At 41.3% G+C, this 494,901-nt stretch overlaps 1 protein-coding gene and 2 long non-coding RNA genes across 7 annotated transcripts; 2 read left to right on the forward strand and 1 right to left on the reverse strand.

Moving 5' to 3' along the window:
• Nucleotides 1–14,343: 14,343 nt before the first annotated feature.
• Nucleotides 14,344–427,730, reverse strand: LOC109873457 (opioid-binding protein/cell adhesion molecule-like). Of its 4 annotated transcripts, XM_031808275.1 has the most exons (9): nucleotides 427,413–427,730; nucleotides 141,920–142,010; nucleotides 78,799–79,031; nucleotides 53,088–53,213; nucleotides 24,771–24,899; nucleotides 23,896–24,016; nucleotides 21,588–21,739; nucleotides 20,941–20,976; nucleotides 14,344–18,254 (listed from the first exon to the last, which is right to left on the reverse strand). In XM_031808275.1, the coding sequence occupies exons 1-9, from the start codon at nucleotides 427,471–427,473 to the stop codon at nucleotides 18,151–18,153; spliced, it is 1,053 nt and encodes a 350-aa protein (XP_031664135.1). In that variant the 5' UTR covers nucleotides 427,474–427,730; the 3' UTR covers nucleotides 14,344–18,150. The 4 variants fall into 4 exon arrangements, with proteins under 4 accessions (XP_031664135.1, XP_031664134.1, XP_031664137.1 ...); XM_031808274.1 differs by lacking the exon at nucleotides 427,413–427,730 and having other exon boundaries at nucleotides 141,920–142,607; XM_031808277.1 differs by lacking the exons at nucleotides 20,941–20,976; nucleotides 427,413–427,730 and having other exon boundaries at nucleotides 14,344–18,242; nucleotides 141,920–142,608.
• Nucleotides 153,823–155,595, forward strand: LOC116358134 (uncharacterized). The gene is made up of 3 exons (XR_004206017.1): nucleotides 153,823–153,889; nucleotides 154,128–154,257; nucleotides 155,066–155,595. It is a non-coding gene; the product is annotated as an uncharacterized LOC116358134 (long non-coding RNA).
• On the forward strand, nucleotides 292,963–297,258 carry LOC116358133 (uncharacterized). Of its 2 annotated transcripts, XR_004206016.1 has the most exons (4): nucleotides 292,963–293,207; nucleotides 293,370–293,517; nucleotides 296,548–296,678; nucleotides 296,792–297,258. It is a non-coding gene; the product is annotated as an uncharacterized LOC116358133 (long non-coding RNA). The 2 variants fall into 2 exon arrangements; XR_004206015.1 differs by lacking the exon at nucleotides 292,963–293,207 and having other exon boundaries at nucleotides 293,240–293,517.
• Nucleotides 427,731–494,901: the final 67,171 nt, after the last annotated feature.

Here is a 494,901-nt window from a genome sequence, read left to right on the forward strand (position 1 = left end):
CAGCTGCATTAAGTACTGCAGTGCATCTCCTCCTCATGGACTGCACCAGATTTACCAGTTCTTGCTGTGAGATGTTACCCCACTTTTCCACCAAGGCACCTGCAAGTTCCCGGACATTTCTGGGGAGAATGGCACCTAGCCCTCACCCCCCGATCCAACAGGTCCCAGACGTGCTCAATGGGATTAAGATCAGGGCTCTTCGCTGGCCATGACAGAACACTGACATTCCTGTCTTGCAGAAACTCATGCACAGAACGAGCAGTATGGCTGGTGACATTGTCATGCTGGAGGGTCATGTCAGGATGAGCCTGCAGGAAGGGTACCACATGAGGGAGGAGGATATCTTCCCTGTAATGCACAGTATTCAGATTGCCTGCAATGACAACCAGCTCAGTCCGATCATGCTGTGACACACCACCCCAGACCATGACGGACCCTCCACCTCCAAATCGATCCCTCTCCTGAGTACAGGCCTCGGTGTAACACTCATTCCTTTGGCGATAAACGCAAATCCGACCATCACCCTGGTGAGACAAAACTGAGACTCGTCAGTGAAGAGCACTTTTTGCCAGTCCTGTCTGGTCCAGCGATGGTGGGTTTGTGCCCATAGGTGACGTTGTTGCCGGTGATGTCTGGTGAGGACCTGCCTTACAACAGGCCTACAAGCCCTCAGTCCAGCCTCTCTCAGCCTATGGCGGACAGTCTGAGCACTGATGGAAGGATTGTGCATTCCTGGTGTAACTCAGGCAGTTGTTGTTGCCATCCTGTACCTGTCCCGCAGGTGTGATGTTCCAATGTACCGATCCTGTGCAGGTGTTGCCACTGTGAGAACAATCAGCTGTCCGTCCTGTCTCCCTGTTGCGCTGTTTTAGGTGTGTCAGTACGGATATTGCAATTTATTGCCCTGGCCACATCTGCAGTCCTCATGCCTCCTTGCAGCATGCCTACGGCACATTCACGCAGATGAGCAGGGACCCTGGGCATCTTTCTTTTGGTGTTTGTCAAAGTCAGTAGAAAGGCCTCTTTAGTGTCCTAAGTTTTCATAACTGTGACCTTCATTGCCTACCATCTGTAAGCTGTTAGTGTCTTAACAACCGTTCCACAGGTGCATGTTCATTAATTGTTTCTGGTTCATTGAACAAGCATTACAATGAAGATCTGTGAAGTTCTTTGGATTTTTACGAATTATCTTTTGAAAGACAGGGTCCTGAAAAAGGGATGTTTATTTTTTTGCTGAGTTTATGTAGAAATGTGTTCTGCACTCCCCACTACATGAAGTGAAGAGAAATGAGTCATCTCTCTCTTTAAATGGTAAGACATGAGAGACCATAAACCCAGAAGTCAGCCCTCTTCATTGACCAGAGATGGATTGAAACGCTGTCAATGTCAGTAGGTTAGTGTCTTTTCACTATTTTAGGACTTTTTCAAATAAACAATGAAGCTGGTGTGTATATTGGATGTTCATAGCTGCATATCTTTTGAACAGACAAAGGTTTTTGATTTAAGAATGGTTTCCTAATTGCTTTGCCTGATTACCTAAATTACTGTCACAATCAATTATAATTCTGCAAAGTGCCTAGCAGAAATTCACTGAACCACATGTGTTTCCTCCAGTTTAGAATGCGTTTTTCTCATGTACTTTACCTGCATGGTTTACTGTTTGCTATAGCATTGCCGATCCCCCATGTCATAACATATAGTGCCAACAATTTGTTTTGATCAAGTGAGTCCATGAATCGCAATGATATAACCATTATGGTGAGTAATCAACATGTCAGCTGGAGATAAGGTTTTACATTGTCCATAAATTATGAACTGTTAAAACAAAGAAGTCCTCAGTCCTTTTGAGTATGTGACACAATACTACCCATGATAGCCCACACAAAATGAAACAACGTACAGTGTGCGAGTCATGTCTAGATTGAGGCTGTTTGCAGTGAAGTGTAGGAATATGCTTTGTATCCAATTAAGGCTCTGAAGTTTTAATTATAAAATGTCCAGTGAAAAACAATTAATTTGCTTTAACAAACATAGCTAGCCATTTGATCTCACTAGAGATGCCCCCCCCCCCCCCCCCCCACCCCCAAGTAAACATCATTGAGAAAGCTACTGTAAGTGAATTTTATCAAAATAACCTGAACTGGAACAGAAAAGACTGCACAATTATTGAATGTATTGTTGGTAACACATCTAACGCCACAAGTTGACAAACACATATGTTAACATATAGCACCACACTGTAAAAAAGCTGTTAAAATACCATATAGCACTACACTGTCAAAGTAAGTATTCATTGTGCTACAAGGAGAGTCATTTTGAATGCCTCAAGCAACCTTTTAATCTTTGACAGAAGCCCTGACCCCAGTGTTCTCTCAATCAGAGGGTGGAATAATGAAGGCTGAGGATATCTCTGTCCCCTGTATCTCTATCAACTGTCTATATGGGGAGGCTCAAGCTGTTACATCTTCCCCTTTTCTTCCAGATGAATAAGAACCATTCAATGTCACAGCTGTCACTTCTGATCAGCCTTCGCACAGCTGCCCCACAATGCCATCAACACCTGGTTTGTTGCATGTTGGGTTCATCCCAAAACTGCATGGTTATCAGGCAGCAGCAGAGAGGAGTGTGTACACACACACACACACACACACACACACACACACACACACACAAGGCTATTTTGGAGACCATAATGGCTAAAGTTGGGCCCCCTTTCTAGGGCCAAATTCCGACTTAGGAAATGACACCTTTCGTACGCACGCCTTTCCTACGCACTTTATGAAGGTGCGTAACGGGCTTTGCAGGTGTGGTTCCCTTGCGCGCGCTGCATAAATGTAATTCAATCATTGAATATCTCCTACTTGCTGTCCAACAGATTTTTTCTTGTGGAGTTTTCAGTACATTTATCTTAAGCCATCCCTTTGGAATACGTTGTACCTTTTAGTTAGATCAATGAAAGAAAGCCATCTAAATATATGCACGGAAGAAAGAAAACCATGTTCTGATTCATTCTGAAAAATTGCCACATTAAATTCTTTAACCCATGGTAATGTTGGAAGAATAGTGTACATATCATTATAATAGGGAGAATAGTGTACAATAGTAGGCTATACCCTCATATATTGCCTGCACTAACCATGGAACTGTGTGATGACACTGCCAAGTAATGGGCCCTGCGTCGGGTTCAAATTGTTATGGCTTGGTCTGTGCTCTGCTCCATAACAATTTAATTAGCCTATATGTCTTTTTTTATACTATTAACTGTTACTAATGATCCTCAGCAACAACCACATGGCCAAGATGGCGTTTACAGAGGAAGCAAATGAAGGTAAAGGAAACATTGGAATGATAATGTAGGCTATACCAACTGAAGGGTTCTAACAGTAATGGAATGATAATGTAGACTATACCAACTGAAGGGATCCAACAGTAATGGAATGATAATGTAGGCTATACCAACTGAAGGGTTCTAACAGTAATGGAATGATAATGTAGGCTATACCAACTGAAGGGATCCAACAGTAATGGAATGATAATGTAGGCTATACCAACTGAAGGGTTCTAACAGTAATGGAATGATCATGTAGGCTATACCAACTGAAGGGATCTAACAGTAATGGAATGATAATGTAGGCTATACCAACTGAAGGGTATCTAACAGTAATGGAATGATAATGTAGGCTATACCAACTGAAGGGATCTAACAGTAATGGAATGATAATGTAGGCTATACCAACTGAAGGGATCTAACAGTAAATTGGCAGTTAAATATGTGTGGTTATTAGACCTACTGACGGTCAATACTATAATGGCTCATTTTTAACATGATAGAAATGGAAACAGAGAAAGTCGAGGTAGCCTATAATTAAGACATTCGAGAGTGTCCATCCCTGCTAAAAGGCCTTACAATTTAAATTATGCATAATGGCATGGCATTTCTTCAACTTTACTGTTACACTATGTTGATATTCTTCAGTTTGCTGCCATATTACTGGTTTCACATTTGTCTGGTTTCACATTTGTGATTATAAGGTAAAATAGATCTAAAACAAATGTTATTTCCCTTATCCAAACAGATTACTCATTTACATAGCTCTTGTCAAGTTATTACAGTGCATGGAGAATGGTGGTATTTCTATCCAAAAAATTAAGTAGATGCTTTTTCCACTTGGAACCTGTAGGTAAAGGTGGTGAAATTAAGGCACGGTCAGAATACGGAGTATCTGTAGACACAGCTCTGCCACACCTTCATTTATTCCAGCTCCAACCAAAACTAATAGCAGGTGAATAGCACTTTACTCTCATGCTTCAGTTCGTCAGAGTACGCATAGAGAGAAGTACATAAAAAGGGAATTACGTTCCATTTACACATGCTTAACTCGGGTCGGAATCGGGCCCATAGTAAAGACTGGAGAACTGGGTTGGAGGGAAAAGGTATGTTAAAGCTCAACAAATCAGGAAATCACATTCTAATATAGCAAAATGTGGTTGATTTAAAGACAACATTCCACTTTGCTCTAAATGTAAAGGGTCAGTGTTATCCCCACAATAACCATACAAATTAAGAGAAGACAAACTAAGGTTATGTAGTGCATTGCATTTGAAAAAAGAGAATATTCAATGATTGACTGTTTCTGGCTGAATACAGATCAAATGAAATGTTGTCAATAGACAAACATCAGTCTACGGTATGGTTTTGATCGTGCTGTTTATATGTAAAAAGTGAGTTTTATAAAGACTGTTGTCCCCTAGGCCAGAAGGCTAAACACTTGTGTTTTTCTTGCCACTCCCCCACCCATGTACATTGGCCTTAAGGGGCAAAGTGGCTTGAAACCTTTGATCCACAGTTAAAAACAGAAATGAGTATTTCTTCAAAGTTTTCCAATGTTTGCACTTTTATTTATGAAGAACTGCTGACTGTTGTAACTCATCCACACACAAAAATGATCCATTGAAAGTGAAAGGAAATCTTTTGTAGCCTACACAAGTGCAGTCACACCGTCAAAAACAAAGTTCAATGTGAATCTGTGTAGAAATCATCATGAACAGCGTATTAGTCATAACTGTAATCTTGCAGTTGTGACAAAGTGAGGATCAAAAGATAGATTTCGATCCTGGGGAAACAATATCTACTTTAAATGTTCCATTCCTTGAGTCAACATACATGACTAAACTAAGCTCCTAGATAGGGAGCTGTTGTGTTTCTCTTGGATCAAACCCCATCCACTATACAGTAAAATCTGTCAAAGTATTGACCATACTGTGTACTGGGTAACACTGTACATATGCTGTCAATAACAGCTTGTAATTGTCTATTAATCATTAATGAACCATATTCATTATTTCGTTTGTTTATTCTCTACAAAATTTTAAACAGACAGAAATTGCATAGGAAACCTTTCACTAATTATTATTGTCAAATGATAAGCCCTTTGTAACAAGGCCCAGTGTTTGGCAAGTTATACGTATGTTTTCTCATTGTTTTACATTACTTTGTTCGTGTTTGTTAATAATGATTTCCTTTAGCAAATAGCACACAGATAGGAAGTGATACCAAGTAGTATATCTGGGTGCAAAAAAATGATTATTGTCCAGCTAGCTAACGGTATGAACATAACACCAATCAAAACCAACATAATATAACACAACTAATACGCAATCTGGAAAAGTCCACTGTTTTTTTCCTGCACCATTATTTTAAATGGATAATTCAGCAAAGTCCCAAAAGCAATTTGTTCTCTAGCTAAATAAAGATAAAAAATAATGGGTTGCAGTGTCTCAACACATGGAAGTGAAACTTTCAAGGTAGTTTATCATAAAACATGATACAATCTGGGAACAATCTCAGTACGTTGTGAGGTATGCAGTATAACTGAAAGAGAGGGTATATAGAGTATACAACTATCTATATCATGCGAGCAGTGTGCCTTGTGTGCTTTAAAAAAAAGTATATATATTTATGTAGTTGGTACCACACTGTAGTCCAGGCTAAGTGTATCACACTCAACAGCAACAGTATTATCTGGAAACAGCAATGCAATTCCATCAGATATAAACATATTGTGAATGTTTCAATTTAATTCCAATATCAATGTCTAGAAGTCTCTTTTTCAATTTCAGGTTACAATAGCCTTATGATAAACATGGCAACTTCCACAATTATTTTACAATTCGTAGAAAACAACTAATGTCAATTGCACTTAACGGCATCATGTTGATTCAAACTAAGGGGGTTCATATGTTTGTAGCCTCACAAAATATTAAGTACAGCAACGTATTAATCTGTAAAGAAGAGCTCTATGCTATCAGTGTCCGCACATGATTCCCTTGACTGCATCGCTGGCACTTGCACTCTCAGATAAATAAACTGCAACGTTAACCAGCTTCAGGGCATAATACATGTATACATACTGTACATACATTCTGCTCCAATTATTACACATCTGAATGACATACATTAACTCAACCACGTGCAAATGTCATGCTAGAATAAGGAAACATCTGACACATTACTGTATATGCACTTTAAAAGGAGCACTAAGTCAATCTCAGTTTCCACCCACAGTGAGCCCCTAACGTATGTTTGTAAACATGTGTGGGTCTTGGCAAACATAACTGCCATAAAGTTATTTAATTTGCATTGTAACTGCCCCAAAACCAATGATGAGAGTGAGAGGTTTTGGAGCAGAATTCAAATACCTATTTGGCAGTTACACATAGTACAAATCATAGCTTGAGATGCACATTACTGAAATTTTACGTAAACCATGCAATGACGTCAATGAGGTTTGCACCAAAGTATGAGGCATGTGCAGTAATCTCAAAATAGTGTTCCACCCTAAATGGTGATCTTCATCCCATTCAATCAATCTGGGAACAGGAATTTATGAGTGGTCGACTTTATTGGCATTCAAATGTGCAGATACTGTTGCCTTGTTTATTGATTACAGGAGATACTATGCTGCACATTTGTTTTTCTGTGTAACTTGTCAAGCTATTCACTGTAAATGAAATGTTATTGTAGATTTTCTTTTTTTCACCTTTTGGTTTCCTTCCTATTTTGTCAAAAGTATTAACAAAAACTATGTCAATGACTTTTGGCAAGAAACTAAACGAACTTACCAGTATTGAACTATTTGTGCATGTTAAGGCATAGTTGTCTTTTCTATTTGAGAAAGAGTAAGAGATGGTTGTATCTGTTTAGTGTAATAAAGCTTCATGATATTTTCCTCTAAATATGTGTTTTATCCCTTGGCACAATTATATATATGAACAAAAAGAATACCTTATATCTCATAAACAGTATATAGGAATGTGCACTCTCAGAGGAACTTGCTTAGGGCTTTTACAAAGAAATGAAGAATGAACAGATGCTATTCTTCCCCGCTAACCTTCAGTGTTGGCTGATAGTTAGGTATGTTCTAAAATGTACATTGTACTGTAGATAGTCTGTTGCAAGATACCTGTCAGATATGTTTGATAATCCATCTGTTGGGTCCATCTATCAGGTTTCCATCTAAATGTGTTTATTGCATTCATCAAATAGAAACTGGCTTCCGAGTTAGGGAACTGACTTCAACATAATATTGAACCCTGTTCGTCATTCTCGGTGTACTTCCTTTGTAAACACTCAAATGACTCTAGAGTATTTTAATTAAGAACTTTTAGAAGACAATGGTATCACAGCACCGTCTCCATCCACCACGGGCCTGATGACAGCTGTCACAAAGTAGAACATCTCAAACGGCAATGTCATCAAAGGCAGACCCGTTGTGTATTTACAGCAACAAACAGAAGCCTAATTAAATGTACAGATGTAAACCATGTTTTTCATCCAACTCCTTACATAAGAAAGCATGTGTACACGTGATAGGGATATGTTAAATGAATCTAACAAAAAGCAATGGCTGTGTTGAAATAATCAATTCAATTAGTTGTATATTCAATTAATTAGATGTTAGTTGTTGATACATCTTATTGTGTAAAGTCTAACAGATATTTTTTGGTTGTTGAATTATTGTTGCATAGAAATATTTGTATTTATTGTACCTTTATTTAACTAGGCAAGTCAGTTAAGAACAAATTCTTATTTTCAATGACAGCCTATGAACAATATGACATAGTATAAGCCATTATAAGGGTTCATACGTGCTTATAACAAGTAAATAAAACAGATTTATTCTGTACCGGTTGGCATTAAGTATTAAAAGTGTTGTGTTAATGTTCAAATAAAGTGTAACTAAAACATCATGCCTACATCCAACAGAACAAACATTCCATAATGCAACTAATGAGATTATCATGGACCAACACAGACTTAAAAAAATACATACATTTGTAGGGACTTGTTGATCAAATAAAAAGGTTGAATTGACTGTCAAATAACATAACATTAAATACACTGCAACAATGTTTTGTTTTTGTCCACAGTATTTATGAGTTCACTGGCCACTTACAATTATCATATGAAACCAATGCCAATAATCAGCAAGCTAGTAAACGGTAAACAAACAAATGAATGTCATGTACTATACAGATCATTAAATGCTTGTTTGTTTATCTGGATTTCTGCATGCATTTGGCTTTGTCTGTCTTACCACCAGGCATTTGTAGATAAAGAACTCCATATGGAATATCGTCTGGGAAGTGTAGGTAAAACAGACCGTTAAAATGTGGAATACATAGGGAGAACAAAGGGTGATCATTCCCTGGATTCCATCTTTTGTGGTCAGACAGCACATTCATTGGCCCTAGACAAAAGGGATGAGGATGCGGATGAAGGTAGATGACTGTCACCTCATTAATCACGTTTTGGTTTACTCCCCAAAGAGGTAATGTTTTCCGGATGCCTCGGCACTGATGTATTTCTTTGCTGATACCACCTTTAGTTTTGAAACAGCGTTGGCCTATGTAGCCAATGAATCGTGCAAAACCAAATTAAGCCCAGCCTTCACTGTAATGCATTTGCTCCTTGACTTGCAACACAGAAGATGTGCCATATTTCAAGCCCAAGGATGAACACCAAAGTACATTAACCACTTCTGCTACTCCAACCACAAAACACCCTCACAACAAATCACCTTGAATGAGTTTTAATTGTATTGATACTTGATTAGCATGACTTGGTAGTACTGTAGAAATAAGGGAACACAATGAATGTCTTCCCATAGCCGTATAAGTAGCTTGATCATTTAATCAACTTGCTTTCTATTTTAATTTAGTATCAGTATGTTTAGTATCCATCCTTTTTTGATGTGATAGACTAATATTATGAATATATGAATCTAACTCGTTCAATAAAAACATTTTCTTTCATGTTATTTGTATGAGCGCATGAACAGCAAAGGGAATTTCTTACAATCTAGACCGTACAGTGAGTCATCTGTATAATTTCAATGTTCATTTGTACAATTTATCTTGATTGAAAGGGTTAATAATGAACTCACCTCTACAAAAGGTATTTTCTTGTCTGTATGAGTTGTCATTTGATCTGTTCTAATTAATTATGCCTACCCATGCCTGTTAATTATGTTACCGTTTGACAAAACTCCTGAATCACACAAAATATCAAGAGAACTTCACAAGTCCAATACACCACCTACACAGTATGCCCATTTTACTCCTGAAATAGATTAAATATAGAAATTGATGTGCCTTATCTACTGTGATGGTAGATGGGTATAGGTCTATGGCAGTAGTAAAGGGGAAATCCTGGTTAGGGAATTGTACAAGTAAGTCAGACTTTTGAGCAGTGAAATCCTGGCTAGAGAATAGTAGCAGTGATTCACATTTTAGTTAAATCCTGGCTAGGTAATAGTAGAAGTGATTCAGACTATTGAGTAGTTAAATCCTAGCTAGGGAATAGTAGAAGTGATTCAGACTTGAGTAGTTCAAGCCTGGCTAGGTAATAGTAGAAGTTATTCAGACTTTTGAGTAGTTATTCCTTTGGTATGTACACGTGGTTTACGTAGACAATCAAACAATTGAACATTTGAAAAACAAATTGCTGTAGCATGGACAAGAGTGGTCAGGGAACTCACCACAGTTGTTTTTTAGATCTGCACTCCATGCAGATAGGAGGCTTTCCAAAATGTGGCCTATAAGTTATTGAACAGTATTCCTATTCCAGATAGCTATTAAATGTTGTGGATATACACTGCTCAAAGAATAAAGGGAACACTAAAATAACACATTCTAAATCTGAATGAATGAAATATTTGTATTAAATACTTTTTTCTTTACATAGTTGAATGTGCCGACAACAAAATCACACAAAAATTATCAATGGAAATGAAATGTATCAACCCATGGAGGTCTGGATTTGGAGTCACACTCAAAATTAAAGTGGAAAACCACACTAAAGGCTGATCCAACTTTGATGTAATGTCCTTAAAACAGGTCAAAATGAGTCTCGGTAGTGTGTGTGGCCTCCACGTGCCTGTATGACCTCCCTAAAATGCCTGGGCATGCTCCTGATTAGGTGGCGGATGGTCTCCTGAGGGATCTCCTCCCAGACCTGGACTAAAGCATCCGCCAACTCCTGGACAGTCTGTGGTGCAACGTGGCATTGGTGGATGGAGCGAGACATGATGTCCCAGATGTGCTCAATTGGATTCAGGTCTGGGGAACGGACGGGCCAGTCCATAGCATCAATGCCTTCCTCTTGCAGGAACTGCTGACACACTCCAGCCACATGAGGTCTAGCATGGTCTTGCATTAGGAGGAACCCAGGGCCAACCGCACCAGCATATGTTCTCACAATGGGTCTGAGGATCTCACAGGGCGCCAGTGGCGAATTTTCCAATCTTGGTGTTGGTGCAGGGCTCTGGCAGTGCTCCACCTGCTCCTCCTTGCACAAAGGCGGAGGTAGCGGTCCTGCTACTGGGTTGTTGCCCTCCTACGGCCTCCTCCACGTCTCCTGATGTACTGGCCTGTCTCCTGGTAGCATCCTGGATGAGCTGCACTACCTGAGCCACTTGTGTAGGTTGTAGACTCCGTCTCATGCTACCACTAGAGTGAAAGCACCGCCAGCATTCAAAAGTGACCAAAACATCAGCCAGGAAGCATAGGAACTGAGAAGTGGTCTGTGGTCACCACCTGCAGAACCACTCCTTTATTGGGGGTGTCTTGCTAATTGCCTATAATTTCCACCTGTTGTCTATTCCATTTGCACAACAGCATGTGAAATTTATTGTCAATCAGTGTTGCTTCCTAAGTGGACAGTTTGATTTCACAGAAGTGTGATTGACTTGGAGTTACATTGTATTGTTTAAGTGTTCCCTTTATTTTTTGAGCAGTGTATATTAGTAGACAATCAAACAAGTGGAATTGTACAAATAAATGGCTGCACCATGGACAATAGAGGTCAGGAAATTCACCATGCTGGTTTTAGATCCAGACCTATTGAAGATAAATATTTGTAGACATGAAAGGTCCGGTTGAACATGCACATTTCAGGGCTGAATATTGCACCTACGTAGACGACTCCAACATATGATTCATGGCTTATTCAGTGTTGTTGGATGTGTGTGTGTCATCCCAGATGGTGTATGGCCTAAAGGGAACTACACACGTGCTCTAATAAAGGTCATACAGATAGACAGGAGTTATCTTTGATCTTAATAGCATACATTAATCCATAACCCTCATAATTCATAATGTGAGGGCATTAATAAAATACGTGTGTATTGAATGTATTAAAGCCACACAGTGAACAATCACATAATTTGAATGGACGAGACTCACTAACGAGATTTGCTGCACGCCAGTAAATTAGTTGTACGAATGAGCATTCAGCATGCAGACAAAATAAGACATTTCACAGGGCTAACCTAGTTAAACATAGCATTGATTTGACCAACGCATTCTAGTCCAGACGGGTCTTTGAAAAGGGCCTTTTTCATGTTGCAACACATGGAGGGAGCTCTCCAAGATTTCCAACCATCATTACTGCTTCACAGTCAAGCAGGCTAACAGGCCTTTTTTTTGCGAGAAAAAATAAGAAAAAGATGAGAGAAAGAAACATGAAAGTGCGAGTATAAAAAAAATCCTGTTTCCGGATTGAGTTCCCACTCTTGTAATTACGTGGAACGAGCCGACCCTGGTTCCTTTCAGAACAGATGGTATTCACTTTGGTTCTCATAAGCACCACAAACAATCCTATGTTCCTCAGTCAGCTCCGCACGGGCCTGTGAGGATATATTTATTGTGCCAATCACAAGTATTTACCCGCCGCCATGAAGATCGTCTGCTGCCTTGATGTCTGATAAAATGGGGGGTGGGAGAAACAAACCATTGGTGAGGAAGGATCATTAACTTTGTGACTCAATTCTGACACTAATTAGAAGGGGATATAACACTGAGAAAGTGAGGGGGGGATATGGTTTACATGGCAAGACAGACAGCTATGACTTGTCTCCCATGTTTAAATGTCTATCATGGACTTGGGTGCTAGGTCAAGCACAACCAATCTGCCTGTCCAGTCTCTTTCTATTAAAATCTATACTCTGCTTCTGAAGAGCCAACTACTGACGTAAGCTGTAAGAAAACCCATTTCCAGCCAAATGTAAAGTGTTAAACACTTGACTATACATGTGTTATTTACAAGACCCAATGCGCATTAAACATGTTAGCCTGAATATCACACCAGTTGATTTTAGCTTGCCAGTATGCAGTATGTATGTAATTACACTAACATATTATGGACAAGGAAGAATATTCAGAATTAGGCAGGGCCCTTTTGAAGTTGGCATGTTAAGTTACAAATTTGATATGATGTACATTTATCTTTCAAAAACGGGTCAAATTAACAACAAACGTTCAGTCATTACGCTTTCAGAACGTGGACTTATTTATGAACTCCTTAAATATAGAACCAACAAGTGCTTCAATGCCTTTAAAAGCTGGGAAGTGGCTGCCTAGCTATCTGCTATTGATGGCCACCAGCTGTGCCGACTGCCAACTGGGGTAGACGGTTTGCATTGATCATGAAGTAAGTAACAGCGGAGACTCCTTGTATTATCAGTCAACAAGGTTGCAGACAGACATGCATCCGCTTCTATTGTATTAACTGAACTTCTCCCCAATGTATCCCCATTTGTACATTTCTTAGGAAGTTGCCCGTTAAAGAAATGTGATCAAGATAAAGTACAGTACAGGTAAAGATGTCATCTTATCGACAGGCCCGTTTTCTTTTTAACAGTCCCGTTCTGTACTTTCTGTTAATTGCAGGGAGCAGATGTTTGCATGAATTAAATATTGTTGAGGATGAAGTAGAACAGCATGGTAGCGAGTGCAGCGCAACAGAGGGGGGGGGGAGTGGCAATAAACAACGACAACCTGAAGATGCGCTACACACTTAACAGTACACAGTTTTAAATAATAATTTGTCTGCTAAGCAATCCTCCTGGTAATGACCTATTGCATGGGTAGGTAACCCTGGTCCTGGAGTGCGCAGGAACTGAATGTTTTTGGTTTAACAGATCTGGAAGACCAGGTGTGTTGAATTTAGGCAATCCCTAAACTGATCAATTAGCTCAGTGTGCTGCCTGGTTGGAACAGAATCCTCCAGTACCTGCAGCACTCCAGGAACAGGGTCGCCTACCCCTGACCTATTCTCTAGGTGATGTTGTGTAGAAGACTCAGCGCCTCTTGTTGCATGTATAATCTATGGGAATGAGAATGAGAAAGTTTCACTTGGTGCGCCGTGCAATTAACATCCAGTGTCGTGTTGGTATAGCAGGGCAGAGAAACAAGATTTAACCTATTAAGGAAGCCCCCATGCTGAAGTGGTACATTATTGATAGGTGAGATGAGAGCATTTGTACTACAGTATTCACTCAGAAGTAAGAGTCTAGTCATTGGGACATGGCCATTAGCGGGAGTTGGCACAGTGTTTGAACAGGGCCACAGTCAGTCAAGACCAGGGTCAGTGAAAAATCAATGGTACTCTCCGGTCATTGTGACAGTCACCACACTCACTACTCCACAGAGTGCACTTACTCTCTCCACTTTATGGCAGACCACTGGCATGATATGGGGATTTGATTCGCTTAACACAGTTTAGCAGATTGGAAATGTCTCCCAAATGGAAAAATCCAATAGGCAGGTCTGTCATGTGGGTCCTAGAGAGGTATGGCTGACAAGGTGGTGGGACACAGAGCCTGGAGACACCAGGTGAGTTAAATTACCCAATGAAGCAAACACGTGAATGGCTGACTTGCAATTCCAAACCATGGCATTGAGCATACTCAAACAAAGATCATGGGGCATTTAAGATACATGTTTTTTTTTTATTATTGTCAGTCTTAAATATGAACACACAATCTTCATAAAGAAAATACATATGAATCAACAATCTTACATTACAGGGAGTCAAATAGAATGTCATTTTCTCTTCACTTTGGAATCAACCAGAATTAAGGGATTACTGTGACCTATGCCGGGTGAATGACTTGACTGTACTGTACTGTATTGGAGTAGAGGGAATGTGTGTGTCATCAGAAAATTCAAATTCATTTGATCATGAGATTTGGTCATGCACCAACACAGAAATGTCCTTTTATAACAACTGAGACAAGCACATCCGTATGCCGCCAATGTCTACAACTTTGTCACTGCTATTTCCAAAGTCCCTATTCCAAAAGGAATTATTCCAAACTGCAATGCATACTCAACAAATGTCACGTCACAAACAGCACTATACTAAAGGGTAGGTGCAATATAAGCTCAATCAAAAACAATAGTTGGAAATAGGTTTCTGTGATGGTTATACCGTGGACTTCTCAGAAGCCCCAGCTGTTGCTTTCTGTACATATGTTTTGAAACAACTGCAAAAAAAAAAAAGAACACTTTTATTGAATCTACCCTTAGCATGGTCTTTAATTCATTGAGTCCACATAATGATATAGTTTCTGCCACTAGACGGAGGTTAACCCCAGATTTCCATATCTTTCAACAGGCATTGGGATCCGTTTTGTCAGTAAAATGTGTGATGCCATCACCACAGAGAAAACTTATTCAACCTTTATTTATCCCACGGAGGTCTGAAGACCTCTTTTACAAGGGTAATAATCATGTGGTATTTATGGTTTTGGGGTGCAAACCATTACGCTGATGTATTTTGCACCATGCATGACATGCATTAAAGTGATATTCCTAATCAGTGTAAAATCAATGCAGCACTCACACAGACATCACACATTTGAAATGTGTGATAAATGCACCCAATTATCTGCTGTAATATGGCCTATTCTGATGGCAGCACCACAGGTTTGAACCATTAACATGTAAAATATTTCTTAACATCAAAATGTGTCCCTTTCTCCCCATTTTCTCCCCATTTGAAGGCAGACTTCATTATATGTTATCATCGTACATGGCATGGTGACCTCCTGCTTCCAGACATCAACAACAGAAAACTGCCAAAACTGACTGTTAATCTGTGCCCTCCCCTGAGGCATGCCCATTTAAGGAAGAACCAATAGTAACAGTCCTGGCAGATTAGATGTTGATTTCTGGGAGCAAGCAATAAATTGTCCCGCTGTGTATGATGATGATTTCACAACGTTGAGTCTACCTTTAAGACCTCTAAATTAGGATTTGTTTTTATACATCAGTCCCTTACAATCATCCTTTTAACCACTTGACTGGGGTTTCTCATTGTAAATTATTTGTTGTTCATGAGCTCCACAAGTGCACTGCCTGATAGATGTAACGTTAAAACCAACACAGGAACGAATCATTTCGGATCAGACCCACCCCTGTCCATGCCATTGTATTCATTATGATCTAAAATACAAAAAATATCCCAGATCAGCACTCCTACTCTGAGACACTTTGTGAATATGGGTCCAGATATTTTAACAAAGTTTAAAAAATGATCACAAGGAAGAGCAACTGCTGTGCAGTTTATAAACTGGGCCAAAGGGTTGATGGCATTGCACAGAAGAAAGCTGCAAAATTCTTGCATATTGATTTCACAGAGCATTGTGTGCTTTCCTGTTATACAAAAACAAATTGAGCATTGAGCAAACGTCTGTACTAGATGTTTTCTCTATAGAGTCAGACTAAGTGGATGTTGTGTTACATAGAAAGGTTACAGGAAGTATTGTTGTAGCTCCTGAGTGTGTCCTTGGTGACAAGGTCACAGAGGAGACAAACATATGCCTGATTTCAAATCAATCCAAACTCAGACCTGATTATTTAACCCGGTATACAACACTAAATTATAATATATTAATGGACTGTATGTATATGTGCTCTATTGGGAGACAATATATGTAAAACATTTGCATTTCCAGTCAAAGTACATTTGCATGTACATTCCAGTACATTTACATGTACCAGTTCAACACAACCAAACAATTAATACTTATTGGTTATGAGAGGGTATTTTGTAACAACAACAAAAAAAGACAAACTAATGGCTGAGAGGTCTTTGGGCTCTTTTAGGGGCAAATCCTAACCTCCACTTCAGTCCAATTTCCACTAAGTCTCCCATTGACATCAATGCATCAAAGTGAAAATGTTACTTGAAGGGATACTTCAGGATTTTGGCAATGAATCCCTTTATCTACTTCCCCAGAGTCAGATGAACTTGTGGATACCATTTTCTCTGTGAGCAGTTTAAAGGAAGTTGTTAACTATAGTTAGCACAATTGCTAACTAGTGTTAGTCCATGGTAACTGCTAGCATGCTAATAGATCCCATAGACTTCTAGTCATTGCGCTAAGCTAGTTAGCATTGGATCGTGAAACTACCTCTATCTGCCTTCATACTGGATGCAGATTCATAAAAGTGGTATCCGTGAGTTCATCTTAAGTAGATAATGGGTTTCGTTGCCAAAATCACAAAGTATCCTTTCAAGTGCAAGTTAGAATTTGCCCTTAGAGTGATCCATAGAGTTGCTATTGGACACAATCTTACTCCTTAGCCTCTTTGTTACCAACACTGTTGAGATGGGAATACTTCAGAATTGACCCTAGTGTGCAAATGACCCATGTAAATACATATAACTTAAAGTACCTTAAAGTAAAACCAGTTGTAGTGACACTAATAACATTTGTGAGAGATTACATTACTTGAAGTTAGATGTCCACACAAATGGAAATAACTTCCTTCCCATTCATAACTAGTTAAGTAATTCTTTACACCACCTTGTGTAGACTTGTGCCAGCTAAAAGGGAGGAAAAACAAGCTCTTTGCCTAAATAATCACAATTACAGCTTTGATATTGTATTTACCCCTTTCAAAATATGTGTTAAAATCCCCAAAATAGATAGAATAGCACAAACAACTGAAAATATCACAATTGACATTGCTGAGAAAATATCATTTCTTATTAACCATTGTTGTGGTTTGTCAATGTGTCGGAATCAGAAATAGGTTTAAATTATAATTACACCAACAACAAAAAACATGATAACAGGCTTTTAGGTCCTAGAGTGATTTCAGTCCATCTGCTTCACTGCCTGTTTGAAATGTTTGTTTCATTCACCTCATACACTAACTCTTGGGGATAAGAATCTTGGGGCTAAAGCGTCTATCATAGTCCAAAATGTGTACGCATATACGCACAGCAGTGTTCTGGAATATTGGCATTCATACTTTTCAAATTCTCAAGCTTTTTCTCCAACCGTTACCACATTCAAATGAATAGCGGACGCGTACCGGAGCGGCGTTGGTTGGGAATTGTTAGGAGGTGCGCTTTCGGGCTGTGCATCCCCCGCGGTCTCAGAGCCGCGTAGCTATGTCACAATGGGATGCCGGACTATTGCGTCTTAACGTCAATGGACTATGATTTACGCTTAAGACTCTTGGGGCTAAGATGACTATGTCACTCGGTAGAAACTGAAATAAATAAATGTAAATAACAGACAAACCACACCCAAAAAGAAACATTTGAGAATCATACCATAATGGGAGGGGAAACGAAAACAAATCAAAACCCCAAAATCCAATGTTGTTATGTCCTTAAAACTCCTAAAATTAACAAAGAAAAATGTGTATGTTACATAATACTTTTTAGAGGTTTGACATTATGTAATAGGGTAGCCCATGCACTCATGTGCATCACGTTTGTGGTTCCGGGTGAGAGAAAACACACAAACCACGCAACCTTGCCCCTCGGAAGCCAGAAAGCCTACTGCATCAAAACCTGAGCAGAAACTGAAGGATGGCCAGAAGTAGACAGGTGTAGGTGTGTACATGCGTCCCCATCGAGCCGCTGTTCCCGTCCTGCACTGCTCCGGGTCCTGTTGTGGTCAAGGGGGATGGCAGAGGAGAGGGAACAAAACATTTGGATGAGTTTGTGGTGTTCAAGATTGGTTTAGCTGACTTGAACCTTCTGATCTGCAGATAACAAGTGATTCACTGCTCTAATACCTTCTCCCCGGCACTCCACAGAAAAGCAACAAATAGATTGCAGTAATTGACACAAGGCACATAATCAACTACACCCTGGGCCAAACGCCTGCTAGTGCCATTAGGTACCCACCTCAAAAGAGAACATTGTTATTCATCTCAGTTCTGTTTACTTTTTATTCAGCATAGAGATGTCCAAGCTATCCCTGGCATAGCTAGGTTACCTAAGCTAGCTATGCTAATCAGGTCATTCCCAGACTATAGAATACTCAGATTCCTGCTGATGGAATGTTTAAATTGCACTTTGGTGGCCACATAAGCATTGCTAAAGCATCTGTTCTCTTCCTCTCATCACCAGCAAGCCCTGTTGACTTGAGCCCTTATCACCGCCGTTATTATCATCTTACTGTATGATATTATGAAACCTTGACCAACCAAGCCGGCTGCCCAGTTCAGCCTTAATTGTGGCTGGTTGTAAACAAGCTAATCAACTGAGGGAAGGGAGACAAGCAATAACCATTGATAGACAGTGGAGGAAAGAGCAGGACCAGGGCCTTTTTTTTCTTGGTTGGTAGGAGGTCTGTGAGTTTTTAATCTAAATTGAAGCATGATAGCAGAGGCTGGGCTAACGATGTGGGGCCTGGAGCAATAAGGGAGTTGAGTTGTAGGATGGTCCAATTAAAATGTCAAACCACTTACTTATTCACTAAAACAATCTTGTGAGTTTCAAAATATCCTATAGCATATAATGTATTCCTGTTAATTACAGTACATGTTTACCACAATAGCAGTTAAAAAAAATGGTTGTGATGGTGGAATTATATCCACCACCATATTTTACTGTAGGGATGAGGTATTTCTACATATGCATAGATCTTTTGAAGACCAAACCCACCACTAGTGAGCGTGGCCAAGGAGATCAATTTTCATGTCATATGACCATAGCACCGGTTCCAATCCAAGCGCCAATGCCGTTTAGCAAATATTAGGCGGTGCTATGGCCAGACGACATGAAAACAGAGCTGTTTGGCCATGCACACCAATGATTTGGCCTTCGAAAGAACAATACATATGCAGGAAATACCTCATCCTTACTGTACAACATGGCGGTGGATCTTTGATCTTTTGGGGCTATTTTGCTTCCACTTGTCCTGGGACCCTTGTTAAGGTCAACGGCATAATTAACTTTACAAGTATATTTTAGCCAAAAACTTGGTTGCCTCTGCCAGGAGGCTGAAACTTGGCTGCAAGTAGATCTTTCAGCAAGACACCTTTCTTCTTTAGATATTTTTTTACTACTTGTTAATAAACAAAACCTCCCTGAGCAACTGTATTAGTTTAAAATAATAATAATAATAATAATTTTTATTTATTTATTTGTATTATTTATTTTATAGTCTTCATTGCTCATTTTTATCAAAGGATCCAATAATTCCTCACCCTACTGTAAATAAATATTGGACCACATGGGGCATTATCGAGTGAGAGAGAGGGACGATATTATTACATGTTTTACTTTGAAGCCGAGTACCGTTAATACAATGACTTCTAATTTCCCTTGGATTTTCTTGGAGTTCACCAGGCTTTCTTTTGGGACATCTATCCAATTATGCTGCCACTGTAGATTATTCCTAAACCTGCATGTGGATAATTACAATAATAGTTCTGCTTTCCCCCCACAATCCAAATCAAAGCAATTAATACATCTCTGAAGAGGAGCCCCACAGTTAATGGATCCTGTTTCACTTACATTCCAATCATGTCTAATTAATACAAAAAATGATGATGCTGAGAACACATCAAATGTCAATATTCATTGCTAACACATTGCTAAGAGGTCAGTCATAGTGCTACACTATAGTAGTAACCTTTATTACAAGTATTCATTAATGACAAACTAGAGGGAAGGAAGAATTAGACATTAGAGATTTCTATATAGACACAAATCAACAACTAGATGGACAAATTGCATAACAAATTGTTACAACCATTAAAACACACACATGATCCATCACAAATGATAGTTGTAGGACAGATAGATACTTACACAGCAGATGAAGCACATGCAAAATCAAAATAAAGCCATGCCACATGGCGAGCCGGTTAGGCGGTTGAAAAAAGAAGAACAAAACACGGTTAGAAAAACCTTTAAAAGCTCAGAGCTCTTCATTTACCATTTCCACGACGATTCCAGTGACATACTTTCTCCTTATCAGCCTGGGAGAATTCTCCCAGGAAATGTCACCTGTCAGATATACCTTTTAACTTCTTATCAATATTAATAAATGGAATTGAAAGCTAATAACGTTATCATAAGAAGTCAGAACAGCCCAGTAACTCTCTGACAATCTCATTTCGTCAGGCTGAGCTTAAACACTATATAACCCCTTTCAGTGGCAGAAACATAGTCCTCCTGTCACCTCAGTATTAGCATTGTATGATACTCCAGTGATATTGGCATATAATCAGTTTGTTGTCGATGTGAAAATGGCAATGCTTATCATGCATTGTTAGAATGCTGTTAACGCATCAGAGAGTGGGTCGAAACACATGCTCATGCCGAATACCGGTACTAACCTTGTAATAGTGTTGAGCTAGTGGGTTCAATAACCTCTACACCAGAAAAACGGAACAGAACAGAGCAAAATATATAAAAATGAACAAAAGCAAACAATCATAGACATTGCTGCCTTAATATGAACAACGTGAAAGTAAAGCTGGTGAATGACTTTTTAGCTTTGTGGGTGCAGTGTTAAAAGGCATACAGTGAGGTGGAAGATGTTGCTGTTAACCTAAATCATTATGATGTTGCATTAGATTAAGGCACAGATTACTAAATTGAGTATATGCAGTTATTCTTACATTAAATCAGCTTCAGACTGATGTTAAGCATGGAAATGTCCTCAGTTATTTATATCAAATAAATCACATAAAAAGGAATAAAAGTCCATTCAAAGTGAAATGAGAATCATGTCGAAATAACACAACATTTTCAGTACACTTTATGATAACAGGCATTAATACATTATTTCAAAACTATTAATAAATAAGTATTTAATTATTTGTATACATTCATAGTATACCTTTACAACAGGTCAAATACTTTATGAAGCATTTAGAGACATGTATCGTGGCCTTTTCGTGAAAGTTATTATAAAGTGTTACCAACATACAACATGTTCATTTTGTTGCACCTGGAACACATGGTAATTAAATGTACTCACCATACAGGACAAAGCTTGTGTTGGAGCTGCCCAGTTTGTTAATGGCGATGCAAGTGTAGTTGCCGTAGTCGGCCTCAGAGACATTGAAGAAGGTCAACTTGGAGAGCTGCCCGGCATCTTCAATCTCCATGCCGTCAAAACCATTGAAGATCCTTGAAGAGAGATGCACACCTCTGTAGTCAATGAATGAATAAAGGAATTTATTTAAGAATGTAAAATACATAGTGTCTTTGGAAAGTATTCAGACCCCTTGACTTTAACCACATTTTGTTAGGTTACTCTTATTCTAAAATTCTAAAACTTATTCTAAAATATATATATTTTTAAATGTGCTTGATCTTGACACAGTACCCAATAATGACAAAGCAAAAACAGGTTATTGGAATTTTTGCAAATTTATAAAATGTAAAATGTACATAATATTCAGACCTTTTACTCAGTACTTTGTTGAAGCACCTTTGGCATCGATTGCAGCCTCGAGTCTTCTTGGATATGGCGCTACAAGCTTGGCACACCTGTATTTGGGGAGTTTCTCCCATTCCTCTCTGCAAATCCTCTCAAGCTCTGTCAGGTTGGATGGGGAGCGTTGCTGAGCACCTATTTTAAGGTCTCTCCGGAGATGTTCGATTCGGTTCAAGTCCGGGCTCTGGCTGGGCCACTCAAGGACATTCAGAGACTTGTCCCAAAGCCACTCCTGCATTGTCTTGGCTGTGAGATTAGGGTTGTTGTCCTGTTGGTAGGTGAACCTTCTCCCCAGTCTGAGTTCCTGAGCGCTCTAGCGCAGGTTTTCATCAAGGATCTCTCTGTACTTTGCTCTGTTCATCTTTGCCTCGATCCTGACTAGTCTCCCAGTCCCTGCTGCTGATAAACATCCCCACATCATGATGCTGCCACCACCATGCTTCACCGTAGGGATGGTGTCAGGTTTCCTCCAGACGTGAAGCTAGGCATTCAGGTCAAAGAGTTCAATCTTGGTTTCATCAGACCAGAGAATCTGGTTTCTCATGGTCTGAGAGTCTTTAGGTGGCTTTTGGCAAACTTCAAGCGGGCTGTCATGTGCTTTTTACTGAGTGGCTTCCGTCTGGCCACTCTACCATAAAGGCCTGATTAGTGGAGTGCTGCAGAGATGGTTGTCCTTCTGGAAGGTTCTCCCATCTCCACAGAGGAACTCTAGAGCTCTGTCAGAGTAACCAATCAAGTTGTATAAACATCTCAAGGATGATCAATGGAAAGTCTCAATTTCGAGTCTCAAATCAAAGGGTCTGAATACTTTAAAAAAAAATCAGTTTTCGCTTTGTCATTATTGGGTATTGTGCGTAGTTTGCTGATGATTTTATTTCATTTAATCCATTTTAGAATAAGGCTGTAACGTAAACAAAATGTGAAAAAAATTAAGCAGTCTGAATACTTAAGGCACAGTATACACTGAGTGTACAAAAAAATAGGAACACCGGCTCTTTCCATGAAATTGACCTACCAGGTGAATCCAGGTGAAAGCTATAATCGCTTATAGATGTCACTTGTTAAATCTACTTCAATCAGTGTAGATGAAGGGAAAGAGACAGGTTAATGAAGGATTTTTAAGCCTTGAAACAAGTGAGACATGGATTGTGTATGTGTGGCAGTAAGCCGTTGAATGGGCAAGACAGTGCCTTCGAACGGTGTATGATAGTAGATGCCGGGGGTGTCAAGAAATGTAATGCTGCTGGGTTTTTCACGCTCAACAGTTTCCCAAGTGTATCAAGAATGGTCCATTACCCAAACAACATCTAGTCTTGTTGACTCAATGCCCCAATGAATTGAGGCTGTTCTGAGGGGCAAAAGGGGTGCAACTCAATGTTAGGAAGGTGTTCCTAATGTTTTGTACACTCAGTGTAGAGCTGCCTCAGCCATATGAGTACAACAATGCACACAACTCTTGTGTTACTCACAACCTCCTTGTATGGAAACTTACTGCAGCTAGAGGTTTGGGGAAGTCTGAGATGACCACCACGACGCCTACATTTTATGTCATTGTTATCTTAACTATATGTTATAATTTATTGCAATTTCCAAGCAGGTTCAATGGCAGGGGAAATGACAGTGTCTTGACCATGTACAATGGTAGGATGTGTAATATAAAATGATATGGCCGTTAGGCTTTGGGTCTCTAACCATAGGGACATTCTACAAGTGTACACTCTCGCTCTCTCACCTTTGAAAATGTTGATGATCTAATGACCTTCCTTGAAAATCTACTTCCAGGAAAATCAAAAAGCCTGGAAAAAGCAACAATTCAACATGTTTGCAAACATGCACAACGGGTTACCTTCTGTCGTCTCGGTACCACTCGAAGTCTGCCTCGGGTACTGCATCCGCCTCGCACTCCAGCACCCCTCTCTGGCCAAGGGTCACGCCAACGTCTCTGCCCTCTGACACACTGGGGGCATCTACGGGCACAAGAGGGCACTCATGGGATCAGTGTTCCAGAGACGGGGTCAAAGTATCACGCAGGGGTCATGTGTAAATAGCAGAGCGAGGATTTGGTCCATCCAGAAAGGATGTTCCTCTATCTGAACAGCTGTAATCATGTTGAAAGCCATTCTTCTTTGGAGAACCAATTTGTAAATGCAGAGGGGTTTAATTTAACTGGTACTTCAGAGCACAGTTAATGTTGTAATGATTACAAGGGGAGTATAATAAGATCAACGATTCCTGTCTTTTAAAAATACATTAAAATGCCCAATTTATGGCAACATGCATCAAATACCTTTACCCATAGACAGCCAATAAGGCATGATATATAGCAAGCACAAATTCTTATATATATTTTTTCTTTCACAAACTGTTTTTCTGGTGAAGTGTAAAAACAATAAAGCTAAACCCAAATCAAAACTGATTTCACGTAAATGGAACCCTACAAGTTTTTCTGGAGAACTGGAACAAAGTTAAGATTAACCCAAACTGAGCTTCATCCATTCATCTACATTAAATTATTGGTCATGAGACCATTGACTCAGAGAAACTGTCTGCAAGGGAATGGAATGCCTATTGCACATTGTAGCAAATGGAAAACATTTTGCAACAAAAACAAGTCTCTCTTATTGGACAAGTTCAGTGTTAGTCCCTCCCCAATTTGGCCCATTTGCTTCCGTTTCATTCCTAGTAAAATACATGCCAGGACTGGGTTGACATTGAACTCACAGTTGACTGTGATCTCCACGGTCTGGACATCTGTGGCGATGTCGTTGACGGCGGTGCACTCGTAGGTCCCCGCTCTCTGTCTGGAGATACTGGGGATGTCCAGGTACTCGTCCTCCGATGCCAGGTCACCTGTGGAGGTTTTATTTTTTATTTCACCTTTATATAACCAGGTAGGCTAGTTGAGAACAAGTTATCATTTACAACTGCGACCTGGCCAAGTTAAAGCAAAGAAGTGCGACACATACAACAACACAGAGTGACACATGGAATAAACAAACATACAGTCAATAATGCAGTAGAAAAAATATACTCTATATACAGTGTGTGCAAACGAGGTAGGATAAGGGAGGTAAGGCAATAAATAGGCCATGGTGGCGAAGTAATTACAATATAGCAATTAAACACTGGAATGGTAGATGTGCAGATGATGAATGTGCAAATAGAGATACTGGGGTGCAAAGGAGCAAGATAAATAAATAAATACCGTATGGGGATGAGGTAGTTGGATGGGCTATTTACAGATAGGCTATGTACAGGTGCAATGATCCGTGAGCTGCTCTGACAGCTGGTGCTTAAAGCCAGTGAGGGAGGTATGAGTCTCCAGCTTCAGTGATATTTGCAGATTGTTCCAGTCATTGGCAGCAGAGAACTGGAAGGAAAGGCGGCCAAAGTATGAATTGGCTTTGGGGGTGACCAGTGAGATATACCTGCTGGAGCGCATGCTACGGGTGGGTGCTGCTATGGTGACCAGTAAGCTGAGAAGGCGGGGCTTTACCTAGCAGAGACTTGTAGATGACCTGGAGCCAGTAGGTTTGGCGACGAGTATGAAGCGAGGGCCAGCCAACGAGAGCGTACAGGTCGCAGTGGTGGGTAGTATATGGGTCTTTGGTGACAAAACGGATGGCACTGTGATAGACTGCATCCAATTTGTTGAGTAGATTGTTGGAGGCAATTTTGTAAATGACATTGCCGAAGTCGAGGATCGGTAGGATGGTCAGTTTTACGAGGGTATGTTTGGCAGCATGAGTGAAGGATGCTTTGTTGCGAAATAGGAAGCCGATTCTAGATTTAATTTTGGATTGGAGATGCTTAATGTGAGTCTGGAAGGAGAGTTTACAGTCTAACCAGACACCTAGGTATTTGTAGTTGTCCACATATTCTAAGTCTGAACCGTCCAGAGTGTGATGCTGGACGGGCGAGCAGGTGCGGGCAGTGATCGAAGAGCATGCATTTAGTTTTACTTGCATTTAAGAGCAGTTGGAGGCCACGGAAGGAGAGTTGTATGGCATTGAATCTCATCTGGAGGTTAGTTAACACAGTGTCCAACGAAGGGCCAGAGGTATACAGAATGGTGTTGTCTGTGTAGAGGTGGATCAGAGAATCACCAGCAGCAAGAGCGACATCATTGATGCATTCAGAGAAGAGAGTTGGCTCGAGAATTGAACCCTGTGGCACCCCCAAAGAGACTGCCAGAGGTCCGGACAACGGGCCCTCCTATTTGACACACTGAACTCTATCTGAGAAGTAGTTGGTGAACTAGGCGAGGCAATCATTTGAGAAACCAAGGCTGTTGAGTCTGCGGATAAGAATGTGGTGATTGACAGAGTCAAAAGCCTTGGCCAGGTCAATGAATAAGGCTGCACAGTAATGTGTCTTATCGATGGCGATTATGATATCTTTTAGGACCTTGAGCGTGGCTGAAGTACACCCATGACCAGCTCTGAAACCAGATTGCACAGCGGAGAAGGTATGGTGTGATTTGAAATGGTCGAAGGCCTTAGAAAGGCAGGGTAGGATAGAAATAGGTCTGTGGCAGTATAGGTCTAGATTGTCTCCCCCTTTGAAGAGGGGGACGACTGCGGTAGCTTTCCAATCTTTGGGAATCTCAGACGATACGAGAGGTTGAACAGGGGGTTGTTGCAACATTGGGGTTGCAACAATTTCAGCAGATCATTTTAGAAAGAGAGGGTCCAGATTGTCTAGCCCCGGCTGATTTGTAGGGGCCCAGGTTTTGCAGCTCTTTCAGAACATCAGCTATCTGGATTTGGGTGAAGAGAAATGGGGAGACATGGGCGAGTTGCTGTGGGGGTGCGGAGCTGTTGACTGGGGCAGGGGTAGCCAGATGGAAAGCATGGCCAGCCGTAGAAAAATGCTGTTTGAAATTCTCAATTATAGTGGATTTATCGGTGGTGACAGTGTTTCCTAGCCTCAGTGCAGTGGGCAGCTGGGAGGAGGTGTTCTTATTTTCCATGGATTTTAGTGTCCCATAACTTTTTTGAGTTTGTGCTACAGGATGCAAATTTCTGCTTAAACGCTAGCCTTAGCTTTCCTAACTGCCTGTGTATATTGGTTCCTAAGTTCCCTGAAAAACTGCATATCACGGTGGCTATTCGATGCTAATGCAGAATGCCACAGGATGTTTTTGTGCTGGTCAAGGGCAGTCAGGTCTGGAGAGAACCAAGGGTATATCTGTTCCTGGTTCTACATTTTTTGAATGGGGCTTGCTTATGAACTTCTTGGTGACAGGGGGGCAGTATTGAGTAGCTTGGATGAATAAGATACCCAGAGTAAACTGCCTGCTACTCTGTCCCAGATGCTAATATATGCATATTGTTAGTGGTATTGGATAGGACACACTCTGAAGTTTCTAAAACTGTTTGAATGATGTCTGTGAGTATAACAGAACTCATATGGCAGGCAAAAACCTGAGACAAATCCAACCAGGACGTGGGAAATCTGAGGTTTGTAGTTTCATTTAAGTGATTGCCTATCCAATATGCTGTGTCTATGGGGCCAGATTGCACTTCCCAAGGCTTCCAGCAGATGTCAACAGTCTTTAGAAAGTTGTTTGAGGCTTCTATTGTGGAAGGTGGTCGAATAAGAGCTGTTTCAACAAGTGGACTAGGCTGTGGCCAATCAGTTGTTCACTGCGCGGTCACGCGGGCACACCATTCCCTCTTTTTCCTCTGTAATGAATATGCTATTGTCCGGTTGGAATATTACTTAAGATTTATTATAAAAAGACCCTAAGGATTGATTGTAAACATCGTTTGACATGTTTCTACAAACTGTAATGGAACTCTTGACTTTTTGTCTGGATTTTGCGCTCGCGCATTGTGCCTTTGGAATATTGAACTAAAAGAGCGAAGGTATTTGGACATAAATATAGACGTAATCAAACAAAACAAACATTTCTTGTGGAAGTGGGAGTCCTGGGAGTGCATTCCGACGAAGATCAGCAAAGGTAAGTGATTTATAATGGTATTTATGACTTTTGTTGACTCCACAATTTGGCGGGTAACTGTATGGCTTGCTTTTGTGGCTGAACGCTATTCTCAAATGATTGAATATTGTGTTTTTGCCGTAAAGCTTTTTTGAAATTGACACAGTGGTTGCATTAAGAACAAGTTTATCTTTAATTCTATGTAAAACATGTATCTTTTATCGAAGTTTAGGATGAGTATTTCTGTTATTTGATGTGGCTCTCTGCAATTTCTCTGGATGTTTTGGTGGCATTTCTGAACATCGCGCCAATGTAAACTGAAGTTTTTGGATATAAATATGAACTTGATCGAACAAAACATACATGTATTGTGTAACATTGAGTCCTGGGAGTGTCATCTGATGAAGATCGTCAAAGGTTAGTCATTAATTTGATCTATATTTCTGCTTTTTGTGACACCTCTCTTTGGTTGGAAAATGGCTGAATGCTTTCTGTGACTAGTTGCTGACCTAACAAAATGATATGTTCTGCTTTCGCCGAAAAGCCTTTTTGAAATCAGACACTGTGGTTGGATTAACGAGAAGTGTATCTTTAAAATGGTGTAAAGTACTTGTTGAGGAATTTTTATTATGAGATTTCTGTTGTTATGAATTTGGCACCCTGCAATTTCACTGACTGTTGGCGAGGTGGGACGCTAGTGTCCCGAACAATCCAAGAGAGGTTAAAGATGGTGAGGAAGGCACTTTTAAAGAATAACCAGGCATCCTCTACTGACGGGATGAGGTCAATATCATTCCAGGATACCCGAGCCAGGTCGATTAGAAAGTGTTTTAGGGAGCGTTTGACAGTGATGAGGGGTGGTCGTTTGACCGCAGACCCATTACGAATGCAGGCATTGAGGCAGTGATTGCTGACATCTTGGTTGAAAACAGCAGAGGTGTATTTGGAGGGCAAGTTGGTTAGGATGATATCTATGAGGGTGCCCGTGTTTATGGATTTGGGGGTGGGTTCATTGATAATTTGTGTGAGATTTGGGGCATCAAGCTTAGTTTGTAGGAATGCTGGGGTGTAAAGCATGTCCCAGTTTAGGTCACCTAGCAGCACAAGCTCTGAAGATAGATGGGGGGCAATCAATTCACATATGGTGTCCAGGGCACAGCTGGGGGCAGAGGGTGGTCTATAGCAAGCGGCATTGGTGAGAGACTTGTTTCTGGAAAGGTGTATTTTTAAAAGTAGAAGCTTGAATTGTTTGGAACAGGCCTGGATAGTAAGACAGAACTCTGCAAGCTAACACCGTCCCCTTTGGCAGTTCTATCTTGTCTGTAAATGTTATCGTTAGGGATGGAAATTTCAGGGTTTTTGGGGGTCTTCCTAAGCCAGGATTCAGACATGGCTAGGACATCCGGGTTGACAAGAGTATGCTAAAGCAGTGAATAAAACAAACTTAGGGAGGAGGCTTCTAATGTTAACATGCATGAAACCAAGGCTTTTACGGTCACAGAAGTCAAGCTAGGCACTGCAGGGCCTGGATTAACCTCTACATCACCAGAGGAACAGAGGAGGAGTAGGATAAGGGTACGGCTAAAGGCTGTAAGAACTGGTCGTCTAGTACATTCAGAACAGAGAGTAAAAGGAGCAGGTTTCTGGGCGCGATATGATTCTGGGCTGGAATAGATTCAAGGCATAATGTACAGACAAATGTATGGTAGGATATGAGTACATTGGAGGTAAACCTAGGCATTGAGTAATAGGAGATATTGTCTCTAAAGACATTTAAACCAGGTGATGTCACCGCATATGTGGAAGGTGGAACTAAATGGTTGGTTAAGGCATATTGAGCAGGGCTAGAGGCTCTACAGTGAATTAAGACAATAATCACTAACCAGGACAGTAATGGACAAGGCATATTGATATTAGGGAGAGGCATGCATAGCCAAGTGATCATAGGGGTCCAGTGAGTGGTTGGGCTGGCTGGAGACACGGCGATTCAGACAGCTAGCAGGACGGGGCTAGCAAGCTAGCAGAAGGGTCTTAGAGGTACGTCGCGATGGAGGAAAGTCTGTTTTATCCTCCTCGTGCGGTGACGTCGATAGACCGGTCGTGATAAATTAGTAAGGTTCCGAGTAGCAGAGGGGTCCAAGTCCAATTGGCAAAATAAGTATAGTGGTCCAAGAAATTGGCAGATGGATCTATTCAGCTAACAGTCCAATATGCTTTAGACAGCTAGTGGGCCCTGGCTAGCAGGCTCGCAGATGGTTATTCAGGGGACGTTGCGATGGAGGGGGCTGTTGGAAAAAAAAACTCGGGCCGATTACGTCGGTAGTTCAGTCGTGATGGATAAGCAGGGCTTCGTTGAGTAAAAGGGGCCTAGGCCAATTGGCAAAATAGGTATAGTAGCCCGAGAAATTGGCCGTTGGGCCTATTAGCTAACAGTCCGATATGCTCTAGACAGCTAGCAGGTCGCGGCTAGCAGATGGGCTTTCAGGGGACGTCGCGACGTAGGAGCCAGTTGAGTAACCCCTCGAGCAGATTACGTCAGTAATCCAGTTGTGAAGGATCGGCGGGGTTCCGTGCCCCGTACCGGCAGTTGAAGGGGTCCGGGTAATGTAGCCCAGGAGTGGCTGATGGGCCTCTTCAGCTAGCCGGGAGATGGGCCTAGCATGGGCTAGCTCCAGGCTAATTGGTGCTTGCTTCGGGACAGAGACGTTAGCCAGGAATAGTCACTCGGATTGCAGCTAGCTAGCTGCGATGATCCAGGTGAAAAGATTCAGAGCTTGCGGTAGGAATCCAGGGATATGGAGAGAAAATAGGTCTGGTATGCTCTAGTTTGAATCGCTTTGTACAATCTGGCAAGAGCTTTCCGAGCTAAAGGTTAGCTCGGTGAGGGAGCTTCAGAGATTTTTGCAATTCGTTCCAGTCATTGGCCCCAGAGAACTGTAAGGAAAGACGACCAAAGGAGGAATTGGTTTGGGGGTGACCAGTGAGATATACCTGCTGGAGCGCGTGCTACGAGTAGGTGCTGCTATGGTGACCAGTGAGCGGAGATAAGGCAGGGCTTTACCTAGCAGAGACTTGTAGATAACCTGTAGCCAGTTTTAAACCTTAACGTTTGAATTTCCTGCAACAACAGGGTAATCAAATTAAGATCCTACATCTGTAACTACACTCAGAAGTATAATTGACTAATTAACCACATTTCCATCCACAGGTTTTATGAGAGTAAAGTCATACCATATAAAAGAAAACAACGTTTTGGTACAATTTTATAAATGCTGATGATAATTTTTTCATTGGACATGGTGAGATCTTTTTGTGTCGGTAAAATGTATTATGCGAAAAATAGCAGTGGAAACACATTTATGCGCAAATATTGATACAGTATAACAACCATCAAATTGAAAATCTGTCGCCAATTGGTTGGAAACCTAGCTATTGGCTACATCAGAAAGAAGTGATGTTATTCTAAGTCAAGCTCAACTGCAAGCTCCCACGACTCCAAGCAACAATGATTCATGAACTGATTTACTAGCCAGCTGCCAATTAACCCTTTTTGTTTCAGGATTCTGACCGAAGGAAAGGTTGAAGTCTGAATCAATTGGAGATGAACCCAGAACATGCACAAATCAGCAGTGTACAGCAAAGATTTAAAAAAAAATCTAGATCAATCATTTAATAAGCTGACATCATATGTTAAAAACAATGAAAATACTTTTCCATGTTTATCTGTCATTTGTTTCAGGGAATTGAAGGGTGGGGGAATAACTAATGTCTTCAACTGATATTGTCTGTCTTGTGGAAAACTGAAAATGTATAGATAAAAAAATAATATTATATATACAGTGGCTTTGGAAAGTATTCAGACCCCTTGACATTTTCCACATTGTTACGTTACAGCCTTATTCTAAAATTGATTAAATAAAACATCTACATCTAACATCTAAAACATCGCAATAGCCCATAATAACGATGCAAAAACAGTTATTTTGCAAATGTAAAAAAAATAATTAAATACCTTATTTACATACTGTAAGTATTCAGACCCTTTGGTATGAGACTTGAAATTGAGCTCAGCTGCATCCTGTTTCCATTGATCATGTCACGCCTGCTCCCACTCTTCCCCCCTGGCGCTCAAGGGCGCCAGGCTGCCCAGCATTGCGCACTCCTGCCATCATCATTACGCACACCTGCCATCATCATTACGCACACCTGCCTTCCCCCGTCACGCGCATCAGCGATTATTGGACTCACCTGGACTCAATTACCTTTGTCATTACCTTCCCTATATCTGTCTGGTTTCCCGCTCTGTTCCCTGCTTCTGCATTGATTGTCCTTGTTTACCCGTGTGCTGACTCTTTTCCTGTCACGTTACCTGTCTGTTCCTCATTAAATTTTCAACTTCCCGTACCTGCTTCTCCTCCCCGGCGTCAGTCCTTACAGATCAACCTTGAGATGTTTCTACAACATTTGGAGTCCAATTGATTGGACATGATTTGGAAAGGAACACACCTGTCTATATAACATTGACAGTGCATGTCTCTATCTTCCGTAGAGCTCCGAAACACAATTGTGTAGAGGCACAGATCTGGGGAAGGGTCCCAACATGTTTCTATAGCATTGAAGGATCCCCAAGAACACTGTGGCCTCCATCATTCTTAAATTGAAAAGGTTTTGAACCACCAAGATTTGACTCTTCCTAGAGCTGGCCAACCGACCAAACTGAGCAATCGGGGGTGAAGAGTCATGGTAAGGGATGTGACCAAGATCCCGATGGTCACTCTGACAGAGCTCTAGAATTCCTCTGTGGAGATGGGAGAACCTTCCAGAAGGACAACCATCTCTGCAGCACTTTACCAATCAGGCCTTTATGGTAGAGTGGCCAGACAGAAGCCACTCCTCAGTAAAAGCCACATGACAGCCTGCTTGGTTTGACCATGAGAAACAAGACTCTTTGGCCTGAAGGCCAAGTGTCACGTCTGGAGGAAACCTGGCACCATCCCTACATGGTGGTGGCAGCAGCACCATGATGTGGGGATGTTTTTCAGCGGCAGGGACTGGGAGACTAGTCAGGATCGATGGAAAGATGAACGAAGCAATGTACAGAGAGATCCTTGATGAAAACCTGCTCCAGAGAGTTTAGGATGTCAGACTAGGGCAAAGGTTTACCTTCCAACAAGACAACGACCCTAAGCACATAGCCAAGACAATGCAGGAGTGGTTCCGGACAAGACTCTGAATGTCCTTGAGTGGCCCAGTCAGAGCCCGATCGAACATCTCTGGAGAGACCTGAAAATAGCTCTGCAGCAATGTTCCCCATCCAATCTGGCAAAGCTTGAGAGATATGCAGAGAAGAATGGGAGACAATCCACAAATACAGTTGTGCTAAGCTTTTAGCATCATACCCAAGAAGACTATAGGCTGTACTTGCTGAGTAAAGGGTCTGAATACTTGTGATAGTTCAGTTTTTATTTTTATTTTATAAAATGTTTTAAAAAATAATCTAAAAACCTGTTTTTGCTTTGTCATTATGGGATATTGTGTTTAGATTAATGAGAGAGAAAAAAACAATTGAATACATTTTAGCATAAGGCTGTAACGTAACAACATGTGGAAAAAGTCAAGGAGTCTGAATATTTCTGTTGTATTCCTCACTCTATCCTTTCCTTAAACACATTGACTCAAAACTTAAAACTGCCTCCACACTCATCACCATTCTGTAAACTGACATTTTGTCGTGGAAAACATGACTAATTGATTAGCGTAGCTGCCTTTGTAGTTCCACTTTAGCCATCACTGCTCTGCTCTCAGTATTCACGTTTCTGTTCACCTCACTGTCACATCAATAAAGCAAATCATACAATGTTTCAGTTAAGCTTGAGGGAGAAGGCTTATTCCTTCATGCACAGAACTTAACGTCAAGTACAAAGGACGTACTTGATGTCGAAAAAGATCTTAAAAAAAAAAATAACACTAAGAAAAATCTCCCCAGGTATTGTGGGTGACAGTAATGGCATGCACATGTATTCACTTTGCTGAGTTTGAACAGACATGTGACTCCCACCTGGTAGGAGCCATTAACAAAAGCAGTCATGGATGATCTCGGATCACCTGACGAGGGTGTCAGGAGAACCCTCGGAACGCACAGGTGTCAGACAGACCCCACAACGCACAGGTGCCCAGAAAGCCTCGTCCTTCTCTCACTTTTTTTCTAGTCTTTCTTGTTTCTCTTGTGCCCCGCTCACTCTCTAGTGTCTCCCTACCTCATCCCGCTTTCTCTCGCTGTCTTTCGTCATTCTCGTTAGCCTCTCGCTCTGTTAACTCTTTTACCACTACTGCAACGTCAAATTCAGACTGCATCATGGAGCTAAGTATCTGTTTCATAAAAAAACGCATTTGGAGCACTAGAGCTCATATGTGCAGTCGTTTGAAAAAAGTTGATTGTTTTATTGACGCAAAAACTCAACAAATGTTCTTAGGCATGTTATGTAGCCTGCCTAGCAATTAGCGGTTTAAGTCTTGACTGTGGCTTTCCATTATATCTTTCTGTTCAGACACTCAGAAATGTCAAACTAACTTGCATGTCTGTATATGTGTACCACGCTGTTTATAAAGCAATCTGAATCCATACCATGCTTTCAGGGGGAGTGTACATGAACAATATGCCCTCTAGCAGGCTGGGTATCTGTCAACAGAATTATGGCAGATTATCCAGACTGTGCTCCTGGCTGATCTTTAACTGAGAGGTCAGAGAGGACACAAATCGACCAACTGACATCGTGTTCAACTCTTATACACTGTACAGGCAACACTAAACACATACTTCAAGTCTCTATATGTAAAAGGGGTCAACAAGGAGTTACCATAACCAACAAAGCAATTTGCAGAGAAAAGACCATCATGAGTAAATCTAACACACTTTAAAGTGTCTAGGTTAAGTATGGCTTTTTACAGTACAACCCAGGCCGTTTGTAGGGCCCATGATTGCCAAGATGGAGGTGTTTATATAAAATCAATAGTTCCCAGCTCATTTTATGGCTGCCGTAAAATGTGTGTCGTTGGGGGAAAGTAGCTAGCAAATCCCACCTCGGCTGGGGGCCCTAGCATGGCCATGGCCTCACTCATTACCGATACGGGCCTGTGTGCCTGTCACCCATTGCGTCAGTAAAGCCAGTGAAAACACAGCGACGTACGGCAGAGGGCACCAGCAGGACTTCTGCTTCCCGTTTGGAGAAAAATTAAAGGACGGCCGTGAGGGACATGTTGGCTCAGCCGAGGCAGAGTTTACTATCGACTGCAGGCGTTACTGTGCAACTATGAACACAGAAAGCTTGTGTCAGAAATACTGAAATGAACTGTTTGTATCAAATATAACATAGATTGTACCTTCGGGGAACTCAAACAAATAAACACTGTTCAAATGCAATCCGCTTCTTGAAAATCCTGAATACTCAATACTGCAGTACTCAAGTACTTGATAGTGAAGGAGCAGAGGACAAGCTGTAAGTGAGAGACGAGATGCCACAAAGATAACAGCCTCCTGCACACCGTATCCCCAGTCACTGACGCAGACTTAGAAATAGAGGACCCTCAGGAGACCACACAGAGCAGAGAGGTGGGGGTGGGAGGGGGCTGGCATATCTCATGAGGGGCCTGCTCCCGAGGCTCCCATACACTCACTGTGTCTTTGAAAACCGAAGGAGCACCACACTTATGCCGCAGGCAGATTCTGGTTGTAGATAAAGAGAGAGAGGAGAGATAACTCAATACAGAGGGAGAGGGGGAGAGACTGATAGAGCAAGAGAGAGAGAAGGAAGGGAGACAGAAAGAAAGAGAGACAAAAAACATAAGATAGAGGGAGAGGGCAAGGGAGAGCGAGGGAGATAGAAAGGGCAGGAAGGAAGTGGGAAGGATGTGTATCAATCCAAGTTGGGTTGCAGCCAATGTCAGTTCATACAGTATGAGATTGAGCGGCCACCCTCTGAATCCAATTTCTCCAAGGTGACAGTGTTGTGGTACGGTTACTTACCTTATTATTACGAGAGAGAGAGGGGGGCACAGGTAAAGGACAAATGGATGGATTTGCTTTCAGGGGGAGGGTACAGTATAACTGTTGCATGTCAGTAGCACTCACTTTTCCCTGTATTAGGAGATTTTTCACTGACTCCAAAACAGAATATAGAATGTATCATACAGTATGTGCCAGCTTTGATTTATTATCCTCTTTGATGGAAAACAAACACAAGAGAGGGATAAACCGTACGTATAGCTGGGGGTTCTATTAGATACCATGACACTGCCTTACTTCTATTAAAAGACTTAGCAGCGAAGATAATGCATTTTGACAGTCTCACTTTGATTCAACCCATCAGAATCGGCATTCATTTGAACTCACAATGAGCTATGAAAACCACATCAGGCACTAATGCCGGAGCATGTGTCCCCTTGCATTTAAGCATTATCATAGATGCCATGAACAATGAGCATTTAGAGATTAACGTATTGGGTTTAAGCTTTCAAAGGTTTAGCTGGGGTGAATATTGATGTTGACATTATTTTATATCAATGAATCCATGGCAGCGTGGCAATTTGGCAAAAGCACATTTGGTAGTAAAAAGTATTTTAAAACACCACTGGGTAAAATTATTTTTGATTTGGGAGATTTGATTTGCTGAATACAATTAAAACAGAGAAATGTCCATAACAAAATAACGGACACCGAGGCACAATGTTGAAGTGACTCTTTTTTAGGGGGAAAACTAAGGGTACATGTCTGACATGCAAAACAATATAACATTTTAGAATTGGTTAAAATGATCTTACGGTTAGGGCTAAGGTTAGGAAACAGCCTATAGGGAGGTCAGAGACCTGACCGTGTGGTACAAGGACAAGAACCTCTCCCTCAACATGATCAAGACAAAGGAGATGATTGTGGACTACAGGAAAAGGAGGACCGAACACGCCCCCATTCTCATCAATGGGGCTGTAGTTGAGCAGGTTGAGAGCTTCAAGTTCCTTGGCGTCCACATCACCAACAAACTAACATGGTCCAAGCACACCAAGACAGTCGAAGAGGGCACAACAAAACCTTTTTCCACTCAGGAGACTGAAAAGATTTGGCATTTGTCCTCAGATCCTCAATGTTCTACAGCTGCACCATCGAGAGCATCCTAAAGGGTTGCATCCCTGCCTGGTATGGCACCTGCTCGGCATCCGACCACAAGGCACTACAGAGGGTAGTGCGTACGGCCCAGTACATCACCGGGGCAAACTTCCTGCCATCCAGGACCTCTATACCAGGCGGTGTCAGAGGAAGGTCCTAAAAATCGTCAAAGACTCCAGCCACCCTAGTCATAGACTGATCTCTCTGTAACCGCATGGCAAGCGGTACCGGAGCACCAAGTCTAGGTCAGAGGCTTCTCAACAGCTTCTACCCCCAAACCATAAGACTCCTGAACACCTAATCAAATTGCTACCCACACTATTTGCATTGCCTCCCGCCCCCTTCTTCTACTACTCTGTTATTATCTATGTATCTCACTTTAATAACTCTACCTAAGTGTACATATTACCTCAATTACCTTGACACCGGTACCCCCTGTATATAGCCCCACTATTGTTATTTACTGCTGCTCTTGAATTATTTGTTATTCTTCTCTCTTACTTTTTTTAGGTATTTTCTTAAAACTGTATTGTCGGGTTAAGAGCTTGTAAGTAAGAATTTCACTGTAAGGTCTACTGTTGTATTTTCGGCGCTTGTGACAAATAACATTTGATGGTTAGGGGTAGGGTTAAGGTCAGGGTCAGTTATAGATTTGTGCTAGTCGGGCTGTCAATGGGTTGCTGGTCAGAAATGTCCCCTTAGTCTCTACTTCATTGGAGAGGAATTCATTGTTATATATGCTGAATTGTACCGTCTTAAATCATCACGCATATACCCTTTTTTACTCCTTTCCTGCCAGGAAACAGCATCAAGGCAACAGCAGTCTAAGTACAAAGACATGCAAATAAACCTCCTGAAATACCAATACACTTCCATGTAGCTGTAGTACAAAGCAATTTCCAAACAGACTTCATTCTTGGTTACTGCGTTGATTCCCAACAATCTAAATTGTATTAATGCATCCGGGGCAGCTACCGTTAGTTCCTGGTCAGCGTCCCAAATGGCACCCTATTCTCTATGGGCCCTGGTCCAAAGTAGTGCACTAAATAGGTAACGGGTGCCATTTGGGACAGAACTCTGGTCGAGTGAACAAACATTGCCAGTCAGTTACTGTGGTGGAGTGAGATACCAGGGATCCCTCCTTATCCGGCAGAAGCCCCTGATTCATCTATCTATCATGAAGCGTGGCGAAGCGGCGGGTGGCTGCTGAGCTAGGTCATGACTACAACGAGAGCTCCAGAAAGGGCCAGAATATCATCAATCCACTCGTCCGTCCTCCCTTCCCTGTCCTCCCTCCCTTCTCCTCCTCAGTCCTCCTCTGTCATCCCTCCCTCTCCTCCTCAGTCCTCCCTCCCTCCTCTGTCCTCCCTCCCTCTCCTCCTCAGTCCTCCCTCCTTGTTGATGGATACCTATTTAATTCTTTATTTCTGTCACCCTGGAAAAGCCTTGTAATAACTGGGCCCACACTGAATGTCCCGAGGCAAGAGGATAGTGCAGTGCACTGGAACAGTGTGTGATGGTGATTGTGGGGCTGAAAGATTGAACCTTGCGCTGCGACTGCAATGAGAATGAGCATTGGGTTTACTTTCTCCGCTTGGCTGTGTTCGGCTGGAGCAGCAACAATCCAGTAGTGTATACTGTCTGCATATTGTCTGTCTAACAGTGAGCGGTTAAATGATCATATCGGAGTATCGAAATAGTCTAAATTCTGATGTATCATTCAATTGCTAAAATTTTGGCATTGCCATTGAACTACAGTAAACATTCCCACCTGGATAGCAAAATACTTTGGGTAACACCAAATTAGGATGAAAACTGTTACAATACAGCACCACAAACTCAAATAGTGCCAAAAACACTTGGCTAGAGCCAGAAACCCTGGAGTCCTTGTGATGTCCAAGGGACACAACATTTTATGGCTTGTTTCATCTGGAGATGGGTCTCTATTAGGATGTTTGTATTGCACTAGCATCCCTTGTTCTTGCATTTAAAAAAAAATTGTTGTTGAATTTTACCCCCAATTTCATGGTATCCAATTGTTTAGTAGCTACTCCAGCCAACCTAGTCGTAGACTGATCTCTCTTGTCTCAACGCTTACAACTCCCGTACGGGCTCGGGAGAGACGAAGGTTGAAAGTCATGCGTCCTCCAATACACAACCGAACCAAGCTGCACTGCTTCTTAACACAGCGCCATCCAACCCGGAAGCCAGCTGCACCAATGTGTCGGAGGAAACACCGTGCACCTGGCAACCTTGGTTAGCGCACACTGCGCCCGGCCCACCACAGGAGTCGCTGGTGCGCAATGAGACAAGGATTTCCCTACCGGCTAAACCCTCCCTAACCCAGACGACGCTAGGCCAATTGTGCGTCGCCCCACAGACCTCCCGGTCGCGGCCGGTTACGACAGAGCCTGGGCGCAACCCAGAGTCTCTGGTGGCACAGCTAGCGCTGCAGTACAGCTCCCTTAACCACTGCACCACCCGGGAGGCCCTTTGTTTTTGCATTTCTGAGGAATTAAAAGTAGATACTTTAAGTATTGACAGTACACAAACTGCTAACAATGAATAACTATGCATTAACTTTCTGTGCTAACCTTCTGGGCATAGCACATCTCGAATAATGACCATTGATTTCAAGTGAATAAAAACAAAAACAAACAATTAAATACATTTTATTTCCCAAGCTTATTGCAGTTTCAAATTAAGTTTTGGTGGACATTCTGTATGTTCTGCAGTGAGATAATATCCTGAATCCAATATTGGGTCAAACTCTCTATCATACTAAAGCAAAATGTGGTTCTAATAGTATTCATTCTCTGTACCATGACAGATTCTGTTACTGTCACATTGGCATAAAGGATCGGGAGACAGACGCAGGAATGCAAAGTCCCTCTTTGCCATGCAAATGAACTAAATCCCCAAAAAACATTTCCACTGCATTTCAGCCCTGCCACAAATGGACCAGCTGACATCATGTCAGTGATTCTCTCGTTAACACAGGTGTGAGTGTTGACGAGGACAAGGCTGGAGATCACTCTGTCATGCTGATTGAGTTCAAATAACAGACTGGAAGCTTCAAAAGTAGGGTGGTGCTTGGAATCATTGTTCTTCCTCTGTCAATCATGGTTACCTGCAAGGAAATACGTGTGTCATCATTGCTTTGCACAAAAAGGGCTTCACAGGCAAGGATATTGCTGCCAGTAAGATTGCACCATATCAACCATTTATCGGATCATCAACTTCAAGGAGAGCGGTTCAATTGTTGTGAAGAAGGCTTCAGGGCGCCCAAGAAAGTCCAGCAAGCGCCAGGAATGTCTCCTAAAGTTGATTCAGTTGCGGGATCGAGGCACCACCAGTACAGAGCTTGCTCAGGAGCAGGAGTGAGTGCATCTGCAGGCAGGTGTGAGTGTATCTGCACGCACAGTGAGGCGAAGACATTTGGAGGATGGCCTGGTGTCAAGAAGGGCAGCAAAGAAGCCACTTCTCTCCAGTAAAAACATCAGGGACAGACCTGATATTCTGCAAAAGGTACAGGGATTGGACTGCTGAGGACTGGGGTAAAGTCATTTTCTCTGATGAATCCCCTTTCCGATTGTTTGGGTCATCCGGAAAAAAACTTGTCCGGAGAAGACAAGGTGAGTGCTAACATCAGTCCTGTGTCATGCCAACAGTAAAGCATCCTGAGACCATTCATGTGTGGACCTTAATCCCATTGAGAACTTGTGGTCAATCGTCAAGAGGCAGGTGGACAAACAAAAACCCACAAATGCTGACAAAATGCCATCAGTGGCCCAGAAGTTAATTGACAGCATGCCAGGGCGGATTGCAAAGGTCTTGAAAAAGAAGGGTCAACACCGCAAATATTGACTCTTTGTATCAACTTCATGTAATTGTCAATAAATGCCTTTGACATGTATGAAATGCTTGTAATTATACTTCATTTGACAAAAATATCTAAAGACACCGAAGAAGCAGGTTTCGACTAAAATTAATATTTGTGTCATTCTCAAAACTTTTGGCCACAACTGTACATGTGGGTACACTTATTAGGGTTGCACAATTCCGGTAACTTTCCCAACATTTTCTGTTTTTCCAGCAACCCTGGATGGAGTATTCCTGAAAATCCTGCTTATTCCCTCTTAATTCTAGGTCTTTTCCAACCAGTATTTCGGGAAAACTGGGGAATTTTGGGAAAGTTACCAAAAATGTGCAACCCTACCACTAATTAATAAGGTGGAACACCATTCTTAACTAACCCATGTGAAGTCCTAGAGCATGGCGCTTGCAAAGCAAAGTCCTGATTACCAGGACCACCCGTATGGAAAATGTATACATGCATGACAGTAAGTCGTTTTGGTTAAAAACATCTGCTAAATGGCATTTATTAATGGCCAGTTCATCCTGATATACTTTAATTACTCTTTTTATGTTTTAGTAAAGGGGCAATCTGTGACTAGTACATCCATTTTTGGACTTCTAAATTTATGATATATGTCCAATGATACATGAAGAATATAACTTGCCTCATAAGCTTAGTTGAACTGTTGTACCCCATCGGAGCCCAAAGTAAAAGCTTATTTTAATCCAATGTTTGTTTACATTAATATTGTTTACAAACACTTTATATCGTCAAAACATGGTTAATACTATAATTTTGATGTCATGGGTGGTCATTTCTTTCATCCATAGCTCTGTCTATGAATTTGGAGGTAGTTACATTTCTCCAGCCCTATCCCCCAGCTTTTTATCAAAACAGTGGCAAGGATGACGTTTGGTTATTGCTTTAACTGCATATTTGGAGAACAAAAATTCCTTTGTTTTTACAGCTCTTTCTTTTTTGTGTACATTGTACACACATTTAACATACAGTGCATTCAGAAAGTATTCAGACCCCTTGACTTTGTCCACATTTTGTTACGTTACAGCTTTATTGTAAAATGGATTAAATCGTTTTTTTCCTTCATCAATCTACATGCAATACCCTTTAATGGCAAAGCAAAAACTGTTTTTTAGAAATGGTTGCTTAATTAAAAATTTAAAATGAATTTAAAATGTTGTCCTCCAGATGAAACGCTTGGCATTCAGGCCAAAAATGTTCAATCTTGGTTTCATCAGACGTGAAATTGAGCTCAAGTGCATCCTGTTTCCATTGACCATCCTTCAGATGTTTCTACAACTTGATTGGAGTTTATCTGTGCTAAATTCAATTGATTGGACGTGATTTGTAAAAAAGACATACCTGTCGATGTAAGGTCCCACAGTTGATAGTGCATGTCAGAGCAAAAACCAAGGAATTGCTCCGTAGACCATTCAGGCCTTTATGGTAGAAGGGCTGGACAGAAGCCACTCCTCAATAAAAGGCACATAAACCGCTTGGAGTTTGCCAAAAGGCACCTAAAGACTCTAAGACCATGAGAAACAAAACAAGATTCTCTGGTCTGATGAAACTAAGACTGAACTCTTTGGCCTGAATGCCAAGTGTCACATCTGGAGGAAACCTGACACCATCCCTCTGGTGAAGCATGGTGGTGGCAGCATCATGCTGTGGGGATGTTTTTCAGTGGCAGAGACTGGGAGACTAGTCAGGATCGAGGGAAAGATGAATGGAGCAAAGTACAGAGAGATCCTTGATGAAAACCTGCTCCAGAGCGCTCAGGACCTCAGACTGGGGCTAAGGTTCACCTTCCAACAGAACAACAACCCTAAGTACACAGCCAAGACAATGCAGGAGTGGCTTTGGGACAAATCTCTGAATGTCCTTGAGTGACCCAGGCAGAGCCTGGACTTGAACCCAATTGAACATCTCTGGAGAGACCTGAAAATTGCTATATGCCTAACTGGCATATATAAGCAGCAGGTGAGTTTCAAGTTTGGGGAAGATCCTTTTCACCATAAAAATGCACCACCATTATAATAAAAGCATTACATGCATGATTGCATTTGTGCTCACTTTTGATAATGGTGTTTTCCGCTTATGGAACATTTGCACTTATAGCCTATTACCATGCGTGCATAGCTGCACTCATAAATGTGAAGAAATAGCCTAATAGTTTATCCACACTTTAAGCTAAACGTTCTGTTCTGTTGCATCAGCCACATTGCCACATTCTTTATGCTAGTGGTTGTATTAATTAGGGATCTATCACATGCCACAACTGTCACAGACGGTTTGGAATATTTATTTCTAAAACAGAATAGGTTGACTTTTTTACTATGGCGGATAGTAGATTGACATAGGCTAGTGCTTTTGCTGTTCGTTAGGCCTACTCATATTGTTGGCTGATGAAAAGTAAATGTGGACAGTTCATCCAATATCGTCAATATCATCAATATGCACCTCGGAATTGGATAAGGATGCGATGTCGGTCTGAACTTGTAGCCTTTAAGAAAGACCCCATCATGTGACGGAGAGCCGTGTGAGTGAGAGACGCTTCGCATTGAGCAGCACACACTCGGGGAGAAGGGCACAACGCAGAACTCTAGGCCGCAAAAGGCATGGATTTTTTTAAAGGGTGCATTACGGCTTTATCAAGTGCTTGTCAAATTGTAAATGAGAGACTATTGGAGTGCGTACAGCCTGCGCAAAAAAAACTAAGCAAAGCTCGTCTTTCAAGCGACTTTTTTCAAATCATCATTAGTCTCGTCATGCAGCCTTACAATGTATTAAAAATCAAAACATATAGCCCAACGTTTATAGAACAACTGAAGTTACACTAATAACTCTAAATTAAGCATATAGGAATCCTTATTTCTTTGTTAACCGCTCAACACGTGCACACTCCCTCAAATTGTTTGGAGAAAATAATATTTTATTCAGCTTTGAGCAATTGTATTCTTCATACAACAAAATAATAAAATCTTGTCTGCTAAATTAACTAGTATAGCCCACAGCCATTTGGCACAGCCACATCTGGACAACTCAGAGTATGTCATTATTTTCTTCTTAAATAGACTACATTTTCTTCATATCCAGCTTCTTCAGACCTGTCTTAAATAAATTGATTTATTGTGAAGGTGTAGGCTATATTACATGGATTTATTATACTTTTTAATTAAATGTGGAAGCCAGGAGATGCTAAATGTGTTTATGTTAATTAACGGTCAACTACCGCGAGACCGACAGTTATTTGCCTGACAATCACCAGTTGACAAAATTTTGTGACCCCCACAGCCCTAGTCATACCCAAGAAGAATCGAGGCTGTAATCGCTGCCCAAGCTGCTTCAAGAAAGTACTGAGTAAAGGGTCTGAATACTTATGTAAATGTGATATCGTTTTACATTTTTAATACATTTGCAATAATTTCTACAAACCTGCTTTTGCTTCGTCATTGTGGGCTATTGTGTGTAGATTGAGGAGGGGAAAAAACAATTTATTACATTTTAGAATAAGGCAGTAACGTAACAAAATGTGTAAAAAGTCAAGAGGTCTGAATACTTTCTGAATGCACTGTACATTACATCTGGATAGATAGAACTTAAACACATACAGTATATAGAGTGTTTTCAGTCATAATGATTATAAATCTGCCTTTCTGTGGTAAATAAAAGCTTCATGGTTATTACCCCCATTATGCAATTGCTTGAACATATTTTACATGAATCAGCACACACACACACAGACGCGCACGCACACAAAAACATTTAAAACTGATTCCCCTCTTATAGGCAATTTTGATGAATTGAATCTATAAAAGTCCCGAGCTTGGTAAATGAGGGCGTAATCTAGCAGAAGATTCCAAGGAGCTCTCTCTAACATTCAATTACAAAGTTAGCTCAGCTGAGGAGTCCAACCATCGGCACACTCCATTAATGGACGCACTTGTTTGAGAGCTGCTCCAGCTCATATTGAATGGGATTTTAATGCAGAATACAGTATGTTTTTGTTATAAACATAATACTCCCTCTGTTGCTTTCATAGGCTAGTGATTGGACTGTTCAAGAGAATAACTGAATAAGCATCTTTTCCTAATTAGCGAGAATGTTATCTTCTTCTATTCCCAGCTGGAATGACAAACTCCCCACATGTAAATAGGAGACAGGTTTTGAACATCCAGCTGTGGACCTATTCAATCGCCCTAATTATTTAACCATTTGAAAAATAAATGCACACGTCATGATCACCACCGTAAACTTTTAATGCGGCAAATATCAATTTGGAATGGAAATTGATTTGCGTAAATTGGCATCACGTGATTTGGTTTATTTATCTTGTAATAAGCACAATCTGTTTTTGTATCGTATTGTTTAGTGCAGGCGGGTATTTCTGTCCTTCATTAACCTACTTAACATATCAGCAGTAATTTCCGTCTGTTTGGTCGTTTGTCATTGAGCCACTGCACACTTTCTTTTCATTAGATCCCAATGAGAGTATCTTCTAAATAATTTAAATATTGTATCTTGAAATGAAAAGACAGGTTCATAAGTGCATAATAATGAACTCAGACCCATGTGTGTGCTGTTGCCATCTCTTCTATATTTAACATACGTAAGGCTTGACAACCATGGAAGACTTGGCTACAGTACATATAATATGGGACTAGGCTACAAAAGCTTGTGCAGACATACACTTCCTCGGGGTATATACGTGAGCTTCACAGAGTGTGACTTCAAAGTAACAGTGCCATTGGCAATATTTTCATGTTTACTTTGTGTTTTTCCTTATCTGCCTCTGAAACTACAGGGGCAAAGTTCACCTTAGTGCCCCTAAAGACATGCTTGACATCGGGAAAAGAGGGTAGGCTATCAGCTGATAATTGATGTTGATTATTGATGTAAATCTAATAGTTAGCTAGCTCAATATATACTGTGTATTTTTTTTACTGATTGTGGTTCATCTTAAAATGCTCTTTAATAATAACTTCATAATATAGCCTAACATTCATAATCTTCCAACTCCTGATATATGGCTGGCTAGTGGCTTGTGTGGATATTTTCATATTATGGCGGTTAGCTAGAGTCTAGTGGTATTCAACTCCTACCCTACGAGGTCTGGAGCCTGCTGGTTTTCTGTTCTACCTGATAATTAATTGATCCCACCTGGTATCCCATGGCTAAATAAGTCCCTGATTAGAGGGGAACAATGAAAAAAATGCAATGGAACTGTCTATGAGGTCCAGAGTTTAGTTTGAGGGGTCTAGACTACTGTATATCTGTGTTCAGTGCTTCATTTGTAAATTGGGAGATGCCAACCAAAAGTGAGTGAGAGGTGACATTGGGAGCTCTTAGGTACCGGAACACATGAGATTAAGACAAAAAAGCTTTAATAAAGCACTGCATGCATATCATCACATTTGTTTAGTGGCATAGAACAGTATAATATAGGCACATACAGAAGTTGCACACATGGGCCAGTTTTAGTAGCCTAGGGTCTGATGTTTTATGCCCTTTTACAAACAGATGTCATACAATTCTACATGACTGGAGACTTTGGGAGAATATTTTTAAATAACGCATAAATTATCAAAATACAGGCTACTTTGAGATCAATAAAAAACTGAGATCAATAAAAACGACCTAATCTTGAATCCATCAATAGCCTAGGCCCAGGGATGTGGAGGCATATTTTACAATATGAGAAGGAAATTATAGTCCTTAAAAAGCTTTCCAGTTTCACTGACTCACCCAATGTTGCACAGCTCACTCGCCATCCCTGCCAAAGGCCTACCTCACCCTTGTTTAACTTTGTAAAACAATATTTACTCAATATGTCTGTTTGGATGTTTATAACATGTATTGGTTGCCTACAGCAGAAAGATTAGAGTCTATTTTCAGTAGGAGCCCTTTGCTTTCCAACCTGTGTTTTCCTGCGATTGTATTTGAAATATTGCAAATGGCCTGTTTTGTCTGCATGCTGTTCACTGACAGATTTGCCAGGTGTTACCAATTGTAGGCTATGCCTTGTTATTGGGCTACACAACCCACAGCTAGACAATATTTTTTAAGAAGCCATTGATCCTCTGTTGCTAAATTAGTGGTTTACTCATGTGTAGTAGATTATACTGAATTATTTCATTTCTTTCTGAACAGGCAGCAGTAATTCTATAATTTTTACAAATGTATCAAAGGTGCTGCAGCACCTCCAGCACCCTTCCAGCTATGATTCTATAAGGAAATAAATGATGAAGCGCGTATAAGCTACCAGCCAACCAGACCGAATATTAATGATGTAAATCAAGTGTTAATCAAATGTTATGCCACTGTTTGCAAATTCGCAAATGGTATGATATGTTACAAATTCAAATTTGTGGTGGCCAACATTAGCTATGTGACTAATGCTAACGTTAGCTAGCTGTCTATCGTTAGCTAGGCTCGAGGCAAGGGGTTAGAGTTAAGGTCTGGAAGACCCAGCCACGACCCATCTTCAATGCTCTTACTGAGGGAAGGAGGTTGTTGGCCAAGATCTCACGATACATGGCCCCATCCATCCTCCACTCAATACGGTGCAGTCATCCTGTCCCCTTTGCAGAAAAGCATCCCCAAAGAATGATGTTTCCACCTCCATGCTTCCCGGTTGGGATGGTGTTCTTGGGGTTGTACACATCCTTCTTCTTCCTCCAAACACGGTGAGTGGAGTTTAGACCAAAAAGCTCTATTTTTGTCTCATCAGACCACATAACCTTCTCCCATTCCTCCTCTGGATCATCCAGATGGTCATTGGCAAACTTCAGACGGGCCTGGACATGCACTGGCTTGAGCAGGGGGACCTTGCGTGCGCTGCAGGATTTTAATCCATGACGGCGTAGTGTGTTACTAATGGTTTTCTTTTGAGACTGTGGTCCCAGCTCTCTTCAGGTTATTGACCAGGTCCTGCAGTGTAGTTCTGGGCTGATCCCTCACCTTCCTTATGATCATTGATGCCCCACGAGGTGAGATCTTGCATGGAGCCCCAGACCGAGGGTGATTGACTGTCATCTTGAACTTCATCCATTTTCTAATAATTGCATAAACTGTTGTTGCCTTCTCACCAAGCTGCTTGCCTATTGTCCTGTAGCCCATCCCAGCCTTGTGCAGGTCTACAATTTTATCCCTGATGTCCTTACACAGCTGTCTGGTCTTGGCCATTGTGGAGAGGTTGGAGTCTGTTTGATTGAGTGTGTGGACAGGTGTCTTTTATACAGGTAACGAGTTCAAACATGTGCAGTTAATACAGGTAATGAGTGGAGAACAGGAGGGCCTCTTAAAGAAAAACTAACAGGTCTGTGAGAGCCGGAATTCTTACTGGTTGGTAGGTGATCAAATACTTATGTCATGCAATAAAATGCAAATTCATTACTTCATTACTTTTCTTTGTAGCAATTTGACCATGAAGGGCTGCAATCTGAGACTGGTAACTCTAACTTATCCTCTGCAGCAGAGGTAACTCTGGGTCTTCCTTTGCTGTGGTGGTCCTCATGAGAGCCAGTTTCATCATAGCCCTTGATGGTTTTTGTGACTGCACTTAAAGAAACTTTCAAAGTTTTTGACATTTTCCAGGTTGACTGACCTTTATGTCTTTAAGTAATGTCGTTTCTCTTTGCTTATTTGAGCTGTTCTAGCCATAATATAGACTTGGTCTTTTACCAAATAGGGCTATCTTCTGTATACCACCCTTAACTTGTCACAACACAACTGATTGGCTCAAATGCATCAAGGAAAGCAATTCCACAAATTAACTTTTAACAGGGCATACCTGTTTATTGAAATGCATTCCAGGTGACTACCTCATGAAGCTGGTTGAGAGAATGCCAAGAGTGCATCAAGGCAAAGGGCGTCTACTTTTAACTTCTTAAGGCTAGGGGGCGGTATTTTCACATCCAGATGAAAAGCGTGCCCAAAGTAAACTGCCTGCTACTCAGGCCCAGAAGCTAGGTTATGCATATTATTAGTAGATTTTGATAGAGAACACTCTGAAGTTTCTAAAACTGTTTGAATGATGTCTGTGAGTATAACGTAACTTATTTGGCAGGCAAAACCCCTAGGACAAACCATCCAGGAAAAACATTTGAGGTCATTCTCTTTTCAATGGGTTTTCTATAGGGATCTAAGGCACTTGCTTGCAGTTCCTATCGCTTCCACTAGATGTCAACAGTCTTTAGAAATTGGTTGATGTTTTTCCTTTGTGTAATGAAGAAGTAGGGCAGTTCAGAACGAGGGTCGAGTGAAGTGTACTGTTTGTTAGAGGCGCGAGACCTGAAAGCACGCTCCACTTCGTTTTCGTCCGGTATTGAACACAGTTTAACCCGTCTTAAATTTGATCTATTATTTACGTTAAAAAATACCTAAAGTTGTATAAGGAAAGTTGTTTGAAATGTTTGGAACAAGTTTACAGGTAACTTACTAGATATTTGGTAGTCATGTTGCGTGAGTTGGAACCGGTATTCTTCTGGATCAAACGCGCCAAATAAATGGACATTTTGGATATAACGACAGAATTTATCAAACAAAAAGACTGTTTGTGATGTTTATGGGACATTTGAGTGCCAACAAAAGAAGATCTTCAAAGGTAAGGCATGAATTATATCGTTATTTCTGAGTTTTGTGTCACGCCCGGCGGGTTAAAATATGAATGTCATGTGTTTGTTTGGTGGGGTGCTATCATCAGATAATTGCATGGTTTGCTTCCACCGTAAAGCCCTTTTTGAAATCTGATACATTGGCTGGATTAACAACAACTGTAGCTTTAATTTGGTGTATTGCATGTGTGATTTTGTTAAATCTGGCATTCAGTTGTCTCTGTGCTTCAATATGAAACAAAGCAGAAACCTCCAAAGGCGCCATCTCCACTGTTTAAATTAAGTTAAGAGCAATTGCTTGTGCCCTGAAAGGATTTTTTTGTGAAGTTTTTTTGAATGCACAGAAACATAAATTGTGCATTTGAAAGCCCATTTTGAAAGAGCAAGCATTCTGTGCTTCTTTGTTCTCCCCAATAAAGAAATGAAACATTGGGCCATGGCAAAGGCACCCTATAAAAATTACAAATATATTATCAAGTCTCTGATTGCTCTTGGCCAAGTTTGAATAGCATCATCAAAATTGATTTAAAATAAATAATTTGTTGTTGAACATGCATTACTTTGTGACGAAGTTAAAAAACGCTAAGATGCCTAAAGCATTCTCAAATGCACTAACTATCATTCTCTTATTGTGTTCATCAATGGCACTAGCTAACTAACACTCACTGTTTCTCTTTGACGGGTACAGATGTATTGTGATGCTGGAACAGGAAAGGGCCTTCCCCAAACTGTTGCCACAAAGCGTCTAAAATGTAATTAAGATTTCACTTCACTGGAACTAAGGGGCCTAGCCCAAACCATGAAAAACAACCCCAGACCATTATTCCGCCTCCACCAAACTTCACAGTTGCCATTATGCATTGGGGCATTGGGGCAGGTAGCGTTCTCTTGGTATCCACAAAACCCACATTCGTCCGTCAGACTGCCAGATGGTGAAACGCGTTTCCACTGTTCCAGAGTCCAATGGCGGAAAGCTTTACACCACTACAGCCGATGCTTGGCATTGTGCATGGTGATCTTAGGCTTGTGTGCAGTTGCTCAGCCATTTCATGAACCTCCAGACTAACAGTTCTTATGCGGACGTTGCTTTCAGTGTTGCAACCGAGGACAGACGATTTTTACATGACAACATACTTCAGCACTCGGTGGTCCTGTTCTGTGAGCTTGTGTGGTCTACCACTTCGCTGCTGAGCAGTTGTTGCTCCTAAACCTTTCCACTTCACAATAACAACACTTACAGATGACCAGGGCAGCTCTAGCAGGGCAGAAATTTGACAAACTGACTTGTTGGAAAGGTGGCATCCTATGATGGTGCCACGTTGAATGTCACTGAGGTCTTCCGTAAGGCCACTCTACTGCCAATGTTTGTCTATGGAGATTGCATGGCTGTGTACTGAATTTTATACACCTGTCAGCAACAGGTGTGGCTGATATAGCCGAGTCCACTCATTTGAAGGGGTGTCCACATACTTTTGTATATATAGTGTAGCTACTGCATACAGTGGAACTCATGGGAACGGGGTTGCCAAATCAAAAAACCTAAATGTTTTCAAAATTCCACCCAACAACCACAGATACAAAACATAAAACGTGTCTCTGAGATAACAGCCGTAAAGGGTTCAAATTAGCTATATTTACCTCCATACTCAACCCTCTAATAGGCTGCATACACATCAACCTCTACCTACCAAATGACAAAACAAACAGACTAAAGGCTTGTTTCAGCACTTTCTCCATTCTATACATGCTGACACTGAAGGAGGCGGTAATTGTGTAAATGTTCATATGTCTTGAATGTATTCAGGGGGTACTGGCGCAACAAGTGACAGTGGCTCTTTTTTAGCCACCCGGGCTGCAATTATGGCTCCTCTGAAGACACCCGCTGTGTGTGGCAAATGGAGACCCATCAAAGCAATTCCTCACTTATCTCCTAAAATACATGGCCAGTCACATACTTGTCGTATTAACATTTCAATTCCGCAATCCTTGTAGCGACACAAAAGGAGAGAGAGAGGGGAGGAAACTGTCACACAATTGTCTCCACGTGAAATGTAGCGCATTACAAATGCAAGCATCATCTTACCTGATTAAGTGAAACATAGAAATATAGATAGGGAGACAGGCAGACAAACATGTGGTTTCCCCTCCTCTTGATAAGATAGCGGTATGTGTGAGCACAGTTCTCCAAACCCACTCGGTAAACATATACTCAGACATCCCCAACTGTGGCACGTTTGTCTTTGCAATGACGCCTCATACTGTAATGTATTCAGTCACTCACTCGCCTCCAAAACATTTACATCTTTCCAATTATCCTAATTAATTATCCCAAATGCATTGACAGCAATTTATTTCTATACATATCATTAGTGGTTAATGGTGATTAGGGAAAAGGTAGTAGACAGATAATGAGCTACTTAGAAAGGAGAAGGATACAGTTCACCAAGTGTCATTGGGGCTACCTAAAGTCATGGTGACAAAATTGGGGGAAGAGAGAGCGAGAGAGAGAGAGGGAGCTGGGGAATGAGAGAAAGAGTGTGAGAAAAATAGAGCTAGAGAAAGATAGATAATAAAAGATCCCAGACATTTTCCATAGAACATAAAGCTTATTTCTCTCAAATTTTGCACACACATTTGTTTACATCCCTGTTATTGAGCAAGATTGCCAAGATAATCCATCCACCTGACAGGTATGGCATTAAACAACATGATCATTACACCGCTGCACCTTGTGCTTGCGACAATGAAAGGCCACTATAAAATGTGTAGTTTTGTCACACAACGCAATACTACAGATCTCAACTTTTGAGTGAGCGTGCAATTGACATGCTGACTGCAGAAATGTCCAAAAGAGCCATTGCCAGAGAATTGAATGTTTATTTCTTTACCATAAGCCACCTCCAACATTGTTTTAGAGAATTTGGCAATGCGTCCAACCGGCCTCCAACAACCACAGACCACGTGTAACCACACCAGCCCAGGATCTCCACATCCGGCTTCTTCACCTGCAGGATTGTCTGAGACCAGCCACCCGGACAGCTGATGAAACTGTGGGTTTGCACAACCAAATCATTTATGCACAAACTGTCAGAAACCATCTCAGGAAAGCTCATTTGTGTGCTACTTGTCCACACCAGGGTCTTTATGTGACTGCAGTTCGGGTAAAAACCGACTTCAGTTTACAATTGGTCACCTACGATGGCCACTGGCACGCTGGAGTAGTGTGCTCTTCGCGGATGAATCCTGGTTTCAACTGTACTGGGCAGATGGCAGACAGACAGTGTGTATGGTGTTCTGTGGGCGAGCGGTTTGCTGATGCGAACGTTGTTAACAGAGTTTCCTATGGTGGTGGTGGGGTTATGGTATGGGCAGGCATAAGCTACGGACAAACATTATTTTATTTTATTGATGACCATTTGAATGCACAGAGAGACTGGTGTCTTACCTGAGGGAGAGAGGAGTTTCCAGGTAAACGAGGGTTCTGGTTTGCCACTGGCTTGGCACATCAGCGTGACGTTGGAGCCTTCGTTGACCACGATGCCCTTCGACAGGTTGATGATTGTGGGGGGCACTGCAAAACACAGAGAAAATTACACTCGTTTGCTATTTGTTTCTGTTTGAGCATTTTAACCAAAAAGTATTGTAGTAACTTTGTTACTCAGAATTTGGATTTAAAAATAAAGATGACAATACTATTAAAATATAAAATACTGTAAATATGACAGTTGCGAGGAACGCATTCCTTTGAATCTCATATCAAGCTAGTGCTGAGATAACTACATCAGAGCATTTCCTATAACCTATAAGCAAGCCTCTGTAAAGTGAAGGAACGCACAGAAAAAGATTACCTTTCCTGACATTACTGTTTACCCTTAAAGGCATTCACTGCTGGTACAGTGGACTGAACAAAGGCCAGAGCTATTCAACCACAACCTCAATCAAAATGTTACTGTGTCACAGGAGTTATTCCAACTTGAAGGAAGATAGTGTATTAAATAGGCCTCAGTTTGCTGTTTGGGCCATGGGTGTAACTAAGGGCCATCGTAGACTGCTCACCATCATTACAGTCAGAAAAGTTAAGCTAGAACCAGGCCTACTCAAGTTGGAGGGGTAAGAAGAAAGAATCAAGTACACTAAATACTACTATGTTTAATGAAGCAATTTCTACCCATCATAAATATGTGCTTTTATACACAAAATAGTACTTGGCACAGACACAGCAAACCATTGCTGCAAACCACAGCTGTGATCTGAAGATACGAAAAGCATGGCCTTGATCGTTGCTGAATGCAGATTCAAAGCAACGAGAAACAGCCAGCAACTATCAGGAGTGTCTTACAAGAACACACATATCTCAGCTTTTACTTTGCATCTGCTCTCCACTCAAAAGCACTGAAATTCGAACCTATAAAGACTCGGAAACCAGTCGTTCAAATGAAAAGATTTTCCGAAAAGCAGAAGCACCAGGAAAAACCCTTAACCTAAAAACGGTCAAAGTGTGAAAGGGAGCATGTTGAGCAGCGAGCTGTCCCTCTGGACCTGCCACCAGCTGCAAATCATAAGCGAATTAGCCATGAACATCATCCAATACAGTGCTTTTCACTGCCACTAGGCATACCTCCTTATACTGTACATCCGGCATAACTGCATTTGAATAAGACATGGAAATATAGTGATATTGTAAGCTACATTGAAATGAGGCACTGTGCGTGGCCAAGGCACAAGTATGTTCCACATCTTTCCTTGAGGAAGTATCATGTCGGACTACCAAATAGAATGTCCCCCACATGTGACGCTTTTCATCTCTCCAGCAAGTGTCTGCCAAACCAAAGAGAGGTGTTCTCATGTTTTGATATCAACGGACACGTTTGGTTTCCTCTGTCTCTTTCTTCCTTTTTAACTTTCAAGGATTTCTATTTCCAAGAAGACGAAGACAAGTAAAAAAAAAAAGAATTAATTTCGAGAGGATCCTTGTGTAATTGGTTTTCTGTTCAGTATCCGAAAAATGCAAACGAGACAATTCACCTCGTGGCTGATGTATTGATTGCCTTTGAACACTATTTGAGAAGAGTGCAGTGCAAGGCCTAATCCTTGTCTTTGTGGAACCCTTGCAGAACACGAAAAGGAAACAGTCAGCACAAATATACATGTAACACAATCATATTATTTAGGGAGCCACTGGGAATAGAATGGACTACACTGTGTAAGCACGTGCCCCTCCCTAAAATGCTGAAACCCCATTTAGAATTTGATGGCAATTTGAGAACTAAATGTGTGTCAAATGTCACCTGTAGACCTGCCGCTTTAGTCGACAAGCCAGACGAAGGTCTAAAGCGTTGGTAACTTTTCACTGAGTCTCCCCTCCCCCTAGACACAGACCAACACATACTGTATACCCACAGAGAGGATGAAGGACAGGGTCATCCACAGTTGAAATCAGTCTTATGTACTGTAGTAATATTTGAAATTGTGTTTTTTACAATGGATAAAAGTAGAGACTTAGAGCTACAAAATGGTATATAATACACTGCATTTTTTTAGGAACAATGGGAAAGTAATTCTGCTTTGAAAGGTAATAAACTTGTAAACTCACTTTTGAGAAAATGGTCTTTGAATGGTTTTGCACCTACTGGAGAGCTCTCCTTTGTCTACACCCATTCAGCATTGTTCACACCCTCTTAAGCCAGCCCCACCCATTTTTTTTAAGGATTCAAGTCCAGATAAACATATTTCATAAATATTAGATGACGCTTACCCAGACACACTTGTCTAAATTGATGGGTCATGTGAAATAAATGCTATAAACCCCAGACACATCTTTGCTAAGTGGATGGGTCTCTACAGAAGGTGTAAAGGGTACAGCTAAATGGTTACTTGCATAGTAACAATATCAGAAAGTGTCAGTATCAATCAAATATAATATACATATGTACAAGAACAATATCAGTGATAGATGAGGTAGATATATGCATACAATCAGGGGTAAAATGGCCGAGCAGCAGGATAAAAATAAAATAGAAGCAGCAACGTGTCATATCAAATTTTATTGGTCACGTACACGTGTTTAGCAGATGGTATTGCTGGTGTAACAAAATGCTTGTGTTTCTAGCTCCGACAGTGCAGTAATATCTAACAATTTCACAACATGTACCCAATACACACAAATCAAAGTAAAGGAATGGAATTAAGAATATATAAATATATGGATGAGCAATGTCAGAGCGGCATAGACTAAGATACAGTAGAATAGAATACAGTATATACATATGAGATGAGTAATGCAAAATATGTAAACATTGTTAAAGTGATTAGTGTTCCATTTATTAAAGTGACCAGAGATTAAGTCTATGTACAGTATATAGGCAGCAGACTCCAATGTGCTAGTGATGGCAAATGTGCTAGTGATGGTCTAATGGCATGTGTGTTAGGAGCAGTGGCGACCCATCATCCATGTCAGGTGGGGGTTTTGAGCACCACACTTTTAGGTAAAAAGGAATTATAATTTTTTGGAGGGAGGGGTCTTGCCTGTTTTGCTTGTTATTTTGGCATTAATACGTGTTACATATCAGTTTGCAAACCATGCAAAAAACTAAAATATCATTGAGTTAATGAAGCCGCATACAAATCTGGTCTCTTTTTTTGCTTTCTTGAGTAAGGCAGCTCCAAAATGCAGGTGTTTCAGCCTAGCTCAGTGCTTTCTGTGGTGGTGGGGCTAGCCAGCAGAAAATACAGAGCGTTGCGCCTGATTGGCTCAGTTTTCTGTCATCCCCAATTCTAAGATTAGGGCTCAAAAATGTTTGCCCCTTGGGTTCTGCCATATAGTTATAATAGAAATGCCCATCCAAGAAGGCCACAGATAAAATGACATAAAATCACGTTCTATCTACAGTAGCTTGGATTGGACTGATCATGTCAACATCTTACTTTCAAAGTAAGAGCTAGCAGTCATCATCAGTTGTCATCAAGTCGACAATCTACTGGCAAATCCTTCTTAATCCTTGTCATATGAATAGAAATGATGAAGGGAAATTATATATAAAATGTATAGGCGCTCATCAGCCATTGTACATAAAGATTACACAACGAATTGGAAATCGCAAATTCAACAATGAGTCGTTTGGAAGGAATCAGTGGTTAACTGCAAGTGTTGCAAAGAAACCACTAACGTTAGCCTGCTATTCAAAGGACTAGCTGTGTTTTTTCCACCCCGAGTTCCAGAGAATTCTTGACTTTTATGGCAAAGTTTGATGACAAAATTAGCCAACAAAGGACTGCTGCGCCACCTTCACAAGGTGAGTCCAAAAATGTATTGTACACTGCTGCATGAATTATGTAATATGCAAGGGAGAAATGTATACTGTAGCTAAGAATGTAATACTAAGTGCATGTCATGAAGTCGCCTACCTGGTTGAATAAAGGTAAAATTAAAAAAATAAAAATGTGTAACCGGTGTGAAATGGCTAGCTAGTTTAGCGGGGTACGCGCCAATAGCGTTTCAAATCGGTGACATCACTCGCTCTGAGACCTTGAAGTAGTTGTTCCTCTTGCTCTGCAAGGGCCTTTCGGGTTTTGTGGAGCGATAGGTAACAATTCTTCGAGATGGCTGTTGTCAATGTGTGCAGAGGGTCCCTGGTTCGAGCCCAGGTAGGGGCGAGGAGAAGGATGGAAGCAAAACTGTTACATTGATGCTGTTGACCAGGATCACTGGTTGCTGCGGAATAGGAGGAGCCTGAGGAAAAGGAGGAGGTCAAAAGGGGGGTGAGTGTAACCAGTGTGAAATGGCTAGCTAGTTAGCGGGGTGGGCACTAATAGCGTTTCAATCGGTGACGTCACTCGCTCTGGGACCTTGGCGTAGTTGTTCCCCTGCAGCTTTTGTGGAGAGATATGTAACGATGCTTCAAGGGTGTCAGTTCTTGACGTGTGCAGAGGGTCCCTGGTTCGAGCCAAGGTTGGGGCGAGGAGAAGGATGAAAGCTGTACTGTTACATATGTTTTGTAGTAAGCTGTTAGTAGCCCATGTGCCTCACCCTAATAATTTGGCCTATTTTACCAACGTGGTATTGTAAACACATTGTTCGTGGCACGGTGTGTGCTTGTTTGGCTACACTTTTTTGTACAGCTTTGACATTGCTACTGATAGTAGTGGTGGCGCTTGGCTTGCACGTGCAAATTCAGAACACACAACATTCTATAATATAATTGTGTTATTTGACGTGTCAAATTAAAAGCTTATTTAATGCGTCAAACAGTGTTATATGACGTGTATATATCTTTTGACACGCAAATACCCAAACGGCGTTCAATGTGCCTCACTCTAATAAATTGGTCTATTTTTGCCTAGAACCTGAATATTCTAAGAGCTTTCATTGTCTGTTTATATGGCCCATTTATTTATCCTACGGTTCTGATGTGTACAGGGAGTACACTGTAAGAACGGCCCATGTTCTGAATTCTGTCGCTGTACATTTCAACAGTGCTGAACAAATGGTTATATTGACTACGTCCGTCGTCGTAATTCATAATTACGGATTGCCTCTTATCCGCTTGTGGTCCCCTTATGCCATAGTTTGTACATCTCACTTGTCAGTAGAAACCACATTTGTTTAAGTCTGCCATATCAGCTATGTTTTTATGTGTAGTGGCTTTGCTGGCATGCATCCCACTTTTTTGCCCCACCAAGATTTACATGCTAAAATCGCCACTGGTTAGGAGAGAGTCAAATCAAATCAAAATCAAATCACATTTATTTATATAGCCCTTCGTACATCAGCTGATATCTCAAAGTGCTGTACAGAAACCCAGCCTAAAACCCCAAACAGCAAGCAATGCAGGTGTAGAAGCACGGTGGCTAGGAAAAACTCCCTAGAAAGGCCAAAACCTAGGAAGAAACCTAGAGAGGAACCAGGCTATGTGGGGTGGCCAGTCCTCTTCTGGCTGTGCCGGGTGGAGATTATAACAGAACATGGCCAAGATGTTCAAATGTTCATAAATGACCAGCATGGTCGAATAATAATAAGGCAGAACAGTTGAAACTGGAGCAGCAGCACAGTCAGGTGGAAGTTGAAACTGGAGCAGCAGCATGGCCAGGTGGACTGGGGACAGCAAGGAGTCATCATGTCAGGTAGTCCTGGGGCATGGTCCTAGGGCTCAGGTCAGTTGAAACTGGAACAGCAGCATGGCCAGGTGGACTGGGGACAGCAAGGAGCAATATTCACCTGAAGTGCTGGTACTGCTTGAACTGTGGCAGTGGCCTGAAGCACAGAGTCAGGTGATGTTGCCAGCCATAGCTTTCCACCAGCACCGTACCATCCTCCAGTCCATCCAGCTGTGGGATGTTGATCAAATCAAATCAAATTTATTTATATAGCCCTTCGTACATCAGCTGATATCTCAAAGTGCTGTACAGAAACCCAGCCTAAAACCCCAAACAGCAAGCAATGCAGGTGTAGAAGCACGATCCCTGTTACAGTGCTGTCCTTCACAAGTGTTCACTCTGGTCTTTCTGAGGTGCAGTTTGATGAGGCCGAAGCACCAGTCAGTCGGGGGCAAACTTGGTGTGGCCTGTGATCAGGAAGTGAAGGTCCAGACTGTGGTGGAGCATGTGCATGGTCCACCAGGCACAATACCAGAGCACAAACTTGTTCTTGTTTTGGCCACTGCTGTTGCGAGGAGTTAAAAAGTATATAGGACCTGGCTGAATAGGGGCAGAAGGATAGTGCACCTGCAAACAACATAAGAACATTAAAATGAAAAGATAATGTAACGTAAAACCATTTTTAATGCTTCATTATCAGGTTTCAATTACCTACAAAGCAGCAGGACTGCATACAGAAATATTTTGATTTTATTTAACTAGGCAAGACAATTAAGAACAAATTCTTATTTAGGAGTCGCTAGTGCTCAATGGGACAAGGACATCCCTGCCGGCCAAACTCTCCCCTAACCTGGACGATGCTGGGCCAATTGTGCGCCGCCCCAATGGTCTCCCAGTCGAGGCCGGCTGCGACAGAGCCTGGACTCGAACCCAGAATCTCTAGTGGCACAGCTAGCAGTGCGAAGCCGTGCCAAAGATTACTAGGCGGCTCGGGAGGCCCGCATTCAATTTCTAATCCTAGATCCTAGTCTGTGCAGGTAATGTGTTAATATTTAATAGATACTGATATTCAACTGAAATCCTCATATCAAACAGACCAAAGTCTACATGGAATTGACTAAACCCAGTTGATACTGTCAAATTGGTATACTACCGTGTCATGACTGTCCTGATCAGGTCTGCTTACAGGAGACCACAACCCTACAGATTATCTCTCAACCCCAACAGAGGAGGAGAGATCTAGGGGTCTGAAGATGTGGGGGTTTTATGACCCCTTACGCCCCTGGTAAATCTCAGGCAACAGACAAATTCCTTTGTCCTGTTACTGTGGAGAACCAGCCTCAGAACATTAACATGAAATAAAGGGACTTTGGAACATTGGTTTCCGTCAGCCACAATGGTGGTCATGACGATAGATGGAATATGAAAATATATGTCATTTTTGTTTTGTTATTAAAAGGTTAATAGCTGACATTATTACGAAAACATTGTAATGTGAAGAGTTGTGTTTGAAGTTTATACATTGTACGTTGTATGGAAAATATCCAAATCAAAGAGAATGTTTTGGGGACGATGATATGTTAAATTAGTTGTCTAAAATTGGATTTGAATGAAATCTAGACCTTGCCTCATTAACTAGGTACGCCCAGAGAATTGCCCTAAAGGCAGTTACACCCACTTCTGACCCAAGGGTATAAAACCTGTGAGTAAATAATTCACAGGGAAGACTACGTGACCCAAGCTGCAGCCAAGGTCTAAAAAGTAAACGAACCCAGAACGCAATGCTTGAAGTTTGAAGACAAAGAAATCCTTTTCTACCCAAGCTACGGATGAGTAGCTGTGTCTAAGCAGGGGAATTCAAGTCGAACCACCTAGCCTCCATCTCCCATTGAATTGTGGTATCTAAAGGGTTTCATTCCTATGCTGTGAGCTCTGAGCTACAGAGCTGTCTGTCCTCAGAAGACCCCTTCCAGAGCAAAGGGTGAGGGAACAGACTCCTAAGCCAAAAGGACACTGACATCGGGAGGAAGATCAGAGAGGTGCGCCGGAGTAGTGGACCATCGAGCAGCCTACGCAGAGAATCGTCTGAGATCATCCCCACGTAATTACATCATTATATTCTGACCCATAAGAGCGGCAGTTTGGGGCAAGACTAGGGTTTTTTATTACCTTTATTTTACTAGGCAAGTCAGTTAAGAACAAATTCTTATTTTCAATGACAGCCTAGGAACAGTGGGTTAACTGCCTGTTCAGGTGCAGAACAACAGATTTGTACCTTGTCTGCTCGGGGATTTGAACTTGCAACCTTACGGTTACTAGTCCAACACTCTAACCACTCGGCTACCCTGCCACCCCAGAATAGCATAGCTGACATTCACCCAAATGTATATTTCTCTCGTGTACTTTCTTTTCTCTCTCTCTCTTTGAAATCCCCATTTTGGGTAACACGCGCCATTGTGTGTTGGCCCGTTATACTAAGTTCTAATCAATAGCCTATAATGTGTTTTGTCTATGTGTATCTTTAATCATCATTTTAGCTTTTTAGTAAATAAATATTCAATTAAGATTGGTGTGGTACGAACTCATTGGTGAGACCCGGGTCCATGCAGATTCACGGGCTATACGACGTTCAGAACGAGATTGGTAGAGGTAACTGGTTAATTAGCGGCTGTTGTAAAATCGATATTCTGATATTCTTTGTGAGTTAATTTGTGAAATAGAAACTCAATAAAAACTAGTTTTCCCATGGTTCCCCAGGTTAATGAGTTAATAATTGCTTGATTCAGTTAATCACGCAATTAGAAACTTGAATCATTCGATGATGAACAGTCGTCACATTAACTAATACAACGTCACGACAACCATATACAAATAGTGGTATTTTCTAGACTTTGCCTGTCAGTCAGACAAGGAAAACTAAAATCTTTGGGCGTTGTCCAGGCAGGAAATGGCACATCATCTGAAGATATGAGAGTTTTTGTGATAAAAAGTTTGTATTTACCTGATTTGTTTGATATTAATAGTTAACGATTATATACTTATCAAATAGTAGGACATATATGTTCTGTTAAATGCTGTGTTTCTGTAAAGAGATGGTTTCCACTCTAGCTTCCTGCAGTTAGTCTGGGCATATAGACAAGGAAATGGGTTTTTGCTAGAGATAGCTTGAACTGACAATGACTTTGTGATAAAAACCTAAAGCTGGCATTCTATAGACAAGATGTGTTCTGTGTGACCCGAGATAAAGATAGCCTGGAAGAATTTAGAACAATCCCTCATTAAATAAAGATGATTGTTTGAAGAAATGACAAAGTCTCTCTCAGTATGAATTTCTACAACATTATCAAGTCCACCAGCAGAGAACACAACTGGAGGCTGCTGTAACAAAGACAACCCAGACTCTTGCCCTCTACAACCGTGTAACCTAAATTTGACTATATCTAAAATATGTATCTCATATTTGTATTCACTGTACCCCCTCCATTGTGTGATAATCTACCCCTATGTGTGTTACAGTTATAATGACCTGAGGGGTTTTACCAGCGGCAGCCATTTAGATGATGCGTTTCAAATAATTGTTAAAAACAATATACACTGAATTCGGAAAGTATTCTGACCCCTTGACTTTTTACACAATCTACACACAATACCCCATGATGACAAAGGATATTTTTTTTTTTTTAAATGTTTGCAAATGTATTAAAAATAAAAAACAGAAATAATAACATTTAAGTATGTATTCAGACCGTTTACTCAATAGTTTGTTGAAGCACCTTTGGCAGCGATTACAGCCTCAAGTCTTGTGTATGAGTGTATAACGCAACAAGCTTGTCACATCTGTAATTGAAGAGTTTCTCCCATTCTTGTCTGCAGATACTCTCAAGTGCTGTCAGGTTGGTTGAGGAGCGTCATGCACAGCCATTTTCAGGTCTCTCCAGAGATGTTCGATCGGGCTGAAGTCCGGGCTGTGGCTGGACCAAAAGGACATTCAGAGACTTATCCCTAAGCCACTCCTGCTTTGTCTTGGATGTGTGCTTAGGGTCATTGTCCTGTTGGAAGGTAAACCTTTCCCTTTTTTATTTAATCCATTTTAGAATAAGACTAACGTAACAAAAGTTGGAAAAGGTCCAGGTTTCCGAATACACTGTAGCTCTATCAATGGTTTACTTCAAATAGTAAGTGAGCGTCAACATTCATGATAATTATCTCCTTATTTCGATGAATCAACCATAAGCAGCTCTTAATATTTGGGAAGCTTACATACAAATTTAGCTAAAGACGTGCATCTTGAATTCATTCAATAATTTAAATTAAAAAGACAGAAAGAAATAAAGTCCCCATTTGTTAATCACTAAAACATCCTCAAGCCTCATTCAAAATATAGGCCTATTTAACGGTAGTCATCCAATTGATTTTTCTATCTTTACCAACCATATTTCTACGCATGTGAATAACCAGCCGAGTGCAGAAAAATACCTTTCAAAGCCAATAAAGTGCTTACTGTGAGGGGCTTTCTTTTTATATTGCACAGTCTGTCACATGGCCAATAAAGAGATCGGTCTGTGTGTAAGTCCCAAATGGCAATCTATTCCCTACATAGTGCACTACTTTTGATCAGAGCCCTTTGAGCCCTGGTCAAAAGTGTTGCACTATGTAGGGAATAGGTTGTCAATTGAGACACAGCCTTTGTATGTGTTACCACCAGATTGGAATTCTCCAACCTTTATGAGGTAAAGCATGTTAAATTGCTTTTTAATAGAGCTGTACCTTCCCTTCACTTTTGAAGGAGGATTTCAGAGCTTCAAAGGATTCTTAAGTCAACAGGCTGCTATGCTGAATCAAAATTATTTGCTTCATTGCTGGCTGGTTGCAAAGGCCCTTATATATTCTTAAACCTAGAATCCCAGCTGCTTTACCATTGGAAGATTACAGAAGATGGAGATTCTCCCCTTTATGACTGCATGTTTGGTGTGTGTGGTCTGTGGGATTGTGATCTGTTATTTAATGAAGGCCTTACCTGAACCAGGCCCTGTGATAAATATTCAACCTTCCTAAGTTCGTCCATGTCACCCTGCTCCTCCGCAGACTTCTCTGGCTTCCAGTCGAAGCTCGCATTATCTTTAAGACCCTAGTGCTTGCCTACGGAGCAGCAAGGGGAACTGCCCCTCCTTACCTTCAGGATATGCTCAAACCCTACATCCCAACCCGAGCACTCCGTTCCGCCAGCTCTGGTCGCTTGGCCCTCCCACCCCTATTGGAGGGCAGCTCCCACTCAGACCAGGCCAAGCTCTTCTCTGTCTTGGCACCCCAATGTTGGAACAAGTTTCCCCCTAAAGTCAGGACAGCGTAGTCCCTGCCCAAATTACAAAAACGTCCCGAAACCATACCTCTTTGAAGAGTATCTTAAATAACAACTCTCAAGACCCCCCCCCCCTCCCCCACCACTCCCTTTCCCGTAAAAAAAATAAAGGCATTTCTCCTTTCCCACTAGCATAGACTTCGCTGATAAATACTTTGTTGAGGGAAAATGTACTTGATACGACTGTGATGTGTTGTTGCCTCACCTAGCTATCTTAAGATGAATGTACTAATTGTTAGTCACTCTGGATAAGAGCATCTGCTTAATGACAACATTTTTTTTTTAATGACACAAATATAACTGAACCCAATTATTTCCATGTCCAGGTTACTAAAACCAGGGAATCTCAATTAGAAAACTAGGATATCCACCATAATAACTACATGTATCTTAAATGTGATTGCAAACAAAAAAGTTTGTTTCAGTGCACATCCAGGTGAAACCAATCGTTCCAACGCTGTAACATCTCACATACAGCTACTTTAGTTGTAAGCAATCCATTTTATTTAGTTATTTTTCCCCAATGTGACAAGATGTTCTTGCTCCTCAGTAAATAAATAAACACCCTTATAATGAATTCATGTTCTCTAATGTTGGATCCACAGCTGCGGTAACAATGTTTGCATCTTGTGGAAATGTCAAATGATTTGACATGCAAATGATGGCCTCCTCCAAGCATCGATTAACATGCACATTTGGTAATCAAGCTCAGCATATTTGCTGCATCTTAATTTCCACTGATACAATTTGCCTTCTATCATAAACAGGCCTGGATCATTCCTTTGAGTGAGCTAGCTACTTTTGAGAACATTCCCTCTTCAGTTCTCTGACCCATTAGATAAGTAATGAAGATCTTACAATTTTACCTGCTTAAGGTATATCCCATGATCCCACAGGTACAGTAGCTAAGGTTCAATATATATATATATATATATATATATATATATATATATATATATATTTTGGGATTTACAGACATTTTACAGACTAGGTTCAGACTAGGTTCATTCAGGGGTTTATTTGTATGGACTATACATCAACATGACTTGCAGACAAAACATGAGGCTTATCTGGGTATTATGGCTGATTGTCCATCTTATTCACCAAAAGGAGTGATCTACTGCTGTGGCCCTGTAAGGTAATATTTGAAGTCACTCAATAAAACACCTTGTTAGAAATAAGTTTGTCAACAGGTTGGCCACATTGCAACCCAAGTCATAGACTGTTCTCTCGTGGGGTACCGATGTACCAAGTCTGGAAACAACAGGACCCTTTTAATAGCTTCGATTTGGATGAAGATTTCTACTTCAATGAGTTGGTGGCACAAGACATACTGCTTATCCCGGATCAAACCCTGACACTCGGAAGAGAAAGAGACGGCGATATCGAGATCGATATGCAGGTACCCTTATGAAACTATGCTGCCCTACCAAGCAAAAAGGCAGTAACTGTTCATAGCATGGAACAGAAAAAATGTTTTTATTTATCTTGTTTTCACAGTAACTTTATGCAGTTACTGCTAACATGACCCTCATTTTCTCCAAAACACAATATGAGGCAGGACACTTGTCCACATGATTAGGTATGTATTTAATGTATTTAATTTAATGTATTTAATTTAGCATAAATGACAAACTAATTTTCGACCAAATTAGCAGTTACTGCCTTTTTGCTTGGTAGGGCAGTATGGCTATGAGTAAATAATTCTCCTCTACCCTCTGTTCTATTGGCAAATGTACAATCACTGGAGAACAAACTGGATGAGCTCCCTTCGAGACTATCCTATCAACGGGACCTGAAGAACTGTAATATCCATGTTTCTCAAAACTGGACTGAACCACAACGTGAATAATATTCCAGCTGTTTTTTCTATGTATAGGCAGGACAGAATGGTAGTGTTGGGTAAGCTCAAGGGGGGTAGTCTGTTAACAAAAGCTAGTGAACGATCTCTATTATTAAGGAAGTCTCAAGGTTCTTCTGCTTGGTTTATAATACCTCATGATAAACTGTAGACTATTCTCTTTTTTTAATAGCTGTCTACCACAAACTGATGCTGGCACTAAGACCGCACCCAACGAGCTGTATAGGGCCATAGGCAAACAAGAAAATGCTCATCCAGAGGCAGCACTCCTAGTGTCCGGTGATTTTAATTCCGGAAAAATTCAATCCATTTTACCAAATTTCTACCAGCATTTCACCTGTGCAACTAGAGACGAAAAAAACTCTAAACCACCTTTACTCCACACACAGAGACGCATACAAAGCTCTCCCTGTCCTCCATTTGAGACACCAATCCGGACACTAAGAAATGCCGCTATGACCTCCAACGAACCATCAAACAGGCAAAGCGTCAACACAGGACTAAGATCGAAGCCTACTACACCGGCTCTAACGCTCGTTTGATGTGGCTGGGCTTGCCAACTATCACAGATTACAAAAGGTAAACCCAATTGCGAGTTTCCCAGTGACGCGAGCCTACAAGATGAGCTAAATGTCATCTATGCTCGCGTCGAGACAAGCAACACTGAACCATGTATCAGAGCAACTGTTGTTCAAGATTACTGTGTGAGCACGCTCTCCGTAGCTGATGCAAGTAAGACCTTAAAACAGGTTAACATTCACAAGGCTACAAGGTCAGATGGATTACCAAGGTGCGTACTCCGAGCTTGCGCTGACCAGCTGGCAAGTGTCTTTACTGACATTTTCAACCTCTCCTTTACCTTATCTGAAATTCCTATATAAAGCAGACCACCATAAGCCCTGTGCTCTGGATCCTGGACTTCCTGACGGGACGCCCCCAGGTCGTGTGGATAGGCAACAACAAATCCGACACATTAACCATCAACACGGGGGCCACTTAGGGGTGTGTACTTAGTCCCCTCCAGAACTCCCTGTTCACTCACGACTGTGTGGCCGTGCACGACTCCAACACTCTTATTAAGTTTGCCAATGACACAATGGTGGTAGGCCTGATCACAGACAATGATGAGACAGCCTTTAGGGAGGAGGGAGGTCAGAGACCTGGCAGTGTGGTGTCAGGACAACTACCTCAACGTCAGCAAGACTGAGGTGATCGTGGACTACAGGAAATGAAGGACGAGCATGCCCCCATTCACGTCAACAGGGCTGTAGTGGAGCAGGTCAAGAGCATCAAGTTCCTCAGTGTCCACATCACTAAGGATTAGAGGTCGACCGATTATGATTTTTCAACGCAGATACCGATACCAATTATTGGAGGACCAAAAAAGCTGATGCCGATTAAAAAAATATATATATATATTTGTAATAATGACAATTACAAAAATACTGAATGAACACTTATTTTAACTTAATATAATACATCAATAAATTCAATTTAGCCACAAATAATGAAACATGTTCAATTTGGTTTAAATAATGCAAAAACAAAGTGTTGGAGAAGAAAGTAAAAATGCAATATGTGCCATGTAAGAAAGTTAAAGTTTAAGTTCCTTGCTCAGTTAATGAGAACATATGAAAGCTGGTGGTTCCTTTTAACATGAGTCTTCAATATTCCCAGGTAAGAAGTTTTAGGTTGTAGTTATTATAGGAATTATAGGACTATTTCCCTCTATACCATTTGTATTTCATTAACCTTTGATTGGATGTTCTTATAGGCACTTTAGTATTACCAGTGTAACAGTATAACTTCCATCCCTCTCCTCGCTCCTCCCTGGGCTCAAACCAGGAACACAATGACAACAGCCACCCTCGAAACAACGACAACAACCACTCCAAGGCTCAGAGCGAGTGACGATTGAAATGCTATTAGCGCGCGCTAACTAGCTAGCCATTTCACTTCGGTTACACCAGCCTCAACTCTCGGGAGTTGATCGGCTTGAAGTCATAAACAGCGCAATGCTTGACGCACACCGAAGAGCTGCTGGCAAAACACACGAAAGTGCTGTTTGAATGAATGTTTATGTGCCTGCTTCTGCCTACCACCGCTCAGTCAGATACTTAGATACTTGTATGCTTGTATGCTCAGTCAGATTATATGCAACGCAGGACACGCTAGATAATATCTAGTAATATCATCAACCATGTGTATTTAACTAGTGATTATGATTGATTGTTTTTTATGAGACAAGTTTAATGCTAGCTAGCAACTTACCTTTGCTTACTGCATTCGCATAACAGGCAGTCTCCTGCAACGAGAGGCAGGTCGTTATTGCGTTGGACTTGTTAACTGTAAGGTTGCAAGATTGGATCCCCTGAGCTGACAAGGTGAAAATCTGTCGTTCTGCCCCTGAACGAGGCAGTTAACCCACCGTTCCTAGGCCGTCATTGAAAATAAGAATGTGTTCTTAACTGATTTGCCTAGTTAAATATTAAATTAAAGGTGTAAAAAAACAATTTCCGATTGTTTTGAAAACTTGAAATCGGCCCTAATTAATCGGCCATTCTGATTAATCGGTCGACCTCTACTAAGGATCTATCATGGTCCAAACACACCAACAGTCATGAAGAGGACACAAGTCCTCTTTCCCCTCAGGAATCAAAAAGTTATACAGCTGCACCATTGAGAGCATCTTGGCTGGATGCAAGCTTGGTACGCCAACTGCTTGATCGACTCGGTACTGGTACCCCGGGTATATAGCCAATTTATCATTACTCAATGTGTATTTATTCCTTGTGTTATTATCTTTTTATTTTCTCTCTGCATTGATGGTAAGGGACCATAAGTGGGGGGGACAACAACTGTGGGAAGAAAGACCAGACATCATGCCATGCAGTTCCGTAGCCTCCCTCGAGCCATTCTCGTCTTCCCTTGTAAATGCAGATGACAGTGGAGCTCGGCAGAAAACTCGGCAGAGCTCTGTGTGTGGGGATTACGACAAATTGGCTCCGTTTCTCCTTGACCTCTTCTCCTCAACACACACAACCTGCAACTACTTAAAGAATATAAATAGATACATTAAAGTTCCTCCAGTAAGTCTTGCCGTTCCAAACCACTTAGACCTGGGGCCTTTCAATCAGCACATATAGCGTCTGGCATAAACTCACTCCTACATTTCCCTGCCACCTCTGCACGCATCATCGTGGCAATGTATGTTTCCCTCCCACGTCAGCAAAACAGTCTTGAGAGCATGAATTAGCACATGAATAGGAAATACATTGAGGTACTTAACATGCTCTTGATTTCAAAATCAGCAACGCAAACATTCAAAAGCTTGTGACGTGTAAATATGTGTAATTCAAAATCAGCAACGCAAACATTCAAAAGCGTGTGACGTGTAAATATGTGTAATTGCTTTGCATCAGCAGTCGCCTGAATGCATCTCCGCCACAGCAACCCTAAAAACAGTTTGTAGGCATCCAAGATCCCCAAGTCGGGTTGAGAATCCAATCCCCCAAAATGGTGGTTCTTCAAAAATGGCATAAAAAAACAACAAATATTTTATGTCTAGATCTGATTCCATTGCTCAGGTGATTTGGACTACTCTTTTGAAGTTGTGACGCATCAACAAAAAACCTACCCTGTGCCATATAATGTCACGAGGGACACAACCACCAAAACAGAACACATTGAATTGAGGATAGACAAGGCACAAGCCTGATCCCTTTTCCATTTTAGCATGTCTATCACTCCAGTGTTTAACTGCTATATTGTAATTACATCGCCACCATGGCCTATTTATTGCCTTACCTCCCTTATCTTACCTCATTTGCACAAGCTGTATAGTTTTCCTCTACTGTATTATTGACTGTATGTGTGTTTATTCCATGTGTAACTCTGTGTTGTTGTATGTGTCGAACTGCTTTGCTTTATATTGGCCATGTCGCAGTTGTAAATGAGAACTTGTTCTCAACTAGCCTACCTGGTTAAATAAAGGTGAAATAAATCAAATTAAAACATGTCTGGCTGTGGCCCCAAGTCAATCAGTTGCAGATAAAGAAAAACCTTACTTGGGGGTTCAATAGGAATGTTTATGCACTATTCTAAAGACAGGTGCAATTTCATATGAACACCTTAGAAGGACAGCTTCTAACACCTCAACGTGCAAACATTCTGAGAGGATCCAGAGTATGGCTCCCCTTATCTGCAATTTATTACATTTGGGTCTGTGAGTGTGTGTACCTCTGAGCAAGGTAGCTAATTCCAGTTCAACCCCCCCTCTCTCCCTCTCAAAAACATGAGTGAATATACAAATGATTAAAAGACACGTTCCCTGGAACCACAAAATACACACAGATTGTTAATAACCTTTCTTCCAGACTATTAGATAATCCCTGTACCTACAGTGCCTTCAGAAAGTGTTCATACCCCTTGACTTATTCCACATTTTGTTGTTACAGCCTGAATACAAAATAGGTTTAAAAAAATGTTTAACCACACACACACACACACACACAGCCAAAGTGAAAACATATTTTTTAAATTAAAAATTAAGTACAGAAATACCTTCTTTACATAAGTATTCACACCCTAGAGTCATTTGGATTTGCCACAAACAACACACACAAAAGTTAATTGCTTTGCAACATTTTGTGCATTGTTACTTTAGTGCCTTGTTGCAAACAGGATGAATGTTTTGGAATATTTATTCAAGCTTCCTTCGTTTCACTCTGTCAATTAGGTTAGTATTGTGGAGTAGCAATGATGAATGATGAAATACCTGAGTGGTTTCCTTCCTCTCCGGCAACTGAGTTAGGAAGGATGCCTGTATCTTTGTAGTGAGTGAGTGTATTGATACCACTATCCAAAGTGTCATTAATGACTTCACCATGCTCAAAGGGAAATTCAAGGTCAGCTTTTTTATTTTTACCCATCTACCAATAGGTGCCCTTCTTTGCGAGGATTTGGAAAACCTCCCTGGTGTTTGTGGTTGAATCTGTTTGAAATTCACTGCCCGATTGAGGGACCTTACAGATAATTGTATGTGTGGGGCACAGAGATGAGACAGTCATCCAAAAATAATGTAATTGCAGAGTCTATGCAACTTATGTCACTTGTTAAGCAATTTTTTACTCCTGTACTTATTTAGGCTTGCCATAACAACGGGGTTGAATACTGAGTGACTCAAGGAATGTCAGCTTTTTATTGTTTATTAATTTGTACAAAATTTGAAAAACATTCCACTTTGAAATTATGGGGTATTGTGTGTAGGCCAGTGACAAAACATCTCAATTGAATCCATTTTAAAAATTCTGTCTGTAACACACAAAACTGTGGAAAAAGTCAAAGGGTGTGAATACTGTGAAGGCACTGTATCTACAGTTTTTCAATAATGCAGTTCGACGTAGGTTTCTCTTAAAGAAACAACAATTTCAGGACCCCATTAGGTATAAAAAAAGATGTGTCCTTTACTACTATATCCCATAGAAATACATTAAATAAAACATTCATAAATGGCAAAAAAATACATTTAAAAAATATGTATCATAAGGAATAAGGTTTTAAGTGCCTGTACTATATGGAAATGTATATATATATATTTTTTAAAACTTTTTGATGGTACACAACTACTTGCTTACTTCCATTAGTTTGTATGGGTTACCTTAAGACCAGTCACCTGTGGGGGTCTTAGAGCAAAACCATCGTGTTCGCGAGAGTCTCCCCTTTCCATAAAGTGGTCATAATAGTTTGTAGGCCAAACTTTTCGGACTCTACAGATGTTTTCAATGTAAAACTGATTTTCGGGATGTTTCGTGGTCTGAAACACCACTGTAGCTCGGCCAACTTCTACCGCAGAAGTGTAAGGCCGACAGGCAGATGCGGTGGATTGAGACAAAGCCCAAGCTTGAATTGATGGATTTTGATGGGGATTTTTTTATTATGTAACTTAGATTGACGCACGAGTAGGTCAATACTCTTTTAACCCTCATGTTGTATTAATTTCATGTTAATTAATTCTGTGTTCCCGGTCCAAAATGACCGCCCCATTATAGCTGATTATAAATCCATAATAATGCATATATTATCACCTAATGTTGTGTTAGATCTTTTTATCAACATAGGTTCTTGTGAACATTACAAGTTTTGAACTTCTATTTGCCATTTATGGTCTGTTGGCCTCATTGACCTGAGCTCATACAACTCGTTTTTGAGTAGAAAAAGCATAATGTATGGATTATTTTGACTATAACAAATAATCAGATAAAACATATTGTGCTATTTATCACAGACTACTTTATGTCAAAGTTGAACAAAGACTCTCTCCTCCTCACCAGTGTCATGATCAAAGATATGATCAAGATCCTCACATACAGTACATTGTTTGGTCATTGTGCTGCCACAGAATGAATTGTGAGCAAGGCCTCAAAAAAGCTTTATATACCAGAGCAGTGAGAACATTTCTATATATTATTGAAACAATAATATATTGTTTGTGATAATGCCAACAGCTGTGGTTCTCGTGGGGGAAAGATTCTATTGGGGAAAGGTTCCCGTAGGGGTTTCCATGGAAGCCAAAATGGGGAGTGAGGTGTGTGTGTGTGTGTGCTCAAACACACATGCATGTGGGGCTCTGGTAGAGGAAGTGTGTATCATCTGATGAATGGGCATGTGCCTGAACTCAATTTTATACACTAATTGTAGTCTCACCCAAAAATTCGAATGACCGGTCATTTTTGACCGGGAACACCACAGGCATACAAAAGTTAAATAAAACACCCAACATTTTATGAAAATCATCAAAATGTATTTTGTGTGTTCAGATGCCCTGCGTGGACAATCAGATTAAATTAACTACACTTTTCAGAGAGAAAATCTTGTAAAATCGGTCCAATTCGACCGAAACACAGCAGGAGGGTTAAGGGGTCACGCTGAAAACCTGGTAGAGCACCGCTCTTTTTAAAGGAACATTCAGCTAAGTGATGGCCACCTGTGGTTAATCTTTAAGTAGCACCAGCCACAGAGCTGTATACTGATGCTTTGGTGTTGACTAGAGGCCCTATGGAGAAAGGGTTATTCTCCTGATTTGCCCGTTACACAACTTTTGCCTTTTTGCACAAATATTCTGCCATCTAGCAGTTTTAAATGCAGAATTCAAGTTAATTTTGCCTCTTGTGCCAAACTGACAAGAAATACATGTATAGTAAAGACACTTCTATAGTCCATGCTTTCTTCAATGGATATTGGCATTGTGTCAAATAGCCCGGAGGAAAAGACAGCTTCTATAGACCATGCTTTATTCCATGGATATTGGCATCGTGTCAAATAGCCCGAGGCAAAAATAGTTATATTAGCTCTGAAAGGTATTTAGCGCTAGAGGCAAAAAAAATTAGCGCTTGACAACGTCGGTGGTCTGGGGAGTTGTTGATTAGGACTGACAGCGTTAAATTGCCCTAAAATGTTAATGATCTCATCATTATCTGATCAAGCCTGTATACTATCCACGGACCAATCCGTTGACGGTCGGTCAGTAAGTCGAGGATCACAAAACAAAGCCCAAATGCTTATTCGATATAATAGCCATGAAATACTCAACATCATTCTCATGAACTGCTAAAACAGACAATAACAAGGGTTGGCAGACGATAAGGTTGAATACATTTTTTTACATAAAGTGTACTTTTTGTGTACAGTCGTGGCCAAAAGTTTTGAGAATGACACAAATATGAATTTCCACAAAGTTTACTGCTTCAGTTTCCTTAGATATTTTTGTCAGATGTTACTATGGAATACTGAAGTATAATTACAAACATTTCATAAGTGTCTAAGGCATTTATTGACAATTACATGAAGTTGATGCAAAGAGTCAATATTTGCGGTATTGACCCTTCAAGACCTCTGCAATCCGCCCTGGCATGCTGTCAATTAACTTCTGGGCCACATCCTGACTGATGGAAGCCCATTCTTGCATAATCAATGCTTGGAGTTTGTCAGAATTTGTAGGTTTTTGTTTGTCCACCCGCCTCTTGAGGATTGACCACAAGTTCTCAATGGGATTAAGGTCTGGGGAGTTTCCTAGCCATGGACCTAAAATATCGATGTTTGTTCCCCGAGCCACATAGTTATCACTTTTGCCTTATGGCAAGGTGCTCCATCATGCTGGAAAAGGCATTGTTCGTCACCAAACTGTTCCTGGATGGTTGGGAGAAGTTGCTCTCGGAGGATGTGTTGGAACCATTCTTTATTCATGGCTGTATTCTTAGGCAAAATTGTGAGTGAGACAACTCCCTTGGCTGAGAAGCAACCCCACACATGAATGGTCTCAGGATGCTTTACTGTTGGCATGACACAGGACTGATGTTAGCGCTCACCTTGTCTTCTCCGGACAAGCTTTTTTCCGGATGACCCAAACAATTGGAAAGTGGATTCATCAGAGAAAATGACTTTACCCCAGTCCTCAACAGTCCAATCCCTGTACCTTTTGCAAAATATCAGGTCTGTCCCTGATGTTTTTCCTGGAGAGAAGTGGCATCTTTGCTGCCCTTCTTGACACCAGGCCATCCTGGTGCACTCACACCTGCCTGCTGCCATTCCTGAGCAAGCTCTGTACTGGTGGTGCCCCGATCCCGCAGCTGAATGAACTTTAGGAGATGGTCCTGGCACTTGCTGGACTTTCTTGGGCGCCCTGAAGCCTTCTTCACAGCAATTGAACCGCTCTCCTTGAAGTTCTTGATGATCCGATAAATGGTTGATTTCGGTGCAATCTTACTGGCAGCAATATCCTTGCCTGTGAAGCCCTTTTTGTGCAAAGCAATGATGACGGCAGCAAACTGAAACTTAATATTTGTGTCATTCTCAAAACCTTTGGCCACGACTTTACACATTACGGTAAATATGTGTTGTTTGTAGGTCTGGGCTTCAAAGCGCACATACAGTAGGCAGGGCAGACCTGTTTTGGTGATTTCTGGTATATCAAAACAAATAAATCACAGCACATTTTTGGACTCATTCAGCAGTTTTGACCTTTTCACCAAAACAGAAAGAGAAACGCACCACTTATTTGTCAATCCTATCAATTATCATGTTGATATGAATTGCGCGAAAGGGGGGAAATGAGGTTGCACATCCTGTTAAAACTAAACACAGCACAAAAAACACAGAATCTGGGAATAATGTGTACATCACTGGTTAGAGGACATTTTGAAGTGTTGCATTTTGATTGAAGTGGCTCGTCAATGCGGTAAGTGTAACTTAACACTTTTGCCAATCACTTCCATGGATAGCACACTGAAATCAATAGAACAGGGAGCAAACGTTTGGGGTGTAGCGCTGTTTAAACTAACACTATGCAAAGGCCACACGGAAATATGAAATAACCTATACATGGTTGGTTGGATGGTTATTTGTAGAAGGCTCCTATCTATATTTTGGAATGGCGGCTGTTGATTTCGGGAGGCTGACATCACGGAAAAGGGAACAAATTATTTTTTACACCATAGGATTTCATCAGTGACAAAGGTTGGCTGCTATTTAAGTGATAGTTTGACTTTCAAATCCATATATTGGTGTGTGGCCAGCAACTGCTTTATATAGAGACCGCCCTGAAATATCTGTTCAATTTGAGAAAGAAAATGATAGCTGTGTCAAAATCAACAGTACAAAACCAAAAGATATTGATCAGTTTTATGTAACTGATCTTTTGTCATCGAGTTGACTATAAACTTTTATACTAACATCACCAATTTGAGGTAAAAAATCTGATCCGATGTGGTCAAAACGTCAGCTTGTGTAATGTAGTAACACAGTGTCCACATCATGGAAAGTAGCGTCATATAAGTAGTTATGGCATAATAATAATAATAATAATTCAATATCCTAATTTAGGATGATAGTAAATTAAGCAAACTCAATAATCACATATATTTCTCCCTACTTTAACCATTTAGAGATTTCAAAAACATTCCTAAGCACCCTAGACTAGAGCATCCATAGGGTCAGTGCAGCAGGCTGAACATTTGGCATCCCTACAGGATGTACAGTATATACACATTTTTTTATATTACCTGCTGCAAGCTGGAGTAGAGGCTTCAATCAGGTGGTAAATAATTTCATTAATTCTGTCTGTCCTGTTAAGAGGGAATATGCACTTAAAATGTCATTGCCACCATGGCATGCAAGTGCAGCAGTGCCAGTGACCTGTGCCATTGTGTTTCTGTGACCTTTCTGTTCAAGTGTACCAGTGCTCTCTCAATCAAGCCACTATTCTGCCTGCCCGGTTACTATGGCAACAGTACAGATATTTCCACAGCTTTAGCCAGAACGATTTACTGTGGCTAAAAGCAAAGAAATGAAAGGTAGAGAAATGGATGATGGAGACTGGGGGAAATAGAGAGAAGGGGCAGTGGTGGAGGGAGGAAGTGACTGCAGTTAGTAGGTGGTGTGTACAGTGCACTTCTAGAGGAAGCAGGGGGGGAAACTCCCATAAAAAGGTTGTTGAGTAACGAGGACGTCGCTACCGCTGAGACCCATTACTTCCCTCCCACAACGTGACTTTTCCTCGCCGTTCCTCTTTGATCTGCCTTTTAATTAGAGTTGACTATTTACAAATGTAAATACACACGCAGTTGCCTGATAGGAGCACAATCAATTAAAGCACACAGCGATCAGAAAACAACAATGATGACAGATGATCCATGAGGTTTGAGAAAAACTATTCATGTTGAAAAACCACATAACAAGACCAAGACTATGATGACTATGGTAATGTCCCAAATGACACCCTATTCCCTATATAGTGCACTACTTTTGACCTGGGTTCTGGTCAAAAGTAGTGCACTATAAGGAATATTGTGTCATTTGGGATGAAGAAAATGACAACTATGTCTCTCTGATCAATTATTCCAAAAGTGAGCGAAGTAAGTCTGTTCTGTTTAACAAGCACATCCTAATCCCCACACAGTAGCAAGCATCCCTCTCTGAAGTAGACATCTAACAGTTTTATCAACTTATGAAGATATGTTTTGTTAATAACACAGGGGGTTAGCCAAATAGCCAACTACTCCTACTGTCTGAGTCATGGGCTGGCAGTTTCACTCTGTTGGCAGTTGTCATCACACTCTAAAGTAATTCAAAGCACAATTCTGAATAAACTATTTTCACTGTGCATTTTGTTCAAATGGAAGGGTCCAAGTGTAATCTAGTGTAACTAATGATGTGCATGTGCAGTAAAGAAAGGACCTTTTTCATTTCGACAGTGAGGACGAACCTGATAGGCTAGTAATTCATTTTGCCAAAAATTAAAATGGGGAGAAACTAAACAGAGTGAACAATTCTTTGATCTTTGGAGAGGTGCTGTGCAGATTTCCAGAGGCATTTGAGTGAGAGCTAGGACACTAAACATCTGAGTTGCCAGACTCAAATGATTCAGATTGAAAGGAATTTGTTTGTCTGTTTGTTCCGTCATATGCAATGCGTATTGTTCTCTTTAAAAAACATAGCGTAGTTAACAATGCTGAAGACCAAGAGCCTGACAGAAGAAAGCGATGAGATAAACTACAGAACAAACATACAACTAACATACAAACACTAGGAAATATGTCTTCACTATATTACTCCATATATGCAATAGCCTTGCAGGAAATATGGTGGAACTGCAGAGACACCACTGGAGCTTTCTAGAATTCATGATTACCTCTATCGAAAAACCCTAGCCCCAGAGAACACCTAGCCCATACCCCCATAGGCACCTGTGTAGATTTGAGAAGGCTAGTTAGGTGTAACATTGCACCAAAGAACATCCAATATAACAGTCTTCAAACTCCCCCTCTACATCATAACCGAACCCTCAGAATAACCTTCATTTGCACCTACACCGGTATTCTACATTATACAATTTTCCCCTTTTATGGCACACAGCAGTATTTAAATCTAATTGCCATCAAAGGAGCTGGGAAGAAAAAGACATTTCAAGCTTCTAGAGAACATACAGACTGGCCTTGCATCTCTGCCTGCTCTGTTCTCCTCTGTTCCGCCTTAATGCTCCGGTGCTTAGCAATGACACCTTCATCAATCAAATTGCCCCAGGATCTGCTGATTAGGAAAAATACAGTATCGCCAAGGTGCAATGCCGTTGATGGGGCTCAAATCAGACCATTATCCACTTCATTAGAACATACGGCCGGAGAATCCTCATTATGAAGTTCACAGCAAAGTTCTGGGTCGTATTCATTAGGCACCAAATGGAAGAAAACAGACTGAAATGGAGAGGGACTGCCTGGCCTTGTCCAATAAAAAATGTTCATTTTGGGATTTAAATATTTCAAAATGTGTGCCCTAATGGATACAATCCTGGAATTGAGTTTCTTGTGCATGCACATGGGAGTATTCAAGGTAAAGAAGTCTCAGAGATAGTACTTCATATGAATAATTGATTAGACTGAGAATGAACACCACATGATGGATGCTTTCCATACTGCAAGTTGCACAAGTTAGGTAGAATCTACTGTAAGTTGTAAAGAGCACCAACTAATGGAAACACAGACAATAATGGATGACTTAGTGAAGTGCATTCCCAGACCTGTGTTGTTCTACCTAGTACCTTTATTTATATAGATGTATTTTTACAGCCCTTCCACAGTGAGAGAGAAAGTAGACTAATCTGTCTTTCTATGGAGTAATAACAGGTTCTCATTCAGAGGGGTATGAAGGCCACCAAATACACCAGAGAGGGAGATGTCCACACACAGAAAGAGGGATAGAGATAGGAGAGAGACACACACACACATCAGACAAAAGCTATTTTGACAACACCCGCCCAGACAGTTTCTAGATTCTAAGGCTTCGGCTTACCTTGGATGAGGATGTGCACTGATGTCGTCCTCGGTCTCCTGCTCGTCTGCACCGCACAGATGTATGGGCCCTCGTCGGTCATGTCCACGTCCTCAATCTTTATGGTGAACTCCTCCTGATTGAGTGTAACAAGACTCACCCTGGGATCCACTGACCACTTGTCCTCGCCGGCGTAAAGTATACTCGACCGGTTGAGCCAGGCCGTGTGTGTGACGATGTCCCCCTGTGGGCACCTGGAGGACAAGAAAGAAAAAAACATTGCCAAATCAAACACAGCAGGTGAGAGACCACAGCAGGCCCCATTTGCGATTTCACAGCCTTCCCTCAATGGCATTCAGTGCCATGAAAAAGTATTTGCCTCCTTTCTGATTTTCTCTATTTTTGCATATTTTTGATACTGAATGTTATCAGATCTTCAACCAAAACCTAATATTAGATAACAGAAACCTGTATTTACAAATAACGAAACAAATGTATACTTATTTTACAATTGGCCCAGCATCGTCCGGGTTTGGCCGGGGTAGGCTGTCATTGTAAATAAGAATTTGTTTTTAACTGACTTGTCTAGTTAATTAAATAAAAAAGACTATTTATTTAATTAACAAAGTTATGCAAAAAACTAATTCCCCAGTGTTTAAAAGTATTGCCCCCTTACATTCAATAACTTGTGCCACATTTAGCTGCAATGACCGGAACCAAATGCTTCCTGTAGTTGTTGATCGGTCTCTCACATCGCTGTGGAGGAATTTTGGCCCAGCCTTGCATGCAGAACTGTTTTAACTCGGTGATATCTGCTTGTTTCAAGACCTGCCACAACATCTCAAAAAGGATTAGGTCTGGACTTTGAGTAGGCCATTCCTAAACGTCTAATTTGTTGCTTTTAACCATTTTCATGTCTACTTGATTGCATGTTTTGGATCATTGTCTTGCTGCATGACCCAGCTAAGCTTCAGCTCACAGACAGATGGCCTGACATTGTATTGTAGAGTTCTCTGAGCCAGAGCAGAATTCATGGTTCCTAATATAAAGACAAGTCGTCCAGGTCCTGAGGGAGCAAAGCATCCCCAAACCATCACTCTACCACCGTGCTTGTCCGCTGGTATGAGGTTATTAATGTGTTTTTTTTTGTGTGCGTTTTCGACAGATGTAATAGGACCCATCTAATCCAACAAGTTGTCTCAAGTTTGACAAATAGCACCTGAAAGCACCTGGATGATCATCAAGAATCTTGGAAGAATGTTCTATGGACAGATGAGTCAAAATTATTACTTTTTGGACAGCATGGGTAGGCCGTCATTTTAAATAAGAATTTGTTCTTAACCGACTTGCCTAGTTAAATAAAGGTTAAATTTTACAAAAAAAATATTGGTCCCATTCAAAGCAACATGCCCATCTATGGCCAAGGCTTTCGACTCTGTCAATCACCACATTCTTATCGGCAGACTCAACAGCCTTGGTTTCTCAAATGATTGCCTCGCCTGGTTCTCCAACTACTTCTCTGATAGAGTTCATTGTGTCAAATCAGAGGGCATGTTGTCCAGACCTCTGGCAGTCTCTATGGGGGTGCCACAGGGTTCAATTCTCGGGCCGACTCTCTTCTCTGTATACATCAATGATGTCGATCTTGCTGCTGGTGGTTCTCTGATCCACCTCTACGCAGACGACACCATTCTGTACACCTCTGGCCCTTCTTTGGACACTGTTAACTAACCTCCAGACGAGCTTCAATGCCATACAACTCTCCTTCCGTGGCCGGCAACTGCTCTTAAATGCAAGTAAAACTAAATGCATGCTCTTCAACCGATCGCTGCCCGCACCTGCCCGCGCGTCCAGCATCACTACTCTGGACGGTTCCGACTTAGAATATGTGAACTAGAGGTCGACCGATTATGATTTGTTAACGCCGATACCGATACTGATTATTGGAGGACAAAAAAAGCTGATGCCGATTAAATCGGCCGATTTTTAAAATGTATTTGTAATAATGACAATTACAACAATACTGATACACTTATTTTATCTTAATATAATACATCAATAAAATCAATTTAGCCTCAAATAAATAATGAAACATGTTCAATTTGGTTTAAATAATGCAAAAACAAAGTGTGGGAGAAGAAAGTAAAAGTGCAATATGTGCCATGTAAGAAAGCTAACGTTTAAGTTCCTTGCTCAGAACATGAGAACATATGAAAGCTGGTGGTTCCTTTTAACATGAGTCATCAATATTCCCAGGTAAGAAGTTTTAGGTTGTAGTTATTATAGGACTATTTCTCTCTATACCATTTGTATTTCATATACCTTTGACTATTGGATGTTCTTATAAGCACTTTAGTATTGCCAGTGTAACAGTATAGCTCCTACCTGGGCTCGAACCAGGAACACATCGACAACAGCCACCCTCAAAGCAGCGTTACCCATACAGGGCAAGGGGAACAACTACTCCAAGTCTCAGAGCGAGTGACGTTTGAAACGCTATTAGCGCGCACCCCGCTAACTAGCTAGCCATTTCACATCACATTGTTACACCAGCTTAATCTCGGGAGTTGATAGGCTTGAATTCATAAACAGCAGAGCTGCTGGTAAAACGCATGAAAGTGCTGTTTGAATGAATGCTTATGAGACTGCTGGTGCCTACCATCGCTCAGTCAGACTGCTCTATCAAATCATATACTTAATTATAACAGAATAACACACAGAAATATGAGCCGTAGGTCGTTAATATGGTCGAATCCAGAAACTATCATCTCAAAAACAAAACATTTATTATTTCAGTGAAATACGGAACCGTTCCATATTTTATCTAACGGGTGGCATCCATCAGTCTTAATATTCCTGTTACATTGCACAACCTTCAATGTTGTCATAATTACGTAAAATTCTGGCAAATTAGTTCGCAATGAGCCAGGCGGCCCAAACTGTTGCATATACCCTGACTCTGCGTGCAATGAACGCAAGAGAAGTGACACAATTTCACCTGGTTAATATTGCCTGCTAACCTGAATTTCTTTTAGCTAAATATGCAGGTTTAAAAATATATACTTCTGTGTATTAATTTTAAGAAAGTCCTAGATGTTTATGGTTAGGTACACTTTGGAGCAACGACAGTCCTTTTTCGCGAATGTGCACTGCATCAATTATATGCAACGCAGGACACGCTAGATAAACTAGTAATATCAACCATGTGTAGTTATAACTAGTGATTATGATTGATTAAGTTTAATGCTAGCTAGCAACTTACTGCATTCGTGTAACAGGCGGGCTCCTCGTGAGGCAGGTGGTTAGAGCGTTGGACTAGTAAACCTTAAGGTTGCAAGATTGAATCCCTGAGCTGACAAGGTAAAAATCTGTCGTTCTGCCCCTGAACAAGGCAGTTAACCCACCGTTCCTAGGCCGTCATTGAAAATAAGAATGTGTTCTTAACTGACTTGCCTAGTTAAATAAAGATTAGATAAAGGTGTAAAAAAATAAAAAATAAAAGAATGAAAACTTGAAATCGGCCCTAATTAATCGGCCATTCCGATTAATCGGTCGACCTCTAATGTGAACAACTACAAGTACCTAGGTGTCTGGTTAGACTGTAAACTCTCCTTCCAGACTCACATTGAGCATCTCCAATCCAAAATTAAATCTTGAATCGGCTTCCTATTTCACAACAAAGCATCCTTCACTCATGCTGCCAAACATACCCTGGTAAAACTGACCATCCTACCGATCATCGACTTCGGTGATGTCATTTACAAAATAGCCTCAAACACTCTACTCAACAAATTGTATGCAGTCTGTGGTAGCAGAATCATAATTAGTTAGGTAACATTGATAAATAAGATGTTTTATTTACATAATAATGCTTATGTGAGATATTTGTCATTAGGATGTCTTCTTTTTGGATGATACTGTTGGCAGTTTGCAGTTATCCCTTCTATGCTAGGGCTTAGTTACTTGGACCCCAGAGAGGGGAGAGGTCAGGCTTGTCTTCTTATGGGAATGTGTCTAACTGTTACAATGCCCCTCTGAGGTTGCCCTTATCTTGATTTAGTATATGACCTTAGAGGCTCACTGTCTTGGTGATCTTGTCCAGGAGGGGTTGTATTTGATATGGGAATATCTAGAATTGACAATTGATATATGCCATTTGATGAGGTAATGTTTTGGTACTATGTTGTACCAAGAACGAGAAGTAGAACCTCGTCTAAGAGAGCAAACTGAACAATAATGTATAGCTAATGCTGTCTGGCTATGGGATAGTCCTCTCTCAAGTAGAGTCTTTCTTTGTGTAATGTTCCTAAGATCTGTTATTTGTCATGTGAGTTTAGATGGGTGTGTCTTGGCTATAAATTATACTAAGAATTGTTTTGTAAGCACTCTCAGAGAATTAATTTACAGTCACTGAATTGATCTGAGAGTCAAACAGGGCTATGGTGAAGCTCATATATAATTAAATATGGACTTTATGATAACTCTGACTTGTGTGTGGTTTGCTCTCTCATGATTTGGTAATGCAGGAAATTTCCACGACAAGTCTATCACAGTGCCATTCGTTGGGTCACCAAAGCCCCATATACTACCCACCACTGCGACCTGTATGCTCTCGTTGACTGGCCCTCGCTTCATACTCGTCACCAAACCCACTGGCTCCAGGTCATCTACAAGTCTCTGCTAGGTAAATCCCTGCCTTATCTCAGCTCACTGGTCACCATAGCAGCACCCACCTGTAGCACGCGCTCCAGCAGGTTTATCTCACTGGTCATCCCCAAAGCCAATTCTTCCTTTGGCGGCCTTACCTTCCAGTTCTCTGCTGCCAATGACTGGAATGAACTGCAGAAATCACTGAAGCTGGAGACTCATATCTCACTCACTAGCTTTAAGCACCAGTTGTTAGAGCAGCTCACAGATCACTGCACCTGTACATAGCCCATCTGTAAATAGTCCATCCAATACTGGATGTATTTATCTTTCTCCTTTGCACACCAGTATCTCTACTTGCACATTCATCTTCAGCACATCTACCATTCCAGTGTTTAATTGCTATATTGTAATTACTTCGCCACCATGGCCTATTTATTGCCTTACTCCCTTATCCTACTTCATTTGCACACACTGTACATAGACTTTTTCTACCGTATTATCTACCGTTTGTTTATTCCATGTGTAACTCTGTGTTGTTGTATGTGTCGAACTGCTTTGCTTTATCTTGGCCAGGTAAATGAGAACTTCTCAACTAGCCTACCTGATTAAATAAATGTGAAATACATTTAAAAAAGTCCAAAATGCAGCAATTTCAAGGATTTCACTGAGTTACAGTTCATACAGTATAAGGAAATCAGTCAATTTAAATAAATTCATCAGGTCGTAATCTATTTCACATGACTGGGAATAATATTGGCCACAGATACCTTTAAAAAAAGGTATGGGGGTGATTTAGAAAACCAGTCAGTATCTGGTGTGACCACCATTTGCCTCATGCGCGACACATCTCATTCGCATAGAGTTGATCAGGCTGTTGATCGTGTGTCCCATTCCTCTTCAATGGCTGTGCGAAATTGCTGGATATTGGCAGGAACTGGAACACACTGTCGTACATGTCAATCCAGAGCAGCCTAAACATGCTCAATGGGGACATGTCTGGTGGGTATGCAGGCCATGGAAGAACTGGGACATTTTCAGCTTCCAGGAACAGATCCTTGTGACATGGGACTGTGCATTATCATGCTGAAACATGAGGTGATGGCGGCGGATGAATGTCACGACAATGGGCCTCATGATTTCATCACGGTATCTCTGTCCGTTCAAATTGCCATCAATAAAAAGCAATTGTGTTCGTTGTCCGTAGCTTATGCCCGCCCGCCCATACCATAACCCCACAGCCACCATAGGGCACTGTGCTCACAACGTTGACATCAGCAAACCGGTCGCCTACACCATGCCACACACGTGGTCTGCTGTTGTGAGGCCGGTTGGACGTACTGCCAAATTCTCTGAAACAGTTCTGGGGGAGGACTATGGAAAATAAATTAACATTAAATTCTCTTCCATCACTTGTACAGGTAAGTTTGGATTACAATACTGGGTGGGGTGAGTATATTTCATATGACATACATTATTTTTTTGTTAACTAGTAAATAGTAGCCTACAGCAGTGTGGTTAAATGATTTCTAACTTGTTAACAATTTCTGATAGCTAGTTTTTGCTACCATGTGGGTTTAGCTTGCTAACTGCGGCGTGTAAATTCACCTGTTTCCATACATGTTTCATTTTAAAACATGTATTTTACAAAGGAGCTGTTTAATCTAACTGCTTAACTATTTAAATCGGTACATGGAATAGTTTTTTTTTTTTTTTTTACAACTATTTTTCTAATATCGTTACAGTAAAATGCCACGGGCACTATCTGATTGTGTGGAGACATTTCACTGCAGCTAATGTAGAAGGTAAATCTGCGTACATTTGCAAATACCGTGCTAAATCATATGTGAAGAATGCAACAAAGATGCAGAATCATCTGAGGGAACTTTATGCTGAGGGAACTTTATTCACTTAAAATCTAATGAAATTTGATTTGAAGTGCATAAAGTTCCCTCAGCGCTCACAACAAGCAACCTCTGACAAAAAGTCCCTCTACTTATATTTGAGGTTAAAATTATGAATCAGACATCTTATCGATAGCAACAGCTTATGGTACTCCTGGAATCAAAAGTTTTTTTTACCCAATGGAGGAACACAGTCAGAGAAATGCTGATGAATGTCTTGCTCGAGCTGTGTATGCTGGTTCACAGACAATGTGTATTGGAAGAGATTTCTGAATGTTCTTCACCCAGTATACACCCCTCCAACCAAACATGCTTTATCTACTCTTTTGCTGGATGCAGAGTTCAACAGAGTTCAGGTGAAGGTTAAGCAAATCATAGAGAAAGCAGACTGTAATGCAATCATCTCTGATGGGTTTTTGAATGTTCGTGGGCAAGGAATAATTAACTACATCATCTCCACCCCTCAACCAGTATTCTACAAGAGCACAGACAAGGGACAACAGACACACCGGCCTCCACATTGCAGATGAGCTGAAGGCAGTCATCAATGATCTTGGACCACAGAAGGTATTTGCACTGGTGACAGACAATGCTGCAAACACGAAGGCTGCTTGGTCTAAAGTGGAGGAGGCCTACCCTCACATCACACCCATTGACTGTGCTGCTCATGCATTGAATCTGCTCCTCAAGGACATCATGGCACTGAAAACAATGGATACACTCTACAAGAGAGCCAAGGGAATGGTTAGGTATGTGAAGGGTCAAGTTATGGCAGCAATCTACCTCACCAAGCAAAGTGAGAAGAGTATGGGCACCACATTGAAGCTGCCCAGAAACACCAATTGGGGTGGTGTTGTCATCATGGCATTCTTCCTGGAGGGGAAGAAATGGCCATATCAGTCTGCCAATATGGACAGCCCCATCAAGAGGATCCTCCTGGATGATGTACTTTGGGAGAGAGTGGTAAGCAGCCTGAAACTCCTGAAACCTATAGCAGTAGCAATTGCGCAGATTGAGTGAGACAATGCCATTCTGTCTGATGCTCAGACTCTGCTTGCAGATGTAAGAGAAGAAATCCGTACTGCCCTGCCCACTTCATTGTTGCTCCAAGCAGAGGAAACTGCAGTTCTGAAATACATCAAAAAGCGTGAAGACTTCTGCCTGAAGCCCATACACGCTGCAGCGTACATGTTGGACCCCAAGTATGATGGCAAGAGCATCCTGTCTGGTGCAGAGATCAACAAGGCCTATGGTGTCATCACTACCGTGTCTCACCACCTTGGCCTGGATGAGGACAAGGTTCTTGGCAGTCTGGCGAAGCACACTTACAAGCAAGGGCTTTGGGATGGAGATGCAATATGGCAGTCATGTAAAAATATCTCATCAGCCACCTGGTGGTAGGGACTTTGTGGATCTGAGGCTCTTTCCCCTGTTGCCTCCATCATCCTCCAAATCCCACTAACATCAGCCGCCTCAGAGCGCAACTGGTCCTTGTTTGGGAACACACACACCAAAGCACGCAACTGGCTGACCAATACAAGGGTTGAAAAATTGGTGGCCATCCGGGAAAATTTGAGGCTTTTTAAGACTGACAACGAGCCATCCTCAACAAGGTTGGCAAGTGACTGTGAAGACGAGGCCTCAGAGTTTGATGTTCAAGAGGTGTACATTGAGGAGGTCCAGGGAGAAGACATGGAAGCCTGAGAGGAAGACAATCAAAACTTTAGTTTCTTGACTATCATTTTACTGAGTTATGTTGAAAATGTTTTTGGGAGATGCGATGGATCATTGGGGACCATTCAATATTCCCTTTGTTGTTCAGTGAAATCATCCCATGTGAAGAGTCAACTCATTTAATTAAATTTCAATTCATTTTTCTTGGAAGGATTTAATCATTTGCAATTATGTCTACTTATGATAAGGTACAATGTTTATGTCTCCATATGATATGGTAAATATATCCAATGCAAAAAACATCTACATTTAAATGGTATTAATATTAATATTTCCATTATTTCCCATATTTTCCCGTTAATTCCCACGGAAAGTTTCCACATGTGAATATTCCCCAAAATGTGCAAACCTCTTCGGCTGGTTTTGTATTTATCCTTTATTTAACTAGAGATCATATTGAGATTTACATATCTTTTACATGTGAGTGCTGGCCAAGAAAGACTGTAAACTGAACGAAACACACATTTAAAACATAACAATATACGGAGGTTAAAACATGTGCATAGTACAGACGAGAGTTTTTAAAAAAGAACGCTTTAAAACATGTGCAATTTGTGCAAGAAACCCTCCAATCGGACTAAAATGATTCAGTTTCAGGTCCTTCTGCAAAGTGTTCCAAGGTGATGGGGCAGCAAAGCTAAAAGCAGTCTTACAAGATATCACAGCCTTACTCCAATATAGGAAAGACATAGTCATACGCATAGGGCCTACCTATATTAACACAAATACTCATAAGTGCAAAAAGAAGCTGCAGTTTCAACCCTTGGCAAAAAAACGTAGAAAGACAAAGCAGCAAATGCAATTTTAAGAGCAAGTCCTGACTCAAAATAATCCCCAGACTACCATGCCTTTGACAGAAAATTGAATAATTCAACCAACGGTAATTCAAGGTAGCACTAGACTTTTTTTTAAACTGTTGAATCATCTTTTTGGGATCCATTGACAACAACACAGTATGTCAAATTCTTCCACAAAACATCTTCTAATTATTCATTACAAACTATAAATGATGTTAATGAATTCCTGATCAATCCCTGACCAAATTACCCATTGACAGACATAATGGCATCTAATGCCTTATTTTGCCACGTTGGATTACTTTCTTTCACAAAGGGTAACCTCCAAAATCACCAGGGAGCAGTCTGAGGTAAATGTAGTTGATTTTTCCTTTTGAAGTGAACCACAGTGAATCAAGAATTTATTCCGGGACCTGAATACTGAGACAAATGTGTCCCATGGTGAACGTAACCAAAAAGCCTACAAGGATTTGTTGCCAGTAACACCTAGAGGAGATGCATTGCGAGGTGCAAAAAGTACAAGGTTGTCGAGCAAGCCACATGGTGCATTAGCAACTCTCTCAGGGCATTCTGGTCCGACTCAAAAATAGAAATGTCAACTTCTTACTCAATATTCAGGTCTTTCCATCCAATGCTCAAAGTGCCATAGTGAGGCGTTTTATTTATTCCAGACTCCAGAAACCTTACAGAAGACAACTGAGGAGAGCAAGGCAGAAGATTGGAGAACCCTACTTGGTACTTTTGAATGTAAAGAAACTCTGCAGCATGTTGAGAGACGCTGGGGGAGAGGGAATAGGAAGGTGTTGGAAAGAAATTGTGATTGACATGGTGATGTGAGGATAAAATAGACATACGGAAGAGGTCGCTTAAGTTGTAGCACCTTCTTGGGCCTCTGAGATTGCAAAGCCTTTTGAGAGCAAACAATATACCTCTCAGGTGGCATGTTATTGATTATACAGTAAAAAGACTCAACTTACAAAAAGCCTTCGCCTGCTAAGGGGGTGTTGTCGTTAAAGGTCCAATGCAACTGATTGTTTCTCAATATCAAATCATTTCTGGATAACAATTAAGTACCTTGCTGTGATTATTTTCATTTAGAATTGTCAAAAATAAACACAATTGCTTTTAAGCAACAAGCAATTTCTCAACCTTATTTTTTCATAGGAATGTCTGGGAGTGGTCTGAGTGGGGAGGGGGAAACTGAAAATGATCTGTTATTGGCAGAGAGGTTTGTAACTCTTTTTCTTAAAACTCCATCCCACCAAAACAGGCTGAAATTTCAGGCAGTCTTTTCAAACAATTTCACAGTATTATTCCAATCTCAGTGTGGAGATAAAAATAAAACACAGGAAAATCACGTTGTTGACTGCTCTTGGCCTTTAAGCAACAGGCCCTGCTTTTGAAAACATGTGCTATGCAAGGTCGTCATAGAGTACAGTGTGTCCAACCTCCACACCAAGTCCCCATAATGCCTCCAAATAAAGAAATGAATGAATAAATATTTCATCCTGCACTATTCCCTCTTATCACTGTTGCACAGAAGGCAAACCAATTTCATCCAAATAAAGTGTCGCCCCTTTCAGCACTATGAAAGGGATCCAAATACAGCATAGGAGGAAGTCAAAATCAAGCATTGGAATAAATAACTTCTGGCCTCTTTCCTGATGCACTCTGACAAAAGCACCGTGCGAATAAAAAAAATACATGCCGTTTCTCTTCCCCACAATTAGAGGTTGCAAGTGTTCTTTGTTCACTGAGAGCTTCAATGGAGTTGGTTAATGTACGATGCCGTGTCATCATTGGCTAGTTCACAAGGAATACAATAATTTATGTACTACAAAAGATTAAGATACATTTTTGGCATGGTTGAGATGTATTCAAAAGTATGGACGGCTCTGCAAAGAGGCTGCATACAAATTTAAAACTAATAGCTTACTCTCTTCAAATACAAAAGCTAGAATGGAAATGTTGGTTTCCAATTACATACATATTTTATATTTGGCTGTAGGCTGTTCTTGCTGGTTTTACGTATTTTGGAATATCCACAGGCAGTTAATGTAAGGGCTCTGTACTGGGAATATCAAACAAAATGTTGCGCTAAATTAAGCTTATTTGTCTGAGGGGATTCTCATGAATTTCAATGAGGAGACTGTATGTGGATGTATTGCCATGGCCTTTAAACATCAGATATCTTTTGGGTCATTGCAGATCAGTAGAGAAACATTGCTATGAGCAGAGTATTCTATTAAGGTATTTGAATACACATATTTCTGTGTTTGATTAACCTCTAGCAGTACATGGTCATTTTCTATGGAGACAACTTAATGTCAATAGTATTGAGTTATAATTACTAATATCCCTAACCAAACATATAAAACTGAAAGCAAAAAGGGAATAAATGTGCCCTAAGCAAAGAAAATGTGATTCAAATGTGTAAAAATAAATACATTTGAAAGCATTCAGAGGAAGGGAGCACTACCATTGGTCACTCAATCTCTAGAGATTGAACAAAATCAACAATAAACACAAATGTATCCCATTAAATGATATCCCGATAAATATTATCATCCCACGACCAAAGAGAGATTTTCTATTCGAGAGCACCATAACAACTGTAACTATGTGCAGCTAAATGAGACTATCACCAGTCTTAACTCAGGTACCATCTCTGAATAAGCTCAATAATACTCAACCCCATTATATTCGAATCAGTAGCTGTCACTTAAATGACACACTATATATATCTTGTCATATGAACTTCAGTGCATGATGAACGTGAGGTCATGATCATTTGAGGGATTTGTATTAATGTTCATCCATAAATAAAGTTCCATAATAATCTGACACAACCTGTGCTTACTGGATTTGTCCGTCATCTGTAAAAACATTGAATGAATGTAAAAAATTCCCTGTATTATTTGACCTGTGTTATCAGTGGGCAAACATTGCAGAAAGAAATGTCATAAATTGAACTGACGTGATTCCTTAGTCTACATGCCAGAGAGGCATATCTGTTCTATATAACATATTTCAACAGAATGGTCGACAAAGTAGTACCCTGCTGAACACGCCCCCAGCACTATGTAAATTAAACATCACAGACCTGTTGTTGTTGCATGAAAGGGGCATTTTAAGAGTCTCTGTTGCAAGTAAAGTAAAAAAATATTGTTTATTCAACCTTGAAATGATGCACTTTGAAATAGTTTTTCTCTGCAGTGTTTATGCAGAGGCAGTGTAATGCTGACCTTTAATACTCAAGTAGAAAAGGTCGCTGATGTGATTTAAATGCACTTTCAAGGAATGACAACACCGCCATGGCCAATCCTGTATTGTTCTTGGTGTACCAGCACAAAAGTATCTGTCAGTGCTCCAAGGTGACAGCTAAGAAGAATAACTACATAACTCAAACAAACATCATGCCGTCAGCGACCTTAACTATCCTTAAACTCAATTTTTATATATATAAAAAAAATGTTTTTACAAAAGCGCATGTCAATGCATTACCCTTAGAGTAAGTGCCTGTATTAGCACACAATGAAAATGCCAATATTTCCTGTTAAAGATGACTACAGTAAATGTAAAAATGTTTTGCGTGTGGAACTACCTGATATTGAACATACAAATCAATTACATGGCAGGTTGGGTAAAATGGCATTTCATTACCTGAGAATCGACTTTATATCAGCATCAGAGGCTACATACAGTAAGCTTATTTGGAAATTACATCTTCCCACAAGCAGCTTTGATTGCTTTGAGACAAAGTTATATATTTATTTTTGGTTGGCTTAGATTGATTAACAATCCATGTACTCAGGAGAAATTAACAGATGTATAACTCCTAGATAACTTCCAGACCACATTACTATTTCGAATAGTCGAAATGTCATTGCAGAATGGCGTCCCTGCGACTGCTAGGCCATTTGTACGTCTTCCATAGGCTATCACCATTGATCATGAATCTGCATCTGTTCAGTCGGGTCAACATCGCAAAATAACATAACGTAGCATTTTACAGGGTTGGGTAGGTTACTTTCTAAATGTAATCTGTTACAGTTACTAGTGACCTGTCCAACATTGTAATCTGTAATGTAACTTTTGAATTATAAATTAGTCAAATTGATTTACCTGAACATGACCTAAAAATGAAGGACTTATTAGCCTACTCTGTTATTTATGTTTTTGTTGTCATGGAGGACTGATGTGGCTCATTGTAGGGACGTTGAACGTTCAGCCTGCTCCACAGACACTGTGGAGGCTCTAGCCTAGAGCGCCCAGTTAAATTGTGTTTGAGCGCACTTTTTAAATATATGTAATTGTTGCTACAGCTTGTGAGTAAATTAGCTTTGCACGAGCCAGAACGGCTCATAGGCTCATGCACTATCTCCTGTTTCTGTAGCATGAGGCGTTTGATGTACACGTAGACCGCCTGGACAGGATGCTAGCAGGGCTTTACCTCTAAATCTATCTCCTTAATACTGAGTGCCAAGCAGAGATGCATCAGGTCACATTTTTACAGTCTTTGGTATGACTCGTACAGGGATTGAGCTCACAACCTTCCAATCTCAGGGTGGACACTAACCACAAAGCCAATGAATTGGTCAGCTTGTGAGTGGGCAACATATACTATGATCCTAAATCGACATGTTTAATTATTTTATTTTGCGCTCATTTCCCTAATGTGGTCAGTTTGTGCAATTACCTTACACAAGCTTTTTCTAAATCCATTGGTCTTGCTTCAAAACATGGTTGAAAAATAAATGCTGCTCTCATGGAATGGCCTGCATAGAACACTACCAAAAATGTTTATTTGCTTATGAAAAATTAATGCCATCCAGCATTTTCTAACGGCCTATTGTTTACATTTCTTTGTGACACTTTGATATCTCGATAATTTGCAGCTGTTGAAGTAGGCGAGTTTGAGCATGTGTCCGTTAGACACAAATTAGATTGAACAATAAAGCCCCACTTCTTAAAATAACATGTTTTGGAAGTGGTTTATTATGTGGAGCACAATTACCACGGAGGAATTTAGAAGGGAGGAACTCCCTCAAACTTCTATTCCATAGCTTGGGATCGGCACTATGCAGCTGCTGCAAGAGAACATTTTTCACTGGTTGTTAACACAGGTCGCAAAAACAATTATTGATATGCCGATTACACCACTGCTCTTACCTGCAGCACCCCCTGAACAATTGGAATAAATGATATTATATGGAGGATTTTTGAAAATAAGGGGGAGAAGTGGTCATTAACCATATCTACATTTGATTGAGGATATCGCAATCTACAGTGGTCCTGCAATAATCAGGCAAGTGGCCATTTTCAGGCAATATCGATCACTCTTAGAACTTTACATACTGGAATGCCTTAACTCTGAACTCTGGTAAACACTACAGTTCAGAAATGTCAAATCCAACAACATCCTACCACATGAATTGGCTTTGCATTATCATTCTAATCATAAAACATATAGAAAAACAACAATGGTATAGTGGCCTCAGTTAAGACAAGAGAGATGGGGGGGTGGCTTTCCACACAGGCACCCCAGCCCAGCTCTGTTCAGTCGGAGTTCATTGATTCTCTTCCAACCACACTGGTGAACCAACCCCACACGGCTTCTGCCTTTGCAACACCAGGATAGTGTGTTTGGTTCCCAGGATCACACAGATGCACGACTGTAAGTCGCTTTGGAGAAAAGGATCTGCTAAATGGCGTATCATCCGTACTGTCATGGCCAAAGCCTTTCATTACAACACAGATCAAAGAAGCAGGCAGAAATGTTTGTAGCTTGCAACTTTGGTGGAACCATTTGTATGATGCAATAACAGTATTTGAAACAACCTTGCCAGTGGCAGTGCGAATTTCCATTGAAAAAGAAATGAGACCAATATGAGTGTAAAAATAGTTGTTTGTTGGTATAATTCTCACATTGAATCACAAGCTGCAATTAGCAAACACAGCTAGCTGTATAATGCTACTGTGTAATAACAATGGGATTTCCCATGTGTTTCGAGATGAACTACACTGCATCTCTGGTTTAATATCCGCTCCTAGCAGGGGTCACCGGCAGGTCAAAGGCAGGGTTGACTTTCTTGCTCGGGGCCTCGGGGTGGGGGGCTTAAATGAGACGACGGTACACTTGTTTGGGGAATAGGAGATTTGTCCCGAGTTGGCTTCACTTGCTCAGAGCAATTGACACCATGAGGAAGGAAACATCCACACACACAGGCTCTAAGCTGTTGGGATAGGCCGTTGGTTCCTCTGATGGGCTCCCGGCGTGCGGGAGAGTGTATGAGCCTTCAGTTAATTGAGCTGGACACAAAGCCCAGCAAAGGAGGGAGGCACCCGCATGAATCATATTGACTCTCACAACCGCCACCCACCCCCCTCCCCCACACAGGCCACTGGGGCGCTAGCTTCTGCTTGCCTCGTACAAACGAATTACACAGCACCAATGTAAATACAATAAATCAAGGCATCAGAGACAAGCTCTTGTTTCCCGGTTGCCAGCGAATAAAAATTGCTAATCCAAAGTATTAGTGCACTAAAGGAGGGTAAAAGTCAGACATTGCTGAGGCGCACAACTACTACTTCTGGGCAAAATTCGTGTAGAGTTTTTTTTTCCTTATACATTTTCAAAAACATTTAAGAGACTTTCAAAGTCATTTATAAGTCCGAATAAACTCCCAGCACTTAAGTAAAAAATAGGACAATTCCAGGCTGTATCACAACTGGCCGTGATTGGGAGTCCCATAGGGTGGTGCACAATTGGCCCAACGTCGTGCCGGTGTAGGCCATCACTGTAAATAAGAATTTGTTCTTAACTGACTTGCCTGGTTAAATGAAGAAAATAAACATTTTAAAAAACTACCAGCTCTCTGGCGGCTAAAAGGAGACCATTTTCAACAAAAATACATTTGAATGTACTGTATGTGTGAGATTTGTGTAGTTGTTTGAATCTAAAAAGGAATGCCAATATTTCACATGTAGAGTCATTAACACAATGGCATTCATAAAATGGATAAACATAATTAATAATCATCATTTTGACAATAATAATGGTGTCTCAGGGACCTTGAATCCAAATAAAGCTCTGTTCCTGTCAGGTACATGTTTTCATAAAGATACAGTATAGGGATATACATACTGTATACACGACTGCCTCATTCATTCAATTCTAGGAACCAAATGAGACCAATACAATTAAGTTCATACATAGGGCTATCTTCCACGCTTACATCTCCTCCATATTCTCTCAAGCAGCATAACATGTCAGTACATCTGTTTACACTGAACCAAACTAGTAATTGTGTTATAATTACATTCACGGAAAGCATGAAAGTCACCTTGTTACCACCTAACCAAGGGGAGGGTGCAAATAAATCGGAGATGGATGGAATAATCATCGCACAATTAATGGACAATTAGAGTAATCGGTTGGATTTGCCAGGGCCTAAAAATCAAGTGTGACCGAAGACAGTGGTTCTGATTGGGCAGCCCTGGGTGGGCTGCTCGGAGTGTGCTGCGGTCGGATTAGCTCACAGCTGAAAATCACCTCTTCTTCGAGGTTCCGACGCACACAAATGAAGGTGCCCTTTGCAAATAACACACATTAGGCATCTCTAAAGTCACCAGGTCCGGGGTGGCACTGAGATGGCAGCTCACGTAAAAAAAGAAAGAAAAGAAAAACACCACAAAAGACTCCAGGTTTCCCGTCAGGGACGACTGCCAATTATGATTTGGCTCAATAAGCACCGCCTTTAACTATATTTCATATATTGGCATGCCTCGTCTCTGTACCTCAGTTTAACATTTCACAGGCAAGGACATGTATGATACCTTGCAGACAGACAGGCATGATATTAAATGTCCAGGCACATCCCAATTAAAACTCCTCACACCCTCCTCCGTAACCGACATTGCGCTGAAAGGCATCAATTGTCTCAATAAAAATAAATAACACTTATTTTCAGCAAAAGCCTGCTTTGCTATTTAGCCTTTGCTGTGGGGTATTTGGATTCGACGAGAGCACCAAGCTGTTCCTAATGAGTACACACACATACAGTGCATGGCAGCAGACGTGCATCCGACACGCACTATGATAAATTAACCATACTACAGAGACAGGTTTGCTAGTCGTCCTAAATCTCAGCTTCTCTCCTGGTTGGCACAGAGCAACAGTCGGTGGCAAAGGCTAAGCGACTAGTTGGTTCTAACGGCCTTGTGATCTTATAAATAACATAGCTTGGTTGCCTTTCAATCGATCACAGCCTTGAACCTGTGGTGCCAGCTAGGCTTGTAGGTCTGACCTGCCTGCATGCCTGGCTGCCTCTCTCCTCCTCCTTGCACTGTGCACGATCTATCAAAGCAGAAGCCTGGCACTTCAACAAAAATGACAGCCCCTAATTGGTTGCCATGAGAGGTCTATTATTGCCCTGGGTTTACAGTGGCAGCAGAGAGTTCACTGTGGACAAGGTTAACTAACTCCATTGCTTAGGACAGAGCCGACTCTCGAAGGCTTGATCACCCCTTTCCACACATTCCCTCTGAAGTAAAAAAAGACCGTCTTGCCCACACTAGTATGTGTTTGTGTGTGTGTGTGTGGTTGTGTGAGTGTGTAGTGTGCGCTCTTTTAACACACATTTTCTTTAAACTCTGAAAAACACAACTTACTCACCGGCTTTCATCAAACACTCTACATGATTTCTAACCCAAAGGCTGGTTCAAAGCTGTAATTTCCGCAAGTGGGCTGACATCTTAATTTGTTCCGGTTGGGTCTGCAAGGAGATTTAGAGTCCTCCCCCAGATTTAGAGTCCTCCCCCACATGAGGGTGACATCTACCTGATGTCTGCACACGGCCATTAGCCTCCGTTGACGCCCGAGGGGTCGAGGCAATGGGGTTAAAGGTTGTGGCAGTACCATCTTAAGCACCGCGGACATTGTTCTTCAGAGTGGAGGGAGAACCAACAGGCTGTGGAGGATGTGCATAACTGAGAGAAGAGAAGCCTTGAGACAAGGGATCGGAGTGGGGAGTGTGAACGTGACCTCTGAGTCTGAGACTGTGCATCAGTCTCTCTTAAACAGTAGATGGATGGAACTGTGGAAGTGGACTGGATCATTATCATACAGTGTTCACTTGCTGTTTTTCTAACACTACCAGAGGTATTGGATTACTTACCAAAGCTGTGGGGAGATTCCTCAATGGTGAACTGTTATTTTGTAAGGACATTTGGTTCCATGTACAGTTAGTATGGACATCGGAGGGTGCAAGTATTGAGTGACAGCCCCACATGTCAAATTAGATCATTAAAATTAAACATGTTAAAGATGATAACAGGTTATTTTGGCCTGGCTGGTACATGCCATCGTTTTTGTTTCAATGTGAAATTTGCTGGTCAGGGACCAACAACACACTTATTAAAACTTCTTATGGCTGGGGGGCAGTATTGAGTAGCTTGCATGAATAAGGTGCCCAAAGCAAAAAGCCTGCTCCTCAGTCTCAGTTGCTAATATATGCATATTATTATTAGTTTGGATAGAAAACACTCTAAATAATCTAAAATGGTTTGAATGATGTCTGTGAGTATAACAGAACTCATATGGCAGGCAAAATCCTGAGGAGAAATCAAAACAGGAAGTGAGAAATCTGAGCTTGGTATGTATTCACCACAGTTCCCCTTGAGATATTAATGATGTTGCACTTCCTAGGGCTTCCACTATATGTCAACCGTCTATAGAAATTTGAATGAAACCTCTACTGTGTTGTGGGACTGAATGAGAGCAGAATGTATCAGTGTCTGGCAGTCAGCCATTTTCTGATCACGCGCATTCCTCATGGGAACCACTTGCGTTCCATTGCTCATCAAGACAGAAAGGAATACTCCGGTTGGAACATTATTGAAGCTATATGTTAAAAACATCCTAATGATCGATTCTGTACTTAGTTTGAAATGTTTCTTCGACTTGTAATATAAGTTTTTGTCCGACGTAAAGCTGACCAGAATGAGCATTTGGATATGTATACCAAACACGCTATCAAAAGGAGGTATTTGGACATAAATAACGGACATTATCAAACAAAACAAACATTTATTGTGGACCTGGGAGTGCTTTCTGATGAAGATCATCAAAGGTAAGGGAATATTTATCATGTAATTTCTTGTTTGTTGACGCCAAAATGGCGGCTATTTTGAATATTGTTCTGAGCGCCGTCTCTGATTATTGCATGGTTTGCTTATTCCGTAAAGTTTTTTTTGCATTAAGTTGCATTAAGGAGAGGTATATCTATAATTCCATGTGTATAACTTGTATTATCATCTACATTTATGATGAGTATTTATGTTGAATGGTGTGGCTATGTAAAATCACTGGATGTTTTTGGAACTAGTGAATGTAACGTGCCAATGTAAACTCATATTTTGATATAAATATGAACTTTATCAAACAAAACATTGTTTTGTATTGTGTAACATGAAGTCCTATGAGTGTCATCTGATGAAGATCATCAAAGGTTAGTGATTAATTTTATCTCTATTTGTGCTTTTTGTGACTGCTAGCTCTGGCTGGAAAAAATGGCTGTGTTTATTGTCTTTTGGTGGTGACCTAACGTAATAGTTTGTGGTGCTTTTGCTGTAAAGCATGTTTGAAAATCGGACACTGTGGTGGGATTAACAACAAGATTACCTTTAAAATGGTATAAGATACATGTATGTTTGAGGAATTCTAATTATGCATTTTCACTGGCTGTTGTAATATCATCCCATTAACGGGATGTCAGCCCAAAGAGGTTTTAAGAGGTAACACACCCACAGGTAAAATATAATTACTTAATTATACACCAATTTGGTATAGGGGTGCTTTGAACCCTACCAGCAAATTAAAAGGGAGAGGAGAAAGTCAACATTCTCATTTCAAATCATTAAACGTGGTAACTCGGAATGGGTCGTAACATTACAACTTAACAGTCAGCCAAATAGTTTAATGTTAACTTGATGAGTGTAGGGGGAAGTATTTTAATATTTCTGGATGAAAAACGTACCCATTTGAAACAGCCTATTTCTCAGGCCTAGAAACTAGAATAAGCATATAATTGTCAGATTATGATAGAAAACAATCTAGTTTCCAAAACTGTCAAAATATTGTCTGTGAGTATAACAGAACTGATATTGCAGGCGAAAACCTGAGGAAAATCAAACCCGGAAGTGGCTTCTATTTTGAAAGCTCCATGTTCCATAGCCTGCCTTCACTCCATTTAAAGGGATATCCACCAGATCATTTTTCCTATCGCTTCCTCAAGGTGTCAACAGTCTTTGAAAAATGAGCGAGAAAGATAACATTGCGTCAGTGAATAGCTGGGTGTTCGCATGAGTTTTGCTTGTGCAACAGAGTGTGGCAGCCATTGTCTCTCCCTCTCCTATTGAAAAAGTGATTGTCCCGGTTGATATATTATCGATTATATATTTTAAAAACAACCTGAGGATTGATTATAAAAAACATTTGACATGTTTCTGTGGACATTGACACGACAGGTGGATTAACAATAAACTAAGCTGTGTTTTGCTATATTGCACTGAAATATGTTCAGTAATTTTATTTGAATATGCCGTGCTGCAATTCAGCGGGTGTTGATGAAAATGATCCCGCTAACGGGATAGGGTGCGTCAAGAAGTTCATCCCCTTAACAGTCACAGTTGCAGGTGCTCATGGTCGGGACCAATGATGTGTATAAACCCTGGATTACTGACAGGGGGAACTTTGGAAGCCACAAAGCAGCCATTTTGGTACTCCTCCATAGTGAAATGTTTTTGGGAAGCTATAGAAACGCAATTATTGACGTCTACATTTGTTTTTGACAAGTATATTCTATTACAGACACCTTAATGCAAACTCTGAAATGATATTATGTGAACTGAACATTAGTGAGGTCGGGCACTGATATTATTCAATTAGACCTGGCTCACAGTTTGCGTTCCAATTCAACCCAAAAGGTGTTTGATGGGGTTGACGTCAGGGCTCTGTGCTTGCCAGTCAAGTTCCTCCACACTGATCTCGACAAACAATTTTTGTATGGACCTCTCTTTGTGCACAGGAGCATTGTCATACTGAAACAGGTAAGGGCATTCCACAAATTGTTGCCACAAAGTTGGAAGCACAGAATCTTCTAAAATGTCAATGTATGCTGTTAAGATTTCCCTTCACTGGAACTAAGGGCCTTACTCCAAAACATGGAAAAACAGCCCCAGACCATTATTCCTCTTCACCAAACTTTACAGTCGGCACTAGCATTCGGGCAGGTAGTGTTCTCCTGGCATCCACCAAACTCAGATTCGTTCATCAGACTGCCAGATGGTGAAACATGATTCATCACTACAGAGAATGCATTTCCACTGCTCCAGAGTCCAATGGTGTCGAGCTTTACACCGCTCCAGCCGATGCCTGGGATTGTGCATGACATACTTTTGTATGTATGTATGTATGTATGCATATATATATATATACACATTTGACAACTTTACTTTTATTTCACTACCTTCCAAAAGAAAATGATGTACTTTTTACTCCATACATTTTCCCTGACACCCAAAGTTACTCGTTATATTTTGAATCCTTAGCAAGACAGGAAATGGTCTAATTCACACACTTATCAAGAGAACATCACTGGTTATCCCTGCTGTTTCTGATCTGGCAGACTCACTAAACACATGCTTCGTTTGTAAATTATGTCTGAGTGTTGGAGCGTGCCCCTAGCGCTCCATAAATAAAATATTTTAAAAATTGTGCCGTCGGGTTTGCTTAATACAAGGAATTTAAAATGAATTATACTTTTACATTTGATACTTAAGTATATTATAACAAGAATATTTTTTATTTTGATACTTAAGTATATTTAAAAAGTAGGATTTTACTGTGTGACTCACTTTTACTCGAGTCATTTTCTATTAAGCTATCTTTACTTTTACTCAACTACGACAATTAGGTACTTTTTTCACCACTGCCAATTATGTGATCTTAGCCATTATGCAGCTCACACAAAGCCCGGGGAGGGCCTTGGTTTTGATAAATGACTGGTTTCTATTTGCTTCCCCCTGCTACCTGACTTTTAAATAATGGTACTGCTACTTCAGCGGCCTAACACAAGGAACCACGCTGAGCGAAATTCACTCTTAGGTCGCTGCAAAACAGAGGAAGGTCAACACCTCTGCACCATTTCCCCAAGCGCCGCATATCGAAAGAGAAAAAAGATGTACCCTATTACTCTTGCCCTCTCCACATGATGGAAAATTGTCGTATTGGTAATGCGTACAACCACCACTGCGCCTGAGTATTATGTACCGTAGTAAGTCACACCAGTATATGCCTTTTCCAAGGAAGACCAGGAAGGAGTGTTGACTGATATGGCTTAATGGATATCAGGTCATTTATCTTTACCCACTTAGTTATTTTTTAATAGTGACTCCATTGGCATCAGCGACCTCCCTATAATTTGTTTCACTGTTCCATCTTTTAATCAGCCCAAGATGATGGAAAAGTTGACGGAGTGAGATGAAAGAGCATTAAAAGGAGAATGTGGCAAGCAACGACATAATTGCTGGTGGAAAGTTAAAGGAGGATTATGAGTGGAGAGTTTTGTAGAGTCGATGGAAATGAAATCACAACCTCATTCACTCGGATAATTGCTATCCCCGTTTGTATGTGAGACCCTTTATCCTATTAGCCCACTGCTTGCAATGCAACCACAGACATGGTTAACAGTTACAGTAGTTAAATTGATAATTGGACAAAAAAATGTTGAACTTACAGCTGCAATATGTAACGTAGAAATGTGAGTTATATATCTGTCATTCTCATTGAAATCAAGTCTAAGAAGCAGTAGATCTGTTCTATGCTTCACGTTCTTAAGTTTCGTTTTTGCGTATTTTACTTTCAGTTTTGAACACCAGCTTCAAACAACTGATAATACAATAATTTTGTTTATTGAAAATATATTTTCACAGCAGTTAAGATGGTACAATGACTCTCTACACTCAGAGCTTGTTTTGTCACAAACTGAAATTAGAATTTTAGCAACCAAGAAATGCTGTTGCTTATTTCTTCATATTGCACTTTTTACAGTTTCACTAATTAACAGCTTGGATAATCACCCAGGTGATAGCGTGCGTTAGTCTACCGGAACCGCAGCAGCAACCTGATATTGATAATGCCATATGCAGTATAAATTAGTCTTGGGGCCTAATCAATACTGTGCAATTGTCAGGTGTTTACAGTGACCTCCGGCCTCTGCTGATGAGCATCGATCTGGACTCGAGTGGAGAGGTGAGGAAGAGCAGTGCCCCCCGGAGTGGTTATACTACACACACAAAGAATATGCATACAAGTGGAACAGGAAAAGGCTGATTGTTAATCTGCCTCTCACTGACATGTTCCATTATTAGAGAGTAAGGGAGAAAACAAACAAAGCATCCAGATAGTAGGCCTATGTAGTTGCAATAGACTTTTCCCATTGGGTTGGGGCCCTGTTTTCTTTACTACACATTGATAGGTTTCTGTATGAATGACATTGTATTGACAATACTAACCTGTTAAATGATGAACAACAGTAATAATGGGTATGACGCATTTGATTGATTAGAAATGTCAGTATATTAAATTAAATGTCCTACACACCAGAAAACACACTTTACTGGTATGCATGTCCTATAAAGGTTTATGCATTTCTGTAATTTATGAATATAGAGAAAAGCCATTGTAATGATTCAGAGGATGTTACATTGCTGGCTGGTGAAGCTTCTCACCCAACGATAAAGGAAACTATTTTCTGTACTTCGTCAGTTTGGCATGGTAAAGAGAACACAATTGAATTGGCAGTACCATTTGTATTGTCAACACTCCTAACTTCTTTATCCCTTTTCAATTTATCTGGGCATTGCCCATGACAAATAACCAATTAGATTAGTTGCCAGTAGAAAGCCCCACTGATCCAAACTCTATTTCCCATGTTTCCCGGGGCATCGGCACCACTGCAGAGGATTGATTATGATAGGGTAGATGTGGAAAGAACTGCACACTTTATAGCTCAGGGCTCTCCAACCATGTTCTTGGAGAGCTACCGTCCTGTAGGTTTTCGCTCCAACCCTAATCTAGTGCACCTAATTCTAATAATTAGCTGGTTGATAAACTGAATCAGGTTAGTTACGACTGGGGAACAGCAAATACTTAAAGGAGGGTAGCTCTCCAGGAACAGGTTTGGAGTGCCCTGCTCTAGCCTAGTGCTTCATGGTCATTGGATCAAATCTCAAGAGGGAAACCTGTTGTTGGACCAATGAGGGGAACACTGCTGAGGGCTCCAAAAGGTTGGATTATCACTCACTGACAACACATCAGCTAAACGATAGTGTTCATAGTCTATATCAATAATGGATTGATTGTCCCGTCCCATGCCCTCATACATACAAGTCAAAAAACAACCTAGATTACGGGTGGGCAATTCCAGTCCCCTGGGGCCAGAGTGGTATTACACTCCCCCCATCATCCCTAGCAAATACAGCTGATTAAACGAATTGCATTGTAAACTGAAGATCATGATTAGTTGAGTATTGGAGTCAGGTGTGTTAGCTGGAGCAAAAGTGTAACACCAATCAGGCCCCAGAGGACTGGAGTTGCCCATCCCTGCCCTAGACACTTGTATATCTGAAAAGATTGGGTATGTTTAAGCAGTCAAAAAAAGGCGGAACTGCTACTATAGTGCTTATACCTATTAAATTATTTTGGATCTAGCTAATTCTAGAGGTCGACCAATTAATCAGCATGGGAAATTAATTAGGGCCGATTTCAAGTTTTCATAACAATCGGTAATCTGCATTTTTGGACGCCGATTACATTGCATTCAACGAGGAGACTGCGTGGCAGGCTGACCACCTATTACACAAGTGCAGCATAAAAAGGACCTGGTGGCTGCAAGGAGCCAAGGTAAGGCAGAATTAAACTCATCTTATAAAAAACAATCAATAACATAACATAATCACTAGTTAATTACACATGGTTGATTATATTACTAGTTTAACTAGCTTGTCCTGAATTGCATATAGTCAATGCGGTGCTTGTTCATTTATCATTGAATCACAGCCCACTTCAACTTTGCGAAATGGGTGATGATTTAACAAAAGCACATTCGTTGCACCAATGTACCTAACCATAAAACCTCAATGCCTTAAAATCAACACACAAGTATATATTTTTAAACCTGCATATTTAGTTAAGAAATGTATGTTAGCAGGCACTATTAACTAGCGAATATGAACTTGTCTTGCATTCAGTGCAAGCAGAGTCAGGGTATATGCAGCAGTTTGGGCTGCCTGGCTCGTTGTGAAGACCATTTCTTCCTAACAAAGATCGTAATTAATTTTCCAGACTTTTAAATAATTATGATATAACATTGAAGGTTGTGCAATGTAACAGCAATATTTAGACTTAGGGATACCACCCGTTAGATAAAATACAGAACGGTTCCGTTTATCACTGAAAGAATAAACGTTTTGTTTTTTAAATTATAGTTTCCGGATTTGACCATATTAATGACCAAAGGCTCGTATTTCTGTGTGTTTATTATATTATAATTAAGTCTATGATTTGATATTTCATAGCGCAGTCTGACTGAGCGGTGGTAGGCAACAGCATGCTCGTAAGCATTCATTCAAGCAGCACTTTCTGCAGCTCTTCGCTGTGCTGCTGTTTATGACTTCAAGCCTATCTACTCCCGAGATTAGGCTGGCAATACTATAGTATTGCTATAGAACATTCAATAGTCAAAGGTATATGAAATACAAATGGTAGAGAGAGAAATAGTCCTATAATAACTACAACCTAAAACCTTTTAACTGGGAATATTGAAGACTCATGTTAAAAGGAACCACCAGCTTTCATATGTTCTCATGTTCTGAGCAAGGAACCTAAACGTTAGCTTTTTTACATGGCACATATTGCACTTTTACTTTCTTCTCCAACACTGTGTTTTTGCATTATTTAAACCAAATTGAACATGTTTCATTATTTATTTGAGAATAAATGTATTTTATGTATTATATTAAGTTAAAATAAGTGTTCATTGTTCATTCAGAGTTGTTTTAATTGTCATTATTACAAAAATATATTTTTAAAAAGAAAAAAGAATATATATATATATATATATATATATATATATATATATATATATATATATATATATATATATATATATATATATATATATATATATATATATATATATATATATATATATATATATATAAAGTTTTTTAAATTGGGCCGATTAATCGGTATCTGCTTTTTTTGTTCCTCCAATGATCAGTATTGAAAAATCATAATCGGTCGACCTCTAGTTGTTTCTGGGTGGGGCTCGTCTCCCCCTTGAGGAACAAGCAGCATTGACTCATCTTAGGCCATGCTTGTGTCTGCCATCGTACTCATCACGGACCAAGCTCTGCGCCTCGAGGGGCAACAGTCCTTACAAGATTGCCTATGGTCCTCTAATGCTCCGATCTGCCTGGCAACACCCCGTTTATCACACATACACAGTAGAGCTGGGGGCGACATACCAAAGATTATCGACACGGCCCATACAGATAATTTATTGGCAATGGGAGAATTGATGGCTATAACCATCAAATTAGTAGTAGTAGTAATTTAAATAACATTTATGTGCACCGCAGTTTTATTTTAATAAACTTATCGTTCCATTTATTGTTATTGCATCAATTCAGGCAATTTATTACAATATGCATTTTTGTCCATATCGCCCAGCACTAATGCACAGGTCCACCAGCCAGCGTGCTTGCAGCAATCTGCCTCTCAAATGCTAGGGGTGGCTGTTCAATGACACACATTACGGTGATGACTCTTTTTCTAACTGTGTATTCTTGCTTTTTTTTATGAACCAATAGATAATAGTAGGACTACAGCACACATTCTACAGCTCAGTGAATGGAAAATATGTGATGATTACAACACAAGATAACCAAGTTGGGCTAGACTGCTATGTGTTTGCATTCAATATTCACAATAGCATGATTGTCAAGTGACATGCAGCATTCCTTGTATACCTTACAGCATAACAAGTCACCAAAAAATGTAATGGTAGCATACACATATTTAGCAGATGTTATTGCAGGTGCAGCGAAATTCTTATGTTTCTAGCTCCAACAGTGCATTAAAACCTAACAGCACAAAAAAAAGTATGCTGCAAAGTTGGCTAGGAATAGGGCGACCATGTCTGTCCATGCCATCTTGTTGTGTAGGGAAGGCTGTGTGAACATCCGACAGAGAGACAGACAGACAGACAGAGGAGACAGTAAAGGAGGAAGAGAGGAGAGAAAAGGGAAGGTGAAAGGGAGATCGAGGGGGATAGAGGGAGATTGATTCTTAGTCTGCAGATTAGAGATTGCATTACAGATGCACTTATTGATATGCAATACCTCCTTCAGTACTATATCAAGTGAGTTTGGTGTATGCCACAGTGCTTGTGTGTGGTTATGTTTCTTGGTGCCAGTTCTTCTAAACCAGGGATGGGCAACTCCAGTCCTAGGGGCCGGAGTGGTGTCACCCCATGCCCCATCCCTAGCAAACACAGCTGATTAAACTAATTTCATTCTAAACTGATTAGTTGAGTATTGGAGTCAGGTGTGTTAGCTGGGTCAAAAGTGTGACACCAATCAGGCCCCTGAGGACTGGAGTTGCCCATCCCTGTTCTACACCTATAGTACATATCTTAGGTAACCAGCCAGGTCCCCTTTACCCAGACCATTCTAACTAGTTCACAAATGTGCAGATGAACAAAACTAGGACACCACTGCAACCCATTCCCTAAAATAACTGCAGTCATATTAGGGTTATGATCATTGTGAGACATCACAGAAAGCGGTATTGCCCATCAAATTGGTTGTATGTAGTGTTAATGTCACCCTCGTTGGTCGCCTTTGTTAGAGGCACTACCTAGTGATGGGCAGTCTTTTCGATGATCCGTTCACCTAAAAGAGTAATTCATTTGGCTCCTAAACGGCTCTTCATTTAGTAGTGCTTAAAACATGACATAAAACCATGACAAATAGCACATTTGTAATGTAAAGCCTTAAATGTCCAATCATGATATGAGAGTTCAAATACATTTCTACCTGACAAAATTATTAGATCGCCTGCAAAAACAAAATGAAGAAAAAAATAATTACACACTGCAAAAATGAGCGTGGACCAGAATGAGGCTCTCTCCTCACTATATTGTTCCTGCAGTGAGGAATTACCATCTTCAGAGAATGTTTTTATAACTTATCAATAGATAATGGTTTTCTGGAGCGCATAACGCAGTAGCAGCAGTATGCAAATCAGGGAGTCAAATGAACGGCTCTTTCACAGATGTGAGTCGGTTCCAGATGTTCACCAAAAAGATCAGTTCAAAAAGAGACGTTCGTTCGCAAACTACCCATCACTAGCACCGACAGAGCACCCTCTGAAAGTCTAAAACAGGATCTTATGCCAATTGTGGTTTGTGACATTGCGTTCACATGGGTTTTGTTTTTAATCGGATGCCCGTAACCTTCACAGAAAGATTTCGGGTTTGTCTTTTCTTCATCCGCCCCCACTCATGTTTATGAAAACCAAATTAAGACAATGGTGTTGTGATTGCTGCTGTTGTGCTCAAGATCAAGTCACTTGCCACGAAACAAACACATTGTAAATTAAGCTCTTGAATGGATTCACTTCTTCTCTGTGATTGAGACATTTTCAATTGTGCGTATACCTGGAAACAATGTATTTAATTAGCCATATGGAGGAGATGCTGTACTCGTTCAACACAAGTTGCCTTTAGGGTGTCTATTGTAGCTGTGGGTAGGAAACAAATGGTGGGTAGCCTGGCATTTCGCTGTGCTACAATACTGACAGAGCGATGAAAATAAACCAATTGAATGGTTACTGCTTAACAAGTGCTTGTACCCATTTGAGGACTTGGAACCCTTCAAAACAACTAGCCTCCGTTTGAAACAACCTATTTGACTCTGCTACCCTCCCAGAGTGAATTTGTTGCTAATGAAAGACCTCAAGATAAATGGTGCTTGTAAATATGAAACATTTTGAAATGGTCTCATATTTGGACCTAATCCAGATCATGAACTTCCTTTACCTTTTTTTGTGATCATTAGATCATTAGTAGACATATCATTTATTTCTGTAAAATCATTTATTTAGTGTTACTGGGCTCAGTAGGACGTTTCAACTTGATATGCCTGATTGTTGGAACCCCTGATTGGCCATTAATTTGAAAAACAATGAAAAACCCATTACAGAGAAAAACCTATTACAGAGGACTCTCAAAATCTAACATCCATTCAACATCAGGGAGTATCCAAAGGTATGATTATTACCATGGTGAACATGATCATTCTCCTATTCAAATATCTGTAGAGCGCTGCAGGGAATACACTGATCAAGTCAACCAAGGCCATTTAGGGAACCAGCAGAAATGACTTTAATAATACAAAAACACTTCAAATGTCAGGTCCCTGGAACAAAAAGAAAGTTATTTATCCTTCGTTGTGAACTTTCTCTCCTAATAAAGGTGTTAGAATGGGAATGTACTTCTGTTCAATTGGACTGGTTGCCATAGAACGGCAGACATCGTTTCAGACAGATCACTGGTTGGCTCTACCTGAACCCTCCTCTCCCTGTACACCCATGCCTTTCAGGTGTCATAGACAATTTAAAAAATACTATTTAAAGTCACAGTTGGATCAGCAGAAATGAATGCATTATAGTTATAATAACCTATATAATACAATATAATAACCATATAAATGTCCTTTTCTGGTTGTAAATTAGTTTTCTGGGGTAAAAGCCAGCAGAGGTCAGATTACTACCAGATTTTCTGTTATCTTAAAATAGGTTAACAAATGTCCATATATAACTAGTATACAACCTGACCATGACATTGCAACTGGTTTTCCCACAGGGAAGTTATGTAACCCCTCAGAACAAAAGTTACAGCACTTATAAATACAGCAGCAGCATTTACTTACAGCAAATTAGTATTAAAGCTATTGTGGATAGCCATGGTGGGCTTTAGAACGAACCCTGTTGTTTTTCTCCTTTGACCTCACTGCCATGTCTTCTTGATGTAATTGACTAGCTCAATCTATTGTACTGCTTTGCACCCTACATGTATGTATATTTTGGATCCTTTGACAATTTTCCTCCTCAAAAGGCAGCCACTTTCATTGGAATCATAAATTCACTGTGGGGCTATATGGGGCACTTCGATCAAGGAACCAAGAGCACTCGATCCATCCAAGTCCAAACGGAACTAACACAATTGGGTAAAATATCTGCGGCAGACGAATCAAAAGACTAATCAAAGGCTGCAATCAGGAAATCAAGCTGTTTGCTGAATTGTCCCTGAAGCGCCATCAACGAGCCTGAATAGCTTGTTGATTTGTCCTTCACTCCTACAAAGGCCGCTCTCAAAGTGTTTGCATGCAAACTGAGGATGGTGCTTCAATTCCTCTCTATTCCACTGAAAAGACTGAGTGGAAAGGCATCCATGGTGTAGCTATGAAAGTACACAACCTTAAAAGTAAACAACCTGACAGTACACAACCATTTCCAGATGAATATGGTTTTGTATGATTTGATCCGAGATTCTTGTAGCCGATCTTCAAGCTCACTTACAAGTGAATTACATGACAGCAGCCAACAAGTAAACAAAGCTATATATTTGCATGTGAGATGGGGAGGTGCCCCTGCTCAACTGAAATTTCACAGAGGATCATGTGCACAAATGCTAATTCTAGCCTTTAATTCTTCCCTTGATCATTTCATCCTCTGTTAATAAGCTTGGAATTAAAAAAGACAACATATTAGCCTTGTTACGTAGGAAGTGATAAGGTCCTGTAATACACAGAAAACACAGAGAAGGGAGATAACGGCAAGCGACAGGCATTCCACACTACGAGGAGAGAAGCTATAGCTACTGTACAATGCTGGTCTCCAACTTGTGCTATCTATTAAGGGTTGAATCTTTACTTAAAATATGTGAGGTAAAATAGAATGTTCTTGTCTCCGTTATTGTGATAAAGGAAACTTTGCATGAGAAATGATATTATTCCATCACATGCAGGAGTCAAGCAGACAAGTGGAGTTTGTTCAATAGTTTTTGCCAAGTAACGCAGGGGGGTAACGTAAAATGAACATTAGTATGTAACATTTAAAGGGAAACTTCAGGAGTTTGGCAATGAGGCCCTTTATCTACTTCCCCAGAGACAGGTGAACTTGTGGATACCATTATTGTGTTTGAGTGTGGTTTGAAGCAAGTTGCAAACTACAGTAGTGCTAGCGCTATTGCTAACTAGCGTTAGCACAATGACTGGAAGTCTATGGGTATCTGTTAGCATGCTAGGGAAATTAATTTGACGTCCCTTACTAGATGCTCAGGCTTCTATGAGGAAGGCTTTTCTGACTGGATACATGAGGTGGTTTCTTTCAGCACTGCACTCACTGGCAGTCGAGTGGTGCAATTTTCCTGCTATACACTTGAGTGCCTATTCCATCACGCAACCAAAGAGAAGTTGAGAGGAGGCAGAGTGTATCTATGATTTGGGGCAAACAGCATCACATGTCCCCTTTCACATTGAAGATTGGTACAATGTATTATGCAATAACATTTTCTGAAAACCCTGGATATGTTGGGGGCATTCAAGCCAGGACTATTGCCTTCTAGAGTGCTAGCCTGGTTGCCATAGTTTTTTCACATAGACTGCCATAGTTTTTTTCACATCCTATGAACAACCCATGTGAAATGTTTTATGAATGTAGTTAATGTATACTGTACATTGATGAAAGTCAGCATGAGCTATTATAGATGCCTACAGCAAGTATAATATCAAACAATGCCAAATCTACACTGGAGTTGCTTATCAAGAAGACAGTGAACGTTCCTGAGTGGACAAGTTACAGTTTTGACTTAAATCTACTTCAAAATCTATGGCAAGACCTGAAAATGGTTTTCTTGAAATGATCAACAACCAAATTGACAGAGCTTGAAGAATTTTGAAAAGAATAATGGGCAAATGTAGCACAATCCAGGTGTGGAAAGCTCTTAGTGACTCACAGTTGTAATCGCTGCCAAAGATGCTTTTAAAAAGTATTGACACAGGGGTGTGAATACATATGTAAATGAGATATTTCTGTATTTCATTTTCAATCAATGTGCAAAAATGTCTAAAAACATGTTCTCTTCGTCATTATGGTGTACTGTGTGTAGATGGGTAAGACATTTTTTTTTATCCATTATGAATTCAGGCTGTAACACAACAAAATGTGGAGTAAATCAAGGTGTATGAATACTTTCGGAAGGCACTGTATATGATGGATGGATTACACACTGTATTGGGATTGCAGAAGGCTAATACTGACCAAGATACAGACACTTCTAACAAATTCGTACTAACGGTGTCTCCCTCTCTCTTTACATCTCTCTCCCTGTATCTTCCTTTCGACTGGAACAGATTTCACTCATTGTATCAAATGGCAGACAGAAAGTAAAGCAGACAAGATAATAATTGAGACAATTGACCACCTACACTGTGCAATTTCAACAAAGTGATTGCCCAAAAAGGCACCAAATTAATAGAAGATTAGCCGCACTTCACTTGCTAAACAGAAAATAAAATGGGATCTCCCCAGCACAATCGTCTCATATTATTTTGTCAATGTGAAAGCACCTCATTACAATTCCTCGCAATGCCTCATTAGGTTGTGAGAAAATATTAACAAGTGTCACGTGAACTTGAGAAAGATGGATCATTTCATGCCTTCTCATTTATCAGCCGTTTTCTTTAGAGAAATACTGATTTCTGATGTCGTAAAGGGGGCCTCTGTTACTGTATTAATTTATATCCCACAAATAAATAGTACGTTATGTGGGATGTAGGCCTATAGGACATTTCATGTCGTTCCAGCTTTTGATGAGCATTGTGTTTGGTACTGTACACGTGTCCGTGTGGGATCTTTTCCTTCACAGTCATCTTCTGGGTTTCTCTCAGATACTGGGTTCTGGTGTTGTAAAAAGTGCCTCTGTCACACTATTTATACTCAACAGATAAATACTACATCTATATATGTGGTAGAGGTACATATTGGACATTTTTGTCATTCCAGCTTTTGATGTGCATTGGGTTTGATACAGTAAATGTGTCCATGGCGGGGGTTTGATCTGGTGCCAATGCACCCCACACACGCCCCCTGGCTGAATTGGCATTTTGAGCTTCCTGTGGAGGACAAAAGGCAGCTCCTGCCTGCCACATGCCACTGATGGCCTCCACTGTGAGCAGAGAAGCGGCATGCTGGAACCTGCCTGACTGCACGCCAAAACAGACGGACATTTGTATCCCATAGAGCAAATGACTGTAATAGGCAGCCACTGCTGTTCATCAGGTGTCGTCTTTTTGCTCCTCTAACGACATGCTGCCAATGCTGACAAACAAGGCAGATGAAAGGAGACGCGACGGTATGGGGTCGAGATTATTTTAGTAGTGATGACTGGTGCTAGATGTTAGTAGTAACCACCTTGCAATTGATGAAGACTAAGAGAGGTCACCAGCGAGACGGCGGAGCCTGGCATTATAATACTTTATTAGAAGTGATACCTTCTGCTTTTCCAATTAGGTGGGAAAAAAAGATTAGGACACTCCCATTAATCTTCTAGTCTTTCTTCCCAATGCACCACAGTGCCGGAATGACACGGATTGACAGAGAATGGCTCTTCAGGCTCTGTGGAAATAAGTATAGTTTGCATGGTCATGTTGGATCGGTCAAGACGGCCCAAACCATGGACATCTATTAAAAAAGATAGCACACACTCCTCACATACAGTGCCTTCAAAACGTCTTCAGACACCTTGACTTTTTCCACATTTTGCTCCGTGACAGCCTTATATTAAATTGATGCATTCTTCAATCCACATGAAATACCACATAATGACTAAGCAAAAACAGGTTGAGAATTTTTTGTTAATTTCTAAATGAATTTAAAAAAAAAACAGAAATATCCCCACTTACATAAGTATTCAGACCCTTTACTCAGTACTTTGTTGTAGCACCTTTGGCAGAGATTACAGCATCGACTCTTCTTGGGTATGACACTACAAGCTTGGCACATCTGTATTTGTGAGTTTCTTGGGGACCTTCAATGTTGCAGAAATTTGTTGGTACGCTTCCTCAGATCTGTGCCTCAACACAATCCTCTCTTGGAGCTCTACAGACAATTCCTTCAACCTCATGGCTTGGTTTCTGCTCTGACATACACTGTCACCTGTGGGACCTTTAAATAGACAGGTGTGTGCCTTTCCAAATCATGTTCAGTCAATTGAATTTACCACAGGTGGAATACAATCAAGTTGTAGAAACAAGTTGTAGAAACAGGATGACCATCTACTGCATCTTTATGTAATACATGTATCACTAGCCACTTTAACTATGCCACTTTGTTTACATACTCATCTCATATGTATATACTGTACTCGATACCATCTACTGCATCTTGCCTATGCCGTTCTGTACCATCACTCATTCATATATCTTTATGTACATATTCTTTATCCCTTTACACTTGTGTGTATAAGGTAGTAGTTTTGGAATTGTTAGGTTAGATTACTCGTTGGTTATTACTGCATTGTTGGAACTAGAAGCACAGGCATTTCGCTACACTTGAATTAACATCTGCTAACCATGTGTATGTGACAAATACATTTAATTTGATCAATGGAAACAGGATGCACCTGAACTCAATTTGAGTCTCATAGCAAAGATTCTGAATACTTATGTAAATAAGGCATGTTTTTTTATTTAATACATTTGTAAAAAAATTCTAAAAACCTCTTTTCACTGTGTCATGAAGGGATATTCTGTGTAGATTGCTGAAGATTTTTAAAACATGTAATCCGTTTTAGAATGTGGAAAGAGTCAAGGGGTCTGAATACTTTCCAAAGGCACTGTAAGTGCTTTCAGTGTACTAGCTATGTGTCAGTTTGTTGCATGTCACAGTATGTGTACTGGGGGGAAATTATTTTGTAACATGCATGCATACAGTGGTTGCTCCACTAAAAGTTTTGCGATTATGCTGCGGTACTTAGAGGTAATTTGTAGTTTATTACGGTACCCTGCGTCACCACTTCATTTCTCCAGTTCAGCGCAAGGGGGAGTTAGAGCACTGATTATGCTTTTAGGTCTTACTGTGTCTGACAATGAAATAGGCAACATAAACCTAAATAGAAACTGATAATTGTGCTTCAGTATTACTTACTAAAACTGTTGTTACACTAAGGTTTTTATTCTTTTAGGATTATTTTGCTTTTACTGTAGCAGCGTAGCCCACTCCCGAACTGTCATGTTCTACAGCGCCTGACTGGTGCAATGGTCTAAGACACTGCATAGCAGTGCAAGCTGTGTTGCTACATATGCTGGTTCAGTGCTGGCTTCGACTGGGAGACCCATGTGATGACTGTATGTTTTTGGTTTCTCTCCCTCTAAAAACAGAAATAAATCATTCTAAATAACAAACTGGCTTTATTTACGAATTAGTCACAATGTCTTTCCCCATGTTCTAGAATGGCCTTTTTCCCCTCGCTGATTTTGGTTTTTGAAAACAAAATAACTTCCAAAATATCGTTATATATGATGAAGTCGAAGGCACAGTTATATAGCGGCACCTACATAAACCTGAGTGACTCAGTCATTCTTGGCTTTGGATCATAATAAATAAGTACCAACATTCTTTCTGTTAGTCTTTAATGAAGAAATGTTTTGGTAATCCTGATCTGGACACCATGTACAGTATTATAATAGCCCATTATGGGCTATTCACCAACACCTCTCTGTATTTTGATACTTTGGGAATGGGGCCTCCCCAGTGGCGCAGCTGTCTACGTCACCGCATTGCAATGCAAAGATGCGTTGCTACAGATACTAGTGCCGGCTGCCACTGGTGGAGAGTCATGTCACATTTTTCAATATACTGTAGGCCTACCGTAGGCAATAAGAGTCTCACTAGTGTTGAGTAATGTGCTGTTAAAAGTAGTGTAGGTCTTATTTATTTAAAGAGCATATTGAAGTTAGAAGCAATAGGATTTGAAGCAATAGCCTACACCTATTTTAGCACCGTTCCGCGCTGCTCTGAGACAAGCATGGGGAGTTGTGTTCATAAATCAATGAGATTTTTATTTTCACTGAATCTCCGTTTGGGTATTGGTTAGACTACAATTATACAATTAGGGTATAGAAATGTTATGCACTAACCTTTAACTAGCCAAGTCAGTTAAGAACAAATTCTTATTTACAAGGACAACCTACTCCTTCCTCCCCATTGAGGAATTGATCCCCGGTCTCCCGCGTGCCCGTACGACACGTGGATTCTTTAGCTAAATAGCCAATTACTGTAGTGTACTGCCGTCACGTTGTACAGTGTCATGTTCTCCGTTCGAGGATTTACAATTTTTCTGGGAATAGAAACACCACAATATTAAGCAAATTAATTAAGCAAAATGTATTAAAATCAAACCCATATACTATGTTCATATAAAAAAAGGTTTTAAAATTCTCTAGTACAGCCACTATTGAAGGCGATCACATGCTTCTCAAAGATGCCCTCTGGTGGTCAAACTAGCACTAAATAGCATTAATGGTACCAGTGGTTGGCACTTAAATAGCGTGCCATAGAATATGGCACCACGCAAGCTGTGCTCCAGTATGCTGCAACTTTTAAAAGGACGAACCACTGTATACTGCTGTAAAATAATTGGGAGAGATACTATATTGCTTGACTATAGCCTCACCCTTTGAGATGTAAAAATAAGCCTTTAAGGGATGTTACATATAGGTAATACAAAATCTACCAGTAAAAAGGTTGAAAATAGGTTCCGAATGTACAGTTGAAGTCTGAAGTTTACATACACCTTAGCAAAATACATTTAAACTCAGTTTTTCACAATTCCAGACATTTAATCCTAGTAAAAATTTCAGTCTTAGGTCAGTTAGGATCACCACTTTATTTTAAGAACGTGAAATGTCAGAGTAATAGTAGAGAATTATTTATTTCAGCTTTAACTTCTTTCATCACATTCCCAGTGGGTCAGAAGTTTACATGCACTCAATTCGTATTTGGTAACATTGCCTTTAAATTGTTTAATTTGGGTCAAACGTTTCTGGTAGCCTGCCATAAGCTTCCCACAATAAGTTGGGTGAATTTTGGTCCATTCCTCCTGACAGAGCTGGTGTAACTGAGTCAGGTTTGTAGGCCTCCTTGCTCGCACACGCTTTTACAGTTCTACCAACACATTTTCTATAGGATTGAGGTCAGGGCTTTGTGATGGCCACTCCAATACCTTGAATTTGTTGTCCTTAAGCCATTTTGCCACAACTTTGGAAGTATGCTTGGGGTCATTGTCCATTTGGAAGACTCATTTGTGACCAAGCTTTAACTTCCTGACTGATGTCTTGAGCTGTTGCTTCAATAAATCCACATAACTTTCTTTCCTCATGATGCCATCTTATTTGTGAAATGCACCAATCCATCCAGCAGCAAAGCAACCCACAACATGATGCTGCCACCCCCGTTCTTCATGGTTGGGATGGTGTTCATCGACTTGCAAGCTTCCCCCTTTTTACTTCAAACATAACAATGGTCATTATGGCCAAACAGTTCTATTTTTGTTTCATCAGACCAGAGGACATTTCTCCAAAAAGTACGATCTTTGCCCCCATGTGCAGTTTTTCCCTTGTGCAGTTTTTCTGAGGCCATGGCTGATTTGATTTTATCATGATGTCAAAGAGGTACTGGGTTTGAAGGTAGGCCTTGAAATGCATCCACAGGTACACCTCCAACGGACTCAAATTATGTAAATTAGCCTAACAGAAGCTTCTAAAGCCATGACATTATTCTCTGGAATTTTCCAAGCTGTTTAAAGGCACAGTCAACTTAGTGTATGTAAACTTCTGACCCACTGGAATTGTGATACAGTGAATTATAAGTGAAATAATCTGTCTGTAAACAATTGTTGGAAAAATGACTTGTGTCATGCACAAAGTAGATGTCCTAACCAACTTGCCAAAACTATAGTTTGTTAACAAGAACATTTGTGGAGTGGTTCAAAAACTAGTTTTAATGACTCAAACCTAAGTGTATGTAAACTTCCGACTTCAACTGTATATTAATCATTAGATGCATGGTTAATTCCAAGAAGAAAACAAAATTGTAAAGGTAATGTTGACACATTTACCATTAGAGTAATGCATCATATTTAGTCAACCTTGAATTTCAACAACAAAAATTCTTGGGACTCAAAGCCAGGATTAATAGCAGTCTGCCATTTCATTGGCCAAATATCTTCTGATGGTCTACACAAAGATGGTAATGAACCAAGAGACAAAAATTGTTTATATAAACAGTCTAGAAATTAAAGAGATTGCTTAAAATCCCGTTAATTTACAAATTTGTAACATTTTATGAATTGGAATTCCTAACATATCAAACGAATTGCAGAAAAAAATACAAGAAATTGCAGGACATTACATATCATATGAAATGGATGACGTTGCACACAATAGTGCAACATTTTTGGGGACCCATTTTGGCTTTCAAATTTACTGGCTGAAATGATACAAAAGCTGTACAATGCATCTTTAATACAGTTTTCTAATTAAAAACTCCAAAACAAGAGAGCTCTGTCTTTCCTGGGTATGCCATTATTGATTCATTAAGGTTAATGTTTGCAGTGGCCAGATGTGCGTTCAACCTCAAATTGTGAACATGCCGGGTCCTCAAACATTCGTGCTTTGATGTAATTTTCAGCAGCATATTTAGAGTGTGGAGTTACAGCAAGGCATTGGTGACACTGAACACAACTCGGACACCTGCTGTTGTTGTTTGGGTATCACCCACTTTTTGCATCTCTAGTTTGAGCTCCATAAATGTGAGGATTTTTAAAAAAACAATTCATTCCTTTAAGAGTCCCCCCCCCCCCCCCCCCAGATAGCTGAAAAGAGCCCATGCAGTAATGGGCTTAGTGTCCTGTATGTGGGTCATCCTTGAAGCACTGTATGCATTGATCTCCTGTCACTCATTTGCCAAACCATTGCTGGAGAAGGCTTGGGTAGTGCGCTCGCACACACACCCACATTATTTCTCCTCTCGACAATGACCGTAATAATACAGATTACTGCCATGTGCTTCTATAATCCTTTAAAAGGTTAGCAGTGGTTATTTAACAGATGTGTTTTTCCTTGATAACTGTTTGCAGTTATCCACCATAGAGGATTTAAGCCCCTTGAGGCCAGGTTTTTATTCCAGGCGCGAGCCATTACATTATAGAGGTCATTCAATGGCAAACAATAATCCCTGCGTTGCAAGTAGGTATTGCAAACACTGAATGATTGAAAACGAGCTCAAGGACAAAGTAGCCTGTACAATAAGAAGTATGAGAATAAAATTTAAAAAAGCAATGTTATTAAGAATGAAATAAGAACCAAAGTCTTAGGTAAGGAGAGCTGCCCGCTAGAATCATGGCACATCCAGTTAACTTCAGGGCTTTTAGGGATGTTCTTCTGTGATATGATTTTTGTTATGATTCTATGTAATTTTTCAAGATACTGCAGGATTTTTCAGGGAGAAAGCAACAACTACAATGTCGGCTGTAACGGCTATTGCGGCCCTTAAAATAACACAGAATTAATTGTGTGCTCGCTTGTATTCGTCAACATTGCCAACGCCACGAGTAACACACTTATCCGCGTCTCACTATTGAGCAAGGCCGTTACATGATGAGAAATAATGGAAACGTCAAAAGTGCATGGGCCATAATGTTGAAGCTAGCCATGTGCAACAGTCGACCGGACAGTCAGCATATAGCTACACTTAACCTTCAAAATGAGACAACGCAGAGGCCAACATGGGGATGCCCATCATCCTGCCCATCAGCCTGCACACTGGATGCTTCATACAGTATCTGTGATAATTCCCCACGACTCCATCGCATTTACATGCAGCAAGGAGTCGCTGGCTGGAATTATACTTGCTGATTGATGAATTGACCGATACAAACATGAGCAGACCCTGTCCTACTGTATATCAACATTTTTAAAAAAAATCCCCACAAAGGTAAGCATACGCTGCCTCATAAATATTGAGATGCAGCCGAGGTGGTAAGGACAAGAGGTGAGAGCGGAGTGGCGGATCCCAAATTATACAGAGTAACAAATTCCTGCTGCTCAGCCAACATTTAGATCATGAAACATGTAGTGGGGCAGCTGGCTTAAGAGGAGTTAGAGAACAGAGGGAGAGAGCGTAACTCCTGGCCTACCTCAGCAGAATACACACACTCTCCAGGAGTTCCCCAGGTGCAGCAGAGAGCTGGCTGAACTGCTTCTCTGTGTTGTATTGTTGGCCGACTTGGCCATATCACTCCCCGAGGCTGTAGTTAAAAACTACTCAGCTCAAAACTTATTACAGCCAAAATGAAGTTGATGTCACTGACTGGGATGGTTGTAATTGTTTTTATGAGTTTGGCAGTCCGTCTTAATACATGTTCATATGCCAGATTTGTCTTGATGGAGGTGCACAAGGTATCGTCAAGCTATATTATAGGAAGTATATGAAAGCAATAACTGCAAGTGACCAGCAGTTACCAAACACTATATTCAATGTATTAATTAAACCCTTGAAGTTCATGTTGCCCAGGTAACGATGTTCTACCGGCATCATTATGGGAGTGAATAAGGTAACAGGAGAAGACAAACTAGTTTAATTAACAGTAACCTTATTTTCCCTGAAACAAGGGGATCTTTAAAATAACTCATAAAAGTTAAACCCTTTTGTGCTCTTGGAGTCAAAACTGGGTTTACCTACAGAACACCCTATAGAAGATGATATATTTTCCAAATATGAAAATAGATATCAATGTGGCTTAGTGTTTTTGACTTCCCAGATAGGCACAAAATAACCAAAGATTAAACCGAAATTCAAAGTAGAGTCCAAAATAAAGCCATGAGAGTCCCAAATAAACCCATGTTAAAACTTGCTAAATGCCCAGTGCAGTCAAAAACTATATTTTTGTATTTTATATATATTTCCACACAGAGGTTGGAATAATACTGTGTAATTGTGAGAATGATGAGAATGCCTTTTTAGTTCAAGAGCTGTTTGGGGGGAAAAAAACACCTGAAATTTCCGCCTGTTTTGGTGGGGTGGGGTTTTGGCCTGCCTCGTGATAACACCAGGTGGTAAATTAGTTAATAGACCAATAAGAAAGAGTTCCAAACATCTCTGCCAATAACAGCTAGTTTTTAGTTTTCCCCTCCCCACTCTTACCACTCCCAGACAGTCATAGCAAAAATATTGCTTGAGAAATTGCTCTTTGCTAAGAAGCTATTTTTGTTTATTTTTGATCATATAATTGGAAAAAAAGAAAAGGAAAAAAGAGAAAAAAAATCACAGTAAGATACTTTAATTGTCACTTAGAAATTATTTGATAGAGATAAAAAAAAAAACAGCTGCATTGGACCTTTAAAAACATTCACTGTTGAAGGGGGATAAAGTCTACCCCCACCACAGGTGTGCTCTGGCAGCAGATGAGAGAACATTGTTATTGGTTTTATTTCCTCCAACCATTTAGTTGGAACACGATTACTGCACTGCATCATCAAAGCACTGCATCATCAAAGCTATTCCAAGGTTTTAAAGTTCAGGTGGATGTCATCCTGCCATCAACGCAAACAGGCGATGATTACGAAGAAAAAGGGAGAGAAACCTCATAATTTCCCCCCCTTAAAACTATGCAGAGCTTGCAGAGCTGGCTTCCTTGCATAGGTCTCCCTCTCTCTTCATTGGTTGGGGAATAAAGGCTGCTTTTTTTAGAGGAGAACATGGGAGAGCACAGGAGGCATCACTCTTGGAGACCGGGCTGATTAGAAGAACCGGGCTGGAGTGCCTTTCGTATTCATCATCATCACATGCTCCTGTTCTCCGTGCAAGCCTTGAGGGTCTGTGATGTGGAAATTTTTCTAGATTGATTAGTCTTCTTGTCAACTCCCCCCATTTGCCCCTGCATCCTGGGAACTTAAAAGACACTTGACTCTACAAAAAGACAACGGTACTTAGATCTGAGGGACCAATTTGCTCAGGGGGAGTCAATACAGGTCCTTTGAACCCATCACAGTGGAGTGGTAGTCACAGTTTTGTGTGAAGGAGCCACATACTCCATACATGCAGTATAGGTGCTAAATATTTCCCACGATTCACTAATAATCTAAGCTTCTGAGATTTACATTTGGTTTTTGAAAAGTACAACTGGTTTGCCACATCATCAACGTGCAATTCAGCTTTTGCACAAACATTGGAGATTGAGGAGTAGATAATGATCTCTAAAATATACATGTTTAAGTGTTTTACAATAATGATAGTTCATTTGCAATTTCATAGCTTCAAGTTATCAAAATACAACATCTTACAGATTTCATATTCAACTGGAATAGAAAATGAAAAGCGTCTAGCAGTCATTAGTTACTAACTCATCTTCAAGCAGAAAAAGGGAAGGAAGAAAGGTGGTTGCTGTTATGACATGTCTATTTATGGCATAAGTGAACTATCCACACACACCTTGAGAGTGATGGGCAGGTACAGACATCAGAGACGTTCTCTCTCTCCATTGACACTGACAGGTTGTCTAACTGTGCACTACACCTTTTCAGGGCTGAAGAGACACACCTTGCAATCAGCCCAGCATGTAACTGTGGTGGATCATACTGTACTATGGGAGAAGTCACCGACAGAGACATCCACCATATGCTTGACGTCCTCTGTGGAATAGACTGGCAGAGTCACATGGAAGTCTATTTTAGATGTCTGCGGTTATGCATCTGGCTCACAATATCAATTATAAATCTGAAAAATTGACAACGTCACAGTACTTCTATCCAAATGTGTAGTGATGTGTTTTATGCCATATGATGAAACTTACAGAGACCACATTGCATGTCATGTGCGATGCTCTTTCACAATAGCTCTTTGTCTGCTGCCAATAAAAGCATTTCAAACAGAATAGCTGTTTGTGTAATCAATCGATGGCCTTAGATTTCTTTCAATCTAGCCATCAATATAAATATGTGTATGTTAAATGGCAATTCCATTGCCATAACATTTCATCGTAATGTACTCTATAATCAGTGGTAAACTACTGCAGTATACATCATTTGCAATATGGGGCAATGCAGTGGCGGTATATTGAAATACTGACTTTTTTGCCTTTAACACATTCAAGCCAAGTATTTGGCCCAGATATCAAATTGGGTTCAGAACACTGGGGCATAAATATCACCAGGCACCCTAGTTAGGGACTTCAAAGCACACACTATGAGGGGAAAAATGGACAATATAACAACCAACAAAAATTGCTTATGAATATGAATGATAACAAAAAATTTACTCATGCATTTTAGTTTTGTAAATCTAAATATTTTGTAGAAAGTTGTCTTTAAAGAACTGGCAGATACTATGTTGCATATACTGTATTTTCAATCGTAAAACCAGTAGAAAGGAACTATTAATGATATTATGTATTAATGATTGTATTCATGGTATAGGGAAGCAACAGTATCGTACATTATGCGTTTTTATTGAACCGCTCAGCGCTGACCGACTAGTCTGAACAGTAGGTGATATTCGAGCTATAGAAAATTCCAGCTCAACCCCATGCCTTTAATCCAGCAGTGCTTTATATGATGAGATAGTCTGAACAGAGGGATGAGACTATAGAGATCAGCCTATCGCTTTGGCTCTGTTGGCAAAGTGAGCTAACTGCCATTTGGGAAGAGATAATAAATCATGTCTTAAATACCATCTGATTCTATCTTATCCCAGAGATGGATAGCTAACATCACTCCTCAGTTCTGTTAATGGTAGGGGAGCCTCCCCAGAGCAATAAGCAGCTAGGCCTGGTATTTCTCTCGCAAGTTGGCAGGTGTTTGGAACAAATTCTGACAATGGCCTCTGCACTAAATATAAAGACGTTTGAGTCCTCGCAATCAAGTGAATGTCAAGGAAGGCAAATTGTGATGAGCTAAGTCTTTGCCACGATATTCAACAGCGATTTAGCGGTAGTAGTGGATGTGAGTGTGTTTCGTGAAAGGCGTGTAATATACATGTGAACATCAGTCTGAATGAAGTGTGAGAACTTCAATCCATAAAGTCACTTAATTATGTATGAAGAACAAACTTTCCAACCATGTCTATAAAATTCAATGCACTTTGGGTATGTTTGTTCGCAGTCAATTTCAGTGTTTGTGTGTGTATGTGTTAGACAGAATCCATCCGTCCATCCGTCCGTCCGTCTATCAGTCTGAATGTCAGTCAGTCAGTCGGAGTACAAATAGCATACATCCTTTGCTGCTAATCTCCATGTTAGTAAATACACAGTGATTGTGTGTGCGCGTGTATGCAGCAAAGGTCTTGTAGGTCTTTCAGTACTGATATATCCTCGTGACGAAGCGGAGGTGGAGCTGCATACCCCTTAAGCACATTTTCCATTGCACCCTCTCCCTTCACCTCTCCATGCTAGCTAGATAATACCTGGGCATAGCTTCAGCCATGGCTTAGTAGGCTACATTAATGCCACAGCTCTGCACATGCTCTCTTTACTCTGCACCTGGGCCAGACAAGTCTACCACAGTTTACCTCAATAATGTAGCAAAGCTGAAGCCTTGCCTGAGGAAATGCTGACTGTTTTGTGATGTAGCAGGTTCAAGGTTCGTTCTCCACGGAGTTAGCCTAAGAGACATGACTGGCAGAGAGCAGAAGACCACATAAAGGAGATGTAGCCACAGTGGCATGTTTTCATGGCTGCCAAGGGAAGCCGGGCTTCCCCCCAAAAAATGTACCAAGAAAAAGATACAAATAAATTAATCTTTCGTCCCTCTGTGTTTCAACATTTTCCTTCAATTCTCAAGAGGCTGAATGTATCTCACTGGAGAAAGCAACTGAGCGAACAAAACAGCGCCCCTTTGTCTCTGCATGTATAGTCCATCTATCTGATACTGTCTAGTCAAAAAGAGTATGACATTGTTGCCACCCATAGCATTGAATGCAAGGGAAGCCAGAAAGCATTAGCCAATCAGCATTGAGCTAAACTGACCGAGCTCAACTGTGAATGGGTCCTGCCACACCAAAAAATAAAAATAAAAAAAAATAAAAAAGGTAGGAAGGGAAGCCAGTTTGGATTTTGCTTCACACCAATCACATCACATCTGGAGCAAAACGTCATTGACAGAAAAAAACTTGAATTGTTACATCTCGTTGTGTTATTGTCCTCAGGTGGCTAGCTAGCTAGCTAAAATGATCCCTTTTCTAAATTAGCCATGGATAGAGATAGGGATTTGGACTTGTGATTTTACTTAATTCTCCATACTGGCCAATGATTATAACGGTGATTCTGATCCAACCATAAATTAATTGTGCTCCTGGCCTAAGGAGGATGGAAGTTCACTATGTAGCTAGCTGTAGTAGGCTAATGTTAACTAGCTGGCTCATCAATGCCCCTGAAAGGAAGTTAGGCTAGCGAGCATGACAGAGATAAAGACCGTTTTGACAACATTGGCGTTTCTCTACAAGTAGGGTGAGTCAACATGTTTTTTCTACTTGCACGTACCCACACAGAGCGAGAGAGACATCAGAACCATGGACAGCCACATTATATTTAGCTTACGTTGATTGGACTGAATTGTTTTTGGTATATTTTAGTTGTCACTATTAGACTAAGCATGGGTTATTTGATGTTGAAATGGTGCTGAAATAGCAGAGGCAGCTCCTGTTTTCTTTGCGGTAACTCCCCTTGGTTCATTAGTGAGGAAATGGTCGGAAATATTAACTTGCTTGATCATGCTGTAGGTCATGTAACGGTTTATTCAACGCAATTAGCACAACACAGGTTGTAATATGTCTTTCTTTTCCTGGCTTGGCTTCCCCAGTGATATTACCCATGCACCGCTACTATGTATGTAGCCATTAACCGAAAGCTACTGCTACTTGAAACATTGTTTTTACATTGCATGAATAAGCCTGTGTCAATGCAAATAAGAGCAGGCTTGGCCATTCTTATGACAGCTTTATTTGTAGTGATCAGCAATGCGATAATGGTAACAAATGAAAAACAAATTACAGTAAAATAATCTGTGTCATCACAGTTTTCCTGTGTTTGCTTAGCAGTTATGTTCTCACAGTATCAACCTACATAATCCTATAACATTTCCTGGATAGCCAAACAAGAATCTGCACAAAGGGGACTTATTCAATCTCCCACACTTCATTACAGTGTTTTGGTAGTTTCTTGAATGGCACACGAGGCCTTAAAATGGCTTCAAAGCAGGGAGTGAGACAGAGTGAGAAGAAATCTGAAAGACTAAATCATAGACTGCATACCACCCCTGTTCCTCAGTTTAGTGAATCCCCACTCCTGTAATCCACAGGAGATACGAGATTATTTCCATCAACAAAAAAAGCGGCTGGTGAATGTAGGCCAAGCTGGTTCTAGTGCATATGCCGGAAACAATACAATCAAATTCAATGCAAGCGGACTGCGTCTACCTCTTTCTCTGTTGAAGATTGGCAATTTTGCAGGTTGATATGATTTGGCACATTCACCCATTTGTTTTGATAGCACAAGTCAGCCTTCCCTGAGCTTTTAAGGGAAAGGAAAGATAAGTAAAAAATAAAAAAATAAAAACATGCAATTTATTCAGACGATAAAACTGCTGTCAGTAAAACTGGCCAGTTTCATTAGGGCCTGGGCCAAATGGGTCCAGTGGCTGTGTCAGATTGGAATAAGCCTTGTGGAAAGGTATAGCAAAGTAGATAGCCAATTCTGACAGTGATCATATTCTGTCCACGGCCTGGAAATTACACAAACAAAATCATGTTCGACTGCAAATTCCATCCCCTGGGGGGGAACCTTTGTCGAAGTCTAGGATATTTTTGGGGGTGATTAGCATTCTCTCTGCAGGGATAACAAGTGGCTGCCAGTGTTTCTTGGCTGCAGTGGGTTAATGCCAGAGAGTACTGCATGCCAGGGCTCCTTAGCTAAGGATCTGTGGTGAATTCAATGCCCTGTTTGATATTGAGCTTTTTGGTTTTCCAGCCAGACCATACGAATGGCGGCACAATGCCATTAGCCCACTGACATTGGAGACAGAAATAGTTTGACGAACAGCTGTCTCAAAGACACACCCCATTGCAGACGGACAGCACTCCCTCTGCTCGCTTCGTCTTTGATAAGTCCTTATGTAATGGATGTGAAACGGCTAGCTTAGTTAGCGGGGCGCGCTAAATAGCGTTTCAATCGGTGACGTCACTTGCTCTCAGACCTTGAAGTAGTAGTTCCCCTTGCTCTGCAAGGGCCGCGGCTTTTGTGGAGCGATGGGTAACGATGCTTCGTGGGTGACTGTTATTGATGTGTGCAGAGGGTCCCTGGTTTGCGCCCGGGTATGGGCGAGGGGACGGTCTAAAGTTATACTGTTACACTTAGCAAAAAAGACCAGGTTCACCTTATCAACGGTAAACCGGATGAGAGACGTGAATGATTTTCATGTACAGCGACACTGCGCCATTCATTTGAGTAACGGCTTCTCAAAAACCTTATTTGACTTGAGTATCCATTTCCTTCCACATGCACTCTACTACTCTTTCCCTTGTCTCCCCTGAGTCTTCTCTGACCACATATCCAAACCGATCTTGGTCTCCAGATGCCAGCATTGGGTTAATTGCAAATTGAGGACAACGCCTGAAATTGTGGTAGATGATAGATGCTAGACTAGATTAGCAAGGTGAGGGAGAAATAGGATTAAAAAGAGAATCCTTAACATCTCTCTGTGAAATCAAATTATTACATCCCAATCGTGGCCTGGGGGTTAATTTTGGGGATAAATTGAATATCTCTTTGAAGAGGGCTTGCACAACTCTGAGAGTAACATGGAATGGCAAGATACATCTCAATGTTGAAATTGTGAGGAGTTATATGCACAAACTAATTACTCTGCACTAACAGATATGATACCTAGTCTGTAAACACAAAACATTGGCTACATCTAGTGTTTTAAACGGAAATGGACATCAATGAACATCAAATATACAATAATCAGTCAAAAGATGAGTGTCTTAATAAAACACATTACAATCACTATTTTCAGATGCGCACTGAAACATCATGAAGTAGCATTAGCCACTCTATCAGATTGTGTTTTATTAAGACAGTATGCATGTTTGACCCACCACCTGGATTTGGTCCTGTGTAGTAAAATATGGAATGTTTTTAAAAATATATATATTTTTTTTACATTGGACTCCGAGCTAGGAAATTGTGTTACTGCAGTTGAAGAACAATGAAAAAGTAAAACTGCTTTGAAAGTTGAAAAACTTGTAACCCCACTTTTGAGAAAATGGCCTCTGAATATTTTGGTACACCTACTGTAGGGCTCTTTGTCTACACCCATTCAGCATCGTTCACACCCTCTTAAGCCGGAGCCCCACCCGTCTCTTTAAGGATTCACAGTGTAGTAAACAAACAAAGCCTTCAAGACTAAAAGTGGTGAAAGTAGTAGCAAAAACTAGTAGTAAATATAAACTTTATCTAGTCCTTGGCCTATATCCTAATTTGACTTTGGTTGATTGATTACATTTATTAGACGATTAAAAAAAACATATATAAGGGCGCCAGCTGGTGACGCCTCCACACACAATTTGGTGCAGGTCATGTTGTTCTTCACATTACCGTCTCTGGTAAACACAGACTATATCAAATCAAATCTACATTTATTTGTCACATGGACAGGATACAGAAGGTGTAAACGGTACCGGTAAATGGTTACTTGCATAGTAGAGTATTTTGTTAAGACATGTAGCTAGCTAGCTGAACAATTAACCATAATCCCAACTCTAATGTCGCGTTCAAAACAACTTGGAACACGGGGGAAAAAACTCAGACTGGGAAAAATCTATTTGAACGGTCATCCAACTCGGGAACCTTTCTAGATCTCCTACACAGATCACACGTAACGTTAGCTAGCGAGCCAGCCAGCTAACGTTAGCTAGCTAGCTAACAGTACGCTTTAACTTGCATGACTCTACCCGTATACATGGTTGCCCTTAGTTTGAAGATGTAATCTGGAGACAGGGGTTTTATACAGCAGCCTTCTTTCTGTGTTCTCTTTGCATTTGGCAATCAGCTTTCTGCTTCCACCAGGCATTCCACTGATTTCAAAACTCGGTCAACTTCTTCCATGACAATGACACGGTTTCTGCCCCATCATTGTCATCAGAAGATTAAAATGTCTGGTTCAATGAAACCTAAAATCAGGGATTTTCTCATTGTCTGATTAATTTTCAGAGTCAGAATGGCACAATCATCCTCCAGAAAGTAGTCCATCACAATGTTTTACCTCTGAGCTTGGTCGATAGCACTATTAACTTCAGGGCAGCAATGTTGAGAGCACTAGCAAAACTTTTTCAATTATTCATGATATCTTTAAAAAAAAGCAGCGGTAGACAGGATTATCCACACACACTTAAAAGCTCATGATATAGACATTCTACATGTCAGACCAATCCTAACTAATCTCTCGGCATGTCCAGACCATCCATTATCTCAGCCAATCATGGCTAGTGGGAAGGTTCCTGTATTTTTCCCTATTAAAACCAACTAGGCTTGTTATTTAACCATTTTATCTGCATTTACAGATGGCACATACGTTTGTTATTAAGGCACATGAAAGTTCACGTTACAGAAAGCATTTCTGCCAAAAAACGTATTTAGGTATATATTTTTTAAATGTTCAAATGCCTCTCCTGTGAAGTAGCAACGTGCGACATATGCCTAGTTTCCTGAAACAGGTCACATATTTTCCCTGTTTCTTTCCAGTTAGTTAAGGATGCCTTTGGAGCCTGAATGGTGTATGTTTCATGTACGAGCGAGTCGCAGGGGAACACAAGTGTATTACCGGCTGTGCAGCTTAAAAGGAATAATCCAATATAAATCATGAAACTCCTGTCAATTTGGTGAAAGCCTATGTTCTATCAGTAGGTAAAAAAAATGGCCCCATGATTTTACTTCTAAGTGGTCCGTCTCTGAAAATCTGAAAATCATGTAGGAATGCATCATAGCTACATAATTGTCAACTGGAGTGTGTTATCCCCTACCACATTTCATAACGCTTTTAAAATAATGACCTGCACTCCAGATCGCCAAATCAGCCAATAGATCATGAGCATACTTGTCTGGAACACATCCATCCGTTTATATCATCATGACAAAGTATATATTTCGCTTAGATATGGTCAATCTAAACAGTGTACCAAATTATTCAACCCCGTTTCTCCTTCAAGTACCAAGTCACAATGCGCCCTGTGTCTCCGAGGGAAACAGCGATATTACAGAAAGGAGGAGATCGGAATTCCATTGGGCAATGAATGGAGAAAAACCCCACCTAACTGACTATGGACCAATTGCATTCATGTTGTCATGCTGCGTCACACGATTGCTAAGCTAATTGTTATGCAATCCCTTCTCAAAGTCAGGATGAGTCGAGAAACATGTCTATTTTCCTAATGTCATGATTCCAAAGCTATACACTATTACAGAGAACAAGTTCTCACAACTTGAAAAACATTTGCAATGTTGTACTTTTTTTTTTTTTTTACCTTTATTTAACTAGGCAAGTCAGTTAAGAACAAATTCTTATTTTCAATGATGGCCAAGGAACAGTGGGTTAACTGCCTGTTCAGGGGCAGAAGAACAGATTTGTACCTTGTCAGCTCGGGGATTTGAACTTGCAACCTTCCGGTTACTAGTCCAACACTCTAACCGCTAGGCTACCCTGCCGCCCCAAATGGACCACTTCTTGTTCACGACATTCATGCTAATTTTCAGTTAGAGCTAGCGCCCAATATTTATTTGTATTTCACTTTATTTAACTTGTTTGGGATAGGGGGCAGCATTTTCACTTTTGGATGAATAGCGTGCCCAGACTGAACTGCCTCCTACTCAGTCCCAGATGCTAATATATGCATATTATTATTAGTATTGGATAGAAAACACTCTGAAGTTTCTAAAACTGTTTGAATGATGTCTGTGAGTATAAGAGAACTCTGTCTCAAAAACATGAGAAAAAAATCCAAACAGGAAGTGCGAAATCTGAGGTTTGTAGTTTTTGAACTCACCCCTATCGAATACACAGTGGGATATGGGTTATTTTGCACTTCCTAAGGCTTCCACTAGATGTCAACCATCTTTAGAACGTTGTTTCAGGCTGCTCATGTGAAGGGGGGGGGGGGGGTTTGCCTACAGCCTCATTCTCAGTCACGCACTTTCACTTGAGAGGTAGCTCTCGTTCCATTGCTTTTCTACAGACAATGGAATTCTCCGGTTTTAACATCATTGAACTTTCATGATGAAAACATCCTAAATATTGATTCTATACTTAGTTTGACAAGTTTCTTCGACCTGTAATATAACTTTTTGAACGCGTCTTCCAAATGGACCAGATCGCGCTTATGGATTTGTTTACCAAACGCCCTAACAAAAGAAGCTATTGGCCATAAATGGACATAAATGATGGACATTATTGAACAAAACAAGCATTTATTGTGGAACTGCGATTCCTGGGAGTGCATTCTGATGAAGATCATCAAAGGTAAGTGGATATTTATCATGCTATTAATGAATAATGCTGACTACCCAACATGGTGGCTATTTCTCTGGCTGTTTTGGGCTCTGAGCGCCGTTCTCAGATTATGCTTTTTCCGTAACAGTTTGGGTCTAGAGTGTCTCCCCCTTCGAATAGGGGGATGACCGCGGCAGCTTTCCAATCTTTGGGGATCTCAGACGATACGAAAAAGAGGTTGAACAAGCTAATAATTGGGGTTGCAACAATTGCGGTGGATAATTTTAGAAAGAGAGGATCCAGATTATCTAGCCCAGTTGATTTGTAGGGGTCCAGATTTTGCAACTCTTTCAGAATATCAGCTATCTGGATTTGGGTGAAGGAGAAATGGGGAGGCTTGGGCAAGTTGCCGTGGGGAGGTTCAGTGCTGTTGACTTGGGGTAGAGGTAGTCAGGTGGAAAGCATGGCCAGCCGTAGAAAAATGCTTATTGAAATTCTCGATTAGCGTAGATTTATCGGGGCTGACAGTGTTTCCTAGCCTCAGTGCAGTGGGCAGCTGCGAGCAGGTTCTCTTATTCTCCATGGACTTTATAGTGTCCCAGATTTGGAGTTAGAGCTACAGGATGCAAATTTATGTTTGAAAAAGCTAGCCTTTGCTTTCCTAACTGCCTGTGTATATTGGTTCCTAACTTCCCTGAAAAGTTGCATATCGTGGATGGCTATTCGATGCGAATGCAGTACGCCACAGGATGTTTTGTGCTGGTCAAGGGCAGTCAGGTCTGGAGTGAACCAAGGGCTATATCTGTTCTTAGTTCTACATTTTTTTGAACAGGGCATGCTTATTTAAGATGGTGAGGAAAGCACTTTTAAAGAATAACCAGGTATCCTCTACTGACAGAATGAGGTCAATATCCTTCCAGGATACCTGGGCCAGGTCGATTAGAAATGCCTGCTTGCTGAAGTGTTTTAGGGAGCAATTGACCACTGCCATTATAGATGCAGGCAATGAGGCCATGATTGCTGAGATCCTAGTTGAAGACAGCAGAGGTGTATTTAGAGGGCAGGTTGGTCATGTTGATATCTATGAGGGTGCCCGTGTTTACATATTTAGGGTTGTACCTGGTAGGTTTCATGATCATTTGATTGAGGGCATCTAGCTTAGATTGATTGTAGGACGGCTGGGGTGTTAAGCATATCCCAGTTGAGGTCACCTAACAATTGACTCATATTCACTCCTTGAAGGAGAGCTCTCCTTGTCCCAGAATTGCCCAGAATGCAACGCGCAGCCCATTGACGACGCATGGGCAATGCACACAATGGTCAGAATTACGATTCAAATGGAGTATCCCCATCTCCTCATAAGTAACTCTGTGGGAAAGAAATGTACACTGCTCTCAATCTGGGCAGAGATGAACTGCAAGTTGAACTCGGTGAGATAGACTCCTGAATTGATATTCAGTTTGTTTTAGAGATTTTACAGCTAGTTAGCGCCTTCACATGCTGATATTGAATTTGGTATTATTGTGTGTATCCAGCCCGCCCAGAGCGAAAGAGAATTTTGGGCATTTTAGACTTGAGCTGCAACAGATTTCCCAAAACTATTGTCATGTTTCTGCCCACCTTGTTATAAATTAAATTAAACATTTGTTCACAAATTGTTTTCACAATTGTTAAAACCTCTTGGGGCTAGGCGGCAGAACTTTCACTTTTGGATAAATAGCGTGCCCAATTTCAACTTCCTGCTACTCATGCCAAGAATATAAGATATGCATATTATTCATAAATTTGGATAGACAACACTCTGAAGTTTCTAAAACTGTTTGAATCATGTCTGTGAGTATAACAGAACTTATGTAGCAGGCAAAAACACAGAGGACTACCTGTTCAGAATTATTTTTTCCCTCCATCTCTGTTCCCTGATATTTCATAGGAACCTGTTTTCAGTTCCTACCGCTTCCACTGGATGTCACCAGTCTTTGGAATTTGGTTGAGGTTATTCCTTTGTGCAATGAAGAAGTAGGCCAACTCGGAACTGGGGACACTTTTGTGAGTTGCGCAAGATGTGAAAAGCAGCGCTGGTTTGTTTTCTTTCCTGTATTGAATACAGATTGCCCCGTCTACAATTTGATCGATTATTAACGTTTAAAAATACCTATAGTTGTATTACAAAAGTAGTTTGAAATATTTTGGCAAAGTTCATAGGCAACTTTTGAAATATTTTGTAGTGATGTTGCGTTTTTTGTAAACTGTTTTTTTCTGGATCAAACGTGCTTTATAAATGGACATTTTGGATATATATGGACAGAATTAATCGAACAAAAGGACCAATTGTGATGTTTATGGGAGATATTGGAGTGCCAACAAAAGAAGCTCGTCAAAGGTAATGCATGTTTTATATTTTATTTCAGTGTTTTGTGTAGCGCCTGCAGGGTTGAAATGTGCTAGCTCCTTTGTTCACTACTGGTGCAGATGGTGCAGGCTATCAGATAATAGCTTCTTATGCTTTTGCCGAAAAGCATTTTTAAAATCTGAAATGTTGGCTGGATTCACAACGAGTGTAGCTTTAATTGAGTATCTTACATGTGTGATCTAACGAAAGTTTGAATTTTATAGCATTTTATTTGAATCTGGCACTCTGCATTTTCCCTGGCAATTGGCCAGTTGAGACATTTGCGTCCCGCCCATCCCTAAGAGGTTTTAACACTATTAATTATAGGAATTATTTTAAATGTAGGACGCTAATGGCAATTGACAAAAGATGTAAGGAATAGTAACACCATCTGGCGGCAGCAGGACTATCAGACTCAGAGCTGAACTACCACAATCATTGGAGGGTTACATTTTAGTAATGCGGTCACTGGTTGACAGAGGCTGTTGTACAAGAAAAACATGGCTGAGATGATGTGTCGAATCTTAGAATGAACATCAACTGAGCCAATGAGGCAAAAAAATGTGAATTTAAAGACACGGTGAAGAAAAGGCACTAGTAGACAAAGATCTTGGCTAGTTAGCATATAAAGGCTCATGTTTATCCCTCACTATCAAGCTTACTTACGCATGTGCTTATCACAACCTAAATAATGTGGCTTACGCTAGCTGTACAGCAAGGTGAGAATGATAATACCACCACATAAAGATGTCACATGACTGTGGGACTAGACTCATCTGTCCAGGAAGATAAGAAGCTCAGAAGACCCTCAGTCTACCATGGTCGCCATGGTAACATTCACCACTGGGCGCTAATCACCAACTTCAGTACTGACAGATTATATGTAGGTGGACGAAACTCAAAAATGTCTCATCATTTATGTAGTATCGCACGTGCATGCAACAGGCAGGTAAACTGGTCATCTTTGTACATCCACGTCGCCCAGAGTCATTCGAACACTTATTTAGTGCTGCATTCAAAATGAGGACGGAGGAGAAAACCCCCAGCTTGATCGGCATGCAGCAGCCGGTCTTGTTTATTAAAGTGAAGTTAAGTGAGAACTCTGCCTCTGCTCTGAAAATGCATGGAGATTTGATTCAGTCCAGTAACTTTGATTCATATTGACAGCGATAAGGAGCGAAGATACATTAGCTGACAACATGGGAGGGACAAGCACCATTGCTAAGGAAAGATTGTATCAGAGAGTTTGAGGCAAAGTGTTGTGTAGAGTTCCCCCTCCACCAAATGAGAGAAAGGTTTTCTGCAATAAATACTGTATTTATTTCCACTCTTGCTACTCATACAGATACTGTGCCTTTAGAAAGTATTCAACCCCTTGACTTTTTCCACATTTTGTTCTGTTACAGCCTGAATTATACATTAGAAGTCGACCGATTAATCGGAATGGCCGATTAATTAGGGCCGATTTCAAGTTTTCATAACAATCGGAAATCTGTATTTTTGGGTGACGATTTTGCCGATAAAAATAAATAAAATGTACACCTTTATTTAACTAGGCAAGTCTGTTAAGAACAACATCTTGTTTTCAATGATGGCCTAGGAACGGTGGGTTAACTGCCTCGTCCAGGGGCAGAACGACAGATTTTTACCTTGTCAGCTCGTTGGATCCAATCTTGCAGTTAACCAGTCCAACGCTCTAACCACCTGATTACATTGCACTCCATGAGGAGCCTGCCTGTTACAAGAATGCAGTAAGTTGCTAGCTAGCATTAAACTTATCTTATAAAAGACAATCAATCAACGACTGTCGTTGCTCCAATGTGTACTTAACCATAAACATCAATGCCTTTCTTAAAATCAATACACAAGTATATATTTTTAAACCTGCATATTAAGCTAAAATAAATCCAGGTTAGCAGGCAATATTAACCAGGTGAAATTGTGTCACCTCTTGCGTTCATTGCACGCAGAGTCAGTTTGGGCCGCCTAATTTGCCAGAATTGTACATAATTATGACATAACATTGAAGGTTGTGCAATATAACAGGAATATTTGGCCTCATGGATGCCACCCGTTAGATAAAATACGGAACGGAATAAAAGTTTTGTTTTCGAGGTGATAGTTTCCGGATTTGACCTAAGGCTCATATTTCTGTGTGTTTATTATAGTTAAGTCTATGATTTGATAGAGAAGTCTGATCGTGGGGTGGTAGGCAGCAGCAGGCTCGTAATAGTGAAAGGTATATGGTTTAAAGAGAAATAGTCGAAGCGTTATAATTCCTGTAATAACTTGAGGCTGAACTTGAAAGGGGTACCTTCGTTATTTTACCGTTCATGTCTTCCATAGAGAATGTCTTGATATACTTCAAATAAGGTCTGTGTTTCGTGCAGATTTAAACCGCCTCTGAGTTTTGATACCCGTATAAATCTCACTAGGATAAGGTAACGTTTGTCAACATATTTTCATAAATCCACTCTATAAAAAAAATGATCTTCGCTTATATTTAGCCAATATTGATCAGAATTACCTTGTCCTATGGATATCTACACAGTTATAAAATTGGCAAGGTGGTGTAAGCCTACACGAAACACAGACCTTATTTTAAGAGAATCTAAAAAAATATCGTATGGAATAAATTAATGAAGGAACCGCTTTGCAGATTTTGCTAGAAGGTGTCATGGGAATTATGACTCGCATTTTGGTAGTCAATTCTTACCATGCCCATTATTAAAATAGGATTTCCTGCATATAGAAATTACAGTTTTTGTTTTCAACATTCATCACAGGTAACTTAAACTATTTTTATTCAAACAGTTGAGAGTATTTGTCTCCTAAGCAGACTCTTCAGTATCATTGTCACTTCAGAGCTGTGTGTGTGTTTGATGGCAGATGGCAGAGAAAAGCAGAGCACCAGTGTGGGACTATTACATGGAATTGGCACCAGGGAAAGCAAGGTGTCTTATTTGTGATAAAGATGTAAGCATGGGGTCAGCAACGGCTAAATCAAAAAATACCACCAACCTGTGTAATCACCTTAAGAACACCCATCCAAAAGCCCATAATATGTATTATATTAAGTTCAAATAAAGGTGTTCATTGTTCATTCAGTATTGTTGCAATTTACATTATTACAAAAATGTGTGTGTGTGTATGGAGCAGGGAGGCAGGGATTTGAACTTGCAACCTTTCGGTTACTAGTCCAACACTGTAACCACTAGGCTACCCTGCCTCCATGCTCCATACACACACACACATTTTTGTAATCATGTAAATTGCAACAATACTGAATGAACAATGAACACCTTTATTCAGACCCCTTTACTTTTTCCACATTTTTGTTACATATACATACTTTTCGAATGCACTGTGTCTTTAAGGTCCCTTAGTCGAGCAGTGAATTTTAAAGACATATTTAACCACAAAGACCAGAGAGATTTTCCAATGCCTTAAAAAGAAGTGCACATACTGGTATATGGGTTAAAAAATATATATTTTTTTTAAAACAGACAATGAATATCCCTTTGAGTATGTTGTAGTTATTAAAATCACACTTTAGATGCTGTATCAATACAACCAGTCACTACAAAGACACAGGTGTACTTCTTAACTCAGTTGCCAGAGAGGAAGGAAACCACTCAAGGATTTCACCATGTGACTTTAAAACAGTTAGAGTTTAATGGATGTGATAGGAGAAAACTGAGGTTTGATCAACAACATTGTAGATACTCCACAATACTAAAATACAAAGTGTTATGTTTGGGCAAAACCAACAACATGAGTAACACACTTCATATTTTCAAGCATGGTGGTGGCTGCATCATGTTATGGGTATGCTTGTCATCGGCAAAGACTAAGGAGTTTTTTGGGGGATAAAAAGAAACCGAATAGAGCTAAGCACAGACAAAATCCTAGAGGAAAACCTGGATATTAAACCGACAAGAACAGCCTGACAATAGTTTCTCACTGAACTGGGAGAACATATGTATATTTAAGAGGGGCTGATGCCTGCTGAGGTAAGCATAGCATTGTGCTAACTCAGTGACAACAACAATAACTGCACTACTCCAGTCAAACTGTAGTCAGATTTGCAGTGGCCCATTCATACACAACCCATTCAGATGTTCATCTGAAGGGAATAAGAGACAATTGTATTCATTGTTACACCTAAACCAACAAAAAGTACTAACATCTCTTCTGTTGTGTCTAATTGAACAAACATGGTGTCATGAAATGTAAATGTTTTCAAAGAGTATGAAGCAAGAATAATTCAAATTGTGTCGGATCACACCAGGGAATAGTGTGATTGAAGTATATTTCTTCCCACACAAAATATAGTATATATGTTCAAACTGAGGGCCCTTTTCAATCAAAACAAGTATGCCTATACATATGTTCCAGGTTTAAGGCACAACAACATTTATCCAGTGCTGTGCCAAAGTGTGTTTTGAATTCATATGGATGTTGAATTTATTTCAGTTGTCATTGTTTCATTGATGAAATGCATCTAAAGCCGCATATTCTCAGTGTATGAAGACCGCAGTTATTTTTTCTTAAACCGGAAACATCCGGATAACAGATTTTGCATGCAGCCTGCCCTCAGTATGTGTTGTTATGGCTTACGACTCTCAGAAAGAAAGTTATTTCCTCTCCAGTTGTGTCAAGATGATGACAGGCCCTCTGTCTTGCAATAAAGGCAACCTGCAAATTAACTTGTCAAAATTTCTAGCGTAATTGCACGGTGATCTCTTTATGACTTATCATCTCCTGCTAGTCATATTTAGATCATGGCATCTGATGAGTCAACATCACGTCAGTTATGCAACACGCGGCTCAAGTTATAAACAATGGCTTCACTGAGAAGTTTTTGGGATGAAATGTAGCATATAAATTAGCGAAAGTTTTTGCTTAAGCCATGAAAAACTTAAATCACTTTTGTTCTAACTTCTATCAAATTGATAAAAATCCTGACAGTGAGTCCTAATTTGTATAATTGTTCATTATGCATGCCCCAGTGCATTGCTGACTACTAAAAATGCAGTTTCCATACTGTATTCAGGTAATACAGTAATTGTTAGTATCACTGATTTACTGGAGGTGACCATGACTGCTGTGACTGCTGCTTGCACTTTGAATCATATAAGAATATTTATTCTTGTTATATTTGGAATAATTTCATAATGTCAGCCCCCACTCCCTGTCCTCACCTAATACTCATTCCAAACATGGCAACTCCCTTTTCAGATGACCACACAGCTTGGTCATGTTAGTTCCGATGCTGATATTACATTCCATTTCAGAGCGTATGCTTTGAAACCTAAATATCCTGAGGATTCATACGGATAGCTCCGATTACTGTCCTTAAGAGAGTATATACAATGGGGCAAAAAAGTATTTAGTCAGCCACCAATTTTGCAAGTTCTCCCACTTAAAAAGATGAGAGAGGCCTGTAATTTTCATCATAGGTGCACTTCAACTATGACAGACAAAATGAGAAAAAAATTCCAGAAAATCACATTGTAGGATTTTTTATGAATTTATTTGCAAATGATGGTGGAAAATAAGTATTTGGTCAATAACAAAAGTTTATCTCAATACTTTGTTATATACCCTTTGTTGGCAATGACAGAGGTCAAAGGTTTTCTGTAAGTCTTCACAAGGTTTTCACACACTGTTGCTGGTTTTTGGCCCATTCCTCCATGCAGATCTCCTCTAGAGCAGTGATGTTTTGGGGCTGTTGCTGGGCAACACGGACTTTCAACTCCCTCCAAAGATTTTCTATGGGGTTGAGATCTGGAGACTGGCTAGGCCACTCCAGGACCTTGAAATGCTTCTTACGAAGCCACTTCTTCGTTGCCCGGGCGGTGTGTTTGGGATCATTGTCATGCTGAAAGACCCAGCCACGTTTCATCTTCAATGCTCTTGCTGATGGAAGGAGGTTTTCACTCAAAATCTCACAATACATGGCCCCATTCATTCTTTCCTTTACACGGATCAGTCATCCTGGTCCCTTTGCAGAAAAACAGACCCAAAGCATGATGTTTCCAACCCCATGCTTCACAGTAGGTATGGTGTTCTTTGGATGCAACTCAGCATTCTTTGTCCTCCAAAAAGTTATATTTTGGTTTCATCTGACCATATGACATTCTCCCAATCTTCTTCTGGATCATCCAAATGCTCTCTAGCAAACTTCAGACGGGCCTGGACATGTACTGGCTTAAGCAGGGGGACATGTCTGGCACTGCAGGATTAGAGTCCCTGGCGGTGTAGTGTGTTACTGATGGTAGGCTTTGTTACTTTGGTCTCAGCTCTCTGCAGGTCATTCACTAGGTCCCCCCGTGTGGTTCTGGGATTTTTGCTCACTGTTCTTGTGATCATTTTGACCCCACGGGGTGAGATCTTGCGTGGAGCCCCAGATCGAGGGAGATTATCAGTGGTCTTGTATGTCTTCCATTTCCTAATAATTGCTCCCACAGTTGATTTCTTCAAACCAAGCTGCTTACCTATTGCAGATTCAGTCTTCCCAGCCAGGTGCAGGTCTACAATTTTGTTTCTGGTGTCCTTTGACAGCTCTTTGGTCTTGGCCATAGTGGAGTTTGGAGTGTGACTGTTTGAGGTTGTGGACAGGTGTCTTTTATACTGATAACAAGTTCAAACAGGTGCCAATAATACAGGTAATGAGTGGAGGACAGAGGAGCCTCTTAAAGAAGAAGTTACAGGTCTGTGAGAGCCAGAAATCTTGCTTGTTTGTAGGTGACCAAATACTTATTTTCCACCATAATTTGCAAATAAATTCATTAAAAATCCTACAATGTGATTTTCTGGATTTTTTTTCTCATTTTGTCTGTCATAGTTGAAGTGTACCTATGATGAAAATTACAGGCCTCTCATCTTTTTAACTGGGAGAACTTGCACAATTGGTGGCTGACTAAATACTTTTTTGCCCCACTGTAAATCTGATTAGAATCCTGTTGCCCAGAGAAGTGCTGAAAATAATCTATTTATAAAAGCACTATCATGACGCAGCTACTTTCTGCGTATGGAGACATCTCTGAAAGGCAAGTGATTGGCGAGTTGAGTTAAATTAGATACATATTACCAGGGCAGCATGATGTTGCATAGACAATATGAAGCTAAATAGCTGGATAGTGGACATACAGCTTCAATCAAGCCCTCTTGTAACCTACCTGCATTGAAAATGAGTGCAGGTTCCATTAAACTATAAAAGTGTCATACTATATCAGACAAGTTTATCAATGTATCTGTGTGCATTTTGCAATCAAGCCCCTACTTGTTTGAGTTTCATGTGATAATTGGGTTAAATAATAAATATCACCTGTGCACATATGCAGCCCCCACAGGTGATTGAAAAATATAATTTTATATATAATAGTATGCCCCATGTAAATTGATCAACAATGATTGATCAACAATGAGGTTTTGTCAGCAAATTGTTGGGCAGGTTGACCTGGGGTCAGTAAATTCAGGTCCTAAACAGCTAAGCAAACTGCAATTTTTTTAATATATATATATATATATATATGTATATATATAATGCAAGCGACATCAAAATAAAAATGGTGGACTATGTGTTATTTATGTTTGTAATAGAGTTCCAAAGTAAGAGTCAAAAATGGTCAAACAGGGAAATGGTTCCAAACATTTTAGAAACCATTATTTTTTCCCATAAGGGATTTTAGAAACACTTAAAATAAGGGCTGTGTTTCGTGTAGGCCTATCCTGGCCTGATGTTTTGATAACCATGTAAATCTCTCTAGGACAAGGTGACTTTTATCAATATATTTGCCTGTATTTACACCCCCCCCCCCCCCCCCACACACACAAATAATAATATTTATTTATTTATTATGCCATCATAAAGAACTACAAATGCCATGATGAGACTGCCGAATGTCCCCTTTTATGCTAATTATCATTTTCGAATCTGAGAGTAAGTAGAGACAAATATATTGATAAAAGTCACCTGATTATCAAAACGTCACACCAGGATAAGCCTACACGAAACACAGCCCTAATTGTAAGTGTTTCTAAAATCCGCTATGGGAAAAATGAATGGTGGAAAACGATTGGATCCATTTCCCTGTTTGACCACTAGGTTTCATTGGTATTATGACACCTGTACTATGGCGCTCTATGACCAAGGCAGCCTACACTTTGAGCACAGGTAGGTTTAGCTTTTTCGAGATCTGTTCATAGGACTAACAAGTGTCTAGTCTCATCCATTTACAGTATGCATGTGCAATATCACATAATATGTTAATGTGCAAAACATAACTGCACTCCCCGTTTCTCTATTCCCCAGTGTCTATTATAGTCCAGTTCATATCCCATCCCACCGGGCACAGACATCAGTTCAGTGCTTAGTTTTGATTTAGATTATGTTGAGTTGTCAACTAACGTGAATTAAACCCTGCTATTTGATTTAGGTTAAAAGTTGGGTGAAAAAGACGAAATTCCCTTACAGTGATTACTTTTTGCAAATCCGTTTTTCACGTTGATTCAACATTATCACATGGAATTGTTTGGTTGAAATTACGTGGAAACAACTTGATTCAACTATTTTTTCCCCCAATAGGATGTTTACATCTCTGTGATGCTCCGTGGCTTGTGGACCATATCAATAGACTTCTTCCACCACCATAAGCACCTTAGTTCAACACGTTACACAACAATCATTTGGAGTTAATTTTAACTGCTGGGACTATTGCTTCATAGTCTGGCATAGGCTAATCCTCTGGAATCCCCCTCAATGACAAAATGCACATGACGCGGAAATGACCATACAGTGTGAATCGTATAATTTAACCTGACACACTTTTCCTGTCATTTCAAATGTCAAAGCAACGTTGGAATCATATAAACGTAATGACTTTTTTAAACCATTCTCAACCAGTGACAGTGTATGAATAATTAGAAAGGGTTTTTACCTGAGAAAGACGGTCTCGCCTTGCCTGACAGTAATATTGTCCATTACTTTATTATCGGTTTGGGAATCCCCTTGACTGTGGACAGGCAAACCTGGGGGGACAAGAAACAGTACCCTGAATGACAGAACCACCAGGCACTTCCAAGACACGACAAAGTATCCACAAACACCCATCTTCGGTTTATAAATCCCACTGCTTGTCGAGACACACAACGCGTCCGTTGATTTAAAAGGCAAATGCGTATTTTGTCCGGTGGAGCGAGCGCGGGTAAGTTAATAGCCTACAGTTCATCTGGTAATCCAAATCTTCTTTCCAGGTGCAGCATAGCATATGCAGGAGTATCGCTATCCCTACTGCGCACTCAAAAAAATATGTGCAGGCTGTTCTATTCTGTAGCTCGCAGAATGGAAACGTGTGCGCTTCCTTTCCAAATGTTCCAGCTGCTTATTGATGATGACAGTACACGCATTCACAGAAAATTAACGGTCGCAGTTGAGGATAGCACGCAGAGCAAACACATCAGCTATTTCGTTTGCGATTAAGTGATAAAACTTTAACAACCGGTGCCAAATGCGCAGAAGAGCGCAAAAACAAGACAAATGCGTGATTATCTCGTTCCAACAGATGCGAATTTTCTTGGGATTGGATCTAGGCTACACGAGTTTTAGTGATTATTCTATCTACATCCTACAGCGTCCCCTCATCGTCGCTATACGTGCTCTAGGTCAGGGATCATCAACTAGATTCAGCAGCGGGACGATATTTTCAGGGGATCATAACATAATTACAAATAATTTCTTGCCTGCAAATTGACCGCAAGAGGCCCAAAACATTTATAAGATTTGACTAAAACATAATTTCAAACATTGCTTACATTTTGTATATGATCACATATACCGTATCACTCTAATATGCCTGGGAATACTTTGAAACATATCTCCAAAATGTAAAATCACTTGGAGCTGATGTTTTTATAGTCTTTTATGTCCAACAATAAAACATTTAAAATAAAAACGTCCGTTTTTTTTTGCTCAGAAAGCCGAATAACATCACCAGTGGGTCAAGTGTTTGGATGCAGATGCTAAAGACTGCCTACAGATGCGTGATATATTGTTCAGACCTTTAACATGTGAAATTGGTGGGTATGACTCAAGTGTTTTGGTGGTGTGGATAAAGACATGTGGACTAAATATATCGCCCTTGACTCATAGCATCCATGTTCACAATCCAGGCTATTAAATGTGTAAATCATCTACTTGCAGTGCATTTATATAGCCTATGCAAGTCACAGTGCTGGCCCTAGCCCTTTGGGGGCCCTAAACAAGATTTGGTTGGGGGGTCTCGGCAAAACATTTTAGTTGACCCCCCCCCCCCCCCCCCCTTGACAGCTGAGAGAGTTGCACTCATGCAATCTTACACAAGTTAATGCAATTTTAACTTGTGCAATTTTGTACAAAAAACGTCATGAAATCCTACTAATTTTGCCATGGGGCAGAGAGGATTTTTCTTCAGTTTTACAGCTAATTTCCTGCAATTTTACCTATTTTGCCATGGGGTGGAGAGAACATTTTACCGTTTTAAAACGAATTTCCTGCAATTATACACATTTTGCTATGACTTACGGCATGGCCCAGTGCAGTGAAAAACGTGGTTTCCCTGTGTTTTATATTAATTTCCACACTGAGGTTGGTATTCCTAAAGATCATGTGTGCAGCCAAAGTTTAAATTAGCGTGAAGGGCATGTCTTTAAGCTGTCACTTAAAAAGGCTCAGAGTCAATAGTTATAAAAGTGTATAAAATCATAACTCAAAATTGGCAATTCAACTGCAGTTATCTTAGTGAAAGACTCTCCCATACACTTTAAAGTCTACGCAGAGCGGTGCACCATAGCCAATCAGAGGTACAGTAGGACTATATGCAAACAAGCCACTTGCCATAAGGTCCTGCCATCATTCACTTTCAACTGGGCTGTGTGTTTACAAGCAGTCGCAACAGCGCGACTTTATATCATTAGAAAGCATTTGACAAAGGACACAAAATTCACTTGAATGGATTACAGCAAATATGTAGAGTAGCTAAATACCACAGAAGTTCTCTTACATTTGGGAACTTTACATTCCTATTGATCAAACAACCATAAAAATATAGACTCTTCCCTATATGCACATCAACAACAACAAGATCAACAACTAATGCAAACCAGAGCAAGATGAACTAAAAGCTAACAAAGGAAAATTAGGTAAACCCTCTCAAACTTTTTCAACTAGTTGGCTGTCAGAATTGCACTGATAAACGATGGGAAATGGCCTGGTCTCCTTCTGCAGCTGTCTGCCAATGCATGTGTTGTCCCAACCAAGCACCCAAGCTAACTGGCTAAAGTTGTCTAGCTTGGTAGCTAGCTACTTCCAGACACAAATGAGAGAACACCTCGCTGAGCATTTTACTCACCCTAGCAGATTTGGATAGGATGTTTGCATGTTATATAGAGGGTTCATGACTAACAATGACTTTTTTGCCTACGTTTACTGACATCAGTCATATTCAGCGAGTTTTGCACGTTCATAAATGTATCAGTTATTCTGTGCTATGTCACACTCAGACAAGAGTGCTCTGAAATCTGAGTAGATAGCTAGCCAGAGTGAATTTGCGAACGCAAGAGATATGCTAACTGGATAACAGTCATTCAGCATAGCTAGCTAGCAAAGCGATTCACATTTCTCGCTAGCTAACCAAATGACACCTGCATCTCTAGCTGTGTGTAGCCACCAAAAAACGATATGATGGGACAATTCACTCACTCACCCACTCTTCCAATGACATGACATCCTCCTAGCAGCTAGCTATCTATCTAGCTAATGTTAGGCTCTGTGTTTTTAGCTTGTTACACATGACTTGTGATCATTGCCTTTGCTAGTTTTATTGTGTTGACATTCCCAGCCTTAGTTACACTTGTCAGTTTTTGTCCAAAATATTCAGTCATTGAAAATGAAACAGCTTGGGGACTGTTACAGCTCTTATTTGTGGAATGACCAGACCAAGGTGCAGTGTGGTAGGCATACATTGTCTTTTTATTTGATGACACCAAAAGCAAAATAACAACGACAAAAAAAAGCGCACAGTTCTGTAAGGCAAAGAAACTATACAGAAAACAATATCCCACAAAACCCAAACAGAAAATGACAACTTATATATGATCCCCAATCAGAGACAACGATAGACAGCTGCCTCTGATTGGGAACCACACTCGGCCAAAAACAAAGAAATAGAAATCATAGAATGCCCACCCAAATCACACCCTGACCTAACCAAATAGAGAAATAAAAAGGCTCTCTAAGGTCAGGGCGTGACAGGGATTCGAAGCAGCAACCTTTCAGTTACTCCAACGCTCAAAACCACTAGGCTACCTGCCACCCATTAATCATGGAATGTTGAGTCAAATATAACCTATTTTTAAAACTTCTTATAAAATTGGTTTTGTAGCATAAACTGGAAATTGTATATTTTTGATTATTATTATTATTATTGTTGTCTGTTTGTTCCATATCTTCAAAGTAGTTCAAATGCTGTCATTGGAACTGCTGTCAGTTCCAGTTCCAAGTAAAGGCATTGCAACTTTCTTACAGTATTTACAGATATCTGAAAGTATTTCTTGCAGATATCAGTCCTACCTACAAGTAAGTCAAAACATTTATTTATTTTCTGCCATTTCATAAAAGCTGTGTGAGCTTATATGTTTATAACCCAAATTGTTCACTGAAGTACAAATTATCCTTTGTGATACAGGCAGACATAATTGCCACATACAGTACCGTATCTGTCATTGGAGCCATTGAAACTCAGTGAACAATGAATTGCATAGTGCTTAATATAACCTAATTTAGGTCCCCCACAAAAGGCATGCATATGCACAATCTGTCACAGTTCATGTCAAGTAATTTATGTTGTGGCTAAGTGCTGCTCTGCTGTAATTCTGTCTGGACCCAGTCATAAAAGGGGAAGTTCCTCCATGGCCATTAGCCAGGCTGATGATGCTTGCTAATTACACCCACTGTCCCTGCGCTTTAATCACAAACAAGAGAGCAGCAGGTTACAAAGAGTAATATCAAAATACTCTCAGCCTTAATGGCAGACACCAGATCACAGCAGTGTGTGTGGATCTTACATTTAAAGGGCGTACCATTTTAAATAGCACTTTGTTTGAACTTCTGTTGTCCATTTTGAGAATATGTACACGTACACTTAAGAGAGCACTATGGCACGATATGTTAAAAGTTAATAGAGCAGAGAATATACAGCACATTCGGAAAGTACTCACACCCCTTGACTTTTTCTACATTTTGTTACATTACAGCCTTATTCTGAAATTGATTAAATTGTTTTTTCCCTTCATCAATCTACACACAATACTCCATAATGCCAAAGCAAAAACAGCTTGTTAGAATTTTTTGCAAAATGTACATTTCACATTTACACAAGTATTCAGACCCTTTACACAGTTCTTTGTTGAAGCACATTTGGCAGTGATTACAGCCTCGAGTCTTCTTGGGTATGATGCTACAAGCTTGGCACACCTGTATTTAAAGAGTTTCTCCCATTGTTCTCTGCAGATCCTCTCAAGCTCTGTCAGGTTGGATGGGGAGCGTCGCTGCACAGCTATTTTCAAGTCTCTCCAGAGATGTTAAATCGGGTTCAAGTCCGGGCTCTGGCTGGCCCACTCAATGACTTTCAGAGACTTGTCCCGAAGCCACTCCTGCATTATCTTGGCTGTGTGCTTAGGGCCGTCAAGTTGGAAGGTGAACCTTTGCTCCAGTCTGAGGTCCTGAGTGCTCTGGAGCAGGTTTTCATCAAGGATCTCTCTGTACTTTGCTCCATTCATCTTTCCCTCGATTCTGACTAGTCTCCCAGTCCCTGCCGCTAAAAAACATCCCCAGAGCATGATGCTGCCACCACCATGCTTCACCGTAAGGACGGTGCCAGGACGTGACGCTTGAAATTCAGGCCAAAGAGTTCAATCTTGGTTTCATCAGACCAGAGAATCTTGTTTCTCATGGTCAGGGTCCTTCAGCTGCCCTTTGGCAAACTCCAAGCGGGCTGTCATGTGCCTTTTACTGAGGAGTGGCTTCTGTCTGGCCACTTTAAAGGCCTAATTGGTGGAGTGCTGAGAGATGGTTGTCCTTCTGGAAGGTTCTCCCATCTCCACAGAGAAACTCTGGAGCTCTGTCAGCGTGACCATCAGGTTCTTGGTCACCTCCCTGACCAAGACCCTTCTCCCCCGATTGCTCAGTTTGTTCCGAGCAGCCAGCTCTAGGAGGAGTCTTGTTGGTTCCAAACTTCTCCCATTAAAGAATGATGGAGGCCACTGTGTTCTTGGGAACCTTCAATGCTGCAGACATTTTTTGGTACCCTTACCCAGATCTGTGCATCGACACAATCCTGTCTCAAACCTCTACGGACAATTCCTTCCACCTCATGGCTTGGTTTTTGCTCTGACATGCACTGTTAACTGTGGGACCTTATATAGACAGGTGTGTGAATCATATCCAATCAATTGCATTTTACCACAGGTGGACTCCAATCAAGTTGTAGAAACATCTCGAGGATGAGCAATGGAAACAGGATTCACCTGAGCCCAATTTCGAGTCTCATAGCAAAGGGTCTGAATACTTATGTAAATAAGGTATCTTTTTTTTTTTACATTTGTAAAAATGTCTATAAAACAGTTTTAGATTTGTCATTATGGGGTATTGTGTGCAGATTGATGAGGATTATTTTATATTTAATCCATTTAAGAATAAGGCTGTAATGTAACAAAATGTGGAAAAAGTCAAGGGGTTTGAATACTTTCCGAATGCACTGTAGCTTTTCTTAATCAAACTATTTTCAGTGTTACCTGACTATATCGTTTGTCTCAAGAAGACAAAAAGATAGAGCGTTACAGAGGGTGATCTTAAATTAGGAATGATATCTATATTTTATATTGGTTGAGTTACAGTATAAAAAGGCTAAATGCACCGCTAATATCGCATCACTAAACAAGAGACGAGGTGATTCAAGTATATTTCAAACTTCGCTGAATGGCAGATTTAACAATATACACTGCTAAATGGCCTCCCCATTTCAGAGGTGCTTGCTGTTGCAAATGAGCAGTAACAGCAGATGTTTGCTCTCACTTTGAGCTACAGACTTCTAGGTTATACCATTGGATTCAGCTATTTCTTCTGCATCCATTGGTACCAGTCTGTGTGATTAACAGGCACTGAGCTAGAGCAGCGTTTGTGAGACAAGGATGGATCCCGAAGGGGCTCGGGGTCTGGGATTTTTACAAAAAAATTATGTCGGTTGAATGTTGAGCTACAAACTATTAAAAGCTGAGACTCTCACAAACATGCACACACAAAATCTATAATACTGATGTAAGCTCACATAGATGTTGTCACAAACTCTGAACGCCACACAGTTTTCACTGACTAGTTGGATATTCATTTCTCAGTGAGCAAACAATCTGTACTTACAGCTTCCATATACATTCATTTTTTTGCTTTGGCTGACATCGTTTTTGATTCACTTTTGCCAATAAAACGAATGAATGCAACTATTTATGTCAGATTGTTTTGTTTTCTATTTGTAGCCCTGGTTGTCCTAAAAAGAAAATAGTTAAACACTTCACTGTGAAACTAAATAGAAGAGCTGGACATGCAGATACATTTTAGTCAGATTAATGAAAAGCCCATTTTTGCTGGGGTCTCGGGTGACGTATAAGGTTAACAACACTGACAGTGTAGGAATTAGCACTTAATTTGCACTCCAAATGTACTATGGTTCCCTGAACGTTTTCGTGGGAGGTTTTATTAACGTTCTGAGAACGGAAATGATTTGTTATGACATTCTGAGAACATGTTTCAGTAAGACTTTTGATAACACTGTTAGCTTAGGTTAACTCTTTTGAACTCCAAGCACAGATAGGACACATGGAAATGAATTTGCTTAGACATTATTCATGCAAACACCTTTTTTAAATGTATTGTGGCACAGCATCAGCGAGATTCAAACCTATGATCTTTTGTTCTCTATCCATGGAATTAGTCAACTGCACCACCAGGATGGAGCTGGCATGCCATGTTTCTTAACTCATACAAAGCTGTTCATTTTAGTCTATTCAACCAGACCCCATTTCAAAAGAAAACAAGCACTCTTACAAAGATAGAGGATAGAGAGCATTTTGTTGATACTGAGAACGGAATGTATATGTTTTTAAATAACATTCTTAGAATGTTCTTGAAACATTACTAATGTTTTCTTGTGGTTTTTATGGAAAGTTGTCTTAATGTTCTGAGAACATGACTTTAAATAGGACCATGAGGAAACCTGCAGAAAACGTTATGCTGAAGTACTGAACATCCCACCTAAGAAACATACTGTATGGTTCTCAGAATGTTATGTACTAGCTGGCTATCCTACACCATTCCCAGAACATTGTGGGAAGGTTGTATGCATTAACCACAGGACAACCACGCTCTCACCAAGCTCTAAGAAACACATGGTTCTTAGAACGTCATTCGCTAGCTGGTTTCACACTACAAGATATTCCCCCCAGTGTGCTTATTAATTGTGACAATGTGCTGACAATTAGGTGGTCATCCATCTTTTTCGGATCAACAAGAATAACCCCACTGAACTTTACATTTCACCTTTTTTTCTACTTCACTGTAATTGACAGAAAGGGAACATCACTAATTTTACCCGAATAGACTAATATACTGTGCAATACTTTACCAGAGTTGCCCTAGATAGGAGCCATCATTGATTACATCTTTCATGCTTTGTCGAATATGGATGGCAGATGTGCACGAAATCGAGCATGATCAGGAGTTAAACGAGCACCTCAGCAGTTCTGCTCTCTGACACCCTACTGATGGGCACCAGATGCCTCCATCTTTAAGATTGTGTTTGTCCACTAGGGAACCTGGGTAATCAGGTCTTGGTCATGATTACAAAACAACTTGGAAATATCAGAATACAGGTTCAAGAGAACAGGGTGAAGACAGTAATTGAGACGGGTAATTTACAGATTGTTGTGCACCCTTCCTCCCCTACCCGGAGAGCTTTTAGATCCTAAGTAATCCAGATAGGATCCTATGCCTTATAATAGCCACACAGTTTAATGTGGAACCATCCCCGATACATTGATCGCTAATATTTATCCTGGAGTGAAGAAGTCTGCTCACTATCTAATTGGATCCCATGAGAACGTTGTAAAAAGACAATAAAGCAAATGTGAGTTTTCCCAGGGTGTGGAATAGCTGGAATTGCATTTGGCGCAGCCAGGAGGTGCACGACCACGATATGCTCGTCTGGGGGTTTGAGCTCCTGAAGAAAAACAATAATTACGAGTAAACAAACAAGACGTGAAAAACGGCAGAAGAGTCGTCGGTCGCAGAGAGGAGTCTGTTGCAGAAGACGGTGGTTATTGCATAGGAGAGGGATTCCAAGTAGCTCGGGAATCGGAATGTGATGGTGTACCTCCTCCCCACAGGGATGAGTGATCTCCCAGATCTCAATCATAGGAGGGGATCAAGCAATCGACAAGAGAGAAGGCCCTTTAGCTCAGGGGGGCCGGTGGACATCTTCGAAGTGGAAGTGACCATTACTTTCTAATAAAAAGATTGATGCCGATGGACCCCTCTTTATCACCCCTTGGTAATGGCTCCCTGAATCCAGTAGGCAGGTTAAGTGCACTTTGCAGTGACACATATTCAGCCACAGTGTGGGGGCAGTGGAGGTATTGGGCAGTCTAAGCACAAACTCCTTTCGAGAGATGAACATGTATTCTCCCCGACCACAGGTTAGGCGGGAGTTAAAGTGCCTTCTTATTTTTAAATCTGTCTTTAATCTGACGAAAGAGTTGTGTGGGAAAAGAGAATAGCTGCACTCTGTATATCATGCTATAGGGAGCATACAGTATCTCTGGAAACACTAAACACTGCATGGCTGTATGTCTCTGGCAAGGGAAGTCAACAGAGTGTATCATCATATCATCACCACAAAAAAAAGGAAAAGAAGAAAGATGTAGCCTGGAACTGTTTTGAATCTATTCACACTTGGGCCTAGGCCAAATCTAGTTGCCAATGCACTGATAAGAAAATGGTCTTTATCGTTGCATCTTTAATTGAGTCTAAGAGGCAATAGGAGATTTATACTGGGGGCTAAGGGGAGGTTTAATGAGAATTGTGAGGTGAGTTGTGAGGAGCGTGTGTGTTGATGGGGGTGTTGTGTGGGATTATTTACCACAGCACTTGAGCGCGAGCTAAACCCAGCGACACAACAGCTGTTTTAAAAGCCCTGCTGCTCCGCTTCTAAGGTTTGTTTCCCTCGACGATCGCACTTTAATAAACATGTTTTGCTGTTCTAAGGGCTTTTGCAATACATTTACATTTTAGTCATTTAGCGGAAGCTCTAATCAAGAGAGACTTACAGGAGCAATTAGAGTTAAGTGCCTTGCTCCAGGGCACATAGAAAGATTCTTCACCTAGTTTCCTTTGGGACCCCAACCATCGACCTTTCGGTTACTGGCCCAACGCTCTTAACCGCCAGGCTACCCGCCGCCCTAAAGTCTTTCCTCGATTCCTCACATCCCACTGAATCCTCTCTCCTCGATTCCTCACATCCCACTGAATCCTCTCTCCTCGATTCCTCACATCCCACTGAATCCTCTCTCCTCGATTCCTCGCATCCCACTGAATCCTCTCTCCTCGATTCCTCACATCACACTGAATCCTCTCTCCTCGATTCCTCACATCCCACTGAATCCTCTCTCCTCGATTCCCAAAACTCATTGTAGGAGAAGACCTGAGGTGATCTTCTCCTCCAATGCGGCCTGATACTGTGCATAGAGAGGATGCGAGGAATCAAGGAAAACTTGAGATTCACCCCAGTAGATTGCCAATTTACCGATGGAGAATGGAAACAGTAAAAGAGTCACCATCTCAAGTCAATCCAAGCAACATTTCAGTCATGCTTTTCACCTACTCACACTAACCCCCACATTTTAGAAACATACAATGACACAATGAGGACATCCAGTGTTCAAGGAATAAGAACACTGACGAGTGTTTAAGAACACTGATCTTTTGCTACAGAGACCAACCAAATTAGTTTTTTTTAAACAGACTTTAAAATCAACAATCGTACATGGTCACATCATGAGGACCAAATCCCAACTAGAGATGCATGAGCATTGGGATATGTTCCCCAAAGTAAAAATGAGCATATACTGTATTTACATCCTCCTCCAGCAGGGCAGTGCTTTTATTTGATGTGTATCGTCAACATGGTTTTGCATAAATGTGCAATGGCTCAACTAAACCAGACAGTAACAAGGTCCACATGCATTTCATGAAGGAAGAAAAATGGCATTCAAGAGGCCCTGGACACTTTGTTGTCACCTGGTGCAATTTAAAGAGCTCAAACATGGCCTTGGACTTTGGTCATGCCCTAGTATTCATCATCCCCAATGTACTGCAGTATGTATGAGGAACAACACAGAAGCAACTACCCTGGCACTCCCGCCAAATACGTCAGGCAACACAGAAGAGATTTTCAAGATATCCTTGGCCCTCGTGCATTGGATGTCGTATGACAGTGTGTAGATTTCATAAAGAGTCGCTTTGATGGTTAAACACCACATCTCTCCCTTCTGGAGGACCAAGAGCTGACTCCACCACTGTCCCATCCTCCTCTAGCACCAGGATGAGGAACTGGCATGTCAACAGGAAGGCACTTGCTGTCTGTTCTAGAAGGTCATCCAGGGAGGTGACCATGAACCCTTTCCTCTGCCTCCGACTGGGTGCAGAGCCTGAAGGGACAGGGCTCGGGTGGGGGAACGATCCGGCATGAGATTGTTTACACTGACCTCACCAAGTCTGGGAGAAGGGTTTTCACATATCCACACATTTAAAATCAAGTGCAGTCCGTGTTTTGCGAGAATATCTAAATTCAAGTAGGTTCTTGCAAACCTGTAGCTTACAGTACCTACTGGTGGTCACTGGCCCAGTAGATCATTATATAGGTGTCCGCTTGAGACGGGACTGTGTCGGGGGACTGTGTCGGGACTGTTTCCCTCTGTCGGGAGAACACTTCTCTCTGTCACTAATGATGTACCATGACGTACCATCATGAACCCATAATGATGTATAAAGGGTAGCTTTAGCCGCTTTCACACCTAGAAATACAATTTCTAATAGTGCTGCACTGTTTTGATCCTGGGGACCCCAAGGGGTTCATGTTTTGGTTTTTGCCCTAGTGCTACACAGGTGATTCAAACTCTTCATCATGGTTTGATTAGTTGAATCAGTTGTGTAGTGCTAGGGGGGAAAACAACGTGCACGTCTAGGGGTTTACTTACACATATAACATGTGTAGGCCTTACATAATCAGCTCCAATGAATATGGAGAACAGTCATAAGGCATTTTGAAGAAGAAACATTTCTGACATCGCTCACCAGTGACGTTGTAATTAATAAGCTAAGCATCTTGTGTTGGAGTTTATAAAATAGAAAAGTATCTGTGCAGCATAGGGCCATCTAGTTCACTGTTTTATCTTATTCAATTCCCCACCTTGATTAGTCAATCATCTTTAATGTGCCTTTCATTTAATGCTATTGGTCCGTGGCTGTTTCATTCTTTATCTGGAATTATAACACAGTGGGTTTAGAAAAATACTCCCAATGAGCTCTATCGGTAGTGTTACAGGCTTTTTTCCCCTCTCCATTTCAAGGTTGGTTTTGGATGCATATGTCCTGTTTATGTGTTGCGCACACTGATTGGAGTCACCTCGTTAGTCAGGATGTGTTTCACCAGTGCTGGCCCTGCTGGTATTTAAGTCCTGCTGGCCCAGTTCATCAGTTGAAGAGAAGAGATGTTGGGAGACCTACAACTCATGTTAGCTGAGGTGTGTGGTACAGCGTGTCCACTGTAGGTAACAAAACAGCCTGACTCTGGTGGTTTCCCCTGTTTAGTTTGGGCCATATTCTTTCGAACTCCCTATTCTAAGTTTGTGTTGGTTTTTCCTTTAGTTTGTATTTTCTGAAGAAAATCCAGTGGGTATCCATGGTGGGTGTTGTTTATAACTGTTTTCTAGTTGCTTTGCCAACTTTCAGAACCTGTTTTGAAACACTTTCTGTTCTGGTTTGGTTGTCAATGATTCCTTTAGTTCCCTTTTCTTTTGAGTGAATGTTTGTCGTTGGGGAACATGACCGTGGTCTGAAGGAAAAAAGAAGCCAATCCAGTAGTGGAATGACGTGAACTAAAAGGCCTGTACACCTTTTCTGAAAGACAGGGATGTAAGTATGGACCGCTTTACTGGTCAGTTGATAAGACCCCAATATCTAAGATGTGGTAGTTACTTAAGCCTACCCCCACAGTTAGAAAACCATAGTTCTTCAAGCTCTAAACCAAAGTGTCAACTTTTTCCCCTCGCTCACCAATTCGGCCCAAAAAAAATGTTTTATTTATTTTTTAAACCAAAATCTGAGACACTGACTTGACACTGAATTACCATGTAGCCATTTTGTGGGAAAAGTAACACCCCCACTTCAATTCTCCCCCTAATCACCATGGAGACCCCTCCACCATAGAGGCAAGTGTTTATGCTGTAATGAGCCTGCTATTGAATTCATAGCATCTTCTTAAATAGATGTGTTATGTTAGCTATGCTTCCAGTACAAATTAAAAACCAAACACATTGCTGCTTTTGAGTCCTCTCTCTGACTAGTAATTATGGTGCTTCATTTGTACTCTCCTTGCTGAAGGGATTCTGACTGTAGGCTGTTGGTGCTTCTGATGTGAAAGGAAGTACAAAAACATTAAAACCAAGGGATTGTGGGAAAAGTCTTGTTATGAAATTTCTGTGTGGAGAGGGACACAATGAGTCTATACTGCTGAATCGCCATTGTACACCACTGTATATTCTAGCACACAGTATCAATTGTTTCTTTTTTCTTTCAAAACACTCAAGGTTTTACAAGGAATGTAACACCACGGTGTGTGACGGGGACACACACAAAAGACCCACCATGGGGTCTAACAAACAACCCTGCCAGAAATGAGCGACATTCACATGCTTGTTATTTTCCCTTATCTTGTCGATAGGAACTCCTGTGTTCAAAGGCTGGCTGCGACGCGGAATGACACGTGCAAAGAAAAGGCACAATGATTGGCAGCCACCGGTACTGTGAAAACACATCGGCTTGAGTCAACACCTGTCTTAACAAAATGTTTTCATTCAGCCTCGAAATGCATAGATATGTAAATGTGGGTGGGTGGGGGTGACTATAACCAGGGAACTTTTACTACGGCGTGTAATTAAATATTTCCCAGTGCAAAATAAAGATAAGGACTCCATTAGGCCCTTAAAACATTCCAGGATAATGGATTTTTGGTGGTTGATGGAGCGGCTCATGTGGGACAGGTGGGATTTACTCCCAGGCTCCGTCGGCGTGGCGACAGCAGCCAGCGCCAAGGCATCTCGCGTGGTAATCCGCCACCGGAGAAGAAGTCAGCGGCATTTGATGCACCATTGGCACCGCAGGCAAATGAGATTACAGAGAGAGGGAATGGAATTGACTCTCTCGTTGACAGATTTACAGATCCCGCTGGATAGAATACAGGCAAAAGGGCTGTAAAACCCATCATCTGTGGGTGAATTACACACCGCTTGGAACAACTTGTTTGGTTTAGGAAATCCACACAACCCCCTTTGATTTACCTGCTTCCCACATCCCCCCCCTCAATTTTCTCAACTGGATTGCTTTCTCTTTCGCTCTCCCTCTTGCTTGCTTGCTTTCTTTTTCTCACTCCCTCCCTTTCTCTTGCTCTCTCCAAGGGTGAACAGAAGAGATGGTGGTATTTGTCACTGCCATGACTCAAGGCTCTAGTCTTTAATCTATTGGTTAATCCATGAGAGGTAATCATCTGTGGCCTTTGATCTGCTCTGTGGCCACAATAGGATAGTTTTTGACTGCTGCACAATATATTTCTGGATGGGGTGAAATATGAAATTGGAATCTAACTGGATGTATATTACCATCTAAGACCAGTGGTTGTCTTTATACTCCCTTAGCAATAGCACAAGGAAGTAACAACTGCACTGCCTATGCAGCAGTAAAGCTTTCAGAACTATTTCACCTTGGGAATTCTGACAGAACCAATAATAGCAATAAATGTGATGTCATCGGGCCACCCGTTAAAAAAATCATTCATATTTTTTCAACCACTTCGGTTGATCTTTCCATCTTTCTGTTTCCAGCAATCGTTCGTTATATTATAGACAAATTATGTAGGGAGGAAGATAAATATAACAGTTTCCACTGTTATATTTGCAAGGTTAATTAATTTAATCACATAAACCCAATATGAAGATAACATCATGGTACGCCAGGTTATCTGTGTAGCATCAGATACACCACAAACAATGATCCTTCACCATATAATGAAATATACTGTGTTATAATTCTCGCTGAATACACTGTGCAGTGCAGATGGGAATAGATAACCTCCCAATGCACCTCTCCAGAAGAGTTTAGCAGTAAATAGAAATCCAAAATGAAATGGCTTTAAAAAATACTAATCCATTTTAAATGGGTTGTATGGTGGTGATGAATTGAACTGACAACCACGTGAGCTGGCAAACAGAAGCTATTGGGCATGTTTATATCTTGAGTTTGTTGATCTTTCTGTGTTGCTCAATGGAACTGAGAACACATCTGTGAGATGGCAATAGAAACCTATTGGGCATGTTTATAACTTAGTACCTTACAGGAGACTATCAACTTTAACTCCATCATTAAACATTTACTTTACAGTGAGAGTTATGTTTATGACCTTAATCCTTTGATACAACTGTGATCTTATCATTTATAAATGCACTTAAGTATTTGATGTGATGTCCAATGCACGTCAGCATAGCAGCAAGACAACTTCATGAGCGACTACCAGTACATTATTCATAGAATCAATGGGGACTAATCCATTCAGTTTAAGGAAACATAGTTTTGCCTATAACTGTTGTTCAACTAAACTGTACATTTGGTGCATTTTTTTATGTATTTTGCACTGATATTTCACCCTGATAATTGCCACTCAAAAATGTAAAATGCGAAATTGGGTGGTCTAGCTAATCAACAAAACAATGGTAGCGATATATTCATCAATATTATAGCTGATTATGTGGTTATGGGAGCAAGTGGTTATCTGGGAGAAGTTCTTATACAATACATTTCATTGATTGAAATACATTTTTCCCACATTCACCGAGTACGTTATATTATTAAAACAAATGGAATGTGAAAGCATATGTAAGTTTTGCATTCAATGCAATTCACTGGCGTAGTTTCTCTGGACCCCCTGCAAGGTCGGAGTTGACATGACATGAGCCATCCTCATGCGCTCTCTCCCAGCTTGGATAAAGTTTTTGTGCCTAAACCTATCACTCCCTTTTTCAATCTTTATCTGGGAGCAGTTAAAACAACGGTGCTTACGTCATTCAAACCATCCCATCTACCACTTCGATACACCTTTGTCTCTCACAAGCTGCATTTAAACCCCACTATCATTCCTCCCCTCTTAGCCTCTGTCCATTATTTTAGTGACACCCTCCAGGGTGAACAACTCTTTCAACTCCTGCAGTAGTGGGGCTACAAAAAAACCTACGTATTTTGTAACCATCAGTTTCCCAAAGAAAGTGGACCTTTTTTCAGACAGAGAAGGAAAATAGCTGAATAGCTGAATAAGATGGAGTCTTATTTGCCAAAAAGAGCTTGGATTGAGAAGATGGTTGATCAGATTGTACCCATACACCTACATATTTTCTCTTAAAATGGCAGATATGAAATTACCAGAGTGCCTTTTCCCCAGTAGGTCTTTCATTATATGTGGTGAAACCAACACGCACACAAACAAATGCAATCACACACACACATTTCGGCAGTTACTTGGTATGGAGTTTGAATTTCCAACATCCCTTTTATGCAACTTAAAACAAATTAAATGTGGACCAATTGAATCTTGCTGGAATTAAGGAAATGTATGGTACTTACTACCATCTAATATAATTTGAATGTCACTGCGTCCCTTTGTTCTATACCAAGAAGGGGAAATATTGAGCGATTGATTAGTGATAGTATGTTTGATTCCCTTGGAGAAACTTCCTCTCAAACTTTGGGATTAGCACCTTGGATCTCTCCTTCTAAGAACATCAGAGTACACAATCTGGCTCTTGTGTTTTATTGATCACCTAATCGTTTAACACTTCTTCCAAGGGCACTGGGCTTATCAGGATCTGCCTAATATCTATCTTTCCAACACAAAATATGCAATTGAACACCCTACTCTCTGAACTTAGCCAATGTCATGAATGTTCACATTTTTTTGTCTCTACAGCACTAGGATCAGGTTCAAGAATTCTCATATCCCTGCTTGTCGTTAAAAACAAGGGTAGCCTAAATTGTCGCTACAATTTCTGTGCGTGCCGACTGAAATCACTCCACTTATCTGAATGGGCTCTTCATATCTAAAACAAGCATTTAACTGAACACTAGTTAGAAGCTGCTCCTTTTACATCTAACTCCTTTAGCTTACTGATTTAATTGAATAATAAACATACTTCAGCTAGCAATCTCCTTGTGTAGCCATGCAAGGCATACTTCAACTTCCCCACCCTCGCATAGCCTGATGGGTAATGTAGTCTTAATGTTAACCCATAACAACACATCTTGCTTCCTTTAGTATTCTATTGTGGCTCTGTTTGTTTTCACATGAACAAAAACATTCTGTCCAGGTGCCTCTTTTTCTTTATTTTTTTGCAATTCTCAATAGGACTGTCAGAGCCCCTGAAAGGCTTTTTTGGTTGTTCTGTTGAAGTGCTTACTGAAGCAGTTGGACAGCGTTCGTTGTCAGTCAGGGTGTTCTGACTGAATTGTCAATTTCTAAAGGCATTTGACGCTTCAGCAGTATCCTCCTGATGATCCTCAGTCCCTTGAGTGAATGGCTGAAGCTTTAGATTCACTCTGTTTTGTCTCAGTTGTGATTCATGTTCTGTTTGGATCGCATCGGATCACGGTGCAACTTCTCTCTGCACACACCCTTGCTGCATCTAGATTCCTGTAGTGATGTCTCAGAGTCATTCATGATCTCCAGGTTTCAGTTCAGGTAAGTGTCTTGCACTTTTCTTGTGTCGCTGTTTTTGTTTGTCTTTCTGTTTTTCCTTCGAGTTTGACTTTGTGAGCACCTCTGGGTGTTAGCAAATCCTCATGGATGGGTAGGTTGGTTCTGATGCGATGGCCCATCAACATTTGTGATGGTAAAAGTCTGTTCTGCAGTGATGCGCTGCAGTAGATCATATTTTTTTAGGAAATCCTCTTTTCCATCGTGTGCCTTTTTCATCAGACCTTTGACAATTTTGACTGAACTCTCTGCTAAGCCATTGGACCTTGGGTAGTTGAGGCTGGAGGTGTTGTGTCGGAATCTCCAGTCGTTAGCGAATGATCGGGCTCCCGAGTGGAGCAGCGGTCTAAGGCACTGCATCTCAGTGCAAGAGGTGTCACTACAGTCCTTGGTTCGAATCCAGGCTGTATCACATCTGGCCATGATTGGGAGCCCCATAGGGCGGTACACAATTGGCCCAGCATCGTTCGGGTTTGCCCGGGGTAGGCCGTCATTGTAAATAAGAATTTGTTCTTCACTGACTTGCCTAGTTTAATAAAAGGTAAAATAAATAAACTGCAGACTATTGTCGGAGTACAGTTCAGATGCAACCCGATGTCTTGCGAAAACTGATTACAGGTAGGTGATTACAGCTTTGCTGGAGGTAGTTGGCAGTGTTGTTACTTCAGGTAGTTTGAGTAGTAATCGGTAACAACAATGTGACTTTTGCCATTGCAGTCAAAAAGGTCAACTCAAACTTTGTAGTGGATCAGTTGGGTACTGGATGAGGCATTAGCGGCTCTGCTTGCTGCTTTGGCCTGTAGATCATACACAGTTCTGGCTAATTTCCTGGTTCATTCTTGGCCAGTACATTACCTCTTGTGCTCGTCGTTTGCATTTCTCCTCACCCTAGTGGCACTTGTGTATTTTCTGTAGCATTTCTTTGCGTAGTGTCATGGGAATGACAATCTTGTTGCCTTTGAACACTATGTTATCCACAATGGTGAGCTCTACTCTGCACATCCAGTAATCCTGTATTTTTCTGTTCAGGCCATCCTATCAGCAGAAGAACTTCTCCCAGGCCAAACTGTGACTCATCTGCAGAAATCTTTATGCTTTTATCTGGATCATAGAACCCGAGCACTGGCTCTTCTGTGATTGTTGTCTTTGGAATTTTGAAGCAGTTTTCCTGCTTATGGGACCATTCCCTTTCGTTTTTTTGTTCCAGAAGACACCTTAGTGGAGCGGACTGTGTTGACAGTTTAGGTATGAACTTTGCAAGATGGGTGATCATACCCATGAAGCGTCTGATGTCATCCTTGTTCTTCAGGCGTTCCATGTTGATGATGGCTGATGTTTTCCTCGGGTCTGGTTTGACTCCATCCTCTGAAAGTACGTCTCCCACGAAGGTAAGTGTTTTCAAACCAAACTCACATTTGTCCTTGTTTAGTTTCAGGTTGACTTTCCGTGTTAGGTCCAGCAAGCCTCACTCTCGCGTCGTTTTCTTTTGTGGACCCCCAGACGATGATGTCATCCATCATGTGCTCGAAGATCTTGTGGATTGTCTTGCGGTAGACCTATGGCACTGAGAGAATCCAATATGGTAGACAAATAAATTGGTACCTGTCCTCCTGTGTGTTGAATGTGCGTAGCCTTGAGCTTGCATCATCTAACTTAATTTGCCAGAATCCTGGTGAGGCATCAAGCTTACTGAACCACTTTGCTCCAGAAAATTGCGACATTCTCTTCTCTGGTTGTCAACTTGAAATGCACTCGCTTCATAGCTTTGTTGAGATCTAACGGGTCTAGACATATCCTGCGATCGCTGTTATTTTTCACCACAATAACAATTGAGCTCACCCAATCTGTAGGTTCATCAATTTTTGTGACGATGTCCATCTTTTCCATGAGTCCGAGTTCCTCCTTGAGCTTTTTCCTCAGTGCAAAACTGGAGTTTTGTCATCGGTACATATTTTGTGTTCTCCAGGTAAACAACCAAGACTCTCAAACACGTCCTCGTACTCAGTCAGTAATGATTCTTGTTCGTTTTTAGTCTGATGTCACTACATACACTCTTTTCACCAAATTGAGCTTTCACATGCACTTGATTCCTAGAATAGGCTGTACACTCTTTTCACCAAATTGAGCTTTCACATGCACTTGATTCCTAGAATAGGCTGTACACTCTTTTCCACAATCAGCAGCTGTGCTTTGAGCTGTTTTCCTTTGTGCTGTAAAGTTACTATGCAGCTTCCTTTGACTGGTACATTCTCCCTGGTATAACTAGTAACCTTGATTTTCACAGGGTGTATTTTGCTCTTAATTTTCATTGTTTTGTAGTTATCCAGCAACAACAGGTTAACCTGAGCTCCAGTATCGAGCTTGAATGGTATTATAGTTTCATTCACAGTCAATGGCACAATCCATTTAGCTTTTACTGCATTGCATATTTCCACAGAATCAACAAAGAATTCTTCAGTCTCCTCTTTGACTGTGTGAGCCTTTATTTGCAGCCTCAGCTTTGCAGCATTTTGAGAAATTAAAAATACACGATTTGCCATATATGCAGGGCAATTATTTTGCTTGTGGAAAACTCTACATTTTCAACGTCGTGTTTTGATTTTTCTCCTTTGCTTGTTTTTGTTTTGTAAAGCGTTTTGTGTGTTGCTCCTCTTTTTATTGCATGGCATCTCATCCCTGCACAGCTCTTTAGCTTGTCCTCTGGTGGTTTCAGCTGCTCAACACGTATTCACTGCTTTATCCAAAGTTACATCTAGCTCACGCAGCAATGTCCCCTCGAGTACATTATCAAGAATGCCACTTTCACAAGTAGCCTAGTGGTTAGAGCGTTGGACTAGTAACCAAAAAGGTTGCAAGATTGAATCCCTGAGCTGACAAGGTAAAAATCTGTCGTTCTGCCCCTGAACAAGGCAGTCAACCCAATGTTCCTAGGCCATCATTGAAAGTAGGAATTTGTTAAATGACTTGCCCAGTTAAATAAAGGTAAAAAAATCTTTCCGATTTTCAAATTCACACATTTTGCTCAGTGTTCAGCTCAGCCAAATACTGGTCAAAACTGACTCCCTATTTCTGATCATGAGAGACGTCCTGGCTTGGTACAAAGCACTCCTCAAATTTAGCCGTGAGCACAATCAATGTCATGTTTACCTCATCTAGCTGAAAGCTTTTGTAAATGTCTAATAAATCCTCTCCAATAACATACAGACAAATGGAAGCTTTCAATTTGTCATCATCTCCCCCTGCTCCACTGGCTGCTAGGTAGATATTGAATCTTTGCTTGAAACCTTTCCAATTGTCAGCTAGATCGCCTGTTAACTGCATAGAAGTAGGAGGACTAAGCCTACCCATGACGGGAAACATTAGGGGAACAGCTACAGTTTCAATTTCTCTTACTTCGGTAGGTTGCTCGTCAACAGATTCTAATACAGCCTCGCTCTCGCTGCTGTCACTCTCGCTGCTGCGGCCCGTTGGCATCACTCTCGCTGCTGCGGCTCGTTGGCATCACTCTCGCTGCTGCGGCTCGTTGGCATCACTCTCGCTGCTGCGGCTCGTTGGCATCACTCTCGCTGCTGCGGCTCGTTGACATCACTCTCGCTGCTGCGGCTCGTTGGCATCACTCTCGCTGCTGTCACTCTCGCTGCTGCGGCTCGTTGACATCACTCTCGCTGCTGTCACTCTCGCTGCTGCGGCTCGTTGGCATCACTCTCGCTGCTGCGGCTCGTTGGCATCACTCTCGCTGCTGCGGCTCGTTGGCATCACTCTTGCTGCTGCGGCTCGTTGGCATCACTCTCGCTGCTGTGGCTCGTTGGCATCACTCTCGCTGCTGCGGCTCGTTGGCATCACTCTCGCTGCTGTCACTCTCGCTGCTGCGGCTCATTGGCATCACTCTCGCTGCTGCGGCTCGTTGGCATCACTCTCGCTGCTGCGGGTCATTGGCATCACTCTCGCTGCTGCGGCTCGTTGGCATCACTCTCGCTGCTGCGGCTCGTTGGCATCACTCTCGCTGCTGTGGCTCGTTGGCATCACTCTCGCTGCTGCGGCTTGTTGGCATCACTCGTGCTTGCTAGCATCTTCGATTACTCACCTGACTTGTGGTAGAATGTTCAATTTTCATTGCGGAAATTTGCAGTTACTCTTTTTCTCCGTCTCGTCATAGCAACTACCAATCTGACACCATGTTATGTTTGTTCCTTGTATAATGACAAACCGAGGCATAGGTTTAACTACTTTTAATTAACATACTTCAGCTAGCAATCTCCTCTTGTAGCCATGCAAGGCATACTACAATTCCCCCAACCTCACATAGCCTGCTGGGTAACATAGTCTTAATGTTATTAACACATAACAACACAGGTTTAATGAAAACTGTCAAGAGTAAAGGAATGAAAGAAATGTATACTTGTAAATGGGCTCTCTAAATACTACTGAGTGGGTGAGGATCAATGATAGTGTTAACAACTTGTGAAATGGGACTTGACATGATTGCTAAAGCGGTACCTGAAAGAACCTGCATCCAGCACACCTTTTGATGGTTTTTCTGAGTAAGGGAATATACAATGGATGTTACGGTTTTCTAGTGGTGATGAAGGAGAGTCGGACCAAACTGCAGCGTGTCGATTGCGATCCATGTTTAATACAACAAAGAAACACGAACTTACAAAAACAATAAACGAAACCGAAACAGCCTATCTGGTGCAAACTAACCGAGAGTACACATAGGACACTAAGGACAATCACCCACGACAAACTCAAAGAATATGGCTGCCTAAATATGATTCCCAATCAGAGACAACGATAAGCACCTGCCTCTAATTGAGAACCACTCCAGACAGCCATAGACCTTGCTAGATAACCCCACTAGCTACAATCCCAAAAACCTACACACCAAAACCCCAAGACAAAACACACCACAATACAAAAACTCCATGCCACACCCTGGCCTGACCCTATACATGAAGAAAAACACAAAATACTTAGACCAGGGCGTGACAATGGAACAGATACTAATGTTTTTTATGCATTACTTCTATGTTCAAAGGCGTTTTTGTGATGTTTGCACCGTTTGTTCTACATGCATATAATTCTAGTAATACACAGACCGTAGCGATTACACTATAATCTTGGTTAGTCGCAGTGGAGGCAGAATGCCGGTGAGTGTGCGGAGGTAAAGTATGCTGGGTCAAGGCTATGCATTTACTGTGGTAAACCTTGTGCCTTGTATCAGATGCAGTTCCAAGTACAAATAGAATGGTATTGACTAACGTGACTACCCGATGGAACAAGTCCTCACAGAAATATGTACAGATGTATGATCATAATTTGATCTATATTTTCACAGAAAGTTAATACTGCAGCATCAGGATTTGAACGTTTAGTCCCTTTGTCCCTCAGCTTAATTGGTGGTTAGGCTATTAGCTGGCCAAAAGTAGGTTACATGGAAAAGTGCAATACTGTTAACATAACCATGTGTTTTCATTCAGAATGTATTCACACCCTTTCTTCCACATTTTGTTGCGTTGCAGCCTGAATTTAAAATGGATTACATACAATACCCCATAATGTCAAAGTGGAATGATGTGTTTATAAATTGTTACAAATTAATAAAAAAATGTTTTTTTTTTTTTTTACCTTTATTTTACTAGGCAAGTCAGTTAAGAACAAATTCTTATTTTCAATGACGGCCTAGGAACAGTGGGTTAACTGCCTGTTCAAGGGCAGTACGACAGATTTTGTACCTTGTCAGCTCGGGGATTTGAACTTGCAACCTTTCGGTTACTAGTCCAATGCTCTAACCACTAGGCTACACTGCCGCCCCACAATACTAATAAGTATTCAACCCCATCGTTGTGGCAAGCCTAAATATGTTGAGAAGTAAAAATGTGCTTAAACAATCACAAAAAGTTGCATGGACTGCATGCAATAATAGTGTTTAACATAATTTTGTAATGACTACCTTATCTCTGTACCCCACACATACAATTATCTGTAAGGTCCCTCAGTTGAGCAGTGAATTTCAAACCACAAACCCAGAGCGGTTTTCCAATGCCTCGCAAAGAAGAGCACCTATTGGTAGATGGGTGAAAATAAAACAGAGCAGACATTGAATATCCCTTTGAGCATGTTGAAGTTATTAATTACACTTTGGATGGTGTATCAATACACCCAGTCAGTACAAAGATACAGACGTCCTTCCTAACTCAATTGCCAGAGAGGAAGGAAACCGCTCAGGGATTTCACCATGTGTCACACCCTGACCATAGTTTGCTTTGTATGTTTCTATGTTTTGGTTGGTCAGGGTGTGAGCTGAGTGGGCATTCTGTTACATGTCTAGTTTGTCTAGTTCTATGTTTGGCCTGATATGGTTCTCAATCAGAGGCAGGTGTTCGTCATTGTCTCTGATTGGGAACCATATTTAGGTAGCCTGTTTGGTGTTGGGTTTGTGGGTGACTGTCCTTGTTCTGTCTCTGTGTTACTTTGCACCAGTATTAGTCTGTTTCGGTTTTCGTGTTTCGTTTATTGTTTTGTATTTGATTCGTGTTTACTTTGTTTCATTAAACGTGGATCGCAATAGCCACGCCGCATTTTGGTCTGACTCTCCTTTGCCTACAGAAAACCGTTACACCATGAGGCCAATCGTGACTTTAAAACAATTACAGAGTTTAATGGCTGTGATAGGAGAAAACTGAGGATGGATTAACAACATTGTAGTTATTCCACAATACTAATCTAAATGACAGAGTGAAAAGAAGGAAGCCTGTACAGTAATGCACTAAAGTAAAACTGCAAAACATGTGTCAAAGAAATGAGCTTTATGTCCTGAATACAAACCTTATGTTTGGGGCAAATCCAACGTAACACATCATTGAATACCACTCTTCATATTTTCAAGCATGGTGGTGGTTGCATCATGTTATGGGTATGCTTTTCATCAGCAAGGACTAGGGAGTTTTTCAAGATGATAAGAAACAGAATAGAGCTAAACACAGGCAAAATCCTAGAGGAAAACCTGATTCAGTCTGCTTTCCAACAGACACTGGAAGACAAATTCACCTTTCAGCAAGACAATTATCTAAATCACAAGGCCAAATATACACTAGAGTTGCTTACCAAGACGACATTGAATGTTCCTGAGTGGCCTAGTTACAGTTTGACTTAAATCAGCATGAATATCTATGCCAAGACTTAAAATGGCTGTCTAGCAATGATCAACAACCAACTTGACAGAAATGAATGGTTTTTAACAAATATTTTGCTCATATTTTACAATCCATGTGTGCAAAGCCCTTAGAGACTTACCCAGAAAGGCTCACCGCTGTAATTGCTGCCAAAGGTGATTCTAACATGTATTGACTCAGGGGTGTGATGCAAATGTATTTCATTTTCAAAAAAAGTGCAACATTTTCTAAAAACATGTTTTCACTTTGTCATTATGGGGTACTGTGTGGAGATGGGTGATAATAATTTTTGGAATCCATTTTGAATTCAGGCTGTAACACAAAAATGTGGAACACGTCAAAGGGTATGAATACTTTCTGAAGGCACTGTAGGTAAATCAGCAAAAAAAGTCTGATCAAATGAAGATCCTACATCTTTATATAAGTGGCTTAAATGTACAGATTTTGTCTGCAATATTACCTGACGACAGTATTGACATAGACACATGGCCATGTAGATATGCGATCAAATCGTATTTCATTACCAAGAAAATCTTATTTTCCTCCGTATTCTATTCAATAGGATTTCACCTTTGTAACATCAAGATAGTTTACTGTGTAGGCATAAATCCCCACCATGAGCTACATGTATTTTTGCACAACATGTCTGCTTTGATGACGAGTTCAGTTGTAGGCACAACAATTATTTAACGAATGCAATTGTATGGCAATAAAAAGTGAACAAATGTTGTAGCACCTGTTCTGCGTTCAATTATTTATGATATTCAGCAGCTATTCATTTTCCTTTATTACAGCTTACATTGCACAGTCTTGGTATGCCATTTCAAGAGACTACATCCAGGGACATCAAAAGTCAACCTTTCCCCTTTTGAAAGGAAATGTTTTACTTATGAGCCGAGCATGAGGGAAATTTCTGTCTGACATAAAAACGTCTGGAAAATGTAAATAACTGTTAGGTAGCATTTCAAGAGATACAGCAGTCAGTCTATGGTGTCATACTGTCTTTGATTTATTGTTATTTGACGGATATCACAGTCATAACAAGGTTGTTGTTTTTTGACACGTAATGCCATTATGCTTTCACTATTTATTCCACAACAATTCCAGCAAACGGCTAGAGTGATTTTCAAAGCCTTATGCCAAATGCCTAAGATTCACAAAATTCCAGCCTTTGAACCGTGACTGATGTTTTAAACCAGAAATTAGTTAGAAAGTTCAAATCTCCACTCTGAGTAAACCTATCCCTGCCGTCCACCACTTAGCATCCTCCACTTGCTTTTCTCTCTGTCTCCTCTCATACTGATCCATGACGGTACATGAAGCCATTGAGGTCATCTTGGCCTGTCATGCAACGTTATGCTTTGTTGATAAGGAGTCTCCAGCAGGGGAAATGTACTCTCCATTCCCTGCTCTCTTTCTGCATTGATCCAGCCAAAGATGGCATGATGATGAAGTGGCTCGTTAGGCGCTGGAGGAATTAGGTGCGAGTGTGGCAGACATGAGACAGCGATGTCTTCCCTGAAGGTTGTCGTTATGGCTTCCTGGTGTGTCACCTGGGCTCTCTAGAGGGGAGGAGCCAGCAGGAAGATACACAGCTGGGCTGTCTATGTGTTTGTGTGCATAGATGTCTGTGTGTGTGTGGGGGTGGGGGGGGGGCTTAAATCTATACCAAGTCTATTTTCCTTTCAGCTCATACAATAGCATAGTTTTTTTTTCCCTCTTACATTAAAAAAAATATATATATATTAGTAACTCTGATTTAGTTGCTGGGCCTTGGAGGGAAAACACCTTCTTCCTATCCTGTTCCATTTTACCACTGTAAATAAGGTTATAGGGGTCTAGTGGGCCCAGACTATCGAGTCTATTCCATACCTACCTACTATAAGATAAATACAAGCACAGGTTATATGGAGGCTACCTCATCATGGTAAGCAAATCACCATATGGAGGACAGAGCCTACTGCAATAACTCCCACACAACTAAACATCTTCCATTATATCTGAACACTGTTATTTCCTCACAATGTCTCAGTAAATAACACCAGTTGGAAAAGGGACTGCAGGATAGCGGTAATGTGTGCCCTCACCCTGTACCTGGGGTACTTGGCTAACTGCCTATTAAATGGCAAAATGTAGTGATTATTTGAATCCCAAAGAAATGCATTTGAAATGAACAACTAATCCATTGGTACTACTACTGAATACTACTTCCCATGCAGAAAAAATTATCCATTGGTACTACTACTGAATACTACTTCCCATGCGGAAAAAATGATCCATTGGAATGTATTTCAATAAAATAGAAATATACACTGAGTGTACAAAACAGTGCTCTTTCAATGACAGACTGACCAGGTGAATCCAAGGGAAAGCAATGATCCTTATTGATGCCTTCATAAATCCACTTCAATCAGTGTAGATGAAGGGGAGGAGACAGGTTAAAGAATGATTTTAAAGACTTTGAGATAATTGAGAGATGGATTGTGTATGTGTGTCATTCAGAGAGTGAATGGGCAAGACACAATATTTAATTGCCTTTGATGGTAGTAAGTGCCAGGCGCACCAGTTTGAGTGGGTTTTTCGGGGGGTTTCCACGCTCAACAGTTTCCTGTGTGTATCAAGAATGGTCCACCACCCAAATGATATCCAGCCAACTTGACAGAAATGTTGGAAGCATTGGAGTCAACATAGATCAGCATCCCTGTGGAACTCTTTCGACAACTTTTAGAGTCCATGCCCCAATGAATTGAGGCTCTTCTGAGGCCAAAAGAGGGTGCAACTCAATATTAGGAAGGTGTTCCTAATGTTTTGTACATTCAATGTATTCAAATATATTGGGAAAATGTATTTACCAAATTGTATTTGTAAAATATGTGTAAAAGACACACTCACAACTCACACCCTTCTCTAGCCTGATGATAATGTTGAGTTTCATTGCTCTCTGGTACCTTAGCATCAGGCGTTTTGCATGCAAAAGTTGGATCTTTGAGTTGTAGTTGAAAATCAATTCTGTAGCTATTGAGGTTTAGCCTAACTGCCACTTATGAAACATAATAAAAATAAATGAGACACTTGAACTTAGAACATGTGTGTAAATATATGTTAAAATATTATTAAATATATTTTTTAAATCACGAGGTGTCAATCACAATGTCAAATGTTCCAGAGCCCCGCCCCCAGGTCCGCATCCAACTGACAGAGCAGCCATTACAATTACACATTTTCTTCAGAAGATGGAGAATAGCAGCTGTCAACACCGAAAAGCTTTCTTGCGGATAGTGGAATTTTATTTAATTACACATTCATAACATTGAATTTAAACATGATTTTAACCTGGTGGTTGACAGAGGAAGAAGATAATTTCTTCAACTCCAAACAAGAGTTTTCATTGAGCTTGCTAACATAACTAGCTTCCTTTTTTAGTGAAAATTAGAGCACAACCAACTAGTGATGGACTACGAAAAGGAAAGAGCCAGTTTCAATAAGGGATGATCGCTCTGGGTACACAGAGGCAAAATGACGAATAGGACACAGACTCAAGGTCAACCCTTTATTGCCTTAGACACACATGGCTTCATAGTGTAGTTGAATTAATGGTTTTCTGAGAAATAAGATGGCATTTACGCATTCTCTACACCAGGGAGTGTTTGGCGTTCTTGCAGTCCAGTTTGGGAAAAACTCCCTATAGGCTGTCTCATCGTTGTCGGTGAGCAGGCCTACCACTGTTGTGTCATCAGCATAATGCTTAATGCTTAATGCCTGGCCGTGCAGTCATGAGTGAACAGGGAGTACAGGAGGGGTACTGAGCATACACTCGTGGCTTCCGTTTGGGGTATGTACGTACGGTCACTGTGGGGACCACGTCATCCATGCACTTATTGATGAAGCCAACGACTGATGTGGTAAACTCCTCAATGCCATTGGAATAATCCCAGAACATATTCCAGTCTATGCTAGCAAAACAGTCCTGTAACTTAGCATCTGCTTCATCTGACCACTTTTTATTAGACCGAGTCACTGATGCTTCCTGCTTCAATTTTTGCTTGTAAGCAGGAATCAGGAGGATAGAATTATGGTCAGATTTGCCAAATGGAGGTCGAGGGAGAGCTTTGTACGCGTCTCTTACCACAGGGTAACTGTCAATTTGTGAGTTTGAAATGGACACTTGAGGTGAAGTAATCAGCATTGTAAGTATCAATTTGATGTTCAAAGACACTATTTTCCAATACAGACGTTATGTCACGCCCTGGTCTAAGTATTTTGTGTTTTTCTTCATGTATTGGGTCAGGCCAGGGTGTGGCATGGGGTTTTTGTATTGTGGTGTGTTTTGTCTTGGGGTTTTGGTGTGTATGTATTGGGATTGTAGCTAGTGGGGTTATCTAGCAAAGTCTATGGCTGTCTGGAGTGGTTCTCAATCAGAGGCAGGTGTTTATCGTTGTCTCTGATTGGGAACCATATTTAGGCAGCCATATTCTTTGAGTTTGTCGTGGGTGATTGTCCTTAGTGTTGTTGTTCCTAGCGCTTTGTTTATTTACACAAGTATAGGCTGTTTCGGTTTTCGTTCTTTGTGTTGTAGTGTTTTGTGTTTATTCGTGTTTCACGTTATTCATTAAACATGGATCGCAATCTACACACTGCATTTTGGTCCGACTATCCTTCACACCTAGAAAACCGTAACACGTTAAGTGTACAGAGGTAATTTGTCCATTAGATTTTGTGTTGCAGATGCAACCTTCAAGTGACTCCCATGATACAATTATTATATTTTATTTTACCTTTATTTAACAAGGCAAGTCAGTTAAGAACAAATTCTTATTTACAATAACGGCCTAGGAACAGTGAGTTAATTGCCTTGTGCAATGGCAGAAAGACAGATTTTTACCTTGTCAGCTCGGGATTCGATCTAGCAACCTTTTGGTTACTGGCCCAACGTTCTAACCCCAAGGCTACCTGCCACCCCAATTCAACAATTGACCAACTTATTGGAGCCAAAAAAATAAGGTTATTGAAAGCACTCTTTCAGTTCATTCATTTAAACTTTCCAAAGTATGCCTAAGCATGTTTTTGTGATTTAGTCCAGAACTTTGCAGATTAATGCATTTTAATGTAGCCTAGCTACAGTATACTGTATAAGGTCAAAAGCTAAATGTTCCATTCATGAAAATACATGGCAACATATTTTACTATCTACCACAGCATGCTGTCAAAATTTTATTTTCACGCCATATATATAAACATGAAAGAAAAGCACATTTTTTTGTCCATCAAAATAACATCAAATTGATCACAAATACATTGTTAATGTTGGAAATGACATTTGAAGCTGGAAACGGCTGATTTTTTATGGAATATCTACATAGGCGTACAGAGGCCCATTGTCAGCAACCATCACTCCTGTGTTCCAATGGCATGTTGTGTTAGCTAATCCAAGTTTATCATTTTAAAAGGCTAATTGATCATTAGAAAACCCTTTTGCAATTATGTTAGCACAGCTGAAAACTGACGTGCTGATAAAAGAAATAAAACTGGCCTTCTTTAGACTAGTTGAGTATCTGGAGCGCCAGCCTTTGTGAGTTCGATTACAGGCTCAAAATGGCCAGAAACAAACAACTTTCTTCTGAAACTCGTCAGTCTATTCTTGTTCTGAGTTATGAAGGCTATTCCATGCAAGAAATTGCCAAGAAACTGAAGATCTCGTACAACGATGTGTACTACTCCCTTCACAGAACAGCACAAACTCGCTCTAACCAGAATAGAAAGAGTGGGAGGCCCCAGTGCACAACTGAACAAGAGGACAAGTACATTAGTGTCTAGTTTAAGAAACAGACGCCTCACAAGTCCTCAACTGGCAGCTTCATTAAATAGTACCACCAGTCTCAACGTCAGTGAAGAGGTGACTCAGAGTTCCTCTGTCCAGTGTTTGTGTTCTTTTGCCCATCTTCATCTTTTATTTTTATTGGACATTCTGAGATATGGCTTTAACTTTGCAACTCTACTTCGAAGGCCAGCATCCCGGAGTCGCCTCTTTGTCGGGCTCCCCTGCCTCAGCTGGCTCGACAGGCTGCCATGCTTCAGCGGGTTCGATAGGCTCCCATTCCTCAGCTGGGTGAACAGGTTCCCGTGCCTCAGCTGGGTGAGCAGGTTCCCGTGCCTCGACCGAGGCAACCGGGGAGGTCTCAGCTGGCTCATCAGGCTCTCATGCCTCAGCTGGTTTGTCAGGTTTCTGCGCCTCAGCGGAGGCGACCGGTCCGCTCCTGATCCCCGGGATCGTCCCTGTGGTTGGCATCCTGCGGCTGGAGCCGAACACACTGGGGAGGGGGTACTGTCACGTATGCTCGCTCTCCGGCGCTCTAGGTCGCCATGCTCCCGCGCCTCAGCTGGATCGACAGGTTCTTGCGTTTTAGCACCGATGACCGGTCCGCTCCTGATCCCCGGGATCGTCATCTTGGTCGGAGTCCTGCGGCTGGAGCCATGCCTCTGGGAGGGGGGTACTGTCATGTGTACTCCCTCTCCGGCCTCTAGGTCACCAGGCTGCTCATTATGGTGCACACCTGTCACCATCATTCCATGCATCAGCGCATTATGACAATTACCTGGACTCCATCACCTCCTTGATTACATGCCCTATATATGTCACTCCCTTTGGTTCCTTCCCCAGGCTTCATTGTTTCTGTTTCATGTGTGTGCGTTGTTCGTGTGTCTTGTTTTGTGTAATGTTTTCATTTATTTATTAAATGATTCACTCCCTGAACTTGCTTCCCAACTCTCAGCGCACACGTTAAAATATTTGAGACTCTTCAAAGTAGCCACCCTTTGCCTTGAAGACAGCTTTGCACATTCTTGGCATTCTCTCAACCAGCTTAATGAGGAATGCTTTTCTAACAGTCTTGCTTTTCCAACAGTCATGCTGAGCAATTGTTGGCTGATTTTCCCTTCACTCTGTGGTCCAACTCATCTCAAACCATCTCAATTGGGTTGAGGTCGGGTGATTGTGGAGGCCAGGTCATCTGATGCAGCACTCCATCACTCTCCTAGGTCAAATAGCCCTTACACAGAGTGAAGATGGGTTTTGGGTCATTGTCCTGTTGAAAAACAAATGATAGTCCCACTAAGCGCAAAGCAGATGGGATGGCGTATTGCTGCAGAATGCTGTGGTACCATGCTGGTTAAGTGTGCCTTGAATTCTAAATAAATCCCTGACATTGTTACCAGCAAATCACCATCACACCTCCTCCTTCATGCTTCATGGTGGGAACCACACATGCAGAGATCATCCGTTGACCTACTCTGCGTCTCACAAAGACACGACGGTTGGAACAAGAAATCGCAAATTTGGACTCATCAGCCCAAATGACAGATTTCCACTGGACGAATGTCCATTACTCGTGTTTCTTGGCCCAAGCAAGTCTCTTCTTATTATTATTGGTGTCCTTTAGATAGTGGTTTCTTTGCAGCCTGATTCACGCAGTCTCCTCTGAAGAGTTGATGTTGAGATGTGTCTGTTACTTGAACTCTGTGAAGCATTTTTTGGGCTGAAATTTCTGAGGCTGGTAACTCTAATGAACTTATCCTCTGCAGCAGAGGTAACTCTGGGTCTTGCTTTCCTGTGGAGGTCCTCATGAGAGCCAGTTTCATCATAGCGCTTGATGGTTTTTGCGTCTGCACTTGAAGAAACATTTTCAGACTGACTGACCTTTATGTTTTAAAGTAATGATGGACTGTCATTTCTGTTCTTATTTGAGCTGTTCTTGCCATAATATGGACTTGGTCTTTCACCAAATAGGGCTATCTTCTGTATACCAATCCTACCTTGTCACAATACAACTGATTGGCTCAAATGCATTAAGGAAAGAAATTCCACAATTTCTACTTTGCTTCTTTGAAGAATCTCAAATATAAAATATCTATTTTTGGTTACACATGATTCCATGTGTGTTATTTAATAGTTTACGTCTTCACTATTATTCTACAATGTAGAAAATAGTAAAAATAAACAAAAACCCACGAATGAGTAAGTGTATCCAAACTTTTGACTGGTGCTGTATATTTAAATATATGTACAATGAAGCTTACACATATTTCGATATCTTTACTTTACATATAGGTAAATACTATATATATGTAAGTTTTGACACACCTACTCATACAGAGGCGTTATGCTTTATGTGCTCTTTGGAGAAACCTTTTAGAGACTTAAGAAGAAGCAGACATAACATCTATTGACATAAATCCTCCTCCATACTCTCAAAACTGTGTCCTGTCTCTTTTCATGTAAAAAAACTAAGAGGACATGATGTCGCGAACTGGAAAATAAATAGACACCAAAAATCTATTAAATGGCTGCCTACTATTAAACCAGTACTTGATGGAAAACAGATTGATAAAATAGTTTCTGGTTCTGCTTCTTTTACTGCTCAAAGGCCTGAACGTCTAAACGGATTGTGCTATTAATCACTCTGGGAGTTAACCAGCTAGCATCCTGACCAAATTCATTGTTTCAGAGTATTGCTTAAACTTTGATCATGAACACATCGATCCATCTTTGATATCTCTTAGACACTGCATGGCTGTGACTCTTGATAATATGCCAACAAACAGACAGCCAGACAGGCAAAGCCTCCATAATGTACTAGAAACCTTGGACGCTCAGACAGAGGGCTCGGAGTGGCCTACATAGCCTGCTCGCTCCAGCACCCTGTCTTCTGATGCCAGCCCAAAAGGCAGACAGGGGAAGAGCAGCTCAAACCCTCAGCAGATGGTTCAAATCCATATTGCATAGAGCACAAGCTGCCCATGACTGATACAGACCGGACCAAGAGCAGGAGCTTTGCTTCACATTACATTTTGCATTGCGTGGCCAATCTGCACTTCACGCCATCTGAACCCGTCTTAAACTGTCACTTTCGCTAAACCATAGGCCACATGGCCATGGGTTTAGGTACAGAGTGGCCTAGATGGAGGATTTGAACATTGGAAGGTGTTTACATGTTGATCAAATAAGAAGTAGCTATGAATGTGGTTGTTGCTGGGGAAAGGTCTGACAACAACAAAATGGAGAGTTCATTCATCCACTCAAAATGGTCATTGCCATCTCATATTGTCTACGAGGCACGATCTTCAGCAGTGCTCTTGCATTCATCTCGCAACATTGTGTGAACTGCATGGAAGGTGATAACACCTACAGTATCACACTGAATCAATCAGGATGCACAGAAAGTAGTATGCTGCTTCAGGATTGAAACAAAACTCTTATTTAGCTCCTGAAAGGAAGATTCTGACCCCTTTTCACAGCCAGGTACATTCAGTATAAAAAAACAGTTAAAACCTTGGAATTACTTTATAATAATTATTACATTGCAATTGTTGAAGCCATTATGTGTAATGTTTTCTACAGCCATAAGCATATCAGCATAACGACATAGGTCTACCGTAGAGTGTCTGCTTGACTGATTGAAATATTACACAGTATGAGAACATTGTACAGGTCAGAGTATTTATTGGCTATGGAACAAACCTTATATTCATATCTACTAATCCTATATATTGTACTATGCATGAAATATAGCCCTTCTAAACCAAAATACTAATGTGTTGATATTATCTGGTGAATTATGCAGCCCCGCCCCAACCCCTCCCTAGCTCCCCATCAATTCCATAAGGAGTGGAAATTTCTCCGAAATTCATGCGATCTTCCCATCAACCATTAAATGTGGGGTAAAAATACATATTCAGTACACACACTTTGGTGGCGCACACCACGGATGTGTTTCAAAAACCCAGCACACACACACTGAGAAGTTATTACAGGAGGAGTTTCCTGGGGGAGGTCACACATGTAGCAAAGATAACAAGCTCTGCTCACTGTCCCAACCACTAATAATGCATAAACCTCAGCCTGTCTACCACTGGGGTACTGCTACTGATACCAGACATGGGCCTTTCATGGCAGGCTTTGGGGGGAAGAAAAATACTGCAATTCTTGTCTGACAAGGGAGCAGCACTAACTGTAGAGGCTCTGTAGCATCTCTTCATCACATCCATATTGTATTACTCGCAATAACTGGAAAGAGGAAGATGCTATATTTCCTCCACTCTCTCAATATGCTAAATGCGTACCACTTCCCACAACCTTGACCTGTTTTTTTCTGCTTTCTGGCTGGTTCTTTCACAAGAATGAGGTAAGTTAGGTGGGATGATGTTCAATTAGGAAAAAAATGCAGCCGGGAGCAATAAATCCGGTAACAAGGTCAGCTCAAGGTTAGCGTCCAGCAGAGCAGACTCATATATCACAGTCAGAGGCTATGTTCCTCAATCCGTCCAACCCAAACACCTTCGCCGACCTGATCCCTGACAATGCTGTCGGTAAATACAGTCTTAATGACATAGTGAAACCACCTGATAACCCCAGACATATTTCATCGGACCTGATCGATCCGCTTCCAGGACTCTTCCGTTACCCCCTTCTCTTCTTATATATTCCACCAGATTGAAAGACGTACTTATCTTTTCTTCCCTATCTTTCACACTACCGGAATGCTTTTGATTCTGTGCAGGAGGAACACTTGAAAGATGAAATTGCCATGTGCATTTATGAGTGAGGTAGGTCAGTAGTAGCAAGTACCAGAGGCTGAGTGAGGACACAGCTGGGCCAGGGAAAGCTCATCCTTTATAGGGGTTAGCTGAGCTATAAGGGTTAGTTGAGCTGTAGGGGTTAGCTGAGCTATAAGGGTTAGTTGAGCTGTAGGGGTTAGTTGAGCTATAGGGGTTAGCTGGGCTATAGGGGTTAGCCGGGCTATAAGGGTTAGTTGAGCTGTAGGGGTTAGCTGGGCTGTAGGGGTTAGCTGGGCTGTAGGGGTTAGCCGGGCTATAGGGGTTAGTTGAGCTATAGGGGTTAGCTGGGCTATAGGGGTTAGCCGGGCTATAGGGGTTAGCCGGGATATAGGGGTTAGCTGGGCTATAGGGTTAGCTGGGCATCCTGTACCCTCCAGACACATCCAAGTTGTGGTCAGTGTCTCCCAGACTAATTGAAATGGATATTGCTTCCTTCGCATACATCTCCTATCACTCTAATAGTCAGAAGAACTGTCATCCGATCAGTTCAGGCACCAGAGCCCCATTTAACTGATACATGAAACAGTTCCCTTTTTACATGGTTATCACAGTGGCAGGCAGATGGGGAGAGGTGGGTTGTGCAAGGTGCCCAAGACAGAATTTTACATTTGAAAGCTTAGAAGCAAAAAGATGGTCACTGCCCTCCTATATACACAACTCCCCAGTGTATTAGATGATCGAAAACGCAGGGTCCAGCTGTGAGCAAAGTATCTAGCCTAGTGGTTAGAGTGTTGGACTAGTAACCGGAAGGTTGCAAGTTCAAACACCTGAGCTGACAAGGTACAAATCTGTCATTCTGCCCCTGAACAGGCAGTTAACCCACTGTTCCTAGGCCGTCATTGAAAATAAGAATATGTTCTTAACTGACTTGTCTAGTTAAATAAAGGTTAAAAAAAATGTGAGTGGAGTTGAGTGCACCTCTCCAGCTCTCTCGATATCGTTCACAAACCGCTAGTCCAAAAAACACTACTCGCTCACAGGAGCTGCTCCAAATTCACTCCATTCATTAAAATCACCATCTAACCAACACCCATCTAATTGTGTGACTACCTGGACCTCTCATTTGGTATTGAAATCAAACCATGTGATTTGAATAAACAAAATAAAAAGGTGAAAGCGCTCATCATTTCAAATAGGCTACATCTCTTATTAAACACAATATAAACACTCAAAATAGTCTGGAGCAAGACAGGTAACTTAAGAAGGAATGAAAAATAATTATTTAGGCTATTAGCCTATTATTTCAAGGCTATAGCCTACAAATACATTTGTTGTGAAGCATTTGCAAGTGCGACACACTAGGCTGGAAGGGAAATTAAGCACCCAGCATTTATAAAACATTACATTGTATTAAATCATTATAGTCTATAAATTGTGCACATGTTGTGACATAGAATTACGTAAAATGACACAAAAGCCTCATTATGCTCAGTCAAACGTGCCTTTGAGTTCACTTGTAGTAACAGGAGTTTGGCCAGAGTCTGGCTTCAAGCTCATGAAATGGTGCCTGGAGAGAAGGCCAGCAGCGGAGAGTACTCGCAGAGCTACTGGGGATGCTAAACACCCTTTGGGCCACTCTTGCCAGGCTGGGCAGGGATGCAGAGTGTTTTATTTTTCTATAGACAGGCAAAATAACCCTATCAAAATGGAAACCTCCTTGAAGTAGGTAATATGTCAGGCCTATTGGGCCAAAATCAATGGTAGCCTACTGAATAGATAATTGAACAAAAATGAATCAAACTTTTCATGAAGTAAGCGCTACTGGAGTGGTACTGGTACTATTGGAGCGGGCGAGAAGGCCGGAGCTTTGGGAAACTCGCTCCGCACTCCAGTCAAATTGGGCATGCTCCGCTCAGACACTCCGGCTGTGAGGTATCTAACTACTTAATCAATGCTACAGGAGCAGAACCATTCCAGTGATCACTCTCCTCCACCAGGGAAAGACTTAAGGGAACTGAAGGTCTGTGGGGCTTACTGCCTTGAAGCAGAGACAGAGGGACCAGAGATACTGGTTTCTTTGTATATCATTGCACACATGTTGATTGCAGACAGGAAGGTTGAAGGGAGATTTAAGATGATCAATTCGTGTTTGATTAACTTTAAGGCAACCCTATCTTTCTGTTCAGTTTTAAACTTCAAAATGGTTCATCAATTCTCTATAAGGTAGTAAGTGGTGGGCACCAACACAGAAAGTGGGTATCACGTTTTGATAAATAATTTGAAAACTGTTCTAACAGTTGCCAAGAATTGCAACACTTCCTTAATGCAGCCCCATTCTGCCATCTTTCAGATATTCATATTTTCTAGGCCAGATCCTAGAGTAGGCCATCCTCCTGATACAAGACTAGCATCTGTAATGGTTATCACTTTCATCTTAATACCCTCAGGCTTGTTATAAATGCGCTCTTTATATAAGAGTCAGAGGTACATTATAGATAAATAAACTATTTAAATGCTATTGTAATACCCTTGTTTGAACTAGGTTTTGCATTTATTCTTGTTAAAACCAAGTATCGTGTTTATTTGTTATAATTAATTGGTATTATATTTAAAAGGTGATTGAATTGCTCCTAAATTGTAATGTTGTTATTACATTTATTTTTGAAGAAATATTTATTTAATGTATAAGTGAATAGTTTGGTTTACTTTTAAGTTTAAGTTTTGACCAATAAGGTCACTTGTTAAGCTGTGGCCAATGGGAGTTGACCTGGTTAACGGGAGGCCTGGGGGAAAAAAAGAGGGAGAGAGACGTTGAGAAAAGGATGGAGTTTTTACATACAGGACTGTTGGTAAAGAAAAATAAAAAAAAAGAAGACGACAAAACTAGAACAAAACCCATACCTACTAAGACATGAAGGGAAATACCGATTTTATTTTGTAAGCGTTGTTATAATTTTGTTAATTAATAAATCTTACAGCTACCCCCCCTACTTTTTTCAATTTCCGCCTGAAGACATACCCAAATCTAACTGCCTGTAGCTCAGGCCCAGGACCAAGGATATGCATATTCTTGGTTCCATTTGAAAGAAAACACTCTGAAGTTTGTGTAAATGGGAATTGAATGTCGGAGAATATAACACAATAGATCTGGTTTAGATAAAACAATGAAAAAAACATATGTTTTTTCATTTTTATTGTTGTATCATCATCTTTAAGACTTAGTAAAGACTGAAGCTACCGTCTCATCGTGGAGGTATTTTCCAGCCTTGAGGTTAGCCTAGCATCGTGTGACATCAAGAGAATATTGCTTGGGAAAGCTTAACGAGTTCATGTTCCCATGGGATATCAGTTACAGCTAAGGAATACTGTCTGCATTGGTAGCTGTGCTTGCTGTGGACCTTGCATACTTCGCTGAAGGAATATCTACAAGTAGAGAGTAACCACAACGTGAGGTGCTTCTGGACTTTATGTGTGTTGTTGTTTTCTTTTAGCTCCAACACTCGCCACCGGGTTATTAAGCAAGCTTTAAATAATTTGGACTTGTGCATGACTCATTGGGGTTTCTTTTTTAAAATGTATTTTGCTGTTGTGCTATGTTAATATGTAATAACACACATATTGAACCTTATGTATGTTGCCTTGGTGGAGTCATTTAAAGTTTCAATCTAATTGAATGCATGGGATAGCCTATCCTGATACAATAACAGAAACCTATAATCACTTCGACTGAAGTACATACCCTATTGTCATCACCCTAGACAGTTTACAATAGGAATTCTTATTGGAGATGTCCTTTTCACCTAACATCCCATGCTGTTGAGATACTCTACATAAGTTAATATTGTGAGAGTCATATTCGAGCCTGGTGAGAGGGTTACACTATATACCCTCTTTTACTGTCTGTTAGCTCTGTTAGCCATCTTGAATCAAAGATAAAGAGAGAAATACCATCACCGGGGCAATTGTCTTCGGGAAACTGTGTAGGAAAAGTGTTCTGACTAAAACATCCTGGTTTCAACTGCTCAGGCAAGGAACTTGATGAGCAGGGGCCTTGTACAGTTGAACATCAGGCACAATGGGACTCACGCGTACATGCATGTGCTCACTAGCATGCACACGCTCTCTCACACACACACACACACACACACACACACACACACACACACACACACACACACACACACACACACACACACACACACACACACACTCCTCAGTAAAACTGTTTCTGACAGTGTCATGACAGCATTTCTTCCTAACTGCGGGTATACATCCACAGGATGACAGCAGCTGGATGGAGAGACCTGCCAGGACTCATGGAGTCGGGATCCCTGTCTAGTCTTCCACTTAGACCTCCCTCCCCACACAAGTAGGGGTCGCCAAGATAAATAGCCAGCATTAAAGAAAGACAGGAAAGCGTGAGAGAGAGAGAGAGAGAAAGAGAGAGAGAAGGAGAAAGATCGGGCTACCACCAGAGAATGTCCGCAGGCCCCTTTTGGGAATGTGATTAATCACAAACTTCCTTTACACTCATTACTTGCATCTCTGAATGCAACATTGTGCGAGTTATTGATTTAATGGTAAAAAATCTAAATTCCTCTAATGATTGTCACTGCGTTTTTGCTGTGAGATATATCTGCAGCATATAACTAATAGCTTAATATCTTTTAATTAAATGAGTGCTCAGTGAATGAGTAACCCTGCTGGCAAGAGACGTGAAAGTGAATGCCAAGCGCAAGATCACCTAAAACTGTTGACTAACATTGACTAGCACCAAACCATGGTGGGGTGTTAATCTTTATCTGACTGTTCATGTAGGAGACAGAAAATAATCCAGCTCTTATATAATACATTTTTCTTTGACATCCTTAATACCTGTCCTCCATCCATGCCCTGCCCTCCTGATTCAATTACACACTGCATGAATCAATGTAAATAACTATGAAGGATGATTCCATCTGCTTGGCATTTAATTACAGACCCAGGGCTAACTGGTGACGGCTGGAGAGAAAAAAACTGTGATCCCATGACATGATGCTGACCGCTCGGGAGAAACATTGTCCGAAAAAACACTTCCTCATTTAAATGTATTTACATCTTTAACTGGAGAGAGGCTAGGCTGACATTACGAGCCTGACCTGTGAGAAAAAGGAACTGTTAAATTTGCCTTTGCCCTTGTCGCCCAAAACAGCAAACGGGTCAATAACCCATCATTAGAGGAGCTTCACACTCGGCTGGTTGCAAATTGTTTGCCTGAAGGTCCATTTAAGGGATTAAGGAAAAGGAGTTATGCCATTTCTGGGAGATAAGACAACCTTGCTCATCTTCTCTACCTCTTAAAACACTGCAGCCCGGGTTATTTCACAATGGGGCGGTCGTTCCGTTGGGCCAAAGAGAGGTGCCGTGACAGGACATAATCCCGTCATCGGAGGCGACAAGGGGGAAGACAGCAGAGGATACATTTGCTTGGATCAACATCCCTAGAAGGACTCCCTCCGCTGAGCAGCCAAGAGGAACCCCCCAGTATAATATAAGACTTTAGGGCGCAGAAATCCACCTTGCAAATTCAAATATTCCCCAAAGTCTCCTTTGGAAATGTGAGCCTTAATCTGGCCCTTGAGTTATAAGTGGGAATGTTGAAAATCTGCTTGCAAGTGGACTTTCTTCACACTAATGTGAGCCCTTCTTGTAGTGAAAAGGATATCTTATACTAAAAATCTGTGAATGTGTCCGTATAAGAATTACACATAAAGCTATCCTAAAATATTTTTATATCACATGATCTCTTCTATTATTTTAAAAAGGGACAGAATTAGGGCAGAATCATTGTTGTCAGGGATAAAAAATGTGTCTACTCAGTCTCTTAGATCTTCTACATTGTTCAATTGCATTTCAGCATCATGCAACTGACATTACGTAGCAATTTGTATTGTTATTATAGGTAGGCATGTTTGTGTTGTGACACAGCATTAAGGGGCATGGTTGGCCAGTCTATGGTGTAGAGTGTCAATCAATTTAATTTGTCTCTTAGGCAACCAGATGTGACCTTCTATCCTCACACGGACACAAGCGCAGTGCATATAGAATCATGAGAATCACAAAACATATCGTATCGACACCCAAGTGTCGAGATAATATCGTATTGTGATGTCCATGTCATTTCCCAGCCCTAATCTCATATGCTACGAGAATGTACATAGCCATGACATTTGTTTTAACAGAGGGCCCTATTACTGCTCACAGTGGGCCATAAACGGAGGGACTGCCATCCCATTTACAGTGCAAACGTGCCTTGAAAAATGACAGACTTATGCTACGCAAGTAACCATAGAATCAAATCCACACCGTTGTTTTCTGTAAACACTGTCATTGTGTCATCTTTCTTCTGGAAAACACCTGTTGTGTTGTTGTGATATTTGTTTGCCGTTCCACTTTATTCGAGAAATTTCCCCTTAACACACACAAAGTTATATTTAGAAACAAAATCTGTTTTTGAGCCTAAAATGATTTGTTCTACATACACCCAGCAGCCACATAATGGAGTCTGAGCTGCCATAGAATCACTAAGCCAAACTATTCCTACCTTCTTGTGGAGGGTTAATAACCCTTCTAGACGTGAAGAATAGAAGGCAGAAAGATGATGTGAAGAAAAAAAATGGAGGGGAAAGTAGCACAAATATTTCATTCAAGATCGAACACCCAAAAGGATAGAAAAGAAAAAGAATGTCAGTCAATACGGCTTTAATACTGCAGCACATCCCAGGGGGGAGCTCTCCTGATTTGCCGATATGGTTTTATTATCTCTTTGAGGCCTGAACAAGGTGCTGGCTGGCTGGTTGGCTGGCGGTAGCAGGCGGTGGCATGGCTAGCTGCTGGGACTAATGGAATTCCAACACCGGGGCCTCATCTCTCAGGTTTTGATGGCTGGCTGACAGGCCTTGATGGATGGCCGGGGCTGAAGGCACAGTGACAGTTGTGCTCTCTTGATGAATTGTGAAACGAGGCAGACACACAAAAAAGCTGTGGGCAGCCTCGGACCAGACATGCCGCCACTGGTGGACTGGTGAGTTTCTGTACAACAGCGAGCGGCAAGCCCCCCCCCCCCCCCCCTTCCATTCTCGCATCCATCTTCCCTTGACTTGTTGCCCCGGTAATGTTCGGGCTCTACAGACGAAGGACATCATCCTCAAGACTTAGGAAGCGGGCCAGTTTGGAAGTGTTTTAATGATGGATTGAAAGCATCCGTCAATGGGACATGGCTACGTACCACAAAGCCCCACTAACTGCCGACGGGAGCGTAATAGATAAATATTGTCTGCATGAGTTAAGACGAATTACAGGACAATAGGATCTGTGCTATAGACATCTTCAGCGTTAAAATGGCACTGCATAATAACCGTTTTAAATTAGCATCTGGGGGTCGAGGAGCGGCTGGCGAACAGGCAGCCCAGTCAAACTAATAGGATGAGAGTCTCTGACCTGGAAAAGTCTTTCAGCCAACCATGCCTCATCTGTTAATGTTCTAAAAGGACATCGGCGGGCGGAGAGTCAACAGGCGGTGGGCCACCAAAGAACACCTCAGCAATCAATAATCGGCAAACACTCCCATCGGATATCATACTCATAAAAAAGGCATAATTTAGCAATCTGACAGCTTTGCTTTTATTAGCCGTTCCGAACAGATGGTGGCAGGCCGCGCATTTCATCCTCACCGTGCCCAGACAGTTTTCAGTGAGACTGAGGACAGAGAATTAATAGAACTAAGCAGGCAATAGAACTTGTCAGGCAAGAGCTGCCTTTGTATCTCATAATGGATTACTTTGAGGCTAATAAGGCATCTTTCTCTGTATTTGTGCATACCTCCGGGTGATTGTGTGACCTGTAATTGGGTCCTAGATATGGCCCAAAATGAGCATGAGGACACAGTGTGGCTAGCTCTCTTTGTGTGTTGTTTACCTAGCACTTGGAATTCTTTGCTCTTCACATTCAATTTCCCACCTCATTTATTTAACTAGGCAAGTCAGTTAAGAACAAATTCTTATTTTCAATGACAGCCTAGGAACAGTGGGTTAACTGCCTATTCAGGGGCAGAACAACAGATTTGTACCTTGTCAGCTCAGGGATTTGAACTTGCAACCTTTCGGTTACTAGTCCAACGCTCTAACCACTAGGCTACTCTGACACCCCTAAACCTTTTCTTTCCATCTTTCATTCCATCACTTATTTATTTCACTGTAAGGTCAACAGCTGTTGTATTCAGCGCATGTGACAAATATGATTTGATTTGATTAAACACTAATACCTCAGTAGTTACATAGTATAATTGACTAAAACTTCCAGTATCTACAAGAACGTATTGAATTATTACTCTTGATATGTAATGGATTTGGAATGGATTTATCTCAACTTACAAGTAAAATCAGCCTGTGTTTCTACTGACCTGACATTTAATGACCCACCTCAAGATTTGGACAGTTGCCTTGATTTGCCAGAAAACAGTATTGACTACTTCCGTCCTATTACTTTACAGTTTTTAAATTAATCAACAGATGCTCTTGAACTTGAATGTGCAGCAGGTAGTTTAATTTTATTCATATAACAAATATATACAGTATATATCTGTTTTTGTGTATTTCATTTGATGTCTAGTTTTGTGGCCGTCGGGATTACGGAAAAATAACTGTTTTCCATCCATTTCCGTCTCGTTGTGAGTGCTGTTTGATCTGATGGGATGGGAGACAATTGTGTATTGAGTCTCTCTCTCTCTCTCTTTATAATAACATCTGACGTATTGCCACACAGCCGTAGCCCTATGTATCCAATAAGGTGATAAACTATGAACAAACATGGCAACAGAGGAGGTATTGCGCAGCCACATGCAGCCAATCAATGGGATGAAGCCAAAGCTGGGTTCAAATACATGTGCATTTGACGATCTGGTATGTAAAATAGTTTTTTGTTTGTATTTTAGTATTTTCAAATACACAGCCTATAACAAGTACTTTTATTTGAGTACTTGAATGGTTATTTGTAAAAACAAAATAGTCTACCATATTGTATTTGAGAGTATTTTCAAATACTTATTTCAAATACTATTTTCATTTACCTGGGTTAAATGCATGGGAGTGTATTTGAGTCTGTGTATTGGAGTATTTTCAAATACTTCCCAAGTGTATTTCCAAATACATGAAAATATTAACTTTTAATGTATTAAATATTACATCTTGTCTTCTCAAATCAAATATATCTGAATACTTACTTTGAATGTATGTGAAAGTAATTCAGATATTTGAACACAGGTCTCGATAAAGCATGAGTATTTTTACCCACAAAATAGAATCAATCAAAGCATTAATGTTGGTGTCACAATCAGGCTCTTTTTTTGGCCTCGTAAAATGACGTTGTTATGTGTCATCAGAAAATCTGATTAACCTCTCCAAGCCTGGAAGGAAGAGATGAAGAGTGGCATATGAAATAGGTCATCTCAAGTTTGAAAAATGCATATGAAATGCCTGCACAACCACAATCATCAACCACACACTCAATTATCAAAGCTATAACATCAACAAAATAAATAAGATGGAATATACTGTGCCACATCAGAATGTACTCAGATCATATAGAAGTGGATGGTTATACTGATGTTACCTCATCGCTTATGCAGGCATTGTCTGTGCCATCAGCAAGTAAAGTCTTCAAACTGACGTGTCGCCTGAAATATCCTGCGATTGTCCTAATATGGATAACGTACAAGGATTGAGCTGTTTCTTCCACCTAATGTAATGTTCTTACTGAACGTACATTACCTCACCCCCCGACTGGGTGTCCCATTCTGCTGCTTTCACCTTGAGGTTACACACAGCTTTCCTTGCCCACGACAAAGTATCGCACAACCTGCAGTCAGCATCAGTCACTCAGAGGCTGGGTCAGATTAAAAGAGGCAGAAAATGTCATCATAAAAAAATCAAGTTTACAACTTGGGGTCAAGTGTCATCATTATATAGCTTTGTTTCCTCGACTCTCTTGAATTGTTCACCTCTATCTGAAATAGCAAGGCTCTGAATCTTGTTTGCTGTCGGTTATGTCTTAAAAGGCACTCGACTTACTTGAGTAAAGAGAGGTCGAGGCGAGATAACTCGCTCCAATACGGGGCTAATGCAAATTTTATGCATAGGGAATAGAGCTTTTTGGACGACAGTTCAATTATTGTGGTTGATGGTATGGAGGCGCAACTCTTCATCTGCATGCCAACGAGACGATATTAACTCTGATGGCCATACCTCAGATGTCAGGGCCTGGGAAAAAAAGCTTAGGGAAATATATTCATAATGTATTACAAGTCACCCATACGGCCTGTTGGCCTGTCCTAATACACCACTATGCCATCTGATCGATGACAAGGGAGAGAGAACCACATCAGTGGCGGGAGGACTAACGGAGAGGCTGATAGGATGATATGAGAATGATATCTTTATAAGAGGATTTGTTAGATTAGGTTTCTCACTGACACAGAGCGGTAAGGACGAGGGAATACCACAATGACACATGACCCGGACGGTATGACATTACTGAGCATGGATCATCTGGCCTCAAAGCCTCAAAGACCCAGAGGGCAAGGATGAAGACATTAATACCCAAGGGCACAGGAGAGCGCATTGGAGGTTCTGATGAGTCATTGGTTGGGATGTGGGTTCAATGTCGGCTGTCATGATGGATACAGTCAATGGTGAAGGTGCATAAAGATGGAGGAATTCAGATATGACGATAGCACTACTCAGAGTTTTTAAACTACGGCTGATAAATCAGCACAATCTACTTTTAACTTTTTCCAAATTGCTGCTGTCTTGGAGCTAGAATTGGGATCAAGTTTACTGTGCTAATGCAGATACAAAAACAGACTAATGGAGAGCACACTGTACATTACGGCGAATTTAGCAAAGGAGGCATTTGTGTTAAGTACATGGGGGCTGCCATCTTTATGCATGTTCGCAATTAGGGAGTTTGATTAAACTGAACCGAGGGCACCGGGCTATGGCCTGTGACGTGACCGGGGGAAGAGCGCCCTTCTCAAATTGAACAGTAATTTGCATTGCCCGGTCATATCAGCAAGGCAGTGTGGTGCATCTTTCAGAAACACAGGTATTTTCCATAAAGTATATGTTAGAATTTTCAAACCAGTTTTCCTTGATAAAGCACATTGTGTTTTTATCAGGAGAGCAAACACTTTTCATGTGAAAACTCAGAATTCTAAGTTATTACTACACGTGGTTGAGATATGTCACTTTGTTTTGAGCTGACTTCGCCATTGGCATTAAACGGGGCACCCGGCTCACACTCAGGAGGCAGCCGGGTTTCAAAATGAATGTAATCTCTTTTCACCCAGTAAAAACTCTGTCTACCCAGTGAACCAGGCCAGCTTAATCAAATCCCATCAGTGTTACCCACCCACACACACACAATAAAGATGCAGAGATACGCATGCAATACATGTGCGCGCACACACACACACACTTCCTGGGTTTTTTGAACAGGCTGCTTAGCATTAGGAGGCAGTTTAAAGCTAATTCTCCCCAGATTTTAAGTTGTAAGATAAAATTAAGCGAGGGCTGTTTAGTTCCGACCTAATATGTAATGCCTAAATGCTTTCCTTTTCTCTACAACCTGATGCCTTCTTTACATATTCCCCAAAAATTCAATTTCCCCAACTTTGTACAAAAGAGAAAATACTTAAGCAACGTGTATGTGATCCTATAGACAATTAGAGGAAGCCCCAGTCACTCAGTCAGTCAGGTATTCACGAGTTTGTGTTTGCTAACGGAAACACAGTGTGGAATTCAAACCGCAGCATGGCTAAATCCCACATACAATGTGAATTGCACCCCAGAGGGATCAATTAAAAACCATGATGCATAATCTGTCAAAAGTAAAAAATAACTCTGGATATTCATGAAGAGAAAAGGGAGAGAGTGAGAGAAAGGGGGGGTTGCTGTCGCTCCCTCTTTCAATGGAGAGAGAGACCCCAAGAAAATGGTACCTTAGCGGAATGCTAAGCAGGGAAGAACAAACAAACAGCACTCTGACTGATATAAACACCAGTCGACACTTTCCTCCAAAACCGAGCACTGGATTTGCATATCCGCAGCCTTGGGTTGTTTGGACGGCCAGACAGATGTGGATGACAAGAGGAAACAGTGGAGATGTTGGATGTAGATCACTCTCCAAAGGCAGAGTTGGTTGATGTATTTATTATATTTATATTTCCCACCAATTACTTTTCCTTGACAACTGACCCCTTCAAACTGCTTATTGTTTGTACTGTGACTCAACGGATGGTTGCCAGCTACTGGTTTGTCTTTTGAGGGTCCATCATTCAGGAATGAGCACCAACTCAATGACTTATGGCTAATGTTGTATCAGGGGACTTAAACGTACACTACAGACAGAAGTTAGTTTCTAGTTGTTTCATCTTAAATGTAGACTGTATGATTTGTGTACACATACTTCACAATATGCATACATTACTTAACTAACTAAACCTGTTTTTAAATGTAAACAAATAGCCTTTCCTCATGAGCATGGTGGTGTGCCCCTTTCTATTCAATATGGTCCAACTTTGGGGATACCTTTTGGCTCGTGAGCACCCCTAAAGCCAAAAAGTTATGGAGTGCCTTTTAGATAACCAAACATATTCCTGATTGAGTGTAATGTCCCTTTAAGAATGTTAAATTACCAATATCAATCTAAGTTGTCCATATGCATGCCTACATTTAATGTAAATTGCATTAATATGAATGTATCATATTGATATAATAAAAATGTACTTCTTTGGCAAAAAGCAACTATTTGCTGATGTCATAACTGTTTAATTTACAGTCAATAAGACACCCCAGTGTCTGCAGACTCTGCATTGTTGCTGTGTCATCTCAGACAAGATACACAGCCCAACTATATTAAGTCTTCTAGTCTTTTACACAATTCAGGCTGTTATTGGTCCTGAGGAAGTGTGTGTCTAAAGCTATTCTGAGGTTCCAGGCCAACCACCTCGGGCATGCACTGTTTTGCATGCAGTGACGCATGTTGTTTCGCCTGAGCTCAGTCGCATTGAATTGAAGCTATTCTCACTTCTCTAATTGGCTGTAATGAAATTGCCAGAGACAATCTTGAGTCAATTGATTGAGGGAATTATGAAAATTAAAAAGGATACAAAAATGGAAGACTCTTGATGACATTCCCTCTATCTCAATGGAAAAGGGTACTGAGGCTTTGCATACTAGATATGTCTGACAACTGATGACTTCCTAATATGGATGTTGTAACATTGGATTTAGTTTGTAAGATCATGTCTAAATATTCTCTCAAATGCTTTACCCATTGTAATTAAATAGTCATTGTCTCCAATGTTGTTGGTCCCAATCTCAGCACGATTACTAAACCCACCCCTGTGCACCTGGAAATTTGACTTTAACATCTACAGTGATCCACTGCAACACATGCTCCCCATCAATGATTCTATGGGGATTCTCAGTCTAATTCAGTCGACTCTGAAATGTACTAACTGATTAGATAACGAGCTATGATTGTGGTGGTAGCAGATGAGGGGTGGATGGAGTGCATGGGGTGGATGGACTGGATGGGCTGCATGGGGTGGATGTGTGTTTGTGTCTAAAATTATAAAAGGGATGCTGTAGCTTGGTTATGTAGGCTTTAGCAGGATGTGGAGGCCAATCTGAATGGGAACCAGAATAGGGCCCTCTGCTGTTGGAATGAATATGCAATCTCTTACCATGAAGATGTTTGACTAATATGAAGGTGACCCATTTCAAGAGTGTGTGCAGCTATAAAAACAGCAATGAGTGAAATACTATGGACATCTTGAATGACGGCAACCACACATTGAAATGACATAACACACACGCATTCCTCAAAACTGTGCATACAAATACCATTGTTCGAAAGGAAAATAGAAAAGCAACAGCAACAACATTGGATACAACCATCATGTGCGGAGCTCCATTTCAAAGTATCTTTCAGGCCTTTAAAAACCATTCTGACTACAGCACTTCTGCCATTGAAAACTTGTTACGTTGTCGATAATCTTATTTTTATCAACAGTGTAAAGATAGAAACCAATATGTTCCTATACTCCACAGCTTTACCGTGTGTGGTGAAGCAGCCTGGTGCATCTTCAAGCATTAATGTTTTTATTGTTTATTCTACCAGTTGTCCCATTGAGGACAATATATATATATATATTTTTTTTTAAAGGAACACCTGCCAGTATCCCCATTTCACTTCCCATTCAGCGACAGTAAGGTGGGAGAACAAGGTCAAGACAAACTGTCACGGGCCCCGGCGCTGCACGTGCGTATGGCTTCTGACATCTGTGGGAGGGAGCGGGCACAGTTGGCCGTCATTGGCACACGCCACGGCCAGCTGTGTGCACCCGAAGATCTGCCATGTCCCCCCGGAACGCCCCCACCACCACACAGAGGCGGTGGAATTCCAAAGTGGCTCCGAACTGTCACCTCATCACAATATCACGGGCCCAAAACACAAGCTGTTCCTGGCCAACACCTGTTCCTCTCCCAGCGCAGGGGACAGCGATGGGGAGAATCATTGCCGTGCAATATTGGTAGTACTGAAGAGGATTACTAAAGTTTAAAGGCTCATGCTGGTTTAACCTGACCTAGCTTAAGGATGGCATTTCCATGAAAAAGGACCCATGAGCACCAACAAATTGGGTGTCTAATGAAAGCTAAGAGTCTATTTTGGGGGGAATTAAGGTATATATACATTTTTCAACCATTTTCCATCAGGCTTTAATTTATGGATAAACAGACGGAAAAGTCTTCTTACCAGAAAAAGTCTTAAAAGGTATCAGAAATACAGTCGAAGTCGGAAGTTTACATACACTTAGGTTGGAGTCATTAAAACTCATTTTTCAACAACTTCACAAATGTATTGTTAACAAACTATAGTTTTGGCAAGTCGGTTAGGACATCTACTTGGTGCATGACACAAGTAATTTTTCCAACAATTATTTACAGACAGATTATTTCACTTATACTGTATAATGTATCACAATTCTAGTGAGTCAGAAGTTTACATACACTAAGTTGAATGTGCCTTTAAACAGCTTGGAACTGAGTTTAAATGTATTTGGCTAAGGTGTATGTAAACTTCTGACTTCAACTGTACATCAAAACACAATCATTTTGAAGTAAAGACCCCTGCCAACTAATATCAACACTCATATTTCTAACAGTTTTGGAGAAATTGTTTACCTTCTGTAAGTTTAAGAAATATTGCCTTATGCCTTGTAATTCCGTTACCAAAACCACTCATGAGGAGGTATGATAAATAAAGTTCAAAGAAGTAACAAGTAATGGTAGACCTACCAATAGCTTATTGTGATTTTACTGATATCAATTTTGTTTAAGAATTATTAAGTGATTAAAACGTGTAATTCCATTCCAAAAAATATAAAAACTGAATTGTCTACAATGGGAATTCATAGTAGCTACTAATGTCCTCCCTTCCACTGGCATACTGTTATGTTCAGCTCATAACTGTTTCCTTTGTACTTCTATTGTCTGGTGGTCAAACCAAGAGTGTTAAAACAGTCTGAGTCTGGACAACCCCCCCCCCCCCCCCCCCCCTCTCTCTCTCTCTCTCTCACTCTCTCTCACTCTCACTCTCCAGTTAATGTCCACTCTCCCAGATCTTACAGACACTTACCCATGAGCCCCCCCCCCCTCTCCATTTACTTTAACCAGCATCTTCACCCACTGAACACCAACCAAAATGGATGTTGACCTTTGGTCAGTCCACCCTGGCCTTGATGTTAACATTCACAGGTGGATGGACTGGACCAAATCTGAACCTATCGTAGATGTAAGTTTGGATAGCACAGTATAGTACAGTGAGTAGAGCACAGTAGAGTACAACACAATACAATACAGTAGTACAGTACAGTAAAGAAAAGTTGAGTATAGTACAGTACAGTATATTGTACTGTACTCTACTGAACTATACTCTACTGAACTATACTCTACTGTACTCTACTCTGCTGTATTGCACTACACTGTAGCCTACTGTGCTCTCCTGGGCTGCACTGTGATGTCCGAACATGTGAAACATGAGGAAAATGACGTTCAAATCCATAATAAATGCATTTCTGTGAGGTACAAATCAGTGACCCATGATGTAATTCCGTTACCGTAATTATGTTACCGGGTGTAAACCCACTTCACTTACTGGAGTTCAATAAACAACTTCTTTTTTTTTCAAACTCAAGGTGTCATGTCATAGCTGACACCCCAGTATTTCTGCAGACATCACTGAATCTTAATGAGTTTTTGTCAAACGTGGTCACATAAAAACCTGAGGAGATTAGACCGGAATTCCGTTACTAAAGTTTGCATCTCCATAGCTCCTCGACTAAATTGGTTTTGGTAAATTTTTCAGTGGCAATTGCTAAAAGTAGTTATTGTGTGTAGAGTTGTATGGTTTGTTAAACCTTTAAATAATTGTTTTTGTTTGGCATAAATTTGTAAGTGAAAAAACTGAGTCAAAGCTTAGTTCCATTACTGTGGAATTTTCCCAGGACTCACTCGGGTCTCTTGTACTCAAATGTTTAACATTAGATAATGGTGCCAATACAGATAAAGATGCATTTGCATTATGTCAATCAATATTAAATAAGTAATCTACTTTTGAAAGAGCATGTCAAGATAGTGTTGTGGTAATGACTGGCTTTTGTTGAATTCTGAAAATGGCAAGGTAATATGTGACAGACAGTCTGCGCTAAAACAATGAAAAACAGTTTCTGTAAATACACAAAGGTTAGCTGCTGACTCATTGCTAATGCTGAAAGTATTACAATATACAATTAATATGATTGAGTGACCGGTGGTGAAGAACACATTTTGTTGATTGAATGGTTTATAAAACCCTACGACATTTCAAGGCAACAGTACTATTTCAGACCTATTCAAAGTAAAGCAGCAACCAGAAAGACACAGTTAAAAACATTTTCCCGCACAGCAGAAAAGCATGTTTGAATCAATATGCAGTTATTTCATTTCATTACAATAGTTTTTTTCTTCAGTGCATGAATCCAAAAAGAGTTTTAGCTTTTCTTACAGTACCACAACAATGCTTTCGACGTAGGTTTAAACTAGGTTAGACTGAATAGAGAATGTGCTAAACCTACTGCTTTTAAATGACAAAGCACATTTGAAAAATATTGTGGAGGCATCTACAATGCCTTGATGGAATGAAGTGGGTACTTTTCTGAGATTTTATTTCAAGGACTGTAGTTTAGAGTGATAGGCGATGACTGTGTGATGTGATATTATCTGTCTTCTTTTCTTCATAATGCACCTTTGCCTTCTTCGCCATCGATTGCGGACAAAAGAGGTTGTCATTAAATCAATTCTTCCCAGAAGATAAATGATTTGTGTATGAACGGTCCTTGCCCCTACTATCAATGGCAGCAGTACCAATGAAATTAATAAGGGGGAACCAACAGAGTCGAAAATACATTCTAATACGAAGAAATACGCTTTATGTCTTCATAATTGTTACAACCAAGTCCTGTAACTGGGAAAAACTGCTATTTGTCACTGAAGAAGAGAATATCAAGAGCACTGGTGATATTCCAACACCGAACTCTTGTGTGTGAGATGGTGGGGATGTGACAGAATCTTAATCGCAATCGCCTTTTATTTGATTTCCTTTTATATGGTCACTAGAGATGAGGCATCTGGGTGAGTGACGGAGACAGTGTCGCCAAGCCTCTCAACCTGTCTATTCGTGGTGGCTTCGAGTGGGTGCCACCCAGTGATCATATGCTTTTAACAGATGACACATGGAGTATAATTTATCATGGCTTCTGGCAAAGGAGAGATGGAAAGATGAATTTAACCCTGATCAATGTCTCTCTACTTTTCCATCTAGCTGTAAGTTTCTCTCCTGTCCTCTGTTAATCTGTGTGCACATAACAGGCTATTTGAGAGTGAATAATGACATGCCAACTAAAACTATATACTGGACAATACTTATATACCGTATGGAAATATTTGAGTGGGTTAAAAAATGAGTGTTTGTGTGACTCATTTAAGGAAATGCATGCAAATGCCTGCAAAATGTCTCAAAATAGATTTTTTCATTTAGTTGTCGTGCAAAGGTGTCAATATCCCACCTTGCAGTATTTCATGTTTCTGTTACACTTCACTATATCATGAACATGAAGATGGTTTAAGACCTATCGGTGCGTGTCATCATAGAAATGGAATCATCATAGATTCTAATCATTGAATTAATGGGCTGCACGTTGCGTTACAATACTGTTTTGAACGTTCATTTTAGGACTGATGCCCAACCGAGGATTCTACTCAATGCATTCTCAGTGGGCGCTGATGAAGATTTTGTCTAAAGTGCATTACTATGGCTAGGAAACACAATAACCTTTCAAAAGGAGGGAAATAATTAGCAGGAAAACATTTAGTCATCATTTTGATGTCGCCACATTTACTTTAGTTGCACTATAGCGTTAGATTGAGGGGAGACCTCCAGACTTTAGCTCACTAATGTTAGCATTGCTAGATATTTGTGACAAACTTTGCTAGCGAATGACAACATTGCCATCTTTCTAAAGTACATTTGACAACATGATGATGGCAAAGTTGTTTCCTACTAAATATGTGCCTACTTTAGCAATGTCATCGTATCCCCAAGCCCCTATAGTGTAATTTCAGATGAAACAGTCATTAGCCCCCGTTCTACTTTTGAGCATCAATATGGCTGCGGCGTCTGTCGAACGTTGATAACAATGGCAACAATGTGACCGAGTGACGGAGGTGCAACCCATGAACAGTCAGTGATTGACCGTGTGATGGAGGTGCAACCTATGAACAGTCAGTGATTGACCGTGTGATGGAGGTGCAACCTATGAACAGTCAGTGATTGACCGTGTGATGGAGGTGCAACCTATGAACAGTCAGTGATTGACCGTGTGACGGAGGTGCAACCTATGAACAGTCAGTGATTGACCGTGTGATGGAGGTGCAACCTATGAACAGTCAGTGATTGACCGTGTGATGGAGGTGCAACCTATGAACAGTCAGTGATTGACCGTGTGATGGAGGTGCAACCTATGAACAGTCAGTGATTCTATTTCTATGGGTTTCATGTCCATTCATGACCCCATGTCCATTCATGACCCCTGTCCATGCATGAACTGAACGGTCAGATGACCGTTGTCATGACAGAGGTAGTGGTTTGCATTATGACTGTGCTGACATAACAAAGCTGGATAGCAACCTCAAATATAACAATGAACTCCACCAACTCCAGCTCAGGACCATCAAATCAAATATGGTTATTGAGTTCAGCGCACGTTGGACACATTCAAATTGAACATACATCTCAATTGAACTGCATCAACCCTGCAATGATCAAATGTTGATAGGTAGCAACTCACTTGTGTGCTTCTGAATCATCTCATAAGGTGTTTTTGGAGCAATGGGGTGATGACGATGAAGAACCAGCTTCATTCAGTAGAACTCTTCTGCCACCAAGTGGGGGAAGACACACATACCGACAGACACACTCGCTCACAGTCACACTACGCAGACCTGCACACAATGCTATTACAGTACACAGACATGAGAGAAAAGTAATCACATTTTGTGGAATCATTGTACCAATTCAACCTTTTCAACTTTTAATACTGCCAGTGTTAAGCAACAGCTAAAGGACCCCGGCACAGTGTGTCTAGGGTCACTCCACCTCATGGTGGGTAGAACAATAGAAGACAATGTGAGTGTATAGCACCTTTTGTCTCGCACATAAGTTCAGCTGGTACAGCCGAGGTACAATTCACCCCCTGACATTCCAACTTTTTAATTAGTACGTCCCGGGGGCCCCCTTATCAGTGATGGACTATTCTCTTAATGAGCTGTTATTAAGCTGTTTCACTCCGGGCTGATAGTCTCCCAGCCACCTATGGCACAGGCTGATTAGAACCAACCTCGACTAATTCCTATTCCCTTTTCCCCCGGTGAACTCGAGCTCCTTCCCAACGATTATTTGACATTTAACTCAGGCTGAAAAACTGTGCCGAGGTAGTCATAACAACAAAATAGAGGAAAAAATGAAGTAAAAAGTATAAAGGCTTTTTGTGTGTTTCGTGGTAAATGTTACTGCTCTTCTAATGAGGGGGGGAATTGATCTGTATCAGTTCCTTAGCTCATCTGACTCACTCCTGGGTGGAATAATGATCTAGTGTAGTAATGTAATCAAAGGGAGTGGACATTAAAAAAATCATCAAATAAATGTGTTTTCGGTCAGAGAAGGTAATCTAAAAGGTAGAATCAACCTTGAGTAACTGATAGGACATTTGTGGATAGGACAATAACTTGAGGTGCACAGGAGGCCTAGACACTAGTAGGACACTGAACTGCCAACACAGAGATATCCCCCCTTCTAGTTAACCTTATTCCAAATAAAGTGGTGCCTTTTCAACGATTGTAGCGTCGAAATGGAATATTATGACACAAGAATGAATGCACAACACCCCCCCCCCCTTTGAGGGAAACCGAAAAAACTAGAGATCAAGAGTGAAAACCGCAAACCGTCAATGCTATTTTGTCCCATACGATATGACATTGACCCGATTGATCGTGAGTGTTAGACTGAGCTGAACAACACTTTACAGAGTATAAAAAAGGGGGACTTTGAATTTATGCAATCTGTCAGTAAGCCTCATAGATGCTAATAGTTCCCCACTCTATTGAACTCCATTAACTGAGCATCAAATCGTTTTTCCATTAGTAAAGGAGGTGTCTAAGAGGTCTACCACAAATCACTCTGAAGTGCAGGGCAGTGCCGTACATGGGGCCTTGGTTCTAACAACTGTTGAAGGGCCTTTGCACTCCAAAACCAAAGTTTATCAGATGTATTCAGACCTAAAAAGTTTGAAAGTGGTCTTATGTTGAGATAAATCCATGTGGCCAGGTCACTTGTTTTGTAGATCCAGCAATATGACACAATCTAGTAAATGAACAAGCGTAGATGGGACCTGGACTTTCTAACGGGCCACCCCCAGGTGGTGAATGTAAGGAAACAACATCTCCACTTCGCTGACCCTCAACCCTGGGGACCCACAAGGGTGTGTGCTCAACCCTCTCCTTTACTCCCTGTTCACCCACGACTGCGTGGCCATGCGCGCCTCCAACTCAATCATCAAGTTTGCAGACGACACAACAGTAGTGGGCTTGATTACCAACAACGACGAGACAGCCTACAGGGAGGAGGTGAGGGCACTTGGAGTGTGGTGTCAGGAAAATAACTTCTTACTCAACGTCAACAAAACAAAGGAGATGATCATGGACTTCAGGAAACAGCAGAGGGCGCACCTCCCTATTCACATCGAAGGGAGAGCAGTGGAGAAGGTGGAAAGTTTTAAGTTCCTGGACGTACACATCACAGACAAACTGAAATGGTCCACCCACACAGACAGTGTGGTGAAGAAGACGCGACAGCACCTCTTCAACCTCAGGAGGCTGAAGAAATGTGGCTGGTCACCCAAAACCCTGACAAACTTTTACAGATGCACAATCGAGAGCATCCTGTCGGGCTGTATCACAGCCTGGTACGGCAACTGCACCGCCCTCAACCACAAGGCGCAGAGGGTGGTGCGGTCTGCACCGGGGGAAAAGTACCTGCCCTCCATGACACCTACAGCACCCGATGTCACAGGAAGGCCAAAAAGATCATCAAGGACAACAACCACCCAAGTCACTGCCTGTTCACACTGCTATCATCCAGAAGGCGAGGTCAGTACAGGTGCATCAAAGCTGAGACCGAGAGATTGAGAAACAACTTCTATCTCAAGGCACTGGACACTTTAATAAATGGATCACGAGTCACTAAATAATGCCACTTAAAATAATGCCACTTTAATAATGTTTGCATATCTTACATTACTCATATACATATACTCTATTTTATACCATCTATTGCACCTTGCCTGTGCTCGGCCATCGCTCATCCATATACTTATATGTACATATTCTCATTCACCCCTTTAGATTTGTGTGTATTAGGTAGTTTTTGGGGAATTGTTAGATTACTTGTTAGATATTTCTGCACTGTCGGAACTAGAAGCACAAGCATTTCACTACACTCGCATTAACGTCTGCTAACCATGTGTATGTGACCATAAAATTTGATTTGATTTATAAACCAGATAATAAGTGCAGTAGCTTAATAGAAAATGACTCAAGTAAAAGTAATCCAGAAAAATACTACTAAAAGTTTCAGTATTTGGTTTTAAATATACTTAAGTATCAAAAGCATAAATAATTTCAAATTCCTTATATTAAGCAAACCAGAAGAACAATTTTTATTTTGTTAAGAAAAAATATGGATAGCCAGGGGCAAACAACAAAACTAACTTAATTTACCAATGGAGCATGTGTGTTTAGTGAGTCAGCCAGATCAGAGGCAGTAGGGATGACCAGGGATGTTCTCTTGATAAGTGCGTGAATTGGACAATTTTCCTGTCCTACTAAGCATTCAAATGTAACAAGTACTTTTGGGAGTCAGGAAAAATGTATGGAGTAAAGAGTACATTTTTATCTTTAGGGGTCTAGTGAAAAAAATAACTAACTACTTAAGTAGTACTTTAAAGTATTTTTACACCACTGATTATGCCAAGCATATGGCATAAGGCAGTGGTTTCCAAACTTTTTATAGTCCCGTACCCCTTCAAACATTCAACCTCCAGGTGAATAACCCCTCTAGCACCAGGGTCAGCGCACTCTCAAGTGTTGTTTTTTAAAATCCTTGTAAGCTTACCACACACACACTATATGATACATTTATTAAACATAAGAATGAGTGTGAGTTTTTGTCACAACCCGGCTCATGGGAAGTGACAAAGAGCTCTTATAGGACCAGGGCACAAATAATAATATAATAATAATCAATAATTTTGCTCTTTATTTAGCCATCTTACATATAAAACCTTATTTGTTCATCGAAAATTGTGAAGGGTGTGCTTGAAAGGATGCTCATAACTCTGCAAAGTTGTATTGGAGAGAGTCTCAGTCTTAAATAATTTTACACACACAGTCTGTGCCTCTATTTCATTTTCATGCTAGTGAGGGCCGAGAATCCACTCTCAGGTAAGTACGTGGTTGCAAAGGGCATCGGTGTCTTAATAGCGCGATTTGCCAAGGCATGATACTCTGAGCGCAGGACAATCCAGAAATCTGGCAGTGGTTTCTGATTAAATAAAATTTTCACAGAACTGCTTGTTGCAATTTTGATGAGGCTCTCTTGTTCAGATATCGGTAAGTGGTCTGGAAGGAGGGCATGAAAGGATAACGAATCCAGTTGTTTGTGTCATCCACTTCAGGAAAGTACTTGCGTAATTGTGCACACAACTCACTCAGGTGCTTTGCTATATCACATTTGACATTGTCCGTAATCTTGACTTAATTTGCACACAAAAAAATCATATATTGACAAAAAGACCTGTGTGTTGTCCTTGTTAATGCAGACAGAGAAGAGCTCCAACTTCTTAGTCATAGCCTCAATTTTGTCCCACACACACAAATTTCTCGCTCAAAAACCTCCTATGGCTGTAACGGCCATTGGTGGAAGAAGGTGAGGACCAAGATATAGCGTGGTAAGTGATCATCATTATTTTAATAAACTGAACACTAAATACAACAAGGAACAAAAGAAACAACCGAAACAGCTCCGTCAGGTGCAAACCACACTAAACAGAAAATAACTACCCACAAAACCCATGTGGGCAAGAGCTACCTAAGTATGGTTCTCAATCAGAGACAACGACAGACAGCTGTCCCTGATTGAGAACCATACCCGGCCAAAAACAAAGAAATACAAAAACATAGAAAAAAAGAACATAGAACGCCCACCCTAGTCACACCCTGGCCTAACCAAAATAGAGAATAAAAAGCCTCTCTATGGCCAGGGCGTGACAATGGCTTATTTTTCAAATTGGCATGTTTTGTTTCTAAATGTCTGCACAAGAGTGAAGGTTTTATCGAGTTGTGAGTAGTACTTTTTCCACATATAACAAACTGTGGCTGAGGAAAGGCACTACTCCCAATATAAGTGAACCCCAAATCAATGTAGTTCTCATCATATTCGCGTCTCTTCGATTGTCCAACGTTCCTGTCCGTTTGGTGCTTTCCCGGGTAAGGGGGCAGTAAGCTGTTCGGCTGCATCAGATTCACAACTGTCAGTGTCCATGGTAGCTGGGCTAACAACAAACGTAGAATGACTGATGCTAGCATTGGATGTGCTGGTGGAAGCAGGACAACTTGTCGTTGACAGGTGCAGGTGTAGTACTGCTGGTAGTAGCAGTACTACCAGTAGAGCTGGTATGTGTCTCTATGGACGTGGGCCTAACTAAATGGACCGTTTGAAAATGTGAAGAATTGTTTATATATATATATATATGTTATTTTTTAAATGTGAATCACATTTTTATTTGGCGTAACCCCGACAGCATTTCCCATACCCCTGGGGGACCTCGAAGCCAGTTCCACTGCTTTTTACCCCATTCTTCACCTCGAATCAGGGACTGATTTAGACCTGGAACACCAGGTGGGTGCAATTCATTTTCAGGTAGAACAAAAACAACTTCAGTAATCCGGACCTCGTTTGGTAATATTTGAATACCCCTGGCATAGACTATTGAGAAGCTACCAAAATACTGTACCAGGTTACTATTTTCAGAAGTGCACCCGTAGAACAATATAATAGCCATAGCTAATTCAATCACATTTCTGAAACGCCACATTTAGCTTATCCAAACACCTACAGCAACTTACATGACTCAGTTAGTAGCAATATGATCCGCATCCACCTCTGACGGTTTTCACCATGACTGTTTTAACATATAACCAATACAGAGGTTATAATTCTGAACATGCAGTAGTGATGAGTCCACTGCTGACTATGGCATTTGCAGTGAATGCATTCATCTGCATGGCTGAATACATGAATACTGAATGGTACTGGGTCTTTGCATATTTCAAGTAAAAGAGAATGAGTTTTTTTCAAACAACCGAGAGAGAACTGACTGTATTATCATGATAATAACAGTTTTCTTTTTCTAACATAGTGCATCAGCTCCATCTTCAAACTATGAAAAAATGTGTGTGTGTGCACGTCCGAGCGTGCATGTGCATGCCTGTATCAATCTTTCCCCCTCTTTATCCCACTTTGTGAAAGCCGTGGAGGATCCAATAGCTGGTGTCCCACCAGGGTTGGCTGGAGAACTAGGTCTTTCTCAGAGTAGTTGTGACTTTTCAAATGGTCTAAATGGGTTTACCACACCATTGAGCAGAGTGAATGGCGGTGATGGCCAGACGGCAGTGCCTTCAAAATGCTCCCATCTCGCAGCCCCAGCACTCCAGTCGCTGTGGTCAATGCAGGGCCTTTTCACCACAACGAGTCTGTCAAAACAGCCTTATTCACCGGGCCATTTGGACGCCTCAGCCTCCGCGGCATCCGTCAAGTTGGATTCAGGCAGTGCGGCGCTCGATACCACCAATCGATTGCCGTGGACAGCCGAAACAGGCCATCCAGGGGATTGAGCTTAGTGTTGTCTTTCCCTTCTCAGAATGAAGCCACTGAAAGGGTAGTGCGGTCTCCGCAGCCTTGAAAACTCCAGTGAGCTTGGATTTCTGCGGTGGTGGGAATGAGTGGCAATTTCGAGTACACTGTATTTGAATGGGAAATTGTTTTTCAGAGGTTCAAGACTGGGGGGAGGGGGGCTCTTGGAATAGAGGAATAAGGGGACATTGTGTAGGAGGGAGCGCAGGCCTGCAGATGCTCTCCCCTGCAAACATTGAAAAGATGTGGGATGTGGTGTGTGTGCCTTGTGGTGCGAACATGTGTATGTTGCTGTGTTGCTCTATTTGACACGACAGATTGCTATATACAAGGGCAGTGAAAGATGTTTTGCAAGACCGACATGTACACAAACAATACAGTTTTTTTTGTGCACTCAGTTCACAAGCCATTCATTCAGATAGTTCAAGGCCGCCCGCACCTGCCTCCGTTCTCAAGAAATGTGGTCTGCATCATCTCCTAATTTATTTATTCTATGCAACAAAAACAGACAATTAAAGTGTTGGTTACAGTACAGGCCCCATTCTAATAGGAGTAGCTAAAATGTCTCAAGTTCCCTCAAATGGCCAGCGTCTTTCCTTTCTAGACTGAAGAGATCTCTGATCAGGCCTGGTGAAAGCAATGCATTGTAAACCTCACTTTAACCTACCCAACATATCTGAAGACTGATCTCCTGTAACCTATCCAACATAACCTATACAATATATCCGATCACCGATCTCCTAAATGAAGGAAGGACTTTTGCCTTTGTTCCTGTTCCAAATAACTCTACAGTAGCTGCTTTAAGTTTCTCATATAAGCGAGCTACCACCGCAGCGCCAAAGGCCATGTCCATATTTACATCTGCTGAGTGACAGGATGATGAATATGTCATTAGGATAAAGGGAGAGGTGAATATCCCCCATTAAAAGGGGTGATTCCTCTGGGCTTATAGTGATCAGGGATGATAATGGCAAACACGTGGGGAGTCTCCATACAGCTCCATTAACCCTCCGATTAACCTTAAACTCTCTATACCGCATAACAATGCTGGTTGCTAAGATACCAAAGGTAGGATGGATTTGTTTACAACATTTTTTATGTTATATTTCTCTAGATGTTGTTATTTTTACATTCCTGCACATTACTCTCTCTTCTTGACAATGAAATTGCATTATAGAGTGGTGTTTTTTTTACCACCAAGTGGTGGTAGCATTAGCAGCAGTACTACTTTAGTGCCTTGGGTGTAGTAGTAGTAGCAGTAGTAGTAGTAGTAGTAGTAGTAGTAGTGGTAATGGTAGCAGTAATAGTAGTAGTAGTAGTAGTAGTAGCAGTAGTAGTAGTAGTAATGGTAGTAGCAGCAGGAATATTAGTAGCAATAAGTAGTAGCTGTAACAGTAGCAGCCATATTAGTAGAATCAGCAATAGTAGCAGTAAAACCACATGAGCTAGTCACACATCCAGACAAAATGCCTAATCACTGAAGCAGCCTGAGTTCGATTTCCATATTTTTCTCACTGTTGCTGCCCACAACATCTTGTTGACCCATAATTGATGTGATGTCCTTTTCCAACCCACAAAGATCAAAAAATTTAACACATTACTGAGTACAACCATTTCTGCAACAACCAGTGACGTGGAAAGGACAGGTCTTCTAACACATGGAATTGTTAATAGAATTATCAATATGCTCAACATAACAGTACATAGTATAGTAGAGGTGAAATGTATTTGTCTGTTTCTAAATACTATCCCCGTGGAAAACTCTATAGAATTATAATTACGTTTCCATATTATGAAGCTATTAACATTTAGATGATCGGGCTAACGCGCAGCTCATTCTTCTACTGCAATCTAGTCCCAATACTCTACATTACTATTGTCTGGGTTTTCAAAGCCCCCTGGGGAAAGATTTTCTTTACACTCAGTTCAGATTGAAGAAGTTATTGTGTTGTGTTGAGTTATGTTATGTTATGCAAACCCTGTTTCAAATAGTCTCTGAAATCTTTGAAAACGTTTGAACATTTGGTTGAGCTTGCCTGGAGTGCCAGATGGACGGAGGGTTTACTATTTTGGGACAGTTCCATTAGTTCCATTGTGATAGGAAAGCAAATCAATCAAGCAAAGCTGAAGTTTTTTAAATCTTTCAAGTGCTATACCCAGGTTTGATGTTATGTTATACTCACATTCCATCTCCTCTTAGCTTAAAAATAAAATGGTCAGGGGTAATGCACTTGGTCTTGTCAATAGTACAAAGGTTTTACAGCAATGAAAGGAATTAATAAAAGCATTGAACTAAAGGATGTTTGCAAACATTTCTACGAAATACAGCACTTGCATAAACAAATCTAAAATATATCATGTGTCAATACTTCCCCCTGCCAGGCAAGTGTGGGAGCCAACAGCACCACCCTGGGTCTGCCTTTAGGTGGCGATAGAACCCCATTTTCCAGGAAATCCAACCACTTCTGAGAATACTAGACGTACCAACCAACCCTTTGCATTAATAATTGTAATATTCAGAGGCTCTATGTCAAATTCTGTGTTGTAGCTGTCATTTGGGAATTGCATTGTACATTGTAGGCTGTATTGTTCCCAAAAATCTCAAATTATAGTCTGTTAAAATTTCTTATTCCCAAATCGGCCCACATATTTCTTGAGGATCTCCAAAATGTAGTTTGTCCCTATTGTATTGCTGGCCACCCACACAGCTCATTCTAAATCAACAAATGATCCACTGACTGAATGTAGCTGTAGAACAATGCATTGTAAGAACTGGGAAAGAATGCGTCGTCCCAACCTTAAAGAGAGGCGACTGTCAAGCCATTTCTAGTTCACAGAGAAGTTTTCTATAATAGTGTTCGCTAATGCCCTGATACTTCTACTCATTAATCCAACAGATAATAAGAGAGGAAGGAACGGGGATCGCCCTCTCTTTCCATCTCTTTTGGTATCACAGCCTACAGGACAACGAGAGGATTCAAAGACATTAACCCAGCTATAGGAAAAAGCAGAAGTGAAGACTTGGCACAGGTCTTCGATTTACATGCTCAGAAAGCAAGCAGGAATGAATAAAGACTAGAGAAGAGAGAGGGCTTAATGTTACCCCTCAAAAGTCACCCAAATAGGCAACTTCAAAGGGCTGTGTTTACTCACAGAGCGAGAAGTGTTTTGTCTTAAATGGCACCCTATTCCCTATATAGTGCACTACTTTTGACTGGCATCTGTAGGGCTCTGGTCAAAAGTAGTGCACTCTATAGGGATTAGAGTGTCATTTGGGGATGCAACCAAGGAGAGAAAAGGAGACACGGCCTGGGGGATCCATTTTCTCCTCAGAGGGCCTGATTGCTATTCCACTGTAAATGTGGTGAATTAATATAGAGGCTAAGGGTGAAAGGCTGCATTTTACCCTCTAAACACAGTAGAAAGAAAGGGACATAGGCAGCTTAAAAATGAATTGCTGGATTTACCGCATCTAAAGGCAGAGTGGAACGAATCATAAAGCAGGAATTCGAATCTATCTCACTGCAGACAAGTGAATGTGGCTAAAGAGTTTTATTTTGTTCCAGCCAAGCGGTAAGCAAGTTGGGTTTAGTTCTAGCCAAGCGGTAGCAAATTTGATTCTACTAATCAACTGCCCATAGTCTTCAAACAAGACTTTGATTAAGAGTCCGGTGTGATGGTCTACTGCTTGGCTGGATGAGGAGGATATCACAGGGTACTGTGGGATTACCTAACCCTGATCTACAGGCAGCAGATAGGGACTTTGGAATGTTTCACCCCCCAGAAAATATGCATCCCAAATGGCACCTTATTTGAGTTATTTAACTAGGCAAGTCAGTTAAGAACAAATTATTATTTACAATGACAGCATAGGAACAGTGGGTTAACTGCCTTGTTCAGGAGCAGAATGTCAGATGTTTACCTTCTCAGCTCTGGGATTCATTCTAGCAACCTTTCGGTTACTGGCCCAACGGTCTAACCACTAGGCTACCTGCCGCCCCAATGTAGTGCACTACTTTTGACCAGGGCCCATACAAGTGGCATAAGGCCATAGACTCCATCTTTCTGAAGGCAGCGGAGTTAATGGGGGCATATTGTGAAGCTGACATTTCCCATAAATACTGTATCTGCAGAGAGAAGGGGGGGGGGCTGGGTATGTGTTTGTATCTGACCACTGAAAGCCTGTCACCAGAGTTGGACATGGCACTGGGCTGCAATTATTCATTGGAAGTTTTTAGAGGGAAGCGACCATAACGCAAGGCTCTCTTTGCTATGTGAAGATCTGTAAAGACAATAGTGATCGATTCAGTATAGTACTGTATTTACCCCTCTAATAAAAAGAGGACTGGTGTAACGGATCTCTCCGCCGTCTGACAACGAGTATGAAATATCGGACCAATGCCCAGCGTGGTAAATGTCCATGTTAATTTATTAACTGAACACACAAAAACAAAATAACGAAGTGAATGGAAGAAACTAAACAGTTCTGCAAGGTGACATACACTAAACAGAAAACAACCACCCACAAACAAGAGTGGGAAAACAGGCTACATAAGTATGGTTCTCAATCAGAGACAACGATTGACAGCTGCCTCTGATTGGGAACCATACCAGGCCGAACACATAGAAATACCAAACATAGAACAAAAACATCGAATGCCCACCCCAACTCACGCCCTGACCAACTTAAATAGAAACATACAAAAGGAACTACGGTCAGGACGTGACAACTGGGCTGCAATGGTATCTAGGACTATTTACTGTAGGTATATCTTTAGAAATGCCTCCAGTGGGTGACTTACCTACGGTAGAGAATAACTTAAAGGAGTGGTTCACTATTTCTGAATTTTAATGTAAATGGTTGTTATAGAAGGTTGCAGACAGTTGTTTTTGTGATTTCACTTGTTTTTGAGAAACTTACCCCAGCCGTGATAGACTTATTTAGATGTTGGATTATTCTGAACTTCATCCGCAACGTTATATTCCATTTTGGTTGCGACTCCAGCGATACCTGCCATTCCATTCTAACATCAGGCTACATGGCAAACGACACAGCTAGGGATGGTTGCGTCAGATTGAGTAGCACGAAAAGGAATATAGCATTGCAGATAAAGTTTGGAATGACACAATTTCATGTCCACAACATCGAAAGACCTACATCACTACAATGAGACTATTTTGGTGTTTTTGGAGCTTTTGCTCATGTTTTTTGGATGCCCCCACAATGCATATCAAGCAATTAGGAAGTCTATCTTGGCTGAGGTAAGGTTCACAAAAAGAATCACAAATAAAGTGTCTGCACACATCTATAATACAGGTCGACCGATTATGATTTTTCAACGCCGATACCGATACCGATTAAATCGGACAATATATATATATTTTTTGTAATAATGACAATTACAAAAATGCTGAATTAACCCTTATTTTAACTTAATATATATAATACATCAATAAAATCAATTTAGCCTCAAATAAATAATGAAACATGTTCAATTTGGTTTAAATAATGCAAAAACAAAGTGTTGGAGAAGAAAGTAATATGTGCCAATATGCAATATGTGCCATGTAAAAATGTGTGCCATGTAAAAATGTGTGCCATGTAAAAAAGCTAACGTTTAAGTTCCTTGCTCAGAACATGAGAACATATGAAAGTTGGTGGTTCCTTTTAATGAGACTTCAATATTCCAAGGTAAGAGGTTTTAGGTTGTAGTTAATATAGTATTTATAGGACTATTTTTCTCTATACCATTTGTATTTCATATACCTTTGACTATTGGATGTTCTTATAGGCACTATAGTATTGCCAGTGTAACAGTATAGCTTCCGTCCCCCTCCTCGCCCCTACCTGGGCTCGAACCAGGAACACATCGACAACAGCCACACTCGAAGCATCGTTACCCATCGCTCCACAAAAGCTGCGGCCCTTGTACCGCAAGGGGAATACCTACTCCAAATCTAAAAGCGAGTGATGTTTGTAACGGTATTAGCGCACACCCAGCTAACTAGCTAGCCATTTCACATTGGTTACACCAGCCATTAGGCTGATAGGCTTGAAGTCATAAACAGCGCTGTGCTTGCGAAGAGCTGCTGGTAAAACGCACGAAAGTGCTGTTTGAATGAATGATTACGGGCCTGCTGCTGCTCAGTCAGACTGCTCTATCAAATCAGACTTAGTTATAACATAATAACACACAGAAATACGAGCCTTTGGTCATTAATATGGTCGAATCCGGAAACTATAATTTCGAAAACAAAACGTTTATTATTTCAGTGAAATACGGAACCGTTCGGTATTTTATCTAACGGGTGGCATCCCTAAGTCTAAATGTTCTTGTTACATTGCACAACCTTCAATGTTATGTCATAATTACGTAAAATTTTGGCAAATTAGTTCGCAATGAGCCAGGCAGCCCAAACTGTTGCATATACCCTGGCTCTGCGTGCAATGAACGCAAGAGAAATGACACAATTTCACCTGGTTAATATTGCCTGCTAAACTGGATTAGTAGTTATAACTAGTGATTATGATTGATTGTTTTTTATAAGATAAGTTTAATGCTAGATAGCAATTTACCTTGGCTTCTACTACATTCGCGTAACAGGCAGGCTACTCGTGGAGTGCAAGATTGGAACCCCTGTGCTGACAAGGTGAAAATCTGTCGTTCTGCCCCTGAACAAGGCAGTTAACCCACCGTTCCTAGGCCGTCATTGAAAATAAGAATGTGTTCTTAACTGACTTGCCTAGTTAAATAAAGGTCTAAAAAAAATATTTAAAAAATACATTGGAAATCTGCGCCCAAAAATACCGATTTCCGATTGTTATGAAAACTTGAAATCGGCCCTAATTAATCGGCCATTCCGATTAATCGGTTGACCTCTAATCTATAACATGCAGTTCACATCAAATATAGAGATTTACTTCGGAAATAGTGAGCTACTCTTTAAAAAGAGCCATATGTAGAAATATCTCAGCCATTTCTTGGTTACAAAAATTCTAAAATGTTGGCCTGATTCTAGTTTATCTGACACAACTAGCAATGTATAGCGTAGAGAATCATTCAACCATCGATACCGCTGTGAAATATATTTTCAATAACTAAAAATATCTGACCCGCATTTGCAAGTTAGTGGGCATTCCTCATTGTCGGAGAGGTATGCGGTGATGGAGATGGCCACCCAGGGACAGGTGTAAACATCACCTGACTACGTTGCTCGCCATCACACATCACAGCCACCGTCGTTAGGGAGGCCCAGCTGAAACATGCCAATACAAAGACACGGCTATTAGCAATACTGAACAACGAACGAAAGAACTCACTGGAGTGCATAAATCAGCATAGGGATGGTAAAGGTATATACAGTTGAAGTCGGAAGTTTACATACACTTAGGTTGGAGTCATTAAAACTAGTTTTTGAACCACTCCACAAATTTCTTGTTAACAAACTATAGTTTTGGCAAGTTGGTTAGGACATCTACTTTGTGCATTACACAAGTCATTTTTCCAACAGTTGTTTACAGACAATTGTTACAGATTATTTGCTGGCGTCATGAGGAGGGAAAATAATGTGGATATATTGAAGCAACATTAAAGCTTAGTTGCAAATGGGTCTTCCAAATGGACAATGACCTCAAGCATACATACTGTCACGCCTTGGTCATTGTATTTTGTGTTTTCGTTATATATTTGGTCAGGCCAGGGTGTGACAGGGGTTTATGTTATTGTATTTCGTATTGGGGTTTGTAGTATTTGGGATCGCGGCTGATTAGGGGTGTTGTATAGGCTTGGCTGCCTGAGGCGGTTCTCAATCAGCAGTCAGGTGATTCTCGTTGCCTCTGATTGGGAACCGTATTTAGGTAGCCTGAGTTTCGCTTTGTCTTTCGTGGGTGATTGTTCCTGTCTCTGTGTAGTTTCACCAGATAGGCTGTAATTAGGTTTCACTTTCCGTTTGTTGTTTTCGTATTTGTATAGTTATTTCATGTATCATCACTTTTTCTTCATTAAAGACATGAGTAACCACCACGCTGCATTTCGGTCCGACTCTCTTTCAACAAACGAAGAACGCCGTTACACATACAACAAAGTCAAAGTTTTGGAGTGGCCATCACAAAGCCCTGACCTCAGTCCTATAGAAAATATGTGGGCAGAACTGAAAAAGTGTGTGTGAGCAAGGAGACCTACAAACCTGACTCAGTTACCCTAGCTCTGTCAGGAGGAATGGGCCAAAATTCACCCAACTTACTGTGGGAAGCTTGTGGAAGGCTACCAGAAACATTTGATCCAAGTTAAACAATCTAAAGGCAATGCTACCAAATTCTTAGAAGAAAGGAGGACCAAGGCACTCTTCATAAAATTCATTAAAATGCCTTTATTTGTATTTCATGTTCAATAGATACAAGGTTTTAAAAATCCGATGCGTTTCATTTTTTAAAACCTTGTTTCATTTTAATTAATTATATGAAGAGTGCCTTGGTCCTCCTTTCTTTTTGATGACCAATTCACCCCTTTTTCACCCCTTTTTCCAAAGAGCACCTTCTGTCTACCAAAATGTACTATTGTGTACCTTAGTAGCGCTTTCCTTCCTCCTCTTTCTGCTACCAAATACTAATTGAGTGTATGTAAACTTCTGACCGGGAATGTGATGAAAGAAATAAAAGCTGAAATAAATCATTCTCTCTACTATTTTTCTGACATTTCATATTCTTAAAATGAAGTGGTGATCCTAACTGACAGGGACTTTTTACCAGGATTAAATGTCAGGAATTGTTAAAAACTGAGTTTAAAGGTATTTGGCGAAGGTGTATGTAAACGTCCGACTTCAACTGTACATGCTTACCTAGTCTTTCCTGCACTCCAGTCTCTCTCATACTCTTCGATTTCGAATTCCTAGAATGTGACTATATACTAGCAAGACTATAATTGTATGTTTTTTAGTGCTAAATATTTAGCCATTGTATATGATAATATACATTTGGAGGTACTGGGCTGATGCTTGTGCTCCTATTCGATACAGTGCCAAGAGGGATGCAAAGATTTACAATGTTCCATCTCCATTCCTCAGCTGCTGGAAATTTGCTTCTTGCCTTCCTCCCTCCATGCCAATCTATTGATTATGTTAGTTTCCAGGTTGGCCTCTGATATTCACCTAGAGAACACTCTGACCTCTGTACCAGAAATGTGTGTAGGTAGCCATGTTCCATCCAGGCTCACAGTCAATCAAGCTCCACACTGACCAAAGGTCTCCTATGTCCATAAAGCATCTCAAAGTAAGAGTGGTGATCTAGGATCAGAACTCCTATTTTGAGACTCCTACTGTGCCCCTTGCTAGCCTGGAACAAGCCGGGTCAACAGCCAACAGTCAAATGTGTACAGGAATAGTGGTTAGGCAAGTAGACAATATGTGCTCTCCTAAAATAGATAAGTACTCTCCAAAGTCGTTTTAAGTTGAATACCCTCCGCATCCATTCTAATGTACCAATTACAGAAAGTATAAGTACTTTTATGGGATAGGACACACTCAAGTCTGAAACTATGAATGAAGCACCGGTAATGATCATAATAATTACCTAAGTAGAGTCAATAACCACATGGTACCTGTTTGCACATCACCTGTAAGGACTGTACAACTATGAACTACAAGCAAAATACCCAAAAGGTTGGCCCACATACAGTATACGTATTTTGACGTAGTTTCTCAAACGTTTCTGTTAAATAAACAGTCTTTCTAAGAAAGTTCCAAGTACATTCTACATAAGTATAAATCAGTGGAGGCTGCTGAGGGGAGGACGAATCATAATAACACACCTACTCATTCAAGGTTTATCTATGTTTTTACTGTTTTCTACATTGCTTCACCACATATGCTGAGCATATGGCTGCTTTTCCTTCACTCTGCGGTCCAACTCATCCCAAACCATCTCAATTGGGTTGAGGTCGGGTGATTATGGAGTCCAGGTCATCTGATGCGGCACTCCAAGACTCTCCTTATTGGTCAAATAGCCCTCACACAGCCTGGAGGTTGTCCTGTTGGTTGTCTTGTTGAAAAACAAACGATAGTCCCACTAAGCGCAAAGCAGATGGGATGGCGTATTGCTGCAGAATGATGTGGTAGCCTTGCTGGTTAAGTGTGCCTTGAATTCTAAATAAATCACAGACAGTGTCACCAGCAAAGCACCCCCACACCATCACACCTCCTCCTCCATGCTTCACGGTGGGAACCACACATGTGGAGATCATCCGTTAACCTACTCTGCGTCTCAAATACACGGTGGTTGGAAACAAAAATGTCAAATTTTGACTCATCAGAACAAAGGACAGATTTCTACCGGTCTAATGTGTTTCATGGCCCATCAAGTCTCTTCTTCTTATTGGTGTCATTTAGTAATGGTTTCTTTGCAGCAATTCGACCATGAAGGCCTGATTGACGCAATCTCATCCGATTGTTGAGATGTGTCTGTTACTTGAACTCCGTGAAGCATTTATTTGGGCTGTAAATTCAGGCTGGTATTTCTAATGAACTTATCCTCCGCAGCAGAGGTAACTCTGAGTCTTCCTTTCCTGTGGTGGTCCTCATGAGAGCCAGTTTCATCATAGCATTTGGTGTTTTTTGCGTGTGCAAAACTGTCATCAAGGCAAAGGGTTGCTATTTGAAGAATCTCAAATATAAAATAAATGTATATTTGTTTTACACTTTTTTGGTTACTACATTATTCCATATGTGTTCTTTCATATTGTTGATGTCTTCACTATTATTCTTGTAAGAATAAAGAAAAACCCTTGAATGAGTAGGTGTGTCCAAACTTTTGACTGGTGCTGTATCTATACACTATATATTCAAAAGTATGTGGACAAGCCTTCAAAATAGTGGATTCGGCTATTTCAGCCACACCCGTTGCTGATAGCTGTATAAAATCGAGCGTCTAGGGGCAACAACAGCTCAGTGGTAGGCCACACAAGCTCACAAAACTGGACCGCCGGGTGCAGAAGCGCATAGTGGGTAAAACCCGTCTGTCCTCGGTTGCAACACTCACTACCGAGTTCCAAACTGCCTATGGAAGCAACGTCAGCACAATAACTGTTCGTCGGGAGCTTCATGCAATGGGTTTCCATGGCTGAGCAGCCCTACACAAGCCTAAGATCACCATGCGCAATTCCAAGCGTTGGCTGGAATGGTGTAAAGCTTGCCGACATTGGACTCTGGAGTGATGAATCACACCTCACCATCTGGCAGTCCGACGGACGAATCTGGGTTTGGAAGATGCCAGGACAACACTACCTGCCTAAATGCATAATGCCGACTGTAAAGTTTGGCGGAAGAATAATGGTCTGGGGCTGTTTTTCATGGTTCAGACTCGGCCCCTTAGTTCCAGTGAAGGGAAATCTTAATGCAACAGCATACAATGACGTTCTAGACAATTCTGTGCCTCCAACGTTGTGGCAACAGTTTGGGGAAGGCCCGTTCCTGTTTAAGCATGACAATGCCCCTATGCACAAAGTGCGTATAGAAATGGTTTGTCGAGATCAGTGTGGAAGGACTTGATTGGTATGCACAGAGCGCTGACCTCAACCCCATCGAACACCTTTGGGATGAATTGGAACGCCGACTGCGAGCCAGGCCTTATCGCCCAACATCAGTGCCCAACCTCACTAATGCTATTGTGGCTGAATGGAAGCAAGTCCCCGCAGCAATGTTCCAGCATCTATTGAAAAGCCTGTTAGAGTAGCAAAGGGGGACCAACTCCATATTAATGCCCATGATTGTGGAATGAGATGTTTGACGAGCAGTTGTCCACATACTTTTGGTCATGTAGTGTATACATATTCCCACACTATGAGGTCAAAATAATACTGAAATTGTGAAAATGATGATAATCCCCTTTTAGTGTAAAAGCAAAAAAAAATGTTCTACCTGTCAGGTGGGATGGAGTTTTAGGCTCAGTGCATGACATCACATTCTGATGTAATTATTCTGACCAATGAGCAGTCATCTTTTATTTCCATATGTATCCTCCTACTTTGAAGGAGTAAGTGGGGTAGGCTCTAGACTAGAGTCTAGATTACCCTGTCAACCAATCAGGGCTGTGTATGTGAATATATTTAAATATCTATTAACCCGACCACACGATCAGACAAAACATTTAAATGGAAAACGAGACTCAGGGAAATAAATGATAAAACATAGATTGTGGAGTTATTTTCATGAAATTACCACACAGTGATTTATTAGATGATTTTAAAATACTATTATAAAGACTGCATGGGTGCTCTAAGTAACGAATAATTGTTCTACATAATAACCAGGAAAATCGTCACACTTTCTATCGTTATTTAGCAGCTACAACCTACTATGAGCGGGTTATTACAGAGTTGTTACCCTGTCATTAGCGTGTTATTTCTCTGTTGTTACCTGTTATTTCAGCATTGATAACTAAAGTGCTACCAACAGGTTAGCTTATCAGATTTCTGTCAGAAATCAGTCAGGTCATACACAAAACGACATAATGGACCTTTAAGGGAAATACTATTCAGTAAAATGTCTGCAGAGAGAAAACAATATAGCATTTATCCCTGTTAAAAGGTAGATAAATAAAAAGGAGGTGTGACATTTGGCATTTTCACATATCATTCTAATGGCTATTTACTTACCAAGTGAACATATGTAGGGAGAAGAGGGTGAGCCATAGGGCTTTACTAATCCTTCTAAACAAGAGGACATAGCACACACCTGTATCACTCCACAGACCATGGAGAGTCTAGATCAGGGGTAGGAACCGTGTTCCTGGAGTGCCACGGGTACTGCAGGATTTTGTTCCAACTAGGCACTGCAAATTGATCAGTTCAGTGATTGCCTAAATTCAACACAGCTGGTCTTCCAGGTCGGTTAAATTAAAAACATGAAGTGCCTGCGGCACTCCAGGATAAGGGTTTCCTACTCCTGGTCTAGATAGAAAGAGGGTGACAGTCAAGGAATGGGGCTACATGACAGAATAAAATAGAACACAGGATATGATATGACACAGCTGTATTAACCCCTCTTGACAAGTAACTTGGCCCAGGTATGTATCAATCCACAGACCAAGGATAAAGAAATATGTTCAACAAGGCCATAGCAACCTATCTTTATGACAACTAGAGCCGAAGATTGTAATGGGCTGTATCTATTTAAGGAATATGGACAGTCTATACTCTAGACAGAGGTTTGACAAAGAACATGGCTTAATATCAACCCTTCTAAAAAATGGGACATGGCACAGGGTCATACTACCCATCTCAAGAAGTAGAGGGTAACAACACAGCACAGAGACCTGTATAGATCCACGAGGCATCGGACAAGAAATCAGTCAGCAGGCACAGTGGGCTGTGCCGCCACCTCAGCTCAGACCAAGCATGCTACGGGATCTCTACAGGAGAGGAATGGAAAATCTATTTATTTGTTTTTCGCCAGCGTGGCGTGGGCCCCCAGTCACCTTCCACCACAGAGCTGATGCATTGAGAACAGGAGCAAGGCAAAGTCAGCAATCCTCTCCTCTCAGCCCCACCAGGAGCCAGCCAATCAGCGCCATTCTAGAGTGACCGGTGGGGAACTGCACTCTCAATCAATTTCTACAACTCAAGAAGGTCTATGGAGATAGAGAAGAGTATTGGCTTAATTTAGTTTAGTTTATTAATTCAACCATTTAAAAAAAACAAGCACACACAAAACTTGAAAAAGCCATATGAGCACATGAGTAAAATCATCGAGGATAACACCCAATAAAGTCTGGGACTTATTTCCATTGTGGTCCTCGCGACAAGATGGCTCGACAAGATCGAACACAGTTAAACACGTGTTTTGCTGTGTTTAAATGCTTAGGTGGCAAGGGAGAGAAACAGAGAGGGAAAGAAAGAAAAATATAGAGAAATATAAAGACAGAGAGAGAGAGAATGGTGTTGCTGTAGTTTGTCTTTAAACGCTAAGGTTGGGCAGATGAGCATATGGGATGACAGAGCAGACAGGCAACCAGAAAGAGCAAGAGAGTATTTGCATTGTATTTAATGTTTTTCAGTGTTGAATTGTTCAACATTGTTGCTTTGGCATCAAAAGTATTTTTTATCAATAAAGCATTTAGTATTTAAATGAGAGAGATTGAGAACGGGAGAGAGAGTGGGGGGGGGGGGAAGAAGGATATGGCGGCACAGACAAACATTAAGGATTTAGTTCATCTGACGGCTTTTAGTTAATCTGACTCAAAACCATTCTCCTTACACTGCTGCTTCTCGGAATACTCAGTATTGAAAAAATATATTATTTATGTATTTTGTATTTATTTAAAAGGCTATTCATCATCAACATGTGTTGCTAGGAAACATCGGTAGACCAATATGTTACAGTATATTGTATATTTAACTTTCTTCCAATAGCCAATGTTTCCCTCCCAGTACAGAATCAGCTAAACCAGATCCTCTGAGACACAATATTTTATCATCATTTCCCAGTTGTGTTAACTATCAACAGACATTTACTCATCACTCCTCATGAATCCTAATCTAATTTGTTCCAAATCAAACTTCATTGGAAATGAGGTGTCCCCATAGAAGTGTTCCATTTCCTCTCCAGCTGACATGAAAGAGAAATCATGCATTTAAAAGAAACTTAGTTAATAGCGTTTATTTCTATCTCGTGGATATCAGGAGGGAGAGTCATTGCATGCATGCACACACATTTTTTATTTACCTTTATTTAACTAGGCAAGTCAGTTAAGAACAAATTCTTATTTATAATGACAGCCTACCCCGGCCATAACCAGACAACGCTGGCCCAATTGTGTGCTGCCCTATGGGACTCCCAATCACAGCCGGATGTGATACACGCACAGAGACACACACACACATACATACACACATACTGTATATGTACAGTGCCTTCAGAAAATATTCACACCCATTGACTTTTTCCACATTTTAATATGGATTAAATCGAGAGTCTTTGTCACTGGCTTAAACACAATACACCGTAATGTCAAAGTAGAATTATGTATTTTGAAATTTTTACAATTGAATTATAAATGAAAAGCTGAAATGTCTTGAGTCAATACATATTCAACCCCTTTGTTATGGCAAGCCTAAATAAGTTCAGGAGTAATAATTTGCTTAACAAGTCACATAATAAATTGAAGGGACTCAACTTTTTATGCAATAATGATGTTTAACATGATTTTTGAATGACTACCTCATTCATCTCTGTAGCGCACACATACAATTATCTGTAAGGTACCTAAGTCGAGAAGTGAATTTCAAAGACAGATTCAACCAAAAAGACCAGAGAGGATTTACAATGCCTCACAAAGAAGGGTAGATGGGTAAAATGTAAAAAAGCAGACAGTGAATATTCCTTTGAGCATGGTGAAGTTATTAATTACACTTTGGATGGTGTATCAATTCCCCCATTCACTGCAAAGGTACAGGCGTCCTTCCTAACTCAGTTGCCGGAGAGGAAGGAAACCGTTCAGGGATTTCACCATGAGGCCAATCGTGACTTTAAAACAATTACAGCGCAAGGGGAATAACTACTCCAAATCTAAAAGCGAGTGACGTTTGAAACGGTATTAGCGCACACCCAGCTAACTAGCTAGCCATTTCACATTGGTTACACCAGCCATTAGGCTGATAGGCTTGAAGTCATAAACAGTGCTGTGCTTGCGAAGAGCTGCTGGAAAAACGCACGAAAGTGCTGTTTGAATGAATGATTACGGGCCTGCTGCTGCTCAGTCAGACTGCTCTATCAAATCAGACTTAATTATAACATAATAACACACAGAAATACGAGCCTTTGGTCATTAATATGGTCGAATCCGGAAACTATCATTTCGAAAACAAAACGTTTATTATTTCAGTGAAATACGGAAAAGTTCCGTATTTTATCTAACGGGTGGCATCCCTAAGTCTAAATATTCTTGTTACATTGCACAACCTTCAATGTTATGTCATAATTACGTAAGATTCTGGCAAATTAGTTCGCAATGAGCCAGGCAGCCCAAACTGTTGCATATATTTCCTGACTCTGCGTGCAATGAACGCAAGAGAAATGACACAATTTCACCTGGTTAATATTACCTGCTAAACTGGATTAGAAGTTATAACAAGTGATTATGATTCATTGTTTTTTATAAGTTTAATGCTAGCTAGCAATTTACCTTGGCTTCTACTGCATTCATGTAACAGGCAGGCTACTCGTGGAGTGCAATGGTTAGAGCATTGGACTAGTTAACTGTATGGTTGCAAGATTGGAACCCCTGAACTGACAAGGTGAAAATATGTCGTTCTGCCCCTGTACAAGGCAGTTAACCCATCGTTCCTAGGCCGCCATTGAAAATAAGAATGTGTTCTTATAACTGACTTGCCTAGTTAAATAAAGGTATATTAAAAAATATTTCTTTAAATGGAAATCGTCACCCAAAAATACAGATTTCTGATTGTTATGAAAACTTGAAATCGGCCCTAATTAATCTGCCATTTCGATTAATCGGTCGACCTCTAATGGCAAGATCTGAAAATGGTTGTGTAGCAATGATCAACAACCAATTTTACAGAACTTGAAGAATTCTGAAAAGCATAATGGGCAAATGTTGCACAATCCAGGTGTGGCAAGCTCTTAGAGACTTACCAAGAAAGTCTCATAACTGTAATCTCTGGCAAAGGTGCTTCTACAAAGTATGTCAATTAGATAAACTCAGCAAAAAAAGAAAAGTTTTCTCACTGTCAACTGCGTTTATTTTCAGCAAACTAAACACGTGTAAATATTTGTATGAACATAAGATTCAACAACTGAGACAAGAACTGAACAAGTTCCACAGACATGTGACAAACAGAAATAGAATAATGTGTCCCTGAACAAAGAGGGAGTCAAAATCAAAAGTAACATTCAGTATTTGGTGTGGCCACCAGCTGCATTAAGTACTGCAGTGCATCTCCTCCTCATGGACTGCACCAGATTTGCCAGTTCTTGCTGTGAGATGTTACCCCACTCTTACCAAGGTACCTGCAAGTTCCCGGACAATTCTGGGGGGAATGGCCCTAGCCCTCACCTTCCAATCCAACAGGTCCCAGATGTGCTCAATGGGATTGAGATCCGGGCTCTTCGCTGGCCATGGCAGAACACTGACATTCCTGTCTTGCAGGAAATCACACACAGAACGAGCAGTATGGCTGGTGGCATTGTCATGCTAGAGGGTAAAGTCAAGATGAGCCTGCAAGAAGGGTACCACATGAGGGAGGAGGATGTCTTCCCTGTAACGCATAGCGTTGAGATTGCCTGCAATGAAAACAAGCTCAGTCTGATGATGCTGTGACACACCGCCCCAGACCATGTGAGACAAAACCGTGACTCGTCAGTGAACATCACTTTTTGCCAGTCCTGCCTGGTCCAGCAACGGTGGGTTTGTCGCCCATAAGCGACGTTGTTGCCGGTGATGTCTGGTGAATACCTCCCTTACAACAGGCCTACAAGCCCTCAGTCCAGCCTCTCTCAGCCTATTGCGGACAGTCTGAGCACTGACGGAGGGATTGTGCGTTCCTGGTGTAACTTGGGCAGTTGTTGTTGCCATCCTGTAACTGTCCCGCAGGTGTGATGTTCGGATGTACCGATCCTGTGCAGGTGTTGTTACATGTGGTCTGCCACTGCGAGGACAATCCTGTTTCCGTGTTGCGCTGTCTTAGGTGTCTCACAGTACGGACATCCACAGTACGGCCTCCTTGCAGCATGCCTAAGACACGTCTGTAAGCTGTTAGTGCCTTAACAACCGTTCCACAGGTGCATGTTCATTCATTGCTTATGGTTCATTGAACAAGCATGGGAAACAGCATGGTAATGATTGAAGGCACTGTATACATTGCGGTCTGAAATGACTGACACCCTTGATAAAGATGAGCAGAAATAACTTTTTTACAAGTTATTCAAATACTGAGTTTATTGTATGGTAAAAAAAGGAGAAATTATATTATTTTATACGAATACATACAATTCTTTCATACTAATATAATTTCTCATAGAAATATGTTTTCTCTCAAAAAGGTAGGGGTCAAAATGTGGCCAACTAACTATTTCATTGTGGCTTTAGTTTTTTTAAAATTTAGCACTAATCCAGAGTGATTTACAGTAGTGCAAACATTTTCATACTGATCCCCTGCGGGAATCAAACCCACAACCCTGGCTCTACATGCACCAAGCTCTACCCACTGAGCTACACGGGACCTGGGGTTATTGTTCGTAGATCCACTTGTGGCCAGGGGTGTAAAGTTCTTAAGTAAAAATAATTTTAAGTACGTTTTAAATCGTTTTAGGGTATCTGTACTTTACTATTTGTATTTTTGACAACTTTTACTTTTACTTCATTACATTCTTAAAGAAAATAATGTAATTTTTACTCCATACATTTTCCCTGACAGAAAATGGTCCAAATCACACACTTATCAAGAGATCATCCCTGGTCATCCCTACTGCCTATGATCTGGCGGACTCACTAAACACAAACGTTTCGTTTGTAAATTATGTCTGAGTGTTGGTGTATGCCCCTGGCTATTCATAAATTTAAAAAAAAAAACAAGAAAAATATGTCATCTGGTTTGCTTAATATAAGGAATTAGAAAGTATTCATAATTTTACTTTTAAAACTTAAGTATATTTAAAACAATATACTTGTAGACTTTTACTCAAGTAGTATTTTACTGGGTGACTTTCACTTTTACTTGAGTCATTTTCTGTTCAGGTATATTTACTCTTACTCAAGTATGACAATTGGGTACTTTTTCCACCACTGCTTGCGGCCAAGTATCAGCCTCCTGGCAGAGGAAACCAGGTACACACACACACACACACACACCTCTGAACAGGTCATACACTCACGTCTACACACATAAACCTATACACACACACCTCTACACACACGCACACCTCTGAACAGGTCACACACTCACACCTCTCCACTCACCTGTACAGACCACAGCTGTGCCAGGAAGAGTTCTATCTCTCTGATGGGGTTATTTTCTGATCATGCATTCTTATTTCAACACCAAACCCACCACTGGTGTGATGACCAAAGAGCTCTATTTTCATGTCATCCAACAAATGTGAACGCCTGGAGTTTGCTAAACAGCATAGGCACTTGGATTGGAACCGGTGCTTTGGTCAGCTGACATGAAAATTGAGCTCTTTGGTCACGTACACCAGTGGTGGATTTGGCGTCGAAATGAGAACGCATCTCATGTGCTGGTATCAAAAGCAAATCAGCCTTACCTCATTTTGCAACATTGACTATGTTGGTATAGCTAGAAGACTTTAAAAATACAATAACCATATTGAATTATGTTCAGTTTCATATTTTTTTTAAGTGTTTTTCAAGCTTTTTTTTCTAATCGGGTTTTCAAGCTTCCGAATCTGGTAGATTACATTGACATTGACTTTAATTTAATTTAAAGGTAGATTCAGTGAGATGACATTGCCACAAGCAGCACCACAGCTATTGGTTGTGTTCCCCTGCTCAGATGTTGCATGCATCAACAAATGGTTGCGTACCACCATGTCATCAACTGTGCAGCACCTGGTTGTTAAGAAAATTAACCCCCTACTACTGTTTGCTTGGTGCATCTTTGTTATGATTATTAATCCTAACCTAACCTAACCTAACCTAACCTAACCTAACCTAACCTAACCTATGACCTGAACCATCACCTCATGCATTACTGCCCCACAGTGGCAAGAAGTGACATCCCCAAAAACAACAAAACTACACAACACATAAATGGCTCCTAGCCTGCCACACATAGGCTACTTTCTGTCCCTATCACTAACACTAAAACTGAAACGTAATAATATAAGTATGTTTTTATTAAACTTCATAAAAACTAGTAAGTCAGATCTGAAAACTGACTGAAAATAAACAAAATCTTAAAACGAATATAAATAAAAACGGATATAAAAACATAAAACTATGATAACCCTGTAATGAAGCAATCAGCATATAATGGACCATGGAATAAGTCTGAAGCATTAGCAGGAATACTCCGATTCCTATCCGTGACAGTGTTCATATAGGAATCGATTATCTATTTAGGCAAGTGTCCTCCTTGGCTACCATCACTCTTTTCAACTTTCTCTTCATGGTCTATTTACCACAATGTCCCTTTAATTCCTAGAAGGATTTGAAGTGGGCCCTCATTGAGTACCAAGATAAACGTAACATTGAGGGAGAGAGGGGTTTGAAGAGCAAGGCCTGGAGTGTGTACAGTCATTTTTGTCCATTGGCTTTAGAGCAGCTAGTAACTTGCACTTTAATGAAAAATCGAATGGATGTTTGAAATATGACACCGATAAAGTACTGTTGAAGGTTTCTGTAAGCGTGTTGCAAAATATAACCACATGACATACTATGGCCCATGTTGACTCCAGTGCTTCCCACAGTTCTGTCAAGATGGCTGGATGTCCTTTGGTTGCTGGACCATTCTTGATCCACACGGGAAACTGTTGAGCGTGAAAACCCCAGCAGCGCTGCAGTTCTTGTCACACTTAAACCAGTGATCCTGACACCTACAACCATAACTCGGTCAAAGGAACCTAAATATTTTGTCTTGCCCATTCACCCTCTGAATAGCTCACATACACAATCCATGTCTCAGTTGTCTCAAGGCTTAAAAATCCTTCTTTAACCTGTCTCTTCAAACTACACTGATTGAAGTGGATTTAACAAGGGATCATAGCTTTCACCTTGATTCAGTCTATGTGATGGAAAGAGCAGGTGTTCCTAATGTTTTGTACACTCAGTGTCTATGGTCCTTCCTTCTTATTAATTGTGGTTAGGCCGAGTTTCAGTTCACCAGGACACTGATTGCCTGGTTTCCCGCCTAGCTGTCTCCACCCCTCATGTCCCTGATAGAGCTTCTCTTTCCTTAAACTTCCCTTTTCTCAACCAGCTCCCCCCCCCACCACAGCTCTGATTTAACTTCATTTTCTTAACCTAGGTTCACCACTCCCCCATGTTCTAGGCTCAACCCTTCACTGTCAATAATTATTTCAAATCAAATCAAATTTATTTATATAGCCCTTCGTACATCAGCTGATATCTCAAAGTGCTGTACAGAAACCCAGCCTAAAACCCCAAACAGCAAGCAATGCAGGTGTAGAAGCACGGTGGCTAGGAAAAACTCCCTAGAAAGGCCAAAACCTAGGAAGAAACCTAGAGAGGAACCAGGCTATGTGGGGTGGCCAGTCCTCTTCTGGCTGTGCCGGGTGGAGATTATAACAGAACATGGCCAAGATGTTCAAATGTTCATAAATGACCAGCATGGTCGTATAATAATAAGGCAGAACAGTTGAAACTGGAGCAGCAGCACAGTCAGTTATTTCATAGTATTTGATAACCTGTTGGGCCAGATGGGCAGGGTTTGCACTTTTGGGACTATTCTACTGGCTCCATCGCACTAGGCAAGCTCAATCAAGTGTGGCTAACAAATGCTATTTAAACCCCACAAAGGTGATATCTCCCCACAAAGGATAGTCACTGACAGCACCTTACAACTTTCCAAAGACACGAGTGGACAAAAGCCATAAAATATGGAAAATTATAATTGTCAGTAGACTATAGCATCAACCATCAGTTCTAGCCATATCAGTTCTAGATTATTTTCTGAATGTGAAAGTTGAGCCCTTAATTTGCCTCTAATTTATTTTCTGCAAAAAAATATTAATACAACATTTTGTCTGGAGCCAAATGGGGAGTCAAATTAGTCTGATTTATTCAAATTAGAGGGGACCATGGAGAGGGAGGAGCCTGTACCACGGCGCTGTGGGAGAGTAATACACGGTCTGCAGCATGACATTGGTACACGCAGCTGTCTAGGTGAGGTGAGGGGGATGAGTGGCCAGGCACACCTGCATCCCCAAGTGGGATTTAGCAGTTCCACAGCTGTACGGAACATGGGGATGCTCCACTTACAAACACATATCAGTATGTTTGTGTACGCATGGCATATTTCTGATTATGTGAGTAGCATTCCCAAAGGCTTTGATATTCCTCATCCAATCTGAAAGGTTTTAAATGGTGTACAAATGCTTGCAGTAGTCTGCTAGTCATTTGACTTTCATGAGGTTAAGGCCCTGGATGTGTGGGGAAATGGTCATTTGGAACTCACTCAAAGCCATTTTAAATTATGGTGTAAAGTATCATCATCAGTCAATAACTGTTTGCACAGCTTTGCTTCAGTTTGTTATTTTTGTTCTGTATGTTCTGTCTGTCCCCATGCCTGCCTGCCTGTCTGTCAGTCTGTCTGTCAGTCTTTTCACATGCCTGCCTGTGTCTGCCTTCCTGTCTTCCTGCATGCCTGTCCACCTGCCTGTCTGTCAGTCTGTCCGAATGTCTGCCTGTTTGTCCAGATGCCTGTCTTCCTGTCCGTCCACCGGTCTAACTATCTAGCCATTATACCATTCACCTTCTGAACTATGATAATGGCCTTGAAACTAGCAATCAATTGAAAGGGCCATAGGCTGCCCAATACTGGGCCACAGCAGTCCAATGCAGTTTGTGGAGCTGTGTAGCAGGAAAAAATCTTATTAGGCATTAAATGGTTCATGTGATTATATAATGCACTATGTTAAACCTCTGTTGAACACTGATTGCACACTCAACACTGTCACAGGACATTTCACATTTCATAACAAATCACCAACGACCTCGTTGGGACTGACTTTCAACCCGCAAACTTTGTTATAATTACAGAAAGGTCCTAGCTACACAGCAATACATTCTGATTTTATGCCTGAATCAAACAGTCATGCTGTCATCAGAGTTTCCCCAGCAACGGACAGTGTGAAATTCACCCACTTTAATTGGTTTCCCTTTCGTTACCAACAGCAATAATAAGGAAATTACGATCATTCCTCAAATTTCAATTAGTGTTCCTTAAAAACCTCTTTGGGATAGGGGGCAGTGTTTTCACTTTTGGATAAATAGCGTGCCCAATTTCAACTTCCTGCTACTCGTGCCAAGAATATAAGATATTCATATTATTAGTGGATTTGGATAGAAAACACTCTGAAGTTTCTAAAACTGTTTGAATCATGTCTGTGAGTAGAACAGAACTTATGTAGCAGGCAAAAACCCAAAGACTAACCACTCAGAAAAAAGTCACTGTCTATTCAATGAGAGTTTCCATTGGGGAACTGGATTTCTCAGGCACTTGTTTACAGTTCCTACCGCTTCCACTGGATGTCACCAGTCTTTGGAAAATGGTTGAGGTTATTCCTTTGTGAAATGAAGAAGTACGGCCATCTTGAAAGAGTGTAACACTGTTGAGAGTTGGGCAAGACTAGAAAAGTAGTGTCAGTTTGTTGTTGTCCTGTATTGAAAACAGATAGACCCGTCTTCAATTTGATCTATTATTTACATTTAAATATGCCTAAAGTTGTATTACAAAAGTAGTTTGAAATGTTTTGGCAAAGTTTACAGGTAACTTTTGAGATATTTTGTAGTGATGTTTCTCAAATTGGAAGCTGTTTTTTTCTGGATCAAACGCGCCCAAAAAATGGACATTTTGGATATATATGGACAGAATTAATCGAACAAAAGGACCATTTGTGATGTTTATGGGACATATTGGAGTGCCAACAAAAGAAGCTCGTCAAAGGTAAGGCATGATTTATATTTTATCTCTGCGTGTTGTGTAGCGCCTGCAGGGTTGAAATATTATTTCTCACTTTGTTTACTCTTGTGCTATCATCAGGTAATAGATTCTTATGCTTCGCTGAAAAGCCTTTTTGAAATCTGACATGTTGGTTGGATTCAGCCAGCTTTAATTTGTCTTTAATGTGTGATTTAATGAAAGTTTGAATTTTATAGCTCTGCATTTTCCCTGGCAATTGGCCAAGTGGGACATATGCGCCCCCTATCCCAGAGAGGGTAAGTTACAACACAATATTATTTTGAACAGCACAGTTTTTTCCCATGTTTAATGTTAACCTAGCAAACACCTGCTTTATGAATAAATAATAAGAAACCGTTGTGGTACTATCCATTTAAGCAAAAAAAATGAAAATCTCAATGATCTGAAGTTGACTTTATATTTTTTGACGTTGTTCTCTGTTAAAATACCTTCTAGGACAGTAGAAAAAAACAAGGGAAGCCCACAGCTCATCAATTTGAGGTGAACAAATATTTATTCCACTTCACAGTGATGTAATCCCTATTTCTCTGCTGCCATGGTTTTATGTCCAGAGGCATGGCTGCTCATAAATTGACAGATTGTGCACAATACTTTTTCCCTTAGTTCATTTCAACAGCCCTAGCCATGATTTTTAAGTGGCTCCACTTTTGTCTTTGACCTTGACAAAACTTATTTCCGACATGGCTCTCTGCATTTATGGACTTTACATTCAAACTCGAACTTACCCCCACTCACATGTGTAAGTGTGATTTTTTTTTCTCATGCACTAAAGGACAAGTGCTATTCCGAGTACAGAAGAAAAGAGCTCACACCCATTTCCTGCACGGGCGCACCTGCTTTTTGTTGTTATCCGCAGCAAGGAACCGTTAGGGCCTTCTACACCTTCAGAGAAGACCTAAGGATTTATAAAATAATTGTTGTAGTTTTAAAATCAAAATTTATTTTTAATTTCTATTTGATATTTTCAATAATATTTAAATGATAATATCATTGAAAAGCATAATATAATTATACTATGAATTCCTATTTTCAGTTTTTGTTAGAAAGGAAAGGGTTAACACTGAAGAGGAAAAAGATAATCAATCAGGATTTTTCTTTGGTGGTCTGGGGAGATAAATCTAGCTAGCCAAATCAGCCATTGGCTACGCCTTAAGAAACGAAATAGCAGGCTTTCAACTGTATAGGGCTCCGACGGGCCACACCCCTCTTTTCGTGAGTGTGGCTCAGGCACTTAACAACATTTCAACGACATGCTAGTATCCTGGTTCCAAACCTTGAATAGGTAGAAAAATCTCTGTGGTGAACCATTAATTCAAAAGATGATCAATCACCTTTAAAAAACGATGATATATGAAAAAAAGACAACGGTACAAGACTGTGTACATACCTGAGTTAGGAAGCAAACAAACTACTAAACCCATACAGCACTGAGGTCTGTCCAGTCACAGAGCAGATGCAAATCATGTGATCTGTTGGCGAGCACAGTGCTGCACAATAACTGCTGTATCATACAATCACGGGGCAGAGGCAAGTGACGTGATCGATGTGATCTGTTGGCGAACACGCGTGTTCACTTGTGGATTACGTGACTTGTATCTACTTTGTGATTGGATGATACAGACCACAAGGCTCATGGTTAGTGTAGTTTTTGGCACTCTTTGTACCAGAAACTGACGGTAAAAACACAACTTCTCGACACAGAGGTTGAAACATTCATAATTGATGGGCACTACAACATACGAAAATAGAATGTCTATGTTGCATAGTAATATCTCTATCACTAATATTTAATAATCACCACGGGTGATTGTATTGAGAATTAACTTCCTGGAACTGCTTGTCGGTGCCCTATTAGGGCAGAATTTTGGACTGACAGTGGACTCAATCAATCACATTTTGACGTGTAATGGGTGGGATTGTTTTTACAAAAATGTATGGAAACTTCTGCCTTCTCTTCGCCCCTGTTTCAAGATTAACTTATAACAAGAAGTTATGTTTCAAAAGATCATCATCTGTTGAGTGGAACTGTGTTGTTTTTAAAGTGTGTTTCTGTAATTTTTCTTGATTTTGAGTTTGGTACAACATGGAAGATTTTTATTCCCCCACTGAAGGCCTGGGTCCAATAGCTACGACTCGCCACTGGTTATCTGTGATTGGAATAGAGAAACTCGTCGTATGAGGCCGAAGACGATTGATAGTTCTGATGGAGTCGCAGTGGCAGTCACGGCAGTTGTTTAAAGGGCCATTCAGATGCAATCTGGGAGATTTCAGCCACAATTTATGCCTCCCCTATTGCCTCCAATCCTCACTCGGAGGCAGATGGTAAACGCAGCTGAGTTATTGTGTCAGGGACCAGACCCCCCTTCCTTCTCCAAGTCGATGAGGCCCAGAGCTGAACAGTCTGGCCCCGTGCTGTGCATTTAATTAGCTCTGCCCTCTCAGCTAGTAGCTAGCACTTCACCTGAGCTAGGCTGCCAGGAAGCTAGCTAACTAACACTGTCATAAGAATGATGCATCGCTTGTTGTAAGGCATCTTGGCAGCGAATGGCAACCCTATGTCACCATTAGGACAAGTTGCATAAGATGATGATGGGATCAAATTGGAAAACTGTGTTAGTCACTTTTAAGAGGAAGAAGGGAGCATATAGCTGTAATGATTTGTTATAGTGAGTGTTATCTATGTTTAAAACTCTCCTAGATGTTGGGTTCAGGAGTCTGGGTGTCCTGCCAGGATCGACAGAAAGCAAAAAAGGGGAGTTCATACTGGACTAACCACGGTCTACATTTCAAATCTCTTCTTCTGTCAGTATCTGGATTAGATAGGGAGTAGCATCCCTGCTATGTTCACTGCCCCGATAACAATCGGCCTGTACAATAACAAGAAATCAATCATGCCTTAACAAAATAATAAATGAGCCTCTGTTCACCTGCCTGCATCTTCCACAATGTTTGTGTCTTGTCCTCACAACACTTCAACTACTTTTTTGTTATGAGGAAAAACATGGTTTGCTCTCAAATGCCAATATTCCCCCAACGTAAACCTATTGTTTATGTGGCTTCATTTTAAAGCATGGTAGGTTCAGGGTTTGAATACACATTTTGGTCACACTTTATTTGGATAATCCGGATAGTCCATCTTTAGATGCTCTACAGATGGTCAGTGTAGCCTAGTGGTTAGAGCATTGGACTAATAACCGAAAGGTTGCAAGTTCAAATCCCCGAGCTGACAAGGTACAAAATCTGTCGTTCTGCCCTTGAACAGGCAGTTAACCCACTGTTCCTAGGCCGTCATTGAAAATAAGAATTTGTTCTTAACTGACTTGCCTAGTTAAATAAAGGTTAAAAAAAAAAAAAAAAAAAAAACTGTACTATCTGTTGATAAGCAACTGCTTGCTAAGGTTAAGGTTGGGGTTAGTAGATTGTTATTTGAAATGTTACTGATAGTCCATCTGTAGATGCTCTACAGACCATACAAATAAAGTGTTTAACCTATTTTTCCCTATGAGCGGAGACTGAGAAGTAGAGCATCTGCCTACACACATCAAAAAACGAAACCCGATTTTCTACCTCCTCAATTCTTCTCATCCGGACAATTCGATCTGGGACAGTGCTAACCAGATTAGAGGGATCCACTTTACATCTTTGCCTTTGAAAAAGTAAAGGAAGGAATATCAGTTCTATGAAATGGTTGCATAATGTGGAAAATGTGATATTTTGAGCATTATGCATCAATACATACGGAGACCCCATTTCCAGACAATAACGCTCCATCTAGGCATAATAGTCCTATCAATGCACCTTTCCATCTTTAAGTGTTGGATATCAAAGAAAAAGCGATGAAACTGGCCTAATTAACCATGTGAACTGTCATCAACTTTGAATGAAAAAGTTTCTTTTTTCATATAGGCACTCTTCAACAGCTGATAGCTGACAGCTGTATTTGAAAGCTCTTTATCACTTTCACTCTTTCTCTCGGGAGACAACCTCTGACAACCATATTGTCAATGGACCAAATGGTGTTAGCATTAAATGGAGAGTTGCTGGGAGGCCATCTACAGTACCACTAAAGGAGACTTCATACCATTTCAATTTGCAATCAACTGCACACAGGAAGGTTGATTATGAAACGAAAGGTTCCACTGCTCAAAAAAATAAAGGGAACACTAAAATATCACATCCTAGATCTGAATGAATGAAATATTCTTATTAAATACTTTTTTCTTTACATAGTTGAATGTGCTGACAACAAAATCACACAAAAATGATCAATGGAAATCAAATTTATCAACCCATGGAGGTCTGGATTTAGAGTCACACTCAAAATTAAAGTGGAAAACCACACTACAGGCTGATCCAACTTTGATGTAATGTTCCTTAAAACAAGTCAAAATGAGGCTCAGTAGTGTGTGTGTGGCCTCCACGTGCCTGTATGTCCTCCCTACAACACCTGGGCATGCTCCTGATGAGGTGGCGGATGGTCTCCTGAGGGATCTCCTCCCAGACCTGGACTAAAGCATCCGCCAACTCCTGGACAGTCTGTGGTGCAACGTGGCATTGGTGGATGGAGCGAGACATGATGTCCCAGATGTGCTCAATTGGATTCAGGTCTGGGGAACGGGCGGGCCAGTCCATAGCATCAATGCCTTCCTCTTGCAGGATCTGCTGACACACTCCAGCCACATGAGTTCTAGCATTGTCTTGCATTAGGAGGAACCCAGGGCCAACCGCACACATATATATATATTTATTTTTCTCTTTTTTTTTTTAAAATATATTTTTTTAACCTTTATTTTACTAGGCAAGTCAGTTAAGAACAAATTCTTATTTTCAATGACGGCCTAGGAACAGTGGGTTAACTGCCTGTTCAGGGGCAGAACGACAGATTTGTACCTTGTCAGCTCGGGGATTTGAACTTGCAACCTTTCGGTTACTAGTCCAACACTCTAACCACTAGGCTACCCTGCCGCCCCAATGGTCTCACAAGGGGTCTGAGGATCTCATCTCGGTACCTAATGGCAGTCAGGCTACCTCTGGCGAGCACATGGAGGGCTGTGCACCCCCCCAAAGAAATGCCACCCCACACCATGACTGACCCATCGCCATGCTGGAGGATGTTGCAGGCAGCAGAACGTTCTCCACGGCGTCTCCAGACTCTGTCACGTCTGTCACATGTGCTCAGTGTGAACCTGCTTTCATCTGTGAAGAGCACAGATGCCAATCTTGGCGTTCTCTGGCAAATGCCAAACGTCCTGCACGGTGTTGGGCTGTAAGCACAACCCCCACCTGTGGACGTCGGGCCCTCATGGAGTCTGTTTCTGACCATTTGAGCAGACACATGCACATTTGTGGCCTGCTGGAGGTAATTTTGCAGGGCTCTGGCAGTGCTCTCCTGCTCCTCCTTGCACAAAGGCCAAGGTAGCGGTCCTGCTGCTGGGTTGTTGCCCTCCTACGCCCTCCTCCACATCTCCTGATGTACTGGCCTGTCTCCTGGTAGCGCCTCCATGCTCTGGACACTACGCTGACAGACACAGCAAACCTTCTTGCCACAGCTCGCATTGATAGTGCCATCCTGGATGAGCTGCACTACCTGAGCCACTTGTGTGGGTTGTAGACTCCGTCTCATGCTACCACTAGAGTGAAAGCACCGCCAGCATTCAAAAGTGACCAAAACATCAGCCAGGAAGCATAGGAACTGAGAAGTGGTCTGTGGTCACCACCTGCAGAACCACTCCTTTATTGGGGGTGTCTTGCTAATTGCCTATAATTTCCACTTGTTGTCTATTCCATTTGCACAACAGCATGTGGAATTTATTGTCAATCAGTGTTGTTTCCTAAGTGGACAGTTTGATTTCACAGAAGTGTGATTGACTTGGAGTTACATGGTGTTGTTTAAGTGTTCCCTTTATTTTTTTGAGCAGTGTATTATGTTGAAAAGACACAGTATTACACAAAGGCAAATTTCAACTTAAAAATGTAACTTACAGTATGAATATGAATCAATACAATTTCCCAAAACCGTTGTACACACTTTCCTGGAAAGCTATTTCAGTAGGTTAAGCAAGCTGTCAATAAGTCAATATGAAAATAAAACAGACCAAGAGGTTATTTTCTAGAGTTATAGATCAATATCTGACTTTACTGCCAAAAATGTCAAGAATAATGGAGTCTTCCAGGGCATTTCTAAATTGGTAGAGGTGGGAATTGGAGTTTGAGGACACAATAATGAGCTAAAAGGACTGAGAAATTAAACACTTAAGGCATATGCCATGAGCATCCATAAACTCTTCCAGACAAACATTTTCCTGGCCAGAGACCTAGGCTATTATCTCTCATTCCTCCCAAAGTCTGCAGTTGTTCACTTCCCTTCAATGATTTGAAAGGCAATTACTTGTATAGAAATATGGTGGAAACCCCTACAAGCCCATGCCTTCACCAATCTGATGTTTATGGGTTTGTGGGAAGTAATGAACAAGTGCACACTTCAGGAGAAAGGAGATAATATTGGGATGTACCTCCCTAATTTCCCTCCTTGTAGAAAATTTGCCCCTCAGTCCAAAGCTACTTTGCCTCTTAGGGCCACCGTACTACCAGTAATCAGCAATCAACACTGGACTACAACTAAACAAAACTCAAGACTCCACATTATACATTAACTAGCACAGCAACCTTTAAATGTTCCATGGATTTCTTTCTCAATCTCATTCCCCCTCAACGGCACCAGTAATATTTTTCCTGGAGCTGTGTGATTGATAACGGGAAGAGAGTAGACAGAATCTATTGACGTTGATGGATGCAAAGCAGTCCACCTCTCCATCTGTGCACGACTTCACAAACACACAACCGAGTGTGTATGCTTTAGCATCAACTCTGAGGAAACCTCGCTTATCAATCTCCATTATGCATGTATAAAAACGTATAATAAGCACTTAGAATATTCCAGACACATTTAAGTCAGAGAAACAGAAAGGTAACATTTTAAGGTTGCAGATCTGAAGAATCAAACATAGATTAGAAGCAAATCTAAGGACAGAAAGAGAATGCAGTGTTAAAACAACACTTTCTCAGTCCAGTCAATCATGTGTCATTTTATTTCAAAGAAGCAGTGACAGCAATTGACAAGCAATAGCTTTTAAATCTCCTTATACAGTGCATTCGGGAAGTATTCAGACCCGTTACGTCCTCCAAACTTGGCATTCAGGTCAAAGAGTTCAATCTTGGTTTCATCAGACCAGAGAATCTTGTTTCTCATGGTCTGAGAGTCCTTTAGGTGCCTTTCGGCAAACTCCAAGCGGGCTGTCATGTGCCTTTTACTGAGGAGTGGCTTCCATCTGGCCACTCTACCATAAAGGCCTGATTAGTTGAGTGCTGCAGAGATGGTTGTCCTTCTGGAAGGTTCTCCCATCTACACAGAGGAACTGTCAGGTTCTTGGTCACATTCCTGACCTACGCCCTTCGATTGCTCAGTTCTAGGAAGAGTCTTGGTGGATCCAAACTTCTTCCATTTAAGAATGATGGCGGCCACTGTGTTCTTGGGGACCTACCCCAGATCTGTGCCTCGACACAATCCCGTCTCAGGGCTCTACAGACAATTCCTTTGAACTCATGGCTTGGTTTTTGCATTGACATACAAGGTCAACTGTGCGACCTTACATAGACTAGTTCAGTGTGTCAAAACGGAGGGCCTGTTGTCCAGACCTCTGGCAGGCTCTATGGGGGTGCCACAGGGTTAAATTCTCGGGCCGACTCTCATCTTTGTATACATCATTGATGTCACTCTTGCTGCTGGTGATTCTCTGATCCACCTCTATGCAGACGACACCATTCTGTATACCTCTGGCCATTCTTTGGACTGTGTTAACTAACCTCCAGACGAGCTTCAATGCCATACAACTCTCCTTCCGTGGCCTCCAACTGCTCTTAAATGCAAGTAAATCTAAATGCATGCTCTTCAACCGATCGCTGCCCGCACCTGCCCACTCGTCCAGCATCACTACTCTGAACGGTTCGGACTTAGAATATGTGAACAACTACAAATACCTAGGTGTCTGGTTAGACTGTAAACTCTCCTTTCAGACTCACATGAATCATCTCCAATTCAAAATTAAATCTTAAAAACGGCTTCCTATTTCGCAACAAAGTATCCTTCACTCATGCTGCCAAACATACCCTCGTAAAACTAACCATCCTACCGATCCTCGACTTCGGTGATGTCATTTACATAATAGCCTCCAACACTCTACTCAACAAATTAGATGCAGACTATGACAGTGCCATCCGTTTTGTCACAAAAGCCCCATTTACTACCCACCACTGCGACCTGTACGCTCTCGTTGGCTGGCCCTCGCTTCATACTCGTCGCCAAACCAACTGGCTCCAGGTCATCTACACGTCTCTGCTAGGTAAAGCCCCGCCTTATCTCAGCTCACTGGTCACCATAGCAGCACCCACCCGTAGCACGCGCTCCAGCAGGTTTATCTCACTGGTCACCCCCAAAGCCAATTCTTCCTTGGCCGCCTTACCTTCCAGTTCTCTGCTGCCAATGACTGGAACAAACTGCAAAAATCACTGAAGCAGGAGACTCATATCTCCCTCACTAGCTTTAAGCACCAGCTGTCAGAGCAGCTCACAGATCACTGCACCTGTACATAGCCTATCTGTAAACAGCCCATCCAACTACCTTATCCCCATACTGCATTTATTTATCTTGCTCCTTTGCACCCCAGTATCTCTACTTGCACATTCATCTTCTGCACATCTACCATTCCAGTGTTTAATTGCTATATTGTAATTACTTCGCCACCATGGCCTATTTATTGCCGTACCTCCCTTATCTCACCTCATTTGCACACACTGCATATAGACTTTTTCTACTGTATTATTGACTGTATGTTTGTTTATTCCATGTGTAACTCTGTTGTTGTATGTTTCGAACTGCTTTGCTTTATCTTGGCCAGGTCGCAGTTGCAAATGAGAACTTGTTCTCAAACTAGCCTATCTGGTTAAATAAAGGTGAAATAAAAAATAAAAAATAGACAGGTGTGTGCCTTTCCAAATCATGTCCAGTCAATTGAATTTACCACAGGTGGACTCCAATCAAGTTGTCGAAACATCTGAAGGATGATCAATAGAAACAGGATGCGCTTGAACTCAATTTCGAGTCTCATAGCAAAGGGTCTGAATACTTATGGAAATGTAATATTTGTTGTTTATTTTGCACACATTTCTAAAAACCTGTTTTTGCTTTGTCATTATGGGGTATTGTGTGTACTGTAGATTGATGAGGGGGAAAAAATGTAATCCATTTTAGTATAACGCTGTAATGTAACAAAATGTGTAAAAAAGGAAGAAGTCTGAATAATTTCCGAATGCACCGTGGGTTGCCTGCAATGTCAACACAGTGCTTTACCTAAGAGCACACCGGTAGTGTGTGAGTTTGTGTGGACACACACGGTCCCCTTTATTAATTTTTAAAATGGCGCTCAATGTGCCCTCCAAGGATGACCTCGTTTTGATGTCACATATATTTGGGTACATTTACGAGCCTGCTCTTCAGCCCTCCACTCGGCGACAGTTAATGACTTGTCATAGATGGCTATAAACTCCTAACGTCCCTTCTCACCTAATATTTACCCTCTCTTTTCACTGTGACGGATTCTTTTCCTGCCTGTTACCGCTGCTGCATTGTTCTATTTCTCTATTTCCATACAGTCTATTTAAAGATTTTGGATGAGTGCATGGAGGAGGTTGGGGGGTGGTGGGTAAAGGAATTATCTGAACACCACTGGCAATAAAATGTGATAAATATTCCTGTAGATGAGATTATCAAACACCTTCCAACACTGCATGTATAATTAGAGTGGTGTCATTAATCATGTGTTGCCGGAGCTTTTTGGAGTAATGAGATTCCAAAATTTTAAATAATTAAGCCGGGGTGGCACTAAGGAGTCTGTTTATTACCCAAGATTCTTGACATCATTCAGGAGCCATTGACTGGGTCCCGCCGCCGGGTATTGTGGGATAACTTGGCCTAAAACTCCCAAAATTGTTTTATTTCTTCCTCTCCTACTCAAAATCTCCTGTCACATATCATCTTACACTTTGGTTTATCATGACACGCCCACACATTCTTGGGGATTCTTGTTTGCTGCAAGAGTTTTCCTGGCACTATGCCGAGTCATCATTATGCAATGTTAATTATGCCCCAGCTGATAAAACAATGTGGTAATATCGTGGCCACTCATCAAATGGCTTATGCTAATTATGTATTCCCAGATTGCATTTTAATCGTTGCTACAATAATACTAATCAAACTCATCATCGTCCGCAATTTACACACCTACTGATTCATCGGCGGGGCCCAACTGGGGGGCACAGCATAATCACATCATATACCGCAAAGAATCATCACAAATGACACAGACAATCAACAGTGCAGACTCCTTTTGCATGTGTTTGATCCTGGACTATTTAAGGGTATGAATGAATCATCTCTATCTAGTCAGGAACAGCAGTGTTGTTGCAGATGGACAGATGTCTAATGAGAGAGTGCAAGCCTCATACAAAATCACTATCCTGTCTGTGATGGTCTGACTGCTATAAAGAGCATAGAGAACCAAACAGGGTCATCAATATCATAAAATCATTTAAAAAATGTGGTCGGCGTGATGACTTCTGAGGGAAAGATGCATATATAGGTAATGTTTATGTTAATAATCTACTGTCGAGAAGGAGAAACATGTTTTGGCTGACAGCAAATGGAATAAAAAAACATATTTTCCCCTCTGTGTAAATGTGGAAGAGCATTGATGTATGCATGACATACTGCATGGCAGTTAACCAATTAAAACACTACCTCAGCCTGTAGCCAGATCGTTCCTGCCCAACAACTCATGCAGTGGCACTTTGCCAGTATACACTGCAGTACACTTCTCTATCCAGAGGCAGCGGTCTAGGAATAACTGAGATATATAGTAATAATAGTAAAGGTCCCGTAGCTTGACTGATGCTGGATCCGTAGGTGTTAGTATAGTTAGTAAACTTGCTCACACTTAATTAGAAATATACAAATGAGCTCTTAATGATATGTAGGACAGTAAGAGGCAATTTCATCATGTTAGGTTAATTAGATACTTTGCCTTCTCACACAGCTAAATTATTTACGTACACAATGAACCATTAGAAATTACTCACCACACTTCATCAGACAAATCATTGACGGTGTGCCAATTCTGGATAGAATGTCTGAAATAGCAATAATATAATGGAAGTAGGAAGGATATGAGGGATTAAAATAATGTCTAGTTTTAAAAAGTAGAGCAGTTGTGTCTATTGGACAGTGTAAGATGGCAGAGCTCCTAAACTGGTCTGGAAAAGTAAAATTTACTTCAATAATTGAACTTAATTGTTTATGTTGATGCCCAGTGCAGTCAAAATTATTATGTTTACCTGTGTTTTGTATCATATTGTACAACAGCTGATAAAACTAAAACTGTAAAAGCGTGAAAAAAATGTGATCATTGTTATTTCCTAATAGTTGCTGGTGGGAAAATAAAATCTACACAGGACCTTCTATTCAGCAGGTTTCGCATGGGTGGCGTTCGTTTCAGCTTGCCTGACATCACCAGGCGGTAAATTAGTTAATAGACAAAAAACAAAGAGAGTTCCAAACCTCTCTGCCAAAACAGCTAGTTTTCAGTTTTTCCCTCCCCATAGACCACTCCCAGACAGTCCTAGCCAAATCCTTGCTTGAGAAATTTTTATGGAAAATTATTACAGTAAGGTACTTAATTGTTACCCAGAAATATTAAATACTGAGATAAAAATGGCTGCATTAGGCCTGGACGGTTAAGCTAACGTAGGCTAATGTGATTCGCATGAGGTTGTAAGTAACATGAACATTTCCCAGGACATAGACATATCTGATATGGGCAGACAGCTTAAATTAGTATTAATCTAACTGCACTGTCCAATTTACAGTAGACATTACAGTGAAAAAATACCATGCTATTGTTTGAGGAGAGTGCACAATTGTGAAAGAACATATCCACATTCCTTTTGGAACAAAAGTGAGAGAATATAGTGATTCTGAGTACTTTGTATACGACTATTGGGAATGTTATCCTGGATAGCAGAATATACGTGAGTCTTCATTAAAGGTGTGGTCCAATACGTTTTTTTTTTAACCTTTTCCCCGCTATTTCATTATCTGTCATTGATTTGACAGTTTATATACCTAGTCTCTCTGTGTAATTCCACCACGTTTCTGTGAAGTATTGGAAATGGAGAAGGCCTGCATTTAAATTAATCTTGCATTTAAGTACCTTTCACCCCAAAAAATGACAATCCCAATGATTCATTTTGTTTTCTACACATTGTCTGGGGTTTATGCAGGGCTAATAAAAAACAAGAGTGACATTAAATCACTTCCTTTAGCAGAAGTCAAGCATCCATGCCAGTGTTCTTGTGCCCCTTGGATTAGGTGTCTTATTAAAAACATATTTAATGGATTGCTGATAATATATCAACGTCTCGCTGCACACAATTTTGAGGAAAAAATTAACTGATTTAAATGAGAAATCAGTATTGCAATTTGTTTCTCCTGGCATATTGTATTTGTAATGAAAATTGAGTTTAGAGGCAATTCATTATACTCAGTCTGGGAGAGTACTTACACGGAACCCAGCCGGAACCGGCTGTGCGCATGCACCATCATGCATACATTTATTTTGTCCCCCCACACCAAATGCGAGCACGACACGCAGGTTAAAATATCAAAACAAACTCTGAACCAATTATATTAATTTGGGGACAGGTCGAAAAGCATTAAACATTTATGGCAATTTAGCTAGTTAGCTTGCACTTTCTAGCTAATTTGTCGTATTTAGCTAGCTTGCTGTTGCTAGTTAATTTGTGCTGGGATATAAACATTGAGTTGTTATTTAGCCTTAAATGCATAAGGTCCTCTACTCCGCCAATTAATCCATACATAAAACAGTCAACCGAATCGTTTCTAGTCATCTCTCTTCCTTCCAGGATTTTTCTTCTATTGACTTTATATTGCGATTGGCAACATTCATAAATTAGGTGCATTACCGCCACTGACCTTGTTCGTCTTTCAGTCACCCACGTGAGTATAACCAACGAGGAGACGGCACGTGGGTACCTGCCTCTATAAACCAATGAGGAGATGGGAGAGGCAGGATTTGCAGCACAATCTGCGTCAGAAATAGAACTGAATATAGAACTTAGAACTATTTTAGCCCTAGGCAACGCAGACGCTCGTTGGCACGTGCGAGCAGTGTGGGTGCAATAATTGAATAACATAGCTTTCTAAATCTATTTTGCGACACGAGCGGTGTAGTCAGCCTGTCAGTTGCCCCAAACTGTCAAAGCAAAAAATAAATAAAACATTATTATATATATATTAAGTGAATTGCTAAACAGCATTGAAAGGGTTCAAATCAGTTACTGAAAATTTTTTTATTCACTTGAAGTAAACTATATTAATCAAAAACATGGGTCCCTCCAACGTCATTTTAGAGAATTAGCAGTACGTCCATTCGGCTTCCTCACCTCCATGATCACCTGAGACCAGCCACCCGATAGCTGATGAAACTGTTGGTTTGCACAAACAAAAACTTCTGCACAAACTCTCAGGGAAGCTCATATACATCTTCAACAGCCTAATCAACTCTATGCAAAGGAGATGTCGTGCTGCATGAGGCAAATGGTGTCTGTGACCAGCATATCTGTATTCCCAGTCATGTGAAATCCCTAGATTAGGGCCTAATGAATTTATTTCAATTGACTGACTTTCTGATTTCTTTATGTGAACTGTTACTCAGTGAAATCAGATATTTTTTCACTGTAGATCAATTGGCATTGGAGAAAGTGTTACCAAGTGCTTTATGTATTCACATGCAGGTCAACACAACCAAAAAGACATGGCATAGTTAATATATTCAGGGGCACATTACAGACACAAACCCACCTGTTTCATCTGAGACAGGACATAGGTATTAAAATACATTAACAAAATACATTAACAAAATAGGTCCAAATGTTGACATTTAACCATAGTAGTTACTGTATATGTCACCTGACATTAGTTCAATTATTTGCCATTTTAGCACTTATCCAAAGTGACAGTATGTGTGAATACATTTTTGTATGGGTGACCCCAGTGGGAATCAAACTCAAAATCCTGATGATGCAAGCTTCATGTGCTATCAATTGAGCCACACAGGCTTGGGCGTTCAATTGTATACTGAAAGCAATAATGACGCGGGAGGGGATGGCTGCCGTTTTACGGGCTCCAACTGTGCTATTTTGTTTGTTTTTCACATTGTTTGTAACTAATTTTGTACATAATGTTGCTGCTACCATCTCTTATGACCGAAAAGAGCTTCTGGACATCAGAATAGTGATTACTAACCTCAAACTGGACAAAGATTTTTCTTTAATGACTACAACGCAAAGAATATACTGCCTTGTCAAGACCAGGCCCAAATCCCCATCATGAGCGTGAAGAAAAGACGGAGAAAAAGGGGGAGGAGGGCGGGGTGCCTTGTAAGAATTTGCCGAAGAGTAGGTAAACCACCACTTATTGGCCAACGTGCAATCATTGGAAAACAAACTCGACGATATACGATTAAGACTATCCTACCAATGGGCAGGGGTGGAAAGAGTACTGTAAAATCCTACTCAAGTAGAAGTACTGTTACTTAAATGAAATTGTAATCAAGTAGAAGTAAGAGTACCGGTATAAAAAAACTACTCAAGTAGAAGTAAAAAGTAGCACATTTAAAAAGTACTCAGAGTAAAAGTTACTAAGTTACTTCTAAAATAATTTGCTATTTCAATTTTGATGGTTATTTTTATTCTCCTTTTACAAGAATGGAAGTTCATGGGAAAGGGTGTGGCAACAGTATATGTAATACTACTGTATATGTAATATTGTTTACATGTAATGCTTGACAGGCTGAATGTTCCATACAACACCAGAAAATAACCAACAAGATAAGATCCAGCACAGCTGATTTTAATATTAAATCTTCAACTTCACATATACAAATGTTCAAAGGAATGTTCAAAAGGAATATTTTTTGGGGAACTACCTATCGAACCCTTAAATGATTCACTTCTCTCTGAATTTGCCATTCAGTTTCAGTAGGAGCTGATTTTCTTAGTTAATTGAGTCTATCCTGGCTCGCTTTGCAGTGAAGAGTAGTCCAGCACAGCTAAAAAGACGCCCACAGGCGGCAGATGCAGGCAGGCCTGTGTTGAGTTTGAGGGACAACTTTTTTTATGTACGGAAAACAAATGAAGTAAATCTATTTTGTCCGATGGACCAGCAAGATACCCATCCAGCTGCCCTGCACCTTCTGACCGTTCGGTTGTCAGTGATGAGAAGAAACCCTCTTTATCAATTAATGCCTTAGATGCTCAGTCTCGTCCTGTGGGATTGTGTCAAGATGATTCTTCTGGTACACCAAACCTGTACATTGGAAACAACACAACATTCACAATTTCAGTGTTTCAGCAAACTCTGCTGTATGTGGCTGGCAACACAGTCATATTATTAGCATTGCAATAGCTCTAACACAGTTGTTACTCTCAGATACTGAGATTGATTTGAGTTGTTCAAATACATTCAGACCTAACAAATTCTCTAATGAGGTGAGTCCATGTCTGGCTGTACCCAGACATAGTTATATGCAAAGATGATTGTACAACACCTGTAATGCAACTTGAAAAAAACAAAAAAACATAACAAAAAACAATTTAAGAAAAGACTCAAAGACCAACATATATCATCATATGGACAATGAGGTTAAAAGAAATCATACCAGCAGTGATGACATTTTGTCAGTCCAAGAAGTCTAGAACTTTCGCAGAAGGATTGCAGCAGCAATAAGCTGTGGCTCCTCCATTTCTCCAAAGCGCATATGGAGACCGTTCTGAATGGCTCTGATAGTGGTTGAACTTTGAAGTTTAGTTTTTAGTTTTAAGAAGATCACTGGCAGCAGCCACCCCATATGCGTGTTGGTCTCAGACTGTAGAACGTTCAAGGCTTCATCACTTTGCAGTACTCATTCAAGAAGGACATTTCTGCTGGGCTCAGCCTGAAAGACAAGGTAAGGTAAATGTAATACCTCTTAGAATACTAACATTTCATGGACAATACATATTACTGTAATAGGAAAATATTACATTGATTCAAAGAATTGCTACTCACATTTTCACTTTTAATTCTTCACACACATTTCTTATGGCATCCTTCCCCTTCTCTTGTATTATACGTGTGATGCTCTCCACATCCAGGTAAGTTGAGTTCCAACGTGTTTGATTTGGATGGATCAACTGCAGTTTGCACTCATTCTCTACAACCACCCGGACAACCTTTTGTAGCGTTCACTATTTGTTTCTGCCAATGCAGAATCTGTTGTTGAAATGAGGTTCAGCAGGTGACATGCACACTGTTGATGCTAAGGGAGTTGATAGTCTAGGCCACTGTCATTTTCCAGGATGGAATAGGATTCTTGGTATTCAACCTGCTCTGCTGGCTCTTCAGCATCTGAGTCTTGGTCTGCTGACTCGACTGCCTGGCTCTGCTCACCGAAAACATTGAATGCTTTGATAAAGTTTCATCCACTTTGTTGTGGTTCTTACCACTTTCTCCCTGATCCTTTATGCACAATGGATGTCATCGAGGGCACCTGCAAACACATCAAATGTGTGGGAACCTCTCAATCTCTTGCAAGCGAGTGCAGCAGAACGTCTCACCAGAGTTTCTTCATCTATCCAGTGTAATGTGACCCCGATATAACTCCTTTGATGAGCTGTCAAACAATCAGTGGTGATGGCAACATAATTTACCCTGCCAAGGTGTGCCATAACCGTCTTCTTCGTGTGATTGGCAGCTTCATGTATTCTTGAACGAACAGTAGGTCTGGAGATAACTTTGCATTGAGGATACAGAGTGGTTACCAACTCTTTAAAAGCTGGTTGTTCGACCACAGAGAATGGCTGTTGGCCCTCACAGATCAAATTAATGACAAGCTTGTCAATGGTTGCCTGTGAGATGCACCTGGCTCCTCCCACTTCCATCATTTCAGACATCTTTGCTTGCTTGCAAGTTGAGGTGTTTGGTAGTTCCTTGGTTCGTTTGTTTGTTGTTGCAGAGGTGAGCATATTGTAGTATGTCATCTTTAATGGATGTTTCCTCTGTGGACAAAATTATTGTATCAATCTGGGCAAAATGTATATAGCCTGACCAGTTTGGTTTTATACAAATGAACTTAAACCAGCACAAGATGCAATCTGTAAGTATTTGGGCAATGACAACATTTTTGTTTTGGATTTGGATTTTCAAAGATACAATGACAATGGGGTTAAAGTGCAGACTGTCAGCTATAAGAATGTGTTTCAAATGAACCATTTAGAAATTACAGCATGTTTTGAATAATGTCACTGTCCAAATACATATGGATGTTGGGGAATATTGTTATTTCTTTTCCCTAGTTATAAGAACTATAGTTTAACCAAACATGATTTTTGGCTATTATTCGAAACTCAGTGATCCAACCAGATATAGCTAGATCCCAGGTCTCAAAATGATGTATTTATTTTATCTTCACAAGTTCATTAATTTCACTTTTAGCTATACCCAACAACTTACATTATGGGATGGCTAGATAAAGGAAACTCACCCCATTCCGTACAAATGTGCGCAGCTGCAAAGAAAAATAATGGGACTGTAGTGACTGTGTTGACTTCAAAATCTGGGGTGTGAACTACGTTTCTATTCAAGCGTTGATCGACATGGTAATGGCTCTATAGTATTGGAGAAAAGTAGTCATGCCATAACGTACAGCACGCGTAAAGCAACTATTTCTGTCTTACAATCTCTCTCCACCAGGTGTAGCACTTCTCTCTTTGTTTAAAAACAAGAAATTGACAGTGACGAGGGTAAGGGGGGATGCCTAGTCATTTTTTGCGTCGTCACTGCAAGTGATCATGACTCTCAAAAGACAATGTTTACTTCTGAAGATCACTTTAGCACCGCCCTAAAAACCTGACTCAAATTCGACACAAACCTTCAAATAGGTATGTAATGACACATTATATAAACTCTTTATATTGTTTTATTTACATTTTAGAGGCGATAAGGTGATAAGTTTGACAGATCGAGTGAAAAAAAGCAGTTTCCCCACACGACATCTCTCCTTATCACTATAGCGCATTAGTTTTGCTTCCCCACCCGCCATTTTTAAAAAGACCCGACGAGGCTCATTGCCTGCTTGAATTATGCAGAAACGGGCAGCGTGGAGGTCTCGTCATGGATTCTGTTGGAAAGGGGAGAAATTGTGCTTTACAATGGAATTGACATTAAAGTTGATCTGGAAGTATTACGTTTTTGGAGCGCTAAAATAAGGCCAATTGTACGGACCAAGGCGATGTACAAAAGTGAGTGAGTTTACGTTACTAGCCACCATAATGTAAATGTGGTAGCAGCCCACACTATAGCGTATAACGTTAGTTCCTTCAGCTGTATAAAGACGTTGGTCAGGGTTAGCTTCTAACTAGCTAGCAACAGGATGAGCTATCTAACGTTAGCATTATGCTACAGATTGAATGCAACAGGCTAGTAGCAACACTTTGTTAGCTACACTACATAGCCTACGCAACAAACGCCAGTCATGGCGGTAAAATATATTTATAACTTTACTTTTCGTACAATTACGTTTCTGGAGTTTTTGTAGGCAGCCACCTCCACCATCTTTGGTAATCAGAGCTTAAGAGTCCTCTTCTCTGCTTGAAGCTGAAGTGTTCTTTGAGATACGGCCAGGGATTTCCTCCCTCATGGTCTTCAGAAGACCCGGCCACTGGCTCTGTCTCTGCGTGTGTCTGTATTGTCTCCTGAACCTGCTCAATCTCGTTAGGGTCCATTTATTTTTTCATGGCATGTAGCTACTTTGTTGTTGTTTTTACTTTTACAGAAAATCCTGCTATCGATTATCATTTTGTTTGCATACACAGCTGTGATTGGGCCGTTTCTGCGCGATGCATGAAACTGAATTGTATTGGTCCATCTGGTCATGTTACTTGTCACTGACAAACAAGTGAACAGTTCAAGCTGCTACAAAAGGGGCAAACTTTATGTGCTTGCCATGATGATGTGTATCCTTTTTCTAGATTGTACTCTAACGGATTGTTTTGAAAATGTACTTAAGTACTTTACTTCATTCAAAATGTACATAAGTAAAAGTTAAAATACAGCCTTTGAGAAATACTCAAAAAAGTAAATAGAAAAGCTACTCAATTACAGGAACGTGAGTAGTTGTTAATCGTTACTTCCACCCCTGCCAATGGGACATTACAGTTTTTTATATCTTATATTTCACCGAGATGTGGCTGAACGACGACACGGATAATAAAGAGCTGGCTGGCTTCACTACCAGCATGTGACATGTTCGTACATTTCCCACCCAGAAGCCATGGATTACAGACAACATCCGCTAAATGCTAGAGCTGCCGCTTTCAAGGAGCGGGACACTAATCTGGACACTTATATGAAATCTTGCTATGCACTCAGACGAACCATCAAACAGGCAAAGCGTTAATACAGGACAACAATCTCTCCCGCAATGTGAGCAAGACAAAGGAGCTGGTCGTGGACTATAGGGAAAGGATGGCCGAACAAGTGGAGCAGGTCGATAGATTCAAGTTCCTTGGTGTCCACATCACCACTGAACTATCATGATCCAAACACACCAAGACAGTTGTGAAGAGGACACGACAACACCTTTCCCCCTCAAGAAACTGAAAAGATTTGGCATGGGTCCCCAGAGCCTCATATGGTTCTACAGCTGCAACATCGAGAGCATCCTGACCGGTTGCATCACTGCCTGGTATTGCAACTGCTCGGCCTTCGACCATAAAGCGCTACAGAGGGTAGTGCGAATGGCCCAGTACATCACTGGGCCCAAGCTTCCTGAAATCGAGAACCTATATATTAGGCGGTGTCAGAAGAAGGCCCAATGAATTGTCAAAGACTCCAGTCACCCAAGTCATAGACTGTTCTCTCTGCTACCGCACGGCAAGCAGTACCAGAGCTCCAAGTCTAGGACCAAAAGACTCCTTAATTAACAGGTTCTACCCCTAAGCCATAAGACTGCTGAACCGTATACCGGGGTATTTGAACATTTCCACAGGATAGTTTTCAATACCGTCAAAATTATTTACTACATTTAAAAGAAAATGAATATTTGCAGCTACTTTTTAAGTAAATACCTGCAGTCAACTTGCAATAGGAGATCACATTCTTAATTTCTCATTATAAAGCTTCCCATAGTCCCCAGTCACAAAATTGTCAAAGACTCCAGCCACCCAAGCCACAGAATGTTCTATCTGCTACCGCATGGCAAGCAGTACCAATGCACCAAGTCTGGAACCAGCAGGACCCTGAACAGCTTCTACCCCCAAGCTAAAGTATAAGACTTCTAAACAAGATTGCTAAATAACTCATCAAATAGCTACTCAGACTACCTACATTGACCCTTTTTTGCACGAACTCTCCTGCATTGACTCTATGCACACACACACCGGACTCTACCCATAAACTCACTCATACTTACACTGACACCCTAACACACACAACGGACCGTAGTTGATCCATGATAGCCTGTCATTGAAAATAAGAATTTGTTCTCAACTGACTTGCCTAGTTAAATAAAGGTAAAATAAAAAATTGCAAAGTTTAACCATTATAATGTGAAATACAGTTTTACTGCCGCTGTTACTTTTTAAAGTAATAATTCCCTAAATCTCGATGCAGAGTTGCAGTGAAAAGATAAAGACAAGACAGATGCGTGCTGTGTTTTACTCTGAAGCCTGAAGGTTGATTTAATTATTTTTTTTAAAGCAGTTGTGTGTACTGTTCACGTGAACGGGGTATGTTGAATCCCAATGAATCAATCCTGGAAGCTCGCATTACAAAAAGCAAAGAAGAAAAAAGAGCAGTGACAGCCATGGAGCTAGCGGAGGAGCTGAAGAACTGAAAGAGCCTCCCGCTTCATTTAAGTCTCATGTATGGGAGCATTTTGGCTTCCCTGTCAAATATGATGACGGAAGAAGGGTGGTGAACAACATCACTACGGTGTGTAGGCATTGTGCCACAAGAAAGCCGTATGATCATGGAAATACATCGAGCATGGCCACACATTTAAAGCGTCATCACCCTGGTGTGTCAGTGACGGGAGTCAACTCAGTCAAGAGATAACAACTTCTCACCTCGGCATTTAAGCAGCCCTTTGCTGCAGAATCAGACCGGGCTAAAGCCATCACCAAATCGATTGGGATGTTTATCGCTGCAGACATGAGGCCATACAAACTCTGTTGTGGAAAACAAAGGTTTAAAAATATGATGAAATTGCTTGAGCCACGCTATGAAATCCCCTCGCGCACCCACTTCAGTATAAAGATCGTGCCAGATCTTTATGAACAGGAAAATATCAAAATTGTCTACAAATTATCCAAGGCATCCTCTGTTGCCCTCACCACAGATAGGTGGACCTCCAGGGCAACGGAAAGCTTTGTGACTGTGACTGCTCACTACACCACAGAGGAGTGGGAGATGTGAAGTCCGGTGCTACAGACACGTCCCCTCTATGAGAGTCACACAGGCACAAATCTGGCGCAGGTACTGCTAAGAGCAGTAGCAGAATGGAGGTTAGAGTGGCCCAATAGCAATATCCCAATCACCACAGATAATGCCAAGAACCAAGTAAATGCAGTGATAGAAGCTGGGATGAGGCCACAGATAGCTTGCTTTGCACATGTGATCAATATAGCATCCCAAAGGGAAATCTCAGTGAACCAGATGGACCGCCTCCTTGGGAGGATCAGGAAGGTGGTTTCCTTTTTCCACAACGCTCAACAGCCGCTCATGTGCTTAAGACCAAGCAAGAAATGCTACAGCTACCGACCCACAAGCTCATACGCAATGTCACAACAAGATGGAACTCCACTTATGACATGTTGGAGCGCTATCTTGAGCAGCAGGCAGCTGTATACTCTGCACTGACAGACAAGACCCTGAAAAAAATAAAGATGTCCTCGCCTTTTCTGATGATGACGTGAAAGTGTCAAAATGGTTACAACCATACTGAGCACTGAAACTGCACCATATGTGTCCGTGATTCTACCTCTGAAAACAAGGATTGTACAATCCATGGCCCCAAGTGAGGAAGACGGCACCATCACTAGAGATGTCAAGGCTGCCATTAGAGAGGACCTGAACCCCGGATACCCCCATGTACAGGACTACCTTCAAAACAAACATCTACTGCACTGGAACCAAGGTTCAAGTCCCTGTCTCACCTAGACCCTGCCCTACACCGGAGGACATACAGTGATCTCACCACTGAGATTGTGTAAAAGAAAATAAGAAATAAGAAAATAAGAGTGAATTACTTAAATAATAAATATACTGCAATCTAATCTTAGTCTATGCTATTGCTATTAGAATCATCCATTTTTTGGGGGGAATAATAATGGCTTTTATTAAATGTTATTCTCACAAATATAGTTCTATGAAATATGAAAATAAATAATTAGTTAGTTTAATAGATCAAGTAATTTTTTCAAGCCACAGAGCCGACAGGAGCAGACTCAGAGGCATCTCCTCCACAAATTAATTTGGCCACGAAGGAGCTTTTTGGGGAGGCCTTTGCGAGCAAGGACACAGGCAAGACGTTTGCCAACACCATCAAAGAGGAGGTGGCATCCTACAAGGCAGCAAGCAGCAATTCCAGTGGATGGCGATTTAAGGGAGTGCGCCCATCTGGCTGTTCTGTGTTGAGCGGTTAACCTCTCTGGGATATGTGGAACGGTGGCGTCCCACCTTGCCAACAGCCAGTGAAATTGCAGGGTGCCAAATTCAAAACAACATAAATCCCATTATTAAAATTCCTCAAACATACAAGTATTTTACACCATAAAGCTAAACTTTTTGTAAATCCAGTCCCAGTGTCCGATTTCAAAAAGGCTTTACGTTGAAAGCACACCAAACGATTATGTTAGGTCAGCACCTAGTCACAGAAAAACACAGCCATTTATCCAGCCAAAGAGAGGAGTCACAAAAAGCAGAAATAGAGAAAATGAATCACTAACCTTTGATGATCTTCATCAGATGACACTCATAGGACTTGTTGCACAATACATGTTTTGTTCAATAAAGTTTATATTTTTTCAAAAAATCTCAGTTTACATTGGCGCGTTATGTTCAGTAGTTCCAAAACATCCTGTGATTTTGCAGAGAGCCACATCAATTTACAGAAATACTCATAATAATCATTGATAAAAGATACAACTGTTATGCATGGGATTTTAGATCCACTTCACATGCAACCGCTGTGTCAGATTTCAAAAAAACTTTACGGAAATCTGAGTACAGCGCTCAGACACAAAAACAAGCCATACAGATATCCGCCATGTTGTGGAGTCAACAGAGGTCAGCAATAGCATTATACATTTTCACTTACCTTTGCTGATCTTCATCTTTTTGTTTTGTTCGATAAAGTCCATCATTTATGTCCAAATATCTCCTATTTGTTCACGCGTTTAGCCCAGTAATCAAAATTCATGAGGCGCGATCACTAGGTCCAGACGAAAAGTCAAAAAGTTCCGTTACAGTCCGTAGAAACATGTCAAACAATGTATAGAATGAATCTTTAAGATGTTTTTTAACATAAATCTTCAATAATGTTCCAACCGGAGAATTCCTTTCTCTTCAGAAATGCAATGGAATGCAGGTCGCTCTCACGTGTGTGCGCGTGATCAGCTCATGCCACTCTGGCAGACCTCTGGTTGAATCAGCTCTCATTCCCCCCTCCTTCACAGTAGAAGCCTCAAACAAGGTTATAAAGACTGTTGACATCTAGTGGAAGCCGTAGGAAGTGCAATATGACCCCATAGACACTGTATATTCGATAGGCAATGACTTGAAAAACTACAAACCTGAGATTTCCCACTTCCTGGTTGGATTTTTTCTCAGGTTTTTGCCTGCCATATGAGTTCTGTTATACTCACAGACATCATTCAAACAGTTTTAGAAACTTGAGAGTACTCTCTATACGAATCTACTAATTATATAGCATATTCTAGCTTTTAGGCCTGAGTAGCAGGCAGTTTACTCTGGGCACCTTTTTATCCAAGCTACTCAATACTGCCCCCCAGTCCCAAAAAAGTTAACAAAGAAATAGGTACTCCTACAGTATATGCTTAACTTAGAGTTATCAATTTAACTTTTGTTGTTCTACAAATGTTGGGCTATATGTTTTGATTTTTAATACATTGTAAGGCTGCATGATGAGACTCAGCCTGCTCTGTTTTTTGTGCAGGCAGGCTGTACACACTCCAACAGTCCCTCATTCACAATTTGACAAGCACTCGATAATGCCTCAAATTTCACTGCACCATCTCCTTTGTGGCCATAACACACCCTAAAAAAACATGTATTTTGTGGCCTGGAGTGCTGCATTGTGCCCTTCTCCCTGAGTGTGCTGCGCACTCCGAATTGCCTCTCACTCACATGGCTCGCAGTCACGTGATCAGATCTTTCTCACAGGCTACAAGTGAAGACAGACACATAGGGGTGCGTCCTTATCCAATTCCGATGTGCATATTGAAGATATTGAAAGAACTGTCCACATTTACTTTTCGTAAGCCAACAAGATGAGTAGACCAAAAGAACAGCAAAAGCACTAGCCTATGTCAATCTACTATACCCCATAGTACAAAAGTCGACCTATTCTATTTTTTGCAATAAATAAATATTCCAAACATAGTCTGGGACAGTTGTGGGATGCAATAGATCCCAAATTAATACAACCATTAGCAACAACAAAAAAACAATTTTTATGCAATGTGGCTGATGCAACAGATCAGAATGTTTAGCTTAAAATGTTGATAAACAATTAGGCTATTTCTTCACATTATTAGCGCAGCACATGGTACACATGGTAGTAGGCTATAAGTGCGAATGTTCCATTAGCGGAACACAACATTATCAAAAAAGTGAAAATCTTTTATTGTAAAGGTGCATTTTTATGGTGAAAATTATCTTCCCCAAACTTGAAACTCATGCACTGTTTATACAGTGAGGGAAAAAAGTATTTGATCCTGATTTTGTACATTTTCCCAATGACAAAGAAATGATCAGTCTTTAATTTTAATGGTAGGTTTATTTGAACAGTGAGAGACAGAAAAACAAAACAAAAATCCAGAAAAACGCATGTCAAAAATGTTATAAATTGATTTGCATTTTAATGAGGGAAATAAGTATTTGACCCCCTCTCAATCAGAAAGACTTCTGGCTCCCAGGTGTCTTTTATACAGGTAACGAGCTGAGATTAGGAGCACACTCTTAAAGGGAGTGCTCCTAATCTCAGTTTGTTACCTGTATAAAAGACACCTGTCCACAGAAGCAATCAATCAATCAGATTCCAAACTCTCCACCATGGCCAAGACCAAAGAGCTCTCCAAGGATGTCAGGGACAAGATTGTAGACCTACACAAGGCTAAAATGGGCTACAAGACCATCGCTAAGCAGCTTGGTGAGAAGGTGACAACAGGTGGTGCGATTATTCGCAAATGGAAGAAACACAAAAGAACTGTCAATCTCCCTCGGCCTGGGGCTCCATGCAAGATCTCACCTCGTGGAGTTGCAATGATCATGAGAACGGTGAGGAATCAGCCCAGAACTACATGGGAGGATCTTGTCAATGATCAAGGAAGCTGGGAACATAGTCACCAAGATAACAATTGGTAACACACTACGCCGTGAAGGACTGAAATCCTGCAGCGCCCGCAAGGTCCCCCTGCTCAAGAAAGCACATATACATGCCCGTCTGAAGTTTGCCAATGAACATCTGAATGATTCAGAGGACAACTGGGTGAAAGTGTTGTGGTCAGATGAGACCAAAATGGAGCTCTTTGGCATCAACTCAACTCGCCTTGTTTGGAGGAGGAGGAATGCTGCCTATGACCCCAAGTACACCACCCCCACCATCAAACATGGAGGTGGAAACATTATGCTTTGGGGGTGTTTTTCTGCTAAGGGGACAGGACAACTTCACCGCATCAAAGGGACGATGGACGGGGCCATATACCATCAAATCTTGGGTGAGAACCTCCTTCCCTCAGCCAGGGCATTGAAAATGGGTCGTGGATGGGTATTCCAGCATGACAATGACCCAAAACACATGGCCAAGGCAACAAAGGTGTGGCTCAAGAAGAAGCACATTAAGGTTCTGGAGTGGCCTAGCCAGTCTCCAGACCTTAATCCCATAGAAAATCTGTGGAGGGAGCTGAAGGTACGAGTTGCCAAATGTCAGCCTCGAAACCTTAATGACTTGGAGAAGATCTACAAAGAGGAGTGGGACAAAATCCCTCCTGAGATGTGTGCAAACCTGGTGGCCAACTACAAGAAACGTATGACCTCTGTGATTGCCAACAAGGGTTTTGTCACCAAGTACTAAGTCATGTTTTGCAGAGGGGTCAAATACTTATTTCCCTCATTAAAATGCAAATCAATTTATAACATTTTTTATGTGTTTTTCCGGATTATTTTGTTGTTATTCTGTGTCTCACTGTTCAAATAAACCTACCATTAATTATAGACGGTTCATTTCTTTGTCAGTGGGCAAACGTACAAAATCAGCAGGGGATCAAATACTTTTTTCCCTCACTGTATATGCCAGTTAGTCTCTACACCCCTTGTAAAGAGGATTAATGTGCTTCATTTTAAGAGGTTATTTGGCCACTTTAGTTGTGATACAAACCTTTTTTAAATATATCGGACTTTGGGCTAGGCTACAAGAGGTGTGCGACTATGATTCGAAAAAGTTGCAAAAAAAAGGCATTATTTCTTATGCTGGGCATCATTCACATGTGATAGGCTAATATTGTCACCTATCAGACTATTCTTTATTTAATCTTGTCTTTACATATACTAAATAATATATGTGTGACATTTGTTTGGATTTAGAATGGACCATTATGATGCACCTGCATCGAAACGGGCAGAGTGAAAAAATAAATGTCACCTATGCACTTAAATAGTGAATGGAGGACAATTCCCCGTTGTTTATTTTCATGCCAGCCAGATAGGCTATACTCCTGTTTTAAAGAGAAGCAATGTTCTTAATTAATTAAAATAAATATAGTAGGCCTAGTCTATAGAAAGCTGATGGGATCCTCGTCTTTTTATTAACGGCCATCACTCTGTTTTCTCCCGCAATTACATAGCCTATAGAAATGTAGCGCAACATTAGCTCATGGGGCCTCATGAATTATTTGATTAGATAAAAAAAAAAACATTTGCATTGATGTCAGGGTTATTAGAGGGACAATAGAGTGCTGAGTACCAGGCAGTTAGCACGTTTGGTATGCTACTAATGACCAGCAGCAGCATAAGAGCTTGGAGAAACCTAATTACTTTGACTAAATGGTCACATGGAATTTGACTGCATTCATGACTTGTGACCGCAGGTGTAGTTGTAATAGGGTCACCGCATCAGCCCTACACTCACCACATACGCTGCTGCTACTGTCTATCATCTATCCTGTTGCCTCGTCACTTTACCCCTAACTATATGTACAGTACATAGCTGCCTAAATGACCTTGTACCTCTGCACATTGACTCAGTAGACACTTCCTGTATACTGTAAAACCATGTTATTTTCTACTCCCTATATATAGCCATGTTATTTTTACTTGTTATTTTTATTTGTATAAATTTTTATTAATTATTCACTGTATTTTTATCCCTCGTGTCACTATTTAAATTTTTATTTGTTGGAAATGGACCAGTAAGTAAGTGTGTCACTGTTATTCTACACCTGTTTTCTATGATGCATATGACAAATAACATCTGATTTGATTTAAATAGATTTAGTTTACAAGCACACATTGACAAGAGACCTCACTCACTGTTGTGCAGCATGCACCAGGTGACCTAGCTACAGTATGGAATTGAAACAAAATGTTTGCCAGCTAGATATCTTGTAAATATTAAGTTAACTGTCAAAAATGTGCTAAATACTCAGCAGTTATGTAGTTGGTTTGCTAAATTAGTAGCTAGTCATCTAGCTAGCTAAGTGGTTAGCTTCTTGCAAAATCCAGCTTCTCTTGGTAAGAGCAGATAATCACTTCCTGGATCAATATTGGTTTTGTGTGTGTAGCAATCTCTGAGTAGCATTTTTTTGTTACTTTTGAGCTGCGATGTCTGTCCTGCAAATAGTTTATGGCAGAGACTGTATTAAATGTTTGCATCCGCTCATTAGCATTTAGCTAGCCATTCCCTATGGGATTTTACATGTATTTGTTAGCATTGGTTTTCTTTGGATTACAGAGGCTCAGTGGGGTTTGAAAATAGTGACCCTTGTCTTCATTGCCAGTATTACATAATAAGTTGCATGGACTCATTCCATGTTCAATAATAGTGGTAAACATCATTTTTGAATGACTACCCCATAACTGTATCCCACACAATCTGTACAATTATCTGCAAGGTCCCTCAATCGAGTAGTGGATTTCAGGCAGATTTAACCACAAAGACCAGAGAGATGTTTCAATGCCTCGCAATGAAGGGCACCAATTGATAGATGTGTAAAAAAAATAAAAAATAAACAGACGCTGAATATCCCTTTGAGTGTGGTGAAGTTATTCATTAGGCTTTAGATAGTGTATCAATACAATACACCCAGTCACTACAAAGATACAGATGTCCTTCCTAACTCAGTTGCCGGAGAGGAAGGAAACTGCTCAGGGATTTTACCATGAGGCCAATGGTGATTTTAATGGAAAGTGAGGATGGATCAACAACATTGTAGTTACTCCACAATACTAATCTAAATGACAGAGTGAAAAGAAGGAAGAAATATTCCAAAACATGCAACCTGTTAGCAACGAGGCACTTAACCTGTAGTGACGCCCAGCCCGTGAACGGGACCGTTATCATCATCTGACACTAATTAGCATAACGCAACGGACAAAAATCTTCCTAGAAAATCTTCCTATTCATGAAAATCACAAGTGAAATATATTGGAGCACGCTAGACAAGCATTTGTTTAAGTTTATCATAGCCTAGCATAGCATTATGCCTTGCTAGCAGCAGGCAAACTTGTCACGGAAATGAACTTCGGATGTTTTCACTCACGTGACTCCCAGGTAGACAGCCAAAGTTCATTTTTTCCCAAAATATTATTTTTGTAGGCGAAATAGCTCCGTTTGTTCTTCACATTTGGCTGAGAAATCGCCCGAAAATTGTGGTCACCACAACACCGAAAAATATTCCAAATTAGCTCCATAATATCGACAGAAACATGGCAAACGTTGTTTAGAATCCATCCTCAAGGTGTTTTTCTAATATCTATTCGATAATATATCCGTTGGGACAATACATTTTTCTCTAGGACCGATTGGAGTAATGGCTACCTCTGCACTTTACGCGAGAATCTCTCTCGGAGCCACCATGTGACCACTTATGCAATGTGCCCCATACGGCTATTCTTCAACAGAAATGGGTAAAACTACGTCACAATGCTGTAGACACCTTGGGGAATACGTAGAAAGCGTAAGCTCGTTGATGGTACATTCACAGCCATATAGGGAGTCATTGGAACGCAGTGCTTTTAAAACCTGGGGCACTTCCGGATTGGATTTTTTCAGTCTTTCGCCTGCAACATCAGTTCTGTTATACTCACAGACAATATCTTTACAGTTTTGGAAACATTAGAGTGTTTTCTATCCAAAGCTGTCAATTATATGCATATTCTAGTATCTTTTCCTGTCAAAATATCCCTTTTAAACGGGAAGTTTTTTTTCCAAAAATGAAAATACTGCCCCCTAACACCAAGAGGTTTTTAAGTAATACTGCAAAACATTTGGCAAATATAGGAACTTTTGTCCTGAATTTAAAGCATTATGTTTGGGACAAATCCAACACAACATAGCACTGAGTACCACTTTTCATATTTTAAAGTATGGTGGTGGATGCATCATATTATGGGTACTGTATGCTTGTCATCGGCAAGCATACAGTAAAATAAACAGAATACACCTATAAACACAGGCCAAATCCTGGAGGAAAACCTGGTTTAGTCTGCTTTCCAACAGACACTGGGAGATGAATTCACCTTTCAGCAGAACAATAACCTAAAACACAAGGCCAAATCTACACTGGAGTTGCTTACCAAGAAGACATTGAATGTTCCTGTGTGGCCTAATTACAGTTTTGACTTAAATCATCTTGAAGATATTTGGCAAGATTTGAAAATGTCTGTCTATCAATGATCAACAATCAACATCACAGATCTTGAAGAATTTAAAAAAATAATAATGAGCAAATATTGTACAATCCAGCTGTGTAAAGCTCTTAGAAGACTCACAGCTGTAATCACTGCTAAAGGTGCTTCTACAAATGATTGACTCGGGTGTGAATACTAATGAAAATGAGATGTTTATTTATTTCATTTTCAATACATTTGCAAAAATGTCTAAAAACGTGTTTTCACTTTGTTACTATTGGGTATTGTGTTTAGATGGGTGAGTAAAGAAAATACTTATTAAATTTTGAATTCAGGCTGAACACAACAAAATATGGAATAAGTCAAGGGGTATGAATACTTTCTGAAGGCACTGTTTTTCCTTCACGCTATGAAGCAACACCACTGAACCAAATGAACCCAGGCCAACCAATGGATGATGATAAAATTGGAATGTGTTGACTAGCCATGGACATTTCAAATTGGCGCCCAGAAAAAAATCATTCAGAGTTCATTACAGGGCAAAATCGATTCAATAAGAAACGTAGATGATCTCTAGAATATCCAATGGCACATGATAAATATGTGGGAAACACAGAATGACTCCTTTTGTTTACATGGGTTACATCAATGAATGGACATCCTACAGACCGACGTGTGTTTGTGTAAGCCCCAGAAATGGGATACAATGGCCTATTCAGGACATGGTGGGTAAAGCTGGGCAGGCCAAACGTATATGGATCAACTGGAATAAGATCTACAGTGCCAGCAAAGATATGTGAGAGTTGTATATCGCTACAGTATGCTAGGTGAATAGATTACATACATGTCCCTTAGCATCGGTCAAAGAACGGATTTACCCGCATCTTATTGTGCATCAACCACGGAGTCTCATAAATCACAGGACACAATGGCTGCGAATGGTTTTGATTTACAGTTTACTCCTCCCACTAGCTCAGACACAAAACATACCACGGATGTACAGACCAGAGGGACTGACTACACATAGACATGCAGTTGGTTGACAGATTCAAAATGACTGTCCAATATTTAAGTACATTTCAAAAGACTGACAAATACCTGCCCGACTGCCAAATTACTAGCCTACATATTCCAACCCCAAAATATATTTGCCCAAATACTTGCCCACACAGCCTACAGTTCCATACCTTTTGACATATTACCATTCAAAAGCTCTTGTCAGAATATAGTGTACTGAGTATCATAACAGTAAGTTCACAGCTCTAGAGATCAGCAACAAAGTCAACTAAGGACAGCTTCCAATGAGCTAGATATGATTTTCAAATACAGGATTCAGTGTCTGCTGGTATTCATCCTTTCTTAATCCACACACACGTACAAACATACCCAGGAACACGCATACATGCATGAATGCACACACACATAGAAAAAAAACAATTGGCAAACCTGTCCCTTTGGCTGCGTTTACACAGTTAGCCAGCCCAATTCTGATAATCTTTTACTCATTTGTCTTTCTACCAATCATATCAGCTCTGAAAAATATCTAATATGAAAAGATCTGATGTGATTTGTGAAAAGACCAATTAGTCAAAAAAATATCAGAATTGGGTGGGTTTTCTTGTCACGTATACTCTCTTTCCCGCACACCTGTCACCATCGTGAAGCGCACCAGTGCCCATGACACTCACCTGGACTCCATCACCTCCTTGATTATATTCCCTATATCTTTCACTCTCCTCGGTTCTTTCCTCAGGTGTTATTGACTCTGTTTCATGTCGGTGTATTGTTTGTGTTTCGTGTTTATTGTTTTGTTAATTTATTTATTAAAATACTCACTCCCTCTCAGCGCACTCATTACATTTTGTCATGCCACATTAAAATGTAATACAATTTTACCATTAAATTACTTATCTTTACTATTAGGCACATAAAACATTTTCCCAATAGAGGCCCCCTTGAATGTCACGGTATAATTTGCACTCTTGTGTCAGGTCTTGTGTCATTTGCTCAGGTTTTCATGCGATTGTGCTACACAACAGGCTTTGACTTGTGTTCAGAAAGCTGCTCAGGATTCAGATGGACTTACCTCACTTTCCTCTGTACGTAGACTACCTCACTATGCTACAACCCAAAGTGAGTGACTGGGGTAGCCACAAGTAGAATCAACTCCATTTAGACTGTATGGTGTGTGTGCCTTAATGCGTGTGTGTCTGTGTGGCTATATCTGACAGGGTGGTTGTGGCAAGTGATTTACCACTATCCGTAATCTGGTGTGGAATTCGCCCAATTAGCTTTCCGACATTATGTTAACAAATCATTTCAACAGCATCGCCTTAGACATTAGCACAATGGAGCTGCCAATGGACCGTACTGTATTAAAAAGGAAAGGTTGTCTGTGGCACTACGCTACCTGCATGACATTTCACTACTCACATGGGATTGTGGTGTTCATATTATTTATTCCTGTTTCATTTCAGAGGCTGGGCAAAGTGGGAGGAGTTTTCAACAATAAACCCCAGACATAGGCCAAGACTAATTGGGGAGTACAATTGCATCACCATTTTTTCTATACTGCTGAGTAAAGGAGCATGAAACTATGTGATCGAGAGTTACCACAGCCTAGCTGATATAACAATGAACAAGCCCTAGACGAAGGGACAACACAAGCCTTTCAGGGACGATATCAGCCAAAAAGACAAAGCTGGGTTGTGCTGCTGAAAAAGTGATGGGAATTGAAAGTGGAGACTGGAGAGACTTCTAATGGAGATTCCACTTTGTGGAGGGATGAAAGTCTTTGTGGCTTTGCTTGTCTGCTGTATTCTTGTCTCTCTCATTCTGGATCTTTCGGTCTCTAGTTCTGGTTCTCTCTCTCTTTTTCGTTCTGGCTGGTCGCTTCGCTCTAATGCTGCTGCTTCTGCACCGCTACAAACGAGCCCTTGCTCCCTGGTTCCCTTTGCGACCGATATTAATCCTAGATTGTTTCAGTTTGTCCTGGACCTCAAAGTTTAAGCTGAAAGGCCTCAACTAGGTCTTCTTCTAAAATCCAATCCGACCACCGAGAGTGTGATTGAGTTATGTTACACTGCCAACTCAATCCAAGACAATTGATAAGCATAGGGGCTGACAGAAGGCCCCGGACTAATGACTTTTTAGCCCCCGTCTGAAAATGACCTTGAATGCAGGTAGGCAATTATCGCAAGCCACTGGGCTTCTCCCTCTGTCTGCCCTCTTTTTGAAGCTGCTGTTGTCTAATAGTGGGGGCAAGAAGATACTCGATATTCTGGCTGCATGGCAACACCTCAAACCCCCTTTGCCCAAGGGGACATCAATCAAAAGTTTTGCGAGGAGGTATAACGATAGAGCAGGGAGGTATAAGAAAGGGCCACTCTGTTTCCTGTCAACGCAGCATTTTCCATGACGCCTGTTAATGTTTCTATTTATTTAGTAAGGGCATACCTGTTTGACAGATAGGGGAGCAGGGGATTTGACGGTGGAGGTATGTTGGATTTAGTTTAAAGTAGTGCAGAGTCAAAGGTCTGGATCATTCCGTAGCCATATTACCATAGAGCCATAGTAAACAGAATTCTAGCGTTGGAAAGGTTGGGTGTTTTAAAAATAGATATTGAGAATAGAGGCAGAGGTTGGAAGGAGGTTGATTTATTTGTTAAGAGCACATTTAAATTTCCCTTTCGCCTCGCCTGGTGGGTGTTTTATCAACGTGGTGCATATTCATTTGCTTACGGCAACACCAAAATGGAACATCAGAAAACACCAATTAGCAACACAATGGCACGACTGGAGCATTTCGATACATGTTTGGGCACAATGGGAAATTATAAAAGAGCAGAAGTATGATGTTGAAAACATATTTCAAAAGAGCATCGAACTGAGAGACCTAATACGACTGTATATGCCTGGGATTGTACATCGCCCGTGGCAATCAATTTCCCCTTTTCTCCCATGTTATGTTATTATTTGATACAATCTTTTCAAAAATGTAAAAAGTTATCATTCATAATGCTGCCCCCACTGCGCTTGCCCAGGATTGAACACGTCCTGTTTGTAATAAGCAGTGTGCATCAATAACATGGCTCTCCATCCCGAAAACCAAACACAGATAAGGCAGAGGAGTGATTTATCAAAGGACCTGTTGAACTACAGTAACATTTATCAGGAAAAGCAATGAATGATTTCATGCAGCATATGTTTCTGTTATTCATCGAACTGTATTGTCATACCTCTGACTACTAGACAAACCAACGCTATCAGTCCCCTACACTAGCATATAATTTTAAAATTAATCCATCCTTTCCTTCTTTCTTTCCTTCAAGGGTCATGTGGTAATCACTGATCTGACATGATGACATCTGGCGAAAGCAATGCAGAGGAAAGCTTGCTTGCACTAATCAAGTCAAGTCCGATCAGTGAAGGGAGGGAGGAAGGATAGAATGCATTTTAAGAGTATTCAGGGCCTGTGTTTGGTTCAACCTGACAATTATCTTTTCAGTTGTCAAAATGGAGTGCCTGTAATGCTGTTGTCTCAGTGCCCATGCGGAAGATACCATCTGATCCCGGGGTACATTTGTCCACCCCATGCCCCACGAAAGAAAATGAACAATGATGGGGACAATGATGGGGGCTGATATGCAATTTGCACTCATTTACGCCACATGAAACAGACGTGAGATTGGGACATCAGTGCACTGCCAAAGCACTATCTTCCCCTTAAATGTAATTTACTACCGCATCTTTAAAAAGTACTTGGAGTGAGACCTGTAATTATTGACAATGGTACAGTTGAAAGCTTTGTGTAGTGCTTTTAGTTTTTCACTGCTTTGTGGTGCTGAATTAATAGAGAGACTAAGCCCACATCAACATTCACAATCTTTGCTTGCTCTTTGGTTTGCATTGCTAAATGTTTCACATTTACAGAGGACTATTTTGAACACTTACACATTGTTGTAAATGAGTGCAAATGCATAATGATGCACAACATTGGACCTAGTAACATTTTTATTTTGTTTGACATTAACTAGCAAGAAATACAGGCTTCAGAGTGAAGTGTGGGTACTCTACCAGCGGCACGGTGCAGTTGAATAAAATCGCCTGAGGTGGTCTGCTTGCAATCAGTTGGAGCAATTTGTTTCACTTACCTAAAAAGAGAAGAAAACCAAAACACATGCATTACATTAGAAATTCAAAAATGTTACCGCATGGACAGGAATGTTAAAAAGGATTCAGATTCTTCCAAAACATAAGTAAACACTAACATTTAAAATGACATATGGCATTGCGCTAAGTCAGACATTGTATTTGCATTTCAAATCAAATTGTTGTGAATCTCATTTCAGCTTTACAATGAACATATATACAGTAGACACTCCCCCCAAAATGATCCATCGCTATCACAGTGATCAGTACTTCGTGCCAGTGACCATCGATCACATTCTCCATGGTTTCCCTTCCCGTTAGGCAGTAGCGATGAGACACAAGTCAACGTGATTTGTATGCAGGTTTTGTGTTCAGCCAAAGTTGTAGCGCAAAACATTATCTAAAATACTGTGCTGAGTTGGTGTCAACTTCAAATGTTAACAGGATAATGAAGAATAATGCCACTATGGAGGCTGGGACATAGAAATCAGTAGTTCAGTAGTATGGAGCACAGCAGGTCTACAACAAAGCCAATGGTAGAATGTCTCAGTACCCGCCTCTACATGGACGTTTGCAGTCAGATCCAACTTCAGCGTCAGTTGAAGTCTCCTGAGATTGTCAGATTACGTGCGCACTCAGCTGCAGCTTGTCAATTTTGTCAAATGCGTCAGGGAAAACCTCTCTCAAGCATGTCACTGGGGAGTGGGATCTGACGAGGTGAACTTGAGGTAAAAGCATTCTTATGCAAAACAACCCTTTCAACATTTTGTTGTTGTGTTACAGCATGCATTTAAAATATATTAAATTGAGATTTTGTGTCACTGGTTTATACAAAATACCCCACAATGTAAAAGGGAATTATGTTTTTAGAATTGTTGACAAATTAATGAAAAATGTAAAGCTGAAATGCTTGAGTCAAGCCTAACTAAGTAAAAATGTGCTTAGCAAGTCACATACTGTAAAAACTTACATGGACTCACTCTGTGTGCAATAATTGTGTTTAACATGATTTTTGAATGACTATCTTATCTCTATACCCCACACATACACACACACATTATATGTAAGACAAACAAGGACACCTATTGGTACAGTGCCTTCGGAAAGTATTCAGACACCTTGAATTTTTCCACATTTTGTTAGGTTACAGCCTTATTCTAAAATTGATTAAATGTTTTTAATGACAAAGCAAAAACAGCTTTTTAGACATTTCTGCTAATTTATTAAAAATGAAAAACATAAATATCAGATTTACATAATTATTCAGACCATTTACTCAGTATTTTGTTGAAGTACCTTTGACAGTGATTACAGCCTGATTACAGAGTCTTCTTGGGTATGACACTACAAGCTTGGCACACCTGTATTTGGGGAGTTTCTCCTATTCTTCTCTGCACATCCTCTCAAGCTTTGTCAGGTTGGATGGAGAGTGTTGCTGCACAGCTATTTTCAGGTCTCTTCAGAGATGTTCGATCGGGTTCAAGTACGGGCTCTGGCTGGACCAGTCAAGGACATTCAGAGACTTGTCCCGAAGCCACTCCTGCATTGTCTTGGCTGTGTGCTTAGGGTCGCTGTCCTGTTGGGAGGTGAAGGTTCACCCCAGTCTGAGGTCTTGAGCGCTCTTTAGAAGGTTTTCATCAAGGATCTCTGTACTTTACTCCGTTCATATTTGTCTCGATTAGATGTCGGGCCGATTATGATTTTTCAATGCCGATACCGATACCGATTATTGGAGGACCAAAAAAAAGCAGATACCAATGTATTGGCTGATTTTTATATATATGTTTGTAACAATGACAATTACAACAATACTGAATGAACAATGAACACTTTTATTTTAACTTAATATAATACATCTATACAATCAATTTAGTCTCAAATAAATAATGAAACATGTTCAATTTGGTTTAAATAATGCAAAAACAAAGTGTTGGAGAAGAAAGTAAAAGTGCAATATGTGCCATGTAAAAAAGCTCATGTTTAAGTTCCTTGCTCAGAACATGAGAACATATGAAAGCTGGTGGTTCCTTTTAACATGAGTCTTCAATATTCCCAGGTAAGAAGTTTTCGGTTGTAGTTATTATAGGACTATTTCTCTCTATACCATTTGTATTTCATATACCTTTCACTATTGGATGTTCTAATAGGTACTTTAGTATTGCCAGCCTAATCTCGGGAGTTGATAGGCTTGAAGTCATAAACAGCGCGATGCTTGAAGCACAGCGAAGAGCTGCTGGCAATTGCACGAAAGTGCTGTTTGAATGAAAGCTTACGAGCCTGCTGCTGCCTACCACTGCTCAGTCAGACTGCTCTATCAAATCATAGACATAATTATAATATAATAACATACAGAAATATGAGCCTTAGGTTATTAATATGGTCCAATCTGGAAACTATCATTTCGAAAACAAAATGTTTATTCTTTCAGTGAAATACGGAACCGTTACGTATTTTATCTAACGGGTGACATCCATAAGTCTAAATATTGCTGTTACATCGCACAACCTTCAATGTTATGTCATAATTATGTCAAATTCTGGCAAATTAGTTCGCAACGAGCAAGGCGGCCCAAACTGTTGCATATACACTGATTCTGCGTGCAATGAACGCAAGAGAAGTGACACAATTTCCCTAGTTAATATTGCCTGCTAAAATGAATTTCTTTTAACTAAATATCAAATGGTCTTCACACAATTCGCAACGAGCCAGGCGGCCCAAACGGCTGCATATACCATGACTCTACTTGCATAGAACGTAAGAGAAGTGAGACAATTTCCCTAGTTAAAATAAATTCATGTTAGAAGGCAATATTAACTAAATATATACTTGTGTATTGATTTTAAGAAAGGCGTTGATGTTTATGGTTAGGTACACATTGGTGCAATGACATTGCATTTTTCGCGAATGCGCTTGTTAAATCACCCGTTTGGCGAAGTAGGCTGTGATTCAATGATAAATTAACAGGCACCGCATCGATTATATGCAACGCAGGACACGCTAGATAAACTAGTAATATCATCAACCATGTGTAGTTATTAACTAGTGATTATGTTAAGATTGATTGTTTTTCATAAGATAAGTTTAATGCTAGCTAGCTAGCACCTTACCTTGGTTCCTTGCTGCACTCGCATAACAGGTAGTCAGCCTGCCACGCAGTCTCCTCATGGAGTGCAATGTAATCGGCCATAATCGGTGTCCAAAAATGAAGATTATCGATTGTTATGAAAACTTGAAATCAGCCCTAATTAAATCGGCCATTCCGATGAATCGGTCGACCTCTAGTCTCGATCCTGACTGGGTCTCCCAGTCCCTGCCGCTGAAAAACATCTCCACAGCATGATGCTGCCACCACCATGCTTCACCGTAGGGATGGTGCCAGGCCAAAGAGTTCAATCTTGGTTTCATCAGACCAGAGAATCTTGTTTCTCATGGTCTAAGAGTCTTTAGGTGTCTGATGACAAACTCCAAGCGGACTGTCATGTGCGTTTTACTGAGGAGTGGCCATACCCTACCATAAAGGTGTGATTGGTGGAGGGCTGCAGAGATGGTTGTCCTTCTGGGTCGGGTTCTTGGTCACCTCCGTGACCAAGGCCCTTTTCCCCTGACTGCTCAGTTTTGCAGAGTCTTGGTGGTTCCAAACTTCTTCCATTTAAGAATGATGGAGGCCACTGTGTTCTTGGGAACCTTCAATGCTACAGGCATGTTTTGGCACCCTTCTCCAGATCTGTGCCTCGACGCAATCCTGTCTCGGAGCTCAAGCTCATGGCTTGGTTTTTGCTCTGACATGCACTGTCAACTGTGGGACCTTCAATAGACAGGTGTGTGCCTTTACAAATCATGTCCAATCATCAAGTTGCAGAAACATCTCAAGGACCATCAATGGAAACAGGATGCAACTGAGCTCAATTTTGAGTTTCGTAGCAAAGGGTCTGAATACTTATGTAAACAAGTTTTTTTTCTTTGTCATTATGGGGTATTGTGTGTAGATTGCTGATGATTTGTAGTTATTTAGTCCATTTTAGAATAAGGCTGTAACGTAACAAAATGTGTAAAAAGTCAAAGGGTCTAAATACTTACCAAAGGCACTGTAGATGCATATTTTTTTTTTACATTGAATATCCCTTTGAGCATGGTGAAGTTATTAATTACACCTTAGATGGTGTATCAATACACCCAGTCACTACAAAGATATAGGCGTCCTTCCTAACTCAGTTGCCGGACAAGAAGGAAATAACTCAGGGATTTCACCATGAGGCAAATGTTGACTTTAAAACAGTTAGAGTTTAATAGCTGTGATAGGAGAAAACTGACGATCTATCAACAACATTGTAGTTAATCTACAATACTAACATAAATGACAGAGTGAAAAGACGGAAGCCGATACAATATAAAACTATTCTAAAAAATGCATCCTGTTTGCAATAAGGCACTGAAGAAAAACTGCAAAAAAAGTGGCCAAGAAATTAACTTTATGTCCTGAATACAAAGTGTTATGTTTAGGGAAAGTATCACTCTTATTGGTATGCTTGTCATCGGCAAGGACTAGGGATTTTGGGGGGATACAAATAAACAGAATAGAGCTAAGGACAGGCAAAATCCTAGAAGAAAATCTGGTTCACTCTGCTTCCAACAGACAATGAGAGACAAATTCACCTTTCAGCAGAACAATAAATGAAAACACAAGGCCAAATATACACTGAAGTTGCTTACCAAGACAACATTGAATGTCCTGAATGGCCTAGTTACAGTTTTGTCTTGTAATGGTGAACAACCAACTTGACAGAATATGAAGAATTGTAAAAAGAATAATGTGCACATTTTGGACAATCCAGGTGTACAAAGCTCTTAAAGACTTGCCCAGAAAGACTCACAGCTGTAATCGCTGTCAATCGTGATTCTACAAAGTATTCACTCAAGGGTGTGAATACTTATGTAAATTAGATATCTGTATTTCATTTTCAATACATTTGCAGACATTTCTAAAAACATGTTTTCACTTTGTCATTATGGGCTATTGTGTGTAGATTACAAGTCAAAAGTTTGGACACACCTACTCATTCCAGGGTTTATTAAATTTTGTACTATTTTCTACACTGTAGAATAATAGTAAACACATCAAAACTATGAAATAACACATATGGAATCATGTAGTCACCAAAAAAAGTGTTAAACAAATTTGAGATTCTTCAAAGTAGCCACCCTTTGCCTTGATGACAGCTTTGCACACCTTTGGCATTCTCTCAACCAGCTTCATGAGGTAGTCACCTGGAATGCATTTCAATTAACAGGTGTGCCTTCTTAAAAGTTAATTTGTGGAATTTCTTTCCTTCTTAATGTGTTTGAGACAATCAGTTGTGTTGTGACAAGGTAGGGGTGGTACACAGAATATTATTTGGTAAAAGGCCAATTCCATATTATGGAAAGAACAGCTCAAATAAGCAAAGAGAAATGGCAGTCCATCACTACTTAAGACTTGAAGGTCAGTCAATACGTAAAATTTCAATAATTTTGAAAGTTTCTTCAAGCGCAAAAACCATCAAGCGCTATGATGAAACTGGCTCTCATGAGGACCGCCACAGGAAAGGAAGACCCAGAGTTACCTCTGCTGCAGAGGACGAGTTCATTCGTTTCCAGCCTCAGAAATTGTAGCCCAAATAAATGCTTCACAAAGTTCAAGTAACAGACGCATCTCAACATCAACTGTTCAGGGGAGACTGCGTGAATCAGGCCTTTATGGTTGAATTGCTGCAAAGAAACCACTAATAAAGAACACCAATAAGAAGAAGAGACTTGCTTGGGTCAATAAACACCAGCAATGGCCATTAGACCGGTGGAATCTGTGCTTTGGTCTGATGAGTCTAAATTTGCGATTTTTGGTTCCAACCGCCGTGTCTTTGTGAGACGCAGAGTAGGTGAATGGATGATCTCAGCATGTGTGGTTATCACCGTGAAGTATGAAGGAGGAGTTGTGATGGGGGGGGGGTGCTTTGCTGGTGACACTGTCAGTGATTTATTTAGAACTCAAGGCACTCTTAACCAGCATGACTACCACAGCATTCTGCAGCGATACGCCATTCCCATCTGGTTTGTGCTTGGTGGGACTATCATTGGTTTTTCAACAGGACAATGACCCAACACATCTCTAGGCTGTGTAAGGGCAATTTGACCAAGAAGGATAGTGATGGAATGCTGCAACAGATGATCTGGCCTCCATAATCACCCAACCTCAACCCAACTAAGATGGTTTGGGATGAGCTGGATTGCAGAGTTAAGGAAAAGCAGCCAACATATATATGGGAACTCATTCAAGACTGTTGGAAAAGCATTCCAGGTGAAGCTTGGTTGAGAGAATTCCAAGAGTGTGCAAAGCTGTCATCAAGGCAAAGGGTGGCTACTTTGAAGAATCTCAAATATAAAATATATTTTGAATTTGTCACGCACTGATCTTAGTTATCTTTGTTTTCTTTATTATTTTGGTTAGGTCAGGGTGTGACAAGGGTGGTTGGTTTAGTTTTTGTATTGCCTAGGTGTTTTTGTCCTGTCTAGTGTTTTTTGTATATCTTTGGGGTTTTAGTATGTCTAGGTATATGTAGGTCTATGGTGGCCTGAATTGGTTTCCAATCAGAGACAGCTGTTTATAGTTGTCTCTGAATGGGGATCCTATTTAGGTTGCCATTTTCCATTTTGGTTGTGTGGGTTATTCTATGTTTAGTTGCCTGTCCTGCACTAGCCATATAGCGGCAAGTTTTGGTTTGTTCAGTGTTCGCTTTCATTAAAGAGTTATGTACGCTTACCACGCTGCGCCTTGATCTCCTCATTATGACGACCGTGACAGATTTGTTTAACTAGTTGGATATAGGGGGCGCTCTTTTAATATTTGGATGAAAAACGTTCCCGTTTTAAACAAGATATTTTGTCACAAAAAGATGCTCGACTATGCATATAATTGACAGCTTTGGAAAGAAAACACTCAGACGTTTCCGAAACTGCAAAGATATTGTCTGTGAGTGCCACAGAACTGATGTTACAGGCGGAACCCAGATAAAAATCCAATCAGGAAGTGCTGCATTTTTTTAAACCGCCTCATGCCAATGACTCCTTATATGGCTGTGAAGGAGCTAGGAGTCAGCTTACATTCTCCACGTTTTCCCCAAGGTGTCTACAGCATTGTGACGTCTTTTTAGGCATTTCCATTGGAGAATAGCTGTAAGAGGGCGAGTGGTCGTATGGTGTCTCCTGGAGAAAACCTTGCGTAAAATACTGAGGTAGCCATTTTTCCAATCGTTTCTTATGAGAAACCAACTGCCTCGACGGATATATTATCGAATACATATGTTAAAAACACCTTGAGGATGGATCCTAAACAACGTTTGCTGTGTTTGTCGATATTATGGAGTTAATTTTGAAAAAAGGAACATTTGCTATCTAACTGGGAGTCTCCTGAGTGAAAGCATCTGAAGTTCTTCAAAGGTAAATTATTTAATTTGGTTGCTTTTCTTATTTTGGTGAAAATGTTGCCTGCTGCCAGCAGAGCCTAGCATAGCATTATGCCATGATAAACTTGCTTGTCTAGCGTTGGCTGTAACGCATATTTTGAAAATCTGAGATGACAGTGTTGTTGACAGAAGGCTAAGCTTGTGTTTGAATATATTTATTTCATTTCATTTGCGATTTTCATGAATAGGAAAAGTTGCGTTATGGTAATGCGCTTGAGGCTATGATTAAGCTCCCGGATACGGGATTGCTCGTCGCTAGAGGTGAACACTTTTTTTGGTTACTACATGATTCCATATGTGTTATTTCATAGTGTTGATGTCTTCACTGTTATTCTACAAGGTAGAAAATAGTACAAATAAAACCTTGAATAAGTAGGTGTGTCCAAACTTTTGACTGGTACTGTATATTTAATCTATTTTTAATTCAGGCTCTAACACAACAAAATGTGGAATAAGTCAATGGATCTGAATACATTCTGATGCATAGGGAGAAAAAAATGGGATATCTGTATGTAGGTTTTTTTGTGTGGACGCAATGTCATTGTGTATTTGATCCTTATGCATGTTGGATGATAAGGAAACTATGTGATTTTACATTTTAACTACATTTGAACTGACCTCCTCCTCTTAACTCCCCTTGGTGTATGCTACAGTACGCAAAATGAATTGTTGGGGCTTTTAGAAAATTCTTTCCCATCTGGACTTGGACAATGTTAAGCTCATTTGAATAGCTGAAGTGAGTAATGTTTATACTAAATACATCTTGACCATATGGCGGCATGCAGGTGTCAAGCTATGGTGTAATTACCATACAGGATTTACATACTGGCACAACAAAGACCTTAGAGTTTAGGCCTATCAGAATACTTGCTGAAATTCAATAATGTTTCAAAGAATAAATAACATTAAGGATTATCCTCTCTCAGAGTATCAAGACAACAGTATCACCAATGATCTAAGGAGCCATTGTAATGGACGTGGGCCAACAAATCAGCTCACGAATAAAAGGACTTTGCAGTAGAATTGCAGTAGAATGATCACACTAGGACAGAGCCCATTCTGTTACTTGGCTTGGAGCCAAAGAGAAGCACGCCTGAGAGTATGACACTGATTACACATGATGTGCAGCGAACTACCGTTACTTGCCGAGCAGCTGTGGGAAGTGAGGAATGATAGAGAGGAGAGAGAAAGAAAGAGCAAGATACTGTAGAGTGTGTGTGAGAGACAGACTGAAAAAAACAGAGAAGCTAGCGAAAGGCTGTTGTGATAGACACCATGACAGCCACATGATCAATTCCAAGCGAGCCAAAGCTAAGTGCCAGATCACAGCAAAGCGTCATAATGTAGCATTCACGCAGGTGCCAAAAGACAAATCCCCAGCACAATACAGTCCTGCAACAACTGTCCAGTCTGTGCTTGCACACACATACACACAAAGTCAAAGTCAACTTTTCTCTCTTTTTTTGCCTCTGATGTTTGGATCAAAAGCGATCGGTGGTTCCAAAGGCGGACCTTTGTGACAGAGATGTACAACACCTGCTGATTGTAAAAGACTACCAGTGCCACCGCCAGCCGTCAGATCCAAACTACAATGCATATTGACCTCATTACATCGGCTTGTGTTGAAAGGGAGTTTGAAAATTAATTTCATGCCTGATTTAAAACATCCCGGCGCTTGAGTGCACCTATGGCTGATATTATAAACATCCACCGCTTAATCTCGTTCCCCCGGTTTCCGAGTTCCGAAGGAGAGAGAGGGGGAAATAACTATTTTTAAGATGACATAAATTCAGTTGGCTTAGCCGACTGGGAGGTTTATCCTGATGAGCTTCCTTCCACGGTGATTTATCATGCCAGGTCACAGTTATGGGCGCCCAACTGGCCCCCGCCTCATCTTAGGGGCACCTTCGAATAGACAGGCCCCGCCATTTCATATTTGCTGAGGGAGAATATTAAACAACTGCATTGCAGTCCTGCCTTCCACGGAGAGAGAGAGATGTGATGATGTCCTAAAAAAACGGGAAGTATTTAATGCTTAGCATTCCTTCATTAGGGTTCAGATTCGCTATTTACTCAACGTGCAAACCAAGTCAGGCTAAGCGCTTGTGCCGTTTTCTTGGCAGATGGAGATCCATACGGAAGGGGGGCAGGAAAAGCCTTGAAGCTATTGACTTTTGGAGGTGCCCAGCGTTACAAGCGAGCGGAGACATCCTACTAGCCAAACAACAAAGTTTGGCAGCAATGTTTTGTGGCACCAACTTCAGTTCGGTGCTATTCCATCTGTTTGACACTCCCGAGTTCATTTGCACCTCACTTCTGTTGTGGAAAGCAGTAGGGAGTACAATTAAATAAGAGTTCATAAACATGGCAAATCTGTCCCTGAACGTTATTAATGCATAAAAGAGGACAGTTACCTTTAAGTTTAAGGCATGAACATAAAAGGAAGTTTTAGTTTAGTATGAATGCTAATTAAATATTTATGTGCTTTTGCTGCCCTAAAAACCTTGTAAGATGCTTCTTGGAACACTTTTAACAATAGGTTTGTGTGAAGAGTTAACGTTGCTGTGCTAGCCTTTTACGTTATTCACTTTATCGTCATCTCACCTCAAACACCATGTTTTTACGTGAAAATGCTTTCTGATGGCTTTCGAATCACAAATCAAAATGCCAAGCACACACAGATTGTTTCAGATATTGTAGAGCTTTGATGCAGTATAGGGTTTTCAAAAGGTTAGGCTACCCTGGGGTCTATTAAGTCAACAGTATGTATATAAGGCAAAGTAAAGGACCATGAGAGACAAGGTAGTGGAAAGGTAAAGTGGGGCACGTTCATTTTTTAAATGTGTTTCAGTATCTGAGTATGCATGCTCTACTTTATCATTTATTTTGTTTACGGCCCAGCACAGAGTGTTGGATTTATTCTGGCTTGAGGCAAGTTAGCAGTAACAGTGAATTATCCAAACTTCAGTATAGCCATTCATATGTAGGCCTCATCAATCACACATTAAGTTCTAGAGTAACTATCCTTTTGAGTGCATCAAAGTACAGAGCAAAGCACTGCTCTAGCCTTCCTTTGTCTTAAACTTCAAAAACTGCCTTCTATGGAACGCTAGTTTGACAAATGCCTTATAAATGTCATACTAAAATATTAGCAACATAAGAAAGTTTTAGCATGAATTATGTCTTGATTCAGGCAATGACTCACATTAATGGGTCCCCCCTAGGCCTCAGATCTCCACTTAGCTACTTAAACAAGATTCATTTGGAGAGATTACGTTTTAAGATATGTGGTCTATCTAATGGACCACAGGCTCCCTGTGAGGAGAAATTAGACTAAATCAATTCCTTTATGTTTTGACTGTCAAAACTTACTCATTCAATATACTGTAAGTGCATGTAACCTCTGGGATATGAGTCTTTATGTTTTCAGATGTTACAAAAAAAAATCAATGTAATGTAATTGTGAACATTGATTTGTGATGAATGTATGCATTTTTGATTCCTTTTACTGTACCCTTTTTCTGTATTTGAAATGTGCATGTGTTTCCTTTTTCATTCATCAATTCATGGTTTATTCATGTAGATAATCAAATGAACTGTGATTTGATCTGGCAATTAACCTCGTTAGACTGCCCTGTTTGTTAAGTTCCATTTCCAGTTTAATTTGACCCAACATGACTATTGGATCCTAGAGATTTATCTTCAAATGTGTTAACTGTGGGTGGTACAAAATAACATTACAGATACCAAAAAGTTAAAAGTGAGCTGCTCATTCTAGTGGAAGATTATATCATACAATTATATTAAAAAAATGTATTCATATCGTCGATGCTGCTTGATGTTGAATTCCCTCAAGGGAGCCAAATTAACTTCAATTAGAGACTATTAGGCTCTAATGTGCAATTGCTCATTACAAATTAAAAGACAATTTCACCAAAGGGAAGCCAGCATGCCCACAATCTGTGCTTTAATATGTTTTTATATGTTGCATGCTCTGAATGTTTATTTGCTGTACTTCCTATCAGAATCAGCCAAACATGAGCGTTTGCTCTCAGTCCAAACATGAAAAAAGGTCCTTGTCTTTCCTGTTTGATGATCATATCAGCAAGGTCATATGAGAGGCATTTTGTTCATCTTATTTATGGAGGGTTTGTTAAGGACTGTTCTAATTTGTAGGCTACCGCTCTTGCTTACCTTTAATCAAGGTGATGTCAAGGTGAAATCATCCAGGTGAAAATTGCAATAAGAACAAATGAACTATAATTACTCTACTTGAGATTTCGCCCACACTAGAATGAATTTACTAAGAGGACTTACAAGAGGTGGCCTGCCTTGTTACCATCGCAACCGAAGGCGAGATAGGATCTAAGGATCCCTCACGACTGCACCTCAACACCAGGCAAATCGGTGCTTTGTGGCCATCTGCAAAAAAACGTTTCAAGTACAGGTTGAGGTGGACATTGAAGAGACTATAGTTTAAGCCAATCAGATGATGATTTGCATCCTCTCAGAGAGGTCCACGGGGAATGAGTGCCATCATCTCTCAAATTGCAGAGAAGACACTAAGATTTTGTTTGATGCCTCATCTGAAAGTATCTCTGACTATTTGGTGAAAGTTATTTCAGCTTTGAGGCAATATTCTGTGTGTGTGTGTGTTTGTATGCATGTAGCCACATGAGCAAAGAGGCTCCCATGGGAGGGATACTTCTGAGCCACAGACTCCTTACACAAAGATCAGTGAGAAATAACACTGCCCATTGCTGGGTTGCTAAATCCATGTCTAGCAGCTTACCTAGACCCTCCTCAGGATAGTAACTTCCTGGCCTCCTGCTCGACAGCCCAGCAATGTTTAGCCACTGCAATCTGACAACAAGACAGAAAGGTGACATAGCCTCTGGCAACTATGTCCTGACTCTCTTACAGTACAGTCTGCACCGCGCCGTAATCGCTCTTTCCCAGGATGCACGGCAAAACAAGGCCCCGGGGAGAAGTGGAGGGGACAGGTGCAGGTTCCAAATGGTGTCATTACCAACAGGACAGATATCATCAGCCAATCATCCCCCTCCCCAATCATTGTTCCATCTGCCAGCCAAGAAGAAGTGGTCTGCTTGCCCTGTTATGTTTTGCCTAGTTTCTGCTTTGTCATGGTGCAATTAGAAGTCAATTGTTCACCACTTAGTTTCATTTTATTTTTTACAAAATACACTTATCTTCTCCATCCAGCAATGTATGTGATTGTTCTAGCTACAGTGCTGAAGAAGAGCATCAGATCTTCAGTCCCGGGATATATACTGCAAGGGACATGGGGATAAAGTAATGGAATCTAACTGATATAAATGGACTACTCTTCCAATAAGCAAGCATACATACTATTTCCCAAAATTCAAAATGAAGACCCACATTCCTGGGAGAGAAGTGTGACAAATCAAAAGTGAAGGAGTAATTTTGTCAAGTCAGAATATCTGTGCAGAATGTGCACAAGAATATATTAGGTAGGTACAGGAGTAGCTGTATTACTGAAGTTGTATTTTAATTTTCAAGCACCGTTTGAGCGCACATAATTAGCCACAGTACGTATCTCATTTGTAATGTCACAAAAGCTAATATAATTGAGCAGTCAACAGTGCTTTGGAAGGTCAACTATTATTAGAAAGAATGGGGTGGCAAAACAAACTTAATATTTATCGGAATTGGATGAATTCGCTACTCCTACTCTTAAATGATCCCTTATTAGTATGCTGTTGTGTTCTGCTCTCTGGTAGGTTTCCATGACTTTGCCCTTGTCACAACAATATATTAAGTGTTTGAACCCATACAAAAGTACTGGGAGAACAATGAGGAAAAGGCTTGATCTTTGTCCAAAGACAGTTGAGATATTTATAATCTCCGGCTCCAAGATTAGCTAAATTAAATGTTTGAACATGAGAAAGAATGCATGAATTGAGGTTCTGAATGTACTGTAAAGAAGGCTTGCTTGCAATACAGTTGTTTAATCTAACATATTGTATTTGTGAACAAGAACATGACCAAACTGTACAAACATAATCTATAGTTAGAAACGTCACGACACAACGTCAATACATGTACTTTGCTGGCAACACAAGTTCTATTATCCGAAGAAGAAAAAACGTTTTCCATGATTATCAAAACATAGCTACAATAATCACATGGTTTCATTCTGAAAACAAACACTGGTATACCACACATATTAATCACTGTTAACCAATAAGAGTCTAATCCTTGTCAAAGCCGGGGAAGGGGTTCTTCTAAGCTATATGGAAATGTTTTAAGGTCATGCCAAGGATCATTTAGCTATATGATTTTGAATTTTGGGACCCCTTGGAGAATAAAAATAAAATAAAATAATTCCTTAATGATAAATAATTTTGGACCTTATTTTTTTTATTTTGGCCCACACAAACACATTGAATGACAGACTCACTACATGGAACAACTGATAGTCCCCAAAAAACTCTAAAGGAAGTTTGTTCTTAAGTGTCTGTCCTATATCTGAGAGATGGGGAATATATATATATATATATATATATATAATATATATATACATATATAATATATATATACATATATATATACACATACACACACACACACACGCAAAACATATTTAGTCAGCCACCAATTGTGCAAGTTCTCCCACTTAAAAAGATGAGAGAGGCCTGTAATTTTCATCATAGGTACACTTCAACTATGACAGAGAAACTAAAATCCAGAATATCACATTGAAGATGAAACGTGGCTGGGTCTTTCAGCATGACAATGATCCCAAACACACCGCCCAGGCAACGAAGGAGTGGCTTCGTAAGAAGCATTTCAAGGTCCTGGAGTGGCCTAGCCAGTCTCCAGATCTCAACCCCATAGAAAATCTTTGGAGGGAGTTGAAAGTCCGTGTTGCCCAGCAACAGCCCCAAAACATCACTGCTCTAGAGGAGATCTGCATGGAGGAATGGGCCAAAATACCAGCAACAGTGTGTGAAAACCTTGTGAAGACTTACAGAAAACGTTTGACCTCTGACATTGCCAACAAAGGGAATATAACAAAGTATTGAGAAACTTTTGTTATTGACCAAATACTTATTTTCCACCATAATTTGCAAATAAATTCATAAAAAATCCTACAATGTGATTTTCTGGATTTTTTTCTCATTTTGTCTGTCATATTGAAGTGTACCTATGATAGAAATTACAGGCCTCTCTCATCTTTTTAAGTGGGAGAACTTGCACAATTGGTGGCTGACTAAATACTTTTTTGCCCCACTGTATAACCCCTCATTTTTGGCATTAAACAGTGCTTGGGGCGGCAGGTAGCCTAGTGGTTAGAGCATTGACCTAGTAACCATAAGGTAGCGAAGTCAAATCCCCAAGCTGACAGGTAAAAATCTGTCATTCTGCACCTGAACAAAGCAGTTAACCCACTTTTCTGAAGCCATCATTGAAAATGAGAATTTGTTCTTAACTGACTTGCCTAGATAAATAAAGGTAAAATACATTTTAAAAAATAAGCCAGGGGAGGGGTTCTACTAAGCTATAGTTGAAGTCAGAAGTTTACATACACCTGAGCCAAATATATTTCAACTCAGTTTCACAATTCCTGACATTTAATCCTAGTAAAAATGCCCTGTTTTATGTCAATTAGGATCACCACTTTATTTTAAGAATGTGACATGTCAGAATAATAGTACAGTTATTTCAGCTTTTATTTCTTTCATCACATTCCCACTGGGTCAGAAGTTTACATACACTCAATTAGTATTTGGTAGCATTGCCTTTAAATTGTTTACCTTGGATAAAACGTTTCGGGTAGCCTTCCACAAGCTTCCCACAATAAGTTGGGTGAATTTTGGCCCATTCCTCCTGACAGAGCTGGTGTAACTGAGTCAGATTTGTAGGCCTCCTTGCTCAAACACACTTTTTCAGTTCTGCCTACAAATTTTCTATAGGATTGAGGTCAGGGCTTTGTGATGGCCACTACAATACATTGACTTTGTTGTCCTTAAGCCATTTTGCCACAACTTTGGAAGTATGCTTGGGGTCATTGTCCATTTGGAAGACCCATTTGCGACTAAACTTTAACTTCCTGACTGATGTCTTGAGATGTTGTTTCAACATATCCACATAATACCCCCCCCCCCCCTCCCCTCATGATGCTATCTATTTTGTGAAGTGCACCAGTCCCTCCTACAGCAAAGCACCACCACAACATGATGCTGCCACCCACGTGCTTCACGGTTGGGATGGTGTTCTTGCTTGCAAACCTCCCCCTTTTTCCTCCAAACATAATGATGGTCATTATGACCAAACAGTTCTATTTTTGTTTCATCAGACCAGAGGACATTTCTCCAAAAGATACGATCTTTGTCTCCATGTGCAGTTGCAAACCATAGTCTGGCTTTTTATGGTGGTTTTGGAGCAGTGGCATCTTTCTTGCTGAGCGGCCCCTCAGGTTATGTCGATATAGGACTTGTTTTACTGTGGATATAGATACGTTTGTACCTGTTACTTTTGTACCTCCAGCATCTTCACAAGGTCCTTGCTGTTGTTCTGGGATGGATTTGCACTTTTGGCACCAACGTTTGTTCATCACTAGGAGACAGAATGTGTCTTCTTCCTGAGCAGTATGACTGCTGTGTGGTCTCGTGGTGTTTATACTTGCATACTATTGTTTGTACAGATGAACGTGGTATCTTCAGGCTTTTGGAAATTGCTCCCAAGGATGAACCAGACTTGTGGAGGTAAAAAAAGAAATGTGGAGGTCTTGGCTGATTTCTTTTGATTTTCCCATGATGTCAAGCAAAGAGGCACTGAGTTTGAAGGTAGGCCTTGAAATACATCCATAGGTACACCTCCAATTGACTCATATGATGTCAATTAGCCCATCAGAAGCATGACATAATTTTCTGGAAGTTGTTCAAAGGCACAGTCAACTTAGTGTATGTACACTTCTGACCCACTGGAATTGTGATGCAGTGAATTATAAGTGAAATAATCGGTCTAACCGTGTGTAGAGTTTTTAAAGAACGTCATACCAAGGATCATTTAGCTATTTTATTTTGAATTTTAAGACCCCTTGAAGTATCTTAAAAAGCAAAGAAAATAATATTTGATGAAAAATGCTGGTATCCCACACGAACACATTGAATAACAGTCCCCCAAAAATTATCTAAAATAAGTTTGTTCTGAAGTGTCTGTCCTATATGTGAGAGATACAAGAAAGATTAGGAAATATATATATATTTACATTTTCACACCCCTTATTTTTATACTTCCATTCATTTTTTCAACTGGTACAAGGAGGCGTCCTAGAGCAAAACGGCCAAGATGAACGTGTTTGTGAGAGCCTCACTTTTGTACAGAGGGGTCATATTAGTGTGAGCCCAAACTGTTTGGACGCTAGAGACAGAAGTTGGAAGATTAGCTGTACGGACTTTAGACGAGTCTCAAGGCGCTTGTTGACGTCGTAGAGCAAAACAGAGAACACGATCGTGTTCGTAAAAGTCTCATATTTTCATAGAAGAGTCGTAATAGGCCAAACCGTTCAGACACTACAGACGATTTTGTGAGATTTTTGAGATGTCTCATGGTCTGACAAACACCGCTCTATCTCTGTCACCTTCACCGTAGATGTGGAAGTGCGACATAGGCAGATGCGGTGGATTGAGAAGCATCCAATGCAATGTTTCTAGCTTAAATTGAAGGGATTTTGATGGGGATTTTTTTATTATGCTAATTCGATTCCCACGGGGCTGCGGACCTCGACCTTGAGGGGTTTTAATGTACAAAGCAAGGAAAATATTTTCCTTGGCCCTCACCATTGTTCTGTTTTTATAGATCCTCTCATTGGGCCTGTAATTTCCCGGATTGAAAGAGTTTGTTTTGTCAATTACATTGTTTACTTCACTACTATAATAAGCAACATATTGAAACAGCTTTTACTATGTAATTGAGGCAAAAGATTGCTTTTTCAATATCAGCTTCAAACCCCAGTACAATAAACACGCTTCCAGCAAATTATCTGCTTGCTACATGTGCTCCTTTTTCATACAGAGTGCACTTAGCTGTGTTTTGAAAACATTTCCCAGTCATCCAATTAAAATTCCCTCTCTTTGGTGCTTGCAGTCCTTAGGAAAATTCGATTGCAGTTGGAGTTTTGGGAAGACTCTTATTATAATCATTAATTATGGTCATAATGATTCCCATTACATTCTTCTTCAGAAAAAGTGTAGTCCAGTTGTAAGGGAAACAGTATAAGGAATAGCATGTCAAACAGAGTGAAATCTAAATAAATTCTGTACCCTCCCAACTCTAATTCCGCTGAGAATCTGTCTGTCACCACTTTAGTTTGTTATCTCCATGACATAGTCATGCTCAATGACATCCGTGCACTGTTTTGGGGTCATTAAAACTGATAGAAAGTCGTTGTTACTACTGCTCAAAGAAAAGCAATCAAAGTTAGCAGTGCAATAAGACCCTCTTGAAAAGCAACGCGGGAAGCTTCCGAGCCAGGAGCCTTGACGTTAAAAGGGTTTTCAGAGACTGGGGCAATTTATTTCCAATCTTCAGGCGTCTTCCACGAAGATAACAAAGAAACTGATTATGAGCAACAGTTCACAAGGAGAGTCACACACCCATTCTTTCTTTGCATCTCCACACCCCATATTTAACTTCTGAACAAACTGAGGCAAGGTGAAAATCTGCATTAAATCTAATCAATCCCAAGAATATTACAGCTCATAACAATAACCACCTTGACCAAGATTCGTTTTTGTTGAAAGCCCTCCCTCTTTTCTAATTTCTTACTTGGTATTCTTCTTCTCTGGTCTCACTTCGTTGGAGGCAAACTAAATTAAAATGCTGATGATTTAATTAAAAGCATTGAGATTAGCGGGTGCCCTCACCAATTCAAATACATTTTTAAGAGGTTCCAACCTCGACGATGATGTTTGGCCATCTGAATTATCCTGACTCTGAAGAGTGATCAATAATTAAACCGTGTTAAATTCCAATACTAATTACGTTTTATCGATCACATTTGGGCAGTGTAATTACCTTATAAGATATTTGCCAAAAGACAACTGGCGATTCACAGAGGGTAAAAACTCTTCCCCTTCAAAGTGTGTGAAGGTTACATGCTAACAAATCCTCACCATAACAAATGGATGTCATGTCACCAACCAAACAAACAGATTCATCCACTACAGGTTGTGGAATAGAGCAGTGATTCTCAATTGGTGGGTTGTGACTAAAACCAGGTAGAAAGAGGCAGAACATTAGTTGTGAAACAAATATTGGGCTATATGTTTACTTTTTAATACATTCTAAGGCTGCATGATGAGACTCTAATGATGATTTGAAAAAGGTTGCATGAAAAGCCTGAGCTCTGCTATGTTTTTTGCACAGGCAAACATACTTCATCAGTCTCTCATTCACAATTTTACAATCACGTGATAATGCCTCGAATTTCCTGGCTGCATCCCCTTTGTGTGGCCGTAATGCCCCCTAAAGAAATCCATGCCTTTTGCAGCCAGTGGCCGTTGTGTCCTTGGGCTTATAATTCCCTTCTCCCGTCTGGGTGCCGAAGCACCTTTCACTCACATGGCTCTCAGTCACATGATTGGGTCTTTCTCACAGGCTACAAGTGAAGACGGACACATCGGGACGCAACTGCGCACGTCCTTATCCAATTCCGAGGTGCATATTGAAGATATTGGATGAACATTTACTTTTCGTCAGCCAACAAGATGAGTAGGCCTAACGAACAGCAAAAGCACTAGCCTATGTCAATTTACTATCCCCCATAGTACAAAAGTTGACCTATTCTGTGCGAGTAATAAATATTCCAAACATAGTCCGGGACAGTAGTTGGATGCGATAGATCCCAAATTAATACAGCCACTAGCATCAAAGAAACCTGTTGTAAGCAATGAGCCTGATGCAACAGATGAGAAAATGTAGCTTAAAATGTTAAACTATTAGGCTATTTCTTCACATTATAAGCACAGCAATGCGCACACGGCTATAAGCGCGAATGTTCCAGGCTGTTTCTTCACATTATAAGCACAGCAATGCGCACACGGCTATAAGCGCGAATGTTCCAGGCTGTTTCTTCACATTATAAGCACAGCAATGCGCACACGGCTATAAGCGCGAATGTTCCAGGCTGTTTCTTCAAATTATAAGCACAGCAATGCGCTGCCCACTCTCGAAATAGGGGCAGCGGAAAAAAAATACATGTCATCGATGCACTTAAATAGAGAATGGAGAACGCTTTTCCCGTGGTTCATTTTCATGCCAGCCAGGTAGGCTATACTCCTGTTTTAAAGATAAGCAATGGGCTTAATATTAGGAAAGTTGAGAAATAGATATAGTAGGCCTAGCCTATAGAAAGCTTTATGGGAGCCTCCTCTTTCTAATAGAAGCTATCACTCTGTTTTCTCAAGCAATTGAATATCCTATAGAAAAGTTGCTCAACAAGAGCTCATGGGCTCTCATGAAATGTTTGATTAGATTTTTGATTAGATTTGCATTGATGTCCGAGTGATTAGAGGGACAATAAAGTGCTGAGTACCAGGCATTTAGCAAGTTTGGTAGGCTGCATCAGAGCATCAGAGCTTGGAGAAGCCAAATTACCGTGACTAAACGTTCACGTGGACTGCCATTCTTGACTCGTGACCTCTGGTGTGGCGGTAATACAGTCACTGTAACAGCCCTAGATGACACCCAGTCATTCATTCTAAATGTTCCATTGCCATTCTGGCAATGTTCTAATCCCTTGCTTGCTAGCTAGTCAACTATAGCAAACTTAGTCACATCAAAAAGCCAGAATAACAGCAAAGTAGCTGCATTTGCATTTGTTTAAGCTGTTTTATAATTACATTTATTTGTCTCTCTTGTCAGGACACTGTTGTTCATAGGAGCTAGCCAACAACACAGCTAACACAATCAATTCAAACTGAAGCTGAAAAGACTGCAAACTCACGGCACTAAGTTTCATGTAACTTTTTTTCAATTGGCATTTCTTTGTATATATCCAGAACAATTATACCAGCTGATTCATGATTTCAACTGTCTGAGAAACGCTGCCTGCCTGCCTGTCTCTTGTTGGAGATTAAATTTGAATATTGAAACAATTTTGCAAATGTGGGAGACAGACAGCAAGGTTTATACAAATCTCTGCTGTTGAAAAATACATGTTAGTCTAAAAGAAAAGTGAGATGTCTAGATGCTTTTTATAGTGCTTTGCTTGGCTGATGAGAAAGTGGATTGCGTAGTCAAATGGATCAGAGTAAACAGGCATTTTTAACATTTTAGACTTAGCCTGTGGTAACTTGTGGAATAGACACTAGCTGGAATGCGGTTTTAACCAATCAGCATTCAGCATTAGACCCACCCGTTTTATAAAATGTCATAATATCAAGGTTCAGATGGACCTGCAAACTGTATTGTTAGTGGTCCTTAAATCAACGATCAGTCAATGGGAAGTATCATCGGTAGAAATTTTACAAATAGGGAGTTTTAGGACCCTCGTAAGACATCACATTAAAATGGAGAGATATATTGCAAAAGGAAATAGCAAAATGGCATTATTGTCACGATCGGGGAAGAAGTGGGAAGAAGTGGACCAAAGCGCAGCGTGGTATATGTTAATTCTATTTATTTATTAACTGAACACCGACAGCAACAAAACAAAATATGAACGGGACGTTCTGCAGGGCAAAACAACAACCAGTGCAAAAATAAGAACCCACAAATAAAAGAGGGAAAAAGGACTGCCAATCAGAGACAACGATAGACAGCTGCCTCTGATTGGGAACCACACTCACACTCGGCCAAAAACAAAAAAATTGTAAACATAGAACATCTATTGGCTGGCAAGTGGCAGAGTAGGAAAGCCCTTTAGGGTATAATTTCATCTGAAGACATCTACAGTCTTTTCCTTCATACCATGATTGTGTGGTTATGTCAAAGTCCATATGAGAATCACAGTAGTCAATAGGGGTTAAATGCTCCACTACATTCATTCACAGGCATGTTTTATTGAATGGAGCCCTGAGTCATACACTAGTTAGCCTGGCCTTGAACTATATTAACACATGCCTGATGTGCCTTCTTTTGTTATATAACACATGTGCATCAGGGATGAAGTTTTGATGTCCAGGGGCTCTATGTATCAAGATACTCAGAGTATGAGTGCTGGCCTAGGATCAATCTTATTGTGATCTAAAAGGCTAAACTGATCCTAAATCAGCACTCCCAAGCTTGTTACATATAGCCCCTGGTCCTGAGAGCACAGAACAGCGGTCTTGTTCTGGCTGAAGTGTCCTATAGTTCTGCGTCTTGGTACCTGCTGTTATGGTCTGTGTCTTGGTTAATGGTCTCAGAAAATGCCATATAGGTTTTGTAGTCTTACAACTCATGTGGTAACAGTTAGAGGTCGACCGATTAATCAGAATGGCCGATTTAATTAGGGCCGATTTCAAGTTTTCGTAACAATCGGTGATCAGCATTTTTGGACACCAATCATGGCCGATTACATTGCACTCCACACGGAGACTGTGTGGCAGGCTGACTACCTGTTATGCGAGTGCAGCAAGGAGCCAAGGTAAGGTGCTAGCTAGCATTAAACTTATCTTATGAAAAACAATCTTAACTACACGTTTGATGATATTACTAGTTTATCTAGCGTGTCCTGCGTTGCATATAATCGATGCGGTGCCTGTTAACTTGTCATTGAATCACAGCCTACTTCGTCAAACGGTTGATTTAACAAGCGCATTCGCGAAAAAAGCAGTCATTGCACCAATGTGTACTTAATCATCAATGCCTTTCTTAAAATCAATACACAAGTATATATTTTTAAATGTGCATATTTAATTCATATTGCCTGGTAACATGAATTTCTTTTAACTAGGGAAATTGTGTCACTTTTCTTGCGTGCTGTGCAAGCAGATTCATGGTATATACAGCAGTCTGGGTCGCCTGGCTCGTTGCGAACTGTGTGAAGACCATTTCTTCCTAACAAAGACCATAATTAATTTGCCTGAATTTTACATAATTATGACAACATTGAAGGTTGTGCAATGTAACAGCAATATTTAGACTTATGGATGCCACCCGAACGGTTCCGTATTTCACTGAAAGAATAAACTTTTTTTTTTCTTTTCGAAATGATCGTTTCCAGATTGGACCATATTAATAACCTAAGGCTCATATTTCTGTGTGTTATTATATTATAATTAAGTCTATGATTTGATAGAGCAGTCTGACTGAGCGGTGGAAGGCAGCGGCAGGCTCGTAAGCATTCATTCAAAAAGCACTTTCGTGCAATTGCCAGCAGCTCTTCGCTGTGCTTCAAGCATTGCGCTGTTTATGACTTCAAGCCTATCAACTCCCGAGATTAGGCTGGCAATACTAAAGTACCTATTAGAACATCCAATAGTCAAAGGTATATGAAATACAAATGGTATAGAGAGAGAAATAGTCCTATAATAACTACAAACTAAAACATCTTACCTGGGAATATTGAAGACTCATGTTAAAAGGAACCACCAGCTTTCATATGTTCTCATGTTCTGAGCAAGGAACTTAAAACTTATCTAGGGTAGGTGGCAGCATTGGGAATATTGGATGAAAAGCGTGCCCAAATTAAACTCCCTTCTACTCAGCCATAAAAGCTAGAATATAAATATGTAATTAGTAGATTTTGACAGAAAACACTCACAGTTTCTAAAACTGTTTGAATGATGTCTGTGAGTATAACAGAACTCATATGGCAGGCAAAAACTTGAGAAAAAAATCCAACCAGGAAGTGGGAAATCTGATGTTTGTAGTTTTTCAACTCTTTGCCTATCGAATACACAGTGCCTATGGGGTCATATTGCACTTCCTAAGCCTTCCACTAGATGTCAACAGTCTTTAGAACCTTGTTTGATGCTTCTACTGTGAAGTGGGGGTAAATGAGAGGGGAATGAGTCCGAGGTCTGCCAGAGAGGCACGATCTGGCCACGCGCGTTTACGTGATAGTTAGCTTGAGTTCCATTGCAATTCTACAGACAAAGGAATTCTCCAGTTGGGAACATTATTGAAGATTTATGTTAAAAACATACTAAAGATTGATTCTATACATCGTTTGACATGTTTCTATGGACTGTAACGGAACTTTTTGACTTGGTCTGCACCTAGTGATCGCATCATGAATTTGGATTACTGGGCTAAACGCGCAAACAAAAAGGAGATATTTAGACATAAATGATGGACATTATCGAACAAAACAAACATTTATTGTGGAACTGGGATTCCTGGGAGTGCATTCTGATGAAGATCATCAAAGGTAAGTGAATATTTATAATGCTATTTCTGACTTCTGTTGACTACACAACATGGCGGATATTTGTTTGGGTTGTTTTGGTCTCTGAGCGCTGTACTCAGATTATTGCATGGTGTGCTTTTTCCGTAAAGGTTTTTTGAAATCTGACACAGCGGTTGCATTAAGGAGAGGTGGATCTAATATTCCATGCATAACAGTTGATATCTTTTAGCTATGTTTACTATGAGTATTTCTGTAATTTGATGTGGCTCTGCAAAATCACTGGATGTTTTGGAACTACTGAACAAAACGCACCAATGTAAACTCAGATTTCTGGATATAAATATGAACTTTACTGAACAAAACATACATGTATTGTGTAACATGAAGTCCTATGAGTGTCATCCGATGAAGATCATCAAAGGTTAGTGATTCATTTTATCTCTATTTCTGCTTTTTGTGACTCCTCTCTTTGGCTGGAAAAATGACTGCATTTTTCTGTGACTTGGCTCTGACCGAACATAATCGTTTGGTGTGCTTTCGTCGTAAAGCCTTTTTGAAATCGGACACTGTGGCTGGATTTACAAGTGAATCTTTACAATACAGGGGCGGCAGGGTAGTGGTTAGAGCGGTGGACTAGCAACCGGAAGGTTGCAAGTTCAAACCCCCGAGCTGACAAGGTACAAATCTGTTGTTCTACCCCTGAACAGACAGTTGACCCACTGTTCCTAGGCCATCATTGAAAATAAGAATTTGTTCTTAACTGACTTGCCTAGTTAAATAAAGGTAAAATACTTATGTTTCAAGAATTTTAATTATGGGATTTCTGTTTTGAATTTGGCGCCCTGCAGTTTCACTGGCTGTTGACGAGGTGGGACGCTGGCGTAACCTAGAGAGGTTAAACGTTACCTTTTTACATGGCACATATTGCACTTTTACTTTCTTCTCCAACACTTTGTTTTTGCATTATTTAAACCAAATTGAACATGTTTCATTATTTATTTGAGACTAAATTGATTTTATTGATGTATTATATTAAGTTAAAATAAGTGTTCATTCAGTATTGTTGTAATTGTCATTATTACATATATATATAAAAATAGACCGATTAATCGGTATCGTTTTTTTTTTTGGTCCTCCAATAATCGGTACCGGCATTGAAAAAATCATAATCGGTATCGGCATTGAAAAATCATAATCGGTCGACCTCTAGTAATAGTGCATCACTTGTCAGCATTACTGGCCCAAGAATGACGTAACACTAGTGTCAATCTAATGTGGGAACTGCATGGGCATGCAATAACTAACAGTTGAGGAAAAGATGCCTGATGTAATTACCCTTGGGTTGGATCTGATTTTCCCACATTGAAATTGGTCTTTGTCTCATCATTTTATTGTCACAGTCCTGATAGACTGAGCCATGGTCTGGGTCTTTAGAGGTTGGGTCTAGGTCTCAACAGATCCGGTCTGGGTCTTGGTCTAGTTTTCGAGGGCTAACTCCATCCCAGCTGTGCATAACTGATATGCAGTATCAAGTCAATAATAAGAGAACCCAACTGATAGATGACCGTTGTGAGCCTGGGCCAAAATCTCAATCATTGTTCTCCATGGTCATCGATCACTTCTTCACTTCAAGAAGAAATGTACGTTTTAACAAAATGTTCCCTTCGAGGGCATATGCGCCCAACAGGAAGTGACCTTCAAATTATGAATTTTTCAAAAACCTCTTCAATTATTCATGACACTTTATTCTGAAATATTTAATTTACATAAATTATATTTAACCCTTATTTTACCAGGTAAGTTGGCTGAGAACACATTCTCATTTACAGCAACGATCTGGGAAATGGGTACAGGGGAGAGGAGGGTGGATGAATGAGCCAATTGGAAGCTGGGGATGACTAGGTGGGCATGGTATGAGAACCAGATTGGGAATTTATTCAGGACACCAGGGTTAACAACACTACTCTTATGATAGTAACCACAGAGAGTCAGGACACCTGTATAACATCCCACCCAAAAGACAGCACCCTACACAGGGCAATGACCCCAATCACTGCCCCGGGATGTGTATTTTTTTAGACCTGAGGAAAGACTACCACCTACTGTTCCTCCACCACCACTTCCAGCAGCATCTGGTCTCCATCCAGGAACCAACCCTGATTAATTTCAGAGGTAAGCCAGCAGTAAAATGCAGGGTGGTATGCTGCTGGCTGAAGTAGTCACACCCCCTGAGACATTACATGTTAGAATCTATACTGGTACTGTGTAGCTCAGTTGGTAGAGCATGGCACTTGCAACACCAGGGTTGTGGGTTTGATTCCCATGGGGAAACTGTACAGAAGAAAACAAAGTATGAAACATGTATGCACTCACTACTTTAAGTAGTAAGTGGAGTCAACACCTTGTAGAAGCACCTTTAGCGGCAATTACAGCTGTGAGTCTTTAAGAGCTTTACACACCTGGATTGGACAACATTTTTTGAAGTATTACTTTAGTGCCTTGTTGCAAACAGGATGCATATTTTGGAATATTTTTCTGTACAGGCTTCCTTCTTTTCACTCTGTCAATTAGGTTAGTATTGTGGAGTAAATGTTTCTATTTTCCCTTTATTTAACTAGGCAAGTCAGTTATGAACAAATTCTTATTTACAATGACAGCCAAACCCAGGGTAGGCCACCCTATGGGACTCCCAATGATGGCTAGACGTGCTACAGCCTGGATTTGAACCAGGAAATGTAGCAACGCCTCGTGCACTGAGACGCAGTGCCTTAGACCGCTGCACCACTTGGGAGTCCTACAACATAACCACAATGTTGCTGATCCATCCTCAGTTTTCTCCTTTCACAGACATTAAACTCTAACTGTTATAAAGTCACCATTGGCCTCATGGTGAAATCCCTGAGCGGTTTCCTTGCTCTTCGGTAACTGAGTTAGGAAGGACGCCTGTATCTTTGTAGTGACTGGGTATATTAATACACAATCCAAAGTGTAATTTAAAACCTTCCCCATGCTCAAAGGGATAATGGCGCTGAAGGAGATGGCTGCAGTTTTACGATCCCGTAACCAATTGTGCTATTGTGTATGTTATTTCGCGTTATTTATAACTTATTTTGTACATAATGTTTCTGCCACCGTGTTTTATGACCGATTGCAGCATCTTGATATCAGGGCAGCAATTACTCACCCCGTACTGGAGGAATTCTTCTTCTTCAATGAGTTGAACGGGAAGGATTTACTTCGGACGCCCGACAGGGCCCTCCTCCCCATCATTCGCAGGAGGAAAAGAAAGAGATATTGTGGACGACGGTCCAGGTGCCTTGTAAGGGTCCGTCGCCGAGAGGGTAATGTACCTTTACCATCGGTCCTATTAGCCAAAGTACAATCAATCAATAATAAAATCGACGAGCTACGAGCACGTATATCTTACCAATGGGACATTAAAAACTTGAATATCTTATGTTTCACCAAGTCGTGGCTGAATGACGACATGATTGACATACAGCTGGCGGGTTTTAAGCTTTTTCGGCAGTACAGAACAACGGCTTCTGGCAAGACAAGGGGCGGCGGCTTTTGTATATTTGTATATTTGTAAACAACTGGCACACAAAATCTAAGGAAGTCTCAAGATTTTGCTCGCCTGAGTTAGTGTATCTCATGCTAAGCTGTAGACCACACTATTTACCAAGAGAGTTTACATCTATATTTTCGTGGCAGTCTATATTCCAAAGCAGACCAACGCTGGCACTAAGACTGCCCTCAATGCATTGCATGTGCACTGCATGTGACAAAAAACATTTGATTTGATTTGATATTCAATGTCTGCTTTTTTTGTTTGTACCCATCTACCAATAGGTGCCCGTCTTTGCGAGGCATTGGAAAACATCTCTGGTCTTTGTGGTTGAATCTGGGTTTGAAATGAACTGCTCGGCTGAGGGACCTTACAGATAACTGTATGTGTGAGGTACAAAGATGAAGTAAAATAAATATTTTAAACACTATTATCGCACACAGAGTGAATCCATGCAACTTATTATGTGACTTGTTAAGCACATTTTTACCCCTGAAGTCATTAAGACTTGCCATGACTTGCCAATGGCTTGCCAGGGCTCCCAAGTGCTGCAGCGTTCTAAGGCACTACATCTCAGTGCAAGAGGTGTCACTACAGTTCCTGGTTCAAATTCAGGCTGAATCTGGCCATGATTAGGAGTCCCATAGGGTGATGCACAATTGACCCATTGTTGTCCAGGTTTGGCTGGGGTAGGCTGTCATTGTAAATAAGAATTTGTTCTTAACTGACTTGCCTTGTTAAATAAAAGATCAAAGGGGTAGAATACATTTCAGCATTTAATTTTGTATTAATTTTGAAAAACATAATTCCGTATTATGGGGTATTGTGTATAGGCCAGTGACAAAAATCTAAATTTAATCAATTTTAAATCCAGGCGGTAAAATAACAACATGTGGAAAAAGTCGAGAAAAAGTGAATACTATCTGAAGGCACGGTACATATACATGAATGCACACACACATAGACAGTAACGGATTTCTTGGGAAGTTCAACACTGATTATTCACTAGATAGATCACGCACAGAAATGCATGCACACACACACACACACACAGCTACATTTCTCAAATAGGAAATACCACTTTAGACTGTTCAGAACATGTGGGCAGAAAATATTGCATATTGAGAACTAGCAGCTTGTTTTTCCCTTCCGGTACATTTAGCCTAAATAGGCAGATATCAATGAAAGGATTACACTTGGATAAATGCTTTGACTGACACCTGCTTCTCATCTACTAACTTCTGTTACTAACATGCCAAACATGTTTAGTAGTACAGTAGGCTGAGATGAATAAGTAAATTATTACTGTAGAACTTAGTGCCCAATTCAATCAATTGCAGGTAACAGAAAGCGGTCTTAGAGTTCACTCAGAATGTTTACACCATATTTTACACTTCGTAAAATGGACTGTTTACGAGTGTGTACATGTAAGTCAGAATATCTTTAATGATAAGAAGTAGAAGCTCATTATTGAGAAGTCCAAACAAAAACAAAGTTTGACCAGTCTTGGTTAGAAGGCTCTGGAAAGTCATGGACCTTTACACATGCTTAGCCCCTAACACCTTGTCTATTGTCCTCATATCATGCCCCAGTTCAGCTCAGCAGGTAATCTACTCCAAACATTTATTTACTGAGCCTATAACCTAGTTCATACATTTTAAAACGTCTTAATAAGAATGATAGAAGTTAATGGAGTCTATATTCATACAATCATCAATTAAAGATCCAATATCAAATCAAACTTCAAACTTCAATTCAAACTTTATTTGAAGTGCATTTAAAATAGCAACACACTTAAAACAATAAAATGAATGTCACAATAATCGTAAGAACATTCGGACCAAAGCGCAGCGTGAAATCAGTTCGCCATTTTTTATTGAAATGAACCCCGACCTAACCAACCAATAAAAGGCTCTCTATGGTCAGGGCGTGACAATGAAATAACAAGCACAGCAATAAGAGGTCAAATGTTATCAAAGAACATAAAACAAAGGTGTCATTGATCACAAGCCAAGCTAAAAAAGGCTAGTTACAAATTGGGTTTTAATGCTTCAAACAGTTTCACAGTACAATGCAAAGTTCCGTATAAAAAAAACTGATAATAAAATGTAGAAAAGGTACAAAATATAGACAAACAATTCTGAAAAATCACATTTTCTTTACCGCTACAATGTTAGAAATAAACAGTAGCTTTGCTCTCAAATGTAATTTCTCATAGTTTCACCTCCAATAAGCCAAATGCCTAAAAAGCAGCCCTGCTTGAACCTGGTTCTAACACAATTACTGTCTCTGTAGTGCTGGCAAACTGCACTTTAAAGTGCTTCATAATTTTCTGAACTGGAATAAACTGCCTCTGTTACAGATCCTAATCCTTTGCCCCAAACCTCAACAGGGGGCTTGAAATGATATAGACTCAGATATTTCAGGAACCAATTTACACGAGCCATAACATGAGAAATGTGTATGTTTTCATGTGCTGGACCAATAAGCACATCACAAGAGAACAACTGTGACTGTCAGTGGAAAACCACTTTGCAAGTACAGATGATGAGCAAAAACTTGCTTATAACCTCTCCCAGCATGTCTACCTTATCATGTTGTTCTGTCAGCTATACAATGGTGAGATCATTGTTTGGATAAATGAATGTAAAGACACTTTACAGATCATTCCTATATTCACTTGCTATGACAAACAGCTGTTTAAGGGGCATGCAAATATTGTCTGAGCTCACTGCAAATGTAACACTGTTCAGATCCATATTCTCACTCTGATCAATGGCATGTATACATGTAAATGTGCTTGGTACCATCAGGACCTACTGTACACGTGTGTCATCACTCATGACCGCCTGCTAAAAAGTTTCTAATATCATCAGCCAGTTGGCCAAACCATGCTATTAGGCAGTTAAAACCTTCTCTTTAACTGAACTGAGATGCTGTGATTGCTGGTCTTCTGTTAACCTATGAACTTGTTCAAATGGAAAGCACCAGAAACCATATACTCGACCATAGTCCAAAAAGCATTTCTTCAAGTGATTATGGAGGTGCGTATTTGGTGTGCAATACTGTTTTCCATACAACCTTGCAAAGCTCTCACAGCACTGTTGCAAGTGGCGATGAGCCTCTCCAACTCCTTCTGCTGTGATACATCTTGTACATAAGATGTACAGGCTTTGACAAAATGGGTCCAGCAATCATAATGGGCACCCTCCACAAGCCCCTTAACAGCAAATAAGGACTAAACGCATGTCCAATTTTCCCATTCTTGTGCATTGAAACCCTGATGGGATTTTAGCGGGTAGTTGGCCCATGTCTGCCGGTGCTTTCAGTGCATCAACTTTAAGCTGAATGTTTCGTAGTATTGCATCATCCAGCACACCAATATTCTTCCAGACAGTAAAAACGTGTTTTGCTGTCCCCAGTAAAAGATGATGCATAGGGTCCACTAGAGCCATGTCTATGGGCATGAAATATGGACATTTAAATAGCTTAGAGAATCTTGCCCCAGTTTCAGTCTCTATTGTTTTCCTCTCTGCCATGGTCTTCGCCTGTGTCCACATACTCCCTTGCATTTTGTGAACTTCATTCTGATGTTGCTGTACGTGATTGTGAGTATTCTACTTTTTCCAAGGAAATGTCTGTAGGCATTTGTTGCAACCTATGTGAGCTTGACCTGAATCTGTTTTGTTGAACAGATAAAAAGATGGTGGTGAAATATCAAGTAGCCTACATGAAAGTTAAAAGCATCACACTAACAAAAACTTTTCTAATCAACGTTTCGGCATTAAAGTATACAACTTTATAAATTGTTATGATATCAATGTACACTAGCATTAGCAAGCCAAAGATTGTGGATAAATGAAGATTACTCCATGTATCACTGAAGAAATGGCCACAGTTCAGGTAAACCTAAAGGGGTGGCTCTTCCATAGATACCAATGCGATAGCAGCTGGGTCTGGTGTACTTGTATATGAACCAGAAGAAATTTGCCAGTGAGATGTCTTGCGAACATATACTTGTATCACAAAGTTTCTGTTTTGATGGTACAGGAAGTGTAGTTTCATGAAACACCGGCACAGACTCAAAAACCAATCAAATGCATGGGAATAGAACAGAGGGCGTAGTGATTGAAAGGTAAATATTACAATCAAATGAATAAAACCATAAGTGAGGGCGTGGTGGTTGAAAAATTATTTGAAAACTTGATTTGAAAACCATACTGCTTCAAGGCACAACAATTCATTGGGTGGTGTGGGTTCTACTGGCGGTCATTAACAAAAATCTATTCTCACACAGGTCGCAAACAATGAACAACTCCCCCGGAATTACTATTCGTCTCACCAAGCCATGGAAATGGTTACGGATAACATTTATAAAGGTGCTCTGAGTCCGCAATACTCTATACCCCATGGCCACAACCTTCCAGATGCGACTCCGCAACAAGGTAAGAAGTAGTCCTATTATTTGTCAATAAAGCAATCTAGCTAGCTGTCATGCCTACTCCCTCTGACACTCAACGTCACCAGTCTACTAACCGCTGGCAACTATATTACACACACCTGGTCATCATTTTTATTCCTTACAAATGTTGAATTTAACATGATCATGTTACTTGGATTTTAGTTGTAGGAGTAAGAAATTGCACGTTGCTGTTTTGTCTAAAACAAGCTCATGTTAGCTGGCAAGCAAAGTTAGCTAGCTAGCTACCAAAGCATAGTTGGCTAACATTAGCTACCCAATGTTGGAATGGATAGCAAAGGAGACAAACGGCTATTGACTGTTCATTTTTTAAATTGATACAATTTGTTTGTGGGACCCGCGAGCACGCCAGGAGTGTCTTCGTGCGAGGGAACGATGCATCACCAAAATAGGGCATGGATTTCCAACAACTCGTGACATGGCCAGGCTGAATCAGATAACGGACTGAAACAGGATGGCTGATATCAACAAAAGACTGACGACACAAGTAGTTCAAGTAGATTTTCCTACAACAACAACAGCAGCTACAGCAGAGCACTTCTCCAGCGACTGCACTGGAAAAGATGACGGGAATGAGATATCTATAAGTTCAATGTTTACTTTTACAACTTGCACATTGGTGGTACCTAATGTTGGATATTTCAATCCTATACATTTTCTATTAATGGCCTTTTCTGTTTTACTAGTGGGCAGTAAAGGTTCTACACATGAATGCTGGTTAGGACATACAGTGGGGCAAAAAGTATTTAGACAGCCACCAATTGTGCAAGTTCTCGCACTTAAAAAGATGAGAGAGGCCTGTAATTTTCATCATAGGTACACTTCAACTATGACAGACAAAATGAGAAAAAAAATCCAGAAAATCACATTGTAGGATTTTTAATGAATATATTTGCAAATTATGGTGGAAAATAAGTATTCGGTCAATAACAAAAGTTTCTCAATACTTTGTTATATACCCTTTGTTGGCAATGACAGAGGTCAAACGTTTTCTGTAAGTCTTCACAAGGTTTTCACACACTGTTGCTGGTATTTGGCCCATTCCTCCATGCAGATCTCCTCTAGAGCAGTGATGTTTTGGGGCTGTTGCTGGGCAACACGGACTTTCAACTCCCTCCAAAGATTTTCTATGGGGTTGGGATCTGGAGACTGGCTAGGCCACTCCAGGACCTTGAAATGCTTCTTACGAAGCCACTCCTTCGTTGCCCGGGCGGTGTGTTTGGGATCATTGTCATGCTGAAAGACCCAGCCACGTTTCATTGAGTTGGAGACTTTTATCTCCCTCACCAACTTCAAACATCAGCTATCTGAGCAGCTAACCGATCGCTGCAGCTGTACATAGTCTATTGGTAAATAGCCCACCCTTTTTCACCTACCTCATCCCCATACTGTTTTTATTTATTTACTTTTCTGCTCTTTTGCACACCAATATCTCTACCTGTACATGACCATCTGATCATTCATCACTCCAGTGTTAATCTGCAAAATTGTAATTATTTGCCTACCTCCTCATGCCTTTTGCACACATTGTATATAGACTCCCCCTTTGTTTTCTACTGTGTTATTGACTTGTTAATTGTTTACTCCATGTGTAACTCTTTGTTGTCTGCTCACACTGCTATGCTTTATCTTGGCCAGGTCGCAGTTGCAAATGAGAACTTGTTCTCAACTAGCCTACCTGGTTAAATAAAGGTGAAATACATTTATTTTTATTTTTTATTAAATAAATAAATACCCTTGCTGATGGAAGGAGGTTTTCACTCAAAATCGCACGATACATGGCCCCATGCATTCTTTCCTTTACACGGATCAGTCGTCCTGGTCCCTTTGCAGAAAAACAACCCCAAAGCATGATGTTTCCACCCCCATGCTTCACAGTAGGTATGGTGTTCTTTGGATGCAACTCAGCATTCTTTGTCCTCCAAGCACGACGAGTTGAGTTTTTACCAAAAAGTTATATTTTGGTTTCATCTGACCATATGACATTCTCCCAATCTTCTTCTGGATCATCCAAATGCTCTCTAGCAAACTTCAGACGGGCCTGGACATGTACTGGCTTAAGCAGGGGGACACGTCTGGCACTGCAGCTTTTGAGTCCCTGGCGGCGTGGTGTGTTACTGATGGTAGGCTTTGTTACTTTGGTCCCAGCTCTCTGCAGGTCATTCACTAGGTCCCCACGTGTGGATCTGGGATTTTTGCTCACCGTTCTTTTGATCATTTTGACCCCACGGGGTGAGATCTTGCGTGGAGCCCCAGATCGAGGGAGATTATCAGTGGTCTTGTATGTCTTCCATTTCCTAATAATTGCTCCCACAGTTGATTTTTTCAAACCAAGCTGCTTACCTATTGCAGATTCAGTCTTCCCAGCCTGGTGCAGGTCTACAATTTTGTTTCTGGTGTCCTTTGACAGCTCTTTGGTCTTGGCCATAGTGGAGTTTGGAGTGTGACTGTTTGAGGTGGTGGACAGGTGTCTTTTATACTGATAACAAGTTCAAACAGGTGCCATTAATACAGGTAACGAGTGGAGGACAGAAGAGCCTCTTAAAGAAGTTGTTACAGGTCTGTGAGAGCCAGAAATCTTGCTTGTTTGTAGGTGACCAAATACTTGTTTTTCCACCATAATTTGCAAATAAATTAATAAAAAATCCTACAATGTGATTTTCAGGATTTTTTTCCTCATTTTGTCTGTCATAGTTGAAGTGTACCTATGATGAAAATTACAGGCCTCTCTCATCTTTTTAAGTGCGAGAACATGCACAATTGGTGGCTGACTATATACTTTTTTGCCCCACTGTATATAAGCCGCAAGAAAAGTGATGACAAATTTGTATTTGAATTTGACAAAATAATTTTTGGGGGGCAAAAAGTCCAGCCAAGCAATCAGTGTAAATTGTTATATGATGGTTATCTTAGCATTCTCAAATATGTTACATGAAATAGTGGTGAGAATATCATGCTAAACTTAATTTAATGTTTTTCCTTTGTCATCTCTAAGGAAGAACAGTCTACACAACACACTCCTCAGATGCAGCTGCAAATCGGTATTGGACTGAAAGAGGGAGGCATAAGTAGTCGGACACCCCAGACAGAGCAAAGGAACAGGACAAGACAGGTTCATTTAGAAATGTAAACAAATCCATACATTTTAAATACAGTAGTGAGTTTTGAAAAGTTGAGACTTGTTCCACAGATTTTAGCTTTGAGATTCCCGTGTTCAAGACTGTTTGTTTATTGGGCAGAATAACTTATTGTCTCCGGCCAGTCGGTCAAAAGAACTCTCAGACGAAGAGAAGCAGCAACTTGTGGGGGCAACTGAAGACATGATGTCTGATGTGGAGACAGACCCAGAGGACCCTGATGCATTTTTTAGAACCTCCCCACTCTGGCATTCCCCTGACCGTGTCAGCAAACTGGAGAAGAAGGGCTAAGCACTCTCATGAGGAGAAAAAGCCCCATCAGAAAGACAACCGGACTAACCAACATTCACCGCAGCCCTACCCAGAACGTCTGATTGTGAAATAGACCACAGACAATCACCTGCACCTTATAGACTATTTTCACTGAATCCCACTCACCCACCCACCATTACATACACACACACACAACATTACCCTCTTCTTTTTACTACTTATTGTTTTTTTGATTAATGCCTTGATATGGTGTCTTTTTTGATAAATGCCTTGATATGGTGTCTTTTTTTGATAAATGCCTTGATATGGTGTCTTTTTTGATAAATGCCTTGATATGGTGTCTTTTTTGATAAATGCCTTGATATGGTGTCTTTTTTGATAAATGCCTCTATTTTTATTTTATTTTTATAAATGTGTATTGCACTGTTGAGGAGAGCTTGCATTGATTATTTGTTATGTAAAATCTTCCGACTGGAATGAAAGTGGCTACAGCCTGGATAATTAGGGGTCTGAAACTAGGGTATTTGGTGCAATGTCAAGGACTGGTGTGATTGCACGTTTTCTATTAAATACATAACAGCATCAATATCCAACGACAATGTCCACAAGAGGAAGAAAGGCTTGTGTGGTGTGACGGTTTCAATGCAATAAACTTTTTTTTAACACTTCAGATATAGCATCTAGATGTGTGAGTGCATTTCATTTTCAAAACTTAACATCCAATGATGTGGGTTTATTTTTATTTACACATTCTACTGATGTTACACTTTGAGCATTATTGCAGAACTGGAGCAAATATCTCCTGCACTGCAGTGTTAAGGCATTGTAGACTCGACTGAATTCCTGCGCCAGTGAATTTCCATACACACACACACACACACACACACACGATGCAGATAAAACACAAAAATGCCGCCTCTTGACTGTCACCAAATTTGGACATAAGCTTAATCTTTAGTATCATTACTCTGATTATTACAATAATAATGACACCAGTAATATAGTTTTATGATCCACTCATCCTTCCATCTGCTCAGCCCTCCTCGGATCCTGGCTGCCGATGACTCCATCTGAACTCCCTCCCTCCGCCATCTGGCCTCGTGTCCACTAATCCCATCAGTCTCTGTCTCGCTCCCTCTCTCTCTTCACAACAATGCCGCCACGTGCTGTAATTGGCTTTGTCATATGTTTGTTTGCTAGTTTGTTTGTTTCGTTGTCTGAGTGTTTGTTTCGGGGTGGGTTTGTATCTGTGTGTCTGTGTGTCTGTGTGTATCACACTGATGACTCTTCCTTTGATCAAATAATGCTACTGAGTTACTAGACTACTATAATGAGTGGAGGGGTGGAGTATAAAGTGATTTATATGACTGTTATGGAATTAAAACTGGGCCTTACCGTATGACCACATAGTTGTTTCAAATGTTGATATGAAATGGTGTATTCAATCCAACCTCTGGTTTTGGTTTAGTGCGCATCATTCTCGTACTGTATCTAAACAGAAACAGGATTTTCCTATTTACGCATCTGTTTTACATGCAGTAGCTTTAATATTAAGGTGTTTTACAAAAAACTCTGGTTTCAAGTCAAGACTGAGATTTACTCACTTCGGGAAAAAGAAACAACTGAACTGAGACAGTGGGGCTTTAATGAGCGAATTGCTGAGGGCAAGGCTCTGAAATAACCGATCAAATGGATTCATTAACAGACGTCGCAAATGAGCTAATGTTGTTAATGAGAGTAGAAGTTCCCGTCCAACATTATTGACAAGTGGAACGATGCTCCTGTGCTGTGGTGGATGCTGGGCAGGAAGTTGATTGAGCAGCACCTAGAACTAACAGGAAACGTTCCTTGGAACATATAGGGGGGAAATTATGTCCTGTTTTTAAGATGACAGCTTTCCCGATTTATTAGAAGGAAATCGATGCAGTGCTATAGTCCCCCTGGATTGTTCCTGCAACAAAAAAAACTGAAATGAAACACATACACTTGCACTATTCCAAACCTAGCAGAAACCTTCTAGGACCCAAAAGTTAAGTCAATCAGGTGCGAGGGGGGGGGTTGGACGTCCCTAAAGGACACACACACACAGGCGCAATGCTGCTCTGTAGCAGACGTGTCACGCTCCCCCTCTGCTGCTGGGCTACAAGGTGAATCTAGATGACAGAGAAAGTTATGTTCCTTTATTCACAAGGCACACGGCCGTCACAGGGGAGCATTGGCTAGCTTTCAAGGCAAAGGTTTACAAAGGCAAAGAACAACACAGAGGAAAGGGGGTTTCGCGACTAGTATGTATTTTTTAAGCCTCCCGCTTTGGGCTGAATGTGTCAATGTGTAGTTCATACATTCATAATTTATGAGCAGAATTACTATATTACCTCAATTAGCCAAGAAATCTGTAGTTTGAAAGAGGCTGTTTTCTGGAAGCTGTGCCGTGCCATTTCCCTACATTTACCCCCATATGGGCCAGGCCCCTAGCAATTCGAGTTACAGCCAGTGAGCTTCAGCCCCCTAGTCATTTGAGTGACAGCTAGCAAGACACAAACATAAAGTGAGAGAGACAGCGATGATATGGTGCACATATCTGCACATTTGTGACGGAGTACGCAATCTTCAGGGAACACTTTTAGCTCACGGGTGCTACTTTCAGAACTCCTGGCAAAAAAGTACACAGAAGTACCAGAGAATCTCTTTAATAATTCCCATTCCAAACACGGTACAAAGATGACTAAGAGAAAGAACAAGTGCTACTGTTAAATGAGGTATCTCTTTGCGAGAACTTTTCCTCACAATTTCCTGAACGTAAGTTCCTCTTTTGAATTGCCACAGGGCAGCAATACTGCAATCATTTCTCCTTCAAAAGCATTCTCGATTTACGTTTGTCTGTGACCTACTTTTCTGACCGTCCCCAAAAATGATTCACAGTGCGAGCTCTCACAGTCGGTCTGTCTCATGAATTTTTCCTCTCATGCAATTTATCTGCCATTATATATATTCAACTTGGCTTTGGACACTTTTTCTTTAAAGTGAGGCCATATAGCTAGCCATTGAGGAGCCTTTGACAGATACAGTGCATTCGGAAAGTATTCAGACCCCTTCACTTTCGAAATTGATTTAAATAAATAAAAATCCTCATCATTCTACAACTTGATTGGAGTCCACCTGTGGTCAATTCAACTGATTGGACATGATTTGGAAAGGCGCACACCTGTCTATATAAGGTCCCACAGTTGACAGTGCAGGTCAGAGCAAAAACTAAGCCATGTGGTCGAAGAAATTGTCCGTAGCTCCGAGACAGTGTCGAGGCTTATGTCGAGGCACAGATCCAGGGAAGGGTATCAACTGCAGCATTGAAGGTCCCCAAGAACACAGTGGCCTCCATCATTCTTAAATGGAAGACGTTTGAAACCACCAAGACTCTTCCTAGAGCTGGCCATCCGGCCAAAATGTGCCATCGGGGGAGAAGGGCCTTGGTCAGGGAGGTAACTAAGAACCCATGGTCACTCTGACAGAGCTCCAGAGTTCCTCTGGGAAATGGGAGAACCTTCCATAAGAACAACCATCTCTGCAGCACTCCATCAATCAGGCCTTTATGGTTGAGTGGCCAGACAGAAGTCACTACTCAGTAAAACGCACATGATTGCCCACTTGAAGTTTGCCAAAAGGCACCTAAAGGATTCGCTGGTCTGATGAAACCAATATTGAACTTATTGGCCTGAATGCCAAGCGTCACATCTTGAGGAAATCAGGCACCGCTCATCACCTGGCCAATACCATCGCTATGGTGAAACATAGTGGTGGCAGCATCATGCTGTGGGGATCTTTTTCAGCGTCAGGGACTGAGAGACTAGTCATGATTGAGGGAAAATGAACGGAGCAAAGTACAGAGAGATCCTTGATGAAAATCTGCTCCAGAGCGCTCAGGACATCAGACTGGGGCAAAGGTTCACCTTCCAACAGGACCACGACCCCAAGCACACAGCCAAGACAATACAGGAATGGCTTCAGGACAAGTCTCTGAATGTCCTTGAGTGGCCCAGCCAGAACCTGGACTTGAACCTGATCGAACATCTCTGGAGAGACCTGGAAATAGCAGTGCAGTGATTCTCCCCATCCAACCTGACAGAGCTTGAGAGGTGCTGCAGAGAAGAATGGGAGAAACTCCCCAAATACAGGTGGGCCAAGCTTGTGACATCATACCCAAGAAGACTCAAGGCAGCAATCGCTGCCAAACGTGCTTCAACAAAGTACTAAGTAAAGGGTCTGAATACTTATGCAAATGTGATATTTCTAAAAACCTGTTTTTGCTCTGTCATTAAGGGGTATTGTGTGTAGTTTGTTGAGGGGAAAAAAAAAAAAAAAAAAAAAAGCCATTTTAGAATAAGGCTTTAACGTAACTAAATGTGAATAAGTGAAGGGGTCTGAATACTTTCTGAATACACTGTATCTGTTGAAGAACCTTTGAGGTGCAGTCCTGTGCAGGTCAGTTTTTTTGGAGCCGCACCCGCCCGACCAGCATATAATTGTTCTGAGAGATGATCTGTGACTCACCTAATAACATACATTTATTTAATTGTTTTTATGACTCCAGAGTAGTAGGCTATTAGGTTATTCTGCTTCCCTGCCTAGATAATTTGTAAACAAAAATAAACCATGCCATAAATTAAAAATGATAGGCCTATCTTCTTATTTTCACAATGTGGCACGTTGACAACTCAAATTCCTTTGAAAAAGAGGTGTCTAATTAGCTGTCTTCTTATCTAATTAAAGCCTATAGCCAACATAACAAAACAATACCTTTACATTCATAATCAATAATCACATAGTTTAATTGAAACTTAAAGAATTCACAGGCTCGCTATAGGCTGCAAAAATAGATGACATTTACTTAGTAGGCTATTGGCTACTCAAATTGGCTATTGGCTACTTTTAGCAGCCACACAGGTTTAAACTTTATATGGCCTGTGTATGGTCTAAATAAACGAAAGCCTGAATTAATGTCGCATGGACCTGCCCCTCGCATGGCACATTTGGCCATACTCACTTTGGCTATAGGCGTGACTCTAACATGCCCTGGCCTGAACTAATAACCTGTGACACTAAAGTCAAGCCCGCCATTTTGGGGACAATTCCTTTCACTGCAACAAATCCCATTTCCAATAATGAAACCAAGCTAAGGTGACACACATTTAGGTGCCCCAGTCACACAGTTTGAGAAATAGGGCTGGCAGCCCAGAGAGATGAGGATCATGGTGAATGTATTCAATCAATTTATGGAAACCACTTCAAAGGACAAATGGAATATAATATGATTTATGTTTTTAAAAAACATCATAGGCCTGAGAATACTAGAAAGGAATGTGATGCAATTAATGGCATATCCCCTTTTTCTCCTCTTTTTTTGAGGGGGGGTTATAAATATGTATCCAGTTGTGCAAGGCCCAAATCATGGCCCAAGGTTTGATGCTGATTTGGCCCAAGGTCTGATGCTGATTTGGCCCAAGGTCTGATGCTATCACTACTGAATTAAGCACAATTGAGAGGGAGGGTAACTCTGTGGAGAAAGATACAATATCAATATCTCGTGCAGCATTCATCTTAAAGTAGCAATAGTAGTCTTTTGTTAGTCTAAAGTAGTCTTTTGTTTCACAGTTTTAATTGTACAGGGGATTGTCCTATTCTGTGTGGTATAAGTACACTGTGCTTATTCCTCCTAAAGTCTGGCTCAAACAATTGACACGAGCAATAAGAGAAAAGCCCAATCATGCCATTGGCTGTAATCATAGTTGTTTGTGGAGGCTTTGTCGTCTGAACGCTTGGCCATAAATTGCTATGACTACAGTGCATTATGTCAGCTTTGGAAGGCAAACCACTAAAACACAATAACGGACTCCTCACAATTCTCATCTCTCACTTTGAACATGTCAACAACGGACTGACAAGACACCAACATGGGTTTCCTTGGGGTTTTGTATGCAAGAGATCTGTGATGGGCACAAGTCGTGCCAAAAAATGTACAGTTGAAAAGCTTTTGGGTGAATATCGAGGGACAGAGGGATAGCTGTAGAGCTTTTTAATTCAGGCTTTGCTGAGGTTTTCAGTGAAAGAGCCTCCTGCTTAGGCCGTCACTTGAAGGCCCCTCTCTTTTGAGCAGGATGTTGACAGTGACACCTCTTGGCAGGCCCAGTAAACCAGGGCTAACCCCAAAACAGGACTGGGGCTCAATAGATGTTTCATTTGACCCGGTCACAGAAGTTTTGTTAAAACAATTTATGTGGCAAAACACCGTGACTCACTTTGAGACAGGAACGTTGGCCCCCTCAAGTGCAATATTTGTAGCGTTGAATCATAGCCTCACAACACCAACTAGATCCCTGTTTAGATGTTACAAGCATTCAGTAGTATTATTTTGCAAGAATGCCTTGCCGTGAATGAAGGAAATATGTCCCTGAAATGAATGTTTAGTCCAAAAGAACTGCGCCATCAACCATGAGGCTACTTTAACCCTTGAGTGGTGTTCATGTTTTTGTTTTTCACCCAATGTGGGTCTGATGGACCCACAACATAGACCCAGAACAAACAATACAACTATCACAATTTACATAAAAATACTGAATACTTAGATGTTGACATATGAATTACAAGCAATATAGGCAGCATACATGGTTAATATTTGCCATTTACCTCTGCTAGATCACATTTATCAATAAAAGTGCTATTCGTTTTGATGATCAAATTAGATTTTTGCAAACAGAAATCAATTATAATCAAGACATGGGTAGAATAAATCATGTTAATCTTGAGCAAATATAAATGAAACAAGGTTTTCATCACTATTGATGTTTATTGCTTTGAAGTGAACAAATTATTCTCACATCCCTATGCAGTGTACACATGAGTACCACATTTTTGCCTTTCAAGACGAACTGGCAGAAATCTTTTTTTCCTTTAACGAGTCCGACGAACCCGACGTGAATGACATACTGCGTTCCCGGGAACAGGCCCAGATCCCCGTAATTTGCGTAGAGAAGGTGGAGAAAAAGGGGCCGGAGAACGGGCTGCCTTCTGAGAATTCGTAGTTGATCGAATAAACCACCACTGCCTTCCATTCTGCTAGCAAATGTGCAATCATTGGAAAATAAATCAATGACCTGCGCGGAAGATTTAGCTACCAACGGGACATTCAAAACTGTAATATCTTATGCATTATGGAGTCGTGGCTCAATGACGACATTATCAACATACAGCTGGCTGGTTAAACGCTGTATCGGCAGGATAGAACAGCGCTGTCTGCTAAGACTGGGGGCAGCAGACTATGTATTTTGTAAATAACAGCTGGTGCACAATATCTAAGGAAGACTCGAGGTTTTGCTCCGATGGCATTGAGGAGTACAGTACACCACATCAGTCATGGGCTTCATCAATAAGTGCATCAATGACGTCGTCCCCACAGTGACCATACGTATATACCCCAACCAGAAGCCATGGATTATAGGCAACATCCTCACTGAGCTAAAGGCTAGAGCTGCCGCTTTCAAGGAGCGGGACTCTAACCCGGAAGCTTATAAGAAATCCCACTATGCCCTCCGACGAACCATCAAACAGGTAAAGCCTCAATACAGGACTAAGATCGAGTCGTACTACAACTGCTCTGACGATTGTTGGATGTGGCAAACCATTAATGACTACAAAGGAAAGTACAGCTGAGATCTGGCCAGTGACACAAGCCTACCAGATGAGGTAAACATCTTCTATGCTCGCTTCGAGGCAAATAACACTGAAACATGCATGAGAGCACCAGCTGTTCTGGAAGACTGTATGTTATGCTGCAATAGTTTGTGTTGGGGGGCTAGGATCAGTCTGTTATATCTGGAGTATTTCTCCTGTCTTATCTGGTGTCCTGTGTGAATTAAAGTATTCTCCCTCTAATTCTTTCTCTCTTTCTCTCTTCTCTCGGAGGACCTGAGCCCTAGGACCATGCCTCAGGACTACCTGGCCTGATGACTCCTTGCTGTCCCCAGTCCACCCGGTCGTGCTGCTGCTCCAATTTCAACTGTTCTGTCTGCGGCTATGGAACCCTGACCTGTTCACCAGATGTGCTACCTTGTCCCGGACCTGCTGTTTTCGACAATCTCTCTCTACCGCACCTGCTGTCTCTAACGCTGAATGATTGGCTATGAAAAGCACACTGATATTTACTCCTGGTGCACCCTCTACATCCACTGTGATTATTATTATTTGACCCTGCTGGTCATCTATGAATGTTTGAACATGTATGTGATTGATTGATTGATTGCTTGATTGATTGATCACGCTCTCCAAAGCCGATGTGAGTAAAACCTTTAAACAGGTTAACATTCACAAGGCCGCAGGACCAGACAGATTACCAGGACGTGTACTGCGAGCGTGAGCTGACCAACTGGCAAGTGTATTCACTTACATTTTCAACCTCTCCCTGTCTGAGTATGTAATACCAACATGTTTTAAGCAGACCACCATAGTCCCTGTGCCCAAGAACACTAAGGTAACCTGCCTAAATGACTACCGACCTGTAGCACTCACGTCTGTAGCCATGAAGTGCTTTGAAAGGCTGGTCATGGCTCACATCAACACCATTATCCCAGAAACCCTAGACCCATTCCAATTCGCATACTGCCCTAACAGATCCACAGATGATACAATCTCTACTGCACTCCAAACTGCCATTTCCCACCTGGACAAAAGGAACACCTACAGTGGGGAGAACGAGTATTTGATACACTGACGATTTTGCAGGTTTTCCTACTTACAAAGCATGTAGAGGTCTGTAATTTTGATCATAGGTACACTTCAACTGTGAGAGACGGAATCTAAAACAAAAATCATATGTTTCCTGTAGTTCTTGACCAGGTTTGCACACACTGCAGCAGGGATTTTGGCCCACTCCTCCATACAGACCTTCTCCAGATCCTTCATGTTTCGGGGCTGTCGCTGGGCAATACGGACTTTCAGCTCCCTCCAAAGATGTTCTATTGGGTTCAGGTCTGGAGACTGGCTAGGCCACTCCAGGAACTTGATGCTTCTTACGGAGCCACTCCTTAGTTGCCCTGGCTGTGTGTTTTGGGTCGTTGTCATGCTGGAAGACCCAGCCACAACCCATCTTCAATGCTCTTACTGAGGGAAGGAGGTTGTTGGCCAAGATCTCATGATACATGGCCCCATCCATCCTCCCCTCAATACGGTGCAGTCGTCCTGTCCCCTTTGCAGAAAAGCATCCCCAAAGAATGATGTTTCCACCTCCATGCTTCACGGTTGGGATGGTGGGGTTGGGGTTGAACTCATCCCTCTTCTTCCTCCAAACACGGCGAGTGGAGTTTAGACCAAAAAGCTCTATTTTTGTCTCATAAGACCACATGACCTTCTCCCATTCCTCCTCTGGATCATCCAGATGGTCATTGGCAAACTTCAGATGGGCCTGGACATGCGCTGGCTTGAGCAGGAGGACCTTGCATGCACTGCAGGATTTTAATCCATGAAGGCGTAGTGTGTTACTAATGGTTTTCTTTGAGACTGTGGTCCCAGCTCTCTTCAGGTCATTGACCAGGTCCTGCCGTGTAGTTCTGGGCTGATCCCTCACCTTCCTCGTGATCATTGATGCCCCACGAGATGAGATCTTGCATGGAGCCCCAGACCGAGGGTGATTGACCGTCATCTTGAACTTCTTCAATTTTCTAATAATTGCGCCAACAGTTGTTGCCGTCTCACCAAGCTGCTTGCCTATTGTCCTGTAGCCCATCCCAGCCTTGTGCAGGTCTACAACTTATCCCTGATGTCCTTTCACAGCTGTCTGGTCTTGGCCATTGTGGAGAGGTTGGAGTCTGTTTGATTGAGTGTGTGGACAGGTATCTTTTATACAGGTAACGAGTTCAAACAGGTGCAGTTAATACAGGTAATGAGTGGAGAACAGGAGGGCTTCTTAATGAAAAACTAACAGGTCTGTGAGAGCCGGAATTCTTACTGGTTGTTAGGTGATCAAATACTGATGTCATGCAATAAAATGCAAATTAATTACTTGAAAATCATACAGTGTGATTTTCTGGATTTTTGTTTCAGATTAAATCTCTCACAGTTTAAGTGTACCTATGATAAAAATTACAGACCTCTACATGCTTTAAGTAGGAAAACCTGCAAAATCGGCAGTGTATCAAATACTTGTTCTCCCCACTGTATGTGAGAATGCTGTTCATTGACTACAGCTCAGCGTTCAACACCATAGTGCTCTTAAAGCTCATCAATAAGCTAAGGACCCTGGAACTAAACACCTCCCTCTGCAACTGGATCCTGGACATCCTGACGGGCTGCCCCCAGGTAGTAAGGGTAGGTAACAACACATCCACCACGCTGATCCTCAACACAGTGGTCCCTTAGGGGTGCGTGCTCAGTCCCCTCCTGTACTCCCTGTTCACTTAAGACTGCACGGTCAGGCACAACTCTAACACCATCATTAAGTTTGTCACACAACAGTGTGTAATTGAATGGGTAAACCACCAACACCGACAATGAGGGAGGAGGGCAGAACTGTGTGGTGCCAGGACAACCACCTCTCCCTCAACGTGATCAAGACAAAGGAGAGGATTGTGGATTACAGGAAGAAGAGGACTGAGCATGCCCCCACTCTCATCGACGGGGCTGTAGTGGAGCAGGTTGAGAGCTTAAAGTTCCTTGGTGTCCACATCACCAACAAACTAACATGGTCCAAACACACCAAGACAGTTGTGAAGAGGGCACAACAAAACCTATTCCCGCTCAGGACACTGAAAAGATTTGGCATGGGTCCTCAGATCCTCAAAAGTTCTAGAGCTGCACCATCGGGAGCATCCTGACTGGTTACATCACTGCATGGGGCGGCAGGGTAGCCTAGTGGTTAGAGCATTGGACTAGTAACCGAAAGGTTGCAAGTTCAAATCCCCAAGCTGACAAGGTACAAAATCTGTCGTTCTGCCCTTGAACAGGCAGTTAACCCACTGTTCCTAGGCTGTCATTGAAAATAAGAATTTTTTCTTAACTGACTTGCCTGGTAAAAAAAAAATTAAATTACAAAAATTAAATGGCAACTGCTTGGCCTCAAGGCACTACAGAGGGTAGAGCGTATGGCCCAGTACATCACTGGGGCCAAGCTACCTGCCATTCAGGACCAGGACTAGTCAAATTAGGCAGTGTCAGAGGAAGGCACTAAAAATGGTCAAAGACTCCAGCCACCCTAGTCATAGACTGTTCTCTGTGCTACCGCACGGCAAGCGGTACCAGAGAACCAAGTCTAGGTACAAGAGGCTTCTAAACAGCTTCTTGCCCCAAGCCATATGACTCCTGAACATGTAATCAAATGGCTACCCATACTTTTTGCATTGCTCTTTAATTACTTGTTACTTTTATTTCTTATTCTTATTCATATATTTTTTTAACTGCATTGTTTGTTAGAGGCTCTTAAGCATTTCACTGTAAGGTCTACACCTGTTTTATTTGGCGCATGTGACTAATACAATTTGATTTGAAATGTAATTAATTGTATAATTTTTCTTTTAGTGAACATTGAAAATGGGTCCCACAGATCTGAACACCACACAAGGGTTAAAAATTATGGTATTTTGGTAAATAGCCACTAACTGATATTGTACTCCATGGACAATGGTGTATTTGACACGTTTTCCACACGCAATGTTTCACATACTTATGTTATGATTGAAATTTACTGAAAAGCATGAGCCGGTGAACACCCCAAAAAGTTAGTAGAGTTGCTGACTAACAGCGAGTAAAGTGTAGGCTACAAAAAATAGAGTTGCACACGCTATAAGCTCCATGTAATTGAATGGGTAAACCACCAACGTTTCAGCCTATGATTGAAGTTTACTGAAATGCTTTCCAAATATGCACCATAACTTGTAGAATGACACTACCATTTAACTAAAAGTTAGATTTCTGAAAAAGTTTTTCAGATTTTGCTCTGCTATTTTCTGGTCCATTTATTTTACAAACTGAATGTTTTTCTGTTATTTATAAGGTGCTTCGTTGTTTGTGAACACAGATACCAGTGGCTATCGATTGACGGTCAAGTTGTGTGTGTGTAGGGAAAAGCAATCGATAGCAATGCACAAGATGGTTATTTGTTGTGGTCGTTCCAGTGGCAGAGAGAAAAATAAAAACTACTATTATTCAATCTGAGACAATGCAAGAAAACACTCAATACCCCACTCAGTAACTGGCAATAAACCTGGGTCCACCACAGGTCCCAAACATAAATAACCCTTGAACATCGGCACTCTAAGGAAGACATACCTCTTCGTTAACCTAAACCCCCCTGATCTGTTTGGCCATTCTGGAGGTATTTCAAATTGGATTGAAGAGAACATGACAGAAAAAAACTAAATACAAAATGAAGATCTTTATAATATATGGCAACAAAAGGCCAGAGGACAACTACATCATTCTAATCCTTGACCCAAACCCATCCCTTGATCCTTCTCAAATGCAAGTCTACCAACCCACTTGTTAAGATACTTCATTCAATGTATAATGGATGAAGGATTTTTCCAATACATTAAACTTTTGCTAACACTTTATTTTAAGGTACACATATTAGCTACAATATTTATATATAAGTAGCTTATAATGCCTTTAATTAGGCCTTAATTAAGTGATTTCTTATTCAAACATTTTAAGTAATGTATTACTGGCCAATCCTTAATAACCTCATTGTTAGCAATAATAAAGGCATATTTATAGTTAATAAAGAGAAAGTTACACAAGGAACAGACTCTTAGGAAGCTGTCTTAATGGGGGACTAATATGGGCAAAGTACCTCAATGTGTGGTCCCTGTTCTAAAGTGTGACCATATAACAGTCCAGAAATGACCAAAGGGGCACACCTCCCTTCATTTATGCCATGTAGCCAACAACACAAACCGGTTCGCCTGACACCTACTACCATACCTCGTTCAAATGATCTAAAATATTTTATCTTGCCCATTCACCCTTTGAGTGGCACACATAAACAATCCATGTCTCAATTGTCAGAAGGCTTACACATCCTTCTTTAACCTGTCCTCTACATCTAAACGGATTGAAGTGGATTTAACAAGTGACATCAATAAGGAATCATAGCTTTAATCTGGATTCACCTGATCAGTCTATGTCATGGAAAGAGCAGGTTCTCTTAATGTTTTGTACAGTCAGTGTATATGGAATTTTTGATGATTACAACACTTTCATTTGAATGTTGGCTATATGGCATATATGAGTGGAGGTGTACCCCTTTATTTTCAACAAGGTCATTTATGTAAAAAAATTCTGCAAGTAAAAATATGGTCATACTTTAGAATAGGGAAAACATTTGCTCTTATTAGTCCCATATTGAGACAGCTTACTAAGTCTGTTCCTTGTGTAACTTGCTCTTTATTATCTATTCAAATGCCTTTATTTATTTTATTTTGTTTTATTTTGTTATTCTTTATAAGCCAAAATGTATTATGGCTAACAATGAGGTTATTAAGGATTGGCCAGTAGTACATGACTTATAACATTTTAATTACAAAATGCTAACATATGGCTAATAAGACATAATAAAGGCCTTATAAGCTACTTATATACACACTTACAAACAATACATTAGCATCTACATTAAAATAAAGTGTTACCCAATTGTTTTATAACATACTGCTGGCAAACTCCCAGAGAGAAAATCACAGATGATTACATCACTCATCAATCCCAGAAGTGGTAGACTGGTAGGTTAAAGAAATAGCATACAAACACTTGCATCAGAGGCCCCATTTTTCACTAGTCCTCCCCTCTCAGGGGGGGGGGGGTTGCAGTGATGTCGTCTATTCAAAATTGGCAATACATTTTCACCTCTTGCCTCCGAGGCCCAACCCTGCATACCGGCTGGCGGGGGGATAATACTTATGCCGCTTGAAGTGTAATTGTCTGGGGAGCAGTGCTCAGTCATATTGGGTCATTCGTTAAAACGCAGCAGCCGGGTGTAATTTGAAATACATGGCTCTAATTTTAATCCATTTCCAGACGAGGGCCAGGCTTTGACCTCATTTACAGAAGGGGTTTTGAGGAGGGAGAGCACCGATCTAAGGCAAATGGAAAATGTAAGGTGTCCTGCAAGATTGATTCAGGTCGACGCATAATAACATTGCCTGCCTTAGGGACGTAGACAACAGGCAGAGTGCTGTGCTATCAGCCGTTGAAAGACCAATAATTATACGCTAATAATACCTCTGCCTCGCCAAACTGGTAAACAGGCAATTCCTGTGGCCCTGGTCGCACCATAATATGTTCCTCACAGTCTCCAAATGCTACTGGAAATATATTCTGGTAGAATGGCGCCGGAGAGAATGGCTGACGTTTTACGGGCTCCTAACCAACTGTGCTATTTTGTTAGTTTTTCTCGCGTTGTTTTTAACTTAATTTGTACTTAATGTTGCTGCTACCGATCAAGATTATACTACCAAAAGGGACATTTAAAAACTGTAATATCATATGTTGCCGATTCGTGGCTGAACAACGATAATAATATAGAGCTGGCAGGGTTTTCCATGCACCGGCAGGACAGAGAAGCTACGTCTGGTAAGACGGGGGGCAGGGGTGTGTGTCTATTTGTCAAAAACAGCTGGTGTGCGATGTCTAATATTAAAGAATTCTTGAGGCAATGCTCGCCTGAGGTAGAGACATTATGATAAGCTGTAGACCACTCTATCTACCAAGAGAGTTCTCATCTATATTATTCGTAGCAGTCGATTTATCACCACAAACCGATGCTGGCACTAAGACCGCACTCAACCAGCTGTATAAGGCCATAAGCAAACAAGAAAATGCTCATCCAGAAATGGCGCACCTAGTGGCTGGGGACTTTAATGCAGGCAAAATTATATCAGTTTTACCTCATTTCTACCAGCATGTCACATGTGTAACCAGGAGAGAAAAAAATCTAGACCACCTTTACTCCACACACAGAGATGCATACAAAGCTCTCCCCTGCACTCCATTTGGAAAATCTCCTGATTCCTGCTTACAAGCAAAAACTAATGCAGGAAGTACCCGTGACTAGATCAATATGGAAGTGGTCAGATGATGAGGATGCTATGCTACAGGACTGTTTTGCGAGCACAGACTGGAATATGTTCCGGGATTCATCAAATGGCATTGAGGAGTATACCACCTCAGTCATTGGCTTCATCAATAAGTGCATCGACAATGTCGTCCCCACAGTGACCGTAAGTACATATCCCAACCAGAACCAACCAGCTATGCGGGATTGAACCATCAAACAAGCAAAGCGTTACGATTGACGCTTTGAATCCTATTGCACCGCCTCTGACGCTCGTCGGATGTGGCAGGGCTTGAAAACTATTACGGACGACAAAGGGAACCCCAGACGTGAGCTGTCCAGTGGCGCAAGAGTATCCTTAAAGGGGAAACATTATTGGTTGTACCCACTACATCCATTCTGGAACACTAAATAATACTGTATTGCTGAGAGAGTCATGTCCCAAATACAAATTATTCTCAAACTAATCAAAGCAAGACATTTGCTGTCGTTAAGTCTGTGGTAGTCCATGCATCATTTGGTGGAATTACTCACAAATCACATCAGCCCAGTGACCAGTTTCCTTAAATGGACTGACATGAGGCTTCTGAAGACGTATGACTCTTTAAGGATGATAAAATTCACAGTTCATTTTAAAAAAGGCACAATCTGTCACTTTCAATCCCAGTCAAAAGTGCTGAACATGCACTTGTTTGTAAACTGTGGGGATGAACCACCTCAAGCTTTTCTACAGTCCATGTCTATTGTCAAAAGAGAGCCTGATGTTTTATGTATTATCGTCATGATCCCTGAAGACAGATTTGCATTACATAGGCTTTATACACTACCGGTCAAAAGTTTTATAACACCAACTCATTCAAGGGTTTTTCTTTATTTTTACTATTTCCTACATTGTAGACTAATATTGAAGACATCAAAACTATGAAATAACACATATGGAATCATGTAGTAACCAAAAAAGTGTTTAACAAATCAAAATATATTTTATATTTGAGATTCTTCAAAGTAGCCACCCTTTGCTTTGATGAAAGCTTTGCACACTCTTGGCATTCACTCAACCAGCTTCAATTGGAATGCTTTTCCAACAGTCTAGAAGGAGTTCCCACAAATGCTGAGCACTTGTTGGCTGCTTTTCCACTCTGCGGTCCGATTAATCTCAAACCATCTCAATTTGGTTGAGGTCAGGGGATTGTGGAGGCCAGGTCATATAATGCAGCACTTCATCACTCTCCTTCTTGGTAAAAAAGCCCTTACACAGCCTGGAGGTGTGTTGGGTCATTGTCCTGCTGAAAGACAAATGATAGTCCCACTAAGCGCAAACCAGATGGAATGGCATATCGCTGCAGAGTGCTGTGCTGTCCATGCTGGTTAAGTGTGCCTTGAATTCTAAATAAATCACAGACAGTGTTACCAGCAAAGCTCTCCCACACCATAACACCTCATCCATGCTTTACGGTGGGAAGTACACATGTGGATATCATCCGTTCACCCCCACCGCGTCTCACAAGGACACGGCGGTTGGAACCAATTTGGACTCTACACCAAAGGACACATTTCCACTGGTCCATTGCTCGTGTTTCTTGCCCAAGCAAGTCTCTTCTTATTATTGGTGTCCTTTAGTATTGATTTCTTTGCAATTTGACAATGAAGGCCTGATTCACACATTCTCATCTGAACAGTTGATGTTGAAATGTGTCTGTTACTTGAACTCTGTGAAGAATTTATTTGGGCTGCAATTTCTGAGGCTGATAACTCTAATGAACTTATCCTCAGCAGCAGAGGTAACTCTAGGTCTTCCATTCCTGTGGCGGTCCACACGAGATCCAGTTTCATCATAGAGCTTGATGGTTTTTGCAACTCCACTTGAAGAAACTTTCAAAGTTCTTAATGTTCCGTATTGACTGACCTTCATGTCTTAAAGTAATGATGGACTGTCATTGGGCGGCAGCGTAGCCTAGTGGTTAGAGCTGACAAGGTACAAATTTGTTCTGCCCCTGGACAAGGCAGTTAACCCACTGTCCCTAGGCTGTCATTGAAAATAAGAATAATAAGACTTGCCTAGATAAATAAAGCAAAATAAACATTTCTCTTTCCTTATTTGAGCTGTTTTTGCCATAATATGGACTTGGTCTTTTACCAATTTTCATGTCCTTACTAATATTCTACAATGTAGAAAATAGTACAAATAAAGAAAAACCCTTGAATGAGTAGGTGTTCTAAAACGTTTGCCCGTGTAATTCCACAACCAGTGTTGCCACACACCCAAATACTGTACATAAACAACAGTGGGTGCAGTTTTTTTCAAGATATATTTTTGTTAACCAAGTAAGTGAAGAAACTGTGTTTCCTTTTAGGTACAAATGCACCCTGTTCTGCTTCAGAACACAAATTGCACTTCAATGAGTGTTAATTATGAAACAGGAGGGATATGTGTTTGTTTATTGTTCATTTGGTTCCCCATTAGCTTTTGCAGAAGCAGTAGCAACTCTCCACAAAAAAAGTAACAAAACAATGACACACTGATAGTAAATGAAATGTAAAATACATGTAAAATACAACAACTAAAGGATTACAAAAAAATGTGTGTGTTAGAGCAGTGGTTCCCAACCTTTTGCAGTTACTGTACCCTTTGCTCCTGTACCCCCTTATGTGCATTTTATCAGTAAGCCTATGGTCTCACAGGTCTTCTCAAGTGCCCCCAGTGGATAGGCCACGTACTCCTGGGGATCCTAGTACCCCTGGGTGGGAACCACTGTGTTAGAGTGTATCTGTGTGTGCGTGTGTTTGTCCCCTCACAGTCCCCGCCGTTCCGTGTGTTTAGGGTGGGCACCGTGGTTAGGCCCATTGAGGTTAAAGACAACAAACAATGTACTCTGTGAGTGTAAAGCTGGCCATGCTTAAAGTATTCCTTTTGTGTGTTCTTCTCCCACACAGACAATGGTAAATTAAGTGTAGTGTATTGATGATCATAGTGCTTTCAGATATGCATTTCAAGAAGCTTCATGAACATAGTGCACCACCAAAGGGTAGTGTCGCATCTTCTTTTGACGATTCGCTTTAGAACGAATTCGATCAATGGAACCCACTCTGTGCTCCGTTCCAGTGTTACTTACAGTGCATGTGCGAGGTGATGTTCCAGTGTTGTCTGAGGTACGTGCAGTATAAGAGCCAAAACAAGTAGCCTTGTACCAGTGTTCCTTAGGCCAGGGTTTCCCAAAATCGGTCCTGTAACCCTCTCCCCCAGCCTCATGTCTTTTTTTGCCCTAGCACTACACAGCAGATTTTTTAAAAACTATTCATCATCAAGCTAGAGGGGGGGGGGAGCGGGGGCAACAGGCTTAATGGAAGATTAAACTTTGATATTGACCATGCCGTGTGATGAAACAGCAGGGATGAAATAATCTAATTAGAGGAAAGATCGTTGGACCTAGAAACTCACTGCACTGGAGGAGAAACCTCTGTCAAATACACTACATCCCCAGAAGTATGTGGACACCCCTTAAAATGAGTGGATTCAGCTATTTAAGCCACACCCCTTGCTGACAGGTTTATAAAATCGTGCAAACCGCCATGCAATCTCCATAGACAAACACTGGCAATAGAATGGACTTACTGAAAGCTCAGTGACTTTCAACAAGGCACCGTAATTTTTTTATACACCTTTATTTAACCAGGTAGGCAAGTTGAGAACAAGTTCTCATTTACAATTGCGACCTGGCCAAGATAAAGCAAAGCAGTTCGACACATACAACAACACAGAGTTACACATGGAGTAAAACAAACATACCGTCAATAATACAGTATATATACGAGTCTATATACGATGTGAGCAAATGAGGTGAGATAAGGGGGGTAAAGGCAAAAAAAGGCCATGGTGGCAAAGTAAATACAATATAGCAAGTAAAACACTGGAATGGTAGATTTGCAGTGGAAGAATGTGCAAAGTAGAAATAAAAATAATGGGGTGCAAAGGAGCAAAATAAATAAATAAATAAAACAAATACAGTTGGGAAAGAGGTAGTTGTTTGGGCTAAATTATAGGTGGGCTGTACAGGTGCAGTAATCTGTGAGCTGCTCTGACAGTTGGTGCTTAAAGCTAGTGAGGGAGATAAGTGTTTCCAGTTTCAGAGATTTTTGTAGTTCGTTCCAGTCATTGGCAACAGAGAACTGGAAGGAGAGGCGGCCAAAGAAAGAATTGGTTTTGGGGGTGACTAGAGAGATATACCTGCTGGAGCGTGTGCTATAGGTGGGAGATGCTATGGTGACCAGCGAGTTGAGATAAGGGGGGACTTTACCTAGCAGGGTCTTGTAGATGACATGGAGCCAGTGGGTTTGGCGACGAGTATGAAGCGAGGGCCAACCAACGAGAGCGTACAGGTCGCAATGGTGGGTAGTATATGGGGCTTTGGTGATAAAACGGATTGCACTGTGATAGACTGCATCCAATTTGTTGAGTAGGGTATTGGAGGCTATTTTGTAAATGACATCGCCGAAGTCGAGGATTGGTAGGATGGTCAGTTTTACAAGGGTATGTTTGGCAGCATGAGTGAAGGATGCTTTGTTGCGAAATAGGAAGCCAATTCTAGATTTACTTTGGATTGGAGATGTTTGATATGGGTCGGGAAGGAACGTTTACAGTCTAACCAGACACCTAGGTATTTGTAGTTGTCCACGTATTCTAAGTCAGAGCCGTCCAGAGTAGTGATGTTGGACAGGCGGGCAGGTGCAGGCAGCGATCGGTTGAAGAGCATGCATTTAGTTTTACTTGTATTTAAGAGCAATTGGAGGCCACGGAAGGAGAGTTGTATGGCATTGAAGCTTGCCTGGAGGGTTGTTAACACAGTGTCCAAAGAAGGGCCAGAAGTATACAGAATGGTGTCATCATAGGATGACAACTTTTCAACAAGTCAATTTGTCAAATTTCGGCCCTGCTAGAGTTGCCCCGGTCAACTGTAAGTGCTGTTATTGTGAAGTGGAAACGTCTAGGAGCAACAATGGCTCAGCCACAAAGTGGTAGACCACACTAGCTCATAGAACGGGTGCTGAAGCGTAAAAATCATCTGTCATCGTTTGCAACACTCACTACCGAGTTCCAAACTGCCTCAGGAGCAACATCAGCACAATAACTGTCCGTCGGGAGCTTCATGAAATGGGTTTCCATGGCAGAGCAGCCTCACACAAGCCTAAGATCCCCATGTGCAATGCCAAGCGTCGGCTGGAGTGGTGTAAAGCTCGCCACAATTGGACTATGGAGCAGTGGAAACACGTTCTCTGGAGTGATGAATCACTCTTCCCCATCTGGCAGTCCGACGGATGAATCTGGGTTTGGCAGATGCCAGGAGAATGCTACCTGCCCGAATGCATAGTACTAACTGTAAAGTTTGGTAGAGTAGGAATAATACTCTGGGGCTGTTGTTCATGGTTCAGGCTAGGCCCCTTAGTTCCAGTGAAGGGAAATCTTAACGCTATAGCATACAATAACATTCTCGACTATTCTGTGCTTCCAACTTTGTGGCAACAGTTTGGGGAAGGCCTGTTCCTTCAACAATCCTTACCCCGTGTACAAAGCGAGGTCCATACAGAAATGGTTTGTCAGAAATGGTCCCCGCAGCAATGTTCCAACATCCAGTGGAAACCCTTCCCGGAAGAGTTGATGGTATTATAGCATCAAAGGGGGGGGGATCAACTCCATATTAATGCCCACGATTTTGGAATGAGATGTTCGACGAGCATGTATGTCTGGGTGCTTCCTAGTGACACCGATATAACTGTGCCGGGAGGCTATGCCAAATAACACTCAATCTAGTTATTCTCCCATCATAAGAAAAAACACTGTCTGTCTGCTACCTGCATGATACTTTCAAAAGGATAATTTTCTCCGTCAGTGGTGGAAGACATGCAGATTTATAGTTACTGTTGTGTATCCCATGTTTGATTCTTAGCAACAGGACTGAATGCCTTGCTTTGGCATCTCAGCCATTGTTTTCTTATCACATGGAAATTATTCGAAGTAGCGGTGGGATCTTTCATCACCGCCTTATTTATTTGTTTACCCAGAGCACGCCTTTACGGCTATCATATTGTGATCTTGACGCATCCTTTCTCTACTAAGGCCCGTTGATTGAGACAGAGCAGGTGAAATATTTTGAAGGAACGAGCTGCTTTTCAGACACAGCAGGGCGACGATGAATAACAAGTGTGTTGTTCACAGACATAATATGTTTGCTGACAGCAAAATCATCTGAGGTGCTTGAAGAGTGAGAGAAAAGGAGAGGAAAAGAGAGAAAGTGAATGTAATCAGAGCCTTAGAATTACGATGCTTATTTAGATTTCACGTGGTATCATACTCTATTCAGATGAAACAGTCCCAGGGAGGCTAGCATCGATTGTCATGCCCTACAGTAGCCCAGCAGACCCCACACAATGCATATTAAGGCTAGTTTCAAAAAGAATGACAGAGTAGGAAATGTCTGGAAGTGCCTTTCATCTGTTAGGACTCATTGAAAGTCCACAGAAGGTAGTCTGGCTGGATATTATTAAAAACTAAAAAAATATATGTTTTAAGTGAGATGTAGGCATTGGTCAGAAGCTGAAAAACGACCAAAGTCACATGAGCACCACAATGTGTACTTCACCCATGCAATACCAATGTTTTCCAGCATACGTTCTTGACCTATCACAGTAGCTATGTTGGTCTACTGTACTTCCAACAATGTGTAGGCAGGTTTCTTAGGATTCAAACCTTCTGGATTCAAAACTTCGATGGTTTTTATACCGGAAGGTGATTAGGCAACATTATTACACAAAATGACAAATGGTAGAAATAATGCAGTTATTAGTATTTATTTAATACAGACAGCTGTTTTTTCAGAGGGAAGAGGAAAACAATAATCCCATTTAAGCCAATATGGACAAAACTGAAAAACATTTCCCAGATCATTTCCCAGATCAAGAAAATCGAGCAAGCTCCTGGAAAATACACAAATAATCAATATGTAGCCGACCCATGAACTATTTGCATACAGTGCCTTCAGAAATTATGCATACCCATTATTCCACATTTTGTTTTATGTGAAGCCTGAATTTGATTAAATAGATGTTATGAATACAGAAATATCTCATTTACATAAGTATTCACACCCCTGAGTCACCAACTATAATACAAAAGGGCTGGGTTGTTTCCTATGATATTTAAACTTAAAGTCACAACAAATGCTTACATTTTATGAATTACAATAGGCTCTAACAGCCATATCTTTGAATTGTCAAATTACCAATATTTATAGTACATGCAAACTGATGAATGTTAAGGAGTGGGCGAGGAGATAAGGTTGGGGGTTAGGGTAAGGTTCGGTTTAGGCATGGAAGCAAGTGGCAAGTGGTCACCAAATAACCCCAAAGTCCTCAATGTTTATTTATATGTATTTATTTAACCTTAATTTAACACGGCAAGTCAGTTAAGAACAAATCCTTATTTACAATGACGGCCAAACCCTATCCCAGACGACACCGGGCCAATTGTGCGTCGCCCTATGGGACTCCCAATCACGGCCGGTTGTGATACAGCCCAGGATCAAACCAGGGTCTATAGTGACGCCTCTAGCACTGAGATGTAGTGCATTAGACTGCTGCGCCACTCTGGAGCCCAATTGCAATTCTATCACTTAATTAAATCACTTTTATATGTGTCCACACCTTACAGGGCTTCAAGAGTGCATTCTCAGTTGGATATCGCACAGGTAGCTGTAAGGGAAATGTGCTTTTCTAAAACATTAACAGAATTTCTAAATCAGCAAGTAAAATGTCTCTATTTAAGGCTGATTTAATAGTCCTGCTTAAACTAACTGTTTTGTAGCCTTTTGTGTTAGATTGCTGGGCCTGCGTCGCCCAGGTGTTGTGACAGTAGATTAGAATGAGCTGTTTTGGCCTGGTAGTGAAAGGGAAGTTTAATTTTGTATGGATACCTGATGTTAATGCCTCCTTTGAAATAATAACTCCAGATCTTTAAAAACGCATTGTAAAAATGACCCATGCATCTGCCCAGTCAGTAGTGCTTTCTCCCTGCAGTTCATCATATTGTGTTCTTGTTAAATATGAAGAGCTGTTGCTCATTGAACATCTGCACTCATTTGCATATTAATGAATCATTATGTTAATTTGATTGCGATAGATTTTTATTTTAAAACATTTCCTTTCACATACATTTGCTCTCATTGAATATCATTCATTATGCATTTGTGGAATGATGGAAAACAATTAGATGGCTGTGATGTATAGAGAGGATTATTGGAATGACAGCTTTCAGAACAAGGGCCAATATCTGAATATAACCAGATCATTTGAACATTTCTGCTGAAGTGCCTGTACAATCTAATTAGAGATATTGTGAAGGGTACCATTTTCAATATCATAAGGGTAACTCTCAGCAAAAACACGATGTCAAAGATCTGTAATATATACAGATTGATTGTTTCTGGATCAGCACCATGATGATGATGATGATGATATTGAAAAGAGCACTGACCATACCAACACTAAACTGTTTATCGCAGTAGTTTCTAGACTTCTGGGCTACATCCTTTATGCCCAGTGCCTGCCTACGTACTTATTTATCCCCCCAACACCATGATGAGTGCCCCAGTGCACAATGTCAATGTCAGAATAGCCCTGTTAGAGAGACACAAGACTAAAATCTCTTACCTTTAGATGTTCAGGAAACCCATCAGGAAGGCCAGGCAGAGCACCAAGAAAAAGAGAAACAATAAATTAGTGCAATCTTAAAGATGACAACTACAATTTTTAAAGGGAATTGGTCTATTTTTGTCAATTTTCGCTTTTTGTATTCCTTTTATTCACAATCAACTCTCTTCTCACTTTCTAACACATCACATAATCAATCTAGAACATTCCATTTTTTTCTTGTATCGCATACCCAAACATATGAGAGATGTTGTCCATTGTACACTATATTTTTTCATGCAGACACCAAGATTCCACTAAAGAATTGCAGCCCCGCTATCCATACACAGCCACGTTTCTGATGGCCATATGTGTTGAGGATGTAAAATACACTTTACTGTCCACAAGAGGCATCTAAAGAGGATTACTGAATACGATGAAGAATAAACTATAATCTGGGAAAACTACACAAGGTCATAGCATTGGTGTGAATATCAATACAAAAGTATTATTGTTTGAAACATTTCTCTCTTTGATATCTAGTTCTTTATAAACACTGGTGGGGGAGTTGTAAAGGGCATCTTTACTGATTCAATTGAGCACGTATTGCAAGCGTTCGGAGCGTTTTTATTCCTAAAATGTTGAATCCTGCATCAGTGACCACTGGGGCATTGTTAGCCTGGCTAACCTGGCTGATTGTGAAACAGGAAAGTGTCTAAAGTAGGATATTGGCACAATCTTTCATGGGTACTGTACTATCTCAAGAAATCTATATTATGACTAGGAAGCCTTATGCCAGGATGACAGGGAAGGAGGAATAAAATACACTGCTCAAAAAAATAAAGGGAACACTAAAATAACACATCCTAGATCTGACTGAATGAAATATTCTTATTAAATACTTTTTTCTTTACATAGTTGAATGTGCTGACAACAAAATCACACAAAAATGATCAATGGAAATCAAATTTATCAACCCATGGAGGTCTGAATTTGGAGTCACACTCAAAATTTAAGTGGAAAACCACACTACAGGCTGATCCAACTTTGATGTAATGTCCTTAAAACAAGTCAAAATGAGGCTCAGTAGTGTGTGTGGCCTCCACGTGCCTGTATGACCTCCCTACAATGCCTGGGCATGCTCCTGATGAGGTGGCGGATGTTCTCCTGAGGGATCTCCTCCCAGACCTGGACTAAAGCATCCGCCAACTCCTGAACAGTCTGTGGTGCAACGTGGCATTGGTGGATGGAGCGAGACATGATGTCCCAGATGTGCTCAATTGGATTCAGGTCTGGGGAACGGGCGGGCCAGTCCATAGCATCAATGCCTTCCTCTTGCAGGAACTGCTGACACACTCCAGCCACATGAGTTCTAGCATTGTCTTGCATTAGAAGGAACCCAGGGCCAACCGCACCAGCATATGGTCTCACAAGGGGTCTGAGGATCTCATCTCGGTACCTAATGGCAGTCAGGCTACCTCTGGTGAGCACATGGAGGCCTGTGTGGCCCCCCAAAGAAATGCCACACCACACCATTACTGACCCACCGCCAAACCGGTCATGCTGGAGGATGTTGCAGGCAGCAGAACGTTCTCCACGGCGTCTCCAGACTCTGTCACATGTGTTCAGTGTGAACCTGCTTTCATCTGTGAAGAGCACAGGGCGCCTGTGGCGAATTTGCCAATATTGGTGTTCTCTGGCAAATGCCAAACGTCCTGCACGGTGTTGGGCTGTAAGCACAACCCCCACCTGTGGACGTCGGGCCCTCAGACCACCCTCATGGAGTCTGTTTCTGACCGTTTGAGCAGACACATGCACATTTGTGGCCTGCTGGAGGTCATTTTGCAAGGCTCTGGCAGTGCTCCTCCTGCTCCTCCTTGCACAAAGGCGGAGGTAGCAGTCCTGCTGCTGGGTTGTTGCCCTCCTACGGCCTCCTCCACGTCTCCTGATGTACCGGCCTGTCTCCTGGTAGCGCCTCCATGCTCTGGACACTACGCTGACAGACACAGCAAACGTTCTTGCCACAGCTCGCATTGATGTTCCATCCTGGATGAGCTGCACTACCTGAGCCACTTGTGTGGGTTGTAGACTCTGTCTCATGCTACCACTAGAGTGAAAGCACCGCCAGCATTCAAAAGTGACCGAAACATCAGCCAGGAAACATAGGAACTGAGAAGTGGTCTGTGGTCACCACCTGCAGAACCACTCCTTTATTGGGGGTGTCTTGCTAATTGCCTATAATTTCCACCTGTTGTCTATTCCATTTGCACAACAGCATGTGAAATTTATTGTCAATCAGTGTTGCTTCCTAAGTGGACAGTTTGATTTCACAGAAGTGTGATTGACTTGGAGTTACATTGTGTTGTTTAAGTGTTCCCTTTATTTTTTTGAGCAGTGTATGAATGACCAAGTAGGTATTGTGTAAGACATATAGCAAAGTTTATTCTGTGCCCAGCAAACATGCCCACATTGGCACGATGTGGGCACAATGCGGGTTAAACTATTGGTCCTATGTAGGCTGCCAACATTGTCCCAATGCGCCTTTGCTCATTGGCTCCATACTGGCCCCCAAGGCATTTGACCAGTGTGGGCAGCCCATATCTGGTGAAAGTAGCCTTCATTTTGCCTGAAATAAGCCCATCTTTTCCAAGCAAACATGCCCACATTGGCACGATGTGGGCCCAATGCGGGTTAAAATATTGCCACCATGTAGGCTGCCCACATCGGGCCGATGTGCCTTTGCTATTTGGTAGGAATTTAAAATGACAATTTCATTCAATGGATAACTTGCATAATATTCTAGCTTTAAATGTATTTAGCGAACGTGTTACAGTTTGTATCAGCAACCAAGTTTTTTAAATGTCAAATTAACTTAATATTATTATTTATTTATTTTTGCATTTTACCCTCTTTTTCTCCCCAATTTCGTGATATCCAATTGCGATCCAATTATAATCTTGTCTCATCGCTGCAACTCCCCAACAGGCTCGGGAGAGGCGAAGGTCAAGTCATGCGTCCTCCAAAACATGACCCGCCAAACTGCGCTTCTTAACACTCGCAAAACCCAGAAGCCAGCTGCCCCAATGTGTCAGAGAAAACACTGTTCAACTGATGACGAGGTCAGCCTGCACATGCCTAGCCCACCACAAGGAGTCGCTAGAGCACGATGAGCCAAGTAAGCCATAGACCACTGTGCCACTCAGGTTAGCCATGAACTTATTTTTTTAAAGAAGTTATCATTGGCAGTGTTCAAGACCAGAAACATTTGAGCATCACACAACAGAACACTTACAGTAAAACGACACTCTCAGCATCAGTTGCCCAAAAAGAACTGTGTGCAAACATTTATTCTAATGAGCCCCCGACCTCTAGCTGGGCTTGATGTGGGATAGCCCATGTTGGGCTGGTGTGGGCTAGCCTTTGCTGGGCTTTGTGGGGGCTTTCCCGTGTTGTGCTGGCGTGGGCTAGCCTGTGATGGTCTGGTGTGGGCTAGCCTGTGTTGGTCTGGTGTGGGCTAGCCTGTGTTGGTCTGGTGTGGGCTAGCTTGTGTTGGTCTGGTGTGGGCTAGCTTGTGTTGGTCTGTTCTGGGCTAGCTTGTGTGGGTGTGGGCTAGCTTGTGTTGGTCTGGTGTGGGCTAGCCTGTGTTGGTCTGGTGTGGGCTAGCTTGTGTTGGTCTGGTGTGGACTAGCTTGTGTTGGTCTGGTGCGGGCTAGCTTGTGTTGGTCTGGTGTGGACTAGCTTGTGTTGGTCTGGTGTGGACTAGCTTGTGTTGGTCTGGTGCGGGCTAGCCTGTGTTGGTCTGGTGTGGACTAGCTTGTGTTGGTCTGGTGTGGGCTAGCCTGTGTTGGTCTGGTGTGGGCTAGCCTGTGTTGGGCTGTTTTGGGATTGCTGTGGGCCAGCCCATGCCTATCTTGCCCAGCGAATACCCACATAGAGACAATTGGTCATGTTTTTTGGGTTGTCTCTATGGTGATGCAGATGCCTGTATGATTCTGCTGTAGATTATGTTCCCTGGATTCGTTTTTTTTTCTCTGTCTCTCTTCTTTTGACTGGTTCAATTGAACACTTCCCACTCCCTTAAGCCGTGTTACAGTATATGAACTATAGTATATGAACATGAATGTCTTAAATTATCTATGCGTACGTGTAAATGTGCGCACGTGTACATGCATGTTTGTGTTTTTGTGTGTGCCTGCACCTGTGTATGCGCAAGCAAGCGCAGAGTGACATCACTGAACCAAACAGTTCTTGCTTTGATCCTGTGCACTAAGGACTTACAAATCTCCATTGTTTACAGACAGAATATCAAAGCTTCTCTGCATGAGACAAACCATAGTTTTTTATAAAAGCAGTCACAGTGGAATACAGAAATAGCATTGAGCCAAAAAGAAATAGATCACTGCAAACAAAAAACGAAACAAAAAAAGTACCATATAAATGTGGTTTGCTCTGCATGGTCGTGTTACTCCCAAGTAATTCCGCATTTCATCATGATTACCAACCACACGTGTATATCAAACTAGGAATACGGTAAGCTAATTTCGACGATCCTCTCTGCTACGAAAGTTGATGCAATAACATCTGTAGGCCTGTAGTTAAGCAAGTCGTTGCTGTGACTACTACAGTAACTTACATCTGTGACATGGCAACAAGCTGCTTTGTTCTTTTGAAGCCCTGGAGGCATGATACGCTGAATTTGCCGGGAAAAACATGACCAGAAAAGATGGGAAGAAAGCAATTGTCACAACCACAAAGATGGTAATAAAATTTACCAGAGGGACCAGTCTTTTCAGTCAGAATTTCACACGGGATCACATCAATCGCCAGCAAATCCCCAAACCAGTTACACTGTCACTCTGTTTCTCCCTCTCGGCTCCTCTGTCACCCAGTTGATATCGCCATGTTCTCTTCAAACCCATTGACAAGAGAGACAGAAAACATGGGGTTTCACTCCCCCTTTCTCTCCCTCCAACACCCACTCAAACCAGAGGCTGTTCTGTCACTGAGCCCATTCTACGCTTTTTCTTCTGTTGACTAGATTGTGTTTCACTCGGGTCCCTGTCACGTCTGCGTGATGCTCGCTGCGCTAATCCCCCTTTTTAACACTGCGGCTAAAACATGGCATTTCCCCCTTAAACCAAGATAAGTATATCAGACACAACCAGAGGATGAACCCCCAGCCTGCCCAGAACACAGCTTGCCTTTCTCATCAATCAATATGACAAGGCCCAGCCACAGAGGAAAGCCTCCCCCTCCTCACCACCATCATACTGCTACATTTCTAATATGAAGCCACTGCACCACGATAGCAGCCAGAGAGAAACTGAGAGTAGAGTGTGTGCATATGGTTGTGTGAGTGTGTATTTGTGGGCGTGTCTGGACATCTGCAGAAATATACACGGGCCCAGAGGACACTGATGTCCTACAGTAGGGGTCTAGGTTTGGGTTTGAGGGCACAGACCATGCAGGGAGGGGAAACACAGGGCAAAAGGAGCTGGAGTAATGAAACGTGCTGTTGCAGGATGCAGGTTTTGGCATGGTCGGGCCGAGAGAGGCATGCACTGCGCCCATGGCGTTAGAAAAGCCCAAACAGAGAGAGAGAGATAAGGAGACTATGTTGACTATGCTGTGACATGCTGGGCTGGAGCATAGTCGCCCTATCAGATCGCTGCTGTTCTGTGGAGAGCGATAGTGGCTTTGGGTCTTCTCATTTCCTGTATTTACTCGAGTAAGACATCCACGAAGCGTGTATTAATAAATATAAACTCAGCAAAAAAAGAAACGTCCTCTCACTGTCAACTGCGTTTATTTTTAGCAAACTTAACATGTGTAAATATTTGTATGAACATAACAAGATTCAACAACTGAGACATAAACTGAACAAGTTCCACAGACATGTGACTAACAGAAATGGAATAATGTGTCCCTGAACAAAGGGGAGGTCAAACTCAAAAGTTGGTGTGGCCACCAGCTGCATTAAGTACTGCTGTGCATCTCCTCCACATGGACTACACAATGATTTGCCAGTTCTTGCTGTGAGATGGCCCTATCCCTCACCCTCCGATCCAACAGGTCGCAAACGTGCTCAATGGGATTGAGATCCTGGCTCTTCACTGGCCATGGCAGAACACTGACATTCCTGTCTTGCAGGAAATCACGTACAGAACGAGCAGTATGGCTGGTGGCATTGTCTGTTACAGACCTATATCCATCCTGCCCTGCCATTCTAACGTCTTTCGAAAGGCAATTTAACAAACAGACCACTGACCAATTCGAATCCCACCGTACCTTCTCCGCTGTGCAATTCGGTTTCCGAGCTGGTCACGGGTGCACCTCAGCCACGCTCATGGTACTAAACGATATCAATACCGCCATCAATAAAAGACAGTACTGTGCAGCCGTCTTCATCGACCTGGCCAAGGCTTTCGACTCTGTCAATCACCTTTCGACTCAACAGCCTTGGTTTCTCAAATGACTGCCTTGCCTAGTTCACCAACTACTTCTCAGATAGAGTTCAGTGTGTCAAATCGGAGGGCCTGTTGTCCGGACCTCTGGCAGTCTCTATGGGTGTGCCACAGGGTTCAATTCTCAGGACGACTCTTTTCTCTGTATATAGCAATGATGTTGCTCTTGCTGCTGGTGATTCCTTGATCCATATCTACTCAGATGACACCATTCACCATTATACATCTGGTCCTTCTTTAGACACTTTGTTAACAAACCTCCAAACGAGCGTCACTGCCATTACAACACTCCTTCCGTGGCCTCCAATTGCTCTTAAACGCTAGTAAAACTAAATGCATGCTCTTCAACCGATTGCTGCCCGCACCCGCCCGTCCTTCCAGACTCATATTAAGCATCTCCAATCCAAAATTAAATCTACAATCGGCTTCCTATTTCGCAACAAAGCTTCCTTCACTCACGCTGCCAAACATACCCTCCTAAAACGGACTTTCCTACCAATCCTCGACTTCAGCGATATCATTTACAAAATAGCCTCCAACACTCTACTCAGCAAACGGGATGCAGTATATCACAGTGCCATCCGTTTTGTCACCAAAACCCCATATACCTCCCACCACTGCAACCTGTATGCTCTCGTCGGCTGGCCCTCGCTACATATTCGTTGCCAGACCCACTGGCTCCAGGTCATCTATAAGTCTTTGCTAGGTAAAGCTCCGCCTTATCTCAGCTCACTGGTCACCAGAACAACACCCACCCGTAGCACATGTTCCAGCAGGTATATCTCACTGGTCATCCGCAAAGCCAACACCTCATTTGTCCGCCTTTCCTTCCAGTTCCTTCGACGATAAAGGCAAATCCGACCATCACCCCTGGTGAGACAAAACCGCAACTCGTCAGTGAAGAGCACCAGTCCTGTGTGGTCCAGCAACGTTGTGTGTCCTGGTGTCCCCTGTCACTACTATAGACTGCAGTATGTGTCCTGGTGTCCCCTGTCGCTACTATAGACTGCAGTATGTGTCCTGGTGTCCCCTGTCGCTAGTATAGACTGCAATATGTCTCCTGGTGTCCCGTCACTACCATAGACTGCAGTATGTCTCCTGGTGTCCCCTGGCACTACTATAGACTGCAGTATGTGTCCTGGTGTCCCCTGTCGCTACTATAGACTGCAGTATGTGTCCTGGTGTCCCCTGTCGCTACTATAGACTGCAATATGTGTCCTGGTGTCCCCTGGCACTACCATCGACTGCAGTATGTCTCCTGGTGTCCCCTGGCACTACTATAGACTGCAGTATGTCTCCTGGTGTCCCCTGGCACTACTATAGACTGCAGTATGTCTCCTGGTGTCCCCTGGCACTACTATAGACTGCAATATGTGTCCTGGTGTCCTGTCACTACTATAGACTGCAGTATGTCTCCTGGTGTCCCTGTCGCTACTATAGACTGCAGATATTGTTTTAGTCTACATACAGTGTACTGCAATATGGGGAGGGAGCTAGTTACCTGAGAATGTGTCATAGAGTACAGTCTCTCAGAGAATGTGGCATAGCGTGACAAATGTTAGGGACTTTTAGCGCCAGCAAAATGGCACACACACACACACACACACACACACACACACACACACATACACATAAACGTACACACCTAGAAATATAGAATACACTGAAAAGACACACACAAATAGACACAGACACACACATGTGCGCCAAAGCTCACCTGTGCTGCTGCCAAGCACAACAGCCATTGTCTAGGACACAGCTAATGCTATAATCCCTACCCAGGCAAATGGGCACTAATCTAACAAAGTTACAGTTGGTTGAGAATACAATGCTTAGCTAATAATCCATTTTGTTTGCCTGTTAAATTATTCATTGTAATTCTGGGAAGCGCTGTGTAATCGCTGCTGCTGAGCTGATGTCGGAGGACCAGGAGCAGTTATTTTGAGAACAGCAAATTATTCCCTTAATATTCGAAAATATTATAAAACTATCAACCAAGAGTTTCCCGGGAGGGTATGTAAAAATAAATATTGTTTGTGTACTTGTATCGATATGTGGTTGTGTTTCATTTGGTTTCAGACATCAGATATTATCCATACTGATTATGTGGATCCTCCAAATGTGCAGCCATTGGCCCAGCTAGCAGAATAGAAATGTGTCTTTCTTATACCCCAGACACACAATTTTGGCCCTTAGTGTATTTTATGATTTAGGAAAGTTACAATGTTGGAGTTTTTTGTTGTTGCTGGAATTTTTTTCTGCAGGGTTAGCTAAATTTGCATTTAAAAAGAAGACTACATATCGGTTCCTAATCAGACCCGGGTTCAAATAGTTAAACCAATGGAACCAATAGAATAGTCCCAAAGGTGCAAACCCTGCTGTCTCACACTACAGGCAGGCTCAATCAAATGCTCAAAGTATTTGATCAAAAAGCAAATAGGCCTACTATATTTGAACATATGTCTGTACCTAATAACGTTGTGATTTTAAAATGCATCACCATACTGAATAACTTACAGTTATCCCACTGATCTATGCCCCTTAGTGGGAGGGCAGTAGAATGTAAGATATTCTTCACCTTGATAGTTGCCCCTTTCAATGACTCCTCCCTGCCTTTGTGCACTGGGATAACATATAAACATATTAATTGCTGTACAGTTCCCTAGCGGAGGCAGAGGGAGAGAATGGAGGGTGAAGGACACACACTGTACAAATGTGTTCACAACGAATACCAATTAAGGGTTGGACAAAAGCTTTGTTTGCCTTGTATTGAACTCATCTAACAGTTTGTCAAAAACATTTACGGAATCAACAATCAGACCATTTCAGTCTCATTGCCAGTGAAAAACACCATTCGCTTTAGAAACTGTAGTCTCCTATTCGGATGAAGACTAAAATGGGCAGAGGTAACACAGACTAAACCCCTAGCCTTGCCACCGACACATATTTAAATCAAACAATGTGTTCAGAGTAGAAAGGTTGCTCGTGCCAATGTCTTCAATCAATTTCTTCTTTTTCAGTTAATGAATGCTTGGAAGGAAGACTGAAGACCAAAATAAGGTCAGTATCGTGAACAGTATTTCACTAATCTTTTCAGTAGTTCCTCTTATCTATAAGTAGTGAAACCTAACTTCATACAGGATATCTATCTGTTAAATATTTGGGTCCAGTTTCCTGGACACAGATTAAGCCTTGCCCTGGATTAAAAACATGATCAATGGATATTCTCCATTAAAAGTGCTTTTTAGTCCAGGACTAATCAGGTTCAAACCCCGGTGTCCAGGGCCACCACCACCATCAGACCAACCTCAGACATCTGTCATCCAATGCAGACGCTTTACAAAAGTATGTTCTTTCCCATTCTTTTACCATTACTGTAAAGCATTCCTTTGGTCAGACATGTTGCAGCTAAAGAAAAATGTATATTTCCAGCAGTCAACCATAGATGCAGTATAATACACCAATTTAATCCGTGCCTCTGGAGAAATGCCTCATATCCCAACACTTTCACAAAATGACATATTGCAAAAAATATAAGAGTCATGCGGTGTGACTCGACAAAATGGCCACTGTCTGGATTGTTCGATGGCAGCATTGACTGAAAACAGTGGGAGAATGTGTGTCTGAGAGTCCATCTGGGTTAGTAACAGTATTTAGTGTTGGATGACTGCTTTAATGTCTGTTGAACCCGCAGCGACTATATTGACATTGATTTGGCTTGTCGCCTTGGGAATTCCCTTGGCAAGGCATTTGTGAATATTCAGCAAATCATTCAATGACAAGGTGAAGGTACCAGACAACAGTGTTGGAGGTCCAGTAACGATAACGAGTAATATAACGGAGTACTGTTCCAAGTTGACAAATAATATTACAGTTACTGATCAAAGATAGGTGGTCGTTACTTCGTTACTTCTGTTATCATTCCTTTCCTTTTATAGTTATTGATCCAAATAAATATGTGATGATTGTTATTCCATCTCCGTTGGCGCAATATATACAAAAAATTGTCCTGAGGGAGATGAAAAATGGAGTCTAATAAATGGAGTTTCTCAACGTGGAAGGACTCCCATTACTTTGATTTGGTAGGATCACAAGATGACAAGAATATAACTGTAAAATGTAAACTGTGTCCAGAAAAGAAACACCTCCCCACTGCTAGAAACACAACTTCCAATATCAAGAAGAACCTGCAAAAGCAACACGCCAAGACAAAACTCACAGTGAAAGACCACTGAGGCCTGACCACTGCTGCTGTAGATAACTGTAGCACTACCTCAACCAAGCATCAAAGGCTTGATTTAAATCATTCCGGAGGAAGGTTTTAACACAGGCAGAGCGAAACAAGATTCTGTATCTGTCATTATTAGGCTACTTGTGTTGGTGTATAGGCCTACGTTACATTGACATTGTTTACATTGAGTAAGGACATGTAATGTTTTGGGGTGTAACGCAAAAGTAATATAAAGAATAGTGCAATTAATGACTTCATGGGAGTAATAAGTAAAATAATGAATTACTGTTCAAAGAAGTAATGAGTAATGTGTAATGTATTATTTTGAGTAAGGACCCCAACACTGCCAGACAACAGCAGCTAGAACAACGCTAGTTTCCTTTCCTCTCACTGAGGACAATCACACAAGTAAGGCTCAATGATTAAAAAGGTGTCTTGTAAATTCCCTGATAACGATTATAGGAAGACTTCTGAGAAGGCAGTCAATGACATGTTTGAAATGTCGAAGGGTTATGGTTATTATACTTTGAGTTTGACGTTTCCATTCAGGTTGAATGTCTCTACTTCCTGTAGTGGTAGGAATATTGTAATTGTGACCTCACAGTCCTACCAATGTTCCAGGAAATTAAGAATAAACTGTATGAGGAGGTCGAGGCTTAATTTACAGATTTGTTGCAGCAGGTGTGCAATAGTTTCAGGTATTGATGACTACACATGTTTTATGCTGGTATTTATTGATATTTATGTTTTTGCTGTCTATGCACTGTACTTGGTAAATTATCTGTTTTTATTATTGAGTTGCCCTTCTTGGCCAGGTCTCCCTTGTAAAATAGGTCTTCTGACCTCAATGGGACTTCCTTATTAATTATTGAGGAGATGCTTTTTTAACTCAAAGTCAATTACCCTTTTTTATAAGTGCCTCAGTAACTCAGGGACTTGCGCTCAATTCGATTTTCGTGGGAATTACAAAATCTTCAAAAACATTCTCAAAAGATAGATGGCATAAGGGTAAAAGGGTAGTCCACACACATCAAAACTTAGTCTGAGTAACAGTCTCTTTAGCTAATCCACTCCCTGTACCCCATGTCACGTGCCAATGACAAGGAGTGGCAAGGAGTGGAATGTTAGCTAAAGAGACTGTTACTCAGACTACGTTTTCATGTGTGTGGACTGCCTTTTTACCCCTATGCCATTTGAAAGAGAGAGATCATAAAAATGAACACACAAAGAAATAAAAAAATCTAAATCAAAGACAGTTCCAATTTTTCTGTCCTTGAGCTTTTGTAGAGAGTTTGGTAACTGCGGAGATAATTTGTAACACCCAAGGGATCCTTCAATGGATTTCCTGAACCCCTGGAGAAGTGAGTTGGCACCCAGTAGTGTCTGAAAGGGAGTGGCAAATAAGTACATACAAACACTGCTTTATTTAGGGTTATGCCATTTTACTCCCTGGAAACAATGACAGATTAATCTTGTGCTCTAACAAACACTGGTACCCAGTTATGTTTGAAGTTAGAGAGAGATCTTTGCAGAGATTGTAGCGTTGTGGAGCTCATGTTGGAGGGGTATAAATAGAGGTGTGAAGTGTTATTCTTCAAGGTATAGATGCTCCCACCACCAGCACCACTCCCACCACCAGCATCAGCGCTACATAGGCTGTCATGGTTGCCGTGTACCCATTTAAGACTAATTCAACAAAACAGAGGCAATAATCAATGTTCACCATTAATTGCTTTGTTTTTGCTCATATTCATGTTCACTCCATGACTGAAAATATCCAGAGACCATAAGCCTACGTGATGACATTTGTTGTTGAAATCACAGTCTACACATATGAACAGAAATAACAGAGAATCTGTTTGGGCCATAACACTGGCTGTTGTGTTTTCCCATATATTCTCATCGACACTCCAGCCCTCTTCCCCACCGTCGCGCTGTAGTTCTTGGAGAGCGCTCTCCAGTTAATCGACTGTGGTGGGCCACACCATCTCACACATCATCTCACTAGCTTTCTAGCACATAATCTGCAGCACACTGATAATACAGCCTTTGAGACTTTTGACAGCATGAACCCATAACACCCCCCCTTTCCCATCAACTCTCCACCGTAAACCCAAATCCCTGTCTCTATCCCTCTCCTCTCTGAGATGAATACAGTAGAGATCTCTCCTCCTAGTACCACCATTCCCCTACTTGAGGAGCAGCGGAGCAATTTCCACCCTCCTGGCAGAACAGCAGGGACCCATGATTGATGTGTCTCTCCAGGAGTCAAGATTTTTGATGAGTTCCAGGAACTTGCACAAAAAAATACACTTTTGGAAAAAAAAGTTGTGAAAAATGAGTCCCACCACAACTACAAACAAGAGAAGATAAATGACAAAAAGTGTTCCAGTGAGCGAGCTCTGCATCCTCAGGGACAATATAAGTCCCCTTGTCTTTAGCATTGGACTGGATGAGGAGTATTAAGGAGGAGGCTGAATGGATTATCTCTTAGGGACTGACTGTACTGTAGAGTTATGTATGAGATATACTATAGCGTTCTGTGTGATGCATACATTTATGTAGCGCATGCGGTCCTGCTAAATTTATGGGCTAAATAGCCATTTATGGAAGATAATCTTATATCGTTGAACTGTGATGTTTTCATTCAAGGGCTTGTGAAAAATTGGCTGTAATGAAGTGCTAATCGCGGGTAAAGGTTCCCTCATCTACACAGCTAAAAGACTAAGCAGACCACCAAAATGACAGACATTTTCAGAGTTGATTTTCATCAAACTGCTTCTTCACCTTTTCTTCATCCTTTCCCTACATAAAAATACACGTATATTTAACGCCTACGTAGCTACATGCATAGTCTACCTGATTGCGATGCGTAAAGGAATGATCTTGATCAAGAGAAGACAGACTATTTTGTTCCCTTCAGTCTCCAACTTCTGTGATTGATGTATTTCCCGGGACAGAAACAATATCGTTCCGGTTACCCGAGAGGGTTTGATCACTAACTACACTTTAAGCACCCCCAACCACACATTGCCACGAACGCAAACACACACATTTTTAGACAATAAAAATGTGGATACCAGCTCAGAAATTCCGATAGATTTCATTCACAGTTACTTAAATAAGGAACAGGCTGTGATCAGCACCTATTTAAATATAAAGCTGTGGATGTGAAATGTTTTTAGGCTACTAACGGTCCTCCTGTAATAGCATGGTAGGTGAAAGTGGTATATTTTAATATCATGGTACAACAGCGGTAGTCAAATGGAAAATACCAAGAAAGGGCATATTCAAATGTAATTTCCTTACTGCAAATGCACACACACACAGCAGTTTTGACTGTGAAATGTTAATGTTTAAGTGATGCACACATAGATAAGTCTTTAGAATTGAAAAAAGAACATTATCTGAGTCAGTGAGCTACAGAAATGACGAAAGCAGTGCTTTTTATATGAAGGAAAAGAAAGATCACACTTTGACAATGTTATATTCTGAGTGATTACTGTAGGTTCAGTATGATTTAACTCCTTCATTTCTTAATATCACGTTATCAGACATTGTCAGTGTAAACCTCTTTTATAGATATACCATATTTCAATGGTTAATTTCTTAGACTTTCCATATGGATGAATGTGAAATGTCATGGACAGCTATATATTCCATCTGCAGGGGAGACTTGGCTTCATCTACCGACAAAGTGCAACTGCTAGAGACCTGAAACAATAAGAATTGATACTCACGTTTTGAGAAATTCATGTTTTAATTCCGAAGATACAGTAGGCTAGGGAGAGAGAACAGAGAGCTGTGCTGGTCTTATCAGTGATAACACTGAAATGAGTTCTCCTGTGCAGTTTCCACATTGTTTCCCATTTGGGAAAACACTCATATATCATTACACTGCACGTCCTTTTCAAAGGAAGGATGTGAATCAGCACGCTTTGGCCCAATTACTATGTTTGATTTCATTGATGCGGCCAAGCTTCTAGAACTTATCAGCCTCAAATTGAATCAAGACCCATTTGTTGTAAGCACAGCCAATTTTTCTTATATTGATTAGATCTTTACATTGTAGAATTTGATTCTGCCTGCTGCAGATAGTGGACTACGTTTGGTTGGTGGTAGATGGATGGACATGGCTCCGGCAGCTAATTCTTCACTTTGCCTGGGAGACAGATTCCACTGGATCCTCTTCGATCAGCCACTTCGATCATTTCATAATCTCATTATTTTCAATAGGTTCCAAGAAATTACTTGTTCCGGACTTTTGATGCAATACTTTTCTCCAATCTCCATGTTTACCAAATGGACATTTCAAGTTGTGTAAAAAATGGATTGTGTGTATTATGGTGAATAGCTTCTGGAAGTTGCTTGAATACTTGGGGACGGTCCTCAAAGAACTACTAAGCCTATTATTTTTTTAGGACATACATTGTCTTTTTTGGTGGCACATTTCCTGGACCTGAATTGAGCAGAATCTTAGTTTGCCTACCTGTATGCTGGCTCATTTGTCTTGCACCACCTCCTCCATGACTTGAGTTCCGATTACAATGAGTTACATCACACTGACTGTGTTGGAACACGTGGGCACCGTCCCAGTCTGGTTATATCAGCCTTAAACTGAAATAGTTCAGTCTCTGGCACACTCAATATGACATGCTGGAGAATATCAAATGCAACAAAATGGGGACTTGTAAAAGTGAATATTTATGAACTGCGTCTAAACGCAATCTATGTAAATCAATGCCTCTTTACTTGCCCTTTCGTCCTTCATAATATATCTGTCTAGCATAACTAGTCAACGATGAGAAATTAATCAGAGTACTCGAAACAAAGACATGTCTACATGATAATGGCATCATAACTCCTATAATTAATTCTACATTTCCCTTGACATGTCATTTCTAGGCTTCCATTGTATTTCTCCAGTAGCTGATGTTGCATAGTTGACATGATTTGTTGTGTACAGACTTTCTGTATGCCTTTACTTTCAATTGAGTTGTAAAACTTCCCACCACATTGTGGTTCTCATGAGGGCAGTGCAGGTTACCTTGTCCATCAAAACACACAGTGCTATGTCTCTGATGTTACTGGTGGGAGGTTGTCTCAGCTGGCGTAGTCTCTGTGTTACGCTGTTGTATTCTGCAAGATCTCACGCCACTCTTCATCTCACAGTCCATTGCTGTGAATGATAGGAGTTGCCCCTGGCATTCTGACAGTCATCCAACTCCAATGTTTCCTACCTGTCCCCAAGGGGAATTGTGTGCTGAAAGCCCAAATAAAGGCACCTTAGTTTTATCTCAGCACCAGCAAGCTGTGAATCGTTAGGCACATCTTATAATGGGGCCTATCGCATTCAAGTCAACAGCGAATACTGACACCTACGATCTGGGGAAATCTAGAGAAAACATGTCTGGTAATGATGAATTTAAATCCAAACGGCAAGTTGATGCAGTAAACAAATTACCCCCCTCACTTGGTTAAATTGCTCTAAATTGAAGACGATTCCCCAAACTTGAGAATATTGCATCACTGATTTATGAAAAAATAGAATATGGAAAACAAGGTAATGGCTAATTTCTCCCCCTAGCCCAGTTCACCATGGTGGTGGGAAGATACAGGCATCGAGGTGATGGATGATTACATCATCAATCTAAAAGATTTGGTGGGTTAGGAATACATGCTGTATTGTCCATTCCCTGATAGAAATGTAAGCGTTAGGTTTGCTATTTTAGGCATGATTCAATGATAATGAACCCTTTTATAGCCATCTATTATGGCCAATCAGGATATTCACAGCACTTATTCAGTTTTCTATAGTTAATCTCTCTATCTGCTCGTATAGTAAAGCAACTTTGATGATTATTCCTGCTCGTCAGCAATATAGTAATCGTCCACATAGAAACCTGATTTGTATACTATCACCACTCCAAACTATTTGTCTTTGATTAAGGCATTTCGGTTGCATCTTCCTAGACCAAGCAGTCTTACCGATCTGAACCAGCAGAACAATACAGTCAAAACTAGCACCTATGGATCTCTGCCGACACTGCTTGGACTCGGTGTAAAACACCCCATCAAAGTGACTGGACAGAGTAATGGGAAATCATGCTCACTTGTTTAAACGATTTCTTTCTTCTGTGGGGCCAGAATAAGAATGCGACGGGTGTAGCAGTGGGACTGAACAAGCACCTCTCAGTTGTCTAATAGATTGACTGCATGACACGGGGCTGACCTTTCTCTTCATCCAATTTGAGCTCTCTTCAATATATTTTCTACACATCCCACTAGACGTGGCAGTCCATTGAACAGCACTAACATGGAGGAATATTCTTTTCTTTTTGCCCCATTTAACTGAAGAGGAGGATGTTTTTTTTAAACACACACAATACCCCCAGACACCCCAGGTAATATTACGTTGGAGATCCTTTGAGATCAGCGGGCGGATGCTGGCTCGGAAAAAATTACGGCAGCCGGGAGTTTACTGGTTTCCAGCCTATTTACCATACCTAATTGACCTCTAGCTTAATGCCTCCGTCTTCCCCTCCCTTAATATTATTTTCTGACTCGTTTTTGTGATGTGCGCGCTTAATCACGCTTCAAGTCAGCGTTCCTGTTTTGCTATAGACGTCTTCGCAACAAATGCAACACTGTGGCCTTCAGTATTGTGTGTGTTCTGTTCTTTTCATCCTCTGTCAGCTGTAGAGAACGGGAGCCAAGTTCACTCAGGCTTGAACGGAGGCAGTGTAATTTAATTTGCCTTGCACAGTTCAAGGCCACAGTTTTAAAAGTGCCAAAACAGAAATCACCGATTGAATACAGTAAGTTGCAGTGATTTTTTTTATTTTTTATTATTTATTTACAACACATAACCCACATCGGTGTCCGCACACATTGACTCTGTACTGGTACCCCGCTATTGTTATTTACTGCTGCTCTTTAATTATTTGTTATTCTTATCTCTTACTTTTATTAATCTTTTTTTTCTGTATTTTCTATTTTAGGTAAGCATTTCACTGTAAGGACTACACCTGTTATATTCGGCGCATGTGACAAGTAACATTTTATTTTATTTGATCACACTAACCAAACAGAACACACCTCATATAACACATTGTTCACTCTCATCCTGGTCTAAAAATACATTTTACTCATAAAGGCACATTTTTATACTTTCTAAACAACAATGTTGTATGTATAGGGGGGCTGCAACGAAATGTCTAAAATATGAAAGTAAGTTGCAGTTTAACTAATGCTGTGTTTGGTCATTACAACCTTGGGAACAATAGCATGAATTCATATCCCTATTCCAGATATACGTCCAAAAATGAATGACACAGCTTCATTACACCCAATAGGTTTTGTTATTTTGAAGGCACAGTGATGCCGAAACATTGGTGATTTACCCACAATTACCCAATTTACCCAATCTCTTTATGTTTATAGTTCAAGGAATAAGACAGAGGGTGGGATTGGATACATTTGCATCCTCTAGCAGAAGGATTAGACCAATAGGCTTATACTATTCCTTTCTTGTCTGCTTCTTGGAATCACCCGTTAGATATTGGACACTGTCACATTGGACTATTTAGCGCAAGGATAGGGGCCTAAAATAGCCAGTCTATCACAATGGGATATCGCCGGTGAGACTAAGCACGCTAAAAATATGCAGTGATTAACAGCTTACATCATCCTGAAGGGGATTATTAACCTGAAAACACAGAGACATCTTATTTTAAACCTGGTGAGGAAAATGACAGGATAGAGGTTTGGTCTGCCCAGTAGTCATGAAGAAAAGGCAGATTTTCATTTGAATGACCTTTTCAAAGATTCTGTTAAAGTTAACTTGAAACTATCATTCTGTTGCTCATGGTGTAATGTCACCAATAGTCATGAGAGGCACAGTCAAACATACCTGTATCTCTTTGTTGAGATGGCTTTTATGCATTTGGCAAAGGCTGATAAACATATCAGCACGCAGCATGAATATATTAACTGTTAGTCAATGAAAAGCCTGAAGGTCAGCCTTTAACAAAGGGTACTGTAATGGGGATCTGAGTGGCTCCACGTCAGCTACGTTTACCACCCTCGTTGTGGTTTAATTGATTTGGATTGCTGAAAAATACAAAGGCCGACTGACACGGTCATAAATGTTCATCCCCACAGTTGTTTGCCATCCAACTAAGCCTCAGGCCAATGCTGCTTTGCATGGGTGAGACACCACCTCACATACTAGGCCCATTTGGCATTTATAGACTGGCCACCGCTGGTTCAATATTTAGCAGACTGAGAAACTCGTTGAGAGAAGACTCGCTCTCTGGCCCGCGACCAACACCCTTCCCCAGAAAGCCATGAACGTGCAAGGGTGCACAAGTATTGTGGCGACAAACTGCGGGCGAGATGGGCATTGGCTGCTACTGCTGCTTGATTAGACCCAGGTTGTAAATTTACCCGTCTCTATCCTTAGGCCCTTACACCTCCACTGAGGTGTCACAGGTAGTAGTAACTACAGCTCTAAATTGTCTGTCGCTGTACCAATTTAGGCTACACAGAGCGGAGGCTGAGGATTGGAACAGATGATATGACTCATGGGTCTACACGGCAAGCCAGATGTATCACTCGAGCGGCTCCATAACCATCCCATTATCCCCTGATTTAAGCTTCTCAGGGCTACTCTCATAACAAGCAGGCCGTCCCAGCTGTCCCCAGAGAGGGACCTTGTAGAGCCATTCACTAGATGTTTAGTACCCCACACCTCCTCCCTCCACTAGATGTTTAGTACCCCACACCTCCTCCCACCACTTCCCTCCCTCCACTAGATGTTTAGTACCGCACACCTCCTCCCTCCACTTCCCTCCCTCCACTAGATGTTTAGTACCCCACACCTCCTCCCTCCACTAGATGTTTAGTACCCCACACCTCCTCCCTCCACTTCCCTCCCTACACTAGATGTTTAGTACCCCACACCTCCTCCCTCCACTAGAGGGTTAGTACCCCACACCTGCTCCCTCCCTCCACTAGATGTTTAGTACCCCACACCTCCTCCCTCCACTTCCCTCCCTACACTAGATGTTTAGTACCCCACACTTCCTCCCTCCACTTCCCTCCCTCCACTAGATGTTTAGTACCCCATACCTCCTCCCTCCACTTCCCTCCCTACACTAGATGTTTAGTACCCCACACTTCCTCCCTCCACTTCCCTCCCTCCACTAGATGTTTAGTACCCCACACCTCCTCCCTCCACTTCCCTCCCTCCACTAGATGTTTAGTACCCCACACCTCCTCCCTCCACTAGATATTTAGTACCCCACACCTCCTCCCTCCACTAGATGTTTAGTACCCCACACCTCCTCCCTCCACTAGAGGTTTAGTACCCCACTCCTTCTCCCAACCCTCCAATTCCCTCCATTCACTAGATGTTTAGTACCCCACACCTCCTCCCTGCCTCCATTTCCCACCATTCACTAGATGTTTAGTACCCCACACATCCTCCCTGCCTCCATTTCCCACCATTCACTAGATGTTTAGGACCCACACCTCCTCCCTCCCCCTCTTACACCCATCATCACTCAGATAGCATATCAATCAATCTCTGCATTGTGATTAGTATACCATCAGTTAGTGATACACTGTCAACACGCAGTTCCTGGTGCCAGGGAGGGCAAGCGTTAGATAAATGAGGAGAAGGGCTAGCATAAGGAGATGCACATCTACAAAGGGGACAACAAGCAAAGGGCTAGAAGGGGCACCTATCAATCAACAGCAATGCGGAACGGGACAAGCTCATGGTGTCACGTAACGCAATATAAAGAGACGGGTCCGACGGGCTTTGTGGCGAGGTGCGCCAGGCTGTCGCCGCCAAGATGGATGGCATCATAATCCACATGTGAAAGATCACCCTCCATTGCTCCAACGCCAGTGGTCCAGCCTGAAAACAAGCAACACAAGATGACGACAAAAATATAAACCTCAAGCCTCTCTCTGACGCTCGCCGTGTTACAATGCTATGTATTTATGGAATTTTAATAACAAGCTTCCCATACCCCTCCCCCACACACTGCCTCAGTTCTTAAAAAGAGGTAATCAAAATCTAAATGTCCAACATGCAAACCACACTGCGACTTCTACTCCCCACCACCTCCCTACCGTTCTCCCCTCCCCCTCTTTTGTATGGAAATCTAATCTCACAGTTTGATCTTCAAACACATCTGAGCAGTGATCACACTGACAACTTGGTGCCAGCCTGTGTTTCACAGCGTGTAGTCTGTGGCATATGAAATGAATGTACAGGAGTGATTTATTGGAGCCGAGGCAGAGACTTGCAGCTGTGCGCGTGCGGTGCCGCGGGCTGCAGGTACGTTCCCTCTTTTGCATACACTCGTACGTACGCACGCACACACACACACACACACACACACTTAGTGCCTTCAGAAAGCATTCACACCCCTGTACTTTTTAAACTTTTTTTGTGTTACCGCCTGAATTTAAAATATATTAAATTGAGGTTTCTTGTCAGTGATCTACACACAATACCCAATAATGTCAAAGTGGAATTGTGTTTCTCGAAATGAAACATGATAATCTGAAATGTCTTCAGACAATAAGTATTCAAATCCTTTGCTATGGCAAGCCTAATTAAGTTCAGGAGGAAAAAATAAGTTGCAAGGTCCCTCAGTAGAGCAGTGAATTTCAAACACAGATTCGACCACTTGCAAAGATGGCCACCTATTGGCAGATGGGTAAAAAAAAAAAGAGACTTTGAATATCCCTTTGAGCATGGTGAAGTTATTAATTACACTTTGGATGGTGTATCAATACACCCAGTCACTACAAAGATACAGGCGTCCTTCCTAACTTAGTTGCTGTAGAAGAAGGAAACCACTTCACCATGAGGCCAATAGTGACTTTAAAACAGTTACAGAGTTTAATGGTTGTGATAGGAGAAAACTGAGGATGGATCAACAACATTGTAGTTACTCCACAATACTAACCTAAATGACAGAGTGAAAAGGAGGAAGCCTGTACAGAATAAAAATATTCCAAAACAGGCTTCCTGCTTGCAACAAGGCACTAAAGTACTACTGCAAAAAATGTGGCAAAGCAATTCACTTTTTGTCCTGAATACAAAGTGTTATGTTTGGGGAAAATCCAATACAACACATTACTGAGTACCACTCTCCATATTTTCAAGCATACAGTAGTAGTGGCTGCATCATATTACGGGTATGCTTGTAATCTTAAAGGGTCCGGGGAGTTTTTCAGGATAAAAAATAAATGGAATGTAGCTAAGCATAGGCAAAAGGGATGTGAATACTTTCTAAAGGCACTGTAGTCACACACACACACACAAATACATTATCTCTCCCTCCCCTCTGTGCACCGACTCTGCCGCATTTCATTTGTCATAGCCAAAGTTTTCTGAGGAACTTGCTGAAAGCACAGCCGGCCGCCAACTGATAACCCTGCCAAATCTGGAGCCCCCCAGCTGGCAGCTCTCAGAGGGACGCTGATCCAGAGTTAATAAAGACTGACTCCAGCTCGGCTTCAAGTGAGCCCTAATGTGCGTCAGAAACAGGATTCTGGTTTACATTTGAGAGATGTGTGAATATGAGAAGTAATCAGCACCACCATTAATCGGTAGTACCACAAGTAAACATGTCCTCCTTGCCCGCTGATTTTTAAAATCTTGCTGTCTATTTGGGCCATTCAAATCAGTGATAAATATATGGATGGATAGATTTATTGGTTGGTTGTTAGGTTGATTGAGATTTAACGATTAAAATTGATTGAGATAAACTGAGATAAATGTACATTTGAGTCCTTTAGCATATGCTCTTATCCAGAGTGACTTACAGTTAGTGCATTCATCTTAAGATAGCTACTGTAGCTGGGACAACCACATATCTCAGCCATAGTATATTTTTCCTCAATAAAGTAGTCAGTGTTAGTAGGGAAAAAAGTAAAGTACGAGTGTTAGTTCACGAAACGCAAGGGTGTTAGTTCTTAATTTTCTATTGAAAAAATGTTTTGGGGGGGGGGGGGGGGGGGGGGTAAATTGACAGACAGACGCAGATAGACAGACTGATGGGTGGATAGCATGTTTCTTATCATAGAAGGTTAAGGAGGGTCGAATCCTTTCAAAATATTTAATCCTTGTATGTTTTGGGCTTTTATATCTCCCAGGCTCCTTGGCTTCTTTGTCCAACTGGGCCCTTTGATTTCTAACCCATTCATTCATCTTCCATGTAGAGGGAGGTGGGTTGGATGCACTGCCATCCTCTGTTGATTATTTAGTCATTTACACATTTAGACAGAAAGTCATTATTGTAGAAAAATGCTGGCTAGAGGAACGACTGCATAGATAATCTTCCTTATTTTATTGATATCAGAGAAATGACCCTTTAAAAGTCCCTTCCACAAAACAAATAATGGGAGATTACATGTGTGTGAGGGTGAGGTCTGAAGAGTAGCCCACACCATCACTCTTCTTTAACCAACAATATTAAATAGATTGAGCAATTTTACCAAGTTCCGCATGTCCCTTACCATGGCAGTCTAGCATCCCTGGCTGTTGTAAGTGATCGGCGAGCTGTTTTTTATGGCCTCATGTAACAGATGTATATGTACTCTCCATGCGTTGTGTTTTCTCAAAATAAATCACTTCAGCCAGTGGTCCCAGTTGAGCATTTATCTCTGTTGTTAAATGGGAAACAGCACGTTAGTTGTGCAGGGCTTAACGGTATTGATGGCTGTCGATGGCAAAATCCCTTGCATCACATTTTCATACTGGGCGAACAAAATGCAAAAATACAATACAAAATATAACATGTGTAAATACTTGTTGTTAAATGGGAAACAGCACGTTCGCGATCTCCCCCTATCTGCAAGCGGGCCCAATCAGAACACACCTTATTGTCATCAGAGTTGAACTAACCAATAAGAATGCTTGAACATTAAATACACATTTCTTTAGAGGCAAGTGGAAACATAACCAACCCTGTTACATTCTCCCCTGCTGAATTACACTTGCATACTACAAAGAATCAAAATGAGGTATGCAATACCTTGCAATACAGACTATTCTCTAAAGAGAATTAGGGGAATTCAAAGACCCCGCAGGAAAACATGCCTGTTACATGTTCAGTACCCTCAGTGACAATAAGAACCTCAGACAGATAAACCTTGGCCTACATGACCTCTGACCCATTACCTCCATGGGGTCTCTTGAAAGTTAAAAGTTCAACTTTTTTTGGGGGGGGGGGGGTGGCTACAGACTTCAATTCTAATCCTACACCCACACAGGTACTGTATGAAAAACCCTCTGTGTCTGCATAGTCTCAATGAGAGTCACTGGGCGTTTCCTAACCCGACCAGCCCCTGACCTGACAGTCCTAACAGAGTTATCATTACGTTTAACCTGTTCAACTACAACCAACATTGGTGGGTCACTATCCACAGTCGATGGGTAGTCGAGGTCAAGGGTTCTGTGACTGTTGCTGGAACTTGTGCCACCAGCGGCATCTTCAGGATGCCTTTCTTCCTCAGAGGGTTCGGACATTTCTTCTCCAAAGGTTTGCTCTGACATGCTTGTGCAACCAGTGGCACCCTCAGAATGTGGTGAGTTCTGAGGGTCCCTCGCCAGTGGCCCATCTTCCAGCACATCTGGGGTCTCTTTTTCAGAGGGCTCCGACTGTGTTTCCTCCGAGGTCTGTTCTGATACCCACACACTAGTCCTCTCACCGATGTCCATTTCTGGTATATCGTTCATGGATGAGTCCTCCATCTCCTCACTCTGATCCACACGGTCTCCTGTATTAGGTGTCTCCAAGGCAGTGTCAGGGAGAGGCAAGAAGTTTACAGGCATTATCAGATTACGGTGGACCGTTTTCTCCTGGCCAGTCGACATGTTCTGGATCTTGAAGATGTGGATGTCACTATTCTTCTCCGTAACAATATAGAGGTTGTTCTCCCAACGATCCGCCAGCTTCTTCTTTCCACGTTCACCCTTATTCGCCAGTAGCATCCGATCACCGATCTCCACTAGAGCTCCTCTGATCTTCCTGTTGTAGAGGCCCGTATGCCTCTTCAGCTGTTTGGTTGCCGACACCTGTACCGTTTCCATGGCCCCCCTCAGGTCTCTCGTCAGGGACTTGATGTACTCGTCACAGTCTACAACATCTGAGTCTTGTAGCACCGTACCAAACATCATGTCGACAGGCAGACGTGGGGTTCTCCCAAACATCAACTGGAAAGGGGCGTGGCCCGTGGTTTCATGGACTGTACAGTTGTAGGCGAAGGTCAGTGACTTGAGCTTCTGGGGCCACCTGTGCTTCGCTCTCGTAGGTAAAGCCCCGATCATGTTTCCCAGCGTTCTATTGAACCTTTCGACTCCCCCGTTCCCCATCGGATGGTAGGGAGTTGTGTGTGACTTCTGGACTCCTGCAGCACTCAACAACTCAGCAATCAATTTACTTTCAAAGTTGGCCCCTTGGTCAGAGTGGATACGACGAGGAAAACCATACACACAGAAGATGTTGTTCCACAACTGAAGGGCCACTGCTTTAGCTGATTGGTTCGGACACAAGAAGGCATGGGCCATCTTAGTAAAATGATCAGTGACGACCAGAACATCCAATGACTTGTTGTTGGAGTCTTCAGCAGACCAGAGGTCCACACACAGCAACTCGAGGGGCTCAGTTGTGATGATGTTCTCCAGTGGAGCTCTGGCCTCTGGCTCGGGGGTCTTACTGAACACACACCTCTTGCAGGTCTTGACATACTCTCTCACATCTGACTCCAGACCATAGGCTTTGGTGAGGGATTGATAACTTTGACAGGGACCCAGCCATCGCTCCACAATGTCGCTACTGTTCTCCCCACTAGAATGTTTTTCGTGCCCTCGTAGGCTCAATAACGACAGCACTGCCCGCGGATACATTTTGAGGCGTACACAACCGGCCCCAGACTAAATGTTCCTGCATGGGCTCCAATGTGACCGCCCGCTTCAGCCTTACCGTGCCCGCTCTTTCCGGCACTTCTGTCCCTTTCCATCTCTCTACATTAGCCAACAGACGGAACAGTTTGTCATCTCCATTGTGTTCAGATGATGACATCTTCTCCCTGAAGTCACCGGTTGTCTTCAGCTCCCTGATGAGGTGTTTTATCACGTTGCTGCCTAGGATGAGCTCATCACGTTGGCCATCCACTACTAGAACAGGGACAGAGACACTGCTGCCATACACAGACATATTCAATTCACACACACCTACAGGCTTGGTCGCCAACCAACACCACTTCAGTCGGACTGAGGGAGCCACTCTTGAGCAGCTTATGTGACCATTACATCGGTGTATGCTAGCTAACACACTTATTTACAGCAATCATATGCCAAAGCACATCCCAGAAAGCCCCCCAATCCCTAACAGGTACCATATACCCACACATGTATAAATCAGTAACGTACAGCAAACTTGTACACATTGTAAAATAGAAAACAGTATTCAGAACGTGACCTTCCCCTTGCATCACATTCTCATACTGGGAAGACCTGACGTTCGCCATCTCCCCCTATCTGCAAACGGAGCCAATCACAAGACACCTTATTGTCATCAGAGTTGAACTAACCAATAAGAATGCTTGAACATTAAATACACATTTCTTTATAGGCAAGTGGAAACATAACCAACCCTGTTACACTCACACAGAAAGACAGTGGGGTATATGACAGTAATGATTCAGCGAGCCTGCTGCTGTTGGCAAGAACCAACGAGAGGCGTTTTGCCCGTGCGGTACCCTTCAAAGTGACCTCTACTTTGTCAATGACTCATATCTGTTTAAAATGTCACATTCAGCCGGAGCAGGTTAGAATTCACAAACCTAAAGAAGTGGAGCTCGATTGATCAGTCTGAAAGCTACAAGGCTCCATAGAGAGTTTAGTCTAGATGAGTGTTCCTCGTCCCTGGTCCAGGTGGGAAGCGTGTGTGTGTGTGTGTGTGTGTGTGTGTGTGTGTGTGTGTGTGTGTGTGTGGGGCAAGTGTCTGTGTGGGCGTTTGTCCCAATTCAGCACTAACATTGAACAGCCTGTTACAGCCCAATCAAGGTCTTGATGATTAATTGATTAGGTTGAACCAGGTGTTGAAGTGTGAGACTGGGACAGACGCCCACACACACTCCAGACCTCCAGCAGGAGAACACAGGTTGGTAGACTAGTTGGAACATAAATGGCCCTGTCTAGCCATTGCATTGACAATGAAACAGTCAATTCAGCAGTTTTTCTCAATGAAGTAGGCAAATATCACTTAAGAGATAGATATAGTAAATATTTGACTACCCTCTTGACACTCAATGCGGTGGGTTTTCAGGAAACATTGCTGATTCTAATCGCTGATTGACAGGGAAGATCCACAGAGTGATAATACCAGCACGTCAGACCAAGGACATGACATGACTTGACTAGAATAATACAAAAACGATGATACGACTGCACTGAGCTAAGACATCGGCGGCTGCCTCGGGTCATGGTGTGTGTGTGTGTGTGTGTGTGTGTGTGTGTGTGTGTGTGTCTGTGAGTGTGCGCGCTCGGACACCAATTTCTGTTTTATTTTGCCAATGTTTCTTGTATAATTATGTGTCATACTTAAATTGAATGAGAGACAGATCATGCTCTCCTGGTTTTAAAAAAGAGCGTTGTTCTTCCAACAGGACTTCCTGGTTTTAGTCATGTTGAAACCGATCTGTTCAATAGTCAAATGTTTAATTTATAAGCCAATATTTTTTTTTGCTGTTGCTTGTCAAGCTATGACTCTGATTTCACATGCATTCAAGCCTTTTAAATCTCCTTTAGTTTACACCCCAAACTCTTTATTGAAGCACAGCTTCAAATAATATTTGAGCTTAGTTTGAAAAATGTGTTCATTAGACAAATAAATGACAGGTACACAACAGCAGTCTATCTAAGGACATCTACCGATGGGATACGCACAGCAGTACCTGGAGTCGATCTGTGTGGTGATTGTCTCACTGAACTGTAGCGAAGCTTTCATCCCGCTGATATTCAAAAGCATCATAACGATTGACTTATATAAAAAATAAGGCTGGAGCTTCTCTCACCATTTGTAAATTGGGTCTAAAGTGGAACTGTCAAAGGAACAGTCAGGGACTGTATGGGAAAAATGTAATGCTGGGAGTGAATCACACACAGAAAGTTGTTACAGGTGCGAGCACTCTTCTCTCCTGTTTTTTCATCCGTGTGAATGTTTGGCTGTCAATGTTTTTGGGATTTGATATCAAACATATGAAAGTGCAATGAGAAACTTTTTTTTGTGAAACCCATTGACAAAACGGATAAATATGTCCTTGAGAGATCTCTCCTTCCTTATAAGCATACATCTGGTTGTGAGTTTCTTTGTATCTAGCGGCTCTAAATCTCTGTGCCTCTCTCCCAATCACTGGCTTGGGCAGTAACAAAAGAGACAATGTCACAGCCAGAGCCCTGGGGAGTCCTGTCACCTGTCATGTGTCAGCGAGCCTCCAGGACACCTTCATTTGCTCTGCGATGTGTGTGCGATGGTGTGTATGTCTGTGTGCACCGGTGAGTGTGTATGTGTGCATCAGTGTGTGTGTTTGTCCTCTCTACCAGCCGTGCTCCCAGGGGTACTCGCTTGGGGTCTGGCCAGTGTATCTGCAATAAGAGCCCCACTGGGTGGAATAACAGAGGACAGAGACTGAGAAAGCGAGGGGCTGCAGCAGCCACTTTCCTCCCTCACACACTCACTCTCACTTTGTTTCTCTCCTCTATCGTTTTGGTCCCATTATTATTATGGAGACTTGGGAAGGCTCCATTGAAGTGGCCTCTGTGATTGCCAACAAGGGTTTTGCTACCAAGTACTATGTCATGATTTGCAGAGGGGTCAAATACTTATTTCGCTCATTAAAATGCAAATCAATTTATAACATTTTTGACATGCGTTTTTCTGGATTTATTTGTTGTTATTCTGTCTCTCACTGTTCAAATAAACCTACCATTAAAATTATAGACTGATCATTTCTTTGTCAGTGGGCAAACGTACAAAATCAGCAGGGGATCAAATACTTTCCCCCCTCACTGTATACCATATGTCCCCTATCGAATCTTCAATCCCCTCACAACCACTTTACCTCCTTTCTCTTCCTGCATTTTGGAATCCTTATCTCCCCAGCCCATAAGACTGATGGCTTCCCTTCCATTTGCATTGATTTCCTCTCGGCCGGTGAATGACATCATTGGCGGGAAGTTCATCAGAGGTGCAGGTCATGATGACATTAATGAAGATGACAACAATGCGCCAGCTCATATTGATCTCTCTCTCTCTCCCCCTCTCCTCTCTCTCTACCCTCTTTCTCTCTCTCTCTACCCTCTTTCTCTCTCTACCGTCTCTTTCTACTCTCTCTCAATTCAATTCAATGGCTTTATTGGCATGGGAAACATGTGTTAACATTGCCAAAGCAAGTGAGGTAGATAATATATAAAGTTAATATATAAAGTGAAATAAACAATAAAAATGAACAGTAAACATTACACATACAGAAGTTTCGAAACAATAAAGACATTACAAATGTCATATTATATATATATATACAGTGTTTTAACAATGTACAAATGGTAAAGGACACAAGGTAAAATAAATAAGCATAAATATGGGTTGTATTTACAATGGTGTGTGTTCTTCACTGGTTGCCCTTTTCTCGTGGCAACAGGTCACAAATCTTGCTGCTGTGATGGCACACTGTGTAATTTCACCCAGTAGATATGGGAGTTTTTCAAAATTGGATTTGTTTTCGAATTCTTTGTGGATCTGTGTAATCTGAGGGAAATACGTCTCTCTAATATGGTCATACATTGGGCAGGAGGTTAGGAAGTGCAGCTCAGTTTCCAACTCATTTTGTGGGCAGTTAGCACATAGCCTGTCTTCTCTTGAGAGCCATGTCTGCCTACGGCGGCCTTTCTCAATAGCAAGGCTATGCTCACTGAGTCTGTACATAGTCAAAGCTTTCCTTAATTTTGGGTCAGTCACAGTGGTCTCTCTAACCTCTCTCTCTCGCTCTCTCTCTACCCTCTCTCTCTTCCATTTCTCTCTCTCTCTTTAGTCTCTTTCTACTCTCTCTCTAACCTCTCTCTCTAACCTCTCTCTCTAACCTCTCTCTCTAACCACTCTCTCTCTCTAACCACTCTCTCTCTCTAACCACTCTCTCTCTCTAACCACTCTCTCTCTCTAACCACTCTCTCTCTCTAACCACTCTCTCTCTCTAACCACTCTCTCTCTCTAACCACTCTCTCTTTCATTCTCTGCACTCTCATTCTCTCTGAACTCTCATTCTCTCTCTCTATTTTCTGTTTCTCTCTCTCTACCCTTTCTCTCTCTGTTCTTTCATTGAGTTGGGATGTCTGATTACCGAACGTGCTTTAACGTTCCCCCACTTCGTTAAGCGTGTCGAGGAGAATATCTCTGGAGATCTGTGCATGCTTTTTGATTTCCTTTTCCTTCTCTGGATCTGACAGGCAGATTGTATGCCACCAGATATGTTTTACTGTAGAGTGGGCAGACTGTAATTTTTAATGACACGTTTCACTTTGAGTGCCGGTGCCAAAAGTCTCAGTTGTTCCATTTGTAACTGGTCTGTGAGGAAGAATTTAGACTGACATTGTGAGAACCTTTCAATTAGTGTGTGCAATCTGAAGAACATTGCCTTTAACTGTACAACCTAAAATATATTCTATTGATCTCATCCAATAATGAACCCTGAAGAAGGCTAAAGGGAAGTTACACTCCAAAATCAAGTTCATCCGCTGTTTCTAGACCTCTGAAGTGGTCCTACTGTATGTTGAGAGAACTTTGATTTTGTTGTAACAAGCAATAATTCAGCCTTCATTTCTCAAATTGTCTGAATATTTATGTACATTAATACCTTTTTATTTAACCTTTATTTATTTTCTTTAAGTCAAGGGGAGATTAAATTGACTTATCCATTTAGAGGTGAGGCAACCAGTCGAAATGTCAACCACAGCTCCACTTTCAAACACATGATATTGAGAACAAGGAATCCATTTAACTTAATAACAATAATTCCCTCTCCACGGATAACAATATGTCACACTGTCTCTGATAAGACACTGTAATGCTGTTCAATCTGACAGCACAATCGTCTTTGTCTAACTTTAATCCCATCTACAATGATTATCTGATATTTTCAGAGTATCCTTATCATTGTGTCTCTCATTCTAGGACTGACTGAACATCTACTCAACAAAACAAATGACACCTCAAAGTGTTGGCTAGATTATGGTTATGTCATATGATTTACAGTCTACCATATTCCATTCACATATTTCTACCAAATGAGTTACTGATGATGATTAATACAAATCTTTAACCTGTAATATGGACAGCATCACTGAATATTAGCATTTCAGTTTCTTGCTAAAGAACAAGAAACCTACAAGAAACCAGCTCAGCCAGGTATTGCTGAGCTAAACAGTAGAACATTCACTTTCCATCCATTTCCAGCCCCCCAACAGTGGAAAAACATTGGCACTTGAATCTCTCCGGGTCTTTCATGCACTGCCACTATCAAAGCAAACAAAAAGAGAATTGAGAATCTTCTGGAAGAATCAATGGTAATAAGGCTACACAGCGCTTAGCAATATCATGAAAGAGGAGCGAACTGGACTGTCCAATAAACATCTGTTGGCATTGACGGAAGCGAGAACGCCGGGAACTCACCCTGGAATAAACTCGACGATGAATTTCTCCTCATAGCTCGTTAAGTGACATGCTTTTAGCCTACGGGGCGCCCGGTTTTCCGCCGTCGTTCAAGCCAATTATCCTCAAAACATATCAGTGCTGCCTATAAAGCTCTCTTTCTACTATTTCCTTTGTTGCCACGTCATTCCGTTGCTCCCAGACTGAAGGGCTTCTGTGGTAAATGTGTCTCACTTCTTTCACATCAGAACATACATTTATGGGACGAGAAACCTATTCAGACGTGTCACTGGAGTATAATTGATGTCTCTGTTGTGTTGAATGTGTTGATGATCCCAGACAGTAGTGCGGCCCCATATCCTTCGCAAATGCTAATACCTAAGTTCAGTACAGATCTCAGCAATTCATCTCACCTACTGTACATTCTCCTACTGATTCACAGCCAGCGATTTGATATCCACCTTGGAGCACTTTAGATCCAGTGAAAAGTTTTAGCTGTACTGAAAAAGTAATGCCTCAAATAAAGTCCGAAAGATAATGTTTATATCATGAGGTTTGATGTGTCATTATAGATGCGTTTTTATTTTCTGATCATTCTTTAATTATACTCTAGGCCTTTTCTTTAAAACAGAATTACCCGATTTCCCTTCAAATGGTTGCTATGGTGCAATATGAATTGAGGACAAGCAAGAAATGACACTCAAAGGAGCGCCTCAATGATATATTCTGTAAGAAAAATAAGCAGACCATTGTATAGAAGACAGACATGTCATTCTTAATCTTTCCAGAGTGAAATGGCATTTGGAGGCACGTCTGAAAGCAATGGCACAAAGCAATGGTCTTGTAAGCAGCTGCTTGGCTTAATGCAACATCTCTTCATAAATACCAAAGATGTCTATGGGGAGCCCTGCCTATTATCAAGATACTAAAAACCAGGCCTCATTTCTTTGAGAAATATGCAGGCTCTTCCTTTGACAGATTAATGGAAAAGACTAAAGAGAGAAAGTGTAGTGAAACTGAAACTGACTTTCTTTGTAACTCAACCCCCAACATAAGATCTTTACCATTCCACAGCTAATGGTTGGACTCAGATCTATTTTAATGCTGTTTGAAAGTAAGGCAATGGTGCCACAGAATGTTTGATGATTAGAAGTGAGGACCCTCTCAGTATGGATAAGTAAGACCTTGGCATGGTCCCCGACCAAGTAAATAAAAACGCTAAGCCGAGAGACTAAGCGTTGACATTTCCATCCAGATAAACACCTGTCAAAACTCATCATACTTCTTCACATCATATGCATGCATTTCTCTATCTAGAGCAGAGCGCAACCTCATCAATATAGTTAGTCATTGTTTGTTCATTAATCCATATGAGCTTCTACAGCAATAATCAGTCTTTGCAAACTGGAATCCATATATCTGGAGGTTGCATTCATTGTAGCTGGGGATTTTAACAAGGCTAATCTGAAAACAAGACTCCCTAAATTTTATCAGCATATCGATTGCGCAACCAGGGCGGGAAAAACCTTGGATCATTGCTATTCCAACTTCCGCGACGCATATAAGGCCCTGCCCCGCCCTCCTTTCGGAAAAGCTGACCACGACTCCATTTTGTTGATCCCTGCCTACAGACAGAAACTAAAACAAGAAGCTCCATCGCTGAGGTCTGTTCAACGCTGGTCCGACCAATCTGATTCCACACTCCAAGACTGCTTCCATCACGTGGACTGGGATATGTTCCGTATTGCGTCAGACGACAACATTGACGAATACGCTGATTCGGTGTACGAGTTCATTAGAACGTGCGTTGAATATGTCGTTCCCATAGCAACGATTAAAACATTCCCAAACCAGAAACCGTGGATTGATGGCAGCATTCGCGTGAAACTGAAAGCGCGAACCACTGCTTTTAATCAGGGCAAGGTGACTGGAAACATGACCGAATACAAACAGTGTAACTATTCCCTCCGCAAGGCAATCAAACAAGTTAAGCGTCAGTATAGAGACAAAGTAGAATCTCAATTCAACGGCTCAGACACAAGAGGTATGTGGCAGGGTCTACAGTCAATCATGGATTACAAAAAGAAAACCAGCACTGTCACGGACCAGGATGTCTTGCTCCCAGGCAGACTAAATAACTTTTTTGCCCGCTTTGAGGACAATACAGTGCCACTGACACTGCCCGCAACTAAAACATGCGGACTCTCCTTCACTGCAGCCGACGTGAGGAAAACATTTAAACGTGTCAACCCTTGCAAGGCTGCAGGCCCAGACGGCATCCCCAGCCGCACCCTCAGAGCATGCGCAGACCAGCTGGCTGGTGTGTTTACGGACATATTCAATCAATCCCTATCCCAGTCTGTTGTTCCCACATGCTTCAAGAGGGCCACCATTGTTCCTGTTCCCAAGAAAGCTAAGGTAACTGAGCTAAACGACTACCGCCCCGTAGCACTCACTTCCGTCATCATGAAGTGCTTTGAAAGACTAGTCAAGGACCATATCACCTCCACCCTACCTGACACCCTAGACCCACTCCAATTTGCTTACCGCCCAAATAGGTCCACAGACGATGCAATCTCAACCACACTGCACACTGCCCTAACCCATCTGGACAAGAGGAATACCTATGTGAGAATGCTGTTCATCGACTACAGCTCGGCATTTAACACCATAGTGCCCTCCAAGCTCGTCATCAAGCTCGAGACCCTGGGTCTCGACCCCGCCCTGTGCAACTGGGTACTGGACTTCCTGACGGGCCGCCCCCAGGTGGTGAGGGTAGGCAACAACATCTCCACCCCGCTGATCCTCAACACTGGGGCCCCACAAGGGTGCGTTCTGAGCCCTCTCCTGTACTCCCTGTTCACCCACGACTGCGTGGCCACGCACGCCTCCAACTCAATCATCAAGTTTGCAGACGACACAACAGTGGTAGGCTTGATTACCAACAACGACGAGACGGCCTACAGGGAGGAGGTGAGGGCCCTCGGAGTGTGGCGTCAGGAAAATAACCTCACACTCAACGTCAACAAAACTAAGGAGATGATTGTGGACTTCAGGAAACAGCAGAGGGAACACCCCCTTATCCACATCGATGGAACAGTAGTGGAGAGAGTAGTAAGTTTTAAGTTCCTCGGCGTACACATCACAGACAAACTGAATTGGTCCACCCACACAGACAGCATCGTGAAGAAGGCGCAGCAGCGCCTCTTCAACCTCAGGAGGCTGAAGAAATTTGGCTTGTCACCAAAAGCACTCACAATCTTCTACAGATGCACAATCGAGAGCATCCTGTCGGGCTGTATCACCACCTGGTACGGCAACTGCTCCGCCCACAACCGTAAGGCTCTCCAGAGGGTAGTGAGGTCTGCACAACGCATCACCGGGGGCAAACTACCTGCCCTCCAGGACACCTACACCACCCGATGTCACAGGAAGGCCATAAAGATCATCAAGGACAGCAACCACCCGAGCCACTGCCTGTTCACCCCGCTATCATCCAGAAGGCGAGGTCAGTACAGGTGCATCAAAGCTGGGACCGAGAGACTGAAAAACAGCTTCTATCTCAAGGCCATCAGACTGTTAAACAGCCACCACTAACATTGTGTGGCTGCTGCCAACACACTGACTCAACTCCAGCCACTTTAATAATGGGAATTGATGGGAAATGATGTAAAATATATCACTAGCCACTTTAAACAATGCTACCTAATATAATGTTTACATACCCTACATTATTCATCTCATATGTATACGTATATACTGTACTCTATATCATCTACTGCATCCTTATGTAATACATGTATCACTAGCCACTTTAACTATGCCACTTTGTTTACATACTCATCTCATATGTATATACTGCACTCAATACCATCTACTGTATCTTGCCTATGCCGCTCTGTACCATCACTCATTCATATATCTTTATGTACATATTCTTTATCCCCTTACACTTGTGTCTATAAGGTAGTAGTTTTGGAATTGTTAGCTAGATTACTTGTTGGTTATTACTGCATTGTCGGAACTAGAAGCACAAGCATTTCGCTACACTCGCACTAACATCTGCTAACCATGTGTATGTGACAAATAAAATTTGATTTGATTTGATTTGAAGAAGCTTAACTTTTTCAGATATTTTAGAGATTGTTAGGAACTGAAACAACAGCAAAGGGGGGGAAATAATACATTCATTTTCAAAAACCGTTTCTCTTCTCACCAATATTTGGTTTGAAATACTGAGGTTATTGAACTCTTTCCCTCAATAGACTTATATTCTGTCTGACCTACCTTTGTACCCTGAACCTGACTGGTTTCATACTCTGCAAACAAATGAGGGAAAGGCACAAATATTGCTAATCAACTTGAAATCTACATAAGCAGAGAGGCAGGTCTGTATAAATTTGACAAGCCCCACTGACCCGGAGAATTAACTGTAATTGGTGTTGTGCGAGAGCATTCAGAGAACTAGCTACGCATCCTAAAATGATTTCACATCTTACCCAGTCAGACAGAACTCTTGACTTTTCTGGGAAAATGTCTTGTGTGTCCATCTGATAAATGTTGTGTCCATCTGATAAAAGTCAAGTATTCCAAAGGCTTGCGTGAAGCTTTCTGCGGATGTACTTGACTTTTACTGCACGTCCGTAATACAGCAGTAGATCATTTCAATTTGTATCAAAAACAAAGTTTGTGAGCAGAATTGAGCGGCCGGAAATCCCACTTACCACTCCAGCGCTCCACATCCTTTCCTCTGCTTCACAAAAAATCACAAGAAATAAAACTGCTGCTCCAAATTCACTCAATTCATTTTTTTTATTTAAAAAGATTGTTCAACAAAAACCCCATTTACTTTTGTGACGGTGTGCCACTTGGTTTTGAAGTAGGCCATCCTAAGAAGCTTAAACAAAATGTCATATTAAATAAGGACTTATTTGATATGCGGCCGCTGTTTTATAAAACAAATGGCTTTTTCTCTAATCTATTGATGATCAGATGCTTCATTTGTAACTGTCTCTGTTGCGCTCACATTTTACAGTTGATAGACAACTTTAGCACTATTACAAACTCAAGACTATTTTTATCAATAGCCAAAACAGAAATCTAAACATCTCTGGTGCTGCTGCAGGCTGTGTGACCCATTTCTTGGTCGGCTATCAAAATCTCTGTACATTAGTGTCGGGGTAGGCCAAATAAAAGCAACAGAATAGGCCTAATTTAAAAAAGCAGTGATGAAGGAAATAAAAAATGCTGGGCAGAGCATGCCCAAAGCTCGTGACTGAGTGAAATTGGAGCAGCAGAGAAGGCCAACACTCCCCCCCAAAAAGATCACATCCTCTGATCAAAACACATAATAGCAATGGCTATACAAAACTATAATTTTGGGGGGTATTTTACCCCCTTTTTCTCCCCAATTTCCATCTTGTCTCATCGCTGAAACTCCCAAACGGGCTCAGGAGGCAAAGGTTGCATCATGCATTCTCTGAAACATGACCCGCCAAACTGCGCTTCTTAAACCGGAAGCCAGCCGCACCAATGTGTCGAAGGAAACACCGTTCAACTGACTACCGAGGTCAGCCTTCAGGCGCCTGCCACAAAGAGTCGCTAGAGCACGATGAGCCAAGTAAAGCCCCTCCGGCTAAACCCTCCCCCAACCCAGACAACGCTGAGCCAATTGTGCGCCGCCCTATGGGACTCCCGATCACGGCCGGTTGTGATACAACCCGGGATCGAACCCGGGTCTGTAGTGACACCTTAGACCAATGTGCCACTCGGGAAGTCATTATACAAAACTATTATAATAAAACACAATAGCAGTAATGCACCTCAAGTCCACAAACAAGTTCAAGAGTTTCTGAAATAATAAAAGATGATGAAGCATAATAAAAAAAAGTAATTCATAGAGTTCTTTGGAATCAGCATATTAATGATGCGTTCAACCCTCAAGCTTGATATGATGTATGATTTTAATATGCCAAAATAATTCCCTTAGCCAAGACCATAGGAGAGGAGCATAGAGAATATATGGACATGTATTTGTTAAAGTGCTACATGAAGTGCTACTCCTGGTAGCAAAATAACTCCAGCAGACAAATGTTTAAACATTTAACCTTTCTTTAACTAGGCAAGTCAGCTAAGAACAAATTCGTATTTACAATGATGGCCTACAGGGGAACAGTGGGCAGAATGACAGATTTTTACCTTGTCAGCTCGGGGATTCGATCCAACAACCTTTCGGTTACTGGCCCAACGCTCTAACCACTAGGCTACCTGCCACCCCCAAAAGGACATTAGCCCTGTAATAACACGATAACATCAGTGTTGTTGTGAGACTTTTGTCCTCCATATCACAGATAGCTGTAACCCTTCCAGAGAACAACATTGTCAGATTCAAGGAATATAATTTTTAATTCAGTACAGCGTTTGCTCACAGCTTGATATACATGAACAGATAAACATTGAGGAAATCTCTTTGAGGCAAATCAAATTTAGTTTATCTTATTTAACAGTTCATGATTCCTCCCATTTATGCTTGGCTGATTCTTTTATTTCAAGCTGAAAAACAAAGTTCTTTACAAAACAAAATCTAATTTGAAATACGTATTTACGACGTAAATAATATCCCGTTGAAATAGAAAAGCTGGGGAAAGTAAATAATGAATATAATATGCAATAAACATTAGGACTTAAAACCTCCCTGAAGGAAGCATCATTACACCAAAGAACAGTACAATAAGTAATATGGAATATAGCCGAGTTCTGCGTATTCATGCACAGAGAGTTAATGTACAGAATCCTATTATGTTATTTATAGTGTGTGCTGTGTTTGTATTTAGCACAGGCCAGACTGGACAAACGAATGGTGAAAAAGACCCCAGCCAATACAAACACACATACACATGCACACACACACACAGATGCTTCCCACAACCAGGAAAAGGATACCAAAATAAAACCAAGGGAAAGTGACCCTAATTTACTGACCAAAGTGTATCATCAACAGAGTATGGCACTACCACCTGACTCTGTCTGGAGCTCCACTAAAAACCATGCACAAGTATACTGTACAGTTAAGTGTTATACAAGTTATTTTAACACAGGGCTGAAAGGGTGTAGTTTGACAGCTGCAGAAAAAAAGAACACCTCTCTAACACATCTGAGTAAATGGGGACACAGATGGTAGTTTTCAAATTCTGATCAAATTAACATCTGGGAGGTGTCAAGGACATGTCTGGAATATCAACACGATAGGCCTACAGCACACAGCTAACAGAAGCTCCTATATGCAGAATAAAAGTTCCATTTTTTCTATAATCCTACTATAATCCTAAACTACATTATCAAGCACTATATGACCTGCCCAGAATTATAATATACTTTTGAGGATCTACAGGGATCCTCAACTAGATTCAGCTGTAGGCCGATTTGTTCTTGAGTGGATGGTCAGGGGGCCGGAACATAATTACAAATAATTTGTAGACTGCAAATTGACTGCAAGAAACAGATATAATATCTGAATAAAAAATAACCATTTCGAACCTTGCTTACTTTTGTATATGATCATCTCTCTCAGGTGTGGGAATACTTTGGAACAGATTTCCAAAATTAAAATTACTTGGAGCTGATTTGCTGGTGTGTTGACAATCTTTCATGTCCAACAATGAAAATTAAAAAATATATATATATTTTTTTTTTGCTCAAAAAACTTGGGTGGCCAAATAAAACCACCTGCGGGCTACCAGCTGGGGAACCCTAATCTAAAGGGTACAAAACCGATTCCTGATGAAAGTACTGTAATTGGTAGATAGATGAAAGTACTGTAGCTGGTAGATAGACGAAAGTACTGTAGTTGGTAGATAGACGAAAGTACTGTAGTTGGTAGATAGACGAAAGTACTGTAGTTGGTAGATAGACGAAAGTACTGTAGTTGGTAGATAGACGAAAGTACTGTAGTTGGTAGATAGACGAAAGTACTGTAGTTGGTAGATAGACGAAAGTACTGTAGTTGGTAGATAGACGAAAGTACTGTAGTTGGTAGATAGACGAAAGTACTGTAGTTGGTAGATAGACGAAAGTACTGTAGTTGGTAGATAGACGAAAGTACTGTAGTTGGTAGATAGACGAAAGTACTGTAGATGGTAGGTAGACGAAAGTACTGTAGATGGTAGATAGACGAAAGTACTGTAGTTGGTAGATAGACGAAAGTACTGTAGTTGGTAGATAGACGAAAGTACTGTAGTTGGTAGATAGACGAAAGTACTGTAGTTGGTAGATAGACGAAAGTACTGTAGTTGGTAGATAGACGAAAGTACTGTAGTTGGTAGATAGACTAAAATACTGTAGTTGGTAGGTCTGGCCAGTCTACAGAACACCATAAGCAAACAAAGGCCATCTACAGCTCACCAACTAAACCATTATGAACCCCATGAGGAACACCATACACGGCTCCATCTGTGAAACGCAGTGCACCCTACAGCTCTATTCTACAGCTTCATCATATAGAGGCCTCCTCGTTTGTAGACATTACTTCGAAGGAACATGAAGAATAATTTTACTTTGCTGGAATCTATCGCCATGTAACATAAAAGAACAGACACTGTCACAAGTCCGAATAGGACACAATTAAGCCCTTAGAACTTCAAAACACTTGTGTCATTCATGGGATATGTATAATAAGAAATACCATCTTTGGATGTATGAATAGGTAACAGTCAGCATCCATGTTGGTGCCGCATCAGCGTATTGTGTGCTCAGCACAGCACTTCAGACTGAAAGACACCCATCAAAATAACAACATACACCAAAGACATCTTTAGAGTCTGCAATCTTGAAAAATGTGTCAGATTACAATGGTTTCCCCATATGGCACACCGGTCTTACCATCCCAATTTGCTTCCTGGGTTTTTGAAAGGAAGAGGCAGATTCCGAGGGCCTGCTGCTATGCTAGCGAGATTAGATTTCTCTCTGGGATTCTCCTCCCGTAGATAATACTTTTTTCTAGGGCACTGATGTATCATTTTTGCACCAGGAAGTACTGCAACTTTTTCCCAAGAAAAGACAGTGTGGTGTGACCTTTCTAATATTTCAGATGGTTTTATGTATTGGATGGTTCTCTCATCGAGCAGGTTCCCGCCTATTATATCTGGGCTTTTGGATTGACAAATATGTGACGTACAAAAAACATAAGGATGAGCTAAGCTGAGATTTAAAGTAAGCTTCTTTTATAGTAATATATCATGCCTCTGCCTAAACAGCAGGAAGCAGGTTGTACAGGCAACCTTCCTGCCAGCTCTTGATTATGGTGACACCATTTATCAGAATGCAGCAGTTACTACTCTAAAACACTTGGCTGCAGGGCACCATAGTGCACTTCCCTTTATCACAGGTGACAGGTTTAATACTCATCACTGCATCCTTTATCAGAAGGTTGGCTGGAACTCTCTAAATTCCTGTAGATCACCTCATTTCTCCCTTTTTGTTTACAACGCTCTGCTGCACAAGTTTCCATCATATCTCACTTCTCTGTTAAAGTAGAATGGGTTGGTTAACTCTTGATGTCTCGTCATGTCTCTACCAACCTACAGTGCCTTCAGAAAATATTCACATCCCTTGACTTTTTCCACATTCTGTTGTGTTACAGCCTGAATTGAAAATGGATTAAATTGAGATGTGTTGTCACTGACCTACACACACACAATACCCCATAATGTCCCAGTGGAATTCATGGTTTTAGAATTTTTTACAAATTAATTAAAAATTAAAAGCTGAAATATCTCGAGTCAATAAGTATTTAACTCTTTGGTATGGCAAGCCTAAATAAGTTCAGAAATAAAAATGTGCTTAAAAAGTCACATAATAAGTTGCATTGACTCACTCTGTATACAATAATAGTGTTTAACATGGTTTTTGAATGACTACCTGATCTCTGTACCCCACACATATAATTAATTATCTGTAAGGTCCCTCAGTCGAGCAGAGAATTTCAAACACAGATTCAACCACAAAGACCCCAGGTTTTCTAGTGCCTCACAAAGAAGGGCAACTATTGGTAGATGGGTAAAAAAAAAGCAGACATTGAATATCCCTTTGAGCACCCATGGCTCTATTTTAACAAACCTAATGCAATGGTAAATCTAAGCGCAGTCAGTAGCACTATAGGTTCAGGGGTGTGTCAGAAATATTTTTGCTTTTTTCACTATCACAATTATAGGCACACTTGCTGGCATGGGTGTGAAAGGCCTTGGTTTTGATGAATAAGCAAGTTGTATCTGGGTGTACCTAGGCTTGGCTCCTCAATGGCCAATCAGAATGTGCTCCAAGGCGAAAGATGAGATTGCTTCAGGTTGTGTATTTACGGTCTTTTATCTACTGCCTTGGAATCAACTCCAATTCCAAAGTTAGTCCGTAATAGTTTGTTAAATGGCTTACAGACAAGAAATGACAAACTATCCCATCTTTGCTAAATAGGTTAACATGAAACGTTTTGAGGTCCACATTGTTCTAAGTAATTGCATGGCTTCAATAGCATTCACACTGATATAGGGGCTAGGCCTACTATAAATTGTATTATTGCTGTTCATGTACATGCCAAACATTGTCAATAAGCAAGATTACATTGATTATTGATAAGGTCTATAAAGAGAACAACTAATTTGAATGAAATTCTAAACAAAATGAAACAACAACTTGTTTTACATAGGCTATGTGTCACGCCCTGGTCTTAGTATTTTGTGTTTTCTTTATTATTTTGGTCAGGCCAGGGTGTGACATGGGTGATTATGTGGTGGGTTTTGTTTTGGGTTTTTTGTAGGTTATGGGATTGTGGTATAGTAGAGTTGTCTAGGTAAGTCTATGGTAGCCTAGAGTGGTTCTCAATCAGAGGCAGGAGTTTATCGTTGTCTCTGATTGGGAACCATATTTAGGCAGCCATATTCTTTGAGTGTTTTGTGGGTGATTGTTCCTGTCTCTGTGTTTGTTTGCACCAGATTTAGATTTTTCACGGTATGTTTATTGTATCATCATTATCTTTATTAAAAGATGTATGAAGATAACCACGCTGCATTTTGGTCATCCTCTCCTTCATCGGAAGAAAACCATAACACTATGTCACACTTACAGGGACCATAATTTCTCTCCGTGGGCATAGAATATAACAAAAACGGAGACTATGGAGGGTTTTACACACATCCAAAACAGGACCTATATGGCTAAAATAATGGGGGCCTGCCTACAATGCATAGATAAAAAGGGAATGTTAGCTCACTGTTTTACTCCTTTCAAACTTGATATTTTAATTTTGTAAAAATAAAAAAATCCAACCGGTCTCAGGAGCCGAACCCTTTAGCAAGTCTTGACTACTTAGCGATTGCATTGGGCAGACAAAAAAAAATCCTTAATTGAGAGGAGGGGAGGCTATGCTTGCTTTTTCATCAAATACAACGAAATTTGAAAAATGTATTTTTATGTTCCTAAATTCGAAGTATACAGGCTCCAAAACCATATTAGGTTACTCCTGTTCCATGTGCCTATGGGCAGTGTGGGTCACAGGATAAAAAGAAACAGAATGAAGCTAAGCACACGCAAAATCCTAGATGCAAACCTTGTTCAGTCTGCTTTCACCAGACACTGGGAGTTGAATTCACCTTTCAGCAGAACAATAACCTAAAACACAAGGTCAAATATACACTGGAGTTGCTTACCAAGATGACATTGAATGTTCCTGACTGGCCTAGTTCCCGTTTTGACATAAATCTGCTTGAAAATCTATGGAAAGAATTGACAATGGTTGTCTAGGAATGACCAACATCCAATTGGACAGAGCTTGAAGAAGATTGAAATAATGGGCAAATGTTGCACAATCCAGGTTTGGAAAGCTCTTAGAAACTTACCCAGAAAGACAGAGCACTGTCAAAGGTGATTCTAGGGCTTGAATACTTATTTAATCAAGATACCGTATAATAATAAAATATATATACAGTACCAGTCAAAGTTTGGACACACCTAATCATTCAAGGATTTTTCTTTATTTGTACTATTTACTATTTTCTAATAATAGTGAAGACATCAAACCTATGAAATAACACATATGGAATCATGTAATAACCCAAAAAGTTTAAAATAAATTTAACTATAGATGGTTTGATTCTTAGATGGTTTGATTTTAGATTCTTCAAAGTAGCCACCCTTTGCCTTGATGACAGATTTTCACACTCTTGGCATTCTCTCAACCAGCTTCACCTGGAATGATTTTCCAACAGTCTTGAAGGAGTCAGTCAATCTGGAAAATTTCAAGAAATTTGAAGGTTTCTTCAAGTGCGGTTTCAAAAACCACCAAGCGCTATGACGAAACTGGCTCTCATGAGGACTGCCACAGGAAAGGAAGACCCAGAGGAAAGCTTCTCCAACAGTCTTGAAAGAGTTCCCACATATGCTGAGCACTTGTTGGCTGATTGTCCTTCACTCTGCGGTCCAACTCATTCCAAACCATCTCAATTGGGTTGAGGTCGGGTGATTGTGGAGGTCAAGTCATCTGATGAAGCACTCAATCACTCACCTTCTTGGTCAAATAGCCCTTACACAGGCTGGAGGTGTGTTGGGTCATTGTCCTGTTAAAAAACAAATGATAGTCCCACTAAGCTCAAACCAGATGGGATAAATAAATCACAGACAGTGTCCCCAACAAAGCACCCCCACACCATCACACCTCCTCCTCCATGCTTCACGGTGGGAACCACACATGTAGAGATCATCCGTTCACCTACTCTGCATCTCACAATCAAACGGCGGTTGGAACCAGAAATCCCACATTTGGACTCATCAGACCAAAGGACAGATTTCCACCAGTCTAATGTCCATTGCTCGTGTTTCTTGGCTAAAGCAAGTTTTCTTCTTATTGGTGTCCTTTAATATTGGTGTCTTTGAGGCAAATTGACCATGAAGGCCTGATTTCCACAGTGTCCTCTGAACAGTTGTTGAAATGTGTCTGTTACTTGAACTCTGGGAAGCATTTATTTGGGCTGAAATGTCTGATGCAGTTAACTCTAGTGAGCTTATCCTTAGCAGCAAAGGTAACTCTGGGTCTTCTTTTCCTTTTTGCGGTCCTCATGAGAACCAGTTTCATCATAGCGCTTGATGGTTTTCGCAACTGCACTTGAAGAAACGTTCTCTTTGCTTATTTGAGCTGCACTTGCCATAATATTGACTTCTGTATACCACCCCTACCATGTGACAACACAACTGATTGCACAAAATTCCACAAATTAACTTTTAACAAGGCACACCTGTTAATTGAAATTCATTCCAGGTGACTACCTCACGAAGCTGGTTGAGAGAATGCCAAGAGTGTGCAAAGCTGTCCTCAAGGCAAAAGGGTAGCTACTTTGAAGAATATAAAATATATTTTGATTGTTTAACACTTTTTTGGTTACTACATGTTTGCATATCTGTTCATAGTTTTGATGTCTTCACTATTCTTCACTTCACTATTCTACAATGTAGAAAATCGTAAAAATAAAGAAAAACCCTGCAATGAGTAGGGTGTGTCCAAACTTTTGACTGATACTGTATATTTGTTACAAATATTTGCATTTTTCTTCCACTTTGACATTAGAGTATTTTGTGTAGATCATTGACAAAAAAGGACAATTCAATTAATTTGTATACCACTTTGTAACATAACTAAATGTGGAAAAAGTCAAGGGCTGTGAATACTTTTTGAAGGCACTGTAGGTAAATCAGCCATTAGTTTTAATGCGTTTGGAATCATTTACAATCCTTTACTATGTTGATTTGTGAATTGTTTGTTCTCAGGGCACAATTGAGAATGAGACCGTGGTCTCAATTGGGTTCTCTTGAATAAATAAGTTCAATATTTGTATTTTTATTTTGGTGGATATAACGAGGCAACGCAAGGTTAGTCTCTCAAAATGTACCCATTATTTCAATACAATCACATTTGGTAATATGGAACAAGGAAATTAATGTGCCGTATGTCATAAGAGGAAACTCAACAATCAATGTGATGTATTGGAGAGAGTCTAAGCTGTCATGCCCATTGAAATTAATTGTATCCATATTTAGCATCGAAATTACAAGTTGTAGTCCATTTTACGCAGCATTAATTCAAAGATATTCAATTAGGCCATGAGTCCCATCTGTGCACCCTGAATTTGGCCTCTAGTTCCCCCTAACCCTCTCCAGACACCCATTGCAGAGGGTTAAGAACCATTAACTGCTTTTCAAACCAGGCATTTTCTACTCCCACACATGGGGAATATGCTAAATTCAGCAGAAATTGTCTTTTTTCATGTTCCACACATGGTGCAAAAATATCAATACATCATTCTGATGTGACATTACGAAAACTGCCTGTAATATGCCACAATGCTTTTAACCTTCTAGTCTTGGAATGGAAAGGACATGATGATGCATATTGGCAAAAAAATCACCTGCAGTCTGCACAACGTAATGGCTTGTTAAAAGAAACACCTTCACATGGGAATTTCTTAGCATTTTAACTTGAGGCAGTGTGCTTCTAACCAAATATTTAGTTGATTCTAACCTCAATGTCCCAAAACATTTTAGAGTTCTGTGTGAGACAGAAACGGGCGTTTTCCCTGCACTGAGAAGCTGTTCACTTGTAACATGTGCACTTTTTATTCCTATTTGTTGATAATCAGTCTTGTTTAAGGCATCAGTGTCACAGGGCATCTGATAGCCCGTAGGCAACAGATTCCATTAAGTGCTGGTAAGGCCCCAACATGGCTCCCTCTGGTGAATTGTTTTTTTATAGTCTCACAAGCAGTTAGTATGCACAGCAAAAGCAGCCAGCATGTTATTTAATATTGGTATTGACTCTGGGTGTAGACACCACCGCCAATACATAAAACAGCGCCGAGATGAAATTACTTCCAGGGCTTGGAAAGAGGGAGCCGAAGAGGAATGCCATTTGATTTTCTTTGCAGAGAAAAGTAAATAAAACTGGCACTATAGTCTTAATGGCAACTATGTCTAGACCCTGGCTTCCTCCTGCTGTGAGATATGCTCTATTCAGGCAGAAACGGGGTCTTTCAATTACCTTGAGCTGATACAATGACATCAAAGAATAGTTTTCATTTCATTAGGAGTTAATATACTAAACTGTAAACCAATAATTATTTTAGTCAGTACAATCAGTTGGAAACAAATAAAATAAAATTGTCACATGCGTGAATACAACAGTTGTAGACCTTACCGTGAAATGCTTACTTACAAGCCCTTAACCAACAATGCAGTTCAAGAAATATAGTTTATTTTTACTAAATAAACTAAAGTATCAAATTAAATTAAAAGTAACACAATAAAATAACAATAATATTAACAAGGCTATATACAGGGGGTACCGGAACCGAGTCAATGTGCAGGGTTACAGGTTAGTGGTGGTTTGGGGGTAAATATAAATAGTCCGGGTGGCCATTTGATTATTTGTTCAGCACTCTTATGGCTTGGGGGTAGAAGCTGTTAAGGAACCTTTTGGTCCTAGAATTGGTACTCCGGTACTGCTTACAGACTCAGTTTCAGAGCTAGAAGTCCCTTCCCAAAATATCATCATTTTGAAGCCTCTGTGTTTTGTTTGAGGGCTAAATACCTCTCACATCTGTTCTTGGAAAGCCTTTATAGAGCTGTAGCAGCAAGCTCATGAACATCAGCACCCTGTTAGCACCGGGTGACTGATACATTTTTAATACCACTCTAGGCAACCATTAATGTAGTGCCTGCCTGACTGGGAACAATAAGGCGTGTTTAACACACTTCTTAAAGTCTCTGGTACCTTGGGCCTCTGAGAGGAGGTGTTGCATACAGGCATTATTGAGATGCTCCACACGTCTTTACATTGGTCCAAAGTCCAGTTGAAGTTGACTGGCTCCCAATTTATTTTCCTTTAAGGTGCCATCTGTAATGTCTCATTGTGGCTATATGCTCAAACACACACAAGCACACACCCCTAGTTCCATGTAATCCAATCAGTACACATTACTCCCTCAAAGACCCTCCCCCTTAATTCTACTGGGTCAAAAACATTTATTTGTTTTACCAAAACTGACAGTGCAGATTGCACCTTTAAACAAATGCTAAGGGGGACCCTCGTCAGTTCCCAAAGCCTACAACAGAAAAACAAAAGAGTGTGAGCTGCACTGTAGAGCCTCACCATCTCCTCTCCTCTACCTGCCCCTGATGGTATCTCCTGTTCTAATTATGACAGGAGAGAATAAAAGCCCGAGAGAGATTGCCACTGTCATAACATTTATATCTATCGTGCCTTGTGCCTCAAGGTCGCTTTCCGCCATCTTTAAGGCTCCCCTCAGACAAGCCTATTCATAACACAGGTGATCACAATCTCACATTCTGACACCCGAGTTTCCTCAGCTCTATCATTTCCCAGACTCTCTTCCATTAAAATCCCCATCAGGGTAGAGCCAGGACACAGACAGGTCGGAATCCAGGAGATTATATTCAGAAAAACCCTCTAAATCTTAGCTGTAAAGTCTACGTTCTCAAAGAGAGTAGAAGACGGATGGCTTTAGCTACAGCTACAAAAGGGTATTTCTATTAATTAGGGTGCCAGTGAGTATTTTGTGTGGAGGACAACTTGTTAGAACTGTTTATAAATCATTGATAAAAATCTGCCAATTTTCTTTCATGTTATTACATAAAACGAAAAGGGGGAACATATACAGTACCAGTTAAAATTTTGGACACACCTACTCATTCAAGGGTTTTTCTTTATTTGGACTATTTTCTACATTGTAGAATGATAGTGAAGACATTAATACTATGAAATAACACACATGGAATCATGTAGTAACCAAAAAAGTGTTAAATAAATCTAAATATATTTTAGATTCTTCAAAGAAGCTACCCTTTGCCTTGATGACAGATTTGCCCACTCTTGGCATTCTCTCAAGAAGCTTCATGAGGTAGTCACCTGGAATGCATTTCAATTAACAAGTGTGCCTTGTTAAAAGTTCATTTGTGGAATTTCTTTCCTTCTTAATGCGTTTGAGACAATAAGTTGTGTTGTGACAAGGTAAGGGTGGTATGCAGAAGATAGCCCTATTTGGTAAAATACCAAGTCCATATTATGGCAAGAACAGCTCAAATAAGCAAGGATAAACGACAGTCCATCATTACTTTAAGAAGGTCAGTCAATCCGGAAAATTTCAAGAACTTTTAAAGTTTCTTCAAGTGCAGTCGCAAAAACCATCAAGCGCTATGACAAAACTGGCTCTCATGAGGACCGTCACAGGAAAGGAAGACAGGAAAGCAGAGGAATGCTTTCCCAACAGTCTTGAAGGAGTTCCCACATATGCTGAGCACTTGTTGGCGGCTTTTCCTTCCCTCTGCAGTCCAACTCACCCCAAACCATCTCAATTGGGTTGAGGTCGGGTGATTGTGAGGCCAGGTCATCTGATGTGGAGGTGTGTTGGGTCATTGTCCCGTTGAAAACCATATGATAGTCCAACTAAGCACATAGCAGATGGGATGGCATATCACTGCAGAATGCTGTTGTCACAACACAACTGATTTGCTCAAATGCATTAAGAAATTCCACAAATGAACTTTTAACAAGCCACACCTGTTGATTGAAATGCATTCCAGGTGACTACCTCATGAAGCTGGTTGAGAGAATGCCAAGAGTGTGCAAAGCTGTCATCAAGGCAACGGGTGGCGACTTTGAAGAACCTAAAATCTAAAATATATTTTGATTTGTTTAACACTTTTTTGGTTACTACATGATTCCATATGCATTATTTCATAGTTTTGATGTCTTTACTATTATTCTACAATGTAGAAAATAGTACAAATAAAGAAAAACCCTTGAATGAGTAGGCGTGTCCAAACATTTGACTGGTACTGTATACATAAAATGTACGAGTTGATTGAAATTCTTTCCCATGGTTAGTGTCTTGATGTCTTTTTTGTATGCAGACAGAATTTGGAAATCTCTACATTACTTTTCCTGTCTTCTTATGTTGGAGTAATTTGAGTTGCACAATCAAATGCTTCTAACCAAAAGAGTCACATTTACTTGCTCATAATGTGTGCCTTTTGGATAGGATATTGCGCAACACCCAACGCAATTGTATTTTCCATCATCCAGGATATTTAGAATGACAAAAATGTAATAGAGTAGCCTAGTCGGCTTATTCACAAAATGATCTGGTGATCAGGTTGTGAAATGACAAAAACCTGAAATATTAAATTATATTTTGTCCTAGATCTATGTGTTATTTTCAGCTGGAGTCATCAAATCAAATTTTATTTGTCACATACACATGTTTAGCAGATGTTATTGCGGGTATAGCATATATGCACTTTTATTCCTGTAAGTACACATGTGAAACTGCATATACATCGATGAAACTATTTTGAAATGTTGATCCCAATGTCACACATTGTCCTATAGAAAGACCCAAAAGCATTACCTGAATATCTACTGGGGTGGCGTAATATTTTTAAGAACATCTGAACTGCTAATAACAGATGAAACTCTGTTGTGCTCATTCTTCTCTGATGTGTAAAAATTGACATTGCCATCTACTTGTCTCGATGGATAGTAATATATTGTAATGATCACTTGGGTCCTGACGGCATTTCACACAGCCGAGCTGAGAGGAGGCTTTCCCGCAGGATGAGATGCAGTCTGCTGTGACCTGGAACAGGAGGGGCCCAGGGAGCAACCACCAATTTCTACAAGGTCAACAGTTGAGGAAATAACTAGAGCTTCAAAAACAGAGGAGAAACCATGACGACTGTTCTCAAACACTCAGCTAGCTGTCGTGTTCTCAGCGCACTTTCCCCCACTGGTTTCAGTCGGCTGTAGCGTGTCTAGCTTCTTTTTCAAAGGGGCCTGGTCCTTGGGACAAAAGGACAGATGACTCATAACAAGAAAATGATATTTTCTAACATAGAACAGTGACAGTAAAGTCAAGTGTTTAGCACTTTACCCTATAGGAAGACTTTCAAAATACATTGGGACTATTATATTGAGTTTGAAAACTCTGCTTGTCACTTGGCCCTGACTTTTCCCTCATTTCATAATAGTCTTGCGGATGACACATCTAATGGGCAGATAGATCCAACATTGCAGGCTTCTTCTACCCTTGTGTTCCCATTCAAAATGTGCCAGAAAAGTCTCTGAGCTGACACGGATCAACCCTTTACTCTGACAAATATCAATTACAGGCTCAGCTAGGCCAATTGTTTGGGCTCGGACTGAGTCCGGAGGGATCTCATTGTGAATTGGATTGGCCGTTTGCAGACCGATGGATAAGGATCTATACCAGGCCTGTCGGTCTTCATGCGGAGACAGGGGTAAGCCCTGACACATTCCTCCCTGTAGTGACCCTGATTGACACTGCCTGATTCTTGATTCCATCCTCTGTGAACCCAACAGGGTTGTACTTTTACAGTGGATGGTTCTGTGAGCGACCGGATCCTTAGATATAGATTGTCAACTGCCATGTCATTACAGAACAAGACTAATATAATTCTGTCAAGGCTAATTTTTTGTATAATTTGGGCACAATTTTAGATGTAATTTGGTGAAAACAACCACTCCCCGTGTCCTTTCATTTGCCAAAAGTTGGTGAGAAAAACATCCTTAAGTGACCCTGAGTGGCATTGATAAGAACAGCTGTGTTTCGCTACTAGACCATCAGTTGTCACCGATAAACGGAATAACTAAAACAGAGATGGGACATTTAAATTTAACATGGCCCCTTTAATGTACAATTTCAAATGTAACAGCATTCGTTCTCTTTTTTTCCCCACCCATTTCAATTCCACAGGGGTCCGACTTAATATATGCAGAATGATCTTTTTCAATTTGACTTATTTAATGAATAATTGATTGGGCCAAGCATTGAAATAGGTTATTTTAAAACGTGCCATTGTTTCAGCAGAGCAACACGTTACTAGTGATGGGACAAGATGGGGAAGTAGGACTTTCTGTATTGTTGGAGAAGGGCATTTTATTTTGTGCTGATCTTGCAGTGGGCCATTCGAGAAAGGTCGACATGCTCTCAATGGGATTGCTGTTCAGATGTCTTTATCCTTCAGGCAGTTCAACGACAGCTAGCTAGTCATAAAGCATGCTCACGGTGTCATACAAGACATTCAAAAAAAGGATGTTTTATTGTCACATACACCGGACCGGATAAGTCGTCCAATGTTTTAGAGTAGTGAGTGGAACCTTACATCCATCAAGTTCTCCCAAGTTATTTGGCTCTTCGGTGCACTGAAAAGCAAATTCCACGAAGAAACAAGGCCAGTCCATGATTCCCTGCGGCCCTCTCTCAAACACACTTTCTTAGCAAAGAAAAGAGGAAGAGCTGAGCAGCTGATATTCTGTATGATGAATGAACATCGCAACGAGCCGCAAGGGTGCGGAACTGCCTGTTCTTAAGGTGAAGAAACATTACCTCGGCAGCTTTTATGATCCTTGCCTCGGTTGGCACCACAATTTCAAACTCTCCTAAGGCAGTGGCTTGTGTAGTGCACCTTGTGGACGCGCCACCAATCCTCCAACTGCAGCTGCCTCCACTCTTTGCAACAGCACCAAAGTGGCACCTTGCATGACAATTAACCATTAATTATTTGGTGTTAACATGTTTACTTGGCAACTGTCTGCCAGAAGACCATTCTTATGGTTGAAATGAACATTTCTAACATACATTGACAGCTGCGGCAGTTCGCTTCCTTAGCCTATTTCCATTGTTCATGCCCCTCATTGATACCTGCAGTCCGACGTAGGTGGAAACATTCAAAGGGGGTAAAATATGAATTAGTATTGTGCAACTATGATAGTCCCTTATTGATGCACATTTAGATAACACAATGCACTATACACACACGTACTGTACTGTATATATGTGGTAGTGGTGGAGTAGGGGCCTGAGGGCACACAGTCTGTGAATGTATTGTAATGTTTTTAAATTCTATAAACTGCCTTAATTTAGCTGAACCCCAGGAAGAGTAGCTGCTGCCTTGGCAGTGATCCTAATGGTGATCCTTAATAAACACAAATAAAAAGACAAACAATTGTTGTATTCCGTGGGCTTCAAGGATTGGAAATGAATATGGATTGTTAGCAACTGCTCAAGCTTACACAGGACATAAAGAAAACAGTTCTAACAAATGACCATTGACTGTACATACCTATGTCCGAGAGGTCATCTATCAACTCAAAGTTCAATATTATAGTATGTGTTTAAAAAAAAAAAGAGACGTTTCTAATATCAACATCCTGCTCTTTACAAGCATTGCGGATTGTGCTGAGTGTCCGCCCTGAGATTGGAAGGTTGGGAGTTCAATCCCTGGTACCCGATGCATCTCTGCTTGACACTCAGCATTAAGGAGATAGATTGGACTAGTGTCCTGTCCAGGGGATGTACTTGTACATCAAGCTGCCTCACGCTACAGAAACAGGAGATAGATTGGACTAGCATCCTGTCCAGGGTATGGAAATCTTCATTTCAGTGGGTGTTAGGCTGTACTTGGAACAGGGTTCTCTGTACTGCTATTGTGTGCAGCTCCCTCTAACATGCTTCTCTCATAGGCTCAGTCCCTAAGCAGGAAAAAAGAGACTGAGTTATATCAAATGAGCTGCTGATCATCTGGAACCAACAGTGTAGAAAGTATGCCTAGTGTATTATAATAATTTCTATACAACTTCATGTTATCAGCATTAATAATAATAGCTTATGGCTCTTCCTCATGAAATACCTGGCGATTCCCAGCCCTAATGGATATTAGCTGAATGAGGAATGTGGGCATATATTGCCAACGCAACAAAAACAGTTGGGTTTCCACCAAAAAGTAGCTCAAATCCACATGCACGACCCTAAGACTTTCGCCCAGCGTGACACATCCATCAGTGCTATACTGTCCAAGTGTGATTTATGATTTAATAAACTCAACACCTTCTATATGGTTCCCTTTTTGTCTCTATTACGAGGTTGCATGGGAGCCCTTTCCCGTGCTCATGCCATCATCCATAAAAGTGGCACTCTACAACTACACATACTATATGGAACAAACGTGTTGTTTACAGTTTGGTCACAGTCTGTGGCAGAAAGTGCTGGAAAGCGGTTCTGTACTGTATGTCAACATGACTAGGCTTATCTGTCCAGCAGTAGCCTGCCTGCCCCCAGCAAGCTTTATGGAATCAGTTTTGCTTTCCCTGAGTGGAACGCATTCACAACTGGAACACCTGATTTGAGGGGTTCTGAGAGCTGCCGGCTGTTGCTAATAATCTTCATGAAGCAGCAATATAAGTGAAAAATGTGGAGAACCACAAATAAATAATTATTTTATTGAACATGAATGTAAACACGCACTTGAATAAGTGTGTTTAATTAATTATTGTCTCTTTGAAAGATCAACTTGACCCAATTACATAATTTAAAGATATAAAGCACAGAAGTATTTACATTTCAGAGGTTAGGAGGGTGTTTACTTCAAAGTTTGAGTTATAGATTACAATATAATGAAAATGTTATGCATTCATGCCGAGATATAATCTGCATACCTAATATGATTACCAATGTACAGGCATAGAGAGAGCAATTTGTTGATGATTTCAGAAAGACACAGCAGAGAGCTTTTACCACCAATGAGGCATATTTTGGACAGTATTGTTTAAGCATAGGCCTATGGCTTTGATATTAAAAATATTTTTGAATGCACTTGTTTGTATATTTAAAAATGTCCAACAAGATGTCTCAAGAATTCGATGAACTTGGTATTCCTTGAGTGACTTGTTACTAAAGTACCTTGACACTAATAGCTAAGAACTTGGCATCATGCTGTCATCAACTGTGTCATACTTTCAACATACATTATAGCCGAACCCTTGTGATCAAATAGGGCCTCTTAATATGCAAGGGATAATCAAGGAGGGGCAATGCGTTCTTTATTGAAAATAATGAACGACGTGGAAGGTGTGTTCCATGACGCACTAACAGAGTGGAACTAACCTTCCACGGAGTTGCATTATTTTCCAGAGAACACATAGAGCTGATTATCCCTTTTATACCATGGCTATAATTTAACACATTTTCTGCTTACATTAAGAACATGTAAGAAGAACTGTAGCCATTGAATTCTACCGTGCTGATATAGTATACCGTGCGTTATTGGGAAATAATGCACGCTCTAGAATGACAATCAGAAATGAATATTTAACAAGTGTCAGTGCCAGAGTAAATATTGTATATGTTTTTTTGGTGTTATTTTTTTATCAACGTTTTTGTTTTTTAATAACCTGTTGATAGATTAACTGAAATATCTGGTGGTATCCCACAGAATTGCAGAACTGATTATGGCAAGCAAGTTTATATATGTGTCTTGACAAGCTAGCTAGCTTGCTAATAGGATTTGAATAATGCAGCAACACAAGTGGACTGCAGTGTGAGGAGATGCAGAGGCTCGCATTGTAGGGGGCTTTTCAGGACTACTGCTGACAGAGGTGTGGTAGTCTTACTGGTGCTTTTACAGTTGCCGAAGCATCACCCAGGTGGGTGCTACATTTCAGTAGTGAACGATCCAGCCTGATCTACAGAGGAGGAGCTGTGAACATCAAAGATAACTAGTCGCCCAAAGAAGAGCTGTCAGATGTCTCTACCTCCCTGCCTGGCTGTACTATCTTTGCTCCCTCTTATATTATCTTTCTGAAATGCCTATCATCTAAAGAAGACCATCGCACAAGAACAGCCAGAACCCTAGTTTGTCTATTTTGTTTTAAAAGCGACTTTGAGATTCTACTTGTAATGAAAAGAGCTATATAAAATACATATATTATTATAATTATATTATTATTATTATAAGCTCTTCAAATAAAGATTTCCTTCCCATTTGACTTTTCAGATGCAAATATGTTGGAGAACAATTAATGGGTTTGATCCAGAACATACACACCAAGGTGTGAAAAAGGAGGATGCACGAAGTGTAGGAGGAAGGAATGAAGAAAAGAAGGAAGACAGAAGCAAACTAGGATAAATGTCCCAAGAAACAAGAAGTTGGAAGATGTTGTGGCGATAGATAAATACAGGTAGTCCAAGTATAAAACAGAGATGAAACTGTCCAGTTTTAGTGTTTTTTTGCAGCTCATTCCAGTCTTGAGCTGCAGCGAACTGAAAAGACGAGCAACCCAGGGATGTGTGTGCTTTGGGGACCTTTAACAGAATGTGACTGGCAGAACGGATGTTGTACGTGGAGGATGAGGGCTGCAGTAGATATATAAGTTAGGGAGGAGGGGGGGCATAAGAAGGTTTTATAAATAAGCATCAACCAGTGGGTATTGCGACAGGTATACAGAGATGACCAGTTTGCAGAGGAGTATAGAGTGCAGTGATGTGTCCTATAAGCAGCATTGGTGGCAAATCCGATGGCCGAATGGTGAAGAACATCTAGCCGCTCAAGAGCACCCTTACCTGCCGATCTATAAATTACGTCTCCGTAATCTAGCATGGGTATGATGGTCATCTGAATCAAGGTTAGTTTGGCAGCTGGGGTGAAAGAGGAGCGATTACAATAGAGGAAACCAAGTCTAGATTTAACTTTAGCCTGCAGCTTTGATATGTGCTGAGAGAAGGACAGTGTACTGTCTAACCATACTCCCAAGTACTTGTATGAAGTGACTACCTCAAGCTCTAAACCTTCAGAGTTCGTAATCACACCTGTGGGGAGAGGGGCATTCTTCTTACCAAACCACATGACCTTGGTTTTGGAGGTGTTCTGAACAAGGTTAAGGGCAGAGAAAGCATGTTGGACATTTAACACAAGATCCAGGGAGGGGCCAGCTGAGTATAAGACTGTATCATCTGCATATAAATGGATGAGAGCTACCTACTGCCTGAGCTATGTTGTTCATGTAAATTGAGAAGAGCGTGGGGCCTAGGATCGAGCCTTGGGGTACTCCCTTGGTGACAGGCAGTGGCTGAGAAAGCAGATGTTCTGACTTCATACACTGCACTCTTTGAGACAGGTAGATAGTAAACCAGGCCAAAGACCCCTCAGAGACACCAATACTCCTTAGCCGGCCCAGAAGAATGTAATGGCATACAGTATCAAAAGCTTTGGCCAAGTCTATAAAAATAGCAGCACAACATTTCTTAGAATCAAGGGCAATGGTGACATCATTGAGGACCTTTAAGATTGCAGTTACACATCCATAACCTGAGCGGAAACCAGATTGCATACCAGAGAGAATACTATAGACATTATACTGTATATACAGAATAAAAATATTCACTTTGCATGACAATTAATCATTACCCAAAATTCCATAACTGCCACAGCCCTACTCTATATGTTAGTAGATACCTCATCAATGGGACTGGATCTTTTGGTCTATATAGAATTTACAAAACAGTTAGAAAAGTTACATCAGAAGACTTTCCTTGACTTCTTGTAATTATACAAATGGACTAAGTTGTTTGAAACAAATTAGGAAAAGATAAAGGACCACATATAATAACCCCTACACACTTAAAATAACCCCTACAACAAAATGACTTGAAGAGGTCCTTGTCCTATCTTTCTGTGGTATAATTGCTGACATCAGTAGTTCAAATACTGGAGCAAATAAAAGTGATAAGGGCTGGGGATTTCATTGTCTTGCCTTTTTCCGCTTTTGCCAAATTAAACAGACCAGAGATCTGCCCATTCATTTCCATTAGTTCCCTAGAGAATAGTCTGATATTCAAATCCAAGAACTAATTAGTAGCCTTACAACTGACTTTAATGGGGATGGATAATAGTTTAAAATACGCAAGCGGATTGGTCTGTGTTGGGAGTTTAAGAAATTTGAGGGATGTTAATATCTCAATCTTGCTGCACAATACAAAAAAAAGGACAGAAGATGAGGTCAGAAGATGTCCACTCCAGTGAGTTATGATTGCAATTAGAAGGATATGGACAAAATCTGTCCGACATGTCTAGAATTACAATTTAAATGCGGCTGCAAAAGCAAACCATTCAGACTTGTGAGTTAAGTGAGCTTCTTCTGTAATACCTCGATGAGCTCAGTCCTTAGATTCTCACAGATTACTTGGCAGCGTGGGGCGTTAAGGAGAGAGAGCTGGCAGTATCTGCATGCCACTATCAAACACCCCACCTGCTTTGACCTTTCCATTAATAACAGCCTTCAGTGCAGGCTCGGAATGTACAATCTGGAAAGCTCTCAGATTCAGTGTACAGCAGCTTGAGCTGTTGCTCTAGTCTAGTGAAAGAAGGGGTGAGTAAGAAAAGAAGCCATTCCCCAAAGATCTCCCCCAAGCCCAGTAATCCTTGCCAGACACATGAAACATACGACAAATAAGGGATACTAAAGAGGAAGAAATAGGGATGAAAAATAGATGCAGGTACTGAGAATAGAGGTTTTACTGTTGACGTGTTCACTGAGGAATGACATTCTGAGACAAATTTATCAGATTTGTCATCTAATTCAGTTTATAGCAAAGCAAGCATTAATGAATTGTGTGTCTAGTTGCGTAATCTGCAGGCAGCATCTTGTACTAGTAGAAAAACACTTCCATGGTTTTCCATGAACGACTTAAAGGGGCAATCTGTAGTTCAAACAAAACCAAATCTGCACCCGCCACTGTTGGGTAAACTACTGAGGTTTGGGGCAGGAGAAATAAAATCAACCGTTTTTTTTAACCAAGTTACCCTAGGCAACCCTTAACTGGAAATTTAAAAGTCCAAAAATGGTTTTACCATTAGCAGATTTCCCCTTATTTAACAAGTTACTTGCACCATTTTGAACTAGTTCAGATTTAAGTGATAATGCTAGAGGATATATTGGCATGGGTGTTGTTTGTCGAAGGTCGGCAAACCGTGCCAATATATCCTCCAAACACTGGCTTCGAGGGCATTATCACTTTTATACAATGTTCTGCCAACATTTACAAATAATGATTGACATATTTTTATAGAAAAAAATATTTTGATGAATTTATTCATATTATCTTCTTTTCATACTTCATCCTTACACAAAAATATAGTGGGCTGCTACCCAAAGTGGTTCGGTTGCCAGAGACTATGGATGCAAGCTAGTCATTCATTCTGAATGTTCTGTTGCCATGATGACTGGTAACGTTCTTATCCTTTGATTGCTAGCTATCCAACTTTGGCTAACACAGTCGCATCACACGGTGCTGCTAGAATATCAGCAAAGTCGCTGCATTGCATTTGTTTAAGCTGTTTTCAATGCCGTCGGGGGAATGCCAAATAAAAATGTGAATCACGTTTTTTTTTTAAATATTTATTTATTTATTTATTCACATTTTCAAACAGTCCATTCATAATTGCCAACGGGGCTATACATTTGGGTGAGTTTCTTTTCTTGCCTGAGTAGCTTCGTTTCACTGCCATAAATAAAATTAAACCATCTAATGTTCAGTGAAATAACAAAACAATGTCAAGTACAGGTAGCGTAGTCAAATAACTAACATCCAATAATTAACCGGTACTCTCTCACGGGAATTCCACTAACAGTCCGTATGTAGCCAAATGTAGCTGCTGCTCATTCCGTTTGCTTGAAAATTGATAAATGGTTAAAAAAGTAAGGCCCGCGTCCATAGAGACACATACCAGCTCTACTGGTATTACTGCTTCTACCAGCAGTACTACACCTGCACCTGTCAACGACAAGTTGTTCTGCTTCCAAGAGCACATCCAATGCTAGCATCAGTAATTCTACATTTGTTGTTAGCCCAGCTAGCATGGACACTTACCGTTGTGAATCTGATGCAGCCGAAGAGCTACTGCCCGGGAAAGCACCGAACAACAGACAGGGATGTTGGACCATCGAAGAGGTGCAAATATGATGAGAACTACATTGATTTGGGGTTCACTTATATTGGGAGTAGTGCCTTTCTGTAATGGCTTTCCTCCTCTTCGTCTGAAGAGGAGAGGCGAGAAGGATCGGAGGACCAATATGTGGCGTGGTAAGTGTCCATGGTTGTTTATTTAAACACATAAACTGAACACTCCATACAAAAACAATAAACATAACGTGATTAACCAAAACCGAAAACAGTACCGTGTGGTGTAAAACACAGACACGTAAACAATCAACCACAAACACACAGTGAAACCCAGGCTACCTAAGTATGATTCTCAATCAGAGACAACTAACGACACCTGCCTCTGATTGAGAACCATACTAGGCCGAACACAGAAAAACAACCTAGACACACAAAACATAGAATGCCCAGCCTGCTCACGTCCTGACGAACACTAAAACAAGGAAAAAACAAAAGAACTATGGTCAGAACGTGACAGTACCCCCCTATTGTGACAGTACCCCCCTATTGTGGAGGACTTCATTCTTCCTGCTGCCACAGAAATGGCTGGGACAATGATGGGGGAAAAGGCCAAAAAAACGATATAGACAATGTCTTCATCAAACAACACTGTTTTATGACGCATCATTGACATGGCAGGAGATGTTTTGAAACAATTACTGCTTTGCATACAAGCCAGTGAATTCTATGCATTACAGCTTGATGAGTCAACAGACGTGGCGGGCCTGGCACAGCTCCTGGTATATGTCCGTTACGTTTAAGGGGGTCAATTAAGGAAGACATCCTCTTCTGCAAACCGACACCACTTGGGTACACTGCAGCATCTACCAAGAGGCTCTTGGTGACAAGCTGTCAGAGGCATTCCCTTGCAGCAAGAGCCTCTCGGTGGATGCTGCAGTGTACCCAAGTGGTGTCGGGAGCTACTGCTTGCACGTGCATTACCACTCCACTATGTCTCTGTCACGACATCCTCCGAAGGTGGTTCCTCTCCTTGTTCGGGCAGTGCTCGGCGGTTGGCGTCACCGGCCTACTAGACATCACCGATCCATTTTTCTTTTTCTGTTTGTTTTGTCTTTGGTTCATTCACACCTGGTTTTCATTTGCTTTAATTTCTGTGTGTATGTTTACCCCTGTTTCCGGCTTAGGTTTGTGCGGGATTGTTTTCATGTTGCTCGTTGAGGTTTCTCAGTTTGTTCACGTGTGTACAGTATTGTAGGGAAAGTAAGGAGCGTTGTTTTTCTCCTTCCGTGAGTGACTGTGTGTTCCTATGTCTTGGGCATTTATTGGTATTGTACCTGACCCATTTTTGGACTTGCCTATTAAAGACTCTAGTTTGACATCTCTGCTCTCCTGCGCTTGACTACCTTAAGTACAAAGTCGCAACAGTCTCCCTGCCATTGCTTTTGCGCTATTGGTACAGATACCAACACATCTTGACCACCAAAGTCCATTTGATGTCACAAAGCTGTCCAGTATGTTTGTTTTGGACACTACAGTGTCAAAGCTGTCCAGTATGTTTGTTTTGGACACTACAGTGTCACAAAGCTGTCCAGTACGTTTTGTTAAAAACAAAGCCCCTGAACCCTCGTGTATTTTCTGCACTATGCAATGATATGGGCCGCGACCATGTTACACTTTTACAACATACTATTTTAAAGTTTTCTTTACTGACCATCATTTTCACTTTCCTGACCGCTTGCATGATGACGAGTTTCTCACACCACTGGCCTATCTGGGTGATGTTTTTTCTCGCCTGAATGATCTGAATCTAGGATTACAGGGACTCTCCGCAACTCTATTCAATGTGCTGGACAAAATTGAGGCTATGATTAAGAAGTTGGAGCTCTTCTCTGTCTGCAATAACAATGACAACACACAGGTTTTTCCATCACTGTATGGAAAGACAATGTCAAATGTGATATAGCGAAGCACCTGGGTGAGTTTGGTGTGCAATTAAGCAGGTACTTTCCCGAAATGGATGACACAAACAACTGGATTCGCTATCCCTGTTATGCCCTGCCTCCAGTCCACTTACCGATATCTGAACAAGAGAGACTCATCGAAATTGCAACAAGCAGTTGTGTGAAAATTGAATTTAATCAGAAGCCACTGCCAGATTTCTGGATTGGGCTGCGCTCAGAGCATCCTGCCTTGGCAAATTGCACTGTTAAGACTCTGATGCCTTTGCAACCATGTACCTATGTGAGAGTGGATTCTCGGCCCTCACTAGCATGAAAACTAAATACAGGCACAGACTGTGTGGAAAAAGACAGACTCTCTCCAATACAACCCAAAATTGCAGAGTTATGTGCATCCTATAAAGCACACCCTTCTCATTAACCTGTGATGAGTTATTCACAATTTTTTACAAACAAATAAGGTTTTATATGTAAGATGTCTAAGTAAAGAGCAAAATGATTGATTATTATTAGATTATTATCTGTGCCCTGGTCCTATAAGAGCTCTTTGTCACTTCTCACGAGCCGGGTTGTAACAAACTCACAGTTATTCTTATGTTTAATAAATGTATTGTATAGTGTGTGTGTGGCAAGCTTACAATGATGGCAAAAAACAACATTTGAGAGTGCACTGACCCTGGTGCTAGATGGGTTACGCAGCTGCAGGTTGAATGTTTGAAAGGGTTCGGGACTATAAAAAGTTTGGGACCTCTGATATATAGTATATAAATTATCAAATCAAATTTTATTTGTCACATACACATGGTTAGCAGATGTTAATGCGAGTGTAGCGAAATGCTTGTGCTGTAACGGTTTTCTTGCGGTGAAGGAGAGGCGGACCAAAACGCAACGTGGTTTCTATTCACGGTTCTTTAATGAAGAAAACTATACATGAACAGACTAACAAAAACAAGAAACGTGAAAACCTAAAACAGCCCTATCTAGTGCAAACACAGAGACAGGAACAATCACCCACAAACACACAGTGAAACCCAGGCTACCTAAGTATGATTCTCAATCAGAGACAAATAATGACACCTGCCTCTGATTGAGAAGGCCGAAACATAGAAATACCCAAATCATAGAAAAACAAACATAGACTGCCCACCCCAACTCACACCCTGACCATACCAAATAATGACAAAACAAAGGAAATAAAGGTCAGAACGTGACATGTGCTTCTAGTTCCGACAATGCAGTAATAACCAACAAGTAATCTAACTAACAATTCCAAAACTACTACCTTATACACACAAGTGGTACAGAGCGGCATAGGCAAGATACAGTAGATGGTATCGAGTACAGTATATACATATGAGATGAGTATGTAAACAAAGTGGCATAGTTAAAGTGGCTAGTGATACATGTATTACATAAAGATGCAGTAGATGATATAGAGTACAGTATATACGTATACATATGAGATGAATAATGTAGGGTATGTAAACATTATATTAGGTAGCATTGTTTAAAGTGGCTAGTGATATATTTAACATTATTTCCCATCAATTCCCATTATTAAAGTGGCTGGAGTTGAGTCAGTGTGTTGGCAGCAGCCACTCAATGTTAGTGGTGGCTGTTTAACAGTCTGATGGCCTTGAGATAGAAGCTGTTTTTCAGTCTCTCAGTCCCAGCTTTGATGCACCTGTACTGACCTCGCCTTCTGGATGATAGTGGGATGAACAGGCAGTGGCTCGGGTGGTTGTTGTCCTTGATGATCTTTGTGGCCTTCCTGTGACATCGGGTGGTGTAGGTGTCCTGGAGGGCAGGTAGTTTGCCCCCGGTGATGCGTTGTGCAGACCTCACTACCCTCTGGAGAGCCTTACGGTTGTGGGCGGAGCAGTTGCCGTACCAGGCGGTGATACAGCCCGCCAGGATGCTCTCGATTGTGCATCTGTAGAAGTTTGTGAGTGCTTTTGGTGACAAGCCAAATTTCTTCAGCCCCCTGAGGTTGAAGAGGCGCTGCTGCGCCTTCTTCACGATGCTGTCTGTGTGGGTGGACCAATTCAGTTTGTCTGTGATGTGTACGCCGAGGAACTTAAAACTTACTACCCTCTCCACTCCTGTATTATCTGGCTGGGTTGACGAGACAGTGGATTGAGCAGTCAGACGGAATAGAGTAAATAGGCATTTGTGGAACTTGTGGAATAGACACTGGCTGGAATGCGGATTTAACCAATTAGCATCGAGGATTAGAGCCACCTGTTGTATAAATATTATGTAGACAGTGTTTTACTGTAGAGTCACCTGAATACATTCACTGCATGCATTGTACACTAAGGTCATGATGCCAAACATCATTAAGATCGTCTCTCTATACACCAAGGCAGCTAGAGGTGGCATGCCAATATCTAACCTACTCCTATTGGCCAATGTAATCCAATTTTCTCGCTGACATGATATTCAACACCTGCCATGTCCCCAATATCCTGACAGCACTGACAATGAGCAGCCAGTCCCTCCAAAAATCATCAGAATAGACAGAAGAAATGTCACAGCATGTAAAAACATTGTTCCCGCCGGGAGTCTTTCAAAGGACATCCATTTGTGGATGAAATGTAGATTTCCTCTTCACTTTGAATGCATGAAATGAACCTTCACATATTACCAACCCTTGTACTTGCTGACGAGGCGTGTCGTTTTTGTCCTGAACACCGCTGCGATGAAAGTCATTCCATACAAGCCTATATCTCTTCATTACATTAGGGTCCAGCTTCAGCTTTTTACAGTCTAATTGACCGCAAGGTGTTTCGCTGGCATGCTATACATTTACATATCACAAGAGATTATTCATACACATTTTCAATTAAACAGACCACTGCTGTCTGTATAATCGTGTAAGTAATTATACAGGTGGTATGGCATAAGCTTAAAGGGATAGTTCAGGATTTTGGCAATGAGGCCCCCCAGAGTCAGATGAACTTGTGGATACTGTTGGGTTCACCTTGGGGTCATGATAAGGGCTGTACCAAATGTTTGATGTATTATAATAATTGATTATGCTTATGTTGTATTAATAGAAAGGGAGGTGTTATAAGACCCCTCCCCCTTACCTTTATAGTGTCCTAGCCTACAGATTAACAAAAATATTTACATTATAAGGTTTAACATTGTTCCACAGTACTTTTCTAGTCTTTGCTTCTTATAAAAAACGGTCTGAGAGATGTGTGAGTTATGGCAGTCAAAACAGGGTGTCTGTGAGAAAGAGCCTCAAAAAGATAAAAGAGATGCAGAGACACAGAACTCTGCAGGGGAGTGAAAGAGATAAGAGACTAGTCAGACATTCCACTATAAATCAACTTGGGGAGTGGACATTTACTGCTGAGCCTATAGATAACACTGAAACTTGTTTGTATAGCTGTGTAGGCATGGGTTTGGTCTCATGAGTAGAAGGTAATGACATAGGCAGTGACATTACTAAGATGTATGACTGCAGACATAATAAAACAACTTGGACCCTTTTCTATTTTGCAGAACTTACTCTGAAACATGCTTGCTATGTTCCTGTTTTCAACGTCTGTCTGCAATTGCATTAATAAAGGTTTTTGATTGATTTACATAAAGATATTGTCTAATTGCTGATTTCACCAATGAGCCAATGATTGACAAGGAACAAGGAACGAACCCCAACAATACCATTTTTATATCTCTGCGTGCAGTTAGTTGCCATACAGCATTTGCACAATAGTTAACTAGTGTTAGCGCAATGACAGGAAGTCTATGGGAATACCTAGCATGTTAGCTGCTCCTGTAGACTTCAAGTCAATGGGCTAACGCTAGTTAGCATTGGCTCGCAAAACTACCTCTTATGGCCCATTTCCATACCGTGTTTAACCCAAAAGGCTCAGACAAAAGGCTGGTATTCGTGTCTCACTGGATCAGGGCTTCGGCAGACCGGCCCTCACTTGGGGCCAAAACCAGGCCACTGGTACTTTTCAGCTGGCATTTACATAACAATGGATTACATGAACTTCAACACCTCACAAAGCAACTGTTTTGATTATGCAGAGGTTGTTGATTCTGCTCTTCACTGCCAGCCCTAGCTATGGAAACACAATTTCCCTAGTATAACATAGGGGTGTATACACTAATGCAACACTGGTGTTACAGTCGAAAAGCAGCGTAACTTCCTTCATACTAGACGCATATACATAAAAATGGTATCCACGAGTTCATCTGACTTTAGGGAAGTAGATAAAGGGCCTCATTGACAAAATTCCGAACTCTCCCATTTGACAACAGCATTTGGATATTTGAAGCAGCAATTAGGGCAACCCAACCAAATTCACATAGAAATGTTAGTTTTGGATCTGTCATTCTCATTGAAAGCAAGAAGCACTAAATCTGTCCTATGTGTGCTAATTCTGGTCATGGGTGCACCTCAGCCACACTCAATGTCCTAAACGATATCATAACCGCCATCGATAAAAGACAGTACTGTGCAGCCGTCTTCATTGACCTGGCCAAGGCTTTCGACTCCGTCAATCACCGCATTCTTATTAGCAGACTCAATAGCCTTGGCTTCTCAAATGACTGACTTGCCTGGTTCACCAACTACTTCTGAGATAGAGTTCAGTGTGTCAAATGCACTGGTGCACTGGTATATTGCACTGGTCATCCCCAAAGCCAACACTTCCTTTGGCGGCCTTTCCTTCCAGTTCTCTGCTGCCAATGACTGGAACAAATTGCAAAAATCACTGAAGCTGGAGTCTTATATCTCTCTCTAACTTTAAGCATCAGCTGTCAGAGCAGCTTACCGATCACTGTACCTGTACACAGCCAATCTGTAAATAGCACACCCAACTACGTCATCCCCATATTATTACTTACCCTCTTGCACACCGGTATCTCTACTTGCACATCATCTGCATATCTATCACTCCAGTATTAATGCTAAATTGTAATTATTTTGCCTCTATGGCCTATTTATTGCCTACCTCCCTACTCTTCTACATTTGCACACACTGTACATAGATTTTTATATTTTTCTTTTCTATTGTGTTATTGACTGTATGTTTGTTTAGGTGTAACTCTGTGTTGTTGTTTTTGGCGCACTGCTTTGCTTAATCTTGGCCAGGTCGCAGTTGTAAATGAGAACTTGTTCTCAACTGGCCTACCTGGTTAAATAAAGTTGAAATAAAATAAAATAAATACATTCTATGCTTCTCGTTCTCAAGTTCTGTTTTTGCGTACACCAGTTTCAAACACCTGAAAATACTATATTTTTGGTTACGAAAAATGTTTTTCACAGCGGTTTAGGTGGTATAATGATTCTCTACACTATGCTTGCTTGTTTTGTCACATAAACCGAAATGAGGTAATCTATAAGAATTTTAGCAACCAGGAAAAGGCAGAGTGATTTCTGCCTACTGCCCCTGTAGGTTTAGCTACATGGCTGATAGAATGGATTGGCAGAATTCTATATTTACCATTAGAAAAAAGTACTTTTCTTCAATCATTACCACGCTGATACTAGATGCCAACAAACGCCTACAACTGAGTGTAGAATTCTTCCCCTAAGAATCCAATAGAGCATGTGTACAGTGCATTCGGAAAGTATTCAGACCCCTAGACTTTTTCCACATTTTGTTACTTTACAGTCTTATTATAAAATGGAAATAGTTTGTTTTCCTCATCAATTTAAACACAATACCTCATTACGAGAATGCAAAAACTTTTTTTTTCTTCAAATGTATTAACAATAAAAAACTGAATTCACACAGTTCATCTTTCCCTCGATTCTGACTAGTCTTCCAGACTCTGCCGCTGAAAAACATCCCCACAACATGATGTTGCCACCACCATGCCTCACAGGGATGGTGCCAGGTTTACTCCAGATGTGATGCTTGGCATTCAGGCCAAGATGTTCAATCTTGGTTTCATCAGACCAGAGAATCTGGTTGTCCTTCTGGAAGGTTCTGCCATCTCCACAGAGGAGCTCTGGAGCTCTGTCAGAGTGACCAACGGGTTCTTGGTCACCTCTCCAACCAAGACCAGCTCTAGGAAGAGGCTTGCTGGTTCCAAACTTCTTCCCTTTAAGAATGATGGAGGCCACTGTGTTCTTGGAGACCTTTAATGCTGCAGACATCTGTGCCTCGACACAATCCTGTCTCAAAGCTCTACGGACAATTCCTTCGACCTCATGGCGTCATTTTTAGGCAGAGTTCCTCTGTCCAGTGTCTGTGTTCTATCGCCCATCTTATTATTTTCTCTTTATTGGCCAGTCTGAGATATGGCTTTTTCTTTGAAACTCTGCCTAGAAGTCCAGCATTCTGGAGTCGCCTGTTGACTTCACTGTTGACGTTGAAACTGGTGTTTTGCGGGTACTATTTAATGAAGCTGCCAGTTGAGGACTTGTGAGGCGTCTGTTTCTCAATCTAGACACTCTAATGTACTTGTCTTCTTGCTCAGTTGTGCACCGGGGCCTCCCACTCCTCTTTCTATTCTGGTTAGGGCCAGTTTGCGCTGTTCTGTGAAGGGAGTAGTACACAACGTTGTACGAGATCTTCAGTTTCTTGGCAATTTCTTGCATGGAAGAAAGTGCTTTGTTTCTTGCCATTTTGAGCCTGTAATCGAACACACAAATGCTGATGCTCCAGATACTCAACTAGTCTAAAGGCGGCCAGTTTTATTGCTTCTTTAATCAGAACAACCGTTTTCAGCTGTGTTAACATAATTGCAAAAGGGTTTTCTAATGATCAATTAGCATTTTAAAATGATCAACTTGGATTAGCTAACACAACGTGCCATTGGAACACAGGAGTGATGGTTGCTGATAATGGGCCTCTGTACGTTGATGTAGATAATCCATTATAAATCAGCCGTTTCCAGCTACAATAGTCATTTACAACATTAACAATGTCTACACTGTATTTGTGATCAATTTGCTTTTTTTCAAAAACAAGGACATTTCTAACTGACCCCAAACTTTTGAACGGTAGTGTATATATAGAGAGTTAAAAGTTTGGACACACCTACTGTCAGGATGTGTATGAAGGCAAAATCAGGTGCAAGAGAGCAGAGTAGGATTAAATAAAGCGCACTTTATTATAGTTCCAAACCGGGACCATAACTGTCACGCCTTGACCTTAGAGATCCTTTTTATGTCTCTATTTTGGTTTGGTCAGGGCGTGAGTTGGGGTGGGCATTCTATGTTTTGTGTCTATGTTTTCTATTTCTTTGTGTTTGGCCGGGTATGGTTCTCAATCAGGGACAGCTGTCTATCGTTGTCTCTGATTGGGAACCATACTTTTTCCCACCTGTGCTTGTGGGAGGTTGACTTTGTTTAGAGCACTTTGCTTGTGAGCTTCACGGTTTGTTTTTGTAGTGTTTATTGTTTGGCATGATTTGGTTTAATAAAGGAAACGTACACTCACCACGCTGCACCTTGGTCCTCTCCTTCCAACAGCCGTGACAACAACAAAATAAACGCGCTCAAAAAACGGAACAATAAAGTAAAGCGCTTAACGAACATCACTTGACATGAAAACAATTACACACAAAACATGATGGGAAACAGAGGGTTAAATACAAGTAGATTGATTGGGGTAATGAAGACCAGGTGTGTATGAAGACAAGACAAATGGAGGGGCGATGGGTAGAAAGCCAGGGGACGTCGATCGCCGAACGCCGTCCGAACAAGGAGAGGAGCCAACTTTGGCGGCAGTTGTGACACATTCTCATTCAAGGGTTTTTCTTTATTTGCAATGTAGAAAATAGTAAAAAAAAAAAAAAAAACTACTTGAAAGAGTAGGTGTGTCCAAATTTTGACTGGTACTGTGTATATATCCACATCACTCAAATTATTCACTTTCACACTGTAACTTTCACACTGTAACACACTCCTATGTAGATTAGGCAGCATCTCTCCAGAGTATTCCAATTTTCCGCCTAAAATCGTTGTTCTCTCCTGGCTAATCATCATAGACCAATGTTTTCTCTCCATGTAATTAGAATGAAGAAAACAAATCCTCCAGTCAGCGTGATTACCTCCTGTCACTCCAAGCACCTCTTTCCCCTAATTTAATGTATTGCTCAATGATCACTCCACAGTCATAAAGGCAAGAGGCTCCCTCCCCCTCCCCTACTTGAAGTCCATTTCCTAGTCATCAGCCATCGTCTGATAAATGCCAGCTCTGGGAGGGCACTCTTTGTTTTGAAGATGTGCTATTACTGCACCCACTCTCTGACACTACTGATTAATGCCCAGGCCCTTTGCTGTTCAGCTTGGCAGTGTAACAAATGATACAGGATTAATAAGCCCCTGTCCTCACCAATGAGAGCAACAAAGAGCCAACCCAACTACAGTTTGGACACTACACTACATGTGAGGAGTTCTGTATATACGGTTTTATGTAAATACTGGTGTTTAGTCACAACTGATGGTTGTTCCCGGTCTAGTACTAGATTAGGCTTCTGATTGGGCTTTCCTATTAAACATACAGTGCACTCGGAAATTATTCAAATCCCTTGACTTTTTTCACATTTTGTTACGTTACAGCCTTATTCAAAATGGATGAAATATTATTATTTTTTCATCATTCTACACACTCTACACCATAATGACAAACCGAAAACTGTTTTTTTTTTCAATGGTAGCTAACTTGTAAAAAAATAAAAAGCATAAATACAGTATATTATTTACATAAATATTCAGACCCTTTGCTATGAGACTCAAAATTGAGCTGAGGTGCATCCTCTTTTCATTGATCATCCTTGAGATGTTTCTACAACTTGATTGGAATCCACCAGTGGTAAATTAAATTTATTGGACATGATTTGGAAAGACACACCTGTCTATGTAAGGTCCCATGACGTCGAAGGAATTGTCCCTCGAGCTCTGAGACAGGATTGTGTCGATGCACAGATCTGGGGAAGGGTAACAAAACATTTCCGCAGAATTAAAGGTCCCCAAGAACACAGTAGCCTCCATCATTTTTAAATGTAAAAAGTTTAGAACCACCAAGACTCTTCCTAGAGCCCAGCCAAACTGAGCAATTGGGGGAAGAGGGCCTTGGTCAGGGATTGGCATTGGAAAACCTCCTTGGTCTTTGTGGTTGAATCTGTGTTTGAAAATCTCTGCTCGACTGAGGGACCTTACATATAATTGTATGTGTGGCATACAGAGATGAGGTAGTCATCCAAAAATCATGATAAAAGCTATTATTGCACACACAGTGAGTTCATGCAACTTATTATGTGACTTGTTAAGCACATTTTTACTTGTGAACATATTTAGGCTTGTCATAACAAAGGACTTGAATACCTAGACTCAATATATTTCAGCTTTTCATTTTTAATTCATTTGTAAAAATGTGAAAAACATAATTCCCCTTTGACCTTATGGGGTATTTTGTATAGGCTAGTGGCAAAACATCTACATTTTATCCATTTGAAAGTCATGCTGTAACACAACAAAATGTGGAAAAGTGGAAAAGTGGTGTGAATAGTTCTGGAAGGCACTTTATACATTTGCCTTGACTTGGCTAAATAAAATAAAGTTTAATATTACGGGTGTTTATGCAGATTGTGCAGAGGATGATTAATATGGGCTTGAATGTTGTATTCGTGCTATCCTCCTCCATGCTGTTGAATGCTATTTTGGGGAGCCTCATGCATAATTGCGAATTGTGAGTTCAAGCCTCCCATAACGATGGAACCTTCCCTATACAAAATTAATGTTTCCTGAGAATTTGCAGTACAGCAATTAGTGCCTTTGCTTTGGGCACCTGCATGGGTCTGGGCAAGCTTGCTGCCCACTTTAACTCGCTATCAACAGCTGGTCCTAAGTCAGACTAAAACAGAAAATGCTACAATTCTATTTATTACAACACCATGGTATTTCCTTTAGCTCCCAGGGGTTGTCATGCTAACTATAAATGTATATTACTGATACTATAGGATAATGGAAATGTATTTGGATTTCAATTGGTTTGAGCATCGGATTGGATCTTGCTCCTATTCTTGAAGAAAAATTATTCACACAACCAAAAGAGTTTCCTGTGTGGACGACATCAGAGTTGGAGGGGAAGAAAGGCGGAAACGCCTCAAAGGAATACTGATTTCCACCTTTGGTTGGTTGGCAGCCCGAGTGAGAGCCAGCCCGCTACGGGCTATTGGTGAGAGGAGCCATGCGCAACACCATGGAGCACAATAATCAGAACCCCCCCACCTCTCTCTCCATATTCCCTCACTTCCAAGTCCAAAACAGCTAAATGAAAATTGGCTTTATTTTCTTTATGAATAAGAGGTTTGCTTACATGCTTGTGAGATGCCGCATGGAGAAAAGAATGATCATGTCAGATACGAAGGGATACAATTTAATGTGAATAAATATTACAGGGGGGATTTTGACGGGGGAAATTCTCCTATTCTCCAAACCTCTATATTAAATTGCAAATATAAATTGTACTCATGACTTAATCTCTTTTGCACACAAAAAGGTAATGCTGTATGGAATGCAAGAGGTATTTCTTTGAGGAGGTAATATTGTAGTAATAAAAGTATCCTTTGGGGAACGAAATGCCATCATATAACCTGTTAATTACTTCGCAAAGTCATGCAGCGCCAGAGATCAATAATGTTCAGCGTTTCAGAGGCATTAAGAAACAAATGGCAGCTCCGCCAGGATATTACTTTTGACCTTTCAGTCATTACTCCTTATTTTATGGGGCCAATTCTATATCAAAGCAGAGAGATGGGGCTTTGCTAGCGAGGCATTAGGCTTCAGTGGAAGAGACTACTTACACCTGCGTCTTAGCGATTTGTAATGTGACCGGATCTCAAGTATAAGACATGGTTTCATATAGTAACATTATCTAACCTGAAAAGCAGGCACTGCTATGAAGTGATTTCAGTACCAACAGAAACTCTATTTTAATGAAATATTTCAGAATTTGTATTTAGATTAATGCACAAATGTAATCATTGAATTCATAAATTTAACATTTCATGATTTGAAACTGAATTGACTGAATAGTGCAATCAGTTTTAATTTCAATTTAATTCCATATTCAATATTTAAATATTCAGTTTCAATATGGTAGATATTGCATTCATTGTCTGTGTATCAAGTTTACAAACTATAATTTCAAGTATATCAAAGTCTCATATTCAACTTCTCAGATCACATTCAGATTCAGTTTTCAAATGCAGTTTTCAAAATTCAGATACAAAACCAGAGACAACATCCTGGGACTTTACCAGCAAGGAATGGACGAAGAGAACAGATTAAACCATCTCTGTGTTAAACAGGTTTCTGGCGGTTTCGATAGCCAATGTTTTTTTCCTATGAATTTGGCTCTAGCGTTTGAAACGTCTGGGCTGTAAGCTATTATGACCCCATTCCTAAATTAAAGCTAAGACTCTCTGGAAGATGGTTGTGACTTCTGTTCTGCTCCATGATGCTCACAGGACACGTTAGAAGGGAGTGTGGCAAAAAAACGTAATTTGGCCCCCATAAGAATATAGTTGAATATCCACCATAGCCCTTCTAAGGATATCTTTTCCACTCCCTATTTTATCTTGCTCTTGTGACTGACTAGGTTTGAACCAGGTCTCCTGTATGTCACAAGACTGTGTTAGCCCACTTAGCTAAGGCCCATTGGGATGAGTTCAGGAATATAAGTCTTCAAGTCTACTGAGGTTACTAATCAAAGAGCGTGGACCCCTTCCCTTTGACCTCATACTCAGAGATCACGACACCAATATAACTGACTGTGTTCAACCTCAGGCCTACGGCACAACAACAACACTTTGTGGGAAACAGAAGCAGAAGGATCAGTACACCCTTTTAAATGAGTGCAACAGAGGTGGTTTGATGATCCATGCATGTGATGAGCAACCTTGCCTGAGACCTGAAGACGTGTCATTTTACTGATGGGGTTCTAACCCAGGTCTTGTATGCCAGACAAGTGTGGTCCCCGAACCACCCATGTTACACTGAATGCATCCGAGAAGTGTAATATATGAAACTTTGCTAAACTTGAAATGATAGTTTAGAAAGTTGATACATAAACAATGAATGCAATATCTATCATATTGAAACTGAATATATAAATATTGAATTTAAAAATGTAATGCAATATTCATTAAATTCAGTTTCAAATCATGAAATACAAGTTCAATTTATTTATTAAATTATTAAATTATTCAATTCAATTATTCATTAAAAATGCACAAATATTGAATTCAAATGCAATATCTAAATTCTAATATATTGAATTAAAATACTAAAATCGCTCCTTACACTGCGATCATGGTTGAAGTTGGTGTGAGTTCAAGCCATTTAATGATGTCTAAATGTCCGTCTTCTTAACTGTCATCTCATATCTATGGCATGACAGAGATGATAGTGCAGGTTGCAAGATATCCATCCACAGATCATGTCCAGCCATAACATAACACGTATTTCACTCTTTCTACCTGCCCATTACCTGACTACACACATCAATGAGATGTGACAGAAATGGCTGCCTCAGTCCATCAGTCCCAAGGTTAAAATGGAGGCCCTGATCCACCACTCTCACCTCTCCCCTGGCAAACATGGCACCCCGGCAGAGCTCTTGCAGTCATGATAGCTTGCCAAGTGCATGGCGAATGCTATTTACCAGTTTATCAATTGTTTAGCGGGTGCTCCGATCCATCTGCACACTCAAAGTGAATTAGCTTGGCGTGTGCAGGTCTCTGTGGAGGGCAAACTGTCTACAGGAAGCCATTTTCCCTCCAACATATGCACTGTGCACACACACAAACACCACTAACTGGATTGACTGGTTTAGTATGAGAACTGAAATCCTTTTTGGAAATCTGATTTATATATGCTGTAACGATCGTTGTCCTCCTCGGATGAGGAATAGGAAGGATCAGACCAAAACTCAGCGTGGTAAGTGTCCATGTTAATTTTAATAAATCAACTGAACACTGCAATAACCAAAAAACAACAAAGAGATAGCGTGAACAAAACAGTTCTGTAAGGTGAAGACACACAAAACAGAAAACAACTACCCACAAACACAGGTGGGAACAGGCTACCTAAGTATGGTTCTCAATCAGAGACAACGATAGACAGCTGCCTCTGATAGGGAACCATACCAGGCCAAACACAGAAATACAAAACATAGAACAAAAACATAGAATGCCCACCCAAAATCACGCCCTGACCAAACCAAAAATAGAGACATAAAAAAGGAACTAAGGTCAGGACGTGACATACACAATACAATAAAGAGTATGTTTGTTTTAGACTCAAAGAATGATTCATGAACTCACAGTCAATTACCCTGAAATAATATAAACTATACTCATCAAATGTTTTCCACTGCTGTTGTATAGCATTGTGTTATTGTTGTTGTTAATTCATCATAGAAAAGTGGGTCCAAATCCAGCTAGGACATCTCCTGTTGTTAGATATTCACTGTTTTACAAATTATAAACAGGTGCTTTCTGAGTATACACTTGAATCATAATATGACTCATTTAGCATGAGCTGTGCTTCTGATTGAGGCTAATCCATTCCATTTTCATTTGTAATTTGCAGGCAAAATAGAACAAATGAAGCAATAAACAGAATCAGATGAAGGCTCTGGGAAATTAGAATCAAATTAAAGATCAGGTAAATTCAAATCAATGCAGCCAAGGTCACATCAACTGCACCGGGACACAAATACGGTTGACGTAGTTTTACATAAATGCACAGATAGAAAATGCTATATAATGCTTCTGGACTTGGCAGGAAATGTTGTTTACTCATCCAGATAAGAGAACTGTCTTTTCTAGGTTGTCCGCTTCTATCTTGAGCGTTCCTTAAGGTTGAGTACAGCTTCTGAATATGCCGCCGACATCCCGTCTCTTCACTCATCATTCAGCAGGGAGTGCTCCACGGTCATGTTTTCAGGCCTCTCCAGGAGAATGCAGGTCCCAGAAAATGTCATAAGCACCGAGAGGCTTAAGCTCTTCCGCCACCCTTCACGGGCCACACAAATCAGGTTCCACTTGCCTAACACCCGCTATGAATGTACCATCTCCCCTCGCCTCCCCCCTGCACTCCCTACAAATGTGTCTTGAATGTGTCATTCCTGAGAGTGAGTGCAAGAGAGCGAGAGGTAGAGAAAGTCGAAAATCCCCCTACCGCCATTAGCAACCCCACAATATTAAAAATGTCGGAGTGCGGGGAAATCTGCCTCTCCCATCAGCGTGGCGCCCCATTATTGTCGAGTCGCCACAGTGTCCCACGCACAGTTTTAATATTCCATTTGCTGACAGGCACTCAGAGCCCATTGGCCTGTAACAATGACTTCCCGTGGATTCAGGTGGCGTGGGAAGTGGTTGGGGGACTTAAGAACAGGTTGATAAACTCTGCATTGCGATGCAAGGCTGCAAATGTGTGTTTGCCGTTTTGGCGGGAATCTGTTGCCTCAGACTAACACTGGCGATCCATTATCATCAAACCAGAGGGAAAGAGAAAATGAGAGAGACAGCATGTTCTATTCATTAGGCTTTCCAAATGGCTTCTACGCATTCCAAATGTACTGACAATGAAATGTCAACATCCAAAAGGTCCCCCTCTCTTGCAGGTAGAAGAGAGCAAATGTCCCCTCTACATTTGCACAACTAATCCGCCATAATGATGTTTTCCCAAACGGTGAGCCGATAGTCAGCATGCAGACAAGTCATGAATTAAGATCTTATTCCAGATTGTGACAAGAGATCCACATTTCGATAAAAGGGGTCTATGATTGACTTCCATGCAGTTTTCTCTTTAAGAGTTGGTGCATAGACATTGCCTATTGCAGAAAGATACACAGTGCATACTAATGCATGCTTACATTTTGAACACTTAATTCGGAAAAGCCAAAGCGAAGAAGGATTTCAATAGTATTAAGAAATATGCAGTACACAAATCCCATCGCCAGACCTGGGGCACCGGTTGTCCTTGAGCTCACAACATTATAAAGCAATGTGCAATCCACAGACATAGTTCACCACTAATCCATTATGAATTTTAAAGCTACTTTGTGTGTAATCCATTTGACATCCCCGTGTCCAGTGGGACTGTGTATCAGGCTTCAGGTATCTCACCCTAGTCTAATCAGTCTGTCCTACAGAAGGAAATCATTCAAGGGGCTATCCGACCGCCCTGAATCGAAGTGATGTTGACAGAGCATATACAGCAGACAAAGCTTTTCAGGGAGGAACTCTGGCCCTGCTTTTGGCATGGCGGGTCATTTAAAAAAACACCAGCAAGCGGCATAAGCAGCAGAGAAAAAAGGAAATCGAAAAACAAGATTGAACTAATTTGTATGATCTTTCTCTACGGAGGAGAGAAAGAAAATGCTGTCGACAAGCACCTAAATGCTCCTTCGAGCTAAAGATTGCTCAGGGGAAAAGTGCTTACACTGGGAGCTGAACCAGATTAGATTTGTGCAGGCAGAAGTCTGCTCATCTATGTGTCCTGTAATAGGATTAGGCTGCTACCTCCCGCCACAGACAGATGCTCTATTGGTTTGCGAGACTAATTTTAATGCTAACACAAGGAATGGGTGAGGGAAGGTATTTGTTTTCCCACTGCTTTCAGGGCGGAGGCGTTTCAAACTCCGCCATCAGCAGTTTTCCCAATGTGTCGGTGGTGAAGGAAGCGGCCCAACGAAGTCAGGCGGTGTCTCTGAGTGGGTGTAGGCTCCACACGTCCACTGCGGGCACTGAGCATTAAATAAATAATTTCTTCCAGCCTCTGCTATGGGTCTACTGGTCACAAGTTGATGGGGCATAGCTAAACTCTCATGTATCTTTAATGGGCAGTAGACCACTGTGTTGCCACTTCTTTATAGGAGCCATAATGCATCTTAAACATGAACACCTTCACGGGAGCTGTCTAGTTTGAGTGCTCCAGACAAAGCGCCAACCTACATCTACATACAGGTGCTCTTTAAAGATTTATGTTTACTTTGGAGAAGGTGTTTATGTTAATTAATCAGTGTAGCTCAAATCTAGTAGCAGATATTACAAATCGAGTGCTTTGTTTGGGTGGCTAGAAAAAAATATTGTGTGGGTAGCCTATATATGTCAACCACAATCTCATTTGCCAACCTTTTCCATTACAAACACAGAGGGAGTGACTTAAACATGCTCTTAAGCTGTTGTCTGACCTCAGAGAAAGGGGGATGGGTGTGTGTGTGTGGAGGGGCAAAGTTAACACTCAGCATTTCAAAAGGACCATAAACACGCTACAGTACTCTGTTATACACTCTGGCCCCTCCAGCTCTTCAAGTTTACAAAAGGGAGGTCAAAGCCTGCTGCCGCTCTATATGCAAGCTACGGAGGAGATGGAGAAATCAAGCTGATAGCTCTCTTCCATCAAAAGGCATGGTGTTTATGTTGACATGTAGACTATTGAGATGAGCGCGATGCAATACTTCAGTCATACAGAGTATCTGCACATGTGCACGGCTTCCTTCACGCTGTTACAACATGGTAGCTATGGGACCAAATCGGCAGAGCAGTTTGGCCTAACGCTTCAATGCTTTTAGTTCTTGCGGAAATTGACCCACTACTGTTTTTACTTTGTGCATGCAACTTCATTTTGCTTAGTGTAACTTAAACAATCATCTTTGTCTTGTCTCACTTCGTTTCCCGCCTCCCTGTTCCTCCACAATGAGCTCTGTTATCACCGCGTTTCAAAGAGAATATATATTTCTGTGGCTTCTTTTATCACCTCTCTGTCTCCTTTTCTGGGAGATACAGACAGAGAGGTTGAAGGGTTGTCTATAGTTTGAATATTGAATGCAGGTGTGTTCCTTTTCTCAAGAAATGTTAGCCTTGGGGTGATTTTGTGTCTCATAATCGAACAGTTTGGTGTTATAACGTGACCTTGTGAATGTTCTTAAATAGTACTGTAATCTAATCAAATAACAAAACAGAGGTTCTGTAGTGCCTGCACCTTCTAACCAGCTTTGCAGCACGAGTGTGAAAGCTTTTTAAAAAAACCTTTCAGGACATTGAGGGTACCAAGGTCGATCTGATGCTGAGATTGTAATTAGAAAAGAGAACAACCTTGCTTTCTCTCATTCTCCCTCCAAACTATCTCACGGTCTCTACTACCTCACTCCCTCCCTTCCCTGTTTAGCTACCTCTAAACAAGATAATCTCTCTTCTCCGCCCAGTTTTTTTCCTTGACCTGTCTGTAACAGCCTCTGATCCTCCCACACCACTTAAGACTTTTAACAAACCACCCAAGATGACCACCCGGGGCTTCCAAGAAGGAGCCTCGCCCTGCCCATCTCCCAGCAGACGAAAGTGGTCGAAATGACTTCATGACAGCCCAGTTCGTGTTGTAAACTGGTTGTAAGGATGTCATATAAACCCACTTTAACTCGCTGGGCCCTCCTCCCCTTCCGTCCATAGAGATAAGATCCAGGAGGGCCCTTCGTCACTCAATCCTCCTTCCCTGTTTATTCAATAAAGCCAGTCCAGTCATCCATCCAAGGCTGAAATGAGCAAGTGTGGAAAGAAAGAGAGTGGTGGAGTATAAGGAGGAGTGCCCACTCCCTTGCTTGCCCATGCAAAGAAGTCCTGGGTAAACTAATTGAATATTGACAGCCCGACTGACTGTTACCTGTGACTTTGGCTGGGAACAAACAAGCGCCAGACTGACTGCCAATGCACTTGGACAGGCCCTGGGGCTTATCCTCTTGATGGAGGCCGGAAATCACTTTACAAATTCGCAACAAACGGCCCTGGCTTGTCCAATAACATCACTCAACGGAGCAAGTGTTGAAAAAAACTAGCGGGAGGATTTACTTTAAGCTTTTGCTTAAAATGTGTTCCTCTTATAAAGACTTAACCTCCCCTGCAAAGCTTGTCCCTGATGATGGGGGCGAGTGAAAGCAAAATTATGAATTGATTCATGAGGACATGCAGGTGGTGAGACACTTAACAGATATCGCAAAGTACATGCCTTCCCTCTGGCTAGCCGTGGGATGTTGGGAGGATTTGTAGTCGCTCACCCGCCCCACAGTTCTCACTAATGAACCTCACAACCAAGTGCATTTTGTCTGATTAACCACCATAACAAAAATAAGAGAACCTCATCTCATTTTCAACAGTCCTACTGACAGCCAAAACATGAAATAGGTTTCTTCACTCATTTGCTTAAGTTCAACAAATGATTACACCTGCACACACTGCAGCTCTCCAGGACCCTACAGCATTATGGGGATACGGAGAAAGACAGTAGACGTCAGCATACAAATACAAATACACAAACACAACACAATGTATTACATGCAGTTAGGAAAACTGGAAAGTCACACGTTTACATTTCCACATATTCAAAGTCTCTGCGTCCTACTGTCCGACCATGTATTGAGCCTACATCTGTCCCACTGTTCAGTCCAATTGCTCAGTGACAGTCTGGACTAATTGTACTCCTAGACTAGAGTCTCATTGCACTGCGCTTCAACAGCCCTATATTACAATTGATACATGCAACAGTCTTCGGTCTGTTGCGTGTAGAATATCCACATTTCAGGAAATCGTCTGCGAGCTATTAATGTTTGAAGGTCAGAATGTCTGGCGAATATCAAAATGAAACAACTTTAACAATTCTTTCACCAAACTTTTCACTTCAGACATTATTATCTGCTCTACCAAGCACCTGTCTGGTAAGGTTGAACGACTCCTCTCCTACTCAGCCTACCGAAAAAAGCATCTCCCAAGTGTATGTGACACCTACTCCTGTTAACTGCTGCACTGCTGCTTGGATCCCACCCGGCAATCTGTTACGCGTCTGCCCTGGCTTGTCTCCCCCTGTCTGAAACAGGTACCCCCGCCACACTCCCCCCTCTCTCCCGAGCTGTCGCTCGCCTCCAGGTCCTAAATTATCATTGATTCTAAGCAATGTTGACTTAGCCAAAGTTTTTTGATACGGGAGACCATTACATTGTGGGTCGGCTAAGGAGTATTTATGTCTCTGAGGGGTCTTTGATCTGGTTTGCTAACTACTTCTCTCAAAGAGTGCAGTGTATAAAGTCAGAATATCTGCTGTCTCCATCACTGCCTGTCACCAAGGGAGTACCCCAAGGCTCAATCCTAGGCCTTTTGTGCAGTTGTCTGTGCCCAACAATGTTTGTACCATGTTTTGTGCCGCTACCATGTTGTGTTGCTGCCATGATGTCTTCGGTCTCTCTTGATGTAGTGTTGTGGTGTTTCTCTTGTCGTGATGTGTGTTTTGTGTGCATTTGTTTTTGTAAACCCAGCCCCCATCCCCACAGGAGGCCTTTTGCCTCATGGTAGGCCATCATTGTAAGTAAGAATTTGTTGTTAACTGACTTGCCTAGTTAAACAAAGGTGAAATAAAATAATACAAAACAAAGGTGCAGATAATTTCTCGGAGAGTCAGTCAGTTCTCTGCAGCCCTGTGGACAAAGAGAAAATGACCTTTCAGCTCAAAGTGTCTCTCCCTCAGAGTTGTCTAGTGCTGGTTGGAGTATAACCACTTACAGTGGAAATGTGCGGGAGGACAACACAACTAATTTAAACGGAAAGGTCATTAACATCATTGACTACAGTTAACGTCAAAACTAGCCTTTTCTATGTGCCGCTGCATTATACCAAAAGTTGATATATGTGAGGGCATTGCTTGGATGATACTTTTAGGTTTTTGCCTCATAACATTGATCATTATGAGCCAATGTCATAATACAGATAGTGTGCACTACTACTAATACATTAGGTTGGCTATGCCCATTTGTTTTGCAAATGGATATGAGATAAATGGGAAAATGGGACATGAATCTGTTTCAAAGAAACGTCCAGCATGTGTCTGTCACGCCCTGACCTTAGTATTCTTTGTTTTCTTTATTATTTTGGTTAGGTCAGGGTGTGACATGGGTGATTATATATTTTTGTCCTGTCTAGGGCTTTTGTATGTTTATGGGGTTGTCACCAGTCTAGGGGTTTTGTATGTCTATGGTTGCCTAGATTTGTTTTCAATTAGAGGCAGCTGTTCATTGTTGTCTCTGATTGGGAACCATATTTAGACTGCCATATTCCTTGAGTATTTCGTGGGTGATTATCTATGTCTATGGATGTTGCATGTCTGGACTCAGTGTTGATAGTGGTCACGGTCGTTTCGTTATTTTGTTTGTTTAGTATACTTAGTGTTATTTCATCTTACATTAAAATAATGTTTCACATCACGCTGAGCTTTGGTCCTCCGATCCTTACTACTCGGAGGAGGAGGAGGAGGAGGAGGAAGAAGAGCGTGACAGTGTCACGTTCTGACCTTAGTTCCTTTGTTATGTCTTTGTTTTAGTTTGGTCAGGGCGTGAGTTGGGGTGGGTAGTCTATGTTTGTTTTTCAATGTTGCGTTTATGATGACTCCTTGCTGTCCCCAGTCCACCTGGCCATGCTGCTGCTCCAGTTTCAACTTCCACCTGACTGTGCTGCTGCTCCAGTTTCAACTGTTCTGCCTTATTATTATTCGACCATGCTGGTCATTTATGAACATTTGAACATCTTGGCCATATTCTGTTATAATCTCCACCCGGCACAGCCAGAAGAGGACTGGCCACCCCACATAACCTGGTTCCTCTCTAGGTTTCTTCCTAGGTATTGGCCTTTCTAGGGAGTTTTTCCTAGCCACCGTGCTTCTACACCTGCATTGCTTGCTGTTTGGGGTTTTAGGCTGGGTTTCTGTACAGCACTTTGAGATATCAGCTGATGTACGAAGGGCTATATAAATACATTTGATTTGATTTGATGTGTTTGGCCTGGTATGGTTCTCAATCAGAGGCAGGTGTCGTTCGTTGTCTCTGATTGAGAATTATACTTAGGTAGCCTTTTCCCACCAGGCTGTCTCTCCGTCTCCTCCCTCCAGGTCCGCCCGTCTGTCCTGAATTGCCAAAGCCTCCCATTTGTCCTGAGCTGCCAGAGCCGCCCGTCAGTCAGGAGCTGACGGGCGGCTCTGTGTTTTGTGGGTGATAATTTTTTTGTGTCAGTGTTTGTTCCACACGGGACTGTTTCGTTTGTTTCGTTTATTTACGTTGTTATTTTGTATTTCAGTGTTCAGGCAAATAAACATCATGAACATGTACCACGCTGCACATTGGTCCGATATTTCCTACTCCTCCTCAGACGAGGAGGACGACGATCGTTACAGCATGTCTGTAAAACCAATGCTATTTGTACAGTGGCTTGCTCCGCATGCAGTCCTCGTCTTGCCTTGTCATTGTGTGATTGTTGCACAATTCAATGTATACACTGTGCAAACCAACCTTCCACTCTATGGTAACTGCATTTTCCCACCAGGCTGCATTGTACAATTGGGAGACTCAATTGTACAATGTTAGCTCCTGAAGAGCTCCTGAAGAGCGGGGTGACAGCTCACTAGAGATGGTTTAAAGTCAACTTTGGAAGTTTTATCGCAATGAAGCGCATGCGTGGATGTGGAACAAGTGCCCCTAGTTTTTGTGTGTTAAACTGGTGTAGTTACATTTCTGAGTTTCTCTTAAAGGGAAAGTACAGAAATGGACATTACAGGTTAGTTGTGTAAATTCTATGACGACACATTTCTGAAGTAGGATAAGCCTATTCAATGTGACATGAGGTTGAGTATGTGTCGAAGTGTGATATGATATCTAAGCCATGTGTGTGTTTATTTCTCATTTGTAGATGGAAACAACAGAGAAAACAGATGGTGATGAGCCTCTCTACCTTGGTGCGCCACTGACCAAAGGACACTACTCTTAATGATGTCCTTCATCCTCAGACTCAATCAAACAGAAATCGTTCTAGAACATCTTAAGTTGTTCAGTGAACATTCCCCAGGACTGGTGCCAATGACAACGTATCTTGGTGGAGAGTTTTGCCATTATGAACCTAATTTATACTGTTCCTCTTGCTCTAACTACATAGGAACCAGACTGAGTAGCCGCCCAACACATTGCGCTAGATGTAAGTCAGAATATGATGCTGACAGTGATCAGAAAGAAATCATTTTTTTCCTGGTATCCTCACAAATTGAGCAACTGCTTGAAAATCCAAATGTGGTTTTGCCAAGACATTCAGTGCCAGGTAATTGAACTGGAGCCTAAAGACCAAAAGGATAACATTCTTGTACCCTGTCTGTGGTTTGGACATAAGAAACCCAATATGTTAACATTGTTGACTCCATTTGTGGCAGAAGTGCCATTACTGGAGAAAGATGGCATCAAATGGATAGAGAGCATTTGTCGCGGGTCCATGCACTGATACAGTATGTAGTTCTGATTCAGTTGCACATCCTCTACTGAGGAACGTAAAACTGTTCAATGGGTTTTGTGGATGGGATTTCTGTTGTGATAGAGGTGGAGAGCCATATCCTTACTCCAGACCAGAGCCTGCTCCAAGAACTGAGGAAGACCTTGCAAACAAGCCATGGCAGGAACTCCTCAATAATTCTCTGCTCTGTGGTTTGATTCATCAAACCATGGATAAAAATAGTACTTTGGGAATAAAACTGATATTGTTGACAAAGAGCTGACTGCTATCCAGTCCCCTGTAGAGGACAGGAGAACACCATGACCAGTGCAGGAAATACATTTCTGGAAAGCCAGAGTATAGGGCCTTCCTTTTGTTTTACACACTACCTGTGTTGAATGGGGTTCTTCTGAAGAAATACAGGAATCATCTTTTTCTGTGAGTGTTTGGTATCTATACTACATGATGTAGTATGTGGACACACAGCTCGTCGAACATCTCATTCCAGAATTATAGACATTAATATGGAGTTGGTCCCCATTTGCTGCTCTAACAGCCTCCACTCTTCTGGGAAGGCTTTCCACTAGATGTTGGAATATTGCTGTGGGGACTTGCTTCCATTCAGCCACAAGAGCATTAGTGAGGTCGGGCACTGATGTTGGGCGATTAGGCCTGGTTCGCAGTCAGCATTCCAATTAATCTCAAAGGTGTTCGATGGGGTTGAGGTCAGGGCTCTGTTGCAGGCCAGTCAAGTTCTTCCACACCGATCTCAACAAACCATTTCTGTATGGACCTCGCTTTGTGCACAGGGCATTGTCATGCTCAAACAAGAAAGGTCCTTCCCCAAACTTTTGCCATAAAGTTGGAAACACAGAATCATCTACAATGTAATTGTATGCTGTAGCGTTATGATTTCCCTTCACTGGAACTAAGGGGCCTAGCCCGAACCATGAAAAACAGCCCCAGACCATTATTCCTCCTTCACCAAACATTACAGTTGGCACTATGCATTGTGGCATTTGTCCGTCGGACTGCCAGATGGTGAAGCATGATTCTTCACTCCAGCGAACGCGTTTCCACAGCTCCAGAGTCCAATGGTGCCAAGCTTTACACCACTCCAGCCGATGCTTGGCATTGTGCATGGTGATTTTATGCTTGAGTGTGGCTGCTCGGCCATGGAAACCCATTTCATGAAGCTCCCGAACACTTATTGTGCTGATGTTGCTTCCAGAGATAGTTTGGAACTCGGTAGTGAGTATTGCAATCGGGGACAGACGATTTGTGTGCGCTATGCGCTTCAGCACTTGGTGGTCCCATTCTGTGAGCTTATGTGGCTGAGCCATGGTTACTCCTAGACTTTTCCACTTCACAATAACAGCCCTTACAGTTGACCAGGGCAGCACTAGCAGGGTAGACATATATCGAACTGACTTGTTGGAAAGGTGCCATCCTATGACAGTGCCACGTTGAAAGTTACTGAGCTCTTCAGTAAGGCCATTCTACTGCCAATGTGTGTCTATGGAGATTGCATGGCTGTGTTATATATTATACATCTGCCAGCAACGGGTGTGACTGAAATAGCCAAATCCACTAATTTGAAGGGGTGTCCACATACGTTTATATATATAGTGTATGTATGTTCTTCTCAAAGAAAAGGTCAATCTCAGAGATGTGAACTTGGCAGAACTGGCAATTAACAAGTTTGTGATCGATTTCCAGAGGCTGTATGGCACTGCCAATGTATCACTCAATGTGCACTTGTTAACACACCTTACAGATAGTGTATGAAACTGCGGGCCCCTTTGGGCAACCTCCACATTCTCATTTGAGTCTTTCAATGGGACACTTCTTAAATACTTTAATGGTACCACTTATGTCTCTGTGCAAATAGTAAAGAGGAATTTAAAGTAGATGAGTCTATCCCAAAGGGCTGCCACTTGCATGATAGATGCTAATGAGGGTGTACAACAGTTGTTCTCCCAACTACAAAATAGCAACAGGTCAACTGATAAATCTGAATGCCTAACTGAAAATGTAAGGGTTTTTGGCAATCCATCTGTTCAGCATATGCTTGCAATTGAAGAATTACTATGTCTAAGAGTAAGTAAATGCAGTTATTACAATTGGTTCATTGTTAAAGGCATATTATGTAATTCAGAAGTAAACCAGCTACAAAAAAGAAACAACTCAATTGTGGAGTTGAGAAATGGAATGCTGTATAAAATCCGTAGCCTTGTAGCTTTCAAACCACACAATGTTCACATGACAATTCACCTACATGTGCTGTGTGTTGGTTAGTGAACTTGTCAATACAAGAAGGGTATTGTGCAGAGACTCTCAGTTTAATATATCCTCCACATTTGTACATTCAATTTCAGAGTCAGACAACATAATTGCAGTCCATGCACATCATTTCAAAAGAAAGTGTGTTGAGTTAAAGGAACAAAGAGTTTGTTATTCCTATTCCAACCAGTTTGGACAGAGACTAAGGAAGTGTTAAAGGTTACCTGGCTGGCCTAATTACCCAAAGTTGTAGTCTACAGTGAAAAAGAAAAGACAGGAAATGTTTCCGAAATTACGTGGCATAAACTTGAACTGTGCACGTTCCTTAGATGTGGAATAAACAATCATTATCATTGTCAACTTTGTCTTTGTCTGCACTCTTCTGAAGAGGAATTTTTTAAGTATTTTGAAACTCACATTTAATGGCATAGGTTGAAGCTATACTTATTGTGTACTTGATTATTTAGGGGCAGAGTTTCAAAAAGTGTATTTTGAATGAATATGGTATATTAAAGTGTAATGACAGTGAATATATAGCATACTAAATGACTGAAAAACAATTCATTTAAAGTACACTTTTAATAAGTGTATTGAAGTATAACGATAGTATATTTATAATATACTGAAGATATTCAAGAAAGGTGCATTTCATATTTGAAGTATATTATTTGAAAGGGTAGTATATTTAAAATATACTTGCAATATATTAAAATATACTTTTTTTTGCTTGGTTATCAACCTTGATGCCTTAATTACTTATTTTTTCTGAGTGAAATGAGGGAGAAATAGGTCATGGCGTGTCAGACCAAGTCTATTCCTATAATCAGATGTTCTTGAATGCCAAGTAATCACAAAACTGAAGGTCAGTTTCCATTCAATTCTGAAGGAAAACTAGCAGACATTATCAATCTTTTTAAATTACAGTCCAAGTAGTGCTGAGCTATTGTTCATGCTCTGCAAGATGGATATGATGCTTTATTAAGTTGTAAATCAGTAACAAAGGTCCCACACATTTTAACAGTGTCCAAAATGTCATTGAAAGCCACTGAATGTAATGTAGGCAAAAGGGGAAGGATATTTGTTGGAGTTATGTCAGTTTAGTCCAGACCTCTGTCCATTCTGAAAAAAATGGTTCTTAGAAAAACTTTTCATCGTAGTGCTAGCTGTGCCACTAGAGACTCTGGGTTCGAGCCCAGGCTCTGTCGCAGCCCAGCCGCGACCGGGAGGCCCATGGGGCGGCGCACGATTGGCCCAGTGTAGTCTGGGCTGGGGGAGGGTTTGGCCGGCAGGGATATCCTTGTCTCATCGCGCACTAGCGACTCCTGTGGTGGGCCGGGCGCAGTGCACGCTGACCAGGTGGCTAGGTGTACGGTGTTTCCTCCAACACATTGGTGCGGCTGGCTTCCGGGTTGAATGCGCGCAGTGTTAAGAAGAAGTGCGACTTGGTTGGGTTGTGTTTCGGAGGACACATGGCTCTCGACCTTCGCCTCTCCCGAGTCCGTACGGGAGTTGCAGCGATGAGACAAGACAGTAACTACTAACAATTGGATATCACAAAATTGGGGAGAAAAGGGGGGGTAAAAAAATTGTGCCTTTAATTTTATATCTTTATGTAACTAGGCAAGTCAGTTAATAAGAACAAATTCTTGTTTTGGGTTAACTGCCTGTTCAGGAGCAGAATGACAGATTCGTCCCTTGTCAGCTCAGGGGTTTGAACTTGCAACCTTCCAGTTACTAGGCCAATGCTCTAGCCACTAGGCTACCATGCCACCCTCCACTCCTTTGCAGGTTACTTCTCTTGAGCTTCCATTAGATATTTCATTCTCCATTATTCTAGAAATGGCTTCATTCTCTACCTCCTTTCAGTTAAGGGAGTGTTGGAGACACCCAGGGGGAGCTCATTTTGTTTCCCGGTTCCGCCAAACAAACACATTCATTGCCGCTACTTTCAACCTAATGTTTTACCATTCATCTTCTGAGACAGAGCCGGGACACAATTACACTGTTCTCACACACTGGAACTTACGTTTTCAACCAAAAGCAACAGTCTTCTGGGACTTAACTATTACATTGACAAAGACATACAGTGGTATATAAGCTTAAATTCTTAAAGCTTAAACACAAGCCTGGAAAGCTATACAGCCTGGATTGGAAACTAGCATGTTTACTTTCAACCTACACAAGCCAGTATGTATAAAACATGAGTGCAATTTCAAGGTTCCCCCAAAGGGAGACTCCTTTTCTCGTTGCACCCATTAGTCTTGGTTTGATATCTCACTGAATGGTCGGAGTGATTGGGAAGGAAAAAAGCCTAGAGCATCAGCAACATGAGATTAGAGTTAGAGATTAGAGAGCAAGGCCAGCAGTGTTAGCTAGGCTAGCTAGAGCACATTGTTTGTTGTTAAGCCTAGAGGGCCTAGCTGTGCCCTAACCTGCCATCCCCCGTAAAGCTCTGCCTAACACTGGGGACTCTGATGCATTTCTTAATTAAATCGGGGTGATCAGACCATGAATCATGCGACGTGGCAAATAAATCCAGGAATTTGACAGAGAATCCCTCTCTCAGTGATAATCACGCCCCCGTGCCAGGAGCAGACTGTAAAAATCAATCAGGTTTTATGCAGAGAAATGCAGCATCTGTCAAAGCGATTGCACAAATTGCTTTACACAACGGCTCATCATTTCTTTGTGTAGAAGGGGACGCAGGTGGGGGGCACTGGTCAATGATCCCATGGTGTATTTTGGGCCTGTGCAATGAAAGAAGTGGTACTTTCATCGGAAATAATCTGCAAAAAATTCAAACATGAGGAAAATTCCATTTAAAGACTGATGTGAGTTTCAATGCAAAGTCATGCATTTAAATGTGTGTGTTTTGAATTGCATCCTATGCAACCTACCTAGGCCCCCAATCCCTGTTATTTTGTACACACTGGCTGTCATCCATCAACAACTTTTGAACTGAATTGAATCTCTGGGGTATTTTACCCCCACGCAAACACTAGTGACACAATAACAGCCACATATTGCTGATATAATACAATATTGATTTAAATATAACATTTCTGCTCAATACCAAGATCTCATTTGAATTACACATTTTGTTTGAGCAAAATCCAACAATGAGTTACAAAGTAAATAGGCCCAAGTTATAGAGAGAAAAATGGCTAAACATCCTTTTGCATACTAATAGCCATATTATTTCTTCCATGCGCACACACAGTACCAAGTGGCAAAGCAAAAAACTTCTAAGAGGCGCACCATCTGGAGAGAGAGATACAGTGTGTTGGGGTTTCAAAGAAGAGTGGATTAAAATATGCTAAGAGAGATGAGTGATTCATTTCAGTCTCGGCTCCCCGGATTTCCTGATTTAGATATTGTTTTAACCCCAGTGCCCCACCACCACAACAGGGTTTCAGACTATTGATGATCCAGTGTGGGCTTGACTTTAGTGCAATTCCATGTACATACCAATGAACTATACCCGGTGTATCTGCTCCACGTGGGAGTGGATACACAAAACATACCGTCCTGAGAAATCATTTCACACATTTATGATAAGACTGCGTGTCTGGTCTCAATGGGGTTTTGGCTAACAGTGGTGATATGGAGATGTGGGACTACTTATTGAAGGAAAGCAGCAGATGCTATGATAGCTACTAGCCAATAAACTAAATAAACTCCCCTTAGCAGCAATCTCCACAGCTGTTATCCCTGAGCAAACAGGTCACTGTCATTCTCCAATATTGAGCTAGGTGGGCAGACAAAAAGAAGACTGTGTATCCTCTTCCCACTTCCTTGGAGCCCGGGAACCATAAAAAGAGGAAGGAGGAACCCAACATTGAAAGCCTCTCTCCCCCAGAAGGCATTACAAATGCATGCCCTTCAGCATGGCTGCTGGCTTGCCTTCAGGATATAACCATCCCAATATGTCCAAAGTTCAAATGTAATTACACTGCCGTGTTTCACTTAAAATGTCACCAACCTCTTTCCCCTAAAACCTATGGTTGAATATAAGTTCCTTTACTTTCTGAACGTCTTAAAGAGTCTGCTAAGAGTCTTAGAGAAGTCATCTCCTCATGTGTATGGGAGAGGTGGTTCTCTTATCAAAGCTAGGCTCTGCGACTCGCGGCGTAACAAAAGGTGAGCGGCAAGAAAGTGATGTGAAAACAGGAAGGGAGGATTTATTGCTGATGGCTGCACTTTACCTGCCAAGATCTGCAGTCTGCAGTTGGATGTGAAAGTCTGTTTCGACAGTCCTTCATGTTTCCAACCTTAGCTTCCTTTAAACGCCAGCACATCTCAGCACACAGGTTCATACCATGACACTTTTATTAGCGATGTGTTAGCTCATTGGAATTATACAGTGAACCTAAAGTTGGGATCTTTATTACATCTCAATTCATCTTGTTCTACACAGATCTCATTGTGCACCGGTAAAGAGATATTAAATTCTAGGAAAGCAGTAGATAAAGATGTGAGATTTATGATCAAAAGTGCTTTGACATGTTCGGTAGCAGAGCGCCCAATGTCATGTTATCTTATTGCGTCATAGCACCAGAGTAGGCCTATGCTATTTAAATTCTACGCATAACATACAGTACAGATGAGATTAAAGATAAGACTGTCAACAAAGACTGTTAATTTAGAAATCCAGATGGGTTATGGGTAAGCTAAACATGTATGCCAACAGGTTTGACGTTTTGAGGTTGGATGCTGACATTTGAGGATGGAAGTTCAATAGAATCTGGTGTTTCCAACTCAAGACGACTTACATTGTTCCGGTTATCATCGTATTCAAGTCTTCTATATGGACTGCATGTTTGATGTCTCTCCCATGAAAGACATTCAACTAACTCTACACCCTGGTCACAAAAATTGTCACAGAATAGAATGAGCCTTTCCAGCAACACCTGCAGAGAAAAGGATCCATTTTCTGATGATTGTGGTAAAAACACAGACCATATTTCCCCTTACTCTCTCAGTGCTCTCAAGCCCTTATATACAATTTGTACATTAATGTCTAAATAAAACAACAACAAAGACAAAAAAACACACATTTTCTATGTATTGCCATCCTCTCTCCTGGACAGTGAAAAGCTGACATCCGTTTTCAATCCAATTTAAAATGTTCAACCACCACTGCAGAATCCATTGGGGACATGGAAATGAGTGTGTTTCAAACATCTGTCACTTACGTGTCAACTTTTAATGAGATGAGTTAGTATGAGGCCAAGTGCAATCTGCTGTGATTAAAAGGAATGGGGGAATATATTACATATTTAGCATACCGAGGGTCTCAGGGAAACGTTATACATATGAATTATAGACTCAAATTATAATTTTTTTGTCACATGGTTCGTAAACAAGAGGTGTAGACTAACAGTGAAATACTTACTTATGGGTCCTTTTCAACAGTGCAGAGATAAAGATAAAGTTCAAATAAAAATAGAAATAGTGACACCAGGAATAAATACACTGAATAACAAATAACAATAACGAGTAAAAATAACATGGCTATATACAGGGAGTACCTAATCGATGTACAGGGGTAAGAGGTAATTGAGGTAGCTATGTACATATACTGTAGGTAGGAGTAAAGGGACTAGGCAACAGGATAGATAATAGACACTATTTCACTGTATGTGGTTAGTGTGAAAGTGTGTGTGTTTGTTTGTGTGTGTTTGTGGCCTCAGTATGCATGTGTGCGTGCGCATGTTATGTGTTATGTGTGGGCGTATGTAGCTATGAGGGAAAATAATCGATACAGTTACATATCGGGATATTATTTTTGACGATATATCGTATTGTTTTGACAATATCGCAATATTATTATTGTGTTAGTTGGTTGTACCTGCACTAAAACTCCAGTATTGTTTCTTCATAGCTTGTTCTACATCTTATCTTTAAGTAGGAAGCCAATTTGTTTTCAACACTTTTATTTTCATGACTCTAATTGTCATGAAAATCAGACATACTGTATACTGTATATGGTGAACAATATCTTCAGAACATCAAATCACGAAAACATATTTTTATAAAAACACAAAAGGCCATTCATTGTTCAACCGTGACCTTACATTTGTTAAATGGTTAGTCAAGGATCTTGCATGGGATTGTATCAAATTTAGCCTCCTGACTGAAAGCCCTTTGGTGTATGAGTAGCCTGCAGAATGACCAACTGCAATTGATTAACTTGACTGATAACTACTTATCCTACCACTGACTCTGTCTGAAGGCCAGAGAAACATGTCAAGTCCATTCAAATCCATCCCTGTGTATTGTGAACTGATTGACTGACTGGCAAATTTTCTCCAATTACCCTGGATAATCAAGTGTAAAAACCCAGAGGGACCTTTAACGGCACTCATCTTCAGTTTGGGCTGTCGTTCACGTTCTGTTTTCAGACACACATCTGTTGTCGTAGAAGAATGAGCATTTTGCTCATAAAACCTCCAGAATTAGAGTCAGGACTGCTGTAGTATCTTCACTATAATGGCAGAGGGGGGAAATAAGTGGCAACTGGTGTAACGGCTTTAATTGCCCCTCACTTGAGATGGCTGACATCCCAGCGGCTTCAGTCGGCAAAACTGAAACGTGTTGCCAACCCTTTTGGTGAGTGCTGATCATTAAAAGACATTTGCATATGAAAATCAACCTAAGCCTTTTAATGAAAACAATTATTTTTCTAATTCTCTTTCACTTTCTCAAAATGAGACATGTTAAAAAAAAACAAAGCTTTGTACATTTCAGATTGCACAATGCACAGTGATTTCTTTGTGGCCTATTTGAATGATGTGTTTAACTTACCTAAGAAAACGATTTTGGAGAAAGCACAACAATGGGATTGTGATTAACGAGAAACATTCATTTTTATATTGACCTCAAAAGGCCATTAAGATTGCCACTCAAGCGTTGAACATTAATTACGAGGGCCCTCATAAGCTTCCATGAAATTCAATGAGCATTTCAAAGTCTGAAGTCACGCAAAGAGGTCTGTGTAGAAGTTCTGATGCAAATGAGGTGCTGAGTCAACATCCACATTAAACTTGAATTGTTAGTTTGTTTTCAATATACACACTTACAAATTATATATATATCATATATATATTATTGTTATGATAATTATATTTTATATATATATATATATATATATATATATATATATGTATATATATATGTTTCAGTATTAGGCCTAGTAGTTCTATAGAGATACAGTATTACAAAATTACAAATAAAACAGAAGTTTGAGAAAGACTTCCAAGGACTGAATACAGATTAGTTCCATCTCACTAATGTGAAACCATAGACAACAAGCCAATCTATATTAATTGAGCACCCACAATGACCCTTTTACCACAGGAGGCCCACCATTAAATAGAGCTGATTATTGAGTGTGGCCACCTCTGACAATGGCCTATTCATATCAAGAGATCACGCAACCACCTTATTACATTAACATCATTTAGCAGACGCTCTTGTCCAGAGTGATTTAGAGGAGAAATTAGGGTTGCGTGCCTTGCTCAAGGGCACACCAACATATTGTTCACCTAGTCAGCTCAGGGATTCCAACCAGTGACCTTTCGGTTACTGGCCTAACGCTCTTAACCGCTAGACTACCTACCATTAAACCTGTCACTTGAATAGCTAAAGCCATTCATGCACAGGATATACTATATCAATACAATATACCCCTTCCAGTGAACCTAAAACCAATTTAATTCAAACAATAGCCATCAGCTGACAACATAAGATCACAGTGTTAGCTTAAAACTTATTTGGAATAGGGGGCAGCATTTTCACTTTTGGATGAAAAGCGTGCCCAGAGTAAACTGCCTCCTACTCAGTCCCAGATGCTAATATATGCATATTATTATTAGTATTGGATACAAAACACTATGATATTTCTAAAACTGTTTGAATGATGTCTGTGAGTATAACATAACTCATATGGCAGGCAAAAACCTGAGAGAAAATCCAAACAGGAAGTGGGAAATCTGAGGTTTGTCATTTTTAAACTCAGCCCCTATTGAAGTTACAGTGGGATATTGGTTATGTTGCACTTCCTAAGGCTTCCACTAGATGTCAACCGTCTTTAGAAACTTGTTTGAGGCTTCTGCTATGAAGGGGGGCTGAATGAGAGGGGAAAGAGTCAAAGGTCTGCCAGCAGCCTCGATCTCAGTCACGCGCATTCACATGAGAGGTAGCTCTCGTTCCATTGCTTTTCTACAGACAATGGAATTCTCCGGTTGGAACATTATTGAACATTTATGATAAAACATCCTAAAGATTGATTCTATACATAGTTTGATATGTTTCTACGACCTGTAATATAACTTTTGGGAATTTTCGTCCGACCTTTCTGCTGGACTTCCATGCACGTTTTGATTTGTTTACCAAATGCCCTAACAAAAGGATGTATATGGACATAAATGATGAACTTTATCGAACAAATCAAACATTTGTTGTGGAACTGGGATTCATGTGAGTGCATTCTGATGAAGATCATCAATCATGAATTTTATAATGCTATTTCTGACTAATGTTTACTGCGCAACATGGCGGATATCTGTATGGGTGTTTTGGGCTCTGAGCGCCGTACTCAGATTATGCTTTTTCTGTAAAGTTTTTTTGAAATCTGACACAGCAGTTGCATTAAGGAGAAGTTTATCTAAAGTTCCATGCATAACACTTGAATATTCATCAACATTTATAATGAGTATTTCTGTGAATTGATGTGGCTCTCTGCAAAATCACCGCATGTTTTGGAACTACTGAACATAACACACCAATGTAAAATGAGATTTTTGGATATAAATATGCACTTTATTGAACAAAACATACATGTATTGTGTAACATTAAGTCTTATGAGTGTCATCTGATGAATATCATCAAAGGTTAGTGATTCATTTTATCTCTATTTGTGCTTTTTGTGACTCCTCTCTTTGGCTGGAAAATGGCAGTTTTTTTTCTGTGACTTGGTGGTGACCTAACATAATCATTTGTGGAGCTTTCGCTGTAAAGCATTTTTGAAATCAGACACTGTGGATGGATTAACGAGAATTGTATCTTTAAAATGGTGCCTAATACTTGTATGTTTGAGAAATTTGATTTGAGCTTTCTGTTGATTTGTATTTGGCGCCCTGCAATTTCATTGGCTGTTGGCGCGGAACCCCGTTCCCAGACAGGTTAAGGAGAGCGCAGAGATGCCTGCTGAGGCAACCAATACAGATCAACAGCACATTCATATAAGGCTCCCCACATACAGCCTAATCATGTTTCTAAATGTTATTGGGGATCGTCTATGAAAGATGTTGATATGATACAGCGATAAAAATGTATATTACTTTTAAATGTGTTACACACAGATGATTTTCAAATTTTGGGATTCTAATTTCAAAAAATTTCCATAATATATCTGGAGCTAATAGTGGGATGATAATGTTTCACAGTGTTGTGATTGGCTATGATATTCACCTATTGATTGTGCGGCATCTGTTGCTGTTCTGCATCAAAAGCTGTATATATCACAGCCAATCACAAGACTGGTGGGACTAACATAACTGGACACATACATTTACAAAAAAAAATCTATCAGCTTCAGGTTTATTATTTGGACAATGACAAATGAATTGCAATATCAATGTGTAAACCAAACTGCCATAGTTGCAGTGGTGACCCGTCATTCACATTTTAAGCATCTATAAAATATATCAAATCGTTTTTTTGGGGGGGGGGGTTCTGCCATAGAGTTACATTAGAAGAGCCCTTCCAAGAAGGCTCAAAGTCATTGGCCACTGATAAAATTACGTCAAAACACGTTATATGTAGAGTAGCTTTGATTGGACTGATCGTGTCAACCAATATCTTACTTTCAAAATCTTAGCTAGCAGTCATTGTCATGAATCAAGTTGACAATCTACTGGCAAATCCATGTCAAATGAAGAGAAATAATGAAGAAAAATTATAGATAAAACGTATCGGTGCTCATCGGCCATTGGACATAAACATTACACAACAAGTTGGAAATCACAAATTCAACAATGAGTAGTTTGGAAGGAATCAGTGGCTAACTGCAAGCATTGCAAAGCAACCACTAGCCTGCTATTCAGTGGAGTGGTTGTGATGTCTTTTTCCGAGTTCCCACCATAAATCCAGAGATCGCCAGACTTTGGTGACAAAGCCCACAAAAGACCACCCTGCCACCTTCTTGTTTAAGTGAGCACATCACAAGGTGAGTCCAAAAATGTTTTGCAACGTTATGCTGCTGCATAAATGATGTAATATGCAAGGGAGATATGTATACCATAGCTACGAAAGTAATACTAAGTGTATGTTGTGTAGTAAGCTGTTAGTAGCCCAAGTGCCTCATCCTAATAACTTGGTCTATTTTCACCAACGCGGTATTGTAAACACATCGTTTGTGGCTGGTGTGTGCCATCTTTGTAGACTTTTTTGTACAGCTTTGACAGTGCTACTGATAGTAGTGGTGGCGCTTGGCTTGCACGTGCAAATTCAGCACACACAACATTCTATAATGGAATTGTGTTATTTGACGAGTCAGATTAAAGCTTATTTAACATGTCAAATAGTGACGCAAACGGCATTCAATGTGCCTCAATATTTTCACCTCTTGATTTCGCCTACTGTTCTAACTTGGTGGTGCACATGTAGCCTATAACCTGTTACAGAGAAATTTAATCATTGAATTGTCAGTAGAAACCACATTTGTTTAAGCATGTCAGTCATATCAGCTATGTTTTTTAAGGCAGTAAATGAGGCTAAATTAACTGTTTCGCTTCCAGACAAGGCTCCACTGATAGCCAGATGTAGCAGTGGTAAGGTGTTGGGACTGCTGTTGGGACTCCGCTGCTGGGACAGCTTTATGTAGGCCCTAATAGTTTGTGGGTAACGTTTGTCACCGTTATAGTGCAATTCATGGATTTTAAGTTTTGGGTTGTGGCTTTTCTGGCATGCATCCCACAATAATTTGTTTTGCCCCACCAAGATTTACATGCTAAAATCGCCACTGCACAGATGACAATGATGATTGCCAAAAATGACACATTCTTAAGTTTTGCATCAGTGTCATCATTTCACAACTTTGCAAACACCACTTTTCCAAGGTGGTTGAAGTAAATGGCCCAAAATGTCTTAAAGCCTCCTAATGACACTCGCAGATTGCACAATAAGTGATAATAAGCACAATAAGTGATAACACTAAATTAAAAGTCAGCGCTATCCCAATTCCCTGCACCTAACCTAAAATGGACCAGCGCTGGGAAGGCCCGCAGTAATCACAGACATAGGGATTAACTGCACTGACCATGAGGTAGCAAACGGCTAACTCCGCCATCTGGTCCATAACACTAGCCACCACCACAGTTCCGCTTCACTTGGCCAGATACAAATGCAGAGGCACTTTCCCACAGTTAGGGCTGTTCGGCTGACAGAGCAAAGTATTGAGTGAAGACACCCAACTGTCAAGGTGAATGAGGACCGAGGAGACATATGGGAGCATCCTCCCTTCATCTCCTCCCTTTCATCTAAACTGATCTGAAAGACCTGGACAGATTAAAACAAATGCTCAATATGGGCATCCACCCTATTGCTTTGACCTATGCCCTGATTTCAGATCAGTGCAGATGAAGGACAGGGGATAAGAAAAGGAAGCCATTTTTGACTATTCCAATGCACCCAAAAAATGGGTCATCATGCTATGCAGTGCAGGGTTGGGTCGAAATATGATACATGTGATATTTAACATTGATTTATTTATTTATTTTATTTTAATTTTTTTTCACCTTTATTTAACCAGGTAGTGTAACGGTTTTCTTCCTCTTCTGACGAGGAGTAGGATAGATCGGACCAAAATGCAGCGTGGTACGTGTCCATGTTAATATTTATTTAATCACAAAAACAAAATAACAAGAGAACGAACAAAAACGAAACAGTTCTGTCTGGTGCAGACACAGAGACAGAAAACAACTACCCACAAACCATAGTGGGAAAACAGGCTGCCTAATTATGTTTCTTAATCAGAGACAACGATTGACAGCTGCCTCTGATTGGGAACCATACCAGGCCAAACACATAGAACTATAACACATAGAACAAAAACATAGAATGCCGACTCCAACTCACGCCCTGACCAAACTAAAATAGAGACATAAAAAAGGAACTAAGGTCAGGACGTGACAGGTAGGCCAGTTGAGAACAAGTTCTCATTTACAACTGCGACCTGGCCAAGATAGAGCAAAGCAGTGCGACACAAACAACACAGAGTTACACATGGGATAAACAAACGTACAGTCAATAACACAATAGAAAAGTAATACAGTGTGTGCAAATGTAGTAAGATTAGGGAGGTAAGGCAATAAATAGGCCATAGTGGCGAAATAATTACAATTTATCAATTAAACACTGGACTGATAGATGTGCAGAAGGTGAATGTGCAAGTAGAGATACTGGGGTGCAAAGGAGCAAAAAAATAAAAAATAACATGGGGATGAGGTAGTTGGATGGGCTATTTACGATGGGCTATGTACAGGTGCAGTGATCGGTAAGCTGCTCTGACAGCAGATGCTTAAAGTTAGTGAAGGAGGTATAAGTCTCCAGCTTCAGTGATTTTTGCAATTCGTTCCAGTCATTGGAAGCAGAGAACTGGAAGGAAAAGCGGCCAAAGTAGGAGTTGGCTTTGGGGGTAACCAGTGAAAAATACCTGCTGGAGCGGAGCTACGGGTGGGTGCTGCTATGGTGACCAGAGAGCTGAGATAAGGCGGGGCTTTACCTAGCAAAGACTTATAGATGACCTGGAGCCAGTGGGTTTGGCGACGAATATGTAGCGAGGACCAGCCAACGAGAGCATACAGGTCGCAGTGGTGGGTAAACTGTATATGGGGCTTTGGTGACAAAACGGATGGCACTGTGATAGACTACATCCAATTTGCTGAGTAGAACGTTGGAGGCTATTTTGTAAATGACATCGCCATAGTCAAGGATCGGTAGGATAGTCAATTTTACGAGGGTATATTTGGCAGCATGAGTGAAGGATGCTTTGTTGCGAAATAGAAAGCCGATTCTAGATTTTATTTTGGATTGGAGATGCTTAATGTTAGTCTGGAAGGAGAGTTTATAGTCTAAACAGACACCTAGGTATTTGTAGTTGTCCACATATTCTAAGTCAGAACTGTCCAGAGTAGTGATGCTAGACAGGCGGGCGGGTGCGGGCAGCGATTGATATACTGCGAAAGTGCAAGATGATATTTCGTGCAAGACTATACTCTATTTGAACTTTACAAATCAAAACTGTGCAATTTTATCAGTTCAATAAGTATAAAATTAAGTCTAAATATATTAACTAAGCCATATTCTTTCACCATACAAAAATAATTGATCGATAAGCACAAAAAATGGTACAGTCTGGAGTGATTTAGTTATTAACGGCACGAAACGATTATATCAGATATCATGATATTTGGAGTAGCATATCATAGAAGAGCTGTTCCCAAATATTGCCCAACATTAACGCAGTGCATATATAATAACACAGACTATTGGCTTGCAGATCATTTCGAGAAAAATTATAATGGCATCCTCACCTAACGTTGGTATTTATCCTGTATGGTAGACTCAACTTCATTCAATGTTTGAATTGATAACAAGCTAGGAAGATAAGACTGCAGCGTCACGACAAATGTGAAAAAAATCTGAAGAGGACTGTCTAAAATCCATTATTTTGACTGTCAGTTTCATGGAACATGACTAGAAATAATGAGGACACAAAACACAACTAACATCTTGGAATCAAAGTGTATCGACATTTCCTTCCAAGCTTGAATCCTCAACCTTATTGAAAGAGATGCTGTCTTTGTGACAAAAGTCAGAAATGTGGCCGACGTTTGGGCTTTGAGGATTCTGTGCCACCCTGTAAACAGCTTCTGGCAGACTCTCCCAAAGGAACATGTATACAGAAGTATTTCCAATGTCTCTGTTTGCAATGCTGCTTACATAGAGCCAATTCTATGGTGGAGCGCTAGCAGCGAGCGATGAAGGCAGCAGCATTCCTTTGACATGACAACCCATGAATGGCTTGCTCTGAAGTCGGCCTCTGCACGGATTATTAATCACTCTTCCTGCTTTACTAAACCGTACAACACGCCACGTGACCACTCCACTGGAACTTGGCTAAGTTTGTGAGGAAAAGAAAGCCTCTTCTGTTAGAGCCAACTACAACAAGGATATTGTTATTATTCCCAGGAAGACACATTCAAAGGCCTTAGAATGCATTTGCGCACATTATAAATGAATATGGATTTGAGGCGAAAGGGTTTGTTAATAAATTAAATGTCTTTAGATTGGATGAGCTGCAAGAAGCAAATATTTTGAATCTTTACGCATTGTATTTCTGAGCTATTTACTGATCAAATACCGACATCTCATTTGAATCGCTTGGGTATGGCAGTCAATAGCATTGTCAATGTCATGCCAAAGGGTAGACCTAAGCATTATGAATAATTTTCCTGGCAATTATCCGATTCTATATGTGACCAATTAGGGTTTGTCTCCTGCATGCCACAAGACTGTGTTAGTCCACTGAGCTAAATCATTCATTCAGGGAGCTAACACAAGTCATGTCTCAGACAAGGTTACTCATCACGCAAACAGGGTTTACAAACCACCTCTGTTAAATACCTGATGCTGTTTCAATAGACACTCAATCTTACATACACTGAGTGTACAAAACATTAGGAACACAATATCTTTCCATGACATAGACTGACCAGGTGAAAGCCATGATCCCTTATTGATGTCAGTTGTTAAATCCACTTTAATCAGTGTAGATGAAGGTGAGGAGACAGGTTAACATAGGATTTTTAAGCCTTGAGACAATTGAGACATGGATTGTGTATGTGTGCCATTTAGAGGGTGAATGGGCAAGACAAACAATTTAAGTGCCTTTGAATGGGGTATGGTAGTAGGTGCCAGGTGCACAGGTTTGTGTCAAGAACTGCAATGCTGCTGAGTTTTTCATGCTCAACTGGTCCAGCCAACTTGACACAACTGTGGGAAGCATTAGAGTCAACATGGGCCAGCATCCCTGTGGAATGCTTTTAATACCTTGTTAATGCCCAATGGATTGAGGCTGTTCTAAGGGCAAAAGGCGGTGCAACTCAATATTAGGACGGTTTTCTTAATGTTTTGTACACTCAGTGTATGATTGGAAGCACAGCCGATAGCTGCCCAGTGACACAAGCCTACCAGACGAGGTAAATAACTTATATGCTCGCTTCGAGGCAAGTAACACTGAAATATGCATGAGAGCATCAGCTGTTCCGGACGACTGTATGATCACGCTCTCCACAGCCGATGTGAGTAAGACCTTTAAACAGGTCAATAATCACAAGGCCGCTGGGCCAGACGGATTACCAGGACGTGTACTCCAAGCATGAGCTGACCAACTGGCAAGTGTCTTCACTGACATTTTCAGCCTCTCCCTGTCTGAATCTGTAATACCAACATGTTTCAAGCAGACCCCCATAGTCCCTGTGCCCAAGAACACTTAGGTAACCTGCCTAAATGACTACCGACCCGTAGCACTCACGTCCGTAGCCATTAAATGTTTTGAAAGGCTGGTCATGACTCACATCAACACCATTATCCCAGAAAACCTAGACCACTCCAGTTTGCATACCGCACCAACAGATCCACAGATGATGCAATCTCTATTGCACTCCACACTGCCCTTTCCCACTTGGACAAAAGGAACACCTATGTGAGAATACTATTAATTGACGAGAGCTCAGCGTTCAACAACATAGTGCCCTCTAAGCTCATCACTAAGCTAAGGACCCTGGGACTAAACACGTCCCTCTGCAACTGGATCCTGGACTTCCTGATGGGCCGCCCCCAGGTGGTAAAGGTAGGTAATAATACATCCGCCACGCTGATCCTCAAAACGGTGGCCCCTCAGGGGTGCGTGCACAGTCCTCTCCTGTACTCCCTGTTCACTCATGACTGCACGGCCAGGCACGACTCCAATGGTAGGCCTGATCACCGACAGCGATGAGACCGCCTATAGGGAGGAGGTCAGAGACCTGACCATGTGGTGCAAGGACACCAACCTTTCCCTCAAAGTGATCAAGACAAAGGAGATGATTGTGGACTACACGAAAAGGAGGACCGAGCATGCCCCAATTCTCATCGATGGGGCTGTAGTTGAGCAGGTTGAGACCATTACGTTCCTTGGCATCCATATAACCAACAAACTAACATGGTCCAAGCACACCAAGACAGTCGTGAAGAGGGCACGACAAAACCTATTCCCCCTCAGGAGACTGAAAAGTTTCTCAGATCCTCAAAAGGTTTTACAGCTGCACCATCGAGAGCATCCTGACGGGTTGAATCACTGCCTGGTACGGCAACTACTCGGCCTCCGACCACAAGGCACTACAGAGTGTAGTGCGTACGGCCCAGTACATCACAGGTTTCAAGCTTCCTGTCATCCAGGACCTTTATACCAGGGGGTGTCAGAGGAAGGCCCTAAATATTGTCAAAGACTCCAGCCACCCTAGTCATAGACTGTTCGCCCCCCACCCTCTTCTACGCAGCTGCTACTCTCCATTATTATCTATGCATAGTCACTTTAATAACTCCACCTACATGTACATATTACCTCAATACCGGTGCCCACATACATTGACTCTGTACCGGTACCCCTGTATATAGCCCCACTATTGTTATTTACTGCTACTCTTTAATGATTTGTTATTCTTATCTCTTACTTACTTATATTTTCTTAACTGCATTATGGGTTAAGGGCTTGTAAAGAGCATTTCACTGTAAGGTCTACACCTGTTGTATTCGGCGCATGTGACAAATAACATTTGATTTGATTTAAATCACAATAATGTGTGTACAGAGCACAAATACATCAACAAGTTACAAACATGTATGAGTGTTGAAATAGTGTTCTGTAATGCTGTAATACTGTAATGCTGTGACAAATTGTTCCAAACAACAGTGACAAATGAGCCAATATGATAACAATGACCTCTAAACATCCTCTCATTTATAATTTTCTCCTTCAGGAAATGAGAAAGCCCTCTTGTTATTTTGATAAAATGGGCAAAGTGGCAATTTCACATCTGGGTGGTAACCGATGTCAATTATTCACGTTCATCATTTGCACCTAATTTGCTTAATAACATATTGTGCTAGGAAGCACAGGGGTAGTGTCACTTTGGAAAACTAAGGCCGCACCCAATCAGAGGGTACCTTCTTGCATCGAAATTGAAACTTAAATGGATACTTCAGGATTTTGGCAATAAGGCCATTTATCTACTTCCCCAAAGTTAAATGAACTTGTGGATACCATGTTCAAATATTTTATTTTGCTTTTTGGTGAAAACATTTTCTAATCTTAAATTAGCCTAACCCTAATAGTTCAACTTGGAAGAGGTGAAGTGAGAGGGGTAGCTGGGGCCAAAATCTGTCTTCTCCAGTAGGTGGTGTTTGTTTTTTCACTAAACAAGCAAGGAGTTTCTGTATGGAGAGTTTCTGTATGGAGAGTTACAAATTTCGTTAACAAAAATGGAATGGCTTATTCGCTACGTGTGCCTTATTTGTTGAAATAGAAGTTTCGTAATGATTATGTTGTTACTAGTGTACAGATTTAAATAGGACTATTGACATCCTGGCAACTTTATATCAGAGTTGCCATTATATTGGCTACAATGGTCCCACCTGATCTTGCCTCCTACTGACTGTGTTCCATTTTTGAAGAAATGTATTTTCATTGATAAAGCAGCCACTAGAGTATCTGGTCAATATAATGGATAATCTGTGATGCTATGTACTCATTGTTGCATACTATACTGAACAAAAACATAAACGCAACATACAACAATTTCAACAAATTTACTGGGTTACAGTTCATATCAGGAAATCAGTCAATTTAAATAAATGAATTAGGCCCTAATCTATGGATTTCCCATGACTGGGCAGGGGTGCAGCCATGGGAGACTGGTCCACCCACTGTGGAGCAAGGCTCAGCCAATCAGAATGAGTTTTTCCCCACAAAATAGTTCTATTACAGACAGAAACACTCCTCAGTTTCATCAACTGTCCGGGTATCTGGTCTCAGACGATCCCGCAGGTGAAGAAGCCAGATGTGTAGGTCCTGGGCTGGTGTGGTTACACGTGGTCTGTGGTTGTATGGCCGGGTGGATGTACTGCCAAATTCTCTAAAACGATGTTGGATGCAGCTTTTGATAAAGAAATGAACATTAACTTATCGTGCAACAGCTCTGATGTTCATTAATGCAGTCAGCATGCCAATTGCACGCTCCCTCAAAACTTTAGACATCTGTGACATTGTGTTGTTTGACAAAACTGCACATTTTATAGTGGCCTTTTATTGTCCCCAGCACAAGTTGCACCTGTGTAATGATCATGCTGTTTAATCAGCTTCTTGATATGCCACACCTGTCAGATGGATGGATTATTTTGGCAAAGGAGAAATGCTCACTAACAGGGATGTAAACTCATTTGTGCTCAAAATTTGAGAGAAATAAGCTTTTTGTCCCTATGGAACATTTCTGGGATATTTTATTTCAGCTCAGGAAACATGGGACAAACACTTCACATGTTGCATTTATATTTTTGTTCAGTATATTTAGCAGTTACTGTTTAGTAAAATGAAGGTCTATGAGTAGGTGGGGTGGGCCGAGTGTGGGTAGATTTTTCCAAATTCAACAAACATGCACTGCATTAACCAGCTTGATAATAGTTTATTTAATTTATCTAAACTCTGAACGACATAGGAATGGAGTTATAGGCCTACTCAGACTGGTTAATAGCCAGACAATCATATTAGACCTATACCGTAGTAGACCATATATCTATCCTATTTAAAAAGCACTGAAGCACTGAAACATTCATTTTTTTGCATACTGAGAATGCATCATGCTTGATTGCGTTGTTTCCCTCTATTCGTTGATTTCGGTAATGCATTCCCATATGTAATTGATCAGCTTTTGTCAAAGCAGAAATGAGTATGACATCTGGGCATAAAAAATTTAGTTTAAACGTATGCAACATTTTGAAATGTGGCATACTATTAAACTACATTTTTTCACATACTCAACTGGCCTACTATTTAGGACGCAAGCAGACTATGGGTATTCGGACAAGGCCAGTATCACGCCCTCACATTTTAATGTGAATTGGTCATGTTCCTCTTCCTCAACATATTTACATATCACTTTTCAATGCAAATTAGTTGTATTTAGCCAGTCATATTGTTCTAGTTGTGTGTTGTGCTTATTGACTCATTTTTCAAAAGCTCTATAAGGTATTATGTGCATTGTGTACAAAGAGAGGAGCACAGTGTGTCACTTTCACAAGGACAGCTCTCTAAAATACCATATTTGGCCCGGGGGTCCTTATTGAGTAACTGTAGCCTTGCTGTCCCAAGGAAAGGACACTCTACCCATCAGCAATGTTCTTCATGTCTTTTCACAGGGGCTGCTTACCCCCCTCACAATGTTTTCACCTCCTGCTTACCCCTTGCACTCTCGGTTGGAAGTCGAACAACAGCTGCTGCTCCAAATTTCGATTTAACCACCAATAATTCTCGCCTTTGGCTGAGGCAGGCTGGTGGAAGGAAGGACTGGAGGGCACAATAGACAGGGCCTGTGAGGGTCTTGGCCGGATCGCCACAGGAATATGTGTTGCATCCTGGCAACGCTCGGCCAGAGCTGCCTCGGAGCCAGACAGAGGCTCAGGGGGGAGGAGGAGCGAAGAGGGATGGGAGGAGGAGCAAAGAGGGGAGGAGAAATTGCCACTTGCCACTCAACACTCCACATACAGAGCCAAGTGGTTGGAGGGGGACATTGTCATAGGGCTGTTTTCCATGAAGGACATGACCCTGTCCTCTACACATTTTACGTCTCTCCCCCTTATGTGCCATGGTGAGAATGCCAAGTGCAGGCTAGTGGATGAGCAGTGTGGTAACATGCTTTTTCTGCAAGTCACAGTGACATATCCATAATAGATAAGACAGGAAATGTAATTATGTATAACATATACTGTATAACATATATTTACTCAAATATTTAAACATAAAAAAGCTATGAAATATGTGACGAAGCAACTTGTTGGTTAATAGAAAAACGTTGAGTGAAGCTGCCCACAACACTTAAGACTACAGAGGAACCATTAGAAGCATGTCACGAATCAAGTAGGCTAGGCTACTCCCTCAAAAGCAAATGTTGCATTTCCAATCAATTTAGTTACCTGTGAGGGTTAACACGGTTTAACTTCGATGACCTGAACACGTTGTCGATGCGGATTAACCAGTAATTCTTAAACAACTTTACTCAAAAACCTCCTGTCTGGAGTGACATTTACAATGCGTCAAAAAGCTCCGCGGGGAAAGCCAAAACGTGCATCAAGAGCCAGAGACACACACGAATGGCTCGATCAGAGAAGCAATGCTAGCCTATATGATAATCTACCATAAAGCTAAACAAAAAAATTTTAAACCTACAAATGTAAAACTTTGAATTACTGGGGTATAAATAAAGGCAAAAGTTAAGAGGGGGACATGTTCATAGTGAAGCCTTAAATTTGGGTTTACAATCACTTGGAACAAGTAGCCTACTTGTGAGGCAAACCTCGAAATCCCTTGACAACCACCACCATCATGACAGTCGAGTCTCACAGTAATCGCCTGGTTTAACTGCCACTTTGTTGGCATGTGATGTCAAATCTCGGCACCACGCAATAGGGAATCTACAGTACCTATATAGAAAGCGCGCGCATATGTAGAATAAGTGCGCACTCACCTAATGTACATGATAATGCAATAGCTATAACACTTATGTCACCTGCCATTTCTCCCAGCAAAAAAATAAATAATTGCCCACCTTGTTGAATCAGAAGAATGGCCATCCCGGTCAGCAAAACCCAGAACATAGGATTCTTCATGGTGGTTTGACTGGTCGATCGCTTCTCTGTGTAGTTGTAGAGGAGTATGTTGCCGCTCAGATATAGCCTACTACAAACACAAATCCTCGGAAAAGTGTAGCAAGCAGACTGCAGTTCCCGCTACGTCCCGGGTCCCTATCTTACTGTAAAGCAGCCACCAACGCAAGCAGCACCAAGTCCCTCCTTTACCAAGGTATTGGTCGTAATTTGTATGAGGCTGCTTGGATAGGCTTCCAGTGGCTTACAAAGACACTTCTGTCCAGGAACCCGCTGTGATTCCCACTAACCACGTGTGTATCCGTGCGCCTTTCCCGCGTCTTGCTTTATGCGTGCGTGCGTTGGTCGATATCGACCGTGTTCAAAACGTTATCCTATTTCAAAACCAAGCAATGCATTTGAAATGTAGGCCTATCTGATGTTTAGACAGGCGGATTTGTATTTTATGCAAAACGTGTTAAGCATATGATAGCCTAGCTAGTATTCGGTCTTAAAAAATATAGACTTAGAAAGTAACTTTTTAGTTGGCTAGTTGAATGTCCGTAAAGGGGGATATAATGCAGTAAAAGTAACTATATAGCCTACTTTTAGAATGTAGCCTACTTTAGCCTCGTTTAGAAATAGATACCGTTTTCTCTTTCTTAACGAGGCAAAAGTAGGCTTCATTCTATTAGTATATAGTATACTTTACTGCAGCCCACGTAGGCTAATTCCGATTATAAACAACCATCACATCTTCCACAAAAACACTGGTCACATAAATCGCCAAGCGTAGGCTATTAATCAATGTTGAAGGGCCCTGTCACTTTAGCAGTCTCTGCGATGCCAGAATGCAGAACAAGACGAAATAAATTGGTGTAACTGCCCTCAGTTCAGCAGCTGGACAGCTCCCATGTTCTCCCTTACGCTGCATTCTACTTCTCAACGGGTAAATGAATTGCATGAGAGGAGACGTTTGACACATGCATTATATTTAGTCAGCATTATGGACCTACTTATAACCCTACAGTTTTTCCTGAATTTACTTGTGTTAGTGGAAAACAAGATGTAAATGGATGACTGATGCTGCAATCTTTTCTTTTCGCAGTCATAAACAGACATCCAAAGTGAACAATGAAAAATCACAGGCCTGCACTAATGAACTACTGAATTAACTACCAATGAACTACTGACCCTTTACCCAAATATAAATGCCTTTAAGTTAGGCCCTGAAGCAAGGATATACATACTTTTGGTACCATTTGAAAGGAAACACTCTGAAGTTTATTTTTATTTTTACCTTTATTTAACTAGGCAAGTCAGTTAAGAACAAATTCTTATTTACAATGACAGCCTAGGAACAGTGGGTTAACTGCCTGTTCAGGGGCAGAACAACAGATTTGTACCTTGTCAGCTCAGGGGTTTGAACTTGCAACCTTCCGGTTACTAGTCCTACACTCTAACCACTAGGCTACCCTGCCACCCCAGTTTGTGGAAATGTGAATGGAATGTAGGAGAATATAACACAGTAAAAGATAATACAAAGAAAAAAAAAACCGTTCTTTTGTATTTTTTTGTACCATCATCTTTGAAATGCAAGACAAAGGCCCTCATGTATTATTCCAGCCCAGCTGCAATTTAGATTTTGGCCACTAGATGGCAGCAGTGCATGTGCAAAATGTTAGACTGATCCAATGAACCGTTGCATTTATGTTCAACATTTTGTATCAAGACTGCCACAATGTGCCTAATTGGTTTATTAATAACTTTTCATGTTCAAAACAGTGCACTCTCATAAAACAATGGCATGGTATTATTTAACTGTAATAGCTACTGTAAATTGTACAGTGCAGTTAGATTAACAATAATTTAAGCTTTCTGCCAATATCAGATATGTCTATGTCTATGTCCTGGGAAATGTTCTTGTTACTTACAACGTCATACTAATTTCATTAGCCTACGTTAGCGCCATGTCCCGAAGGGGACCCACTGATCCTGAAGACTTCACAGTGCATCAATGACAAGGTATGACAATTAAACAATTGTACGTGAATGATTTTGTTTCTTTGGAACGAGCACCAGTAGGCACCATTTGGTAGTGTCCAATTGAGTTGAATTAGTAACAAAAAAAGTAAGCTGCTGATGGGAAGATGGCTCATAATAATGGCTGGAATGGAGTGAATGGATTGTTATTGTTATCAAACACATGGAAACCACGTGTTTGATACAAGTCTATGTATTCTGTTCCAGCCAGTACTATGAGCTGTCCTTCCCTTAGCAGCCTCCACTGCTAACTATTTATATAATTTGTTATCAAAGACAGGTAATACCAGTGGGAAGAGTATTGCAAAATAAAGTGCTACTGCATGGATTTCATCAAGTACATTTATAGTGTCAACATACACATGCTTACTATACACTTTTCTTTTGTGCACCAAGTGTGGGGACCACTGGGACCACTTTGCAATCATTGGTTTTTGTTTGACATACATTTTAAAGTGAAACATCTGAGTCTTCTGTTATCGTGGAATTGCCCCATTGCATTAAGTATAGTTCCTTTGCCATGGATCAAACATTTGCCCAATCAAGAGATGTGTAATCCCATCAACACCCTTGTGTGTGGAATGTGTGTAAGACTAATGTAACACAACATTACGTAATGCATTAAATCAGCACTACTCAGCAAATCCGACTCAGAACACATAATTATCCTAAATGAGCCCATTTTCTGTGAAAAGCCATGAAAATAATTCCATGTTCACAACTTGACAGTCCGTTTCCCCCACTCTGATGACCAAACAGCTGGCTCAAGAGGCCATCAACTGCATTGCTAATGCACATAATGATATTTTGCTTTGAAAACTGTGCCATTTCACCACACTATTTTTCTAGGTATAGAAAAAGTGGAGGTACCAGCATTACATGGGATGTCCCTGATCAACGTTGTCTCAGGGCGATTAGTATTATTCTGCATGTAAAACTCTGACACTCTATTTAGTATGATATGATACGTTACATTAAGTTACAGTATGATTGGAATAGTGGTCGTAGAATATCACATGAATTGGATTATGTAAATTCACATATCACATATCTTGGAGGACTTATAGTATTATATGTCATACGTGGTTGTACAATAGCATACGAATTGGATGAGACGAGGCTGCTTGTTGCTTGGTAACAACAAAGGATAATTACAGGGAGAATTTACATTGAGAACTAACGACAAAGGTTAGGATCATTTACGTGAAAGGTTAGGGGAACTAAAACTTCAAAAGGTTAGGTGATTTTTAAGGTTCGGGAAGGGTTAGCTAAAATGCTACAGTTGTCCCCAACATGACTCAAACACACAACCTTTGGAGTGCTGATTAAGCCCACCCATCGCGGATTAAGCCCACCCATCCTCCTTGACCAACTTCCTACATTTGTTTCTGTCTAAAGTAATTAGACCATTTGGTATCTTACTTCATGAAAGTGCTCTGAAAAACATAAAGTATGTTTCGTATTGGCTCTAAGGCCAGGCTGCCCTGAGGGACTAAGAGAAGGTTACAGGGCACAAAGGGAAATTTGCATTTTTTGGGCTAGCAAATAAAAAAGAAATGTCTGTCAGACTATGCTTGTACACATTTTATTTTCTTGCCTGTTCGTCTAAGCCTCAACAAAAGGGGAGCCTCAGAAGTAAATGTGTTTTTAATGCCAACGGGAAAAATCATTAACAAGCTCAGCCAAGTGCAACTCCAGTCAGGTTCAGCGAAGTGCAACTGCAGTCAAATCCAATTGTCAATGAAAGTCCAAAGATCAATTGTCAAAATCTGAAGCCAAATCCCAATAGGCATGGCATTATGTGCCACACGTCAAGGCAAGCCATATAGATTATTATTATATTTGTTTACATCTACAGACACAAATAATCTGCCAGCCCGAAGAGCTTGGTAACAGGCAGGAACGTCTAGGGCAGCCGAGATAGAACAGTGAAAGCCCTGTGCCATGTAAACGAAATAGACAGACTCAGAGTAAATGAGCTAAGAAGAGCGCTCCAATCTCTACTACTGCAGGTGGAATGTGAGTCAGATTTGGAGGTTAACTAGGACGGTGGCAGAATGAGGCTGCAGCGTGCCCCAAGAGTCACCTCTTGGCTCAATGATCCATTCATTTCATTTCTACCTCCACTGGCTTGAGCCCCATCACTCGTCCAAATACTGTATGAGGAGAGGAATACAAGGAGACAGGCAGGCAGGCAGGCAACTACACCACCCAGTCCCTCATGGATATGTTGTCTTCCACCAGTTTGCATTACATACCTCACCTTGCCCCCCCCCCCATCTGCGATGAGACAGTCAAATTCTGATATATTATCTTATGCGTCTGAAGCAAAGAAGAAAAAGTGGTATACCTCCACTTTCCCTATTAGGTTACGAGTATGGGCATCCAAAAAAAAGCTGATATATTCTGCCACAGAATAATTTGCATATATCTGCACAAATGGGAAAACCGTGTCAAGAAACTTGCAATGCACTCTCAGAATAAAATCCAGTGCATTACATGGATAGCATATACAAACACCATTCAGGAAACAGTGAAGTGAGAAGATTTATAAGCCTACCAGAAGAGGAGTTGGGTGATCTTGTACACAGAGAGAGATTAATATGCCAGGGGGCACCACTCTGGGGACCTGCGGGGAGAAAAACCTCATATTTAATACCAGGAATTTCCTTGCATTCTCATTCATCCTGAGCACCGTTGTAGTGCATACAAAAATACCCAAACTCTTATTAATTCACATCTACATTTCAGTGTCAGTTCTCTTTCACTTGGAAACTACATTGGGATTTGCCGGCAGCCTCCAGGAGGAGAGTGGAAAATGAGAGAGTGGGGAACATGGGACTGTACTGGGATGAGAGGGTTACGGAATTGTAGAAGGAATTGAGAAGCCGATCACACAATTATTATGTTTGTGTGAAACTTTTGAATGTGGGTCAAAAGGGAAATGAAAGTATTATTTTAGTTTTTTGCCACCACCTCCCTCTTCCCGCCTGCTGTGTACCGGAGTCCTCCTTGCTAGTTATCGAGAGGCGGGCAGACACCATTCGTTCCCGCCTGCTGAGCACCTGCCCTCACCGTCAGAACTACAGAACTGCGGGAAAAGAGTGCATGACAGGCGGGGGCGAAGGACACAGTCTACCGGTCGCCCCAGCCTCCCACTAGCACAGCAGGCGGGAGGCTGGGGCAACACCGTGTGCTAGCTAACTAGTTTGCTAGCACACAATGTCGCACCCTCTTTCCGCCTGCTGCGTACCGGAGAAAACTGTGCCAGACAGGCGGGGGTGAGGACACTGTCTACTGCCTACAGCTACCTACTTCGGTACACAGCAGGCATGGGTGACACCGTGTGCTAGCACACAGCGTTGCCTTCCGCCTGCTGTGTACCTGAGTCCTCATTAGAACTAAATTCAGCAAAAAAAGAAACGTCCCTTTTTCAGCACCCTGTCTTTCAAAGATAATTCGTAAAAATCCAAATAACTTCACAGATCTTAATTTTAAAGAGTTTAAACACTGTTTCCCATGCTTGTTCAATGAACCATAAATAATTAATGAACATGCACCTGTGGAACGGTCGTTAAGACACTAACAGCTTACAGACGGTAGGTAATTAAGGTTACGAAAAACTTAGGACACTAAAGAGTCCTTTCTACTGACTCTGAAAAACACACACAAAAAAGATGCCCGGGGTCCCAGTTCATTTGCGTGAATGTGCCTTAGGCATGCTGCAAGGAGGCATGAGGACTGCAGATGTGGCCAGGGCAATAAATTGCACTGTCCATACTGTGAGACGCCTAAGACAGCGCTACAAGGAGACAGGACGGACAGCTGATCATCCTCGCAGTGGCAGACCACGTGTAACAAAACCTGCACAGGATCAGTACATCCAAACATCACACCTGCGGGACAGGTACAGGATGGTAACAACAACTGCCCGAGTTACACCAGGAACGCACAATCCCTCCATCAATGCTCAGACTGTCTGCAATAGGCTGAGAGAGGCTGGACTGAGGGCTTGTAGGCCTGTTGTAAGGCAGGTCCTCACCAGACATCACCGGCAACAACATCACCTATGGGCACAAACCCACCGTCGCTGGACCAGACAGGACTTGCAAAAAGTGCTTTTCACTGACGAGTTGCGGTTTTGTCTCACCAGGGGTGATGGTCGGATTCGTGTTTATTGTCGAAGGAATGAGCATTACACCGAGGCCTGTACTCTGGAGCGGGATTTGGATTTGGAGGTGGAAGGTCCGTCATGGTCTGGGGCAGGCAATTTCAACGTTGTGCGTTACAGGGAAGACTTCCTCCTCCTGCAGGCGAATCCTGATATGATCCTCCAGCATGACAATGCCACCAGCCATACTGCTCGTTCTGTTCGTGATTTCCTGCAAGACAGGAATGTCAGTGTTCTGCCATGGCCAGCGAAGAGCCTGGATCTCAATCCCATTGAGCACGTCTGGGACCTGTTGGTTCGGAGGATGAGGGCTAGGGCCATTCCCCCCAGAAATGTCTGGGAACTTGCAGGTGCCTTGGTGGAAGAGTGGGGTAACATCTCACAGCAAGAACTGGCAAATCTGGTGCAGTCCATGAGGAGGAGATGCACTGCAGTACTTAATGCAGCTGGTGGCCACACCAGATACTGACTGTTACTTTTGATTTTGACTCCCCCTTTGTTCAGGGACACATTATTATATTTCTGTTAGTCACATGTCTGTGGAACCTGTTCAGTTTCTGTCTCAGTTGTTGAAACTTGTTATGTTCATACAAATATTTACACATGTTACAGTATAAGTGGGACCACAATTTATGGCACTATAGGTTATCTGAATAGTGTAGTGGAGCCACTGATCTGCTATGTTATAGGTATTTCACATCAGTGGAAAAGAGTCACAGTCATTCTGCATACAGGTCAAAGTAATGTACAATTCATTAAATGTGTTGTCACTTGATTAGGTACTGGAGGACGTGGCTCGGAGTTCATGTAATTGTATGATGAGATATGCTTGCTGTTTGGGGTTTTAGGCTGGGTTTCTGTACAGCACTTTGTGACATTGGCTGATTTAAAAGGGCTTTAGGAATAAATGTGATTGAATTTGATTGATGTCTGCTAACATTGTAGCCTCAGTAATGGGCCAGATTGTTGACTGCTTGATTTGACACCTGAGAACATACAGTACTTTCTATTAATCTTATTCATCAATGTCTCCAACCTAGAGAAACCCTAAGCTGATAGTTCTCATTCACCCAGTAGCTTTGAATCCATATTAAGCCTTTTTGCTCCTCTTTGTCCTTGATTTATGTGGTTGTTTTATAATATCTAGCATCTATTAGATGGCCAAGCAGATTATCACACCAAAGAAGAAGGGTGCAACATTTGAGAAGGGTGCAACTGCAGCCCGCAATTCTGCAGGAACCCCTCTTTATACTTAAATTGGTATTTAAAAAAAAACTAGGACTCTGGTACATAGGTGGGAGGCTTGGGCGCTTCAGTACTGTAGGTGGTGGTAATGCACCATAACCATCTGAGAAGAGACTGCGTGTAAAAGGCTGTTCTTGGATGCTGTCATTGGTGAAATGTAAAATACGATTGAACGAACGCAACAGCCTACTGGTGGAGGCCCTATTTGCCCTTGACCCAGAGAGACATGAATTTCTAGATGTGAAAAAGGTGAAACCACTGCTGGATCAAAGCAAAACAAATTTGGTGGAAACTGAGTTTAGTGTCAGCCTCCAGTTTTTGGAGACTGAAATCGCAGTCTCCGGTTCCAATGAGGACTAATTGTCCCCACTTGAAGTCCTGCAACAATGTTCTGTGCCTCACCATGCCGGATTGACGTTTGTGGCATCCACACCTACAGTACATGCGAGAACTAATTTTCCACTTTGACAAATGTGTTCAGTCAGCACAAAAGAAGCATGCTACACCCGTAGAAAGATCAACTAATCTAACTGGTATATGAGGGAGATCTAGCAAGGAGATTTCTTGGAGAATTGAATGATCAATTACTCAGAAAGTTCCACAAAGCATCAAGGAGACTGCAACTCTTCTGAAAAGGTAAGAAACAATCTAGCTGTTTGGTTTTTGTCAAAATCTTGGTGATATAGACATTGGCGACATTTCAGCCAAAACCTAGTTTTTCAATGGCCTTGCTTTAGTGTGCAGGGTGCTGTCCATGGTGCTGATAGAGCGCAACAGAGATTTCATGCCAACCTGTCACTCCTTGGTCAAAAGCATTCAATGGTCTTGACATTTGAACTTTTATGTTTATTGTGGTATAGCATGATATAAGCAGAATTCAATATATTTCCAAAGCAAGAACCCAAATGATGCCCGTGAGTATAGCTACATATCGGTATGTTTCACGATAGAAATAGATGTATTCTATTATGGCTTTCTTGGTACAGTAGCATATACTTTTTTACATGGTTGTAAATGGAACTGTACATATTGGAAATGTGTTTCTGGTAGGCTGGCATTGTTTCATTAATTAGGCGGGTCAAATTTGATCCACAGAAGTGTATTGTGTCATATCACAACGTGTTGCTGAACTCATAAGCGCAATGATTTTCCATGTTTGAAACAGGCCTATAGGCCTATTTAAATGTAAGCTCCATCTCACTGTAGTAGGCTGTCGGCTGTAGGCTGCATCTCAATGTAGTAGGCTGTATCTCACTGTAGTAGCTGTAGTCTGCATCTCACTGTAGTAGTTGTAGTCTGCATCTCACTGCAGTAGGCTGTATCTCACTGTAGTAGCTGTATCTCACTGTAGTAGCTGTATCTCACTGTAGTAGCTGTAGGCTGCATCTCACTGTAGTAGCTGTAGGCTGCATCTCACTGTAGTAGCTGTAGGCTGCATCTCCCTGTAGTAGCTGTAGGCTGCATCTCACTGTAGTAGCTGTAGGCTGCATCTCCCTGTAGTAGCTGTAGGCTGCATCTCCCTGTAGTAGGCTGCATCTCACTGTAGTAGTGTCACGTCCTGACCTTAGAGATCCTTTTTATGTCTCTATTTTGGTTTGGTCAGGGTGTGAGTTGGGGTGGGCATTCTATGTTTTTGTGTTCTATGTTTTCTATTTCTGTGTGTTTGGCCGGGTGTGGTTCTCAATCAAAGGCAGCTGTCTATCGTTGTCTCTGATTGAGAACCATACTTAAGTAGCCTTTTCCCACCTGTGTCTTGTGGGTAGTTGTTTTCTGTTTTGTGTTTCTGCACCTGACAGGACTGTTATTTTGTTTTGTGTTCAGTTTAATAAAAATAACATGAACGCTTGCTGTGCTTTGGTCCACACCTTCATACGACTACCGTTACAAGTAGGCTGCATCTCACTGTAGTAGGCTGCATCTCACTGTAGTAGCTGAATCTCACTGTAGTAGGCTGCATCTCACTGTAGTAGGCTGCATCTCACTGTAGTAGCTGAATCTCACTGTAGTAGCTACATCTCACTGTAGTAGCTGCATCTCACTGTAGTAAATCAAATCAAATCAAATCAAAATCAAATCAAATGTTATTTGTCACATACACATGGTTAGCAGATGTTATTGCGAGTGTAGCGAAATGCTTGTGCTTCTAGTTCCGACAATACAGTAATAACCAACAAGTAATCTAACTAACAATTCCAAAACTACTGTCTTATACACAGTGTAAGGGGATAAAGAATATGTACATAAGGATATATGAATGAGTGATGGTACAGAGCAGCATAGGCAAGATACAGTAGATGATATCGAGTACAGTATATACATATGAGATGAGTATGTAAACAAAGTGGCATAGTTAAAGTGGCTAGTGATACATGTATTACATAAGGATGCAGTCGATGATATAGAGTACAGTATATACATATGCATATGAGATGAATAATGTAGGGTAAGTAACATTATATAAGGTAGCATTGTTTAAAGTGGGTAGTGATATATTTACATCATTTCCCATCAATTCCCATTATTAAAGTGGCTGGAGTTGAGTCAGTGTCATTGTCAGTGTGTTGGCAGCAGCCACTCAATGTTAGTGGTGGCTGTTTAACAGTCTGATGGCCTTGAGATAGAAGCTGTTTTTCAGTCTCTCGGTCCCAGCTTTGATGCACCTGTACTGACCTCGCCTTCTGGATGATAGCGGGGTGAACAGGCAGTGGCTCGGGTGGTTGATGTCCTTGATGATCTTTATGGCCTTCCTGTAACATCGGGTGGTGTAGTAGTCCTAGAGGGCAGGTAGTTTGCCCCCGGTGATGCGTTGTGCAGACCTCACTACCCTCTGGAGAACCTTACGGTTGAGGGCGGAGCACTTGCCGTACCAGGCGGTGATACAGCCTGCCAGGATGCTCTCGATTGTGCATCTGTAGAAGTTTGTGAGTGCTTTTGGTGACAAGCCAAATTTCTTCAGCCTCCTGAGGTTGAAGAGGCGCTGCTGCGCCTTCTTCACGATGCTGTCTGTGTGAGTGGACCAATTCAGTTTGTCTGTGATGTGTATGCCGAGGAACTTAAAACTTTCTACCCTCTCCACTACTGTTCCATCGATGTGGATAGGGGGGTGTTCCCTCTGCTGTTTCCTGAAGTCCACAATCATCTCCTTAGTTTTGTTGACGTTGAGTGTGAGGTTATTTTCCTGACACCACACTCCGAGGGCCCTCACCTCCTCCCTGTAGGCCATCTCGTCGTTGTTGGTAATCAAGCCTACCACTGTTGTGTCGTCCGCAAACTTGATGATTGAGTTGGAGGCGTGCGTGGCCACGCAGTCGTGGGTGAACAGGGAGTACAGGAGAGGGCTCAGAACGCACCCTTGTGGGACCCCAGTGTTGAGGATCAGCGGGGAGGAGATGTTGTTGCCTACCCTCACCACCTGGGGGCGGCCCGTCAGGAAGTCCAGTACCCAGTTGCACAGGGCGGGGTCGAGACCCAGGGTCTCGAGCTTGATGACGAGCTTGGAGGGTACTATGGTGTTGAATGCCGAGCTGTAGTCGATGAACAGCATTCTCACATAGGTATTCCTCTTGTCCAGATGGGTTAGGGCAGTGTGCAGTGTGGTTGAGATTGCATCGTCTGTGGACCTATTTGGGCGGTAAGCAAATTGGAGTGGGTCTAGGGTGTCAGGTAGGGTGGAGGTGATATGGTCCTTGACTAGTCTCTCAAAGCACTTCATGATGATGGATGTGAGTGCTACGGGGCGGTAGTCGTTTAGCTCAGTTACCTTAGCTTTCTTGGGAACAGGAACAATGGTGGCCCTCTTGAAGCATGTGGGAACAGCAGACTGGTATAGGGATTGATTGAATATGTCCGTAAACACACCGGCCAGCTGGTATCACTAGATGCATCTCACTGTAGTAGGATGCATCTCACTGTAGTAGGCTGCATCTCACTGTAGTAGCTGTATCTCACTGTAGTAGCTGCATCTCCCTGTAGTAGGCTGCATCTCACTGTAGTAGGCTGCATCTCACTGTAGGTAGTAGCTGTATCTCACTGTAGTAGCTGCATCTCCCTGTAGTAGGCTGCATCTCACTGTAGTAGGCTGCATCTCACTGTAGTAGCTGCATCTCCCTGTAGTAGCTGCATCTCCCTGTAGTAGCTGCATCTCCCTGTTGTAGCTGCATCTCCCTGTAGTAGCTGCATCTCCCTGTAGTAGCTGCATCTCACTGTTGTAGCTGCATCTCCCTGTAGTAGCTGCATCTCCCTGTAGTAGGCTGCATCTCCCTGTAGTAGCTGCATCTCCCTGTAGTAGGCTGCATCTCACTGTAGTAGCTGTATCTCCCTGTAGTAGCTGCATCTCCCTGTAGTAGGCTGCATCTCCCTGTAGTAGCTGCATCTCCCTGTAGTAGGCTGCATCTCACTGTAGTAGCTGCATCTCCCTGTAGTAGGCTGCATCTCCCTGTAGTAGGCTGCATCTCCCTGTAGTAGCTGTATCTCCCTGTAGTAGCTGCATCTCCCTGTAGTAGCTGCATCTCCCTGTAGTAGGCTGCATCTCCCTGTAGTAGGCTGCATCTCCCTGTAGTAGCTGCATCTCCCTGTAGTAGGCTGCATCTCCCTGTAGTAGCTGCATCTCCCTGTAGTAGCTGCATCTCCCTGTAGTAGGCTGCATCTCCCTGTAGTAGCTGTATCTCACTGTAGTAGGCTGCATCTCCCTGTAGTAGCTGCATCTCCCTGTAGTAGGCTGCATCTCCCTGTAGTAGCTGCATCTCCCTGTAGTAGCTGTATCTCACTGTAGTAGCTGCATCTCCCTGTAGTAGGCTGCATCTCCCTGTAGTAGCTGCATCTCCCTGTAGTAGCTGTATCTCACTGTAGTAGCTGTATCTCCCTGTAGTAGCTGTATCTCACTGTAGTAGCTGTATCTCCCTGTAGTAGCTGTATCTCACTGTAGTAGCTGCATCTCCCTGTAGTAGGCTGCATCTCCCTGTAGTAGCTGTATCTCACTGTAGTAGGCTGCATCTCCCTGTAGTAGCTGCATCTCCCTGTAGTAGGCTGCATCTCCCTGTAGTAGCTGCATCTCCCTGTAGTAGCTGTATCTCACTGTAGTAGCTGTATCTCCCTGTAGTAGCTGTATCTCACTGTAGTAGCTGCATCTCCCTGTAGTAGGCTGCATCTCCCTGTAGTAGCTGTATCTCACTGTAGTAGGCTGCATCTCCCTGTAGTAGCTGCATCTCCCTGTAGTAGGCTGCATCTCCCTGTAGTAGCTGCATCTCCCTGTAGTAGGCTGCATCTCCCTGTAGTAGGCTGCATCTCCCTGTATTAGGCTGCATCTCCCTGTAGTAGCTGCATCTCCCTGTAGTAGGCTGCATCTCCCTGTAGTAGGCTGCATCTCCCTGTAGTAGCTGCATCTCCCTGTAGTAGCTGCATCTCCCTGTAGTAGCTGCATCTCCCTGTAGTAGCTGCATCTCCCTGTAGTAGGCTGCATCTCCCTGTAGTAGCTGCATCTCCCTGTAGTAGCTGCATCTCCCTGTAGTAGCTGCATCTCCCTGTAGTAGCTGCATCTCCCTGTAGTAGCTGCATCTCCCTGTAGTAGGCTGCATCTCCCTGTAGTAGCCGCATCTCCCTGTATTAGGCTGCATCTCCCTGTAGTAGCTGTATCTCACTGTAGTAGCTGCATCTCCCTGTAGTAGGCTGCATCTCACTGTAGTGGGCTGCATCTCCCTGTAGTAGGCTGCATCTCCCTGTAGTAGCTGCATCTCCCTGTAGTAGCTGCATCTCCCTGTAGTAGCTGCATCTCCCTGTAGTAGGCTGCATCTCCCTGTAGTAGCTGCATCTCCCTGTAGTAGCTGCATCTCCCTGTAGTAGCCGCATCTCCTTGTATTAGGCTGCATCTCCCTGTAGTAGCTGTATCTCACTGTAGTAGCTGCATCTCCCTGTAGTAGGCTGCATCTCACTGTAGCGGGCTGCATCTCCCTGTAGTAGGCTGCATCTCCCTGTAGTAGCTGCATCTCCCTGTAGTAGCTGCATCTCCCTGTAGTAGCTGCATCTCCCTGTAGTAGATGCATCTCACTGTAGTAGGCTGCATCTCCCTGTAGTAGGCTGCATCTCCCTGTAGTAGCTGCATCTCCCTGTAGTAGCTGTATCTCCCTGTAGTAGCTGCATCTCCCTGTAGTAGGCTGCATCTCCCTGTAGTAGCTGTATCTCACTGTAGTGGGCTGTGTTTTGATGATTTGGATGTCCATTTGCCTTTTATTTACTGCATTTGTTTACTGTTAATATAACTAGCCTAAATATAAATTGTGTCATGCCTTTATCAATCTGATATTTTGTTAACTAGGCCTACTTGGTACCGCTGTTTTGTTCTGTTCCCATTTATTCGTTCACATTCGCAGTTCTGTCTGTATTTTATGCCAAACTGCTATTCAGTATTGTTGTTTGCATGCATGAATAACTATGCTACTACTTTCAGCATAGTTAAGTTAGCATTATTTTTGTAAGACAGCTATGTGTACGGCTGCATTTAAGCTATTTGTAGTAAGTGAATTACCCTATCTTGTAGCCTATATTCATTACCAAAACGACCTTGGTTTAATTGTGTTTAGAGTGCTGTCCATTTCGCTGATACAGCGCAGCAGAGATCCTGTCACATCAAAAGCACTCAATCAATGGTCTCAGAGTCTTGGCATGAACTGTATGTTTATTGTGGTGTAGTGTGATAAGCAGAATTCTGTATGATTTCAACTGCCTCCTTAGTTACTTTATTCTGCCGCCGGATCTGAGCCGGTCTATCTATGGGTAACAGAGTTGACGTGTTATGCTTGACCCACTCAGTTTTCCACCACAAAACACCAGAAAATGGCCAAAAGAGCAGCACCTGCTTTTACTCTATGATTTGATTATTAATGTTCAATATTTCTTTAGAAAAAAGTATTTAAAAAGGAATGGTGTCACCATATTAAAACGTGAGTTCAGTTTACATAATGTACAGAATTAAATTATGATGGACAGACTTACGTTAATCATTAATCCCAATTTAATTTAATAAACATTACATCTTCAGAAATGACGTTGTCAAAACAACAAAATAACTAGGGCTTTACAATGATGGTGAAATTTGGGGATTAAGAGGGTTCAAATCTTCCGAGAAGAGACACAGTGATGAAGGAATATGTCAAAATGCTGAATTTTGGCCTTTTAGCTTGCCTTTATTCATATTTTAAAAAATCGTATTCATTCAATTCTCCATGTGACCTACATTAAAGGGCACTTCATTTAATATAACAGACTTTTAAAATGCTATATTGGTGTACAATTTGTACTTAAAATATTGAAGGGATACACTCTTTTCATGGAACAAGCCATTCAGCAGTAGAGCATACTCTACCAACTCGAGTTCCGCATACAGACAGTTTCTCTCTCATGGCACCTCATTGACCAATAAAGGTTACTGGTCACCTGAAGAACGCACAGACCTAGAAATCAGTCTAGTCAAAAAGCAGGAATGAAATCCAGCAGGAGAGCAGTGACACCACAGGACCAGAATTATGCACCCCTGACCTACACAAAGAGGCCTATCAATCAAAACTTTAAAGATCGAATATGCAGTAGGTGAAACAGCGCCAATGTCCGCCCCACTGCCGTTGTTATTGTTTTTGTTGACAAAGTAGAGGTGAAAAACATCACGCAGGAAGGTGGTAAAAACAACTGCAGTATATATTCTGCTGTTCTATCACGTGTGCAATAAAAAAAACAGTTTGTTGTTTGCAGTCATTTCTTTGTTGTAATATTGAAAACAGAGGTGGCAGTTTGACCATTAAGGATTCCAGCTTTAAGCATAGCAGCTAACAACTTCTCTGTTGCCAAAATCTCTTTCACAGTATGGAGGTTGATACTATAGGTGAATTTATTAAGATTTCTACTCAAGACAAAAATATTTTATGCAGCTACATGGTGCCCTCTGCTGGACTTTGACTGCATGTGCCAATATAGATCACAGTTTATTTTGCGTGGGCTTTTGACACCTGAGGGCAGGGAAAGTGGTGTGTTCGAGATGTTCTGCTATCCTGGATTTCTGTCGTCTTACTTGAGACAATGGGACGATACAGATAGCAGTATTTCAATATGAAGTAATCTGAAATCACAAACAGGCCTATACTACAACACTAATACTAGATTGGAGAAAACTAAAAGCATAGGGAAGGCAACATGGCCACAAAGCAATGGTGGACATTTCCTCTTTTCTTACATTAGATTCAACATGCATGCTGCCAGTCACTTGTCATCAACACTGATACCAACCTAACCCAACACATAAACCCAGACAGACACACTTGCCATCCACAATCAGTGAAAAATCATAAATGAGTATGTTTTGAGCACCACACTTTAAGGTAAAAAAAATATATATTTTTTTTTTTGGGGGGGTGGCTTGACTGTTTTGCTTGTTATTTTGGCGTTAATATGTGTCACATATCAGTTTGCAAACAATGTAAAACATGGTCTATTTTTTGCTTTCTTGAGTAAGGCAGCTCCAAAATGCAGGTGTTTCAGCCTAGCTCAGTGCTTTCTGTGCTGGTGGGGCTAGCCAGCAGAAAATACAGAGCGTTGCGCCTCTGTCACTCAGGGGTCAATTTTTCTGTCACTCAGGGGTCAATATGTCATCCCCATTTCTAAGGTTAGTGCTCGAAAATGTTTGCCCCTTGGGTTCTGCCATAGAGTTATATTAGAAATGCCCATCCAAGAAGGTTCAAGGTCATTGGCCACAGATAGAATGACATCAAATCACGTTCTATATACAGTAGCTTTGATTGGACTGATCATGTCAAAATCTTACTTTCAAAGTCTTAGCTAGCAGTCATCTTACTTCCAGGGCTGACAGAGATGGCCGCCTCGCTTCGCATACCTAGGAAACTAAGCAGTATTTAGTTTTTGTTATGTGTTATTTCTTACATTGGTACCCCAGGTAATCTTAGGTTTTATTACATACAGTCGGGAGGCACTACTTGATATAAGAGCAACGTCAACTCACCATCATTACGACCAGGAATACGACTTTCCCGAAGAGGATCCTGTGTTTTGCCAACCACCCAGGACAATGGATCGGATCCCAGCCGGCGAACCAAAACAACACCGCCGTAAAAGGGGCAGACGAAGCGATCTTCTGGTCAGGCTTCGGAGACGGGCACATCGCGCACCGCTCCCGAGCATACTACTCGCCAATGTCCAGTCTCTTGACAACAAGGTTGACGAAATCCGAGCAAGGGTAGCATTCCAGAGAGACATAAGAGACTGTAACGTTCTTTGCTTCACGGAATCATGGCTCACTCGAGACACGCTATCGGAGTCGGTACAGCCAGCTGGTTTCTTCACGCATCGCACCGACAGAAACAAGCATCTTTCTGGTAAGAAGAGTATGCCTTATGATTAACGAGACGTGGTGTGATCATAACAACATACAGGAACTCAAGTCCTTCTGTTCACCTGACTTTTGATTGTGCTACCAGGGCTGGTAAAACCCTGGATCATTGTTATTCTAACTTCCGCGACGCATATAAGGCCCTCCCCCACCCTCCTTTTGGAAAAGCTGACCACGAATCCATTTTGTTGCTCCCAGCCGATAGACAGAAACTAAAAAAGGAAGCTCCCGCATTCAGGTCTGTTCAACGCTGGTCCGACCAATCTGATTCCACGCTTCAAGATTGCTTCGATCACGTGGATTGGGATATGCTCCACATTGCGTCAAATAACAAGATTGACGAACACGCTGATTCGGTGAGCGGGTTTATTAGAAAGTGCATCGGCGATGTCGTACCCACAGCAACTATTAAAACATTCCCAAACCAGAAACTGTGGCTTGATGGAAGCATTCAAGCGAAACTGATAAACCACTGCTTTTAACCAGGGCAAGGTGACCATTCAACGGCTCAGACACATGAGGTGGGGTCCACAGTCAATCATGGATTACAAAAACAAAACCAGCCCGTCGCGGACCAGGATGTCTTGCTCTCAGACAGACTAAACAACTTATGTACTCGCTTTGAGGACAATACAGTGCCACTGACACGGCCCGCTACCAAAACCTGTGGACTCTCCTTCACTGCAGCCGACGTGAGTAAAACATTTAAACTTGTTAACCCTCTGAAGGCTGCAGGCCCAGACGGCATCCCCAGCCGCGTCTTCAGAGCATGGGGCGACAGGGTAGCCTAGTGGTTAGAGCGTTTGACTAGTAACCGAAAGGTTGCAAGTTCGAATCCCAGAGCTGACAAGGTACAAATCTGTCGTTCTGCCCCTGAACAGGCAGTTAACCCACTGTTCCTAGGCCGTCATTGAAAATAAGAATTTGTTCTTAACTGACTTGCCTGGTAAAATAAATAAAATGTACGAGACCAGCTGGCTGGTGTGTTTACGGACATATTCAATCAATCCTTATCCCAGTCTGCTGTTCCCATATGCTTCAAGAGGGCCACCATTGTTCCTGTTCCCAAGAAAGCTAAGATAACTGAGCTAAATGACTACTGCCCCGTAGCACTCACTTCCATCATCATGAAGTGCTTTGAAAGACTAGTCAAGGACCACCTCCACCCTACCTGACACCCTAGACCCACTCCAATTTGCTTACCGCCCCAATAGGTCCACAGACGACTCAACCGCAACCACACTGCCCTAACCCATCTGGACAACAGGAATACCTATGTGAGAATGCTGTTCATCGACTACAGCTTAGCATTTAACACCATAGTACCTCCAAACTCGTCATCAAGCTCGAGACCCTGGGTCTCGACCCCGCCCTGTGCAACTGGGTACTGGACTTCCTGACGGGCCGCCCCCAGGTGGTGAGGGTAGGTAACAACATCTCCACCCCGCTGATCCTCAACACTGGGGCCCCACAAGGGTGCGTTCTAAGCCCTCTCCTGTATTCCCTGTTCACCCACGACTGCGTGGCCATGCACGCCTTCACCTCAATCATCAAGTTTGCAGACGACACTACAGCGGTAGGCTTGATTACCAACAATGACGACGCGGCCTACAGGGAGGAGGTGAGGGCCCTTGGAGTGTTGTCAGGAAAATAACCTCACACTCAACGTCAACAAAACAAAGAAAATGATTGTTGACTTCAGGAAACAGCAGAGGGAGCACCCCCCTATCCACATCAACGGGACAGTAGTGGAGAGGGTAGTAAGTTTTAAGTTCCTCGGCATACACATCACAGACAAACTGAATTGGTGCACCCACACAGACAGCATGGTGAAGAAGGCACAGCAGCGCCTCTTCAACCTCAGGAGGCTGAAGAAATTTGTCTTGTCACCAAAAGCACTCACAAACTTTTACAGGTGCACAATCTTACAACTGTAAGGCTCTTCAGAGGGTAGTGAGGTCTGCACAACACATCACCAGGGGCAAACTACCTGCCCTCCAGGACAACTACACCACCCGATATCCCAGGAAGGCCATAAAGATCATCAAGGACAACCACCTGAGCCACTGCCTGTTCACCCCACTATCATCCAGAAGGCGAGGTCAGTACAGGTGCATCAAAGCAGGGACCGAGAGACTGAAAAACAGCTTCTATCTCAAGGCCATCAGACTATTAAACAGCCACCACAAACATTGAGTTGATACTGGCTCAACTCCAGCCACTTCAACTTCTTGGTGTCGGGGGCAGTATTGAGTAGCTTGGATGAATAAGGTGCCCAGAGTAAACTGCCTGCTACTCTGTCCCAGATGCTAAGATACGCATATTATAGTAGATTTGGATAGGAAACACTCTGAAGTTTCTAAAACTGATTGAATGATGTCTGTGAGTATAACATAACTCATATGGCAGGCGAAAACCTGAGACAAATCCAACCAGGAAGTGGGAAATCTGAGGTTTGTAGTTTTTCAACTCTTTGCCATTCCAATATACAGTGTAAATGGGGTCATATTGCACTTCCTAAGGCTTCCACTAGAAGTCAACAGTCTTTAGAACTTTGTTTGAGGCTTCTACTATAAAGGGAGAGAGAATGAGAGGGGTGGGTTAGGGTTGGCAGAGTGGGTGTCTGGCAGAGTTACACAGGCTCGTGACGAGCGGTCATGAGAGAGTTAGCTCTCATTCCAATGCTTTTTTACTGACAATGGAATTCTCCGCTTGGAACATTTTTGAAGATATATGATAAAACCATCCTAAAGATTGATTCTATACTTAGTTTGGCAAGTTTCTACGACCTGTAATGTAACTTTATAAACTTTTCGTCCGACGTTCGGCAGGACCTGAACGCGAGTTTGGATTTGTTTACCAAACGCCCTAACAAAAGAAGCTATTTGGACATAAATGATGAACTTTATCGAACAAATCAAACATTTATTGTGGAACTGGGATTCCCGGTGAGTGCATTCTGATGAAGATCATCAAAGGTTATTGAATATTTATAATGCTATTTCTGACTAATGTTGACTACACAATATGGCGGATATCTTTTTGGCTGCTTTGTTGTCTGAACGCTGTACTCAGATTATAGCTGCACTACCTGAGCCACTTGTGTGGGTTGTAGACTCTGTCTCATGCTACCACTAGAGTGAAAGCACCGCCAGCATTCAAAAGTGACCAAAACATCAGCCAGGAAGCATAGGAACTGAGAAGTGGTCTGTGGTCCCCACCTGCGGAACCACTCCTTTATTGGGGGTGTCTTGCTAAATGCCTATAATTTCCACCTGTTGTCTATTCCATTTGCACAACAGCATGTGCATTTTATTGTCAATCACTGTTGCTTCCTAAGTGGACAGTTTGATTTCACAGAAGTGTGATTGACTTGGAGTTACATTGTGTTGTTTAAGTGTTCCCTTTATTTTTTTGAGCAGTGTATATACAATTACTAATCAGGGGAATTGGAATGAGGTGTGCGTAATGACACAGTTCAGTGACGCCTAGAGGTCGGTGACGTAGATCTCCGGAACTGGTGCACGGAATGAGCAGCATTACAGGGGGAATCTGTGACATCTGTTCTAACTTGGTGGTGCACAAATAGCCTATAACCTGTTTTAGAGAAATGTAATTATCGAATATTGTAAGAGCTTTCATTGTCTGTTTATTTGCCCCATTTATTTATCCGTCTGTCCTATCTCGCTCATGAATGTCTTAATCAAAATTACGGATTGCCTCTTATCCACTCGTCGTCCCCTTATGCCATAGTTTGTACATCTCAATTGTCAGTAGAAAACACATTTATTTCAGCAAGTCAGCCATATGAGCTATGTTTTTTCAAAATGCAGTAAATGAGGCTGATAACCAGGTGTAGCAGTGGTAAGGTGTTGGATTGCTGGATTGCTGTTGGGACTCTGCTGTTGGCTTTCAGCAGCCAGAGAAGAGCTCGAAGTTGGACTTCTGTTTTGATGCCTGGATGAGTCTGAGTGTTTCACTGTTACAAATCATTTTACTTTTTCTGTTAATAAAACTGACCCTTTTTATTTTTATTTTATTTCACCTTTATTTAACCAGGTAGGCTAGTTGAGAACAAGTTCTCATTTGCAACTGCGACCTGGCCAAGATAGAGCAAAGCAGTGTGACACAGACAACAACACAGTTACACATGGAGTAAACAATAAACAAGCCAATAACACAATAAACAACCCAATGACACAGTAGAAAAAAAAGAAAGTCTATATACAGTGTGCAAAAGGCATGAGATAGGCAATAAATAGGCCATAGGAGCGAATAATTACAATTTAGCAGATTAACACTGGAGTGATAAATGAGCAGATGTGAGATACTAGTGTGGAAAAGAGCAGAAAAGTAAATAAAATAAAAACAGTATGGGGATGAGGTAGGTAGATTGGGTTGGCTAGTTACAGATGGACTATGTACAGCTGCAGCGATCGGTCAGCTGCTCAGATAGTTGATGTTTAAAGTTGGTGAGGGAAATAAAAGTCTCCAACTTCAGCGATTTTTGCAATTCGTTCCAGTCACTGGCAGCAGAGAACTGTAAGGAAAGGCGGCCAAATTAGGTGTTGGCTTTGGGGGTGATAAGTGCGATATACCTGCTGGAAAGTGTTGTTCTCGTGACCAGTGAACTGGTCTCGTGACCAGTGAACTAGCATACACTTATAGATGACCTGGAGCCAGTGGGTCTGGCGATGAATATGTAGCGAGGGCCAGCCGACTAGCGCATACAGGTCGCAGTGGTGGGTGGTATAAGGTGATTTGGTGACAAAACGGATGGCACTGTGATAGACTGCATCCAATTTGCTGAGTAGAAAGTTGGAGGCTATTTTGTAAATGACATCGCCGAAGTTGAGGATCGGTAGGATAGTCAGTTTTACTAGGGTAAGTTTGGCGGCGTGAGTGAAGGAGGCTTTGTTGCAAAATAGAAAGCTGATTCTAGATTTGATTTTCGATTGTAGATGTTTAATATGAGTCTGGAAGGAGAGTTTACAGTCTAGCCAGACACCTAGGTATTTACAGTTGTCCACATATTCTAGGTCGGAACCGTCCAGGGTGGTGATGCTAGTTGGGCGGGCGGGTGCGGGCAGCGAATGGTTGAAAACCATGCATTTGGTTTTACTAGCGTTTAAGAGCAGTTGTAGGCCACGGAAGGAGTATTGTATGGCATTGAAGCTCGTTTGGAGGTTAGTTAGCACAGTGTCCAAGGAAGGGCCAGAAGTATACAGAATGGTGTCGTCTGCGTAGAGGTGGATCAGGGAATCGCCCGCAGCAAGAGCGACATCATTGATATATACAGGGAAAAGAGTCGACCCGAGAATTTAATCCTGTGGTACCCCCATAGAGACTGCCAGAGGTCCGGACAACAGGCCCTCCGATTTGACACACTGAACTCTGTCTGCAAAGTAGTTGGTGAACCAGGCGAGGCAGTCATTAGAAAAACCAAGGCTATTGAGTCTGCCGATAAGAATACGGTGATTGACAAAAGCCTTGGCCAGGTCGATGAAGACGGCTGCACAGTACTGTCTTTTATATTGATATATATTGTTTAGTACCTTGAGCGTGGCTGAGGTGCACCCGTGACCGGCTCGGAAGCCGGATTGCACAGCGGAGAAGGTACGGTGGGATTCGACATGGTCAGTGATCTGTTTATTAACTTGGCTTTCGAATACTTTAGATAGGCAGGGCAGGATGGATATAGGTCTGTAACAGTTTGGGTCTAGAGTGTCTCCCCCTTTGAAGAGGGGAATGACCGCGGCAGCTTTCCAATCTTTAGGGATCTCGGACGATACGAAAGAGAGGTTGAACAGGCTGGTAATAGGGGTTGCAACACTGGCGGCAGATAGTTTTAGAAAGAGAGGGTCCAGATTGTTGAGAAATGCTTATTGAAATGTTTGATTATCATGAATTTATCAGTGGTGACCGGGTTACCTAACCTCAGTGCAGTGGGCAGCTGGGAGGAGGTGCTCTTGTTCTCCATGGACTTTACAGTGTCCCAAAACCTTTTGGAGTTGCAGCGACAAGATGCACATTTCTGTGTGTATTGGTTCCTGACTTCCCTGAACAGTTGCATATCGAGGAGACTATTCGATGCTATTGCAATCCGCCACAGGATGTTTTTGTGCGGGTCAAAGGCAGTCAGGTCTGAAGTGAACCAAGGGCTATATCTGTTCTTAGTTCTGCATTTTTTGAACAGGGCATGCTTATCTAAGATGGTGAGGAAATTACTTTTAAAGAACGACCAGGCATCCTCGACTGACTGGAGGAGGTCAATATCCTTCCAGGATACCCGGGCCAGGTCGATTAGAAAGGCCTGCTCGCAGAAGTGTTTTAGGGAGCGTTTTACAGAGATGAGGGGTGGTCGTTTGACCGCAGACCCATAGCGGATACAGGCAATGAGGCAGTGATCGCTAAGATCCTGATTGAAAACAGCGGAGGTGTATTTGGAGGACAGGTTGGTCAGGATAATGTCTATGAGGGTGCCCATGTGTACGGATTTAGGGTTGTACCTGGTGGGTTCCTTGATTATTTGTGTGAGATTGAGGGCATCTAGCTTAGAATGTAGGACTGCCGGGGTGTTAAGCATATCCCAGTTTAGGTCACCTAACAGAACAAACTCTGAAGCTAGATGGGGGGCGATCAATTCACAAATGGTGTCTAGGGCACAGCTGGGAGCGGAGGGGGTCGATAGCAGGCGGCAACAGTGAGAGACATATTTCTGGAGAGGTACATTTTTTAAATTAGAAGTTCAAATTGTTTGGGTATAGACCTGGAAAGTATGACAGAACTTTGCAGGCTATCTCTGCATTAGATTGCAACTCCTCCCCCTTTGGAAGTTCTATCTTGACAGAAAATGTTGTAGCTGGGTATGGAAATCTCAGAATTGTTGGTGGCCTTCCTAAGCCAGGATTCAGACACGGCAAGGACATCAGGGTTGGCAGAGTGTGCTAAAGCAGTGAGTAAAACAAACTTAAGGAGGAGGCTTCTGATGTTGACATGCATGAAGCCAAGGTTTTTTCGATCACAGAAGTCAACAAATGAGGGTGCCTGGGGACACGCAGGACCTGGGTTTACCTCCAAATCCCCTGAGGAACAGAGTAGGAGTAGGATGAGGGTACGGCTAAAGGCTAGCATAACTGGTCGCCTAGAGCGCTGGGGACAAAGAATAAAAGGAGCAGATTTCTGGGCGTGGTAGAATAGATTCAGGGCATAATGTGCAGACAGGGGTATGGTGGGGTGCGGGTACAGCGGAGGTAAGCCCAGTGATGATAAGAGAGGTTGTATCTCTGGATAAGCTGGTTATAATGGGTGAGGTCACCGCATGTGTGGGAGGTGGGACAAAGGAGGTATCAGAGGTCTAATGAGTGGAACTAGGGGCTCCATTGTAAACTAAAACAATAATAACTAACCTAAAAAACAGTATACAAGGCATATTGACATATGAGAGAGACATACAGCAAGGCATAAAGTAATCACAAGTGTTGATTTGGAGAGCTAACTAAGACAACGGATGAAACAACAACAGCTAATGAGCTAAAACAACAACAGGTAAAATGGCGATGACTGGGCAGAGAGGGTCGGTTAACTACACACAGAGCCTGAGTTCACGGCTGGGACCGACAGATAAACAAACAAAAAATAAAATTTTAAAAGAAATTAACAGAATGGAGTACCGTGATTAATGGACAGTCCAGCGGGCACCAGCTATGTAGCCAAGTGATCATAGGGTCCAGGGGGTAGCAATAGATGGAACAGGGAAGCCGCAGAGTAGTTGACATGCTAGCAAGCGGGCGACACAGCGTTTAAAGTTAGTAGCCCGGGGCCAGTAGATGCGTCTGCTCCGACGTATGACGGAGGCCGGTTGAAGGCACAGCGGATGGAGTATTCTTTGGAAGACCTGTCGTGGTGGTGCGGCAGGGTGCCGTGTCGACTAAGGATCCAAGCCAGATGGCGAAAGAGGTGTTGTAGTAATTTAGTTTTCTATATGGGAGATGCGCCTGGCTCACGGCTAACTGGTGCTAGCTTCGGGGCAAGGGCGTTAGGTGATCCGGTGCCAAGTTCCAGAGCCTATGGCAAGGATCCGGTGGAGTAGTGTGTTCTAGCTGTGTTTGGGTGGAGTCCGGGTGAACAACTGAGTAGGCCGGAAGGTGGGCCTCAGGAATAGCTTCGGTACTGGGTAACTCAGTGGGTGCTAGCTAGCTGTGAAGATCAGGAGAATGGTCCAGGGATTCCGGCAGGAATCCGGCGTTGTAGTGGAGAGACAGTCCGTTACTGGTAGACTGGCGAGTATTATCCAGGCTAAAAAAAGGTCGGGTACCTGTGCAGAAGGTAAAGGCCGCTAGCAGTGGCTAACAATGACTAAATAGCTTGTAGCTAATTAGTTGATTAGCTTCTGATGGCTAGGTGGTTCTTGCTATAAGGTTTAAAAATTTAAAATAATAGCGGTTCCGTATCACATTGGGTGAGGCAGGTTACCGGAAGGTATGATTGAAAATAAAATTGAAATATATAAAAAAAAATACAAAAGTACACGAGAGGACGAACAAAACACGTCTACACTGCTACGCCATCAAATTGTATTTTTTTAAATTAAAAGTAGGCTACTGATGATGGCTGTTGGGTGTACTGTATGTCTTGTATGTGTGTGTGCTTACTGTGACTGACCCTGATTGGGTACTTTTGGTAGCTACTGTACTTCCCACAACATTGCGGGACAACAGTGCTTGGCCAACGGGAGCGAAGGACACATTCCCTGTGTTGTTGCAGTTCATGCCCTCCCCATTGAGTAGAATATTCAAGGTGACATCTAGTTGGTTATCAATATTCATTATGTATTGTGTAGGCTGCTATCATACTTTAAATAAAATAATGGGAGAGGAAAGAATGGCCACGTTTGGCACTGCCGGCCATAGCCATGGATGGGTAGGAATGCTGAGGGTGCTGAAAAATCGGAATAAATAAAGAATTGTAATAATTACATATACAGTGCCTTGCGAAAGTATTCGGCCCCCTTGAACTTTGCGACCTTTTGCCACATTTCAGGCTTCAAACATAAAGATATAAAACTGTATTTTTTTGTGAAGAATCAACAACAAGTGGGACACAATCATGAAGTGGAACGACATTTATTGGATATTGCAAACTTTTTTAACAAATCAAAAACTGAAACATTGGGCGTGCAAAATTATTCAGCCCCTTTACTTTCAGTGCAGCAAACTCTCTCCAGAGGTTCAGTGAGGATCTCTGAATGATCCAATGTTGACCTAAATGACTAATGATGATAAATACAATCCACCTGTGTGTAATCAAGTCTCCGTATAAATGCACCTGCACTGTGATAGTCTCAGAGGTCCGTTAAAAGCGCAGAGAGCATCATGAAGAACAAGGAACACACCAGGCAGGTCCGAGATACTGTTGTGAAGAAGTTTAAAGCCGGATTTGGATACAAAAATATTTCCCAAGCTTTAAACATCCCAAGGAGCACTGTGCAAGTGATAATATTGAAATGGAAGGAGTATCAGACCACTGCAAATCTACCAAGACCTGGCCGTCCCTCTAAACTTTCAGCTCATACAAGGAGAAGACTGATCAGAGATGCAGCCAAGAGGCCCATGATCACTCTGGATGAACTGCAGAGATCTACAGCTGAGGTGGGAGACTCTGTCCATAGGACAACAATCAGTCGTATATTGCACAAATCTGGCCTTTATGGAAGAGTGGCAAGAAGAAAGCCCTTTCTTAAAGATATCCATAAAAAGTGTTGTTTAAAGTTTGCCACAAGCCACCTGGGAGACACACCAAACATGTGGAAGAAGGTGCTCTGGTCAGATGAAACCAAAATTGAACTTTTTGGCAACAATGCAAAACGTTATGTTTGGCGTAAAAGCAACACAGCCCATCACCCTGACCACACCATCCCCACTGTCAAACATGGTGGTGGCAGCATCATGGTTTGGGCCTGCTTTTCTTCAGCAGGGACAGGGAAGATGGTTAAAATTGATGGGAAGATGGATGGAGCCAAATACAGGACCATTCTGGAAGAAAACCTGATGGAGTCTGCAAAAGACCTGAGACTGGGACGGAGATTTGTCTTCCAACAAGACAATGATCCAAAACATAAAGCAAAATCTACAATGGAATGGTTCAAAAATAAACATATCCAGGTGTTAGAATGGCCATGTCAAAGTCCAGACCTGAATCCAATCGAGAATCTGTGGAAAGAACTGAAAACTGCTGTTCACAAATGCTCTCCATCCAACCTCACTGAGCTCGAGCTGTTTTGCAAGGAGGAATGGGAAACATTTCAGTCTCTCGATGTGCAAAACTGATAGAGACATACCCCAAGCGACTTACAGCTGTAATCGCAGCAAAAGGTGGCGCTACAAAGTATTAACTTAAGGGGGCTGAATAATTTTGCACGCCCAATTTTTCAGTTTTTGATTTGTTAAAAAAGTTTGAAATATCCAATAAATGTCGTTCCACTTCATGATTGTGTCCCACTTGTTGTTGATTCTTCACAAAAAAATAGGAAACTGATTCTAGATTAAATTTGGGATCTATGTGAGTCTGGAAGGAGAGTTTACAGTCTAATCATACACCTAGGTATTTGTAGTTGTCCACATATTCCAAGTCAGAACCGTCCAGAGTAGTGATGCTGGATGGGCGGGCAGGTGTGGGCAGCGATCGGTTGAAGAGCATGCATTTAGTTTTTCTTGCATTTAAGAGCAGTTGGAGGCCACGGAAGGAGAGTTGTGTGGCATTGAAGCTCGTCTGGAGGCTAGTTAACACAGTGTCCAAAGTATACAGTATACAGAATGGTGTCGTATGCGTAGAGGTGGATCAGAGAATCACCAGCACCAAGAGCGACATTATTGATGTATACAGAGAAGAGAGTTGGTCCGAGGATTGAACCCTGTGGCACCCCATAGAGACTGCCAGAGGTCCGGACAACAGGCACTCCGATTTGACACACTGAACTCTGTCTGAGAAGTAGTTGGTGAACCAGGCGAGGCAGTCATTTGAGAAACCAAGGCTGTTGAGTCTGCTGGTAAGAATATGGTGATTGACAGAGTCGAAAGCCTTGGCCAGGTCGAAAATGCAACCAGGTTGCAATGCTGAGAAGGTATGGTAGAGTTATGTGGTGCAAAACAGGGGAAGCCAAGAGCGGACTCAGAAGAGGAAGCGGGGTAGCTCAAACGAGTTGCAGAAAAATCAGAAGTGTAGAGTGAGGTTGGAGTTGGCTGAGTTGAACAGGGAAACAGGTCCTGAGGGGAATCCAAGGTGGTGGTGGTGAATGATATCCAGGGCAAGGTCATTGGGTGGTGAGTTGTGGAACAGGAGACAGGAGCCAGAGACAGAGTGGTAACTGCAAGAGAGGACAAAACAGTGTAAGGCAGGGAAAAATCACAGCAGAGCAACAGGATCTTGAGAACTAACAAAAGGCTAGGATAATGACTGACTGAGCAGAGATTACGATCTGGCAGAGTGGGAGTGGTAGGAATGAACATTTGAAGAGATCTTGATTTATGGAATGATTTGCAGCTGGTAGGGATCTGCTCTGACTCCAGCACACCTGTCTCCAACCACACAATCACAAGGAGGGAGGGAGGGAGGGAGGGAGGGAGGGAGGGAGGGAGGGAGGGAGGGAGGGAGGGAGGGAGGGAGGGAGGGAGGGAGGGAGGGAGGGAACTGCAGGTCAAGAGGACACCGGATGACCACCAGAGGGCATAACAGGAGCAGATGTGACAGGTGGGATTCGAAATGGTCGGTGATCTGTTTGTTAACTTGGCTTTCGAAGACTTAAGAAAGGCAGGGTAGGATAGATATAGGTCTGTAGGAGTTTGGGTCTAAAGTGTCTCCCCCTTTGAAGAGCGGGATGACCGTGGCAGCTTTCCAATCTTTGGGGATCTCAGATGATACGAAAGAGAGGTTGAATAGGCTAGTAATAGGGGTTGCAACAATTTCGGGGGATCATTTTAGAAAGAGAGGGTCCAGATTGTCTATCCCGGCTGATTTGTAGGGGTCCAGATTTTGCAGCTCTTTCAGAACATCAACTATCTGGATTTGGGTGAAGGCTTGCGCAAGTTGCTGTGGAGGGTGCAGGGCTGTTGACCGGGGTAGGGGTAGTCAGGTGGAAAGCATGTCTAGCCGTAGAAAAATGCTTGTTGAAATTCTCAATTATCATGGATTTATCGGTGGTGACAGTGTTTTCTAGCCTCAGTGCAGTGGGCAGCTGGGAGGAGGTTCTCATATTCTCCATGGACTTTACAGTGTCCCAGAACTTATTGGAGTTTGTGCTACAGGATGCAAATTTCTGTTTGATAAAGCTAGCCTTTGCTTCCCTAAATGACTGTGTATTTTGGTTCCTAACTTCCCTGAAAAGTTGCATATCGCGGTGGCTATTCGATGCTAATGCAGTACGCCACAGGATGTTTTTGTGCTGGTCAATGGCAGTCAGGTCTGGAGTGAACCAAGGGCTATATCTGTTCCTAGTTCAACATTTTTTGAATGGGCATGCTTATTTAAGATGGTGAGGAAAGCACTTTTAAAGAATAACCAGGCATCCTCTACTGACAGAATGAGATCAATATCCTTCCAGGATACCCGGGCCAGTCGATTAGAAAGACCTGCTCGCTGAAGTGTTTTAGGGAGCGTTTGACAGTGATGAGGGGTGGTCATTTGACCGCGGACCCATTACGGACGCAGGCAATGAAGCAGTGACCACTGAGATTCTGGTTGAAGACAGAAGATAAGTATTTGGAGGACAGGTTGGTTAGGATGATATCTATGGGCAGTGATTGGGGACACTACCTTGTGTAGGGTGCCGTCTTTCGGGTGGGACGTTAAAGGGGTGTCCTGACTCTCTGAGGTCATTAAAGATCCCATGGCACTTATCGTAAGAGTAGGGGTGTTAACCCCGGTGTCCTGGCTAAATTCCCAATCTGGCCCTCAAACCATCACGGTCACCTAATAATCCCCAGTTTACAATTGGCTCATTCATCCCCCTCCTCTCCTCTGTAACTATTCCCCAGGTCGTTGCTGTAAATGAGAACATGTTCTCAGTCAACTTACCTGGTAAAATAACGAATACATTAAAAAAATTATTATCATTAAATATGAGGGTGCCCGTGTTTACGGATTTGGCGTTGTATCTGGTAGGTTCATTGATCATTTGTGTAAGATTGAGGGCATCAAGCTTAGATTGTAGGATGGCCATGGTGTTAAGCATGTCCCAGTTTAGGTCGCCAAACAGCACGAGCCCTGAAGATAGATGGGGGGGCAATCAATTCACATATGGTGTCCAGGGCACAGCTGGGGACAGTAGGTGGTCTATAGCGAGCGGCAACGGTGAGAGTCTTGTTTTCTGGAAAGGTGATTTTTTTAAAGTAGAAGCTTGAATTGTTTGGGTACAGACCTGGATAGTAAGACAGAACTCTGCAGGCAATCTCTGCAGTAGATTGCAACTCTGCCCCCTTTGGCAGTTCTATCTTGTCGGAAAATGTTATAGTTAGGGATGGAAATGTCAGGGTTTTTGATGGTCTTCAAAAGCCAGGATTCAGACACGGCTAGGACATTCGGGTTGGCAGAGTGTGCTAAAGCTGTGAATAAAACAAACTTAGGGAGGAGGCTTTTAATGTTAACATGCATGAAACCAAGGCTTTTACGGTTACAGAACTCAACAAATGAGAACGCCTGGGGAATGGGAGTGGAGCTCAGCACTGCAGATCCTGGATTAACCTCTACATCACTAGAGGAACAGAGGAGGAGTAGGATAAGGGTACGGCTAAAAGCTATAAGAACTGGTCGTCTAGTACGTTCAGAATGTAAAAGAGATCATAAAGGGAGCAGGTTCCTGGGCACGGTAGAATAGTTTCAAGGCATAATGTACAGACAAAGGTATGGTAGGATGAGAATACAGTGGAGGTAAACCTATGCATTGAGTGACGATGAGAGGTGAGGTCACCGCATGTGTGGAAGGTGGAACTAAAGGGTTAGCTAAGGCATATTGAGCAGGGCTAGAGGCTCTACAGCAAAATAAGGCAATAATCACTAACCAAAACAGCAATGGACAAGACATTAGGGAGAGGCATGCGTAGCCGAGTGATCATAGGGGTCCAGTGAGTAGCTCAGCAGGCTGGAGACACAGTGGGCCGGGGCTACCAAGCTAACAGAAGGGCCTTAGATGGACGTCGCGACGGAAGAAGTCTGTTGTAGCCCCCTCATGTTGTTACATCGGGAAGAGTAGTCATGATGGATCCGCAGGGCTCCGTGTGGTAAAAGAGTCCAGGCCAATTGGCAAAATAGGTATAGTGGCCCAAGAATTTTTCCGATGGGCCTCTTCAGCTAACAGTCCGATATGCTCTAGACAGCTAGCGGGCCGCGGCTAGCAGATGGGCATTCAGGGGACGTAGCGACGGAGGAGACATTTGAAAAACCCTCTCGGGTAGATTATGTCGGTAGTCCAGACGGATTGGTGGGGCTCTGTGTTGGCAGTAAAAGGGGTCCAGGCCAATTGGCAAAATAGGTATTGTAGCCCAAGGAGGGGCTGAATGACCTCTTCAGCTAGTCGGGAGATGGGCCTACCAAAGGCTAGGTCCAGGCTAATTGGTTCTTGCTTTGGGACAGAGACGTTAACCAGGAGTGGCCACTCGGATAGCAACTAGCTAGCTGTGATGATCCAGGTGAAAAGGTTCAGAGCTTGTGGTAGGAATCCGGAGATGTGGAGAAAAATAAGTCCGATTTGCTCTGGTTTGAGTCGCGCTGTGCAGACTGGCTAGAGTTGTCCAGACTAAAGGTTAGCTGGTGACTGCTAGCAGTGGCTAGCTGCCTACTAGCTAGTAGCTAGTTAGCTGGCTAGCTTCCGTCGGGGGTTCCAGTTCAAAAGTATAGAAAATAGCAGATCCATACCACATTGGGTGAGGCGGATTGCAGGAGAGTATGTTGAAGTTGAGATTCAAAAATATATTTTAAAAAATATATGCGAAGATTTTTTTAAATAAAAAGATATATACACGGGACACCACAAGACGAGGACAAAGACGTCTGACTGCTACGCCATCTTGGATCAGATGTTTTTCGACCTACAGCAGTGGATCCCATTTCCAGTCCTCGAGTACCCTCAACAGTACACATTTTTATTGTAGTCCCGGACAAGCACACCTGATTCAACACCTGACTCATCAGGCCCTCAATGGGTTGAATCAGGTATGTTTGTCCGGCGCTACAACAACAATATGTACTGTTGGGTGTACTCGAGGATTGGAGTTGGGAACCACTGACCTACAGCATGGTCAAGCAAGTTAATGTTTCAGACATTTTTGGGCTAATAAACAACTATTGATTTTGAACCACGGAGAGGTCCTGCAAGTCGCAAAGAAAACATGCACTGCCTCCACTATTTCAGCACCATTTCAACATCATCTAATCACCTATTCTTAGTCTAATACGGTGACAACTAAAAGATACCAAAAACAATTTAGTCCAATCAACCTAAGCTATACTAACAAAAATATTAACGCAACATGTAACAATTTCAAAGATTTGACTCAGTTATAGTTCATAGAAGGAAATCAATCAAATTCATTAAGCCCTAATTTATAGTTTTCACATGACTGAGCAGGGGCTCAGCCATGGGTGGGCGTGAGAGGGCAAATGCTCACCCACTTGGGAACAAGGCCCACCCACTGGGGAGCTAGGGACAACCAATCAGAATTAATTTTTCCCTGAAAAAAGGCTTTATTACAAATTCTCTAAAACAACGTTGGAGGCGGCTTATGGTAGAGAAATTAACATAAAATTCTCTGGCAAGAGCTCTGTTGGACATTCCAGCAGTCAGCATGCATATTGCAGGCTCCCTCAAAACTTGAGACATCTGTGGCATCATGTTGTGTGACAAAACTGCACATTTTAGAGTGGCCTTTATTGTCCCCAGCATAATATGTACCTGTGTAATAATCATGCTGTTTAATCAGCTTCTTGATATGCCACACCTGTCACGTGGATTAAAAATCTTGGCAAAAAAGAAATGCTCACTAACGGGGATGTAAACAAATTTGTGCGCAATATTTTAGAGACAAGCTTTTTCTGCATGGAAAATGTATGGGATCTTAATGATGAGCTTGGAGGGTACTATGTTGTTGAAGGCTGCGCTATAGTCAATGAACAGCATTCTTACATATGTATTCCTCTTGTCCAGATAGGATAGGGCAGTGTGCAGTGCGATGGCGGTTGCATCGTATGTGGATCTATTGGGGCGGTAGGAAAATTGAAGTGCATCTAGGGTGTCAGGTAAGGTAGAGGGGATATGATCCTTGACTAGTCTCTCAAAGTACTTCATGATGACAGAAGTGAGCGCTACGGGGCAATAGTCATTTAGTTCAGTTACCTTTGCTTTCTTGGGTACAGGAACAATGGTGGACATGTTGAAGCAAGTGAGGACGGCAGACTGGGATAAGGAGAGATTGAATATGTCCGTAAACACTCCAGCCAGCTGGTCTACCCATGCTCTGAGGACGCGGCTAGGGAAGCCTTGCGAGGGTTAAATGGCTTAAATGTATTACTCACGTCGGAGAACGAGAGCCCACAGTCCTTAGGAGTGGGCCGCGTCGGTGGCACTGTGTTATCCTCAAAGCAGGTGAAGAAGGTCTTTAGCTTGTCCGGGAGCACGGCGTTGGTGTCCGGCTGGTTTTCCCTTTGTAATCCATTATCGTCTATAGACCCTGCCATATACAGTACATCTCGTGTCTGAGCCATTGAATTGCAACTCCACTTTGTCTCTGTTGGCCAGTACATCGGCCTGTACAGAGAATTAAGTAAAAACACAAGTGCTAATCTCTATATCCATCCATGGCTAATTTAGGAAAGGGAAGATTTTAGCTAGCTAGCTAGCCACCGGAGGACAATTCAATGAAATGCAACAATTCAAGTTCTCTCTCAATGACGTTTGGTTGAGAGACGTGATGTGATTGGTGTGAAGCCAAATCCAAACTGGCTTCCCTGGATACTTTTCACAGTTGAGTTCACTCACTCACTCACGCTGATTGGCAATTTATTTATTTATTTTATTATCAAGGGAAGCTAAATTCTTGCTGGCTTCCCTTGCATTCAATGCTATGGGTGGCAACAATGTCATACTATTTTTGACCAGATAGCATCTGGCCACTCTACCACATTAGGGACGCCTGCTCTTTCCATGACAGAATGACTGATGTGATTTATTAAGTCCACTTCAATCAGTGTAGATGAAGGGGAGGAGACAGGTTAGAGAATGATTTATAAGACTCAAGACAATTCTGACATAGATTGTGTATGTGCCATTCAGATGGTGAATGGGCAAGACTAAATATTTAAGTGCCTTTGAATGGGGTATGGTAGTTCAGTGTCAGGTGCACTGGTTTGAGTGTGTCAAGAACTGCAATGCTGCTGGTTTTTTCACACTCAACCGTTTCCCGTGTGTATCAAGAATGGTCCACCACGCAAAGGACATCCAGCCAACTTGACACAACTGTGGGAAGTATTGGAGACGACACGGGCCAGCATCCCTGTGGAATGCTTTCGACACCTTGTATAGTCCATTTCCCAATGAATTGAGGCTTATCTGAGGGCATTAGGTGTGCAACGCAATAGTAGGACTGTGTTCCTGTCACGCTCGTCGAAATGATTGGACCAAGGCGCAGCGTGCGCAGAGTTCCACATATTTTAATTAATCGAAACTCCCTAAACAAACAAACAAACAAACAAACAAACAAACAAACAAACAAACAAACAAACAAACAAACAAACAAACAAACAAACAGTGGCGCTACTGGTGTGCACACATGCAACTATCCGTAGACAAGATCCCACAAAGCAAAATGAGGAAATGGCTACCTAAATATGATCCCCAATCAGAGACAACGATAAACAGCTGTCTCTGATTGGGGACCATACCAGGCCAACATAAACCATTAATCACCTAGATGACCCACCCTAGTCACTATCATGCCCCAACCAACAGAAAATAAACAGCTCTCTATGGTCAGGGCATGACAATTCCTAATGTTTGTACACTCAGTATATATAGTCTAGTGAGTATGCATAGGGTCAGTGCAGATAGTTTGGGTAACCATTAATTTACTATTTAGCAGTCTCATGGCTATGTAGCAGTATTATGGCTATTTAGCAATCTTATGGGTATTTAGCAGGCTTGGGAGTAGAAGCTATCTCAGAGCCCATTGTTTCAAGAGCCGATGCTCCGGCACCATTTTCCAGACGATAACAGAGTGAACAGTCTATGGCTTGGTTGCCTGGAGTCTTTGGCAATGTTTTGGGCCTTATTTCGACACAGACTTATATAGAGGTCCTGGATGGCAAAAAACTGTCCCGCACCACTTTCTGTAGCATTTTGCGGTCGAGGGTGGTGCATTTGCCATACCAAGTGGTGATGCAGCCAGTCAAGATGCTCTCGATGGTGCAGCTGTAGAATTCAGAGAATCTGAGGGCCCACGCCAAATCTTTTCAGTCTTCTGTGGGGGAAGTGGCACTGCCATGCCCTCTTCAGGACTGTGTGGGTGTGAGTGGACCATGTTAAGTGATGTGGACGCCAAGGATCTTGAAGCTCTCGACCCCCTACACTACAGCCCCGTCTGTGGATGGGGATGTGCTCTCAACCTCTTTCGCCTATAGTACACGATCGGCTCCTTGGTCTTACTGACGAGAGGTTGCTGTCCTGGCACCACACTGCTAAGTCTCTGATCTCCTCCCTGTAGGCTGTCTTAACGCTGTCTGGGATCCTGGGAAGGCCTTGTGAAGGCAAACAGAGAAAACTATTTTGTGACAGAAGACTATCGCTATGCTCAGATATGACACTAATTTCCCTGGAGAGTAAGATCTTGGAGAGCCATCACCTCTCAGGTTCATTTCTGGATATATTGACCAGTAATTTCTATAGCTCTACACTTAATACAACACTTCTCTGGTCTGAGTGGTGTTTGTTACAATAGAGTGGACAGTTTGTCGACATATAATATTGAACATTCGTTAGACCAAGAGCTTTGAGTTTACATTAACAATTTCAAGTAAATAGTGTATTCATTTTGGTCCTTTGTTTGTGACATGCTTTGGTTATTTAGTGTTGAAACATGATCAATCCTGGGTCTTCTTCTTTTTGACATCATTTATATTTTGAGAACGACAAAATGTGTTGTTTTGCCTCTGTGTAAATTGGCAATGGGATTACTTAAATATATTTGATGAATACACCATGAGGGGCTTAGACACAATGCCATGGGGCTCCCAGTCAGTGATATTATCTCTCACATTAACCACTACAGGCCAAAAGCTAAGTCTCTCTTTTATTCCGCTTGTCATATGTCCAATATGTTTGTGTGTCATGTTGCCGGTAGGACTCATTTGAGTGTACGGGTCTAATCTTTATAGGGAGGGATGTATCCAGGAGGAACACATCTGCGATGATTACCTCGTAGTCCCTTTCTTCCCCTCCAGCCATTTCCAAGCACCTGCCAGCAACTCCCACAATGCAATCCTCTGTTCCCTGCAGATTTTCACCATTAATTCCAGATTAGCAAACCTTGGTGGATTCCCTCAGCCCTATCCTTTCTCCCTGAGGCTTCTGGAAAAGTTGGGTACAGAATAGAATGCTGGGGTGTCTTCATTAGTGCCAGGGCCTTTTGGATGTTCTAGGTGAAATTTTTTGGCCCAACTTGCCAACAAAACATTTTAGTGGCCCCCCTCTTGACGACAGAGAGAAATTTTTACATTTTAGAGTTAATTTCCTGCAATTCTACACATTTTCCCGTTGGGCAGGGAGAAGAAATGTGCAGTTTTACAGCTAATTTCATGCAATTCTACACATTTGAAGTGACTGTCAGTGATTGACATAATAAGAGGAAAAATGCTGATGCACAACCAAATGTCGAAATTGCATCTTGTGTGTTCTACTATTTTAACCCTTAACAGTAAGTTGCGACCCCGACTGAGTTTGTGTGTGCGTGCGCGTTTTTTGGGTTGGGGGTCCCCGGCTATGTCGGCCCTGATTAGTGCACACCAAGTTCAGCTTAGTCCCTCTCCTTTTCTGCCCGTTTGCTTCATTTTGGTTCCTAGTGAATACACCCCAGTTGAAAGAATGCAGGGTGGTTGAGGTTTAAATTTAGTCAGGGTAGAGTTAATGGGTGAAAGGTCCTGTTGACTGCAGACTGGACCTCAGCCGGATACTGCAGAAAAGCAGATCACTCCGGAGTAACCTTGACTAAAGGGATTTACAGATGGATGTCTTGTCCTTCTGCTACAAATGGTTGTTCGTTAAACCATTTTCATAAGCAAAGCATTTTTTCCATGTAGTGTGCTCACCTGTAGATCTATAGGGTCCTAAGATGTTTAGCATTTTTTAGGCTTGTTACTGTATTTGTAAAGGCTTGGTAATTTTCCAATTCAACGCCGTAAATCATAACTAAGTCAATAAATCCTTCTTGTACATTTCTGGGCGGCCAAAGCTTTTAATTGTCTCCCAAGTATTATCTTACTAAGACACGTTTTGTTAATTGGATAAGTAAGGTCAGTAGGCTATAGCTACAGTTCTTTTAAAGATATGTTTAACGGAATCATTTTATCATCAAGGTTTCCTAGGGTTTTACACCAAATCATGGTATAGAATAATGAGCGGTGTTCTTGGTACTCACACTATTCCACTAGGTCAACCAACATTCAGCAGCATCAACCATCATACATGATTCTGAATTATTCCACCTCTGGGATCCATTCTGTTTCTAGCTTTTGATATCAACACAGACCTGGTGGTTGTACCTTTTTGAGCCAATGTAATAACAGGTATCGCTAAAACTGTGTGAATACAGACAGTAGACAGCAGGGGGCGCTACTGCTGCAGATATGAGAATGATCAAACAAACAATTTAGACTAGTGTTTTTCAACCTGAGCCTGGAGTGGGGTGTTCCAGCCCAGTACTAACACACCAGACTTAATAAAGGGCTTGACCAAGGGCTTGATCATGATGATTGGTCGATAAGTTATGTTAGTGTGTAAGTACTAGGATGGAAGTAAAAGCCTGCACTTCTGTGGGTCTCCTGAACTGAGGTGTCATAGCAGTTCATAAAATATAATTAACTCAAATACACCTCATTCAATAAGTACAATATACCACTGACTCAAATGACCTTTGCAAATGTAAAGGAGCAGGAATTGTATTTGCATGGCAGACAATGGCAAGGGTACAACTGAATTCCCTCTCATGGAAAAGTCTCTTGAGAAAGCTTACATGGTGCCAGTCGGGTACAGCAGAGAGTCACCTTCTCTAGTTGTAGTCTTTTAGTCTTGTAGTCTTGTAACCAAACTCGTATTGTGGGAACTCACTAGACAACATGGTCTTGTCAGTCATCCAAAGTTTTTTGTTACTTCTATAAGATGCAAACCTCATAGTCAAAGATCTCTACAGACAATCACACAGCTCTTAGAACACCTGTCAAACATGCTTGTCTACCTGGAGTAGGAAAGTGACCTCGAACCAAAACTTGTCTGTGTTTGGGCGGTAAGGGGTGGGAGGGGTGTGAATTTTGAAAGCGAAAGAAGCAAACCATTTGAATGGTATCAATGATCCGTTGTGATTGATGATTTACTAAACAACCTCACACAAATCTAATTGAGTTCATTTGCATGTTGATGGGCTGTGTGGTGGGAACAAAAACATGGGTGATGAAACAAAACAGCAAATGGAAAATATAAGTGGAAATGTATGTATAGCCTATTAATTTAGATAGCGACTATTTACTGATCTATGGTCTGAGAACCGCCCATGCATCAACCCAATCTGTGTGAATTTCCAGAACGGTTTTCAAAAGACCGGTGGTAAATTTACTGCAGCAGAAGTACTTCTAAAAACAACCCTCTTTGTGACTGACTATATTCACGGAACATAAACTATTCACATATTCTAATGTTGGGCTACAAGTGCATGGCCTTCAATGGACATGATGCCTCCCTCTTCTGATTTCCACTCAGTAATGGGAGAATCATATGGATAGACAGGGGGGAAGGAACAAAGAGTGTCACTTCCCCTCCACCCCTGTCTGCCTAGTCACCCTCCAGCAGCAGTTCATGCAAAGGACCGGAATTGGACACAAAGCAGGTCGGGGTGAGGGGGTTGTTGGGGCGTCGGGGGTCGGGGCAGAGGTGCATTAGAGGGAGGGCTCCAACATGAGAGCACTTAACTGGCTAAGAATGCTGGGAAGAGAGAGGGATGGAGGTGGGCCCTGGGGCCCCGCGTGTACAAAGCCTGAGTAATAGGCACACGTTTTTTATGCTTGTTTGTCTCCTACTTTAAAAGCTTTACAGTACTTTTTTTGCTCGGGAGATGGATTGCATTGTATTGAAATTATCCGCATCTAGAAGGACCCATATGGTCTGCCATTTAAAGGGAACCGGCTGCTAGTGGCCGCCGCGGCGTGGGGCCCCGCGCTAATCCCTGGCTTTTCGAGGCGCACACGGTGGAGCCTGAACCCTATTAGAGCCGAGTGGGCCGTGTGCTGGTGGGCCGTCATGGGTCTTGGGCGGAGCTCCTTGGACTGGAGCAGCCACGCTCGTCTCCCTCTGCCGTGATTGGCAGCTAGGCTTGTCCCCCACGTGAGCGGGCCCTGTCCTTATTGATTCCCCTCCAACGCCTAATTCCATTAATCAGAGCAATTTCCCTGTGGGCAGTGGATTATTTCCATCATCAAATGCCTGATGAAATCTTTAGACGGCGCCGTATTAGGGCCAATCCCCAACAAATAACTGATAGTGTTAACCAGTCACAAGCTGCGCCAGAAAGCAAGTGAGGTGATAATGCGGTGTCATCCTTTTGTGGATGCGTGTTAATGCAGTTGGCCGAGATGCCAATTGACGGCAAATCGACTCTTTCCAACAGCAATGGAACGAACGGGGAAGGGGACCATGCAGAAAATAAAGAACATTGACTGGCAAACTATGGAGCGACTGCAGACTTTAATCCATTTAAGGCTCCTGACAGGGAGGGCCTAATGCATCGCCAGCGTAGATTCCATTTGCATTTCAGTGCCTCTACCTCCATCCCCCTATCCCTCTCCCTCACTTTCAGGCTGAACTGGTGGTTGGTGATTGGTTGCTCTGAGAGTGCTGCATCGGCATTAAGTGCTATCCTGACTGAATGAACCAGCTTTAATTGATTCCTGTGGTGTTCACCTGGTCTCCAGCCCTAAGTGGACAAGTTTGTGTTAAGCTACAGGAAATCTATTGTGGGACAGGCTGTGTTGATGACACAAATAGGAATATTGTATAGGCTACTATAGAAATGACTTACATAGTAATTAGCTGAGCATTTCTTGGGGGGTAAACACTTTATTTGAACTGTTTGTCATAACAGTGTCATAATCTAATCATAAACATGACAAAATGTCATAAGCCAAATGTCAACAAAATATTTAGGAACAAGACAGTACATCTTGTTTCACTGAATGTCTAAATTGATAAGACTGTGTCATGTGGCATGCATCGGAAACAGTTATGACAGGTGGCACATTGTTATGACAGTAGGCACAATATGTCATGCCATCTCATGCCATTTATTATGTCATGTTATGATGCGGGTATTGAATGATATCTCCAAGCTTGGCAGTGTGATTGTGATCAATACTCATATAATATTTTCTTCTACTGTAGTTAGTGTTGAAAATGTTAAAAAGCGCAAGTACTCTAGTACTATAGCCAGTGACGCACGGTGAGGGTGGTGGCTGGGTAGGCACTCACAAATAAACCTTGAGGAAGGCCAAGTTCACCATAAAACAGATGGCTCCAACAACCAGGGTGATACCAATGTAGCCAAGATATACAAGCGATAGCCTCCGATGGTGGCATATTTCATACAACAAAATGACATGAGCATCCACAGTTACAACTGATAGGTGGAACTAAAAGACCAATATATGGACACTATATGGACACTATATGTGCACATTTCATCCGGATAACTAGTGACGCAAACTCCAAAGCCTTTCCCAATAGATTTACAATTCTTCCAATGCGCAGCACACGCAAACAGAAACACACACACATAATAATAATATTATTATGTGAAATATTATTACACACACACATGCATATGATAAATAAGGTTCTAACAAAATGTCCATTATCAACAGCCGAAATGACTGAAAAATGCAGTTCAAAAAGTCAAAAAAGTGTCTCATCAAAACAACATTCTAGTTTGATAAATCAAATGCCTTCTAAGGAATGTTGTCTGTTCTCATGATTCAAAAGTAGCCTAACCCGCAAATTGCAAAGGAAAATGCATTTAGGCCTACCTTTACTTGTAAATTAAGTCCATTCGTCTGGTGAACCTCTCAGTGACAGCGTTGTAGAAATGTCACTGAGAGGTTCACAGCAGAAGCCCATGTCCATTATTTTATTCTGCAGGCACACAGCAGGACCACGGTTGTGGGAGACGCTTCCCCAAGGCCTCCTTCGGTTCCATTTTCACACTGACACATAAGTCATTCCAATTACATCCACAAAGTAAAAGTAAATGTCCAAGATGTGTAAAAGTCTGGATAAAAGGTATTAATTGGTAATGACTATGACTGTGATGATACCAGTATCACATTATTTTCTCCCTAGTAAAAATGAAAACACCAAGCAGACGAAACTCTTTGGTCCTTTAAAAACCTGCTGTATGTAAAATATTTTGTGTTAAAGCTTGGATTTGTTTTTTATGTGAATCTGGATGACAACATAATTATGTTTTTTTTTCAACATTAGGGCTGTTTTCCTAAAGAAGTTAAATCTACTTCGTGTCTTGTTTCCTTGCCACGATACTAATGAGTATCTCGATACTCTAACCCTATTAATGACGTTTCAAACAAGTGGATAGTTCAGTAGTCACTGTTTGCCTGCCCAACAGCTAGCAGTGAGGGAGATTGTGGATGCCTGGCGTGTCACAACTTGTAGATCTCCTGTATGTCTTAACTTTCATTATTGTTGATGTTCCACTGTTCGAACCCTCCAAAGGCATGTTACATTATTCCAACTTGGAAAATGTTTGAGGTGCAGTATAGTGTCCATTTGTCAGATTGTTTTTGCTAGTTAGCTACAGTAGCTTTAAGTTTGCAAAATATGAAATTGTCTCAATGAAAGGAATGAAGCTACTTCAAGCTAAGCAAAGCAGCGATGCCTATACTGATAATGATTTAAATGGCTGCCTTTCCTGAGGTTTTCATGCGGTTTTAGCAAATGTTGAGATTAAGCATAAAAACCACCAGAATCATTGAGAAAAAAACATTTATTTGTGGGGGGGTTCATAACAGCTTTCTTAAATAGATTATCACAGGGTAAACACTGCCTATACGTCATTGACAACAGCACTGTAATTGTATATACTCAACGCATTTAAGTATACAGCTGGCAATATTTCAATGACGTTTCACTCTTAGAAAAAAGGGAAAGAGTGGAAAGGGTTCTACATGGAAATCAAAAGGGTTCTACCTTGAACCAAAAAGGGTTCTTCAAAGAGTTCTCCTATGGGTACAGCTGAAGAACACTTTTAGGTTCTAGATAGCACCTTTTTTTCTGAGTGTAGCAATCACCATGTAAAATAAAAATACATATATTCATGTGTGCAATGAAATCCAATCAAACAGCAAGATACACTGTATTCACTCAGAACCCTACAAATGTACCTGTATATTGTTTCATTAGTGTATGTACGGCTTTTTACCACCATGGCTTATATGCTACTCCATGTAGCCACCTTAAGGGTTTCCAGTGTAGACTCTTGTCCCTTATTTCCCTATGAGAGCCATCTTTGTAATAACCAATTGCTTCTACATCCCAACAAACAATTCAAACCATGGCCAAGCAATCTACCACGACCTCTGCCTACATTTCATTGCACATCCCCATATTGAGTGTTTCAAAAACACAGTGTGGGTGATGGGGAAGGTTTTGTAAAATGATTAACAGAAGAATGAAGGAAATATGCACAGGTCCTGCCCTTAATTTGAACATAGATACTTTTCCATTTATAGAAAAGGGGGGAATGAAAGGGAGGGGTAATTGTTTTTTCTCTATGCTTTGGTATGTGTCACTTCTTCTGCTCCTCTGTCGCGTGAAGACAACAGCTGTTCATTTGGTGCTGCCTGCACCTTTGTTGACCCCATTTCTGTCTGTGCGGTTACCGAGACAGAGGAGAAATTAGTTGTATTACTGGTTCCCTGCTGCAGTTGGGCTGGCTGTGATTCCGCCCAGATTCTGTCCATTACTGCGGCCCCTCTGTCTTATTAGCCTCAACACACCCGCTAACATGCCAAATCACTGCTTCGTTTGGCCACCAAGAGCTCCACTCGGGGAAAACAGGAGAGGGAACACAGCGTTCTACTTAACGCCAGACAGGTGGCGACGTGGATATGTATTTGTTTGGAAATAGTCAAATAGAGCTAACTTGTGATATGCGCAAATAACATGTTCAAGCCTAAAATACACAAATACTTTGCCTTTATAAAATGTAAAATATAAAAAGAAAAAAAGCACTCAAGTGCAAGTCAATATCCCCCATAAACCATATTGAGCCCCACACATATCCCAAAATGTCTGAAAATGAATTGTTTAGCTCAATTAATAATTTAAAGTGTGACAGCAGCCAGGTAAACAAAAGCAAAGCTTGGATTGTTGTCTGTCTTTCTCCATAGAGAAACAAATATGTATGTATTTTGTCATTTGGGTACATCATCTCTTTAACAGCAGCATTGCCAGGCCCCGGCACATTGGAGGCCTTTGGAACGTCTAATGTATACCATCACAAATGATTCCATTATTTTGCTTAGGCAGGTCTTAAAGACCAGTGGAGGATCCTCAAAGGAGGATGGAGAGGACCATCCTCCTCAGTGAATTTTATAAAAATAAAAAAATGTAAAAAGTTATCCTAAATATATTAATGTCACCAAATAATTTACTAAAACACACTGTTTTGCAATGAAGGTTTACAGTAGCCTCAACAGCAACCTGTAGGGTAGCACCATGGTGTAGCCAGAGGACAGGTCGTTTCTGTCCTCCTCTGGGTACATTGACTTAAATACAAAACCTAAGAGGCGCATGGTTCTCACCCCCGTACCATAGACTTAAACAGTAATTACGACAACTTCCGGAGGACATCCTCGAAACTATCAGAGCTATTGTAGCATGAACTGACATGTTGTCCACCCAATCAAAGGATCAGAGAATGGATCTAGTACTGAAAGCTACAGCTAGCTAGCACTGCAGTTCATAAAATGTGGTGAGGAGTTGACTCAAAGAGAGAGAAAGACAATAGTTGAACAAATTAATTTATTAAAAATGAAGGAGAAGCAAAAGTGAGAGAGAGCTAGCTTTTCAATTTCACTTTCACCTACTTAGCTAGCAATTGCAGCTAGCTAGTTTATCCTACTCAGACACCCTGCACAAACAGAGAGGGATGCCTTGTTAGCTAGCTGGCTGTGGCTATCCAACTCTTTAACTCTTCCAAATCAAGGTATGCTTTTGGTTTTATTAATTTATTGCCACCGGAGCCCGCCGTTGTAACTGCTAAACTGCTTGCTGACTTTACACTGTACTGAATGATTGTAGTGGGTTTACTAACGTGTTAGTTCTAGGAGTTACGTTGACTATGACATTAGCTAATATGATGACAACGATGTAGGCAATGTGTAGCAGTTAACGATTATGATATGAGGGTTTGGCTTGTAAAACATTTTTTGCCTGGTCACAGACAGCTGATCTGTTGTGCGCTGAAGTCCACAAGCGAAGGGAAAAGGTGAGAGAAGATGAATATGTTGATGCGAGAAGGATTTTACGAGCAAAGTGATCATGCTGTTTGTATGTGGCTGCTCTGAAAGTGAACTGTGTTTGTGTGTGATCAGGGATGTATTCATTCCACCGATTCTGTTGGAAAATGTTTTTTAAAGCATTAAAGCAAGCAGAACTAAACAGGGATAAACATACCTGCATTTGTCCAATAGAAACACTCTGGACTAATGATTACAGCCTAGATCAGCTAGATACAGTATTTTAAACATTTGGTGTGATGATGATCTAACTTATCGGGTGTGGAACTTAAACATTAATTGAGCTTCTGTGTAATGACAAGACATTTGTGAACTACCTCAGCCTTTTGTGCTTACCCCTTTCAATTACATCTCTAATAACATATTTATAATCTTGTAATAAACTAGATTTTTGTAATTCTGTTGTAGCGTGTTCCGTTTCCTTACCATGTACCCAGTTAATATCTCTATTGACTCTGCCCTATCCGTGAAGAATGTTTGTTACACACACACCGTATTAACAAGCCCCTATCCATCCATTTATTGATTGACCATGTTCTTATTTAAAATCAAATATTTCAACCAGCATTTTTTTTCTTTAATATTCTATCAAACACAATGGTTGCCTAAGTTATATTGATTGTGTGCTGATTTAAAAGTACTTGAAGCAGGGTGTCTCTAATCCAACAGGTCATTTAGGAGTCACCTGGTCAGACAAATGAGGCCTTTTAAAGAACTGTGTTCTTAAATTATTTTATTGATGGGAAAAGGGTTGGCCTCCACAGGTACCCATACAAACTGACTTAACACGCTGTGAAAGGGTCAATTTGGGCTCCATTTTCCATTTCTTCATTATCTGCATTTAGATTCACGCTGAGTGTCTTGATGTGGTTTCGAGAAACTTTACCCTGCCTGCATTTAGCATTTCGTCTAGCTGCTTCACAGTGGACTAGTAAGTTGTTTTTAATTGCTTTTGACGTGATAGTGTGTTTTTAGAGAAGAGAGGTACATTCAGGTTGCTACTGCGCCCAAGGGCACTTATTGTTTAATACCTATATTTCGAACCAATTGAAGCTTTCAATGACTTGCGGTGTTTACTGAGTGGTTGCTTAGATTTTTTCACATTTACAGGAATACTATATACACCTATTACCGTTTATAAATGACTATACCTTGAATGTGGAAATATTGACGAAGAGGGGAAACTGAGCATAATGTGGATATTGTGGTTGGGGTTTCAACCAATAATGTTTTGTCAAAAAAACATTCATACTTATAATATACGGGGTCCTAATTAATGTAGAAATGGGACCAGGTTCTGTGCTTATGATAATTATGCAAACTCATTCCCCTTTGTTTCCCTGCTAAACATATATTTCAAAAGGAAAAGCAACAAAAAGCAATTAGCTTTTTTTGTGCTCACAACAAGCCACACACATTATGTGAATCTGGGAAGGCTGGGCTACAGAGAAACCCCACAGGAAAACAAAATAGGTGAGTTGGAATGATCATTGGCATGCTGTCTAACAAAGCCTGCCAATGAATCTAAACTATAGACTAGCCACGCTGCTTACAATTGCCTTGCCATGATATTCATGGAAAACAAAACCACTCAGAGAAAAAGCCCCACACAGTATCCAAAAAACAATACCAGCCTGATTGACATTTATCTTTCATATCCAGAAATCAAACCTCAGAAGAAATTAGCCTAATGATTGAAAGACAAGTGTGTAACATGTTAAAAAAAACAACCATCAACTATGCTTGGGCGAAAAGGTAGACTCGCTAATTGCATTGATGCTTCAGTGACCCCTAAAGCATACTTGAAATGACTGGCTAAATTGTATTGGCGGTAACATTTTAAAGGTCCTATGTGGGCACTCTGCTTTAACATATCCACCTGACATTTGTAAATTACTCCTCTTTTAGACTCCATTAGGAAGTTGATTGACGTGCGGAACATTTCGTCATAGGATTCAGAGTCAATGGGCATGTAATCAGGAAGTCCAGTGTATGCCATCGCCACTGAAGGGAATAATTAAAAAGATTGCCTTATGAACTGGCTAATTACTCCACTGACTGTTGGCCCCTTATTCTCCCCAAAGTGGTACATTTGTTCTTTAGCCACCATCATTTCGTGATTGACGGTGGAGCAAGGAGAGGGGGCCGGGAAAGAAAAAAAATGTAAATGAACACTCAATTATGCACTAACTGCGGGTTCCATTTACTAACGCGAAACAAGTTGGTAATTAATGTGGGCGATGATTAAGCTATTTTACAAGGTAAAGTCAGAGTGCAGTGGCACTAAAGAACCTCTCATATCGAGGACTGCCAAAACAATATGGAGGTCTCTCTGAATTAGTCAGCATTTCGGTTCCTGCCAAATAGTGAGCCTTTAAAAGCTACTACTGTAGCCGCTTCATAAAACATCGATAATAGCTTTGCAATTCAATTTTCAACGAATAAATGTTCAACTCAATTTCCTTGAGAAACGTTTCTTTATTATGCATCTGTATCATATGTGTTAACCATATGGTAGCTACTTACTGTCATGTTTTATTACACAAAATGAGTCATTATTAGCGATTATTGTGTACAATACTTTCAGATATAAGGTAACTTTTAACATTTTCTGTCGTTATTATTATTTTTTAAACTGAGCTGTATGCTACATTTCAAAGGCAATACAGAGGTGCCGTGCGCTGGGACCCAAATGGAGCATCCTCAGAAAACAGGTTGAAAGTCACTTGGTGGCAAAACACTTGTTTCACTTTACCCCCCATTTGTCCAGTCTGTTTGCTGACTGGATAGAGTGAGGGGGCTTAGGCTAAGCTGAAGGTGCTGGTGGGAGGCAGGAAGGAGTGGTGTAGTCAGGCTTTCCACCCCTAGGCACTCTCAACAATTTGGGAGTAATCCTCCCAATGTGAGCCCTTGTACCACCCTGGGTCCTGGTCATCCTGGTTGTTCTTGTTGTGAATACGGAAAGGGTTGGGAGGGGGGGGGCATGTTTGCGTGGTTTCTTATACACTTGTACATCCCGGGGGAGATCAACCAACCTCCATCCCCTCAGTAGGGGCGGAGTCACACACAAAACAGCCCCCCGTCAATGGATATGTCTCTGACCCGTGACGACCTCACCATTCTACGGCAACAAAGGTGGGAGTGAAAGAGGCATGAGATCACAAACATTTAAATCAACTGGGTGGGGGCTCTCATTCACCCGAACCCCACTGGGGTGAACACTGACAATATGCTGGTTGTGTGCCTGCCACCACTATAAAGTGATGGGGAGGATATCGTGACGACTATATAACAAGTGATTAGGATAATTGTTGCTATTCGTATCACTATATTAGGAGAGCTGGTATGTCATCAATTTCTGAGGTTGTTTGCATTGGTGGCAATCATAATACTTAGGCAATCAATACCATATCCAATTTGGATTGCTCATTTGATTGAGTGAATAAGACACCAGCCTAATGAACGATGGTGACAGGACTTCTCAAACCACAAGTGTTTTTGTTTCACTTATACAACAAATCTACAGAATTTGTGAGCAGAAAGAGTTGATCCGTGGCTGTCTGGCGCCCTCGGGTGAAACGGGGCTGCCGGTGAGCTGCCCTTAGCCCTCTCTCTTCTCTCTCCTCGGTCCCTGTCCCTGTGGATTAAGTGGCACTCTCTCCCTTGCAGGACCTGGGAAACACCTTACTGCCCCAGATGAGGTGACAGCCTCCTTTTTCTTCTTGCTCACTTAGGGGGAGCAAATGACCAGAGAGAACTCAATTAGCAACATGTCTCCCCCCGGCCAGGGGTCGATGCAGAGGCTTGTTCCAGGAGGCCTCGGAGATCAGCCTGGTCATGCAGAGCAACAGGGAGAGAGAGTGGCATCTGCCCCAACACAGATTTGCTTAATTGAGTTTGACTCCCTGAATTACAGGCTAATAATGGCTTTTGAATAGTGCCAGTAAAAGACTTGCAGCACGTGCAGTTGCACTGTACTCCCATGTGTTGTCAGCTGGCCCAGTCGCTAGCCAGTGACAAACACAGAGGGCGAGGGTAATTGCCAGTGGACTTTGGTTAAGCAGCAGTTATTGAATCCTTAATAGGACCCCAGGAGACCGCGGAATCAATAATGGCAGAATTAATGGGCAAGGCGCGATGAGAATGTCAGGGCCATGGGGGGGCATATGTGGCCTTTGAGCCTGACTCCACCGCTGATACGATGGCGCTCTCCCTGAGCGCTTTGATGAGGCTTGACCTGTTTGTTTGTGTTTACTTGTTTGTTTTGAATGCGTAAGTCGCTGTATTGTGTTTACAATTGCTGTGTTTGGGTCATTAGTCGCTTACCCTGGCATATCGAGGTCATCTTTTGAATTATACAAATATTGTTACATAGTATTTGATCAAATGTAGTTAAATATGAGTGATCTCATTGATTTCCATGCTATAATAAGAACACCATATAAAAAAATATTAACGTCTATTAGAATGCTTATCTGACGAAGTGATCTTCTAAATTGTACATAGGTAGATTACACAGCCTTCGGTCTAAACTGATCTAAACTAAAGTACTGAAAGTGGTTGCATTAACACACTCCTAGTCTTTGAAAGTGTCATTTAAAAAAATAAGAAAATAACTACTCCAGGTTCATGAGAATATGCATGTAACATATGCCTTGTTCCTTGCTGGTTTAATTCTAGACCCCATAGTACAATATTTATTTATTATTTATCTTTATTCAGTCTGTCCAAGGAACACACCTACAGTGTATCAAGATGTTTACTACTATTTAGTTTGCTCACTGTGGGCATGTGAGGTATTAAAAAAAAGGGTACCATGTACAGTCACCTCAAATTATTGACACCCTTGATAAAGATGAGTGAAAAGAAGGTATAGAATAAACACAAATGCTGAGCAATATATACTGTGTGTGTGTGTGCGTGTGTGCGTGTGTGTCTGTGTCTGTGTCTGTGTCTGTGTGTGTGTGTGTGTGTGTGTGTGTGTGTGTGTGTGTGTGTGTGTGTGTGTGTGTGTGTGTGTGTGTGTGTGTGTGTGTGTGTGTGTGTGTGTGTGTGTGTGTGTGTGTGTACATACAGTGGGGAGAACAAGTATTTGATACACTGCCGATTTTGCAGGTTTTCCTACTTACAAAGCATGTAAAGGTCTGTCATTTTTATCATAGATACACTTCAACTGTGAGAGATGGAATCTAAAACAAAAATCCAGAAAATCACATTGTATGATTTTTAAGTAATTAATTTGCATGACGTAAGTATTTGATCACCTACCAACCAGTAAGAATTCCAGCTCTCACAGACCTGTTAGTTTTTCTTTAAGAAGCCCTCCTGTTCTCCACTCATTACCTGTATTAACTGCACCTGTTTGAACTCGTTACCTGTACAAAAGACACCTGTCCACACACTCAATCAAACAAACTCCAACCTCTCCACAATGGCCAAGACCAGAGAGCTGTGTAAGGACATCAGGGAAAAAATTGTAGACCTGCACAAGGCTGGGATGGGCTACAGGACAATAGGCAAGCAGCTTGGTGAGAAGGCAACAACTGTTGGCGCAATTATTAGAAAATGGAAGAAGTTCAAGATGACGGTCAATCACCCTCGGTCTGGGGCTCCATGCAAGATCTCACCTCGTGGGGCATCAATGATCATGAGGAAGGTGAGGGATCAGCCCAGAACTACACGGCAGGACCTGGTCAATGACCTGAAGAGAGCTGAGACCACAGTCTCAAAGAAAACCATTAGTAACACACTACGCCGTCATGGATTAAAATCCTGCAGCGCACGCAAGGTCCCCCTGCTAAAGACAGGGCATGTCCAGGCCCGTCTGAAGTTTGCCAATGACCATCTGGATGATCCAGAGGAGGAATGGGAGAAGGTCATGTGGTCTGATGAGACAAAAATAGAGCTTTTTGGTCTAAACTACACTCGCTGTGTTTGGAGGAAGAAGGATGGGTACAGCCCCAAGAGCACCATCCCAACCGTGAAGCATGGAGGTGGAAACATCATTCTTTGGGGATGCTTTTCTGCAAAGGGGACAGGACGACTGTACCGTATTAAGGGGAGGATGGATGGGGCCATGTATCGTGAGATCTTGGCCAACAACCTCCTTCCCTCAGTAAGAGCATTGAAGATGGGTCGTGGCTGCGTCTTCCAGCATGACAACGACCCGAAACACACAGCCAGGGCAACTAAGGAGTGGCTCCGTAAGAAGCATCTCAAGGTCCTGGAGTGGCCTAGCCAGTCTCCAGACCTGAACCCAATAGAAAATCTTTGGAGGGAGCAGAAAGTCCGTATTGCCCGGCGACAGCCCCGAAACCTGAAGGATCTGGAGAAGGTCTGTATGGAGGAGTGGGCCAAAATCCCTGCTGCAGTGTGTGCAAACCTGGTCAAGAACTACAGGAAACGTATGATCTCTGTAATTGCAAACAAAGGTTTCTGTACCAAATATTAGGTTCTGCTTTTCTGATGTATCAAATACTTATGTCATGCAATAAAATGCAAATGAATGACTTAAAAATCATACAATGTGATTTTCTGGATTTTTGTTTTAGATTCCGTCTCTCACAGTTGAAGTGTACCTATGATAAACAATTACAGAACTCTACATGCTATGTAAGTAGGAAAATCTGAAAAATCGGCAGCGTATCAAATACTTGTTCTCCCCACTGTATATACAGTTGAAGTTTACATACACTTAGGTTTGAGTCATTAAAACTAATTTTTCAACCAACCCACAAATGTCTTGTTAACAAACTATAGTTATGGCAAGTCGGTTAGGACATCTACTTTGTGCATGGCACAAGTAATTTTTCCAACAAATGTTTACAGACAGATTATTTCACTTATAATTCACTGTATCACAATTCCAGTGGGTCAGAAGTTTACATACACTAAGTTGACTGTGCCTTTAAACAGCTTGGAAAATTGCAGAAAATTATGTCATGGCTTTAGAAGCTTCTGATAGGCTAATTGACATAATTTGAGCCAATTGGAGGTGTACCTGTGGATGTATTTCAAGGCCTACCTTCAAACTCACTGCCTCTGTCAGGATGGTGTATTGGAGGCGAAGTCAAGTGCAGGAGAGCAGATATTAATGAACAAGCGCACTTTTATTATAGTTCCAAAAAACGAGAGCACTACATGAAACAAACGCGCTCAAAAAACGGAACATAAAAGTAGAGCGCGTAAACTAACACCACCTAACATGAAAACAATCACACACAAAACATGATGGGAAACAGAGGGTTAAATACAAGTAGCTTAATTGGGGAAATGAAAACCAGGTGTGTATGGAAACAAGACAAGACAAATGGATATACGAAAAATGGAGCGGAGATGGCTAGAAAGCCGTTGACGTCGATCACCAAACCCTGCCTAAACAAGGAGAGGGGCTGACTTCGGCAGAAGTCGTGACAGCCTCTTTGCTTGACATCATGGGAAAATCAAAAGAAATCAGTCAAGACCTCAGAAAATAAATTGTAGACCTCCACAAGTCTGGTTCATCCTTGGGATCAATTTCCAAATGCAAATTGATCATCATACGTTCATCTGTACAAACAATAGTACGCAAGTATAAACACCATGGGCTCACACAGCCGTCATACCGCTCAGGAAGGAGACGTGTTCTGTCTCCTAGAGATGAACGTACTTCAGTGCGAAAGTGCAAATCAATCCCAGAACAACAGCAAAGGACCTTGTGAAGATGCTGGAGGAAACAGGTACAAAAGTATCTATATCCACAGTAAAACAAGTCCTATATCGACATAAACTACCATAAAAAAGCCAGACTATGGTTTGCAACTGCACATGGGGACAAAGATCGTAATTTTTGGAGAAATGTCCTCTGGTCTGATGAAACAAAAATAGAACTGTTTGGCCATAATGACCATCATTATGTTTGGAGGAAAAAGGGGGAGCTTGCAAGCCGATGAACACCATCCCAACCGTGAAGCACGGGGGTGGCATGGCAGCATTATGTTGTGGGGGTGCTCTGCTGCAGGAGGGACTGGTGCACTTCACAAAATAGATGGCATCATCTAGGAGGAAAATTATGTGGATATATTGAAGCAGCATCTCAAGACATCAGTTAGGAAGTTAGAGCTTGATCGCAAATCGGTCTTCCAAATGGGCAATGACCCCAAGCATACTTCCAAAGTTGTGGCAAAATGGCTTAAGGACAGCAAAGTCAAGGAATTTGAGTGGCCATCACAAAGCCCTGACCTCAATCCTATAGAATATTTGTGGGCAGAAATGATAAAGCGTGTGCTAGCAAGGAGGCCTACACCAGCTCTGTCAGGAGAAATGGGTCAAAATTCACCCAACTTATTGTGGGAAGCTTGTGGAAGGCTACCTAAAACGTCTTAACCAAGTTAAACTATTTAAGGGCAATGCTACCAAATACTAATTGAGTGTATGTAAACCTCTGACCCACTGAGAAAGTGATGAAAGAAATAAAAGCTGAAATAAATCATTCTCTCTAGTATTTTTCTGACATTTCACATTCTTAAAATAAAGTGGTGATCCTAACTGACCTAAAACAGGGAATTTTTACGAGGATTATATATATTTGGCTAACGTGTGTCACGGTCGTCATAAGGAGGAAACCGAGGCGCAGTGTGGTAAGCATACATACTTCTTTAATTAAATAAAGAACACTGAACAAACTATACAAAACTAACTGTGAAGCAAATATGGCTAGTGCAGACAGGCAACTAAACAGAGAATAAGAACCCACAAATACCCTATGGCAAATGGCTACCTAAATATGGTCCCCAATCAGAGACAACGATAAACAGCTGCCTCTGATTGAGAACCAATCTAGGCAACCACAGACATATAAACACCAAGACATACAAAAACCCTGAGACAATACAAAAACTAAACAAACCACCCTCGTCTCACCCTGACCTAACCAAAATAATAAAGAAAACAAAGATAGCTAAGGTTTGGGCTTGACAAGGTGTATGTAAACTTCCGACTTCAACTGTATATACACATAGTACCAGTCAAAGTTTGGACACACCTACTCACTCAAGGATTTTTCTTCTACATTCAAATTTTTTCTTCTTCTACATTGTAGAATAATAGTGGAGACATCAAAACGTTGAAATAACACATGGAATCATGTAGAAACCAAAAAAAGATTATTCAAATAGTCACCCGTTGCCTTGATGATAGCTTTGCACACTCTTGGTATTCTCTCAACCAGCTTCAGAAATGCATTTCAATGAACAGGTGTGCCTTCTTCAATGTTAATTTGTGGAATTTCTTTCCTTCTTAATGCGTTTGAGTCAATCAGTTGTGCTGTGACAAGGTCGGGGGTATACAGAAGATAGCCCTATTTGGTAAAAGACCAAGTCCATATTATGGCAAAAACAGCTCAAATAAACAAAGAGAAATGACAGTCCATCATTACTTTAAGACATGAAGGTCAGTCAATACGGATTTTTTTGTTGTTGATGAAACTAGCTCTCAAGGGTCCTCCCAGGTGGCGCAGTGGTTAAGGGCGCTGTACTGCAGCTCCAGCTGTGCCACCAGAGACTCTGGGTTCCCACCCAGGCTCTGTCGTAACCGGCCGCGACCGGGAGGTCCATGGGGCGACGCACATTTGGCCTAGCGTCGTCCGGGATAGGGAGGGCTTGGCCGGTAGGGAAGTCTCATCGCGCACCAGCGACTCCTGTGGCGGGCTGGGCGCAGTGCGCGCTAACCAAGGTTGCCAGGTGCATGGTGTTTCCTCTGACACATTGGTGCGGCTGGCTTCCGGGTTGGATGGCGCTGTGTTAAGAAGCAGTGCGGTTTGGCTTGGTTGGGTTGTGTATCGGAGGACGCATGACTTTCAACCTTCGTCTCTCCCGAGCCCGTACGGGAGTTGTAGCGATGAGACAAGATAGTAGCTACTAAAACAATTGGATATCAAGAAATTGGGGAGAATTTAAAAAAAAAAATATATATATATATATATATAACTAGCTCTCATGAGGACCGCCACAGGAATGGAAGACCCAGAGTTCATTAGAGTTACCAGCCTCAGAAATTGCAGCCCAAATAAATGCTTCACAGCTTCACAGAGTTCAAGTAACAGACACATCTCAACATCAACTGTTCAGAGGAGAATGTGTGAATCAGGCCTTCATGGTCGAACTGCTGCAAAGAAACCACTACTAAAGGACACCAATAAGAAGAAGAGACTTGCTTAGGCCAAGAAACACGAGCAATGGATATTAGACCGGTGGAAATTTGTTCTTTGGTCTGGAGCCGAAATTGGAGATTTTTGGTTCCAACCACCGTGTCTTTGTGAGATGCAGTGTGGGTGAACGGATGATCTCTGCATGTGTATTTCCCACCGTAAAGCATGTGTTATGGTGTGGGGGTGCGTTGCTGGTGACACTGTCTGTGATTTATTTAGAATTCAAGGAACACTTAACCAGCATGGCTACCACAGCATTCTGCAGCGATGCGCCTTCCCATCTGGTTTGCGCTTAGTGGGACTTTCATTTGTTTTTCAACAGGACAATGTCCCATCACACCTCCAGGCTGTGTAAGGGCTATTTTGCCAAGAAGGAGAGTGATGGAGTGCTGCATCAAATGACCTAGCCTGCACAATCCCCCGACCTCAACCAAATTGAGATGGTTTGGGATGAGTCGGACCACAGAGTGAAGGAAAAACAGCCAACAAGTACTCAGCATTTGTGGGAACTCCTTTATGACTGTTGGAAAAGCATTCCAGGTGAAGCTGGCTGAGGGAATGCCACGAGAGTGCAAAGTTTTACTGTCTTTGCTACTATTCTACAATGTAGAAAATAGTACAAATAAAGAAAACCCCTTGAATGTGTATATCAGGTATGAAGGTAAGACCCAAATGCAGACCACGTCGAATAAACAATAGTTTAATATTCCAACAGGGACAGGAAATAGACAGCTCAAGGCAGGCAGGGGTCAGTAAACCAGAGGTGGGGCAATGGTACCGGGTGGCAGGCAGGCTCAGGGTCAGGGTAAGGCAGAGGTCGGTAATCCAGAGGGGGACAAAGGTACAGGTCGGTAGGCAGGCTTAGAGTCAAGGGCAGGCAGAGTGGTCAGGCAGGCGGGCTCAGAGTCAAGATTGGCAAGGGTCAAAACCAGGAGGGTGAGAAAAGAGAGACTGGAAAAAGCAGAAGCTGAGACACAAAACGCTGCTTGACTTGAACAAACAAGACCACTGGCAACAGACAAACAGAGAACACAGGTATAAATACACAGGGGATAATGGGGAAAATGAGCCACACCTGAAGGAGGGTGGAGACAATCACAAAGACAGGTGAAAAAGATCAGGGTGTGACAGAGTAGGTATTCGAAAACTTTTGACCGGTAATGTATTTATATATAAACTATAATATATATAAACAAAAAAAGAAAAGTCCTCTGAGCTGCGTTTATTTTCAGCAAACTTAACATGTGTAAATATTTGTATGAACATAACAAGATTCAACAACTGAGACATTAACAAGTTAGACAGACATGTGACTAACAGTAATGGAATAATGTGTCCCTGAACAAAGGGGGGGTCAAAATCAAAAGGAACAGTCAGTATCTGGTGTGGCCAGCTGCATTAAGTACTGCAGTGCATCTCCTCCTCGTCTACTGCACCAGATTTGACAGTTCTTGCTGTGAGATGTTACCCCACTCTTCCACCAAGACACCTGCAAGTTCCCAGACATTTCTGGGGGGAATGGCTCTAGCCCTTCACCCTTCGATCCAACAGGTCCCAGACGTGCTCAACGGGATTGAGATCCGGGCTCCATGCTGACCATGGCAGGACACTGACATTCCTGTCTTGCAGGAAATTACGAACAGAACGAGCAGTATGGCTGGTGGCATTGTCATGCTGGAGGGTCATGTCAGGATGAGCCTGCAGGACGGGTATCACATTAGGAGGATGTCTTCCCTGTAATGTACAGTGTCGAGATTGCTTGCAATGACAACAAGCGCAGTCCGAGGATGCTGTGACACACCGCCTCAGACCATGACGGACCTTCCACCTCCAAATCGATCCCGCTCCAGAGTACAGGCCTATGTGTAACGCTCATTCCTTCGACGATAAACGCGAATCTGACCATCACCCCTGGTGAGACAAAACCACGACTCATCAGTGAAGAGCACTTTTTGCTAGTCCTGTCTTGTCCAGCGACGCTGGGTTTGTGCCCATAGGTGACGTTGTTGCCGGTGATGTCTGGTGAGGACCTGCCTTACAACAGGCCTACAAGCCATCAGTCCTGCCTCTCTTAGCCTATTGCGGACAGTCTGAGTACTAATGGAGGGATTGTGCGTTCCTGGTGTAACTCGGGTAGTTGTTGTTGCCATCCTGTACCTGTCCAGCAGGTGTGATGTTTGGATGTACCGATCCTGTACAGGTGTTGTTACATGTGGTCTGCCACTGCGAGGATGATCAGCTGTCTGTCCTGTCTCCCTGTAGAGCTGTCTTAGGCGTCTCACAGTACGGACATTACATTTTATTGCCCTCATGCAGTCCTCATGCCTCCTTGCAGCATGCCTAAGGCACATTCACGCAGATGAGCATGGACCTTGGGCATTTTTCTTTTGGTGTTTTTCAGAGTCAGTAGAAAGGCCTTTTTAGTGTTCTAACTTTTCATAACTGTGACCTTAATTGCCTACCATCTGTAAGCTGTTAGTGTCTTAACAATCGTTCCACAGGTGCATGTTCATTAATTATTTATGGTTCATTGAACAAGCATGGGGAACAGTGTTTAAACCCTTTACAAGGAAGATCTGTGAAGATATTTGGATTTTTACTAATTATCTTTGAAAGACAGGGTACTGAAAAAGGGACGTTTCTTTTTTTGCTGACTTTATATATGTTTATACACATATACACATTTCCACAGGTGTGCTTTCGGAAGGTAAATCAGACCTCTAGACTTTTTCCACATTTTAATACATTACAGCCTCATTATAAAATGGATTAAATATATAAAAAATCTCATCAATCTACACATAATACCCCATAATGACAAAGTAAATATACGTTTTTAGACATTTTTGTGTTAAAAATATAAGCAGAAATACCTTATTTACATAATTATTCAGACCTTTTACTATGAGACTAGAACTTGATTTCTACAACTTGATTGGAGTCCACCTGTGGTAAATTTAATTGATTGGACATCAGTTGGAAAGGAACACACCTGTCTATATAAGGTGCCACAGTTGACAGTGCATGTCAGAGCAAAAACCAAGCCATGAGGTCAAAGGAATTGTCCGTAGAGCTCCGAGACAGGATTGTGTCGAGGTACAGATCTGGGGAAGGGTACGAAAAAATGTCTGCAATATTGAAGGTCCCCAAGCACACAGTGGCCTCCATCATTCTTAAATGAAAGAAGTTTGGAACCACCAAGACTCTTCCTAGAGCTGGCCGCTTGATTAAACTGAGCTATCGGGGGAGAAGGGCCTTGGTCAGGGAGGTTAACAAGAACCCGTTTGGTCACTCTGACAGAGCTCCAGAGTTCCTCTGTGTAGATTGGAGAATCTTCCAGAAGGACAACCATCTCTGCAGCACTCCACCAATCAGGCCTTTATGGTAGAGTGCCCAGATGGAAGCCACTCCTCAGTATAAGGCACATGACAGCCTGCTTGGAGTTTGCCAAAGGGCACCTAAAGCCTCTCAGACAATGAGAAACAAGATTTGAACGGTAGTGTGTGTATATATATATATATATATAGTACCAGTCAATATATAGAGTACCAGTCAAAGGTTTGGACACTATTTTCTACATTGTAGAATAGTAGTGAAGAAATCAAAACTATGAAATAACACATATGGAATCATGTAGTAACCAAAAAAGTGTTGAACAAATTAGATTTTTCAAAGTAGCCACCCTTTGCCTTGATGACAGCTTTGCACACTCTTGGTATTCTCTCTATTGTGAATGTTTTGATGTCTTCACTATTATTCTTTTGACTGGTACTGTATGCATATATACATATATGTGAGTATATATATGGTATATGTGAGTGCTGCGGAGATGATTCTCCTTCTGGAAGGTTCTTCCATCTCCACAGAGGAAGCCTGGAGCTCTGTCAGAGTCACCATCTGTGCTTTGTCACCTCCCTGACCAAGGCCCTTCTCTTCTGATTGCTCAGTTTGGCTGAGCGCCGACAGAGATGGCCGCCTCGCTTCGCGTTCCTAGGAAACTATGCAGTTTTTTTGTTTTTTTACATGTTATTTCTTACATTAGTACCCCAGGTCATCTTAGGTTTCATTACATACAGTCAAGAAGAACTACTGAATATAAGATCAGCGTCAACTCACCATCAGTACGACCAAGAATATGTTTTTCGCGACGCGGATCCTGTGTTCTGCCTTTCAAGCAGGACAACGGAATGGATTCCATGCAGCGACCCAAAAAAACGACTCCGAAAAAGAGGGAAACGAGGCGGTCTTCTGGTCAGACTCCGGAGACGGGCACACCGTGCACCACTCCCTAGCATTCTTCTCGCCAATGTCCAGTCTCTTGACAACAAGGTTGATGAAATCCGAGCAAGGGTAGCATTCCAGAGGGACATCAGAGACTGTAACGTTCTTTGCTTCACGGAAACATGGCTCACTGGAGAGACGCTATCCGAGGCGGTGCAGCCAGCGGGTTTCTCCACGCATCGCGCCGACAGAAACAGACATCTTTCTGGTAAGAAGAGGGGCGGGGGCGTATGCCTTATGGCTAACGAGACATGGTGTGATGAAAGAATAATACAGGAACTCAAATCCTTCTGTTCACCTGATTTAGAATTCCTCACAATCAAATGTAGACCGCATTATCTACCAAGAGAATTCTCTTCGATTATAATCACAGCCGTATATATCCCCCCCCAAGCAGACACATCGATGGCTCTGAACGAACTATTTGACTCTTTGCAAACTGGAATCCATTTATCCGGAGGCTGCATTCATTGTAGCTGGCGATTTTAACAAGGCTAATCTGAAAACAAGAGTCCCTAAATTTTATCAGCATATCGATTGCGCAACCAGGGGTGGAAAAACCTTGGATCATTGTTACTCTAACTTCGCATATAAGGCCCTGCCCCGCCCCCCTTTCGGAAAAGCCGACCACGACTCCATTTTGTTGATCCCTGCCTACAGACAGAAACTAAAACAAGAGGCTCCCACGCTGAGGTCTGTCCAACGCTGGTCCGACCAAGCTGACTCCACACTCCAAGACTGCTTCCATCACGTGGACTGGGATATGTTTCGTATTGCGTCAGATAACAATATTGACGAATACGCTGATTCGGTGTGCGAGTTCATTAGAACGTGCGTTGAAGATGTCGTTCCCATAGCAACGATTAAAACATTCCCTAACCAGAAACCGTGGATTGATGGCAGCATTCGCGTGAAACTGAAAGCGCGAACCACTGCTTTTAATCAGGGCAAGGTGACTGGTAACATGACCGAATACAAACAGTGCAGCTATTCCCTCCGCAAGGCTATCAAACAAGCTAAGCGTCAGTACAGAGACAAAGTAGAATCTCAATTCAACGGCTCAGACACAAGAGGCATGTGGCAGGGTCTACAGTCAATCACGGACTACAAGAAGAAATCCAGCCCAGTCACGGACCAGGATGTCTTGCTCCCAGGCAGACTAAATAACTTTTTTGCCCGCTTTGAAGACAATACAGTGCCACTGACACGGCCTGCAACGAAAACATGCGGACTCTCCTTCACTGCAGCCGAGGTGAGTAAGACATTTAAACGTGTTAACCTTCGCAAGGCTGCAGGCCCAGACGGCATCCCCAGCCGCGCCCTCAGAGCATGCGCAGACCAGCTGGCCGGTGTGTTTACGGACATATTCAATCAATCCCTATACCAGTCTGCTGTTCCCACATGCTTCAAGAGGGCCACCATTGTTCCTGTTCCCAATAAAGCTAAGGTAACTGAGCTAAACGACTACCGCCCCGTAGCACTCACTTCCGTCATCATGAAGTGCTTTGAGAGACTAGTCAAGGACCATATCACCTCCAACCTACCTGACACCCTAGACCCACTCCAATTTGCTTACCGCCCAAATAGGTCCACAGACGATGCAATCTCAACCACACTGCACACTGCCCTAACCCATCTGGACAAGAGGAATACCTATGTGAGAATGCTGTTCATCAACTACAGCTCGGCATTCAACACCATAGTACCCTCCAAGCTCGTCATCAAGCTCGAGACCCTGGGTCTCGACCCCGCCCTGTGCAACTGGGTACTGGACTTCCTGTCGGGCCGCCCCCAGGTGGTGAGGGTAGGCAACAACATCTCCTCCCAGCTGATCCTCAACACTGGGGCCCCACAAGGGTGCGTTCTGAGCCCTCTCCTGTACTCCCTGTTCACCCACGACTGCGTGGCCACGCACGCCTCCAACTCAATCATCAAGTTTGCGGATGACACAACAGTGGTAGGTTTGATTACCAACAACGACGAGACGGCCTACAGGGAGGAGGTGAGGGCCCTCGGAGTGTGGTGTCAGGAAAATAACCTCACACTCAACGTCAACAAAACTAAGGAGATGATTGTGGACTTCAGGAAACAGCAGAGGGAACACCCCCCTATCCACATCGATGGAACAGTAGTGGAGAGGGTAGCAAGTTTTAAGTTCCTCGGCATACACATCACAGACAAACTGAATTGGTCCACTCACACAGACAGCATCGTGAAGAAGGCACAGCAGCGCCTCTTCAACCTCAGGAGGCTGAAGAAATTTGGCTTGTCACCAAAAGCACTCACAAACTTCTACAGATGCACAATCGAGAGCATCCTGTCGGGCTGTATCACCGCCTGGTACGGCAACTGCTCCGCCCTCAACCGTAAGGCTCTCCAGAGGGTAGTGAGGTCTGCACAACGCATTACCAGGGGCAAACTACCTGCCCTCCAGGACACCTACACCACCCGATGTTACAGGAAGGCCATAAAGATCATCAAGGACATCAACCACCCGAGCCACTGCCTGTTCACCCCGCTATCATCCAGAAGGCGAGGTCAGTACAGGTGCATCAAAGCTGGGACCGAGAGACTGAAAAACAGCTTCTATCTCAAGGCCATCAGACTGTTAAACAGCCACCACTAACATTGAGTGGCTGCTGCCAACACACTGACACTGACACTGACTCAACTCCAGCCACTTTAATAATGGGAATTGATGAGAAATGATGTAAATATATCACTAGCCACTTTAAACAATGCTACCTTATATAATGTTACTTACCCTACATTATTCATCTTATATGCATACGTATATACTGTACTCTATATCATTGACTGCATCCTTATGTAATACATGTATCACTAGCCACTTTAACTATGCCACTTTGTTTACATACTCATCTCATATGTATATACTGTACTCGATACCATCTACTGTATCTTGCCTATGCTGCTCTGTACCATCACTCATTCATATATCCTTATGTACATATTCTTTATCCCCTTACACTGTGTATAAGACAGTAGTTTTGGAATTGTTAGTTAGATTACTTGTTGGTTATTACTGCATTGTCGGAACTAGAAGCACAAGCATTTCGCTACACTCGCATTAACATCTGCTAACCATGTGTATGTGACAAATAACATTTGATTTGATTTGATTTGAAGAGTCTTGATGGTTCCAAACTTCTTCCATTTAAGATTGATGCAGGCCACTGTGTTCTTGGGGACCTTCAATGCTGCATAAATGTTTTGGTGCTCTTCCAAAGATCTGTGTTTTGTCTACGGACAATTCCTTCGACCTCATTGCTTGGTTTTTGCTCTGACAATATTTTTTAAATGTTGTAACCTTTATTTAACTAGGCAAGTCAGTTAAGAACAATTTCTTATTTACCATGACGGCCTACCCCGGCAAAACCCTAACAACGCTGGGCCATTTGGATGATCAATGGAAACAGGATGCACCTGGGCTCAATTTCGAGTCTCATAGCAAAGGGTCTGAATACTTATGTAAATAAGGTATTTCTGTTTTTATTTTTAATAAATTTGCCTACGTTTCTTAAAATTTGTTTTTGCTTTGTCATTATGGGGTGTTGTATATTGCTGAGTTAAAAGTTATTTAATCAATTTTAGAATAAAGCTGTAACGTAACAAAATGTGGAAAGAGTGAAGGGGTCTGAATACTTTCCGAATGCACTACATACTGCACTCTAACTACAGTTACAGTGTACTGCAGTTATACTGCACTTTGATTGCAATATTTTTTCATAGGGCATTATGTATTGAAAGGTCAAATGACGTGTCAACCACCCATTTCTGAAAAAGAACATCATATGATGTGTGAAGATGATAAAAATATTTGTTCAAAACAGAGTACATTCTTCTGGTAATATTGTTCTGAAATGACTCGGAGGTAGTAAAGCTATCAATGAAAGGAGAGTGCTTCATGCACAGCCATCTTAGCACAGGAGCTGAACATAAAATAACTGTAGAATAAAGTAATGTCCACTCACTGTTTGCTGCTCTCTGAATGGATCTTATAATAGAGATTTTAGTGAGATAAAAATGCAAAGACTATGTCAGTCAAAATATGTTTTTGTTACACTAAAAGCTTTAAGTTAAGATGACTTGTGGGAGAAGCAAAAGGTAAACGAAAATTACTGTATTCTACAATAATAAAACCAAGCCATCGCTTCAACTCATTTTATATTTTCTGCTTACTCCCATATTCAAGGCTCCTTATTCACAGCCCATATGTTTACACACATTTAAAGGGATAGTTCAGCCAAATTACAAAATGTAATTTGATCCTTACCTTGAAAGCAGTTTACCGACAAGGAGATAAAGCAATCCACACTTTGGTTTTACTTCTTTCAAGTTAAGGAAACAAATGTACTGAACACAAACATGAATGCAGCATGCAACAATTTCTTTTTTTTTACTGAATTACAGTCCATATAAGGAAATCAGTCAATTGAAATGAATTAAGCCCTAATCTCTGGATTTCACATGACTGGGCAGGGGCGCAGCCATGGGAGGGCCTGGGAGAGCACAGGCCCACCAACTTGGGAGCCAGCACCACCCACTGGGGAGCCAGGCCCAGCCAATCAGAATGAGTTTTTCCCCCACAAAAGGGCTTTATTACAGACAGAAATACTCCATTTATATTCAGTTTCATCAACTGTTCAGGTGGCTGGTCTCAGACGATCCCGCAGGTGAAGAAGCCGGATGTGGAGGTCCTGGGCTGGCGTGGTTACATGTGATCTAAGGTTGTGAGGCCGGTTGGACATACTGCCAAATTCTCTAAAATTACTTATGGGAGAGGCTTATGATAGAGAATGAACATTCAATTAGCTGGCAACCGTTCTGGTGAACATTCCTGCAGTCAGCATGCCAATTGCACGCTCCCTCAAAACATGAGACATCTGTGGCATTGTGTTGTGTGACAAAACTGCACATTTTAGAGTGGCCTGTAATTGTCCCCAGTACAAGGTGCACCTGTGTAATGATCATGCTGTTTTTAATCAGCTTATTGATATGCCGCACCTGTCAGGTGGATGGACGATGTTGGCAAAGGAGAAATGCTCACTAACAGGAATGTATAACTAATTTGTACACAAATGAGAGAAATAAACTTTTTGTGTATATGGAACATTTATTTTATTTCAGCTCAAGAAACATGGAACCAACACTTTACATGTTGTGTTTATATTTGTGTTCAGTATACATAAAACGATACCTTGCACCATCCTCATTGGGTTAATAAAAAGGTGAAATGTTGACATTGGAGCAATCACTAGAGACTGCTTAACAATTAACCAGCATAATGCAACATGGTGACATAAAATACAATGTCAGTCTTTGCAACAGTCTTTTGTCAGCCAGACTAAAAGGGAAAATAATAACTTTCCACTGTTGGCCAACTTTGATGGACTTTTAAAGCACCCACCCATCAATCATTATTAGGCCTAATGATGTCCCCATTTTGACACTCCAGAATCAGTGTTGGAAAATAGCCCTGGGAAGAGGAGCAACATGGAGCAAGATAGCTTTTCTCTCATATAATTTGCGACCGCAAATTGCAAATCAGAGGCCGTAATAATGTACAAAGTCAAGTTTGGTGAGGGAGAAAATGGAAAAAATATATGGCTGTGTCCCACCCTAATGGATATCCTTGTAGTCGGGAGAAAATGGGACCCAATAATGTCTTCTTAATGTCCGCCAGCGGTGTTTCAGGGAACGTATTTCTGCAAGCAATCACTTAATGGGACCAGCAAATGTTGACAAAATGGACAAGCACTGAGCTATTTCTGGGTTAGACAGACGGAATGAATCTTTGGCTCTTGCAAGGAGAAAAGGAAACAAGCAACAGGGGAAAAAAAGGAAAAACAAAAACCTTTCACGATCCATTCGCCTCCGGTGTGTGTAATGTTTGTGTGCCGCTAAAGTGCAGACAGTGACAGGAATTACAATTATTTCATTATGGGGGAAATGAAAAGACTTAAGTGTTGTGATTTCTGCAGTCTTTCATAGATCAATCTAATGTGCGCTCACATTGGAAATAAACCAAAATGGAAGAGGGAGAGTGAAGCAGCGTCTCCTTAAATCACGCAATTAAAATGCCAAATTAGTTTCTTGATATATTCATTTAAGTGGTTAAGTGGAAGGGTTTCTCTCCCCATCCGTGATGTTGTCTAGCAGACGTGGGGGGAGCATCGTCTGCATGCTCTTTTGATTAAAGCCACCGCTTAAATGCTAAGAAAGACGCTGAAAGCACTTGCCGTCCAAATTAGCCATCCGAAGGCTTCAAAATCCAATTCTAAAGAGTTGATTTAAGCATTTAGGCAGAATGCGGCTGGCAACTTAAAGGATTCAGGAACATTTTGCCAGCTGCATTCAACAGCTTTTAGAGGTCATGGCTGGCATAAGGGTTTTACGGTTTGACATTTTGCGAGTGCGATGCAAAATGAGGACAGTGAATACAGTGAGGTTAAGTCATTTAATATGTATCCCCACCTCGTATAATAAGGTCAAAATAATATCATCATAGCCACAATTTGATAACAATAGAATATTAGGTTTTATTCCTTAACTGGGAATTGTATAGGCCAACACTGAATACATTTTCAGTTTACAACAATGTAGCATCCAATTTTTTAATCAACAGTGCCTGTGTATCACTTCCTACATCAATGAGTAGTGTTATGAAAAATGCTGCAACATGTTTATCAGTAGTTGTCATGATCTGGAAGATTTTTTAAAAATCTAATCTGATATATGCAAAGTAGGTTCACTGTACCAAATTATTTGTAGTCTCAACTAACTAATTTAAGTTTTGTGCTGCTTCATCTTTTACTTGTAAGTTTTGTGAACTTAAAATATTAAGTTATCTAACTTACACTAAATCTATATTCACTCATTAAACAAAAAAGGGTCTTGAGGATGGGAGTGATGTTGACCAGTCCTGTGTGAACACAGGGGCTAGGAGGCTCAATGTCAAGTGCCAGTATAATGGCCACTGGTCAAAGATTGACAGACAGAATGGTCACACCGGGGAAGCACAGTGCCTTCAGAAAGTGTTCACACTCCTTGACTTGTCCACATTTTGATGTGTTACAGTCTGAATGTAAAATGTATTACATTTAGATTTTGTGACACTGGCCTACACACAATACCCCATAATGACAAATTGGAATTGTTTTTTTAATGTTTAAAAATGTATTAAAAATGAAAAGCTGGAGTTAATAAGTATTCAACCCCTTTGTTAAACCAAGCCTCGATAAGTTCAGGAGTAAAAATGTCCTTAACAAATCACATAATAAGTTGCATGGACTCTGTGTGCAATAATAGTGTTTGACATGATTTTTGAATGACTACCTCATCTCTGTAGCTCACACATACAATTATCTGTCTAAGGTCCCTTAGTCGAGCAGTGAATTTCAAACACAGATTCAACCACAAAGACCAGGGAGATTTTCCAATGCCTCACCAAGAAGGGCACCTATTGGTAGACAGGTTAAAAAAAAGCAGACGTCGAATATCCCTTTGAGCACGGTGAAGTTATTAATTACACTTTGGATGGTATATCAACACAGTTGCTGGAGAGGAAGGAAACTGCTCAGGGACATTACCATGAGGCCAATGGTGATGTTAATACAGTTATAGAGTTTAATGGCTGTGATAGGAGAAAACTGATGATGGATCAACAACATTGTAGTTATTACAAAATACTAACCTAATTGACAGGGTGAAAAGAAGGAAGCCTGTATAGAATAATATTTTGAACCTATAAAGGCTTCCTTTTCCCTCTGTCAAAACATGCATCCTTTTCGCAACATGGGCCTAAAGTTATAATGCAAAAAATGTGGCGAAGTAATTTACTTTTTGTCCTGAATACAAAGTGTTATGTTTGGGGAAAGTCCAATACAACACATTACTGAGTACCACTCTCCATATTTTCAAGCATAGTGGTGGCTGCAGTATTTCAGGATAAAAATTTGACCTGGTTCAGTAAGCTTTCACCAGAGACTGAGAAATGAATTCACCTTTCAGCAGGACAATAACCTAAAACAGAAGACCAAATCTACACTGGAGTTGTTTACCAAGAAGACAGTGAATGTTCCCGAGTGGCCGAGTTACAGTTTTCACTTAAATCTACTTGAAAATCAATGGCAAGACCTGAAAATGGTTGTCTAGTAATGATCAACAACCAATTTGACAGAGCTTGAAGAATTAAAAAAAATTATAATGGGCAAACGTTGCACAATCCTTCGACACTTACCCAGAAAGACTCACAGTTGCAACCGCTGCCAAAGGAGCTTC

This window comes from Oncorhynchus kisutch, linkage group LG28, assembly GCF_002021735.2.
Source record: "Oncorhynchus kisutch isolate 150728-3 linkage group LG28, Okis_V2, whole genome shotgun sequence".
Taxonomy (NCBI): Eukaryota; Metazoa; Chordata; class Actinopteri; order Salmoniformes; family Salmonidae; genus Oncorhynchus; species Oncorhynchus kisutch.

Coding starts and splice junctions, on each gene's coding strand:
- LOC109873457 (XM_031808274.1), bottom strand. CDS start 142,092: ATGGGTGTTTGTGGATACTTTGTCGTGTCTTGGAAGTGCCTGGTGGTT. Junction 24,900..53,087: donor GAAACTCCTCTCTCCCTCAG/GTAAGACACCAG, acceptor AAACCTCCACAG/GTGACCTGGCATCGGAGGAC. Junction 21,740..23,895: donor TGGTACCGAGACGACAGAAG/GTAACCCGTTGT, acceptor TCTCTCTTCAAG/GATCTTCAATGGTTTTGACG.